The following is a 576,716-nucleotide window of genomic DNA, read 5'->3' on the forward strand; positions in this document are numbered from 1 at the left end:
TAGACTTAATGTCAAGGGGAAACCTTTACCTTTGCTTATATATACCTCATCCTATACTATACAATAAACTCTATCAAATTGATATTAATATTGAAATCCTATAATTAACAGCACATTAAGACAAATTTAACTTTAATGTTTTAAAAACCAGCTTTTTTATTTAAAGTATTATTTTTCATTTGTTTTGCTGGCTGCTTGGGAGTTTTGGTCACTTGAGTTTCAGTTAACTGAGAATCTACTGTTGTTCGCTTCTGCTTTTCTTCATATTTTATATCTTACTTTGTTCACATCCTTCCCCTTTTCATGTGATTTCCACTGCAGAAATTTCTCTGCAAAATGTTCAAGTCTTCTGTTAAAATTATTTTAATGTATTGTGCTCCTCTTTCCCGCACCCTTATTTCTGGGTTGTTATGTGTTCTCCGGGCTGTATGGCCATGTTCCAGAAGAATTCTCTCCTGACGTTTTGCCCACATCTATGGCAGGCATCCTCAGAGATAGTACCTCACTGACCCTGAGGATGCCTACCGTAGATATGGGCGAAACGTCAGGAGGGAATGCTTCTGGAACATGGCCATACAGCCCGGAGAACACACAACAACCCTGTGATTCCGGCCATGAAAGCCTTCGACAACACCCTTATTTCTGCTGGCTTTTTGCTGACTGTGATTGCTGATTTTCCCCGGAGTGGTTCTTAAAGAAAAACAAACTTCTGTTTAATTTAGGAAACAGCTTATTTCTTTAGCAGTGAGAACTGTGTGCAGTTAAAGAAACACGACTACCTCTCGCTGTGCATGTTCAATTCCCTCTCCACTGATCTTTTCTTTGGATCCGAGCCATAGTAACTGTATACGTTTATTTGAAAGATTCACTTTAGGAATTTGCAGCCAGAAAACTTAAAGCTAAGAGAGTCAAATGCTGGCTACTGAATTGATTGGCATCCTGGTCACAAAAGGGGTGCTAATGTGGAAAGACAGGGCTGCTTCATAGCAGTTAAGGAAAATATCACATTTCTCTCATTCTTCCATGTACTGGCACTGTGTTCTATTGATGTCCTGAGCCAGTTTGAAACTCCTTGGTAAATATAGATGAATACTCGGAACTGGAAGAGGTATGTTGTAGCTTAAGGACTATTTAGTTCTGCATTCCGATCACGCAGTGGCCAACCATGGAAACCCATATGCAGGAGATCTTTGCACCTACACTCCTATGTTTTTATTCCAAGGCAACTGATACACAGAAGCCTTCCACCACCTCTAATACAGGGAAGAATATTCAGTAGTGATGTGCATTCGGGACTTACCTTGTCCCGTTTCGTGTCCCAGCTTTCGATGGAGCCCTGTTCCATTTTTGTCTGACCTTCCGAAATCGGAATGTCAGACTTTTGTTCTGTTTTGTCTTCTGGGCCAAAAGATCTGGGTTTTTTTTCCAGCCCAAAGCACCTGGGTCTACAGGTGTAGGCTTTGGTCCACGCACCCGGGATTCGCAGGGCCTGGAGCTGAGTGCCAAGTAAGGAGATGGCTTTTGTTCCAGGAGGGGTCTTTCCATTTCGGATGGTACAAAATGGAAAGACAAATGAAACAAATGGAACAAATACCACGCACATCTCTAATATACAGTCATTTGGTCTAGAAGTCATTAAAAGGTAAAGGTATAGGTAAAGGTTTCCCTTTGACATTAAGTCTAGTTGTATTCCAGCATATATAGAGACACAAGGCAAACATTCAGCACCTCGAAACAATGAAACACAGACACACAGATAAAGGTAAAGGCTTCCCCTTCATCTCCAGCTTTGGGAGTGGTATTCATTTCCATTTCTAAGCCAAAGAGCCTGCGTTGTCCGTAGACACCTCCTGGTCATGTGGCTGGCATGACTGCATGGAGCGCCGTTACCTCCCCACTGGAGCGGTATCTATTGATCTACTCATATTTGCTTGTTTTCGAACTGCTAGATTGGCATAAGCTGAGGCTAACAGTGGGAGCTCACCCCGCTCCCTGGATTTGAATCGCCAACCTTTCAGTTCAGCAAGGTCAGCAGCTCAGTGGTTTAACCTGCTGTACCACCGCAGGTTCCCTATTCCACTAATTCCTCTAATTCTAATATATAGATAGAAGGCAGCACAAGATGAGCGATTGTGGTGTCGTGATTTGAGCATTGCACTAGAACTTTGGGAGAACAGGATTTCAATGGAAAACCAATTGGCTTTCTGTGGCACATAAGAGTTACACCTGGCCATTTTGTGTTTCAGCGAACAAGTGCCAGTAAATGGAGCAGAGAGACAGGCTGGATCTACACTGCCATATGATGTAGCTTGGAACTGCATTATATGGTCACTATAGACTCATATAATACAACTTAACTACATTGGACTGCATTATATAAATCTAAACGGTTCTGGCCCAGCTTATCTGTCCAAATGTATCTCACTCTATGAAGCACTGTAGAGGTTTTTTTTTAAAAAAAAATATTTATTAGGGTTTTATGAGAAACAGCTAAATCAATAAAATAAGAAAAGAGAAAAAAATAAGGTTTTAAAACAGCAAAAATGGGGAAACATTGACTTATATAGAAAAGTAGGAAGAGAAAAAAAGAAAAAAAACCAAACAAATAAAAATATAGAAAAAATATATTGACTTCCATCTTGCTTTCTTGGGTTTGCTGGTAGATAGATTTGGAAGAATGTGCAATGACCATTGGAACAGCCTGGATTATGCTCGTGGATTACGTGTTAATTTATATTGTTTTTATATGTTTAAATGTTTTAATTGTTTTTCATGTACTTTTAATTTTTATTTTAATATGTATTTAACTGTACATCATGTTTTAAGGCATCAAATCATTAATTGTATATAAGGCCGCCTTGAGTCCCCTCTGGGGTGAGAAATGCGGGGTAGAAATGTCGTAATAAATAAACAAACTGAACATTATATGGCAATGTTGAACCAGCCACTATGTCATGAGTAAACTCTCCTGCTTTTCCTCCAAAGCTTAGCTAAAGCTGCTGCCACTTTAAAGAGGAAGTTTGTTTCATTCCATGGAGGATTCACCATATGACTGTGTATAATTAGCTGATGTTGGTAGCAGAGCCATTTACAAGTGCAGAACTGCTCCCTTGCCATCTCTCATTGTTTCTGGAAATGTTGAGAAGAATAGCAGAACACTCATGAAAGGATAAAGGGGAAATAACAGTGTGATTGCCAACAAATCTCAAGTAGGGCTGCCATGAAAAACAAAACATAAAAATTGGTCCTAGATACACACCTTTGACAGCACTGATTGACAGCACAGCTCCAGGATCCCACAGCCTTCCATGGCCACCTAGGCTGGGAAATTCTGGGAATTAGAACCCAAAAGTAACGTATCCCAAGATCTGAACAGTATTAGAACCAGGAGTAGAAATATCATGAAAACATATTTTCAGAAAGCACATTTTGGTTGATCATTCAGAGATGAGTCAACAGGAAGAACAATTTGACAGGACAGTGGAACAAGTCTCACATGAATGTGTGTGTGGATTTGCATTGGTGGGAGGTATTTGTGCATAGTGGTTGTTTTTCAGGAATTCTGTGATTGCTTCCTGCTCACATGGGTTAAAGGATTGCACTAGATACTTGCGCTTTCAAACTCTACAGCTTTATGTCATGTTAAAACTAAGCACCAAACCAATCCATACTCCAGGAAAGAATGCCCGACTGCTCACTGGAGGGAAAGATACGAGAGGCAAAGATGAAGTACTTTGGCCACGTAATGAGAAGACAGGAAAGCTTGGAAAAGATCATGATGCTGGGGGGAAAGGAAGGAAAAAGGAAGAGGGGCCGACCAAGGGCAAGGTGAATGGATGGTATCCTTGAAGTGACAGGCTTGACCTTGAAGGAACTGGGGGTGGCCACAGCCAACAGGGAGCTCTGGCATGGACTGGTTTATGAGTCAGAGGTGACTGAACGAATAAACAACAACAAAACTAAGCACATGATACTTTCACCAATCACATTTTCTACTACATTTCTGCATTTCTAGTTACTGTTACTGTTATTTCTTGTTTCAGACTGGAATACCGCAGTCTAAGTCCCATGAAAGGAGACCCATTGAATCACTGGGATTTTGGTTACAAAGGTAAAATAATTCAATTGTAGTTCAGTATTGATTTGATTTAGGCCCAATACTTTGGCTGCTTTTTGTATGGGTAACTAGCTTGCGGACCCAGTGGTGCATGGGTTATTAGAAGAAAGCATTGTTTGTTTTGGGTTGTCAGGTAATATCAATGAAGTTTGGTCCAGATCTGTTATCAGCTGGGTTCAAGGCTCTCTGGATAAGGGTGAACTACAACTCCTAGATCCAAGGTCAATCACCCCCAAACCAGGCCTGTATGCACAGTTGGCCATGTATGGTCTGTGTGCCAAGTTTCAGCTGGGTTCAGTGCTTTCTGGATGCAGGCGAACTACAACTCCCAAAATAAGGTCAATTCCCCTAAACCACTACAGTATGTTCAGTTGGTCATGGGGCTTCTCTGTGCCAAGTTTGGTCCTGGTCCATTGTCGGTGGGGGTCAGAGTTTCTCTGGATGTAGGTGAACTGCAACTCCCAAAATCAAAGTCCATTCCCCCAAAACTCTATAGTATGTTCAGTTGGTCATGGGGCTTCTCTGTGCCAAGTTTGCTCCCAGTCAATAGTTGGTGGGGGTCACAGTTTCTCCGGATGCAGGTGGACTGCAACTCCCAAAATCAAGGTCCATTCCCCCAAAACCCTATAGTATGTTCAGTTGGTCATGGGGCTTCTCTGTGCCAAGTTTGCTCCCAGTCAATAGTCAGTGGGGGGTCACAGTGTCTCTGGATGCAGGTGGACTGCAACTCCCAAAATCAAGGTCCATTCCCAGTAACCCCTGCTGTATGTTCAGTTGGTCCTGGGCCTTCTCTTTGCCAAGTTTGGTCCCAGTCTATTGTTGGTGGGGGTCGCAGTATCAGTGAAGGTACTGCAAGTCCCATTATCTGTGGCAACTTTGGTCCAGCTCCATCATTGCTTGGGCTAACAATATGCTTTGGATGTAGTTCAAGCACAATTCTTGTAAATCATGGTGAATTCTCCCCTTGTTCAGTTGTGGATCAATTCCTCTGTGTGTCATAGGAAAGGGTAGGAAAGGGTTAAGGGAGAGACAGTAGGAGGGGTCATGCAAATTAAGGAACCCTGGGATGTCCATTCTGGAGGAAAAACAGAACATCTAGGATGAAATTGTCCCCACATGAAAGCCTTCCCTTGGGTGGGGGGCAGGATGGTGTTTGTGGAGGACACTGGCAGGGTTTGGGTGACATGTTCATGGCGCTCACTATAACCTGCATGTCAGTGGAGGGAGGGCCATGGGTGTCTCCTGCTTAGTGAGAACGATAGCTGTTTGTGGAGGTGGAAGGCTGTCTGTGTAAGTGGACACCTCCTCCATATATAGTGTTCCCTCGTTACTTCGCGGTTCGCTTTTTGTGGATTCGCTGTTTCGCGGTTTTTTTTAATAAACACTAAAATAATAGTATAAATCATAAAATAATATTATAAATCCCTCTTTCTACTTCCTTCCTAAGGAGAAGCCGAAGGAAGGAAGGAAGGAAGGAAGGAAGGAAGGAAGGAAGGAAGGAAGGAAGGAAGGAAGGAAGGAGAAGCCGAAGGGAGAGAAAAGGAGGCTGAAGCAGCTTTGTTTTGGCCTCACAAGGCATAATAATAATAATAATAATAATAATAATAATAATAATAATAATAATAATAATAATAATAATATTTTTATTCTTGTACCCCACCTCTATCTCCCCGCAGGGACTCAGGGCGGCTTACAAATGCAAAACAAATATACATACAAAAACATCAAATACCGAAAACGCACAAATGAAAAATTAAAACATACGATTAAAATCAAACCATGAATAAGACAAAGTTAAAACGCAGCAATAAAACATAAGGATGGGCTGATCAAAGGCATGCGAGTGCATGAGAGGTGAGGAGGGGACAGAGACGCTACTTGCCAGTGAGATTGTAAACAATACAAATATAGTGTCCCTACTTCGTGGATTTTCACTTTTCGTGGATGGTCCTGGAACGTAACCCCCGCGATAAGTGAGGGAAAACTGTACACATTTTTCACTTTTATTATGTGTATATTTTATGCCTATTTTTAAAACAAGTGCAGAGATCAAAAGCTAACTTAGCATGCTTTTCTTACCTATCTATCCCAGTAGAACAAGAAACATACTGGATTAGGGAAAGCCTTATTCTGTTCCTATGTCCTCAACAGGATGTGAACTAAGCTCTCTTTTCTTTTCTGCTTTCCTGCCTGTGAGGAAAGAATGCCACTGTAGAAAGGAAAGCACTGTCTCACTAACTGGATAGAAATTCAGCTCCCTTTCTCTCCATTCTCCGTCAGAAAAGCATATACATTTTGCAGACTTTGGACAGGAAGAGAAGAAACCGGATCCCTCCCAAACCCCCAAGCAATTTTCTGTGTTTAAACATTTGTTCCCTTTAATCCCCACTAATATACACAGATCATGATGGAACGACACCTCTTTTGCATGGCTTCTGCTTCAACACTGGAGTACAAATACTCCCGTGGTTTTCTCCCGCTTTGAAACACTGAAATAACAAAGCCCTTGAAGATGACCCTGTTAACACAGAGATAAATCAAAATACTTTTAGTGGCTTTGGCAGGGAAATCTTTATCTTGAACTTCTTTCATTCTTATCTGCCTGGAAGGATTTGTCTGATTTAAGTTGTAGTTTGGGTATTTTGTAGAAGGGACATTCTTAACATTGCGCACACTTCCAAAGTCTTCAGTCAATCCCTGATTAATGGACTCTGAATCGGTAATTAAGCCACTGTCAGGAGGGGGAGCATCCCATAGATAAATCTTCTCTCATCTCCCTTTTGTAGTATTGAAAGGAAAGGAATCAACTTGATTTATCCCTACATTTACTTATTCCGCCTTTGTAATCCATTGGAGGACACTTAGCAATATAATAGTTTGGAGAACTGAATTCCTTATTCGCTTCCTACAAGCATTCTTAAGGAAGTAATATCATTGCCCACAATAGACATTCTCAAGGGGGTTCTTCAGGGCTTTTTAGAAATTATGGTCATCCCAGTAGCTATCACAAACTCATTCTTCCTTTATTGTTCATTCCACGATAGCTGTCTCATTACTGAAGCTCACTACTTCTCTTATGTAACTGAGAACCATGAAGGACAGATAACACCACCTCAAAAATCACTGCTAAATTAGCAGCTGATTGGCAGCTGCCAATCACAGAGGGAGATAAAGGTAAAGGCTTTCCCTTGACATTAAGTCTAGTTGTGTCCGACTCTGGGGATTGGTGCTCATCTTCATTTCTAAGCTGAAAACCCGGCATTGTCCATAGACACCTCCAAGGTCATGTGCTGTTACCTTCCCGCCGCAGCGGTACCTATTGATCTACTCACATTTGCATGTTTTCAAACTGCTTAGGTTGGCAGAAGCTGGGGCTAATAGCGGGAGCTCACACTGCTATCCGAATTTAAACTGTGGACCTTTAGGTTAGCAAATTTCAGCAGCTCAGTGGTTTAACCCACTGCACCACTGGGGTGGCATAGTCATTGTATTTGCCATATTATATATGGAACACTCTCTTAGTATGCCATTGTGTATTATGGGGCTTGGTCACACAAGGATTTTGGTACCTATGGAAGGTCCTGGAACCAAACCCCAGTGGATACCAAGGCTTCACAGAACACTGAAAAAAAAATACAATCCCACGGGAATGTTGACAATCCCATAAAGAATACTTTTATGTCTGAAAATATGGAAATATACATGACAGGCTCAAAATGTAATAAAATTATTCTGCACATAATGTATGGAACCTACGAAATAAAGTATGATGATGGTCACTGCCTTTGATAACTTTCAGTGTTAGGCAAACTCAAGGAGAACAGATCTACAGTGCCCTGCAGAAGTATTCACTGACCTTTTTCACATTTTGTTTTATTAAAGCCTGGAACTGGAATGGATTTAATTGGTATGGTTACCATGTGTTGCACACACGATATTCAATTACTGTAAAGGTTTCTCAGTTACAATTGGTTCTAGGTTTTTCTATGGAATCATCTGCTCAGTGAAACTACTTTGTTCAATATTGGTTAGAAACTGAGTTAAATGGCCGCTGTAGATGGTTTCTGAGTCTCCTTGGAGAGATCTCAGGCCTCTTCCACACAGCTGAATAAAATCTAACACTATCTGCTTTGAAGTGGAATATATGGCAGTGTAGACTCAGAAAACCCAGTTCAAATATTGTGGGATTTTCTGCCTTGATATTCTGGGTTATATGGCCTAATCGTGGATTTTTGTCTTCCAAATTTAATGGTGTGCTCTGTGTCACTGCGGTTAATGCTTAATTTGTCCTGCTTGTTGACATCGCAATGCGATGTGGTCAGGTTGAAGTTTTGCTACTGAAATCTCAGGGACTGACTTGGCAACCCCATCTGCTAAAAGTGGTTAACAGCTTTTATATATTTCCATTAGATAGTATTTAACAATATTTAATAGTAGAGACATCACACTGGTAACGAAGGTCCGCATAAGCAATGGTATTCCCCGTAGTAACCTATGGATGTGAGAGCTGGACCATAAAGAAGGCTGAGCGAAGAAAGATAGACGCTTTTGAACTGTGATGTTGGAGGAAAATTCTGAGAATGTCTTGGACCACAAGAAGATCCAACCAGTCCATATTCCAGGAAATAATGCCCGACTAGAGGGAAGGATGTTAGAGACAAAGGTGAAGTACAGTAGAGTCTCACTTATCCAACACTCGCTTATCCAACATTCTGGATTATCCAACGCCTTTTTGTAGTCAATGTTTTCAATAAATCATGATATTTTGGTTCTAAATTCGTAAATACAGTAATTACTACATAGCTTTACCGTGTATTGAACTACTTTTTCTGTCAAATTTGTTGTAAAACGTGATGTTTGGGTGCTTAATTTGTAAAATCATAACCTATTTGATGTTTAATAGGCTTTTTCTTAATCTCTCCTCATTATCCAACATATTCGCTTATCCAACGTTCTGCCGGCCCGTTTATGTTGGATAAGTGAGACTCTACTGTACTTTGACCACATCATGAGAAGACAGGAATGCTTGGAGAAGAGAATGATGCTGGGGGAAATGGAAGGAAAAAGGAAGAGGGGCTGACCAAGGGCAAGATAGATGGATGGTATCCTTGAAGGGACTGGCTTGACCTTGAAGAAGCTGGAGGTGGCGACGGCCATGAAGAGTCAGAAGTGACTGAACGAATAAACAACAACAGTAGCAACAAGTGGTTTAATAATATTTAATACTCTACTTTGGACTTCTGGATTCTTGACGGGAAAATTGCTGCAGATTAATCAGATTGGATAGATGTTGCTGGTGAATAGCAACTCTCAGCTCTTGCCAAAGATTTTCACTTGGTGTCTGCACCATTCTAAGACATCCAAGTTGGTGTTCTTGAGGCAATGAGCACCGTCAGCTCTGTACAACAAATAGTATTTTATGCCAAAGCCAATTCATTCTTGTATCATAAATAACCAAAAGAGAATCAGAGACACCAGAGAAACTTTTTTTTTGGCTTTGTCTCCCATGTATTTTTTGTTTGCAAGCTCCAGATAAACTTTGACAACAGCTCGCTTTAGAAATGGGTTTCTTCTCATTACACTTCCATAAAGCCCAGCTTTGTGGAGCATCTGGATGATAATTGTCCCATGGATGGTTTCTCCCATCTCAGCAGCAGGTTTCTCTTGCATCTTCATAGTCACTATTTACCTCATGGTTGTTTTCCTGGCTAATGTCCTCAATTGGTGGGCAGCCTTATCTAGGCAGAGTTGCAGTTAAATCATATTCTGTTCATTTTGTAATAACAGATTGAATGGTACTCCAGGGGATCTTTATAGTTTGAGACGCGTCTTGTGTACTACTTTATCCCATTATGTATGTTATACCTCTTTGGCAATCATGATGCTATTTGTTTAGGTATGATTTTGACAAACTTTGAGGCATTCCAGAACAAGATTTTTTTTTTTCATTTTGAGATCATGTATTTCTGGAATTGTACATAAGTGGACTTCATCTGCTGACTTGTGCAGTTTCTGGAGGCAGTGAGGTTTGTCAGTAATTGTAAAAATACTTTTGCCCATTCAGTGTTGAGTATATTTGTAAATCAAGTGATAGGTAAAGGTAAAGGTTTTCCCCTGACGTTAAGTCCAGTCGTGCCCGATTTTGGAGATTGGTGCTCATTTCCATTTCTAAGCCAAAGAGCCGGCATTGTCCGTAGACACCTCCAAGGTCATGACTGCATGGAGCGCCGTTACATTCCCGCCGGAGCAGTACCTATTGATCTACTCACATTGGCATGTTTTCGAACTGCTAGGTTGGTAGGAGCTGGAGCTAACAACGGGCGCTCGTTCCGCTCCCGGGATTTGAACCTGGGACCTTTCGGTCTGCAAGTTCAGCAGCTCAGCGCTTTAACACACTGTGTCACCACCAGGAGCCCCAAATCAAGTGATAACAATGACATTAAATCAATTTGAGTGCCACATTGCATCAGGTTATTTGTTATGCTGGTTATATACAGCTTCCATGTCCATGTACACCATTTAGTAAGAGTTGCTGTTGAGCAATAGTGAGAGAATGTTATTTTCTTTATAGATTTCTAGATTTCCCTTTCTGTCACCATAGAGCAGGTGTTTTGGCCTACAACTCCCAGAAATCCCAGCCAGTTTACCAGCTGTTACGATTTCTGGGACTTGAAGGACAAAACATCTGACCCACAGGTTGAAAACCACTGCCATAGAGGGAAACATGGTGTGAACTTTCATGATAACTTGGAAAATTAACTTTCTTGGGATACAATTCAAAGAACCCTGTAGCCAGTACAGCTGGTGGAATTTGGAAGCTGTATTTTTAAGGAGTAACTATTTCAAGTTCTTACGTACTGGCAACAACATAGATTCAGTATTTGATAACTGCAATTTAATGGTTTGTCCCTGATTAGTTCACATATTCCCAAGTCATTTGGGACTGTCAATATTCACATTAACATTGATAAAATTAATGTTACATAAAATATAAATAAAATGTAGATGCCCTCACTATCATGCATAAGTACCTAGTACATTGTATACAGGCAGTCCCAGAGTTATAAAAATTCGGGGGTGAGACAACAGGAAGTGAGAAGAAAGGTAAAGGTTTTCCCCTGACATTAAGTCCAGTCGTGTCCGACTCTTGATTTTGGTGCTCTTCTCCATTTCTAAGACGAAGAGCCGGCGTTGTCCGTAGACATCTCCAAGGTCATGTGGCTGGCATGACTGCATGGAGCACCAAGACAATAGGAAGTCAGAGGAAAATCACTCCTGTAAGAGTTATTATGGGGAAATGGTGTCTCAATTGAAGCTTTATCACCAATCTATATTTCCATGACAACCCCAAATTGTCAAAGTCCAATTGTTAGAGGGACAGGGGTGTTAACCTTTCCTTGTGCTATCCATAACTAAAAACAGATGGCTGGAGTTACACTCAAAAAAATTATGTGTTCCGACTTACATACAAGTTCAACTTAAACCTACAGAATCCATCTTGTTCATAACCTGAGAACTGCCTGTATAAGTGATACAAACATTTCTGAAAAGAAAGGTAATTTCCTCATAATCATCTTGATACAGAAAAGAAAGCACGACATTTTATACTCCATTCATACACATAGTTTATGCTTTTGTTGTGATATGTGTGTGGATGTATTACTATCTTGATGGATATTATAAGTTTTGTCCCTCATATACAGTAGAGTCTCATTTATCCAACACTCGCTTATCCAACGTTCTGGATTATCCAACGCATTTTTGTAGTCAATGTTTTCAATATATCGTGATATTTTGGTGCTGAATTCGTAAATACAGTAATTGCTACATAGCATTACTGCGTATTGAACTACTTTTTCTGTCAAATTTGTTGTATAACATGGTGTTTTCGTGTTTAATTTGTAAAATCATAACCTAATTTGATGTTTAATAGGCTTTTCCTTAATCCCTCCTTATTATCCAAGATATTTACTTATCCAACGTTCTGCCGGCCCGTTTACGTTGGATAAGCGAGACTTTACTGTATTAGCACTATTGGCACTCAGATGATCTGTATGCAGAAATTCAATTCTGTAAATGGGTTAAGTCGTATGGTGCAATAGAGAGAAAATCATTTAGTGGTGGAGCAAAACTGGTAGTTCTCTGTGTTACAATTGCTAGGCTGGGATGAAGCCAGAGTTTGATATAGCTTTCTGAGACATAACAAAGAACCACATCTACCTCACTATCTATTTATCTATTGTCTAGCTAGCTAGCTATCATCTACTTATCTATATGTGTGTGTACTAGTGTTGTGCTTTTGTATGGAATTGCTCTTCGTTTTGTGTAGTTTCATTCGTGTCGTCTCATTTTCGTATTTGGTTCTCGCTAACAAAATGGGCTGCCTATATGACACGAATTTTCGTCTGGCTAACGAAAAACACGAACTTTTAAAATGTTTGCATCTTCCCTAGATTACTATTGTTATTATTAATATTATTATTATTGAAACCCATTGGCACACATCAGATGTAATGCGCAGGAGGCATTTTCCTCTCCCAGGCTCAGGTTAGATTCCCAGATCTTTCTTAAAATATATTATATATAAATATTATTACATTAACCTCCATTTCTACAGATCAGATGTAATGCGGAGGAGGCATTTTCCTCTCCCAGGCTCAGGTTAGATCCCCAGATTATATATATATAAACAGGAGCCCCAGTGGTGAAGTGTGTTAAAGCACTGAGCTGCTGAACTTGCAGACCGAAAGCTCCCAGGTTCAAATCCCAGGAGCGGCATGAGTGGCTGCTGTTAGCTCCAGCTTCTGCCAACATAGCAGTTCGAAAACATGTCAATGTGAGTAGATCAATAGGTACCGCTCCGGTGGGAAGGTAACGGCGCTCCATGCAGTCATGCCGGCCACATGACCTTGGAGGTGTCTACGGACAACGCCGGCTCTTCAGCTTAGAAATGGAGATGAGCACCAACCCCCAGAGTCAGACATGACTGGACTTAACGTCAGGGGAAACTTTTACTTTCTTTATGTATTTGTGTATATATATGTGTGTGTGTGTGTGTGTGTGTGTATATATTTACATTAATCTCCATTTCCACAGATCAGATCTAATGCAGAGGCACTTTCCTCTCCCAGACTCAGGTTCGATTCCCAGATCCTTCTTTATATAAGTACCTGCTTATTGTTACGGGGCAGAAACAAAAGGAAAACAAACTATGTGGCTTTCATTTTCGTGTTGCCTCTTGTTTCCTACGAAAATCATTATTCGTTTTGTGTAGATGAACGGACGAAATGAAACGATAGCAGGAAGGAGACGAAGGAAAAAAATTTGCGCACACCTCTAGTGTGTACTACATTTCTATCTAGAAAGACAAGGTGAGCCAAAGTGACTGTTGGACTAGGATTCTGAGGGCCCTTCCAGACAGGTCCCATATCCCAGAATATGATCCCAGCTTTTCTGCTTTAAACTGGATTATATGAGTCCCTACTACCAAATAATCTGGGATAAACAGAAAACCTGGGATCAGATCCTGGGATATAGGGCTGATCTGGAAGGGCTCTGAGAGACCAGTTTTCTAATTTCTGCATGTCACACTCTCTGGGCCCTTCCAGACAGGCCCTATATCCCAGTACAGTAGAGTCTCACTTATTCAACATAAACGGGCCGGCAGAACGTTGGATAAGTGAATATGTTGGATAATAAGGAGGGATTAAGGAAAAGCCTATTACACATCAAATTAGGTTATGATTTTACAAATTAAGCACCACAACATCATGTTTAACAACAAATTTGACAGAAAAAGTAGTTCAATACACAGTAATGCTATGTAGTAATTACTGTATTTACGAATTTAGCACCAAAATATCACGATATATTGAAAACATTGACTACAAAAATGCGTTGGATAATCCAGAATGTTGGATAAGCGAGTGTTGGATAAGTGAGACTCTACTGTATCTGATCCCAAGTTTTCTGCTTTAAACTGAATTATGTGAGTCTGCACTGCCAGATAATCTGGGATAAACAGAAAACCTAGGATTAGATCGTGGGATATAGAGCCTGTCTGGAAGGACCCTCTGTCTCAGGGGAAGAAGGCAAAGGTAAACTGCTCTGAAAAGCAGTTTACCAAGAAAGCCCTGTTGATAGGGTTGTACATTGGAAATGTCTTTGAGGCACACAACAATGCCAGTAACATAGTATGTTAGCACACATTGATCCACTTAAAAGCTAGGAAACCCTACAGCAGCAACAAGTTGTCGAGAGATTCCCCCCCCCCCCCCCCAGTTTTCCACATTATATTAATACAGTAATAACAAAAAGGCATCCTTCATTGACTTCAGCAAAACCATGATCTCCCTTTTTTTGATACTGTTTAAGGCATGTGCAGAACCCTTTAGCACAAAAGATCTACTGAGTTTGGCAGCTTGGGAAATTTCCACAAGACTGCAATGAAACCAAATAGATTTGCTCAGATAAGAATTGCTCTGATATGAGAACTTTCATAACTTGGAAAATATTGACATTTAACGATGGGTTCAAAGTGAATGCTAGAGACAGACTTCAGCTAACAAATGAGAAGTTATTAAAAATGAAAAGGATGTTATGTTAAATGAGAAAACCCTGCCCTTTTCCTACTGCTGCTCGCAATTGTACTTGTTCTCCAGCAGACAGAAATGTGAAATTACTAAGCAGATAGCTCCATCCATGCATCATTTATGTTGGCCAAAATGAGTTTCAGCCCATTAATCTATTTACTAAAGACAGGAACCTAATATGGGGAAAATGCTGTATATGTAAAAGAAACAAAACACCTTTGCCTTTGACTAAAGCAAAACATAGAATCTTAGAATAATAGAGTTGGAAGAGACCTCAGGGGCCATCCAGTCCAACCCCCTGCCAAGAAGCAGGAAATCACATTCAAAGCACCCCCGACAGATGGCCATCCAGCCTCTGCTCAAAAGCCTCCAAAGAAGGAGCCTCCACCATACTCTGCGGCAAAGAGTTTCACTGCCAAACAGCTCTCATAGTGAGGAAGTTCTTCCTAATGTTCAGGTGGAATCTCCTTTCCTGTAGTTTGAGGCCATTATTCCGCATCTCTCTTCAACTACGGTGCCCAGAATTGGACACAGTATTCCAGGTGTGGTCTGACCAAGGCAGAATACAGGGGTAGCATGACTTCTCTGGATCTAAACACTATACTCCTATTTATGAAGGCCAAAATACCATTGGCTTTTTAAGCTGCCGCATCACATTGTTGGCTCATGTTTAACTTCATGTCCACGAGGACTCCAAGGTCTTCTTCACATGCACTGCTGTCGAGCCAGGCATCCCCCATTTTGAATCTTTGAATTTTTTTTTGTCTGCCGAAGTGGAGTATCTTGCATTTATCCTCCTTAGGAAAAAATGTCCTGTTGTTTAGGATTTCTTATATACAACAAAATGCATGTGATTTTTTTGTTTTGAAAAGAAAACAGTGTCTTCTATGCAAAACATTTCTGTGCAGAACACATTTCCCATATAGAAAACATTTTGTGTGTTTTTATTAAACATTTTATTTTATTTTATTAACATTTATTAAAAATCACTGTTTTCTGTGCAGAACAAAATGTCTTTTGAACAGAAAATGCCTTTATCCATGCAAACAAATTTCAACCATCACATACATTTTCTGTGTAGAGTAAATCCTGAACGGCAAAGATTTTCCTCTTTTTTTATCAGGGTTTCTCAACACTAAAAATGCGTTTTATATTTTTCAAATATTCTTCCAAGCTTAGACTGGAGTCAAACCTGGCATTCTCTTTCACCACATATTATCAGAAGCTTGAGAAGGACACACAAAGGGCTCTTGTTTGAGGAAGAATAACTGGAATATATGCACTGCCAAATCTGCTGAGTGCAAACGAGGTCTCGGGAGTGGATATGGCTTATAGAAGATATGTGTAAGATCTTCTAACTGTAACATTTTTATTGCAATGTTCACATCATAAAGGCAAAAGGAGAGACTCTCTTCATTTGTGCTAAGTCTTTTTACCAAGAGATTCTCAAAGGCCTGAATCCAATTTTTTTTTGTATTTTGACACAGAAGACTGTTCATCTAAAGCAGTGGTTCTCAACCCATGGGCCTCGGCCCAGCAGTGGGCCACGAGAACAAAAATCTGGTTTGTGAACCTCCTTCCTCTTTATTTATTTTATTTTATTAATTTTATTTCTGCGTTCTGCAGAGCTGACCATTGCATTGGATAGACCACCTCAGCTCTAGATCATTAAACATGGTTTTCTGTTGGCAAGCAGATGGCAACTACTGGATGGCATATGTTCTGTATCAGAAACTAGAGCTGATGTGGTCTATCCAATGCAATTTTCTAAATCAGCACCACAGTTAACCAAACCGAATCTAAAGTTGACCAAAAACTGATTCGTAACCTTTTTGGTCCCTGGTCAATGTGGTCCCTGGTCAAAAAAAGTTTGAGAACCACTGATCTAAAGCTTGAAAGTATTCATGAATGTGAGGTTCCAAAGGAATGCTATTTGTGTGATTTTATTGAATTTTGACTTGAATTTAGTTATTTGCCTCAAACTTTTGAGATGGAGTATGTTAATAATCCAATTAAACTAAGAAATTGAAGCCTGATTCAAACCAGGCTCCCACCTACAGTGAAATGGGCAGGCACCAAAGATAGGTGTAATTTTATAACCCTCTGGAGTTTGCTTTCTGATATTCTCCAGAGAAATCAATGCACTTTTTGCCAGTTTTTCACAATATCGAGGGTATTATCTAATTCACAGAAAAAGCAATTGATTGGGGGAAAATATTCTTTAGCATGAAAACATCTGAATATGCTGAAATGCATATACATTGCAGTTAATACGACAATCTCATGACTATGAATGTTGATAAGTCCCAAGTGAATTTTGTGAATATACCTGAAAACATAATCTTCTCCATACAAATGAATTCTGTCAATCATATTTAAGTGTCTGTCAACATTTCCTGGTATGTTTTTGTTTGGAAACATTCACAATCATCACTTGGAACTGTCAGTGTTCACATGTAAATGTCAACATTTGATATAACATGAACATTATTGATCCAGGATGAAAATTGTATAGCCATGACATTTATTGCTCTCTAATATTTATATGGCAACACTCCTCTTCACTTAGGAATTTTTTTAGGCAGCGGTAATGTCTCACTTTTGACAGAAGCAATCACACCTACTTTAATCTTTAAGTGTTTGAGGTCGTTTGAAGCAATCTTTGCTACATAAAAGCCATTTTGGCATTAGTTTTGTGAACAATTTATTTCTTTATAAACAAGGAGGTATTTTATTATGGAAAATTTAAAATGTCATTTATACATTATCCCATTTTAATAAATGATTCAGTAATAGTCAGTTGCATGAAGGTTTGTGGTGAAAAAGTTGAAGAAAGTCCTTCCTAGACAAGAATTGTAAAATGGAAGGAGCCGCAACCAAAAAGACTCTTATCAGATATGTATTTACACACACACAGCTGCAAAATTTCCTAAGATTAAACCAACAAATGTATTGAATATTTTCGCTTAAATATTGAGAATGAAAGCCGACGTTCTAAGGGACTGGAAGAAGAATTACTTTAAGAATGTGTATTTGTACTGTACTTTTTATCTCCTAACTTTAGTTGAGGCTTCCTTTCCCTCCAGTATATAATCTTCAAGTGTGCAGATGTGATACCATGATACTGTATGACAAATTAAATCAGTATGTTACCCCATTAGAGTAAGACAAATTAAATAAAACCGGATAATTGGTGTGAGTAAACACATCCTAAATAAGTTGTTGAAGGCTTCATGGCCAGAATCACTGGATTGCTGTGATTTTTCTGGGCTGTATGGCCATGTTCCAGAAGCATTCTCTCCTAACGTTTCGCCCACATCTATGGCAGGCATCCTCAGAGGTTGTGAGGTTTGTTGGGCCACCTTGATTAGCAGCTAGGAAGCAGCCAGGCTTTGAAGCTGCAAGACTTTTCAATGCTAATCAAGGTGGCCAATTGCAACATTCACACTTACCTCAAACAGACAAGAGTTCTTAAGAGTTCTTTCTCCCACCCTGGACTTTCCACAGATATATAAACTCCACTTGTCTAGTTTCCAACAGAACTTACAACCTCTGAGGATGCCTGCCATATATGTGGGTGAAACGTCAGGAGAGAATGCTTCTGGAACATGGCCATACAGCCCGGAAGACACACAGCAACACATCCTAAATACTGAGGGAACCTGACCACTATTTCCTTTTTTGCTTTGTTCTGACTTTTTCATTATCTGCGGCTGCAGAATTGTGAGCCAGAGAGCAAAAGTGTGACTGCTTCTGTAACATAATTGTGACTTTTTAAAATGAGCAAGTGGCTTTGCCATGCCTTTGCAAAACAAAATCAATAAGCTTTTATCATTTTTCTATGAACAAAAAAATTCAAAAGGTTTCAGTATCATCTCAGCACTAAACATACAATGTATTCATTGTGTTCAAAGTTCTTTTATTTTTGCACCAGCAGACAATTCTGGATGAGCCTGATCTCATCTGGTTTCAGATGATAAGCAGGGTCAAGTCTGGTTAGTGCCTGAATAGGAAATCAATCCAGGTTTCCAGGCAGGGCCAGGCAACAAATGCTGCTTGAAACTGTGGAGAGCCACTAGTGCAGTTAGTGCAGACAACACTAAATGGACCAATAGTCAGATTCAGCATTAGGCAGTTCCTAAAACTCAAATAAAGGGAAATTATTGTATATATTATCTTGGACCATCAACTTTCTGAACTTAAATAAGACCCAGGAAATCAGCTGAGGAATAACTATGGTCACGGCTTAGAGCTCCTTGGAATAGTCTTGATTGGAAGGACTTTCCACCATGGACTTGAGCAAAAATATATGCTACAATAATTTTGTTTCCCTTTCATGATGCCATAAAAGTCTCTTGTTGCAACACTAGAACCACCACCCACCCCAAATAGACACTTAGTTAAGTCTGTAATTTAGATAAAAGAAAGCAAGAAGGACTTACCCAGCTTGGACACAGAAAGTGCTCTTCTTCTAATGATGGAGAACTCCGCAGTTTAGCAATTAAGAGCTTGGCCTGTGGACGAGGAAGTTCTCATTCAACTATCATGTCATAGAGTGATTCTTTTAAGCACGTCTTCTCTTAGCATCAGCCTTTCCTCTGAAATATGGGAGTGACCATAATACTGCTCCATCTCCAGATAACGTGTGTCAAGTACTTCAAAAATGAGGAAGAGTGCTATATGTAAATACCAAAATCTGTTTTATTATCCAAAATACAAGCACGTTGTGCAGGAAGGTGTATTTTCAGGAGTGGGTTATTCATGTCAGTTATTTTTTAGCCACCTGTCTGTTTCCTCCACAGAACAAGACTGCAGTTTAATCCGGATAATTGAAAAATCAGTAACCTTTTAACAAGCAGGACAAAATTTCACAACATTTTAGAATGGTGAGTGTAGCTGCATTATCATTTCGATCCCATATGTATTTGCTTAACACGACTATCTCCCTCAGTTCTATCGTTTTTAAAATACAGTAGAGTCTCATTTATCCAACACTCACTTATCCAACATTCTGGATTATCCAATGCATTTTTGTAGTATGTGTTTTCAATACATCGTGATATTTTGGTGGTAAATTCGTAAATACAGTAATTACTACATAGCATTAATGTGTAATGAACTACTTTTTCTGTCAAATTTGTTGTATAACATGATGTTTTGGTGCTTAATTTGTAAAATCATAACCTAATTTGATGTTTAATAGGCTTTTCCTTAATACCTCCCTATTATCCAACATATTCGCTTATCCAACATTCTGCCGGCCCGTTTATATTGGATAAGTGAGACTCTACTGTAGCAGTAGTGATAGATTTATTTAGTGTCTTGACAAGATGCTATTTACAGAAAGGAAACTATGCAAAAACACACAGAACTTATATAATCACTACTTTACTAACCTCTTTGGTCTAGTTTTCCAGACAATTAAAAACATCGCAAACTTGGGGGGTGATTTTAAGATTCCATCCTTTGATACAAATTGAAAATAGCAACTTGTTAGGATGGCCAGGAAGGGATATGACCATAGAGTGGATTAACTTTTCTCTACCATTGAAAAGATTTACAGTAAAATGTTTGTCCTTTCTCAGAAGAACAGGTACAGAATCTTAAGCCATATTGTCCTTCCAGCAACTGAGACTATATCCCAGTCCACTTTGCTATCATCAAGCTACAAAGAAAAGAATCATAGCACTGGAAGCTTTGGAATAGTTTTGTACTTTATCTATATATATAAAAATGTAATGTGCATTTTCCCCTTGGAGCAAACAACAAAACCACTCAACCAAATTGCACCAGATTTGGCCACAGAAAGACATAGTCATCCAATCTATGTCTTTCAATCAAAAACCTAGAGAAATAAAGTCCAAATAACAGAAAATCCCCAATTGCTTACCACGCATGCGCAGAGGCCCCCCGGGAACTGAAACAACTACATTACCTAGAGGACCTCGTAGCTGTGTGCAGAGCCTAACGCCCATTTTAAAATACATTGCCATGGTGGAACAGCCCTGCAGCTTCAAAGCCAGGCTGCTTTCTAACCAGGAGGATCCTCGGTTGGCCACCGTGAATACCACTGAACAGCCTTACAGCTTCAAAGCCAGGCTGCTTCCTAACCAGAGGGATCCTAACCACCAGACTATGCCACAGCAACATGTGGCCAGGCACAGCTAGTATAATATAAATTCTTATCTGGTGAATTAAAGGTGAGCTAACGTGGTTTGCTTGAACCAACTGATTCTCTTTGTGACTGAAATTGTTTACTTAATTGTAACTGATCTCATGAATTGTCCATTCGGGGAAAAATGAACATACTGTAGGGATTGATACACATTTTTTCATTCAGTGGAATTCCTAAGAATTATCAAAGTTAAATAACATAAACTAATTTTCTGGTGGGACCACTTGATTTTCAATGCAATCAGAAGCAAACCCTCGACTTCTGCATTATATGGTGCATAATCCAGATTTTACATTTAAAGCGGCTTCTACCACATATTAAAGCTTCTGCCATTGCTTTCCTTAACCCCGTCATGTGGTTCTCATATGCATCCAAGTATCTCTATATGGAATCAACATCCTACAGCTGTTTTAAACTAAACATGCTTAAAAAAAGCCAGGTAAAATATTTTGGCTTACTTTCCCCAAACTACATACATGCCCCTCAGAGAATTTGAGTATGAGTTTAGAGAATAATTGCTTCTCCCTTTTCATGTTATACGCTACTTTTCGAAAGAGCATTTCCCCACTCCAGAGGCTCTAAGCAATAAAAATGATTTTTCATGACTGTAATTGTTCCCACTGGAGAGGTCAACATCTTATGAATTTAACTTGTTGACCTAATAGTAATCCTGCAATAAGAACCAGACCATGCTGAAGAGAAGTAAATTGAAACATGCCATTTAATATCATTTGTGTAATTAAAGATCTAAGTGTATAGATTAGACTTTTAAAAACCTACCTGAACACAACAGAAAAAAATGCTGCAATGTGGCTGGACATCATAAAGTGATCCAGTTAACAGTTCCCAGGATGAAAAATATAGTATTTTTGTATTATAAATATAAATTATATTAAAATGGACACAGTTACACAGATTTGTAACTGTGTCCATTTTAATATAATTGTTTTGGTTTCCGTCTAATAATGTTGTTTTATTATGTTTACTGTGTTTAACTTGTATGATGTTTTTAACAATTAACTGTTTCTGTACACTTGTTGGAAACTGCCCTGAGGCCTCTTGAGGAAATGGAGCGGTATATAAATAAAGTATTATTATATTATATAAATTGAAACACAAGCACAAAATGGCCACACAACTGTCAGTATGAAAGGAATCTAGGTAGCTGCTTGTCCTGCATCTTATTGATTTTTAGTTGATGATTTTGACCATATTTCTTGTGCTGATCTTGCCTGGTCTGTACTCATGTGTAAGTCAACCTAATTTATATGTCAAGGGCAGATTTGGGGGTCAATTTTTTAGATTTTGATATGACTTAAGGATAAGACTAGAAGGAAAAGCACCAATTTCACGTTGGGCTGCCATTTTCCTGCCCAGGCATTCAAACAGTATCGTAGCAGAAAAAGTAGAGCTGATTGGTGCTTCTTTTAGGTTCTTCTGGTACAGACTAAGTTCTTACCTTTTACAACTCTACTCAGGGAAAAGGTTCCCTTTTTAATAGGTAAGGCACAGGGACTTATTCTTTGACTAAAATTTCTAGACATACATGAATACATGAGGGTTGAATGAAAAGTAATGCCTCCACATTCGTTACTTGGGTTTGAATGGGAATATTTAAATAAAACAAACTCAGAAATAATCCATAGAATGTGCTCTTTAACTACCACTATTCACCTTTTCACATAATCACCAGACAATTGGATACATTTCTGCCAACAATGAACAAGTTTTCTGAAGCCATCACGGAAGAAGTTGACACTCTGTTTCCACAACCAGCGTCTCACAGTTCTCTCAACGTCTTCATCAGAAGCATAATGATGTCCCTGCAGATCTTCTTTCATTATCAGGAACAGATAGAAGTCAGACGGTGCTAAATCTGGACTGTATGGAGGATGCCATACAGAGGTGAGATCCAGTCTCTGAAGTTCTGCTGTGGTGGCATGTGAAGTGTGTGATCTGGCATTGTCATGCTGCAGGAAAAAAATTCCCTTTTCCTTTCGGACCCTTGTTAGCCGTCGTTTCAAAGTTCGCATCGGTGTGATGGAACGCTCTGAATTTATTGTTGTTCCACGTTCAAGGAAATCAACATGGATAACACCATCTACACCCCAGAACATTGTTGTCATGATTTTTCCAGCTGCAGGGCCGTGTCTTGAATTACTTTTTCTGGGGTGAGTCTTTGGGTCGATATTCCATAGACTGATGCTTCGTCTCTGGGTCGTAATGGTGTACCCACGTTTCATCTCCTGTCACAATTGAATGGAGAAAGGCATCACCTTCATTCTCGTAACGTGAAAGGAGTTCCTGGCGAATTTCAAGTCTACACTTTCATTTCAGGCATCAGCATCCTGGGTACCCATTGTGCACAGATCTTCCAATAGCCAAGCAAAGCAATAATGTGACCCATACGTTCTTGTGAAATGCTGATGCTTGAAATTTCTCTCTGAGTGATACAATGATCGTCCTTTTGCTTGTGAAACTCTCTGGTTGCTGTCACAGGACGTCCAACTCTTTGTTTGTCAAGCAAGTCAGATGTTCCCACCTCAACATCTTTAAACTGACTTGCCCAATGACGCACAGTACTCACATCAACACAATCACCATAAACAGCTTGCATTCTCTGATGAATCTCCTTTGGGGTGACACCTTCTGCTGTCAAGAATTCAGTGACTGCACGTTGCTTAAGTCGCATTAACTGACCGTCTGCACAGAGTTCCATACTTCTCATTTTAACAACACAACCGTTCAATGTTAAGGCTTCCCGCCAAGTGGAACTGGAGAGGAGTCTCTACTGAACAAGCCAGTATCTGCCACATACCAGTACTGCCATCTGTTGAGGAGTTACGAAGGTGGAGGCGTTACTTTTCATTCAACCCTCGTAAATGGTATATTAAAATTTAGTCCGCATCTTACTGAATCCCGGCAATCAGAAACTTCTATTTTAAAATACATGATTGAAAGGCGTGTTTTAATTTTTTTAGTGTTTCTGTTTCTTTTATCAATGAACTTCCCATAGGTACACAGACATTACAAGCAGATAAATGCATGAAAAGATGTCCTTCTCTGTTCTATTTGCATGTTCCAGACATGCATAAGGCGCTTAAAGATTTTTTTTCTGGTTTCACCCTACCTGGGATTTCCACGGGGATTCTTAAGGTCTTGTATAGAAAACCCAAACCTTGAATGGCTTTGCTTCTCCTTGATGCAAGCTGACAAGTCAACAGTATGAACTTAAGGAAACAGGTTATTCTTGTTGAAGCTGAAAGTTCAAGCACCTTTCTGGTCTATGTTGAGAAATACATCATGGCACATTATGAATCAGAGGTGGGAATCATGTAACCCTCCAAACAGCAGCTCCCGGAACTCCCCACTATTGGCAATGACTGCCAAAAATTGTGGTTCAACATCTGTAGGGCCATAAAATTTTCACTCCTTTTGTAAAGATGCAAGTTGTAATTTAAGACCTTTTACAAGGGGCACCACTCCAATGACTGGTTATTCATGAAAGCAAAAACAGAAAGATTTTGCACCTATAGTACCATGTGGAAAAAATAACCAAGTATCAGAACAAATTATTTAACAGAAATGGGTTTTGTCAAAATTACTAGGGCTTGGTCTGAAGGCACAGGATAGAAACAATTTACATAAACCAAATATGAACTGGCCAGTGCCTTAGCTAGGGACAATGTGGCTGCCTAGAACTGTAGGAATGTTACTTTCTATTCAATTGATTAAGGATATGATACGGATTAATTCTGCAAACATTATTTCACGCAACAATAAGTATAGGTAAACAGGCAGGAATTATGAAGAGTTTCTGCTAATCCTTTAGAAACACAGATAATTTTATCCCTTTATGTCTTCCCAGTGTCTGTAGAGCCAATCATGGTTCTTCTTGTGAAACAACCTCCACTACAAATGCAGATCAACAACTAATAAATCCAAATTAATTTGTACCATGGCTTAAAGGTTTAGCTGTTACCAGTGTGCTAGGAGGAAAATGGATGTAATCAATTAACACTCATTTGTAAAAACATTATAAATGAAATAAGAGGAGTATGTGCCAGCTGGACAGATTACTAAAGGGAAAAATAAGCGACATGAACTTTATTCTGCTTCTTTACTTATTTTTAGAAGAAAACACAATGAACTGTAAAAAAATACTGGACTCATGGTTATGAACTCCACAAAACTGAGAAAGTGGTCAAATGCTTGGATATATATTTATCCTTATTTTACAACTCACAACAAGCATTTACATCTGTTGTATTTGTTTGTTAACAATAAACATGGAAAATAAAAAATGAGCAGGGAATTGCGTTCCATGGATGAGGCATCCACATTTATTTTTTCCCCATAGGCATTAAAAATGGCAGTGAATTATTCCTTGAAAGAGGCAGGGAATGAAAAAGATGCAGATATACTGGACTGAGGTTTGTGCTTCAAAATTACACCGTTCATTTTAAAAACAAAATGATATTTATTTATAATGATTCCTCATATGTTCTTTTGTCCCCTTTCAATCTCTCTCAGTCTCTCCCCTTTTTAGAAGATGTCCATTTTTAAAATGACACACGGCATTACAAATGATGGCACTTCCAATCAATGTGGCATTTCCATATTTACACCAAATAAAAAGAAATTTACAAGACATGATAGCATACAATCTTGACATTTAGTAGTAGCAGTAAAACAAGAAGGGCATTCATTTTTTTCCTGTACAATGAGAACAAGACTTTTATTCACATTTTTTAAAAAAATCATTTGTAATTTCACCTGACCTACACATTTCCCAAATTCATTTCCGCATCAATTCTCAAACCTTTTGTCACATTGCCCACACCTTCACCAGACTATAGGGACTACAGGTATTTAGGTCTAACATCTAAACAGAGCGAAGTTCTCCCTTTCCATATTCAATCCCATCTTCCAAATACTCTCCCATGGGGTAGGGTGGGGGGAGCTCTTTCTTGGTTTCCTTCTTTGTAATTCACTTTCACATTTCTCCCTCAAAACAGCAAGCCCATCACTCAATCTCTTCTCAAGCAATGTTAGAAACAGTTTTCCTCTTTGCGATTTTCTAATGCTACACCCAAGAGTCGGGTGACCCAGGGTATTGTTCTGCTCGATAAGAAGGTCGCCTGGTGGAATAGAAGTCTACATAGTTTGTGGTTGATTTCAGTCCATACTGTGTTGTGTAATCAGCCGTAGCTGGGAAGTGGACTCGGTCGTCAAAGTATGGGTCTTCATAGCTATGTGGGGACTGCAAATATAACCTGTATGCATCATAGTTCTTTCTGCTGGAATCATCTTGGCTGTAATACAACTGCTGATGCTATTGAGAAAACGAAACAAACAGAAGTACACCCCAATTTAGCTGTTTTTATAAGAGATATACAATAGACCTCCATGCACAGATGTAGCAGTGTCCATTCATGCAAGTATGGGCTACCCAGGAAAACAACATAGTTTACAAAAGCATTTCAAAACTGTCTTTAGGAATGTCTTTTAGAATCAGATACAATTCTAAGACTACAGAATTTTCAGATTAATATCATGTAACTGTACTTCCTGTATGGCTATAAAAATGTCTCAATGGAAATCACTTGTCTGTGAAGTCAAATAACAAGAGCCTTGCTATCAGAATTTGCTTTTGTAAGGAAAGCACAAAGGTTGCTATTGAACATGACATTTTCATAAGCGTGTAGAATATATTTTCAGAAACTAAACAGGAACAGCTCATCAAGATTTCAAATGTGGTCCAAATATGAACAAGCAATGCAAATGGCACATCATAGGAGAAAACTGGAAATATTTCCAAGAGGCTTTTGGTTCTAACAATGGGAGGTGAGAAATATTATATTTACTCAAATCGAATACAGTGTTTCATCACTTATTGCGGGGGTTCCGTTCCAGGACCTAAGTGGAAATCCACGAAGCATGGACACTATTTTAATTTTAATATTTATACATTACTAGCTATGCCTGGCCACGCGTTGCTGTGGCGAAGTATGGTGGTATGGGAAATAAAAGTATTGAGGAATTGGTGGTAGTTAAGGTAAAGGGTAAAGGTTTCCCCTTGACATTAAGTCCAGTCGTGTCTGACTCTGGGGGTTGGTGCTCATCTCCATTTCTAAGCCGAAGAGCCGGCATTGTCCGTAGACTCCTCCAAGGTCATGTGGCCGGCATGACTGCATGGAGCATCGTTACCTTCCCGCTGGAACAGTACCTATTCATCTACTCTCATTTGCATGTTTTTGAACTTTAGGGTTGGTAGAAGCTGGGGCTAACAGTGGGGGCTCTCTCCGCTCCCCCAATTCAAACCTGCTACCTTTTGGTCCAGAAGTTCAGCAGCTTAGCGCTTTAACACGCTGCACCATCAGGGGATATTATTTCCTAAAGGTTGTGAATATACAATATTTTTGATTTTTTTTTTGTCTGTGTTAGCTGGCCCTTATTGTTTCCTTTGTGGAATTTTCAATTTCCCTGCTTTAAGAGTGTTGCTCTTTATTTACTGTCCTGGTTTTAGAGATTATATTGTTTATTATATTACAATATTTATTACAATATTTATATCCCGCCCTTCTCACCCAACAGGGGACTCAGGGCGGCTTACAATAAAACACATATATAAAAAAATTGTACAATGCACTATAGTTCTGTATTATTCTATCACAGTAATTATTTCATATTACAATAGAATCTCACTTATCCAACCTTCGCTTATCCAATGTTCTGGATTATCCAATGCAGTCTGCCTTTTAGTAATCAATGTTTTCGTAGTCAGCGTTTTAAATTCATTGTGATATTTTGGTGGTAAATTTGTAAATACAGTAATTACTACATAGCATTACTGCGCATGGAACTACTTTTTCTGTTAAATTTGTTGTATAACATGATGTTTTGGTACTTAATTTGTATAATGATTACCTAATTTGATGTTTAATCAGCTATTCCTGAATCCCTTCTTATTATCCAACATATTCACTTATCCAACGTTCTGCCGGCCTGTTTATGTTGGATAAGTGAGACTCTACTGTATATTTATAACCTTATATTATCTGCTTAGAACTGGATTATATGGCAGTGTGGAGTCAAGATAATGCAGTGCAAAGCAGATAATATAAAATTATAAATGGGTTATATAGCTGTGTGGAAGGGCCTTGAGTCTACACTACCATATAATCCGGTGTAAATTAGATAATCTGTGGAAGAGGCCTAAGTGAGGCCTAACTCTGCCTGTCCCCTGGGCTGGGTGGGTTGCTAGGAGACCAAGTGGGTGGAGCTTAGCCTTCTCACTGGCAGCAATTGGATAAAAACAATTATTCCTCTCCCTCTAATTAGGACTTTATTTTTCTTTTCTTTTTGTTGTATCAACCTAGAGGCATGGATGATGGGTTGTGTTGTCAAATTTCGAGGTTTGGGGGCCTGTAGTTTTGTTGTTTTGTCGGTCGCTGGGATTCCATCACTCTTTTATATATATATAGATTTTAATTGTTATGTGGCCTTTCTCCCCCTTGCAAGCCCCGGGGAGCTAGTGAACCCTTCCCTACCAGCACCGGCTGGGCCCTTGCTCCGGGCTCATCATGTTGCTCTGGCTGCTTCCTTGCAGCCAGGGAAGAAGGAATGCTGCTCCAGCTGGATGAGTGAGGGAGGGAACGAGGGTGAGAGAGTGAAGGCTGGTGGCCGCAGCAAAAGCCTGGAAGAGGCAGCCATGCCGGGAAACATGGAGGACTTGGAAGAGGGGGCGGAGCAGAGGCAGAAGCCGGACCTGGCTGCCTCTTCCAGGCTTTTGCTGCCGCCGCCAGCCTTCACTCTCTCACCCACCCTCCCTCGCTCACTCATCCAGCTGGAGCAACGTTCTTTCTTCCCTGGCTGCAGGGAAGCAGCCAGAGCAACATGAAGGAAGCTACTGCCTGTCAGTCAAGCTGAGGCTGGTAAGGCGAGTTCACCAGCTTGAGCCTGATGGAGGGGCACAGCTTCCCCTTTCCTGTCTGCCGTTCTGAGGAAAGCAGACAAATGGCCGATAGTCAAGAGGAAACTGCACATTACAGTCAACAACTAATCTTTTTTTAAAATATGTGCACTTTCAAAATTGAGGTGTGCATTTCAATCAATGATGCATTATACTTGGTAAATATGGGTAGTAGTATGTGCAAGTGATTATCCATATTTTTCTCATGTGTTAGTTATTAATGAAAGCCAGGCACATCACAGGAATTCAAGTACATCCTTGTCTATCATTCCTGGTGGGAACTACTGAAGATCTTCAGTTCTTAAGAAAGCAACTGAAGCCCATCCAGGATTAACTAAAAGCATTTTTCTTCTATCGTTTTTGAAGCCATATTTTGACTATTTTTTGCTGTCTCCTCCTTTGGGAATGTGTTTCTCTGCCTACCTACTTAGGCAGCCAGAATATTGCAAATGCATTGATAACTTTCCCCTGCTGTTATATTTATTCCTACTGTTTAAATTAACCTCAGCAATTGCATTACACAGAAGTCAATCTTAACAAAACTTATTTATATGCTGAAAATATATCTAGAATCTTTCATTCACTGAGATCAGTTGATCAAACCTCTCTTTTTAGGTTTCTTCCTTTCCCTGATTCTTTTGTTCAGATCCTTTATATTTTTCTGCCAACTTTTAAGTGATGTGATATATTCTTTGTAAAACTTTGGTTGCTGTTATGTTCGTAACTTCACACAAAGCAACATATGAAATGTTCCTGAGAATTCTGTAAACACTAAATTATTACTGAGAATAGTTCTTCATCTCACGAGAGGAAGGTGTAAGGCAGTATTGTGGAATCCCAAGGTTTGCAGAAATATGAAAAATGTTTCGGGGAAATCCTGGTGGAGATAAGAAATATACCTTAAATAGAATTAAGTATGCTTTATGGAAACAAGATTTTGATAGAATGTGTGCGTGCGTGGATGGAAAATAAAACCTTCCTAGGATGAAATTGAGCACACTACAAAAATAACAGCTTACTGGAGAAGAGTTATATTTTCCATTGCTACATGTTTTGTATGTACCAATTGTATATACAGTAGAGTCTCACTTATCCAACATAAACGGGCCGGCAGAATGTTGGATAAGCAAATATGTTGGATAATAAGGAGAGATTAAGAAAAGCCTATTAAACATCAAAATAGGCTATGATTTTACAAATTAAACACCAAAACATCATGTTATACAACAAATTTGACAGAAAAAGTAGTTCATTACACATTAATGCTATGTAGTAATTACTGTATTTACTAATTTAGCACCAAAATATCACAATGCATTGAAAACATTGACTACAAAAATGCGTTGGATAATCCAGAACATTGGATAAACGAGTGTTGGATAAGTGAGACTCTACTGTGCTGTAATAATAATTAAATATTCTAAAATTAGTATTACCAAGTTTGCATGTATAATTCAGTGACCCTGTTGCTACAATTTTGATGATACCCCAAATATCTTAGAAATCTGATTCTTCCTTCTATCCAATTATACCTTCCTGATTTTTTTCAAGCATGATTGGCATTTGTGCAAGGGCAAGTTATTTCCCTTAGTTATGTCTTCTACACAGTCATAACTACAAATGATGCAAATGACGTTGGGTTTGTCTGGCTGGTTTTGTGGATAGGGGAGTCAGGAGACCCAAGTTATCTTGTTTTTGTGGTGACTTCCATGGTTTTTCACTAATTGTAGCTGCAATGTCAGTCAGCTTTTTAAAATGTGGTGGCAGGGGTTTTAAGGGGATCGAAAGGACTGCAAATAGGGCCTACACAATCCCCACACATTTTTCACTTCTGCTTTTAACTTTAGTGTCAAACATCTGAACAAGGTCAAAGATAAATACAAAATAAAGTTCCTCCAATACAAGTCATTTTTTTGTTTCCTGTTTTCACCATAAGTTGTTCATGCTGTGGCACTTCATCAATCTCCAGGTAACGATACTTGCAGTGTTGATGGGTTTGTTATTTGGGGCTTTTTGCTTCTCTTCTCTTGCTAATTGCAAATCTTGTTGTGCTATTGACTTTCTAATTTTGCTTCTATCCACTTGTACTTCTTTAAGGATTCATAATTAGCTGTTGCTCTGTGGAGAACAATTCTTTTGCATCTATCATATGGCATGACTTGCAAATAGTACTTCTAGCTCTCAGAGAGAAGCTATTTTGCATATCACATTGGTGTAACCCTGTGTCCTTGTTTAATTATTCTTCAGCATTTGTATATTCTTGATCCCAATGTCTTGGAATGTTAGTTTGCTGAAATCATGCATTTTAAAGAATGAGGTGCCAAAAATGCTTCTTCTGACCTTTGCATAAAATCCATACATAGAAATATACTTTCATGGCTTCTGAGCACTGAAGGCAGCTGGAGGAGAACAGGTCTACAAGCATGTAAACCACAAGCAATGATTTATATTACTTTTTTAAATCATCAAGAGAAAACTGCAATTCAAAACCCTTGATCTCAATAAAATATTCATCATTGTGTTTTCACATATTTCTTGAAATATGATCAGTAAAATATGTTAATATACTCCTCAGTAGTTTGTGGCATCATGTTTCCTTTACATTGCAAAATGTAAAGGCCCTTCCTGTTTTGTGTTACCTGCACTATCTGTTATCTCTGATTTAACAAACCTTTCTGCCTTGCTTGGTTTAGCCCCACTGGCATTAACAATGGCCTGTACCCTGTTTCCCCGAAAATAAGACATCCCCAAAAAATATGACCTAGTAGAGGTTTTACTGAATTGCTAAATATAAGGCCTCCCCCAAAAGTAAGACCTAGCAAAATTTTTGTTTGGAAGCATGCCCGGCGACCGTCAAACACCATAGCATGCAGGATTGGTAAATGTACATACCAGTTGTATATCGAAATAATGGTAGTAACAAGAAATTCTTGACAGGAGTCACAGTTTGTGTTGGTTTGTGATGACAACTACTGTACAGTATAGAATAAATGTTCATTTTTTTGGTCAACAATAAATGTGAATTCTTCTTCATGGAAAAATAAGACATCCCCTGAAAATAAGACCTAGCGCATCTTTGGGAGTAAAAAATAATATAAGACACTGTATTATTTTCGGGGAAACACGGTATTAGTGACTTGTGTAACTTTAGGCAACTCAGAAACTGAAAGTGAAACCTGTGAAACTGAAGCGGGAACTATGTTGTTGCTGTTGGCATTATATTTATTTATACTCCACTTTATCTCTCCAGAAGGAGACTCAAACAATTAAAAGTATGACCATATAATTTAAAATATATAAATATGCAAACATTAAAACAGAATTTTAAAATAATAGTATTAAAATTTACAGTTAAAATCAATTAAAACATAATTAATGCTTGATATACAACAATCATTTTTATGAGAGGAAGAATTCAAATGCATGTCCAAGTTGGACAGTGTGTGCATTCATTTTTATGAGCGAATGACAGATTAGCTAGCGTGGAGATAAAATAAGATTTAATTTAAAAACATATGAAGTCTGAAATATTTTTCCAACCAACCTAATCTCCTTTTAATCCATCTTACCCAGAAAGGTGAGCTAAGTTCACCAGGTACATATCATCCAGGCAAGTGTTTTAACATTTCTCCTGTTTTTGCTTTCTCAGACAAACAGCAAAAGGTGCTGTATGTTTCCAATCACACAATATTGCTTACTAGATTTCAAATTGTGCAGATGTTAAAGTAGAAGAGGTATATCCTTTTATGCAGATGTGAAAGCAGAAAAGGCAGAAACAGAATAATAGATAACAAGTACAGGCAGCCTCTTTGTCCCTGAGGCCAAATCCAGAGTTTGGGGGGGGGGGCATTTCTAAGATGGGTGGGGTCAAAGGCAATAAGTGTGGGCCTGAAATGCCAACATTTTCTATTTTAAAACTCTTACTGCCAGTACATAACCCTTTCAACCTTTTAGAATTTAGGAAACAAGTGCAAAGGCTGGGAAACCACCAAATGATGGTGAAGGGATGTAAGTGGTAGTACCAATAACCTCCACACAAATGAACTAGGGCCTCAAGAGGGTTTGCCCACCTTGATCTATCATATCTTGCAAAAGGAAAAATGATACCACAAATGAAGAAAAATAAATCAGTGTGTGTGTAGTATATTCAGGACTTTGAAAAAACTAGTGGCTGTGCCGGCTGAGACTGGGATTGAAAATTTTAAAAATCCCTTCCAAGGTCTGTTGTGTGTGTTTGGAACCATAAATGACTAGGTTTATGGGGGATAATTGCACTGTAATTATAGTGCTATTCGGCTGTTTTGCGGAAAGTGTAAGGATTGAACCTCAAAGGATCTGCAGCGCATACACAAGCCCCACTTCATCCACAACATGCCTCAAACCACACATCCACACATTTCCAACTTTCATATGTTCAGCACAAGGAGAAAACCATATGTTCACGAAAACATGCTTAAAATCCTCTCCACAACCAGAAGTCATGACAGGCAGGTTTCTTGATCGTGGTGTGGCTGCTAAGTTTATTCAGCTGAATTGTCTCAGCATTCCATTCCAGACCTAGATGTCTGAAAGCTGAGGCTTCCTCATGTGGAGGCATGTTGGGACACATTCCCACCTTCCCTCCCAGTTCAGTTTGGATGCTTGTAGGAGTGCATAATCCTGGCGCACCAGGAATTTAAAGGAACTGTATGATGTTAGAAAGCTACTTTAGGCAGAAGGCATTAATCAGTAAATGAAACGTTTAATGGTGATCATTTAAAAAATAAAATACAGTATCATTGTGATCAGTATTCGCATTCTTTAAATTAAGGTTTCCATTATTACCTGTAGGCGTCTATTTTGGTCTCTTGCTGGTGATGAATAAGAGCTGATATAAACTGGCGAAGGTTTACTGGACCCTACAGGAAAATGGTAGAGGAGTATTAAAACTAGTATTTGACTTACTGAACTTTATGCTAAGTGACTTTCATACTTCACTGAAAGAAAATAAATGGAGGCATATTTAGTAACGCAACAAATGAATCTAATATCCCATCTGTGGGGAAGAGGGCTAGAGGTAGAAGTCGGAAAGCTTTATACTGTAGTTACATGGGTCTCTGGAAAGTCAGCTGGACATGCAGATCCATCTGGGGGACAACGTTACACAGTGGTAATGGAACTATGCATGATGGCTTTTAGAAATTACCATACTTACAATATGACCCTCTCCCATATTCCATTAGCTTTGTATGTGCCTTCAGGTTGCCTGTTGGCTTATGACAACCCCTATGAATTTTATATGATAGAGACTGCCAATACTAAGTGCTGAAGTCACATTACAAAGAAAGGAACTGGTAAACTATCCTTTCTTGCCTAAGGAAACCATGTGAGGTCACCATAGGTCAACAACTGACTTGAAGGCACACACACACACACACACACAGGAGTGCTAGGAGAAATGGAACCTAAATGTTAGTGAAAGCTGAGAGAGGATCATATTGTAGGCAAAGCAATTTTCTAAAAGTCATCACCACTAGAGGCACCTTGTCCAACCAACTTTCCAGAGATGCTTGTAATGGGCATATAAGCCTCCCTGAGCCCCAGTTCTAGCTGCCTTTTCCTCAAATAAAATATGCATTTCATTTGTTGAACTGCAAAATTATCAGATGTTTAATCCTGCTATGTTGATAGATAAAAGGTAAAAAGACGAAGGCAGGAAGTCCTTCTAATATTGGCCACTGCTGAATTTGAGTTCTAAGGCACAAGTAAAGCTTGGATTCCCGAGATAAACATACAGTTCTTGAAAAATAATGCCCAATATTAATGTTATGAAAATTGGGATGAGGTCCATTGGCACTTAGTAGCTACTGAGATAAATCATAATATAAATATTCATCAAGTATTATCCAAATCAACATTTTGGCTGCATACTAGTTTTTTAAACACATATTTTATGAAGAAAGCTTTTAGATTTTTTCCCCAGTTTCATCTCATTGTTCTCTTACCAGTATAGATGTCTTTATGTACAATCCCATCACCTTGGTTATTGTAATACTGCATAGAAGTTTGGGTCCTATCATATTCGGAACGAGGGTCTCTAATTCCTAATAGCGCAGGTGATGAAGATGTGCTGCCAACTAGGAAAGGGAAAGTACAGAGATGAAGAGAGAAAGGAAAAAATTGTAGCCAGGTGAAGTTTACGAAAGGCAGAGGACTGTTCTCGAAAATTTCTCATAACTGACTTTTTTTGACACTTAAAAAAGGGCCAATAATCGCATCTCTGTACATATTCACAATATGTAACTCATTCATGAAGCTCACTGGGTAGGTAACTTGGAAGGAATTTTTCTGTCTCAGTTGAACTCATGGGGTTATTGTAAGGACAAAATGTAGAGATAAGATTTTCTTGAACTTCTCAGAATGAAGGTACAATTTAACAGTAAGAAATAAATGAATAAATAAATAATTTTAGAGCAGCATGTAGACATATAGGCTTTAGTAATAAATGTCTGAATGGAACAACCACCAAATGTAACCTGTAGGACTAAAAGTAGACCAAAGTAGTGAACAGAAATTACACAATGAAAAGTGACTTTAAAACCCAGGATGATATACAGTTGAATATCCTGTGATTTTACTATATTTCAAATTATAGAATTTCTTGTTAACTGAAAAGACTTTGTGAAGTAAATTTGCTTCAGGGCATCCCACGTTGCTTCTACCTTGAATTATTCAGCTAGCTCCTGGAGGCTTAGAACAGGCATCCCTAAACTTTGAAAGCTGAGGGCCAGTTCACGGTCCCTCCAACTCTGTGTGTGTGTGTGTTGGGGGGCAGGATTGAGGGAGGCAGGGGAGCAGACTATAGTTTGGAAAAAAAAAACATGAACAAATTAATATGCACACTGCACATATCTTATTTGTAGTGCAAAATCAAAGAAACAAACATGAAAGAACAATATAATATTTAAAATGAAGATCAATTTAAACCAACATAAACTTGCCAGTATTTCAGTGGGAAGTGTGGGTCTGCTGGCTGATTGTTGTTGCCGTGTGCCTTCAAGTCATTTTAGACTTTTGGCACACAATAAAGTTTAGGGTGGGGGCCGAGTAAATGACCTTGGAGGACTACATTCAACCTGTGGGCTTTAGTTTGGAAATCCCTGTCTTAGAAGAAGATGAGTAGAATATTGTATAGGGGCATCAGGGTTTCAACAATCACCTGGTGACTTAACAATCTAGAAGTTCTTGTTCTGCCCATCAGTCCAGTGCCTGTGAAGCAGTCTGGTTTGTCCATGGCATAAAACTCTATTAAAAACCTCCTAAGGGGCTAATTGTCTTTAACGTTTCAACAATAATCTATATGTGAGACCTAGCTAACGGATGTCCTGCCAGGAGGGTGGGGATGTAATGCTAGATTTTGCACTAACAACCAAGAACTTAGAAACTTTTAATCAGATATTTGCTATAGGACTCAACATTTGTGATAGTCTTGCCTACGTATGCATGTTATGAATTCTAAAAGCCTACGCTACCTCTTTAAATCAGATATTGATGCTGCTGATATTGTGCACTGGCCTCATTCTCCCATATATATATATATATATATATACACACTGCCTATAAAATACACACTGCCTATAAAATACAGATTATCTGATTTGAACTGGATTATATGGCAGTGTAGACTCAAGGCCCTACCACACACCTATATAACCCAGAATGCCAAGGCAGGATAATCCACAGTATCTGATTTGAACTGGATTATCTAGAGTCCACACTGTCATATAATCCAGTTCAGTGTGGATTTTATACAGCTGTGTAGAAGGGGCCTCATATAATCCAGTTCTAAGCAGATAATATAAGATTATAAATATAATATATAATAATTACTGTGGTATAATAATACAGAACAATATAATCTTTAAAATCAGGACAGTAAATAAAGAGCAACACTCTGAATTCCAGAAAGGAAACAACCAGGGCCAGCTAACACCTCCCAACAAATGATTCCCCCAGGCAGGAAGCAGACAGGCTTTGAAGCTGCAAGGCCATTAAATGTTAATCAAGATGGCTAATTGCAGCATTCATACTTGCCGCACCGAGACTATTCATTGCTATTCAACCTGGCCAACCAAGAATTCCACAAGGTAGAAAGCAGCCAGGCTTGCAAGCAGCAAGGCTATTCAGTGCTGTTCAACCTGGCCAATCAAGATTTCCTCTAGATAGAAAACCCCCAGGCTTTGAAGCCACGAGGCTACTCCGTCCCATTCAACCTGGCCAACGAAGGATGCCCCTATATAGAAAGCGGCCAGGCTTTGAAGCAGCGAGGCTATTCAATGCAATTCAAATTGGCCAAAAAACCATTCCCCTAGAACTCAAGTACTCAACCTTCCAAGCAGCAAGCCTATTCCTTTGTATTCCAGCTCACCAAACAAGGATTCGCATAAGAAGAAAACGGCCAGGTTTTGAGGCTGCAAGGCTATTCACTGCTATTCCACCTGGTCAACAAATGATTCCCATAAGTCACAGCAATGAGGCTAGTTGTTAATACAAATACAAAAAATATTTCATATACAGGCAGGCCCTGAGTTACAAACATCAGATTTACAAATGACGTATAGTTAAGGATGGTGATGAGACATCAGGAAGTGAGAGAAACCTACCCCTCAGAAGGGAAATTCACACCTGAAAGAGTTATCATGTGGAAAAAGTGTCTCCCCTGAAGCTCACTCACCAATCCTTGTTTCCACAACAAGCCAAACTTTTCAAAATCCAGTTATCACAGAAAGTGAGGTGAAATCTTCTGAACAACGGCACAGACAGCAAAACAAACACCACAGGGGTGTTCACCCTTCCCTATCCTAGCCAAAACATATATGGCTGGAATTATACTTTTAAAATGTAACTGACTTACAAACAAATTCAACTTAAGAACAAACTTACAGAACCTATCTTGTTCGTAACTTGGGGACTGTCTTTACTGAACCCGGCCATTTGCCTGTCTCCCTCTGAAGTATGTATACTAGCTAGCAGCAGCTCTTCGGAGTTACAGACAGAAGATGCCAGTGACTGAGCTTGGGGCTTTTTGCATGCAGACTGGGCTGCATTAATGAGCTGCAGCCTCACTGGTCTTCTTATACAATATTTCAGACTTCCTAAATTAATAGTTTTTTAGGCTATTGCAAGTGATAAAGCATAGTCTCCAATTACAGGTTCACCTGCTCCCTCTACTGAATTCAGCCTCACAAAAACCAGACAAGCAGGATGGCTTTAACCTTTTAAAAGTTGGGAGTAAAAACTGAGAAGGAATCTCAAAGTGTTTTAAAGGTTTGTATAAGTTCTGCTTAGGGAAATAACCTCCCAAATCTAATCACATACAAAGGAAATGTTTTATTAACTGACCAGACTGAATGATAGGTGAAATTTGCTGATTTGTTGTCGACAAGGAGGGATGTGACTTGAATCTGTCACGCTCAAGTGTTGACACTGGGGTAATAAAATGATTTTGATTCCAACCATCCTGTGGCAGAAACAGAAAGAGGTCACATGAAAAATGTGCATGTCTCATTAGAAGATTACTTAGATTTCACTGTGGAAATGCATTCTGATGAACATTAATTTTTATGTGCTACCTTTTTATAAATGCTACGGAGATCGCGATATTGCCATAATGTGTTGAGCACCTGGGCTGCTGCCTTGACAACCTTCAATGATGACCTGGAAGGAAAAATTGTTTATGATTAGACTGTAGTACTATCTGTCCTGTGCATGCTATACAAACACTGAAAACATCAGCATACTCCACACCAGGAAAATTCTATGGCTTCTGTGATCAAATTGAAACCAGAAAAGATGAAAAGGGAGACACATGTGCTTTAAGAAGAGTCAGAAACAGGATTCTGTGCATTGAGGGTCAGTCCCGTCTACCTAAGCAAGGATGAAGCCCAGATGTACCACTCAAAAGATAGACAATGCAACCAACAACAACACATTGCCTGGTGAAGAGATGAGTGCAGGGACACAAGTCTCTCAAAAAGCTATCAAAATTATTTGCCCCCTGAGAACTATCCTTTGGGGCTTTATGCATTATTATATCCAATATTAGGGAAATGCATTTTGGGAATTATGGCCGTGGTATTACTGATATGTGAATTACCACTATTTTTAAAAAAAGAATTGTATCAAAGTATGACTCTGTTCAGGAATGGAGTGGATTAGGATAAATAAACCGAAATGCTATGCAGACAAAAATATGTTATTGATGACAGCTGATTTAATTAGCTAAATAGGCAGGGATAACTGCCTGCCTGCCTACTTTTTATTTGCATTTTCTGTATTTTCCTTAGTATTCATTATAAATTCTACTCTCACTGTTGCATTAATTGACTTTGGGCTAAATCTGTACCCTGAAATAGCACATTTCTTCCATTTTTTTTCAAATGTGTGGGAAAAAAAGGTGCCAACATGTTTTAGATAATTAATACTGTATAGTTTTCAATGCTGATTCACTATGGGGCAGAGTTAACAGGCCAGAATCCATATATGTTGAGACCCAAGTCACTCTGTTTGGGAGATAATAGCTATGTTGGAGAAAATATGTTTTGATTTAGGAAACAAGTTACAGGCCTGCAAAATTGAGGATAATAAAATCTTTTTTAAAATGTCCTCTGGTTTTGTAGGAGCTTGGCATTCTAAATCCAAAAATAACCTCAGATTTGCTCCATTACATATTTTTAAAAATTAACATTTACATATTGTAATAAATTACTAAACAAATGTAACATTGACATGTTGTATTGTATGCGGTACAGCATTTTAGTGTGCTTTTCAATTCAGCAACTACAATATTGAAAAACAGATTTTTTATTATAGAGTTGTGATTAATTACAGTACTATCCACTTCCTCTTTTCCCTTCCAAATAATCTGCAAAAACCTCTAGCATATTTTGATTCAATGCAATATAACACTTGAATGTAGAAACTGACCCTTCTTGAGTCAAAAGCTGATTTTGTAAATTCCACTTATCATAAGCAGATACAAGATTTTGACTTGCGCAGTTTTAGCACCCAACACTTACCTGTCACCTCTTCCTTTTGTTATGTTCACCAGTTTTTCTATTCCACCTGTGTCAGCCAGTGCTTTGGCATTTTCCATGTTTTTGCTGGTGACCTCATGCAAAGCACAGCAGATTGCTGCCACAGTTTCATCAGAGAGAATATTTGGTCCACTGCCTCCAGGAAGGCGATTTACCAGGTCTCGCATAGCATATTTACCTGTGAAGAAGAGAAAAATCCATATAGACAAGACAAGCTACAAATGATAATGCGGTATATAATTTTAACTATATATTGAACCATGCCGTGAAGAGTCATACAGCTCCAGAAACAACCATAGCAGAAGGAAGTTTTATCTTAAAAATGGGGAAATTGCCACCATGAAGAAGAAATCACTGCAACTGGGCCTAGTGGGAGCAGATATCGTTATGTCATTTTTTAAAAAAATTACTAGATTCTTTGGCTAATGGGAAGTTTGAGGTGGGGTTGAGAAGAGTGCAATGATTAAAATGACCATGGCAAGCTGCCAAAGTACACAGGAATACAGAAATCTATGTACTTGTTTTAGATAAGCTTGTTTTAGCTAAGCCATTACACAGCAAGAAAGCCACAATCACATTAATTGCATAGCCTTCAAGCGATCTGTGGTTTGCAGAAACACAACAGATATTTCACCAGGGTATACTGTGCCCCTCTCCATCATCATGCAGGACTTGGAGTTGATGGGAAACAAAAGCAAAGACAAAATCCTGGAACTTCATTCTTAAGACAAGAAAATATGGAAACAGTAAATAGATACAGGAAGAAGAACAAGAGAAACACCTGTTCTTTTAATTTTGGAACTGATATGTAATAAAAAGGGTTCACAAATGGCAGAGTGAAGCAACTATTGTACCATACATTTATCACTTCAATTTCATCCATAAAGATTGATTTGGGGAGGAAATTTTGGATTTTAACTGCTTACAAAGACAGCAATATAAATTGCACTGTAAACAAAAGAAAATTCTTCAAGCTAAATGGGGTGCTTTAGTTTGGGCTGTTATTCAGTGGCTTTTAATTAACAACTGCATTATAAATATTTGGATACAAAAGGTAGCTAGCAGGAAGATTTTATGAGAAAATGCATTAATTTTCACCTAAAGTATGTTTGCAGGCAGATGCTGACATTCAACTTAAAAGAAAATACTTCTTAACGGGGAACTCCTATCAAAAGTATTTGCCTTTTGACTATTTTGATAGAAAACATTTAGATCCAGATTTAGTTATACTCAGAATAGACTCATTGAAAGAAAGTGGATTTATAGGGCACAAGTCAGTTTAATATACAAATAAAAGGGATTTATTTACACTAGGAAGTAATAATTCCAATTTGAATGAACATTTGCCACTGTAGATTTTTATTTATTTATACTGCAACTCTGAATTGGGATTGTAGGTTTTAAAATCTATTTGTCTAATTATACTGATTCTGCTATATCATAACAATCTCAAATATGTCAGCACTTCCATATACTCATAACACTAGAGCTCTGGCTGGTGCCAGATGATAAAGAGAAGAAACAGATATGATTCTCCAGGAACCCTTACCACATTAATTTATCTGAGTAGTAATTTCTACATGGTGCAATGTATCCTGAAGTCCATGGTAAGGTTCATGTATTTCAAGTGGGTAATGACAAAGCTTCGCTGTCACCCCAGGTGAATTCACATCCAAGACAAACATAATGCAAGAAATCTCCCGATAGAATAAACAGGAACACAGGTCTCTGAATCTAGATGGACCAGATGGGAGTATTATAGCTCCAAGTGTAGAGGCCTCTGCGCTTGTTTGAACTTTTTTTTTAAAAAAAAAGCTTGAGGTTTGATCATATGTGGCTTTGCTCTAAAACCGAAATCCAAAAGATGGTGAACAGCTCTACAGCTTTACATTACAGGATAAGTATAGCATCTAATGGCAAAACTGTATCTCAACAAACTATTTATCTATATTAATGGAGGAACACTTCATAAACTTCCTCTAAGCCACTTTCAAGACCAAGGCCTTTGGCCAGTGGTTCTCAACCTTTAGTCTTCCTGATGTTTTGAATTCGCAATTCCAAAAGTCCCAAACAGCATGGCCAAGGTAACGGATTACAGAAATTGCAGTCCCAAATAGCTGGCAGAACAAATTTGAGAACTACAGGCTTGGTTATTACGACCAACAGTCTTTTTTTTCTTTTGAACTAAAAACACCAAGGTACAGGTAAGAAGGAAGACAATTTATCACCTGCAGGGAACAGGCTATTTCAGCTGTACAAATACAGTCTTATCCATACATAGTCCTGTTTTGACAAAACTATTAAGGCAGAATAAGAGAGGTGTTAAAATTTAAAATGCTACTGATCCCAAAGGCAAGAAATATATATGGGTGATGCCAGAATCCATCATCAACATAATGGATCTAGGGAAGGTTATGACTTTTCAAGCAAAATCATTTTCAATCAAGCATTGCAAATAAAACTTCCTGCCTGAAACAGTTTGCTTCCCAATGTTTGCTTGCTGTTGTAGAGAGCCACAGAATAGCTAGAGGCATATAAATACATTTTTTCAAAACTTACAGTTTTTTTCATATATTGATAGCTAAGATAGTAAAGTACTCTTTATGCTTACCAATAAGCTCCTTGTTGCGAACGTCTAAAGCCATGTTTCTCAAAGCAGTTGCCACAGAGGAAACAACACGGTCATTGTCCATTCTCAGCAATTCCACAAGAATTGGAAGCCCCTTTTCTTTCCTGACTGCAGCTCGAATATAGGCTGCAAACTGTTACACAAAAATACAAAAGTACTCAAATGCCTCTGTGTTTTACTATTTTTAAAGAAACTTATGTTACTGTTTGAAGTGCAAGTGGGCAGTACTTGGCAATGCAATTTTTTTAATGTTAACTCCCAGAATACTTTAGCTAGCATGGCTACCAGCTATGTTCAGCGACTCTGGGAACTGTAGTCAAAAACATTCACATTTTCAAGTTTTGCAAAGGGCATTCCCACTCCCATTAACTTATTCAAAAGCTTTATCTTCATGCTAGAATTTGATGGCCTTACTATGATGTTTAGAATGAGGAAATGAATTAGGAGTTTAGATGAAATATGAAGTGGGATAAATGTTTTAGTAACTACTAAAGGATACAATAATAGTATGTGGACTGTAAGTGGAAAATTAGGTGGTAATACCGATTTGTGAGTAACAATTAATCTCTCCCCCCCATTTTTGCTATAAATTTAGCTTATCCTCAGCTAATTTAATTAAGCTGTGACCTTCTTTCCACTAAAGAAATGCTATACTGTAACTCTCTGTAGACCCGTTGAGCAAAACAAATGAATATAAAAAGTGATAGTAAGGATTTTTATTTTTTAATAGAGGACAAATTGGTTTTAAAAAAAAAACCTTCAGTGTTGTCTAACAGAAGCTCATTTGTAATCCTGTCCACCAATAAAGTACACAAACCTCAAGGGGAAGGACAGTGATCAGAGAAAAAACACTAAAAACATGTTATCAGTCTTACATTAATAAACATTATCACAAACGTCATGAATTTTAGCAGAACAGTTCATCTTAACTTCACTATTATTGTGAGAAGGCTACTAAAAATTACTGCCCTGTCTTTTATAAATAAATATGTCTGGCTATGCAGTGGAAAGCAGGGTTGTGCATTTGTTTCTGTATGTTCCATTCATATGGCCCCAATTTAGTTTTTGGGCACTGCTTATACAAATGGGCGTTAAGGAAAAGGTCCGAAAAAAACAAATATTTTTGTGCCTGTCAGGGCTGTAGGCCTTGGGAAGCATGGGTGCTTCTCTCTTCTACCCCTTAACAGTGTAAAGCAAAGGGGGAAAAAACCTTACTGTAATTCCATTGGTGTGTGTGGACACTGCACTTCTTCGACGTTCCATTTCAGGGTCTGGTGTACGTGTGCGTTTTGGGCCTGCTCGCTAGATGCACTCTCCTTGGAAAAAGACTGTGTCTGGTGAGCAGGTCTGCCAGCAGGCTTTAAAGCGGAGCGCAGAAAGCCAAGCACATCTTCAGGGTCTGAAGCGGAGCACTGATGCGCTTGGCGTTTGGCGCTCCATTTCAGGGTCTGGCCTGCGCCTGATGCACTCTCCTTGGAAAAAGACTGCATCTGGCGAGCAGGCCTTACAGTAGGCTTCAAAGTGGAGCGCTGTAAGCCAAGTGCATCTTACTTGTCCTGCTCACACAGTCTTTTTCCAAGGAGAGTACGTCTGGCGAGCAGGCTCAAAACGGGCGTGCACAACTGACCCTGAAGTGAGCGCCAAATGCCAAAAATGTGCTGTGTCCACACATGCTGATGCAATTATACAAAGGTTTTTCTTAATTTGCTTTACACAGTTAAAAGAGGAAGAAGAGAGAAACAGCCGTGCCTCCCAGGGTCTGCAGCCCTGGTAGACACGAAAATCAGACGACAAACAGTTACCGTTTCCACTTTTCATTTGTTTTACTGGTGTTTCCGTACCGGAGGGGGGGTGTATCGTTTTGTGCATTCCGAATAAACAAAACGGTACGAAAACATGAATGAAACGGATGAAACAGTAACAAATCCACATTAAGAATATTCAGTTTCCTAAAAGACACAGTAATCTATTTGTAAATATTTGTACAAAACAATACATTGCATTACATTATATCTTGGATTAGTATTTCCAACCCTGTTTTACACAAGTGACACTGAACACCTGGAACCAGATACATGCCTGCATGTCCCAGCCAGAAAATACTACAAGAATGTTTGGGGCAGATAATTAATCCAAGTAGTACCATCTAGTAATTCTATCATATTGGTAAGATGCCAATACATGCAAAAACTTAGGGTCAGTAACATTTTGTTCCTAGTGTCCGACTAGCAGATTAATAGTCATAGTTTCAAATATATTACATTTTTGTCTGTATTGATCAGACTGTCAAACTGCTAATAAGAGACTTTTGAGATGTGAAACAAGTTTCCCGGATAAAAAGAGAATAGTTTGTAAATAATGCATAGAAAATACTAGAGGCATTTTTTTACATTACAACTGACTGTCCACTGGAGCATCACTGATGAAAAAAGAGAAAGCTCAACACATTTTAATTTCATTTCCTACCTTCCAATTGCCTGCAGACAGATTTTGGAGAGACCCTGCAGAACCCTCCAAAGTAGCTGGATTGGAGCTTTCAGCTAGAAGAGTTAGATACGGTTTTACTACAGAAGGGTGCCACAGCATTTCCACACCTTTAGGACACTTTGACAATCCTGGTATTGGGCCAACTCCATCCCACTGTGAAAGATATATAATTATTATGTGTAAATGCAGTCTTCTAGGATGAATGGAAAATGATTTTTTTTACATCTTTGGTATATTATCTAAAGTAGCCATTCCAAGAACTGTAATATTGTAACATATGCAGCTAAAAGTTACTGATGTGTTTCCACAACAAATACGCAAAGGAGAAATAACAAACCTGATCTTCTTGCGATGTTTTCTTCTTTTTCTTCTTTTTTTTCCCCCAGCAGCTTGGTTCAGAATCTTTGCTTGGTGATTCCTTCCCCAAAAAGTCATCCAATTCATTTATACCCAGCAGGCGGGCCTGAGGCACTTCAAGCTCTAGACGGTAGGAAAGGTTCCTTAATGTACACACACAGTTTTCCACAGTCTGTAAGCCAAACAGAGGAGATTCTACAATGATATGCCTGCTGCAATGGTGGTTTGGGGAGACATATAGCTAGATGCCTCCTCTATTTGGGAATAGGAAACATGGAGAATTGTTCGGCGAATCTGTTACCTACATTCAAATTATGGTGACAGGGTTGTTGTGTGTCTTTCGGGCTGTGTGGCCATGTTCCAGAAGCATTCTCTCCTGACGTTTCGCCCACATCTATGGCAGGCATCCTCAGAGGTTGTGAGGTATGGAGAAAACTAAACAAAGAGGTAAATATATATCTGTGGAAAGTCTAGGGTGAGAGAGGTCAGTGTGAATGTGTAGTTAATCACTTTAATTGCATTGAAAAGCTTATCTGCTGTCTTCTTCCTGCCTCTGGGGCATCCTTTGTTTAGAGTCGTTAACTGCCCTGGGTTGATTCATGTCTGGAAATCCTCTGTTTTCAGAGTATTGTTTTTTATTTACTGTTCTGATTCTTGAGTTTTTTAATACTGGTAGCCAGATTTTGTTCATTTTCATGGTCTCTTCCTTTCTGTTGAAGTTGTCCACATGCTTGTGGATTTCAATGGCTTCTCTGTGTAGTCTGACATGATAGTTGTTAGAATGGTCCAGCATTTTTGTGTTCTCAAATAGTATTCTGTGTCCAGGCTGGTTCATCAAATGCTCTGCTATGGCTGATTTCTCTGGTTGAATTAGTCTGCAGTGCCTTTCATGTTCTTTGACTCTTGTTTGGGCGCTGCGTTTGGTGGTCCCTATGTAGACTTGTCCACAGCTGCATGGTATCCGGTAGACTCCTGCAGAAGAGAGAGGATCCCTCTTGTCCTTCGCTGACCGTAGCATTTGTTGGACACAGAATACTATTTGAGAACACAAAAATGCTGGACCATTCTAACAACTATCATGTCAGACTACACAGAGAAGCCATTGAAATCCACAAGCATGTGGACAACTTCAACAGAAAGGAAGAGACCATGAAAATGAACAAAATCTGGCTACCAGTATTAAAAAACTCAAGAATCAGAACAGTAAATAAAAAACAATACTCTGAAAACAGAGGATTTCCAGACATGAATCAACCCAGGGCAGTTAACGACTCTAAACAAAGGATGCCCCAGAGGCAGGAAGAAGACAGCAGATAAGCTTTTCAATGCTAATTAAAGTGATTAACTACACATTCACACTGACCTCTCTCACCCTAGACTTTCCACAGATATATATTTACCTCTTTGCTTAGTTTTCTCCATACCTCACAACCTCTGAGGATGCCTGCCATAGATGTGGGCGAAACGTCAGGAGAGAATGCTTCTGGAACATGGCCACACAGCCCGAAAGACACACAACAACCCTGTGATCCTGGCCATGAAAGCCTTCGACAACACAAATTATGGTGAGTTTGACAGTGATCCCTTGATCTTTGGTATGATATAGAGGATTTTAAATTTGGTCATAATGATCCTCCCCAACACAGTAACAACTAATTCTAACCAAGAATAACTAAAACCGTGCCAATTTAAAATTGATCATTTCAGTTCTCAATTTCACATGCACAGAATGACGAATTTACACATTTTAATATTCAGTGACACAAGAAAAGTGCAAAAACATTGTGACTGAAATAGTATTTATATATCACAGTCTTATACAAAATCTCTCTAGTATAAAAAGATAATCCATAGTTAAGATTTGCACACCTTGCTGTCATAATCAGAAGTGTTCACACATGTGTGGATCACATATAACAACGAATCAACCAGCCCCTCACACGCTCTCATTTGCTTCCGTGCTTCTTCTCCTGCAGAGCTTAGGTTCCTAAGGATGAAAAACAGTGTAACAAGAAACATTCTATATTGTCAGTATTTCTATCAGAGTCATTGTTGTTGTTGTGTTCCTTCAGGTTGGATCTGACCCTAAGGCAAATATACAGACATATGCAATTACTTTTCTGGAGCAGGAAATAGATTAGGATATTATTTTCTGATATGCATTTTCAGCTAATAGAGCAGCTATCAAAATACATTTTTATAGAATGTCTATTGTCACAACATATCAGTAGATTAAATATACTGTTGAGAGGGCACATCAAAAGACCTCAGGAGTAATACTATCAATGAGAGAGAGATTTGTCTTACTCCAGTGCTGGCTACAAATTCACAGTTAAGACAATTAAAACAATGAGGTGAATTTTCACTGGAGATTATGCAAACAAATAAATGTTCAGGTTATATACAGAAATCTGAATGTTGGGTCATCATTTGCCATAGTAACTCAAAAATAGCCCTAGCCAAGTGTGCAGAGGGGAGGAGGGGCAGATAAATAAAAAAGCACTGCCTTTTCCAATTTTTACTCATTTTTTGTTGTTCAACAAACTTTTACTCAGATGCACAGGTGGCAATAAATGGGCCACATAGTGCAGGCAGATTGCTTGGCTAGCTGTTATTGCTTACTGTCATTTCTCAAGTCATATCTAATGGCTACTGCCAAGTCTATTTTGAAAGTCTTAGGCTCCTTGCAGCCTTTCATAGATGACATCTAAAGCTAACAACAACATGACTTTTTCTGCTTTCATCATCCAGGAAAATAAATCTAAAAAACCTCGTTGTTGTTTGTGTTCTTTAAAGGCAACCATCAAAAATGAGATACCGCGTTACTTTCGGAATCACAGGTGCCCTCATTCTGGCTTGCAAGTCATGTGCATTTTCTACATAATTTGAAGAGATATGAGCGACAACTAGACATGTGAAACAAGAATTAAAAGTATTTGCTAAAAAAGGTGGGAGAGGGAGGTAGGAGAAAGGCCAAAAAAGGAAGGTGTGAGTTGGGCAGATGCAAAGAGTGAGCTGTGATAGCTGGTCATGGCATCAGAAAATAGCCAAAACAAGTTGTGGTGGGGGGACATTATGGGAGAAGTGAAGAATGGCAGGGAGCAGCATAGATTAAGGTAATATAGCTGTAGCCGCTGTAGCAAGCTGTAGTGAGAGGAGGGGTATCTGGAAAGATGATATATGCAAGAAGATGTATGTTTTGTATTATGAAAGCCAGAGGCTACATCCAGATTAAATGCTGCTGTTACACGCTTTCAGAGCTTCTCAATTTATCTCACCAAGTTATTACTTTTTATGAATTGGCTCCTATTATATAGTTTTATCTCTTATGTCTTATGCTGCTCATTTGGAAAGTGCATTTAACAGGACACTTTGAAATAAAAATCTGCATACATACATAAATAAATACTGTAAATAAATAAATAAATACTGGGTGCTTACGAACGCTGACCAATTTAAAAAACATCTTTATTCAGTGATCAAATTAATGGAAAAAAGAAGATGTGGCTATGTGAAATCTTTGATTTCACAATGCTGTTGAGATACTTAAGTCTGGGTTAAAGGTAACTTAAAGTGTAATGTTTTCAGGAGTCCAGGTTACCTTTTCTCATACAATCCGCCCCAGACAATTAGGTCACTGGGGATGATTATTCCAACCAGCTAGCACCTGACTAATGTTCACCCAAAGGACCTTTTCATTGGCCGCCCTGAGACTGTGGAATGCCCTGCCGAAAGAGCTCCGTCAGCTAAATCAATTGTCAGAATTTAAGAGGCAGCTCTCTTCTAACAGGCCTACCTAATCAATTTTTAACTATGTATTTTAAATTTATGCCTTGTGTTTACTGTATTTTAGTCTTCATACCTTGCATTTTAATATGTATTTTATAGTAATGTATTTAAATATATTATTTATGCTATGTGTTTTTACTGTGTTTTCTCCACCCTGTGAAACTGTGAGGAGAGGCAGTTAGCAAATAAAAATTATGATGATGATGATGATGATTATTATTATTATTATTATTACTACACTAAGACAATTTAAGTATGCTCTTATCTGGCATCACATCTCATGAAAGAAACATGTAGAAGTAGGTGAACTATTCACAAATTTCATGACAGCCTTCTAACGGCTTGAAAGGATTATATTAGTGGATATAAGAGCGTCAGAGGCTGCTGAATTTTTCATTCTGTAGCTAAGCATTCCAAAGATAAAATGAGTTCCCAGTAGGATTTTCTTTTTATTTCTCTGCTTCCGAACTGTAAGAGAATGAGATATTTTACTGAGACTCATTTGTTTCTGGAAAAACAAGTTAAAATCCTGGACAAAGTGCCTCTGGCTTTAAGTCAGAGCAGGGACTATATTTTTGTGTTCAGGAAGCCCCCATGGAAGGCTCAAAACAGTGATGACTTTTTCTTTTTTGTAACACATTGGCATCTATAGATCCCCACGATCTTTAATAAAATGTCATTTCTCATGAATAGCTTGAGTTAACTGACTAAATGAGAATTTAATTTAAGTGTCCGAACAAGGCAAGATTGAAACTTTAAATATTGCAAACAGTACATTTTCAAATGCATGCATCATAAACATGTTTTTTGTTGTTGCTGTTGTGCCTTCAAGTAATCTCTGATTTAGGCCCTGCCATGAGGTTTTCTTAGCAAGATTTATTCTGGGGGGTAGGTGGAGGTGTCAGTCTGAGAAAGCATGATTTTACCAAGGCCACTCAGTGGGTTTCCATGGCCAAATGGAGATTCAAATCCTAATCTCCACAGCAGTAGCCCAACTCTCACCCAAAGCATGCTGGCTCTCTTAGGGAATTACAGTCCCTGTTATCAAAAACTTGGTGATAAACCTTCTATCTCTGTATAGGGGTGAAAAGGTATTTAACAATAGTAATTAAATCCACAGAAAACTGTTTCGATACTATATCAATTTACTGTAATAATGGTTTTGCAAAAGTGTAGCCTGTGTCTCCAGATGTATGGTGCTAGTATAAGCATTACTGAACTCTGAATCAGTCCATCAAACCAAGACTGGACGCATCCTTTCAATACAAATGTAGTTATTTTTAAAACCAGTTTCAGGAACAATGTCTAATAAAACGATAGGGCAATTTACACCAACACATACACGCAATTTGAGTTTCCAAAATTATAGGTAAACCCTGGTTTCATGTTGTTGCTCTGTTATTATTTGTGTATTTTATAGTCCATTCCCTCCATAACTGTCCCGTGAAGAAGAATCTGAAAAGTTACTCATGTATAAGGGAAGGTGGGATTTGGGGCCAAAAATATGCATTTTTATATGATGAGTTGAGGGTCATTCTGTAGATGGGAAATGAGCAATTCCACTGCAGCTGGCTGACACCATTTTCCCACCCAGTCATTCATAAGCAGTATTGTCAGAAGCAGTACAAGGGTAGAGAGAGTAAATGGGGTTGGTGTTTCTTTGAAGTTCTCCAAGGGCAGACTAAGCTCTTCCCTTTTGATATTCCACTCAGAGAAGAGGAAGTTTCCTTTTTAAAATAAGAGTTAAGAAACCGTGTTCACATTGACCAGTGGATAAGTTGACCCTGTTTTTTTTGGTGGATTTTTTGACTAAAATTTCTAGATTTACAGATGATATATAGGGTAGTTCTTTATGACCAAAAGGTAAGGTTAAACAAATAAGAGACCTTTGCTACACATGATAAACTGGCTGGAAATTGGAGGAGATAGAAAAGCAGTTTGCAAGATAGAATGGGAGGAGCATTCTTCTGATTAAAGGAGAATAAATAAATAACTCTATTTAGAATCCCTTGGGGATATCTAAAGTAGTTCTCTGGATGCTGGCCATTACCATTACATGCTTTTGATGTGTATATGCTGCAATAATTCTTTCAAGCGTACATTAATAGAATGGCCTGAACCACAGCAGTGATTGGTTAATATGCTAAAGATTAAATTACCTAGTGTGATCTGGGACCAAAGCCAGCCAAAAGTTAACTCTAGATGGGCATTTAGCATAAACACAGGGCATGCAGTCAATAATGTAAGAGAATGCCTTAAACCATAAATTTGCATGTTTGGTCTTTTTCATTACACAAAGGGAAGGAAATTAGCTCGAATAGTAGAACTGAATGTTTACAAAAGATGAAGAAGAAACTGCTATTTCAGATGAATAGTATAAATACAGCAATTTACCTCAGGCATCCTGTTGTGTTGCGAAGGCCTAGAGAAGTTTGGAATTTAATTTTATGATCATCATCAAAGGAAGAATTATTCCACCCAGAATGAGGAACTATCACAGTGTTTGTCAGTGTTGACAGAGCATCTCGAATGATTGTCATTTTTACTGCATCACAAGAAGACAAGTTCCAGAGAACGCCTATACAAAAAAGAATTAACAACAACAATAAGGCATTCTATCAGTTAACATCAAAGAACCCCTTGGGGATGTCTAAAGATATTTATTTCAACCTCTCAAGACTATGGGGATGATAATAGCAAGTTAAAGCATAACAGAGTAATCCCCTCAAACTACTTTAAAGCATAAAATAATAACAGACATTTCACTACATAAAACCAGTAATGTTTCTTTATATGCCTTTGGTCTTTCTATTTAGCACATGAAAATCACCATCAAGAAGATTTATCTTAAGCGATCACAGCAGAACACATGGGACAAAGCATTCTCTGGTAACAATTTTCAAAGCCATTGATGAGTTTACAATAAAAGAGCAGTACATTAAAGAAAAAGTACCTGAAAACCAGTGCAGATGCTGCATCATTACTGCAATAGGATGTATACCACTATCCTAAGCCTGGTTATCTAGAAGTAAGACCCACTGGACTGAGTGGGTGTTCCTTCTGAATAGCCAAGTATAGGATTCTGCTGTTAGAAGATTTCATTACAGTCCATAAATAAAATCCCAAACAGATATGAGATAATTTGCCGCCTGAAACTTCAAGAAAAAGAAATCTAGATTATCTATAACTAGCTGAATGGAACTATTTATCCTGCAGTTTCATTTATATTCTGCACTGTATCAAACCAGCAATAGTCTGCCCCATTACTGTTGACATATAAGAAAAATAGTGTTGAAACTAGTTTGCCAACTAGGAGGCATTTCTGTTTCAGAGTATCTCATTAACAACAGATTTAGTGCTATATTGACCTGCTTTTACAATGACTGGAATGCATTTTTGAAAGAAACAATACAATTGCTGCTGTATAGAAAGAATATATAGGGGTTATATCTCTTATTTCATCATGCTGGAGAAAAACTATCCACTCTTACTTAGGCAATGAGATGGGGAGACAGTACCTGCATGAAATGTATATTCAATTGTACATCCACAAGAAAATATGAATTTTCTCTCAGTTCCTTTTCAGGCAACCTCCCAAACCTGGAGACTATTAAAGGGCCATTATCTTTGAATTTCTCTTGCACACATCTTTTCAGATAGCTATCTTGTTACTTTAACTTGTAGCGGAAGCCAGACTTCCCCTCTTCTCGGCTTCTCGTGTGTCTGTGCGGACGCAGTGGAAGTAGGAGACAGATAACTGGAGTTTTTTCCAAAGAAAGCAGTTTACTAAAGTTCATGCAGCTGCAGAGGTTCATCCCACGCACAACTAGATGCTGAAAAGGGAGAACCCCGCCGACAGGGTCAAGTGTCTATTTATACAATTCAATGGGTTCGGTTTACGACCGCCCACATATCAAACCATTGGTGCATATTTGTGGTGCAGTATTACATTTCATTACTTTCGTTTCTCTCAAAACACATGATTTCGGGGAAATCATGTGATAACCCATCGGCTGTGTTCCTGGCCTGCTCGTACCTCCTTATATGGCCATTTCCTCCTACCCCTTCATTCCTGCCTTAAACTAACTTAGTTTACCATATGTTTACCAGGTATATGCCTAGCAGTTGTCCTGATACAATCAGAAGCCCACTTTACCAACATATTTTAGAACTTTAAAAGGGATGAAAACTGATGTGATCTCCCTCAATTTCTTCATGTATCGTCCCTCAAGCTAGCACCATACTTCAACTCATTCACAATATTTATTCTGATGTGATTATTGAGCATTTAGAATAAATGCAGTGGATAACTGCACCCAAAAGAGGAGAATGGAGAAGAACAAGGAAAACTGCATATCCATTCAACTCTAGAATTCTTGGTCTGAATGGAGCCTATGTACAGAGTTGTATATAGAAAGTCTAAATCTGCATTATTTTATGCTCTCTAACTGTTTTTGTCTTTTAAAATTCTGGTCTTATAGTGGTGTTATTATACTTAGGGAGAGGAGACTTCATCGAACACAAATATATAGCCATCAGCCAACGTGTAATGTGTACTCTGCAGGCTGTAAAAGAATGTATGTTTTTAACTGAATGATCCTATAACTTTGTATCAGTCCACATGGATGTATTTTCTTGGCTCATTGTATGTATTAAAAATCATTATTTACTTGAAACAAACTTGTGTTTTGCTATCTATTGACTTTTGACTGTTCTGAAGAAATAATGGCTGTAATGTGATTCCTAGCAAAGCCCATTCCTGATGTCTGGACACTATTATAGCAATTTCTATTGCATTTTTCCTGCCTTCCTAAAGCCAAAATCACGATCAAGAATTAATCTGGGGTGCAGCTTCAGTTCCAGTTGCTTTGTATAGAAGAATGAGAACAGGTTTAACGGGATCCAAATTAGTCTGGATTAAAAGATTCATTTGAATGGGCTACATAGCCTGATGTTAAAGTGTATATAAATCAGACAAAATAAAAACACCCACCAACATAGAATATGAGAAATAACTGTCAATTAGTAATGTGAATCAGTTTCCTTTATTTTCTAACACAAGAATCAAGTACTTCAAAAACTTTCTACCTGCTGTGAGTATGAGAGTTTTTGCACATTACTCAATTATTTTTCACATTTCAGGACTTTTTGCAAAAAAATTCATTTAAATACAACAACAACAACAACAACAACTTTATTCTTATATCCTACCCCATCTCTCCAAAAGGACTCAAGGTAGCTTACATGTGGACCAAGCCCAGTAAAACAAATTAAAATATATCATCATAAAATAGAATTGCATTACAGTGAATGAAACATATAAAAACATATAAAACATCATAAAAACATAAATTCAACAACAACCAATAACCAATATCCGAGCACAGTGGCCGTGTTCAGAGCTGAAAGGGCAGGGCAGAGCCTATGCAATATACTACAAGGGCGGGGCTGGTAACACAGTGCAAAAGTAAGATACTAAATTAGGGCTAGAAGGGCCAAGTGAATTGTTGAATGGATTAGTCAAAGACACATTGGAATAACAAAGTTTTCAGATCTTTCTGGAAGGTACCAGGGTGGGCGCTAATCTAATTTCTCTGGGGAAGAAGTTCCAGAGCCAGGGGGCCACCAACGAGAAGGCCCTCTCCCTCATCCCCACCAACCATGCTTGTGACGGAGGTGGAAGCGAGAGAAAAGCCTTTCCAGCAATCTTAAGAGTTCGTGCAGGTTCATAATGGAAGATCACAAAGGTAGGCTAGATCCGAACCATTTAGGGCTTTATAGGTGATAACCACTCTTACTTGAATTGGGACCGGAAACTTATAGGGAGCCAGTGGAGCTGTTTTAATAGCGTCTAATCATGACTCATCAAAACACCTCTGCCTTGAAGCCAAAAAAACTGTGATCATAAAGAGAAATGATTTTTAATGCAGCTCTCCCAACATTTGTGTAAGGGCTAATGGAAGCTGCCTTGCCATGAAATGCCATAAGGTATCCGTAGTTAAGAAACACAGGAACACGGTGAATCAAAAAGAGGCAAATCTGTGAAAGAACACATGCAAAGTATTGTGCAATAATTTGTATGAAAGGAAGTATTTTTTGGTTCTGGGAGTCCTTTTCTTCAGAACTTGAAAGTAGCATGCTAGAAATAACAATGGTATACAGAAAATGGTACTTCGAGGCATAAAGGCAATGTGTTATACTTCAGAAGTGAAATTCCCATATTAATTTTTCTTATTACTGGGGGGGGGGCATTGTGAAAGGATTTCTCCTGATATTTTAGTTATTCTGAAAACATTTCAATATTTAATAATATATATTCTAATGAACTTTAATAAGGATAAATTCCACTGGCATTTGGCCAATGGAATCACACTTGGAATCCATGCCTGCCCTAAGGCTGTATAAGATATTAAGAATCTGACAAAGCAATCTGATGAGGTAGATATGAAATTTTGATGAAGCAAGTTACCCATAATTGTGGCTCTTCAGAACAGAATGCTTTGTTCACATAGCAACATGATAACACCATTTAGGGATAAAGCTCAGAACATGCAAAGTAAATGACATTTAATATCAAGTAATTTCTCCAAGTGATCTTCTTTTATTTGGCTTTTTGTAACATTTTTTGCCAGATAAAGTGCCCTGGAAATCCTAAAAATCTTTTCTCATTAAAAAAATCCCCACCCCAAGTTCAGGGGGTTATAAAACGCTAGATGTTTAATGGCCAGATGATTTTTTAAACTATAAATAATATCTAGAAATACTATAAAACTACTTTAAAAAAAACTGGGGTTACATTTTTGCATATTGGCAGCCTCAATAAAAAACAGGACTCAAAATAATGGAATCTGATCTCATTTCTTGCTGTTTCAGTCAATGAAATAGTAATTGATAGTAATAGTAATTACAACAATAATTGTAATCTAATGAAGAACAGCTATTATTTTCTGCAAAATAATTCCTGACCACACTACCAAGAGTGTTGGTCCCACTGATTTCATTTCCTCTTCCTCCCCTTTTGTCCATTTCATCCTGGGTGACACTGTTTGAGCTTAGTAGAAGTCTAAAATCACTCATGTTGTCATAATACTGATAGTAGCTTGTACTTGTTGCAAGTCCATGCTCACTTAACATACTACTACTATTATTACTATTACAAATAAGAATAATTTCCCTTTCTCCTCCTCTTTTATTTCTTTACCAGAAATGTTAAGCTTACAGTAAAACACCACAACACAAAAAACTATTTCCCCCAGCACCAAATGTTTACCCATTGGCCACATTTATTTATTTATTTTCTGTGAATTCTCTTGAGACTACTAGTCCAGAAACCATCACTTTGAGTAGCCCTGCTTTCTTCATATTTCAATAGATCTCTATCTCTATCTCCTGACCAGGGTCCAACTGTGTATTTTTAAATGAAGGGAGAAAAGTAAACCCACTCCCAGGAACAATTCATTTTTCTTCCTGTGGATAGAAATAATCAGCAACCTCAAGCTCAACACCAATGACAAACTGATCAGCTTCGACGTGGTATCACTAATCAACCAGAATTTCCCAGAAGACATCACAGCCCTGTTTCTCCATTGCCTTACCACATGCTATTTCCAATGGGACAATGAATTCTATGAACAGAAAGATGGAATAGTCATGGCGAGCCCTCTCAGCACAGTCATAGCAAATTTTTACATAGAACATGTTTAAAAACAAGCCCTGGAAACAGCAACACAAAGCCCACTATATGGTTTAGATATGTGGATGACACCTCCACCATTTGGAACCATGGAGAAGAAGAACTAAACAAGTTCCTGGACCACCTCAACAGCATCCACCCAAACATTCAATTCACCATGGAAACAGAAAATGAAGGAAACCTGCCATTTCTTGATGTCCTAGTCATCCGCAAACCCAATCAACTACTGGGCCACACAGTTTACAGAAAACACAGATAGATACCTACATAAAAACTCCAACCATCACCAAGTCAAAAACAAAGCATTATTAAAGCCCTGACAGACCATGCAAAAGGAATCTGCGAACCCCACCTCCTCCAAGGTGAACTGGACCACCTAAACTGGGCTCTACAGGCCAATGGATACTCTACCACAGACATCAGAAGAGCTGCAAGACCAAGAACAAGCCATGAGAATAAATTCAAAGATCCACCCTGAGGAAAAGTGTTTTTACCACACATCAAGGGAATCACTGACCACATAGGGTAGCTGATGAAGAAACACAACATACAAACTATCTACAGACACACTAAGAAAATCCAGTGTGAAAAGTCAGGAAAGAATGCTTCTGAAACATGGCCATACAGCCCAGAAAACTCACAGCAACCTAATGATTCCGGCCACGAAAGCCTTTGACAACACACTCTAATAGTCTTTATCTTAAAAACCCTTTAAAATGTATGGGGTCTCTATAAGTCAACAGGCGACTTGAATGCAGATAGACCTATAAGCTGAGTCTGAAACCTTAGGATTTGGCAGTGGCTGGGGGGCTTTCTCACAATTAAAACTTGTGTGCCAGTTGCGCCCGTACCTTGGGAAGTCAGACTTCGCCACGGTGGTCCATGCTCTCGGTACATCTAGGATAGACTACTGCAACTACTGATTGCCTTTGCAGACTGTTCAGAAGCTTCAAAAAGTCCAATGAAAAGCAGCCAGGTTAATAACTGGGGTAGCATACAGGGAACACACAACTCCCATGTTGCGTCAGCTCCAGTGGTTGCACAATTCAAAGTGCTGGCTTTGGTCTATAAAACTCTAAATGGCCCCGGCCCAATCTGCCTGTCCGAATGCATCTCCCTCTATGAACCACCACAGAGATTACGATATTCTAGGAAAGCCCTTATCTCAGTCCCGCCACCATCACAGACGTGATTGGCAGGCACGAGAGAGAGGGCCTTTTCAGTGATCGCCCCTCGCTATGGAATTTCCTACCTGGTGAGATTAGATCAGCTCCCTCCCTCCTGTCCTTCAGAAAGATGGTAAAAACTTGGCTGTGGGACCAAGCTTTGGGGACAGTGCAAAAAGGCAACAATAGGAAACTTCACCCTGTTGACCGGATTTGGTATGCCTGGTATTTGGGGGAGGGGGGGGGGTAATAGTGTTTATCTAGATGCTGTTTTTGTTTTAATATCTTAATGTTAATGATTTGAAATTGTATTTATATGTTGATTGTTTCTATTGATTTTATGTTATTTTATTTGCTTTGTACAATAATAATAATAATAATAATAATAATAATAATAATAATAATAATAATAAAACTTTATTTATATACCGCCCTATCTCCCGGATGGGACTCAGGGCGGTTTACAGTCATAAAAGCAAACACAAACATTACATAACAACATAATACACATTATTAAACAAAGTAAAACAATACAATTATAACAATAAATCACACTTACATGACCAGATCAAGGGGACGGGAACCATAAAACCAATATATTAGAATGTATCATTTTAGGCTAGGGAAATCTTGTGCAATATATTCAGGTCCAGAAATCGGCGGTAGTCCAACGTAATTACTCAAAAACCTGCCGACACCACCAGGTCTTCAGTTCCTTACGGAAATTGGATAATGTAGGGGATTGCCTGATCTCTTTTGGCAGTGCATTCCAGAGCCGGGGGACCACTGCCGAGAAGGCTCGTTCCCTCGTCCCCACCAACTGCACTTGAGACGGTGGTGGGAGCGCGAGAAGAGCCTCCCCGGAAGATCTCAAGGTCCGCACTGGCTCGTAGGAGGAGATGCGATCACGGAGATAGGTAGGGCCCGAGCCATGTAGGGCTTTATAGGTCAAAACTTGCACCTTGAATTGGGCCCGGCAGTTTATCGGCAGCCAGTGGAGCTGCTTTAATAGGGGCATTGTGTGCTCCCTATAGCCGGCTCCCGTTAGAAATCTGGCTGCCAATCTTTGAACCAGTTGGAGTTTCCGGGCATTGAATTTTTGCCTAGATGTATGATGTATGCTGCTCTGAGTCCCCTACGGGGTGAGAAGAGCGGGACAGAAATGAAGTTAATAATAATAATAATCTGAGATGTTTTGATACAATTGATTTTAAGTGGAGATAACCAATGTTAGTGTTTATGTGTTTATAGTTTATTTTATGTTCCAGCATGGAATGTCTGCCATATATATGTTGTGCTCCGTCCTAAGTCTCCTTCAGGGTGAGAAGGGCGGAATATAAATGCTTTAAATAAATAATAAATAACAGTACATAAGTTGCGATGTGATCCCATGTGTAGGGGTTACAGCCCCTTCTCCATTAGGGGAGATATACATACATCGTAAACTGTATTGTTTGGATTGGATTTAAATCATGGAGCTTTAAGGAAATATCTGAGATATCAACTAAGTCATCAAGATTAAAAGTGGTTCAATAATCCTGCTGGGCTAAGTGAAAAGAATACATGTGTACTTCCACAAGATATCATAGGAAGAAGCAAGCAGCATGATGTCCTACAGGGTTGCCCAGGCAACATATTCAGATAGTCAGCCTCGATATGGGCAATGCTATACTGATGGCTGCTCAGGCTGGCATGCTTGTGTCAGTTCTAAGTAGCAGAATTATCAAATAGGTGAAGATGGGAGGAAAGATGAAAAACAACCTTTGGTTGGCTTCACCACAGCCTTCCGATAAATCACTACTGTCAGGCATGACTTTAAGTGGGCCTTCAACTTCCAGCAGTTTCTGCACTTGCCCTCATTTCAGAGAGGGGAAGCACAGGGAACAACGGGCAGAACAACTGCCAAACTGCTTTGATTGGGAGTATCAAGATGCAAACTACCTATTTATGGTGGCAGAATCTGCTGGAAAACTCCACAAAATGTATCATTGATGAGAGTTGACAGGGCAGGACATGGCAGCACCCACTGAGCTAAGAGCCATCTCCAGCAGAGATTCCTTGCCAGGACATGCAGAGAGGCAAGAGGAAGAGTCTTCTTCCATTTACTTCATACACTCAATGATTGTAATGCTTTAACACTTCAGGAATTCAGTTGGCTAAATGTTTAACGTGTGTATCACACTTTGTGAAAAGTGTCAGATGTGCTGAATACTTTAAAAAACACTTGTATGTAACACTTGCAGTTTTCTGAAACTGCATCTGATCACAGCACAATCCAATAACAACAACAACAACAACAACCTTACTGCGATCTGCACTCATCTGCGATACATCACACAGCCCTAGACACTTGGGAAGTGTTTGGCATGTGATCCAGTACAACAGCCAGCAGAGTGTCTGCTGTGGACTCATCTTGTTGTGTTTCAAAACGCAAACTGAAATCCAGTCTCTGACTAACACTGTCCGAATTTTTAGCACTGATATCAACATGGAGTTTGGTTTGGACAAATGTTCAACAGTGGCATTGAAGAAGGGAAAAATCATTGAAAGTGAGGGCATAAATATGCCTAATGGCCAAACAATAAAGTTTCACCAGCCAGAGGCCTATAAATATCTGGGCATATTACAGCTGAACAACATCAAGCATTAACATGTGAAAACTGTGGTCAGCAAAGAATACACACAAAGGGTCAGAAAAATTCTCAAAAGCAAGCTCAATGGAGGCAACACCATCAAGGCCATAAACACCTGGGCCATACCTGTCATAAGATATACTGCTAGCATTATAAATTGGACACAGGCGGAACTGGACAATTTGGACAGAAAAACAAGAAAACCCATGACCATTCATCATTCACTGCACCCTCGCAGTGATGTTGACCGGCTATATCTGCCTAGAAGATCAGGTGGCAGAGGACTCTTACAAGTAAAACAAGCAGTCAAAGAAGAAGAACATGCCCTGGCAGAATATGTAAAGCAAAGTGATGAACCTGCTTTGATTGAAGTCAAAAATCAGAAACTCCTCAAAGCACAGCAGACAAAAAACCAGTACAAGAAAACCGCACTACAAACTAGAGCTGACAGCTGGCACAACAAAACATTGCATGGAAAGTTCCTTGACAAAATTGAAGGAAAAGCTGATAAGGAGAAGACCTGGCTATGGCTCACGAATGGGACCCTGAAGAAGGAGACAGAAGGCCTGATCCTTGCAGCCCAGGAGCAAGCCATCAGAACAAATGCAATTAAGGCCAAGATCAAAAAATCAGCTGATGACCCAAAATGCAGACTGTGCAAGGAAACCGACGAAACCATTGATCATCTCCTCAGCTGCTGTAAGAAAATCGCACAGACAGACTACAAACAGAGACACAACTATGTGGCCCAAATGATTCATTGTAACTTATGCCTCAAGTATCACCTCCCAGCAGCAAAGAACTGGTGGGATCACAAACCTGCAAAAGTATTGGAAAATGAGCACGCAAAGATACTGTGGGACTTCCGAATCCAGACTGACAAAGTTCTGGAACACAACACACCAGACATCACAGTTGTGGAAAAGAAAAAGGTTTGGATCATTGATGTTGCCATCCCAGGTGACAGTCGCATTGACGAAAAACAACAGGAAAAACTCAGCCGCTATCAGGACCTCAAGATTGAACTTCAAAGACTCTGGCAGAAACCAGTGCAGGTGGTCCCAGTGGTGATGGGCACACTGGGTGCCGTGACAAAAGATCTCAGCTGATATTTGGAAACAATAGACATTGACAAAATTACGATCTGCCAACTGCAAAAGGCCACCCTACTGGGATCTGCACGCATCATCCGAAAATACATCACACAGTCCTAGACACTTGGGAAGTGTTCAACTTGTGATTTTGTGATACGAAATCCAGCATATCTATCTTGTTTGCTGTGTCATACAATAATAGTAGTGGTTCTTGGATTCACTAGAAAAATTTTAAGATGCTCAATTCAAAAGAGATTATTTTAAAAGAAACAATTAAGATATTCTTTATGCATAATCTGCATACAAGATACTACCAAAATTTCCTCCCCATCAGTGTCCGTCAGGCATTTAAATCAAGGTTAGAAAGCAGTAAGTTACATCTGGAGACATAATTCTAACCAAAATATATCTAACTAGAATATATATCATTAGAAACCTGGGAAAATCAATACATATTCCACTGTATCTATTCTAGCTGGGACTAACAATTGGAGAGTTGGAATACATATTTATGTTATTTTAATGAGTCCATTTATTGATCAACAGAATATACTTGTCAAGTCAGGAATGAGTCTTTTCCCACTGATTTAGGCATATAACCTTGAAAGCGGCAATAGAACACTGACTAAAATATTCAGTGAATTATTTGTTATGAATAAAAGGAATTGGCTTAACAGAAATATAATATACCTAAAAATTGACTTATAAATGCAATGGACACAAAATGCTAATAGACAAAAGGACTCTAACACTATACAAGTATTGTAGGATTCAATAAAAAGAGGATTTCTTATGGATGTGAATTGTAAACTTGAAAAATGAGTGCCCTAAGGGGCCAAAATAATATTTAAACTCATGACATGTAGGGATTAATGACCTCACTGTTGCATACATCTCAGTATCCAGTTATCTAAGTTAATTATTTTAAACAGCACATGTAGAATAAGTAAAAAGGTTAAAGGCTGTGAAAGGTGCACATTCAGCTGAGAATACGGTAGCAATGAAATACATCTTGCTTCTGAGTAATCTCTTTTCAGCTATTTCAAAAAACTTCTCGCACAGAAACACATTTTACCTGGCTATATGCCATTTATTTCCTGTCTATTAAAAACTTTACCTGTGACAAGTTCTCTTACTTCTGCATCAATTGATTTTCTTAGCAATCGTAAAAGTGCAGGTATCCCACCAACGTTTTTCATTGCTATTTTATTCTCATCTGTAGATTTTCCATACACCAGGTTCCGTAATGCGCCACAAGCATTCTTCTGAACTTCAAGGACCCTGTGATCCAGCAGGTCGACCAGATGTTTGATTCCTCCTAACCTGCAAACCTAGAAAAAAAAAATAACGAATGAAGAGAAGCTTCCAAAGAACTGTAAAATGATTTGAAGTGTTTATTCTCACAGATGCCATTTACTGTATATCACATATCCTATCTGACTACTTAATATTAGGTGGGATGACTTCTCTTGCCCAATTCCTACCAACATCTGCAGCATGCCTTTACTTAGTGCTGATGCCCACAACGATACCATGAATGGATATCTACCCTGTTTCCCTGAAAATAAGACATCCCCAAAAAATAAGACCTAGCAGAGGTTTTGCTGAATTGCTAAATATAAGGCCTCCCCCAAAAGTAAGACCTAGCAAAGTTTTTGTTTGGAAGCATGCCCGGTGCCCGCCAAACAAAACACCAGAACTTGCAGGATCGGTAAATGTACATACCAGTTGTACATGGAAATAATGGTAATAATATATTAAAATGTTATATTATTTATATTTATACAGTAGTAACAAGAAATTCTTGACAGGAGTCATAGTTTGTCTAGTTTGGTTATGTTGGTTTGTGATGACAACTACTGTACAGTATATAATAAATGTTCATTTTTTTGTTCAACAATAAATGTGAATTCTTCTTCATGGAAAAATGAGACATCCCCTAAAAATAAGACCTAGCACATCTTTGGGAGCAAAAAATAATATAAGACACTGTCTTATTTTTCGGGGAAACACGGTAAGAAAGCTCTGTATAAGCTGATGTTTTAGTGCACTGTTTTTGGGCATTGAATTTTGCCAATTTATATAAGCTGCCTTGAGTACCCTTGGGTGAGAAAGGCGGGGTAAAAATGCTGTAAACGAATAAATAATAAATAAATAAATTGCTCCCCCCCAAAGAAAGATTTACCTGATATCCAGATTAGGAAGATTCAGATGCCAGGCAATGATCTTTCTCTTTTGACAGGCAGTCAGTTCTTGAATGTTTAAATTTATATCTTTGCTGTTTAGGTTTTACTGCTAATTCAGTAGTCTTATGTATGAATATTTTGCTACTGTTTCAACTTTTTTCTTTTTCTTTTATGAAATTATATTGTTATTTATTTTTATATATCTATAAATTGCCTAGAGTAAAGGTGAACAAAAGTGTAGCCTATGAATTGCATGTGAACAGGACTTCATGGGCTTTTGGAGTTTCAATGGAAAGCATTTTCTCCATGTTTGGAGGTCTCTTGCCCCTTCTGGGGGTGAAAAATTATTTGCAAAGTTTTTCAAAACATGTTTTGCTCCCAATTGCCTTTTAGGAAATGGAATGCATTTTCATCATGTTTCGGGGATATACTCTGGGCCTTTTTAATGAAACAAGAAGTAACAGGAAATGACTCTATTGTTGCTTAAAAAGTGCTCTCCTGGCCTAAAATAGACTAGTAAAAATATTTTCTTTCAGCAATGATTGCAGTGTGTGTGGACGATACATGAACATTTTAAAGCATATCTGGCAATAGTGACTGGAACATTAGGGGAAAACATGAAGAGCACAAAAATGGGGTTAAGCGGCTGCATCTATTCTATGTGTCATGTTTTGTTCATGATTGTCTTGTACAGTTCCTGAAGCAGCTCACATAAACAAGCATAGCAACTTATAAAAATCCATTAAGTTAAAAAAATATAAATCAACTGAGAGGAGACAGAAGAAACAGATAAAATAACTGAACAACAACAGATGTCAGCTACCCAAACTGAATATTACTCTCAACAAGAAATTAGAGAAGGTAGAAACATGCAATTAAGTCTTTACCATAATTAAAATGTTTTTCTTTTGGTGGACATTTAATCTTGATAAATAATTTTGGGTAACCAAGTACATCTCTGTGGAGAAAATTCCACAACCTGCATGCTACAACAGAGTGAAAGCCCATACCTCTCGATCTTCACATTAACATGTTAAATTGGCATTTTAGTGAAATGAATTATTTTAATGAGTTTTACTCTAGTGTCTGTCTTTTAATATAGCTATTTTAATTATTTTATATTTTTATCTATGTGATGTATCTATGTTGCACCCTGTCTTGAGCAGAGGTGGATAAGAAATAAAAGTATTTTTTGTTGTTTGTTTTTGTTGTTATTTAGCAGTCTCCCTTCTAAGTTCATTCTGCTAATCCTTTTCATATCCTTGGTATTATGATTAATTAACTTGAATTTTCACTGTGATGAGCTTAAAAAGAGTGCTTCTCAAGCAGTGTTTAATTCAGCAGGAAATATTGGTCAAAGTAACATTTTGGCTGAGAGTAACATATTTACTGTACGATATGGAATTATTTCAATTCCTATCGAGCTTTATGAATTTTCTTCATCAATCATTTTAAATGAAGAGATGTTTCTTTGTAATATAAAGAAGCTAACAAAACATTTCTGACTATTTCATTGTAGAAGGCTATAACTCCTGACATGTTTGAGAGATTTTCCCCCATACATGAAGTTCATATACTGTAGTAGAAGTGTCCTTATCTCAAGGGAGTAACACAGTGGCCAATGAAGTGTATCCGCAATATGATAGGAATATGCTAAGTGCTACCTGACTCAATGAGGGAGAAAAACAAATGAGAGAGAAAAGAACAGAAAAGAAGTCTTAACTGTGGTTTTCTGCCGGGGTTTGTAAATCTGCAGAAATTCATGCAGCCAGTGTATGAACACTTTTAGAAGCATGTATCTATAAATCTTTTTAAAATATGTAAAGAATATTGACAACAAGGTGTTCTCTAATACAGGAATTTTTTTAAAAAAATAATCAAGTGATAAATCACTATTTTGCATTTGCTGTCAAATGCATAGTTTTCTAAAAGGCTCATAAATATTCAGTGAGTTCTTTTTTGTGATTAATTGCTTTAAGACATAAAAATTGGTTTCGAAACATCAGTGAATAGCAGAAAAATCTGGATCGTTCTTTTTAAAAATCTTATTAGATGTATTGCATATCAAGACATTTTAGAAGACAGTTTTTAGCGCCCACCTGGTACACCTTTCGTAAAGACCTGAAAACTTGGTTGTTCCAATGTGCCTTTGATTAATCGGTTCAACAACTGACTTGGTCCTTCTAGCCCTAACCCGAGTCACTTCGGGGAGATGGGGTGGGATATAAGAATGTAGTAGTAGTAGTAGTAGTAGTAGTAGTAGTAATTATTAATAATATACAGTTATTTCAAAGTCACTGAGACTTGATTCTAGATAAATGTGTACAGATTGTAATTTTAAATATGTAAAAAGACAACAGGCCACGCAAAAAAGAAATGTATACATTGCACAAAGTTTTTTGCAGTACTAAATATCTAAGTATTTGTATTACAGGTTTGAAAAAAGCATATAGACAGTTTTATAATTATTGATTTGACATGCAACCTGTTACCACTTTTGACACTTTTTAGAGATCTCTAACACCATAATATATTTGAGAATATGTTATTATCTGAGAATATGGTTTGCTACTAAAAATCTGATGCAAGCTACCAGATGTATCACTGACAATGATAAAAAGGAACTAAATGCATATAGTCAATGTAGCAGTTAATATTGTAGTGCATACCACAGTTTCTTTTAGTTCAATATTATAGACACTATGGTCTAATTAAACACAAATGAATAACCATGTATATAGGATATTTTATTAATGAGAAATGAGGGGGGATTTAATAACTAATATTATTCAATGAAGAATTAATTAATAATAATAATTTTATCTAATCTTTCATCTATACCCCCAATATATAAAGTTTAGGCACTTTTAGCTTTGTTTAAAAACCCCTTATCTCTAATAAAATTGAACTACAGTCACTGATCACTTGGCCAAGTTGTTCTAAGAGATATGAAATATTTTGAGTGAACATTTTTCAACAAGAATAACCCTGTGACATACCTCAGTTTTTATTTTGTTATCTCCAAAACACAGGTGTTGTAGATATGCTGCAGCATTGGCTTGAACTGATGGGAACTGATGCTGAAGCATGTGAATGACCTCAGGCAATTCTGGATCCCGCCATGCAAACTCTCTTCAGTAGGCAAGTAAAATTCAAAGCAGAGCACAAATTTATCATTTATTTATTTCATGTATTAGTTACTCATTACCAGCCTCCCAAAACTACACTTAAATTTCTATATTTAACATTTTTACATTATAAAGAGTTAACCCGTTTTAGATACTGTCAACCTTTAAGAAACTTCTACAATGAAACTTAGGTGAATTGAAGAAACTGTTAACTTAAGAGAAAAAACAGACTGAAAGTATTAGAAGCCACTTTAGAGCATGGCAATTAAGTGTACTGCATTAACATAGCAAATATCCTTGCCTGGGGTCTTTCTGGATGCTATCTATCGAAGGAGATCTTGTTGTGCCATCATCAGCAGGGGTTGCATGTTGCATCCTGTTGTAACTGGACTCCGACAGTCGATAATGAAGTGACCTGTAGGGTTCTGCGTAGGTAGCTGTTGTGTTCAGAGCATAATTATTTCTTTGGTATGTAAGTGTGCTACGCTGACTGGATGATCTTTGCAGATTTCCAATACCTGGCACATGAAATCAATATTAAGTAATGCTCAGCATTTGTGTGTACATATTTTGACACACAGACACAAGCACAGAGACTCTTGCTAGTTGTTGTTATGCACCTTAAGGTCAACTCTGACCTATGGCAACCTCATCAATAGGGTTTTTATGGAAAGATTTATTCATAGGAAATTTGTCATTGCCTTCCTCTTAGGCCATGAAAAGGTTTCCATGGAGTGGGTTAACATGGCTGAACAGAGATTGGGATTTTATCCTTCTAGAGTCCAAGTCCAACAATCAGATTACTAGCCCTAAAATGTTCTGGCCCAACTTACCTGTCCAAACATCTCTCCCTCTATGAACCACCTCGGAGGTTAAGATCTTCTGGGGAGGCCCTGCTCTCGGTACCACCTCCTTTGCAGGTGCAGATGGTGGGGACAAGAAACAGGGCCTTCTCTTGGCTATGGAACCCCCCCCCCCCAGCGAAATTAGATCAGCTCCCTCCCTCCTGTCCTTTAGGAAGAAAGTAAAAATGTGGCTATGGGACCAAGCCTTCGGACAGTAAGCTCAGTGCAATAAGTGATATGGAATAAGTGTAATTATGACCGGACTGGCTCCTGAACTTGATTTTGGACTGTGTGATTTTAATAACTGATTTTAATGTTTAGATGTTTTAATTTTTATAATTATTAATGCACATGTTTATATTTGTATTCTATGTCTGTATATGTGGCATCAAATTGTATTATGCTCTGAGTCCCCTCAGGGTGAGAAGAGAAGGGCATAAATATAGTAAATAAATACATCATATTAGCTCTTCTTGCCACCTGGCTTTAATTTCTCCTTGTCAAAACTCAACAGGGAGAGATACTTAGTGGAAGACTACTCTTATGGCTGTATGGAACCACTCTTATGGCTGTATGGAATCATTGTTAAATGGTTTTCCAACCTCTTGTATCATTAGAAATATGTCTGGAAAGGGATTCTCCTAAATAATGTGGAATGTGGGCAGGGGGTAATTTTGGGGAGAAAAGAAATGCCTTATGTCAGAAGTTGTTCATTGAGGCCCCTCAGCTGTCCACAGAACAGATGGAAGTGGCTGGGTAGAATAGGTTAAGAAATTTTCTTATCATGAAATTCTTTATGTTAACTGATTTTAGGATTCAAATAATCAGGTTAGGGTTTTTTTCCAACCACAAAAAATCTTAATACAAATGCTCATAGGATTGTTAATTTCTATGTCTATACATTACTGCCCACTCTGTATTTTTTAGCATATAGTTATAATAATGATAAGAATAGGGTTAGATTCAAATTAGGAATGAAAGCATTCATAATATATGAAACTCAAATTGCTCCCATTGAATTCAACATGTCTTTTGGTGAATAGCACACTGGTGAATAGTACAACTAATAATATATAAATAAAGCAATTAGCTAATAACATTTAAATAATATTTAAAACCAGACTAACTTTCAACAGAGATTGATAAGTAAATAAACTGAGATGGTATTTTAGCTGTCAAAATCAAACATTTCAAAATGTACAAATCCTGCACTTTTTCAGGCAGAGTTAGATAAATACAAGTTTCTTGTAAGTTTCAACTTACAGCAGTTCATTTCTACATCTACAGTTTAATTTTACAATTAATATTAGTTTCATGCATACCTGAGCCAGTTCGATATAATGCTGTCTGGGATCCTTGGTGCACATCAGCTGTTCCATGAGTTGGACTATGGTACACTGGACTATAATAGGTTCTACCTTCATATATGGGAGTGATGTGTAGATCAGGAGAGACAGTTGAACGCAGCTCTTGTCCAAGCTGACTGTGCTGACTGGCATATGAACTCCTCAAGCCTAGAGAGGAAAGTGACAAGCGAGCAAGTTGCAATCAGGCTGAATGCAAGTAAATAATCAGTTTTACACTATAAACTTTCAAGCTCCAATTGGGCACACCTATCAGTGCTTCCCACTCAAACAGATAACACTGCGTGTGATCGTTGTCTAAATTTATAATGAGATAAAAATTAATTTGTATGCTAATCTGCATTTTAGAATATATGTCGGATGTACCTGATTTGATCAGAATCATGCTCAACATGTAAGGAATTGCTTAGTTACCTTTGTATAATAGATGGTACAAATCAAGCTTTCATGGCTATAAAAACTACAAATTCTATTTTTGTGTATGTACACATGCATTATTATAATTTACACTACCATGGTTTGAATCTGAACCTTCTCCTCCATGAATAGAATTAGATAATGGAATCAGCAGAACTCCTTCTAAATATGGATTTTTTTTTAATTCAGTGAGGCCTCCTATGCCACTCCCCAGCTGCTTGAGTGCTGAAGAATAGAATAACCGAATAATAACTATTGCCATTTTACAGTAGATGGTATCAATTGAAAATCATATTCCCATCTTCCTGCTGCTTGGAGTAGTTAAAGGGGATCTCCACTTAGGAAGTGTTCCCTCTGTTAGGAGCAAACTCTTGATGCAGTCCTATAGCTCTACAAAAGGGACATATCACATTTAAGTAATTCCTTCTATTATTATTTCAATGTTTATTAAAAACAACTGAGTTTTTACACCAGTTCTTTATATAGAGTGCTTAACCTGACTCTCCAAATTTGGTGAACATCATCTGACCCAAATTTAAAACAGCATACAAAGTCATAGAACATCTGTATGGGGCCAAAACAATTACTCATTTTACTTCAGGTAGAGCCTGCAACATTTTGGAATTCCGTTATTATTACTGCAGAGACTTCATCTGTGAAGATGGTAGGAAATAAACTCACTATGGGACATGTAATGTCCTTTACTTTCTAATTCAGTTGGGGAGAGGGACAGACAAGCACCATGGTCGCCAACAAAAAATTGCCCTCAATCATGTTCAGATAGATTATAATCTGCAGTTAAGGGAAGATCTGACAATGAATAAGTGCTCCTCAGTTCCCAATTTCCCCCCAGTGCTTTTGTGCTTGAAAAAGAAATAGAATTACAGCATGCTTGTGCCCAACCTCTTTGCCCCTGCTTCTTTTTATCAGCTCTTCCTAAGTGTTTGAAATGTCTCATCTGGATTCTTTTTTAGCATTCCCAAAAAAGGTCACCAAAAGGAGTAGAAATTTTGGCATGCCAACTGTAATTAATTTATAGCCATTCAACATTAAAGCTGGGATCTTAAGAATAATTAGAATAAAGTAGCATTCTGTTCTTTTCTGGCCTAATGTTTTGCATTAATTTTCAGAGACCACCGTGGGTAGTGAACTGAATAAATTCACTATGCACCCACTAACTGCTGTTTTTAAACCGAACACTGAGGTTTCCTGTTCATTTTTTTCCAGATGATATAGAAACTTCTTTTATCTTTCAGGTATCATATCTTTTGTTCTTCACCTAAAGTGAAACATCCCAGTCTAATTCTCTCCTTCTGAAGTAGCTTATCTTTAACCTTAATGATTTTGTACCCTCTCACTCTCTTTTATCAGTTGAACAGTTCCTTTGTTAAAAGGTGGCAGTTCAAACTGTGCACATTGCTCAAAGTAGCACAAAATTGGGTATTTCAAAGTATTTATGCCACAGTTAGTTACATGCCATTTTTTATGGATCACTGATGCCCACTTTTGGCAAATAATCTCTTTTTGAGGCACAATAAAAAGTGTTGGTTCTAATCCACAATTTGCCAAGTGTCCTGAAAATAAGGCACTCAAGACCACTTGTGGCCATGCAAACCTGACTGGTGGATGGAGTTTTCATTGGAAGTCCCTCTTTATATCCCATACCTGCAGAGTTATAGGGATGGCAAGTAGAAGAGGAATCTTTCTATACTTTTTCTGATGGCGGAAACTCCTCCTTGCATTCTAGTTGCACAGAAATTCCAGTATATAATCATTGTATTATTATTCATTGGCTTTGTTATTTATGTTCTGGGCCAAGCAATGCATTATTTAAAGCCGTTGCTGCTTTAAATTTGTGCTCTTTTAACCAGCATGTGTTACTTGGGCTAGTATTCAATTTATATTTTTATGATGCTCTGCTCTTCCTTAAATCGCCCCAAATGTAAATCCCCTTTCATATGGCATTCAAATCTTTTTAGCATTGCCAGCATCAGAAACAAATGTACTTGCACTAGCCTATAGTAGTAATTGCTGAGATTCTTGAAAAGGTTAATTAAAATTAACAAATGAAAACTAGCAATATCTCAGTAGGGATTACTGAACTTGTCTTTATCTTAAAAATGTATATATCAAAATATGCTTCTAACAGAAATAAATCATACAGTTTAAGGCTGTTATACTGAGGAAAACTGGTTAAGAAATCACTCTAATGTCAAAATTTATAGCCTTCTTAACTGTGGTGTACTAGGATTTGTTTTTGAAAAAAATTACTTTATGATGCTGGAGAATTTAGTCATACCATAACTACAGAATGTGAATCCCAATGCTCCCATATAAATATTATCAGTTTTCCCAAATAAAGCCATCTATCTAATAGATCATGAGAACTGCACTATAGTTCACCAGAAAGGTATACTGGGACATTTCCTCAATACATTAAGTTATAAGGCAAATATTTTTTACCCCAATGGCAAAAGCAATAGAGTTCTAGGGACAATTATGCCCTCTTGGATTTATGTTTACTTAAATATACCTGTATGTAGTTGAGTTTAATGTGCCATCGAATCTAATGTGCACCTCAATTTTTAAAACCCTTAAAACAAAAAAGGTGTTTGGTGTTGAATGCAATGTGCAGTGGCAAATGTGCATTTTTTGTCATTTGTCCAAAAAAGCTGTGCATTGCAGTTGTTGTCTGCTTAGAATTCCTTCTTTAAAAACAAATGTTTTCGCTTATATGTAAACACTTAAGCTTCCAATGAAAGAAAGAAAAACCTTGGGTTGTATGTATGCTGTAGAATGATAATGAATGCTGATGCCTCACCAAACTACAAATCCTAGGATTGCATAGCATTGAGTCATGGCAATAAAATTAGAGATGGCACCCCTCAAATAGGAGCTTCAGGTGCTCCTGAAGCAGCTTGACCTCTTGCTTTGGTGCAGTATTAAAATTACCATGTTATGCGAATCTAATGCACGCTATAATTTTAGTGAGGGAATTTAGCCAAAAAAGGTGAGCATTAGCTTTGAGTAAATAGAGTATATATGGCAACCATTGAGGTAGAAATGCCACAGAATGCCTAAATTGTAAGTCTAATTCTATGTGCATTTTGAAAAGATCCCATCCTGGTGAACAGAGAATTAAACATACTACTCTACACAATGCCTCTATTTTGTCGATTAGATTTGCATCTAAATCCCAGCTTATATGTAGAACACTAGAAAGGTGTACATTGTGACCGAGAATACGTTGGGAAAATGAGCAATATAGGATGCATTTTCTCCTTCAAAATTCTTCAACTAACACATGATGGCATTGTGAAATACACAGCCTATATTTGACAGAATTGAGAATTTCTATTTGCTCTCATGGAAAGTAATGAAAGCCATTCCTGGTTTGATTTTGTTCACTTCTCACTTTTTTCATATTATGTTTAACTAAGGGCAGTTTATCTGGAGCAAAAAAACTTGTAGCAATGCAGAGCTTTCTTCTTAACTGTTTAGTGATTCATAGTTTATTAATTTATTTACAGCATTTATATTCCGCCCTTCTCACCCCAAAGGGGACTCAGGGCGGATCACATTGCACACATAAAGGCAAACATTCAATGCCATGACATAGAACAGAGACAGAGACAAGACGCAGGCTGGCCTCGAACTCATGACCTCTTGGTCAGAGTGATTTGTTGATTTGTTGCAGCTGGCTTGCTTTCCAGCCTGCACCACAGCCCGGTCCTGAATGTATTCTAGTAATGTGAGTGGTCCAAGTATCGCACAGAGGAAACGGAAAGCTCCTAAATTATGATAATTATACAAAATGTACAAACAAGTAATTTAATGTGTTTCTAAGCCAATTATATTTCTTATTTCTGATGCAAGAGCACATTTGACAGGGAAATTCATGGTGCTGCCCTTCTCATAGTTTGATGTATAAACAAATAGACAATAAATGCTGGAAATGTTAGACAAAGGAGGAAACCTATCACTGCTGGTGGACTTGTGAAAAGACAAGGGATTTCTGGAAGATGATTCACAAGGAGTGTCAGAAAATACTAAAAGTGGAATACACAATGAGACCAGAAATCTACTTATTAGGAATGTTTGAGTCAGAAGTTTTTGCCAACCTTTAAGAAAGAAAAACTACTTCTCTTTATAATGACTGCAGTGAGAATTGTCTTTGCTAAGACGTAGAAGTTAGAAAGACACCAGACAAAGATTCTTGGCTAAATAAAATAATGGAGATAAAGGACATGGATCGATTTAACGTATTTGCTAAAAAAGAACTCAGGCAGAGGACTAAAAACGACTGACTGGTCAATATTTGAGGACTATATTAAACAGAATTACCAATTATAAGAAGAAGAGAGAGAATACGAAAGAAACTGAACAAACGGGAAAGGAAGTCCAAGAAATTAAAAAAAAAACTTAAGAGACATGAACAGAAGGAAGAATGGAAGTCCAACATACATATATAGACATTCTCCCCCCTTTTTGCTTTTTTTTTAAAAATAATTTTTTTGGGTAGTGTGTAGGGAGTGATCTTTATTTTTTCTATTTTCTCTCTTAACTTTTTTCTTACTTTCTATATGAATCTTGTTCTCACTCTTTCGTTGTATATATTATGAAAAACTTTAATAAACATATTAAAAAGTTGGGCAGTATTTTAGCATTTCATTTGCATATTGAAGTAGCTACAAAGAGTGCTGGTACTTCTTTAGTTTACAAATAATTCACTACCAAGAAGCATATCTATCATTCTTTTAAAAATGATTCCTAAGTGTTTAACAATCTTAACTACCATCCAACTTTGAGAAGAACAGTGCCATGGATTTCCCTACTGAAAGTCTTCTTGCATTAAAAAAAAAGCCAATTGGCTCAATATATATTGTTACTTACACTGATTAATATTCTCATTTAGTAGTTGGAGGGGGCACAAACAGCTATTATGAACCTCAGATTTTTAATTTTTACAAATTACACCTCTTGAACTAACATCTTGAAATCTTACTATTCATAATCCAAGGGATGAGATCTACAATAGTGGCAAATTTCAAAATAATCATATAAAAATTGTCACAGGTGCAACAAATTAAGGAGTTCTGAAAATTGGCACACCTGCCTTTTAAACTCCAATTTTACTCTGGCATATTTTGTATTCACTTCATGTTTTGGTGAAAACTACTGATGCATTTAAGTCATGCTTTTTTGTGTAGTAGTTCACAAAGTTATCAATGCTCTACTGTTCAATGTGCCTATAGCAAGAACTGCAGGCAAAATTATTTATTTCATGCCTGCTGAGGTTCATTCAGAAACTAGAATGTTGCCAGCACCACAACTTTTTCAGAGATTCTGTGCTGTATAGAAAATCCAATGGGTTGTATTTGAAACATCCTTAACATCTGAGCCAGTTAGGGAAGGCAGGACAAGCAGGAAGCAACATGTAGCTCAGCCAGACAGTAAACAGCTTTCAGGCGCAGGACAAAACGGTGGGGACTGGCAGAGCCGTTTGGGTTTCGGGCCTTTCCTCCACCACCACCTCTCTCTTGAAGGTGCCATTGAATCTATGGCACACCCAGTTCTTGAAGTCCTTTAAATGGGAAAAGGGCTGCCTTAGATTCAATAAAATATTTTAATAATAAAAATAAAAACACTAGTTACAGAAGGCAGCAGAGACAGAAACTGCATGCAAATATCTTCATACAGCATTCCCAATCAGTAACAGGTTTGAGTCCGAGAGGGATAGCAAGAGACATATAGCTGTATTCTAGGCCCAGGCTATGTAGCACCAATTAGGCCCCAAAGGAGTTAGATAATTTAATTATTAGTCATCATCTGCTCCTATCTCTTTTGTGACTTACCATAATTGCTTCTCCTGTACTCTCAAGTCCTCTTTCCATTTTGCTATTTATCTGGCTGCCTCTTCCTGCTTCTCCTTACCTATCCCCATTTAATTACAGTTGGTTCTTGGTATCCACTGAAGTTTGGTTCCATGACACTCTGTGGATACCAAAATCCATGGATACTCAAGTTCCGTTACATACAACATTGTAGTAAAATACACCCCTCATATAAAATGGCAGTATCAAGGTCTGCTTTTTGAAAGGGGAGAGGAGTATATTTTCAAGCCAAAGAAGGCTGAATCCTTGGATCGGGAGGGTTTTTTTTTGTGTCAGGAGCAACCGGAGTTGCTTCTGGAGTAAGAGAATTGGCCGTCTGCAAGGACGTTGCCCAGGGGACGCCTGGATGTTTTGATGTTTTTACCATCCTTGTGGGAGGCTTCTCTCATGTCCTCGCATGGAGCTGGAGCTGATAGAGGGAGCTCATCCGCACTCTCCCCAGGTGGGATTCGTACCTGGCAGCCTTCAAGTCAGCGACCCAACCTTCAAGTCACGAGGCTTTTATCCCCTATGCCACTGGAGGGTTGATTGTATACAGTTACTATAAGATGGGGCCAAAAAAGAGTGAAGTTGGCTTCTTAGATCATTACACTGTGTACCAGATTATACCTTGGATGTGTTCTACTTAAACCTGTGCTCTAGAATTTTCCACTTGCAATTCACTCATTAATCTTTGTAGCCCTCCACTTAGTGGTGTATTTATGGTAGATCAATACCCTCTGCCTAACATAATCTACTCCTTATTTACCTATAACAAAGCATTCAAAGAATAAGTGAAGTGTATATGTTTGTGGGGGTGGAAAGAAAAAAGTTATGCAGATGAGTAACTAACTGACCTGAATATATTGTAAAATGGGTTATCTTCCAGGATAACAACAACAACACTTTATTTATATCCCGCTCCATCTCCCCGTGGGGACTCAGGGCGGCTCAATGCCTTGTACTGTAATAAATAAGTAATACAATTTAAATAAAATACAATTTCAATAGTATATAACAAATAGTTATAAAAGCAATAATAACCATCCTATAAAACACATTTAAACTACATTAGTAAAGGGGAAATTTAAAAGCCATTTCCATAAACCATTCCACATTTCATTAAGCCATGTATTCAATCATTCATTTCACCATTTGCTTGGGAACATAGAAAGATTTTCAGTTTCATGAAAGAGGGCTGTTCTCATGTTTTTTGAGAGAGAGTTCCAGAGGTGAGGGGCAATTGCAGAGAAGGCCCTCTTGTCCCTACCAGCCAGGTTTGGGACAGGGGTGGGATTGAGAGGAGGGCCTCTCCTGATGATTGCAGTGAATCCTGGACTCCCCTCCCCAAGCTGTGTACCTGAGATTTCAGAAGGAGTGTTACCCCATCCAGCACAGGCTGTATCCCTATATCCTGATCTGCCTTGAGACTGACCAGGAGCACTACCAGGATAACCACTATGAACACATGTATACATTATTATAGAGGTGCAGTTCTATAATTTGTATGCAATCCACATGTGAGCACTCGTGTGCTGAACACAGTACATGCATACTGTTCAGAAATATTACATATTAATAAATGTTCCTATGCACAAATCAATAATCTGTGTATGGATGTAATCAAACAATCTCCTCCTCTTCTTTCTTTAATGTTCTGCAGTGTTCTGACAGAGTTGATGAAAAGACAAAGAGGAAAAAAGATATGATGGAATCTTGTATAAGGTATGATGGAATTCTGCATTTCTAAACAGACACACAACTCATTTATTTCACCTACGTGCATCACTTTTTTTGTTTGTGGGATTTCCCCCCCACAAAATCTACCATAATGATAAATTTTCTTTTCAACAACTAGGAAAATCCAGTTATTGGACAATCTGCTGAGTTATGAGTCATATAAGATCCACAAAGCCAAAACAAACTGGAAGCTCAGGCTGTGCCTAATGACCACAAACTATGCTTCATTACAATTAATTTACACTTGATGTGCCTCCACTTTTCCTTTGTCTTTCAGATGGGAAGGGCACTGTGATCTCAAAGAAAAAAGACATACCTTTCTGCTAATTGTCTGATAACTGGATATTATTATAGGACACAATCTAATGCTCAGTTGGTCATGCTGAAATCCCCAGGAACCTAAGAATGGTAAATGCACATAGGCTGGATCTACACTGGCATATAATCCAGTTTCAGAATGGAGATTAACTGCATTGGATTGAATTATATGAGTCCACACTGCTACATAGTGCAGCTCAATGTAGTAAATCTGTATTTTGAAACTGGACTAGATGGCAGTGTAGACCCAGCCTAAGTTTCTCCATCCAGCATCGTAAATGTGCTCATATACTAACGGGTAACTCTTAGACATCTTGGCTTCATCCATTATTTGAATACCTACACATATCCCCTTTAGATGATGAATTCAATCTCTCCATTTAAAAGAGTGAGTAGAAACTGTATCTATGGGGATGTCAACAAAACGGATTAATACGCTTTCACAGTGTAGCACAACATTTCTCTTGGTTAGAGATGGAACAATTCTATTCCTAAAATATCTACTCATCTGTACTATTATCTGTTAAATGGGTCTAGAAAAAAATGAAGCGACAAATGAAGCAATGAGATCATATCTATCTCACAGTAGATAGATATCATCCTTGGCTTTTGTATTTCAAAATCAGCCACAATACCCTGTAGCATTTGATGTTGTGTGAGTCAAAAAGGCCATGAAGAAGAATCATTACATATAGATTACATTTTCCTAAATGTACTATTCTGAGTTATGCTTAATTTTCATTTATCAATTCTGGAGGTCATGTTTTTCTTAACTCAATTTCAGTATTTCCTTTTACCTCAAAATATGAGATAAAATGTAATTCATTAGTTATATATTATTTATAATGACTCAAACAATTGTTTTAAAGATTTATTCAACTGAAAAACCTTTCTGAACTTTAAATACTCTTGTTACATAAAGGTACATTCCCTCCTAATTTAAGCACAACATGGGTGTATGAAAGGATAAGCCTGGGGTTAAAGAGAGCCTTTTGCCTCATGCCATCTTTCCCTACCTCCTGTGGGACTTGTACTCAGACCCTATGTGAAAAACCATCAGACATTTTGTTGTTGCTGGAGTGTAGGACAGGACATGTCTACTACTAGATCTCATGATCTAGTTCCCTAAGTTGTATTGCAAGTGCTACAAAAGTAACATGCTTCAACCTTACTTGTAAATACATCTTTCTTTCTAAAATACCTAAATAGTGGTACAGATTTTTGCTGTCTTTCATTACTCCAGTCCAACATGCAAGATACGGCAAATGACACTAGGACCCAATGTCAATCCCATTCCAGATAATATATATATGTTTTATGTGATAAAACTGAATTCTATTTATAAAAAACCCCACGAATATTAGAACAGCACAGAAAGTTTAATAAGATAAGTGCTTTTTGCCTTTTGCTGATCTACATAAGAGTATTTATTGATTCATAAAATATTCATTTAAATGAACTGAACTACACAGGTATTATTGATTGTACACACTAGATAAAAATAATAAAAGCTCATAGAGGTGATGAAACATTACATGTGCTACTACAGTAAACTACATTTGAAATTTTCTTTAGAATAAATTCAGGAAAAAGAATGATTGTGATTCCAGAGTCATCTGTTCAGATTAAAATGGGAAAATTAGGACAAACATGTATGAAATTAGATAGGGAGATAAACAGACAACCAAACAATAATCCCCGTTTCTTTCAGATGTCTCTATAACTCTAAAGATGTTAGCAAAATGTATGAAACATGACTTTGCCTTGGAACTGTATTTCACAATACCAATCCTCAGAGATGAGAAGCAATAACTAAGAATTGATTTATGCAGATGGATGTCATAAGATTTGACAGGTAGGTGGCTGAAAGAACCTCATTAGGAAAGACTTCATCAAACTATTGAACGGCCTATCTTTATTTATGGAAATGGCTATTAGATGAGGATGCTAAATGGACAACTCAATTTATAGCTATTTTCTTTTGGAGGGAGACGCAAAAAAATAGACATAATGCAGCCAAAGTTTGCATGTATTTAGCCTTTCTACTGAAACCAAAGAGGTTTGGGCTCAGCTCTGTTTGACATGGCAACTTTTGAAAAACAAAAACACACACTTTCTGTAATTTATTTTTAAGGAAAATTTACAGAAATCCAGGTAGAAACTAGAAATGAGTTTTTTGGGCAGAATCTGATTGATTTCCTCTGCCTGTAATGTTGCTATGCATTTTTTTTCTGAGGTCATGCAGGAAGAAGGAAGAAAGAGGAGGGGTAGGCTTTCAGTTTTATTCTCCCAATTCTCCAATGTTCAGTTTTCAAGGGTCCAGGGAACTAAAATGCCTTGGCAGAGCTGGCTGGAACATGTACAAGGACAGGTGACCATCCAAGTTTCCTTTCATATCACTTTGGTTCTGCAGAGATCCTGCCTACAGGAGGCTAAACAATGGAGAAGCAAGACACTCAGAGCTGGAAGCCTTCCTTTCATATTATCTATGTCTTATTTCCCTCACTGCTGTCGGACCTACAGCTTTTCCTTTCTATGCCATTTCCTTCACATCTGTTGTTATATTGGCATAGGGTTCTTACTAATTCTTGGCCAGAATCTTTTTAGGAACTTCTTTTCTATTTTACATGGGTTAATTATGAGTATGGTATAATTAAAAATTCCATGAAAGTATTTGCATATTGGAGTACAACTATGACCTTGTATGGAGGATGGGAGTATTTAGAAAATGTTTTATTAAAAATAGTTAAAAGGTTAGCACAAATTACACTATGTAACACAATATTTGTTCCTGGGTTATAATGTCATTTCCTAATTGGTTCTATCATAAAACATGGAAAAAGTTTATTAAACTACAAAAGCTTTGTTTTTGGAGGACATCCTGCAACACATTTTGCTACATTTTTAAATTAATATCTCAGAGAGTCTCAACCAATTCAACATAGTTTGTGACAGCCACAAAAATGATGTCTCTGCAATATAACAGCTACTTTCAAAGTAAGTACTGCACAATTAAACACTTTCAGGAACAGATTTTTTTTTCCAAATTTTGTTATTAGCAAATTGATTTGAAGTTACTGACAGTAGAATTCCATTTTAGTGTTAACTTTTTCTGTTTCAATTATATGGTATTTATCTTAATCTGACTCCAGCTTTGGGGGGGAAAGGCAGGATATGAGGAAAGTTAATCATGAATTGCCAGTGTTAGAGACAATCCACGGCCATTAAAATGGAGCCGGGTTGTAGCACAGCTAGTTCATCGCCAGCAGCAATACATCACTGCCGACTAGAAGGTGACAAGTTCGAAGCCCGAGCACTCAACTGTTTAATAGCCTAGCTTACTGTCCACCTAAGCAGTTCGAAAACAGCTGCAGCTGTGAGTAGATAAATTAGGGACTGCTTAAGCGGGGAGGTTAATATACGACACCATAAAACTGCCGCTGATCGAACATAAAAAAGAACTCGGCGCCATCGTGGAAAAAAAGACAGCTCCCCCTGTGGCCGGAATTTTCACATAACCTCCTGAAACCAAAGTGGCCGCTGGCCAAAGTGAGACTTCCAGAAGCCAAAGTGCAAAACACTAAGAGGACCACAGTTTGGTAATCACTGATCTAGAGGTATCCTAATTTATGGAAAATATTATCAAATCAACATGAATGCTCAGAAGAATTTTGCACACATGGAAGAAAAATGCAAGGTGTCAATTTTCAGTTATACCAACATCTCATGCTCTCTAAAAACCTGTTCTAAGGGACTGAGACATTCTGTGGAGCAGCACAGGAGGTGGTATTGGACATGCAGGAATACCAGTAAAATCCACCTTACATCCTTTCTCCAGCACTGAAATTCCACAATATATTAGTTCCCTCCATGAAGAGAAGTCTTTCTGCATATAAAGGGTCAATGTTATGTTAGATCTAGATTAATTTTAATATTAAAATCAATAGAGTTTGATTGACTTGTCAGAATTAACTTGTCCCACTAATTTCAGTGGGACCAAAGCATGATTAATGCAGTTTGAATGACATGAGGGTAAACTGAAAGTGTGAGACCTGGCATATATTAAGCTTATTCAATTAAATTGGCTTTACAAACTATGTTCGTGTCTGAATCTTAACCACTTCTGATTAGGACATTTATTTCCTCCCCAACAACAAATGCCACTCAAGCATGAAAAAGAAGAACACTGGAAGTTTAAAACTACAGCAGCCATTTGTTCACTCCTAACAAAAATAATTTCTTTCTGTTATGATCCGAAAAAAATTAGCAATAAATTATTTGAAGTATCAATAGTTATATCTTACAGTTTCTTTTACCATTAATTCAGTGATACAATTCACTGTATTTAGAAGTTTGCACAAAATGTGAAGTTGTGTCTTTACCTTTTTACTAACCTGTAAGGCTATCAGGGCGGGGTGGAACCATTCTTTCGTAGATATCATACTGTTGTGCATATTGCTCAATGTCATGAAGTGTCCGTTGTAAAGTTGTTCCCAAATGCTGCGGGACTGCAGTCATGCCAGAACGCTTTGGTGAAGAAGATCCAACTTGACTTTGAGGAGGTGATGCCACTCTTGTCTGTGTATCATTTAAGTTAAGAGGTGAACCAACTCTGACTGCAGGCTGGTACTGAGGAGTTCCTCCATTGGGATTAGATGATTGCCTAGATGTTACTGAACTAATCCGGCGCACTGCTATTGGTGAGGCAGGTCTTTGCGTACCAAATGGAGATGCTGCTCTTTGTGCAGGTAACGTTGTGGATGAGAACACATTAGAATTAAGAGATCGTGATTCAGTGACAGATGGTGAACCATAGCCACTTCCTAAAGAAGTTCTTAATGATCCTCTTGATGGGGAAACTCCTGTAGTGGTTACATAGGATGGAGACTGGGCCCTTGATGGAACAGAGCTTACACGTCTCATGGCTCTGTTTGCAGGTATGTTTGACGAAGTCTGTTAACAAGAACAGAAATAATAATTATATTAATACACTCATCAAAAGTAATCAATTATGAGTGTCACCTTCTTCGCTTTTATAGTTACTTTCAGGGTACATTTGCAAGTTAGTTCTGATTCAAAGGAAGAATTTAAAATATGCTTAAAAGTCACTATCTTATATACCAGGAGAGATGGAGACTTTCAGACATTTTATACACTAGGCAAAGAGCAAAATCTGAAGTGACAAAAAATTCTCAACGTTTGGCCAAGATGATCTTCTAATTGGCTGGAAAAACAAACATTCACCACTTATCACTGAATAGTCAGAAGTCTTTAGTGCATGAATATGTATTTTAGAAATGGATATTTGGAAATATGATCAGTTCACATCCATGTAAATGCCTTGTTCTTGTTTGTACCCTATGTACTTTCCTTCTATTCTGCCTTTCTTCCTTCTCTTGTATTTTTTTTATACTAATTTTCTTTATAACTGTACTTTAAAAATCTAGTTTAAATGAACCATTCCATACTCTAGGAACAACATTCCACTGAAGACAACGGAATTGATTTCTGAGTAGACTGATATAAAATTGAACTTTCAGTCCAACCAACTGAAATTAATGAGACTTAAATCTCTTTCCATTTCTTGGTTTGTACATGAAGTATTTTCAAATGACTTTTCTACTGCAGCTGACATCAACAATGCATTTCGAGAATATTGAGACACCCATAGGAAAACCAAACTATACATTGAAATAAACATGATGAATTATAGTTTTTGAAAAAAGAAAAAAATCACCCAGAGAAGAGAGGAGTGGCAGAGAAGAGGAGAGAGCACAATCCTGCAAGGCTAGGATTTTTCCCATCACAGTAAGCCATGGCTATGACTTTCAAATATATTAAGTGTTACTTTCAATCCTAGTTAGAAGAATAGTTTACTTACTGTATTTTGTCTTCTTCCATACTGCATCTAATTTATTATTTATGATTTTAAATAATGTCATCTGCATAGTTTGCATGGCAAGAAATACTTTGGGCATCTGAAAAACGTGTGTCAGTGTCATAATGCATACCTGTTCTTTTGAAGGCGTGTTCTATAATCACTTGTACTCAATTGGTTTTTCTGCCTTGTTTTGTGCTTTTCTATTTCCATAAAAAGCAGTGTAATTTAGTATTAAAATAGGCTCAGTTATGCTATGGTGATATCACCTAATACTCTTCCTGGAATGGGATTTTTTTCTCTGAACTTTTTGTACTGTTATGGTCAATATTCTTTTTTCTGTATATTGATTAATTCCAGCATTTCATATGACACAAAGACAATGTAAGAAACACTGTACTCAAAAGAAAAATATCCATCTGCAGGTTGAATCTCCTTTATCCAAAAGTACTCTAAAAACTGAAACTTTTCTTCATCTGCTGCTTATTTAAGCCTTTGGGAAAGGGGACTAATCACACTCTAATGCCTCGTTGAATGTTTCCTCAAGGAGAGGACAGGGAGAAGGAGGGGAAGCTGCTTCTTACACAAGGCTCCTGTACAACTAAGATGTCCCAGACATTTCTGTGCTCGTCTTCCACCTGGACATCGGTAGTATCTGGTAGCGTGGGTGCCCTGGAAATGGACCACAAGGGCAAGCATGGAGTGATCCCATTGATCGCTGTCTGTACTCACCCCAAGGAGAATGGAAAAGATTCACTGGAGGGTGATAGGCAAAGATTTTCCCTTCCCCCCACAGCTACTTTGCTAAAAGGGCGGAAAGTGTGTTGAAAGCTCGGAAAGCTTCTAAGACATCTGCTCTTTGCATGGGGCTTATGTAAGTCCCCCTTCTGACTCTTATCCTTCCCTCACTGGGTTTCTGACAGTGGTGTAACTTTACCTCATCCTTCATTCAGTTTGTATATAGAAACACAGGTATTCCATAACCAACCCCCCCCCCCCCCCCCAAAAGAGAGAGATCTGAAAAACTACTTATCCCAAGCATTTCAAATAAGGGAGACTTGACCTGTATTATATATATAGCACATAAGTGGTAAATTTATGCAGCACCGAGAGCATAATATTCTTTCTTAATTACAGGCATTCATTGAGTGTGCCTTTTCTTGATAAAAATAATTAATTCAAAAAATGGATTATGGCCAACTTTTATTTAGCTTGGATATTGTAGTTAACTGATCACCAATTAACTGACAAACACTGCAAGTCTAAAGGCATTCGTTTAAAACAATAAAACTTTAGCTTGTGGTAATAAAGACATTTTACTATCATTTATCCATTAATCGAAATTCACACTAAAAGGGTTCAGTGATGCATACCTGAACCAAAGCTTGCCCTTCAGCCCTTGAACTTCTCACCAGATGATTATTATTGGATCCAATAAAGGAATGTTGTAGTCTGTTCTCTCCCTTTCCCAGGTTCTGACTGTTATGGAAACTGCTAACTTCCTGATACCCACTGTCAGAATACGAATTCATCTGTGTTGAACTTCTGGAGTTACCCACTGATCCTGTAGATGTACAGCACGAGACGGAAGTTATGACACAGTTATGCAAAACATCACTGAACTGAAAAACTTCACTTTGTTTAAAATTTATATAACAGACCCTCACTTTCATGGAGCGATGTTTGCTCTGGTGAGTAGAGATTTCCTTGTTCTGGCTCTGCTCCAACATGATAAGAAGTAATGTGAACACTTTCTGATGTTCTAAGCTTATTTACACCTGTATTTGGCAAATCTGAAAGTAGAGTTTCATTAATCACATATTGTATTAATATTTTATATCCATATCTATACACAGAGAACACAAAGATTTTGGTATTTCTGCTTAATTAGATGGTACAGGATATGCAAGGCATAACCAAGATAATAGATATTGTACAATACTGTACAGCATACACACAAAAACACACAATTTTGCAGGCGGAGTTTTCTTCTCAGTTTCAAATGCTCTGTAATACTTATTTGGAACACCTTGAAGCCATTAAAACATATTGTCAACTATGATAATCAGTCTTGGTCTTTAAACATAAAGCAAATGTATTTACTTCAAAGTCTTATGTAGTTTGGATTCTAAAAGAATAATAGAAAAAAAATACCAGCAAGCTTCAAACTTACAGTTAGGAATTATTTCCTATAGAAATCATTTTTTGGGCAAAACCTTTCATCCAAACAAACTCCACAAAATGATGGTACCTTTATTGGGCTAACTAAAAAGCATAAAAGGACAGGTTGCTTACCTGTAACCGTGTTTCTTCGAGTGTACTCTGTGAATTCACACTAATGGAGAAGGCTGCGCCTGCGCAGGCTCCAACGGATACTCTTCCAAGCTAAAGTTTGAAATTTGGCGGTAACCTCGCCCCTCTTCCCGGAGGGTATAAAGGGCGCCCTCCGCGCCCGCTCTCCAGTTCCTACGCCGCAAAGGCAGCGAGAAAGGGAGAGGTTTGCATGTGGGGAAGGAAGGGCGGGATTGTGTGAATTCACAGAGTACACTCGAAGAAACACGGTTACAGGTAAGCAACCTGTCCTTTTTCTTCGTGTACTCTGTGAATGCACACTAATGGAGACTAGCAAGCTGAGGTGTAGGTAGGTGGGATAGCAAACCCGATAACCAGTCTAGTGTCCAAACAACACATTTATTGAGCACAAGGTGCAAAAACAAGCAAGTGCAACGGTCAAAGAAGCGATGCAATAGCATATAGTGCAAAAAAACCGATCCTTGTTGTTAGGATCCAGAACACAATCACAACATTGTAAGTGAGCAATAGTTTGTAAGAAAATACAGAGGTAGGCATAAACTCATTCTCTGAAAACAGAGGGAGAAGTATTCAAAAAAATACATTTCAGTGCAGTGGGTAAGTATAGTACACAAGCACTACGTTAAAGAATCCCTGAGCACATCGATTACAAACGGGGTGGATGACAACGGTCAGCCTGTAAGAAGGATAAACCCGAAAACTGGTTTTGAGTAAGGCAACAACATTAGGTAAGGCAGGAGGAAAGGCCGAGTCCTTGAGGTTCTTTAAGTCCATCCTGTAGTGTGAAACAAAGGTGGATGGAGTGGACCAGATAGCCGCTCGACAGATGGAGTCGAGAGGGACGCCCCTCAGGAAGGCCGTAGAGGTGGAAAGGCCCCTCGTAGATCTAGGGCGGATCGAAGAGGGGGGGTTGGCGTTTGGCCAGCTGATAAGCGAGCTCGATGGTCTGAGCAATCCAGTGTGAGAGTCTTTGGGAAGAAAGTGGTTCGCCCAGTTTATGGGTAGCGTAAGCCACAAACAGTCTAGGTGACTTACGTATGTCCTTAGTCCTGTCCTTGTAGAAAAGGAGGGCTCTCCTGACATCGAGGAGATGGAGTTTCCGTTCCAGAGAAGAAGAAGGATTAGGGAAGAAAGCAGGAAGTATTATGTCCTGGTTCAGGTGAAAAGCAGAGACCACCTTAGGTAGGAAGGTGATGTCCGGGCGAAGGACAGCCCTGTCATGGTGGAAACGGAGATAGGGTTCGTCCACCCGGAGAGCAGCCAGTTCCGAAGGCCTGCGCGCAGAGGTGATAGCGATAAGGAAGACAGTCTTCCAAGAGAGAAGGTGAAGGTCTGCAGAGGCCATAGGTTCGAAGGGAGCTGAAGCTAGTTGAGAAAGGACGAGTTCGAGGCTCCATCCGGGAGTCGGAGGTTGAACTGGAGGGTGCAAGTTGTTGTAACCTCGAAGGAAGGTCTTAATGAGGTTGTTAGAAAAGAGAGAGGGTTGTCCCTGACGTTGGAAATGCCAGGAGAGAGCAGTGAGATAGGATTTTATCGAGGCCAGAGAAAGTTGACGATCCGCAAGGGAAAGTAGGAAGTCCATGACCAGCGGGATCGAAGTAGAGGCGGGATCGACGCGTCGGTCCCGAAGGAAAGTTTGGAATTTTGCCAGCTTGTAAGCATAGGCCTTCGATGTGGCCGGTTTGTGAGCGGCGCGAAGGATCGCCTGCAGGTCTGGGTGGAGAGAATTTAAGGAAGTATCCTCCAGGCAGTCAGGTGTAGGGACGGGACGTCGGGGTGGAGGACCTGTCCCTTCTGCGAAGATAGTAGATGAGGGAGAGTTGGGAGAGTGCGGGGAGGATCCGCACACATCCGGAGTAGCGTGGGATACCACGGCTGGCGTGGCCATGCAGGGGCGATCAGGATGGCCGATGTCGGTGTTAGATAGAGTCTCTCTATTACTCTCGAGATGAGAGGGAAGGGAGGAAAAAGATAGACGGGTTCGAGAGTCCAGTCGAGGAGAAACGCGTCTCCGAGACAGCCCGGAGTCGAGTTTGGAGGTAGTCTCGCTCCGAAGCGAGGAAGTTGAGCGTTCGAGGGGGAGGCAAAAAGGTCCAGAGCTGGCCAGCCCCAATCGTCGAAGACGGATTTCAGGATCTCGGGATCGAGACGCCACTCGTGGGGGGAGGTCGTTATTCTGTTTAGAGAGTCTGCTAGAGTGTTTTGAGCCCCCGGAAGATGAACTGCCGACAGAGTTATGTGTCTCGCTATGCACCATAGCCAAAAGTCCATCGAGAGAGCCATGAGTTTTCTCGAGCCCGTACCCCCTTGTTTGTTGATGTAGTACATGGCTACTACGTTGTCCGTTTGGATTAGAACAGACTTGTGGGGAAGAAAGCGAGCAAACGCCCGGAGGGCTTTGAAGATTGATAACAGTTCTAGAAAGTTTATGTGGTGAGACCTTTCTTGGGTGGACCACAGGTCCCTGACGGTGAGGTACGACATGTGGGCTCCCCACGCAAAATTGGAGGCGTCGGTCGTGATGGTGACTGACGGTAGGGAGGGATGGAAGGGAAGTCCCACACAAACGTTCGCTGGGTCCTGCCACCAACGAAGGGAGAGGCGAACGTGGTTCGGTACCGTGAGAAACATTGAGCTCGGATGCCGATGGGGTTTGAAAGAGTCTATAAACCATCTTTGGAGAGGTCTGAGACGTAATCTGGCGAAAGGGGTAACCATGACCGTGGAGGCCATGTGACCCAGAAGAACTTGGACCGCGTGGGCTCGGATCCTGCGGTTGCGGAGGAGGAGAGAAAGGTGCTGTTGAAGGGCTAGGAACCTGTCCTTCGGTAGGGAGGCGGTTTCCGTGATGGAGTTGAAGAGAGCTCCAATGAAGCGGATCTCTGTGGTTGGGAGGAGTTGAGACTTTGAGACATTCAACTGAAGGCCCAGCCGTTGCAGGAGAGAAAGAGTCTGTGAGACGTGGTTTTGAAGGGATGAGTGGTCGGACGCGACAATCATCCAATCGTCCAGATAAGGAAAGACCATAATGCCCTGTTTCCTGAGGTGCGCTGCCACCACGGCGACCATCTTTGTAAAGACCCTTGGGGCCGTGAAGAGGCCGAAAGGGAGAACTGTGAACTGGTAAGAGTGTCCCAGGAGCTTGAAGGAAAGGAAGCGTCTGTGGGATCGACGCACCGAGACGTGGAAATACGCGTCGCGTAAGTCTATAGAGGCGAAGTAGTCTCCGTGTCGGAGCATCGGGAGGATGGAGGCCACTGAAACCATTCGAAATTTTGAAGGCAGAATGAAGAGGTTTAGAGCCCGTAGGTCGAGGATAGGCCGAAGACCTCCGCCCCGCTTGGGAACCGTAAAGTATCTCGAGAAGAAACCTCGAGTGTCCTGCTCGGAAGGAGAAGGCTGGATTGCGCCCTTCGCCAGAAGGGAGTCGACCTCGGCGCATATTTCCGGTGAAGGGTCGGTGTGGAGGATGTGACCCGTGGGTGGCAAAGTTTCGAATTCCAAGGCATAGCCGTCTCTGACAATGCGAAGAACCCAGGCATCTGAGGTGATAGACTCCCATTCGCGGTAGAAAGGAGCTAGGCGGTCGAGAAAAGAACAGAGAGGAAGGATCTGGTCGGGGCCTAGGAACGGCATGGTAGTGGCAGTAGTAGTGGAGATAGAAAGATCCCCGAGAGAGTGGGCGTCAGGCCCGTCGTTGGGGTTGTGGCATAGCTGCAGGACCTTTGCCCCGACCTTTCGGGACCTGGTGCTGGCGGCGAGGTTGTTGCTGATGACTGTGGTGACTCGAGCTCGACGAGCGTCGAAACGGCTGGTGACGAAAAGGCTGAGGGTAGCGACGGTACCGTTGCGGGAACCATCGGGTCCGCTGAGCCTGAGGTTGATCGGTCCCGCACTTTGTTGCGAGAATCTTGAAGTCGTGATTGGACTTAAGTTTGTCATCAGTGCCAGAATTGAAAAGGCCCTGGGTGTCGAAAGGAAGGTCTTCGATCACTTGTCGAGAGGAAGAAGAGAGTCCTGAGGACCGAAGCCATGCATGCCGTCTGATCGCGACCGCGTGGGCAATCATTTTTCCGGCGGTATCACCGGTATGCTTAGCCATTTGAATTTGGTGGTGTGCGAGAGAGTCCGCCTCCTGTTGGAGGGTCGAAAGGACTGACCGGTCTTCGTCAGAAAGCTTGGCGAAGAAGGGTTGGGCTTTCTCCCAGAGGATCTGTTGATAAGCGCCCATGCAGGCCCCGTAGTTTGCCATACGGCAAAGGAGGAGAGCACCGGAGTACAGCTTGCGGCCTACCGCATCGAAGCGTTTGCCCTCTCTGTCGGCAGGGGAGTTGGAGTGTCGACCCGACGATTGGGAGGCCTTTACCACCATGGAGTTTGGGTCAGGGTGATGCTTGAGCCATTCCAAGGCTTCGTCATCGGTTCGGTACCAGGCCTCTATTTTCTTAGAGGTTGGAGGTATCGAAGATGGAGTCTTCCAAGATGCCTGGATGACGTCCAGGAGGTATGGAAGAAAAGGCAGCAAGGTGGCTGGCGGGGCTTGGGCTTGAACCCTCTTGAAAACGGGGTCGGTAACGGCCTTTGAAGTTTGTTTAATTTCCATCCCCAGAGCGTCTGCCATTCTGACCATCTGGTCGGAGAAAGCCCGAATATTATCCGTCGGGGAAGGTGGGTCGACCTCGTAGGCGTCGTGAGGCGGGGAGAGGTCGAGACCGAGAGAGACAACGGAGGCGGAGAGTATCGACTCGGGGCGTTCGATATCGGGGTCATCCTCCTCGGGCCCTTGAGGAGACCGGGGAGGAGAAACAAGCACAGAGTCCTGATGAGGTATTACCTCAGGAGCAGGGAGAGCCGGCTGTGGAGGAACGCCCTTGGACGCGGAGGCCTGGGCGGCGCGGGCTAAGCGCGTCATCTGTCTACCCCTCTCAGGTGTTTGAGCCGGGGGAAAGAGTTCTTGTCGAGCCGGAAGACGAGATGGTGCCGGCTGGGGAGCCTTAATAACTGTCCTGACCGACCGGTCGGGGGAGGCTTGAGCGTCCGCATCCGAGGACTGACCATGAGGAGAGGAAGAGGAGCGGAGGCGTTGTGCTGGTTGGATAGGAGAGGATCTCCTAGAGGAAGGCCCAGAGGAGGGGATGTCCTTCTTCGAAGACGCTGAGGAGGACGACCTCTGGATCATTCGTTTCTTTGCTGGGGGTTGTTTCGACGCGACCCTCAGCGATTTTCCCGGCGTCGGGGGAATTGGGCACACAGCTGCCGAGTCAGATTGAGCCCGTCTGGATTCCTCCTGAGCCCTCTTGAAGGCAATCTTCATGGCGGAAGAAGACGGCGGCGAAGCCAGGCGGGATCGAGTGGAAATGGCCGAAGCCACCGAACTCGAAGTTGATGAAGGGCCCATCTTGCCCAACCGGGTGGATACCGTAGCGGTGGTCACCGTGCAGGGCGGTTTGGTCGGTCGCGGTCTCGAGGTTTTCGAGGTTTTAGATGATACCGACGGAGCAGGCCTGGACGCCATCGAGGCCGAGGTGGAAGTGGAAGCCTCAGGAGCAAGAGTTTTTTCGTAAAGAGCTGCACGGAGTCTCGCAGCTCTATTTCTTCTGGCCTGAGCTGTAAAGGCCAGGCAAAAACGGCAGGTACCGACGACGTGGCTTTCGCCAAGGCAGAAAAGGCACTTAGCGTGGCCGTCGGAATCTGGAATCTTAGCGGCACACTGAGTGCACCGTTTAAAACGCGTGGTTGACATAAGAACGAAGAGTCCGAAGTGAGCTTTGCGGCGGAAAAAAAGGAACTGGAGAGCGGGCGCGGAGGGCGCCCTTTATACCCTCCGGGAAGAGGGGCGGGGTTACCGCCAAATTTCAAACTTTAGCTTGGAAGAGTATCCGTTGGAGCCTGCGCAGGCGCAGCCTTCTCCATTAGTGTGCATTCACAGAGTACACGAAGAAAAAACATGATTCAAACTTTTGAAGCCTCTTCATCACACAAAGATGTTGAGAACTGGTGCACCCCAGCAGGAATTCACCTTGCCCTTGGCACTAACCAAGAATCCAAATGTCATAATAAAACAGTTTATTAATAAAAACACATATAAAAATGGAAAACCACCATAAGAAATTGGAAAGGCAAAATTCAAGAGATAATAAGGAAAAAGAGTCATACAAGCAAATAAGTCAGACCCAACTGGTAATAGGAAAACAATCCAAAGGTAATAATCACAACAGTTCAAAGCTGTCTCAGGGACTAAGTACAGGAACCCCAAATCCAACATGAGAGTAAACCCAGGAAACAAGGATCAAAGCATGAATATGAATTCCAAAGTAAATCCATAAAACAAGAATTAAAACATGAGCATGAATTCAAAAGTAAATACATAAAACAAGAACCAAAACATGCATATGAATTCAAAAGCTAGACGATCTAAACCTGTTATGCTTAAGCATCCATAATCTTGGGTCTTGAAATAGGACCTGAACTGGAAACAAGACTTGAGATCCTCACTTGTAAAGCAATGTTGCCTGACCTAAAATCCCAACAGGACGCTCTCTGACTTAAGGGCTGAAAAATATGAAAGCATTCCTTTAACCTTGAGGTAACTTACTTTGCACCTCTTTTTCACGTATTCTTTCAGATTTCCTGCACCTAAAGTTCTCCCTCCTCAGAAGCATCCTGATATGTCTATCTAAGCCAGCTGCTCCCTCAACTGAGATATCTCTCAAGTCGTTATAATCGGTTGCTAAGCTTCTTGTGAATGAAAGGTCCTCTCCCTGTCGGTTGGATTCCAGAACAGTTCCACTTTCAAATCCGTCTCAGAGATAGCATCTTGCTCCAAACCCTCCTCCTTTTCCTCACCTACAGAGTCATCTCTAACTCTCCTAGGCCCTGAAATCCCAATCCCCTCATCTTCATCAGGCTGAACCACAACAAGAATCATACAGGAGAAAAAAAGTGATGAATTTAAAATCACAGGTCTACATTTTGTGTACAATGCTTTCAGTTAAGATGGTTCTGAGGGATTTCAATGCAGACAAGAACCACATCCCCTATTGACCATGTCCTGATTAGGGACAAAGAGCAAAAATAAGACAATAACATTTCATCTCCATTAATAACAGAAAAGTAACTTTTATCGGGATCTAGTTGTCTTCATGTGCAAAGCTAACTGTTCATTTCTTTGGCATTCCAAGGTTTCACATAGAACAGCTGGATTTCAAACAAAGCGACTTTTCTGTTGCTAATGGAGTTGAAATTTTACTACCTGTCTTTTATTGCTCTTTGTCCCTAGTATTCATTAGGCCAATAAGAGTTGTTGTCTATATTTACATCCCTCAATATTATCTTAATTGATAACATCACAGAGAGAATGTAGGTTTTTCCTAAATGATTTTTGACATCTTTGCCTGATAAACAAGCCAGTGAAGATTCAAATCTTAAATAATGTATTTTATGCATAGGAGTAAGGCTAATAAATGTATTACTGCTTACTTTTCTTTAAATACCAGAGGCTAAAAACATATATTAGTCCCATTGAAAGCAGACTCATGAAATCAATAACATTTGCCCTGGTGTTGACTTATCAAGTTTTTATAGATTCAATGAATCTACTTGTGCTGAGAATGAACAAATAGGTCTGTGGTATCAACAAAAGGATTTTAGGATGAATTTTTATTTTAGGTAATTTTTATTTTCAGGGCAATTATATCAAAAGTAGAATGTGTGTGCCTGTGCTAATACCAAAGATGTCTATCTGTATGAATACCAAAGATGGTGGCCATGTGTGAAGAATATCACATTGCAACTACTATGAAAAAGCTCATTTTGTTATCTCTGCAGCCTTACTATATGAGGTAAAATGTTCAGTGAGAAACAAGGTGTTGTTGGTGGTGGGAGGACATTTCCTGAAGCATGTTTATGATAGTTAGCAGAGAAAACTGCTACTGAGCTGAGTATTATTTCATGCTGTTCTGAAGATTTTTCTTGTTTATAGTTTTATTTATATATGTAGTATATATATATATATATATATATATATATATACACACACACACACACACACTTTTAAACAAAATTCACAAGAAAGCTATGTTGTAATCCAACTTTAATTACGACTGTAAGTCAGTTTGAGAATTGGATGAGGCGTAATATAAATATTTTATATCAATGCATTTTAAATAAGTGGATTTCAGCTTTTTCGACCTGGTGAAAACATGATTTGCCTAATAAAATGAGGCGAATATAAAAATTCAGGGAAAGATAGGGGAGGGAATACTAAGCATCAAAGATAAAATCTAGTAGACTTTCCACTTGTTTTTTTGTTTTTGTTTTTTTGCCTAAGCCACCGTCTACCACACATCATTGCAAACCAATTGTGAAGTGAGTTTCAAAGGCTATTAATGCTATCATATATTTTTTTGGGGGGGGGGGGGGATCCAAAAACAAAACTTAAATTTGGTACATGATGAGCACTATGCTGATGTGCAGAAATACCCTGTTGTAGTCTCCCGTCATTTCATAGATCCTCAGGCTCTCCCTAGCACTCATTGGAATTGTTTGCTATTTTATATAAGTGCCATTGTATTAGGCCGTTGTATATCATAGGATTTCAGCAGGGATCCTGCAACCAAACCCCAGCAGATACTGAGGGCACACTGTAATACAAATTGAAGGCAATGTATATTCCTTTTGCTGTTAAAAAGGATGTGCAAGGAGGAAACAAAAACCAAAACAGCATCAAAACAACTACAGATTAATTGCATAAAGAGAAGCATCCTTGCATCTTAGAGGATTCAAAGTTGAATACAGAGTGAAAAGCTATAATTTACAATTAATTTTATTTGAAAGTAGCATTTCATTTGCTAAGAATCATCCCTTTAAGAAGCTAAATCATACTGAAGGTTTACTATGGAAGCAAAATGTAGCAATTGGCAGAGTAGCCATAACACATTAATGAGCCACAGAACCAAAAATAGGAATGTCATTATGTGTCTGCTCCATGTTGATGGTTTGTTGCTTTTAATATAGTTTCCATGACAGAAGTTCACTAAAGTCATTATACACTTGTGTTGAGGTTGGTATTGTATTCTATTCTGTTTAGCAATATTCAAAATGCAGTCTGGGCATATTGCTCTTCTGCACCTTGTGTTATAATAACCACAGTTTTTTTTTCAGGGACAGATGATTAATGGGAGATATGCATCAGATCTAGCATAACTAGGAGGGGAAATCCTCACCCAAATCTGGATACAAAAAGCTAGACAATTCTAGTGTTGAGAAAAGTTACCTTGTAACCAAAAGGATGGATTGTGTCAAAAAGGACATATATTAGCAAAGAACTGCCTGTAACTAATAACTGCATTGCACCATTTGTTTTATTTATGCAGGACACTTATGGCTTGCATTTTTGTTTATTTTGAAGTATAAAAATTGAAGAAAATAACCACAACAAAATATGAGAAAAAATAACAAAGTAAATTAAAAACCCATTTAAAAACTCTAATTAAAACAGTTACATAGAAGGGCCAGTGACACGGTAAGATACTAATGAAAGGTAGGTTATCAATCTATGATAGTACCACACTAATTTTCAAGTTCTCTAGTGTTGAGGAATATTTTTCACACTAATTTGTGTACTTGTACCAGCCGGATCTGTTAGGCCCAGGTGTCACCCTTTACAAACTCAAACTGCGAAAGGAACAATGCACATTATACACACATGGGGTACTGGCATAATGCTCTCTTTCATGAAGCTTTTCTTCTATTACAGATCTTCTAGATCATCTGACAGCCATCTGATGGCGCAGGCTGTGCTCTACAAAAACTCACACCACAACAGCCCTTTAGTCTTTATGGCGCCAGAAATCCCGTCACTGTTCTAAAAAAAATGCTTTATGAACACAATTTGAAAGCCATTGTTCAAATAATAGCTCCATAATAGATTATTTGTAACCAGATGTAGCATACAAGAATCCTGCTCATTTTGACTGCCGCAATAATAAAAATAGGAACAATAGCATCAAATACCTCTTACTATCAACACCAACACTAAGTTTATAACTCATCTTTTTTTTCATAAAGGGTGGCCAAGGAAGTTTGTACAACAACGGGGTGGGGGTGGGGTGTGTGTGTACAAAATTAAATAAAACAACAGCCAACCCCTCCTTCCAATTTACAGCATGTTTAAAGGCAAGAATCAGCTCTAAAAGCAGCAGATGATACAAGGAAATACTGAATTGCCACGGTTTGTCTGTTTTTTCTCCCCTTTGGTTCAATTTTCTCCTCCCTGTCATAAACTGATGAATGTGGAAAATAGTACCTAAGATTATTTTTTTTAAGGATGCACAGCTTGCTTTCTTATCAGGACATATAACTCGATTCCAGAGATTTGGAAATAAATTGCGGGTCCTTAAAGATTTACAAGTTTTATTTGGCATTTTTCCTGGACTCTAGCCCATTTCACCAGGTTAATGAGTATGTAACCTCACTTGATGGATACACTCCCTGCATCAGCTACTGGAGCCTGGAGTCTATGAAAGCTTATGCCAAATAAAATTCTAAGCCTTTAAAATGCCACAAGACTTTTTGTTGTTTATTGCTGCAACAGATTAATAATGCTACCCCATCCTTGAGAGATTTAGAAATGGAGTAGCACTGATGGTAGTTAGCACATGGAAAGGCAGAGAAAGACCTCTTTTTTAAGAAACAGTAATATTACGTATATGGTGAAATATATAGCTAACACTAATAATACATGATCATGTACACAAGATATACAGAGATACCTGTAAAGAAAAAGTAATGGGTAGTGCTGGTAAACATCAGCAAACTGTGAAGAGTACAACCATTACAATTACTTATATAGATTTCATTGATTATAAAACTGTAAAAGAGAGGTATGGAATGTATCCTTAAATTATAATATATCGATGGAAATGAGGGTTTTTAGGGGGGGAATTAAAAGATCAGAGTGATAAAAGAAAACCATGCAACCCTGTTGGTCAGGAATTCTGGATATGATGTTTGTTTAGTGGTTGATTCATAAATGTATGGCAGAGGAAACAATACTTGTTCAGGCCTAGGTGGTAGGGTTAAGAGTTTGTAAAATGTTCATCGTTTTGTCTTCTTTTAACATTGTATGTTGTTAATTATTTAATTAAAATGAATTAAAAAACCTTTAAAAGGCATTTTTGCACACATGCCCCCAAACAATCTGAGGGCTGAATTGAAAGACATCACTGTGTTTTTATGGGATATAACGGAAACATCTCTTGGAATCATAGGTGCTTTTTATATAAATATAAATAAGGTTTTTTTTCTGCTGGTGGTACTATAATGAGTGTGCAATGGATAGCATCTTATAATAGAAAAAAAATGTAAATATGCTAATGGACCTTGTAATAGCCTAAAGACTAACTTAGAGGATGAAGTTGGTAGCATAAGTTTTCACAGTCTATTTTCTCAGAAGCAGGTGCTATAAGATCCCTTTGCATCCTGATTATCTTAGTGAAATGGATTTCAGAAAAATTCTGAATATTTTATCCAAAAATAGGCTTTGATGTGATTAAAACCTATTTATATTTGCATTCAATGTAACATGAATTAGTTTAACTGAGAACAATTAACTAAGTGTGAATCCACAATGTAGAATTAATACAGTTTGACAACACTTTAATTACCATGGCTTCATGCTATGAAATCCTGGGATTTGTAGTTTGATGAGCACAAAAGGCTAAAGACCTTGTAAAACTACAACTCCCATGATTTCATAGTACTGGGCCATGGCAATTAAAGTGTTGTCAAACTGAAATAGTTACAATCTAAGTTACATTAGAATTTATGGAACCTGAGGCATTTTTAGAGGGTATACCTTATAGACAAAATAATTGCAAAACAACTGTACCTGCAGATCTCCAGGGAAATGACTTTTCAGTAGAGCTATAAAAAAAGAAAGAAGAAACATAATTAAACTTTTTTTCTTTCTGCTTCATGAACAGAGTTTGATCGGCACCCAAAGTGTAGAAGGAGTCCAGGAAGTCAAAAGGACTTCCAAGTCCTTTTGACTCAAGAGAGATGAGGAATGGGAATTCTGTGCCTCTATTGAGTCAAGATCATGATAACTCCTGAAAGAGGTAGACGTGGATGTGGATATGGAATAAGTTTTTGTTACTACATGTATGCTTATGTTTTACTAATTTTCCAGATAAATTTCTATCAGATGCATGTATATATTTGAACATTAATATACTGAAAGACATTGATAAAATATGCACATTTAGATTTTTGTGGACATAATATATACATCAGAGCAAATCCAGAAAAATATATTGGCTATACTTCACAAACTGCCAGTCTACCAAAAAAGAAAATAGTACCACATTTCACACTACCATGCAGAAATCCATTAAAATGCACTACTTGTCTAAGTAGGTTTTTAATACCAGCTTTTCATAATGTCTAGTAAGTACAGAGCTAAAGGCAATGAAGAGTATTTCTGCTCCCTTCTGCGACTGCATTAAGAATTTGTTAAAATGTAAAAAAAAAAAACCTCTTCAAAGAAGAAATGTGTTTTCCTCTTCTACTTTAACATTTACAACATAGGGCTGCAAGGTTGGATAAAGGGCTTCTGTAACTGTTAATTTCATGGCAGTAAGAGCTGTTTAACAGTGGAATATGCTGTCTCAAATTGTGGTGGAGTCTACTTCTTTGGAGGTTGGATGGTCATAGGTTGGGAGTGTTTTGATTGTGAATTACTGTATGCCAGAGGATCAGACTGGATGACCCTTGGAGGCTTGTCCAACTCTAGGATTCCATGCTTCTCTGAGTCTTTTTGCTCTCCACAAGCCAGTAAATAACTCTGTTGGAAATGTATAACACAGTGAAAAGGGTTGAGGGGGTGGGGGGTTAGAGGGAGAAAATGTGCCACTGTTCTGCCTTATGGATCTTGCCACAACTTGTTAATGATTAGGGTTGCATGGGCCCTGTCCCATATCTAACCTGGAAACCCCAATACAGTATGATGTAAAATGCATGTTTCCTTGGAATGTTTCAATTCCAAACACATTAAGTGGAAGCTGGCTATTAACGGTGGTTATAATATATATCCTAAAGATTTTGTAAAAGTGCCTGAGCTTGTGACACTTTGGTGGAAAGTTTGGGAATATAAACTGGTGGTTTATGGCAATCTGGAGAGAAGGGAAGATAAATGTAATCTGACTTGCTACTCTGGATCTACAGATGCTCTTATGAGTTTCAGGTACTCTTTCCCCTAAATCAGTCAAGAAATACATACAGTTGAACAGTTGGTGATAGAATTCACATCAACATATGCATTTTATTCACATTTTACCTCATTCATATGTAATAATGACTATCCAGTGTGAACAGAAATATTGAACATTAAATTACAGTCAGCCTTCTACATTTTCAGGTTTCCCTTCCTGTGGGATATGGGAGGACTATTTCTCTGGAACAACGCTACTCTCTCTACTGTGCCACTCAAAAGTGATGTCATTGAAATAGTATCTGAATACTGTAAAGCTCAGCAAAACTATATGAGGGGATCAGCAAAGTAATATGGATATTTCAGCAGAATAATAGCATTTTCAGCAAAATATCAATGCCAGCCAACAGTCCAATACGACAAACATCAGCAAGTTTTATCAAAAATATAATCATTTAGGGAAAATGTCATATGTGCAGAGTGGACCAGGGTCAAACCAATGTTTTCATTAATAATTATCAACAATGTATGTCCAATTATTACTTTTAAAAGTATAACTTCATTTTGCAGATCATATTTCCAAAGAATATGCATGTGCATAGAACAAGGGTCCTCAAACCTTTTCAGCCATGGAGTCCTTTTTGAAGTAAAAGTTTCTTACGGAGCCCCAAGAAATGTATTTTTATTATATTATATTAAATGTAAATATATCAGGCATGGGCCCGGCTAGCGGCAGATAGGTGGAGAGTGTTTGTGTGAACTAAGTCACACCGTGCAATATAACCAACATAAACTTAACAGTAGTCCAGTGGAAGACCCCCATGGCCAACTGCCTTCTGCCATGCATCTTGTAAGGAAAAAAAATCTATTCTTTCCTTTAATTTTTTTTAGCATTTAGAGAAGCAGTGATATTGCTAAAGAAAAAAAATTGGAATGACACAACAGTGAAATATTGAATCCATTTCTTTTTTCTCCATTTAGGCAGAAATGACAGTTAATAGCTGCTTTTCTGTGAAATACTCTGTCAAGTAAACCACTTCAATAGGGAAACTATGGACCAAAAGTGGTGTTTGCAGCAGAAGATTAAGGAGTCTTGTGTGTATGTATGTATGTATGTATGTATGTATGTATGTGCCTTCAAGTCACTTGTTAACTTCTGGTGACCTTCTGAAGTTCATCAGAGTTTCTTAAAAGGTAAAGGTAAAGGTTTCCCCTGACATTAAGTCCAATCATGTCCAACTCTGGGGGTTGGTGCTCATCTCCATTTCTAAGCCGAAGAGCAGGCGTTGTCTGTAGACACCTCCAAGGTCATGTGGCTGGCATGACTGCATGGAACACCATTGCCTTCCCGCTGGAGCGATACCTATTGATCTACTCACATTTGCATGTTTTCTAGATGCTAGGTTGGCAGAAGTTGGAGCTAACAGCGGGCGCTCACTCCGCTCCACAAATTTGAACCTGGGACCTTTCGGTCTACAAGTTCAGCAGCTCAGCGCTTTAACACACTGAGCCACTGGAGGCTCCCAGAGTTTCTTAGGTACAGAAAATTCAGAGGTGGCTTTGCCGGTTCCTTCCTCTGAAATATAGCCTACAGAACCTAGGACAGTGATGGCAAACCTTTTAGACATTAGTGCACCAATGGGGCTAGGGTGGTGGTGGTGGGCACTTGGGGGGTGACTAGTGGTGTGGTGGCGAGCTGGGATGGTGAGTGGGGGGGGGAGGTGATTGAGTGAGGGGGGCCCTCCCAGTCCCCTACTATCACCTCTTGAGGATAAGCTACATTTTAAGTTGTGTGTGTGTGTGTGTGTGTGTGGGGGGTCCTCAATGTAATACTCAGAAGTCCAATCTCAGCTTCTCAACTTTGGAGTACCCTTCCAAGATTGAACATTTATTTCTGATGTTTAGATAAGAGTGCTTGTATATATAGACCTAGAATAAACTATTTATGTTGGCTTTCTAGTTGCTGAATGCAGGCATTTCTGCAATTGGTCAGTGAGATCACTGACCAATTGCAGAAACGTGTCCAAGTGGAAGTATGTAGAGGGTGAATGAAGAACAACATCTGGAAGCATACAATGGGTAGCTAAGTTCCTTAACTGTAGGATCAGGAAATTATTTTAACTCTTGATTTTTGGCAGGTTCAGGGCAAACTCCTCCACACAATCACTAATTAGCTTGTGTAAATCACAAGTATAGCAAGACATGATAAAAGTCATTAACCTATACAGCCTTGTAGTGGGCTAAACAAATTCACTGAAGATAACTGTTGGGAGACCTACTGGCCACGATGACTAAATGGAACTTTTCAGAATATGGGAAGTGCAACCTCAGAGATAAGCAACAGGAGGACAGATACAAGCAATCTCTAATTCTTGATTCCAATATTTAGTTCCATAGTCAGAAGCAGATTACTAGAATTTTTATTTTGCAGATGCAGTGAGATAATTCTTAAGCATTTCGTTTCTGACTCTTTCTATATTCCCAAGAAGAGTGCTGATAAGCCCAATCCAAAATAAGTATGCTTACACGTTACTATTGGACATCAAGCTAAAAGATGTTGAAGAATAATTCTCAAGGAATGCATCTCCAATTTCTAATAATAAATAGTGTTTCAAGAGATATTAGAGACTGAATAGTAATTGAAATGCAAGGACAAATCCTGGTCTCATTGCAAATCCCTTCTTCCAGAACACAAGCAAAGGAGAAAATAGTACAAAAGAGAATAAAGGAAAGAGGCAGATGATATTTTCAAACAGGACGGTATGTTAGTAACACAGTAGTGTTACACAGTTAGTAACAGTAGAGAGAAGGTGACTGTAGCCGTACTAGCAGTAGGAGACACCCCTGCTCTCAGAAACCAAAGTCGTGTCATCTACATGTTGGTTGCAGCTCCACTGGAGAGGACATAGAGTGGGTGAGACATTTAGCATGCTAGTGGTACATAGGAGAATCCGCACATTGTGATCAAAGATGGGTATGTGTCCTTCAAAGAAAGGATGAGGATACCACTGTTATCTTCAACCACTGAGCAGTGACAACAGGAGGTGTTCTCATTTTAGTCTTTAGGGGGTTGGCCAAAGATTCTCCATTCCCCAATATTTTTAATGTGTGGTTATGATAAAGTAATTTTTCTATTTTTTGGAAAAAATATTATAAAGGCAATTAGAGTCTTTCCCAACAACTGCTTTCCCTCCTTCCCTCCTTTACTAACTGAACTAGAAATGTTATTCAGATGGTAGATAAATATGATACTGGCATTGTTAAAATATGTACTTTGGAAATATTCAGGACGCTGCCCTCCCATTATGAGCCTATTTTCCATGTGGCTCCTGTTAATTGAATCATGCTCATTGATTGCTGCATACTGTGATGCCTTTAACAGAAGTTTTATCACAAAAATTGTTCTTAAATACATCCTGAAATTTCAGAAGGATTGCCCCATAAATTAAGAGAGAGAGAACTGAAAGAATAGCTTGGAACATATTACTGGTTACTGCATTGCAGTAATCTCCAGCCATTACAGATCCAAAACATCTTTAAACTGAATTCACAATCTGATTTTTTTGAAAGGAGCATAACAAAATTTACTAGTGGACTCCGTCCAACCATAATTAAAGAGCAAGTGTTCCTAAGCAACAAATCACATGCCTTTTCTTGACCATATGCATGTCTATTGTCTGAGAGTTGGCCCCCTTTTCCTGAAACATTAAACAAATAGTGCAACTGATATAAAAATTTAAGCATGCACCATCCATTTAATGAAGATTGCATAAAAGCAAATGGGATGCATACGCTCGCATATATTTAAATGGATTATTGTAAAATTACAAGACTGGGGTTGGAATGATGATGGCAAAATGATATATAATAAAGAACACTTCATTAACTTAGAAAATGAACAAAATTTCTTAGCCAAACATATTTGATTTAATAGATTGAATAAACAATTAATTTTAAAAACTGCAGAAATATATTTTAACACTCCTTAAATTAAGAACTTTCAAAGGTTTACATACAATAAATTTCAAGATATATAGTGTATTCAGTGTATAGGGAATTAGAAGCACTGATATCATTCCCTCTATTTGCAGAGGTCAAAAGTGGGTTTTATGCAGACATGCACGCGTGTGCACACACACACACACACAAAAGAAAGGTTATATCAGCAGGTTTTGGGAAATCATCAAAGGCCACAGAAAAGTATGCACAATAGTGGAGGGGGAAAGAACTCAAACACAATTTAGCACCATTAACTGAAAAAGGAAACAGAACTGGCAAGTCTAGAAGTGTTAGGTGAAGATCAAGACATGCTGGAGGGTTGCTGAAGACATGCTGAAACGTCACAGGAGAAGCTGGTTATGACAAATGCAACAATGCCCAGAAGTATTATTACAAATTGAGCTGAAACTGAGACTGTGTCTCCAGTATTATCAACAGTTTAAATCTACACTTTAGATTTTAATTAACGTTGGGCCATACGGTTATATTACAGGCTGGTTACATCACAGGCTAGATGGTGAAAACCACCAAAGTTGCTTACATTGGTGCTGCAATGTAATCCACTGTTAATATGACAGGTCAGCAACAGGGCTGAGGTTGCTTTTATATTTTCAGTTGATTTTTAAAATAGTTTTTATTTATGTATTTACTATATTCATATCCCACCCTTCTCAACCCCCAAGGGGACTCATGGCAGCTTACAAATAGGCAACAATTAAATGCCTTCAAAACAATGTACAATTAAAATAAACATTTAAATTAAAATTAAGATTAAGATTAAAATACATAAAACATTTAAAAACATTACAATCACTATTAAAAATCACTCTATTGACAATTGTAATCCAGGCCATTCCAGTAGTCATTGCATGTAATTCAAATCCATCTATTGCACTATAATTATTCTCTGAAGGCTTGATCCCAATGCCACGTTGTCACTCTCTTTCTGAATGTCAGGAGGGAGGGGGCTGATCTAGTATCACTGGGGAGGGAGTTCCACAGCTGAGGGGCCATCACTGAGAAGACCGTGTCTCTTGTGCCCACCAGTTGCGCCTGAGAAGGAGAAGGGACCGAGAACAGGGCCTCCACAGAAAAAATGCCCTCCACAAAATACTCCGTGTGTCTCAAGTTATGCAAGATCAATTTGAAGTGGCTCCTCAAAATGACAAATCCATTTCTCATGTACATGCAGATGCTACCTGCATGCAGAATTATTGAAAAAAATAATGTCCAAAAGAGTTGCATGTTATATAGACACACAATACAAAATATTTTGTGCTAGTTTAAACAGTCCCTGTCAAAATCCCATTGATGATATTAGGGTATGCTACTATAAACTTGTTATGGGGTCTCACTTACTTTTCATCAATATAGATAGGCATGAATAACACAGAACATATCAGTAGTTGTGCAGGATTTTGAAAATTGGAATATCCTGTTCTTATGTCCTAGAGATCAAAATATGAATCAGTTCAAAAAGATAAACCATTGTAATATTTTACATATATCAAAAGATCTTTACTGTTGCTCCAGTTTTCCATCTGAACTCAGTTGGAATTTATGACAGATGTTTTCATAGACAGATGTTTTAATGGGAGAATACATAGCTTCAATTAATATAGTATGACAAAAGCAGTAAGAAATTTACAACTAAAATTTAAGTGTAGTATTTTTTTCAGAAAGTATTTCTCATACAAAGATAAAAATATAGATTTTTATGAATATAAAGTTCTTTATATTGCTTATGCTAGACCACAGTAGCATGACGATATGGAAAATAATTCCTCCCCCCAGCTTCTGCAGAGCCCCATTGGCCATTTGGGGCTATTTCCACTGAAGCCATTTTAGTGTTAGAGAAGCCTTTTTCAAAATATCTGGTTTACCAGCCATCTCAGTGGGTAGAAATTATCACAACGGGGGAACCAACACCCCCTTGAAAAGAGAATTGGGGCATATTGGTCATATTTATGGCAATAAAAAGATTTCTCTAGCACACACAAAAAAGTCACAGTCCTAGCCCTGAGTGGCTAGATGCAATCCATGATCCTAAAAGCAGTGATTCTGCTCATGATTCTAGTCTTCCCGTTAACTCTCAGCAGGCGTTTCAATATTCACCCATTCTGCTATTACCTTTTATTTTTCAATGATCATATTTATTTATTTACAACATTTCTGTCCCGCCTTTCTCAACCCCGAGGGGGACTCAAGGTGGCTTTACAACATAGGCAACTATTTGATGCTTTTAAAAACACTGTACAATAAAATAAACATTTAAAATAGTTATAAAATACAATTAAAACAATTAAAAACATTTGTGGAGAATACCAACACAATTAATCACGTGATCCACATACATAGTCCGGGCCATTCCAATAGTCATTGCACATCTTTACACTGTGGCTACTGAAAGTTCAATTCATATTGGATGGTCTCTGTGTGTGTCTGTGTGTACGTATGTATGCACCCTCATAGTATGCACTCCCTTGTTTCTCAGCAGCTTCACTGACTACAATGTCAGGGACACTCATCAGTTAGATTTTACAAGGAACAACTCCAATTAAATACAGTAGAGTCTCACTTATCCAACACTCGCTTATCCAACGTTCTGGATTATCCAATGCATTTTTGTAGTCAATGTTTTCAATACATCGTGATATTTTGGTGCTAAATTCGTAAATACAGTAATTACTAGGGGCCGGGCTGTGGCGCAGCTGTTGAGCAGCTGCCTTAAATCACTCTGACCATGAGGTCATGAGTTCGAGGCCAGCCCGTGGCGGGGTGAGCACCCGTCAATTAAAAATAAAAAATAGCCCCTGCTCGTTGCTGACCTAGCAACCCGAAAGATAGTTGCATCTATCAAGTAGGAGATAAGGTACCACTAAAGTGGGGAGGCAAGATTAACTAATTTACGACCTGGAATGAGGAAGTGCCGTCAGTGTGGATGATGAAGCAGCTGCTCCCCCCTGTGGCCAGAATCGAACATCCCCTCAGAAGAACGTTAATTTGCCTCTGCGTGTGTCTCTCAGTCTCTGTTTGATGTGTTTATGGGCATTGAATGTTTGCCCTATGTATGTTATAATGTGATCCGCCCTGAGTCCCCTTCGGGGTGAGAAGGGCGGAATATAAATACTGTAAATAAATAAATAAATAAATAATACTACATAGCATTACTGCCTATTGAACTACTTTTTCTGTCAAATTTGTTGTATAACATGATGTTTTGGTGCTTAATTTGTAAAATCATAACCTAATTTGATGTTTAATAGGCTTTTCCTTAATCTCTCCTTATTATCCAACATATTCGCTTATCCAACGTTCTGCCGGCCCGTTTACGTTGGATAAGTGAGACTCTACTGTACTGTTTTGCAATTTATAAAATGATGGAGTTTGAAAAGATCACAAAGATTCTCCAATCCAACTCCATTTTTGCCATGAAGATATACACAATCAAAGCACTTCCGACAGATAGCTATCCAGCTTCTGCATAAAAATCTTCAGAGAAGGAGACTCCGCTGGACTCCCAATTCCACTGTCAATCAGCTCTCACCATCAGAAAGTTCCTCCTAATGTTTAGGTGGAATATCTTTTCCTGTAATATGAACTACTGTAATACTTGCTGTAATATAGCATGGAGGCTGAAGCGAGCGAGCATCAGACCATTTTGAATAGAAAATACTATTTCACAAAACTAGCCTACTAATTTATTTATAGTTTCCACAAAAGGGCAGGAATTTATGATATTTCATAGATATGTTCCAGACAGTACTAACTAGTTCCCAATCTTATCATCTCAGTTTCTTTGCAGTTTTTAAAAAAACTTTCTACTATTGTTCTAATATACAGATTTTTAAAAAAACTGATATGCATTAACAAATGTAGTTGTTCTCTGTGAGGTTCGATTTTAATGCAAATATATATGTAAATAAACTTTTAAAATGGAACTGCAATTCTAACAGATTTATTATACACTGCGAGCAACTTCTTTCCAACTTTCATCCCTTTCCATCTCCCAAAGTGGAGATAGGTCCGTGGCTCTCCACATCCATATACTAAGATGTGAACTACCAAATTTAACAGAAGAAACTGCTATACATGGGTGGGGGTGGTTCCTTATGCAAAGCTGTAGAAACACAAAGCCTATATACTGTGTGGTGTATCAATCTGTCAAATAAACTCTCTTGATGGGTCTGTTTTTCCCTTTGTCACTAGCAAATAATGCAGTAATGTAATGCTTTTCAACCAGGTAATCCCAGAACATCAACAGATAGATGAACTTTGTGCCATTTGGCTGAGTGTTCATCAAGCATGCAGGATGGCAGCTGTCTTGTTTGATATTTTTTGCCAGGCTTCTACTCTGAAGATAAAATGCTATCACAAGCACATATACAGACAGTTAAAGAAGTCAATTATACAAACTTTTCTAATACTCAGTTTATTGAGTGTAACTTATAGAGCAGATGTTCTATACTCCAACAATAAAAGAGAACATCATTCTGATTTATAATGTGGAACAATAAATGATCTGTTACAAATCAACAAAGAAAATAATCTACCTTACTATCTAATACAATATAATTCAGTTAAAAACTGGAACAATCGTATGAATATATAAGGTTATTGTAGTCAGGTGAAGGCTTCATTTTCACAGGAATACAGGGTAAAATTACTTAAATCATAAATGATCTATAGAAGATTTAGATATAGATTTTTAATTCTGGCTGGTGGGGGCTATTACAGTTTGGATTTTTATCTCCCAGAGGAAATTGACTTGTGGTACAAAATGTTTGAACAGAATGGCAATGAGTAGATGTAATTAAAAATGGCTACTCAACAGCTTTGGTTCACTGAGCTGCTTCAAATAAACTACCCTTTTGGTAATGTACATCTCTACTATCACTGATCGTAAATGGTTGCATATAGAGCTGCAATTTTTAAAGCAACTGTAATTTTAAAAAATGAAGATTCTGTATCAGAATTTGCATTTTCTTGACTTGTTATAGTGAAACTGAGGAGAACTATTTTCTGATTTTAGTTAAGAACATTAATTATTGCATTATACAAATTGAAGGCAGGAAATCTGCAATCCAAGGACTACATGTGACTTCGAATTGTTTTTTGAAGGCTCCCTAGTAGCTGTTATAAACCACAATATCTTTTGAAATGTGGAGGGTAAGATAAAAAGGGTAATGACAATTTCCAGATGTTTCAAGGAGCATCTAAAATAGCTCATTCACTGCCCCTAGAGTTAATAAATAAGTAAATAAGACATTCTGTTGATGCCTACTCCACCTGTAGTGCTACCAATCTATGGATGATACATGCAGTGGATGTGGTGATGTTTCTTAGTTCAATAGACTGATTAGGGCAAATGAATTGAAAACTTAATCCAGACAAGACAAAAGTGCTCCTGGTCATTCTTAAGATAGATCTGGAAACAGGGATTCAACCTGGGTTAGATGGGGTCACACTCCCCCTGAAAACACAGGTTTGCAGTTTGGGGGTACTACTCAATTTGGTTCTGAACCTGGAGGCCCAGGTATTAGCAGTGACCAGTAGTGCTTTTGCATAGTTAAAGCTAATGTACCAACTGCACCTGTTCCTGGAGAAGTCAGATCTGGCCATGGTAGTATATGCCTTGGTTACATCCTGGTTGGACTACTGTAATGCGCTCTACATGGGGACTGCTTTTGAAAATTTCTTAGAAACTTCAGTTGGCCCAAAGAGCAGAATCCAGACAGTTAACTGAGGCTGGTGAAGGGGAGCATACAACTCCGGTGTTGTAAAAACTCCACTGGATGTCAAAATGCTGGTTTTGACATACAAAGCCCTATATGGCTCCAGTCCAGGTTATCTGAAGGACCATATGTCTTTCTATGAATCTGGTAGACTTCTACAGTCAACTGGGGAGGGCTTTCTCTCTAAGGGGTAGGCTGCTGGGTAAGTGTGGATGGGATTTTGGGGGGGGGGGGGAATTGTTCAAAAGTCTATTTTACATGTATTTATTATATTTTAATTTGTTCTTTACCTTAACCCACACTGTATTATTTGTTTTTTAAAACATTTTGTATTGCACTTTTTAAAAACTATGACGAAAGTGTGGGATTGTTAGCTGCCTTGAGTATTCACAGGGAGAAAGGTGGGGTATAAATAAAGTAAATAATAATAATGAATGGTTATCAGTCAGTGTTCCTATGACACATCCCACACATTTGACAGAGGCAGAACTATCTTTCTTTATGAACTACTGAAGCATTTTCTATCCCATAGCAGTATACTTAAGGAGGTACACTCTATTATTTACCATCACTTCAGAGAGAAAGACTGAAGGCACTATTATTTCAGTTGTACAGAATAAGCAAAACTATGGCATCAAGTTGGCTATCTTCACATTTCTTACTGTAGACTAACACTTATCATTCACATGAGTGATGGAAGTACTGGAGAAACAAACTATCTTAGCTTTCTGCTTCAAATGTTCCACCTTAAGCACAACTAGATACTAAGACTGTGCATGTGGAGTGCACATGGCAGTAAACAGCTACATCATGTTTCATTTTCAACCATCATTTGCTTCCCCATTCAGATTTTGGGCAATCCAATGTGTTTTAAATAGATAAAGGAAGAATGAAGAAGCTTGTGAGAAAGTAGAAGTGTGTAACTGGTTCAAGGTCACTCAAATCCTGAGTGGGGAGTTAATCCCAGCTTTAATTCTAGCTTGGCATCTTAGGCATCATACCAAATATTTCAATTCACATGTTTATAGACTACTAGCTTGGGGACCCAGCGATGCCCGGGTTATTCATAGACGGCATTGAGTTGTTTTGGATATTTTGAATGGGCCCATTTGTGCAGATCTGTGGGTGATGGGGTTTTCAGTGGGAGACAATTTGGGTGAAGGTACTGCAAATCCCATAATCCTTTGTCCATCCTCGGCCAAACTGCTGCAGGGTGTAAAGTGTGTCATCTGGGATATGTGTGCTGAGTTTGGTTCAGTTCTGTCGTTTGTGGTAGTTGCAGTGATCTTAGGAAGTGAGTGAAGGTATTGTAAATCCTATCATCCATGGTCCGTTGTCCCCCAAACCACATCAAATGTAAAGTGGGTGAAAGGGAGTATGTGTGGCAAGTTTTGTCTTTATCAGTCATTGTTGTGGGTTGCTGTGGTCTCAGGAAGTGAGTGAAGGTTCTGTAAATCCCATCATCCTTGGTCTGTTGACCCTCAAAGTGCAGGAGGGTCATGTGGGGCATATGTGCCAAGTATGGTTATGATGCCTCATTGGATAGAGTAACAATGGACAGCGGAAGGGAAAACATTTGAAAGTACTGCAGATCCCATCATCCATGGTCCATCCTCCCCCACACCACACCAGGGTGTAAAGTGGGGCACATAGCATCAGTGTGCCAAAATTGGTGTAGTTGTTTCATTCATGTGCGTCTCAATGGTCTGTGGGAGGTGAATCAAGGGAAGGTACTGTAAATCCCATAATCCTTGGTCCATCCTCCTCCAATTGGCACCAGGATGTAAAGGGGGTCATGGGGGCTCTGTGTGTCAAATGTGGTCCAGATCCATCACAGGTGGGCACCACAGTGGTCTGTGGGAGCTGAAGCATTTGAAACTACTGCAAATCCCATCATCCATTGTCCAGCCTGCACCAAATGGCATCAGGAGATAGAATGGGTCAAGGGGGTTATGTGTGCCAAGTTTGGTCCTAATCCGTCATTAGTTAGAGTAACAGTGGTCTGTCAGAGACAAAGTGTTTGAAAGTACTGCAAATCCCATAATCCTTGGTCCATCCTCCCCCAAACTGCTGCAGCGTGTGAAGTGTGTCATTTGGGATATGTGTGCCAAGTTTGGGTCTGTTCTGTGATTCGTGGCAGTTGCAGTGGACTCTAGAAGTGGGTGAAGGTACTTGAAGTCCCATAATTCTTGGTCTGTCCTTCCCCAAACTGCCCCAGGATATAAAGGGGGTCATGGAAGTTCTGTGTGCCAAGTTTTGTCCAGTTCCGTGACTGGTGGGCATCGCAGTGGTCTGTGGAAGGCCAAGCAATTGAAAGTACTGCAAATCCCATCCTCCATGGCCCATCATCCCCCAAACGGCACCAGGACATAAAATGGGTCATAGGGATTATGTGTGCCAAGTTTGGGCCACGTCAGTGATTCCTGGTGGTCACAGTGGCCTGTGAAAGTGGCGGCCAATCAGAAAGCTGCCACATACTCGCAAACAAACATTGACTTTTATTATATATATAGATTAGGGTACCGAGAAAAATTAGTAAACAGAAATGAAATAAATACGCTAAATCAATTCATGCTCTGTTTGGGGCATTTATATCTTGGCTCATTAATCTGAGAGATGACCATCCTAACATGATCATTATCTGTTATCCTTCCCAAGCAATGCATTAATTTAACAAAACATATTCCTTTGTCATACTTTATTGCTTTTATTATAGCCTTAATTCACAATTACTATTTTAATTAGAAAAAACTCACTGAGGAAATGGGAGCTATATAGGTGTTGACGTACTATTCAGCAACTGGATTTAGACTAGAGTTTATGGATCACCATAAATTGACAGGTGATTGAAGACACACGGTTCTATTTCTATTATCTTTAGGAGCAACTCAAAATCAAATATACTTGGTTTATTTACTGATTGAAAATACAAGAGCTCACAGAAGTAGTAAAATGAAAATGAAGATTCCAAGCCATTACAGAATTAAATTTTACATTATCCCTATTTAGAATAGACCCACTGAAAAGCAGGAATGCCTTCAGTCCTACTGTGAGAGTACTCTAGGTAGGACTAATACTGGACTTAGCACCAAATTAACATAATTATAAAATGAAAATCTGCAGGTTTTTAGATTATCTTTCTTTTAAAATTCCTAGCACCTCATACCTCTTTCAACAAGATTAAGAATCTTGCTACTCAGGTGTAGTAAGGCACTTGATTAGAAAACTAACTGCTTCTGTTGTTTTTTTGGGTTTTTTTTTTTGACAGGTTGCATAAAATACGTAAATGAAAAACTGACTTAATTTCTTGCTAATGGTTTTTTTGCAAGCCTCCATTATCTCAATTACATGGACAGTCACCTATTAAACAAGAATAATCACTATCCGTTGTTTATGGTAGATGTCGACAGGTTTAAACTATATTAATAGGAAACTGCATCATAAGTTACAATGTCAGCATTTAGGAAGCTAAAAAATGCAGAAACCACTACGAGCATGTTTATTTAATGTATCTTAAATTTTTCCTTATATGGAAATAAGGTTAAAATATGACAGCTGAAAACTTGATGTTGAGAAATTAATTTTTTTAAAACTTAACATTAAATCACTAATAATTTAAAAGAATATAAAATCTTTTAAAAAACAATTAGGGGGACTATCTGAATACTACTACAGGTGCTCACTCATTTAAAAAGTCTTGGCAGTGGGTCCGTAAGACACAGTAGAGACCTATTCTGGATCCACATGGTCTGTCATAATAAGGACATATATTTCCAGATGGAAGGTGGCCCCGGCAAGGATTTGCTTGATGTACCTTCTCCATTTCGCTCTCTATTTGTGCCTCCTCAAAATCCATGGTAACACTGGTAACAATTGCAATGCTCCAGTGCCAGGGATTCCTAGTTCTTAGTGTTTATGCCACAGTTTTTAAGGTTAGCTTTAAGCCCGTCTTTAAATCTCTTTTGTTGCTCACCAACATTCCATTTTCCATTCTTAAATTGAGTAATTGCTTTGGTAGATGGTGATCAGGTATTTGGACAATGTGGCCAGTCCAGCAAAGTTGATGGCAGAGGGTCATCGCTTTAATGCTGGTAGTCTTTGCTTCCTCCCGAATGCTGATGTTTGTCCGTCTGTCTTCCCAAGAGCTTTACAGGATTTTTAGAAGGCAATGGCGATGGAATCAATTCCGATGTTGCATGTGACATTTGTTGACAATCCATGTTTTGCAAGCGGACAATAGAGTTGGAAGGACAATAACTTTATAAACAAGCATCTTGGTATCTTTACAAATGTACCAATGCTCAAACACTCTTTGCTCCATTAAAAAATTGCTACACTCACAGAACTCAGACAGTGTTGTATTTTGGAGCCAATGTCAACTTTTGTGGAGAGGTGGCTGCCTAGGTAGCAGAAATGGTCAACACACCCACAAATCTTAAAATACTTTTTTGTACACCCCGTTAAACAGCATATGCCTCTTTAAGTTCCCTATCATACTCCACTGTTTTTAAACAGAGGGATTGGCCCTTGGGATCTCTTCCAACTTTATGATTCTATACACTGCTTTGGTGCTATATTTAAATTTAATCATGGCAAATGAAATCCTAGAATTTGGGCTTCTGAGAAAGACGGCAGGTTAATGCTTTCTTTCCAGTACGGCTCCGCAAGAGAAAGATAGGAAAGATGGGATGGTGGGTTTTTACTGGCTGCAGATTTCATAATGGATAAGAATTTTCATGTTGGGGTTATATTAGGGCTAATCAACTGGAGCAACTGGTTTTAGATATAGAAAATGCATTAATGTAATGGAATAATAAACAATAGATCTGTTAAAATGTTAAAGTGCTTAAACATAATGTTTTAGGATTATATGAGTTTGGAAGAATAAAAAGATTATTTTTATTTAAACAGAATTATCCCTACTGGATAAGTATTGGAGCTAACCTTTTATTAACTTTCTGCAGGATAAATATTTATTATGGAAAGTTATCTTTTATATGTGTACTAATGAAATTGCTAAGATTATAAAAAGACTTGTATCTTTGTTTAATATTAAAATAGATGGAGGAGGCTTAATTAAGATGTAGTTATACCAGCTGTGGAATTTTTAGTTTTAACTTTATTCCCTTTTTTATTTGCTCTCGTTTTTACTTTTTTATGTTTTTTCTTTTTTCTATTTTTAAGTAGTACTGTATGTAGATTTGTTTTATTTGTTTACTTTTATTCTGTATTAAATTACCAATAAAGTATTTTTAAAAGACCTTTCTGTACAATAAGTTAATCACTATATATCTTTTAAACATAATTATCACACTGCACTGTTGGGGCACAAATTTCCTTTTTAACAGCCATGGCAACAACCTGTGGAATCCTGGGGTTTCCCATTTAGGGAGGAGCATTTAGAAATTCATCCATAGAGCCCTTGGATTCCACTAAACTACAAGCCGATGAATTCCACAGAATGCAACTATGGCAGTTAAAGTGGAATATAGTGCTATAACAATATAGAATTATAAGTACTTAAATTAAAAAGTCAATATTGCTAGTAGAAGGAGAATAGAGAAAGACTTTTTATGTGGGAAGACTTCCACAGACTGGGAGAAGACATGGTCCCACCAAACAGTGGGGCCAAGAAAGAGTCCTCTTCTAAGCATCAAGAAAGACATTTGTTCTAATTCATTAAAAACTACTTGTTTCATTCTTTACTTGCACAATACTGTACTGAGATTAAATGTTGCTTATGAACTATTTAATAGATGTTCCTTTCTATAGCATAGAATTGCCCTGGAGGGCCCAGAGAGACACACAAATACCTCTGTGGAAGTGGGTAAGGTATTTTTAGGAGCGTGGGTAAATGAAACTACGTTTATTAAATCTGTAGTTAAGGAGGTTATCCTGTATCTAATATTTACAAAGTCCACACTGGATTAAATATACTCCGCTCCCTTTACAAACTGTTAGAAAAATAAAGCATTAGAACACATATCCCAAAAAGCCCCAGTTCAATCAATTTTTAGGTGCTATGCATATGATGAGCTTAAACTGTCAAGATCCAGGAGCAAGGTGAGTCTTTTCATTATATTTCTACAAATAGATGAATAATACATGGATCCTAAATTTTCTTAATTTTCAATGTGGACTGCTAACAAAATCCTCCCTACCAAATGACATCTTGAGAAGTGTCAAGAAAAATATTTCACTAAAATGCCTGCTTCCAATCAGCAGCAACAACTATTAATTGCCATCAAATTACCTTCAACTTATGGTGACCCTATGAATGAGAAACACTATTATCAACATCCCTGCCAAGTTTTGCGAATTCAGGACTGTTACTTCTTTCATTGAGAATTCATCTTCAACATAGTCTTCCTCTTTTCCTACAGCCTTCCACCTTTCCAAGCATTATTGCCTTTTACAGTGAATCATTTCTTCTCATGATATGCTCGAAGTATGAAGGCTTAGTCATCTTGACTTCTAGAAACAATCAGGTTTGATTTGCTCCCGGATCAATTTATCTTTATTTTGGTAATCCATGGAATCACCAGAACTTTTTTTCCAGCACCACATGAATACAATCTTATGCTGCCACCCAAACTTACACTTGTTGTCTGTACACAAAAAACCAAGCAATCATAAACAGAGCATTAAATTCATGTATTCCGAATTGCAAACATAAAAACAACAATCCCTCAATGCTGAATAGGCTGTTCTCACATTAAGAGAGCTATGGAGATCTCACATAGTAGTTTAATGGGATCAATATTTATTGCAAGTATTAAGTTGACAATTTGAAAACAAAGACATGAGGATATGTATGTACCTTGTGCTTGCAATGCTCGGTGATTCTGCTCCAAGCCTGCATCTTTCTAACTGACTGGCAACAATTTGCCTTTCCACCTCAAGCTCTCTGGTGAGTCTTTGAAACTGGAGTTCCTGTAATTCAAAAAGAATGTTTTAAATTTTATTTAAGAACTGCTGCAGGTAAGATAACAACGGAGCAAAGAATCTCAGAGCAAAGATTCTGGAACTATAAAAGGGAAGTAAAAACAAGAAACAACTCTCCTTTCCCACTTTTTTTCCATCTGAAGATATATTAGGCACCCATGAGCAAGGGCAGATTGCTTTGCTTACCACCTTTCAAAGCTGTTTAAAATTAGCCGATGTAGCTTGATGATGATTAGTTAGTCTGGAAGGATCGTGCCAGATTTGCATATAGTCAAAAGTGCCAGGGCATATATTCAAAGCTCTTTATGCCTTGGAAATAAATTATGGATCCCTAGCACTATCACTGGAATCAGGTGCCTTACAGGATAAGATAGATGGCAGTCTCTGCTCAGCAGGTTTATAGCAAGTTAGCAATTTATTCTCTAAACAAGGTACATATTTTGAAGTGATAAGCAGGGACTCAACAGACAGAGATTTAGTCTCTGCTCATTCACTGGCATAAAAGAAGAGAGAGAGGCAAAAATTGTTTTAAAAATTGTTTTACAATGCTAACAGTTGAGGCTTTGAAAGAACCATCTTATATGCTCAGCTGCTTGTTTCCTAAGATCAGGCTAAGGCATAGTCATCGCATGTCAAAGTTCATGGGAAACCTATGTTTACAAATGTACTCTGTGCCTTGTTGGAACACACATCTCCTTTTCTGACCTCTCTTTTAATTGGAACTCAGGTTAAAAAAAATGTAAAAACAAGTTGTAATATTCAAAAGGATTGCCTCTCTTTCAATAATAATAATAATAATAATAATAATAATAATAATAATAATAATAATAATTTTCATTGATTAGGCCATATCATAATACCTCTCTTTTAACAGATATCAAGATCATACCTCAAACTGGAAACAGTGCAACAATACCTCTGCTTTTTAAAAGTCATGCTATTATTTTCTATTACAAACCTACCTTGAAACAACAGAAAATCACTACATTTTAAACTGTATGGAAAATAAAGGTACTGAATTATATCTACGGAAAAGTTTATTTGTTGTCTCTCCATATATCCTTTAAGATTTTAGAAGTGATGCGGTAACTAAATGACTTCCATTAACAGTTGAGGATTCTCTCCCAAATCCCCGCGAAAAGCAGATTGATTTTTTGGATCTGATTATCAGAGCTCTTGCACATAAACAGGTAAATCTCACTGGAGTGGCATCATGGGGGAGCTCATGATTTTTTTCTATACATTTATGATAAACTGGAATATGAAACTAAACCCATGGAGCATCTTTGATTGGTTTCCACATGCACACACCTTTTTGTATTTTCTTTGTATTTGGCTAACTAATCACAACAAATTTGTGAATTACCACCCCTGTACCATATTCACATAGATTTGATTATCTGGGCATTGCTGAAATTTGTAGGTTTTGATCTGCAATTGCCCCTTCACTAGTTCAAGGAAATGAAGACACAAGGAATGTGCGTTTCTATTGGAGGCAATACAGATATACTTCAGTTAATGAATTTGATGTATTCCTGGACATAACCTCTTTGATGGAAGAGAGAGTAGTAAGATGGAAATAATAGGGATACGTCCATCTATATATATAAAAGAGTGATGGCATCACGGCAATTCACAAAACAACAAAAGTACAGGCCCCCCAACCTCAAAATTTGACAACACAACCCATCATCCACGCCTCAAGGTTGATACAACAAAAAGAAAAGAAAAATAAAGTCCTAATTAGTCCTAATAATTTTTTTTATCCAATTGCTGCCAGTTTAGAGGGCTAATCTCTGCCCACTTGGTTGCCTAGCAACCAAGGGACAGCCAGGTTTCAGTTAGGGGACAGGCAGATTTAGGCCTCACTTAGACTTCTTCCACAGATTATCTAATTTGCACTGGATTATATGGCAGTGTAGACTCAAGGCCCTTCCACACAGCTATATAACCCATTTATAATCTTATATTATCTGCTTTGCACTGGATTATCTTGACTCCACACTGCCAGATAATCCACTTCAGTGTGCATTTTATACAGCTGTGAAGAAGGGGCCTCATATAATCCAGTTCTGAGCAGATAATATAAGATTATCAATATACAGTAGAGTCTCACTTATCCAACGTAAACAGGCCGGCAGGATAAGTGAGTATGTTGGATAATAAGAAGGGATTCAGGAAAAGCCAATTAAACATCAAATTAGGTAATCGTTATACAAATTAAGCACCAAAACATCATATTATACAACAAATTTGACAGAAAAGGTAGTTCCATGCGCAGTAATGCTATGTTGTAATTACAGTAGAGTCTCACTTATCCAACACTCGCTTTTCCAACGTTCTGGATTATCCAACGCATTTTTGTAGTCAATGCTTTCAATATATCGTGATATTTTGGTGCTAAATTCATAAATACAGTAATTACTATATAGCATTACTGTGTACTGAACTACTTTTTCTGACAAATTTGTTGTCTAACATGATGTTTTGGTGCTTAATTTGTAAAATCATAACTTAATTTGATGTTTAATAGGCTTATCCTTAATTCCTCATTATCCAACATATTCGCTTATCCAACGTTCTGCCGGCCCGTTTATGTTGGATAAGTGAGACTCTACTGTACTGTATTTACAAATGTACCACTAAAATATCACAATGAATTTAAAACACTGACTACAAAACATTGATTATGAAAAGGCAGACTGCGTTGGATAATCCAGAACATTGTATAAGCGAATGTTGGATAAGTGAGATTCTTCTTTAATATGAAATAATTACTGGGATAGAATAATGCAGAACAATATAATTCTAAAACCAGGACAGTAAATAAACAGGGGAATTCCACACAGGAAACAATCAGGGCCAGCTAACACCTCCCAACAAAGTATTCCCATCATCAAAATCAGGCAAATCCTCTGTTTTCTCAGGGCCACAGACAGTAGAAGCACATAAAATATCGCAGACAACACCACTCTGAAAACAGGGGAATTCCAGACAGGAAACAATCAGGGCCAGCTAACACCTCCCAACAAAAAATTCACTCAGGGAGGAAACAGCCAGGCTTTAAAGCTGCAAGGCCATTACATCCTAATCATTTTTCCTAATTGCAGCATTCATACTTGCCTCCAACAAACAAAAAAAACCAATCAGAAATATTGTATATTCACAACCTTTAGGAAATAATATCCCCTGATGGCGCAGCGTGTTAAAGCGCTGAGCTGCTGAACTTCTGGACCGAAAGGCCGCAGGTTTGAAATGGGGGAGCGGAGAGAGCCCCCACTGTTAGCCCCAGCTTCTGCCAACCCAGAAGTTCGAAAACATGCAAATGTGAGTGCATCAATAGGTACTGCTCCGGCGGGAAGGTAACGCCGCTCCATGTAGTCATCCCACATGACCTTGGAGGAGTCTACGGACAACGCCGGCTCTTCGGCTTAGAAATGGAGATGAGCACCAACCCCCAGAGTCAGACACGACTGGACTTAATGTCTGGGGAAAACCTTTACCCTTGACCTTAACTACCACTGTCAAGGACAGAACGCCACAAGATTCAAAGTAACAGAGTTTATTAGATTACAGAACTCAAAAATGCCCGTAAAACACAAGGGCCAGGCAGTTTTTGCCTTTAGGAGCAAAAAGGGGCAAAAGTAAATGTTCAAAAGATAAACCGGATTAAACCGGAGTTTAATCCGGGTAAAAACAAACTGCTTGCGTCAGCCTGGGTATAAACGAAACGAAAGCCAAGGAACAAAAGATACAAAGAATGCAACTAATTGGCAGCAGATTCCTCTCTGCTGCCAACACTGTGCTTAGAGTAACTTGCGTCGCTCCCCCACACACACAGCAGACAGGATCTCCAACACGAGTAAATCAGCCAAGGATTGTAGCAGTTGAGTAGACCAGTTCCGTTCCGTAGATCAAAGCCAGAAGCAGACGTTTGTAGTTTTTCCAAGTCCAAGAAGGGGGGAAGGCAAGCCGTGGTCAGTTCAGTCCGAGTTCTCAAAGCAGGAGATGGCGTCCGTCAAGAAGACGACGGAAGGTCAAGGTCACAGCACAGGAAAGCACACAAGTCTTCAGGGAAGCGTCCCACACACACACGGATCCCAAGCGTTTGCCCAGATTACCTTGCCCAACGCAATTTGCAATTGCTCTCAAGCCCCATTTTATGCCAGTTACAAATCTTCATCACTGTCAGCTGTCCTCCTTAACCCGGGCGTTTCCTCATCACTTTCCTCGTCAGAGCTGGAACACCTCTGACTACGCCCAACAGCATCTCCAGCTGTGGATCCCGTCCCATCCCTCCAGCTAAACCATGGGTCTAATCCTGAAGGTCCCCATTCATCTTCTATCCCATCATGGCCAGTGGCACCCACTTCCTCCCTTACCCGAGTCCAATCCATCTCATCCTCCTCTGAGCTAACCAGCCCCTCCTCCATTCTCTCCGTAAACCCTTCGAAAGACTCCTCGTCAGATGGTGCTGCAAATATGTCTCGCAGTCTTTTTCTCTCTCGCTCCTCGAGAGTATCTGACTCTCGAGGAGTCTTACGCCCACGTCTGTCAGTAACAGAGCCATGAGGCTCAATCATAACACTATCCCCTCTCACAAAGGCCTCCTCCCCCGATGGCGGAGAAGTGGCAGTGATACCCTCCGCTATAGCACCACGACGACTAGAGGTATCAAGTTTCAACAGCGAACGATGAAAGACTGGATGGACCTTTAAACTAGACGGTAAACGCAAACGAAACGCAACAGAAGAAATCTTTTTAACGATAGGAAAGGGACCCAAATACCGAGGCGCAAACTTTCCCCCAGCCTGTTTAATATGTTTGGAAGATAACCACACCAAATCCCCTTCTTCCAACTCCTCCCCTGCCTGCCTGTGGCGGTCAGCCTGAGTCTTCTGCGTTGCCTTAGCTTCCAACAGTAAGCGACGGGCAACATCATGTAATGCAGCCATTTCCGAAGAGCGGTACACAGGGTCCGAAGAGACCACATTGGTCGACGGCGCCACACCTCCCCGTGGGTGAAAACCATAAGTTAGCTCAAATGGCGTATGCTGACTAGACGTGTGCACCGCATTGTTGTAAGCAAATTCCGCCACCGGTAACCACTTTACCCAAGCCGTGGGTTGATCTAAACAAAAACAACGCAGATACTGCTCTAAGAGCCCATTAACCCGTTCCGACTGTCCATCCGTTTGCGGATGGAAAGCTGAAGACACGTTTAACTTAGTCCCCAAACACTCATGGAAGTGTTTCCAAAAGCGTGACACAAATTGCGGAGCCCTATCTGAAATAATCACCTCGGGTGCTCCGTGCAAACGATAGATGTGCTTTGTAAATAGTAAGGCCAACGTAGGGGCCGCCGGAATGGTTGAACAAGGAATAAAATGAGCCAGTTTACTAAATAAATCCACCACCACCCAAATACAAGTATAACCCCCAGACTTAGGCAAATCTGAAATAAAATCCATGGAAATGATTTGCCATGGCCTCTCCGGAACAGGTAAAGACGATAACAACCCTCTAGGGCGCCCAACAGGCGTCTTACTCTGCTGACAAACGGCGCAGCTGTCACAAAAGCGCAGAATGTCTTGCCGCATCTTTGGCCACCAGTAGCTCCTGGTGATAAGCTGTACGGTCTTGAACCTGCCAAAGTGCCCAGCCATGGGTTCGTCATGGTGGGCTCTAATCACCTCCAACCTGAGGGCCCCCACTGGTACGTAGACCTGCCCCCTGCGTACCAATACTCCGTCTTGATCCTGTAGATGCGGCAGTATGGTACGGTTACCTGCAGAGAGCAGCATCAGTTGCTCCTGAGTCCACACATCATCCTTCTGAGCCTCAAGGATCTGGTCATGTAACCCAAGCTCATTATCTACAACACACAGAGAGGCAGTAGGCAAGATGGTCTGACATACTACCTGCTCATTGGTCTTAAATTCCGGCTTGCGGGATAAAGCATCGGCCCGCAAGTTTGCCTTCCCCTCCACGAACTGCACCTTGAAGTTAAACCTGGAGAAAAACAAAGCCCAGCGGATTTGACGCTGGTTTAACTTCTTTGCTGTTTGCAAGTGCTCTAAGTTCTTGTGATCAGATCTGACCACGATCTGGTGCCGTGCCCCTTCAAGCCAGTGCCGCCACACCTCAAACGCCACCTTAATCGCCAACAACTCCTTCTCCCATATGGTATAGTTCTGCTCGAAGGGTGTTAGTTGCCGCGAGTAAAATCCACAGGGACGCAAGGTCCCTGAGGAATCCTTCTGAGACAATACAGCCCCCAACGCGTAGCTAGAAGCGTCCGCTTCTACCACGAACGGTCTGTCAACATCAGGATGGGTTAGTATGTTGTCCGATTGAAAACTAGACTTTAGTTGTAGAAACGCCTCGTGAGCTTCCCGCCCCCACACAAATGGCTGTTTCTTGCGCAGAAGCTGCGTCAAAGGTACCGTGAGCTTTGCAAAATTCGGAATAAACTCCCGGTAGTAATTAGCGAAACCCAAGAACTTTTGTACATCCTTCTTAGTCTTCAGCTCCTGCCATGAGTTGACGGCGTCAACCTTATGTGGGTCCATTTTAAGTTCCCTACCTGACACTACATGACCTAGGAACTCCACTTCAGGCACATGAAAGACGCACTTGGAAGCCTTGGCGAAAAGCCCATTAGCCCGCAGTCGGTGCAGAACCTGCTTGACATGTTGACGATGTTCTTTCTCGTCCTTAGAAAAAATCAAGATATCATCCAAATAAATCACTAAAAATTGGTCAATTAGGTCCCTGAACACATCGTTCATGAACCTCTGGAATACCGCAGGAGCATTACAAAGCCCAAAAGGCATGACTCGGAACTCGTGGCATCCGAAACACGTGTTAAATGCCGTCTTCCATTCATCCCCTTCCCGTATACGGATTAAGTTATAGGCCCCCCGCAGGTCAAGCTTGGTAAAGACCTTAGCCCCTTGCACCCTTGATAACAGTTCCGAGATTAAAGGGAGCGGGTACCTATCCCGAATGGTGTATTTGTTTAGGATCCGATAGTCACAGACCAGCCTAAGTTCCCCAGTCTTTTTGGCTACAAAGAATACTGGTGCCGCAGTTGGAGAACTAGATGGGCGAATAAACCCCTTGGCTAAATTTTCATCTAGAAACTCCCGCAAAGCTTGCCTTTCCGGTACAGTCAAGGCATACAGCCTCCCTGCTGGCAGTTTCGCACCTTCTGCCAACTTGATGGCGCAATCATATGGCCTGTGCGGTGGTAATTTGTCCGCTTCTCTTTTACAAAATACATCAGAGAACTCCCCATACTCAGCAGGCACTCCCTCCATATCAGAATGAGTAACATTTAGAGTGCAACAATCCTGCCTCTTTAAGATCACTTTACGTGTTGCCCAATCTACTTGTGGGTTTACTACAGCTAGCCAATCCATCCCCAGGATCACATCATATCTAGGCAAGCTCGTAATATCCCACACAAACGTTCCCGTTACTCCCTGCACCTCCCACGTTACTGCTGAGGTTTCATGGTTAACCACCCCAGTCTCCAGCAGTCTCCCATCTGCTCCTTCCACCCACACGTCGCATGCCTTGCGCACTCTAGGAATGCCATGCTTCTTAGCAAACTCAATATCTACATAGGAGACCGTAGCCCCTGAGTCCAGCAGTGCCAAAGTAGAAACAAGTTCCCTTCCCCCAACAGATAATGTAATGGGTACGAAAACATGCTTCCTCCCCTCAGTTGACTGCTTGAGGAGCCCTAGTGCGTTGGACTCACGTCGCACTAGGGCTGGCCTTTTCCCGAAAGCTGGGAAGGTTTCACATTACAATTTTTGGCAAAATGCCCAGCATTCCCACAGTACAAACACAAGCCCAGCTGCCTCCTACGGCTCTTTTCCTCTGTAGACAGCTTTTTAAAGACCCCAAGCTCCATGGGCTCTTCCCCCATCACCACAGGTGCCCTGGTTACATGCATGGGTGGCGCACACATTGCTTTTGAGTGTTTACGAGCCTCGAACCTTGCGTCTAAACGCAGCACCTTAGCTACTAAGGCGTCCCAGCTTTCAGCCGGCTCCAAGCGTGCTAATTCATCCTGGAGCATATCACTTAACCCGGCAGTAAATAAAAGCATGAATGCATTTTCCCCCCAATCCAGCTGGTGGCGATACAGGTTAAACTTATTTAAGTAATCCAAAACAGTCCCCTTTCCCTGTTTCAACCGATACAGAGCCCACCCAGCGTTCTCCGTGCGGAGAGGATCCCCAAAAGTATCAGTTAACAACTTTTTGAAATTATTCAAATTGTCCTTGACTGGGTCATTTCCCAAAATTAAATTAGTGGCCCATTGTCCTGCGGGACCGGTCAACAAACTCAAAATAAAGGCCACCTTGCTAGTGTCTGTAGGAAAAGCATGAACACTGAGCTGAGAAAAATAAAGCTCCACTTGTGCCAAAAAGGTTGGCAACTTGCACCTGGTTCCGTCAAAGCGTTCAGGAGTCAAAACATGTCCTTTCACAGCCTGAGCTGTTTGGCTAACGGTAAAAGCCGTTTGCAATTGGTCTACTTTGGCCCTTAACTCATCCATCGTCTTCCTGACGGGTTTATTGCTGCAATAAACTTTTTATGGGCGTTGGGCAATCTGTCAAGGACAGAACGCCACAAGATTCAAAGTAACAGAGTTTATTAGATTACAGAACTCAAAAATGCCCGTAAAACACAAGGGCCAGGCAGTTTTTGCCTTTAGGAGCAAAAAGGGGCAAAAGTAAATGTTCAAAAGATAAACCGGATTAAACCGGAGTTTAATCCGGGTAAAAACAAACTGCTTGCGTCAGCCTGGGTATAAACGAAACGAAAGCCAAGGAACAAAAGATACAAAGAATGCAACTAATTGGCAGCAGATTCCTCTCTGCTGCCAACACTGTGCTTAGAGTAACTTGCGTCGCTCCCCCACACACACAGCAGACAGGATCTCCAACACGAGTAAATCAGCCAAGGATTGTAGCAGTTGAGTAGACCAGTTCCGTTCCGTAGATCAAAGCCAGAAGCAGACGTTTGTAGTTTTTCCAAGTCCAAGAAGGGGGGAAGGCAAGCCGTGGTCAGTTCAGTCCGAGTTCTCAAAGCAGGAGATGGCGTCCGTCAAGAAGACGACGGAAGGTCAAGGTCACAGCACAGGAAAGCACACAAGTCTTCAGGGAAGCGTCCCACACACACACGGATCCCAAGCGTTTGCCCAGATTACCTTGCCCAACGCAATTTGCAATTGCTCTCAAGCCCCATTTTATGCCAGTTACAAATCTTCATCACTGTCAGCTGTCCTCCTTAACCCGGGCGTTTCCTCATCACTTTCCTCGTCAGAGCTGGAACACCTCTGACTACGCCCAACAGCATCTCCAGCTGTGGATCCCGTCCCATCCCTCCAGCTAAACCATGGGTCTAATCCTGAAGGTCCCCATTCATCTTCTATCCCATCATGGCCAGTGGCACCCACTTCCTCCCTTACCCGAGTCCAATCCATCTCATCCTCCTCTGAGCTAACCAGCCCCTCCTCCATTCTCTCCGTAAACCCTTCGAAAGACTCCTCGTCAGATGGTGCTGCAAATATGTCTCGCAGTCTTTTTCTCTCTCGCTCCTCGAGAGTATCTGACTCTCGAGGAGTCTTACGCCCACGTCTGTCAGTAACAGAGCCATGAGGCTCAATCATAACAACCACCAATTCCTCAATACTTTATTTCCCAGACCACCAGACTTTGCCACAGCAACGCGTGGGCGGGCACAGCTAGTATGCTATAAAAAGGAACAGTTCAAAATGCTTCATTAAACTAGTTATTCAAAACGAACAATATGCATAAGTGAAATGAAACAACCAAGTCAAGTAAGCCTTAGTTAACAAACAAAAACATTTTGAACTTTCTAGAGCCCACTAAAAACATCCAACTAATCAGAGGACAATGAGGGCTGGATGGCTTCAAGAAGCATTCGTAAAAAGGAACATCTGTTTCAAAAACTTTGTTGACTAAGACATGCCTGTAAAGGAAAAGCTACTGGAACAGAACAGTCACCAACCAATTACATATTAATAATCTTATTGTGACTATGGGTTAAAACAAAAATATTTAGACTGGCAGAACTACAACACTGTAAATCAGGGTATCAAACTCATTTTCACTGAGAATCATATCAGCCTTATGGTTGCCTTCAAAGGGTTGGTTGTAATTGTAAGTCTGGGTAAATGAAGCTAATGTTTCCCTGAGATTGAAAGCCTTGTGGGCCATACAAAATGACATGGTTAGCCTTGCATTTGACACTTGTGCTGTAAATGATAGCACAATATCAACTGTGGGAAGGGAGGAAAAGCCATTGCTCTTAGAAGGAAAGATTATAATGGCCAAAAAGAAAAGAGCTGTTGTACAAACTCCTGAGCTGCTTAAGAGTTGCACAGGAGTTTTCTCCTTGCCCCATGCTGCCATTGCATATCCTTGCAAAAACTGTATTATGGAAAGTTGTATGGGCAAAATCCATCAATAGAAGTCTTGTTGAAATCTCCCTGATTCTGCTTCTGTTACCAAATACATTTTCCTACAGTTTTACAGTATCTTCTAATGTTAATCAATGTTTTCCCATTTGGTGTTCCACTGGCAATCCTACTAAGAAGATTTCTACAATTGAATTTCTCCCTCAGATCATCCTCAGCACTAAAGCCTATTAGCGGCCTGTTAATTAATTATAATTTCATCCCAATTCAAGAGTGCTCTCTCTGTCTATAACCACAGGGGGCTATACTATTGCTCCATTTTAAATAGCTCTTTTCCTTAGATTTCCTAAACAAAACATTAATTATTTGCCTTATTCTGACTAACCAAGTTTCCTTAGACACACACTGCTGACAGTCTATGCTTATGCTCGTTAGGAAACAGTGTGAACTTTGTTTCTCCTCAGTGGTGATCTGGCAAATTTTTGAAAAGAGACGGGATAGCAAACGCTAATTTAATTTCTTTGCCAGATCAATGCTGGGTAAAATTGGTTTCAACCCATTCTGGATAAATTTTAAGTGTTCATTGGTCTGTTTATTATCAGGTAGCTTAAGTTCGAGTAATATATTTATATTAAAAGTCAAAGGGAGGTACAGTCACCCAGGTTTAGAAATGCTATAAGTATTTATTAGTTTACCTCTTCACAGCTGGTAAATTCTTAGAATCCTCTTTTCACCAGGATAAGAAGAACAGTGACAACTACCATGACAATGAAGTCTGCTTGTTCTTATTCAGGAAATCATCCTAGAATTAAAAGTATGGAGCCAACAAATGTCATGTCAACTACCTATGTGCCTATCCAAATTCTTTAATACTCTACACAACAAGAAGGCATATATTATTCTTTATATTTAGAGGTAACTCATTTTTTCCTCCCCCCTCCCCAGTTTAAAATGTAAAACTAGGGGAATCCAAAATATTAAATACCACTTTCTAGAAAGTTTCTATGAATATTGTATTATTTAGTTAGCATCATACTGGGTTGCAACCATTTCCTTTCTAAGACAGGTATCTTAAAAGGAGCCAGAATCAAAGATATTTCTCAAATGTATTTAACAAGTAAGCACATTAATGCAAGCTCAAGGTTGTCAGTATTTTTGACAGTAAAGTCAGTATACTCCAGTTGCCCATCAGATGTAACAAAACCGTTCCTGTAAATGATTCCAATTAATCTTCTAATAAGCTTTACACACATATACATAGGCAGGCACTCACTACATAATAAAATACTGTTGGATACACTATTTGCATTGAGAGCTTTAAATCTTTAAACTGGCTTTTATAGACAAGGTCAGACTTTATAACAAACAAACATTCACTATACACCAAGTAACAGCCATCCATAAAATACATTTAATGGAAGCTAACATGTCAGCCATTATAATGATTACTTGCAGACATATTAGGCTTAAGGCTTTGATCTTTAAACATAGTAATGAAATATTCTTGATTACAAACACATATAAAAGGTATCTGCACAGATTTTAATGCAGTCTTCATTTAAGATAACAATCTTAGTCTTCCTCATGATCTAAAATCAAAACATTATTATGGCACTTGCAATGTACTTAATTTTAGAATGCCCTAAAGAACTTTGAAAAAGATAAGAAAATAAACTGACCAATATACAAATAAATAAGTCACTTTCCTGTTATTAACAGAAGCCTTAACCCTAAAAGACTAATGCTCACAGTCAGCAGCATTCACTATTTTCCAAGGTTAGTTTTAGTTTTATAGCAATAGTTTCTTTCTTCACTGCTATGCCTTTGATATCCCATTCCTGATATGGCACATCATGTATATTTTACATATTTATATGCAAAAACCACATCTATCAGTAAGGCAGGAGATTTGATTATAAGGATGTGCACAATGAAATAAGAATAAATTGACCTCTATTAGACTGCACAAATGTATAAATCAAATCACTGGCTTCTGCCATGATCCCAAGTCTTTAAAATAGGAATGATGAGAACAGGTCTCAGCAACTTCAGATCTTATAAGATCCAAGCATCACAAGGAAAGTTTGTGGGTGGGAAGTTCAGGAATAAAATGTACATGAATGGAAGAATGTGATTGTAGTAAAAAAGAAAAGAAAAGAAAAGAAAAGAAAAAAAGCCCAAAAGCCTATCTAATCTAGCATTCTATGTCCTCAATAGCTCACCAGTGATTTATGGGAAGGAAGTGAGTACAACTGCATTTATGCACTTCAACATGTATGCAGTGGAATGCTGCTTCCAATATTAAAAGTAACATATAGAAATCATAAGAAGTAGCTATTTATAGTTTCATTCTCCATTAATTTGTCCAAGCTGCTTTTTTTACACACACATGGTGATGCCTAGCCTACCACCATGGAGGCAGTGAAGTCTGCAATTAAATTATGCACTGTGTGGAAAAGCTCATTCTTCATACAACTTTGTTAGATGAACTCAGGTCCAAGTATTCCAAGTGTGTAGAGTAGATAAGACTCCCTTTATCTACTCTATACACATAAATCATTTATACACTTCTATAGAGTCTTTCCTGCCTAATTTTTCCTACAAAAAAATCCCAAACTTTGCAACTGCCCCATTTCTTTGATTATTTTGGTGGATCTGCCTTCTAACAAGTCTAGCTCTAGAATATTCTTTTTAGACATAGTACAATGATTACAACTGTATGCAGCGAAGTGTTGTTTCAAATAATTTAAAATAAGGGCAGTATGATGTTTGGATTCTATAACACTCAATGTATGCAATTCTCTTTCTCTCCCCATGGCCCATCCACATTTTTTAAACTATTAAGTTATCTAATGCAATTCCAAATTCTCCTGTTATCACCACGGAGGATCCAATCAGCCTTCATGTGATTTTGGGATTTTTGCACATGCTTCTTATATATTATTTGCCATGTTAATCCTTTAATATCCTTAATATGTCTTAAGATTTATTCACTGAAAACTATTTTCGTAGCCTTTTATTATTGAATTATTTTACCTTCTAACAGGGAAAGAGGCAAATGCAAGAATCTGGAGAATTCTGCAATTGTATTATTGATGCTGAGCATCCCCCCCGGGGGGGGGGCAAATTATTACTAAATTTAGATTAGAACTGGAACCGTGGCAGAAGGAGCCACAGAGAGCAGGAATCACACAGGAATCGATTATGGGGACGTTCAGAGGATTGGAGGAACACACAAGCAGCTACCAAGAGCCCTGGATACATTCTATCTTACACCTTTATTACAAAATAATCATTTAATAAATGTGCACTGCAGTGTGTTATCCTATATATTTGATTCTTTGTATCTTATCTGTTTTTTGCCTCCTGTGTCTTTGTCTCCCCCTTCCACCTCTTGCAGCCCGCCCCGGTAACCACATTGCCCCATAGTCCTCAGAATGGGGCTCCCTTCCTTCTTCCCCTCTTCTTCCTCCTTGCAGCCCAATTAACCCCTGTGCCAACCCTAGCCCCTGTGAGTACCCTGGTTCCTGTGATCAGGACCCCCCAGCATCCATTGACTCCTTTTGTATGTATAAAATAATATTTTGTGTTTCCTATAAAATTATTTGAGGAACAAGCCACCAATCCATCTCAGGTAACCTTTCACCTGCACCTCTTGACCTGGGAGTCCCCATCAATGCTTCCTGATCATTATCAAAACCATAGGACCCAAGCACCCATCATCATTGGGATCAATCTATCTTTATTGATCCCCATAACCCCAACAACTGTGCAAAGGATGACAGGATTCGTAAGCTGGGCCGTCCGCCCTTTGTGTAGTCACCTGGACATAACAATAATAATATTTTATTTATATTCTGCCGTATCTCCCCGGGGGGATTCATAAAGAAAACACCCATCACCTGGCACTCCCCTAGTATGCCAGAAGGTACTGTCGTGGTCATCAACAATGTCATTTCTCCTTTCTCAGGAACATACTTCATGATCCTATCTTCTTGGACAATATTCTGGTTTGGAACTCAATGTACACTAGCGCCGGAGGCATTAGAGCACATTTGCTGAGGACTTCTGACACAATTATCTTCACAATAAAACCCATGGGACCCAAATGGGACATGGTAATTCCTTCAAGAAACTATGTATTCCTTTTGTCTCCTGGTCATCCTGTCCCGTCAGCCACTGGAGAGCAGGAATCTGCATTGGAAGTGGGAAATGCTCTCTGATTGGCTGGCGGGTGCTGCGGTCCCGCCTTTCAAAGGGAATCCTCCCAGCTCGCCATGACGTCAAGGCCGGCTCCTCCAATCAGCGCAAAGCTGGCTCCAGCTGGGGTATGAGTGAGAAAAACAAAGGATTCCACTGTATAACATATTGGTTTCCTTTAATGGCTTACCGCAAGCTGTTATCCTTTCCAGTTGGAATGAATTGAATACCTTGGTGGCTTTCTTCTTTAACTGATTAGACTTCTTCATTGGAGAACATTGGGTTATATAACTTTTTCATCTTACCAGGCACAGATCCTTAGGTGGCCCATGGCTGGTATCGATTACTTGTTTAACGGGTCTCGGTATCCGTGATGGGGATTTCCCTATCCACTGTCCAGATCTCACTATCCGCAACTGCCTTAAATTGTTTGATTTCGTTATGAGAACACTATTTCTTTCTGAACTCCCTGCATTAGCTTTGTGTTATAGGTTCTATATCTAACACATCCAATATGTTACTATACACAATATACAGTTTCTCAAAAAGTGGTGTAACACAAATGACATACATATTTTTACATCTACTTTTGAATAAAATTGATTGTTATTCTTCAAAGCATGAGGAACGTCTTCATATGCAAATGTTTCTGATGTTTTTTCCATGTCAAATCCAGAAGATCTAGCACCTTAAAAGGCTTTCTGTGTAACTGCATTCGAATACAGCAGGTAATAAGCTGGGTCTCTCAGTTCTCCGATGCATTCAATGGTATATACTCTAGTTCAGTGGTTTCTAAACTTATTTGGCCTACCGCCCCCATCCCAAAAAAAATATTACTCAGCGCCCCCTGTAAAGGGGGTGCGGCTTAGGGGGTGGCCGTGGCTCCTGCTCAAGAGGGCGGGGCTGAGCCTCTCCCCTAGTCCAAGATGCATGGCTGGGAGGTGTATGTGTGTGTGTGTGATTGAGATATATATATATATATATATATATATATATATATATATATATATATATATATGGCACTTATGGTCCCTGAATATGTGTTTGTGTGTGTGTGTATATATATATCTTATATATACATAGTCATACACACTGTGTGGAGAATATTTGGCCACAGAGGAGGAACCTTCCCGGGAGCAAGGCCTAATAATAATAATAATAATAATAATAAATCATCCCAACAAAGGATTCCCCCAGGCAGGAAGCAGTCAAGCTTTGAAGTTGAAAGGCTATTCAATGCTAATCAACCTTGAATCTATATGACCAACAGAAAATACTGGAGAGGTTGGGGGGGGGGGGGTTGCTCTTGATTTTGGGGAGTGACAGTTCAACTACATCCAGAGAGCACTGTGAACCCAAATAATGATGGATCCGAACTAAACTTGGCATACAGACCCAACTTGGCCAACTTTGAACACTTGGGACGGGGGTTGGGGATGATTGAGCTATGATTCTGGGAGCTGTAGTTCACCCACATCATTATGCATTTTCTAATGGGAGCATTCATAAAAATGAGAAAACTGGTTTTTCTAATAAATAGTGTTTGTTGGAAATGACAACCTTGATGTTACTTGGGCCCCTTCCACACAGCTGAATAAAATCCCAGATTATCTGCTTTGAACCCAGACCAGGCCCGTCGCGGGCTCCAGTCCCCCCTCCTCCCTCCCTCCCTCCCTGGCCTCGCTGCTCCTCCTCTGTCCTGGCCTGGGGCCCTCCGCCACCCCCTTCTTCCTGAGGAGGAGGAGGAGGCCGAGACATCTTCTTCCTTCCCTCCGACAGTGACTCCGTCGGTAGCAGCATGCACCTCAGGAGCAGGGAGAAGCGGGTGGCAGAGGACCCCCGGCCTGGCCAGGCTGGAGGTAATGAAGAAAACGCCTTGGCCTCCTCCGAGGCACGGAGGGCTCTCGCTTGTGTGCTCTCTCCTTCGCCACGCCAGGCCCTGGGGCTGCCAAGGAGCCCAGGCACGGAGGCAGCGGCGGCGCGGGGCTTCTTCGCACCTTCCCCGCCTTCCCGACTTTGGAGGGGTGCTGGGAGCCTCCCAGCACACCCCCCAAAGCTAGGAAGGGGGGGAATTGCGAAGAAGCCCCGTGCTGCCGCTTCTTCGCCTCCTCCTCCGCCTGGCGGGCTGTGAGGGGCCGGGGGGCTGGTTGAACCGCCCCTGCATGTGGAGCCTGTCAGGACACAGGGGGCAGGGCTATAGGAGGGGGCGGGGCCTCTTCCCAAATGCCTGGCCGTCCCCCTGAATCGCTCCAGCGCCCACCGGGGGGCAGTAGCGCCCACTTTGGGAATCACTGCTCTAGTTCTTAAAACTTGATTCAGTCTCTTCTATGGGTAGCAATGTTTGCAGTGTGAACTCAGTTCACTCTTCTGCACAGAAGTGACCTCATTCTTATACTAAACACAGCATTAGTTGCCAGTTTATTGATCTTCCAAGTCTCTGGAACATAGTGGCTTGGTTTTCAGATATATAAACATACCTTAACTTGTGTAAGTGCGAAGTATCTCTGCTCACACACAGCTTCCAACAATGATTCCTAGTATCTTATGGCCTGCCACTTGGGAGGCTCCTTGATGTTACAGTGTATACAGATTAAAGATGCTTCATAGAAGACTGAAAACTTTGCAAGGAAGCAGAGCAATTGCCCGTCTCAGTCCACAACACTTGGCAATTTTAAGTTCTTATTGTTTAGCTTTCTGTTTTGAATCAGCTATACTGGGCTTTTACTTCACTATTTCTGTTAATTACATTGTCCATTACTAAAAGATACAACAGAACATCAAATACAACAAGCACTTTGAGAAAGTGTGTGTGAGGTTTTAATGCTTTCAAATATAAACATTGCACTGGGAAGGTAGGAGAAATATAATTATTCATAATGAAGAAATGAATACAGTAGAGTTCCGGTTATCAGACTTCTGGTTATCTGACCTACTGTATTATCCAACAAGCTTGCCGGAGGGACGAGACTCTTCCCTTTGGCAAGCACCTGGGGCCCGCATTTTGGGGAGGCTGGGGCGCGTTGCCTAGCAACGCGAACCAGGCTTCCCTAAACGGGGCGGGCGCTGGCTGAAGGGACGAGGCTTGTCCCTCAGGCCAGTTCCCGCACTTTGGGCCTCTCTGCAGGTCATGATCCAGCAAGGTTTCCTCCTTCTTCTCCTCTTCTTTAAAGTGGAGTGAGCTGCTCCTAGTGGCTTTGTTGCCTTTCTTTTCTCCTCCAGGGCACAACAGTTTGAGAAGTGTAGGAGAAGGATGCATCAGTGCCTCCAAGTTTCATCCTTCCCTTGAGCAACTATCATATCACCTGTTAGGGTCATGCTGCACAGTTTCTGAAATAACTAGATCATTGATTAAATAGCCAACTATGTAATAACTTATCTCATTCACACACAGTGCATCAATACTGTAGGACTTTTGTTCAAGGACATCAAGCCAGAAGACATTCCCTATTAGCACTCCTTACTTGGGAAATACAAGGAAATTCTGTTCCCAGCCTTTCCAACCCCAAGACAACCTCTTAAATGTGTGAAGTAAAATAAGTAGTGACAATGCATAGCTAGATCTCCCAGCACTATGACAAACACCCATCATGTAATCTATACATGATGGCAGCCCTCATTCAAATGTCTTGGTAGAGTCAACAAAGATTTTTACTTAAGACTGTCCTGTTTAAATGTTCCTATATTTGTGAATTTTAAATGGTTATATTGATGCTTTTATATTAAGCCGCTTTGAGTCCCCTTAGAGGGAGATAAAGTGGGATATAAATAAATATAATAATAATAAATAATAAGTTTATATTGTGAAACTGAGACAAAAGCCATTGCTGTCATAATACAAAAAAGAAGAATGCTAATGTAGACATTCAGAAGTTAGAATTGGTTTAGGTCTGCTTTATTTTACAATGAAAAAGCTGGATATTTGTTTTGCATTTCAGCATTTACCTGGTAGACAGGTAAGTGAAAAGGCTGATGAGAAAAGGGCCTTTTACTGTGTTTGGCACAGAAATCAAGCTGAGAAATGACAATAGTCTATTCAAGGAAAGATTGAGCAAAAGTTAGGGAAACTAGTTGTCAATATATCTGGTGCATGAGCTGATGCTGGAGTTAAAACTGCTGGAAGAAACATTAACAACTTTAGATATGCAGATGATACCACTCTGATTATTTATTTATTTATTTATTTATTTACATCATTTATATTCCACCCTTCTCACCCCGAAGGGGACTCAGGGCGGATCACATTACACATATTAGGCAAACATTCAATGCCTTTTTAACACAGGACAAAGACGAACAACATAGCTCCAAGCGGGCCTCGAACTTATGACCTCCTGGTCAGTAACTCATTGCTCTCCCGTCTGCGCCACAGCCCTGATGGCTGAAAGTGAGGAGGAGCTGAGGAGCCTTATCACCAAGGTGAAAGAAGAAAGTGCAAAAGGTGGGTTGCAGTTAGACATCACGAAAACCAAGATTATGGCAATGTGGAGAAAACATGGAGGTAGTGACAGACTTTATATTTCTAGGAGCGAAGATTACTGCAGACACAGACTGCAGCCAGGAAATCAGAAGACGTTTACTTCTTGGGAGGAGAGCAATGACCAACCTCGATAAAATAGTGAAGAGTAGAGACATCACACTGGCAACAAAGATCCACATAGTTAAAGCAATGGTATTCCCCATAGTAACCTATGGATGTGAGAACTGGACCATAAGGAAGGTTGAGCGAAAGAAGATAGATGCTTTTGAACAGAATCTTCTTTTGGAGGAAGATTCTGAGAGTGCCTTGGACTGCAAGAAGATCCAACCAGTCCATACTCCAAGAAAGAATGCCCGGCTGCTCACTGGAGGGAAGGATACGAGAGGCAAAGATGAAGTACTTTGGCCACATCATGAGAAGACAGGAAAGCTTGGAGAGGAGAATGATGCTGGGGAAAATGGAAGGAAAAAGGAAGAGGGGCCGACCAAGGGCAAGATGGATGGATGGTATCCTTGAAGTGACTGGCTTGACCTTGAAAGAGCTGGAGGTGGCCACCACCGACAGGAAGTTCTGGTGTGGGCTAGTCCATGAGGTTACGAAGAGTCGGAAGCGACTGAATGAATAAACAACAACGAGCTGATGCCTCCATCCACTGATGCCTCAATCCACAATACCAATGTTTTGCAACCGCAGTTTTCAGGTTTCCTATTGTAATCTTGAATACTAGCCTATCGTACAGAATGAACAGAAGTACTTAAAAAAGAGTTTTTGAAAAAAACCCCCAATAATCTAGTAAAGGTATATGAGAGAAAGCAGTGGAAAAAAATATATAGCCATTGATCATGAAGAGTCAGCCATCACCTCATCATACCATCACAATGTAATGCTTCATGAAACACAAATAATAACAACGACAACAACAATAATAATAATACCCACAACAACAATTTGAAGTGAGTAGAATTTCCTTTCAGTGGCATGGCTTGGGGGAATTCTTTTAAAGTTATAGTGTTCCTTGCATTAGGAATGTGCTGCCATGGTCATAACAAAGCTTTTCTCTTCAAGCAAAACACAAAACCTCAGTGGTCCTCATTCATTTCAGCTTGGCAATTTAGCAGGTCCTTTGCTGATACAGTTGCGTTTGCATATGCATAGAAGCAGCCACCCTACAGATCTGTAATTTCATTCTCAACAGTAGTTGCTAGTTGTTTATTTCAATAAACAAAATTATAGCCTTAAAAGTCATTACTGAAGTTTACTAACTTTCCTTCTCATGAGTGAAAAGTTTTCTATATTACATTATACTAAATTAGATACAAGCCTAATACGGTTAAAACATTATCTATGGCTTTCACAACTGATGAACAGAGGATGCATGGGAATAAACTCCGTATATATTTTCATTTTCCATTCATATAATTCCTCTTATGAACATAGACAAGTGTTTCATGAAAATTCAAGTCATGTTGGACTTGTCAAGTATCAACATACTAAATGATATGATCAACATTTATGAGAATAACTACAACATTTTAGAAGAAGAATAACCGCCCCCGGTGGCACAGCAGGATAAACCACTGAGCTGCCAAACTTGATGACTGAAAGGTCAGCTGTTCGAATCCGGGGAGTGGGGTGAGCTCCCAATGTTAGCCCCAGCTTCTGCCAACCTAGTAGTTCGAAAGCATGCAAATGTGAGTAGCTCAACAGGTATCGCTCCGGCGGGAAGCTAACGGCGCTCTATGAAGTCATGCCAGCCACATGACCTTGGAGGTGTCTACGGACAATGCTGGCTCTTCAGCTTAGAAATGGAGATGAGCACCAACCTGAAGAGTCAGACACTAATAGACTTAATGTCAGAAGAAAACCTTTACCTTTACTTAAGCACATTTTTCTGAAAATGTGCAGTTTAACAGTGTGTGCCATAAGAAAAAGCCTGAACCTTTGTTGGACTAATCGACAAATACACCACTACTCCCTTTTTTCTGAATGCTATTCTATCCTTTCTACCTATTGAAGAAGCCCATGAAGCTTCAGTAGTTAGTGTGATATATTTTTTGATTGGCCCACTAATGGCATCAGCACAAAATGGGTTTGGAGTCTGTTGTTTTCATATTTAACTAACAAAAACAGAATGGTCTTCCTATTTTCCATTTACCATACAGAACAAAAATAGCTTAATTTAAAAACATCTTTCATATGTTTAGGTTCACTTCAATCTAGATAATGGCTAAACATCTTGTTGGTTAATTATAAGGGGAAAGATTGCAAAGACTTGTTCTGGCCACCCTGCAATATTTTCAATTCTTATATTAGAAATATTTCTCAATAGTTTTATAGCTCCATTTCTCCTATCTCTTCATGCTGATGAAAACAAGCTGTATGTAACAGAAAAAATTACTTACATGAGCACCTCTAAAGTTGTTTAAATGATTAAGGTGTGGCTTCCTTAATTATTTTGCAAAACAGAAGCCCACTGTAAATAAGAGTTATTAACTAAAATAAAAGGAAGTTCAAGAGGCAGGAGCAAACAGTACTGAAGCCTCAGTTTGAGCTGAATAAAAGTACATAATTGTATTGGAAAACATTCAGCTCTGGGCTCTCTGCCATACAGGAAGAGTGTTTAATTATCAACACTGACCTAGCAATATCAACAGAAGACCAAATTTTCAAAAACTGCCTGTAATTTCTTAATGCACTTGATTCTTTCCCTTCCAAAAAGGAGACAAGGCTCATCATTTATCTTTGAACTTATTCATGAACTGCAAAGTATATACAGTTTTCTGCAAGTACTAGATAATAATTTGAAATGTGCATAGGAGAAATATATGCACTTTCCAAAGGTGCAATTCAAATGTATTCAAACTGATACCATTTATCAAGAGGTTTCCAAATTAATATTCAAAATAATGTTTATATGATGTATTAGAGAAGTAACTTTGAATTTTTAATTACCTAGGATACCATTCAACATCATGCAATCTACTTTTCACTTGCATCATGGAACTTTCCTCTTTCCCTCATCCATTATGGCAGCAGATGCTGTCCCAGTGGTAGATGGACAGAATTGGCTTCCATTCTTAATATTGCTGCAAAAATGGCAACCTTCAATCAATGGGCAACCTTCAATCAACCAAATCAATCATTTTATGATTTAAGCTGCAATATTTCAATTGCAATCTTGTAAACCTTCTTGAAAGCAAGTACTACTGAGCCAGACTAATATTCTGGCAAACTTGGATTTCAATCCCCATTTGGCTACAGAAATCAATTGGATAAGTCACATTTTCTCAATCTCAGAGGAGAATGTAGAGGATTTTCAAATAAAATATAGAGGATTCCTAAAATTGCCAAAATTGAAGAGGTTTTGGTTTCAACTGCCACCAAAATTATGGCGGATTCAAATTTGCTACCTCTACTAATGCTGCCACCAATGTTATATTCAGGAGCCTCTTCTATGTTAGGATATTGAAAGAGTCACACGTGACACTTTATGTGAGGAAAAACAAGACGTTTATTTATTCTTAAATAGTAAAGATGCGTAGAGGTTTTAATAACAAGTTAGGCTTTTCTCTTACAATGGATGGTTTTATATCTTGAATTCTGTGGAAATATGTTTCTTCACACAGGAAATACAAACCGGACAATTTGAACCTTTAAATCCACTTCTCCTGAGATTTAACATCAGCACTCTAAGCTATAGAGTCTCAATATACAGTAGTCCTCAGCCTTACTTTTCTGAAGGCTTTAACTATATTCCTCAAAGAGGTTTCTTTTTGAAAACACAGTTCCCAAAAACTATCTCAATCTCCACACTTCAAACTCCAACTCTCTAACTGACTGAATTCGAAACTGAACTAAATAAATTCTTCTGGCTGCATAGCTCACTTTGGCTATGCCTATCTCCAGCTGCTAAGCAACTCTTCCCATTTGCACCAGCCAATCAGACTGCAGCTACAGTAATGGCTGCCTGATCGCTCCTCCCCCTTGCTCTGCAAAATGGCCACTCACCAACCTGGTAAGGTAGGTAAGATCCATTACAAAGGGCAATGGCAAACATACATACATACCCCAAACAAATCTTGCCAAGAACTTCCATGACATGTTCACTTTAGCCTTACCACAGGCCACTAATGCTATAAGAATAATTAAAGAATTCATTTAGGCTTCTTCTTCTGAATAATTATGGCTATAATCTGAAATCCTGTGCACTCTTTGTTTGGAAGCCAGTCTCATAGAATACCATGAAACATCTGAACAAACATAAAGACAACAGAGCTAAAATGACTTATTTAACATGTCAGAAAAACTATTGCTAGGTAAGAAAGGAGTGCCAACAAGGACCTTCAGAAACGAAATACTATCCTAGGTTGTAGATTCAGGTTCCTCCTAGTGGTAAGCAGGGCTGATGTCACACAGGCTTTCGCAAGAGGCAATATCAGGACTTGCTTATACTGCAGCCTTCAAAAACAATTACTTCATTCTAGTGGCAGTTTCTTTCAAGTGAACATTGCTCAAGCCTTCACAATCATGTTCAACTTCATCAAAAGCCAAACAGTCTTCACATTAACTGCTATCCTGCTTACTAAACTCTTTCAGTAGAGAAAAATATACTAAGCTAGTCCATCATACTTTTTCCTTATGGATCACTATTAGAGATTGGAAATCTACTTTTGACTTACATGTAAGCACTTGGTGTTAGGTGTCACAATACTTTCCTAGGCAGAGAAGTCTAACAAACAGGTGTTTCTCAGAAATATAAGGAAATAAAGAATTTTTACATAACATTCATATGATAGATTTTAAGTTTTGGAGACGTATATAGTCACCAAGTCCTGTCAACATCAATTTTGACCAGCCAGATATGTGAGCTTTCCTCATCCATGTCAATGCGTTGATAGCATTTTGTTGCTGTGTATGTGTAAAAACCGGTCAAAGTAGATACTGAATTCTTCTTATTTCTCTGGATTTCCTCCTCCCGCCACCCTTTGTTGTAAAAGGAGGCCAAGGTAGATATTGAATCCTTCATATGTCTGTCTTCCAAACAATGCAAAATTTACTATATTTTCTTCACTACCTGTTTGCTCCTGAAAAAGATTTCTGAATTTCTCTTCACAAATTTTAACATCTCATGTCAGTTTCAACATGCCTTGTATCAACATATTCCTACTATATCAAGGCACCCATCTTTTTTGTGAAAGTGTTTTTTAAGTTACTAAAATGGTTATAGCTGAATGGAACATTACTAAAATAAAATTAAGTTCTCTACGGCAGTGGTTCTCAATCTGTGGGTCCCCAGGTGTTTTGGCCTGCAACTCCCAGAAATCTCAGCCAGTTTACAAGCTGTTAGAATTTCTGGGAGTTGAAAGCCAAAACATCTAGGGACCCACAGGTTGAGAACCATTGCTCTACAGCAAAGGAAAGGACAATGCTGGTTGCCACTCAGATGCAGCTCAAACATTTTGTGTCCCTCTCCCCAAAGTTACCCACATTTTAAAACAATTTTGACTGATTTTTCAGCCAAGATCAGCACAAAAATGCCCAAACTGCTACTACCACTTTGCAGTTGGGGCTCCTTATCCCTCACAATCCTCCTATTTTTACCAATGTTCATCAAAACCAAGTTGTAAAGCTGACCTGAAAGGTCTCTGAACTCTCTACAGCTGTACATTCAAGAGGAGGTATGGAAGTAAATTCCTTGGAACATTGGGGGGAGATTATCACATGATTGATGGGAATCTTCATGTGTATCCTTGGATGTGTATCCTTATTATTATTACAATGTCTGCTGGTAAGTTTCCACTGATCCTTGAGTCCTGACCAATTTCATGTCAGAAGAATGAAGCTAAGAAGATGGAGCTATAAGACCAAGTGAGTGACCTGGTATAGAAGACACCTGACCCTGAGCTGCTGCTTCTGAAACAGAACAGTTCATCTCTTTCTGATGAGAGGAGGTCTCCTGAAGGGATCTCTTAGGACAGTGGTTCTCAACGTGAGGTCCCAAGATGTTTTTGGCCTTCAACTCCCAGAAATCCTAACAGCTGTAAACTGGCTGGGATTTCTAGGAGATGTAGACCAAAAACATCTCGGGACCCCAGGTTGAGAACCACTGTCTTAAGAGCAAGCCTTACCAAGAAGCCAGAGACTATAGGGAGAGATAGAGGCTGTAGGGACTGCTATGGAGCACTGACCTCAAGTCACAGTAATGGAGAGGACTATTCTTCTCAGTTTGTTTATAAAGTAGTGCCTTAATGCATAAACCCTGATTTTGTACGGTTTAAGATCTGAAGGCCAGGGAGTGAGAAGACAACCTTATGATTATCACCTTAAAAAAGCATACTTGGAACTATTTGTCTTCTTTCATGATAGTTCCCACTCCAAGTTGGTGCAATTTTTAAACGATGCGAAGGATGCTACAAAAAAAATCCCTCAGGAAGGAAAAAGCCCAAGCAGCAGCCAAATCCAAGAGGTGCCAAATAAAGCCATAATCAGAAACAATCCGTAGTCAAAAAGGTAGTGTCAGGCTGAGAGGCAAAACAACAAGACAATGATGAAATACAAGGGACAAAAATCCAAAAACCAATAGAGTCAAACATAACAGTCAATCTGAAACATTTCTAGCAATGCTGCTGCTGCAGCAGCAAAAGAAAAAGAACTGAGGATTAAGTTGGGAAGGGCACTATATAATGATGGCTAGGGCGGGCATGGGAATAGCTAAATAGCTTATTTATGTAATAGTCTGGATTGTTCTGAACAATGAACTGTATGCAGATAACCTATCTGTGCGAATCAGAGACCACAAAGAAGATATGCTTAATCTCTAAGCAGGAGAAAATTCAAATGAAATTTTTAAATTCAATTATTGACCAAACCCAAAAATCAAAGCCCAAATATCTACAAATATTTTCTTAAAATATATATACCTGTTCTTTTACAGAAGCTAGAATAGTGGTGGCAGTAGCCTCTGTTTCCATGGCTGGGCTTGTGGAAGATTCCTGGGTGGTCTGTTGCAGCCCTTCTTCCAAAGGAGTCTGCTCAGGAGCTGGCATGTTGCCTGGAAAAAAAAGTTTGATATTGATGTTTATGTCTTTGACATCTTACCTCTTCTCCACTAAAGCATTCCTCGTGGATACTGAGGATCTTCTTACGTTTTGCTCCAAAAATGACACAGATATATTGTTTTGCCCAAGGAGGGCTTATATTGAAGAGGTGGTCTAGACAAGAGGTATATATATCTCTTATCTAAAAGCAAACAGAAATATATATATAAATATAACTGAATATAGATTCCATGTTTGCTGCAACTTTCCATATTAATCTAATTCTGAAAATGGTCAGTTTTCAACCCAGTTTCATATAATAATAATAATAATAATAATAATAATAATAATAATAATAATAATTCATTTATTTATATACTTCGTATCTACCTAAATGAATTCAGGGCAGTTTCCAATAAAAAATTGCAAACATTCAATGCCACAATGCACTAACAAAGAGAAATAAACAACCTCCCAGATCCCAAAAGAAATTCATAACTATAACAAAATTAAAATAACAGATAAACAAAAATTAAGTAATAATACAATTGATCAACCACTGCATATCTAACATTAGAACACGATAGAAATGTAAACAAAACTAAATCTGAAGTTTTAAGGGTGCTTCTCTGTGACTCTAAATAAACTATGCTACCCCCATTACTTCTATATCAACATTTTTTCATGGCTTTAAGAGGGTCAAATTCCCATGGATGTATGTTCAGGTAGTCTTTGTACACATTGTCTGTTTATCGCATTAAACCATATTATATTTGGTGGAAACAAGATTATCATGTTTAGACTTCACACAACTAAATAAAGACAAGGATTGAGGAGGAAAAGCAAGATGACTGCAATTAAAGATTTTATCAGGAGCATTTTCTTCTTCATATATTTAAAATTAGATGAGAACAATAAAAAAACTGAAGAAAAAATGAGTGTAGCTTTAGATTATTAAATATGGTTTTCTGTGGGCGAGCAGATGGTGACTACTGGATGGCATATGTTCTGTATCAGAAACTAGAGTTGATGTGGTCTATCCAATGCAATTTTCTGAATCAGCACCCCAAATAACCAAGCCGAATCTCGACCAAAAACTGATTTGTAACCCTTTTGGTACTAATGTTGGAGAGCGGTCCGTGGTCAAGTGGGCTATGGTCAAAGTGGTCCATGGTCAAAAAAAGGTTGGGAACCACTGGTTTAAACTATGGTTTGCTAGTAAAAATGAACTGCCATGCTGCATTTTTTTTCCGTGTCAGGAGCGACTTGAGAAACTGCAAGTCGCTTCTGGAGTGAGAGAATTGGCCGTCTGCAAGGACTTTGCCCAGGGGATGCCCGGATGTTTTGATGTTTTACCATCCTTGTGGGAGGCTTCTCTCATGTCCCCGCATGGAGCTGGAGCTGATAGAAGGAGCTCATCCGCGCTCTCCCCGGGTGGGATTTGAACCTGGCAGCTTGCAGATCAGCAGCCCAACCTTCAAGTCACAAGGCTTTAACCCACTACTCCACCATGCCGCAAAATGATTCATGTCTAAAAAGTGTGTCACAAACATGAAAAGTTTGGAAAGCTCAGTTTTAGAGGATTAGTCATGTAAATTTCCTGCTGCAAGCTACTAATACACATATCCAATTCATATAGAATGCCTTCAATATATATTTATATCACTCTTGGCTTTCCATATTCTGTTGTTTTACACACTGGAATTGAAATGGATTTGAGTTCACTATCATATGATCTTCACAACTTATTTAATAGTACTATGAAGGTGTATGCATGTGTGTGTACAGGCAGTCCCCAAGTTACAGGCAAGACAGGTTTGTTCCTAAGTTGAATTTGTATGTAAGTTGGAACAGGTACATTTTTAATAATAATAATAATTTTATGCCTTACTCGTCTCTCTTCATGACTCAAGGCGGGTTACAGAACAAGTAAAACATATAAACACTGCCAAAACACTACAAATGCACATATTAAAACGTGCCTCTATAAAAGCTACACACCAAAATGTATCTCTATAAAATACGTATTAAAATACACAAAACAGAGATTAAACAAAGGATATGTATTTAAAATTCATGGTTAAAAACTGTCTGGGTAGGCCTACCAGAAGAGATAGGTCTTTACATGGTTTTTAAATTCCGACAGCTCATTTAGCTGTAGGGAGTTCTTCCAGCAGGTTATTCCATAGTCTTGGGACAGCCGATTAAAAGGTCCTCTGGGTGGTGGATGGATATATACATCTTTGGATAGCATAGAGAAGGGTGAACATTTCTGTGGTGTTTGTTTTGTTGTCTGTGCCCCTGTTCAGAAAGGTTTGCCTAACTTTCTGTTCCTGTGATAAATGGATCTTAGAAAAAAAAAGATTTGTTGTGGAAACAACTATGGTGAGGAAGCTTCAGTAGAGACACCTTTCTCCCACAATAACCCTTTCAGGAGTGAATTTCACTTTCCAAGTGGTAGATTTTTTTACTTCCTGCTGTCTCACTTCCATTCTGAACTATGAATAAATTGTAAGTTTGATGTTTGTAACTCAGGGACTGCCTATATATGTGTGTGTATATATAGTATATATTGCTGCACAAAGCTAAGCAAACAAATTGGCACTTGATTGCTGCACAGAAATGTGTCAATAATGCCCATGGCAGAAATTATAGTTGGAAATCCTGAGAATGCAACTATTTGCCTTAACCATTAAATTTTTAGCTATATGTCTTTGTTTAAGGGAGCCCCGGTGGCGAGGTACCGCTCAGGCGGGAAGGTAACGGCGCTCCATGCAGTCATGCCGGCCACATGACCTTGGAGGTGTCTGTGGACAACGCCAGCTCTTCGGCTTAGAAATGGAGATGAGCACCCAGAGTCAGACATGACTGGACTTAACATCAGAGGAAACCTTTACCTTTGTTTTAAACTTGTAATGTATTGTTTTTACTACATGTGAGGCATTTAATTTTGCCATTTACTTAATGTGCACTGCTTTGAGTCCCCCCAGGGGTGAGAAAAGCAGTATAAAAGTGCAAAAAATAATTAATCAATTATCCCTAGTTTGTTAATTTTTTGTACATTCTTGGCACAATTGCTCCACCTTAGTGATATGGTGGTGGGGTGGGGGGACATAACTGATAAACAGAACAGTTCAAATCTTTCCAGAGATTCTTAGCTGGAATGTGGTCTGAACTTTCACTGCCCTATTCTAAGGTGAAGTGTGCATGAACATTTCTGTAAGGCTCTAGATGCTTCTGGTGTGCTGTGTATACTTCTATACTTTATAGTCTGAGTATACTTCTGTACTTTATAGTAGGAAAATAAGTCAGCATGAGTTCTTCCAATTTCAAAAGGTTTCATTGCCCAGAAGAATTTCTTACTAAGTATTACCAGACAAGGCATTACTTACAAGCCCAAAAACCTTTTCCTCTACTTTGGAAAATCATGTCTTTTTGATTAAATGCTCTGAGCCATATCTGTTCTTAAATTCCATCTGCCTAGTCCTTTCCTTTGGAATATATTCCAAAACTCAGTCATATTGTTCTTGCCTTTCTTCACACATTTCCTAGTAAAGTTACACAGACTGTATGAAGACGGGACAAGTCTGGCATAAGATACACAAGGTGTGTTTGCATTATTTCTACTATATAAACCTATTAGTTTAAATGTAGTTCTTAATGAGCCATACATGTTTGCCTTCCGACAGGTGCAATATACTGAACTAATATTTTCAAAGAGCAAAGGATTCCAAGGTTGTCTTGAGTGGCAACATTTAACTTTAAGAATCAATTTCATGAAGAACCAGTAGTCTGAACATACAGTTCAGGACCCCCATTGCCTTGCCTCTAGGAAGATTTGATGCTGTTGTCTAGCATCTGAAATACCATTCCAGCGTGGATATGGTTCATTTCTTCTAGAGCAATTCATCTTGTATTTTTCAACACTGCATTTTATCTGCCATTTCAGTGGACAAATGTTTTTTAATAAATTCATTCAACAACTCTTCTGTTCCTAGCTAAAGTCAACGGCAAATTTTGTTACTTCTCTACTCAGATTGTCATAAGATACCGATTAGTATGGAATTATTAATCCCACATTTCCAAAAAAGATATTTGACTGCAGGGGAAAGCTTCCATTTAGAACATAGATTGGCAGGGTGATTGGACTAGATGGCCCTTGGAGATCTCTTTCAACTACATAATGCTATGATTCTACAAAGAGGATATCTAGTAGGTCTTTCTTTCATAAAATTACTGTAAATCAAAGATGACTCAACAGCAACTGGTCTTCCACTCCCGGGCAAAAACCTTTTTATGGAAGTAGGCCTTCCCAGACAACACATAAGAGCAGTTATTTCTGCCGGATAAGATTCGGATGGCCAAAGATTTGGAGCTCTGAGTTGGTTAGTTTAATGTTTTAACTTGTTAGGACAACCTCAGTGGCCTGAGGGATTTTAGAGATAATTATATATGTGATTATTTTTATGTTTATTCATATGTATTTACATTCTGTTTTATGCTATGTCTGAATTTATTGTTTATTTGTTGGGTGGGTGGATCGCTGGTTTTGTATATTATGTAATTGCCTTTTTATTTTTGAATGCTGCTTTGAGTCCTATCCATGGGATAGAAGCAGAATAAAAGTAAACTAACAACAACAACAACAACAACCAGAGCAAAGGACAAGGCAAGTTAAAAACATACAGATCCAGAAAAAATATACTCTATAACAACATTTTTGAGACAGTCTCACATAATAATAATAGTAATAAAAAAACTTATATACTGTCCTATCTTCTCAAGAGGACTCAGGGCAGTTTCCAGCATAAAGCAAAACATTCAATTGCCAAAAGGAGACCATACAACAAAGTTAAACATAATAAAAATAATAAACACAATAAAACTAGAACATACCATTCTACTAAAATAACCACAAAAAATTAAAACCCAGTTTCAATATGATCCATTAACGGGTTCAAAATACCAATGACCAAAACTTCAGGATGGACATGGCCAACAATGAAGGGCTAGGCAAAGACTAGTGCATCAGAATATCATAGGGCCAGGAAGAGGATAAAGTGCAAAGCAGGGTCCTAGTTGACAACTGGGGAAGTGGGGCTAGGGACTAATCCTGCTCTAAAACCTGCAGGAACTACCAGGTCCTTGCGAAAAGAGGACAGTGTAGGGGCTTGCCTGATCTCTCTGGGGAGGGCGTTCAGAGTCAGGGGGCCACCACCGAAAAGGCCCTCTTACAGCCATTCTGAAACTCCAAAATTCCCAATAGGTGTGTGCACTAAGATTCTTAAAAAAACAACAACCAAGCAACAGTTCCATTTGTTTTTTTAACACATTTAACTCAGACGTAAGAACTGAGAGATGACAGCACATTTTATTTCAGTGGTTAACTACAAAAAACACAGTTAGTGATCTCTCCTTGGAATTATTTACATGCAGTTTCCTTCTTACTACACAAAGTATCTCTTCTGATATTTTCTTTTCATGAAGAATTGTGTGCACAGGTTTGTTTATGTGTATACACACATAATAAATACCTACAGAGTAGGAAAATTACCTTTAGCAATAGAGTCCTCCAGCCAGTATGCCCACTGGCTTTTCTGGGAATTGTAGTCAAAGTAACTTCTGAATATTGGCACTAAGATGCCACCACTTCCCTACTCTTTGGCATTTCCTGTTTCAGAGGCATTGTTTCATCCTGAACTGTATTTGTTGAGATGAGTATTAGTTTCTGTTTTCAGCACAGCAACATCATATATTTTTCCTTCCCAGCTATATCTTGAACAGCTTCTGCTCCTCAACATCACCATTCTTTTGTGAAAACACGACTATGATTTGGGTACTGGTCATGTCTCTTGAAATATATAAGATAGGCTCTAATGGAAACTATGGGGAAAGACCAACTTTCTCTGTTTTGAAAACACCTCACTATAAGACATTCACACCATTTGGCAGAGTATATAAACATAAAATTCCACAGATGCATTTTCCAAACATCTTGAACAAATACAACTGTATCTGATGCAATTCAACTTCATTAGGCAAGATTGTTTTTGCCATGAAAATTATTTTTACATCCCCACTCCTGAAAACTACCTCTTCTTAGACAGTTACAACTAGGTAGAATGACCCAACAAGATTACTGATCTCTTTAAAAGGCTTGGTCTTGGACTTTCATCCCCCCTCCCCAAACACGTCTTTATAACAAACTTTCTCAATTTGCTTGTTGCCTCTGCCATAGGTCAGAAAATTGGAGAGGGGTAAATTCAGTCAGCACATTCTCTCAGTATGCCTTTATTTGGGGTATATATCAGAGAGATTTTCTGTTGTGACTAGAAATGACTTTTCATAGTGGCTGCATTTGAATATAATCCAAGATCATGGTTTAGTGCAGCATGCATGATCTGCAATGATGAATGTGCAGCTGGTACATTCCCCTGGCCTTTCCCTTCTTCTGCACAGAAAAAGACATTTGGAAACGTTTCCTTTACTGTAGCTTGTCATTTCATCTGGCATGACAAAAGTGGTAAACACTGCATTTATGTGCCTTCAAACTGTCAACTTAAGGTGAGCCCATAAATTTCATAGGATTTTCTTAAGCAAAAAATACTCAGTGGTGGTTTTGCCAGTTCCCTTTCTTCTGAAATATAGATACAGCATTTGGTATTTGTTGGTTGTTTCCCACCCAAATGCTAACCAGATCTGATCCACTTCCAAGATCAGATGGGCTTGGGTGCCTTTAGGGTACTTAGCCACTAACTATAATTAATTTTAAGCAAGCTAGATTAAGAATTGCAGCTTTTGAAGGAGGCTTGTTGATATGAACTATACTTCCCATCTCTGCTAACATTGGTAACTGCAGTTAACTAAAAGTGAATGCTTTTGATACTTTTCTTGAACATATGGAAAGTTGTGTGTGAAAGATGGGCCTCCTAACACACAGAGAACACATGACACTATTACATTTTTGGGGTGACAAAGGTCACAACTTTTTTATTGGTTACAGCTGAAAATGGATTGGAAATCAACATACATGGGTCCTGGATCTTGGCATTGGTCAGCTGAGCCAATAAAACAAGACAATAGAGGTCAACCTAACCTATACTAATGTTTCTACCTAGCCATCAATGGCAAAAAACAAAACAAATAACAAACAAAAAAACAAGAGGGGGCACTGTGTGTGAAGGCTCCTGTCCAACTGCTGAACTGTCCTAGTGCCCAATGTAGAAAGCAAAACCAGATCGAGGGCACATAGCAAATGCCCCCAAGCTGTAACACCTGCAAATATAGCTTCACAAAAGAACAAAACACAGGTCAGGGTGGGCAGGATGAGAGCTCAAAAACAACTGAGCTTGAGGACCTGCTTACATTCAGGACAGGCAGACTGGAGCAAAGAAGTTTTTCCTCAAGTCTGTCTCCTCCAACCAATCAGCTTGAACTGCAAGGTTCAAATTGATTGGCTGCTCATTCTTGCTCTCCCGACTGGGAGTACAAAGTGCAGCAGAAGGCAGGGTCTGGAAAGCAACTGCTCTGCCCATATGTTGGTCAGAGAATAAAACAGTAGATGGTAGAAGGAGCCCAAGATTAACCCAAAGTTATGGATATTGCACTAAAAATGTTTTAGTCAGATTTTAAAAGAGACATTTTAAGATGTAATTATTTTTTTATTTTAGTTTTGAAATTTTGTATATTTTTTTCCAACACTTAAAAACTTCTTTGATTGGCATTTTACTACCAGAGAATCCAGTCAGAGTTAAAGTCTTCCTCTGATTTTAAAAAGTAATTTGCTTCAACTATGCAGATCAGGTACACTGATCAGGTTGCTAATGTTAAATAGATTCCAATGGAATTAGATACAAAATTGCTTAGGTTCACAGTTTATTTATTTTATTTACTTACTGCAGTTATATACCACTTTTCTTGCCCCAGGGGGGACTCAAAGCGGTTTACAACATAAGAATGGCAAAATTCAATGCCAACCATACATGTGAAAACATAGCAAACAGATCAAATCATAAACAATAAAATGAACAACATCAGGTGTACTTATCAAACAACACAAAAGTAACAAAAATAGAAATTAAATATACAAATCAAACTTTTAGGACATGTTAATTAATAGATCTAATATTAGTAAACAGTTAAAACATTACACGTAAAAAGAGAGTTGAGACATGTATCTTCAGTTCTTCGCCTGGCTTAGTGATTCTTCCATTTTAATAGTTAGAATAATTCTAGGAGAGGGGGGAATAAGGCTTCATCTCCAATATGTGTGCATATGTCTAAAATGTAAATCTAGTAGTAGGAAGATATATTAAAGTGGGGAGATCTGATCAGCTTCAGAGCCTGAACTATTTGCAGGAGACAACAGCTTTCCACTTAACAATTTTTGAAAGTATGCATTAAGGGTCTGAAGTGCTGCCTTCGTACAATATTTAATAAAATGCCTGAATTCAACATTCAAATTTCTTTCCGTTGTCAAGCTCACTAGAACAGATATTCTAGTAAAGCCATAGAGGCCAAAATGTTCTGTCTACATGAAATGTGGTCCTGTAGCATTAATATATTTTTAAAGTGTCCTAGCAGAGTAATATTAAAAAGGTGACTTTCAGCTTATTACTGCCACATACTGCAATGCATGAATAGTTAGAACAAAAAAAGCACACATTATCTGGCAAGAGTTCACATAAGGCATTATATGCCCTAAAGCTTATCGAGTTTCATTTTAGTTAGACAACTTCACCTTCATTGTTTTATATAACACTGGTAGTTGAGTTGACACATGATAATTATAGCCTACTTGTTCTGATTAATCATTTTCTCTCATTTGTTTCCTAAGTGATTTACAGTGGCAGTGAATAAATACAAAGAATTGAATGAATTACTGTTCTGCTAAATTAAGTTGAAAAGATAAATATAAATACTGTAATCATTACAAACAATGAGTTATACAAATGCAAAATATGGGATCAGGATGTTAATACTTTATGTTAGGAATTACACAAAAATTATTACAAAGAGCTTGTTCAAGGTAGATGACAAACTCCACCCAAATACTTCATCATAAAAACAGTTTGAAGTAGAAGCTGGGTTACACAGCAAAATCTAGTTTCAAAAAGTCTCACGCACAAAAGGATCATACCTTACCACTTCTATTACGGCATGATCTAATTATGGGTCAGCAGCTGATAGAACGATGCACTAAGAAATTATCATTTGTCTATAGTTGCACACTATTGGCGAAATCCACTAAATGCACTACACATCTTGGTAACTTAGTTTTCTGTGTATCTTAGTATGAAAGGCAAACAAGCAAGAAAAAATACTGTAGGGTAGGAGAATGGATATGTAAAGAATGCACCTTCTATTGTTAGTTCAATGAGTAACTGCATTAACAAAATCCATGCAATAACTTCTCTGCCTAACATATGTACTACTGTAATGGCTATGGGAAATGCTAGTAAAAGGCAGAAATACTGGGGCTTGCAATAAGTTATTACGACGACTACTATTGCCAACATAACCAAGCAGGAACAAGACAAAGCAAGCCTTGGGCTCACATGCTCCTCCTTCTCGCTCCTCCTTCAGTCACCCAGGAGGAACTAGGAAGCTTTTACTTCTTTTGTTTAACTGAAACTTGTTGTGTCATTGGAAGTATATTGGACTTGGAAGTATATTTAATACTGGCCATAATTAATAGTTATGGTTTGAAGCTGAGTTCTCTGAAATTAGCAACACCTAATGTTAATAACAGCTCTGGGGCCATATGACCAAGTAATCAATGTTTTAAATTTCTCTCAGCCACTTGGGAGCTGGGGAAGAACAATATCCGAGTCCATGACTTCATGGAGCTTGTTCTCACTTGTCTATCATACTAATCTACAGTTCAGCGTAACAAGAAAGCACTTCTTTCCCCCCCCCCCCCCTCTCTCTCACACACACACAGAGTGCCAACTTAGATTGAGAGATGGTGGCCAAATAAATAATTTGTTCAAATGTCAATGATATTTACATGGGGATATAGTCATCCCTCCACATTTGCAATTTTGACTTTTTTGGATTTGATTATTCACGGCTTTGATTACAAATATTCCCTCTAGGAATTTCTAGATCCTCTATTATGACTCTATGGTCAACCTCCTCTAGTCATGCTGGAGGACAAAGAGATCCCAGGTGTGATTTTATGGTCAGCTTGCAGCAAAAGTGGACAACAGAATCATGCTAGAAGGCCTCCTGAAGACGTGTCCTCTCAGTTACAAAGCAATTTCATTTGCAGTTTTTCACTTTCACAGGGGTCTCGTGTCCCCAACTCCAGTGAATTTGAAGAGTAGACTGAAATAAAATGGTGTAACAACGAAACATGTCAGAATACATTCTTTGTAAGATCAAATACTTTATACATATCACATTGCTGTGGAAATATACAATGTTATATTGTATCCCTGTTTCTTTTTTATAATAATATATTGGAATAGAAACCACACCTACCCTGATCATTCAATTCATATGCTGCTTTTCCAACCCACTTTGCTCCACTCATTTGCCCAGCTCTTTACTCCATGACTCCTATATTACATTATTTAAATGCTACCAATCTTCACCTGGAAACTAGACAAACTCTGTTCACTGCAACCCATTCTTTGAGAAACCCCCATAAGAACATGTAAAACTGACTTTAATCTTATGCACAAAGTTTCAAACTACAGGCATGTGAACTTAGTGCAGAATAACCCAAAGAACAGGTTTAAAACTGGAGCTACTCTTATTAAAAACTAGAAAGAAAAACTGATGATAGTATGATGAGACACTATTTCTGTACTTTAGTGTAATACAGAATGTAGGCAGGGCATTTCTACTGCTTTAGTCACAATAAGACTAGACTAGACAGCTGCTTTCATATGTTCAGCAATTTCCTGTCTTGTGTAGGTGGTAGCAATTTTATCAGGTTAGCAATGTAAGACTATTCATAAATTGTAGAAGTTACTATTTTCCTTTCTTCCATGTCTTTGAGCATGAGTAGGAAACATATAATTTTCCCAGTTTCCCCATGCCATACCCAATCTCAAATAATACTGAAGACTAGTGACATGCAGAAAAAGCTCTATTAAAAAATATCAAATCCCTGGGTTTCATAGGAAGCACTTAAAACACATGTCCCACATAATGCTTGGGCTCTATGCAGGCTTCCATACATTTGTGCTGCACTCCAGCACAAAATACTCTTGGTATCTCTCTTGTGAACTATATAGCTATGGGGAAGATATGCATGGTGAAACAAGAGGTACCTCTGCTATGAAAAGCAGAAAACTTTAGGATGAGGAAAATAGGGAAAGAACCAGAGAATGATAAGGTGGCAATTCATCCTTGTCTTTGAACTTTTGTAGAAGGCATCAGACAGTCACTGAAAAAAGATCAATGCCAAGGTGGGAAGTTTTTTTTTAAAAAAAAGTTGTCTTTACAGTACAACTAATTTCTACGGGGGATACTATTCTACTTGGACCAGATGTATGCCATACAAGTACACTGGAGAACCTGGAGTTTTGTTTTGTTTTTTGAACATTTTGGGAGCAGGGGACACGGTTTTTTGGATGATGTGTGAGTGAAACTGAGAATCTCAAATCTGTTGATAGGGGGGGGGGGGTGTACTGTAATATCCCAGGTATTTTTTAATTTAAAAAGAAATACAATCAATGCACACAAAAAGTGAACATAGAATTAAACTTTTTACAGTAGTATTAGGACACTATCAAAACAAAATTCTTCAGATACCTCAAAGAAGGATGGAAAGAGGAATGGTTTTCTCTCCCTTCTTTCTGTTCAACAATGCAGCAAAAGCACTACAGGACAAAAATGCCGCACCTCCCTTTGACAATCAGTTTTCCATATATCTCAGAGTATTTAGAATAGTGATACAGTAGAGTCTCACTTATCCAACACTCACTTATCCAATGTTCTGGATTATCCAACGCATTTTTGTAGTCAATGTTTTCAATATATCATGATATTTTGGTGCTAAATTTGTAAATACAGTAATTACAACATAGCATTACTGCGTATTGAACTACTTTTTCTGTAAAATTTGTTGTCTAACATGATGTTCTGGTGCTTAATTTGTAAAATCATAATCTAATTTGATGTTTAATAGGCTTTTCCTTAATCCCTCCTTATTATCCAACATATTCGCTTATCCAACGTTCTGCCGGCCCGTTTATGTTGGATAAGTGAGACTCTACTGTATATACATATAGTTGCTGGTACAACAAATGCTACTGTATGTAATGGAACTTGAGCATCTATGGATTTTGGTATCCATGGGGTGAGGTTCTGCAACCAAATCCCAAGCAGATACCAAGGGCTCACTGCATTTGTTAGTTTTCCACATTTGACAATCAAAACCTGTAATTATCTCAGATGGGTTTGTTAGGCTGTAATACTTTTGATCTATGATTTGCCTCTTGGTCCAGAATGTATTCTATTCTGTTGTGTCATACATAATGGTCACATTGAGGCAATCATATTTTGGCTTTACAAGCCAATATATGGACAAAAGGAGTCAGATAACTTGTACAATTATTCTTTTGTGGCAGTAGGAAGCAAATAAACCAAGAAGTCTTCCATTAATCATAGCTTCCATTCAAACTGAGTAACTATGGGCTGCGGATGTAGGACAAGCTTAGAAACGAGTCTATGCTTTGAAGTTGGCTTTATTTTCTAGCTTTTTCCAAAGCCATTATCCATATTTTCTAGTTTCATCCAAATAAGGAAACAGAAACAATATCTCTAGTCCATGTCCAAAGTCAGTAATACAGTAAGAGGAAATCAGATCGGTGATTATTTCAATGAAAAACAAAGCTTTTAAATTATAAACTGAAACATAATGTATGGTGCAGTATAACTTTATTGTTGCGAATAACTAAAAAGTAAATTATAAATGGATGACTAATTCAATTGTTAAAAGTAAAGTACTAGAACTCCCTTTTTAATGATATTATGTAACAAATATGCTATATCTTTGTTCTCTACTGATAACCATTCAATATGTTGAGTTCCCCTCCTTCACTGTCATTACTACAAACATCATTGCTGTTTATAATTATTTTGATTACAAAAGCTCTATTATATATTACTTAAAACATGCAAGTACACACACAGATAACAAGTGATTAAAATACTGTGTATGTAAATTAAACACAAGATCTTAAAATGGCAGGTGCAAGTTGAATATACAACAATGTTATTTATCATGAATATATTATCAGTACTCAGAAATAACTTTGTTTTAACTAACTGAAGCAAAACACCCACAAAATGCTTGAATTTAATTAAACAGATTGGTTTTCTACATCAAGAACAATTAACCTGTCTGACATATTTCATGATCACTAGAGCTATGCACAGTCATCATCTAATCTTTTAGTTTCTGAAAAAAAGCACAATACTTTACTTCATTTTACAAAAGGCTTAAACAAGATGATGAACCAAGGATCAACAAGAATTTTAGCTTATTGATTATAGGTAGTGTTACAGTTTATGCCATTTGATCACTCTCACTTGTGAAAGAAGCAACTAAACAAGCAACATAGCTGTGTTCCATGGTTTGTTCAGCATGCAATTCAACTATGAGTACACTTTCCCAATAAACCAGTTTAAAGAAGGATAATCCAAGTTCTGGATTTGTTCTCTGTTAGGAAAGAAACTAAACAGAGAAGAAACTATGCCAGTGTTTGAAAGACACACTAAATAAACCATGGAGCAAAATTCCAGGTTTGCTTAGCAGCTCCCACTGAAATTGATTTGCGTCTGACAATTTATGCCAGGGTTACAGCATTTCTTTGGTGTGTCATGAAAACCATACTCCTGTATGAGAAGTTAATCTTGCATACTTAGGCACTCTAAAATAATTAAACTCTCCAAACTCATTTAATATTTACTAACGTATTTTACTCTATTTATCATTATTATGTTTATTATTTTACTCTATTTATTACTATACTTATTATTTTACTCTATTGTTGTTGCTATTTCTCACATTCATTTTACTCTATTAGTATTGCATTTTATTTTACTATATTATTGTTGTTGTTATTACTACATTTATTATTTTACTCTATCATTATTGTTATTATATTTATTATTTTACTTTATTATTATTATATACTCTATATACTCTATTAGGGGCCCCTGGTGGCACAGTGCGTTAAAGCGCTGAGCTGCTGAACTAGCGGACCAAAAGGTGCCAGGTTCAAATCCCGGGAGCGGAATGAGCGGCCGCTGTTAGTCCCAGCTTCTGCCAACCTAGCAGTTCGAAAACATGCCAATGTGAGTAAATCAATAGGTACCGCTCCGGCAGGAAGGTAAGGGCGCTCCATGCAGTCATGCCGGCCACATGACCTTGGAGGTGTCTACGGACAACGCCGGCTCTTCGGCTTAGAAATTGAGATGAGGACCAACCCCCAGAGTCGGTACCTTTTACATATACTCTATTATTATTGGAATGATATGTAAGCACATTTACATTGAATGAAGAAGGTTAGAATGATGATTTAATCAGATTTGGACAGTCTTACCTTAAATTACAGTTTTATGTAAATATTCAAAAACATTTAACCTACTGATGCCTCAATTAATGTAAATTTATTGGTATCTATTTTTATTTTTGAAATTTACCAGTGGCTGCTACATTTCCCACCCTCAGCTGATACTCGAGTCAATAAGATTTCCCAGTTGTAAAATTAGGTACCTCAGCTTATATTCGGGTCAGCTTATACTCGAGTATATACGGTACATTTCTATCCTCTCTCCAGCTTGCTACAACTTGTCTTTTCTTGCAATCACAAGACAGTCATTTAGTACATGTCTAGATAATGCTTAGTTCTATCAAAATACATGTGGTATCTAGATATTTCTGCAATACATCTAAATATTGAGCACTTACAGTTGTAACTCAAATCTTTATTTTTGTTGGAGGTTTTCTACATAAAGGAGAAAAAGGGTAACTAAGCAACCAGGCTGTCTCTAATTACAGCCACAGCACAGCTGAATCTGTTACTAAGCGTCAAACCATTACAGGTTAAGTACACACAAAACATATGTATATAGAAAAATTCTACAATTAGGATACTCTAGAATTGAATTCATACTTAATTAGATAAACAGACGTAGTGAGGGCACCACTTAGAACAAAAATGTTTGACTTCTAATCAGTTACAGGAAACAGTTTATGATCCCAATTGCTAAAACAGGCTCTTGTAGAAAGGAGCTAAGCAGTCCATACCTTGAAATATTATAAAACAGAAGCCTCTCTGTCAAGGCTGCATTGGATGAATTGTATTCTACCAGATATTAGCGAGCAGATAGTTTTGAGGGTGGAGGAATAGGTCAATAGATTGTACTGAGAAAGCAGTTCAACAGATCACTCTGTTATTCAGCAGTGCTGGTGCAAAGGTTTGAGAATGCCAAGCTGACATAGGAAGTGCACGAAGTGGTTTGTTTATTTAATAGGCTTTGTCTTTTCTGCTCCCACAGATTTTGTTGTGGTAAGACACTTCACTATTTCTCAATTTGTACTGCATCTTTTGCGATGTTGGTTGTTATGTCAGGGAGTAAAAGCACCATATCTGAAGTGTTTTTTTGAAAACCTATTTTTTCAACCCAATATAATTAATTCCTAAGGCACCTTTACAAATACATTTTGAACAATCCTGTGTTTTGCTTTTGTTTGAATCTAATAATATGGGAATAGTCAAAATGGAAGTATAGCTGGCTAGTAGAGACTTTGAGGGTTAATGTAGCGAGATAGACGAAAGTGAAGTGATGAGACGTTCAGGGATGAAACTGGAGCACCTTTGTTGATTCTATTTTTAAAAAATATAAGTTGTTTATGCTGCTCCTATTACACCGATGAGATGGAGAGCTTAACTTGTTCAATGGCTTTTCACAGACATATTGAGTAGCAGCACCTGAAACTACTCCACTACTTTTACAGCCCTTAATGGAATTATCCAGACCCCATTTATTCCTCCCTCCCCACACATGCTACAAACCAACTTTAATGAAACAGGCTAACTGTAGAATAGTGTGTGAAGGAGAGTGACAAATAACCTTTGTAACATTCATGGGAGAGAAAAATTCTGTAGGTGTAATTTTCACATATCAGCTATACTTTGGATAGGAGGAGAACCTGTGGATATTCTGCCTCCCACGCAGTTTATACTTCCATCTTCAAAAACTTTCCTGCTGATCTTTTTTGCCTATCACTCAGCTGTTAAACACTAAGCTCCAGGCACAGTGAAAATCCCTTGCAAAAAGTGGGCCCAGTACTCTTACTACATGCACGAAAAGTTCAGCTTTGTTCATCAGCTTTATCGAGGATGGAACCAACAATGATTGTTCACATTTACTTCAGCTACATGGCCCTGGAAGGGAGAGGACAATAATTCTGCCACTTTATACCAGTGCCTATTATGCCCCATTCTACACTGCCATATAAAATCCAGGTTATCTGCTTTGAACTAGATGATATAGCAGTGTAAATCCAGCCTCAGATTGTAAGACCATCAGTGTATCTAACCAATTTTGAATGTGCCACATCAAATCAATATAGTTTACTTGAGTTGTGGACCCCCGGTGGAGTAGTGGGTTAAAGTCTTGTGACTTGAAGGTTGGGCTGCTGATCTGCAAACTGCCAGGTTCGAATCCCACCCAGGGAGAGGGCGGATGAGCTCCCTCTATCAGCTCCAGCTCCATGCGGGGACATGAGAGAAGCCTCCCACAAGGATGGTAAAACATCAAAACATCCGGACGTCCCCTGGGCAACGTCCTTGCAGACGGCCAATTCTCTCACTCCAGAAGCGACTTGCAGTCTCTCAAGTCGCTCCTGACACGAAAAAAACCCCCAAAACTTGAGTTGCAGTCAACCACTGTGTTTTCAGAAAGGGGGATCAGCTATTACTCCTTTCACCCAGAATGCACTTTAGGTATAATCCAGTACCCGTAATATGTACCAATAACTAATTCATTCAGTCTGCAAGTTGCCATTTTGAAATAACATCAAACCTCAAAGACAGAGAACATGGTCTAATTTTCTATTTCTTCCTCATCTGTTTTTACTGAACCACTTTGCTTGTTGTTTTCTGCCTTCAAGACATTTCTGGCTTATGGTGAGCTATCATGGGATTTCCTTAGCAAGATTAATTCAGAGGGGGTTTGCCTTTGTCGTCTTCTGACACTGAGAGAGTGTAAGTAACTTGCTTAAGTCCGTCCAGTAATTTCCACAGCTGAGAAGGGATTAAATTCCTGGTCTCCATAGACATAGGCCCCTTCCACCCAGCTGAATAAAATCCCTCATTATCTGCTTTGAACTGGAATATATGGCAGTGTGGACTCCGATAACGCAGTTCAAAGCCGATATTGTGGGATTTTCTGCCTTGATATTCTGGGTCATATGGCTGTGTGGAAGGGCCCATAGTTTAACAATGAAACCACTACAACCATGCTAGTTCTCACCTACTTTGACAAAAAAAAAAATTAAGAAAACTCAAAACTTTGTATTCTTTTGTGGCATTTTGGTAGGTTCAAATAAAGGCACTGCCCAATTGAGGATTCTGATTAATGGCTTTAATGGTTGTAGAAATGCAAGCCATTTCATTAATAATAATAATAATAATAAATTTATTTCTGTTCCACTCTATCTCCCTGAAGGAACTCAGGGCGGATTCCAACAAACAACGGCATACATTCAATGCCTTCATAAAACAGATAAATATTGGAATAAAATCCCAACAAGACCCCACATGTGAAAATAGCATTAAAAACCTAACACCAAATTAAACCTATCAGTGAATTGAACATAACATCGATAAATTAAACCAATATAGTCATTATATGAAGCAATGTCAGAAAAACAATTGAGCCAAGTATCAGCAGGAGAAATCCAGTATTGATGTCAAGTACCAAGTTTAAGGGTTAGTTATTGCATGGGCATAGAGGCGGAGGCAGAAGGTCAGCATTTCAGTTACAGCGTTTCTACACCTGACATCTTGACAAATATTACAGGCCTCCCAGAGCAATGCTGTCTTTCAGTCTGTATTGAAGAAAGTATTAACTGACTAGTTATGACACAGAACATCTAGGTATATAAAAAGAAAAGAATTTAATTCAGTCACAAAAAGGCATTGTGTCCTGGGATGCAGAAAACAGTGGATGATTTTTAAACCATGGTTAAAATACTGGGAGACATTTCTTTCCTTCAAATTTAAAGTGACATAAACATCAATATTTACAAATATTAGATAAAAAATGCGGGATATAAACAAAAACAACAATTAATAATGCAGGACTGCAACAGAGTAGTAGAGAACAAATTTAACAAAATTCAACCATTGATACTTATGTCATGTTTCATAAAGGTTAAAATTAACATGGGAAACTGACAGGTGAGCAAATATTAACATATTAACCAAGAGACTACCAATATGACCCTGCAAATGTTCATGGTGAATTTCTGGACAAGTCTAAAAAGAGAAGAATGAAAAATATCACTGAAAGAAAAAAAAAAAGGCTTTTATTATGACTATACTACCTAAAGGTAATCAGAGTGTCCTACCTAAAATAGATGGTACATGAAAAAATATTATCACTGATACAGAATGGTTTTTCAGTTGAGTGAATGTTGACTCTGTTGGGTTTTAAAACATTTATTTATTTAATTATTTTGACCTCAATCAGGTTTGGCTGCTTACAGAATTGATTTTGATATACAAACTGTACACATTTCCTTACTAAATCATCTAGGATAGTGTGTATATGTCTGTGCGTGTGTTTCAAATGATATCCATCTTTTTGAAGAACCTTGTATTTATTTTATTTTATAAAGAGTAAACAAAGCTACCTGCTCTCTGCAACTATCCGGTGAGGTGAAAACCTTTATCAAAATTAATGCATTTTTTATATCTGTATAAACAAAAACAGCATTTCTGTTTAAGTTCAGAAGAGTTATTCTACCGAACTGAGGAAAGGAATTTAGTATCATCAGTATTAAAAATGATTATTAATTTTTATTACGTTGACTTATACGCTGCTTTTTCTCTCCACAAAGAAGACTTTACATTCATTCCCATACCCAAGATCTCAGGGAAGGTTTGCAAATAGCATTAAAACAAGTTAAGCAATATATTAAATAAACTAAATAGTTATTAAATAACAATAGTTAAAATATTTAAAAATTGGCACCCAAATAAAACATTTGTGGTGCTAACTGGACCTAAGAAGGCGGGTATTCTACAATTAGGGTACCACAACTCCCCAAAGGCCCTACACAGTGCATTGGTCTCATTGGTTGTACATACAGTAGGCTCACCCCTGCAGACTTTAATCCTCTGGCAGAAAATTAACACACATACACCTACAGATGTGTAATTTTACCATATTTACACAAAAACCCAATGCATTACTCTACTACATGAGATGTGGGAGATCTGTGGTGGGCTCTTCCAAAAATATTTTTAAAACCACCGCAAATGGGTTTTGAAGAGAACAGCAATGCTAAGAAAGGGGGTGTTTAACTATCCTTTGCTGTTTTCTTACATCCCATTCATCCAACTGCTGTTAGACTTGAAAAGAACAGAGAAATTAAATCCTTCATCTGCCCGAGAACACTCCCCTTCAAAAGATCCCTTCCCTTAAATAAAAAAGTTCTCCTAACATGTACTTTGGCATTAGACATGTTCAAAACTGCCAAAGCTCTTTCTAAACAAGTCACTTAAATTTAAGAGGAAGGTTAATTTTGGAGTGCTTTAAGGAAGGACTATGCAGCTAATCTCCATGTTTCACCTTAATTATCTAATTTCACTAACATCCATAATCTCTATTTATTCAGACTTTAGTCTGATTAAATGTGGAAATGTGGAGGGAGAAGAGAGGAAAAGAGCAAAGGGTTCTACTAGTAGCAGCAGTGTGGAGCCCATGAGGCCTATGGGAAGACAGATCCTTTCACTGATTATAGGAACTGATCCTGATGAAGGGGGGCAGGCGAGAACAGAAGAGCTGTTACTTTCTCTGAGCCAATTAGCCTTTATTTTCATGGGGCTCCAACTTGTTCTTGTGATGCCACTTTCTATTTTTCTGCTGCAAAATAGTGTCTAAGGGCAAAAACCTGAGATGCTATGAAATCACAATCCTAGTTTGCATGTTTTACTGTGATTATTATTGTTGAATCTTTTACTGCTTTGATATTAAAACACGAAAGAGCCTTGTATATAACCTTGAAAACAGTTATATTTCAGTAGTAATACGCAACTTCAGACAGAAGGAGCCAACCGGAGGGCTGGAGGGGAGCAATTTAATCCCCCCTGTGAAGGACCAGTTGGTTCTGGCTGGCATTCCCGCCAGTTGGCAAAGAGAAGGGGCTAAAGAAACCTTGCTTCAGGTAGCCCCCTCCTCTCTGGAGTCACTTCCCTGCAGTACAACCCACCCTCCTGCCTTCAGTTCAATATGAGTTAAGCTGGTCGCATTAGGGCTGGGTAGGAATTTTTCCCCTCCTTATAGAGGAGGGTTTTTCGCCTACCCCATATTGAAGCTGCTGGGAGTAAGGAATTTAAACGGGTGGGGGCTGTATAAATAGGTGTCACTGGCAGGAAGTGGGGGAGAACTTGGACCGGCGTGCACCTTGGCACCCTTCCATACTGGGGTGAAGGGGGGGATTTTGGGTTATCTCTATAGGCTCTATGGCTTAGGGGGTTCCCCAAAATATCTCCCTTAGGGCTTACCTTGGAGGGTTTGCCTCTCTCCTAGGGGGCTTTATGGTCCAGGGGAGAAATGCCCAGGGACGGCCTTCCAGTAATGACCGGGACAGCAATCAATCAATGTGGAGTGCCCCCGGGGTCAGGTGTTTCGCCCAGTGGTTGGCTTGGCAGGTGGTCCCAAAAGATACCTGGCCTCACCATTACCCATGTCGCAGTGCTCTCCCCCACAACTAGTCAATTATCTCAATTACCAGTTTTATAATTAGGTCAATAAATGGCCCATTTATTTCTCCACATCTTGTGTCTGGTCTCTTTATTTCGCGGTGGGGATTCAATGCACATATTTGGTCCAGTAAGGAAGAACCTATGCTCAGACAACCACTTAAGATGATATGAGCCATATAAATATTTTGGTAAGTAAGCAAGGGAAGTCGTTCTTTATCTAGACTGCATCTATTCTTATTCTTTACAATGGTTTAACATCAATCAAATAATAGCAGAAGCAGGGCTATTTTGCACAATATTTCTTGGCTCCATGGTTGCTGCTTTGAGGCAGCTTTCCATGCTGTACCAATAGCTCTATCCTATCGAAGAAGAATACTGGTACATGAAAAAAATAATTTCATTGACATTCTCCTAATGTTTTTCCTTTTGCAGGCATTACTAGAGTTGTCATGGAAGTGGCAGACACTTTACTAATGTAACATAAAAAGCAACAGGGAGTCTAACCAGAATAGTCAGAATTTGTATCATGGAACCATTAAAACGCCTGCTAGTTATTTGCTGACTTGGAGAACCACTTCTGTTCTGAAAGATATTGCCCATCCAACAGAAAAGGAAGTAATCAAGTAACCAGCATGCATTATCCACTTCAGATAGATAAGATAGGAGAACCAGTTCATTTCAATTAGATGTTCTTTACTAACAGTAATAGTAAAGAAAATGTTCAAACATCTGAAGAATATATAATGACATTTCTTCATACTCTAGCCAATTGTAACAATTCAGGAAGACTAAACACTTGTAACTGTGTGATTTTGTTTCATGCCAAAGCATGGATTTACACAAATTCTTATCCAATCTGATTTTTTTCCTCTGGATTGTTTTGGTACAAAGATCAATAAAGAACTGAATTCCTTGCTGGTTCTAAAATCTCAAGCTAGTGCCCCTAAATCACCTAGGTCAGGTTACTCCCCTCCCTGCCAAGTATGCAATACCTCCCTCTTCCAGTCCTTCTTTCCCTCTAGCTGTTCTCCCCTTTTGTATTATGTCACCACCACCCATTTCTCCCTCAGATCAACTGCCCTTTTTCCCTGTGCTCTAACCACCTTTCTTTTCACTCTTTTGGCCCTCTTCCCATTCCTATTTTATTACATATATTCTCATATTTTTGCCAGGTCAGAATCCAGATTTCTATGGTTCCTAGTTTCTAGCCACTCCACTTGCACATGGGGACAATACTTGCCCTCACCTTCTCTTTCACCCATGACTGCCACAGTGCTTGCAACTGCCAGGGGCATCTTAACTACTTTTATCTCAATCATGATTACGTACTCGAGATATACCATAACGTTTGTTGGTGGTTGTGGCAAGACCAAAATAAGTGCAAGAGCATTTCTATTTAGGTGACAAGCACATAGGGAGATCAATACAGTGGCTATGATAGTAACTGCCATTTTTCAACTGAAAGGCAATCCTGTTTTGCCCATGATATCATGGACTCCTGTCTCATACAAAGCTTTCAATAAAGAGTAAGCCTCCTAGTGTTCTGCAGGGCTCAGCACGTATCTTACCAATCCAAGCTCTGATGCTCTTTGTATATATCTGAAGTGCCTCATCTTGCCATAATTTGTCTGTTATGACTACCTCTTTCCTGAAAACATTTTAAGTTCTATCTCCTGTAAGACTCTTAATTCTGGACTTCACATGGATATGTAAAACCACAGATAATAGTGAATCCTATTGAAATTAAGGACTTCTGGCCCAATAGTACCATTGACTCACTTTGGAGGACCTAGAAAATGCCTCGAGATGACATATTTTGTCAGATATACAGTGCTCCCTCGCTAATTCGTGGTTCGGGTTCTGCGGATTTGCTGTTTCGCGGATTTTCCCATCCAGCCTGCCCTCCCTCACAGGCACAAAAGGACTCAGTTTGAGGCACGTGACCCGGCCCACGCTTCCTCCTCAGCTGCTTGCAGGCAGCGCCAGTAGGCCCTGCCTGCACCTCATTGCCTCAGGAACAACAAGAAACACAGTACAGTACATTAAAAGAGGAAAAGAGGGAGGGAGGGGGGCTGTATTTATTGAAATAAATATAGTGCCGCTACTTCGTGGTTTTTCACTTTTCGCGGGCAGGCCTGGAACCTAACCCCTGCGAAAAGTGAGGGCACACTGTAGTTAATATTTCTCTTTCCGTCAAAAAAAAAAAAAAACTAGACCACAAATTATCTAGCTGAAGCTGAATATCCTGAACTATAATTCCTGCTCCATCAGCATCAGAAAGTGGCTCAACACAATACTGATTTATTTTTCTCTTACAAAATTTACAGGACTGCATACTTTTTGTAATTACATAATAGTGAAAAGAAAATCTCTTAGGGGTTTTAAACAGATTAATAAATGGAAGGCAAATGCAACCCACAAAGGATGCAACACTTCAAACCTAAAAAGGGGAAAGGAAATTTTGTATGTAGTTAAAAGGTTTAGCTATGTTGATAGCTGACATGTGCCCCAAACTAAGGGAGGAATATAAATATGATGCTACAATTGGCTCTCTATATCTATGAGTTCTGCATCCATGCATTCAAGCCATGGCTTGAAAATATTTGGGAGGGGAAATCTTGATTTTGTCACTGCTGAGTACTATACTGTCACGACCCAGGCTACAGAGCACCAATAACCATACGCAGAGGCCAGATTCTATCTAATATCTTTATTAAGGAAATATATAAAGTTAATAAAAGCAAATGTAAAAGTTAGTCCAGAAGCAGACCTTTCAGGAAAGGTCAAAATTAGTCCAAAGAAACAATGTCCAATATGAAATATTAAGGTCCAAAGTTGTAATCCAATAACCGAAACACTCACTTTGCCAGGCAAAGTGAGGGGAGATGACAAGGTCCTTTAGTCCATGAACTTGAGCAAGGCTAGGAATTAACTTGATACTTGAAAACAAGGCTTGAATCGTGGCACAAGGTAACAAGGAACAAGAACAAGATCCGTGGAATTACTTGGTAAAATCCGTGAAACAAGGCAAGGTTTAGTCCTGAAAGGCGAGGCAAGGTCCGTAGGTAAACAAGGCTGGGAAACAGGAGCGAAGGCTTGAAAACAAGAACAAGGCTTGAACAGGAACGAGGCTTGGATCGGAGCGCGCTGTCCAGACACAACTCGCTCCGGAGGCTGACGAATTGACTCCGCAAAGTTACTCCGCGGGTAAAACACCTATATAGAGTCTAACTTTCCCGCCGAGAGCAGTTCTCTGGGAACCAGAAACGAAAGCTAATCTCTGAGACCAGATGTTTGACTCCTTAAAGATTCTCATGGAAAGCAGGCTTAATTGGCTAAATTCTTAGCAATTATTCTAGCACTCCTGCGCGAGGCCGCTTCCAAACCTCTCTGTTGTTTACAAAACTCATGGCGAGAAAACACAGGAGATGTAGCCTCAGTGTTTGTTTGACATACTTCTGGAACATAACCCTCTTGCAGGTGCAAGGTTCCCAGATCTGGCTGGGAAGAATCTGTCTGGGAAGAATCCAGTTCTGACTGGGAAGGTAAAAAACCCAAGTTTTCTTCTTCATCAGGCATCACAATGTCATGAGCAGGACTACAAGGCCCATGGGTCATCACATATACTGATGTAAAGGCATATCCTCTTGTATCCTCTGATATTTCAGGTCCTCAGGCTTTCACCCGTGCTTATTTGAATTGCTCACCATTTTATATACAGGATGCCAACATCATGGTATATAATGTGAGCATCCATTAATTTTGATATACACTGGAGTATCCTGGAATCAACCCCCAGTCGATACTGAGGAGCCACTGTAATGTCTCATTCTTTATCTAGAGCAGGAGAGCAATTTATATTATCCTCAGTGAAAGGCTTACTTTATTTTTTCTAGGAGTGAATCACTGTATTATTACAGAAGAGTGTTTCCATTTTAACTTCCAGGTGCCTGTGTTTTTCTTTTACTTATTCTCCATTTCTGCCATTCCTCTAGTTAAGTGTGTCATATAGAAAGGATTCTCTTCTTTCCTTGCATCATTACGTATTAAATCTTCCTCATTTGCTCTGTGTTATATAGCATATGTGCATTCCACATTTTTTGCAATGGAAACTATCATCTCAGTAATAAGCAATTTTCAATTATTTAATTAACAGATCTTCCTATAGTCCAATTTTCAGTTATTCATCCTTTTCAATCAAGTTTTGCACCAATACAACTCTCCCCATTCTCATTTGCTGCCACTCTCTTCTTTTGTTGTTCCACCTCTTACCAAGATAAGTTACACTATTAATCAAACTGAAAACATGGCAAGCGGCTCAAAATATCAGTAGTTTATTTTGGCAGGTGGGATAACACCTAATCAGAAACTCAATTGATGTAATTCCTTTAACAGGAAACATTATTTTCTATTATCATTTAAAAAATCATTTTTAGTGGTTCAGAAACAGAAGTTCTTGATTGTTGGTGACTTTTTCATCACTGCTGAAATGTGTGTTATGGTTTGGGTACAGATTACCTACAGAATTGCCTTCTTCCATACAAGGCGCCCTGAACACTGAGGTCCTTTGGAGGGCGTCCGCTTCAGCCTGCTAGTACCCAACTGGCAAACACCACCCAGAGGACCTTTTCATCAGCGCCCCAAGACTGTGGAACAATCTGTCAGAAGAGCTCCAACAGCTAAATCAACTGTCGCAGTTTAAGACACAAGTGAAGACCTATATCTTCCAAACTTGCATCTTATGTTTGAATCTCTGTTTTGTGTATTTTAATATCGGTATGTATTTTGTGGAAATATGTTTTATATATGTATTTTAAGAAATGTTTTATGTGAATGTGTATTTTACAATATTGTAATCTGCCTTGAGCTGTGAGGAGAGGTGGGCAAGAAATAAATATTATTCTGTAAAAGACCAAAAATGTAAATATCAAAACTTTGGATTTAGACTATCCATCATTTTGGTCCACGTCTGCCTCTACAATGTGACATATCCTTAACATCTATTCACTTTAGCCATGCCTTATTTTTCAAGTTGCTACAACCAAACATGTCTCTGCAGTTCTATTTCTCAAATGCCTCCTTTTCCCTTTAATTACTTCTCATACTCAACAGACTTATTTGCCTATCTCTTATCTATTCCCTGACCAAACTTCTTCATTATAATATGTGCCATGTTATCATCTTTTTCTTTCCACAATCTGAACAGTTATATATTTTCCAGTTTCTAAAAAGCTGCCTCATGAAAGAGTGAAGAGAGGAAGAAAAGTATTCTCTCACCCCAAATTCTTGAATGTTGGGGCAGTTGTAGGTGGGAAATATGTAGCTTTCTAGAACTGAGTTGACTGCAACTTCCCACCAAGTCTAGCCAACACATATTCACAAAGATGAATTCACAGAGATGTCGGAATGAGGCAGAAATGATGTGTTACTGGATTTCTCCTAGAGGGCTGTAACTCTCTAGCACAGTAGTTCTCAACCTATGGGTCCCCAGGTGTTTTGGCCTACAACTCGCAGAAATCCCAGCCAGTTTAACAGCTGTTAGGATTTCTGGGAGTTGAAAACATCTGGGGACCCAAAGGGTGACAACCACTGCTCTATGGAGGCCACCTCAGTTTTACAAGCTCTTCTAATTTTACACAATTCCAGCTGGGAGATCAAAGTATCATGTAGTGAGTAAACCAGCTGCACTACTAATAACTATTTCAATGTGTTTATTATAGCACAAATGCTCTTGGGAAGTTATTTATTATGAGGTTGCATAGTGAGCTTGTAAAACAAAGTCTTTGAAGGAAATCTGTGATTGCATTCCCCAAAAGTGCTTTTCTTGAAACACAAACCTACAATGCTATTATAAAGAGTCAATGCCATTTTCTTACATGCTCAAAACAAGATTAAGATTTTGCAGATATGAGGAAGAATTCCTGTCCTCACTGTAACAGTGAATTTTTCTGCACATACAAAAAAAAAAAAAAAAACCTCGCAAAGCCCTAATGGTCACTTTTTTATTTCTTGGTCCCCTAGGAAAATTAAAATCCGCTTGAATAAAGAAAACAATTTATCCTACTCAAGATTGCAGCTATGTCCTAAGAATGTATTTCACCTTTTAGTGTAAATTTCACATCTTTCTGGATTGCTCTTACAAATCTTGTTTTGAGATCACTTTTCTCAAGCATTCTTGAGGAAATGCTACTATTTTATTTGTCATAACAATAGGAATTCACTTTATTACTTGAAACATAGTACCTAAACAGTAATAAAAAGAGCTAGCTGTTTAAAATGGTGCTTCACACATCAAAAGAAATACAGTAGAGTCTCACTTATCCAAGCTAAACAGGCCGGCAGAAGCTTGGATAAGCGAATATCTTGAATAATAAGGAGGGATTAAGGAAAAGCCTATTAAACATCAAATTAGGTTATGATTTTACAAATTAAGCACCAAAACATCATGTTATACAGCAAATTTGACAGAAAAAGTAGTTTGATATGCAGTAATGTTATGCTGTAATTACTGTATTTACGAATTTAGCACCAAATATCACGATATATTGAAAACATTGACGACAAAAATGGTTTGGATTATCCAGAGGCTTGGATAAGCGAGGCTTGGATAAGTGAGACTCTACTGTACAATTTACAGCAGTGGTTCTCAACCTGGGGTCCTCAGATGTTTTTGGCCTTCAACTCCCAGAAATCCTAACCGCTGGTAAACTGGCTGGGATTTCTGGGAGTTGTAGGCCAAAAACATCTGGGGACCCCAGGTTGAGAACCACTGTTCTACAGAATATATAAACATAGGCTATGAAGAGGGATGTGGTTGTAGCACTAGATAAACCATAGAGTTGAGGTCACCAGAATGAAAGGGGTGTGATGGGATGTAAATTTGATGCTAAATCCAAAAGCAAATGGCGGGAATGGCAGGGGTGGGTGGGTACAGAAATTAGGATTTGTAAATTTTTGAGGTAGTTACAAAATGTGCAGGTATGGAGGCCACCTCAGTTTTACAAGCTCTAAAGTAGGCATGGGCAAACTCTGGCTCCCCGGGTAACTGTTAGGAATTGTGGAAGTTGAAGTCCAAAACTAACGTTTGCCCATGCCTGCTCTAGAGCCACAGGAGCATCACCACTGACCTGGCTAAAAGGACTTCATATCACAAAAGTACCTAAGATCTTTTGTACAAAGAATGGAGTTGTGCATATAAATAAAAGAAATTTAAAACGGACTGTTGTCATCCTGTCCTTCAAGTAATTTCTGAACATAAGGTTTCTTTGGCAAGATTTATTGAGGGGGGTTTACCTTCCTCTTAGGCTGAGAGAGTGGGACTTACCCAAGGTCACCAAGTGGATTTCCATGCCCAAACCAAAATCTGAACCCTGGTCTCCAGAGTTCTAGTCCAAACTGAAACCGCTACATCACTCTGGCTCTCATAAAAAGGCTCATGGTGTTTAAATATATTAATAAACAATGTAGGTCAGAAGACTTTATGATTTCAGGTTTCCTGCATCATGTTTTAAAGTATAACTGAGCACTATTTGTGGAGAAAGGAAGAGCATGTTGGCTGCCAAATCATATACTTCACACTCATAATTCTATTTCAGTCTGACAAAACATTTACCTGAATAGGATAAGCCACACATTCCTTCCTCACAGGTACAACACTCATGTATGAGCTATAAAGCATTATGTCTTTTTAAGGGCACCCAGGAAGAATTAATTTTGAATAAAATATATTATTTCCCGAACATTGGTGCCCAAAACTGAACAAAGTATTGTTTTGTCCCTATTCTTACTCCAGACTAAACACAGGATATACACCAAATTAGTATAATTGCACAAACCCTATTTATAAAAAAATGTATTTTGCTCATAAAATAGCATTTAGCATACATAACTGTATGCTAAACTTGAAAACTTGAAAACCACTTTATCAAAGGAACAGAAAGATCTGTTTTGAGGCAAGGTATAATATAGTTTCCAAAATGCTTACAAGCAGGTACCTTGCAATTCAATGTAATAGCCAAATCACTATGTCCTGTTTACAAGAAGTGCCCCAAACAAGTCAGAATAGTAGTCTATGAGATATGCTCTGGGACTTGCTTTGGCAGCAGCCACTACAATTTCTTCTTTAGGTAAGGACTGTAATTATTTCCTTTCATCTGGCAGGAAGAAAAAAGTGAAACAAAAAACAACTACTTTTCAAATATGTTCAAACATGCATGATTCCCCTTTCTACAGCTGAACTACTGTGGCCCAAACTTTCCAAAATGTTTTGTCTTTCCCAGTCCAACCTCTTGGCCCAAGCCTCTTCTTTAAAAGTATCAAGTTAACCGGTTTTGGCAGGTTGAATAGATGAATAGTCCAAATACATGGCACTACTCGACATAAATCTAGGAAAAGACATGTTGTTATGTCCCACTGGCCTTCTGCATTGTTTCCAACAGTAATTGACACACCCAGGAATTTAACAGTACCAGACAGTTCTCTCTGCCCCATCTCGGGTAGAACACTGCTTCTCTGTTCTTTAATCTGATGTACAGATGTACATGCAGCTCCATAAAGCTAAGAAGCAGTCCTCGCTCTAACACTACATAGGAAGACATCACCAGAATATATAAGGAAGTTTCATGTAAAAATATACACTCCTTAATGCTATAGAGGTTCAAAGAGTTGTTTCCTCTGTTTCCATAGCCTGTCTTTCAAATGTACATCAAAATGCTTTGGCACTAAAGTGAGGGATGCCAGAATAAAAATGTGACACAACTCCTCCCTCAACCCATTTGAAAGGGAGGAAGCTATCAAATCCTGGCCTTGCTCAGTAGATAGTTCAGACCTATCATTTATGACTAGGAGGGCCTTCAGCATTGGTCTTGGAGGAGAGCAATGCGACTTGAGCCCCCTCCCATGTGATGCTGTGCTCAGAGCACACCGTTCTGATACTGCTCCAACACGTTCTTGTTCTCTCTCTCTCTCTCTCTCTGCAGCACGCATGCAGCGGCTTCCTACTGGATTGATGGTCCAGTGACCTTTGGCTGTTAGAGCTGGGCAAGGAACGGATCTGTTGCAGCAGTCTTCCTAGGCATTCCTTGCATTCCTGCACTATCAGAAAGCTCCAGGAACAAACAACGTGCCCCCTCCCGAACAGGCACACACACCTGCCCTCCCATTCGCCCAGAGAGCTGCTTCCGTCCATCTGTCGCACTCCACAAACATGCAGCCAAAAAGGCAAGCAGCCACTACCCCTCCCAGTCTTCCCCCTACAAAGTGATTACAGAGGCATAGGAGTTATGAGGTCTGGTCTGTTTCAGAGGAAAGCCAGGACAGGGAGGAAGAGAGAGCGGGGAGAAAGAGAAAACGCTACTGGCATTCTATGGATTCTCTCCTCAAGCTTGGATGCAATGAGCTCTAACAAGCAAATGGGGGAAACACAAGATGGGGCGAGGTCGAGCGAGGGTAGACTCTGCAGGTTAAGAAATAAGGGTTTAGAGGGCCAAGACTGAGCCGAGGGAACAGGAAAATGAGGGGGAGAGCTTTTAAGAAGCTGAAGAAGCAGGAAGAAATGTCTACAATGACAAGGGGGGAAAGGCAGAAGCAAAGGGATGGAAAGGGAATCGAAGGGATGGAAAGGGAATTGTCAGGGTTTGGATGGTTTATGAACACAAGTCAGAAGGAGAGCTCTCAAGGAATGGGAAAAAGGCACACAGGGTTAAAAAGATAACTAAAAAACAATATCAGATATAGGATAAGGAGTGAAAAGCTTTATAGAAATTAGAGGACATCTCTTTCGACAAGGAGCCAAAAATGAAAGAAAGGCCAGGAATTTTTCAAAAGACAATGTTCAGGGAGTGAAGGACATCAGGTACATTTATGATGGGGAAGAATAGGAATTTTAGGGGAGGTATCTTGAGATGGAGGATGGGAGAACACAGTTATTTCAGGACAAATGAAAAATTAAGAGAGCCTATTTTGTAAGACTTGTGGGGCACTGTATGGAATGGTACCCATTTCAATCGGTAAGCCCAAACTATGCTAGGAAGGGCAAAGAAGACAAGTAATAAAAAGGAGAAAGGAGGTGGTGGAATCTGCATAAAGGAAGTTGTTACACAAAATAAGAGGCGAGCTAAGGTGGAGCCTATTTATATTAAAAAATTAAACAGGAAACCGATGGAAAAGGACACCCTTAGGATAAGAAAGAAAGAATATGTTTATGGGGGGAAGATACAGAAGGCAGAGCTATTGAAAGAAGAACATGTTTAAGATGGAAAGCTCAGGAAGGCAGAGTTGATAGAAGAAGAATATTGTCAGGTCGATAAAATGGATCACTGCTTATTAACAAAAATAAAGAAGTAAAATAGGGAAATGGGTAGCGGGAAAGCACCCTGAGGATAAAAAGAAAGGGGGGAAAGAATTATGTTTAGGATGGGGAGATAAGGAAAGTAGAGGTATAGTGGGGAGGGGGATGATGCAAAGGTTACTTAGAGGGTAAAGGACAGGATCTTGGCAGGTGGGATGGGAAAAGAAGCAAAAGGAGACAAGAGAAACAGCACTGGGTTGCTCTGAGTTTTCTGGGCTGTATGGCCATGTTCCAAAAGCATTCTCTCCTGACGTTTCGCCTGCATCTATGGCAGGCATTCTCAGAGGTTGTGAAGTCTGTTGGAAACTAGTCAAGAAGGGTTTATATATCTGTGGAATTTCCAGCGTGGGAGAAAGAAATCTATCTGTTTGAGGCAAGGGTGAATGTTTCAATTGGCCACCTTGATTAGCATTGAATAGCCTTTCAGCTGCAAGGCCTGGCCGATTCCTGCCTGAGGGAATCCATTGTTGGGAGGTGTTAGCTGGCTGATTGATTCATGTCTGGAACTCCTGTTTTCTGAGTGGTGTTCTTTATTTACTGTCCTGATTTTATAGTGGTTTTTTTCAAATACTGTTAGCCAGGAATCAGCCAGGCTTTGGAGCTGCAAGGCTTTTCAATGCTACTCAAGGTGATTAGTTGCAACATTCACACTTGCCTCCAAAAGGCAAGAGTTCTTTCTCCCACCCTGGACCTTCAACAGATATATAAACCTCCTTTGCTTAGTTTCCAGTATACCTCACCATCTCTGAGGATGTCTGCCATAGATGTGGGAATGCCCCTCTGCCAGAGAGTGGGGTAAGGTGGTTAGGTATTAAGGGTATATACTTAGAAAGGAATCTGGATGCCCCCTAAATCTGTACAGATAAAACAATATCCTTCATATGGTTAAAAGGGAAGCATAGGCATACTTGGCGAGAATGCTTCTGGAACATGGTCATACAGCCCGGAAAACTCACAGCAACCTAGTGATTCCGCCCATGAAAGCCTTCGACAACACATTAAGCAGCATTGTTTAGAAGACATGAGGCAATCCTAAGCAAAGCCAAACCAAGAAGACACACTGACCATGGGGAATATATCATATTTAAATATAATACAAATAATGATATAGTGATGATGATGATGGTACCACGAGGCTCTCAATGGAGGCTGGCAAGTTTTGAAGGAATGAGATGGGGCACTTCAAAGTCTCCCTGTTTCATAGTTGGGAATTGAGAGGGCAAAATGGGGGTATAAATAAAAAAAATACTAGGAATGATAATAATACAATGAAATAATAATATGACCACAAGGAGGGGCAAGTTGGAGGAAAGGATGGGAAGGAGAGCCTCGTGCCTTCCCCTTGATTTCCCACAGAGAAGGAAGTTGCTGGAACAAGAGGGCAAGGCGGGGGTGAGGATGGCGAGGAGTTGCCTCAGGAAGCGAGGAGGCGACCCACCTGGCCCCGAAAACCTCCCTCCCCGCCCCTCACGTTCTCCCCCGCCTCTCTCACTCACCGCGGCGCCGGGTCTTCGCTGGCGCGGAGGGGCCGCCGCCGCCTCCCCGCCCGCCGGGAAGGGCCCTACCCCGGGGCGCCCATGGTCCCGGTGCCGCCACCGCTGAGGAGAAACACGAAACCCTCCTCTTTCCCTCCTTCCTTCCTTCGCTGCCTGCTTCTTCCCGCCCCCCTCCCAGACGTCAGCCCCTCGCCCTGCCCTGCGCCTCGCCGCGATTGGAGGAGCGCGCCGCGAGACGCCTCACCATTGGCCCGCCGCCGGGCTCAAACCGCCCAATGGCGGCGCCAGCTGAGGTTGCCAGGGTTACCGATGCTGTGAAGAGGCCGGCGGGCGAACAGTCGAGGAGGAGGGAGCTGCACTTCCTTCAGGTCAGGCCCGGCCCTGGGCGAGGGCTCGGTGGCACCTTCAGCCCCAGTTTGACACCATTTTAAACTGCCAAGCTTCGATGCTGGGGCATCCTGGGAGTTGTAAATGTGGTGAGGCACCAGCACTCTTCTCAAGAGGAGCCTCGAAGCCTTCTGAGGCCTCTTCCACATAGCGGAATAAATCCCACATTATTCATTCATTTATTTATTTACTACATTTCTATCCCGCCCTTCTCACCCCGAAGGGGACTCAGAGCAGCTTACAAATAATTTGTACATAGCATAAATTATATTATTAGTATAGCACAATATTAGCATTACATATTGTACTATACCACTATAAAGGTAAAGGTTTCCCCTGACGTTAAGTCCAGTCATGTCTGACTCTGGGGGTTGGTGCTCAGCTCCATTTCTAAGCCGAAGAGCCGGCGTTGTCCGTAGACAGCTCCAGGGTCATGTGGCCGGCATGACTGCATGGAGCGCCGTTACCTTCCCGCCGGAGCAGTACCTATTGATCTACTCACATTTGCATGTTTTCGAACTGCTAGGTTGGCAGGAGCTGGGGCTAATAGCGGACATTCATTCCGCTCCCAGGATTTGAACCTGGGACCTTTCGGTCTGCAAGTTCAGCAGCTCAGCACTTTAACACACTGCGCCACCACCAGGGGCCCCCATACCACTATACTGTAATATTATTAGTAATATTACATGTAATATATAATATATAACTAATATTATTATATTGTATTATTATTAGTATTATATATATATTTTTGTGTCAGGAGCAACATGAGTTGCTTCTGGTGTGAGAGAATTGGCCGTCTGCAAGGACGTTGCCAGGGGACGGCCGGATGTTTTGATGTTTTTACCATCCTTGTGGGAAAAAAGTATTATATTGTATTACATTACAACATTATTATCGTTATATGCATATACAATATATTATATATTATTGTATATTATATTGAATACTGTATACAATTTTATATATATATATATATATATATATATACAGTAGAGTCTCACTTATCGAAGCTAAACGGACCGGCAGAAGCTTGGTTAAGCGAATATCTTGGATAATAAGGAGGGATTAAGAAAAAGCCTATTAAACATTCAATTTGGTTATGATTTTACAAATTAAGAACCAAAACATCATGTTATACAACAAATTTGACAGAAAAAGTAGTTCAATATGCAGTAAAGTTATGTTGTAATTACTGTATTTACGAATATAGCACCAAAATATCACGATATATTGAAAACATTGCCTATAAAAATGGCTTGGATTATCCAGAGGCTTGGATAAGCGAGCCTTGGATAAGTGAGACTCTACTGTATATACATACATACATACAGTAGAGTTTCACTTATCCAAGCCTCGCTTATCCAAGTTTCTGGATTATCCAAGCCATTTTTGTAGTCAATGTTTTCAATAAATCATGATATTTTGATACTAAATTTGTAAATACAGTAAGGGCCAGGGCTTCCCAGTTCTCTGTGTCTATGCCACAGTTTTTAAGGTTGGCTTTAAGCCCATCTTTAAATTTCTTTTCCTGTCCACCTACATTCCATTTTCCGTTCTTGAGTTGCGAGTAGAGTGATCGGGCATTCGGACAACGTGGCCACTCCAGTGGAATTGATGGCGAAGAAGCATCACTTCAGTGCTGGTGGTCTTTGCTTCTTCCAGAACGCTGACATTTGTACAGTGTAGTTCAGGCATGGGCAAACTTCGGCCTTCCCTCCAGGTGTTTTGGACTCCAGCTCCCACAATTACTAACAGTTAGGAATTGTGGAGGGAAGGCCGAAGTTTGCCCATGCCTGGTGTAGATGCACCCCAGGGAGGAACTGGGAGATAATGGGAGGAGAATGGGAACCAATAACAGTAAGAGAACTTGTGTCCCAAGTAAATTCTACTGCTTCCCCACCATTCTCAGGGTGCATCTACACTGTGGAATGAATGCTGTTTGACTACACTTTTGAATGCCATGGCTAGGCGATGTGAAATCCTGGAATAATAATAATAATAATAATAATAACAACAACAACAATTTTATTTCTTACCCACCTCTCCTATGGAGCCCCTGGTGGCACAGCGAGTTAAACAGCTGAGCTGCTGAACTTGCTGACAAAAAGGTTGGTGGTTCGAATCCGGGGAGCAGGGTGAGCTCCCATTGTTAGCCCCAGCTTCTGCCAACCTAGCAGTTCGGAAACATGCAAATGTGAGTACATCAATAGGTACTGCTCCAGTGGGAAGGTAACGGCGCTCCATGCAGTCATGCCAGCCATATGACCTTGGAGGTGTCTACGAACAATGCCGGCTCTTTGGCTTAGAAATAAGCACCAACTCCCAGAGTTGGACATGCTTAAATTTAATGTTAGGGGAAAACCTTTACCTCGCATCTTGAAGCGGGTTACAAATCAATTAAAATACATAAACACAACAAATGGTGATGGGATGGTGAAGAAGCAGCATTCAAGCACAGAAGATTAAATGCCTCCTAAAATTTCAAATTCCATGATACCATAGCATTGTGCCATGGCAATTAAAGTTCAGGAAACTGTAATTCCACAGAATAAATGCACCCACAGACACATACTCATCAAATAGATTCAAGCCACACAGGCACCATGCCTTTTAAATACTACTGTTGTGTTTTCTTTGTGACTTTTTTCCTTCTTCCCATGTTTCCCTCAAACACCTTCCCTTTTTTTCCTTTCCTTTGTCTTCCTTCCCTTTTCTTCCTTTCTTTTTCTTTCCACCCTCTCTTCCTTAGTTCTTCCCTTCTTTTCTCTTTGTTTCACTTCCCTCATACCTTCTCCCCTTTTCTTTCTCTTCCTTCCCTCCTCTTTCTTTCTTTCCCCTCTCTCCCTTTTTCTTTTTTCTTTTTTTAAATATATTTTTATTTTAGGATATACACATACATAACATTTACAATTCCCACCACCACCACCAGGATTATTTTCTTTTACATATTAATCCTGTTTGAGAGAATCCTACTAGATTTACATACTGTGTAACATTTGTATCATATTTCTTATGGCCTGATCTCTAGACTTATAATTCATGACCTGCTTCCATCTTTCTTCAACTTCTTGCATTCTATTTTCATTACCTTTTGAGTAATTTAATTTTGCATCCATAATTTCGAATTCCATTTGGTCCACCATATACTGATATCGTTTATTTACTATCCACTTTGATTTGTCTTTCCATCCCAATACTATCTCTCCCTTCCTTTTTCCTTCCTTTGTTTCCCTTAGTTTTTTTTTCTGTATTTGTTTTCTCCCTACCTTCCCCTCAATCACATCATCTAGCAGCAGACAATCAACTCCCTCCCTTCATTCCCCAGGTATGTAACAGAGGGCCACTTCACCTAGGAACAACCAACCCATTTTTTTTCATTTTCTTTCCCTCAGCTCTGGACCAAAAAGGGTTGTTATTGTATTTCAATCCCCATAAATGATTTTTAGTTGGATAATGAAGGATGTGTGTGCCAGGTTTGGTCCAGATCCATCAAGCCATGTAGGAGCCTTTGTGATACAAACAGACCAACCGACAGACATATTTTTCTTCTTTTGTAGCCCATGATTTTCTTTGCAAACAACATGCTTATACTTTTCTTGGTAATAATATAACAAGATGTTAAATAATAATTGAGAGTGAACTTTAATTTTCTGGTCTTTTCTTTAGATATTAATATCCATTTATTTGACCAACGCCCCCCCCCCCCCCCACACCATTACAGGGATGCTGAATGCTTAATATTGCTGCCTTTGAGTTAGTTGTCCCTTGAACTATTACTTGGTATGATAATCTTGATTGGTCTACTTTTGCTGTAATAAAAGAGTAGGCTTCCCCTCACTTTTAGATTATAATTCTGTATTTCTGGTATTCATAAGAAGAACTGATTGTGGTGCCAAGAGGTGACAGTTATTCTAGACAAATTAATAGAGTACCTGCCCCCATTGGCATAGCGGGTTAAACCACTGAGCTGCTGAACTTGCCGACCAAAAGGTCGACAGTTCGAATCTGGGGAGCGGAGTGAGCTCCCGCTATTAGCAACAGCTTCTGCCAAGCTAGGAGTTCAAAAACATGCAAATGTGAGTAGACCAATAGGTACTGCTCCGGCGGGAAGGTAATGGCGCTCCATGCAGTCATGCCGGCCACATGACCTTGGAGGTGTTTACAGACGACACTGGCTTTTCAGCTTAGAAATGGAGATGAGCACCAACCCCCAGAGTCGTACACGACGACTTAATGTTAGGGGGAAACCTGCTTACCTGTTTTATATAGCTCCATATACATTCTGTATTCGTGGGTTCAGTCATTCATGATTTTAAAATATTTTTATGAAATTCCAAAACAAACCTTGAGTTTGCCTTTTTGTTGTAAGGAATGCTATTTTACTATTGCATAAAATGGGACTTCAGCATCCATAAATTTTGGTATACGTGGGAGTCCTGGAACAAAGTCCCAGTGGATGTCAAGGGCCCACTGTGTGGTTTTTACTGTCTTATCTTCTAGGGTGAAGACAGTTTTTTTATATTTCACTGGTCCTTGCTAAATCATAATACAGTATATACATATTGAATTAAAATGTTACAGGACACACACACACCACCCTGACAGTATTTTAATTTGGATACTGAAGGGTATGTCTACGAAGTTGGGTCAAGATTAATCAAACCATGTAGGAAGCTTTGAAATACATACATACATTTTTAACTGTGTTTGTTTGTGTATGAATACATATACATATGTTTTTTTCTGTGTGTATATATGGATATATATATCCTTCCCACACATTTTGTTGAAGATTTTGGAAATGTACTTTACTAAAGGCACCAGGTCCCATCTGATTTGGCATGCTAAGCAAGGGCAGGCCTGATTAATACTTGGATGGGAGACACATATGCTCCTATGGGCTATATATATTTCAGAGGAAGAAACTGGCAAAACCACCTCTGAGTATTCCTTTACTAAGAAAACCCTATGAAATTTATAGTTGCCAAAAGTAGACAGGCGACTTGTGCATACACACAACTAGTAGCCAATACCATTAATGGAAACCCTATTTTTGATGTATTCTAAACGATCAGCAGTGCAGAAAAGAAAGTTATTTTTCTGATGTTAATGAAGTTGCAGTTTTATTATCTGCATTTTATGGCCTTTGGCCACATCTACACTGTAATATACTGTAATGCCATTTGAAGCTGCATTATGACAGTGTGGATTGGGCATTAGTTTCAGTGTTCACATGACTAAAAAGGAGAGTGATCTCTGCTTCCACTTATATATCTCCAGAACATCTTAACTGATGACAACAAAAACAAAATCTTGACAGAATACAGACCAATGAGTTTTAACTTCCTTTTTTTTCTTGTACGATTGTTAGCACTTTTGCCTAATGAAGAAGCCAGTGGAGCTTTGGAAGCATATGTGTGATGTATTTCGTACATTTTTATTGTTTCATGGATTTTTTGTTCTCTTAAAGTGTGTATGTGCATGTTTTGTTTCTGATCAGTTGTATGTAACTGCACATGCATGGTCACTTCATATGGTGACAAGAGCAGTGCCTTTTAAGATACAGAATTATAGAGGGTCATCTAGTCCAACCCCCTGACATGAGGATATACACTATCTGATGTGGGGAAACCCAGTCTTCCCCCACCACAATGCGGCCATATTTGTGTCCACTATTATATTATATTTTTCAATATCCCAGAGACTACCACTATGTTTGTATCAATTGAGACCACATCATTTTGAGTTGATAGGTATAATATATACAAGGGCAATTAGTTTATTTTTATATAGTTGTTTCTCATTCTTCAAACCATATGACTGTGTGGTGAAGTTAATTCTTTCTTGTTTAAACCCAGGGTGCACCTACACTGTATAAATAAATGCAGTTTAATACTACCTTAACTACTCAGATTCATTGCTATAGAGTCACAAGAACTGTAGTTTTATGAAGTCTTCAGCCTTCTCTGCCAGAGAGTGCTGGTGCCTTACCAAACTACAACTCCCATGATTCTATAGTATTGAGCCATGGCAGTGCCAAACTGCATTAATTCCACCATGTAGATGCCAACCCCAGTGTGTTACTGTACTGCTTTCCTTCAAACCTCTTGAGAATTTGCCCTTCAAGATACTAAGATGTTGCTGAATATATTTGAGTGGTAGCTATTCTATGCTTAGTGCAACCATAGCCATTGTCAGATTAAATATTAAACATTCACAAGCTTTGTAGAAAAAAAAAACAGAGAGATGAGAGGAAATGCAGCAGTGAGAAAAGAACGTCTAGCAAAGCAAAGTAGGGAGAGGAACTTGTTTAAGAACAAGAGGTGTTACAGGCATACGAGAATGGAGTATATTTCATTTGTGGAATGTTTTAGACTATGCAGTATGTTTATGGCACAGTTTTTACTTGGCAGCCATGCCTTTCTCCTGCAGTAACGTCATTTCTATGCACTAACCACTCCAGGCTGGAAGAATCCCAGGCACCTGGTTACCTAAATATTTGATAAAAGTGCTTAAGAACTTTAAACATGTTTGGAAACTGCAGTCAGGATTGGTGTCTATACGATGAGACAGGAAAATATGCTATTGCAAGGAACTACAAACAAGGGAGCAATATTGCATTTTTGTTTCTTTGACTGTGGGGTATTCAATTTGGCAGAAGCCCAGGAATATCAAGTATGCCACTGCCAGAACAGTTATTCCAATAAATCATAAAATTTTAGCTTTATAGTGTGGAAGAGTTCAAAATGGCCATCCAATCCAGCTCCCTGTCATGCAGGAGCACATAATCAAAGCACTCCCGACAGATGACCATCCGTCCTCTGCTCAAAAACCTCCAGAGAGGGAGACCCCAAGGCAGCATATTCCATTGCGGAAAAGGTCTTGCCATCAGGAGGTTCTTTCTAATGTTTAGGTGTAATCTGTTTTCCTGCGGTTTGAATCCATTGCTCCGTGTCCGTATTCTTCAGAGCAGCAGAAAACAAGCTTGCCTCTCCTCAATGTGGCATCCTTTCAAATACTTAAACAGGGCTATCACATCCCCTCTCAGCCCTCTTTTTTTCCATGCTAAACACACCCAGGTCCCTTCGTTGTTCCTCATAGGACTTGCCTTCCAAACCTTTGAGCATTTTTGTTCCCCTTCTCTGGATACATTATCATTGTCAATATCCTTCTTGAATTGTGGTCCTCAGAACTGGACACAATATTTCAGATACATTATTTAGAACACACAGTGGTATGGGTGCTGCCTCTAGTCTGTATGAAGGAATCAGGTAGAGGAGAGGTGAGGAGATTTTTGGCATTCTACCTAGGATGGATCTACACTGACCACTTATTCCAGGGCTGATCAGGAGTGGTGAATGTCAGCTCCGAGATAATTTAGAACACCACCACCTTGGCCACTGTGGAAGTAGGAGGGATTCCTTAATGTCCAGTCGCACCGAAGTGGCTTTGGTACCGCCCAACATCTGCCCCTACTATCTCACCCCATCCTTATTCATTGCAGCAGCCAGTGGGCACAACATGGTTTGTGTCAGTTTGCCATCGCCTGGAGTGACGTTGACCAGGGTGTCTGATTGTCCTTCCGACAAGTGACTGTCATTAGCCATGTCACACCTGTTGACCACCACAACAAAAAGAACTGGGGGAGGAGGGGAATGAATGTCATCCTGTTTCCCATGATGGGCTACCCAATTCCAGGGAATACAGAATTGCCATCTAAACTGTTGCAGTCAGTTCCATATGATTATGTGGGCTTAAAGTTTCAGTTTATTCCAGATTCTCAGGGGAAATTTGGAGCAACCCGCTCCCTTGATGAACATGGTTTAAGGCTGCATTAAGGCAGCCTTGGCTAGCATTAACTCAAATTATCTAAATATGTTATTGAGCCAACACAGAGCTGATTTGCCTGCTCTTCACAATAAGTGGTCAGAGTAGATGTGCTCCTAGAAGGGCTAACCTGTTAGGACAAGCAGCAAGATTTCTGTCAGGGTTGGTCACATGGCTTAACAAGGTGAGAAAAGCCAACAGGTCCATGCAATTCTTCTATTGATTCGTTACTTCTGTCTTCTCTAGGATCAGGTGATTCCCTGCACTTGAATCTATGGTTCCTTGTATGAAAATCATATTTAGAAACGCTACTATACCCAATACTAGCATGGGAGGGAGCACATACACACTATTATTCATATTTGATTTATGATTCATGGCTATGTTTGAGTGGTTACAGGGCTGCTCTGTACAACTTGCAATGTAGGTTCACATCCTGGGAGCTCTGTGTTATTTGGCTTTGTTTGGATTTGTGGGAGAGATTGCAGTTGTAAGGTATGCAAAACACAACTCCCTGTCACCTTTGGTGGGAGTTAAATTCAACTTTGCCATTCCCTATTGCAGAAGACAGTTCTCCAGATGTTGGACTGTAACTATCAGGATCCTTCAGTATTGGCAATAATGGCTAGGATAATATTGATTGGACACAGTCATATAGTCAATTGCAACCAAATCTTGCTGCTATCAGTATGGTTACCCATAAATCCTTGTTGCTCCTTTGTTGCTTAGCAATGTAATATTTTCCTCTGTGTATGTTATCCCGAAAAGCTGTGTATACCTTTTGCAGGCATGCTGTCCCACAAAGCCATATGAATGCTGCTTCATGCCGACTAATTATTTCTCTTTACGTTTTAACATAAATGGTTGGTAGAAGTGATGGGGTACCAAACATTAACCTGTAGGGTTGCCTAGGCTTTAGCAGCGAGGGAAGTATATACATATGTCTGTGTTATTGGGATTGGTGGAGTGACATTGGTTTGTATATGTGTATGCGGTGAAGGACAGTAGTGTGTACTGGTTTTTAGTGGTGGACAAGAACTTGAGCCACCAGGATTCAACCCTCACTCAGCCATTGTTGCCTTTCTGCCGTAAAAGAAGGCAATGGCAAACCTTCTTTGAATAAATTTTGCCAAGAAAACCCTCTAGTGGGTAACCATAAGTCAGAGTCAACTTGAAGGTACATTAACAAGAAGAATGGCAACATATGTACAAGAATGTGTACAAGGATTTAATGGTCTTCTTGAGTTCTTTGGCCTCTTGGTAATGCAGCTTGTGTCAATCTTTGCCAATGCTTGTCTGTGATTGATTTCAGGGACCTCGAGAGAATACATATCTCTAGTTTTTGCACTATTCTTAGATTTTCTATATTGTGTGCTCTGCTTTCCCTATATAGCTGAACCAGAACTTAAGATTTTGCTAAAATTTATAGATTATGCTAGTTTGATAACATTTTCATCAATGAATTTGAAATGTTTTACTTTGATGAACAGCACCAGCATCATTAATAATGCTTAAATATTCATGTTATTACAACTCTTGGGAATAATGTGGCATTTTTAGTCATTCTAAATTCTTTTTATTTAACAGTTAACAGGTTTTTATCAATGTTAGCACAATGAATTAATTCCACAGATTTATCAAGATTTTAATATTAATTTCTCCTTAAAAATTCAATGCTAATGTGTTAGCATTAATGCCAACCCTTCCAAGCTCAGGGTTTGTGCTTAGTGGATAAATGCAGCAGCAGAAATTCCCCTTTCTCATTGAAGTATAGGTTTGTTCTTTAATTTTCCTACTGTTTTTTAATATATCGTTCCTTAGGAAACATTCCAAGCAAAATAAAGTTTGTGAAATCATTTCTCAGTTTCTGAGGGCAAATAAACAAGAAAAAAAGGAAAATAATTCATTCCTAACTGTTTTAAGATTACATATCTCATGACCCTCTAGGAGTAAATGGGTTTTGATAACTTACAAAGTAAAACTTCGCATATTTCCAGCGGCACATACATTCCCAAGAGCTTGTGAAATATTATACTTTAAGTGAATTAGAAAAAAAAATAGATTTGCTTAGAGATGCTTGTTTGCAGATATTTAAGGTGTGTTATGTGCCTGTATTGGTTCTATATTTTCAAGAGAAAGGAGTTTGGGTTTATAGATGTTAAAATTTTGAGTGTACTGCTAGTAGTTTTATAAATATTGTACTTCTTTAAATTTTAAATTAAATCTCTGATTTCTACATTTATGTCTACTATAGCTGTATATGACTTATGCCATGAAACCTTTATAGCTGTCACAGCTTCTAACATTCCAGTCATAAGGGCATTATATGGAATTAACCCCTATTGAAATAAATAGGACTAGCTTATAAATAATTATTTTAGGATCAAAGTGTTAATGTGATAGGGTTCCACACAACACCTCCCTCCCCTGCCATTGCCATTTTCAGTTTCATTGGTTAGTTTTAATTTAATTTAGTAGTGCTGTTGATGTTATATCATAAACTTCCAGCTAAAGACCTTCAAGGCCTGATTACGGCTTTAATGTGTAACCACTTCTGGACCAAGTCCAATTTTTCTATAATACGCTATTGTGCTTATGCCCTGGGCTGATACTATAGCCTACAATTAGGCGCTTGTTTCATGATTAGAAACATCTTCCTCTGGGTGTGAAACATAAGCTAACTATTATATAAAAAAACTAACAGAGCACTTCCATTGATCTTACATCAGTTTACCCCCGATAGTTCTCTCTCCACAAGTTGCAAAATCAGTGGTAGTTGTTTCAGTAAAGCTGTTTAAAAGTTGAAAAATGCCAGGGTGCTTCATGAAATTGTACCAGTTGCCCAAGTATTCAGAAGATGTATTATTTTGAGTGAATACCAAAGGAATCAGAAATAATGATTATGCTAACATCAAAGTAAATTTTAAAAAATAAAACTAAATGAGAAATCCAGATAAATGTGGTTCATATTCAAATGTCGATATTTTCCCCACTTTGCTTTAAAAAATACTGTAAGAGCAAGGAGGTGTTTTGAGTCAGCATGGATAAAATAGATATTCTTCACACTTTAGCAAAACAATGCAAGATTTGGACTGTGTCTGATCTTTGTCACTGTTTATTTTTGTTTTTGGTACTAAATGTTCAGCTGCTGGGTGTTTCTTAGCTGTTGTGGTGATTCATGTTGAAGGCTTTTAAAAACATAACTACTTAATTTTCCTGTCGCAGATTTTGAGACGAAGTCATAGGGTCTGTCTTTACTTCCTCTTTTATATTGTTGAAAAGTAAGTTATTTGTTACAGATCAATTGCCAGATTTATGTATTTATGTTCAAAATGTCATCTTTCAGCAGAGTTTTCCAGTGTATTTTTAAAACACAAGACAAAATATTGGCAAAGCACAGGAAACAAATTCCAAACCATTAATACATTTTAAAGCCCATGAAAACAAAAATATAGTAGTCTGGTACTAAGAAGTTAAGTATGCCGATGCAAAAAGTGTTGGTTTTGACCAGTTCCTTGTAGATGACAATTTCTGGAAATCCCCAATTTGATATGGCTGGGGAAATCTAGAAGTTGTTGTGGTTAGTGGCACTGAAGCTTTCTGCAGAGTGAGTACCACAAAGGGAATTCCACCACTAGGAAACCTTTCCAGAGTATTCAAAACAAATTGACAAGATGGAAGTGGGATTTCTTTGTGTACTTTCTTCCAGTGCATTCCAGATGAAGATTGCTTCCCCACAAGACTGGGAAGAGGGAGGTCACTATAGTCACTATAGTAAACAGTTTATATCTATGCAAGGCAGTTAACTGAGAAGGACAGCTCTTTAAAGTTTGTGTTTGCATATGGCATGCTGCTTGTTGAAAAATTGAAAGAAGAGCTGCTATGATTTCATTGGATTTGCTGACTGGGGTGACTTCACTTCCTCTGAGAATGATCTCTGAGATCTCTGTCCTGTTTGCTTTGGTTGCTGTCTGTGATAACAAATAACTACATGCTGCAGTGTTGTTATAAACCTCTTTGTCTTTGTTAGCCATCCCCATCTTGAGGTCAAAGGAGGATGAGTGTACATTTGTAACTAGTGCCGTTCTTTAATTTTTGGGAAAATATGAAACAGGACTGCTGAAATGAGCATAACAACTAAAAATGGCCTAGTATACAATATTGATGGTAAGGATCCAACACTGAGATAATATGTATGAAATAATTTGGAAATTTAAATGCAAAACTTAGATTTTTCCCATACACTTTGCATGACCTTAATAAAGTTAATATATTTTTCTGTAAAGAAGGAAGTCTAAAGATCAAAAATATTTGTGGTTTAATGGAAAAACTTGTTTAGTTAAAAGAATTGTAAACTATTTCTCCCTTTAAAATCACTAAATGATTTACAATTTGTAGCCCATGAATAATAATAATAATAATAATAATAATAATAATAATAATAATAATAATAATAATTTTATTTCTTTACTGCCGCTCCTTGTGGCTCGAGGTGGGTTACAGAATAATTAAAACATATAAACATTGTAATACAAATACACATATTAAATATATTTCTATAAAAGATACATATCAAAACATATTTCTGTAAAGTACATATTAAAATACGTATACAAAACAGAGATTAAGTAAAGGACACATGTTTAAAATTCATGCTTAAAAATGTCTAGGTAGGCCTGGTGTAAGAGACAAGTCTTTAGATTGCTCTTAAATTCCGACAGCTCATTTAGCTGTCGAAGCTCTTCCAGCAGGTCATTCTACAGTCTTGGGCCGGCCGATAAAAAGATCCTTTGGGTGATGGTCGATAGTCAGGTTCTGGGTAGTTGGAGTAACCACTCCACAGAGGACCTAAGGGCCAAATTTGGTGATGTGAAAATTGGTGGGGGCCGACCATTCAGCCTGATAAACCATTAACATTAAATGCAAATGAACTATTTTATGACATTTTTATTGCAAATTGCATATTTTTAAGTTCTTCACACAGAACACAAATAAATCTAAACATTGTAAGTCTCTTTTAAGAGGAAAAAGCAGGATATAAATAATATAATCTATAATGCATCTGTGTAAGTGCATGTGCATATATGTACACATAGAAAAACACACATGTGTGTGAATTTTTGAGTGGTATTTTAAAACAGGAGGAATAGGAATCAAGTACCATCTTTGAGATTCCTTCATTTCAGCATGTGCTTTTGTGGATTTCAATCTAGTCCATGGACATGTTGGTGGAGTTAATCCTAAAGCACCATGTGAGATAGGAGCATAATAGCATACAGAAGAGCAAAACTGTGATAATGCGAAAAACATCCAATATTTGTATGAAACAGATCTGTTGAGCTTTTAGTAATCTTGAAAATACCTAATGAATCTGCATATCTAGAGAGAGTTCCCAGGAAGACTGTAACTTCTTTGAGGAGAATTCGCTGTAGTTACAATAAAAGTGTGTCTTGAGACCTCCTGACTTACCATAGAGCTCCACACATTCCCATTGGCCCAGTGGTGTAACGTCATCACATGTCGAAGGTGACGGTGGGAGGGGGGAATTTCCCCCTGTGTAGTGTCAGTCTCTGTCCAGGACATGGGACCTACTTGTTCCTCGTTGCTTGCCCTGACATTAACCAAACCAATAGTCTAAGGCACCAAGGGAGGGTGAAGGGAAAAAGGAGAAAATCTCCCCCCTTCTCAGTGCTCCCCATCACCCTGGTTATGTCAGGGCAAGCGAATGGAAAAAGATATGTTCTGGATCTCAGCCAGAGACTGTTGCAACATGAGGGTGGAAAGAAGGGGATAGTTGAGCTTTTTGGAAAAGGCCTAACTGTCCCCACTAGTCTTAAATTGAAAGAAAGTCAGATTCTTGAGCAGAATTTGGACTTTCCCCCAACTTTTGGTAATTCATGGAGGTTGCATTAAGGTGCCCTTGTCCCATGTTACTGCAGATCAGCCTGGTGATAGGAGCCCCCGGTGGTGTAGTGGGTTAAAGCCTTGTGACTTAAAGGTTGGGTTGCTGACCTGAAGGCTGCCAGGTTCGAATCCAACCCGGGGAGACTGCGGATGAGCTCCCTCTATCAGCTCCAGCTCCATGCAGGTACATGAGAGAAGCCTCCCACAAGGATGGTAAAACCATCAAAAAACATCCGCATGTCCCCTGGGCAACATCCTTGCAGACGGCCAATTCTCTCACACCAGAAGCGACTTACAGTTTCTCAAGTTGCTCCTGACACACACAAAAAAAGCCTTGTGATGTGCTTGCTTGCTACAAGACTGATCTTAATCTACACCAGCCTATGTGGATTGCCTTTTCCCACTATCTGGTCAAACTCATTTGGTAGGAAGAAGGGAGAAGGCCGTCTTGGTGGCTGCTCCCAGCCTTTGGAACTCCCTTCCTCGAAATGCTAGGATGGCCCCATCCTTTAGCTCCTTCCAACAGCATATCAAAATATTTCTGTACCATGAGGCTTTTATAAACTAACTAGAGCTGGTATCTTAATGCTGTGTAGTTCTATTTTTAAGGTTGTTATATTATTTTTAAATGCATTTTAATATTTAACCATTAATGTTTTAAACCTTATAAATATAGATATTTTAAAATGATGAGCCACCCTGGTCTTTCTCTTGGTTCTACCCTTTTCTGCTACTGGTGGCGCAGTGGGTTAAACCCTTGTGCTGGCAGGACTGCTGACTCGAAGGTTGGGTTGCTGACCTGAAGGTTGCCTGTTCGAATCCAGATCCCTCTATCAGCTCCAGCTCCATGCAGGGACATGAGAGAAGCCTCCCACAAGGATGGTAAAAACATCAAAAACATCTGGGCGTCCCCTGGGCAATGTCCTTGCAGATGGCCAATTCTCTCATACCAAGTCACTCCTGACACACACAAAAAAAACCCTTTTCTAAAGGAAAGATGATATTTGTAACTTGTATCTTCTCACCTAGGGTCATAATGGGTAAATTTGAAACCTATGAGATTCTTCAACTATCCAGTTAACTTGATCCCAAGCAAAATTAGATGACACAAAGTTATCGTAATAGTAAACGTCATTTTTTCTTTTGAGAAAAAACGTGAGCGACAAGAGAGGCCTATAGTGTGCCCCTGGAGCTGCTCTCCCCTGAGTGACGCTCTTCCTCCCACCTCTAAGGATTTCCTTTCAGTGGTGGGCTACGTATGGGGATGCATGCATGCCCATACCTGCACGAATAGCCTGTACTGCCCACCTCAGTTGTCACAGAAGCTGATACATTTACATATGCAAGCATTGCTACTTTCTGCAACATCCCTGGGTAGCACATGGCTGCTTAAAACAAATTTGACCTGAGTGGGGGAGAAAGAAGACAGAGAAACCTCCTAGAATATAAATGCATTGAAGAAAGGAACATAGAGAGGTTGTTGTGTGTATACCTCACAACCTTTGAGGATGCCTGCCATAGATGTGGGCAAAACGTCAGGAGAGAATACTTCTGGAACATGGCCATACAGCCTGGAAAACGCACAACAGCCCTGTGATTCTGGCCATGAAAGCCTTCGACAACACATGGAGAGGTATAGTTTAATGCAATTTTCAGCCCATGTTTTCCATGACTAGCAGTGGCAAACAAATTGTTCAGACACCAGTGTTTTTATTGTATATTGGTTTGGACTGTTTTTTTAAATTGGATAAATCTTTTGTATATAAAATATCAGGGCGATAGTTGATCAGGTAGGCTATGGGTTTCTTCCAACATTTGCAATCATAGGCCCCATTTATACTGCCATCTTATAGTATTTGAAACTGCAGTGTACTCAGTGCAGACTCATAAAAGTGGAACCACAAGGACCATCTGATCCATTCCTCACCAGCCAGGAATACACAGTTTCAGCACTTCGGCTGAATCACCATTCAGCTTCTGTTTAAAGACCTCCTAAGGGCCCTTCCACACAGCCAAATAACCCAGAATACCAAGGCACAATATCTGCTTTGAACTGGGTTGTCTGAGTCCACACTGCCATATAATCCTGTTCAATGTGAATTCTATACAGCTGTGCAAAAGGGGCCTCAGAAGAATAATCCACCAAGGCTGTTTTATTGTTGAACAGCTCTCGCAGTCAAGCAACTGTTTTTAATGTTTATGTGGAATGTCTTTTCATATAATTTGAAATCTACTGGTTTATACCCTAGTTTCTGGAGGAGTAGAAAACAAACTCACTCCATCTCCTACATGGCATCCTTTTGTTGTTTGTCGTATGATTATTGTATCATCTCCACTGTCCTCTCTTCAGAAGTTGTGGAAGGGGTACATTTCCAGATGGCATGGAGAGATTGAAAAAACTCTTCTGTAGATGGCTGTTTGAGGAAAGGCTGATCAACATCGCTTCTTATCTCAGACACAGGTCTAGCAATATAAAATAAGAGAAGGACCTTTAAACCTCTATATGTCATACCATATTCTGTCCAACAGTGATAGGAGACTGAGTTTCACTGTTCAAACTGACCAGTGAATCCTGTTGTAGGAGCCCAATTTACATATTTTATTGTTACTTTTAATTTATGATCATGAAGCATATAGGTTGAGAAGGTCTACACTTTTCAGGATTATTTTAAAAATTGAAGTTATTTTAGCTGTCTTTTCAATGAAGAGGCTGGTTTTGTTGATGTACATAACTTAGGAAAAAATTAAACAACTTCCCTGTGTACATCCAAAGATTAATATATTTAAGAAGCACCAGGAGTCCAATCCCTACTTGTCTTTTTAAGATACAGAAAAAGTACTTCATATTTAACATTATTGCCATTTTCAATCAGAAGTATTCAGCAGCAGGAGATAACTCTTCTAACAATCATAGTCCATAGTAACATTTTAAAATAGTAATTAATGTGCCCACCAAGCTATCTACCTGCCTGTTAATGCTTATCTTGAACGTACATTGAGAATATTAATAGAATTCTAAGAAGGCCAAGCCTACAAGGCAAAAGCTAAAATTCAGAGAATTCTGTAATCCTTGGCAGTAGAAAAATAAAGAAAGAATGTTACAATGGTTGGTGTTCTCCTTTATATCTTTATCTATCTGGTCTGCTTTAACCACAAAATGCTGACATCAATAATTTAATTCATACAAACCACCCTTTAACCATGCTAAAGCAGTGGTCTTCTGTATTCTCTGCAGGTTGAGTTAAAATGGAGGTTCTACCCAGTACATAATACAGTGCTGTATAGTGGTCTGCCTGGCTGGAAGGAGAACCTCCGGCCTAAAGGCCTAACTCAGTCTGGACAGGCCCAGTTTGTTTTGCCAGGGATCTGAGAGATGCTGTGCTCCCTCCATAAACTCTTGACATCATTCCACCAATGGAAATGTGAGAGCGGTTTAGGAGGAATGCCTTTGTTATTCCTGATCGGGTTCAAAGACAGCAGAAGAATTCCCTGCACAGATAAAAATATGGATTCATTCACTCCCTATGGCAGTGGTTCCCAACCTTTTTTGACCAGGGATCACTTTGACCAGGGACCACTTTGATGAAGGATTACTCTTCAACATTAGCACAAAAAGGGTTACGGGTCAACTTTTGGCCAAGTTTAGATTTGGATTGGTTATTTAGGGGGCTGATTCAGAAAATTGCATTGGATAGACCACATCAGCTCTAGTTCCTATAAAGAACGTATGCCATCCAGTAATCACCATCTGCTCATCCACAAATTTAATCATTAGATGTGATCTATCCAATGCAATTCTCTGAATCAGCACCCCAAATAACCCCAGGAGCAAATAAAGATATCAAGGCGCCCCCGCTTCCAGGTGCCACATGGAACGGCTCCACTCGGGGAGGGAGGAAGAGGAGAAGCAGCAGTCAGGAGGCTTGTTGTCATGCCTTTTGTGGGTAGTCAGCTTCTCCCCTCCCAACATCCCCGTTGCCTCAGCACTATAAGAGGGTATGAGACCACTCGCTCTCATTGCAACGGTGTAGTTACGGTTAGTTCTTGGGGACCACTGGTGGTCCACGGACCACAGGTTGGGACCCACTGCCCTACAGAGAGAAATTGCATATCATGTGTTGGAGCAGGTAGGCTTTGATGTTATCAGGAAAGAGTAGAGCTTAGCTTCATGGGCTTCTATCTTTGTTTTGTGGCAGTCTGATCCAGAGAGTCAATCTGTTTCTCTGTTCTGTAAATTTTTCTTAGGAGTAAGTCCCATTTAGAAAAGGCTCCTTGTAAGACCTCCTTTGTCTCTCCCTGTAATTGTCCCCTGTAATGCTTGCCATGGTATTACTGATGAGATGACTTTAATTGTTCTTTAGCTGCTGTCCCTTACATTACAGGTTTCTTTCCTTCTTCTTTTTTTTGAAGTAGCACTATGTATAGCAATTTAAAAAAGATCTAAAAGAGAGTGAGTCAGCGATCCTCCTCATTGCTCAGAAGACTGAAAATTAGCTCTGCTGCCCGTTTCACTAAAAGGCGATATCTGTTTGTAGTTTAGTAGAATCTGCAGTTTGCCTTGATGCCTGAAACTATGGTAAGCACTTTCCAATTTGAAAGAGATATTCAATTTGGTTAGCACTAACTATTGCTGGGTACCTTGGACATCTTGCCCTATTCTGGAACATGGAAGTGTACAAGAGGGCAGGAGAGAGTGCAAGAGCCCACAAGTCATCATTGATCCATGGGCCAAAACAGGTGACATATGAATGTATTTCAGATATCTATGTTTAAAAATGTAAACACTTCCAGTGGGTCAAAAGAACCATAAGTTAATAGCAATGTGCCTGGGGAAGGGTATTTGATCATTTCACCAGTGCCATTATGAACTGAAAGGGAAGCTATTACTTCTATGATATGCAGTAAACCGAGGTGCAGGAAATGTTCAGTTGGTGTCATGATGTGGAGGCAAGGATCTCGTAATCTTCTAGATGCTGGATTCCCAATCCTGATTAGCCCTTCTCTCATGTTTCTATTTACATTTTTACAGAAATGCATGAGATGCACTCTTACATTTCAAATATACAAAGAGATCTTGTATTAAATTAGAAATTGAGAGTCAGTAGCATAAGCTTCTGTAGAACGAGGGTGCATACACACTGTAGAATTAGTGCAGTTTGATACCACTATAGCTGTCATGGCTCAATACCACGGAATCCTAGAAGTTGTAGTTTGGTAGGGTCTTTATCATTCTCAGCCAAAGAGTGCTGGTGCTGCACCAAATTACAAATCCCAGGATTCCATAGCATTGAGCCATGCCAGTTAAAGGGGCGTCAAACTGTTTTAATTCTACAGTGTAGAAGTACCCTTCATCTATGAAAACTCATGCTACCAACTTTGTTCTCTCACCTTCTAAAGTTCTACATATGGCAATCCTTTTACATATTAATATTCCAGACTAGCATGGCCATGTCTTGGAATTCTAAATTTCAAATACAGTAGAGTCTCACTTATTCAACATTCGCTTATCCAACGTTCTGGATTATCCAATGCATTTTTGTAGTCAATGTTTTCAATATATCGTGATGTTTTGGTGCTAAATTCGTAAATACAGTAATTACAACATAGCTTTACTGCTCATTGAACTACTTTTTCTGTCAAATTTGCTGTATAACATGATATTTTGGTGCTTAATTTGTAAAATCATAACCTAATTTGATGTTTAATAGGCTTCTCCTTAATCTCTCCTTATTATCCAACATATTCGCTTATCCAATGTTCTGCCAGCCCGTTTATGTTGGATAAGTGAGACTCTACTGTACAGTCTAGGCTTGCTCAATCAAGGAAATAGGTATGTTACTTAGCGCCAATTGATGGAGGAGAGACTCTATGTTCTTATAACAATAATCAAACACAGCATTTGCCTTTTATCTGAAAAGCAAACTAGTCGAGCATATGCAATATCCGCTCTTTGCAGAATTAGGAGTAAGAACCAGAATTGAGTTACACCGCTGAGCACTAATTCCCCTGTAGCTGCAAACTGTTGCTAATTAAGCACTGCTGCAGAATCAAGGCAGTTTTGTCTGTTAAGAGCTCTGCGTGTCAGTCTTCCTATTCCCAATTATATGCCTTTAATTTTGTTTTCTCCATCTGAGTATCTCACAAATATCTGCTCTGCTCATATCTTCCTTTCCCGTAAAGGCATATTTGTGCTGAAAATGCATGCATTTTGTAATGCTAGAAGTACATAAAAATAAATTACATGATATATCGTGTGTGGTTATGACACAAAATATATATAAGCAGTCCTATATCTAGATAAAGCTGTTTCCTAGCAATGTACTGTATCGATGCCTGAGCAGTATTTTGTGTTAATTTAGATTCATGTCTTCTGTGTGCTTGGTAATAGAACTATGTTTCCATACCCTCGCCCTCTCTTTTTAATATTGAAGGCACTGGATTTACTGCACTAAATGGGGAAGTGGTTGTAATTCTTTTTTCCCCATGAAGAATGATGTCTGTGAATAGCAAACCAAATGTCGGAATCAGTTTTTGCCAATATCATTCTCTCTGATTTAAATGCCATGTTATCTACAGCTCCTTAAACAATGGAGTAACTTTCAACCAGTTTGTTAGCTTTTCTATGTTTACAAAGAGTTACATTAAAAAAAAAATCAAACCACACTCTTTTCCTATTCATTGTAGTTAAAATTTGCTTATAAAAATCACAGTGTGAAGATACTCTGTAGGTATATGCTCCCTTATATTTTGGGCTGCATGTTTGTACAATGTGCATTGTCCACATGTTCCGTTAAACAATGCCAATCCTGCATAAAGTAAGCGTAGGCAGATGTATCTATTTCTGCTCCACCTAATTTTATGGGAAATTGGGATCAATTCATTCTGTTTGCCCAAACTCCAAAATGGATCACAGAATCTAAAACACTTTTGTGTTTGCTCTGTAATTCCTGCTAGGAACTGACTAAAGGGGGAAGCATGTCAAACATCCCCAAAGGATGTAGCTTTCTTACCATTGATCATTCCCAAGGATTAAGAAGTCTACGAGTGCATCCAGACATCCCTGCAATAAAAAAGGGGCTGTCTAGATGACGTCAATGAAAAACATGAATTCATTCGCCACAAACCAGGAAAATTTTATAGTGAGTTTATTCCACGCCTTCTTAGAAGGCGCGGGATAAACCCACTAGTTCCACGATTTTCAGGCTAAATTAGCCCGGAAAACCGTGAGGACAACAACCCCCTCCCCAAAAGCCCCCCAAACCCTATTAAAAAGTAAAATAACTTACCTGACCAGCATCTCCCTTCTGCCGGCCCTCTCCTGGTGCATAGGAATGACACACCAGGAGAGTGGGGGGGGGGGGGGCAGCAGAAGCGAAATGTCGGCCGGCTAAGTTATTTTATTTTTGTATGCTTTTTAAAGAGGTTTGGGGAGTTGGTTGGGGTGTCTGGGTGTTGTCCCGGAGCACATCTAGACCCAGCCACAAAGCACATCCTTTTGCGGCTGGTGTGCGGACTAGTGTTGAGAAATACCAATTATCATGACTATTATGAGGAATAGATACAGAAGAGCTCAACGCTATGCATGCTTATTTGGAAGCAAGTCCCTCAGTGTTCAGTGGTGCTGACTTCCAAGTAAATCTGTCTGCTGTTGCAGCCTGGAATGAGAACCCCTTCTCTCTCTCTCTCTCTTTTCAAATTAAGCTTTGAAAAGGACAGGCTTACTGTCTACTGTTGGCTAACTCTGAAATGGACGACTTTGGTCAGCAGAACTGTTTGTATAGAGGTTTTGTAGAAAAAAAGACAAACCCCCAGCTGAATTGCTTGATTCAAGATAGCTTGGCAGACATGGATAACTGCAGTTCCTGCTTTCGCATACTCTCTTTCAAGCCTTTGCTGTGATCAATAGATGTTTAGACATTCTTTTGTGTGTGTGTGTTTGTTTTCAAAGTTGGTGGCATCAATTGGGTTATTTATTTCAAATGTGCTTTTTCGCTAAAGAAGCCATCCAGAAATTTGCTGAAGAAACCCATGTGAGAACCCACAATTTCATCACAATGTGCTGATGTCCTGGAAAGGAAATGAGCTAATTCTTATTTATACTGTCACAGAATGTCCTGTAATGACAAAGATGATTGGATTTAAATTGCAACTGTATTTAGACAATCTGTTTTGTATTAATCTTTTTGTTTAAGTCAACAAATTATCCAAGAGTAAAGGGCAGCTTCATAGTCATTATGCTTTTTTCAAAATTATAGTTCTTATTTACAGGTTTGGCAGCAGTTAAGAAAAATTTTGGTTGTAGCTATTATTGTGCCCCGTTCATTCATTTTTACTTGTGAAGGTCATATAGTTGTCCACTCTGTATTTTCTACCACCACTTCCTTGCTTTTGTTATTGAAGGATATCAATTTAGGAGAAAAAGATGAAATGGCTGTACAATGGGATTGCTTTGCTATATAATGAAATAGTACAATATAGTAATTTAATGCTTATATTGTGCTATGCTAATAATATATTGTATGTTCATTTGATTTGTAAGCTGCTCTGAGTCCCCTTCAGGGTGAGAAGAGCGGGATATAAATGTAGTAAATAATAACAATAAATGATGAGCCTTCTCTACAGAATTTCTATGTCAGATGTTTAGATATGGAAGTGTCTTGTTCTTAACTTGAAGAATAGTGTTAGATCAATGTTTTAGTTTGCCATGGAGGGTTTACAATTGCTAACTGGAGCTTTTCCTAGGTAGCTGGTTTAACAGATAAATAAGTTTTCGTAGATTTAGTGAAATTGCCTTGGCTTTGCTCTCCTTTGCAGCCATCCATCTGCCTATACCATTAGTTGACAATTAACACAACAAAAGCCACCATATTCTTACATTCCCATTCTTTGAATAGGACCAAACCAATTAACAGGCCCTTAAACCTAACAAAAGAAAGAGAAAGCATAGTAAGTTTCTGGAAAATAATGGAAGTCTGAGCGACATGCAGAGATGTGAAACAAAAACATTTGTATACTTACAAGAATAGCATTGGTGGGCTTTGTTTCTTTTAAATTGCCTTGAAATGTGGTATTATGCTTTCTCAGACTCTGCTGAAGTAAAAAAAAAACCTGCATTATAATATTACCACTAAAATCTATGGCAATTTCTTTTACTCTGAGTGTATTTTAGGAGCTAGCATAATTCTATATTTAGTAAAAGCCTAAGTAAACGTTGCTTATTTTAAAATGACTGAAGAAAATCTAGGTTTTTGATAAAGAATTGTATTCAAGGCTCTTTCTGAAAACATTTTCCTGCTTAGATAACATGTTATGCAAGGGGGAAAACATGTCATAAGCCAGGGGACAGGGTTGAAAAAGATTTTAAAATGCATGTATCCCATTTCTATTAAGTATATTTATATTCCTGTTCCCAAGTATCATATAAGATCTATATGATAAGCGTTCTATCCCCAATGCTTTTAAATATTTACATGAAACCGCTGGGAGAGATGATCTGTAGGCATGGGGCGGGATGTTTTTAGTATCCCAATGACACCCAAATATATTTGTCCATGCCTTCAAAAACAGCCTCAGCTAAGGATATTGTGTCTCTTCCGAATAAATGCCAGAAAGACTGTGTTTGCAGTTTGTGCTCCTGCATCTGTCTCTCTAAATGTCGGCCCAAGTAGATGTGACAGTCAGGAGTCCTTACTACTAGCTATGTCCCTCCCTAGATTTGGAGGACCTAAAGATGGTAGTGCACATTCTGGTAACCTCAAGATTGGACTTCTGCAATGCGCTTTACAATGGGCTACCTTTGTACCAAGTTCAGAAACTCAAGCTGGTTCAAAATATGGTAGCCAGATTGGTTACGGGAACATCCAGGAGGGAGCATATTCCACCCATATTAAACTCACTCCACTGGCTGTCAATTAATTTCCTAGCAAAGCACAAAGTGTTGGTTTTAACTTTGAAAGCCCTACTTTGTTTGTGTCCAGGTTACCTACAGGATCGCCTTCTCCCATACAATCCGCCCCACGGGGGTGCGGGGAGTTACTCCAGCCCACCAGAACCTGACTGGTGACTATGAGCCAGAGGGCCTTTTCATTGGCTGCCCCAAGACTGGAATGACCTGCCGGAAGAGTTCCTACAGCTAAATAAACTGTTGGAATTTAAAAACCCTCTAAAGTCCTATCCCTTCCAGTCAGGCCTACTCAACAAGTTTTATGAATTAATTTTAAACTCATGTCCTGTGTTTTAATCTTAGTCTTGTGTATTTTATAGAAATACATTTTAGTATGTATCTTTTATAGAACTACATTTTAATATGTGTGTTTATAGATTTTTTGCAATGTTTATATGGTTTGACTGTGCTGTGACCCATCTGAAGCCATAAGGAGAGGCAGGTAATAATAATAATAATAATAATAATAATAATAATAATAATAATAATAATAATAATTGAAGGAAAATAATAATAATAATAATAATAATAATAATAATAATAATAATAATAATAATATGGAAGGAAAAGCTGATAAGACCTGGCTATGGCTCACAAATGGGACCCTGAAGAAGGAGACAGAAGGCCTGATCCTTGCAGCCCAGGAGCAAGCCATCAGGACAAATGCAATTAAGGCCAAGATCGAAAAATCAGCTGATGACCCAAAATGCAGACTCTGCAAGGAAACCGACGAAACCATTGATCATATCCTCAGCTGCTGTAAGAAAATCGCACAGACAGACTACAAACAGAGGCACAAATATGTGGCCCAAATGATTCATTGGAACTTATGCCTCAAGTACCACCTCCCAGCAGCAAAGAACTGGTGGGATCACAAACCTGCAAAAGTATTGGAAAATGAGCACGCAAAGATACTGTGGGACTTCTGAATCCAGACTGACAAAGTTCTGGAACACAACACACCAGACATCACAGTTGTGGAAAAGAAAAAGGTTTGGATCATTGATGTTGCCATCCCAGGTGACAGTCGCATTGATGAAAAACAACAGGAAAAACTCAGCCGCTATCAGGACCTCAAGATTGAACTTCAAAGACTCTGGCAGAAACCAGTGCAGATGGTCCTGGTGGTGATGGGCACATTGGGTGCTGTGCCAAAAGATCTCAGCTGGCATTTAGAAACAATAGACATTGACAAAATTACGATCTGTCAGCTGCAAAAGGCCACCCTACTGGGATCTGCACGCATCATCCGAAAATACATCACACAGTCCTAGACACTTGGGAAGTATTCAACTTGTGATTTTTTGAAACGAAATCCAGCATATATATCTTGTTAGCTGTGTCATACAATAAAATAATAATAATAATAATAATAATAATAATAATAATAATAATAATAATAATAATATCATCAAAGTTATTCTTCATTTAGTATGTGTCTCTAAAGCTGATCCCAGTTAACAAAAAAGCGAGTATGTGAAAAGATGTTTCCTAAGTTTGCTGAGTCTCAGTCCATTAACATTTTCTAACAGCTTCTGCCAGCCTCTGAACGACTGTGCGTGCTTTAGATTGTAAACGTGCATTATCCTTAGCCATTGGATGTGCCAGCTGGTGCTGATGAGGATTACAGTCAAATGTTCGAAGTTCCCTAGTGACGAATTCTTCTCTAAAGAATTGGTGGGAATTGTATGGTCTTCCAGATACTTCTGCACTGAGATTCACAGCAATCCTCGCCATTGGCTATGCTGACTAGAGCTGCTAAGAACTGTAATCCAACAACATATGGAGGGCCATTAAAAGATCACAATAATATCTTGAATTGTGCCTAGAAAAAAACCTGTTACCCATTGCATTTCATACACATCAAGCATTATATGGTCCTCATGGTCTGTCAGGAAACAAGTTGCTGAAGCTTCCCAGTAGTTTCCAGGCAGAAACCCGTTTGAAACATTTTGAGAGATGATAAAAGCCAGGATATAGAAAGCATTATCCATTCTCCCACTGTAAAGGAACAAGTTGTGAATTGTCGCTAAAATATATCTTTAATCAAGGCCCTCCAGATAACTTTGGACACAGTTCCCAACCACTTTAGCCAGCATACCCCATAGCTAAGGAGCTATAGTTTAACAACATATGGAGAACCACACAATTACCAACTGTTTTCTAATATCTGCAGCTACTTGTATATTCCAGGGGGTGTTGAAATCTAAGGTGATTCATATCATTTAAATTACTGATTTTCCATTTGCCATGCAATATTTAAAGCCTATGAGTGATCAACAATAGAACAAAGGTTGAAACCCAGTTGTCCCCAACTAGAATAGAACTACCGAATGAATGGAAACTTGGTAAATCAACACATGTGCACATTCTATTGACAGCTAGATCCAACAGCTAGATCCACTATTGGAATTTAAGACACAGTTGAACACTTATCTCTTCCAGCAGGCCTCCTCAGTCAGTTTTAATCATAAATTTTAAACTTGAGTCTTGCGTTTTAATCTTTGTTCTATAAATTTTAATATGTATTTTATAGAGATACATTTTAATATGTGTATTTTATATAGAATATAATGATTATGTGTTTTTAATTATGTTGTAACCTGCCTCGAGCCATATTGACCATAGAGTCACACTGGAGAACCTAGAGATTCTAAGAGAATTCTCTAGAATGTGTAAGTCTGTCATTATTGTTATATGGTCAATGTTGGGAAAATATTGACCATAGGTTTGGGCAGGAGGACCTAAAGATTTCTATAGGTGTTCTCTCAAGTAAATAAGGTGTTTCTTAAATTAATATTTTTTCCACTTTTGCCAGAACCCAGAGTCCTTAACCATAGTGAATGTGGAGAACTGACTGTAATTGGATTTAGGCCAAAGTTGCTGGGAGATTTGTTATTTACACAGAATGATTTCTCAGTATATTTTATGGTTTTACCATGTAGGTCAGGTCCACAGAAACAATGGCTTTTATTTGAATAGTTGCACAATATTAAACTAATAAGGCTTTTGATTCAGTAGTACTCCAGTTTAAAGTTTCATTTGTGATACTGTACATATTAGACTTCCTATTAAAATAGTTAGAAACAATTTGAAATTATTTAACTTCCTTTGCGAAACCCCATTTAATTCCTCAAGTAATATTTCCAAATGACACATTTTTTCAGTCACAGAGTCAATTCGAAGTGAGGTAATTCCTTACTTTAATGTATTGCCATGGAAATCTGGCATAAACTGATTAAAACGTGTAATCCAATCCAATCCCCACCCTCACAAGCTAATTTGAAAGATTCCTTTTGATTTCACAGAGAGCTAGATCATGCCTGCAAGCAAAGTGTGCTGCATTATTGAGAAATCTATCCAATTTAGCCTTCAACTTTCAATCTCTTTTTGATGAAGAGCTATATTAACAGAAACTTGCTTTGTTTTTGCACTTTTCTCTCACCTTTTAAACTGTCCCAATAAGATATTATTCAATCTTGGAAGGTTTATGACTTGGTACAGGCCAAAAACAGCAAATTCTGATAACATGGTTGTTGTATGTCTTTCGGGCTGTGTGGCCATGTTCCAGAACATGTTCTGATAACATGTTTTAACATTGGGTTGCTGGTTTGGATTCATTCATTTATGAGACTCAGGTATATTGTGCCTTCTACATAGGCCTTAAAATGTGGAAGAAACTGGGAAAAAGGGGGTGGGGTGGGTGGGATGGTTAAATGTCATTTGCTGAAAATACTCATTGGATTGCATTAACAGCCACAAAACGTGTTAAAAAGATGCTCTTAAAATCCAATTTTGGCCAGAATTTTTTTATATTTGTATGACTGTATATCCCTGCACTCATGGAAAACACGCAATTTTGTTCCTATTCACTGGTGTGGACTGTTCCAGCACATGTCCACATTTTAAAATCCCAAAACAGCTGATGAGGATTATAAACAAATGGAGCCACAGACACACAGGTGGCTAAATGGAAGCACAATTGAAAAGCAATTTCAATGAGAATTCTCTGCAACCATTCATTTGTTCTGATGTTTATGAAATTTAACAGAGCTTGAATTTATACAGTGGACACCAGCATGGGAGGCAAGTGAACCCAAAGGGAAATGTGTTTCACAAAGGAAAAAGTAAAGGCAACAGGAGGATGAGGAGAGATAATGATAAGAAATCTGCTTGTGTGCACATTCAGATACCCACATCAGCATTTACAAAGTCCTGCGCATCTCGGAGAGTCAATTAGAAAAAATTTAAAGTAAGCTTTCGCTGGATGTTCCCCTTCCATCTTGCGGCTTTCTTAAATCCACTACAAACAAATGTGTCAAGATGGTGGGGTAGCATTTACCAAGACTGACAACCCCATGTTTCGACTTGGTGTCAGGTACTGCAATTTTTTGCCCCACTTATTTTTCCGAGATTATGAGGATTGTGTTTGGAAGTGCCCTGTGACTGTATCCTGCAAAGACAAAGCCATGCAATATAAATCTTTCTCATTCTAAAATTTTAAATTGAACTTTGAAATTAAACAATTCATTCCCCAATAGGAATCTGTATTAAGTTTGTGTTTTTGTGTGCAGGATCTGCAGATAAGACTACTTCCATTGATTGCCTTAGTAGAGGAGCAGCCCTGGCTCTATCTATACTGTTAAAAAGTAGTTTGAAACTGCATTCTATGAGCAGTGTAGATGGGAACCTTATTATACTCCAGGTTGTGAGGAATTTCGGGAAGTCAGAGTTTAGGCATTATGGAGAGTTGTGGGATGGAGGAGGAAAAGTTTATTTGACACCTTGGTAGCTGCCCAATTTGGGATTTATATCTCTGTATCACAACCGAACGATGTCTGTTTGCCTTGGTGCCTAAAAATTTGATTCTCCTATCATTAAGGTATTTTGACCCATTAATGCATGTGTTACAATGAATAAAGGTGTCAGGGTTAATATGTAGAATTGTACCATCGCAGATGACTAAATCCAAATAAATACGGATTTTCTCCCTTTTTAGACTTGAGAACAAATTTTCACGGCTTCACAAAATTCATCTGGGATTTCAGATTCCCTGATTTGAACACTGATATATACCACATTGTGGATTTTCACCATAACATTAACTGAGCTTTATGTCTTTGCATCTTTATGTTTTGGAGGAGAAGGAAATGTTTCCTTTAGTGCCTTCTGTCGCAATTGTGTTTTGCTCACTTTGGAAGAATGCTTATTTTGGGTCTGATTTGCCTCTTCGCCTGCTCCTTAGCCGGTACAAAATCATCTCTACTCTTTACTGCTTGCATTAATGTGTTTGTAGACCAAAATAGAAGGAAGATTCAATGCTGCTCGGCTTCCTTAATATTTGTGCCCTTTAAAAAGAGACAACTTGCATGTGTCCAGAATAATTACTGACTGTTTATCTCCAGTTTTGTACTCTAGCAATATGGTTACCAGATGATCCTCCATTCTAAGGACATGTTCCTTATTAAGAAACTTGACAGCTCCATAGAACATAATAGTTATCTCTTGCTGCAGAATGCTGCAGCACCAAAATTGCCCACAAAGTAAGGCACCACAACTCCAACATGTCTCTTCTTTCTCTTTCAAAATACACAAACCTGTTTCCCAACAATGTGCTGGCTATTTTGCCTTTCCTACCGAGAAAATTCCTTCTATTTCCCATTTCACTGAGGATGAGATTGGAACTAGTCTGTCAAATTATGCAGTTTCAACTGCAATATATGATCAGTGTAGACTCATATAGTGCAATTTGAACTTCATTGCATTATATGGGTCTACACTGACCATATAATACAGTTCAAACTGTAGATCCAACCTGAAAGTCCATCAATGCCCAAAGTAAGTTCTGTTTGTTACAATAATGAAACATTCTGAGTGTTTGGATAGTCTAACTGCATGTAAATAAGGAATGATGTTTTAGAATAATCTCAGTCTTAGGGTCCTTCCAGACAGGCCCTATATCCCAGGATCTGATCCCAGGTTTTTTGTTTTAAACTGGATTATATGAGTCCACAATGGCAGATAATATGGGATAAACAGAAAACCTGAGATCAGATCCTGTAAGAGCCCTTAATTTACAATAGCATGTTTTTGTTCATGTAAACACTTTCATAGAGACAGCATTATTCTCTGGCCAATCTCCAGACAAAAAAGATGAAGCAATAGTGGCTGTTTTATATCATTATTTTGCGCATTGTCAATATATTTTATGAGTGGGATGCAGGTCTAAAATGTAACATGTCAAAAATGAACACAAACAGAAAGATGGGATATAAAACAAACAAACAAACAAATAAAACAAGAGCCAGCAACAAAAATAACAGGAAAAATAATTAAATGCATGGTTGACAGATGTTCCTGGCATTAATCCAGAGTAATTTCATAGAATATTTTTTTTCTTTCTTTCTTCACAACTGCCCCACACCTTTCATTCCTCTCTCTAATCCCCTTGAAATCTTCAAAGACGTATTTCCCACGTTGAAAGGATAAGATCTTTTAAGACCTGTTAGAATGGCAGCTTCTATACTAAATGGAGTTTGTAAAAATTGTCCACATTACTTTCACCTTTTTCAATTGATCCTGTAAGAAAGTTTTGAAGTTTAGACTCTGAATTCTACCTCAAGCAAACTGCTTTGCCATAGAAAATTTTCAAGCCCATACATTTAAAAATTACAATCCAATTGGTTCATCTTTTAAAATAATTTGTTGTGCTGTGCTTTCTAATTTTGAAGTTAAAATAGTAGCTCAGGCAGGGATATATTCTTTGTTAACCTTTCCTGCAGGACTCATTTAAGGATTTAGTGATATCCAATGACCCTTGAGATAAAAGAGTGTATGACAAAACACCTATTCACTGTAGTGAAAAAGAATAGGTAAGAAGTGGAAACAAGCACATTTTAATCTCCAACAATAATGACAAGTTCTCAGGAAACAATTAGTCTCTTAAGTTGCTTTTATAACCATTCTTTTCCCTCACATTTCACCCTGACAAACAGAAACAGTCTTCTGGGTTTTTTAATAGTTTTCCCCACTTGTTTGGCTTCTTTATGGTGAATGGGTCTATCCCTATACATTTACCTAAAGTATTCTCTAGTGAGGTTCAAGGATAAAGGTATTTCAGTATTTCCTGATTGCTCCTTTTTTGTTTATTTACTTGATGCAACAGGTTTTGAAAGGCATCTTCCCTCATCTCTCCCTCTTTTAACTTTGATTTTCAGTGAGATCTGGAAGGAAAACTATTGCAGCTGCTTTTAACTTTATTTCAACAAATTTGGGGCATTTCTCTTCCTGCCAAAGTCTATTGTTTTATGTTTACTTCATTCTCAATGAGGGGAAGACTATAGGAGGAGCTTTACTTTCTTTCTACACGTATTACTTAGATGGTGTATCTACAGAGGTCTGTGAAGGAATCTTATTCACTCTCTAAAAGTTGTATTTACTTGGAGACTGGAGTAACATGCTCTCTGGTATTCTGCTCATGCTCAGCTTATCTATTTCACTTGGGGCTCAATTTGGCAAAGGTGATTTTCTTGCAGCTTAGCCACACTGCAGAGTTACGCAATTTAATTCTGCAATGTACCAATATAGTTTAGCATGCTTAAGGAGTTGCTGTAATTTGCAGAAGAATGACATCACATAGTACAGTGTCTTGCCCTATGCTTCTATAGCTGTCACTTCTAAGAGGAAAATGTGTAATTACACCACTACTGTCATCATACATATATCATACACATGAGAATGTGTGGTTGTCAGATTTAGCCTTTTTTCCAGGCATATAATTACATATTCACAACTCATTGGCATGCAATAGGTCCTTCTTCAAACAATAGAATGGAAAGGCATACGGGAGGTGGGGGTGGGAGAGTCAGGAAACTTGTTCATATGAAAATATTCTTTCTAAAATCACTCTGTAGTTTTAAATTCCTTCGTCCCGTTCTTCCTAACCACTGCACCTATAGACAACATTGGGTTCAAGAATCTCAGTTCAAATGATAGTCCGGCTAGAGCATTCAATCAGTAGACCTGACATGTGTGTTACATCGCCTCATTGAATCGGTATGTCTAATCTAATTGAAGCTAGAAATTGGATTTAGGCCAGGAGTGAGAATCTTCTAGTGCTTACAAATGCCATATTCCTTAGCATTGAGCATAGGAAGTTAAAGAAAAAGGGGAACGGCTTGCAACATCATAGTAGCAGTCCATCTTTCCTACAGTAGCTAATCAGAAATCTTTGGAAGACTTTTATAAAGTCTCCTGTTACCAGATGATAGAGCAGAACTAAGACAGACGAGGGCTGGAGGCAATCTTCACCTCACTTGACATAAAATAAGCAAGGGGAAGAATGGGAGAGAGAAAAGCAACTTAATTAGCTGTTATTAAAGATGGTAGTGCACACACTGGTAACCTCAAGGTTGGACTTCTGCAATACACGTTACATTGGGCTACCTTTGTACCAAGTTTAGAAACTCCACTTGGTTCAAAATACAGCAGCCAGATTGGTTACAGGAACATCCAGGAGTGAGCATATTACACCAATCCTAAAGCCACTCCACTGTCTACCAATTAATTTCCTGGCAAAGTACAAGGTATTGGTTTTGATCTTTAAATGGGTCCAGGTTATCTACAAGATTGCCTTCTCCTATACAATCCACCCAGAACACTTAGGTTTTTTGAGGGGTGTCTACTCCAACCAGCCAGAAACCAGCTGGCCACCGTCACCCAGAGGACCTTTTCATTGGATGCCCCAAGGCTGTGGAACGACCTGCCAGAAGAGCTTCGACAGCTAAATGAGCCATCAGATTTAAAACCTATTTGATGACCTATCTCTTCTGGCAGGCTTACCCAGCCAGTTTTAGTTATGAATTTTAAACTTGTGTCCTGTGTTTTAATCTTTTATATAAACAGTTCTTTCTGATACTGTGATGTACTCCTGGAATGCTTGGTAATGTGCAGAATTGTTTGTTTATATCGGGTCCCACTCATCAAGCTGGACATACACTCGACCTGGTTTTTGTTGCGGGCGACGGTTTGGTTGGAGTGGAAGAGCAAACTATCCTTCCATTGTCATGGTCCGACCATTATCTGATCAGTTTAAGACTCACCACACCAGTAAACCTCCGCAGGGGTGGTGGACCCATTAAGATGGTCCGCCCCAGGAGACTTATGGATCCTGAGGGATTCCTGAGGTCTCTTGGGGATCTGTCTGCCATGGAGCCTGACAATCCTGTCGATGCCTTGGTCGCTCGCTATAACAGTGAGTTGTCCAGGGCTATAGACATGATCGCCCCCGAACGTCCACTCTCGATACGTGGAGTTGCCCCAGCCCCCTGGTTTACTGGGGAGCTGGCGGAGATGAAACGTGCGAGGAGGAGACTAGAGTGCCACTGGCGGACAACTCGTGATGCATCTGACCGAGCATGGTCTAGAGCCGCTATTAGGGCCTATTCCGCGGCGTTGCGAGCAGCCAGGAAGGCTTTCTCGACTGCCCGCATCGCGTCTGCAACAACTAGATCCTCAGAGCTGTTTCGGGTGTTGGGGAGCTCCTCCACCCTCCTCAGGCTGGGGGGGCACCTGACATCCCGGCAACTCGGTGTAGCGAGTTTGCTCACCATTTTGCAGACAAAGTCGCTCAGATTCGTTCCGACTTAGATGCTGGCCTTGTTGCAATGCCAGGTGAGGTAACCGAGGCTTCTGTCTGTTCGATCTTGTGGGATTCGTTTCAGCTTGTGCAGCCTGATGATGTGGACAAGATTCTTGGAGCGGTGAGGGCGACCACCTGTGCCCTTGACCCTTGCCCATCTTGGCTTTTAAAACAGGCCAGTGGTGGGTTGGTTGATTGGTTTGTGAGAATAATTAATGCCTCTTTGGAGCAGGGTAGATTTCCATCTAATCTAAAACAAGCAGTGGTGAGACCTATCTTAAAGAAGGCCTCCCTAGATTCGACCAACTTGCATAACTACAGACCAATCTCCAACCTTCCATTTTTGGGCAAGGTCTTGGAGCAGGTGGTTGCCTCTCAGCTCCAGGGATTCTTGGATGATACGGATTCTCTGGACCAATCGCAGTCTGGCTTCAGGCCTGGTTTCAGTACCGAGACGGCTTTGGTCGCCTTGGTGGATGACCTCCGCAGGGAGCTGGACAGGGGGAGTGTGACCCTGCTGGTTCTCTTGGATATCTCAGCGGCTTTCGATACCATCGACCATGGTATCCTTCTGGGACGTCTCTCCGGGATGGGCCTTGGGGGTACTGTTCTGCAGTGGCTTCAGTCCTTCCTAGAGGGGCGTTCCCAGATGGTGAAGCTGGGGGACACCTGCTCGGACCCCTGGCCATTGTCCTGTGGGGTCCCGCAAGGTTCTATTCTGTCCCCCATGCTTTTCAATATCTACATGAAACCGCTGGGCGAAGTCATCCGGGGTTTTGGAGTTCGGTGCCATCTCTACGCGGATGACACCCAACTCTACTACTCTTTTCCACCAAAATCCAAGGAAGCCCCTCGGATACTGGTTCAGTGTCTGGCCGCTGTGTTGGCCTGGATGAGGGCGAACAAGCTGAGACTTAATCCTAATAAGACAGAGGTCCTCCAGGTCAGTCGAAAGTCCGATCGGGGTATTGGGTGGCAACCTGTGCTTGACGGGGTTGCACTCCCCCTGAAGGCGCAGGTCCGCAGCTTGGGGGTCCTCCTGGATTCGGGGCTGACGCTTGAGGCTTAGGTGTCGGCCGTGGCCGGGAGGGCCTTTGCACAACTAAAACTTGTGCGCCAGCTGCGACCATACCTCGAGAAGTCTGATCTGACTACGGTGGTCCACGCCTTAGTTACCTCTAGACTGGACTATTGCAATGCGCTCTACGTGGGGCTGCCTTTGAAGACGGCCCGGAAATTGCAATTAGTTCAGCGCTCGGCAGCCAGGCTTCTAACAGGAGCAAACTACAGGGCGCGTTCTACGCCTCTGTTTAAGGAGCTCCATTGGCCGCCGTTTGTTTTCCGGGCCCAATTCAAGGTGCAGGTTATCACCTACAAAGCCCTAAACGGTTTGGGACCCACCTACCTTAGAGACCGCATCTCCCCCTATGAACCTGCATGATCCTGCGTGATCTCTTCGCTCTTCGGGGGAGGCCCTCCTCTCGCTCCCACCACCTTCGCAGTTGCGGCTGGTGGGGACGAGAGAGAGGGCCTTCTCCGCTGTGGCCCCCCGCCTCTGGAACTCACTCCCGAGGGAGATTAGACAGGCCCCCACCCACCTTGCCTTTCGAAAAAGCCTTAAAACCTGGCTTTTCCAGAGGGCCTTCGACGACTAATTTTTGGGGGTTGATTTGTCTGCCCATTTAATTTAATTAGAGAGTGTTCTGCCATGATTATTGATGCCTTGCTGAGTACTTCTGCCACGAAGCTACAGAAGCCCTTTATTTCGGCCTAGAACTGTTTTATCTCCTTGTTTTTAACATGTGATGTATGTATTGATTGTATGACTGCTTTTCATGTTTGATTTTACAATGTGTAATTTGTCACTGTTTTTATTATTGTTGTGAGCCTCCCCGAGTCCCCTCGGGGAGATGGGGCGGGATATAAGAATAAATTTATTATTATTATTATTATTATTATTTAAACCTTCCACCCAGCATTGAAAATGCACAGGAAGAGGCATCCATGATTTTACAGATTCCTGTGAGATACCATTATCCCCAGAATCTGGAAGTATTTTCTTGGGCGGTAACTCTCACAACTCTCACAACTATCATGAACACTGAAATTCTAGGATTGTTTAAGTTTTTGTCCCCCCGCCTCCACATGCCCTCAGAACATCCTTTCCAATTCTGTTTACCTTAGGAAAAAGAACTTGGCTTTCTATTTCCTCCCTATATGTACATGTTTTTAAACACCAGTGGAGATGCTGAACAGTTTACAGAATATATATGGCCTCCCTCTCTTCTCAGCAGTTAACCGAGGGTCAAAGGGAGCCAGAACTCTGATCTCTAGATAAGAGGGAATTGAGAACATGTTGGGAGAACAGCTTAACCTCTTCCTCATTTTTTTTGTGTGGGAAGAGTTTTGTTCAGAGAAATCCCTTGAGCACTAGATTTGGTTCTCAAAATCACCCTTATTGCAGGCTTTAAAGAGCTATCATTTTATCATACTTTACATTCGACAAGTACCCTGAGAAAAAGATAGCAAGCTTGACTTCTTCAGTCAAGTGTTGAGTAGTATTAAAACTTGCCCAATATGTGGAAGTGTTAGATCAAACTTTCTCCCTCCCTGATTTTTTTTGGTCAGGTCACATTTCCCTACAAATTCCTTCATTTTAATTCTCACTTAGATTTTTTTATCTGGAGACCATTGTTACATATTCTCTTCATGACATGTCAGTGTGTTTTCAGTTGTCTCCCACAAAACAAAAAATCCAAAACAGTAACTCTCATATTGGTCAATCTAAATCACTGGTTCTCAACCTGGGGTCCCCAAATGTTTCGGCTTACAACTCCCAGAAATCCCAGCCAGTTTACCAGTTTAGGATTTCTGGGAGTTGAAGGCCAAAAACATCTGAGGACCCCAGGTTGAGAACCACTGCTGTAAATTGTACAGTAGAGTCTCACTTATCCAAGCCTCGCTTATCCAAGCCTCTGGATAATCCAAACCATTTTTGTCGTCAATGTTTTCAATATATCGTGATATTTGGTGCTAAATTCGTAAATACAGTTGAAGGCCAAAAACATCTGGGGACCCCAGGTTGAGAATCACTGATCTAAGTGACGAGGGTTAGAATACATATTCTCCAAAATTTATCAGATGAAAATTGGGACATGAATGGACAAGCAACATCAGAGTATGGTCAATTTGGCAAAAGATATAAACAAGAAAGAACACGCAGTCTAGGAGAGGCAACAGGAATTTGCTTTCTTTTGAACCTACTGGGAAGGACAAGATTTTGGCCCCTCCTGCCCTCTCTCCTTACTATTTATTTTGTGTCAAAAGCATTGCATAATAAATAAATTTAAAAGGAAATCACAAGCAGCTAAATAGTTTTAGACCAAAAGCGAGCAACAGCAACCGCATTGTCCGTAGCTTTAAACAACTCCTCCTCCGTACATGAGGCAGGACATTGTGGGCAAGCATACATATGCAGAGTTGTTTGTTCTGCTCCACAATCACACACGGTGGAGGATTCCTCCAAGTAGTGCCACCTTGCCAAGTTGTCTTTTGATTTTCCCACTCGGCTTCTGAGTCTGTTTAGGGACTTCCAAGTTGCCCATTCTTGGTTTTCCTCTAGAGGAAGACCCTCATGGGGGGCCATCCAATTAGAATTGCCTGGTTTAGCTGCCCAGAGGGACACTCTTGCTGTTGCTGGAGGAACATCAAGAGGAGTGGTGGTTCTCATGAAGGCCTTCCTTGATTTGAGTCTGGTTAATTGAATTACTGAGTTAATTGAGCCCAAGCGATTCTTCCTGAATACAATCATAAGGATGTAGAAGATTGCCAGTTACAACATTTTAAGAACACCTTGCGATAAGGTTACGGCTGGTATGGACATCACAAAGATTTTCTTAAGGATTAAAGTGCAAAAGACATTTGAGTACCATAATGGAAAAATTATGAGGATAGTGAGCAAAATGGTCTGCTAATGTATATCCTGCAGAAAAAAATATAAGATCAATTTATGAACCGAATGAGTTGATAGTAGGCCAAAGGGTATTTCAAAGCTATTAACAAACATGTTGAGACTGAAATAGAGAATTCAGTCCTGTCAGTGAACAGGGTATCAATTAACTTTATGATGCACTTGAAATAGTTAAAGAACTCTAACATGTTGCAACTTCTCTTTCTAATAAGAAGCTAGATAGACTTTAAGTTATGTTCTAAATGTGTCAGTTAAGTTAAATGTGGAAAGATCTTTTGAAGGACAGAGCTGGCAATTAAAAAGTAAAAGGTGACTTTTCCCAAAGCACAGAAGTAATTCATGAGCATAGCTTTGTGCTCATAAAATTGTCTGCAAATATGACTGTAATTATAATTAAGTTTATGCGTGTGAATGTGAGCAGTACTTACTATAAATTTGTTTGCTTTATTTTATTGTGTAGACATTTATATTCTTGTAATGTTGTCATTATTGTTGTCTGCAGCTTTGTGGAACATGGGTCAGGGCTCCCAAGCATATATACAATGTGTGTACATGGGTGTTTCTACCCCAAAATGTATTTCATTTTTTAATAGATTTTAGCACACTTTTCAGAACGTTCATCTTAATAAGGTTAGCTCATGACAAGATCTGTGATCAGATATACTAAAAAAACTTATTATTCAGACAGCAATAATAGAACAAAATTAAAATTAAAAACTGTGGGGCAGAGTATCAAAGGTGATGTCTTCTAAATATCAACATACAAAACGTATTGGGACAATATCAATTAAAATACAGTAATTACTGTAGGCCATATATAGCTTAATGAAGAACTCAGGTTTTGAGAAAAGATGACTATGTAGCCCAAATGATCTATATATAAAAAAGAGTGATGGCATCACGGCGACCCACAAAACAACAAAACTACAGGCCCCCCAACCTCGAAATTTGACAACACAACCCATCATCCACGCCTCTAGGTTGATACAACAAAAGAAAAGAAAAATAAAGTCCTAATTAGAGAGAGAGGAATAATTGCTTTTATCCAATTGCTGCCAGTTAGAAGGCTAAGCTCCTCCAACTTGGTCTCCTAGCAACCCAATAAAAAATAATAAAAAACACTAAAATTAATACAATGAAATACTATAATAACAGAAAATAACTAAAAATAATACAAGAAAATAATAAAATATAATAAATAAAAATATAACTTACAATAAAATTAATTTAAAAATGCAAATAATGTCAAATAAAAATTACACAACAATTTTTAACCAATACCACCACCACTTTGCCATAGCAACGCGTGGCCGGGCACAGCTAGTATCACTATAAAACAAAAGACTAACATGTTTGAAGTGCTGACAGAAACAGGAAAAACATCTTTATGAAAACCTCTAAGTGGTAAAATAAGAAGACTAAACAATTTAATTAGACTGAGTAGGGTGAGTAGACCCAGAATGCTGGGTCTGCAGAAATGGAGAAAGGAAAACCATGAAAGAAGGCATGGCCTCAGTGGAAACCTTGAATAGGGCCCTCCAGTGTAACATTTGCTTCAGATCCCGCTTATAATATTTAACTTAGATATCTCATATCTAAACAGTCTGTATTATACAAATGTGGTATACCACAAGTGTACAGTTCCTGAAATCCAAAATCAGCTTGCTAGCGGCACTTCAGCTAATCAGTCCCATTCAACAGCTTTATGTTGTTTCACAATTGCAGACAAGGCTGTCTGCATGCATTTTTGCAGAGTGGGGGCAAAACTTGGTGATCCACTACTCTAGCAGTTGTACTTTTTCTGAGGAGGTATGATGGTGGTGAAGGAAATCAGACAAAATCTGCAAGCTGTGAGCAGCCTGTTTTTCCAGTGTTTATTTCCTCCACAGCTCTTCCCCTCCTGCTGCTGCTACTACCAACGCTGGCTACAAACACTGGGAGGGAACATCCTTAGAACTAAGTATTTGACAGCAACTAATGCAAAATACAGGAGGCAAGATGAACTTCAGAAAGTATTTAGGTAGAGTGAGGAACTCTATGAAAAAATTGGGGAGTTGCAGTTGAACAAACACTGGATTAGGTGTTTTCTGACATCAGCACCCTTATTAAATCAGCTTCACAAGACTTTTCAGAAAAAGATTTCCATGTTTCTGAGTGATTTCCTTCATCTTAGAAAATATACAGTAGAGTAGTAGAGGCAGAGGGAGTTCTTCAGGGATTTTGTTTGACATGAGAGGAGTAATTGTGTGTGATCATCTCAGAGTTTTGGAGAAGTATAGACTAACTTTTCACATTATTATCAGATAATGAACTCACATTGTGAAATATTCAGTTCTTTTCAAGCTGCATATTTTGCATGGTTTCAGATAATAGGTCTACTGTTCCTGGTACATATAGTAGCCTACACACTAGATCTATCAAGATATACCCATTATGCTTCTGAGAAATCTATACTGTTTGTTGTTGCATGCCTTGAAGTTGACTCTAATTTATGGCAAGCTAATAGCATTTTATTTGCAAGATTTATTCAAAGGAGGTTCACTTTTGCCATGCTATTATGTTGCAAAAGTCAAACATTCCCTAGTTCACCCTGTAGGTTCCTATTTTTGAGGGGGGTATTGAGTCATAGTCCAACACTCAAGTCACTATGTCACATTGGCTCTTGAGAAATCTATATAGCTTTGTTGCTTCCTAGTGAGTAGATTTGGTATCAATAATGGTCTTCTCAGTGGCCTAGATATCTTAAAAATAACAGATTCTGTCTGATCTTTGAAGTTCAGCAGAGTCAGGGTGAGAAACCATCAATGAATACTTTGTGCTGCAGCCTGTATTTCAGGGGAAGAAACTGGCAAAACCACATCTGAATATTCCTTGCTTAAGAAAGCCCCATGAGATTAATGGAGTCATTATATGTTGACAGGCAACTTGAATGTGCATATGGATACACACACTGTGCTTTTCTACCTGCAGTTCATATGCTAAATTCGGTTCACTTCACCTCCAATGTTGGTCCATCCATCCCAACATAAAGGGCATAGCTGCTAAAATCAACTTCACAATTCCATTCATTTTCTGGCAAAAACCCAACACACTGAGTGGCTGCACTAGACTCTATTATACTTTTATTATAAGTAGACTTCACTAAGAAAGATTTGCAATCCAGTGTGGTATAGTGGTTTGGGCATTAGACTGACTCTGGTGACTAGGCCCCTGTATGACCTTGAGCAAGTCATACACTCGCAGCCTCAGAAGAAAGCAACTCCCTCTGAACAAATCTTAGCAAGAAAACCTCCGGTTCACCATACAATGGAAATGACTTGAAGGCACACAACAATAACAACAACGAAAGCTAATAAACTTTTGTCTTTGCTGTCAGCATTCAAAGAAAAGGCTTTGCTGTGATGCAACCATACATAAAACTCCTTGAATTTAGTAGGTGTCTTTTTAAATGGAGCAGTAATAATTTTCTATCTGGGGAGATCAAAGCAATGGCTTTGAAATGGACCAATACATTCCTCCTCTAAGTGTGAATTATTGATGTGACTTAATTCAGTGACTAAAAATACTGAGGTTTCTTTCATACTAAGTAGCTACAGCATTTTGATGCAACTTTTAACTGCCATGGCTTCATCCTAGGAATTCTACGTCTGTAGTTTTTTGTATTTAGAATGTTCTGCTAAATCTGCACAAAATTACGAATGCCTGGATTCTATAGGACACAGATATGGCTATTGAAGTAGCACTGCTCTATTTGGGTTGTGTGAAAATGAGATGAAATAGTGCATAATCAGGCAGGCAAGTTGCTTACAAACCAAGCAGATTGACTAATGGCTGCATATTTTATGGCCAATAGAGTCATATTCTTTTGTCCTTAGTGTTCCCCAAGGCAGGTGAGGGTTTTTTTTTGTCCCCACCATTTATTTTAAGCCAAAGAGCTGGCTTCACAACAGGATGTAACCTGGGCATTTGTGGGAGAATTTGTTTCCATATTTGGGAGAGGCAGAAATGGCACTTTGACAATTGCCAACTTTATAGTAGAACATTTACAGATCAGTTGAATAGTGGAAAACCAGAGAATCAGAAAAGTCCCAGTTAAAGCAGTTGAACAGCATGGGTGGCAATAGCAGAATTGGACTTTGGCTCTACCATTAGGCAGACTGAGGCCATCATCATTGCACAGATGATTATGAGAATCATAAAAAGTAGCAAATGACTGGTTAATTTATGATAATTGTTTTTAGTAGAATAGGAAGGTTGCATATTGGGATTATCTGTCTCAAGCATGAAAGTATTTTGTTGAATCTATGGTATTATTATTAAGGAGGTAGGTTATCCTGCACCACTTTAAGCAACAAAAAGTGTAGGGACAGACCTGGTCAAGAGAAACTTGAAAATGAATGTAAGCGGTAGTTTTGCCGTATGACCTCTTATGTACTTGCAAGAATGATAACAGCTTTCTTGCTATTTGTGTTGCTGAATCACAGCTCTGATACTCAGTCTGTGCTGTTATAAAATGAAAGCAAAAAAACCCCCTAAATCTTTGTTCAAAATATTTGCATTAGAGTATGTTAAGCAATGCCTAGTGAAACAGAGTGTTTTTGTTTGTCTTTTTGACTCCGAACATAATGGAGGGAGCACTCCAAGGTTTACAATTATTTTCCTGCTGCCTACAGAGATTGGATCCTGGATCCTGTACACACAAATGTCAACAGAAACCCTTCCACAGTTCAAATTGTTAAATTGTCAGGGAGGTGCTTTCCAGCTACTAAAGTGTAAGAAAGGACCCAGAGATTACATAGAGTGTGACAATGTACCCCATCTAATCTTTTTAAGGAATTCCGGAGCTCATTGTCCCTGTGGCTTTGTGCTCTTCCCAGACAAATAGGATTTTAAAGATGCTTTTAGCAGAGTTAAGATTAATTGTAGCACACATTTTCTACTTGAGTCTGCTTACTAGCATGCAAAGACGACCTGCTGCATAGCAGCATGCAGCGTCTGTTGATTTGGCTCTACCCTTGAACTTCCAGAATCATAAAGGATCTGATTTGCCATCTGCCCATGTTTAAACTAGTCTGACCAAAGATTATTTCTTGTATCTGGCTCAATATTTTTAGCACCTAGCTAATTATTTTTAGCTCAGTCTCTGTGCTTGGCAGTGAGGATGTGGCTAATTTTTTTTAATATATTAACAAATGGAAATGTGTGGTGGTCATGTTCCTTCTGGTTACTTATATACCACAGGAAAGAGGACACAGATTTAACATTGCTCTATTCTGTAAAATGCATCTGCCCAGTGAAATGGAAAAGTCTTAAATGATCTAAGGAGAAACAGTAAGTAAGAGAGATAAATGGTTTTCCCATTTCATAATCTGGATGCAGCCACTGGGGAGGTCCTCTCTTTTGACCTGAACTCTTTTGCTACAGGTAGGACATGGAAAAGGCTATCTGCAATAGATCTTGAAAAATGGTCATTGTAGGAGGAAATGGTCCCTTGGGTGTAAACAGGCGACTTTAAAGCTGGGACCATAATTTCTGAGATAAGGGAAATAATACTCCCCCTATGTTCTGCATCAGTCACAACTAATTTGGACAACTGTGTCTGGCTTCTCTTTTCCTCCTCAGAGGACAGAGGTATGGACTCTGAAAAAGATAGTAGGGGAGGGAGGAGAAAAGAAAACCAAACACTTTTCTGTTCCTCAACCAAGATACATTTTTCATCCTCCATTCCAATATGTGTGGAATTTAAGTGATTCAGATATACTGTTCAAGTAATTCTGAATTATCTTGCACCCAAATCAGGTTACCACCAAACTCTGCAATTAGTGCAGTGCAAAATTACTAAGGCAGGCAAGAGGCAGGCTGTATTTTCCTATGATTGTTAACTAAAGTAGCAAGGAACCTGTGTGTTTGATCAATACATAAATCCACAAACAGAAAATAGTTCCTCAATGGTGAGACAGCCTTAGGACCAGGAGACATGACAAAAACCCTTAACTTACAAATTTCCCTGAATGAAAATAACATTACAGTTTGTATTAAATGTTGAAGTTGAACATCATCTCAAATCATTTTTGGGTTCACAACTTTTCATTTTTATGTGGTTGGCCATTGATTTTATCCATGTGCCCCATGGGAGTAAGTCTTATTAAACTTGGTGGAATTAATGTTTGTGTTGGCAGAAGATAAATGTAAAATTTGTAATGCAAATACCCTTAGTTCACAAGTGTAAGTTCATATTTGACAGTGTTTTTAATAAACTTTGTGCCACGAAAAAAAAATCTGAGCAAAGACCATTATTCCAGTGCAACTATAAAATTTATCCTTGAAACTGACTCATTACAATAATCAATAAGCATTTATATCAGCAGGAAGCTCCCTATTTAAATAACCGGCATTACAAAAATCATATTACTGTCATAACATTGATGTTCATGTATGTTGATTGTTCAACAGGTGAAAGATGAGTGGAAGAGAACTTCCAGGATTTATTACCTCAAGTAAGAGTAGTGATATAGGTAAAAAAAATTCTTTATTAACTTTCCATTGCCTTATTTGTTCCATAGCCTGCCTTACTACAGTATTAAACAATTATATAAATTGTTTGGGGACTATGTTATGTTTTTAGGGTTTATTCTACCATTCTCTTCCATGGTTTCCTCCCTCATAACATCTTGCTTACCTAATAAATTATACTTCCATGAAGTTTTCATTTTTGTGGGTAGAAAGTCACTTTTTTCACTGACCATACTCCTTTCTATCTCTGGTAGAGACAGACATTTGCCAAAAGCCCTGTTTGTGCAGTATTCTTATCAAACAAGCTTAGTGTTATGAACTGCAGTTTAAAATGTGGAGCAATTCTAAGCTTTATTCCACTTTTTTAGGCAATGAAAAGAACTGGAGATATACAACCAGTCTTGAACTTGTTTACTTAGAAAGAAAAACCACTGGATCTAATAAGGCTAACTCCTGGGTAATATAAGGAATCCTGTTGGCAACGTACAAGCATGCAACCAGACATTATACTCAAATATTACCTTTATGGAAGGAGGTATTTGGTTCCCTTTTCTCCGTTGCTTTTACCACCCTCCACGGGCAATTTCTTGTTGCTTGTCGGAATGGTGAGTACTGTTGCAAACAGTTTCCCAGCTCTAGACCTATAGCCCAGATAAAAGAGATGTCACCAAGATAACAGACATCACCTTTAGGACAAGATCTACTTTTCTCTTCCTATGGAAGAATGAATGGATGTCGCCTGAATTTCCCTTACTCTCCTCCAACTACTAAATGACCATAGAGGTACAAGGTGGCATAAGAAGAGAAGCCCTGTTCAAAGAAGCCCTTAGTTGTTTGGAGGATATTGTTTTCAGAATTTTTGCCTTGCAAATTGGCTCTGTCTGCACCAAAAGTGGGTGTTTGGGTGCATATTACTTTAGTTACCTGTGGCAAATTTGCTCAATTAAAATGAAGGCCACAGAGTTTAATAACTTTCATTTCTATGCACTCTCGCCATATACTTTTGTCAAAATATGAGCTGTTAGATTAAATGGAAGATCATGAAGCTTTACATTTCACCTCTATAATAACTAGGGTTTTCTTATGTAGATGTGCTGGTGTTAATTAATGTTCTTTGTCATAATCAAGTCCACTGTTGCACAATGAGTTTTCAGTAAGTTGCTCCTTTTTAAGATGTGCTTCAATGTATGGTCAACATATTGGATTTCAGGAGATCACATGCCCTGTATTTGTTTCCACTGTTGATAGATGATGTATATCCAAGAGTTTCTATCACTTTTAAAAATTCTTGTTTGTACCATGTCATGCCCACCGTATCTCATTCAGTTAGTGTTCCTTTATGTGGATCTGCAAACTACTAAGTAGTTTCAGGACAAGTGATAGTCCCTATGAAGTTAGGGCTAATAATAATAATAATAATAATAATAATAATAATAATAATAGAGACCAAGTACAACACAGTCAAAACATATAAACATAAAACACATACAACAAATACATACACCAAAACATATGGCACAAAGATCAAAATACAGTGGACCAACACAAATCCAAAACTCATGGTTCAAAGTGGATTGGGTAGGCCTGCTGGAAGAGATAGGTCTTAAGTTGTGTCTTAAATTCTGACAGCTTGTTTAGCTATCAGAGCTCTTTTGGCAGGTCATTCCACAGTCTTGGGGTGGCCAATGAAAAGTTCCTGTGGATGATGGTCACCAGTCAGGTTCTGGCTGATTGGAATAAGCATCCCCCAGAAGACCTAAGTATCCTAAGGGGTGTGTTATACAGTAGATGATCCTGTAGATATTGATATCCTAGACCGAAACCATGCAGGGCTTTAAAAGTTATAACCAACACTTTGTATTTGCCCAGAAACTAATTGGCAACCAGTGAAGTGACTATAGTATGGGTATGATCTGACAGCTTGCATCAGTGGTACACACCTACACCTCCCATAGTTATCTGAACTCCATCCCCATCCAACAAAATCTTCAAGGTGACAACTACATCACCTCATCTCAAAGGAACCAGTACAGTACGATCCCCATATTTGTGGGTGATGTGTTCCAACATCTCCTATGATTACCTGAAACTTTGGGTAACAGCAAAATCACATTATATACATTTTAAAATGATTTAAAAGCAAATGAAAGCATTAAAGATCTGACACTGGAGCTAAGATGTTGAGTTGTTAAGATAGATGCTTGCATGAAACATTTTGTCATGCGATTTTTAAAAATAAATATACTTACGGGCTTGATGTTAGGGTTGTATTCCCCCCCCCCCCCCCCCCCACTGCCAGTTATTTTGTAATTGTAATGGAATTAATGAAAAAGAGAATGTTTTTGTTTTTGTTCTAATAATAGTTTAAATGGGTATTAGCTGGTAACAATTGAATGGTAGGTTTTATTCATTGATTTAAAGTATTAATGTCTCAACTAGATAGCCTGGTTGTTCGTGTGAAAAATGGTCTGAAGAGTCCAAAATATAAACCTGTTGATTATGCAAAACTACTTGCAATTACTGAAGCCAAGAAGTTGGAATCTGCAAAAATCCTACTAAAGGTAAGCATTAGTGAACGCTAATGGATATAAAATGTGACTTTTACTGCTGAGGGAATAGGTATCATAAAATCTGATTAAGATTATAGAGAAGAACCTGCTAGTCATAAGTCAAGGTGCCAAAGAAAAAAGGAACTGAGTAATAATTGCTAGATAATAGCATTATTGTCTAATTAAATTAACTCTGTAAGCTTTTTAAAACTTTTAAAAGAATTAATTTGAGTTCTTTCAATTAGGCGATCCCTCGTAGCTCGAGGACGATTGTCTTCCATCTTGGGGGTGGGTTCTTATGTGGCTGAAGAGACCGATTCTTGACCCGCATATTCTCCCGGAGTGAGGACATCGGTTTCCAGGTGGAAGGCGGTCCCGATCGGGGTTAGCTTGACGCTTCTTCCTCTTGGCACGTTTCACCCTTAGGCCCTCCATTCATGCCTCTTCGAACTCCTCAGCACTGCTGGTCACAGCTGACCTCCAATTAGAGCGCTCAAGGGCCAGGGCTTCCCAGTTCTCAGGGTCTATGCCACAGTTTTTAAGGTTGGCTTTGAGCCCATCTTTAAATCTCTTTTCCTGCCCACCAACATTCCGTTTCCCATTCTTGAGTTCGGAGTAGAGTAGCTGCTTTGGGAGACGGTGATCGGGCATTCGGACAACGTGCCCAGTCCAGCGGAGTTGACGGCATAGGAGCATGGCTTCAATGCTGGTAGTCTGCTTCTTCCAGCAGGCTGACATTTGTCCGCCTGTCTTCCCAAGAGATATGCAGGATTTTCCTGAGGCAACGCTGATGGAAACGCTCCAGGAGTTTGGTGTGACGTCTGTACACAGTCCACGTTTCGCAGGCGTAGAGCAGGGTTGGGAGGACAATGGCTTTATAAACAAGTACCTTGGTATCTCTACGGATGTCCCGGTCATCAAACACTCTCTGCTTCATACGGAAAAATGCTGCACTCGCAGAGCTCAGGCAGTGTTGTATTTCAGTGTCGATGTTGACTTTTGTGGAGAGGTGGCTGCCAAGGTAGTGGAAATGGTCAACGTTTTCTAATGTTACACCATTAAGCTGTATTCCTGGCTTTGCAGAGGGATTAGCTGGTGCCTGTTGGAAGAGAACTTTGGTTTTCTCGATGTTCAGTGAGAGCCCGAGCTTCTCGTATGCTTCTGCGAAGGTGTTTAGAGTGGCTTGTAGGTCTTCTTCTGAATGCACACAGACTACGTTGTCATCAGCATATTGGAGTTCTATAACAGATGTTCTGGTGATCTTGGTTTTGGCTTTCAGTCTGCTGAGGTTAAATAGCTTACCATCTGTCCGATAGATGATTTCCACTCCGGTGGGAAGCTTCCCATCAACAAGGTGAAGTATCATAGCGATGAAGATGGAAAATAAAGTGGGGGCAATAACACATCCCTGCTTGACACCTGATTCCACCTTAAATGGGTCACTTTGGTTGCTGTCCAAGACTGTTGCCATCATGTCATTATGGAGGAGCCGCAGGATGTTCACAAATTTGTCAGGGCACCCGATTTTTTGGAGGATGGTCCAGAGAGCACTGCGATTCACTGTGTCGAATGCCTTTGCAAGGTCAATGAATGCCATGTACAGAGGTTGGTTTTGTTCCCTGCATTTTTCTTGGAGCTGTCGTGCAGTGAAGATCATGTCCTCTGGAGGGGCGGAAGCCATTCTGGGATTCTGGGAGGGTGTCTTCTGAAACAGGGAGAAGGCGGTTTGCAAGGATTCTTGCAAGGATTTTCCCGGCGGAGGTTAGAAGGGAGATACCACGATAGTTCCCGCAGTCTGTTCTGTCCCCTTTCTTGAAAAGGGTGATGATGGTGGCATCCTTGAAGTCACTGTAGCGTCTATATCTGTTTCATATGCTGTTTATGGATGCTTCTAGACATTTAAAAATATTACCTTTTATTTCTTTATACATTAATCTGTAGTTCATTTAGTCCTACTATTCGAAGCAATTTATAGTATTGCAAAACATAGTATACCATGTTTGGGACCCACCTACCTTCGTGACCGTATCTCCTATCATAAACCTGCCCGATCCCTTCGATCGTCAGGGGAGGCTCTCCTGTCACCACTGCCAATATCTCAGGCCTGCCTTGTGGGAACAAGGGAGAGGGCCTTCTCTGCTGTGGCCCCCCGATTGTGGAACTCACTGCCCGGTGAGATTAGGCAAGCCCCCACACTAGCAGCCTTTAAGAAAGACCTGAAAACATGTCTCTTCCGTTGCGCCTTTGGAGAGTAATCACTACATACATCCCTTTTGCTGCTCTCCTTCAATATTTGTCCTCCAGATCGCACCACCACTTTATGATCCTGTCCTCTGTGGTTTTTACTCCTACTTCCTTTCTCACCTCGAGTTTTAATCTAGTGTTCATGTGGCCCGCCCTTGGTTTTATTGTTCTTTGATCTTGTTTAATGTAGTGTATATTTTCTTTTATTGTGTTGTTTAATGTGTTATGATTTGTTGTTCTATTATATTTTGTTATATTGTATTGTTCTGGGCATGGCCCCATGTAAGCCGCCCTGAGTCCCCATTGGGGAGATGGTGGCGGGGTATAAATAAAGTTTATTATTATTATTATTATTATTATTATTATTATTATTATTATTATTACCATGAACTACATTTGTTTTATTCCACATCTAGGATTATGGTTGCACTCGTCTTTGTCTACCTGCCCATAGAACATATACAGGCAATCCTCGAGTACATTTAGTAAGTGTAACGCCATATATAGATATATTCATTCTATAGCATAGGGATTAACACCCTGTAGTGGTTGTTTTTTCTGTATGTGCCCCATGTACAGAAGATTTCACCTCACTTTCTGTCCCTCTGAGAATAGGATTTTGAAAAATTTGCTTTTTTGTGGAAATAAGGATCGGTGAGAAAGCTTCAGTGGAGACCCCTTTTCTCCATGATATGTGTTTCAGGAGTGAATTACTCTTCCGAGGTACAGATTTCTCTCACTTCCTGTTGACTCACCCGTTTTTAATTATGAGTCATATGTAAGTCGGATGTTTGTAACTCGGAGACTGCCTATGCTGTTGCATATCTCCACCACTTATAGTACCTTATGCCCTTCCCAGTTTGTTCATAAAGGATAGGAGACCCCGGAAACCAATTTGAAAGAGGGGCAACAAGGAGGAGAGGTGCTACTTTACCACAGTAGCAGCCCCTTGTATGATGAAAACTTTAAAAATATGACAAATAGCAGGGAAGATACACAGATAAGAGGTTGTTCCACAGTCTTGGGGCAGCTGATGAAAGGTCCTCTGAGTGGCGTGGCCATTTGAGTTCTGGCTGGTAGGCAGAGGCGGTCCAACCGCCAGGCAATCTAGGCATTTGCCTGTAGCGCCATTGTCCCGGGGGTGCCATCGAGGCCTCCCGGAGGGTGGCGCTGCCACCCCCCCACCTCCTTCACCTTCGGGACAGGCCTTCCTGCTGCGGCCTGGGCCTTCCCGCCGTGGCCTGGGCCTTGCTGCCATGCAGCCTACACGGCCTGGCCTCGCCCTGTGGCCCGTGCCGCACCGCCCATCCGCGCCGCGCAGCCCCGCCCACCAGCGTCAACGGGGGGGGGGGGGGCGCAAAAATTACCTTTGCCTACTACATTTAAACACCTAAGGATGACTCTGCTGGTTGGAATAACCGCCCCACCCCCAGAAGATCTAAGTGTGCCAGGGCAGATTGTACAGAAGAAGGTGATCTTGTAGATAACCTGGCCCCAAACCATGTAGGGCTTTAAAGGTCAAAACCAACACCTTGTACTTTGCCAGGAAATTAATTGGCAGCCAGTGGAGTGTCTTTAGGATAGGTGTAATATGCTCACTCCTGGATGTTCCTGCAACCAAGCTGGAGTTTCCGAACTTGGTACAAGGGTAGCCCAGCATGTTGCAGGAGTCCAATCTTGTAGTTACAAGTGCATGCACTATCATCTAGGAAGGGGTGCAGCAGGCATATCAGCCAAAGCTGGTAGTCAGTATTCTTGACCATCACATCTACCTGGGCTGACATTTTGAGAGAGACGGATCCAGGAGGCCTGCCAAGCTGCAAACAGTATTTCAGGGGGAGTGTAACCCCATCCTTTACTGGTTGACAGGGGGACACGGAAAGAGCCTCCTCGAAGATTGAGTAAATTTCAGTCGGGCGTCCCCTGGGCAACGTTTCTTGTAAGCGGCCAATCTTTCCACCCCAAAAGCATTGGATCATTGGATGAATGGATGAATACCAAAGGTCTTTATCAAGACCATTGCTAACGATTATGTCTATTAATATAGAAGGTTTGTCACTTGCTAAGGAAGAACTATTAGCCAAAATGTCTGAGGACATTTCGTGTGACATCCTATGTATACAGGAAACACACAGAGACATCACAATGAGAAGACCAGAAATTCTTGGAATGCAACTGGCAGTGGAACGACTTCACAGACAATATGGCAGTGCCATTTTTGTACGATCTGGTGTAGCAATCTCTGCAACTTCCCTCACAGAAGTGAACAATATTGAAATCTTATCTGTGGAACTTGATAGTTGCATCGTATCATCACTCTATAAACCACCTGGGGCTGATTTCTATTTTACGCCCCCAACCAATTGCCACAATCATGAAGCCCATTTTGTTGTGGGAGATTTCAGTAGCCATAGCTGTGTCTGGGGCTATGACGAAGATGATAGAAATGGCGAAGCAGTTCTAACGTGGGCCGACAACAGTAGAATGAGCCTCCTCTATGACAGTAAATTACCACCATCTTTTAATAGCGGCCGATGGAACCCTGATCTGATTTTTGTAAAGGAAAGCATAATCCACCAATGCATCAAAAGGGTATTAAACCCGATACCTAACACACAACACAGACCAATATGCTGCGTAGCACATGCAGCTGTAAGACCAAAAAGTGTCCCATTCCGCAGAAGATATAACTTCAATAAAGCTAACTGGACAAAGTTTACAGAGACCTTGGAAGCTGCTATTTCTGATACAGAACCTTTTACAGAAAATTATGACCTGTTTGTAGAAGCTGTGAAAAGATCCTCAAGGCTCTCAATTCCTAGAGGCTGTCGCAGAAGCTACTTACCAGGCCTAAATGAAGAATCGCTAAATCAGCTACAGGAATATCTCAGACTATTTCAATAGAATCCATACAGTGATGGGACTATAGCAGCAGGCCAAAAACTATCTACAGCCTTAGCTAATGCTAAGAAAGACCGTTGGATAGAGCTGCTTGAGAACCTTGACATGTCCAAGAGTAGCCGAAAAGCCTGGCAACTGCTGAGACGCCTGGATAGTGACCCTCTGGTCAACCATGGACACGCAAACGTGACACCAGACCAGATAGCTCACCAGCTAATTCAGAATGGGAAAACCAACTGCAGCAGAATAAAGATGAAAATCAACAGGGTGCCAGAACTTGAAACCCACCAGTTGTCTTCTCCTCTAAACCTGAAAGAACTCAGAGAAGCCATCAAGCGATGTAAGACTGGTAAAGCACCTGGCCTAGATGACCTGATGATGGAGCAAATCAAACACTTGGGCCCCAAAGATTCCCAGAGCATGGAGGAAAACTAAGATCATTGCCATTTTAAAACCTGGTAAAGATGCCTCCAATGCCAGGAACTACTGACCAATCTCCCTCTTATGTCATCTATATAAAGTCTATGAGAGGATGCTATTAAATCGACTAGGACCTGTTATCGAACCCAAGCTTATTGCACAACAAGCAGGTTTCAGACCAGGGAAAAACTGTACAGGTCAAATTCTTCATCTGACTGAGTATATCGAGGAAGGCTATGAGAAAGGCTGCATTACGGGAACAGTTTTTGTGGACCTTACGGCAGCCTATGACACGGTGCAACATAGAAAAATGCTGCATAAAGTCTACCATATCACCCGGGACTTTGACTTTACAAAAACTGTCCAGACCCTCCTAGAAAACCGCAGCTTCTATGTGGAGTTTCAGGGCTGGAAAAGCAGATGGAGGAGGCAAAAGAATGGTTTACCCCAAGGCAGCGTTCTTGCACCGACCTTATTTAACATCTTCATGAACTATCAGCCACTACCACCACTCACAAAGAGCTTTATATATGCTGATGACCTTGGCCTTACAACACAAGCGAAAGATTTTGAAACAGTTGAAAAGCAACTCACTAATGCCTTGAAAGACCTCTCCAGCTACTACAAAGAGAACCACCTGAAGCCTAACCCTGCCAAGACACAAGTGTGTGCTTTCCATCTACGTAACCGTGAAGCCAACAGGAAACTGAAGGTTACTTGGGAAGGCCAAGAGCTCGAACACTGTTTCCATCCTAAATATCTTGGTGTCACCTTAGATCGAACACTAACATATAGGAAACAGTGCATGAACACCAAGCACAAAGTAGCTGCATGCAACAACATCCTGCGGAAACTGACTGGCAGCGCATGGGGTGCAGACCCACAAGTAATAAGAACATCAGCCCTGGCCTTGTCTTTCTCAACTGCTGAGTACGCCTGTCCTGTCTGGCAAAAGTCTGCCCATGCGAAGCAAGTGGACATAGCACTAAATGAAACATGCAGAATAATCACAGGTTGCCTTAAACCTACACCTGTTGATAAACTCTACAAGTTAGCTGGCATTGCCCCTCCTGACATGCAACGGGAAGTTGCTGCTAACTGTGAGAGAAATAAGGTCGAACATTGTGAAAGCCACCCATCGCATGACTATCAGCCTCCTCCCACCAGACTCAAATCAAGGAAGGGCTTCATGAGAACCACCACTCCTCTTGATGTTCCTCCAGCAGCAGCAAGGGTGTCCCTCTGGGCAGCTAAACCTGGCAATTCCAACTGGATGGCCCCCTACGAGGGTCTTCCTCCTGGGGCAAACCAAGAATGGGCAACTTGGAAGTCCCTGAGCAGACTCAGAAGCGGAGTGGGCAGATCTAAAGACAACTTGGCGAGGTGGCATTACCTGGAGGAATCCTCCACCTTGTGTGACTGTGGAGCAGAACAAACAACTCCGCATATGTATGCTTGCCCACAATGTCCTACCTCATGTACAGAGGAGGAGTTGCTTAAAGCTACGGACAATGCAGTTGCTGTTGCCCGCTTTTGGTCTAAAACTAGTTGTTTTGTGATTTCCTGTATTTTTTTTTCATCATTTTTAAAATGTATCTGTTATGCAATGCTTTTGACACGAAATAAATAAAACTGATTGACACACCACCACCCTCAGATTAGGACCCTTGATGGAAGCATCTCTGTTTTGTCTAAATTCAGTTTCAATTTGTTATTCCTCATTGAGCCTATCACTTCCTCCAGGCATTCATTAAGAAGAGAAGGCTATCCTTAGCTGAGGCTGTTTTTGGAGGCATGGAGAAATACATTTGGATGTCATCAGCATACTGATAACAGCCCGCCCCATGCCTACAGATGATCTCTTCCAGCGATTTCATGTAAATATTAAAAAACATTGGGGATACAATGGCACCTTGTGGGATGCCACATAACAGCTCCTTTTTTGAGGAGCTGTTATCCCCAAGCACCACCATCTAGTACCTGCCTGAGAGGTACGATCAGAACCACTGCAACACAGTACCTCTGATTCCCAGCCCACTCGGGCTTTCCAGAAGACTACAAGGGTTAAAGGTATTGAAGACTGCTGAGAGGTCTAGAAGCATGAGGAGAGACACACTCCCCCTGTCAGTATTGAGACTGAGATAATCCACTAAGGCGAGAATAGCAGTCTCAATTCCATATTCTGCACTGAAGCCATTTGAAATGGGTCAAGGAAGTGTGTGTCATCCAAGATTGCCTGGAGTTGGAGGGCAACTGCCTTTTCAGTCACCTTGCCCAAAACAGGGAGATTAGACATTACACTGATAATTATTAAGGTCCAGGGGATCCAGGGAAAACTTCTTCAGCAGTTGTTGCCAATGTCTGCAATATAGACAAATATGAAGCGCTGCAAGGCCCAGCATCTGAGTCAGTGGAAAGCAGGGAACAACAACAGCTGCAGCCTGACTCTGAGGAAGTTACCCCTGCAGTGCAGGACCAAGTGCCTCAGGCAAGTGTGAGTCCTGAGTTAACTCAGGATCGGGAGAGTAATGAGGCAGAGTTAAATATCCCAGAAAGACTGCAACTGAGGACCCATGCTATTCACCTGCGTAGATCCACCCGGTTGGCACAGAGCTATGGAGCATAAAGAGAGGCAGTTTAGATTTGGTCTTTGTTGGGAGCAATGTTTGGAATCTGCTACAGTTTGGAGCTCTGTTGGAAAACTTTGTGTGCCTTATTGTGTGTTAGACCTTGACTTTGGACCTTGGATTGCATATAATTTGGATGTGTTGGTGAGAACATTTGGACTGGACTATTGACTATGCCTATTGGATTATCCCTCCATGTTTTGGTGTTTGAATCTACTTTGGCTTTGACTCCAGACTGACTGACAATGAGCATAGTGAGTGGGTGTTTATACTAAGAGACGCTGTGCAAGGTTGCGACAGTGGTCTAACTAATGCTTCTTTTAAACAGAATGGAGAATTCCGATCCCTGAGTGATGCATTAATAATTTGTTGTATTTGAGATCAAATTGCATCTCCTCCCTGGACAACCAGTCAAGAGGGTTAGGGATCAAAAAAGCAGGTTGTCCTCCTTACTTGCCCGAGCAGTTTGTCCACATCAACAATACTCACCAATTGAAATTGATCCAGTGTAATCCTACACACAGAGTTGCTGGACACCTCACTGCTGTTTTCTGCTCCAGTGACAGCAAGTTGGCTTTTATGCTAGAGTCTTTGTCTGCAGAATAGTTGTTAAAAGCATCATAGTGAGCTACTGAAGATTCTAACAATTGGTTCGGAGGGGAAGGCACCTGGGTTAAGTCTCTCACCACTCTGATCAGCTTAGCTGGATGTGAATCCGCAGACACAATATGTGTGGAGAGGAAAGCTTTTTTTGCTGCAAGCATTGCCACCTTATAGGGCAAAGGTGCCCTCTATACTGTGTCTTGTCACATATAAGTCGGGTTTTCTGCCACCTGCACTCTAGTTGTTGTCCTTCCTGTTTTATTTCCCTGAGGGTTTCAGGTATACAGGGCCCTTTTGTCACAGATCCAAAAGGATATTTGGGAGTGATTATGTCAATAGCCCTGGTTAATTTTGATTTCACAGGGATTCAATAGGGTGGCCAGTGATGCAAACTATAGAACTCTCTAAGACTTCCTGAAATCCTTTGAGAGCGGAAAATTTTTATAGGTCCTCCACCCCTGCAGGGATAGGTTGTAGCTGTGATACTAACCCTGACCAGGAAATGATCTGCCCATGATAACTAACCAGAGGTATTGATCACCCATAGACCTGTATGTTCCAAGCTAAAAATTGCATCAAGTGTATGACCTGCTGAATGTGGTCCAGAAACCAATCGGGATAGTTATATGTTTGTCATACCATGAACCTGTAGTATGTTGAAGTCACCCAGAAGCAAAAGTCTGGACGATTCAAACAACACCTCCGAGACCAATTCTGTGAGCTCGGCCAGGGAGTCTGTTAGGCAGTGGGGTGAACGGTGCATTAACAGAGTCCCCAGTCTATCCTAGTTTACAGACTCATATACACTTAATAAGATTCAGCTCCCTAACAGGTACTGGCTAGTCCAGCAGTGCCCTACTCCCACCTGGGGACTGCCTTACAGCTAACTAGTTGGTTCTGCATAGCCCTTTCACTACTATCAAGTCCTTCAGCTGGCTCTCTCGCCACCAGCTGATGTAACAGTCCCAGAGTTACCACTATCCACCCAGAAAGCTGATTTTCTATAAATACAACATGTAACGCATTAAAACAACTTGCTTGTGTGGTAGGTATTTTAAATTTATAGGGGTGTACATAAAGGACCACTGCCACTGTAATATACACAACTGCTGTAGGAGCAGTCCAGGTTGCAAACAAAGCTTGCAAGCTTAAATTTTTTGGACTACAAATTTCTGATAAATTCTGGGAATTATATAAGTTCTGGCCCCATCACAACCTATAGATGTTACTTGGGCTACCGGTGGCACCAAAAAGTAGATACGTGAAAACTTGTGTTAGTTGGAGATGTATTGGCAGACTGAGACCTTTTGCTGCCTGTGGGTAAGAAGCAAATCTAAACCTTCAAAAGCCAAAGTGTACAATAACTAACCTGACATTTACACAGTTAGGTTATTAGGGCACCTGAGACAGGAGACAGTATATGTGTCCTTCTTACTTCATGGCAGAGAAAAGATAAAGCAACCATAAATTAACTAATCATTTTAACCTTTGTAGGGTTCCTGGAACCAGTTGAAGCAGGTACTCATTCTTTCAAACAATAGAGTTGGTCCTGTATTCTAAGGGCTTTTTGATGTGTCTGGGACATCATATACTGTGTCCATTTGTACTAATAATTCTAAAAATTAAATACAGATCAGTATTATCACTTGTGATGCAGAGTGTGCCATATTATCTGGAGTAAATGTAATTGATATAAAAATAAGAGCAACCTTCCTTCATGATATTGACTACATCAGCAGTATTTGTTTGTTGTGAGGGTGCTAAAACTAGTACTCCCGGAAATTTAATTTGCTTGCTTTGTTTTGCTATTTCTCTGCTGATGCAGACAAAGAACAAATTACAAAGAACAAGCAAGAAAAGAGAAGGAGCTCATTTGCTGGATATTCTTTTTTTTCAGAGTAGAAACATACTTTGGTCCATGGGCAGGCATGTAGCTGGGGGGGGGGGGGGCTTCAGCCCCCCCCCCCCGAAATTCTCAGGGTGGTCCGCGAGAAGGCCTTACATTTATTATTTAAACTGTTACGTTTATTCATATCGTGATCTGATCACCATGCTCAATATATCTCATATGCATGGGGGTATTGGGATAACGATACAAAAGGTTTGCTAGGGTAGATCTCCTCTCGCTCAGACTCAGCCCTCCCCCCAAACCAAAATCCCATCCCCCTCCAAATCAAAATCATGGCTACGGGCCTGTCCGTGGGTATTTACACATTGTCCTTTGGAGGGAATCATCACACAACTCAACAGCATACTGTAAACAATTTGCCCAAAACTTTGCAAATAAAGTTATTTAGATACATTCTGCCTTGTGACTACAGTTGGTATTGGTCTGGTGGATGTAAATGGCTGCTCTTAGAATCATAGAATCATAGAATCATAGAATAGTAGAGTTGGAAGAGACCTCAAGGGCCATCTAGTCCAACCCCCTGCTAAGAAGCAGGAAGTCGCATTCAAAGCACCCCCGACAGATGGCCATCCAGCCTCTGCTTAAAAGCTTCCAAAGAAGGTGCCTCCACCACATTCCGGGGGAGAGAGTTCCACTGCCGAACAGCCCTCACAGTGAGGAAGTTCTTCCTGATGTTCAGGTGGAATCTCCTTTCCTGTAGTTTGTAGCCATTGTTCCGTGTCCTAGTCTGCAGGGCAGCAGAAAATAAGCTTGCTCCCTCCTCCCTATGACTTCCCCTCACATATTTGTACATGGCTATCATGTCTCCTCTCAGCCTTCTCTTCTGCAGGCTAAACATGCCCAGCTCTTTAAGCCTCTCCTCATAGGGCTTGTTCTCCAGACCCTTAATCATTTTAGTTGCCCTCCTCTGGACGCTTTCCAGCTTGTCAGCATCTCCCTTCATCTGCGGTGCCCAAAACTGGACACAGTATTCCAGGTGTGGTCTGACCAAGGCAGAATAGAGGGGGAGCATGACTTCCCTGGATCTAGACGTTATTCCCCTATTGATGCAGGCCAAAATCCCATTGGCTTTTTTAGCTGCCGCATCACATTGTAGGCTCATGTTTAACTTGTTGTCCACGAGGACTCCAAGATCTTTTTCGCACACACTGCTGTCAAGCCAGGCGTCCCCCATTCTGTATCTTTGATTTCCATTTTTTCTGCCGAAGTGAAGTATTCTGCATTTGTCCCTGTTGAACTTCATTTTGTTAGTTTCGGCCCATCTCTCTAGTCTGTCAAGATCGTTTTGAATTCTGCTCCTGTCTTCTGGAGTGTTAGCTATCCCTCCGAGTTTGGTGTCATCTGCAAACTTGATGATCGTGCCTTCTAACCCTTCGTCTAAGTCGTTAATAAAGATGTTGAACAGAACCGGGCCCAGGACGGAGCCCTGCGGCACTCCACTTGTCACTTCTTTCCATGATGAAGACGACGCATTGGTGAGCACCCTTTGGGTTCGTTCGCTTAGCCAATTACAGATCCACCTAACCGTAGTTTTGTCTAGCCCACATTTTACTAGTTTGTTTGCCAGAAGGTCGTGGGGGACTTTGTCGAAGGCCTTACTGAAATCTAGATATGCTACATCCACGGCATTCCCTGTATCGACCCAACTCGTAACTCTATCGAAAAAAGAGATCAGATTAGTCTGGCATGACTTGTTTTTGGTAAATCCGTGTTGACTATTAGCAATGACCGCATTTGTTTCTAAGTGTTTGCAGACCACTTCCTTAATGATCTTTTCCAGAATCTTGCCTGGTATTGATGTGAGGCTGACCGGACGGTAATTGTTTGGGTCGTTCTTTTTTCCCTTCTTGAAGATAGGGACCACATTCGCCCTCCTCCAATCTGCTGGGACTTCTCCTGTTCTCCAAGAACTCTCGAAGATGATTGCCAGTGGTTCTGAAATAACTTCCGCTAGTTCCTTCAATACTCTTGGATGTAGCTGATCTGGCCCTGGGGACTTGAATTCGTTTAGAGTGGCCAGGTGTTCCTGGACAACTTGTTTCCCTATTTGGGGTTGGATTTCCCCCAATCCTTCGTCCATTCCATGTTGCTGAGGTTGAAGATGGCTTTCTTTTTGTGAGAAGACCGAGGCAAAGAAGGCATTAAGCAGTTCTGCCTTTTCCCTATCCCCTGTCACCATCACCCCATCTACTCCTTGCAGTGGTCCTATCGCCTCCTTTTTCTTCCTTTTTCTACCAACATAAGCAAAAAAACCTTTTTTGTTGTTTTTTATGTCCCTGGCAAGCCTGAGCTCATTTTGCGCTTTAGCCTTGCGAACCTTTTCCCTACAGGAGTTGGCTATACGTTTGAATTCTTCTTTGGTGATTTCTCCCCTTTTCCACTTCTTGTGCATGTCACTTTTGAGCTTTAGCTCAGTTAGAAGTTCTTTGGACATCCATTCTGGCTTCTTTGCACTTGTCTTATTTTTCTTCTTTGTTGGCACTGTTTGCATTTGCGCCTTGAGTATTTCACTTTTGAAAAACTCCCATCCATGCTTAACTCCCTTGTTTTTTAATATTGGCGTCCATGGAATGCCGCTCAGTAATTCCTTCATTTTTTGGAAGTCAGCTCTCTTAAAGTCCAGAATGCGTGTTCGACTTGTCTTAGTTTCAGCATTCCTTTGTATTGCAAACTGCAGGAGCACATGGTCACTTGCCCCTAAGGATCCAACCACTTCAACTGTATTGATCAGGTCTTCCACATTTGTTAAGATTAGATCAAGAGTTGCTGATCCCCTTGTTGCCTCTTCTACCTTCTGGACCATAAAATTATCTGCAAGGCAAGTGAGGAATTTGTTGGACTTTGTACTCTTGGCTGAGTTTGTTTTCCAGCAGATATCGGGATAATTGAAATCGCCCATGACTACTATATCTCTTCTTTGTGCCTGTTTGGTCAGCTGTTGACAGAAGGCTTCATCAAGTCCTTCATCCTGACTCGGAGGTCTGTAGTAGACACCCACGACAAGATCTTTTTGAGTCCCGGTTCCCTTGATTCTTATCCAGATGCTTTCAAGCTGGTTTCCCGGATTACAGTCTTGCATTTCTTCTGCAACGTAACTGTTTTTGACATATAAAGCTACTCCCCCTCCTCTCCCCTTTGTTCTATTTATGTGAAAGAGGTTATAGCCCTCAATGGTTAAATTCCAGTGATGGGAGTCATCCCACCAGGTTTCAGTGATGCCTATGACATCGTATGTGTGGTGCTGTGCTAGGAGTTGGAGTTCGTCTTGCTTATTTCCCATGCTCTGAGCATTAGTGTAAAGACATGTAAGCCCCTGTGACCTCCCCTCGAACTGTTTATTTGGGATTATTGTGCTCTCTGTACTTGGTCCTTGCTGTGTTTGTGCAGCCCTCCTTTTAGCCTTTCGGCGGTTCCCTGTGGTCGTGGGTAATATAGTGTTCGCCAGGCTGTTGTTCCCCTCCCCCAGTGGATTTAGTTTAAAGTGCGCCTGATGAGGTTTGTGAGTCTGTGTGCAAAAAGATGTTTTCCTACTTGTGTGAGATGCACCCCATCGCTTGCCAGTAGTCCATCCTCTTGGAAGAGTAGACCATGGTCAAGGAAGCCAAAATGCTCCTCTTGACACCATTTTCTGAGCCAGTTATTGACCTGTACTATTTTTCCGGCCCTTGTAGAGCCATGTCCTACAACGGGGAGGAGGGATGAAAAGATCACATGTACATTATACAGTTTTAGCTTTGTTCCCAGAGCTCGAAAATCATTTGTGATCTTTTGAAAAGTATGCCTAGCGGTGTCATTGGTACCTACATGAATCAACATAAGGTGGGGAGGGTGATGGGGCTTTAGGAGCCTGCTGAGCCTCTGAGTGATATGGTGTATTTTTGCCCCCGGGAGGCAGCATGTTTCTCGAGCCATCCCATCCGGTCTGGAAATGATGGCTTCCGTTCCTCTAAGGAGGGAGTCACCTACTACCAAGACCTGTTTCCTTTGAGGATTGACAGGGTCCCTTTTGTGCAAGACAGTGTGTATGTCCCCTGAAGAGTGTTCCTGTTGAAGTGAATCATGTAGGTGTAAAGTGTTGTCCTCCTCCTCAACATCCCCAGTGCATTCATCAATGACAATCCATTGAGATACATCCGAGAGCCCATTACTCTCCCAAGGATGTTCCTGTTGCTCCTGGTCTATGATTGGGGATGGAGCATTTGCATGATTACATAAGTGTGACTGTGGTGATGCACTGTCCCTGTCAGGGCTATCCCCTGCGCATTGATCCAGGATGGTCCACTGAGTGGTATCTAAGAAACTGTGGTCCTCCACAAGATGTGTTTCCTGATTGTATGTTAATGATGTAAGAATTTCAAATCTGTTGTGTAAATGCAGCTGAGCAGAGGAGTTCTGTGGAGGCTGCCTGGTCCATTGAAAATGGAAACGATTGAACAGTTGAAGAATATGACAGGATCCTTAGAGAAGTCGTCACATGTACACCAGACCCTTGCCATTTCTGGCTCATTGTGGGTGTAGCTTAGTGGGTAAATAGATTAATGCCTCTTTATAGCAAAACAGGACCCCAGTGTGTTTTAAAGAAACACTTGTAACACTTGCTGGAAAAGCCCACAGTGAATCCCACCATACTGGATAATTGCCAGTTTCTCAGCAAGGCACTGGAATATGTGGTAGTCTCTCAGCTCTATATAGGATTATAGAGATTCGTTTTGTTTTGAGTTTCAGGATTTATTATAGGATAGAGACTTCTTTGGTAATACTGATTGATGACTTACATGGGGATAGGCAAAATGTGAACCCAAGACCTACAGAGACCAATTTTTCCTTTTGCTCTGGAATATTCACAGGCAGTAAGAAGGGCATTCTTACCATGTTTGAATGCCCCATTTCCCCCTCCTAATCAAAAACAAATTTTGCAAAAATTTTGAAAACCTGTTTTATCCTGAAATGACCCAAAATGTTCACTAAGGGATTATGGGTGCATCTCTGCTACATTTTTTAGTCTCCTTGGACCATTTAAGCCTTGGAAAGGCTTGGAAAGAGGAACTGAACAGGAAAGACTTCATGTCTTGTTGTTAAAATTGCCTCTCCTGTACTTTATTGGCCCAGGTACACCTCAAAACTTGATGAAAAATGCCTTTCAGTTTCCTTTTGCTTGCAAGAGAAGGTGCAGTGGAGAGGTTTGACCTTCCAAGCTCTTGGGGACCTGCCACAGTTGCCCATTCCTGGCTTACATGAAAAACAAGAGGGTGTGTGTCTCTTTTCGGTGCACTGAACCTCCCGATAGTTTTCCAGAGTTTTAGCATTGTGGATGATGTCAACTCTGTTTCTCCTTTCTAAATCCAAGGAAACTCGTTCAGTTGAATGAGGGCAAACAAATTGAAGCATAATCCATATAACACAGAAGCACTGGGAAAAGGCAGGAAATAGCCTGGTGGTGCAGTGCGTTAAACTGATGAGCTGCTAAACTTGCTGACCGAAAGATTGGTGGTTCGAATCCAGGGAGCTGGGTGAGCTCCCGCCGTTAGCCCCAGCTTCTGCTAACCTAGCAGTTCAAAAGCATGCAAATGTGAGTAGATCAATAGGTACCCGCTCAAGTGGGAAGGTAATGACGCTCCATGCAGTCCATGCAGAAATGAGCACCAACCCCCAGAGTCGGACACGACTAGAATTAATGTCAGGGGAAAACTTTTACCTTTACCTTAAAGAAAATATATCAAATCAGTCAGTTTTGTTTAGAAGCACCCATGCTGCTTTAAAAAGCTATTTAATAATTTCATGTTGGCATATGCAAGAGATCCATTATCTCTTTCTCTGTTCTGTTACCCACATGAATGACCAAACAAGTTATAGAGAAAGGGGAAGGTTTTTTTTTTCCGTTTCGGGAGAAACTTGAGAAACTGCAAGGAGGAAGTGGAGTGGGGATACAGTACGCTTTAAAAAATACAGGCTAAGCATCTCTTACCTTGAAATCCTAAATGATCCAAAATTGTTTTTATATGTAGTTGTGGTAGGTACATATTTTATTTCTGATGACTTAATGCACACAAACTTTGTTTCATGCACAAAAAATTACCTTCAGGCTATATACACACACACACACACACACACACACACATATATACACACATACACACACACATATACATACATACACACACATACACACACACACACACACATATATGCTATCTATGAAACACAAATTAATTTTATGTTTAGTTTCGAGTCTCATCTCCAAGATATCTCATTATGTATATGCAGATATTCCAAAATCCAAAGCTCTTCTTATCCTAAGCATTTTGGGTAAGTGATACAACCTATATTTGCCCTTTTCCATTCATAAAACAAAGCAACTGTTGATCATGTGGTTGTCTCTCAGGGTTAATACAAGACGGGCCCTTTGTTTACAGTTAGTCCTCATGATCCTTTGGCAGAGGAATGGCTCCGCATGGTGTCCTCCTGCTAGGCAATTACAAAATGTGGAGACTCAACGGTGGTATTGAAGCCTATTGATGTAACCTTAAATGTACAGGGAGAGAATGAGAAAGTAATGTCCAAAGATGATGGGGAGCTCCAAGAAAGCATCACTATAGAAAGCAGATTGATATAACTTGCTGTTTTATACTGGATATATTTGTCCAGATTAGATGTGTCTTCACAAACTCTTCTTGCTGGCTGCTAGAGTTCTTTAAGCCTTCCTGCCAGGTTGTGTTGTTTCCTTTCAATGTTGCCACCATTACCTTCCCTGATTGCCCTACAGTCAATGTATTTTACATGCCAGATTAGCAGTGTTAGCCCTTTTGCCAATGCAGTACCTGCTTCTAATAGGGACAAAAAGACCCTAGCACAGGCATTTCTTGTGTTTCTTTGCAGCTCAAGTGCCAGATCAGCACTGCTTGAAATTTCCAGAGAGAAGGGAACAGCTTAGGGCGGCTTTGAATGAGCATCCCACAAACAGCTGTTTCTCTCTTAAGTTGTTTCCCAGTTCTTACCCACAGAGAGGCCTGCATGCCAAATGCATTAGCACATCTTGCCGGTTGTCAGTTGCTTCCACATAATGTTTTCCAATTAAATGCCATTGGTATGGTGTGCGGGAGTGTGCTATTCTGGAAATATATAGTTATACAACTTGTGCTTCTGCCTCTCTGTGCACTGGGAAGACTAGGCTGATATTAAAATAGTGGTTAAGCACACACATGGGAAGCTGTGCCTATGAGAATACACACACACACACACACACACACACACACACACACAAAGCTTGTGGTTGCTTTCAGAAAAAATCTTTCTTATCCACAGAAAGGATGGTGGCTCTGGATTCCATTGTTCTCTATGTGGAACCCTCCTGGGTTTTCCCTGCTGATTCTTCTGTGCACACAAAATCATTAAGGAATAAAAAAACCATCAGAACGCCTTTTGGCCAAGAACCCATAAGCACTCCTACAGGATTTTAAAAATATTTTTTTACATTGAATTAAAATAACAATAGGAAATAAGAAAAGGAAAAAAAGGCGGAAAGTACACAGTATTTGAACATACAGGATTTTCACTATACTGCTTTTGATGTTGTTCCACATCATTAAAATGTGTCCAATTTTGGGCACCACAGTTGAAGGGAGATGTTGACAAGCTGGAAAGCGTCCAGAGGAGGGCGACTAAAATGATTAAGGGTCTGGAGAACAAGCCCTATGAGGAGCGGCTTAAAGAGCTGGGCATGTTTAGCCTGCAGAAGAGAAGGCTGAGAGGAGACATGATAGCCATGTACAAATACGTGAAGGGAAGTCATAGGGAAGAGGGAGCAAGCTTGTTTTCTGCTGCCCTGCAGACTAGGACACGGAACAATGGCTTCAAACTACAGGAAAGGAGATTCCACCTGAACATCAGGAAGAACTTCCTCACTGTGAGAGCTGTTTGACAGTGGAACTCTCTCCCCGGGGCCGTGGTGGAGGCTCCTTCCTTGGAGGCTTTTAAGCAGAGGCTGGATGGCCATCTGTCGGGGGTGCTTTGAATGCGATTTCCTGCTTCTTAGCAGGGGGTTGGACTAGATGGCCCATGTGGTCTCTTCCAACTCTACTATTCTATGATTCTATGATTCTAAAACCAAAAGTTAGGATCTTACAAAGGGAGAAGCTTCATTAACCAAAAATGCACGAGTGAAGGAGTAGAGAGAATATTTCCTGCATGTTTTGTTTTTTCTTTTAATAATATAAGTACAATTTATCAAAGGAATTGGCAGATAATATTTTTCAATGGATGACAGAGCTGAATTCAGCTCAGTTCATTTGAGCTTTCAAACTTTTAGTCTTATTCTTTTTAGTATTTCATTTTTCACAAGCCTTTTCCAGTCAAGGGAATGGTAAAACCTATTTATTGTAATGCTGTTCAGTGATAAAGATAGGTTTTCATATAACCCAATAATAGAAATACTGAAGTGGTGTTTTCTAAGCTGTAACAGAGATGCATGGTAGGTATATGAGCAGTGAAGAGTGGCAAAATGTTGATTGCTCTAAGGATGAAACCAAGAATTTTTCCAGTCATGCAAACAAGGCTGAAAAACCGGTATATGGATATTGATGGTCCTTGTTTACTGACAACAAGCTTCATGAAGTTGTTGAAATGTAAAAAAGGAAGGCTTCTTTAAAACTCTGTATTAAAACATGTGATGAATTACTTCTATCAGGCAATTCTGAATATTCTGTGTGTAGAGTAGAACTAGTACAGATAAATCTGTTATCTCATGTCCAGTTTCTGCGATATAGTTGTCAGTATTCGTTCTCTCACTCTCCATCCATAGCTGTTTCCACATATGCTACATATCAATACCAGAAAATTTCACCTTATGTCTGGAGGCTCTGTCGAACTGGCTACGTGCTAGTAGACTGAAGGTGAACCCGGCAAAGACTGAGATTCTCTGGCATGGCCGTTCAACTGGTCTGACCCACTTGCTACCCACCTTCGATGGTGCTGCCCTATCTCCTTCGCCCACCGTTAAGAGCCTGGGTGTCGTTTTAGATTCTCAGCTGACAATGGAAGCTCAGGTCGCTGCTGCCAGCAAACAGGCCTTTTTCCATCTACGACAAGCGAGGCAACTGGCACCCTATCTATCTGATGAGGCTCTGGCAACAGTCATCCATGCCACGGTCACATCTAGGCTGGACTATTGCAACGCCCTGTATGTTGGGCTTCCGATGTCCACGACCCGGAAGCTCCGTATTGTTCAGAATGCAGCAGCCAGGCTACTCACAAGAACACCCATGAAATGCCACATAACACCAGTGCTGCAGCATCTGCATTGGCTTCCAACTGATTACCGTGGTCTATATAAAATGCTAGTCCTGACTTTTAAAACTCTTTACGGCCAGGGCCCATCGTATCTTAGGGACCGTCTCTCCTTCTCCCATCATCGGAGGTCGCAACAACCATCCCAACGAGACTTACTCTATGTACCGGGTCCTAGAGAAGTGCACTTGGAAAGGACCAGGCGCAGAGCTTTTTCTGTTTCTGCCCCTGCCTTATGGAATGCCTTGCCGCCCTATATGAGAGCCATGCGTGAGTTGGGGCCTTTTACCCTAGCACTCAAGACATGGCTCTTTACTAGAGCTTTTAATCTATTTTAATATTTTTTAATCAATATTTGCATGTATGTATTTTTATCCTTTACAATTTTATCTTGTAAATCGCCTAGAGCATCGTGGATGGAGGGCGATTAATAAGTAATTAAATGATGATGATGATGATGATATCTTTTCGTCAATACATAAGAATGGAAATGTATAGGGTTGCACCTACTGAAGAATTAATGCAGTTTGATGCCACTTTAAATGCTATGTAGTTCTGGGATTTGTTGTTTGGTGAGGCACCAGTACCCTTTTACAGAGATAGCTAAACATCTTGTAAAACTACAATTCCCGTGATCTCCAGAACTCTGCACCCCAAGCCATTCATTGCTTTGCTCAAGTGGGAAGCTGAGCATCTGAAGAAGTTCCTGTTCTGTTGAAGGCCTTTGTGCAATTTTTCTAGAGTCTTGTCAACATGAATCTCTCTTCCATGTACATCCCCAACCTGCACCCCCCAAACCTATGGACACTTCCCTTATTATCAGTTTGAAGCACTACTTAATATGATTGGCCCAATAAAAATATTGCTGTTTTGTTATGTTGTGCTACAGGATTTAAAAAAATGGATTTAAAACAGTTTTTAAAAGGCAGATAATCTATAATATCATATGCATAGTAATACAAATACAGCACATACATATTCATAGACCTTAGGCAGTCAACATTTAAAGGCCCGGGGATTGCACACTCTGGAAGTAGCCACTGAGAAGACCCATGTCCTCACCAAATGTGTTTGTCACAGTTGTATGGCAATGTGTAGAATGACATCTTCACATATGACCACTCCATACAATGTGTCGGGAATTACTATCATATTTTTGTCTTTTGGCTACAATTGTTCCATCTTTCCTGGAAACTTGCTAGGTTTCAATAGGCAATGGAGTACTACTAATGTATGAGGGTTATCTAGAAAGTAGATTACATTTTGGAATTAAAAATGAACAAAGTATAGGAGAAAACATTTACCATATGCAGTTGAAAGCCACACCCAAATACGACTTCTCAACATAGTCGCCATTCAAATCTAGGCACTTATCATAGCGATGAATGAGCTTTGCAACTCCTTCCTCACAAAACTCTGCCACTTGCATCCTCAACCAGCTGGTCACCCTTTCCCACAGATGTGCGTCATCGCCAAAATGCTGCGTTGCCAGCCACACCCCCATTGTTGGAAAAAAGTGGTTGAGGACGTAAGCGGTGGAATTTTGTGGGGAAGGAGTTGCAAAGCTCATTCATCGCTATGATAAGTGTCTAGATTTAAATGGCGACTATGTTGAGAAGTGGTATTTGGGTGTGGCATTCAACTGCATATGGTAAATGTTTTCTTCTATACTTTGTTCATTTTTAATTCCAAAATGTAATCTATTTTTTGGATAACCCTCGTATGTACCATCAGTTTGAATAACACTGTTGTGAGAATTTTTTTGTTTAATTATTATATGCATATTTGCAATCTGAAAAAAACTTCAAAATTGGTAATACTTTCTTTTCTTGTTTTCTGCACATGTACTGTGGGCCAGATAAGTGATCCTTCTGACCTTTTTGTAGTGCTTCAGTGGCAGCTGGCGAATGAATGTGGAAAGCTGTTGGTAGCAACTGGTACAGCATGAGATGTATTTGGACAGTGTCTAAATGTCCTTTGTTCCTGGAACAAACTGCCTCTTAATTTGGGGATGATTCTGCTTAGTCACAAACCATTGACCTACAAGGGCAATAAAACTTAGTCTATTCAAAATTAAGTAGTTTAGAGATCTATAGAAGACTTTTTATTTTCATTTTTATCAAAATATCTTGTACCTAGGTTAAAAAGACGGAACATGCTTCAAAAATTAACAAAGAACAAATGCTGCTGAAACAACACAATCAAATTTGGTGGAAAGAGCACAAAAGACTGCATGAAAGCAGGTAAGAAGTTGATAAAATAATTGATAAAATAACTGCAAAATTAATTGCAAAATGAAGGTGTAGCAGGAGTAATTTAAGAAATATCTATGAAAATATGATATCAAAAAAGTGGGTATCAAGATAATTGAACATGTAATGAAATATACATTTCAGACTTACAAAATAATTCCTGTTAAATGGAAGAAACAGTATCGAGTCAGAATTATCATAAGGCCCTCTTGGCCTCAGAATGGGTAGCAATGTGTGTTCACAGAAAACTGAATTGGATACCAATGAAGGACAAAGAGTGAGTTAAAATGTCTCCTGTGGAGATCGAGAGACATAACAAATGTTCTGCCATAAGTGCTCTGGAATAGTACTAACAGAGAAAAAGTCTTGGACTATTTTAAGAATAAGATAAGACAAAATGGTGCCTTGAAGGAAGAAAAGATCTGTACATTCCTAAAGGCATCCATGTGTTTTTATGGGAACTCAAGTACAATTTTGTGCTAGTAATTGCAGAAGCAATCTGGACTGAGTAAGCTGGATCCAAGAACTTAGAAATGAAGGACTTCATCTTAGTGGCAGTTCACACTAGTAGTTGACTGAAGGTTCTTTTTCTGAAGGACTCACAGACTATGGATAGAAATTTCACAGCCATCTAGATGCTCAAACCAAAACCTCCAGCATTTATTAACATTCATGAACATCTGGAGGACCATCCAATTCCTGCCCCTGTTCTAGAGAATTTTGAACTGATTGGTGTAAATTCCATGATGGACAGAAAGGAAGACAGAAAAGTCTAGAGGGTGACCATGAGGCATGCATAATAATCTAAAATGTGAAAAATGTGAAAAAAATCAGGGATGGTTGATTACTTGACACTTCTACCCTAAATCTATGTATCTTCAAGAAGTTTTCTAAAGAACTTGAGAATTTATGAAATTACTCTGCCTCCAAGTTTAATCCAGGGATAATCTAATGAAATATCTGAACAAGAGAGAGGATGAATGAACAATGCAATGCCCCATTTCAGACTGAAAGCTGGTGTTGGGTAGATGATACAAAATAGATGTGCACACTGTTGTGAGAAGTCAAAAGAAAAAAAACTAGATTGGAAAACAGAAATATGAGTGACAATAGAGGTCTTGGCAGTGTAACAAAAATGTGTATTAGGTCAAAATAAGGAGTGACAACAGAAGAAAGTCTAAACATTGGCAGGGAACAGTTAAGATTTCTGATCACTGTGTGACTGTTGCATAAGAAACAAAACAGTATTAAAGAATAGACATAAAATATTATGTAGATCCCTGGAGTCAAGAATAGTAGTTACATTTTATCTCAATGACTTAGTCAAAACCTTTGATTCTCTCCACTTTCCATTCCTGTCTTTGGCTATTGAAGAGGATGGTTTATTTTGTCTGTTTTTTTATTTTAGGCAAAAATTAGAATCAGATATACAAGCCTTCTTTGATGAAGGAAACGAATGCTTTCTGGACTTGTGGGATTTGCGTAAGTAATTCCAATTTATTTTTGACTAGACTTCAGAAATACTAATCTGGTGACATATTCCATGTAAAACTGCACAACATTTTAGAAATGTAATATAATTAGACAAAAGAATTTTCCAGCCTCCTGCTCCCCATTTACCTGTTGTGATGCCAAGAATCCCATGGCTGCGAAAAGAAGTTCCATTTTGGAGAAAGAGGCTGCTGAGGATCTTGGGAAATATGCCTGTTTTGGGGTGGAGTTTGGGGAATTACAAACTCAACTTCAGAACCTTTCTTGGGAGCACTTAAATTCAATTTTTCACCTACTCGCAGGTCTCTTTGGAAACTTAAAGTAGCTGAGGAAGTCTCATTTGCAACATACTCTCCACATTCATGTGAACATGTACATTTTAAGAACTGTAAAATCTACATGGGATAAAAAACCTTGGATAATTTAAACCAGATAATGCCCACAAGGAGATATAGTTTATACTTCAGTTAACAAAGTAGATGTGTTCCTGTGCAATACTTCAGTAACAGACTATTTGGTACCAGAAATAAAAATAATATGGAAAGAATATGTATATGTTCCGATACCACAAAAAAGAGCGGTTCAGCATATTTCAGCAATCTTTTTATCCAAGTTTAACATGTACATGACTTAAATGAAACGGCCTGGTCAGGGAAACTTGTAAGTAAACAAAAACATTTTGAATGTTTGAAATCAGTGGTTCTTAAGTTGTAGTCTGCAGACCCCCAGAGATTCATAATGTCATGGTATCCACAAAGGCTTGAAGAAATGTTATGAGCTTTTACAGTTAAAATAGGAGCTCCCGGTAGTGCATTGGGTTAAGTGCTTGTGCCTGCATGACTTCTGGTTGACAAGTTGGCGATTTGAATACGGGGAGAGCAGGGTGAGCTCCTGTCTATCACTCCAGCTCCCCATGTGGGGAAATGAGAGAGGCCTCCCACAAGAATGGTAAAACATCAAACATCCGGGCGTCCCCTGGGCAACATCCTTACAGATGACTAATTCTCTCACCCCAGAAGTGACTTGCAGTTTCTTAAGTCGCTCCTGACACGAAAAAAAAGTTTAAATAAAACAAGTGACCGGAAGGAAGAAATAAAGACAGACAAACAGACAGACAAGTGAATCATATATTGATTTCAAAGAGCAGGAATAATCAGCCAGTTATACCATTTGTACAAAGATTCATTATAATCTCTCAAATGGTTCAAAAGTTACAAAAAATACTTTATAGCAAAATGAATTCTTAGCACTACTTTGCATAGAGAACATAGGAGTGCATGATGCTGAAGGGTATGTGACTTTTCTTGCTACTGTGCAAAAACAGAAGTCATGTTGTCCACGTTGTGCCATCATTGCCTCAGAATGTCTATTGTTTCCTGGAATTGTGCAGTTATTTCAAGTATATTTTCAAAGAAATTCATGTAGGAAAGGAAGATCGTTGTCATAGGAAGAGAGAATCAGAATCAGTAAATGTGAGCGAATGTTCAGATGAATTTCAGAATGAGAACTGAGAGTGTTTCTTCTTTGATTTCTGTGACTAAAAGTGTTCAGCACATTGTTCAGTTATTGTCAAGCAAACTGACTTTTTGATGTTGTTGCCGTGAATTTTGTAATAATACATTTTGGCTAAGCCTCAGGCTGGATTGCTATCTGAATTTGAAATGTAAAAGTATTGATGATATTGATGAGGAGCATCTCCTTGAAAGCAAAATGAAGCTTCTTACAGCCATCTTAAAAGTGCCCACCATTATTATTTATGGATTGCCTTTACTTGTACAAACTCAGAACACAAGCAGTTACCACATTATATTATGATGTATTATCCAACAAAGCCACGAAACTGTCAAAATTGTGAAGACATCTTCATACTTAATCTAAAAAACATACCCTAAATAGCATCTGTTTGTTTATTTTTTCAAAAAGAAAGAAGCAAGAGAGTCAGGAAAGTAAGAAAGTGATTTTCAAAAGACTGAAACTGGTTGTAGCAATGAAAATGCAATGATGGAAGTTTCTCAACTTACAGTTGGAATACCATACACCTTAATTGGAGAACTTACATTACCTGCTACAAAAACCCACTTTGAGAGAAAGGTGGGATATAAATTCAATAAATAAATTCAATTGATAAATATTGCATAACCTATTGGAAAATAACTGCACCCAGTCTCTGGGCACATATCCTTTTGGCAAATGCAAAACTCCATGAATATGTGGAGACCAATTTTGCAAAGTCAAGAAATGCATGACCTTGTTAGAAGTCAACTCTTTGAGCAAGTGATATTCACAAGCATTCATGTAATGGCACACAGGTAACTCAGCTGTTAACTGAAGAACCATGTCTTTAAATTGCCATGGATAAAGACACGCCACTACAAAAATATATTTGGTTAGCAGAGTTTTGAAGATGTTTATTTGCAGTTGTAGTTGCCCAAAAGATATACACTCCCCTGAAACCTATTAGTTTAAAATATGCACCCAAAGATAAAAACAAAGTCTTCTTTAAAATAACGTATTTTGTTTACTCATAAACATCTTGCATTAATTCACCATACAGGTGCATTTCTTATTGAAGTTCAGTTATAGATAGGATGTAGAGGGCCTGGCTGTGGCGCAGGCTGGTGAGCAGCCTGCTGCAATAAATCACTGTGACCATGAGGTCATGAGTTCGAGGCCAGCCCGTGGCAGGGTGAGCACTTGTCAATTAAAAAAAAAATAGCCCCTGCTCGTTGCTGACCTAGCAACCCGAAAGATAGTTGCATCTATCAAGTAGGAAATAAGGTACTACTTATAAAGTGGGGAGGCAAATTTAACTAATTTACAACGTCGAATGAGGAAGTGCCATCACAGTGGATGATAAAGCAGCTGCTCCCCCCTGTGGCCAGAATTGAACACCCCCTCAGGAGAAGGTTAAATTACCTCTGTGTCTGTGTTTGTCTCAGTTTTATGTGTATATGGGCATTGAATATTTGCCCTATATGTATATAATGTGATCCGCCCCGAGTCCCCTTCAGGGTGAGAAGGGCGGAATATAAATACTGTAAATAAATAAAATAGGTTTCTCTCTGTATTGGTTACACAGGGTATGATTCTTAACCAATAGTCCATAGTCTTTAAGTATAGTTGTACTCACTGAAGTCCATAATCATATTGTATCCATTAAAGTCCTAAAGTATACTTCTCTATTGAAATCCAAACAGCAACCTGCTTTCACTGAAGATCAGACATATGCATCCACCTCCACTGAGGTCTGATGCAAAACTGAATACAAAATGGAGTCCTAAGTTTGAACATGCTCAGTACAATCACATGTCTATAGCTCCTCCCACACCAAAGGGGTACAAACTGGCAAATCAACATACACATAGAATGCAGATTAGCAAATATATACATTAATAAATAAATAGTGAGAGGCTTGGGAGGTTGCTATTTCCAACAAAAAATATTGATTAGGTCTTAGCTATATTATTTGTCAAAAGTATTAAGGAGTAAAGATATTCCTTAATACAGAAGCGGAATGGCCATGTCAGGAGTTCCTGTGTTTCTTTATAGCAAGGGGTTTGGACCGGATAGCTCTTGTGGTCTCTTCCAATTTTGTGGTTCTGTGATTCTGTGAATTAGCACAGATGGGGCGCAAGCAATGTCTGAAAAGCTTACTGGCCTTGTAGCATAGATTAGGGAAGTCATATTGTTGATGATTTGATACCATTGCTGCAGATCTAGGGAAGCTCTAGTTGCTAAAAAGATACCAGGAAAAAAGAAAACAGACCTTAAACGAAACAGTGATTTTTTAAAATAAAAAGCAAATAACTGAATTTAAGATTTTCTGAGCCCCCTTGAAAAGATATGGACAGTGAACACCATCAAGTTTTGCTACACTGTGAAATTCATTGGCTATTATGATGTAAAAATTTGTCCCATTTTTGGGATTTGAGATATGAGATACATTTCTCATGGAGCAGCAATTTCAGCTCAGTGATCATTTGAAAGATTTTTGCTGGTTCCTAAAATTAGCATATTTGTCAGATAGCTTCATCCATTTAAATATGTTCAGCTTAAATCTTGTTTCTTCGGTTGCATGCTGCAAGATGCTTCTGTTGCTTCTGGTGTAAGAGAATCAGTTGTCTACACAGAGAACACTGGGCGACTTGGAAGGTGCCGAACAGACTGTGCTCTGGCACCACTAGATGCAGAGTCAACCTTAAGAAATGGGGCCACAAAGTGGAGTCCACGACATGCGAGTGTGGAGAAGAGCAAACCAAAGACCACCTATTATGAGCACAATGCAGCCTGAGCCCTGCCACATGAACAATGGAGGATCCCCTTATAGCAACACCAGAGGCACTCCAAGTGCCCAGCTACTGGTCAAAGGACATTTAGTATAATGCCAAGTCTTTAACTTTGTTTGTGTTTTTAAATACATTACAATTGTACCCTCAGTTTGCTTCTGATACAATGAATAAATAACTTTAATCTTATAGGACAAAAATTTATAGTTTTTCAAACTGAAGTCAAGATCAAAGCAATGATGAAAAGTTGGAATTGTGGCATCCATGTCTATTGAAATGAAATTATGAGACATTTTCAAAATTTACTTGGCTCCATCAACAAAGAGCTGCCTGAGAAGGACACATCACTTATTGCATGACATTTGAAAGATTTACAGAATAGTTTCTGTGAATATTTCCCTGTTCTTGAGTCAAGCAAAAACTGTGTTAGATATCAATTTTCTGTTAATGTGTATGAACTAGAGGGGCTCACTGTAACAGAGGAAGACCAATTCGTAGAAATATCCAAGGATGGGACTCCGAAATTGCAGTTCAAGGACGGTCCCTTCCAAATTTCTGGGCTCGCTTACAAGCAGATTTTCCAGAACTATCAAAGAGGGCTATGAAAGTATTGAAGCCTTTCATAATGGCACATTTGTAGGATAAATCATTCTCTGCTCTCATTTCTCTTAACAGTAAGTTTAGGAACTGTTTGAAAAATATAACCAGGACTCAGAATACAGATTTCAGCTTTTAAACCTGATGTAACAAAGCTTCTAGGTGAATCCAGCACCAGCCTTCTCATTAATTAATTAAAATTATAGTAGTAGACCATGGCTTGGTCAGATGTTACTATTGTTGCTGTCCTTTTAGAATTGCATGGAATTACTCTAATACAAATATTATAATAGGAATGTGTGCATTTACTTATTTCTATCTTCTTTCTAAAGTTGAAGACCTTTGATGACCAACTTAAAAAAAAACTATTTTATGCACTTTTCAGGTTTTAAATTGTAAGGTTACTTCTTGGTGGTCCACTGCAACAAAAGATATTTAAAGATATGTTATGATCATAGGCTGTATGATTGTCTTCCATGGGTAGAGTCTTGGCAGTGGGTCTGAAAGTGATTGTAGAGATCTATTCTGGATCCGCATAGTCTTTCACAGTGAGGACAGTGATTTCCAGATGGAAGGCGATCCCAACAAGGGTTGGCTTGATGTGCCTTCCTCTTGACACATTTCTCTCTTTCACCCTCTATTCGTGCCTCTTCAAAATCCACAGCACTGTTGGTAACAACTAACCTCCAGTTAGCGCACTCAAGGGCCAGGACTTCCCAGTTTTCTATCTTTATACCACATTTTTAAAAGGTTGGCTCTAAGATAATTACTGTAATAAAGAACCACTGTTGTGCAGATTACCTGAAATATTCTTCTGAAATGTATCTTGTATACTTTCTGCTTTTTATTATTGTCCTTTTGCTCTATCTGTGCTTTTTTAAAAACATGCTTGGGGTAGCTGATGAGGTAGGCTAATCTGCCTGCCCTCTTGCTCTCTATTCTGCCGTTCACACATGCTTAGTAAGGAATTCTGGAAGCAGCGGTTGTTTACTTTGACTCTTTCCAGCAGGCACACAGCTACAATAATGTTAGTTAGGGTACAATCCCATTCTTTTCCAACTAATATTTTCTTGGATTGTTTACATTGCTGCAGTTTGACACTGGGTCTCTGCAGCCCCCCTTCACCATCTTCCCAATGTTGACGTTAAAATTAAGTCCAGATAGACAAAGAATAGGAAGCAAAGTGTCTGTGTGTGCTTGCATGCATACGTGCGTGGGAGAGAGGGACTGAGCAAGTAAAAAACTTTGCTTAAAAGGGGCTTATTTGTCAGAGGTGTTGTTAACTGAGGTATGCTTGTAGTAGCCCCTGCTACGTGCATGAATGCCTTGGCAAAATTGCACGTCTGTTTCCTGAAACAACTTTGAATATTCATAATACAGGGTGGAGACCAGACGGGAAGAAGGAAAAGTGGTTCATCCATGACAAACAAGTGGAAGACAGCTAGCTTGATACAACTACCAAATCTTTTACCCAGAGTTTGTAGCTGTGGAATTTCATATTTCATGTGTTACTTCTTGAAGCTTCCTCAGGGAGCACTGACCACTCATAAACCAATTTGTAGAACTGTTAAAATTATGAGCAGAGTGAGGAGCCTTCCCTATGTTCTATTGACATTCTCTCCTTTCCTTTTCTCTTTCTTCAGTGCCTGTGTAGAAGCTCTATATTCACTACGTTTGATTTTCTGAGCAGACCGACCTTTTAATTTAATGTACAATTCCTTCTTCTGAAAAATATGTCTCATGTTGGAAATGCAGAATGTAATCTATTAATTGGCAGAGTCTGGTGATTAATTGACTATTGCTTCTGCTTACCAGCATTACTAATTTGTATTTAACTCCTTCTAGGATATAAATTATCAAAGGAATTGGATACATTTCAAGCAAATACAGTGCAGCCTGTATGGCAGTTGAGAGAAGATTTACGATACAGACTGTTGGAAATGCAGGCCAACCGAGAGTGTCAGGAATATGACCTTAATCCAGATGGAGTATTAGAAGAGGTTAGTCATTCTATAGACTTCAGCACAGTTCCCTTCCCAATGTGGGACAATCCTGTGGCTAGTCCTGTGTCCTAGGTCAATGGGGTAAGTCAAGCAACTCAGTCGAAGAAGGGCAAGCAAAGTAAAGATTTTTATGTTATTTGGGATAAGCCGCCTTATATTCTTCCTAGGTAGCCCAGGGAGTCCAGTAAGTCCCACAGAACTTACTGGACTCCAGCTCCCATCAGTCCCAACCAACATGGCTAATTATTAGGAATGATGCAAACATCTGGTGGGGCATTAGCTCTTCATGTGTGCTGTAGTTTATGTTTCTTGCTACTTGTTTTCAAAAATGTTGCATGTGCTGACAAATATGTAAACAAAATTCTCCAAGTTTCAGATCTAAATAAATCTATGCCCTGAATCTGTATTTTTTTTCTCATGAGCTTTGGAAGTTTTTAAAATGTAAAGCAAATACTTCTTTGGGGATTGAATGCATATGTGTATCCAGGTATGCTCTTGTTAATGCTAATTTTAGGTGGGACTAGGAGGTAGGATTACAACAATGTATGAACTGTTGTTTGTTTATCTGAAAGCCAATTTATTGCTTTTCAGCAGGGGAAATGCTTTTAGTTCTATACTCTCTAACTCTTAATCTGCCTTGCTGTTCATTATTTATTAATATGCCGACTTAGCCTTTTAGAAGACACATGCATATGAAAATATGTGCATTCTGTATAAGCCCTAATTAGTGGCTATGTCAACATGTTATTTAGCTTTTCTGTGGTAAATGTCAGTCGGGTTGCTAACTCCACACCATCTGTAGGGATACTTTTTTCCATTTGTCCTACTATGTAGATATCTACTATCCTGGAACCACTATGTTGTGAGCAGTCCAAGTCATTATGCTTCTTGAAGCAAACAAACAGTCTAATGCCCTTCATCTCCCTGGTTCTCTACATAGAAACCAATTAGAGTGGAAGGTAGAGGTAGAAGGGGGAAATTGTAATGGTAGGCCAACAAGCACATTATTTAATGTCCTTGTGTTGGCGCGTGGCTGTGCTTTTGCACAGCAGACTTGGCTGAAGAGGGTGTGCAGCAACAACAGGAGCAGAAGTAAAGCCTCGCCTGGGTACGTAAGGAGCACTGCAGCCATCAGGCATGTATCATCTGTAATAGACCATTTTCTGTTACTCTCTCAGATGGGGCCACCCAGTGCAGTACACACACCTCAGTGATGCCACTGAAATACTTTTAGATGTTTTAGATTGCAAGTTTACTCTTATCTAGTATTCCTCTAGTCATCCAAGCTTTTGAAACTGTAAACTAAGAATGGAGGTTTTAAAAGGATCAATTTTAATTGGGTTATATTGCTTTTACCAATAAGAGCAGATTCTATGTTGCTTTAATGGTACTACTGCATATGATTTAATTGTGGTAATGTTTTATTCTTGTATGGGTGATATTATGAGCTATAATTAATACATTTTATTGGGATTATTTTCTCTACGTATTGTGATTTGTCCTTCTGATCTGTTTGCTTTGATTTTACCTTTTGGAATGTAAGTGTGATTGATACTATGTACAGTAGAGTCTCACTTATCCAAGCTTCACTTATCCAATGTTCTGTATTATCCAAGGCAGTCTGCCTTTTAGTAGTCAATGTTTTTGTAGTAAATGTTGCCATGTTTTGGTGCTAAATTCGTAAAATCATAATGTAATTTTATGTTTAATAGGCTTTTTTCTTAATCCCTCCTTATTATCCAAGATTTTCGCTTATCCAATGTTCTGCCGGACCATTTATCTTGGATAAGTGAGACTCTACTGTATATTGTTTTTTCTTGTTGTTAGCTGCCCCAAGTCCCCGAGGGGAGAAGGTGTGAGATATAAATAAAGCTTATTATTGTTATTATTATTATTATTATTATTATTATTATTATTATTATTATTATTATCTTCATTCAAAATGAAGTAAAAAAACGCAAAGTAAGAGGAAGACTTCGAAGGACAGCTATGAAGGGTCTCAATAATATTATCAAGGGCAAAGATACTGATGATCAAAACCAGGCTCATCCAGGCCATAGTATTTCTGATATGTACATATGGATTTCAAAGCAAAACTGTGAAGAAAGCTGATAGGAAGAGAACTGATTTGAACAGTGGTGCTGGAGAAATGTTCTGAAGATACCATGCTCTGACAAAAAGACAAAAAGTTCATTGTAGAGCACAGGTCTTGGTTTTCACTAGAAATCGGAATTATCTAAGACTATCAACTCTTTGGAACTCTCTCCCCAATGAGGTTAAAATAGCCCCTTCCCTGACATCTTTTAAAAAGCAGCTAAAGACCTTCTTGTTCGTGCAAGCTTTTGATGAAGACACTTAGCTGTAATAACAGGAAGGCAACTTTTATTGAGTCGTGTGTATGTTTACCATCTGTCTTGCTGAGTTGCCTGCAATAACTGTATTAGACAAATGTTTTTTTTAAAAATGTTTATTTATTTTATATTGTAAATTTGTTTTTATATGTTATTGTTTTACATATGTATATTGCTTTGTATTGTTTTTTATATAATGTTGTAAGCTGCTTTGGGTCCTGTTTAGAGAGAAAAGTGGGATATAAATAAAGATTTATTATTATTATTATTATTTATTAATCACACTTTTGGCATCTTATGAGACAATATGACACACTGTAAAATATAATAATGATTGATAAGGTCAAAAGCAGTAGAAAGAGAGAAAGATAGGTGAATAGATTCAGTAAAGGAAGCCAGAACCTTGGGTTTATATGACCTGAGAAGGGTTGTAAAATAACCTTGTCTTTTGGAAATCTCACGTTCACAAGGTTATCATAGGTTGCAGCTAAATTGGCAGACTATCACAATAGCAGTTATTCATTATTTCTGTTTGTTTGTTGTTATTTAGCACTGTAACAGTGTGAATCAAAAACTGAAATATTAAAAAAATATCCAGAGAATCTGAGACTGGCTCTACACTCCCCTATATCCCAAGATCTGATCCAAGATTATCTGCTTTGAACTGGATTATATGAGTCTCCACTATCATATCATCTTGGATAAGTAGATAATCTGGGTTCAGATCTTGGCAGTATAGAAGGGGCCTGAGCCTTAGAACTGAGAGGCCTCATTTGTCCTGCCTCATTTGGCATTTTGTGTGCTATTTCTTTTCTTTCCTGGCTATTAGAGCAAAACAAATTGTCTTTATCCGCCCTTGCATAACTATTATGGATTTATGATTTTATTCATGTGGTAGAATTGAGGAGAGGCGAGTAACAAATAAAATGTATTTATTTATTATTATTTATAATATCCACAGAGTTCTACTGAACATACAGATATATCTCTTCTGTTTTTCTGCCCCACTAGTCCTACAGGTAGAATAAGAAATTCTGCTTGTTCCCAGGCAGAACAAATTTAGGGGATTTGTGATGTCTTTTCACCCTTCAGAAGGGACTGCTCAAGCATGTCAAAGCAACTTACTGAAAAGAACCATGATATTGAAAAGAACTAGTGCTGTATAATGCTTAGGCCCCTTCCAATTCTCTATATCCCAGGATCTGATCCCAGATTAACTGCATTAAACTGGATTATATGAGTCTCCACTGCCAGATAATCTAGATCAGATCCTGGGATATAGGGTAGTGTGGAAGGGGCCTTAGATCAGGGGTTCCCAAATTAAGGCCCGTGGACTGGCTTAGACTGTTGGGCTAGGGGCAGAGAGACCTGAGTCACACTACTTGATTGGTAACCATAGGAAGGTAATTTTCTTTAAGCCTGCTTTCTGCTCTGAGTTGTAGAATGGATGGGAGGATCTCAAAAGGAGGTTAGGAGAAAACTTGTTATGCTCCCTTGAGGTCCTTAAAGGGAAGGCAGGGTTATAATATAATAAATAAATAGTATAATGCCCTACAAGATTTGGACAGCACCAGCTCCAGCTATCTTTTAACCCTTGAAAATAATATTTTTTTAATTAGGTAGAGTTTGTGAAGAAGCAACAGCAATTGATCTTGAAAAAGCTTCATTGTGAGAGAGAGCCTTTGGAACAGGAGCTTGAAGAATTTGTAGATGAAGTAAGTTCAATTTTCTAAAAAAAAAAATCATGTTAAATATATTTTTTCCATATTTACCAACAATATTTCATTTTATCGTAGGCACTGGCTTATTCTTTAGAAGACAAAATTGCTCTCATCCATGAGCTACCACCACAGTTATTGGCCTTGGAGTGTCCGTATCCTGATTTGAAAGCTTCAGTGTTTACAGAATTTGATAAACTAGCAAATGAATATTGGCTAAAGCTCCAGGAGGTTGATCAAGAGTTAAAAGTCATATCAAGGTAATCAAACCTGATGTCATGTTTCTTTAAAGGCTAGGCACAATGTTTTTTATATTGGAGCCTTCTGAGATTGCAATTTCATTTACTAGGAACAAAATCTGTTGTCTTTTCATTGAGCACAATGCATAGTTGTCTCTGCCCAGCTCTGTGGGATTAAATAGTCAGAAACTGTTTACACAGCTGAGAGAGCTGTCTCTTTGTAAAATGCCTTGTCCAAAATAATATGCGAAATATTCAAGAAGTTAGATCACCAGAAATACGGTATGCAGTAATCATCTTCATATTTAATATGGATGCAATGTTTCTCATTTCTTACTTTTGTAATTATATTAATTTATGATGGATTGTTTTGTATTTTTACTAAAAGTCATAAACAGTTGTCCATACAACTGTTAAGCCACATCTTTCCACAGAGGAGGTTTATTTTGTGAGATATTCACATATATAGACCAATATATGAGCTGGGGAGTTATAATCCAGCCAAACCATCCAGTTTTCTCACAGTAGGCATTTCTGGTGTCCCAGTTTCCTGTTTTCCAATTACAAATGAGCAGCTTCATGCATGTGGAGTAGAAGCAGGGCTGCTCCAGAAACCATTTGGATCCTGGTATTTGTTAATCTTTAGAATGTGGATGGTTTAAATAATGGTTTAGATAAGTGTTATGCCTTTTTTTTAAAAAATCACACATTTACCAAATAGGCGCACAAAATCATTGCTGGTTACAACAGTGTAAATCTTGGTTTATAGTTGAACTAGTCCTTTATCATTCCTGAGGAGCATCAACCAAAACCTTTTGCCATGCATTTCATGCCTTTTGTATTCTAAGCAAATATAAATCAGGGACAATTGTGACACACAGCACTTCTGTTTGGTATCATTGCATGCATGCAAGGATTTTTTAAAATTGTTTCAGAAGTGAAGTTGCTTCTGGTGTAAGAAAGTTTGCCATCTTCAGAGACATTGCCCAGGGGGTGCCGGATGTGTTACTAGGAGGCTACTCTTGTGTTCTCGCAAGCTAGAGCTGATAGACAGGGACTCCCTCTGCCTCATGGGTTCAAACCGGCAACCTTCAGATCAGCAGTTCACAAGGGTTTAACCCATTGTGCCACTGCAGCTCTTTGTTATGACTAAACATGTAATTTTATGCAGATATACTTAGAAGTAGGCCACACAGTCAGTGAAACGTACCAGCAGGGTAAGGTATAGAGCAGGGCTGCACATCCTGTGGCCTTCCACATATTTTGGACCAGTTCCCAGAATTCCTAACCATTAGACAAGCTGGCTAAGGCTTCTGGGGGTTGGAATCCCAAACACTTGGATGGCCTGGGATGTGCATGCCTGATACAGAGGATTACAGCCCTAATACCTAGAACATTCGAGCTTTTCTTCAGCACCGGGACATAAATGATCTTTGGTTGAGAGTAATAATGAGTGTGTTCAAAGGTGACTTTTGCATACACGACTTTGTCAGTAATATTCCATGTGTTTGGCTTCAAAGGCTATGTTGTTTTCACTGGTTGAGTATTTTGCGTATCAGATTTTAACAAATCATAGTTTGATAGACTGAGATGGAGTTTAAATGATCTACTTTGTAATGCTGGTTTGTATTGTTGTTTTTGTTGATGTTATTTTATTCATATCCCATGCTTTCTTTCTTAAAATAATAATAATAATAATAATAAAACTTTATTTATACCCCGCCACCATCTCCCCAACGGGGACTCGGGGCGGCTTACATGGGGCCATGCCCAGAACAGTACAATATAGCAAAATATAAAAACAACATATCATAATACAATTAAACAATACAATAAATAATCATGTACAGTGCAACACAAAATAAAAAAAAACCCAATATAACAGGGCGGGCCGCATGAGACACTTAGTTAAAACTTGGGGTGAGAAAAGGATAAGAATACAACCACGGGGAACAGGGACATAAGATAGAAAAACAATCTAGAGGATAGATGTTGGGGGGAGTAACAAAAGAAGTGTGTAATAGTTACTCTCCGAAAGCACATCGGAAAAGCCAGGTTTTTAAATCTTTCCTGAAAGCTAAAAGAGTGGGGGCTTGCCTGATTTCGATGGGCAGTGAGTTCCACAAACGGGGGGCCACAGCAGAAAAGGCCCTCTCCCTTGTTCCCACAAGGCGGGTCTGGGATACAGGCAGTGGCGACAGGACTCAAAGAGACTCAAAGTGATTAATAGTGCTAAAAAACAATACAATGTACAATTTAAAATCTGCAACATAGAAACACTAAAACAGAATTAAACAGGGAACTATTAAAATAGAAAAGTTAAAACCATTAAAAACCTATTAATACTATTAAAAACCTATTAAAATACATAAAACACTACGCAGCACACTCTAGCATGATTTTAAAAACTTTCTTCTTTAAAAGTATGTCTAAAAATATAGGTTTTATCATACCACTTGAAAAACAGCTGTCAGTTTGTTGGCAGTTCTTAAGTCAGTTTCTGGGTTCAGATGTCATTGAAAGAGCTATGACTTAAGAACAAAAGAAGCCTCTTTAGCAACTAAGCTTACCAGTAGAGAAGAGGAGGGAAGACCACTGAAGCCTATCCCTTATTCACATTGCAACAAATTGCTTTGTTTGGGCCATCCCTTACAGAGAGAGTATGGTCACGTCTTGGAAACTTAACAAGGGGACATGTTAGAATAGGCATGGGCAAACCTTGGCCCTCCAGGTGTTTTGGACTTCAACTCCCAGAAATCCCAGCCATCTTACCAACTGTTAGGAATTGTGGCAGTTGAAGTCCAAAACACCTGGAGGGTCAAAGTTTGCCCATGCCTGCGTTAGAACCATAGTATCATCTTCTACCTCTGCACAGTGGAATGAAAGACTACAATGTGAATATTCCTCCAAAAACCCATGTGCTTTTTCAAAGGCAGAATTGACGTTATTCCAAAATATATGGTTGGATTTTGCCACTTTTAAAAGTTAAACCTGATTACCAGAAGGAACACTGCTGCGAGATAAAGAAATGTATTCTGAAAATGACGGATAGCTTTGTTTCAAGTGCTAGTAATCATTCAGCAGTGAACAGTCAGCGGTCTTCATGTTTTCACGAGCTAAGGAGGTAGAGAGAGAAATACAAGACACAAGAGAACACCTTGGTTTCATGTTTTCTATGTGCCTTAAGCATCCACTGTTGGGTATCCCACCCCCCACAAATCCTATGCCATATCTATGTTATATTTAACACTGCTTCTTACATTGTGGATTCCAACCCCAAATGCCCCTCTCCAGCTCAATGTTGGGGTCACAAAAATTGACAACAATAAAAGATTTCTGAGTGCCACCCATTTACACAAATATGTTAGCAACAACATGCAGAGTTTACAGTTGACTCTGCAGCTGTACTCCATAAAAAGGAAAATCAGCCTGTTTACAAGCCTTGAAAATGCTGATTTATTATCAGTAAATGTTTGATTTTTATATTTGTTTTATACACCTATATACCTGGGATCATGGAAAAAATGTCTCAGGTGGAAAGAGATCATGAGTGGGAAAAGGTTAAGGAACTCGGATCCATGAAATGTACATCAACTAAAAGCTAGAATGTGCTAGTAATTAAGTCTATTTTTTAAAAAAACAACTGAAACAAGCAACAAAAAAGCAAACCAAATAAAATGGAAAGATTTGTCAAATGTACAACTATGGGGTTTGAACAGATTATTTTAGGACACAGAAACTGCTCCTGATGACACCCAGTCCAATTCAGAAAATTTTTGAACTATATTGTGCTTTTATTCAAAAAGGTATGGGAGCAACGCAGTAGAATTAGTAAGAACAACAAAATAGCAGCACAGTCTCATTCATGTTTGTTCAGAATAAAATATCACTGTGTTCAGTGAATTGTGTGTTCAGGAAACAACAAGCCTCAGTTTATTTAAAGGAAGTTTTGCTGAAATCAACAGGATGTATTAAAGAGCAAATAGGATGACAGTGTCAGCCCCTGAGTAAATGGCTTGCGCTGATGCCAGTATGGGAAAAATGATAAACAAGCAATCTGTAGCTCTATACAGAATGACATTCTGTTTAGACATTTTTCACTTTTGAAAAGAAAAGTCATTTCAGACCTGAAAAGCCCAAGCGTCGATTGGAAAAGCCACTTCAGTTGTGACTTCATTGATAAAAGATCCAAATGGAAGAAAGCTCTTAAAATAGAAGATATTGGAGCTTACAAGAAGAGGCAGTGACTGGAAATTTGAGTGGTCACACATAATTTTCCCTGTCGTTTCTAATGTGGAAAATATTTTTCTCTGAGTTTGTGTGTGGATAGAATGAGAAATGGAAGGAGTGAATGTGATTTAAATTCTTTTATCCCACTGAAATAGATGTTGGTGTCTGAGAGCAGAGAATACAATTAATACTAAAAATGTAATAAATGATACAGCGACCCTTTGACCTATGGTGAACAGCCCTACCATGGGTTCAACCTCTCAGAGAACAAGCATATTAGGTTGGATCCAAACATGCCTTCTGTACAGTTGCCAGATTCCTCTTCTAATTATGCAAATCAATCTAATTTGCATTCTAATTATTCAAATTCAGCACATGGATTTTTTTCTTCTTTTCTCATTATCCTTCAACTGTCATACCATTTTTTTACAGTTAAGGATGATTTGAAGGAGAGTCAGTTTAGAGTAATATCTCAAGTCATAGAATCATAGAGATAACAGAGGCCACAAGGACCATCTAAGCCAGCTGCCTTCTGCCATACAGGAAACACACAATCAAAGTACCCCGACAGATGGCCATCCAGCCTCTACTTAAAAACCTCCAGAGAAGGAGACTCCACCACACTCCGAGGCAGCAGCACATTCCACTGTTGAACAGTTTTTGCCATCAGGACTTCCTAATATTCAAGTGCTGGGTTTGGAACAGGGGGTTCCAAATTCTAATTTGTGGTCTTGAAAAGTGCTTTGTGACCTTGAGCCACTTTAATCTCTCAGCAAACCAACATTCAAGGGTTGCGATGGGATTTATAGAGAGAAGGGAGCCATATAAAGTGTCTTCTCTATTTCCTAGTGCTGTACATTTTTGTTTCATGTCAGGAGCGACTTGAGAAACTGCAAGTCGCTTCTGGTGTGAGAGAATTGGCCATCTGCAAGGACATTGCCCAGGGGGCGCCTGGATGTTTTGATGTTTTTACCATTCTTGTGGGAGGCTTCTCTCATGTCCCCACATGGAGCTGAAGCTGATAGATGGAGCTCATCCACACTCTCCTTGGGTTGGATTCAAACGGGCAATCTTCAGGTCAGCAACCCAACTTTCAAGTCATCAGTCCTGCTGGCACAAAGGAGAACAACGTTGTTTTGCTATCACTTTTTCACTAGTGAGAAAAAGTTACAGTGACGTGAAAATACTGCAAGAGCCCCCTGAGAGTAGCTGCCATCTGATTCACACGGCAATATGTACAGGAGAAATAGCCATAACTGAAGAGAGAAAAACATGGTGTGATTTCCTTGATATAAATATTTCATTGTAATCAGAATTAAATGGAAAGCTAAACTTTCTTTGACTATTTGATTTTTTATTGGAATGTACATATTAAGCAGCTCGTCTGTGATAGGATATCTGTGCCCCCACATAATTATTTCTTGATATTGCCAATTAAGGTAATGGTAAATGTTTATACTTTTTTTTTAACTTTCTCTCTCACCTAACTAATCAAATCCTCCTACCTTAAGCCTCTTCTACACTGTCCTGTATCCCAGGATCTCATCCCAGATTATCTGCTTGTCCCAGATTATATGGCAGTAGAGACTCATATAATCCAGTCTATAGAAACTTGGACCTAATACAATGTGTTAATCTTTAAGGATAAATTTTGTTGGGTAGATAGTAGTTCCTGTTGTTTTTGCTACAACAGACCAGTGCAGCTACCTTCCTTGAAAACGGAAAGATATTCTTTACTGCAAGGGGAAGACTTTCAGAGCAAGTGTCAATTCAGTGTGGCAGATTTGTTTCACTCTTTTAATAGTCTGCTTGGAGCTAGCAAATCTTGCCTGCCTTCTATCGCCACTGTACAAACCTGGGAAAGGTGTGCTTTCTATCATAATGCACCAGCATGAATCCAGCTCATTACATTGACAGTAACACTGTGCAAACGTTCAGATGAAAAAGGTGAGGGAGGCCCGTTGTATAATGTATAGCTCAAATAGATTCCTTTTTGAACTGAGAATCAGACATAAGCAAAATGCTGCTAGGCGTTTGGCTATTGATCAGAGCTGCAATTGTCTTCATAACATTCCCAAACTAGAAAAGCTGTTTCTAGAGAACAGACTTTTTGTGTGTGTGCTACCATTGTGGTAGTGATAATAATGATTGCTTCATGAAGCATCGCTGAGGGTAGGGGCTCCTTTACACTTTATCTGCCATGGTAGAATTCTATGGCATTCTGGTAATTTGCAACTTTAATTGTTGTTGTGTACCTTCAAATCATTTCCAACTTATGATGACTCTATCAGGGAGTTGTTGTTAGAATTTTCAGTCATAGAGCTCTTTTATGAGCTCTAGGAGCAGATAGCATGAAGACAAGACAACGTAGATCTATATCACTAATACCGTGTTGTGTGAATAGACATAGGTAATAGCATCAGAGCAATCAGATGAAGTTTATCAGAGCATAGTTGAAAGTCTAGTAGTGCTATCAATGGGACCCCCTATGAATCTGTATTATGGCGACTACTGTCTATCTTGCTGTTGTGTGCCTTCAAGTCATTTCTGACTTATAGTGACTATGTAGTTTTCTTGGCAAAATTTGTTCAGAAGCGTTTGTCTTCTTCTGAGGTTGAAAGAGTACAACTTGCCTTAGATCCCCCAATGGGTTCCATGGCTGATCCCCCAGTGGGTTCTGTGGCTAGGTGCAAATCTGCTCTCCAGAATCATAGTTCAATGCTCATGCCACTACACCACACTGGATCTTCTGCATATACTACAGGCATCTTATTCTGAAAACCATCTGATTAAGTACATACCATGCGCACACACACATATATATGTATCAATTTAAAATAATCTGATTAAATAATGTTTGGTCACTACTTGCAGTGCTCCCATCTTGTTCCCCAATTGGATATTGGTGTCTGTGGTTCTCCAACCAAGCTTTTCCTGGCTCTTCATGGAGCTCATTGACCTCCAAGGGTGTATTGCGGAGGGAATCTACTGTACCAGCTCAGTAACTAGATATTTCCACAGCAACAATTGACAATGACATGGTTGACATATGGGGAAGTTGACATCTCAGTCGGAGTTATTGTTGTAGTTTGTCTGGCTGCAAATGCCGTGAAACGGTGCATCAAATTTACATTGTCCTATCTATTATAGAGGGTGGCAGCGGATTATGGTAACAGTATTTGGAGGGTTACTTCCCTTAGGAGGTTTTTATGTTCTTTAGAGGATCTAAAGCCAGGGATTAGTTTGGGGTAAATCTGATTCAGAGGAAATATAAAGCAGCTGCCTGAGGGTGTTTGTATATAGGCCCACTGCCAGGTTTCAGTTCTGAAACCAAATAATGGTAGTAGTTGTTTTTTCCTCATGGAAAAATGATCGCTATGTTGTTAAGTAATGCCAAGTTTAATATCTGAAACACATATTTGGCAAGGCTGAATTTTGGTTAACTCTCTATATATGCACGGGTCATATTCTGTTTCCCATTTGTATTCTTAATCCAAGAAAACACTATTCAGGACAGTCAGTCTACTGGTACAAAAGCTTAGTATTCATAAACGAAATCTGCCTTCTGTAAAGATGAATACAAACAAGTGTTGTCTAGATGGTAGAAGTAACTTTACTCAGAAAGTATCTGATTACCGCATTATTTAGAGGGGAACACCAAATTTAGCGTTAAAGGTAAAGCTTGGAACTAAGTACCTATACATACCTAGTTACCTGCAGTTTTCTTCTAGAAAGAAGCTTGAAGTACATTACATATCAATGCTAACTTACTTTTGTGTGAAACTATATAACCCAGTGGTTCTCAATCTGTGGGTCCAAAAGTGTTTTAATCTACAACTTCCAGAAATCCCAACGAGTTTAACAGCTGTTAGGATTTCTGGGAGTTAAAGGCCAAAAACATCTGGAGATTCGCAGGCTGAGAACCACTGATATAACCCTTAATTACTTTTGTAGATACTGCTTTCTGGCCTCCCTAATTTTTTTTCCTGATGTTAGTACAGTAGAGTCTCACTTATCCAATGTTCTGGATTATCCAACGCATTTTTGTAGTCAATGCTTTCAATATATCATGATATTTTGGTGCTAAATTCGTAAATACAGTAATTACTACATAGCATTAATGTGTAATGAACTACTTTTTCTGTCAAATTTGTTGTATAACATGATGTTTTGGTGCTTAATTTGTAAAATCATAACCTATTTTGATGTTTAATAGGCTTTTTCTTAATCTCTCCTTATTATCCAACATATTCACTTATCCAACATCCTGCCGGCCCGTTTATGTTGGATAAGTGAGACTCTACTGTACTCCCAATCAACCTATTTCTAGGCCAGATTTCTTCTTGATATTTTTTTCAGATACACACAGAATTTTGAAACAGAGATATACTTTATCTGCATGTAACTTCTTCTGTCACCTTTTTGAACATACTTCTCCTAACTGTCTTTTGGACATGTAAGTTGGTGCTAAATGTCTATATCTTATTTTTTTTTGTGGGTTTCTGATTCCCCATCCAGCAGTACACACATAAAATTGCCATGGAGTGAGCACTTCTCAACCTTAAAAAGTGTTTATACATAGTGATTTCCTTTTTCAGCTCAATCCCTCACATGTTATTTACCCCCCCCCCCCAAACCCATAAATTACTTCGTTGTTCCTGTATTACACTGTTCCTCTGAAGACGAGGATCCTATCCCTTTTAATATTTATATGTAAATATTAAGCAGTGGAGAAGCCCCTTCAAATCAGAAACCCACAAAAACTGTAGTATAGATTTAGCACCAACGAGACATATGATCAGAAAGGTGATAGAAGAAGTTACAACCTAAAGTATTCATCTATTTGAAAACTCAAATCTAACCTAGAAATAGGGTGATGGAAAATATTATTTTCCATTTATTGTACTGTTGAGACAACTCCAAAACACACAAGGAGAAAAATAATCCCCATTATGTTCTCCAGAAAATTATGAAAATAATAATTTTTTTGTAATTACAGTAGAGTCTCACTTATCCAACATAAACGGGCTGGCAGAATGTTGGATAAGCGAATATGTTGGATAATAAGGAGGCATTAAGGAAAAGCCTATTAAATTAAGGTTAAGCCTATTAAATTAGGTTATGATTTTACAAATTAAGCACCAAAACATCATGTTATACAACAAATTTGACAGAAAAAGTAGTTCAATACGCAGTAATGCTATGGAGTAATTATTGTATTTATGAATTTAGCACCAAAATATCACGATGTATTGAAAACATTGACTACAAAAGTGTGTTTGGATAATCCAGAACGTTGGATAAGTGAGAGTTGGATAAGTGAGACTCTACTGTAATTGTTTTCATCAAGACCTGTACTGTTTTATGTGTGACTTGATCCCAATGCATGCCTCCAAAATGCATACTTACAGCGGTTTGTCGTTAATGTTTAACTTTGGTATGCTCACTTCAGACTTTCACAGTAATTTGCAGAGAAGCAACTGCCAATATGTTACAGATTTCACAGTGCGTTTGCATAAACTGTGCTCTGTTTTAGTACACTATACTGTACACTAAAAATGTTGGAAGGCATTGTATTGAAATGCCAATACATCTGAATGAATGAAGGGGAAATCCTGAAAATCGACACCCTCAGAGATGGTGCAGGCTTCTAGTCAGAAATTGTATAGGCTGAGTTCAGTGATCATGAGGATGACCAAAGTAATTAAATGAAACATGGAATACATTATTAAGTAGGCTCCACATACCTCACCAGGAAATAAATATATGTACAGGAAAGGAAAGGCAAGCCTAGTGATATCCATGACCAGCCTGTCCCTTCTTTGGGAAGGGAGACCAGAGGGACATTTATGCCATCTGGTCCTCCATATCTCACTCTCTAGGGCAGTGGTTCTCAACCTGGGGTCCCCAGATGTTTTTGACATTCAGCTTCCCAAAATCCTAACAGCTGGTAAACTGGCTGGGATTTCTGGGAGTTGTAGGAAAAAACATCTGGGGACCTGAGGTTGAGAACCACTGCTCTTACAAACCATCCTTTGTAGGAGAAAAACCTAACTTGTTATTGCAATCGCTACGTATCTTTACTGTTTAAGAACAAATAAACAACAACTTCTTGATTTTCCTCACATAAAGTGTCTCGTGTGACTCTCTAAATATCCTAACACAGAGGAGGCTCCTGAATATAACATTAGTAGTGGTAACGAGTTTGAATCCTCCATATATTGGTGTGGGGGGGGGGGGAGTGATCTATCTATCACACAGCAAGTCCTCCATATTTTTGGTGGCAGCTGAAGGCAATCTTCTGTAGCTGCATGTCTAAAAAGCATGTCACCAACATGAAAAGTCTGGAAAGCTCTACCCTAAAGATTATTTTCTCAAGTGGCATATTGGTTTCCTTCAAACATAATTCAAAATTCCGTCTTAATTTTAATGGCAAATACTGGAAAAATATTAGCAATCTCTGCCACTCATTGGCTATTCAAATGGCTTGTTGACACAGAAGCCCTCTGAAGCCAATGAGAACAACAAAGATCTGGCAGTGTGGTTTGAAATACATGGTTTTAACAATTTTATGTTGAACTGAAATTTTATATGAGCCCAAGCTGCATTTCAGTCTGACACGAAATCTGCTCCCAATTAATACTGTCACTTGATATATTAAAATGAATTTTTTAAAATATACTGTCATGATGCTCTGCCTGCAGATTATGCACAGGAAAATATATTGCTTTATGGTATTTTGATTGAAAAAGAACTCCCTAAAAGCTTTTTTACTTTCTGTTAAAGAGCCATTAGGCTCTTTAGTGTAAAGGGTTTGATGCAAGGACGTGAAAGATGTCATCACAAAACACTTTTTTAGCCTCTATGTTTGAACATAAGTAGTAATATGCTGACCATTTTCAAAAGCTGTAGATCATGTATTTCCATTTCCCTGTTTCGTATATTTCTACTATTTTAAAGAAAAACATGACTTTAGAATCTCAGTGCTGTATTGTTAAAAAACATTTAAAATTAACTAATTAAGCATGATTTTTTCCTGTTAATTGTTCCTTATTTTGTTTTGTTTTAATTTGAACAATGCTTGCCACTAGGACACTAGTCTAATGCCCATGCAATGTCTAGGGGCTGTTGCTGAAAATGACATCTCTGTATAAAATCACTTTCTCCCCTGCACAAGGTATTAGATTAGTCCAGTGGTTCTCAACCAGGGGTCCCCAGATGTTTTTGGCCTACAACTCCCAGAAATCCCAGCCAGTTTACCAGCTGTTAGGATTTCTGGGAGTTGAAGGCCAAAAACATCTGGGGAGCCCAGGTTGAGAACCACTGGATTAGTCACTGATATTGGTTGGAGTGGAGCAGAAATATCTCAGCCTAAAGAATAATGGACAGGAGCCCCGGTGGCGAAGTGCGTTAAAGCACTGAGCTGGAGACCGAAAGGTCCCAGGTTCAATCCTTGGGAGCAGCGTGAGCAGCCACTGTTAGCTCCAGCTCCTGCCAACCTAGCAGTTCGAAAACATGCCAGTGTGAGTAGATCAATAGGTACCGCTCTGTCAGGAAGGTAATGGCGCTCCATGCAGTCATGCCGGCCACATGACCTTGGAGGTGTCTATGGACAACGCCGGCTCTTCGGCTTAGAAATGGAGATGAGCACCAACCCCCAGAGTCAAACATGACTGGACTTAACATCAGGGGAAACCTTTACCTTTTACCTTTAAAGAATAATGGACAGCAGGGAAGACCTGATTAATGGCTGTTTTTTCCTGGCACATTGTATACACTTATGAGAATACTTTTGCCCCAACTTTTCTGTCTCTATATAAAATATATATTAGTTACAATTGATTGGATCTACCAGTGGTGGACAGAAGAGTCCAATTTGCAAATGATGCCTCCAACTCCAAGGATTTCCTTTCTTACCACACCACAGGTCAGCTAGGTTGCATCTATACTGTAGAATTAATGCAGTTTGACAACACGTTAACTGCCTTGGCTGAATGATCTAGAACAGGTACAGGTAAAGTAAGATCTGTGGGCCGGATGCAGTTCCTTGAGCGTTCTACTCCAGCCCTCCTCTTTTTCCCTATCCTCTCAATATAAGGATGTGGCGGCTTGCCTGCCGCATCCTTTTTTTTTTTAATATACTTTTTATTAAGATTCCTTTTATAATACAATAATAATACAATAGTAATAAAGAGGAAAAAAGAAAAGAAGAAAGGAAAAACAAGAGAAAAAGAAGGGTTAATATATAGATATGTAAAAGGGGCATAAATAGAGTAGATTTAATACTGCAAGTAGAGTATCTATTTTACTATGTGTATTACCTACACTAAATTGTGTATATTCTGGAAAAAATTAATTACAATTTTTGTTAGTATTGTTATAGTTACTTAATTGCAGTAGATAGAAGAATATATATATATATATATATATATATATATATATATATATATATATAGTGTAGGCGAAGAGGAAATGGAGATATAAACATAGGTTAAAATTATCAGGATAGAGAAACAATGATCAGGATAGAGAAACGATGTTACATAGAAAGATGATTGGTTGTTTTGACTTCCTGTATCTTCCAGAGGTCTGTTCCTTTTCTATTTTTTTCCCATTCTTGTTCTTTTCTCCCTTTCTTCTTTCTTCCCCTTTGTTTTTGTACATAATTTTGTTTTTACGAATAGTTCTTATCATATCAATATTTTTTTATTCTTTGACATGAGATATTCATTTACTTGTTTCCAGTTGGTTTCCTTTATTTTCATTCCTTTATTCTTAGTCATGAGAAAGGTAAGCCTATCCATATTTCTAATTTCTAAAGTTTTTGTAATCCAGGTTTCTTCATCAGGTATATCTTGATTTTTCCATAACTTAGCATAACACAGTCTTGCGGCTGTGGTCAGTAAGAATAACAATTTGTCTGTAATTTTTTTCCATCTTTATTTCATGTATTCCTAGTAGAAATGTTTACGGTTCTGAATGATCTAGAACAGGTACAGGTAAAGTAAGGTCTGTGGGCCGGATGCCGTTCCTTGAGTGCTCTATTTCGGCCCTCCTCTTTTCCCCTATCCTCTCAATATAAGGATGTGGCGGCCTATCTGCCACATCCTTATGCTGAAAGAAAGGGGGGGGGATACCTGTGTCGGCCTGGCCCTGGCCATGTGTCTTTCTTTCTTTTCGGCATAAGGATGCGGCAAGTCAGTACATCCTTATGCCAAAAGGATGGGCCAGGGCCAAGGCCTTCCTCTCCTTTTGGCATAAGGACACAGAGTCACTGCGTCCTTGTGTCGAAAGGATGGGCTAGGAGAGCTCTTAGCAGCCACGTGTCTTCCCACGTATCCTCCTGCCAAAAGGAGTGCCCTGCAGGACATGCAGCTGTGCAGAGTTCTCCCGAGAGCCCGCCATAGCCACGTGTCAATCCCTCCCCCCGCACCAACTGCCCTCAGTCCCATCCCCGCATGCATCAACCCTCAACTTCCCCCCTTCACTTCTGGCCTCACCAAGCCTGGCATGATATAAATATAGAACCATAGAAGTTGTAGCATTAGCATTGGTGAGGCACAGCACTGCCAAAGAGTGCTTTTCTTCACCAAACTACAGCTGTTAAGTATTGAGCCATGGCAGGTTAAAGCAGTGTCAAACTGCATTAATTCTTCAGTGTTGATTAACTTTAGTCAACAGGATTCCTTGACCCAGAAACATTTTGAAAAGTCTGTAGATACTATAATAAAGAGAATGCCGCAGGAAGCCTGCACCTATATTTGGCTCAATTGCATTTTGTCAACATCCTTTTCCCAGGCTTATTGTAGTCAGGAATTTTTGTTTATTTTCTCACATTATGGCACTGAATGAACGAGTATCCATATTGTCTACTGTATGCAGCTTTTTCCAATTACCGTATATACTCGAGTATAAGCTGACCCGAATATAAGCCGAGGCACCTAATTTTACCACAAAAACTGGGAAAACTTATTGACTCGAGTATAAGACTATGGTGGGAAATGGAGCAGCTATGGGTTAAATTCAAAAATAAAAATAGATAATAAAATTGCATTATTTGAGGCATCAGTAGGTTAAATGTTTTGGAATATGTATATAAAAGTGTAATTTAAGATAATAAGACTTTAATAAGATAAGACTGTCCAACTCTGAATACCTATATACTCAAGTACAAGCCAACCTGAATAGAAGCCGGCCAGGACCCTCACTTGAGTATAAGCCGAGGGGAGCTTTTTCAGTCCTAAAAAGGGCTGAAAAACTAGGCTTATACTCGAGTATATACAGTATTAAAAGCGTTTGGAATAAAATACAGACTTGATTGATTTTCTTGTTGTGCAGGTAACATAACATGTTTCTTGAGTTTGTTCCTTGTATTCCTTTTGAATGGCTATGCTCTTGAATTACTTAAATATTAAATGGTACATTTTAAAAGACATTATTTAGCTTAGCTTGTGCCATTCCATTTAAGAAATCAACTTACAGAAATGTAAACAATTTGGTTTGGTATAATTTGCATTGGGGACTTTGTCCCTTCAGACATTTTAATTTAGGGTGCATCTACACTGTTGAATTAACGCAGTTTGATACAACATTAGCCACCATAGCTCAACGTTACAGAATCATGGGAGTTATATTTTAGCAGGATCCCTAGCCTTTGCTGCCAAAAAGCACTGGTGCCTCGCCAAATTACAAATCCCAGAAATCCATAGTATTGAGCTTTGGTAGGTAAAGTGATGTCAAACTACATTAGTTCTTTGAAGTAGAGGCACCATTAGGATTCTAGAAGTTGGTCCAAAACATTTGAAGGTTCTCCACAAATCATCATCATCATCATCATCATCATCATCTTTATTTGTACCCCACCCCATCTCCCTAAGGGACTCAGGGAGGCTCACAGCATAAATACAGTAACATACATAAAATAAAAGAAACATGTTAAGCAATATAAAAACAAACAAGAAAAGCTAAAACACAAGTAATCAGCATTAACAATAAAATTATAAACATTAGATTAAAACACTATCATTCCTGTGATTTAAAAGGGGCCTGCTACTCGAATCAGGTACACAAAGGTCTATGCCAACTTGTAGTGACTTTTTGGAGTTTCAGACGTGGGTTTTTCCCCCTCAACTTTAACTAGGGAACATACCTGGGAGCTTCTATAGACAAATGTACCCTGCTACTTTGCTACAATTCTTTTATCTGTGTGATCTGTGCTTCTCTGTCCTGTTGAAGGCACAAGTTTCTTGGTGCATGCAATTCTGGCAATGGTCTTGAAAAGATTCTTGGCCTCTGCAGGGTGTCTAGTCTTTAGTCTGCCTACTGGATGGATTTTATTCTGCTGTCTTGAAGTTGGCCCTGTCCCATGACCTTTTCCATTTGGTCTCTGTTTTCTGTGTCCATTTAATACATTGCAAAGAAAATGTACATGGGGTTAAGAGAGCTGGTCATGTACTTGATGGCTCTGAGAACAAAACAGTGACTCTGTATTTTATTTTTAAGGGTCTGTTCTGTTTTGTTCTGATGGTGTCACCTTTGTGTTCTAATTGACTACCTCCCTTTGGGGCCTCCCTCTGTTCTCATTCCCCAGTGGTTCATTTGATTTGTCTCAAAAATCCAGACAGCTCCTCTCCAAGCTTGCTTCAGCCTAGCAAAGCAGAAAACAATGAAGCCAAAACAGCATTCTTATTTTGGCCATCCGTAGCAAACACATCAGACAACTATGAAGACCGCTGAGCTCTACGGGTGAAAGTAGCAATGGGTTTATCAACCCTTTACAAAGGGAAAACTCTGTGCCTTCTTAACAATGATGCACTCATAAGTTTACAAACAGAGAAATACTGTGAAGGTTGGAAAGAGAAAGGAGGATGTGACTTTCTCTTGAATAGGATCTGTGGCAAAGGAATTGGTTCCAGTCCAGAAGCATTCTACTCATTAATTTCATGCAAAAAAAAAAATCAGGTATAAGGATGTACCTTTCAATGTACATTTTTAGAAGATGCCATTTTCTTGTGTTGTGAGTGCCATTGGGAAGATAGTTTGTTTATTAATCCTTTTGGTAGAATTCACAATAAAGAACCTTTACCTTTTTTTATGGAAACCAAATTTTATTTTAATATTGACTTGAAATAAAAGACATGATAGAAAGTACCCTGAGAAAGAGATGAGACTAGGAGTAATTTTATTTTAGTTTATATTATCCCATTATTTTGTGAAGCACACAAAATAGTAAGTTCACTGGTGAATGTTCAGGACAAAGTTAGGGGATTTGCACATATTCTTTTTTCCAAGTGAAATACCTGACAATGAGTAATGTACAGCATGAAGTTTCAAACAATAGTAATCCTATATTGCAGAAGTTACTCATGTTTAAATGTCTTGCTAATTGCCAAAATACTGACTTCATGGTATTTCCTTCTGTTGTCAATTCTCAGTATTCTGTTGTATGTATGGGAAAACACAACAATTGCTTAAACCCGAGCCCTAAAAAGCATAATAATGGATACTGAGCTGTATTATATAGGAGCAGTTCAGATGCAATAGCAAACTATGGTTTCCCTTTAAGCACATAAACTTGCCCTGGTGCAGACTCAAGGGATGGCTTGGAAACCTTTGTTTCCGCTTTTAAACTAACAAAACATTCCTCATTAAATTTGAACTTTAATTTAAACTGGGGACAAAGACCATACAACACTGTAGCTGTTGTTGGATTGCAACTCTCAGCATTTCTTATCACAGGTTTTGCTGTCTTCAGCTGTTGGGACTGCTGTCCAACAGTTTTGATGGGCTGCATTATTTGAGTTCACATGAAGCAGAAAACCCTAGTTTGAAAATGGATGTGAAAGCTTTTAGTCTCCTTCTATCTAGTGAGGAGGACATAAACTCAACGTTTGTGCACATAAAGCACATATTTTAATATTGTGTCGAGAAAGATCTATAGAGGATAAAAGCAGTTGGGGTCAAGCAGAGGCAAGTTAGCAGGTGGATAATTGTCCCCTATCAGCTGCAAAGTGTCCACATAATGCATGCATACTGCTATTTCTGTCACTGTAGTGTGACATTTATTGTGGGCCTATGTATAATGAGTAAAAAGTGGGAATAATATCACTTTGTGTCTTCTTTCTATGGAATGTAACAACAGGCTCCCGTTTTATTCAGAAAGACTTGTTTATATATACTGCTCACTCTTTTGGCAACCCTCCTATTTTCATAATTGCTCTCATAGGTCATGTTGCTTCTTTTTATTATGTATTGAATCTGAATTCTCACATTTGTATGTTTATGTATCACGCTAACTTGAAAATAAACCCTGTGCAATGCAACAAAACACACTTTGGGGTGAACATGTTTTGGACATTTTACAGGTTGGGCATCCCATAGAAATATTCCAAAATCCCAAAATGTTGACTTGGTTGAGATAGTAACACCTTTGCTTTCTGATGGTTCAGTGTACACAAACTTTGTTTCATGAACAAATGTAATAAAATATTGTATAATATGAAGTTCAGGTTTTAAGTATAAGATTTTATGTGTAGACTTTGGTTCCATCTCCAGGATATCTCATTATGTATGTATAGGCAAATATAGCTATTCCAAAATCTGGAGAAAAAAAATCCAGAGTCTTAAAGATGTGTGATCCCAAGCATTTCAGATAAGGGAGAATCAATCTATAATTGCTTCATATAAATGTTATCTGTAAAGCAGAGGTGGTGGAAATTTTATGACCCTCCAGTTATTGTTGAACTGCATTTTTCAGCAGCCCTAACCAGCATAACAAACTATAGAGAATGTTGGGAATTACATTAAGTGCTGCTATCATTGTAAAGATTATTTCAAGGAGCAGAACTGAAATATTCTTGGGAAGAGGGACTGAGGAGAGCAACTGGGATGCTACCTTTTTGAATTGGCGCAATCCTTGGATTTTCTCCAAGTGAAAGTGGGAAGGATGCTGAAACAGGAGGGTTTTGGAGATTTCCTGGAAAACCACAATGACTTTCCTTCAGCAAACTGATGATGTTGTGATAAAAGCTGTTTACATAATTGCAGCTGTGATTAATTGTATACAAATCTATGCATGGCTATGAGCAGAATGACAGTCTTCAAAGCATGGTGTCTCTCACCGTGCTTTGAAATCACATCTTAAATGTCATGTGCAAGTATGATGTATGCATAGAGCTCAATCCTTACTCATGCTTACACTGAATTTTTGTCTGCAATAAGGTGACATGCATTTTAGAAACCGCCTTGCCTTCCATTCTTGCAGAAAAGGTGACATATAAGTCAAATAAATATACAGCCATCCTGGCCATGCACCAAAATCCAAAATGCACTGAAGAGTGATGCCTTTTTTTGGCCAACAAAAATCCACAAAATGCATCATGCAAGCATTCAATGCCACACTGACTTCTTAATCGGGCAAAAAAATATTTTAAAATCACACAGCAGAAGAAAAGTGATGATGTTAGAGTCACAGGCCAACATTTTGTCTCTGATGTTTCTCTTATAGTTATCAGGATCCTATGTTTAGGACCTGTCATGTTTTGAGATTATGATGTAGTCATCTTGTTATTAGGAGCCTCCGTGGCCTAGTGGGTTAAAGCCTTGTGACTTGAAGGTTGGGTTGCTGACCTGAAGGCTGCCAGGTTCGAATCCCACCCGGGGAGAGTGCGGATGAGCTCACTCTATCAGCTCCAGCTCCATGCGGGGACATGAGAGAAGCCTCCCACAAGGATGGTAAAACATCAAAACATCCGGGCGTTCCCTGGGCAACGTCCTTGCAGACAGCCAATTCTCTCACACCAGAAGCAACTCAGGTTGCTCCTGACACGAAAAAAAAAATCTTCTTATTTTATTATTATAGCCATATTATAATGCCAGATTGAAACTATTCATTGTAAGGAATAGCTATGTGATTATAGCCCTAGAAGGAATTAAAGCAGAGTTAGATAATGACTAGCTGCAATTTACAGTTAGTAGGGGATGAGTGCAGCTTATTGCAGTTACAAGATACCTGGAGGAGTAGAGAGTTGAGCATTAGCCACGGAGATGGAATGCCCTTGGGCCAAAGCCGTTCTCATGTGAACCAAAAACATAGAGGGTTATGTAATGCTTTGATCAATTGACCAATGAAGGATAGCCTGCATGAAGTGTAAAGGTCTTGGAGGGTGTCCCTTAAATCAAATTGACACATGAGCACAAAATGTTTGAATGCCTAGCCTATAAATTGTGTTGAAGTTGGTTACAGTTCTGACAACAATAGCATGTCGTAACCTGTACTCTGTTTTCAATGAATTTCTTTCTATCTTCAGGAGACAGATTAGGTCTGCAGCTGACAGCAGTCTAGTTCTGGCCGGGGGAGGGGGTTCAATGCAGGCTTCTTGGCCGTATGGGGACTGAGACAAAAGATCTTAACATTTAAAGCCCATTCGCAACAATAAAGTGACTTCTCTTAAGTATGAGATAATGCCAAATGTAGGTTTATCAGTCCCTTCATGTTCTGTACACACTCTGTTATATAAGGTAGGTTGAATATCTCAAAATGTTAAGAGTATTGAATCAAAACAAGCCCAAACTTCTTAATGCTATGAATTTTATTTTACTTCTATGTGATGCAACAACCTTGATTCAAACTGTGAATCTTGGAAAGGGTGTTATGCTTAGAATAATTCCTGTAATGGGAGGGAAAAGCGGATACATTCTGCATCTAGAGTCCTTGGTGAATTCAGCATTCTTTGTTTTGTTTGGCTGCAGGCTGTTTCCTTTGTTAAATCAGTGCTTGGCTTTCTCTGACATCTATGTATTCAGAGTTTGGTTGTAAAGAGGTTTGTTTGGTTTGTGGTTTGTGGTTTTTGTTTTTCTTTTGGTTTTTACAGTTGTACAGTTTGCACTGTTAAGAGTCCGTGTTTCTGAAAAAAGTGAAAAAAAGCAGCAAGGAACCTGTTTTTGATACAGCCCAAACAGACCAAAGAACAGTCAAGCATCTTGCTGGCTGTGCCTGTGAATATAATGGAAATTTGTTTTCCTCTTCTCACTCTGTTAACTCTTCATGCTATCTGAATACCATCTCTGGAAGACTTTCCATCTCTCCAGAGCATACACTAACACCACATTGTATAGCTAGCCCAGGGAAAACTACAACTGCCTTTTGCAGAAGACAAAGGTATATTTGGACTGAATGCAGGGAGAACATTTTCAGATTGATTGCCATTATTCTTTAAAATGTTATTAAAAATTGCATTCAAAAAGTTGTATGCTAGTCCCAACAGCCATTTTGTTAGATCAAACTGTTTCTCTACTGTTCCAAACTGTTCTACCATTATGGTTCATGGCAGGATTAGTATGGTAATCATGTTAGCTGATTTTTAAAACACTTGGAGGCCAATTGTACTAGAATCTTTTCCATTTTCTCTTGACCAGCAATTTCGAATGGAGTAAAGAAGATCTTTGGGTTTATCAGGTTGTCATTAATCAGTACCCAAAAGCTATTCGGGGTAGAAGAACTCTGTACTTGGATATGCTGCAGAAACTTCTGCCTCACAAGTCTAGGCAAAATCTCGTGAGTAATGGAAACCCTTAACATTTCAGTTTAAAGTTATGATGAGCATTTTCAACAGTTGTATTTTGTGGCTTACTGAATATAGGGTTGCAGCCAACATTACACAAGAGGATTTCTGTTTGCACATCAGAACTTTACCTCAGTTTCCTGTCCCCATGGTCAGTCACCACCATATGGATCTGATTATGGTAATTTGTACTCCCTGTTTGTTAGATGGCTCTTCATGCAAATATTCTGCAAATAAACAAACAAACAAAATGAACACACACGTAGGTCACTTTAGCCAGCACCACAAGTGAAGATGTAGTTTAATATGAAGCTTAATTATTAAGGCAAAGGTGTCACTACCCAGCCAAGAAGGAGCAAGGGAAGCTTTTGGGGTGAAAGCAGGATCCCACATGGGGGTAGGTACACACAACAGCAAGCTCCGTGCTCAAAGAGCCAGCATACATGTTAAGTATGGTTGGAAGGCTTAGGATATTGGTGGTTTTTCCACTTTTAGAGGGATCCTGCTTCGGAACCACCAAGAAAGTTAAGAGCTGACTGTATTTACAAGAATGTGGCCACGACTTTAGTCTTTAGCTTTATCTCCCTTTCTTTCATTCTGCACCCTTCATGCATACACAGAACTGATTCAGAAAGACTCTTTTCTCATACCAGGGATGTAGCTTCTTGTATTGCAATCAATATCTATTGCAACAAGTTATCTGACTCCCAGGACCAGCATTAAACATTGCAACCTGAATTACGTTGCAATACGCTGAAGAACATTGCAATCTGCAATGAGTTATTTATAGCCATTTTCTTTGTGAGGCCCTTTGGATCTGAGCCATCGTTTAAGAATTTTTCTTAAACAATTTTCTAATATTACTTGTCCATCATGACCACTGGGCATTTTAAACATGTGTGCCTAAATTATATAAAAAGATATAAATATAAAAAATAAAGTCTCCATTAATCCAAAAGTAATGCTACATCACTGTGCTTATATTTATAGGTGACTCCTACACTACGTGTATGCATTTAGATTTATATCTTGACTCACAGAAAACCACCACAGTATCAAATCAATGAAGTATTCACACAATACCTTCGTGCTCAAGAATTGTAGTCTTACTCCCAACACCAGCTGAATACACTTTACGTCATTTCTGCATTTTTGCCTCATCTTTTGCTTTTTAAAAAAAATGACAATCTTGCTTCATTTGATGTCATTTAATGGTGGAATAAGTGAATATCGCTGTGATCTTAGTTAGAAAAGGAAAGATTTTATTATTTTGTTTAATAATAATAATACAGTAGAGTCTCACTTATCCAAGCCTCGCTTATCCAACGTTCTGGATTATCCAACGCATTTTGTAGTCAATGTTTTCAATATATCATGATGTTTTGGTGCTAAATTCGTAAACACAGTATTTACAATATAACATTACTGCGTATTGAACTACTTTTTCTGTCAAATTTGTTGTATAACATGATGTTTTGGTGCTTAATTTGTAAAATCATAACTTAATTTGATGTTTAATAGGCTTTTCCTTAATCCCTCCTTATTATCCAACATATTTGCTTATCCAACATTCTACCGGCCCATTTATGTTGGATAAGTGAAACTCTACTGTAATAATAATAAACAACTTTATTTGTATTTCACCCTGTCTCCCTAAGGGGACTCAGGGCAGATTCCACATACAATGTCAAATATTCAATGCCTCTGTAAAACAAACAAATACTGACATAAAATCCCTGAGAAACCCAGCATATGAAAATAATATTTAAGCCTAACATCAAATTAAAGCCTGATATCAGTAAATTAAACCTAACATCAATAAATTAAACTACATGTAGTCAAACAAAATTATATAATAACATGAACTCTAGTCAAACATCCACATTAATTTACAATAATCGTTTTTATTCTCTGCTTTCCAAGTGGAAAAAACTGTTGCTTCTTCCTTTAATGTCTTGCTATGGATGTAACCTTATTATTAAAAAATATTTTGGAGTTCCAGGTTCAAGCATTTCAGCCGAAACCAGTCAGTTCTACAAGCACTTGACATTCTTAGGAGAGTAGGATTAACTTTTGTCTTCACTTAGAGCCTCATAAATGGACCTGCATAAAATAGAGCATGTTCGCAATATATATATTCAGCAAAGGGGTGATGTGAGCCAGCAAAGTGAACATTGTTCATTGGGACCATTGTGCACTGAGATCAGTTCACAATAGGACAGATGCAGAGCAGGATCGATGTATATCGGAACCAATGCAGAGTAGGACTAATGCACAACAGAATGATACACATCAGGACCAATACACAAAAGCGTATTCCTCCTGGTGCCATGATGCACATCTGCACAATTAAGTAGGTGGGTTCCTTAGTACCCTCACTATGTAACTAAGTACAATAGAGTCTCACTTATCCAACATTCGCTTATCCAACGTTCTAGATTATCCAACGCAGTCTGCCTTTTCTTGTAGTCAATCTTTTCAATACATTGTGATGTTTTGGTGCTAAGTTCATATATACAGTAATTACTATATAACATTGCTGTGTATCGAACTGCTTTTTCTGTCAAATGATGTTTCAGTGCTTAATTTGTAAAATCATAATGTAATTTGATGTTTAATAGGCTTTTCGTTAATCCCTCCTTATTATCCAACATATTTGCTTATCCAATGTTCTGCCAGCCTGTTTATGTTGGATAGGTGAGACTCTACTGTATGCATAACGTTACATAACATAGACTGCAGAATTCTGTCAAATGTTAATTCTACTTCTGATGGATGATTTACAATAAGAATGAACTATGGTGTTTTTTTTAAAATTAGGTTGCTCATGAACGGGCTTGGGACCACTATCATTTTACTAGAAGCCAATGGAGGGTGTTGATGTTCAACTGGATCCAGGCAAAAAAAGCATTTCTACTGAAGGCGGTCATGACTTTGGCGGAAGCGTGTGCTGCTCATGAGACAGAAATTATGTTGGCTAATAATAGAAAAAAACAACAGGAAATATGTGCTGATATTAAGGAAAAGGTAAGGTTGATTTCACAACTACTGGTTAAAATTTATGTTGCCCCGCATCCAGGCTTGTTCGATATTTGCTGAAGGTGGGGGCATACATTGTGTTAACTGTAATATGAGCTTCTCTTCTTTCAAAACGGAGACGGATTGTTGCATGCTAATAGTTACTATGCTAGTCATTCTTCAGCACAGTCTTTTTTTGATTACTTTCCTCTAGGGAACAGGAAAGGATGACTTGATTTGTTTTGCTACAAAATTTGTATACAATTTGTTTTTAATTTCACTGCTCTTGAGGCTTTATATTAATGGAGTTGTTTTGCTTCAGTTACACTCATGCCTATGGAATCATGAGTTTCCTTTTGCTAATATGTCTTGTTTTGATTAATAGTATTTTGTGCTGGTGTAACAGTAATAGGCATGAGTCAATGAGAGAAAAATCTATTATATTTGATGAGTTTGAAAGTGTTTAATTCAGGTGTGTAAAAAGTGGTCTAATGCTCAAGTTATTTCCTGGGATAAGGAGAAAATCCTTAATGAAATTCACAAGTCTCACCTCTATCCCTGTCTCAGTTGTGGCCAAATCACAATATGTTTACTTTTAAAATAATATCCAGACTCCCCTGGAATTGGAGCAAAGAATAAATAGCAGAAAGTGATAATTTAGAGGAATAAGAGGAAATAAGCACATGAATGAAATATGAATTTGCAGGGCAAAAACATTCATTTGGGGAAACCTGATATAAATCTAGAAAACCAGTCTACCAATTGCCAAAAGTGTAATCAGCCAGAATCAATAGACGGCAATAAACACGTTCTGGCCTGCCAACATTCCTGAGTGCTTTGCTCTTGTCTCTGGCTACTCTCTGACTGTTCATAATATCATCAGAGTGCCTACCGTAGCGACTGTTGCTGTTAATATGATTTATATGTGTTGTAATCCCATTTATATCTGATGAGAACATCATGGTTATTCTGTGTTTCTTATCTTGTCTATACAATAAAAGTTTGCACCAGAGGGGAGTGGATGAGAGGGAAGAAGAAGCTCTCATTCCTTTACTTTGCTCCGTTGCTTCCTACTCTGCTGTTTTGCAGTGTGTTCGCTCAATTCCAGTCTGTTTCATGTAGGTTCTGTACAATAATCCCGGTCATAGCTCAGACCAATGCAATGATAATTTTTAAGGCCCCAAAGAACAGAGGTAAGCACATACTTTTGTAGCAAGTGAAGATGAAGGAGGAGAGGTGCTATCTTCCAGATACATTTCCCTTTTACATGCATCTGCATACCTCTTTCAATGGGAACTATTGTGCCTGATAGCCTTCCCAAACATGTGGATTCATGTTGTTGGAAGATATGAAGCTGCCTTCAGGACAATGCTCATTCAATCTAAAGTTAACAAATTCAGAGGAATTCTGTCTCTGGTTTATCTTTGTCCTGCTACATGTGTTTTCAGGCTTCAAGGGAAAAAAATAACAAGCTTTAAGGGAAAAAATGACAAGTTTGGGTAGCAGCAACAAGTATCAGGTAGAGTAGGAAGCGTGCTATCAACTAGTAGAGATAGATATGCCCCACATGTTCAAAGGTGCATCTGATTGTGTCATAACCCTTAGAGTTCCATTATCAGCTCATTTTTACTCATCTTGTATGTGAGAGACATTGCCCATACTTGTTGAGTAAGGTGGGAATTGCTTTCCACGCCACAGTGAATTTCCTCTAATTGTAAAGGCGAATGAGTGGAAGAATACTGTGCACACCCACCTTTACAAGGAGCATGTATAGGGTTCCTACTTTGAAACAGGGTCACAAACTCTGATGAGCCACATTTTTTGTTGATTCTGAAGGTCACCTGTGTGAAAACAGAAAAAAATGGCAACAGAAGGTCATATTTCCCCAAGCGGTTTCAGATAATTGGAATCAAACCAAATCAAAGAAATGCATATTTGCTTCATTTTCTGTAAAAATAATTTGCTAAATAGCATGATCCATCATGTGCTACAAGATCATATACTAAGTGGCATGATCCATCAGGACCACCCACCAACACACCATATGTCTCATAAGCCACAGTGATACTGGGTTTTCTCTAATTCTCTGGGTTCTGAGATTTCAAACAGAAAGCAAGTGTCTCCATACAAACTTTGAACAGATAAGATTCATGCCATAGGTTAAATGTACTTTCATTATATATAGCAGAAGGGAAAATTGATCCTTTGTCCTTCATAAGTAACAAACCTGGAGCATGAATTGAGGTTGAAATGGAATGTATATGAGTTCAAACTTTTCTTCAACTCATACAATTTTCTGTATGGAAAAGAATTAAAATGATGGGAATAAAAAAAAGAAATATTTCCCTGTTCTAGTTGTTGTGTGCCTTTAATTCCAACTTAAGGGGACCATAAGGTAAACTTATCTAGAGTTTTTTTGGTAAGATTTGTTCAGAGGGGGGTGGTCTTTGACCTCCTATGAGGCTAAGGGAATGCCACTTGCCTAACATGGCAGGTTTGGCAGTGATTGACCTTGGAATTTGGGAGTTATAGTTCACCTGTATTCAGAGAGCACGGAACACAGCCAATAATGGATCTGGACCAAACTTGGCACACAGGCCCAATGTGGCCAACTTTGAATACTGGTGGAGTTTGGGGGGTTATTAACCCACAATTTTTGGGAATTATTGTTCACCCACATCCTTATGCATTTTCTAATGGGAGCACTCATAAAAAACAAAAGGAAAGATTGACTTTTTTCTAAAAAAATGTTTAGTGAGTGAATTTTGTTGGCTTTGACTCGGTCCGGATTAAGGTTTACGTACAAGGTCTTGCGGACAAATGATTCAAGTATTCTATATTGTATTGTTTTAAATTTATTTATTGTACTCTGCTAAATTGTTTAACTGTTTTAATTGCTTATGTTTTATCTTTTTGTATTGTATATTTGCATTGAATCTTGTCAGATTGTGAGCCCCCATGTGTCTCTTTGGGTGAGAAGGGTGGGCTAGAAATGATGGAAATAAATAAAAAATAGTTAAAAATTACCAAACCAATATTACCTAACATCCAAAAACAAACAATGCCTATTTCAAATAACCCGGGCATCGCCGGGTACCCAAGCTAGTTACAAATAAAAGTGCTTACTAATCCCATTTGTGATATTGTTTGTGCATCAAATGCTACCATGCTCCATAACTTCTTTACTCAAAATGATTCCTGAATTATCAAGGACCTCCCACTCCGACTTGTTCTGTTCACCCTTCCTGGATCAGTATCAAGGGAGTTGGGTCTTGACTGGGGAGAGAGTCTTCTCTGTTGTGTCTCCAGAACTATGGAATGTATTTCATCAGAAGATCACTTAGTATAGATGACAGAATCTTTTCAGCACCAAAGTTTTTTTTTTTTAAAAAAAAATACTACTGGCACTTCATGTTTTTATTTGGTTTTATTCAAGACCTGTACTTTTTTAAAAACCAAGATCATTGTACTGCTGCCATTTTAAACATTAATCATTGATATCTACATCAGCTATTTAATTATGTGTCCCCTATGATGTGTCTCCTTTTACATCCTACCATCAGCTGTCCTTAATAACAGCCCCAAATAAAGCTTTTCAGCTGCTCATAATGGTGCAAATAGGAGAGTGCTTCCAGCACTTTTTCACCAGCAAGTGAAACATAATCAAAACTAAATAAATAAAAATGAACAAGAAACTGGAAAGGATCGTTTACCTAAACTCTGAAGACATGACACTTTGGGGTGTAGTATCCCTCCCTGCTCAGACCACGTCAATCCTATTTGGACAATCCAAGGGGAGCGGTGACTGGAGTCAAATAATATCTATGTCTGCTAAATGAATTATTGCATTGGTTCATTTGATGCTGTTTTGATCTTGAAATGTGTGATGCTGTGTCAGAAATAAACAGTACAGGACCAATCGTGAAAAATTATTAATTGCAAAACTAAAACCTTTGAGGTACAATTAATACATGTGAAGCAGCCATACTGAACTTGATAGGACCCGGCTGAAAGAGAAGTGTGTCATTTCTCACAGTTTGTGGTCCAATTTGTTTTACTCAGCAGTTGTCCAGTTACTTGCATGATAGTTTTCATCTCTTCTTTCTGTTGATATCTGTATTTGTAGACTGTTTGAAGCCCACTGATTCCACAGTCCTAATTTCCACCTTGCGTACTGGATCTTTTCCCTTTCGTTGACCCCATCATCCCCTCAAACTGACAACTTTCAATTATGGCTCAGCTGCTCATATCTCAGTGTAGATCCCAAAAGTAAGCCCCCACGTTTTAGGAGTTAGGGGCCCAAGATCCTTGCAAAAGTGGGAAAAACACAAATATCGTAAGCCTCCAAACATGCACGCTACATTGTTTTAAACTGCTAACCTGTTGGTTTTACTTTTACTTGCCACCTTGCAATCTTTTTCTTATAGGACAGAGTTTAGAAATATTTAAATCAAGGAATAGAAATTGTTATTAAATTGTTATGCTGATGCTTTTATGTTAACCCATTTTGAGTCCTCTTCATGGGAGATAAAGCGGGGTATAAATAATAATAATCAAGTAGAACTACTTTGGGACTTCTGAATCCAGACTGACAGAGTTTTTGAGCGCAGTACTCCTGACCTCACGATCATAGAAAAAAACAAAACAAAGTATGGATCATCGATGTTGTAATCCCAGGCGACAACAGAATTGATGAGAAGCAACTGGTAAGGCTTACATGATACGAAGATTTAAAGATCGAACTGCAAAGACTCTGGCACAAGCCAGTAAAAGTTGTCCCAGTCGTGATCGGCACACTGGATGTAGTGCCTAAAGACCTTGCCAGCACTTGAAAACAGCGCTGACAAAAATCACCATCTATCTGTCAGCTACTTGGATTATTTGCCGATACATCGCATAGTCCTAGATACTTGGAAAGTGTCCAATGTGTGATCCAATACAAAAGCCAGAAAAGAGATCTTGTCTGCTGTGTACTACTCTTGTTGTGTAGCTAACAACAACAACAACAACAACAACAACAACAACAACAACAAAACATTGCATGGAAAGTTCCTTGACAAAATTGAAGGAAAAGCTGACAAGGAGAAGACCTGGCAATGGCTCACGAATAGGACACTGAAGAAGGAGACAGAAGGCCTGATCCTTGCAGTCCAGGAGCAAGCCATCAGAACAAATGCAATTAAGGCCAAGATTGAAAAATCAGCTGATGACCCAAAATGCAAACTGTGCAAGGAAGCTGACGAAACCATTGATCATATCCTCATCTGCTGTAAGAAAATCGCACAGACAGACTACAAACAGAGGCACAACTATGTGGCCCAAATGATTCATTGGAACTTATGCCTCAAGTACCACCTCCCAGCAGTAAAGAACTGGTTGGATCACAAACCTGAAAAGTATTGGAAAATGAACACGCAAAGATACTGTGGGACTTCCGAATCCAGACTGACAAAGTTCTGGAACACAACACACCAGACATCACAGTTGTGGAAAAGAAAAAGGTTTGGATCATTGATGTCGCCATCCCAGGTGACAGTCGCATTGACGAAAAACAACAGGAAAAACTCAGCCGCTATCAGGACCTCAAGATTGAACTTCAAAGACTCTGGCAGAAACCAGTGCAGGTGGTCCTGGTGGTGATCGGCACATTGGGTGCCATGCCTAAAGATCTCACCCGGCATTTGGAAACAATAGATATTGACAAAATTACGATCTGCCAACTGCAAAAGGCCACCCTGCTGTGATCTGCACGCATCATCCGAAAATACATCACACAGTCCTAGACACTTTGGAAGTGTTCTACTTGTGATTTTGTGATACGAAATCCAGCATATCTATCTTGTTTGCTGTGTCATAATAAAATAATAATATGCAAGCTTTAAATTAATATTTAATTTAAATTATTTTAAATTTTAAACCAGGATTTTTCTTGAACCGAAGCAAATATTTCAACAGAAATGGCAAGAGGTTTAAAATAAAAGTGAACTCCTTTAAGGATAAATTGCTTAGCATCCTGAGATACTGAAGAAGAGTAAATCAACAGGGACCATATGGCAGTTCTCTGGAGAGCACCAATGGGAGACTGGAATATATCTATAAAACAGTTATTTCTTACAGTGTGGAGCATGGCCGTTTTCCAGACAAGAGTAGAAAGAAGAAAGCAAATGAAAACAGAATTGTTGTCACATGTTATCAGAAACTGCTCTCTGAGCATTTCACATTTTGTGATTTCTGCAAAAACTCTAATATCTTCTCTTCCCAGCATCTGAGATGTGTTGTCCTTGCCAAAGTCACCTCCTGATTCAGCCCATGTGATGCCAATTCTGCTTGTGAATCCCTTGATCTCTCTCTTTTTAAAAAATCTTTTCTATTAACATTTTAAACATGTCTTTTGTCACATCTGGATTTGTGCCATCTGCGGAGCTGGAAGAAGCTGTGGTTCACAGAAAGATCCAATTAGCAATTTCCTCCCCACGGCACACTTTTCCAGAGATTGTTGGTAGCTACTGTCTTTCTCCCTTCTAATTGTAATTGGGATTTACATTTGTAGGAAGAGGTACCACAAAAGCTTCTTCCCTATTCTAGAACTGGCAGAGAACAGCATTGTCTCCTATTCCCATCAGTGGAGCCGTGGATTTGTGAAAGGCAACTATTACCTCTGCTAAGGAGAGAGTGGGAATCTATATACAGTGTCCACTTTCTGAAGTCTGTATATCTCTGGGTATCATGAAATAAACATGCTGCTGAGCAAACAGCATGTTTTTAAACACATTGACCAAAAAAGAGAAAGCATCGCTAAAAGAGTGCACAAAAGAAAATACATATTTGTATAAAGTTGGCATATGTTGGGCTGTGTGTAATAATACCAACCTAGAAAAAAAGCTATATAGTTTAAATATAAACAAACAACAAACAAAACCCCGGTGACCTAGTGACCTCTCTTTTTTTACAGTCTGCCATACAGTAAAAACTGTTAATGGACAACTTCCAGCCCCTGTCCTGCCCTCTTGTGGTTCTTTAAGTTGGATTTGGACTGAGTAGTCTTCCAAATAGAGGTTGGCGTCATACAATGGACTATCCCCCAAATAGCCTTCTCTATGGAGCAGTGTTTCTCATACTCTGTTATTTATTATTTATTATTTACAGTATTTATATTCCGCCCTTCTCACCCCGAAGGGGACTCAGGGCGGATTACAATGAACACATATATGGCACACATTCAATGCCAACAGACAAACAACATACAGTATATACAGACACAGACACAGAGGCATTTAACATTTTTCCAGCTTCACGATTCCGGCCACAGGGGGAGCTGTTGCTTCACCGTCCACTAGTGGCTGTACTTCCTCATTCTTTTCCTCGTGTTTTGCTGGCAGTTTTATGGTGTTGTAAATTAGTCAAATTAGCCTCCCGCATAAAGCCTACCTAAATTTCCCTACTTGAGAGATGCAACTGTCTTTCGGGGCTGCATAGGTCAACAGCAAGCCGGGCTATTTAATGGTCGGGGGCTTAACCCGACCCGGGCTTTGAACTCATGACCTCTCGGTCACTAGTGATTTATTGCAGCTGGTTACTAACCAGCTGCGCCACAGCCCGGCCCTCTAGGTGTTTTGGATTTCAGCTGGCAGAAATCCCAGGCAGCTTTCCAGCTGTTAGGAATTGAGGGTGCTGAAGTGTAAAACATCTGGAGGAGCACAGTTTGAGAAATACTGCTATAGAGGATTGTTCTGAATAAAATAGGCCACATGGGTGGCTTATGAAAAAAGGCAGCACAAATTTCCTTCACTATGACTACTACTATCCAGTTTCATCAGACGGGCTAAATTGTGCATTCTACAACAGTCCTACTCAGTGGTTCTCAACCTGTGGATCCCCAGGTGTTTTGGCCTACAACTCCCAGAAATCACAGGCAGTTTACCAGCTGTTACGATTTCTGGGAGTTGAAGGCCAAAAACATTGGGCGACCCCCAGGTTGAGACCACTGGTCCTACTCTTCTCTGTGCCATGGAGCCCACTGGCTCCCATCTCACAACGTCAAGCTACTTCTGACAGGGCTCCATGGCAAAAGTAGAGTAAAAACTTCATATGCTGCCATGGTGGCAACACAGGAGGCTTCCTGTGTTGCATAGCCAACAATGAGAGGAAGTTGGGCAGCGGACGCTTCCCCCGTGAGGTGGGGTAAAGGAGAAGCCAGGCAATGCAGGACGTGGAGTGATAGATTTGCCATGCATTGTGGCAAATCCCATAGGTAATGTGATGTGGTCATGAGCCCTTGCCATAAGATGCAGTTAAAATGCACTATGTGAGACTACACTGACCATATAACACAGTTTCAAACAGCATTATATGATAGTGTAGATCGGGACTTACAATCCATATGAAGAGCTATAGTTAGGTTTTAGATGTGCATAGCAAATATACGCATGTGAAACATTTGCCAACAAAGACAAATGTTTTAGTGGTAGAGAATTATATTGTAATAAGAATCTGGATGACATTCAGTCATGTAATGTCATCAGAAAGAAATGGTTTTGTAGTGTTGAATGAGTTTTAACAAAACATTTAGATGTTTCCAATGCCAGAATATTTTTTCTTAGTCAGAATCATGAAGTGGCAATCGACTCTGCCTACTAAACCTTCTGTGCATCTCAGAAAACCAAAGGGCTACTGAACCTGTCAGAGCATCTTTTCAGATAGAATAGAGGGCTGTAGAGAGAGCTGGAAAAATTATGCTGTTTATGTACATAGTTAGACACCAGTATCATAGCATGGATATCATTTTCCAACTGTCGAATTCGGATCTTGAAGCCATTCTTTCTAACCCATTCTTTCTGAAAGTGATCTACTTTTCATTCTTCACTGAATGCCTGAACAAAGTATAGTCCAGGGTTGTGGTATGTTTTCCGGGCTGTATGGCCATGTTCTAGAAGTATTCTCTCCTGACATTTTGCCCACATCTATGCCAGGCATCCTCAGAGGTTGTGAGGTAAGGACCACGAAGTATAGTCCTCCAGATGTTGTCAAACTTCAGCTTCTCATCTCTGGTTGCACTGGATACTCTCATCATCCTTATCCCACTTTTTCTCAACTTAGGACTCTTAAGTGACTTCCAAAATTTAAAACATATGCATGTTGAAATTCACCTCATACGAAGGTTAGGAGGCTATGCACCTGGGCTTCAAGGTCTTTTCACGGAGTCCCCCAGATTGTCTAATAACATGTAACAAAAATGGGGGGATTTGGGGGCAGAATGTATTAATGGCATTTTAATGGGAAAGTTTGCTTTGAGATAAGACTGGGCTGTGGTGCCAGCTGCAATAAATCACTACTGACCGAGAGGTCATGAGTTCAAAGCCAGCCCAGGTCAGATTAAGCTCCTGATCATTAATAGTCTATCTTGCTGTTGACTTATGCAGCCCAAAAGACAGTTGCATCTGTCAAGTAGGAAATTGAGGTACTGCTTTATGAGGGGAGGTTAATTTAACATTTACGACACCATAAAACCTTCCAGCAGCGTGCGGAAGTATGAGGAAGTACTCCATCAAGGACTCGGTGTCACAAGTGGACGGTGAGGCGGCAGCTCATCCTGTGGCTAGAATCAAGCATACCCTCATGAAGCTGGAAGCTGGAATGTTAAATTGCCTCTGTGCCTGTCTATATGTTGTATGTCTAATGGCACTGAATGTTTGTCATGTATATGTGCATTGTGATCCGCCCTGAGTCCCCTTCAGGGTGAGAAGGGTGGGATATAAATACTGTAAATAAAAGTCTTCTGAACAGGGGCACAAACAGCAAAACAAACACCACATGGGTGTTAACCCTTCACTGTGCTATCCAAAGCTAAAACACACATACATGGCTGGAGTTACACTTTAAAATGTACCTGTTCTGACTTACATACAAATTCATCTTAAGAACAAAGCTAAATAACCTATCTTGTATGTAACTAGGGGACTGCCTGTAAAAGACTGGAGAATATCAAGCGTTAGGAAAGATATAAATGAGCATATCACTTGACATAGATTTCTTAGGATTAATATTTGATATTTGTAGAGTCCCACTAGTGTTCAGCCCTTTGGAATGGGAAGGCTGGGCCAAATCATCTCACCAGGAAGGTGTAAAACTAAAATGACTTTGTGGTGTTAACTTTTTGACTTTGTCTTAAAGCTGTTGCATAGATGTGACGAAGGAGACTTTTACCAGTCTCTCAAAATTAACACAAAGGCAGATACAGAGAAATTGCATTAGGAGTGGTCTGGGAAAGATGATACAATAATTGTTTATCCCTCTGTACTGCAACCTAGGTGGGGAAATGATAGAGACTGCAGTATGACAGAGAATGTGGGCAAGAAGTAGAAATCCCTTACTAGGTAAATTGCACATTGGGAAAACATAGCATTTTGCATCTATTTCTCTAGGAAATCATCATTTTTATATATTCTTAAAGTGGTTGTGTATAGTCCTACATATGTATACGACAGCTAGAAGCACCACTTCCATTACTTAAAAGAAAAAAAACTTTGCATAATCCAGGGGCTAGCTTTTCATAACAAGTATGAGCCTATTCTTCCCTTGTTTGCATTTTTTAAAAGAGGATAATAAAACCAAGTTAATGAACTCCCTTCATTTTAATAGCAGTCACTCACAACTAATTTCTCTTTCCTGTCTCTCCTGCTTCTATTTCTTTGCTCCTTACTTCTATCCTGCCCTTTTGTCATCTTGCTATTTCTTATTGTTCTCCGCTCCTAATTAAATTGGAAGACCTTCAAGAAATAAACCTAGATTTCTAATATGTGTATTGTGCTTCATAATGAGTCATACCAACAGAACAGATATTTACCTTTTGTTTATAGCTTTGGCAAATGCCAGTAGTGCTTAACATGGAATCAAATATTATTGGCATTTTTAAGAAACAAAAAAAATTACCTGAATGCTCATTTTTTCAAAAATGATTATTCACATCAAGGGATAAGGATTTCACAGGGAATACAGTAACATGTGTTGCTCGGAAAAATTGAGACAATTTCCCATTGCTTGCAGCAGACAGCATTCGTGGCCTGTGAATGAATTGCACTTTCCCCCCTAATTGGTTGTTACCCAGTTTGTGAATTTTAAAATGTGATTAATTACACGTAGGCCTTTTAACACCCAGTTAAGAGCAAATGATACTCTTGGAGATCTATCACCTTTATTTTATTTATGTATAGATTTCTATCCAGATTTTGGTTCTGGAGAATTATTACTGTTAACAATCAAATATAATTAATTCCCCAATAAAACAAAAGTTGCAATATTAAACAGACAAACAGAAATAGAAAATAAAATGACTGTAAGCCTTGTTAGCCAAAATCAGGGCAGGTTTTAGAGGCAGGTGGCAGAAATCTGTGGGTCATTTCAACAGGCTGAACTATATAGTTTCTTCTTCATTCACTCAGTCGTCTCCGACTCTTTGTGACCTCATGGACCAGTCAACGCTAGAGCTCCCTGTTGACCGTTGACAGTTCTTTCAAGTTCATGCCAGTCACTTCAAGGATACCATCCATCCATCTTGCCCTTCGTCGGCCTCTCTTCCTTTTTCCTTCCATTTTTCCCAGCATCATGATCTTTTCCAAGCTTTCCTGTCTTCTCATGATGTGGCCAAAATACTTCAGCTTTGCCAGTAGTATCCTTCCCTCCAGTGAGCAGTTGGACATTATTTCCTGTAGGATGGACTGGTTGGATCTTCTTCCGGTCCAAGGCACTCTCAGGATTTTCCTCCAGCACCAAAGTTCAAAAGCATCTATCTTCCTTTGCTCAGCCTTTCTTATGGTCCAGCTCTCGGAGCCATAGGTGACTATGGGGAATACCATTGCTTTGACTATGCGGACCTTCGTTGCCAGTGTGATGTCTCTGCTCTTCACTATTTTATCGAAGTTGGCCATTGCTCTCCTCCCAAGAAGTAAACGTCTTCTGATTTCCTGGCTGCAGTCTGCATCTGCAGTGATCTTCGCATCTAGAAATAAAAAGTCTGTCACTGCCTCCACGTTTTCTCCCTCTATTTGCCAGTTATCAATAGGTGTGGTTGCCATGATCTTGGTTTTCTTGATGTTTAATTGCAGCCCGGCTTTTGCACTTTCTTCTTTCACTTTGGTGATAAGGCTCCTCAGCTCCTCCTCACTTTCAGTCATCAGAGTGGTATCATCTGCATACCTAAGGTTGTTAATGTTTCTTCCATCAATTTTAACTCTGGCCTTGGATTAGTTAAGCCCTGCACGTCGCATGATGTGTTCTGCATACAAGTTGAATAGGTAGGGTGAAAGTATACAGCCCTGCCGCACTCCTTTCCCAATCTTGAACCAGTCTGTTGTTCCGTGGTCTGTTCTTACTGTGGCTACTTGGTCTTTATACAGATTTCTCAGGAGGCAGACAAGGTGACTTGGTATCCCCATACCACCAAGAACATGCCATAGTTTATTATGGTCCACACAGTCAAATGCTTTAGAATAATCAATAAAGCAGAAATAGATGTTTTTCTGAAACTCCCTGGCTTACTCCATTATCCAGCGGATATTGGAAATTTGGTCTCTCGTTCCTCTGCCTTTTCTAAACCAGCTTGTACATCTTGCAACTCTCGCTCCATGTATTGCTGGAGTCTGCCTTGCAGGATCTTGAGCATTACCTTACTTGCATGGGAAATAAGTGCCACTGTACGGAAGTTTGAGCATTCTTTAGCGTTTTCCTTTTTTGGTATGGGGATATAAATTGATTTTTTCCCAATCTGATGGCCATTCTTGAGTTTTCCATATTTGTTGGCATATGGCATGCATCACCTTGACAGCATCATCTTTCAAGATTTTAAACAGCTCAGTTGGGATCCCGTCGTCTCCTGTTGCCTTGTTATTAGCAATGCTTCTTAAGGCCCATTCAACCTTGCTCCTCAGGATGTCTGGTTCTAGTTCACTCACCACACTGTCAAAACTATCCTCTAAATTATTATCCTTCTTATACAGATCTTCTATATATTCTCACATTGCATTGACCGACCGTTTGCGCAGGGTTCCATACTTCGCACTTTAACAACACAACCGTTCCATGCTAAGGCTTCCCGCCAAATGGAACTGTAGAGGAGAGTCTACTGAACAAGCCAGTACCTGACGCATACCAGTACTGCCATCTGTTGAGGATTTATGAAAGTGGAGGCATTACTTTTCATTCAACCCTCGTACAGTCCGGAAGCACTTGGAGAGCCACATCTTCTCTTATTTACTTTCTTTATTTATGTCTTACAGGAGAATTGAAGTGTGAATGTTTTTATGGGTTTTAACTGTGAATTTATTAATACCATCTGTTTTAATGTTTTGCAAATTCTATTTAAATGCTTTTAATGTAAGCCACTTAGAGTCTCCGTGTGCAGTAAAAAACGGGGTATAAATAAACATCATAATAATAATAATAATAATAATAATAATAATAATAATAATAATAATAATAATAATGCTTTTTCCACCTTGGATAGAAAAAGTAGTAGGCACTGAAGAAAAAATGGCAATGAGGAGCCATCAGGCTAGATGATGTGATTAAGGGTATTTTTTTAAAGGTGCCCCATCATGTGGTAAAGCATAACTATTCATCTTAGCACATTTGTATTTATTATGTCTCATTGGCCACCAGAAGATAAATGTGGGAATCACAAGTTTGATTGCCATAGTACTAATCTCTGAGGAAATCCCTGTACTGGAGGGGAAACTACATTTTCCTCCCTCAGGGATTATGTATTCCTGTTACAGTCCACTTTGCATCTGAGAAAATGTGTGTGTGTGTGTGTGTGTATGTGCGCATACACACACACATATGTGGAGCTTGTTTCCAAAAGGTACCAAATCCATCTGAAGACCTATCTCTTCTGGCAGGCTTGCCCAGCGAGTTTTAATCTTGAATTTTAAACTCAATATATTTTAATCTTTGTTCTGTGTAGAAATATATTTTAATATGTGTATTTTGTATAATGATTATATGTTTTTAGCTATGTTGTGACCCGCCTCGAGTCATGAAGGGAGGCGGGCAAGAAATAAAACTATTATCATTATCTGAATAAATTTTACAGAAATAGGAAAAAACATGCTGAGGATCTACATTTTTCCCCATGTAAAATGCAATTTTTCAAGCCCTATACCAAAGTGTTTTAATACATTTTGATAATTTTGATCTGTGTATAATATTCTACTCCTAGCCAATAAAGTGCTGCCACCTATAACTCTTTTCAACTTTTGTGGATTTCGCACCTTTTGAAAGCAAACTCTACACGTATATATGATTTTTTTTTTAAAAAAAATTAAGCAACATGGTATGGTCCTCCTAAATTATTTATGGTATACCTGTAAATGATTCAGGTAATAACCACCAGTGGAAAATGAAAAAATTGTGCTTTTGAAAGAAGACATTGTTATTAGCTGTTACAATATTACAAAAAAAAATGCATACCTTGGTTAACAAAGCCTCTAACAAAGAAGGTCTTTTTTACAAGGTCTTTTAAAACTTGCCAATTCCTCTTTTTTCCTTGTTCTTTGTCTTACTGGATGTTTTTAGCAGCACATTTTTTTTTCTAATTGGTTGTTATCCAGTCAGTGAATTTCACAATGCAGTTAATTGGATGTTGACTTTTCAGCACCCATTGGGAGGATAGGGAGGGAAGGCTGGAAAAGCACAGGATTTTGGGGACAAGATGCAGAAGTGTATCTGTAGCAAACAATGCAATAAAGCTTTAACTAAAATCAGAAGAATGAGATTCTATTCCAACTGATTCATCCATAGTTGTACACATACATGCCGACAACAGACAATACAAACAGAAGCTGTTTTGAAAATCTCTTATGGAACATGTGTAAATAGCAAAACTGTGAGAGAAGCCGAAAAAAGAGTAGTCAGTTTTACCAGCTACCCTCAGTATGAAAAAACAACACGTAATAAATCTGTAAGGGGAAAAAGAAAATCATAATAAAAATAGAATACAATGAAAGGAAAAATATAATCCCTGGATACATTTTGGACGATAACTTAAAGTGGTGTTTAGAAGGTTCAATTTTGTAATTTTTTTAACCAGTCAAAGGTTTACCTGCCATGATTATTCCATGTCACATGTGCATATTGTTAGTTCTGAAATTAAAGTACAGTAGAGTCTCACTTATCCAAGCTAAACGGGCTGGCAGAAGCTTGGATAAGCGAATATCTTGGATAATAAGGAGGGATTAAGGAAAAGCCTATTAAACATCAAATTAGACTATGATTTTACAAATTAAGCACCAAAACATCATGTTATACTACAAATTTGACAGAAAAAGAAGTTCAATACGCAGTAATGTTATGTTGTAATTACTGTATTTACGAATTTAGCATTAAAATATCACAATATATTGCAAACATTGACTACAAAAATGGCTTGGATAATCCAGAGACTTGGATAAGCGAGGCTTGGATAAGTGAGACTCTACTGTACTTGTTGAACTGCTGTCCTCTTTCTGCTGTAAGAATGCATTCCTATTCTTTCCATGGTTTTTATTCCTGTGGCACCATATTTTCTGTTTAAGAAGTAATCCCTCAGAACACATCTGCTTTGTTAACTGAGGAATACTTGAATGCTGCTAGTTTGTCTCACCTGCGTTTATGTTCTTCCCACCTAGCCCAAGTGCACATGGTAACGGAAGGTATACCTTATGGTAAACATTCTATTTTTTTTTAATACAGACTTGTGTGCTATATAAAGGAGATCTTGTTGAAGCATGTCTCATCCAACTCTGTCCTCCTGGTTATGCTACAGTATAGCAGGCTAGATCTGGGGGCAGGGAAGGTGGAATCTCTCTCACTGACCAGCTGTTCCATCTGGCAGCCTGCACATTTTGAATGTATAATACTGTTTACAGAGTAGATGCCCACTTTACTGCCCAGCAGTCTCCCTACTTTTGCAATCTTGAATTTTGCTGTCGGCTTTTTCCAGGTCTAATCTTCTATGGGGCGTTCAGAATAAACTCTGAAAGCACTCTGTGGGTGCATCCAGACAGTGTCAAAATGCAGATTTTCAAAGAGGAATAAACAAACCTGGAACTTGCCTACAGGTCCTCACACAGCCCTGTGGGTCCTGGACTGTCTTTCCCCGCCATCCTCACAGCCCTTTTTTTGTCTCAAAATAAAATGGAGGATGGACAGGGGACATCTGCTAGAAGTTTTTTTTTAACTTTGTTATGTGCTGATCCTCATATGTGCACATGGAAATACCTTAATATAAAATATGAAGAGAGTCTCTTGTACTCATAAGAGGATCAGCGCATAACGGAGGGAATTCTTTTTTTTAATACTTCCTCTGGATTTCTCTCTTTCCCCAATTGTGTTTTCATTCTCTGTTTAAGTTTAGAAACTTTAAAGATTTTCAGAGAACTTCAGTGGCTCCCCTTCTCTGTTTAAGCCAGCTGGAAATCAGCTGTGTCTCCGTGATAGCCCAATCAGCTGATCAGCTGTTTCAAGCTTCTTTAAAACAAATCTGTAGTCTCTGGGGGAAGGAAATCTCACATTTTGCATGTCTGCAGGGGTAGACAGCCATGCAAAAATACACATTTCCCAGTCAGAACCAAGATAAAGGGGGAGGACTTTATCCCATGTTTTGGCTGCATTGCTCTGATTCTGTGCGGATTTACAGGTAATGTCACCTATTTTATTTTTTTATTTTATTTACAGTATTTATATTCCGCCCTTCTCACCCCGAAGGGGACTCAGGGCGGATCACATTGTACACATATAAGGCAAACATTCAATGCCATATAACATAGAACAGAGACAGACACAGAGGCAATTTAAACGTTCTCCAGCTTCCTGGTGGTATTCTTGATTCTGGCCACAGGGGAGCAGCTGCTTCATCATCCACTGCAACGGCAACTTCCTCATTCCAACAGCGGCTGGGTGATTTTTATGGTGTCGTAAATTAGCCTCCCCACATATAAGTGGTACCTAAATTTCCTACTTGATAGATGCAACTATCTTTCGGGTTGCTTAGGTCAACAACGAGCAGGGGCTATATTTTTATTTTAATTGTCGGGTGCTCACCCCGACACGGGCTGGCCTCGAACTCATGACCTCTTGGTCAGAGTGATTTATTGCAGCTGGCTGCTAACCAGCCTGCTCCACAGGCCCCCCCTTTTAACCCATTCTCTCCTGTTTCTTTTGTGTTGTGTGGAAGGGTCCTGTGAATAGTGGTTCAGGAGATCACATCTGTTGTGACAACTGTGAATATATTGGACATTACCCAGCCCTTTATATGTTACATGCATGTTGGCTTAGTGTTCTTTTGGTATTATTTTCTGGCAGGCTTGGAAGGAGGAGGCTTTCCTCAAGTTTATGGTTCCATAACAAGTGTAGAATTCATTCTGAAGGCACTCTGTGGAAAGTGGTTCAGGTTATCACATCTGCCATGACAACCATGAATATGTTGGTAGTTAATATCTTGCCATTTACATGTCTTAGAGCTCTTGGTTTGGTATTCCTTTCTTCAAGCTTGGGAATCTGAAGGAGGAGGGCTTACACACAACTCTGTTGTCATGAACAGATCAGTGTTCTGTTAATTTTACTTGGTTGTCAATGTTTCAGCTCAGTAAGCTAGTTATGATAATGCACTTCAGGTGAATGGATTCAAATGGTTTCCTGAATATTTCTTATATTCGTTAGTGGCTGTTGTTGAGGTTCTGGCCAATTTGTGGTGTGATGAATTGGCTGAGCGACTGTCTCTTGTAAATTCCTAGCCACTTCATGTCAAACCTGATCATCTCCTGGTCTAATGGGAACCTCGGGATGATAAAACAGGTGGGCTAGAGCTCCATTGAAAGAGAACTTGAGACAGTCCCATTGTAGATGTGCATATCTATAATTTAATAGTGAGAGCTGTGAATAAAATGTACTTCTTTGTCAGTAAGACAGGTGAGTTGCTTTTCTGAACACAAGAACTACTCATACAGAAGGTATGCCAGTTAGCTTCATTATTGTGAGTAAAATATTCACTTTGACTTGAACTCTGATATTAAGACAGAAAATATGTGGCAATCATTTGCCGTGTTCTGTGAGATTCTTTGATATCATCCTACATGGGTTTCAGTTGTATATTCCATCCATTCTAGATACTCCCACCAGGAGGTTCTTGACATCCTGATTCTAGCTCACCAGTTTAGAACACTAACACCCAGTCTATTTTCAGATACAGTGCATCACATAAATAATACTAACTTTTACCAGACTACATCACATGGACTAGCGTTCCTGGAGTGTAGTTGCTCTCACATTAACCTAGATGTTGAGATCCACACCTCGAGGCTTTCTTGAGTGAAGTGGATGGTGACTTGAGACAGAACGTTTTGGTGATGGCTTCCCTATCTTTGTACAACCTACCATATTGCCTGAGTTTGTGACATGGAGGTTTTGATGAGGGGGGCGATAATGGAAGTATTTTGCAGTATGACGAGAAATCCCATGTCCAAGTGTTAAAATAAATCTGCCATAGTACAGCAATTATGCATGCAATGTCAGCACTTTCTTTAGGCAGAATGAGGGAGGAGCCCTCAAACAGTAGATTTGGGTTGTCAGGGAATGGGTCAGCAAAGCCTTAAATAAATATTTGTACATCTTTGACCAGTTACAGGATGGCCTTGGATGGCCCAAAAGCCACACAAATAACCTTTGGAATATTGCACTTTAGGCATCTTCGTAGCAGATTTGTGAGAGCACTTTAAGAACCATCATTAACATTTATGAAATGGATAACATCTGGTACAAAAATATTGTTGTCATAAACAAAGTTATTGCAGGGGAAGTTGAATCATGGTAGATAAATACCTTTTTAAAAAAAAGCTTAAAAGAAGGGATTTTCAACCCCATTTGCACTTGGATTAGAAGATCGGAAAAGTCTAATCGCATCTAGTTGTACTCAGTTATGGACCATAAATTATTGTCCGAAAGTTAAAACATATTGACCAAAGTCCTTGCAACATATTTTCTGGAGGCAGATATAATCTCATTTGGCTGTTTGAAAAAAAATAAGTGGATGATGATTGATTTGTGACCCAATTCTTCCCTCATATGTTAAAAGAGAGTAAATTAAGGCTTATGACGAAGGCAAGATTATATGTTGAGGCTGCAGGGGGTTATAAGAGTTACCCTAGCAAAAAAAGTAGAACGTTTTTGGCTTTCACTTGATCATTGTAAGCTGGAGATGCCATTATCAGGTTTACATTTCCAGCAGATGCATCCATCTGTTGTGATAAAGAGATAGTGGTTGTGGGGCATTTCTTTCTTGTTTTCGATTGTTCACAGAAAACAAACAGGTATCAAAGGCATACATAATTATTTTTTTCCAATGAGCATTTATATGCCCTTTAGGGTGAAAATATGGAGAGACAAAAATAGAGTTTAGTGACAAAATTATTGTTGCCTAAATGTTTTAGGTTTTTTTTGTCTCTTGTAATGAATGCCTTTAAAACAGGGGTGAGGAATTCTGAATTTCAAGTGGGGTTTATTTCCAAATTCCAGACAATTGAAGTTTTAATTTAAAATCATCGAGAGTGTCCCCCACTCCATTAAAATGTCACAAAATAAGGTTGATGATGGAACAAATCTATTTTAGAATTGCATAGTGTGGCAGTGTATCTTCTGCTCCCTTCAGTAATGTTCTAGACCAGGGCTTCTTAAACTTTTCAACTCGTGACCCCCTTTGGCTCAAGAAATGTTTATGTTACCCTGAGTGTATAGCTATATAAAATAGGTATAAAATCAATCATTTACTGATTATAAATCAGCATTTGCAGGGCTTACTAAACAGGTTGATTTTTCTTTTTATGAAGTACAGCTGAAGCATTTTCTGCGGAGTCCACTGAAAACACTGCACAACAGATTTGTATAAATGTCTAAAGCAGGCACAAGGTGATGCTCAGAAAATCTTGACTATTTCAAATTTTTCAGGACCCCAATATTGAGCTAAGGGGATCCCATTTGGGGACAGGACCCACAGTTTAAGAAGCAATGTTCTAGAAAGTCTTGACCAAGAATTTTGTGAAGCTGTTTGTGAACTAGAGAAGAATCTCCAACTTCCCACTCTCCTGAATTTTTGGCATGGGTCCAGTTAGTTTTGCATTTCTCCTGTAAGCAGGAGAGAAAGAAATCATAGATGAGACAGATTGCCAACACCACTGTCCTCACCTGCTGCTGCTGGGACCAAGTCCCCCTATGCTTGCAGAGGCAATCACAGCCAGCTGTCCTAAATGCAGCCAAGGGGAAAAAATTATCATCACCACCACTTCTGTGAATAGCTTCTTTTAAAACTATTTTTAATTTCATATTCTAGCTCTTGCTGAACTAGAATATGAAATAGAATAGGAGCCCTGGTGGTGAAGTGTGTTAAAGCACTGAGCTGCTGAACTTGCAGACCGAAAGGTCCCAGGTTCAAATCCCGGGAGCGGAGTGAGCGGCCGCTGTTAACTCCAGCTTCTGCCAACCTAGCAGTTCGAAAAGCTGGTAGTTTGAATCCAAGGAGCAGAGTGAGCTCCCACTATTAGCGCCAGTTTCTGCCAAACTAGCAGTTTAAAACATGCAAATGTGAGTAGATCAATAGGTACCGCTCCAGCGGGAAGGTAACGGCACTCCATGCAGTCATGCCGGCCACATGACCTTGGAGGTGTCTACGGACAACGCCGACTCTTCGGCTTAGAAATGGAGATGAGCAACAACCCCCAGAGTCAGACATGACTGGACCTAATGTCAGGGGAAACCTTTACCTTTACTTTTTAGTTCTTGCTGATCTTACATAAGCTCCAGTGGGAGCCTTGCCCAACTAAAGAACATATTGAACAGACTTCACATACATGCATACATTAAAAACAAAACACAGGAATGCTGCTAATTCTTACGATTTATTGCTATACAGTTGTTGGTATAGGAAAGTTTAGGCCAGAAAGTAGACTGTTTGAATTTCATTCCAGAATCTCTTTGGCCCTCAAGTTCATTTCTAGGTTGGTGTAAGAAGGATTCATGTGGCATTCCATATGCTCTCAGTCTGCAACTCTCAGTCCTAGCAAACCTCAGTGAATAATGCTGGGAACTGCAGTTCTAGGGGATCTCACAAGTGAATTTTGAAACTCTTAACTTGGATTTTTTTTCCTTTGGGAATCCATAAGATGAAAAAAGGGAGAAAGAAAGGAGAAGAAATACTGGGGAAAGGAAAAAAAACAAGAGAAGGGTTTTTGGTGTGGTGGACGAGAAATTTCAGAATTCATGCAGCAATTTCCTTCTCTATCAAGCTCAAGACAGAGATGGGATATGATATGAAAGAAGGAGTAAAATCATGGAAGGAATTTTACATTTCCACTCTGCAAAACTCTTAGTGCAAGCTTTTAATGCAAATAAAAATAGCAATTTAACATAAATGTAATAATTAGATTTCTCTGCCAACATAAATGCAACTGGTTTTTAATGTTTTAGCATATGAACGATGAGCTAAATGCATTTACCACCCCCCCTTTTTTTTTTTTTTACTATTTATAGAGGGAGACAACTTTTAGCTAAGCAAGTTTCTCACTGAGGGCTGAGAAACTTATAAGGTAATTACACTACGTATTTTCTCCTATTACTTGTTGTGAATGGTTCATTTGAACTGTGAAGCATGAGTATAAATAACTATTTGGCATATTCTTGGAAGTCTACCAGACAAAGGTGAGTGTAACACTGAATGAATCCACTCAAACGACTCACCCCACTGAACCATCAGGAAACAAAAGTGTCAGTATCTCAGCACCTATGTGGACAATTTTGGAGTTTGGATTTCTAGATAAGGGTACTCAACCTGTAATAGATGATGAAAACCTCATGTGGATCACCAGAATAAAACTGGTCTATACAAGGACAAAACCTGGCACTTTTAGAAACTTTTTCTCATCTGGAGATGTCTCAGATGAACATTATGAGCATAGGAACCCCCAATGGCGCAGTGGGTTAAACCCCTGTGCTGGCAGAACTGATGACTTGAAGGCTGGGTTGCTGACCTGAAGGTTGCCTGTTCGAATCCAACCTGGGGAGAGCATGGATGAGCTCCTTCTATCAGCTCCAGCACCATGAGAGAAGACTGGACAACGTCCTTGCAGACTGCCAGTTCTCTCACACCAGAAGCGCCTTGCAGTTTCTCAAGTCGCTGCTGACATGAAAAATATATATCATGAGGATAGATCCTATAACCTTTCTCCCCAATTCCATTTATGATTGCCAGACATTTGTACTGAAGTTGGAAACCCTGGAGCTGAATGCAACCTCCCTTGAGGTGTCAAAGGTGGTTGTACTCTTTCCTACACTTGTCACTAGAATACAATCCAAGAATATTTTGAAATTGCATACTCCTTGGGCTGGAAGAAGTTTCCCAACCTTGCTGGGCGGGGGGGGGGGGGGGGTGTAAGCGGGGAGGCATCCTGTAACTGTTAACTACAATTCCTAGCACTGGCTGGACTCTGTTCTCCTGGGAGCCGCTGACACCAAGGCCACAGCTATTTTACTGGCTCAAAGCAGTTCCACAGCAGAACCTTGTTGGTGACGTTTTTTTCTGACAAGATCACAGTAGGACATCTAGCCATGTAATCACCAGATTATCACCAAGGCTCTGCAAGGGAGCAGATTTTGACTACTGAAACAAGAATGGGTTTTTTAATGTGTGGACATTGGAACACCCTGGATCTACCCCGATCAAGCAAGCTGTCCACACATCAAAAACACCAGGGGTCACTCCAGAATTTCCTGGAAGCTCCAGAGTAACTGGCCATTCCTCTTGTGACGGGTTAGACAGGAAGAAGTGATTCTTCTGTGGATATGGCCACATGTCACATGGACTGTGCAGAGCACACACTGGGTTCAGATCAGGCCCGTAGCCAGGATTTTGATTCGGGAGGGGCTGGGATTTTGTTTTGGTTTTTTTTGGGGGGGGGGGTTTGAGTCTGGGTGAGAAAGGATCTACCCTAGCATACCTTTTGTATCATTATCCCAATACCCCCATGCATATTGGATATATTGAGCATGGTGATCAGATCATGCCTGGTTCAGATGTTTTATTTGGTCACTGATGGTTCAGTCAGATGGCTGTTGCCTTTAAACACAGCTATTATTTCCATGCTAGAGATTCAATGTAGATCAAAAGAAAGGAAAAGGACATTCCAACAAAACAAAATGATCTTAACATTTAACAAGTGTAATATTGCTAAAACAGTTCAGCACTTAGATTATTTGCCTATAATCCCGAATAATAATAAAGAAAGCTCACTGGACATTGGTGAAACCCAATTTCTGAAACAATGAGAGAGTATTGATGCAACATAGAAATGAGAAGTGGGGGAACACACCAGAGCAAGGAGGGAGGGAAACCCAAGAAAGAGTTTGTTTGCAAATTTGGGAATAGGCAGGTGAAATCAGCACAAAAAGAAATGCCAAGTTTAAGTAAAAAAAAAAATAAAGGTTTCTGCTGATGTTAAGTCCACTTGTGACTGACTCTGGGGGTTGGTGCTCATCTCCATTTCTAAGCCGAAGAGCCAGTGTTGTCCATAGACATCTCCAAGGTCATGTGGCCGGCATGACTGCATGGAGTGCCGATACCTTCCCGCCGGAGCGGTACCTATTGATCTACTCACATTGGCATGTTTTCGAACTGCTAGGTTGGCAGGAACTGGGGCTAACAGCAGGCGCTCATTCTGCTCCCGGGATTTGAACCTGGGACCTTTTGGTCCACAAGTTCAGCAGCTCAGCGCTTTAACGCACTGTGCCACCAGGGGAAGTACAAGTTTCAGTACTTCCAGAGATATTTTCCCTTTCTGGATGAACCCTCATTGCAGTTTAAAGGATACAACAGCATTCTATCTTATTTTCCTCATTGGAAGCAACCTTCTAATTTCATTAGTGCATATGGACAGCAGAATGGATTTTGGTTCACTGTTGGAAAGGAATGAAGAATTCTGTGCCACAACCTAGAATTTGTTGCCTTAATTAGTCATGGGTAGTGCACATAACGTCCTTACAGCATACACTGGTCAAATGATTAACTGTCTATGAAGAAGTGTCCCCGCCGTGTAGCAAAGCAATCTGTGCTCATTTTGCAAATCCTCCTTTTGCTATGTATAAACTGTGAATTATATGTGAAACTAAAGTTTTTAATTACAACTGGCAGTCAAAGCTTATTGCTCCTGACAATTGGATGCCTTGCGAAAATGTCTCATTTGTGAAACAGGCTGTGGGGCAGTCAGTTTTTCCACTGCTTTAATATTATCCCTACAATTGGGATACAGAACAACTACCATATCCAGGGAACAGGTATACACTGTTTCACTCATCCATAGTTTGACTTATTGACTTATGGCCTCCTGCTTAAGCTACTTATTTACTTACTTACTTGGGCGTTCCCATGTTGTCCGAGTATAATGGCCTTCCAAGTTCATGGAAGATGCCTGAGCGTGGTTTTTTTAATATGTGGAGATGGGTGCACAGCCGATCAGCTCACAGTCTTCACAGAGTGAGGGTCCCAACCAGTGGCGTGGTTAACATGACAGCGGTGGCTTCTCAACCTATTGCAACCTTCTTCTGCCTTCACAGCCGTTGTAACATGTACCATGTTATTGTCCACCTGATCCACCGTTGAGATCTTTGGATTGTGCTTGGTCTGGAATAGTCCCAGCACCCCTACTGGGAGTGTATGACTCCAGTGCAGGGGTCCCCAAACTTTTTAAGCAGAGGGCCGGTCCACAATTCTTCAGACTGTTGAGGAGCCGAATTATCATTTGAAAAAAACAAAAACAAATTCCTATGCATACTGCACATGTCTTATTTGTAGTGCAACAACAACAACAACGGAAGAACAATACAATATTTAAAAATGAAAACAATTTTAACCAACATAAACCTATTAGGATTTCAATTGAAAGTGTGGGCCTGCTACTGGCCAATGAGATAGTCAAGTTAATTAGGATTGTTGTTGTTGTTGTTGTTGTGTGCCTTCAGGTCATGTCAGACTTCGGCCGAGCCTGAGTCTAAAATTAATTATTTATTTACTGCATTTATTTACTACATTTATATCCCACCCTTCTCACCCCGAAGGGGACTCAGAGCAGCTGTATGTACATGCTGCTGCTGCTCAGTCGTTTAGTCATCTCCGACTCTTCGTGACCGCATGGACCAGTCCACGTCAGAGCTCCCTGTCGGCCGTCACCGCTCCCAGTTCCTTCAAGGTCAACTTCAAGGATACCGTCCATCCATCTTGCCCTTGGTCAGCCTCTCTTCCTTTTTCCTTCTATTTTCCCCAGCATCGTGATCTTTTCCAAGCTTTCCTGTCTCCTCATGATGTGGCCAAAATACTTCAGCTTTGCCGCTAATATCCTTCCCTCCAGTGAGCAGCTGGGCATTATTTCCTGGAGGATGGACTGGTTGGATCTTCTTGTGGTCCAAGGCACTCGCAGGATTTTCCTCCAGCACCAGAGTTCAAAAGCGTCTAACTTCCTTCGCTCAGCCTTCCTTATGGTCCAGCTCTCGCATCCATAGGTTACTATTGGGAATACCATTGCTTTGACTATGTGGACCTTTGTTGCCAGTGTGATGTCTCTGCTCTTCACTATTTTGTCAAGGTTGGCCATTGCTCTCCTCCCAAGAAGTAAACGTCTTCTGATTTCCTGGCTGCAGTCTGCATCTGCAGTGATCTTCGCACCTAGAAATATAAAGTCTGTCACTGCCTCCACGTTTTCTCCCTCTATTTGCCAGTTATCAATAGGTGTAATTGCCATGATCTTGTACATACAATATATTATATTATTAGCATAACACAATATTAGCATTATATATTACTATATTGAACTATACCACTATACTATTATATAATATGTAATATGTAATATATAACATATAATTAATATTATTATATGGTATTACTATTAGTATTATATTGTATAACATAAGATTATTATCAATATTATATGTATATACAATATAATATATTATTAAAACTGATATAAAAATATTATATTATAAAACTGAGGGCGGGGGCCAGGTAAATGACCTTGGAGGACCACATCCGGCCCCCGAGCCTTAGTTTGGGGACCCCTGCTCCAGTGGTTACACCCTCAGGTTCATTGGAACATGCAAGCCCTCTCACCACAACAAGATGAGGGCGGTTTAAGATACACCCTTGTCTTGGCACCACCATCATTCATCCCATTGAAAATGATAGGGTTCATGACTTTCTGTGGTTTCATATATCCACACAAAGTCTAGGAAAATACTTCCTGCAGATTGTATTGCAGTTTAATATTGAAATAGCACACTTAACATTTACATAGTAATAGCCATTTCCTGATATTGAATGACAAAAGAGTGACGAACTTCAGTTGATACCAGTAGTACATAAAGTGTGTGTGTGTGTATGTGTGCGTGCAAGAGACAGAGAGAAAGAAGTGAGAGTGATGTTTTATTTTAAGCTTATGTTTAGCTCATAAGGTGTGGCTAACTTTCATAAAACATGGCATCAGAAGCTTTTTTATACATGCAATTCTAGTATCTATATATATAAATGAGTGATGGCATCACGGCGACGCACAAAACAACAAAACTACAGGCCCCACAACCTCGAAATTTGACAATACAACCCATCATCCATGCTTCTAGGTTGATACAACAAAAAGAAAAGAAAAATAAAGTCCTAATTAGAGGGAGAGCAATAATTGTTTTTATCCAATTGCTGCCAGTTAGAGCAGGGGTCCTCAAACTTTTTATGCAGAGGGCCGTTCCACAATCCTTCAGACTGTTGAGGGGCCGAATTATCATTTGAAAAAAAAATACAAATTCCTATGCATACTGCACATGTCTTATTTGTAATGTAACAACAACAACAACAACAACAACAACAAAAGAACAATACAATATTTAAAAATGAAAACAATTTTAACCAACATAAACCTATAAGGATTTCAATGGAAAGTGTGGGCCTGCTCCTGGCCAATGAGATAGTCAAGTTAATTAGGATTGTTGTTGTTGTTGTTGTGTGCCTTCAAGTCATTTTAGACTTTGGGCAAGCCTAAGTCTAAAATTATTTATTTACTGCATTTATTTACTACATTTATATCCCACTCTTCTCACCCTGAAGGGGACTCAGAGCAGCTGTATGTACATACAATATATTATATTAGCATAGCACAATATTAGCACTATATATTACTATATTGAACTATACTACTATAGTATTATATAATATTAATTAAATAATTAATTTTATTATATGGTATTATTATTATTAGTATTATATTGTATAACATAATATTATTATCAATAGTATATGTATATACAATATATTATTAAAAGTGATATAAAAATATATTATAAAACTGAGGGCGGGGGCTAGGTAAATGACCTTGGAGGGCCGCATCCGGCCCCTGGGCCTTAGTTTGGGGACCCTTGAGTTAGAGGGTTAAGCTCTGCACATAGACCCCCTCTATCCTCACCACTTTCACATTACACAAACAACCAAATGCATACTAAACATAAAAACAACCATACAACACACATTCAATACCACCACTACCTCAACAATTTCTCACCAACACCACCAGACAACGCCACAGCAACGCGTGGCTGGGCACAGCTAGTATATTTATATACAGTGTTGTGAAAGCCTGCATGATGTAGTGGTTTAAGCATTGGACTATGATTCTAGGGACCAGGGTTTGAATCCCTACTCAACCACTGTTACCCACGTGGTGACCTAGGGCAAATCACACTCTCTCAGGCCCCTTCTACACTGTCATATAACATCCAGATTATCTGCTTTAAACTGTGTTGTATGGCAGGGTAGATTCATATAATCCAATTCAATGTGGATTATCTGCTTTCATAATCTGGATTATATAGCAGTGTCGAAGGGGCCTCAGGCTCAGAGAAACAAATCTTGCCAAGAAACCACTGTGATAGTCAGAAATGGCCTGAAGGATTGCAGCAACAACAATTTTAATATAACTCTGGTTGCAATATAGTGTTGTGTAGATACAGTAGAGCTCTGCTTGTGCAGCAGGGTTTTCTTCCCCTGTCTTCTTGTGTCCTCGCAGTCACTCTCCCAGAGGGTCTCCAGTCCTCTGGGGCAGCTCGAGGCTGAATAGTGCCTCAAGTACATAGGAAAAAAGATATGTTTCCTCTCCATATACTACTGAGACAAGCCAGTGGAAGGCATTGATTCAACACCCTCATCTGCTATATAATTAATTGGTAACATTCTGTCCTGTATAACTTTGAGCCCTATATATATAGGGCTCAATATATATACATAGATGTTTCTTTTAGATCATTTGGTTATCTTGGTTGGTATTGTCGATTCAGACTGATAGATGAAAGTTGCTGCAATAAATGTTTGTGGTCCACCACTAAAACCAAGGGCTTTCTTACCCTTCTCTGTGCCTTCTCACCCTCATTTATCTGTGCCTTCTCGACGTATTAAAGTTGAGAGCAGTATTACCCTGGCCCAGTGGTTCCCAAACTTTGGTTTCTTTGGACTTTGAATCCCAGAACATCCAGCAGCTTTGTCAACAGGAATTTTGAGAGTGGCAGTCCAAAACATCATTTGAACCAAGAATCTTGGTTTGTTGTAGCCTTTAGAAGTCATTAGATCAAATCAAGGTTTGTCCTTAGCTTACAAATCTTGGCTTGTTTTCAAGCAAAAAGTCGGGAACCTCTCTCAGATGATATGTTGCTAAACAAATCCTTCTTGGTTTGTTTCATTAATTGTGATAGTAAAACGTCTACAATGGAAGGCAATAGGCTTTATTGACCGACAGACAGCTGGTTCACAATTAAGCAAGATTATTTAGCATTCCAACTTGTTTTTCTATGTGTACACACAATGTGCCATGTTTTTGTTTTGTTTTTTCGTGTCAGGAGTGACTTGAGAAACTGCAAGTTGCTTCTGGTGTGAGAGAATTGGCTGTCTGCAAGGATGTTGCCTAGGGGACACCTGGATGGTTTTTGATGTTTTTACCATCCTTGTGAGAGGCTTCTCTCATATCCCCGCATGGAGCTGGAGTTGATAGAGGGAGCTCATCTGCGTTCTCCCCGGGTTGGATTCGAACCTGGCAGCCTTCAGGTCATCAACCCAACCTTCAAGTCACAAGGCTTTAACCCACTACGCCATCGGGGACTCCAGAATGTGCCATGAGAAAACTAGCTTCCCATTTGAAAATATATCCACTCTGGGTATTTTTAAAAAGTGCTTCCTAACTATACATTTTATCCTTATCATGCAAAGATTTCATATTCAAATCATAAGGGTATACTTCTATTAAACTGTGACATTCTTCCTGTAGAATTATAATATTGTAATGTCATTTAATTGCTGCTCAGAATTAAAAGAAAATACTCTATGTAACCGCTGCTAGCCTGTGTTACTTTTCATTTCCAACAAACATAACTGTGTTGTTGTGTGTTTTCCGGGCTGTACGGGAAGTATTCTCTCCTAATGTTTCACCCACATCTATGGCAGGCATCCTCAGAGGTTGAGACATATGTACCTCTCAACTTCTGAGGACGCCTGCCATGGATGTGGATGAAACGACAGGAGAGAATACTTCTGGAACATGACCATACAGACCAGAAAACACACAATAACCCTGTGATTCTGGCCATGAAAGCCTTCGACAACATATTAAACATAACTGCACTCAGAGAGATCTAGCATTTTAATTATGCTGCTATAATTATCCTTTATTTTGAAATTATCACTCCCACTATTCTTAATACCACCACCACCATGCTTACTTTTTGGCTTTGACCAACTGCATGCCCTTCCGCAGTGGACAGTTACATTGGAAAACTATATCCAAAGCAAATCTTCTTCTGTTTTGGATGTGGAGACACTTTAAAATGTAAACTATGTTTTTGCTATCATCAGCGCTAACTCACCCGATTACATTCTATTACCAGAGAATGGTAACTCTAATCGTCACTAGCAAGTGAGTCTTCAGGGGAATTGCTCTGCTGTTTATGAGGGGAAAAATCTCTGTCACTAAGAGCTTTCTTTTTAAAATGCATTCAGCATTGGGACCTGGCCGAGGTTGAGTGGGTGGATAGGTTTTGGCAGGCAGCATGATTTTTATCATCAGCTAGGGAAAGAAAATGAATGAACGTGTGACTCATGGAATTCAGACTGGAGGGAAGATTTCTTAGGCATTCTGTTCAGTCTTACACTTCAGGTTTAATTTACTATTCTACTTAATTTTCTATCTATAAAAATTGAATATCAGTTTGTTATCCACACATTCTATGTCAGTAGGGACCTTGCACAAATTATATTCATAGATTCTTAGTAAAACAAGGAAAACATTTTTTTCAAAAGCAGATCATTCACTGTTCTACTCACTTCTCCACAAGATGCTTCCAAATTTGTTTTTATGAAGAACATTGTCATTCTTATCTGTTCTCACAGTAAATTATGTATTATTGAAACAAAGACATAGTATGACACAGCAAACGAGATATACAGTATATGCTGGATTTCGTATCACAAAATCACAAGTCAAACACTTCCCAAGCGTTTAAGACTGTGTGATGTTTTTTCGAATGATGCGTGCAGATCCCAGTAAGGTGGCCTTTTGCAGTTGACAGATCGTAATTTTGTCAATGTTTATTGTTTCCAAATGCCGGCTGAGATCTTTTGGCAAAGCACCCAGTGTACCAATTACCACCGGGACCACCTGTGCTGGTTTATGCCAGAGCCTTTGCAGTTCGATCTTGAGGTCCTGATAGCGGCTGAGTTTTTCCTGTTGTTTTTCATCAATCCGACTGATGGCGACATCAATAATACAAACCTTTTTCTTTTCCACGACTGTGAGGTCTGATGTGTTTTGTTCTAGAACTTTGTCGGTCTGGATTCGGAAGTCCCACAGTATCTTTGCGTGTTCATTTTCCAATACTTTTGCAGGTTTGTGATCCCACCAGTTCTTTACTGCTGGGAGGTGGTACTTGTGGCATAAAAAGTGAATCATTTGGGCCACATAGTTGTGCCTTTGTTTGTAGTCTGTCTGTAAGATTTTCTTACAGCAGCTGAGGATATGATCAATGGTTTCATCAGCTTCCTTGCACAGTCTGCATTCTGGGTCACTGATCAGGTGCCACCTTGTCAGGGTGGTGGGGGCTTAACTGTTCCAAGGATGCTGAGAGCTGTGCTGGTGGTAGTGTAATTATTGGCAGGTCCAACCAAGCCAGAGAGGTCTCAGTTGAGGAGTGGAACTAAGAGCACCTAACTCATTAGCATTATGGAGAAACAAACGAAATCTATACTGGCTCAGTTGTCGCCCAGGATAAAAAGGACCACGGTGGATGCTGCCGATTCTGGACATCCATCGACAAGTAGGCTACACAATCAAAATACAAATGAACAGCCACAGAAGCGGCAGAAATATACAATGCCACAAAACCGCATAATTATTACTATTATTATTTTAATATGACACAGCAAACAAGATAGATATGCTGGATTTCGTATCACAAAATCACAAGTCGAACACTTCCCAAATGTCTAGGACTGTGTGATGTATTTTCGGATGATGCGTGCAGATCCCAGTAGGGTGGCCTTTTGCAGTTGGCACATCATGATTTTGTCAATGTCTATTGTTTCCAAATGCCAGCTGAGATCTTTTGGCACGGCACAGCAGTGTGCCCATCACCACCGGGACCACTTGCACTGGTTTCTGCCAGAGTCTTTGAAGTTCAATCTTGAGGTCCTGATAGCGGCTGAGTTTTTCCTGTTGTTTTTCGTCAATGCGACTGTCACCTGGGATGGCAACATCAATGATCCAAACCTTTTTCTTTTCCACAACTGTGATGTCTGGTGTGTTGTGTTCCAGAACCTTGTCAGTCTGGATTCGGAAGTCCCACAGTATCTTTGCGTGCTCATTTTCCAATACTTTTGCAGGTTTGTGATCCCACCAGTTCTTTGCTGCTGGCAGGTGGTACTTGAGGCATAAGTTCCAATGAATCATTTGGGCCACATAGTTGTGCCTCTGTTTGTAGTCTGCGCGATTTTCTTACAGCAGCTGAGGATATGATCAATGGTTTCACCAGCTTCCTTGCACAGTCTGCATTTTGGGTTATCAGTTGATTTTTTGATCTTGGCCTTGATTGCATTTGTTCTGATGGCTTGCTCCTGGGCTGCAAGGATCAGGCCTTCTGTCTCCTTCTTCAGGGTCCCATTTGTGAGCCATAGCCAGGTCTTCTCCTTTTCAGCTTTTCCTTCAATTTTGTCAAGAAACTTTCCATGCAATGTTTTGTTATGCCAGCTGTCAGCTCTAGTTTGTAGTGCGGTTTTCTTGTACTGATTCTTTGTCTGCTGTGTTTTGAGAAGTTTCTGATTTTTGACTTCAATCAAAGCAGGTTCTTCACTTTGCTTTACATATTCTGCCAGGGCATGTTCTTCTTCTTTGACTGCTTGTTTTACTTGTAAGAGTCCTCTGCCCCCTGATCTTCTTGGCAGATAGAGCCGGTCAACATCGCTGCGGGGGTGCAGTGAATGATGAATGGTCATGAGTTTTCTTGTTTTTCTGTCCAAATTGTCCAGTTCCATCTGTGTCCAGTTTATGATGCCAGCAGTATATCTTATGACAGGTATGGCCCAGGTGTTTATGGCCTTGATGGTGTTGCCTCCATTGAGCTTGCTTTTGAGAATTTTTCTGACTCTTTGTGTGTATTCTTTACTGACTACAGTTTTCACATGTTCATGCTTGATGTTGTCCAGCTGTAATATGCCCAGATATTTATAGGCCTCTGGTTGATGACACTTTATTGTTTGGCCATTAGGCATATTTATGCCCTCACTTTCAATGATTTTTTCCTTCTTCAATGCCACTGTCGAACATTTGTCCAAACCAAACTCCATGCTGATATCAGTGCTAAAAATTCGGACAGTGTTAGTCAGAGACTGGATTTCAGTTTCCGTTTTCCCATACAGCTTCAGGTCATCCATGTACATCAGATGCGAAATTTTGTGAGATTTCTTAGATGTTTGATAGCTGAGATTTGTTTTTTGTAAGATTGTTGACAGAGGGATCATGGCAATAATGAAAAGCAGAGGGGACAATGAGTCTCCCTGGAAAATTCCTCTTCTGATGTTGACAAGTCCATAGCTTTCATTTCCAACAAACAGTTCAGTTTTCCAGTGCTCCATCATGTTTTCAATAAAGGTGCCAACGTTTTTACTAATCCCGATGGCGTCCAGGCACTTGATGATCCAGCTGTGTGGGAGTGAGTCAAAGGCCTTTTTGTAGTCAATCCACATCACACAGTCCTAGACACTTGGGAAGTGTTCGATTTGTGATTTTGTGATACGAAATCCAGCATATCTATCTTGTTTGCTTGTGTCATAATAAAACTATTATTATTATTATTATTATTATTATTATTATTATTTCCCATTTTGCGGAGTGAACACTGAAACCTAAAGATAAGTAATGTCTGGCTCAGCCCATGAATGTATAGATGAGTGCAGTTTCACTACGATTCTGCAAATTCACATGACTATTCTGTAATCTCAACCCAGATATGCAGTTTATTCTTTGCACATGAATATGACACACAATAATTTCTTGAAAACAGAACATTTGAGTTTGTCATTCCAGATTCAGGCTTTAGGGTTTGTTTTACAAGTGGAAAATGGGAAATAGTTGTGCTTTTATAATTTATGTTTTCATTTATATACTTTATGAATAAATTGCATCCCTTTCAGCAATCCATATTTGATAGTATGAAAAAGAATAAAATTGGTTTCATGAAGCCCTTAGAATTGAGATATGGATACCAACACAAAACTATAAGAGCATAATGGGACAAGAAATCCTTTGCTTTTTTCCAGAATTGTATAATTGGACTTAAATGTTGCCCCAAGAAGTCTGCATTTTTCTGAGATTGAAGGAGTATAATGGTTGTGGCTTAACCCTTTTTGCAAGAGATGTAGTTGCTTTGCAGGTCTTGAATATGGACTTGGAAGTCAACCTACTTGGGAAAAAGGAAGCATAAAATAACTATGTCCCTTTCCCACACATACTTTCCCCCCACTTATCCAAGTTCATGTTTCCTGGGCCATCATTGTGGGATTTATATCCCATCATACATCTCCTGGAAATGGTATGTTAAGTAGGACCAAAAAGGGCCTTCTTTCCCACTGATACTGTGTATGTATTATTGGGATTTGGAAAAGCTACTGCTTTTACTAGAGTCAAGTCTCACCAACATGCTGGATAGGAGATTAAAGGAGTTATAAAGGTAAAGGTAAAAATTTCCCCTGACGTTAAGTCTAGTCGTATCTGACTCTGGGGGTTGAATGAAAAGTAATGCCTCCACCTTCATAACTCCTCAACAGATGGCAGTACGGATGGTATGTGGCAGGTACTCACTTGTTCAGTAGACTCTCCTCTACAGTTCCATTTGGTGGGAAGCCTTAGCATCGAACCCTTGTGTTGTTAAAGTGCAAAGTGTGGAACCCTGTGCAGACAGTCGATCAATTCAACTTAAGCAATGTACAGTCATTGAATTCTTGATAGCAGAAGGTGTCACCCCAAAGGAGATTTATCAGAGAATGCAAGCTGTTTATAGGGATTGTGTTGATGTGAGTACTGTGCATCGTTGCGTGAGTACGTTTTAAAATGTTGAGGTGGGAATAACTGACTTGTGTGACAAACAAAGAGTTGGACGTCCTGTAACAGCAACCACTGAGTTTCACAGGCAAAGGTTGACAGATTGATTCAGGATAATCCTCGTATCACTCAGAGAGAAATTTCAAGCATAATCGGCATTTCACAAGAACGTGTGGATCACATTATTGCTTTGCTTGGCTATCGGAAGATCTGTGCACGATGGGTACTGTGAGACGCTAGTTGCGGAAACAGAATGTCGACTTCTTCCGTGATGGCTTTAGAAAACTTGTTCATCGTTGGCAGAAATGTATCCCATTGTCTGGTGATTATGTGGAAAAGTGAATAGTGGTAGTTAAAGAACACATTCCAAGGATTATTTCTGCATTTGATTTATTAAAATATTCCCATCCAAACCCAAGTAACGAAGGTAGAGGCATTACTTTTCATTCAACCCTCGTATATAGCTTGTTGTAATGACATGGTGCTGTATTGTAATTCTGCATTTCTCAATGATGATAACACTTGATCCTGATTGCTTCATTATTATCATCCCACACTTAAGTACCAATGATTTGTTTAAATAGGTGATTAGAGTTTTCACCTCAAGGAAAAAGAGTGAAACTACTCCTTGCCACTACTTCTCTTGTGTTGATGTTTTCTTTGGCAGCCTAAACACTGGGGGGCAAAGTACCTGTTTTTCCTATTGATTTCTTGAGTCCAACACACAAGGTATCTTATCCACATAAATCTTGGAAATAATAAATGTAAGGTGGCAGTCTTTATGAGGCACACTCAGACATCTAGGCTCCGTAGTGTGCTGGATGTATATTATTAACGTGTTCAAGCCTGTTTTGTGTGATGCACTTGGATATGATATCTTTCATGGTGCATTATCGAGACAACCTCATCATCATTGCAGTCTTGTTCATAATGCCCATAAGCTGATTTGTACTTTGTTTCTAAGCATGTTTTCTTGAAAATGATTCTGAATCAGCTCTTCTGATCAGTGTACATAGGCTTTCAAGCTGATTACCTCTGTGCACGCTCTGGGGAGTATGCAGCACTGAACACAGTGGGAAATATGTAGTTCTGAATAAAAAAATGAATGTCAGTGTACCACATGTCCCGTTGATTGAACTGGGTTGTGGATCCTGCTGTGTGATCTGATGTATACATATTTGATTGCAATTTTCTTCTTTGACATTTCAAAAAAGTTACCAGCGAATATTGCACTATTCTTTAGCATTGATCTTGGTTTTAAATGTATATTGCGGCTGTTACAGATGGGTCGAGGTGGGAGGGAGATGATATTTTTATAAACAGCTTCAAAGAATATTGATCCTTAGTAGCAATTTCACTGCCTATATTGTCAATTCCATTGCAGCGTCTGCATTGTAATGAAAATCAGACTTGTAGCATTCTCACTTCTTTTTCTCCTCTGGGATTTGTCTGTGATTGGCAGGCATGTCTGTCAGTAATCTATTTTGCTGGTGAATTATTAGCATGCAGTGTATAATCAAATGAGACAAATAATACTTTCCGGTTTTAGAAACAGAAATTATCTAGAATAGATTTGGGAGTTTGCGGGGAAATAGTTTACTAATTATATGGAATTCTTATTTATGTTAATATGCAAGCACTTACTGCTTCTAAAGTTGTTTAAGAAATTGGTAGATTTTAAAAATCACTGTGTAGCATTTGGTTATAGCTTTGCATACACCAGCTGAGTATTACAGATTTTTAAAATGTGTTTTCTATAGGCAGCTGCAAAGACGGTGTGTGTGTGTATAGGCAGATATGTTAAAAAAGTAGTCTCCACTAATTTATAGTGATCTTTGATTGAAATGTATGTTGTGAATCCGATTATTAATCCCAACTGGAGTAAACCCATTAAATCTATTAGGCATAAATACAGTGGGCCCTTGGTATCTGCTGGAGTTTGGTCCCAGAACCTCCGGTGTATACCAAAATCCTAGATGCCCAAGCCCCATTATATACAGTGGCATAGTAAAATGGCATCTCTTTTATAAAACAGCCAAATCAGGTTTTAGATTTTGGAATTTTATTTGTGGAATATTTTTACCTGGGGTTAGTTGAATCCATGGATGTAGAATCTGAGGATATTGAGTACTGGCTGTATGTGTGAACACACTATTCAATACTAGATCCATTGGGTTTGTTTTAATTGGGATACCAGTAAAATTGAGGTATATCTAATGCTTCAGTGGAAAGAAATGCAAGAAGACATTTGTCAAATGTGATTGAGAAAGATTACTATGTTAAATGTATTTCAAGATGAGAAAATTGGAAGTGATAACAACATTTGGAATTAATCTTTTCCAGCACTCTTGACTCAACTTCAAGAGTGTATTATATGCATAAACTCCCAGGTCACACAGGCATGGGAAAACTTCGACCCTCGAGGTGTTTTGGACTTCAACTCCCACAATTCCTAACAGCCAGTAAGCTGACTAGGATTTCTAGGAGTTAAAGTCCAAAACATCTGGAAGGCCAAAATTTGCCCATGTCTATTCTAGTCAGTGGAAATATTACCTTAAATTGGATGTTCTCAGAGAAGTTCAGGCAGGCAGGAAGCTTCTTATAATGCATGTTTGAATTGGTATGAACCTCAGTTCAGAATCCTAGTTTGTAAAATCCCGGTGGGTATTTTCTGGCAGCTTGCCTCTGAGTCTTGTAAGTTAGTAGAGAGGTGGTTCCACATGAAGGACCCTGCTGATGACCTTCAGCTCATTTTCCGTATTATTTACTCAGACTCATAAACAGTAAATAAGCACAAAGAAAGATTCATATTGTCTGTGTGCCTGTTTAGATTTCCAATTGACACTTTATTCTTAAATAGTGTGATATTGGCTAGAGTATAAACTCTTCTGAATAAATCAGAGGATTAAATGACTTCATGCTTGTAATTAAATATAGTTTTATTGATTAAACGGGCAAGTTATGTTTGCTGAGGAGGCTTGTGGTTTTCACTCCCAGGGCTTGTTTACATGTCAGAATTAAAGCACTGTGTGCAGGGGGCGGGTGGGAGAATTCTTCTGTGCATTTGAACAAAAGCTGCTGCTTTCCAGATATATTTTCCCTGACAAAGCATATCTTAATGCCCCATGTCAGCTTTTCCGTAAGTACGCTGGACTGCATTGCCCACCATTTCCAGTAAGCAGTGGACCAGTGACTAATAGCTAGGTTTGATAAGTGTGTTACTCAACACGTGTGGACAGGGCCAGGATGACGAAAGAGTGCTCAAAGCATAAGAGGACAAGAATTTAGTGACACCTTAAAACTACCTTTAGGCAGTAAAAAAGTTTGCATTTGGCATAAATGGGAAAGGTACAGACATGGATCTTTATCTTAGCCATGGCTCTGAGCAAACTATCTTTGGGAGGTAACATGGAGATCCTAGCAAGGATAAACAGGTTCACATGTATGTGGTTATGACTTGCCTTTCACTTCATCCCAAGTGGCAAGAGATAGAGTTTAGCATCAAATGAACTCCTGCAGGTCGGAGAGTGTAATCAGTTTAGACCAAAGGGAATAGAAATGCCAAAATAGCAGCAGTGAAAATACTGTATTTGACTGTATAATAGCTGCCACCGCACAATAGTCACATCCTCTTTTTTGTCCTCCAAATCGGTATTTTTATTTTCCTCACATGATCGTCACCACAAGAAGATCCAACTAGTCCATACTCCAGGAAATAATGCCTGGCTGCTCACTAGAGGGAAGGATAGTAGAGGCAAAGATGAAAGTACTCTGACCACATAATGAGAAGACAGGAAAACTTAGAGAAGAGAATGATACTGGGGAAAATGGAAGGAAAAAGGAAGAGAGGCCGACCAAGGGCAAGATGGATGGATGGTATCCTTGAAGTGACTGGCTTGACTTGAAGGAGCTGGGGGTAGTGATGGCCGACAGGGAGCTCTGATGTGGGCTGGTCCATGAAGTCACGAAGAGTCGGAGGTGACTGAATTAATAAACAACAAAAAATCCTCACAGCCTTGATTCATTGCCCCAATGTATTGCTGACAGATGATCTGCATGAAGTGTAGCCAGTGAAGGAAGACAGTTCCCCCAATGTAAACAGTCTAACTAGCATGAGAAGACTCCAGGATTCCCTTTCCATGTGTCTTTTGCACAGTACAAACAATAACTTCGCCCATATGTCCCCTTTTTGGTTCTGTTTCTTTACTCGCCCATGCCCCTTTCAGCTATGGTCCTCTTTGTGGCTGAGTTCAAAAGCACTGGGTTGAAGAGAGCTAGTATTGACACTTTATTCAACCCACTGTGATTGAGAAGGGGAGTGTGGGTACGAGCAAGAAAAGTGCTCTAGCTAAAAAGGGTCTGGATGCAATTTTTCATCATTTAATAGTCACACACCCTTTTTTTGGTTTAAAAAAACATTAAAATGCTACTGTTATGCAAGGAAGTATGCTACATTAATGGTACCTATTAACAAATACAGTAGAGTCTCACTTATCCAACATAAATGGGCCGGCTGAATGTTGGATAAGTGAATATGTTGGATAATAAGGAGAGATTAAGGAAAAGCCTATTAAACATCAAATTAGGTTATCATTTTACAAATTAAGCACCAAAACATTATGTTATACAACAAATTTGACAGAAAAAGTACAATACGCAGTAATGTTATGTAGTAACTACTGTATTTACTAATTTAGCACCAAAATATCACGATGTATTGAAAACATGGACTACAAAAATGCGTTGGATAATCCAGAATGTTGGATAAGTGAGTGTTGGATAAGTGAGACTCTACTATAGTAGGGTAGCAATACAGGCTGAATGAGAAGGACATGGATAACCACATTACCTCTGAATCCTTGTTTGTTAAGGATTCAATATTTCCATGTTTTGTCTTTCATAGAATCATAGAGTTGGAAGAGACCCCAAGAACCATCCAGGCCAACCTCATTCCACCATGCAGGAATATACAATCAGAGCACTCACAACAAATGATTATTCAGCCTCTGTTTAAAAACCAGCAGAGAAGGATACTCCATTCTGTTGCTCATTTTTCACTGTCAGGAAATTCTTTCTAATGTTCCCTACAGTTTGAATCCATTTCTCTGTATCCTAGTCTCTAGAACAGCAGAAAAGAAACTTCTTCCTCAGTATGATGTCTTCTCAAATATTCAACATGGCTGTCATGTCCCCTTTCCACCTTGTCTTCTGCAAGCTCCCTAAGTCACTCCTCATAGGACTTGTCTTCCAGAATTGTGGTGCACAGAACTTCATTTCTTCCATTTCTCTTCCCTATCCAAGTCGTCGTCGTCTCACACGTTCAGTCGTTTTCGACTCTTCGTGACCTCATGGACCAGTCCACGCCAGAGCTCCCTGTCGGCCGTCACCGTCCCCAGTTCCTTCAAGGTCAAACCAGTCACTTCATCTCCACCCATCTCGCCCTTGGTCGTCCTCTCTTCCTTTTTCCTTCCATTTTCCCCAGCATCATGATCTTCTCCAAGCTTTCCTGTCTTCTCATGATGTGACCAAAATACTTCAACTTTGCCTCTAATGTCCTTCCCTCCAGTGAGCAGTCGGGCATTATTTCCTGAAGGATGGACTGGTTGGATCTTCTTGCGGTCCAAGGCACTCTCAGGATTTTCCTCCAGCACCAAAGTTCAAAAGCGTCTATCTTCCTTCGCTCAGCCTTACTTATGGTCCAGCTCTCGCATCCATAGGTCACTATGGGGAATACCAATGCTTTCCCTATGAGGACCTTCCTTGCCAGTGTGATGTCTCTGCTTTTCAGTATTTTATCGAGGTTTGGCCATTGCTCTCCTCCCAAGAAGTAGACATCTTCTGATTTCCTGGCTGCAGTCTGCATCTGCAGTGATCTTTGCACCTAGAAATATAAAGTCTGTCACTGCCTCCACGTTTTCTCCCTCTATTTGCCAGTTGTCAATCAGTCTGGTTGCCATGATTTTGGTTTTCTATCCAAGTATGATAACTGAAATGACACTCCACACATCTAGCAACAGGGTGACAGTAAATGTTGCAACAAGGAGCTTGTAGGCATCAAATACAAGTTTACCCAAATAGGGTAAACCCAGTGTTAGCAAAGTGGGATCCAACTGAGAGGCAAGAGTGCAAGGGTGGGGAAGTGTATGTGGGCCGAGGACTGCTTTGCTTCTAGATCTCATTGTGGGCAACATCCCACTCATAGCAAGCCATTACCATAGACAGTAAAAAGACCAGCAGTCCTGGAGAAGAGGAGGTAGAGAGACTACATGTAGTTCTAGTGTTGGGAGGGAGAAGGAATCACCTAGCTGTTAAGCTGTTATTTTAAATCATCCAGCTTTCAGATTCTTTGGGATCAAAAGGTGGGTTACCAATCACTTAAACAAACGTTGACCGTACTCGTCTTCTTCTCCATTTTGTACTCTAGGCATAGCGCTTTTCCTTATGAAAAACTAAAGCCCAAGGTGTGTCTTTTTTCATACAGTACTGACAGAAATATCTCTATCTTTGTCTAGGTCTTGCAATGGCGTCTGCAGCAGGAAGAGGCTGCCCAACTGGAAGCTGCTATTGCCGCCAGGAGAAAGGAAGAGGAGGAGGAGAAAGAAAAGTTTCAGAGAGAAAAAGAAGCACTTCAGCGAGCAGAAGATAAAGAAAAAGTATGCCAAGCATGGGGTGCGTGGGTGCGTGTGTGAGAGCTGTTTTCTAGTGGCTTAATACATTTAAAGTGTTAATTGATCTTGATATTCCATATCCTCATAAATAATCTTGAGCATTATTATCCAGATTAATGAGCGCTTAGTGGAGATCTGACAGTGCTGGTTGCAGCCTATACATTCCATGCCATTTTCAGAGCGATCATATTAAGCCGTATGTGTGTGTGTTTTAAAAGATTGCCTTTATTATGAATAACACCTTCCGAGGCATATGTGTGTTGTCTACCATGCTGTCACAGAGGGCCAGCAGTACAGAGAAACTACTGCCTAGCAAATTTTTGCTGTTAAGAGCTAATGTGGAGGAAAAAAGCCACTGTGGTTTCCAGCGCCGCAGCAAGGTATGCTGCAATGCACCAAATATGCAATGTGATGATGGCACACTGCAAACAGAGCATCACAGGGACGGCTTCAGTGTACAGAGGGCCTGGTGCCTATAGTATGTGGGGAGATGAACTGTCTGTCACTCAGTGTGTCTGACTCAGCAGTCATTTTGTTCATCATTTGACAAGCTGAGTTCTAAAGAAAACCTTGACGGTCTTTCAGAAAAATAAAAAGGGAACACTATAGAACGTACAATATATATAGATTTGTAATGTTTCTGGGATGGTTGCTACTTATCATGTCATCCTGTACACTCTGATTAAAATAAGGCAAATTAAATTCACTGGGGTTTCTTATCTCTGAGTAGATACGTTCTGTAAGTAAAATTGTTTTCTTAAAGTGATGTACTGTTTATTATGCATGCCAATTTTTTAAAAACTGTCTTTCTCACTTATCATTTAGCCAAGATTCCCAGACTTTTAGCTAGTATTTCCAGTCTATAATAATAGGTAAAGGTAAAGGTTTTCCCCTGACGTTAAATTGGTACTCATCTCCATTTCTAAGCTGAAGAACCGGCATTGCCCATAGACACCACCAAGATCATGTGACTGGCATGGCTACATGGAGCGCCATTAGCTTCCCGCCGGAGCGGTACCTATTGATCTACTCACATTTGCATGTTTTTGAACTGCTAGGTTGGCAGAAGCTACAGCTAACAGCGGGAGCTCACCCTGCTCCCTGGATTCGAACCGTCAACCTTTTGGTCAGCAAGTTCAGCAGCTCAGCGGTTTAACCCACTGCGCCATCGGGGGCTCCCTCTATAATGATAATATTAAATATGTTTCTTCCCTAGTCAGTCATAAACCACTAGACCAGGCAAAATATAGAACTCAGTTTTATACTCTATGGGCTTTGCTTTCATTTTCACAAAATGCAGTAAGTCTTTTCAACCATCCTTTCCTTTTTCACTTCTGCAAGGCTTTAGCAAATGAATATTATCCCTCCTGCAATTCAGAGATAGTACAAGGATTTTTTTCTGTGCATTTTTATAGATTGAGGAAAAGACAGTAGATCCTAGATTGTTTTGAATTTTGGGATTGATTTATGTTCCATATACTCCTTAAACACATAGCCTGAAGACCATTTTGTACACGATAGTTTAAATAATTGTATGAATGAAACAGTTTTGTGTACATTAAAATGTTAGAAAGCAAAGATGGCACTATCTGCTTCATCACATTCCACTGAGTGCTACACTTAAAATTTAGGAAGCCTCTGTTCCCATCCTATTAGTTTGTCTTCAAGTGTAGGACAGAGCATTTGTTGTGTATTTTAAGCGTGGCGGCCAGCATTCTTTTAAAACGTTTCAAGAGGAGGTGTGGAAGTGGATTTTGGGGAAATGATCTGGATGAATGGCCAGTTCTCTAATGCGATGGCGTTTGTTGCTCCCAAGTTTGAAATGAAACTTTTCCCCAATTTGTAGGAGGAGAAATTGTGGGAGGAGCCAGAAGTACCCTTCTTAGGGAAAGTATTACCTTTTGCTCACCGAGTTTTTACTTTGTCAGAACAATTTCTTTTTTTTAAATAGCCTTTCTGAGTCTTTTCCTTCCCTTTCCTTCCTTTTCCTTCCTTCCGTGATATGTCTGTGCCTTGTGTTGCATGGGAAAGCCAGGAGAGAAGGATGATGATGATGATGATGATGACGGCTATTATTATGCCATGGCTCAATGCAATGGAGTCCTCCTGGGAGTTATAGTTTCCCAAGGTCCATACTCTTCTCTTGGTGCATTTACAGTACAGAATGAATGCAGCTGGACCTTACTTTAAATACCATAATTCCGTGCTGTGCAGTCCTCGGAGTTATAGATTTCCAAGGTCAACACTCTTCGTAGTGGACCTTTATTTTTGGAATTGAAAACATATAACAGCTGATATTTTAAAGAGAGGAGGTTTTTAACCCCACAAAGAACCGGGGGGGGGGGATGATGGACGATGCCTAGCAATTAAAGTGTGATGGTGAATGTCCTGCAAAAATGCTGAGTGCCACTGATACATCTAACAGTGTGATGGATGTAGGGAAATCATCTGCTTCATTCCAACACTTGAGTCAGACTGAGTTCTACACTTCCCAGCCTCAATGTGATAAAGTGGTATCTCGTCCATCAATGAGGACAATTTTGGGTTTTGGAGTACAGGCTGTCCCCAAGTTTCGAACAAGACAAGTTATGTGGGTTTGTTCTTAAGTTGAATTTGTTTGTAAGTTGTAACACGTACATTTTCAGTGTAACTTCAGCCATATATATAAGCTTTCAATAGCATAGGAAAGGGCTAACAACCCTGTGGAGTGTGTTTTACTGCCTGTGTCCCTGTTCAGAAGATTTCACCTCATTTTCTGTCCCTGTGATCATTGGATTTTGAAAATGTGGCTTGTTGTAGAAACAGATTGATGATAAAGCTTCAGTGGAGACACCTTTCCCCCATGATAATAACTCTTACAGGAGTGAATTTCTCTTCCAAGGGGCAGACTTCTCTCACTTCCTGTTGTCTCACCCCTGTTCTTAACTGTTCTAAGTCAGGTGTTTGTAATTCAGGGACTGCCTGTATTTTGGATTTCAAAATTCTACAATATGGAACAAAGCAAGACTTCTAAATTAGCAAGAAGATCTTACACTATTTTCTTCAAATGATTGAAACCAATTTTAGAAAATCAGAGCATATTTTTAACAGCAGGACTTAGAGAATAATTCACACAGATGCAGGACTAAGATCCAGAGACATGTGCACTGGCATCTCCTTGTTTGGGTCTGTTTTTTTCTCTTCACCCTACAGTCTACATATGGCATCATAGATTGCTGTGAACCTTCAGTTCACTGATCATATTTTTCAGGATGACAGAGAGAGCTGCTTTTCCAAAGAAACCTGTGGCCACAATCCAGCAATATGATAAACCAGGGAACCTGCATGAACATGGCTTACTGTAGCAGAGCATGCCACCCGACGATTTCCACTTGCAAGTCGGAGCAGCTGCACAGCCCATGAATCTTTGCTCTCTGATTCATTTATTGTATGAGGGTTATCCAGAAAGTAGATTACGTTTTGGAATTAAAAATGAACAAAGTATAGGAGAAAACATTTACCATATGCAGTTCAAAGCCACACCCAAATACCACTTCTCAACATAGTCGCTATTCAAATCTAGGCACTTATCATAGCAATGAATGAGCTTGGCAACTCCTTTCCCACAAAACTCTGCCGCTTGCATCCTCAGCCAGCTGGTCACCCCTTTCCGCAGCTGCGCATCATCACCAAAACACTGCGTTGAGGACGCAAGCGGCAGAGTTTTGTGGGGAAGGAGTTGCAAAGCTCATTCATCGCTATGATAAGTGCCTAGATTTGAATGCCGACTATGTTGAGAAGTGGTATTTGGGTGTGGCTTTCAACTGCATATGGTAAATGTTTTCTCCTATACTTTGTTAATTTTTAATTCCAAAATGTAATCTACTTTCTGGATAACGGTCATATTATCCAGACTTAATCAGACACAATAAACAAGAGATGGGAAACTTTGGGGGAACCAGGGAAGCTACCACACACTGCATTGTCTCTTACCGCACTTTGCCACCCAAGGAAGTGTTGAAAAATGTGTTTGTTTGTTTTTTTAAAAAAAATCCAATGAACTCCCCCCCCCAACCAAACATGGCAAACAAGCACCACATGTTATTTTCCACTTCTGAGACAGATTTTCTTTTACCACAGCAAGTAGTATTTTATGTCATTTTGCTATCAATTGTTTGGGGGACAATGGGGGGCCCATAATGGACAAAGTGCTGTATTAGGTCTTCAGGGTATGTGTTGCCTATCCTTGCAATAAACAATATATAGAGCAAAGCTCTGTGATTTCTTTTATGATTTCCCACCCGCTGCAAGCGTGAATAGTCGGGCAGGAAACACAGACATTCTGTTCAATAACCAGGTTTCCAGTTGATCCCTCGCTTATTGAGTCATGCTGCTGTGAGGGTGCAAGGCACTTAGCGATCAACACAGAACATCTGCCATGTCCCTTTTTAATTGCAGCCTCTACTTTCTGAGTTGATTACACTTTGTTTACATTTTTAGTTGATAATATTACTGTGCCAGTGGAGCTGATTTTGAAATATACTGTTTGGGAGCAGGGGGAGAGCAATGATTTCTGAATGCACTGATTGTCATCCAATTCCCATTCATAAAGATGTATGTCTTCAGTGGGGGGACACATATGTATACCAAGAGACCACTGCCTTTTTATAGCTGAGCTCAGGAGTCCATTTGTTTGAGATTTTCTAAACTTCTGATGTATTTTTGCTGTCTTTATTATTAAAAAGAAATTATGGTTTATTTAGTTGTAGAGCCGGCTCAGCAGCTGGTCAAGTGGACCACAACAATGCTGTTCCAGAGTAGCCCACTGTTTATGGTCCATGTAGATTGGCCCTAAAAATACAGAATTAGGTCCATGTAAGACCTATTCTGACTAAGGATCAACACTCTGTTGTAATTCTTTTTGTGAAATCTGATGGGGGCAATCCAGTGCTTATCATTCATATCCTCTCCCATGTCTTGATCTGCCACAATGACTCCCCCAATGGCCGGACAACCACCATTAGTTTAACTTTCAAGTGTTGGCATTAGCACTGTGACTTTTTAGCTAACTTTGTGCCAACAAGGATCAGGCATCCAACATCTTCCATTATGAGGGAACGGTAGGGGTTCCCCATTGATACATTAAGGCCCCAACTACACTGCAGTTAATTTTCATTCAGAAATTGGATTATATGGTAGTGCAGTGGGCCCAAACTTTGGTTCTTCAGGTTTTTTGGATTTCAGCTCCCACAATTCCTAACAGCTGGTAAGCTAGCTGGGATTTCTGGGAGTTGAAATCCAAAACACCTTGAGAAATAAAGGTTGGGAACCACTGATTTAGTGCAATCTGTATGTGATCCTCCTACTCACTGAGAAACCTAGAACTAATAAGGGACACTTGAATGCTTGCTTAATGGCAGTTCACTAGGCCAATTCTCCTCACATGATGTTGTTGTTCAATCACTCAGTCGTTTCCGACTATACGTGACCTCATGGGCCAGTCTACGCCAGAGTTCCTTGTCGGCCATCGCCATCCCCAGTTCCTTTAAGGTCAAGCCAGTCACTTCAAGGATACCATCCATCCATCTTGCCCTTGGTCGGCCTCTCTTCCTTTTTCCTTCCATTTTCCCCAGTATCATGATCTCTTCCTCAAACTTTCCTGTCTTCTCATGGTGTGGCCAAAATACTTCAGCTTTGCCTCTAATATCCTTCCCTCCAGTGAGCAGCCGGGCATTATTTCCTGGAGGATGGACTGGTTGGATCTTCTTGCGCTCCAAGGCACTCTCAGGATTTTCCTCCAGCACTAAAGTTCAACAGTGTCTATCTTCCTTCACTCAGCCTTCCTTATGGTCCAGCTCTCACATCCATAGATTACTATGGGGAATACCATTGCTTTAACTATGAGGACCTTCGTTGCCAGTGTGATGTCTCTGCTTTTCACTATTTTATTGAGGTTAGCCATTGCTCTCCTCCCAAGAAGTAAACGTCTTCTGATTTTCTGGCTGCAGTCTGCATCTGCAGTGATCTTCGCACATTGAAATTTAAAGTCTGTCATTCACATATATTATTATTAATCTGCTTTCAAGGCAAAGATGTCTAGGCCAGTTGGCATGAAGCCAGTATGAAAAGTACCAACAGCAGTAGTGGTTTCAGTTAGACGCCAACACAGAAGGCATGTGGAAGTGGATAATGCACCATAGGAGCTGTCTGGCTTTTCTTTATATTTGTGCTCAAGTTGGCTGGAGAACTGAAAAACCTCATATGTCTTGTTAAATTGTTCTTCTGTTTTTGATCAAATAAAATAATGAGATTGGAATACTGGAGAGATTTACTCTTGATTGCATGCTATTTTATTGAATAGTCAATCATTTGGTAAACCATTTGGAGTTACCACAAAATATGTTTCAAGTACATATGAAACGTAGCATTTGGGGAAGACTCAATTCAAATTATGCACTGAATCTATTCAGTGCATAGCTAACATGCAGAGCCATCGTGGCACTATAGTTTGGACTAGGGACATATGTAACTTTGATCAGGAGCTTTATATTCAGATAATTATCCTCCAGACCCTAGCAACCTTTTTTATGAAAGAGCATAATTTGTCACTAAGGCGACATGGAATAAAACAAGGCCATTAATGCAGTATAGAATTGATTTTATTCTAAGGCATAAACATGTCCAATAATATTTAGTAGAATGGTGGAAGTAATCAGAAATACCTAACTCACTCGGCTTAATGTGAGTATAAGAGCAGTTTTAATAAAGCTATACTTAAGAATATTCTGTTGTACGTTTTATTCCTTTGTTGGTGAAACCTAATCTGAAAAAACATAACTGCTTCTGGAAATACTTGCTTTTTTCTGGACATGACTGGTTTTCATGTATTGAAATAACTGTATTTAAAATAATAATAACTTTATTTATTATCCACCCTCCTCCCTGAAGGGACTCAGGGTGGCTTACAACCTTGCTGCCAATCTTTGGACTATTTGAAGTTTCCAAACTATCTTCAAAAGCAGCCCCACGTAGAGAGTGTTTCAGTAGTCCAGACAGCATGTAACTAGGGCATGGACTACCATGGCCAAGTGATCTTTTGTAAAAGTGATGTTTTGTAAAGTAACTGTAAACACGTTCCAAAATAAGCACATACGATAAGCATGTTTCCATTAACATTCATTAAATGTTGCATTTCGATATGCAAGTTGTTATGGTAGAAAAGCTTTGAGTTTGTATATCAAGTCACTGGGTCTGGGGTACCTTCTCTGCCTTCAATGAAGTTAATCTTTAAAAAATCTAGGATGGTTTTAAAGAAGAGTACAAATCCATGTTATGTTTTCTGTGCTATGAAGAGCATGGACAGATACAGATTCCTATATACAGTGTTCCCTCACTTATCGCTGGGGTTATGTTCCAGGACCACGAAGTAGGGACACTATATTTATTCTATGTGTGGAGGAGCAAACTACAGACCACTTACTACAATGCAGTCTGTACTTTATTTTAGCAGTTACAATATACAGTACAGTGGCAGAGAAGAAGAATGGAAGCTAAATAACCCTTGTTTATTTCCAACCCTTCCCTACCCTCCCCCTCCCTTCATTTCTCCCTTTCCAAAACCCTTTGCACACTGCAAAAACCCGCGAAACAGTGAAAATACTGCGATAAATTGTTACATTAATATTTATTGAAAACCCATGAAACAGCGAGGGAGCAAAAAGTGAACCACAAAGTAGCGAGGGAACACTGTACCCCAATTTTGTAAATGACTACAGAAAAAGTTGGTTTTTCTTTTGCTTCACCTCCAAAAGTAAAAAGTATAGTTGTCCTCCACATTTGCTGCGGTTGAGTTGCCTGCGTACAGGACCCCCATGAAAGTGGAAACCATGCAAATAAATAGCCACTCTTTTTTACCTGAATAAATATATATCTAGTATCTCTAGCTCCTCCAGTGTGACTCTATGGTTAACCTCTGCCAGGGATTAATCATACAATCATGCTGGAGGGCCTACAGATTTCTAGAGAAATGTTCTCTCTAGGCCTCTATAAGTCCTCCAGCATCACTGTATGGTTGACTTCTGGTGGACCTAGAGATTCCTAGAGAAAACATATTAAGCAAACCCATGAATAATATCTGCAAAAGCGCAATCTGCAAATGTGAAGGGCTGACTGTAAATTCCTAATGATGTCATATAATTTTGGGGTATATAGTATATGTAGGGGATGTTTAGTTCTGTAATAGTGTGCCATGGTTCCTATCAGCCCAGAAATGGTTGTAAGGTGACATACTAGTTTCCATATAAAAAGAATTATGGGACCAGCATTGTATCCTAGTCTTTATTTCATCAATGCAGTAGATACCCATTTAGAGTACAGACTGCCACCTAGTGTAAGTCCTACTGAGTTTGAAACCCCTATAGAATTTGCCCTGCCCTTGGGCTCAGAATAAAATGGTCAAGACAGGAATGCTCAGATTCTACAGACTCTCAAAAACACCATGGGGATGGGGACAAGAAGTTGTGCATGAAAAAGTCTCCATTGCCATTGAATACAATGATTTGCATGTATGTCTACATTCCTCAATTAAGGCTATCAATTTTCTTAGCTATACATTATTGATGCATATTTGCCATTTTAATTTTAACAGAGTGATGTATCATCCACTCCCTCATCCAGAGTAAATACTGTAAATCATATGTTTTGAGGTAATCACAGTTTTGTTTCTTCTTTGAATATTAATTGACTTATTTTTTTTCCTGAGAGAAGCGAGTTAATGAACCTTAAGCTTCAGCATGATTCTAACTTCTGTTTTTCTAGAAACAAATATTAGATTTTTTTCCAGCGCATTCCCTTCATTTTTGTAGTTATTGCAAAGAGCTGTATTAAGGTGCAGGCAATCTGCTGCCTTTGGCTACTTCTGTACAGTATTTTCTATAAGATGATAAAGGAAGTTTTGATCTTTGAGAAAAAACTGAATCTCTCTTACATTAATGTATTTCAAACTTTCCCTTCTGGGAAGAAAGCTCAGCTTGGTAAGAGTATGAGCTTTCTAGTGAGTGAGGTGGTAGAACTGTACCCAGATCTTTTTTTGTCAGTGAACAGCTAGTTTTTGCTGTTTCAAAAGGTCTTGCTTTCATTTTGTTCCAGAATTTCCCAGGAGGCATGTTGAGATGAAACTAGCAAAATCCATCTCTTGCCTAGGAAAAACCTGAGAAATTAATGGAGTCATCATAAGCTATCAGGTGACTGGAGCTCATCTAAAACTACCAGAAAATCCATGCCACAGAGGTGTTTAGACCAGGGGTCTCCAAACTAAGGCCTGGGGGCCACATGCAGCCCATCGAAGCCATTTATCCGTCTCCCTCCTCCTCCACCGAGGAAGGTGCGTGCAGCCTGGTGCGCGCCTTCCAAAGCTTTGCTTGTTTATAATGGTATTTTAATTATTATTTTATTAATTATTAAGTGGTGCTTTGCTAGTGCTTTTGGTGCACAAAGGCAGAAGGGGGTTGGACTAAAAGGCCCAAGGGGTCTCTTCCAACCCTCTTTACTATTATTATTATTATTATTGACAGAAGGACACAGTATGACAGAGCAAACGAGATATATATGCTGGATTTCATATCACAAAATCACAAGTCGAACACTTCCCAAGCATTTAGGACTGTGTGATATTATTTTATTTTATTATGACATAGCAAACAAGATAGATATGCTGGATTTCGTATCATAAAATCACAAGTCGAACACTTCCCAAGTGTCTAGGACTGTGTGATATTATTATTATTATTATTATTATTATTATTATTATTATTATTATTATTATTATTAACAACATTGAGGCTGGGTGGCCATCTGTCAGGGGTGCTTTGCTAGTGCTTTTGGTGCACAAAGGTAGAAGGGAGTTGGACTAAATGGCCCAAGGGATCTCTTCCAACCCTCTTTACTATTATTATTATTATTATTATTATTATTATTGACAGAAGGATACAGTATGACACAGCAAATGAGATATATATGCTGGATTTCACATCACAAAATCACAAGTCGAACACTTCCCAAGCATTTAGGACTGTGTGATTTATTATTATTATTATTATTATTATTATTATTATTATTATTATTATTATTATTAACAACATTGAGGCTGGGTGGCTATCTGTCAAGGGTGCTTTGCTTGTGCTTTTGGTGCACAAAGGTAGAAGGGAGTTGGACTAAATGGCCCAAGGGGTCTCTTCCAACTCTCTTTATTATTTTTAATTATTATTATTATTAGCATTAAGGCTGTATTTGTTCCCATTTTGTTTTTTACTTCAAAATAAGATATGTGCAGTGTGCATGGGAATTTGTTCATAGTTTTTGTTTTTGTTTTTTAAACTATAGTCTGGCCCTCCAACGGTCTGAGGGACCGTGAACTGGCCCCCTGTTTAAAAAGTTTGGGGACCCCTGGATTAGACGCTTGGCCTCCAACCTGCAGCAGTGGTAGGACAGAGTCCAGCCAGTCCAGCTGGGCCAAAACTGGTTTAGTCTGGCTGGACTGTATTACCCTTATATTTCCCATTGAATCAGTCACCACAGCAGGTAGACACAGAGCTCTTGCCTTTACTGACCATAGATAGAGGGGAGTCAGCAGGAAATGTGCCCGATGATAGCCAGTAGCTCTCCTGAGCCATCTGCTGCAGTGACGAGGGTGACATGGTTTTAATCCATCTCAATTTCCCTGTGCTGCTGATCGCAGGGAAAAGGGAATGGTGGTGTCAGCCCATTTGGAAAGCAGACCACTTCACATTTGAGCATATCTGATGGTCACGCCCTGCCCAAAGTGCCTGTGGGGTTACTCTGGTTTACCCTGTGTTGAGGACCAGAAGTCCCCGGAAGTCTGGTTCAATTCAAAGTTGTGATCAAGTGTAGACAAGCTCTTGAAAGCAGCCACGTGTGTGTGTGCACGCATTATTTATTATTTATTATTTATTATTTATTTACAGCATTTCTACTCCGCCTTTCTCACCCAAGGGGACTCAAGGCGGCTTACAAAATCTGGCAAAATTCAATGCAAAATTCAGTAAAATAAAACATAACACATTTAAAACAGTTAAGCATTACTTGGTAAAACAGTATACAAAGCTTAAAACATAAAATACTTACTGTATATACTTGGATATAAGCCAGCCCGAATATAAGCCGAGGCACCTAATTTTACCACAAAAAAATACTGGGAAAACATTGACTCCAGTATAAGCCGAGGGTGGTAAATTTCAAAAATAAAAAACGATACCAATAAAATTACATTAATTGAGGCATCAGTAGGTTAAATGTTTTTGAATATTTACATAAAGCTCAAATTTAAGATAAGACTGTCCAACTCTGATCAAATCATTATTCTCATCTTCTTCAATGTAAATGCCCTTATGTATCCTTTTAATAATAATAGAGTAAAATAATACATGTAATAATAATAATAATAATAAATACAGGAAAATAATACAAGTAATAATAAATAGAGTAAAATAGTAAATGTAATAATAATAATAAGATCAGAGTGAAATAATAAATGTATTAATAATAAAAAATAGAGTAAAATAAATGTAATAGTAGCAACAATAATAAAGAAAAATAATAAATGTACCATATATTCTTGAGTATAAGCTGACCCAAATATAAGCCAATCAGGACCCTCACCCGAGTATAAGCCAAGGGGGGCTTTTTCAGTCTTAAAAACAGGGCTGAAAAACTAGGCTTATACTCAAGTATATACAGTAAATTCATTCATCCAGAAACACACACACACACACACACACACACACACATAGGGTACAAATTAGGGAGGTATGAATCTTGTACAGAAATGGCACTACTGGCAAAACAGATTTTCTCCTTTCCTCTAGACTGCCCTGGAACCCCTGAAATCAGTTCTGAAATGCTTGGGAAATCTTGTGATGTTGTCTTACTGGTTGTAGGGATGAGGTGGAGGAGGAGAAAGGGAATTTAGACATTTTACAGTCTGGCAGTTTGATTTTGAATATAGCCTTGTAGCATTCACATAAAGAGAAATTCAGTATAGTCTGGAGCTGACTGATTTTGGCCCATCAATTAATGCATTTCCCAAATGAAGTACATACGCGTGTGAATAAATCTTCAGATGCACCCGTCTTCACACAATTGTCAGCTATTTAAAAACATATATCAAATCAAAATCTTTATTATGATCATAGATATAGGTGGGGTACAGTCTCATAGAAGCATTGTACATTAAAATCTAAAAGGTTTAAAAACAAAGGTATGTTGAAGGTTAAAACACAAAACTTTTTAGAGAAGGGAGGGGACTAAAAAAGGATGGAGATTGATGGAGGGGTAGGAGCATTCAGGACACAAGTCTAGGGGACTGGGATGGGAAGAACTGATTCACATTTCTGTTAGCTGATAGATTGTTAACTTTTGGATCCAGTCATCACTCAGCGGATTCTAAGTGCTGCTACACAAAACTTGGCAGCATTGTAGGTTATAACTGGGTTGGTATCTGAGAGCAGCAAGGTGGTGTAAAATTGTCCTGAATGGCCTGGGTAATTATATAGCAAAGGCAGGATAAGTCAGGATCAAATGTCCCTGTAGAGCAGGCACTGGAGGAGCACATGCTCAGTTGTTTCTATTTGAGCCAAGTCACAGGAGCAGAGTGTCTCTGCGTAAGGGGTCTTCCATTATCAGCCCTTGAGTATAGCTGATGGAAGGATGTGACATCGAGCCAGGATGAAGGCCCTCCAATGATTGGGAACCTTTAGATTTGTTAAGTATGCCATAGGGGAGGCAAGATATCCGCTGGCTTCATTGATAATAAAAGTTGGGGCGTGGGCTAGATCCAATTGGCGCTCTTTGTCTGAGATATGTTGTTTGATAAGTGTTTTGGCTTGATTGGGCTCCATACTGAGTAGCAACCCTGGAGAGAAGCCCAGTGATGAGTTTTTTGTTGCTACTGCCTGTTTCTATGTGGACTGGAAATCATCCTTCATGATTAGTGGGGCAAAAACGATCTTCAGTGAAATACACAACCTTTAGTGAAATACAAGGATAATGTATCCTTGTGATATGTGTTTATATATGTTTATATATATAAAAATATATGTTTTTGCCCCACCTACCTTTGTGATCGCCTTTCCCCCTACGAACCTGCACGATCTCTTTGTTCATCGGGGGAGGCCCTCCTCTCGCTCCCACATCCGTCACAAGTGCGGTTGGTGGGGACGAGAGAGAGGGCCTTCTCCATGGTGGCCTCCAGGCTCTGGAACTCACTCCCCAGGGAAATCAGGCAAGCCCCCACCCTGGTAGCATTCAGAAAGAGCTTGAAAACCTGGCTCTTCACTCAGGCCTTTGGATAAAGATTGCTCATCCCCATAACAATCCTTTATCTGTGACCATTCTTGTACCGGTTTGCACTTTTTACCTTTGTCAACTTGATATAGACACAGGGTCTATTCCCATGCCAATTTGCACTTTTAAGAATTTGCAGCACTTTATCAATCACCTCATGTTTACAATATTTAGATGGTGCACCTTACCCAGTCTACTTTTTACAACCTCTCCGTTTTAATCCATGTTTTTATTAGTTCTTGTCATTTGTTTTTATTGGCTAATGTTTACATTTTTATAATTGTGCATGTCTTTTGTCTATTGTTGTGTTTTATATTGCTATTGTTTTTATTCGGGCTTGGCCCCATGTAAGCTGCCCTGAGTCCCCTTTGGGGAGATAGAGGCGGGATATAAAAATAAAGTAGTTATTATTATTATTATTATTATTATTATTATTATTATTATTATTATTATTATGTGTATTATAGTGAGATTCAAATTCCCACTGAGCAATGATACTCATTGAGTGAATTTGCTCCAGATACTGTCTCCCAGCCTGACTTATCCCATGGAGGCATTGTGAACTGAAGCAGAAAAGAAGAGAGCCACGTATGCTGCATTTTGCTTATGGGAGAAAAGAGCATACATAAAATTTAATCATAATCCACCATAATCACCACAACAGCCTGTTTTTTTTTTAATTAATTGAGACTGTGACAATCTACAAAGGGGAGAATAAACTTTGAATGGTTGCTAGTTGTTTACTTCTTGGGGTGGAGGGGAAATTGGACAGATACCCCGTCCCTCAAGTTTAGTCAAGAGAAGAATCAGTTGTAATTAACCTTTGGTTTATCTCTGTTGTGGGCTAGTTCTTTTTCCCCCACAACAGAGGAAGTGCTTGTGCTGTTAATTAGTTTTTGCTCCGAACAAACACATCCATAGTTGCTGGATGTCATTTCACAAACCTCACAGCCAGACTATCAGCTATGAAATGCACAAGAGTATTTCTGTGTACCTTCTCATATTATGGCTCTGACACTTGAGTTCTGTTTGCTTTCCTGGCTGCTAGCTTTGATCAGAGTGTCCAGATATTGCCCGTTTTGCTTCATCCGCCTCCTGCTTTCAGTTATTCTACTGGATGTGTATTTTAAGGAGAAAATCTAAAACCCAGTTGAGCATTATTGTGTTTATTTCACTTCCTTGTCTTTCTCATTCACACACTTGCATTTTGTCTTGTGTCTCCTCTGTTGGTATTTACTGTTACATATTTAAAAAGCGGTCTTTTCTGACTGCATGTGTAAGAAAGCTCCTATATTGAAAATGTATTTCCTTTCTGATTTGTGCAGCAATGCTTTCTTTTATATAAGAAGTGCAGAAAGAGGGTGTTACAGCAAACACAGTCAGGTTTAACTATTCTTTAAGCCTGTTTCTGTCTCAGAATGGGAAATGGACAGTTAAATTGCTATGTGACAATATGCTATGGGCAAATACAATAGAAACTAAAATAGCCTTCATTCAGTGAAAAACTCTCTTTCCCCCTTACCCCTGTTTTTGTTAACTTTACTTTTTCCCCCAAATCCTTAGATGAAAAAGTACTGGGCTGAAAAGCAAAGCAAGTGGCAGGAGATGGAAGCAAAAGATCTACTACGTTTGGAAGAATTTAAGAAATTAATGGCTGAACAAGTGATTAAAGACAGAGAAAGGTAAAGTTACCTACATAAGATATCATTATAACTATGTTTTTTTATGTATGTTCAGTTTTAATTTAATCTTATTTCATGTTTTATGTTTTAGACCAGGCATGGGCAAACTAGGGCCCGGGGGCTGGATGTGGTCCTCTGGGTTCTTACCTCAGGCCCTCCTCATTTTCCTTGTCTTCTTGGCAGGACACAGCAGCCTGCTGCATCCTTATGCCAAAAAGATGAGGGAGGAAGGCACGTAGATGTGGAGAGCCCTCTGGAGCACTCTCAGCCACCATGTGTCTCGACCTCCTACCAACATAAGGACGGTGCAAGTGGCCCCATCCTTATGCTGGAAGGACGATTAGAAGAAGGCACGCAGTGGCTGAGAGACCTCCAGAGCACTCAACAGCCACCTGTCTCACCCTCCTCTCGGCATAATGCATAGAGGACAGCCCAAGGATTCGGGAAGGAGAATGGGGAGAGGGATCGGGGGAGGGGGGTTGGGGCATGTCCCACCTTCCTCCCAGGGCGAGCAGCCCCATTATAATGCTGGGAGGGCAACCTGAGGATGACCCAGGCCCTGCCCTGCCCGTTCCTGGCCCTGTCGACTCTTGAACCCTTTTCCCTACCGGGCCCGCCCCACCCAGTGTGTGTGCAGCCACCCCTCCCTCCCTCCCGACCCGATCCTCTTGACTGGACCCGCAATACAACCCCAAGAGAAAAAAAAGTTTGCCCATGCCTGTTTTAGGTACTATGTAGTGCTGTTTGTAAGCCGCCTTGAGCCCCCCCAGGGGTAGAGGAAGGCGGAATATAAATATGGAAAACAAACAAACAAACAAACATACAAATAAATAATACACATAAGAAGCAATCTTTATTGAGTCCCAATTGGAGAGATCTGTTTGAAGATCTTCTTTAGAGTTATTTCCTTTTAAAATTACTGCTCTATTAACCATTTAGTATGGAACAAAATAAATATGATTAGATTACAGTGGTGCACACAATTACTCAGAAACTCAGTGGCGTTTACTTCTGAACAGATTTGCACTCTTCTTTCTCATTCATACTACGTTGTTGATAAGACCTGTTTGAAGTCTGGTTTTGGGTCATGGTCACCCCAAAATGGCAGAATGAGCTGTCTCCTTTAACAACAACACCCATCTTCTCCCTCCAATTGTATGTTCTTGCCCTTTTATGAACATATGAACCTGTAGTGAATTAGCCCATCATTCCATTTTGCCTGGTACTATTGAATATGACTCCAGAAGCTGAAATCCGTTATAATACTGCAACTTACAACTTACTACTACCTTCTTAAATATTTTCAGGGCTACGATTTGGTCTCCGTTGCTTCACAGTGTGGGCCCAAACTAGTAGGTTCAGATGTCAAGGAAGAAGCTTTGACTAAACTTTAGAAACAATTTCTTGATGGCATGAGCAGTTCAACTATACACCCGACCTTGAAAGGCAGTGGACTCTCCTTCCGCAGAGGTTTTTAGGGAGAAGCTGGATGGCAAACTTGGCCAGCAGTGATTTTTTTCTGCATTGACTAGTGGTTAGACTAAATTATCCCATCTAGCTCTCTGATGGCTATAAGAGAAACAAACAGCTTTCAGATTCTGTCAGTTTCCAGTCAAAGGATATGATGCCTTTCAGCCTTCCGGTGGCTCTGATGAGGCCAACTAGCTTCACCTCCACAGCTCTTTTTGTGCTAGCATTCTACTAGCAAACAAAAGGAATGAAATATTTCTATTTAGACAGCAGTGTTCCTTTTTCCTGTGTTATGTTACACATTATAATGCTGCTTGTTACAGAGATAATTCTGTAGAACATGTCTTCTGTCTTTTCCTCCCTGAGGCTTTCAATCCATTCAGAGACTGGAAGACCTAGCTCAGGAAGTTGCCTGAGGCTATTGAAGGTCTGGTTCTTTGCCTACATGTTTTCAGTAGAGGTTATAGGTAACTATGGGAATGATAACAGTTCTAGCTAAAATATTCAGGTACTGGATCTATTCTATTATATTCTTTTGATTGATTGAGACGTCTATGTTTCTTTGCTAATACTGTCAGTTGAGTCAAGATGAAACAATTATCTGAAAACTAATGCTCTTTGTGAGTTTACTGAGTTGAGCTTTTCCCACTAAGCAGACTAGTTTTGGGGTCCCAGTTTGCCTCATGGCCAAATAATAACAGCTATCCATTATAGAGAAAGAGTCAACTTGTATTAGTGACCGTATTTGATACTTTTCACATTAATTTGGCAATTTGAGGCTGCAAAAAGATATGAAATCTGGAGACTGGAGGAGGGAATTTTCCTCTATTACTAACCTGCTTGCACAGTTCTCATAGCGAATGAGGAGAAGAGAGATAGGTCACTCCTGCATATTTTGATTTTCTTTGTTTCCATCTGCACTATATAACCCTAGAAATCCATCTTCCATTTGCCCTGACTTTGGGGGATGCCATATATATATATAACCAGGGATGAGGCATTTGATTGCTGGCCAGGGATAGTCGAGGTAGAATTAGCTTGGGTGTCCAATGCTACTGTTGTCTAAGACAGGATGCTAGACCATATCAGCTAAAGGAGTGGAATACTTTATCTGCTATTGACCACCTGCTACATCATTTATTTTGAAACATCATTTTTACTGTATTTATTTTGAAGACTTATAGCACAGTTTTCAATAAAACTGTTTTCAAAATGGTTTGCAGGGTGGAGGTAATAATGCAAACCCACAAATCTATGTTCACAAAAGTGATCAGCAGTGGTGCTGAATTTTCCTCCTGGAAAGAAGAGAGGTAAAGAAACCTTGCAGCCACTTATCTTTCAGCACATAGCTGGGTCTGGTCTTACCACAGTGCTTTTTCCTGGTTGTGGGAGAGTCCAAACAGTGTTTCTCTTTTGACCTCCTACATATAGCTGCTTTCCTCTCTGTTCATTTAATACCAAATAGCTTTCCTATATCCATGACCTTATCTTTCATTCACATTTCTATACTGGAGTAGAGAAACTCATACTTATTTTTGATTGCTAAAATTTTGTATTCTACCCTAGCTATTATTTTTCTCTCCTCCCTTGCCAACCCTACTTGGCAGAACAAGTTAGACCCTTTTGTACTTGACACAATAATTATTTCTACTCACAGCTACTTTGAATGAGGTTTGTTTGCCTCCAGTGGTTGGAATGCATATGAAAAATATAGGGCTTCTGAATGTCAAATCCATTTTCTTTATGTTCATTCTCAAGTCATTCTATACATTAATGTCAATTTACCTCATTTCATACATTTTCTCCTTACAGCTTGTAACTTCCTACCCTTTAAATAAAAATCCTTCATTCCATTCATATGTGCTTGGACTACTTTTCTCCCAGCAACTCACCTGCAATTCTTTTTGGCTCCAAACAAGAAGTATATTAGAGGTTTGAGGGCAAGTTATCTTCATTGATCTGCCTTTGAGCTCCATTTATTATATAACCTGTACTCCTGGGCATCAGTTCTGCTTAAAGCACTCACTTATCACAGCATATCCCTACTGACAATGGAAGGCACACATTTCCATGATCTGATGACCAAGTTGATCAATGGCCCTATGTTCATATTTTAAGTGTCAGATGAAATACAAAGCTGTGAATTCAGTATCGGTTTTGATGCCAATAGCACTTTTGAATTTCAGTTCTCTGAATTTAAACCAGTATTTTGTAAGCATGCAGTATCTTGCATAGTTTGAAATTTTGCCTTTTGAGTTTCTGTCTAGAAAAACTTTGAGATCCTTCAGGAGCGGGTACTTTGCTTCTGTCCTGGTATCATTTGCTCCTACTTGGCATTTAGGTTTCTCGTCATTAGGATGGGTACCCTAGGATATCTAATCATTTGGGATAATATATATCCTTCTAACTTTAGCTAGGTATTCTCTAAATGCTTTTTTATCTTGGAGTGTGGGAGATAGACCGTTGTAAGCATGTTCTCAGGTTTCTCGTGTATCCTGCTGCTTCGATATGAACTCTAGTTTTGATTTTTAAATTAGTCTTTCAAATAAAATTGTTTAGAGAGTTCTTTGAAAAGTGTAAAGGAAATACAGTTGTGTAAAGATAGTTTAGATCCCATAGCAGTAAACCACCCTTTATCAATTTCATTTGAAAAGTGTATTTGTTTGAAAATACAAGCAGAAAACTAACTCAACATGTTTGGAACTGCATTACATTTGCTAAGAAATATGATATGAGTTTCCATTGAAACCTTCTACTATCCTTTTGTTCATAAGCCTCACTTGCAAGCGAAAGACAAAACAAGGGCATATCCACTTTGCTTCTAAGCCAAAATGTAATGTCACAGGGTCAGATTTATGTTGCTAAATAGCTTTACAGACAGAGTAATGGCTGTGATTATTCAAATTAGTAACCACAGATGGGTGGGATAAAGACTTCAGAATATTATCAAGATGACTGGTACCTTCTTTATCATGGTTATTAATAATAGGAAACAATAGGGTCTAGAATAGCCTTAAATTATCAGTTCTTTAGCCAATGCTTTAAAAAAATCATCACACTACTTAATGAATTTGACTTCATAGCCCTATTCAAAGCTTTCCCTTTATAGGCTTTTGACTTTTAAATTTGATCTAGTACTAAAATTGATACTGTGCTCACAGACTTGTGCAATAATATTCACCATTCTTGAAAATAGTAGGAACAATTAAAAACTGTGAATCGCGTTGGTCTTTATGATATCTTTCGTGTGTTGAACATGAAGTTCTGACAATTCAGCTGCAAAGTATAGAAAAGACTGTACCACAACTGAATCCAACAGAATCAGCCAGAATGTCTTCCAGTATGGCATATCCCATTTTGGTTGATGTGTAGAGATTAAGATTAAACCGATGAGGGGTAACTTTTAACTCCAGTACTGACTTTCAGTCATGTATGAGGCACAGGCATGGTAGTTCTGGCAGTATTGACTTCCATGTAAGTAGGGCAGTGATTCCATTCTGGATTTTAAAGAAGTTGTCTAAATAACTTCCCCTGTTTTCTAGGCAAGGTTCAGCACTTTGGATCATTCCTTTGAGGTTTAGAGTGGATTTACCACTCCACTGACATAGAGTGATAACTTCATCTCTGGCTCTGATCCAACAAAAGGCATAATAATTTAATATGCTTGTACCATTGTTATGCTTTTGTAGTCCACTGACTGGCTGTGAATCAAAGAGGGTACAGTAGCTAGCTGCCCTGTCTCACTGAGTTTACTGTTGTATTATGAAAAAATTTAAACCCACAAACCAAACCAAAAATGGTTCGTTGTAATCTTTCCAAAGCATCTCATTTTTTTATTCAGGCAGTATGCGGTAAATCTGAAACATTTAATTTACCAACTCAGTTATGTTAGCAGTATAATATTTTAAAATATCCATTTTGCTATTTGGTGCAAGTGCGTTTCATGGAAGCAGGAGGTTGCCATACTGCCTAGGGCCAATTTGTCATTGTTGCATAGACAACCCGTAAAAGAATCTTCCCTTGCTTTTGATGTTATGTAAGCAGCTGAGGAATGGAGAGGACAGCCATGCAAGAGATTTTACCCAGAACAACCAGCAGTTCCGTGTATGTGTGTATGCATATGCATGCAGGTGGGCGATTTGGACTGAGCCATCAGCATGTGGGGTGGAATTAAAAATTTTCATCCCTAGCATTGCTTTTCTACCAGAGCCTGGAGTTCCTGCAGCCTTTACATAAAAGTAAAAACATTGGGACGTCTAATCAGAAACATAAAACATAACAAGTAATGTAAACTCTGAAAGTACTGTTCATCTGGACAAGTGTTGACAGGAACTACAGCATGTGTGCTTCTAAAGCAGGGATGAGAACTATACAGTCTTCAAGATGTTGTTGGGCAACAACTTCCAGCAGCATTGATCACCACCACCAATGGTGAGGAATGCCAAGGGCCATATCTGCAGGGCTGTATTATTATTGTTATTATTATTATTAAATGTATTTATATTCTGCATCTCTTCCAAAGAAGACTCAAAGTGGCTAATGCTAAAAAGCATACATATGTAATTTAAAACCCAAAGCATACAAACATTAAAATATAATTAAACACAGGACTTATTAAAATACATAATTGAAACCAATACAGCTATTTAAAAACCTGTTAAACTATATCAAACACAGCACTCCTTGGCTGTATTACCATACCTCTGCTCCAAAAGCTTATGAATCAATGTTGTTCAGACTAACTTGAATTTGGATAAGTTCTTACCTGTTCAAATGCATTCACAATGGCACATGATCATAGCAACGGGAGGTTTTTCCAAACTTTTCCACACATAAGACAAGCCTCCATACAACTCATTCTTCCATCATTCCATCCTTGAACTTCCAGTGCAATTCACATAACCAGCGTGCACTGGTTATGTGAATTGCCATGACCATATAGATTAGTGATTCCCAAACTTTGGTACTTCTATTGTCTTGTACTTCAACTCCAAGAAATCCCAGCCAGCTTACCAGCTGTTAGGAACTGTGGGGGCTGAAGTCCAAAACATCTGGAGGACCAAAGGTTGGGAACCACTGTTATTGATTCTGTGTGAAGGATGGCCATGATTCCTGAGGTGGTGGTATCACATAGAGACCACAGTGCTATAGTATGCAGCATATGCATGGTTGACTGTTAGATCATGGGTTTTTGTATATAGCAATCACAGCAAAGAATGAGAGAAGACATGATAGCCATGTACAAATATGTGAGGGGAAGTCATAGGGAGGAGGGAGCAAGCTTGTTTTCTGCTGCCCTGCAGACTAGGACACGGAACAATGGCTTCAAACTACAGGAAAGGAGATTCCACCTGAACATCAGGAAGAACTTCCTCACTGTGAGGGCTGTTCGACAGTGGAACTCTCTGCCCCAGACTGTGGTGGAGGCTCCTTCTTTGGAGGCTTTTAAGCAGAGACTGGATGGCCATCTGTCGGGGGTGCTTTGAATGCGATTTCCTGCTTCTTAGCGGGGGGTTGGACTAGATGGCCCATGAGGTCTCTTCCAACTCTACTATTCTATGATTCTATGATTCTATGTATGTGGAGTAAGGGCATAGTTGACTCGAAGCATTGGTCAATTGTTAGCTAAGCAACATTACAAATATGAACTTCATCATCTTGTTAGGAACCAGCGCAGGGCTAAGGGCTTCTTCTTCTGTATCTGGAAATAGTTCTCTCTGTACAACGAAAGCCAATATCTTCTTCACTGCTATAGCTTACATTATTATATTTACTCTAGAGCAGGGGTTCTCAAACTTTTTCAGCTGCGGAGCCCTTTTTGAAGCAAAACTTTCCTGTGGAACCCCAAGACATGTCTATATATTATATATTATATTATATATAATGTATATATATATCAGGCATGGGAAAACTTTTTGACCAACATAAACTTAACAGTTAACAGTATTTCAGTTGAAGATCCCAGGGGCCATCCTGTCTAACCCCCTTCTGCCATGCAGGGAAAGCACAATTATTATAGATTTATTTGTACTTAACAACACAGCATACATGCATATTAGGTCCAAGTGTCTGGAATTTGTTTCTGAATATTGGGCTCTTCCTAAGGGCCTAGGATATTAGAGGTATTTCCGCAGAATGTGCACAGTTCCAGGAAGTGCTGCCTTCTGCAGCACATGGATTGATATTCTGTCCAAATTAAGGCTTTTCCAGGGAAAGCATTATTATTATCATATTTATTTATACCCTGCTTTATCTCCCCCGAAAGGGACTCAAAGCACCCCCAAAAGACAGCCACTCAGACTTTGTAGTAGTAGTAGTAGTAGTAGTAGTAGTTGCAATATTAAAACAATATTATTATTATTATTATTATTATTATTATTATTATTATTATTATTATTATTATTATTATTATTATTGTTGTTGTTGTTGTTGTTGTTAGCAGAAACCCCAGGGGCCATCCAGTTCAGCTCACCTCTGTCATGCAGGTAAAGCACAGTCAAAGCACATCCAACAGATTGCACATCCAACAGCAACAACAACAACAACAACAGCAGCAGCAGCAGCAGCAGCAGAAACCTCAGTTTTAAACAAAGGCTGGATGGCCATGTGTCAGGGATACTTTAATTGTGCTTTTTCTTCATGGCAGGGGGTTGGATAGATGGCCTATGTGATCTCTTCCAACTCTATTATTCTGTGATTCTATGATTCAACTTCCTTCTGCCATATAGGAAAAGCACAATCAAAGCACCCCCAACAGATGGCCACCTGGTCTTTGTAATAATAATAATAATAATAATAATAATAATAATAATAATAATAATAATAATAGAAACCCCAGGTTCAGTTCAATTCCCTTCTGCCATACAGGAAAATCACAGAGCAGCCCCTGAGCCGTGGGAGAGAAATAGGGTTTTGGAAGCAAGGAAGGCAAGGGGGAAAAGATCGGAGTGTCATGGTGGAAGGTGAGGAAAAAAGGCTTTGGGGGCAAAGGAGGCCCCGGGGAAAAGGCTTTGGGGGTGAGGGAAGCAAAGGAAAAAAAGGCTTTTGTGACATGGGTGGTAAGGGAAGGAGCAGAAAAGAGGAAGGGAAGCTTGGAAGGAGAGGGGGAGGAGGGAGGGGGAGGGAAGCGCAGCGCCCCTCAGTATGTTTCACGAAGCCCCAAAGGCTCCACGGAGCACACTTTGAGAACCACTGCTTTAGAACAACCCGTTTGATGTTTAAATATACTTTAAAGGTTTAACAGTATATCTGACTGCCTATTAGCAATATTCTATGTGCTCAATAGGAGCTGCCAGTGGCACAGTGGGTTAAACCGCTGAGCTGCTGACCTTGCTGATTGAAAGGTCAGTGGTTCGAATCCTGAGAGTGGAGTGAGCTCCCACTGTTAGCTCCAGCTTCTGCCAACCTAGCAGTTCGAAAACATGCAAATGTGAGTATGCACCACTCCGGCAGGAAGGTAACGGCACTGCATGCAGTCATACTGGCCACATAACCTTGGAGGTGTTTACGGACAATGCCGGCTCTTCGGCTTAGAAATGGAGATGAACACCAACCCCCAGAGTTGGACATGACCAGACTTAATATCAGGGGGAAACCTTTACCTTTACCTTTATGTGTTCTATAATGTTTATTTATGGCTACTCTATGAATAGAGCATGATCTCAATATATTATTACTATTACAATTCATATTATGATTACAGCATGATTTCATATTTGTTGACTATGCTATGATACATGCATTGTTTTACCGCACTTGGTAGACTTATTATAACAGGTTATTCTTCAAAATCTATGTTGTTGTTGCTATTATTATTATTATTATTATTATTATTATTATTATTATTATTGTTGTTGTTGTTGTTGTTGTATGACACAGCAAACAAGATAGACATGCTGGATTTCGTATCACAAAATCACAAGTCGAACACTTCCCAAGTGTCTAGGACTGTGTAATGTATTTTCAGATGATGCGTGCAGATCCCAGTAGGGTGGCCTTTTGCAGTTGGCAGATCATGATTTTGTCAATCTCTATTGTTTCCAAATACCGGCTGAGATCTTTTGGCACAGCACCACCAGGACCACCTGCACTGTTTTCTGCCAGAGTCTTTGAAGTTCAGTCTTGAGGTCCTGATAGCGGCTGAGTTTTTCTTGTTGTTTTTCATCAATGAGACTGTCACCTGGGATGGCGACATCAATGATCCAAACCTTTTTCTTTTCCACAATTGTGATGTCTGGTGTGTTGTGTTCCAGAACTTTGTCAGTCTGGATTCGGAAGTCCCACAGTATCTTTGCGTGTTCATTTTTCACTACCTTTGCAGGTTTGTGATTCCGCCAGTTCTTTACTGCTGGGAGGTGGTACTTGAGGCATAAGTTCCAATGAATCATTTGGGCCACATAGTTGTGCCTCTGTTTGTAGTCTGTGTGATTTTCTTACAGCAGCTGAGGATATGATCCATGGTTTCGTCGGTTTCCTTGCACAGTCTGCATTATTATTATTATTATTATTATTATTATTATTATTATTATTATTATTATTATTATTAAAAAACCTTAATGGGTCAAAGTAAAATTGGTGAGGTAGTGCATGAGGATGTAAATTGAATTTATCTTTTGGGAATATGTTTTTCAGAATTCTCAAAGAAGCATTGTTCCTGTCTCATGGGTTTTGTAGTCCAAAAAAAAAAAAAGACAGGCAGGTGCTCTGGAAATAAGAGCATAGCAAAAGCCACCATTGGTACTGAGTAATGGCATGGGTGGAAAAGAGACTTTGTTCTTGTGAGAGATGTGAGAAAGCAGTGAATGCTGGTTTTGTTGCTTATGTTGGACTTTCTTACTCAACCAGGTGCTAAGTGTAGCAGCCCCCAGCTTTACCACCTCTGGTGTCTCTTACCAGAAATGCTATCAGATTTTCCTTTTTCATTGTCCCTTTTGAGTGGCAGCAGTTTCTTTCTGCCTCTTATTTCCTCGGTGCTCAGTGCCTGCTGAACTACTGTGAAAACTGGCATCACCCTTTGCATTGCAGGTCTTACAGCTTTGTGTGCTTTTGAAATGGTTTCTTAGTTACAGTTCCAGCTTTCTGGCTAAGAGAGATATGAAACTCTCGATAATAGTCATAAAGTCAAGGGTTCAGAAACATCTAAAGTTAAAGTAATAAACAGAGCTTGGAAACATTACTTTTAAAATTACAACTCCCAGAATCCCTGAGATTCTGATTAGGGTGCTTAACTTTCTCAGAGTTATAAAACAATTTTAGGGATATGCCATCCTTCTGTACTTCTCATATGAAGATGGTAACATGCTATGTGTACTGTAAAAAAGGCTGATGAGAGATGTAGTAGTTTTTTTTAATAATTAATCGAATAGCCAGTTTTTCGTAGAGTCATTTCCAGACCAGCAGGGCCTAACATCCTGACATAAAGATGATGCTGAAGATACAGAAACTGGTTGAATGAGGAGGGACTCCTTGGAAATTTTCTGTGTCAGGCAAAAGCATATATAGCTAATGTCCTAAATGGTTTGGATGGGGGAATTCAGTCTCAAAGCCAATATTGCTATAGTAAAGTCTCGCTTATCCAACCTTCGTTTATCCAAAGTTCTGGATTATCCAATACAATCTTCCTTCCGCCTGGATCCACAGCTGTTTCTCTAGGCAGCAAGGACTGAACTTTTTATGGATTTAATTTCTGACAATGTTGTTACTGTAAATTCATTTTATGCAAGTCTATCTTTATTTGTAGTTAGTAGCCAATGTTTTTGTAATCAATGTTTTCAATACATTGCAATGTTTTGGTGCTAAATTTGTAAATACAATAATTACTACATAATGTTACCATGTATTGAATTGCCTTGTCTGTTGATTTGTTGTAAAACATGATTCTTTGGTTCTTAATTTGTAAAATCATAATGTAATTTGACATTTAATAGGCTTTTCCCCAATCCCTCCTTATTATTCAGTATTTTTGCTTATCCAATGTTCTGCCTGCCCGTTTATGTTGGATAAGTGAGACTACTATATTACAAAACAACAGGCTAGGTTCTTTATTCAACCATATATCGATTAATATTCCTCCACACAGGCTTGTAAACCCTTGAAGACTTTGGTTTATCAAGTTGGAGTTTCAAAACTGGAGGTCAAGCCTTTTGATCCACATTTTCAAACAGTTTGCGAAAACAAAATTATCAGAGAAGGAAATGGAGATACGTTCTGAATCTGTGCTTTTTGACTGATACAGAGGGCTCTCTTTTGGTTGATCCTCTTTGAATCTGCTATGAATATGTATTCTTGTAGGGAAGAGGTTCCTGGATGAAATAGTGTACATATTATAAATATGTTCATAATGCTCCCTTAAAGCTCTTACAATAACTATGGCAGCTACATTTTCTATTTAATATGTATGAGATGCATCCTGAAAGCAATTTTAATGAAATTATGCTTATCGGAAATTACACTAACGTGTATTCACAGTACTTCAAAAGGTGGTTTTACTGAAACTAGCAAACTAAGCTCATTATTCAACTTGTTGTTTAAAAAAAGGAATGTTACTTAACCATGATATTTAGTTAAAATTGAACACAGGGAAGGAAGGGTCTAATTTAGTGCTTCATGACCATTCTAGAATTTGCTTTGAAGCAGTACTAACAGTTCTTTCAGATTATATAACACACAAAAATGGCCTAATGACTCTGTATGTAACACACACAAATGGCCTAATGATTTTGTAATATTTTTCAGAGGTGTGGAGAACAAATCTATGCAAGTGTGTTTTTAAACACTGGTGGCACAGTGTGTTCAAGCGCTGAGCTGCTGAACTTGCAGGCCAAAAGGTCCCAAGTTCAAATCCTGAGAGCGGAATGAGTGCCCGCTGTTAGCCCCAGCTCCTGCCAACCTAGCAGTTTGAAAACATGCAAATGTGAGTAGATCAATAGGTACCACTCCGGTGGGAAGGTAAAGGCACTCCATGCAGTCATGCTGGCCACATGACCTTGGAGGTGTCTATGGACAACGCCGGCTCTTCAGCTTAGAAATGGAGATGAGCACCAACCCCCAGAGTCGGTCACGACTGGACTTAACGTCAGGGGAAACCTTTACCTTTTTATGAGCATGTATGTACTTATGCAGTGATGCTTCTTTCTTCTCTCCTCTATACCTACCCCAAAATGTGCTCTGGAGGGCCCTGTAGTACTTTAGAATAAATTTTGAGATTGCAAAGGGGGTTGCAGTGAAAAGAGCAAATTGGAAACAGTTCTGTCAATGCAAGTTCCATCTATCAGTACCATCTTCATACATACTGTGTATCTTGACAAGAGATAAAATGTGAAGTATGGCATCTTCATGTCATTCAGATTCAGGTCAAATCATTGTTTCTCTTGTGAGGCTAGAGTCAAGGCCCACTTTAGTTGTATGCATGCTTCTAACACAGGCAGTTGTATTATATAAATCAAAGTCAAGGGAAAACCTAGAGAAAAGAAGCTGAACTCTTTCATGAAAATGGATGCCTTTCAAAAATTGCTATCTTCCTTTCGGTGTTTACTTCCATTGATACAAAGGAGAATTCCTTAAAAAACCCTGTTTCCCCAAAAATAAGACATCCCCTGAAAATAAGACCTAGTAGAGGTTTTGCTGAATTGCTAAATATAAGGTTTCCTCCGAAAGTAAGACCTAGCAAAGTTTTTGTTTGGAAGCATGCCTGCCAAACAGAACACCAGAGCATACAGGATTGGTTAATGTAGATTGTTGTACAAGGAAATAATGGTAGTAACAAGAAATTCTTGATAAATAGTTATGCTGGTTGTGATGACAGCTACTGTACAGTATATAATAAATGTTCATTTTTTTGTTCAACAATAAATGTAAATTCTTTTTCATGGAAAAATAAGACATCCCCTGAAAATAAGACCTAGTGCATCTTTGAAAGCGAAAATTAATATAAGACACTGTCTTTATTTTCGGGGAAACACAGTATTAGCTTCCAGGAGATGTGTTGTCCCTATGATAACATAGAAACTCCATTATTTTTATACTTGTAAACTTTGTACATGTAATGAGTATATCTTTTTTCAGTATGTGGGGTAAATACCATTATTATTCTCAACTAGACTAGACCCATCACATCAATATATTTTGGACTAACTATTGGATTTAGTCCTGTATTCCCATTTTCTCAGATTACAACTCAGTCCACTTGTTGCTATGACCCAGTCTTTGATCTAGGATAGTCGTATATGTATTATTTCCATGTTTATGAAAACCTGTCTTCTGTAGACAGTTTTATTTCTTTTGCAGCCATCTATAGATAAGAATCAATTTTTGCCATTCTTACCCTAAAGTCAGTTTCAGTAATTTGAGCATGGTTATTACCAAGTACAGTGTTCCCTCATTACTTCGCGGTTCACTTTTCATGGATTTGCTGTTTTGCGGTTTTTCAATAAACTCCAAAAGACTATAAATCATAAAAAATTACAATTTACAGCCTAAGGAAGGGAGGAAGGAGAAGCCAAAGGGAGATAAAAGGAGTCCAAGCGGCATTAGGAGGAGAAGGAGGCAATTTATCAACACACAATTGGTTGATAAAGACTCAAAATAATGTATAACTACTAAATTGATATATAAATAATAAAATAAATATAATGTCCCCACTTCGCGGATTTTCACTTATTGTGTGTGGTCCTGGAACCTGACCCCCGTGATATGTGGGGGAACACTGTACATGTTAAGACTGAAGGTGCAATAAAGATGGCACATAGAATAGATAATAAGATGCAATATAGATGGCACATAGAATAGATGATAAGAATTAGCTGAGGTGACACATGCAAAGGTGACAGTCTAGTGATTCTTTAAGCTCTTTGGAAATTGTTTAATTATTGGAGTCACTAGAGCAAAAAAAAATACCCATAGGATGCATCTACACCATAGAATTAATGCAATTTGATACCACTTTTATTGTCATGGCAGTGGAATCATAGAAGCTGAAAACTGGTGAGGCACCAGCACTCTTTAGCAGGGAAGGCTAAGGATCTTGTAAAACAACAATTCCCATCATTCCTTGGTGTACATGCATTCTTAGATAGATGGCCCTAGTTCTTGTTTTAGATTGTTAGGTTTCCTTCATTCAATTTTTTTTAAAATACAACCCCAAGATCTTCAGAATTAAAGAACCTCTTCTTATTCTAGAAATATGTTTCCTATACTTAATTCACAGTTTCATCACATAAAAGTCTATCCCTCCCCCAAGTATTCCTCGTGTTAACAGTTTAATTTAAATAAGAAAAGTTATTTTGATGTTGATATTGTTTAGAGTCAGAATCTCTTGGCAATCACCAGAGAGCCCAATTTACCTTCTGCCTGTCTCTTCTGAAGATCTTCCTCATGACTAGAGATGTCTTCATGTTATTGACCACTACACAAATATTTTTTTCCTGGTTTTCATATTAAAGCATTTGCAGGCACTGCTTTCATTGCATTTTTATCACTTCTCTAATTGTAGTAATATACATGGGCCCAGAAAAAGCGACAAAATAATACCCTTCTTACTTTCCTGGGATTTTTCTTCAATAAGAAGATGTTATTGTGGATGTCTGAAGCCTGATAAATGTATATATTCCCATATGAATGCTGACCATTTCAAATGAATTTTGTTTCATGATTCCGAAGTATTCCTGATAATGTTGACATTCACCTAAAAGTTGCCTAAATGTTATAATTAGCCATTGGTTCTAAGACATTCAGACAACTCATCTGGAAATATCAGCATTCATACCTACATATTGGTTATCCCCAAATTTAAGCACATTTTACACCACAGGCCTATGTTTGTATATTGGGTGTTATGTTCACTTAGTTCTGAGCAAGTGTTATAGGATTGTGCTATCAGTATCTGGTACACACACTGATGTAAACAAATTATTGATTAGATAGCTATTCCAGGTCTTAATTGTTTCTAATACACCCATCAAACAATCATGTACTATTAGAAAACAGATAAGCCTTAGGTCATTGACTTCATGTTTTCTTCCAAAGAGTTCAATTTCGACAAAAGCTGTTGGAAAAGCGCTTGATGGAGAAAAAAGAGGCAATTCTCAAAGAGGCTCATGAGGAAGAAGAAAGGAAGAGACGTCTTGATGCTCTTAGGCAACAGGTATCTTTTTCTCCTGTGTTTATTTTTTCCCTGTGAAATTAAAGGTACATGTTATGTAAGATTCATTCATCCCTGATCGGATTGTTAGGATATTGGCCAATGATCCCTGTCCTGTTGACCTTGATTGGTTGTAATTGTTATTTATTGTCTATTTTAATTGTATAGTTGTATTTTTAATATTCTCAATTTTTGACTATGTAATGGATGTTGTTTTTTGATTGGAAACCGCCCTGAGTCCTCTCGGGGAGATAGGGCTGTATATAAATAAAGTTTTGTTATTATTATTTATTTAATGGCAAGTGTAACATCACAATTGAGAAATAATCAGGATGTGAAAAAAGGAACAACTCCCCACAATTTCTTACTCTTCACTGTCATTCATGGTATGTGTTTTCTGTTTGTCTTGAATGGGACATCAAACGCATATACTGAATTTTTTGAATTCTAAGATGCCATCAATTGTAAGATGCACACTAATTTCAATACCACCAACAAAAAAGCTATATATAGTGTTCCCTCATTACTTCACAATTCACTTTTCATGAATTCGCTGTTTTGCGGTTTTTCAATAAACTCTAAAAATGTATTATAAATCATAAAAAATTACAATTTACAGCCTAAGGAAGGGAGGAAGGAGAAGCCAAAGGGAGAGAAAAGGAGCCCAAGCGGCATTAGGAAGAGAAGGAGGTAATTTATCAACACACAATTGGTTGATAAAGACTTAAAATAATGTATAACTACTAAAATAATATATAAATATTAAAATAAATATAGTGTTCCTACTTCGCGGATTTTCACTTATTGCGGGTGGTCCTGGAACCTAACCCCAGCAATAAGTGAGGGAACACTATAGATAGATAGATAAAGGTAAAGGTTTCCCCTGATGTTAAGTCCAGTCGTGTCCGACTTTGGGGGTTGGTGCTCATCTCCATTTCAAAGCCGAAGAGCCAGTGTTTTATTTATTTATTTATTTACAGTATTTATATTTCGCCCTTCTCACCCCGAAGGGGACTCAGGGCGTATCACATTACACATATAAGGCAAACATTCAATGCCTTTAACATAGAACAAAGACAAGACAGGCTCTGAGCTGGCCTCGAACTCATGACCTCTTGGTCATAGTAATTTGTTGCAGCTGGCTGCAGCCACCTGGCTGCTCACCAGCCTGCGCCACAGCCCGGGCGTTGTCTGTAAACACCTCCAAGGTCATGTGGCCGGCATGACTGCATGGAACCCTGTTAGATAGATAGATGGAAGACCACAATTATGTTCATCTTTGAATCAAAGGATTACAGTATTAATATATATGCATATGTTTGTATTTAATAGGAGCCCCGGTGGTGAAGTGCGTTAAAGCACTGAGCTGGAGACCAAAAGGTCCCTGGATCAAACCCCGGGAGCGGCGTGAGCAGCCGCTGTTAGCTCCAGCTCCTGCCAACCTAGCAGTTCGAAAACATGCCAATGTGAGTAGATCAATAGGTACCGCTCCGGCGGGAAGGTAACGGGGATCCATGCAGTCGTGCCGGCCACATGACCTTGGAGGTGTCTACGGACAACGCCTGCTCTTCAGCTTAGAAATGGAGATGAGCACCAACCCCCAGAGTCAGACATGACTGGACTTAACGTCAGGGGAAAGCTTTACCTTTACCTTGTATTTAATGTAGATTTTGCATGAAAAGGCTAGCCATCAAGCTAAACAACAACAGGTCTTCTTCTTCATCTCCACTCAATCCGGGGGGGGGGGGGGGGGGCTACCTAGTCAAGCACACAGAAAGATATCTTTCTCCACACCCGTTATTGAGCCAATTTGTGGATCACTTTTTCCATCTCCCAGTCCAACCAGAAGATTGTGGAGCCCCCAGATGGCGTAGTGGACTAAGTGACTTGAAGGTTGGGTTGCTGACCTGAAAGCTGCCAGGTTCGAATCCCACCTGGGGAGAGTGTGGATGAGCTCCCTCTATCAGCTCCAGCTCCATGCGGGGACATGAGAGAAGCCTCCCACAAGGATGGTAAAAACATCAAAACATCCGGGCGTCCCCTGGGCAATGTCCTTGCAGACGGCCAATTCTCTCACTCCAGAAGCAACTCCGGTTGCTCCTGACACACACACAAAAAAAACCCCAGAAGATTAAAGTTGGATATTTCATGGCCCTCTAGATTTTGTTAGAGTGCAACTCTAGCCAGTAGCCAACATAACTTAATGGTGAAGGACAATAAGGGTTGCAGTGGAGCAACATCTGTAGGAACACAAGCTACCCTCCACCTGATCAAGCACTTTGCCCTCCTTCATTTGCAGTTACCTTTTGACCTCATTCCCAGCAGCTGGTTCAAAAGGACATGTTCATCTTTATTGAGAAAATTAATTTGTTTACTCCATATTTCTCTTCTTTGAATCCATTGCAGCATATGCATACACACTGTAGCACAATGTATTTTCTCATTTCTTTTTGCTCCCCAGTGTGCAATACTGCACTATTCATTTTGGGTATACTATAGTGATGACACCAAGGTAAAGTGGTATTTCTCTTCCATGCCAGATTTTAAATCAGCAATTGGCAGAAGGCTACATTTCTATAAAAACACATTCCTTTGTTCAGAGTATGGTCAGAGTTCAATGTCTCATGATCCAATTCTAGGAATGTTTCTCAGAAGTAAGCTCTATTTTTTATGAGTGAAATCTTCTTCCAAAGGCATCTCTATGAAATGTAGTCATATTAATTTTGGTGGTCAGTTCTTATATTCAAAGCTATGTAAACCAGGGGAAACGAGGTGGGCAAAGATGCTACATTTGTTTTGTTGAAGTCATAGAATCATAGAATCATAGAATCATAGAATAGTAGAGTTGGAAGAGACCACATGGGCCATCTAGTCCAACCCCCTGCTAAGAAGCAGGAAATCGCATTCAAAGCACCCCCGACAGATGGCCATCCAGCCTCTGCTTAAAAGCCTCCAAGGAAGGAGCGTCCACCACGGCCCCGGGGAGAGAGTTCCACTGTCGAACAGCTCTCACAGTGAGGAAGCTCTTCCTGATGTTCAAGTGGAATCTCCTTTCCTGTAGTTTGAAGCCATTGTTCCGTGTCCTAGTCTGCAGGGCAGCAGAAAACAAGCTTGCTCCCTCTTCCCTATGACTTCCCTTCACATATTTGTACATGGCTATCATGTCTCCTCTCAGCCTTCTCTTCTGCAGGCTAAACATGCCCAGCTCTTTAAGCCGCTCCTCATAGGGCTTGTTCTCCAGACCCTTAATCATTTTAGTCGCCCTCCTCTGGACGCTTTCCAGCTTGTCAACATCTCCCTTCAACTGTGGTGCCCAAAATTGGACACAGTATTCCAGGTGTGGTCTGACCAAGGCAGAATAGAGGGGGAGCATAACTTCCCTGGATCTAGACGCTATTCCCCTATTGATGCAGGCCAGAATCCCATTGGCTTTTTTAGCAGCCGCATCACATTGTTGGCTCATGTTTAACTTGTTGTCCACGAGGACTCCAAGGTCTTTTTCGCACACACTGCTGTCAAGCCAGGCGTCCCCCATTCTGTATCTTTGATTTCCATTTTTTCTGCCGAAGTGAAGTATCTTGCATTTGTCCCTGTTGAACTTCATTTTGTTAGTTTTGGCCCATCTCTCTAGTCTGTCAAGATCGTTTTGAATTCTGCTCCTGTCTTCTGGAGTGTTAGCTATCCCTCCCAGTTTTGTGTTGTCTGCAAACTTGATGATCGTGCCTTCTAACCCGATCATCAAGTTTGCAGACGACAGTCAGTCTGTAGTTGGCGATGTTTTGTGGAAAAGAGTGTTATACTCAGCACACCTGTTGTCTTGAATATGCGCCAAATACTCAGTTTCATTATGTATAAACTTAATAAACAGAAATCAGCAAGAAAGCTGTTATAAATGTTATAAGAGGTGTAGACTGTAGTGGTACTTAGTAAGATTTCTGTAGCTTGGGGGTCTTAAAATAGCTTATATTAATGGGACCTGAACTGGCCAGGCTCATTTGCTGCTTGTCAGTTTGTTTTCTTTGTGAGATTTCTTTTGGGTTGTGTTGCTATAAATGAGTTAGACCTAAGTTCTACAGTTCAAAAACTGAGGTTTATTGCATTTACACAAGTCAATAAGTGTATACAGTGCCTCCTTTGTTCTTCCTGCCCTAAAATGACGATACTCTTTCTTCATTTGTCAAAGGTAGTTTCCAATGGATTTTTTAAGCTCAAAGTTCATTTGACAGTTGCCTCATTGCTTTGAAAATAAATCTGCTGGAACAATGTTCTATGTTGATCAGAACTTCTGGGTGTTATTTTTTCATCCAGATCTGAACTCAGTTCTTATATTCAAAGTATAGTGGCCACATTGTTCCAGAATACAATGTGTGTGTGTGTGTGTGTGTGTGTGTGTGTGTGTGTGTGTATGTATATATATATATATATAGTTATTTGGCTTTAACTTGTAATTGCCATTTACTTATAAATCATGATTTAGCTGTTTTTAGATTTCAGATTTTTTTTCATCAGGCCCAGCCAAGCCCATTGGGAGTCCTGGAATGCCACAATTGTTATTACTATCTTGGAAAGAACTTTTCCATAAGCTGTCTGCATCAGTTCTTACAAAGCCAGCTAACACTTTGTGGACTATATGATGCTTCATACATTCTGGTGAAAATAATGGAGAGGTTATTAATCTCCATTGGCTGCCAGGACATTTAGAGTGTAGATCTTTGTTAATTGTAAGCTGTTCGACAGTGCAACTCTCTCCCCCGGGCTGTGGTGGAGGCTCCTTCTTTGGATGTTTCTAAGCAGAGGCTGGATGGCCATCTGTCGGGGGTGCTTTGAATGCAATTTCCTGCTTCTTAGCGGGGGGTTGGACTGGATGGCCCATGAGGTCTCTTCCAACTCTACTATTCTATGATTCTATGATTCTATGATTTGTATTCGCATGGCAAGACAGAAATATTTTCCTCCTTCTAGCTTAGAATAACATTTTTTAATTTTATTATTATTGTTGTTGTTGTTGAATTTCTTTGCTGCAAAAATTTTGTTTGCAAAACAAAGTCATACATGGTATGAAACAACTCTTTTCTTGCCCAACCTGCTTTTTCAGAAAACTACCTCAATATAAATTTATATTTCAAATTTGCAGTAATTATTCATATCAGCAATCCATTGATGTGGTGTTGGTTGTAATTAAACTATGACTTTGCTGTTTGTATCTCCTTCCCTTGTAAAATGTCCGAATGATCATATCTACCATGTTGATGTAGTGATGTGCTTACCTATTGGAGCAAATAAAGACATTCTCTTATCTATGTCTTAAAACCAGTCAAAAAGTGGCTGAAGGGAAAAGCCACATACAAGCTGCTCTCTGGCTCAGTCATCAGTATTTTTTCTTGCATTAGTCACTTGATTAGATATGTCAGCAACTGTGCTGCACTTCAGATTGATTTATACTCAGGGCTGTTGCTAGTTTTCTTTCTCCCTAAGCGCCATTACCATATGTCTACATATATTGAATGACAAGACATTGCGCAGTGTGAAAAAACTGCGTGGATAACTTGGTATATAACACATCCCAAGGAAAAGAGAAACTGTGCTGGTGGTTGAGTAGATGCAGAGATATCTAGGATCAGTTTCCATCAGTGGTTCCTTATCTTTGGGCTCCAGTCACCCTATTTTGGGATTGTTTGCAATGTCACAGATACTCTCATAAAACAGCTTCCATGGATGAGCACTTCCCTAGTCACAAAATCCTAGCTATCATGCCTGTGACCCCATTTCCCAAAGCCAGACTTTCTGAGGCTGAAGAATCTTCAGTGGAAAGCAAATATGTAGCCTGAACTTCAAAACACAAATTGCTTTTTAAGAATATTATCTCCAATTCATAAAACATAGCAGAGATCTTTGCACATCCATAAATCTTCTTTCAAGCAGCTGTGAGTGTAGTTTTTCCAGATACATAATGATGGAAGGAATTTTTGGCACACAAGAGGAAGTAAAAACAAGGAATTCTTTACAAATAATTTATTGCAAACACATGTTGTAGAATATTTGAACAGTGATACCCCTGACATTCAGGTGAATCTATGCAGAAGGGATAAATAAAAGCATTCACTCATTGTTGAAACAAACTAGGATTATGAATAGGCAGATGGTTAAGTAGATGGGAAATTAGCTTACTTGTTCACTTTTTGACCAGCTTTTCCATGCCATGGCTGAATTATCTACAGCAGGGGTTCTTATTTTTTTCCCCACTTGAGACCCCCTTTGGCCTGAGAATTTTTTACATGACCATAGGTATGTAGTATATAAAATAGATTTATCAAACCAAACATTTACAGATGACAAATCAGCATTTACAAGGCTTGCTAAACAGGCTGATTTTTCTTTTTATGATGCGTACAGCTGTTGTAGGAGCAGAGCCGGCCCTAGGTATTTTTCAGGTGTAGGCGAACAGAATTTTGGCGCCCCCCCCCCCCCCAAACCAATCACTGAAAAATAAAAACGTTGGATAAGCTAAAATGTTGGATAATAAGGAGGGATTAAGGGAAAGCCTATTAAACATCAAATTACATTAAGATTTTACAAACTAAGCACCAAAACATCATGTTTTACAACAAATCAACAGAAAAAGCAGTCTCGACTGCGCCCCTGTATGTTTTGCGCCACAGGTGACTGCCTAATTCGCCTCATTGTTGGACCGCCTCTGTGTAGGAGCCCCGGTGGCAAAGTGCGTTAAAGCTCTGAGCTGCTGAACTTGCAGACCGAAAGGTCCCAGGTTCAAATCCCGGGAGCGGCTTGAGCACCCGCTGTTAGCTCCAGCTCCTGCCAACCTAGCAGTTCAAAAACATGCAAATGTGAGTAGATCAATAGGTACCGCTCCGGCGGGAAGGTAACGGTGCTCCATGCAGCCATGCCGACCACATGACCTTGGAAGTGTCTACGGACAACGCCGGCTATTTGGCTTAGAAAAGGAGATGAGCACCAACCCCCAGAGTCAGACATGATTGGACTTAACGTCAGGAGAAACCTTTACCTTTTTTTACAGCTGTTGTACTGTTGCCCAATTTTTTGTTACCACTAGGCTGTTGTACTGTTGCCCAATTTTTGTGACCCCAACATTGAGCTGCTAAGGGGACCCCATTTGGGGTTGGGACCCACATTTTAAGAAGCAGTAATCTATAGCACTATACCAAACTTGTACTTTCCAGATGCTGTGGACTACGACTCATATCGTCCTTTGTTAGTATGGTGGATGATGATTAATGTAATCAAATCGAATATATCTGTCATTCAGATTCAGTACACTTGAAACCCCCAGACTAAAGAAAGTTGAAATTTAATCATCGTATGGCATTCTTAGTTGCCATTTATCTAATTTTTGGTACATCTTTATTTGATATGAGGAATTTTCCAGAAAGTTGCTTCCTGCAAATGCCCAGTTTTGTGACCCAACTGGCATTCCAAGTGCTGTCTAAAGGAAATCATGAAAAATCGGGCTGTGGTGCAGGCTGTTTAGTAGCCAGCTGCAATAAATCACTCTGACCAAGAGGTCATGAGTTTGAGGTCAGCCCGTGGTGGAATGAGCACTCCACCATTAAAATAAAGTAAATAGCCCCTGCTCGTTGCCGACCTAAGCAACCCGAAAGATAGTTGCATCTATCAAGTAGGAAATTTAGGTACCACTTATATGTGGGGAGGCTAATTTAATTAATTAATGACACCCTAAAAAATCATCCAGCAAGTGTTTGGAATTAGGAAGTTGCCGTCGCAGTGGATGATGAAGCAGCTGCTCCCCTGTGGCCGGAATTGAGCATACCCTCAGGAAGCTGGAGAAGTTTAAATTGCCTCTATGTCTGTCTCTGTTCTATGTGTATATGGCATTGAATGTTTGCTAATTATGTGTATATTGTGATCTGCCCTGAGTCCCCTTCGGGGTGAGAAGGGCGGAATATAAATACTGTAAATAAATAAATAAATCCTGATATATCCATATCCTCTATGCCAGTGGTTCTCAACCTGGGGTCCCCAGATGTTTTTGGCCTACAACTCCCAGAAATCCCAGCCAGTTTACCAGCTGTTAGGATTTCTGGGAGTTGAAGGCCAAAAACATCTGGGGACCCCAGGTTGAGAACTACTGCTGTATGCTTTGTTTAGAATGCCAACCACATGAAAAGAACTGCCAGTACTGGCCTTTGCCGAAGCCAGCTGATGCCAGGGTTCTGTCTGGATGAGGGGTTGATCGTAAAGCTGGATCACGTAACAAATGCCTATTATTTCCATCTCTGTCTTAGGTTGCTATTGTTGCAGAGTTTGATCCTGCTCGGATGATGGCTGACACAGTGGCATCTAAAGCTCGGATGGGCATTGGAGTAGAAGAAGATTTTTTCCTACAGAAGCCTCTCTTTGAGCTGCATACATTCAGTGCTGAGCAGGTACTTCATCATTTGCTGCAGAGTGTTTGCACCCAAGGCCAAAGAAAGCAATTAAGCTTTGGGTGAAAAGCATGTGGGAGGTATATGGAGATCTGCAAAGAAAAAAACTCTCTCTTCCTCCCATTCTGGTGAGACTGTGCTGGGTTAGGCACAGTGCCAACTCCTCTGAGCAAAGAAGTTCAATTCAGCCAGTGGTGAGAGTTTTCCCATGAAATCACATAACCCTTTAAGCTCCACACCTCATTATAGATGAGCCTAAGCACAGGCGACTGTAGCAAATGCAGCCTTCTTGTGTCCACACTTATTTTACTTTCCTCTACTGTCTCCTTTTTGTTAAACACTTGGAGAGCTATTTGCTTTCGGATCTGAACGATTTGCCCAAATTTTCTTCCTACATTGAATCTCTCTTTCCAAAAGTTATATTTGTTGCTAAAGAGAAGACCTAACAAATTCTAGGCAAACAGGGTTTCCTTCAGATTTTTTTTAATATGGGAAAGATTTGTGTGAAAAATAGGCTGTGCTTCAGTTAAGGCAATGGATTTATTTATATTCTCTTTCCCTGAAAGTTGTTTCAACCAGTATAGCAACATATTGACATGCTAGACGTAGAATCATAGAATTGAAAGAGACCACAAGAACCATCCAGTGCAATGTCCTGCCATGCACGAAAGCACAACTAAAGCACTTCTCACAGATGGCCATTCAGCCTCTATTTAAATTTCTGGTGGCCACTAGCATTGGGTTAACCTGTGCAGTTGGATGTGGCAAATAGAGCCGTATTATGGCAAAGGGAAGCCAGCATCTTAAACTTGAACTGTCATCACATGTGAGCCAGCCAAATTCTCTCAATACTTTTGGTTTAATATCTAGACTCTAGGACAAGGAAGAGTGGAAGTTCCCAGTGTGGTATCTACCTAAGTTGCTAACCTTGCTGCTTGTTAGCCTAGTATAGAGATAGCAACATGCTAGCTCTCTAGGTTTTTTAGGCCATACAGTAGTTCTAATTAGCTGGCTGTGACATATGGAAGTCTTAGTCCAGGCTGACACAATTTTTCCTCAGATAGGCCTTTCTGGGGCTTGAGATCCTTTTTTCAGCTCCCTCAACGCCACAGGTATGTCTGGTATGGTTCACCCATGGCTGTTTGTAGGCTTTGGAAATCCCTTCCTCCAGAGACTAGAATATGCCCTCCCTTGCTGTTTTTTCATTGACTGGAAAATACTTTTTTTTATTTTATTCTGACAGGCATTTAGAACTGAAGGTTCTTTTTTAACAAAAAGGCTTTAGAGAGTGCTGTATTGTTTCTACAGAACTGTTTTTAACTGCCTTTTACCACCTTTATGTGTGCGTTTTAATGTTGTGAACAGTTCAATTTTACTTTAATGTTGACTTTTATACGTTTATAGCTATATTGTACTTGTTTTCAATTACGACTTACTTCTGTACATCGTTGCCATTGTTCCTGCTGTCATGTCTGAGTCTATCGCAGCCACTTTGGCAGCTGCACACTTGTCTGCACAGGGTCATTGCAGTAGTCCAAAACAGTGGCAAGGGCATAACAGGATGAAGGGTTGCAGGTAGAAACAATTTCCAAAGCACTTCAGTTTGAGATTTAATTATGGCATTTTAGCATTGTAAATTTATTTACCAATGCCCATTACAATTTGGGAAGGGGGGAGGAAAATTTTGGTTTTGATTTTGATTTGTTAGCATTTTTTTGCACATTTGAAGGGTCAGCACAGCCTGTGGAGTATCTTGGGCAGAAAACTACCTTCCTCAGATCTAGCTTATTCTGCTAATATAAGTGGGGATTCTACTGAATTGGTTTCCATGCTCCAGGGTCCCTTTCATGCTATCCAAGAAATCCAAGCCAACTTACTGACTGGTAGGAATTGTGGGAATTGAAGTCCAAAACACCTGGAAGGCCAAAGTTTGCCATTGCCTTGGCTTATGACAACCCTATGAACAAAAGACATCCAGGACACCCTGAGTCCATTCACCCTACACAGTATGTTTGCATTATAATTGCAATGGTTCTTTGGCTGAGGATTTTAAAGACTATTTCCTAAACTACTAATACCAGGATTTACTCACTTAATAGATTGGTATTTTAAATATTTTTAAATGTATGATGTTGCAGTCTGTGAAGTGTATTCCAAGATACTGGTCGAGCAAACTTTATCTGGAATTTTGAAGACCAAAATATTCCAAAATACAAAATTGTCTACATGGGTGGCTGGGATAGTAGTAGTTGTAAATTAGCCTGAGACTGATGGGTTCACTGATGTTTTAGAAAGTAGGATTGCCTGTAGGATTTCTGGGGGCACGAAGTGATAAAGATTTAAGTCAAGGGAATGATGTTTCTTTCTATGAGAAAGCTGACTGTGAAAGTGCAGGCCTTCAAGGTCAGGCCAAGCAGCCAGAGACATTAGATAAGGCAGAGTTGAGTGGGGAATTAAATGATACCGAAGCACCTGGAGATATGGAAGATCAGAGCAGACAATAGACATCACAGGGCAGAGAGTTTGTGTGGGAAAGCTGGGGAGAGATTTCAGGGAAGACGAAATGCTTTCATGGACGGCTTTTAATTGGCTGATTGTTTACTTTCAAGTTTGTTCAGGCAATGTAGCATTTGGAGTATGAAGCTAGGCCTGAGTTCCTGTTCCATGTTTTAAGTTAAGCCTTTGGTTTTGGGATTCAAGTGTATTGGAAGTTTCTATGTTTCTGTGGTTATATTCATGATCAAGTTTTTCTAAGGATACCTTTTGCTTGTGAACTTAAGCTGTTTGTGTAATCCTGGATTGTATTACCTTTTAATCTGTTTGAGACATTTGGACTCATGTTGGATTATTGCTTATTGCTAAACCTTTTTTGGATATACTTCGTCTTTCTCTATTTCTGATTTTTTCCTATAATTTTGATATTTTTTACAATAAACTGTTTGCTTATATTCTGGACTCTTCCATGGTACTATGATCATAGGAGTTTCCAGCCCTGGGGTGCAACAGAGGTATTTTTTACTTTCTGATGGTTTAGTGTACATTAACTCTGTCTCATGCCCCAAATTATTTAAAATATCATTTATAAAATTACCTTTTGACTATGTGTATAAGAAGGTTATGAAATATAAATAATTTTTGTGCTTAGACTTGGGTCCCATCTCCAAGTTATCTCACTAAGGGCTTCATCACACTAGAGTTTGGATCCAGTTTAAATCCAGTTTAAATCCACTTTAGGGAAAGGCCTTTTAACAGCTTGGCCAGACAGGCCCTCACCAAACTACAACCCCAGAATTCTGCAGGAGGCAGAAACCGGATTTAAAGTGGATAAATGCTCAAATGTGATGAGGCCTCAACATTTATAAAAAAAATATTACAATTCAAAAATCTGGGGGAGAGGAAATCCTGGTCCCAAGCATTTCAAATAAAGGATACTCAACCTGTATGTGGTTTGATTTGTGAATTGTGTCTTTGTTTTTATACATTAATATCTCTTTCTCCCCAACAGATTATTTCTGATCCCCGCATCCGGGTGGAAATTGCTCTGCGAGAAGCTGGACTTCATAGGACACTTTATGCTCAAGAGCTTTTACCTAAAATCCATCCACCCAGACTTCCAAGAAGAGATATGGCTTCCACGGTCTTTAAACTGTAGAGCTGCAAATTAAACATATGAGTTAAAATGAGATAGTTTCTTTACCAAGCCTTAAATAAACCATTTAAGTCAGGAAATAAGTTGAATACTGAGTTATGGAGGGTTTTAAAAAACAACAACTAAAATTGCATCAGAAAAAAGTATCAGCTGGGAAAGCTCAGTCGACCATTTATTTGACACTCCCACACAATCTTCAGCATTGCCTTGTTATTGCATATTCTTGGTAAAATGGTCTGCTGGAGCTGCAGTCTAATTATCTGAGGTGAAATCATCCTTTTAGATGAAAATCTGCACAAAAAAAGAAGGAAGGAAGGATGGAGAGAGGAAAGAAAAGAGTGAAATGGAGAAACTGAAACTGCTGGATGCAGTCATCCACTTGGGGAATGCACCTAATTATTTCCATTAAGGTTAGAGAGCCAGAGTAGTGTACTGAATGGAATGCCAGATTTGAACTGGAAAAGCCTGGTTCAATTCCGCAGTCACGCACAAAGCTCACCAGCTAACCTTGAACCAGTTTCTCAAGCTCAGAGAGGAGGAACGGAAATATCACTGGTTCTGATTTATATATATGTACCTTTGTATGCAACCTTTTGACATCTTTCCCCTCTTTTTCCTCCATTGCTTAGGCATCTTTCCTCTTGCCTGCCTGTCCTTCGCATTTGTACGTAAAGGTAAAGGTTTTCCCCTGACATTAAGTCTAGTCATGTCTGACTCTGGGGGATGGTGCCCATCTCCATTTCTAAGCCAAAGAGCTGGTGTTGTCCGTAGATGCCTTCAAGGTCATGTGGCTGGCATAACTGCGTGACTACTGATCTACTCACATTTGCATGTTTTTGAACTGCTAGGTTAGCAGAAGCTGGGACTAATAGCAGAAGCTCACCCTGCTCCCCAGATTTGAACTGCCAATCTTTCAGTCAGCAAGTTCAGGTTTAACCCGCTTCACCACCCGGGGTTCCTAGCATCTGTAGACATTCAAATAGAAATTCTCTTTATTTTCTAGGTGGAGGCAAGAGACAATTAGATCTTTAGTAGATCATATCTCTTACAGATAGACTGTGCGTATAATATAATTCTTGCCAATCAAAAATATTTCTAAAATGGCTTGTAGGACCTGCTTGGTTGAATCCCATGTTCTTTTCGTTGCAAGTTCTTTTGCTTGATTTTTTAAAAAAAAAACCAAGCCAGCCTTATTAATATGAGCTACTATTGCTTGATTATTATTATAAATGGAAATAGAAGCTTTCTCTACTTGTAAAAGCCAATTTGATTCATCATGTTTACTGCAAACCAATCACCCAAACAATTCCATTTTGCAAATTAGCCCTTGAGAATAAATTGCAAAATTAGAAAGAGCATTTCAGCTATGGCGGTCTTTATTATGGAGCAGCCAAAACCAAAAAAACAAAAACAAAAACCCCACCTCACAACAAAACCCACCATCCTGTTTGTTCTGCTAGATTAAAGTGAACTTGATAAGTCTTTCATTTTATAACACGGGTAGCATTCCTAGACTGTATGCAGCATGCATATGAAATATATGTAAACAAGATACATCAGATCTGTCCCTTGCCAATTAGCCACAGTTCAAACAATTTATCTCTGGAATTGAGAACTGGGTGGAGGTTCCAGCTTAGCAGCCATGCACGCAAAAGGAAGAAATCAGAGATATATGTTAGAATGGGACTCTATGTGACAGCTTTCTTTTTGATGCAGCGTTTCTAAATTTTGCAGTCTCATAAAGGGATCGAAAAAGAAAGAAAGAGGGAAGGAGGAATAAATTGTAGACTGCAACACTGGCACATTTCAAATGTCAGTCCCAGCCCTACCATTTTCTCCGAGGATTCAATTGTAGCTGAGAGGCACAACCCTGCAGGTCTCAGCAGGGTTTAATCATAGTTAAACAGATGTGATGACTGAACATGATTTGTCCTGGTTTGTGCTGACAGCCAAGTCCTGGTCAATAGCGTGTCATTTAACTCAGTCGTTCATAGTCATTCTCTGACTTGCGCGTTCCCCACAATATATGAAAACTCTGCGGGAAATTTTGGGATAGAAATGTGTTCTGACAAGAAAGTTCCTCTCTTACAGCTTGCAAAACTAGAGGGAAAAATACCCTTCTTAAGAAACACAAGCTATGTCCCAGACATAATTTCAGGTTTCAGAAGTAATTGCTCAAGCCTCTTTGGTGCTTTGTTTATTTTGCACTCATGTAAAGTGGCAGTATACATGGAATATAAAGAACTGGGGGAAAGAAGGCTTCAAGATAGGGAACACTGTGAATCGTGCAACAATAGACAAATACCAAAATGCCTGTGTTCTCTCTTTCTCAGTACATATTTATTGAAGTACGTGTGAAATGAACTCTGATGAAATAAACAGCCTTGTACCCGTTTGGGTGCCCCAAATATATGACCTATCCCCTATTATTCTAGTTAATCCTAGCTGCGGTGGCATGTGGATGTTAAAGCAACTGCTGAGTTAGGTTAGGCTTGGGCAGGATCGTGTGACTCATACCAATGATAATGCCCAGAAGCAGTGAATAAACACAGACAGAATGTTTCCAGTCAGTCGCCATCATTCAGGAATCTGTCGCTATAATTTTGACAGAAGAATAGCCCCTGGAGCTCAGGAGAGGGGGGTTGAAAGAGGTAACTTGCCGAGTCCAATTAAAAAAGCTTTGTAAGCTTTTTTTCCTTCTGGTTTGTTCTTATTTTGTTTTATTTCTTTCCCCCTTTCAGTGTGGCAACCAGTTGGTAGAATGAGCAGGCAGCCTATCTTTCCACAGGGATTTTCTAGGACAGTGGAGGGTAACCACTTTGGATCTGTCATGACCCGGAGGATTGGCGCTCATTTGCAAAGCTGAGTTGAATGCAATTAGCATGATTTACATATACTTCCCATGTTGATGTGAAACTACAGATGGTGGGTGTTTTGCAGTGGACCAATTCAGAAGGAGCTGAATCAGGCTTAGTTGCACTGACTAAGCACTGCTTTTCATGTGATATTTTTATGCATCTTTGAAATGGAAATCTATGCATCATTCAAGCTATGCATACCTAACAGCTGCTGGCTGTATGTCCCTGATCTATGTAACAAAAAGATAAAGGGTCAAAATGTTGGTTCAAAATGCCATTTTAACATTAATAATAATAATAATAATAATAATAATAATAATAATAATAATAATAGGATTGTTGTATGTTTTCTGGGCTGTATGGCCATGTTCCAGAAGTATTCTCTCCTGACGTTTCGCCCACATCTATGGCAGGCATCCTCAGAGGTTGTGAGGTAATGAGGTTGCGACATATCTCACAACCTCTGTGGATGCCTGCCATAAATGTGGGCGAAACATCAGGAGAGAATACTTCTGGAACATGGCCATACAGCCCGGAAAACATAAAACAACCCTGTGATCCTGGCCATGAAAGCCTTCAACAACACAATAATAATAATAGTATAAATAGTAGTAATAATTTTATTTCTTCTCTGCCTCTCCCCAGCAGGTTGTCCACATCAACAGTACTCACCAATTGAAACTGATCGAGTGTAATCCAGTGCAGGCTGAGCATCCTTTATCCAAAATACTTGGGACCAGAAATGTTGCACACTGTGGAATTTTGGGAATTTTGAAATACAGTGGAGTCTCGCTTATCCAACATAAATGGGCCAGCAGAACATTGGATAAGCAAAAATGTTGGATAATAAGAAGGGATTAAGGAAAAGCCTATTAAATGTCAAATTACGTTATGATTTTACAAATTAAACACCAAAGCATCACATTTTACAACAAATCAAAGAAAAAAGCAGTTCAATACACAGTAACGTCATGTGGTAATTACTGTATTTACTAATTTAGCACCAAAATATCACAATGTATTGAAAATATTGTCTTCAAAAACATTGATTACTAAAATTGAATAATACCGAATGTTGGATAAGTGAAGGTTGGATAAGCGAGACTCTACTGTACTTGTATATACATATCTTGGAGATGGGACCAAAGTCTAAAGATTAAATTCATTTATGTTTCATATACACTTTAAACACATCATCTGAAGTTATTTTTACATCCAGAGGGAATATTTTTAGTTATTTTGTACATGAAACAAAGTTTGTGTACAACGAACTACCAATTAATATTTCTGCCACCCATATAAACATTTCTAGATTTGGGAGGATTTCTGAATTCCAGAAAACACAAACTGTATTTTGTATCAGCTACATTCCACTTAATCACATTTACTAAATTTCACTGAGTGCTACACTTAAAATGTGAGAAGCCGCTGTGCTCATCACATTAGTTTGGCTTCAAGTGTAGGTGAGAGCATTCTTTGTGTATTTTATGTGTGGGGTCCAGCATTCTTTGAAAATATTTCAGGAGATGGTGGGGAACTGGGTTATTTCAAATGATCCAGATGTTTGGCCAATTCTGTACTGTGATGGCATTCGTTGCTCCCAGGTTTAAAATGAAACGTTTCTCCAATTTGTGGGAGGGGAAATTGTGAGAGGAACCAAAAGTACCCTTGTTAGGGAAAGTTGCTCACTGAGTTTTTACTTTAAATGCCAGTATTAATATTATGATGCCATGTCTCCATGCTGTGCAGTCCTGGGTGTCATAGTTTTCCAAGGTTCATACGCTTCTCTTCGTGCATTTACAATATGGAATGAATGCCCTTGCACCCCACTTTAAATACCATAGTTCCATACTATGCGGTCCATAGTTTTCCAAGGTCCATACCCTTCTCTAGGTGCATCTACACTGGAAAATAAATGCAGTTGGGACCCATTTTAAATGCTATTATTATTATTATTATTATTATTATTATTATTATTATTATTATTATTGCACCTCACTTTAAATGCCATGGCTCCTTGGAATGGAATCATCCTGGGAGTTATAGTTTCCAAAGGTCCATACTCTTCTCTGGGTGCATCTACACTGTGGCATGAATGCAGTTGGACCTTACTTTAAATGCCATGTTTCCATGACATAGTCTTGGGAATTGCAGTTTCCCAAAGTCCATGAACCTTCTCTGGGTGCATCTACACTGTGAAATGAAGGCAGCTGGACCTTACTTTAAATACCATAGCTCCATACTATGCAGTCCTGGGAGTCATAGTAAAATTAATGCAATTTCACAGTGCTTTAACTGCCATTGCTCGATGTTACGGAATTATGAGAACTGTAGTGTTAAATGGCCTTTACTCTTCTCTGCCAAATAGTGCTATCCTTTCACTGTAGAGCTAGTTTGCTCTGTTCCACAAATTGCTAAAAATGAAAATAAAATAGTACTTCCGCATAGTAGTTGGTTTCTTGCTCTTCGTATTCTTAGTGGCTTTTCCACTGAAACATACACATTTATTTATCCATCATACTTCATTCAATTCTGAAAGACGGTTGTATTGCCAAGCTCTGGTGGAATTGCCTATCAGTTTGTCATAATGAGTTTGAGTTAAAGAATTGTGGAAATGGAAACTGAACCTGCACGTTGACATGCAAAGGTGAGGATCGGAAAAGCAATGAATTTTTAGGTTCCAATCCTTTTTATTTGTATAATTACATTTTGAATCTTATCTCTACAACCCGCTGGCTTAATATAGCCTTGTCCAAGAAGAGTTGTGCAAGATATATCTAGCTGACATTTTTTGTGATGAATGTGTCTTTTTATTCTCCAAGAGCAGTTTTTGGAAGAATAGTCTATAGGATGGTAGAAAGAAAGAAAAATGTGGAGGTTGCTTCTGAAAAGGGGCAATAAATCCAAATCAGACAGAGATGGCATCATTTTCAAAAGGAGAAAGTTTTTGGTATAGGCCATCATCAGATAAGCCTCCTGCTGTCATTAAGTAAAAGGAAGTGAGAAATCTCTTTGTTTTCTGCAGATCTGAATGTCGCCAGGTGAGACAAATCTCAAGACGAACAGCATTGGGGAACGAGACAGACTTTTAAAAAATATGAGGCAGCTTTAAAGTCTGGAGCAAGAGAAAGTGAGTAGAGAGAGAAAGAGAGATGTTGTATGATCTATATTTTTTCTAGAGCAAGGCAGGGAAAAAGTGTGAATATCACAACTCACAAACTTTCTTGTACAACCCTTGATGATATGAGTCCTTCACAAGCAACAACAGCAAGGATGGACCTAAACAAACTACCCACATGTCATATGTTCTAAGACTAAGGCAATGCAAACCTTAACAGACATGCATGTATCGTCGAAGGCTTTAATGGTCAGAATCACTGGGTTGCTGCGAGTTTTCCGGGCTGTATGGCCATGTTCCAGAAGCATTGTCTCTTGATGTTTGGCCTGCATCTATGGCAGGCAACCTCAGAGGTTGTGAGTTCTCCTGGAAACTAGGCAAGTGGGGTTTATGTATCTGTGGAATGCCAGGGTGGGAGAAAGAACTCTTGTCTACTTAAGGCAAGTGAGAATGTTGCAATTGGCCACCTTGATTAGCATTAAATGGCCTTGCAGCTTCCTGGAGGCTGCCTGGAGGAATCCTTTGTTGGGAGGTGTTAGCTGGCCCTGATTATTTCATGCCTGGAATTCCCCTTTTTCTGAGTGTTGCTCTTTATTTACTGTCCTGATTTTAGAGTTTTTAAAATACTGGTAGCCAGATTTTGCTGATTTTCATGGTTTTCCTTTTGCTGTTGAAATTTACATGGATGTAATTGCTACACTTAGAGTGGGCCCTTGGTATCTACTGGGATTTGAGTCCAGGACGCCCTGTAGATATCAAAAGCCATAGATGTTCAAGTCCCATTATATTTAATGGCATGGCAAAATGGAATCCCCTTATGGCAAAACCAAGATTTGCATTTTGGATTTTTAATATTTTGGTTGCCTCTGTGGACACAAAATGTCTGGATATGGAGGATAGAATGTACTGGGCACATTTGGTCATCAGCTGAACCTCAGCAAAATGCTTTGCTGTCTCCTAACTCTAAGTTGCCCATATTCAACCATTTTTTATCCAAACTACTTTGCACAGGTGCCTGAAATCCATTGCTACAAGCAGCTTGTCCAGAAGTAGTTCCAGACCATGCCTTACTCCTTGTCTGTCTCAGCCATTTTTTTGTTGTGTCAGGAGCAACTTGAGAAACTGCACGTCACTTCTGGTGCGAATCGGCCGTCTGCAAAGACGTTGCCCAGGAGAGGCCAGGATGTTTTACCATCCTGTGGAAGGCTTCTCTCATGTCCCCACAGGAGGAGCTGGAGCTTACAGACGGGAACTCACCCCACTCCCTGGATTCGAACCACTGACCTTTCAGTCAGCAGTCCTGCCAGCACAAGGGTTTAACCCATTGCGCCACCAGGGGCTCCCATGAGACTTCACAAAGACTCACTTCCAGCCTCCTCTCCCCCCCCCCCCCCCTTATTTGTATCCGGCTTTATCTCTCTAAAAAAGAGACCCAAAGTGGCCAATGGTAAAACAAATACAATATATAATTCAAAACGTAAAAAGTATACAAATATTAAAACAGAATTAAATTTCTCAATATTAAAACACATAGTTTAAATCTTTGGGTTTTAGACCTGAAATATCAGGGAATGAGAAACTGCTGACCTAGCAACTCTAGAAAGGAGTTTGGAGTAAAATGGAATGCCATTTCATAGAGTGTTAATTTACCATAATCTTTATGTTAACACTGGACGAACTAATCAATCTCATATGTAACCTGCCAAGTTTTGTGACTGCCCAAACTTTGCCTTTTATTTCATTGGCCGAATTCAAAAGCCTAATATTTTTTTATTGCTATAAAGATGTTAGAAGAATTTTTCATAGCGATATTGTAGCTGGTGTGAATCCTCTGTTCTGCTGGAGAAGCTAGGTTCAGATTTACATAATAGTCAGGGACAGAATTTATCCAGGCTGAAGAGCTCCCCAGTGTGGTTGAGTGTCCTTCAGAGCATCTGGGACCAGTGTTTCTTCTTCCTGTTGTAATTCAGCCTTTGATTGTGCCTGCACCTGATAGCACCGAAGAAGATGATCATGGGGATTCTGGACCTGTGAGCCAACAGGGGATTTTAAGTCCTGAAAGTGACCGATTCAAGGAGCTAGTAAAAGCCACATTCCAGAAAGGGTTGCTGAGAGGCATTTCACTGGGGAAGCAAGGTCAGAAGCTGAGATGAGCTCAGAGGATGAAACTCCAGGTAGACAAGTTAATGAGCAGATAGATAGGAGAATTACGTTTCGTGAACACAGAGCTGTTCAGCAGAGTTTGCGAAGGTCAAAGCACTTATTAGCCAAAAAGTCCTTATCAGTTTCTCAGGGGAGATGGCATGATTTTCTGTCTATATTAGAAAGACAAGCAGGCTTTTTTTTTTAAAACCAGTCTGGGCAACATTGGTTTTTGAGAAGCATCAGCCATGGTCAAGTCTTAGCTAGTCTGCTAAGGGATTTCTACTTCATGTTCCATGTTTTCAAGTTTCATGTTTTCAAGTTTAAGTGATTATTCCTGGATTTCTGTATTGGATTTTTTTATGCTGCCTTTTTGTGTTCTGGGCTGGATGCCTTATTGTCTTGGATTTTGCAACAACTCTTGTACCTTGAATCTTACGGAATTTTTATACATTTGAACTTTGACATTTTTACTATTTTACTGCTAAATTGCTTTTTTATAATCTTCAATAAACTGCTATTTTAACTTGGAATGGAGCATGGTGGTTAAGTACAGAGATATCCCCTGCCTTGGAGTACGACATTTCCCACCTCCACTCTATGATAACAAATTGTTTATGACCATGTTGGGACTCTTTGTGTATAGGTATGAAGTTTTTCAATTTGAGAAATAATTGAACAAGATTGTATTTGGGGGAATTATAGTTCTCACCAATACTGACATGTTAATAACAAAGCCTAGTGGTTTAAAAAGTTTAAAAGTACATCCTATGTCTCTAGCATCTTTGAAAAACAATCTCTACATTCATGCACTGCATGAATTATGATGGATGCTTTGTTCTTTGAAATTCACTGTAAGGAAATTACGGTTTTTATTGCTGCACGGCACAGTTGATTACTGCAATAATCTCAGTCTTTCTGCAGTGTAGGCTCTGAGGTCTGGTTTAGGTTTCAAATTGGAACAAATAGTTTTATTTCTGTTCTGAGAGTTTACCATTCTCCCTTAGCCTCCTGCAACATTATTAAAGGTTTTAAGCTGTGGTGTGAATAAAACATGAACAAAAATCCATAGAAGTGGGTGGGAAACATGTGGCCTCCAGCTATTAAGGGTCTAAAATCCACCAGCGCATTCTTCACAGTGAAGGAGCATGAGAATTGAAGTTCAGCAACATCATGCTGCATATACCACACTCGGTATCTGTGCCATAGATATATGGTGCCTAACAGAGCTTGGAAAGTTACTTTTGAGAAGATGCATGATTATAATGGCATGTAGAAACCACCATATTACTACCACTACTCAGATAGGGATGGCTTTAGCATGCCTTTAACTACATTAATCTTGAGTGTTATATGCCAAGCAAGGAATACTCCTGAAGTCAAGTTTGCAATAGGAAAAGTGCTGAATCATAAAAAGCCATATTGTGAAAGTCAAGTATACTACAATGATCATGGCAATGCCATCACAGAACTATGGAAATGAAGACAGCTGGCAGAAGCAGCACAGATACCTAAAATCATGTTCAACACACAAGTCCAATTTCTCCAGTTTTCCTAGGATCCCTAAGGGATTTTCTGTTTGGCTCCAGAATATGCTCAAAGATATTGGAGGACAAAAACTATTTTACAAAAACTTTCACTGGGTGCTATTCCAGCTCGCCAAACAAGGATTCCTCTAGGTATAACACAGCCAGGCATTGAAGCTGCAAGGCTATTCAGTGCAATTCAACTAGACCAACAAAAGATTAACCTTGGGAGAAGGCGGCCAGGCAAGTACCCAGTCTTCCAAGTAGCAAACCTATTCCATTATATTCCAGCTCACCAAACAAGGATTCCCATAAGAAGAAAACGGCCAGGCTTTGAGGCTGCAAGGCTATTCACTGCTATTCCACCTGGCCAACAAAAGATTCCCATAAGCCACAGCAACGTGTGGCCGGGCACAGCTGGAATATCTATATATTTATATATATAGCCCCTGGTGGCACAACATATTAAAGCACTGAGCTGCTGAACTTGCGGACTGAAAAGTCGCAGGTTCAAATTCGGGCAGCGGAGCGAGCACCCGCTGTTAGCCCCAGCTTCTGCCAACCTAGCAGTTCAAAAACATGCAAATGTGAGCAAATCAATAAGTACTGCTCTGGCAGGAAGGTAATGGTGCTCCATGTAATCATGCTGGCCACATGATCTTGGAAATGTCTATGGACAACGCCAGCTCTTCGGCTTAGAAATGGAGATGAGCACCAACCCGCTGAAAGTATATATATATATATGTGTGTGTGTGTGTGTGTAGTCCCCGGTGGCACAGCGGGTTAAACTGCTGAGCTGCTGAACTTGCTGACTAAAAGGTCGGCCGTTCAAATCCGGGGAGCAGAGTGAGCTCCTGCTGTTAGCCCCAGCTCCTGCCAACCTAGCAGTTCGAAAATATGCAAATGTGAGTACATCCATAGGTACTGCTCCGGCAGGAAGGTAATGGCGCTCCATGCGGTCATGCTGACCACATTAACTTGGAGGTGTCTATGGACAATGCCGGCTCTTCAGCTTAGAAATGGAGATGAGCACCAATCCCCAGAGTCAGACACCACTAGACTTAATGTCAGGGGAAAACCTTTACCTTTACCTTTACTATACACACACACACACACACACACACACACAAAGTCATACATATGCACGGGGTATATTTCAGTATATTTTACAAGCCCAATTGCACCCAGAAGAGGCCCTTCTTCCATTTCCACCTCCATTGCCCTGGCCTCTGAGGAACAGAAGAACAACATCAAGCCCATGCCTAGTAGCAGATGAACGGTCCTCCTTCCATCCCAGCTGCTACTGCCCTGGCCTTGGAGGAAAAGAAAAGAGAGAGCATCTGCTGGAGTTAATCTTTGTGATTCCCTTTTCTTTTTGTGTCATGATATAATCAGTTTTTAAGCCTGAGGACAGGAAATTGTTTGTTGTTCTTCTGCTTGTAAAGCACCATGTTCAGTGATGGAGCTATATAAATAAGTGATAACAATAGTAAGAGGACTCATTAGTAAGAGCTTTACTAAGATCCATTAGTAAGAAAACTCTTCCTAATAGATATACCCTCTATGATTTTAATTCAGGCAACTGTCCATAGAAAGTAAGTGAAAGAAGTTCCCACACTTATCAGAAGGCCCCTTTTGATCCAGTCTCCAAACCAAGACTGGTACCAATTGATCTGGTTGTTGTATCCCTTCTTTTTTCCAAGAACTGAAGATGTTGTACAAGGCTGTCTCTCCCCTTTTAAATCCTCAAGACAATCCTATGAGGTAGGGAGGCTAGGGTGAAAGATAGTGACTAGTTGCAAATTTCTCACCTGCCTTCACAGCTAAATGGGAATATGAACCTAGGGCTCCATTCACAGTGTGAAAGTAATCATGAGATCAATTTTATGCACTTGTACATATGGTAGGTTTGTAACTGCTACATTATTTCCGTCCACTTCCAATCTTTCTTTACCCATTTCATAAATGCATATCAGATGAATGATCGCTCTAATACAATAAACCTTTGTCCCCTGCCCTTTTTTAAACAAATGCCTTTTCCCATTCTCGCTTTCGGAATGATTTTAAAATCAGTATTAACCCGTTCTGCTGAAGTGTAAAATAAACATAATGCGATAAATAAAGCTATGCAAGTTGAATTTATGACAAGACCACACAATTCTCAAATCCAATTGCATAGAGCATTTGAATGGATAATATCATGGACTCATATTTTCTCTCTATATCTATCTATTTAGATACAGGGAGGGCAAAAACTAAAGAGGGGTTCTAATATTTAATAACTCCTTTATTTTTTGTTTTTAATTTACAATATAGCATCATATATAGTATATATAGGTAATAAATTTACATTATGTGTAAAATATCAAGGCCTGAAAATGGTCTCCAATATCATAGCATCATATACGGCGGGCATGGGCGAACTTTGGCCCTCCAGGTTTTTTGTACTTCAACTCGCACAATTCCCAACAGCCTACTGGCTGTTAGGAATTGTGGAAGTTGAAGTCCAAACACCTGGAGGGCTGAAGTTTGCCCATGCCTGATATACAGTATATTTCACACCTCTTTGTGACTTTTGGTCTACCCTGAAAATTTATTTATATATACTGTTATTCCCATATCTGTGTTCTGACTGGTAAATAAATATGTACATTGCTTGTCAGTAGTCATTGTTTATTTCATTTCTAAATCAGCAAAGTCTCTCTTCTTTTTTTCGGGCCCTTCTGTCATGATGGGGCACATCTCCTGGCATTTACTGAATCACTTAGGTACGAAACCAGCATCATGGTATTTCATATTCAGCTAGGATCACAGCATAATCAACACGGAACATTTTCTGTGAGGCTACAGAATTGCCATACAATGACATCTTCTGTCTAAATATTTTGAAACTGCTTGATCAATCCCTGACAGATGCCTAAAAGGAAATGCTACCCTACTGTGTTCTAAAATAACATTTGAGTACTTCTTCACAGGTGTGCTGAACAAACAATAATATGCCAGAATAACAGATTTACTTCTGAATCAACTGTGAAGTAATCTTTGAGGTACAAACATTACTTTGGCTCACTATTGTAAACAACCTCCATGAAACTATTTGAAAATGCACAATAATAAGCCCTTAGTGGAATTAATACGAGGGCTATCCAGAAAGTACATTACATTTTGGAATTAAAAATGAACAAAGTATAGGAGAAAACATTTACCATATGCAGTTGAAAGCCACACCCAAATACCACATCTCACGTAGTCACCATTCAAATCTAGGCACTTACCATAGCGATGAAGGAGCTTTGCAACTCCTTCCCCACTAAATTCTGCCGCTTGCATCCTCAACCAGCCGGTCACCTCTTTCCGCAGCTGCGCAGCGTCGCCAAAATGCTGCATTGCCAGCCATGCCCCCATTTTTGGAAACAAGTGGTTGAGGAAGAATGAGCACCCCAGAGAATAATAGGGATATGCAGTAGAATTTTTTTCTCAGTCTGTACATCACGAGAACTAATAGTCATGTCTGGCATCTCACAAGCAAATAAGCATTAATTTATCTACATTTTGTTTGTGACACCGTATGATAAATGAATCCCTCCAGAATGTAGCAACATTCTTGATAAACCCAAGATTTCACATTGCAAACATCAAAGGATAAGATGTGGTGTGGAAAGATAAGTGTGCATTTTATGTTGAAAATGAAAGGGAAGAAATCTTCAGGTTCATGGGAGAAAATTATTTAACTCTCGGTGTGCTTTAAACAGTTGCTCTTTCTCAGGGGAAAACAACCATTTTCAGTATGGTATCTCAGTGCTGTTGCAGCTTGCTTTTGAGGTAAAGGGCACTGACAAGAGTCTACATAGGTAACTTGAAAATTGTTACTCAAGGAACAGTGCCAGTAAAGACAACTTGCTACCTGAGGCAAAGCATCAAACAGTGTCCCTGACCTACTTAAGCCAAGTTTTCATACTTGAAGCCAACCAGGTCATTTGGTGCATGAGAGAGAAAACCTCATAAGCATCTTCCCCCATGCAACTTAATAAATCCTTTCTTAGTATTGCCTGAGGTGGCTCCTTGAATCCACCTGATGTTAGTTGTGCTGTCCTACTTGGCTTTCCCTCCCTTGCTTATTTTCTGGTTGCTGTTCTTGGGAGGAATGTTCCATTGGCTCTCATTTTGGGGGTGGAGATTGGGACTCCCCTTTAGGTTTGGATGAGATGGTTCAGCCTGTGAGCTTGCCTCTAAGGCTTTTTCCCCTCCTTTGGCCATTCCAGAGAAAAACCTCTTAGAGATAGGTCATAGAATTTGGTCTGGGTTCTTTGACCTGGCAAATTCAAACAGGCAACATAAATCACGTACTTACCTTATAGTCACATCATAGCTTTAGGTATTTACCTCATAGCCTCATACTTACCATTACAGATAGAGCTCATCATAGCCACGTACTTATCTTACAGTTTACCTCATAGCCTTGTACTTACCGGTAGCTTAGATAGTATACCTCATAGTAAAGTACTTACCTTATGTACTTACCTTATAGCTTATCACCTTATAGTTTACCTCAGAGTTATTATAGATAGTTCACTATAGCTGGTATTTACCACATAGTTATAGCTGATAGTTTACCTCAGAGTCATTATAGTCATTATAGATAGTGCTTATCACAGCCTAGTACCTACCTTTCCTCATAGCTTGTGTGTTTATCCCTTATAGTCTCTATAGCTTTCATTCTCAATCAATATAGTTTTATTTCTGTATAATTTCAGTGATTTTACCTCATATTATTTCTAATACATTAAAAGGACTGTTTCCTGTTTTCAATAAATATATTTTTGGTTATCTTTAATCAGCTTCTAGAGTATTTACTTTGGGGTTTGAGGTATAATTATAAGGTAAACCGAAGCCGCTTGGGTAGCCAGACCTGGAGATAGCCATTTTCCCCCAGCGTGCTTTCACACTAGTGGTGGATCTGCCAAGAAAGAACAACTTGAAACAAACCCATGTTGGATTTTAAATAGATAACTTGCTTCTTGACCACTTGGGGTTTTCCCCTCTTCTTTTCCATCCTATTGATGCCGTTATACATTTTCTTCATCTATATACAGTGTTCCCTCACTACTTCGCGGTTCGCTTTTTTCAGATTTGCTGTTTCACGGTTTTTGAATAAACTCTAAAAGAATATTATAAATCATTAAAAAATACAATTTACAGCCTAAGGAAGGGAGGGAGGAGAAGCTGAAGAGAGAGAAAAGGAGCCCAGGCAGCAACAGGAGGAAAAGGAGGTGATTTATCAACACACGATTGGTTGATAAAGACTTAAAATAGTGTATAACTACTAAAATAATGTATAAATATTAAAATAAATATAGCGTCCCTACTTTGCAGATTTTCACTTATTGCAGGTGGTCCTGGAACCTAACCCCCACGACAAGTGAGGGAACACTGTATATCTATATATAAGGAGCACTGCCTTTGGAATATAGGCACTGCAACTCTTTATATCTATATTGAGCTGCAAGGAGAGCAGGGTAATACAATAATAATAATAATTATAATTATTATTATTATTATTTAGAGCTTTCTCCATATTTTATTTTCCATACCACCAGACTATGCCACAGCAACATGTGGCCGGGCACAGCTAGTTGGTTTTATATGGCCAATAACACAGAAGCATCTCCTTCTAATAGTGGTTCTATCTGCATACAGCAGTAGGAGACACAGTGGCACAATGTGCCGGCTGGACCCTTGTGCCGGCTGGACTGCTGACCCCGAGGTCTGGTTGCTGACCTGAGGGTTGCCAGTTCACATCCGCAAGACAGGGTGAGTTCCAGTCTGTCAGCTCTAGCTTGTGAGGACATGAGAGAAGCCTCCCAGCAGAATGGTAACACATTTGGGCGTCTCCTAGGCAATGTCTCTATACACTGCCAAATCTCTCACACCAGAAGCAACTTGCAGTATGTTCTCAAGTCGCTTCTGACATGATAAAAAAAATAATTGGGACTTTACTAGAAGTTGAACAGAGGGAAGAAGAACGGAAGTCACAAACTTTTCCCCTCCCCCTTCCCCTTTTTACTCTTTTTTTCTCTTCATTTTTTCATTTTTTAATTTTTTTATTCCTTTTTTTGTCTCTTCTCTTTTTGTTTTATAGTCCTACCTTATGTGTTATGTCTTTGTTACACATTCAATGTTAGATTTAAATGTTATTAATAAAAAATATTTTAAAAAAATCTTACAGTGACACACCAAACTCACCATGGTGTGGCAGTTAAAATGGTACATAATTAAGATGTTTATTAAGCTGTTATAAATGGCCACTGAATTTAAAAGTATAAAAGAAAGAAGAAAACAAATAGTTGCCACTTGCCTCACTAATGAATATTCAAAGGAGAATACCACGTGTTGTAGGCTACATTTCAGAAGAAAGCAATGGCAAAACATTTCTGAATATTTATTTCCTAAGAACATCCTATGAAATACATGGGGTCACCATAAGTCCACAGGTGTCCTGTAGAAACACACACAAATACACACATATAGATACTGTACAACCTACTCTGTGAGCAAATCTCAATGTCTAGACATTAATATGGTGTCATATTATAGCATCGTGCCAGAGATAGATAGATAGATAGATAGATAGATAGAGATATATATATATATATATATATATATATATATATATATATATATTCAGACTAATTCTTTATCTAATAGTTCTGTTTGATTCCATAGTCCAAGGTGCTTCTTGATGAACATTGAAATTAGTTGTTGAGGTCGTCGTTGATATTCAACTAGAACTTCGTGAGATGCTGTGATTTGGTCACCTTCAAGTCGATCCAGGAGAGTCACGCAGACCACTGCAGCTGGAAATGAGACAAGCATGCAGGTATGTGTTCAGACTTGTTTTTACATGGATTGTACAAAGATTTTAAGCATAGAGATATATCTATTTTATTCAGTTCAATTAATTCTTGCAAGAAGTTGCGAACAATATTTTTTTTATGACACGGAAGGAGGTTGAGAGGTCAGACATTTGTTTTGTTTTTGTTTTGATTTTTCTATTTTTCAGAGGGGGGGAAGGCGCCTGCCAAGGCCACAGCACCAGCCAGCACCGCTCAAACGCCCGGTAAGGAGCCAGGCAAAGGGAGAGGGGGGAAGGCGCAGGATGACCCAAACACTCCTAACCTCCCCCCCCCCCCCCGGGCCAGGCCTGTGCATGTAGGCCCAAAGCCTGCACCAATAGGCTTTGTGCCTACGCATCCTGTGAAGCCCAGGTGCAGACTATCCGGCCTATGCGCCCAGACCTTGCCGGGCCGAGTGCGTAGTGTTGTGACTCAGCTGGAGTCTCAGAGTGACTCTGATGGGGATTGTGGGATTCAGATTCCAGATGTTCAAGATGATGGGATTCAGGTTCAAGATGACTCTGATGGGAATTATGAGATTCAGGTTCAGAGTGTCCCTGCTGTGAGAGATGAGGAGCAGGGAGCCATTCCCATGGCAGGGAATGGTGTTGATGATACTGGAGTTGATACCGAAGCTAGCCAGGTGCAAAGGGAGGATAGCTCCCAGTTAGGTAGCATGCAGACAAAGGCTGCTGCTAACGAGCTGTCTGGCCTTAACAAAACAGCATCTCTGGATCGAGCTGGCCATTTGGAATTTCGGGTTCACAGGAGTGTCAGAATAGCAAGCAAGAAAGAGGTCAGAGGCCAAAGAAATGCGTTCATGCTATGCAGGGAATTTTAAAGGGTATGCTGAAAGAGAAATCTTTGTCAAAAGCAACGTCTGGTTTGAGTTAGAAGCAGCTCTTGCTTTCTTGGATTATCCTGTAGCTTTGTGTATTCAAGTTCATGGGACTATGTCATGTATTAATGGAACCTTGTTTTATGCCTAAGGATTTCTAGGATTAATCTTTATAACCTTGATTTTGCAACAATCTTTTGAATCTTTACTTTTCCTTTTTAAGGACTATTTATTTCCTATTTCCTAATAAACTACAAAAGACTTCAGTCTGTGTACAGCCGGGTGTGTTCATCAAGGCGAAACTACCCTGGGGTGTGACAGGGTAGCCGAGTAAGTAGCAGGCCTTATAGCAGGCAATAGGCTGCAGGCCCTGTAAGGTCCAGCTGGGCATGGCGCAAAGCCTGCCCCCATAGGCCCAAAGCTCCCGGGCCTACGGGTGCAGGCTTCGGGCCTACGCACCTGGGCCTTACAGGGCCTACAGCTGATCGATCTGCGCCGGGCTGTGGCGCAGGCTGGTAAACAGCTGCTGCAGTAAATCACTCTGACCATGAGGTCATGAGTTCGAGGCCAGCCTGTGGCGGGGTGAGCACCCATCAATTAAAAATAAAATATAGCCCCTGCTCATTGCTGACCTAGCAATCCGAAAGATAGTTGCATCTATCAAGTAGGAAATAAGGTACCACTTATAAAAAGTGGGGAGGCAAATTTAACTAATTTATGATGTTGGAATGAGGACGTGCCATCAGAGTGGATGATAAAGCAGCTGCTCCCCCCTGTGGCCAGAATCGAACATCCCCTCAGGAGAAGGTTAAATTGCCTCTGTGTCTGTCTGTCTGTTGTCTCTGTCTCGGTTCCATGTGTATATGGGCATTGAATGTTTGCCCTATATGTACATAATGTGATCCGCCCTGAGTCCTCTTCGGGGTGAGAAGGGCGGAATATAAATACTGTAAATAAATAAATAAATAAATAAATAAAAGCAGGCTTGGAGAAGATACCAGCTCCCACCTGCCTTTTTATTCGAGTTAGTTTTTATTTCATTGGGGGGCTTTCTGTTTCGTGCCATCCGAATGGACAGTACGAAACAGAAACACGAATGAAACAGATGGGACAAATACTACGCACATCTCTACAAAGCAGTCTTTTTTGTGGTCCCTGGGCTGCCAGAGTTTTGGAGCTGTGGAATTTTGTTTTGTTTTCTTGCTCCCCATGGACCATATTAGACACAGGAGGAGACTTTGTCAAAATAGGAAGTAAACCAGAAATGATTTTCAATTGCTTAAAAAAGAAAGGTTTCTCCTAGGCCTAAAATATCTCAGAGAGCCAAAAATGTGGCAAATGCCTCACTCCAGAGGTAATTTGGGAGCATAAACTGATGTTTTTGTGATGGGATGCCATGGGGTTTTCCAAGGTCTTCTAGGGGGAAAGTGTGGCTACATAACTTTCCAAAGTCGCCAAAGCCTGACAAACTTTCTTCTTCATGCTCTTGTTATAAGAATAGCTTAAAAAAACCCTTCAAACTAATCGACAGTTTTGCATCCATTTGTGATGATCAATTTATCTAGCAAATTCATATCATTTTGGTTATAGCAAAAACAACAGAATATAGAGAAAGGAGAGCAATTATGTCTTTAGATAAAGCTGAGCTCATAGCATAATTTTTGAAGCTGCATTTCCTTAGGAAGAGAAAGGTCAATTCCCCATCTCACATGTACTTCTCCTCTGCAATTTCTCAGTGCTTGTGTTAAGAAAAATCTCAAATATACATTGCGTCCCAATAAACTGGGCTCTCGTTTCAGGAATTCAAAAGCTTTTTAATCAATTTAATTTCAATCGATAAATAATGAAAGGCTGCAGTCCCGCTTAAACATTGACATAAATTAGGCTGAAGCCTGTTTACTTCGGGAGACAAAAGATAGTTAAGCTATCACTGAAAATGGTATGTTCAATTTGTTTTAATCAATGTGTAGACTGCTTTAAAAAATCTTGAAGCAGTTTATAAAATTAAGGGACTAAAATAAATGTCAATGTTATTCAGTATAGTTTTGAAAAATGTTTCTTAGATTAGTTTGCAGATTATATTACTTTCTCAGCTACTAGTTTTTAAAAAAATAAAATAAAAAAGTATCCTGCTTTTTGTGTGTCAGGAGCGACTTGAGTACCTGTAAGTTGCTTCTAGTGTGAGAGAATTGGCCATCTGCAAGAACGTTGCACAGGGGACGCCCAGATGTTTTACCATCCTGTGGGAGGCTTCTCTCATGTCCCCGTATGGGAAGCTGGAGCTGACAGATGGAGGCTCACCCTGCTCCCTGGATTTGAACTGCCAACCTTTTGGTCAGCAGTCCTGCTGGCACAAGGGTTTACGGGGGGCTACTTTTTAGTATTGTGCTGAGAAAGGTTTTTAAAAGTGGGGAAGCATTCCATTATGTGAGTTCCCATCTTCACTATGAGTTGGTACAACCCAGCCACTTAAAACTATTCATCCATATTTGCAGGTTAAAGATTTCATTTTTCACAGGTTGCTATATTTTACTGCCACGTCCACTAGAACCTATAACATGATTCTTTGTTAAACTTGATTTTGTGGAAAACCACGGCAAGGGTTTTACACCTCTTATCAGTATTTTTTCCATTTTTTAAAAAACAGAAATACAGTGTGCTGTTAACATCCACTGGGGTTTGATTCCAGGACACCTGTGGATACCAAAATGCATGGATGCTCAAATTCATTATCTACAATCACTTAACAAAATGGTGTCCCTTATATAAAATGGCAAAATCAATATTTGCTTTTTAGATTTGTTATAAAAAGTCATGGATGGAGAAATCTGTGGACACAGAGCACCAACTATATAGCAGTAGTTGAAAATGGTGGCTAAATAATTCATGCTACTACCCAGGTAGGAGACCCGGTGGCGAAGTGTGTTAAAGCACTGAGCTGCTGAACTTGCAGACCTAAAGGTCCTAGGTTCAAACCCCGGGAGCGGCGTGAGCGACTGCTGTTAGCTCCAGCTTCTGCCAACCTAGCAGTTCAAAAACATGCCAATGTGAGTAGATCAATAGGTACCGTTCTGGCGGGAAGGTAATGGCGCTCCATGTAGTCATGCCGGCCACATGACCTTGGGGGTGTCTACGGACAACGCCGACTCTTCGGCTTAGAAATGGAGATGAGCACCAACCCCCAGACTCCGACATGACTGGACTTAACATCAGGGGAAACCTTTACCTTTTACTACCCAGGTTAAAATTTCCCCCCAAAGAGGAAAAAACTAGTACATTTAGAGAAAGTATAGTGAAGAGAGAATGGTATTGCATACAAAAACTGCAGTCATCGGACCCTTCCACACAGCAAAAAAATGCAGAATATCAAGGCAGAAAATCTCACTATATCTGCTTTGAACTGGAATATCTGAGTCCACACTGCCATATATTCCATTTCCAAGCAGATAATGTGGGATTTTATTCAGCTGTGTGGAAGGAGCTATTGTTTCTACTTCTTCCTCTCCAGGACAAAAATTAGCAACACACCAAAACACTCAAACCAAATAAACGGGGAGAAGAACCATCTAAGACCACTATCCTTGATGGCCTAGAGAGAAATACCTGGACAAATCCCACTGTTAAATATCTCAAGGGTTTTGTTCCTTGCAAATGTTTTGAAGAAGGGCCAGGCATTCATAGCCAAAAGCACATGGAATTAACCTTGAAATTCTCCCAATAATTATTCATAGGTCAAATGTACAACTTGGAATTGTTCCCTTTTGGACCGCAACTACCAAAATCTCCCAGTAGACATTTCCATTGGCACAACAACAACAACAACAACAACAACGATTTCATTTTTTACCAAGCCACTCACTATTTATTTGTTAATGTCTATATTTGGTAGCCTGTATTCTATGTGTATGTTGATTTGACTCTTTGGTGCGGAAGGAGTTATAGACATGTGATTATACTGAGCATGTGCAGACTCAAGACTCCATTTTATATTCAGTATCTGTTTGGACTTCAATGGGAGTAGAGGTCTTGCATTAGACCTCAGAGGAGATGAATGCATACAAGTTGCTGTTTGGACTTCAGTGGAGAAGTCAATTTAGAGACTTCATTATTTGCTTATGGACTTCGGTGAGTACAACCATACTGAAGACTATGAACTATTGATAAAGACTGATACCCTGTATTCTCAACACAGAGAAGAAGAACTCTATCCTATCTGTAACTGAACTTTATTAAGAAATGTGCCTGTATGGTGAATTAATACAATATACAGTAGAGTATCACTTAACCAACATTCACTTATCCAATGTTCTGGATTATCCAACACATTTTTGTAGTCACTGTTTTCAATACATCGTGATGTTTTGGTGCTAAATTAGTAAATACAGTAATTACTACGTAGCATTACTGCATATTGAACTACTTTTTCTGTCAAATTTGTTGTATAACATGATGTTTTGGTGCTTAATTTGTAAAATCATAACCTAATTTGATGCTTAATAGGCTTCTCCTTAATCTCTCCTTATTATCCAACATATTCGCTTATCCAACGTTCTGCCAGCCCATTTATGTTGGATAAGTGAGACTCTACTGTATGTTATTTTTCAAGAAGACTTTGTTTTATCTCTGAGAGCATATTTTAACTAAGAGGTTTAAAGGAAGTGTATATCTTTTGGGCAACTTCAACTGCAAAGAAACAACCATTCTCTGCTAACCAAATATATTTTTGTAGTGGCATGTCTTTACCCTTGGCAATTTAAAGACATGGTTCTTCAATTTAACAGCTGAAGTTACCTGTGTGCCATTACATGATTGCTTGTGAATATCACTTGTCAAAAGAGTTGACTTCTAACAAGGTCATGCTTTTCTTGACTAGTAGTTTTCCAAAGGTGGTCTCCACATGTTCATGGAGATTCACATTTGCCAAAAGGATATGTGCCCATAGACTGGGTGCAGTGATGTTCCAATAGCTTATGCAATAAGTTATGTTTTGCAATAGGATATGGAATGTCCAATAACAACATAGTAAAAATACATAAGCATTATCTAAAATATGCATAGGGTAAAGGTAAAGGTTTTCCCCTGACATTAAGTCTAGTCATGTCCGACTCTCGGGGTTGGTGCTTATTTCCATCTCTAAGCTAGACTGTGGCGCAGGCTGGTTAGCAGCCAGCTGCAACGAATCACTCTGACCAAGAGGTCATGAGTTCGAGGCCAGCTCGTGCCTGCGTTTGTCTCTGTTCTATGTTATGGCATTGAATGTTTGCCCTATATGTGTGCAATGTGATCCTCCCTGAGTCCTCTTCGGGATGAGAAGGGCGCAATATAAATACTGTAAATAAATAAATAAATAAGCCGAAGACCCGGCGTTGTCTGTAGACACCCCCAAGGCCATGTGGCTGGCATGATTGCATGGAGTGCTGTTACCTTCCTGCTGGGGCGATATCTATTGATCTACTCACATTTGCATGTTTTTGAACTGCTAGGTTAGCAGACGCCGGGGCTAACAGCGGGAGCTCACTCTGCTCCCCAGATTCCAAACACTGACCTTTCATTCAGCAAGTTCAGTAGCTCAGCGGTTTAATCCGCTGCGCCACTGGGGGCCTAAAATATGCATATTAAAATGTATTTCTACAAAATACATATACAGTATTAAAATACACAGAACAATTACTAAAATATAGTGGACACAAGACACATGTTTATAATTCATGATTAAAACTGGGTAGGCTTTTCGGAAGAGATACGTCTTACTTAAGTTGTGTCTTAAATTCTGACCGCTCATTTAGCTGTTGGAGCTTTTCCAGCGGGTCATTTCACAGTCTTGGGGCAGCCAAAGAAAAGGTCCTCTGGGCGAGTTAATAGTAGACAAGTATTCTGGGTTTTATAATTTAAATATTTATTTTTCTAATATCTGGTCAAACATCATTTGAGCCTAGTATATATCATAATATGTTCAACTTTTTAACAATCACCTGAATAAAAGTGAATGTCTTCCCCTGCATGTCAGCAGGATTTCAGTGACCTTTGCAATCTCTGGAAAATGAAGTGAGCCACACACACACACACACACAGCCTTTAATGGTTTCGTTTCTGAAAAAGGAATAAGGATTTTGGAGCAGTTCGGGTTTTGTACCTTGTGTGCTTATTATTCAGAATCCAGCTGCAGACATAAGAGCAGATAGTGGCTTAGTTCTTTTGTGTGGCTAAAAAATACCTCAGCAGAGACTGGATTGTACCATCTCAAGATGGAGATGGGAGCTAGTGAGATTGCATGATTCACTGCACAAAATGTTCCTTTACATGAAAGACTATGCACATTTCAGTCTCAAGAAAAGCAGGGCTGGATCTGCATCTGAGAGATTCCTTAGGAAAGTGCTTCATCTGATGTTACTTCTATATAATGCGATATTCTAAACACATACTCTCCAACATTTCACCAGATAAAAAAACAAGCCATATCACACTGATCAAGAAGGCAAAAGTTATTAGGATGAAGAACACATAAGCAAGGAGAGGGCACAGGAGTCTGTTTTTGCCTGGCCCTGCTGTGAAGGGCAAGCTTTTACCCTAGCTCTCTTCTCCCCTCTCTTGAGTATAAAATCTAGATTATCTGTTTCGAACTAGATTATACGAGTCCATACTGCTATATAATCCAGTTCAAAGCAGATAATCTGGATGTTATATGGCAATGTAGAAGGGGCCTCAATTAAAATAAACTGATGGCAAAGGATGAAGAGGGAGAGAGAATTTGTTTTCCACATTATTTGGTAGAATTTAGTTAGAGCTTGAGTGGATTTTGTCTCTGTTGCTTGAAACAGCTTTTTGGGGTATGCCATCTTTTCCTAGGAGTGCCTTGTTCACTTCACTTTTTAAAATTATGGATTCATTTTCAAATAGTTCTTCCTTGAATGAATTTGTCATCCTTTGATATCTTTAATATATAGTTCTTCAGTATATTCTCATTATTTTCATTATTATTTCCATTTTCTTGTATATTTCTTTTTAATCATGCAGTGTATTTTCATTTAGTCATACAACATCCTCTCTCAATTTAAATTTCCCTTTGATTTATCAGAACTTGTGGAAGAGGTCTCTTGTTCAACCTTCTTTGTAGTGATTTTCTACTTCTGTGCATTCATTGCTATAATAGTCCTCTTTCTCTTTGTGACCAATTTGCTGAACAGTTGCATTCAGGATTCTCATTCTATTTCTGTCACAAGTTACTTTTGCTTTTTGTCTACCCATAACAGCTTGAAGAGTTTCATCTGTCACCCAATGATGCTTTTCTTTCTTTTTGGCTGCAAATGGTATCTTTTTGCATTAGTCCTTCACAGCATTCTGGACTGGAGACAAGATTTCTTCTGGTTCTCAGTCAATAGTTTACATCAGATTTTATAGTCTTTACATTTTATGCGCTGAGCTGCTGAATTTGCTGACCGAAAGGTCGGAGGTTCGAATCCGGGGAGCGGGGTGAGCTGCTGCTGTCAGTCCCAGCTTCTGCCAACTTAGCAGTTCAAAAACAAGCGAATGTGAGTAGATCAATAGGTACTGCTCTGGTGGGAAGGTAACAGCGCTCCATGCAATCATGCCAGCCACATGACCTTGGAGGTGTCTATGGACAACGCCGGCTCTTTGGCTCAGAAATAGAGATGAGCACCTCCCCCCCCCCCAAGAGTCGGACACAACTATGCTTTACATTTTATGGGGATGTTCTTCAGGCTGCATTTTAGAATGGTGCTTCTTTTTAGCTTTACTTTAAATTTTGGTATTAATAGTACATAGTCTTTGTCAAACTGGGCTCATGTTTACAGAATGAGGGGAATTTTCCATCTTTTGTTTACAACCATGTAGTCTAATTTCTATATTGACCATCAGGCAATGTCCACATTTGTTATATGTTTTTAGTTGGATTCACAAAATTAAATTAATTGATCTCCTGCTTTTTTATTGATCCTCACCAAATTTCCAGCAATTCTTGCTTCTGCTTCGTTTCCTACATTTACAGACGAATTAATTTAAATTGTAAATGTAGGAAATATACGGGCTGGACTTAGGACAGCGGGCTAAACCGCTAAGCTGCAGAAAATTCTGCCAGTCAAAAGGTTAGCAGTTCAAGCTCTGGTTGGGGTGAGCACCCGCCATCAGCCCCAGCCCCCTGCCCACCTAGCCAATCAAAAACAGAAATGTGACTAGATAAATAGGTACCACTTTAAGTGGGGAGGTAATTAAAAGGTCATCCCATAAGGACATGCTGGCAATTCAATAAGTAGACACAGCAAAGCTCCTTGGTATAGAAGATGGAGCGACAGCACCCCACCACCCCCCACCCCCCGTGGCCAGAGTCGAACACAGCCTCCAGATACTGGAAATGGAAAAGATGGGAAACGTTTTTACCTCTGTTTATGTATTGTCTATCCTTGTTAATTGTGTAACGGCATTGAATTTTTGCCGTATATGTGTTCTGTAATTCGCCCTGAGTCCCCTCAGGGAGATAGAACAGAACATATATAAAGCATATTATTATTATTAATCATCAACACATCCTATTTTGATGTTTTAGCAATTCCCCCCTGGACCCCGTCATGGAATCTTTCAATTTCTCTTTCCTTTGTTTTTGTAGGTGGGGCATAATCCGGAATTCTAATTACAGAGGTTTGTGCGAAATTTTTTCCTTCATGCTATTGTTTCATTTTGACCGTTCATCTATACAAAACGAATGATGACATTTTGTACGAAACGAGAGGCAACACAAAATGAAAGCCGCACAGTAATTGTGCTTTCTTTAGTTTTCATGTTGTTTCTGCCCCGTAACCATAAGGAGGTACTGACAGAGGGCTTACAGCTAATGTGTACCAATGGATGTTAATTTACAATATCTATCTATCTATCACGTATATGAAGAAGGATCTGGGCTCGGCCTCCACATTAGATCTGATCTATGGCAACCGGGGTTAAGACAATCATATTTATATACATATATAACACGTATATGAAGAAGGATCTGGGGATCTGAGTTCAGCCTGGGAAAAGGGCATTCCTCCCTCCGCGTTAGATCTGATCTGTGGCAACCGGGGTTAAGGGATTGAAATGCCCTCGGTGTGTGGCGATTTTCACCCCTCTAGCCCAAAAACCAGGGGGGGGGGGATGAGCCTCAGAAGCCCTCCCATTGCCACCAATGGCACGAAAAAAATTCGTGTTTTTCATTAGTCAGACGAAAATTCATGTTGTATAGGCAGCCCATTTTCGTTAGCGGGACACAAATATGAAAATGAGATGACACGAATGAAACTACACAAAGCGAACAGCAATTCCGCACAGATGCACAACTCTAGTTACATTATCTTTTCCTTTAACAAAATGAAGTCTTCGAATCCAGACTAGCTAATGGCCCTAATGGATAACTAGGTAGAATGCCTAGAATATGGATTTACTATGACAAATCCAGCCATATGGGAGCCTTACAATATGTGATTTGGATAATGCCCAAAACTCCTGAAATCACTATTGTGCATACCATGCTTCAGGGAAGAAAAAATGCTAAATGAGTAGATACAAGGCTTATAATGTAAATGTATATATGATAAAAAATAACAATCATGAATCTTTCTTTTCGGTACAAAAAGCTATAGTCCAGACATAGGTTTTCTATGTTACTGGACATCATCCATCGCACCTGAAAAATATGCACAGCTACTGAGCATAAGTAAAATTGGTGTCCCTATGAAAATCATATGGAGCCCCGGTGGCGAAGTGTGTTAAAGCACTGAGCTGCTGAACTTGCAGACCGAAAGGTCCCAGGTTCAAATCTGGGGAGCGGAGTGAGCGCCCGCTGTTAGCTCCAGCTTCTGCCAACCTAGCAGTTCAAAAACATGCCAATGTGAGTAGATAAATAGGTACCGCTCCGGCGGGAAGGTAACAGCGCTCCATGCAGTCATGCCGGCCACATGACCTTGGAGGTGTCTATGGACAATGCCAGCTCTTCGGCTTAGAAATGGAGATGAGCACCAACCCCCAGAGTCAGACATGACTGGACTTAACGTCAGGGGAAACCTTTACCTATACTTATGAAAATCATATTGCAATTAAGTATTTTGTGCTGAAGAGAGATTGGAGGTGGTTGGCATTGGGGAAGCATTAAGAAAATAAAATAAAATGTGTCCTCTGACTTACCTTTAAGGCCACAAAGTCTACACATGGCTGCAAATACAGTAGACTCCATTTCTATGTTCCTAACTCCAGCATCATATGCTCTTTTTAAGTACTCTAGCTTTTTCTCATTGGAGAATGAGCACAACGCTCCATCTAATCTTCCCTGACCTTAGAAGGAAAAAAAGGGGGAAAAGAAAAAGAAAGCATCAGTATTTTGTACTTTCATGTATTCTGTGCTCAAAACTAGTACTGGTAGGGCTGACTTCTACAATCAAAGTAAGTTTTCTTCAGAGAACTCACGGTTAATATCCCAACATCCTGCTGAAATTAAGAATTCACTGATTTTTTATTTCATTTTAATAGCATGCTCTTTGAAATATTAATATCTTATCTTCCATGTATTAACATTACAACAAAACGGCACCAAGTGAACTACAAAGAGACACATAAAAATATGCAATCCAACAAAAAGCTATATTATTATGGAGAAGATCCAATAAATTAAGGATAATGTGCTCTTTATTACTCTATGCATAAAAAAGTAGTACAAGCCAATAATGGAACACGAGCACTAAAATGATAGAAGACACAATGGTGCAGGCAGGGCCCTGCTGTGATTTTTACAGCTAATGGAGGGCGCTAGTGAGCTCAAAGAACACAAATCTCTCATTGCCTGCAGTCAAAATCTATACTATTCCTGTATAAAGATGGTGTGCTAATCATTGTCTTGCATTTAATGTGGTAGTAGCGGAGACTAGGGACTCAGAGACATGGTCAGTGCATTGTCAAACCATTTGTCTCATACTGTGTGCGAATTAGTACATTTTTTTTTTCATGTCAGGAGCGACTTAAGAAACTGCAAGTCGTTTCTGGTGTGAGAGAATTGGCTGTCTGCAAGGACATTGCCCAGGGACACCTGGATGTTTTGATGTTTTCACCATCCTTGTGGGAGGCTTCTCTCATGTCTCCACATGGAGCTGGAGCTGACAGAGGGAGCCCATGCACTCTCTCCCTGGGTTGGATTTGATCTGGCAACCTTCAGGTCAGCAACCCAACCTTCAAGTCATCAGTCCTACCGGCACAAGGAGCTGACAGCCACTGCGCCACCATTAGTAATGCCATCATAGCACAATGATTTGAGTGTTGTACTCTGGAAACCAGGGTTCAATTCTCTGCTTAGCTATGCAAACCCATTGGGTGACTTTGGGCAAGTCACACACTCTCAGACTCCTAAGACCCTGTGTTAGTTTCACCTTAGATTTGCCCAAAGTTGGAAATGACTTGAAAGCACACAACCACAAAGCTGGAAGATGGGTCATTGTGGCTTTGACTTTTTCTTAATAGAGACACACAATTTAGGGTCAAGCAACACTGTAGAATTAATGCTGTTTGACATTACTTTAATTGCCATGGCTTAATGTTATGGAATTATGGAAGTTCAAGTCTTTAACCTTCGCTACTGAAGAGTGCTAGTGCCTCGCCAAGGCGCTCTGACTTACAAGAAGCACTGCTCAACTATCAAGCAAAATTGAGCGCTAGAAATAACATCGTATAAAAGCTGAGTGGCACAACTTGGGGATCACAACCAGACTCAGTGAAGACATCTGCCCTTATGCTTTGCTACGCTGCTGCTGAATACACATGCCCAGTGTAGAATACATCTCACTACCTTAAAATAGTGGATGTGGCTCTTAATGAGACATGTTGCATTATCACAAGATGTCTATGCTCCACATCGCTGTTTAGCTGGCATTGCACCACCTGACATCTGCCAGGAAGTAGCAGCCAGCAATGAAAGGACCAAGGCATTGGCATCTCCGGCCCATCCCCTGTTCGGATATCAGTCAACACGCCAATACCTTAAATCAAGAAATAGTTGTCTAAGATCTATAGAGATACTCGCAGGAACACCTCAGCAAGCGAAAGTCCAAAAGCAACAGGCTAAAATCCGGAACCTCAATCAGTGGCTGATGCCGGATAAGAGGCTCCCTCCCGGGCACACAGAAGACTGGGTGACTTGGAAGGCATGAGATGCAGAGCCAACCTTAAGAAATGGGGCTACAAAAGTGGAGTCTACGACATGCAAGTGTGGAGAAGAGCAAACCACAGACCATCTATTACAATGCAGCCTGAGCCCTGCCACATGCACAATGGAGGACCTTCTCACAGCGACACCAACGGGACTCCAAGTGGCCAGCTTCTGGTCAAACAACATTTAGTATAATGCCAAGTTTTTAAACTTTATGTTTTTAAATACATTACAACTTGTACCCTCAGTTCGCTTCTGATATGATAAATAAATAGTGCCTCACCAAAATACAAATCCCAGGATTCCATAGAATTGAGCCATGCCATTTAAAGTGGTGTCAAACCCACATCGAAATTTGCCCTGTCATGTTATAGTTTGATTTCCATCCCATATTTATCTTCCCTACCTGCTTTGTTTATTTGATGTATGTTCTATTTTGATATAGACACTCTTTTTATCAGTTTGATTGTTTGCCCATTTATGTCTATATTGGACCTTTTAATGATGTGGATGATTGTTTATATTTCCTGCTCTCAGTTATGTTTTTTAAAAACTATGACTTGTTTAATTTGTTTTTAAATGTGATGCTTGTTGTTTTAACTGTTTGATTTTATGATGTCATGTGATTTGTATTGGGCTTGTCCCTGTGTGAGCCACTGCAAGTCCCCGTTGGGGAGATGGAGGCGTCATACACAAATAAAGTTGTTGTTGTTGTTGTTGTTATTATTATTATTATTTTATGACACAGCAAACAAGATAGATATGCTGGATTTCATATCACAAAATCACAAGTCGAACACTTCCCAAGTGTCTAGGACTGTGTAATGTATTTTCGGATGATGTGCGCAGATCCCAGTAGGGTGGCCTTTTGCAGCTGGCAGATCGTAATTTTGTCAATGTCTATTGTTTCCAAATGCCGGCTGAGATCTTTTGGCACGGCACCCAGTGTGCCCATCACCACCGGGACCACCTGCACTGATTTCTGCCAGAGTCTTTGAAGTTCAATCTTGAGGTCCTGATAGCGGCTGAGTTTTTCCTGTTGTTTTTCGTCAATGCGACTGTCACCTGGGATGGCGACATCAATGATCCCAACCTTTTTCTTTTCCACAACTGTGATGTCTGGTGTGTTGTGTTCCAGAACTTTGTCAGTCTGGATTCGGAAGTCCCACAGTATTTTTGCGTGCTCATTTTCCAATACTTTTGCAGGTTTGTGATCCCACCAGTTCTTTGCTGCTGGCAGGTGGTACTTGAGGCATAAGTTCCAATGAATCATTTGGGCCACATAGTTGTGCCTCTGTTTGTAGTCTGTCTGTGCAATTTTCTTACAGCAGCTGAGGATATGATCAATGGTTTCGTCAGTTTCCTTGCACAGTCTGCATTTTGGGTCATCAGCTGATTTTTCGATCTTGGCCTTGATTGCATTTGTTCTGATGGCTTGCTCCTGGGCTGCAAGGATCAGGCCTTCTGTCTCGTTCTTCAGGGTCCCATTCGTGAGCCACAGCCAGGTCTTCTCCTTATCATCTTTTCCTTCAATTTTGTCAAGGAACTTTCCATGCAATGTTTTGTTGTGCCATCTGTCAGCTCTAGTTTGTAGTGTGGCTTTCTTGTACTGGTTTTTTGTCTGCTGTGCTTTGAGGAGTTTCTGATTTTTGACTTGAATCAAAGCAGGTTCTTCACTTTGCTTTACATATTCTGCCAGGGCATGTTCTTCTTCTTTGACTGCTTGTTTTACTTGTAAGAGTCCTCTGCCCCCTGATCTTCTAGGCAGATACAGCCGGTCAACATCACTGCGAGGGTGCAGTGAATGATGAATGGTCATGAGTTTTCTTGTTTTTCTGTCCAAATTATCCAGTTCCATCTGTGTCCAGTTTATGATGCCAGCAGTATATCTTATGACAGGTATGGCCCAGGTGTTTATGGCCTTGATGGTGTTGCATCCATTGAGCTTGCTTTTGAGAATTTTTCTGACCTTTTGTGTGTATTCTTTGCTGACCACAGTTTTCACATGTTCATGCTTGATGTTGTCCAGCTGTAGTATGCCCAGATATTTATAGGCCTCTGGCTGGTGACACTTTATTGTTTGGCCATTAGGCATATTTATGCCCTCACTTTCAATGATTTTTCCCTTCTTCAATGCCACTGTTGAACATTTGTCCAAGCCAAACTCCATGCTGATATCAGTGCTAAAAATTCGGACAGTGTTAGTCAGAGACTGGATTTCAGTTTCCGTTTTTCCATACAGCTTCAGGTCATCCATGTACATCAAATGCGAAATTTTGTGAGAATTCTTAGATGTTTGATAGCCGAGATTTGTTTTTTTGTAAGATTGTTGACAGAGGGATCATGGCAATAATGAAAAGCAGAGGGGACAATGAGTCTCCCTGGAAAATTCCTCTCCTGATGTTGACAAGTCCATAGCTTTCATTTCCAACAAACAGTTCAGTTTTCCAGTGCTCCATCATGTTTTCAATGAAGGTGCCAACGTTTTTATTAATCCTGATGGCGTCCAGGCACTTGATGATCCAGCTGTGTGGGAGTGAGTCAAAGGCCTTTTTGTAGTCAATCCACGTCATGTGAAGATTAGCTTTTCGGCTCTTACAGTTCTCCAGAATCATTTTGTCAATCAATAACTGGTCTTTTGTGCCCCTGCTTTTCCGTTTGTTGCCTTTCTGTTCATCTGGCAAGATGTTTTTTTCTTCAAGATAGTCTTGAATTCTGTCAGCTATGGTGCCAGTCAGTAGTTTAAACATAGTGGGCAAACACGTTATTGGCCTGTAGTTTCCTGGTGCTGCTCCTTTTGCTGGATCCTTTTGTATCAGGTATGTTCTTCCAGTTGTTAGCCATTCACTGATACTTCCTTTCTGCAGCATCTCATTGAATTGTTGGGCCATTTTTCCATGTAAATTAATCAGATGTTTGAGCCAAAATCCATGAAGTTGATCACTACCAGGCGATGTCCAGTTCTTGACTTTTTGCACTCGTTCACTGATCATTTCAGTTGTTATTTCCATCTGTTCCATTTTGTTCTGTGAGAATTTTCCTTCAAACTCCTTTATCCACCCAGCATTTTTGTTGTAGTTCTTATTATTTTCCCATTATTATTATTATTATTATTATTATTATTATTATTATTATTATTATTATTACTATTATTATTATTTTATTATTATGACACAGCAAACAAGATAGCTATGCTGGATTTCGTATCACAAAATCACAAGTCGAACACTTCCCAAGTGTCTTGGACTGTGTGATGTATTTTTGGATGATGCGTGCAGATCCCAGTAAGGTGGCCTTTTGCAGTTGGCAGATCGTGATTTTGGCAATGTCTATTGTTTCCAAATGCTGGCTGAGATGATGATGATGATGATGATGATGATAATTATTATTATTCTACACTGTAGATGCACCCAAACTTTTCAAATATGGGATGTCAGAAAGTGTTCCGAGATATACCGTGGTCTAACTTGCCTCCATCATTCTGCACCAAGAAAAAGATAGCCCCAAGGCAAGAGAGCCAAGAAATTGAGGCATATCTGAATTTAAAGGACAATGATGACTTTCAAACTAGAAAAAAAATTGTGCACATGTATATGTGAATAAGTACTACTCTACATGAATTAAGCTCTCTGGGAAATAATCTCTAATTAAGGTCACAAATTCAAGCTTCCTTGTGGAATTAAAGGATCTTGGAAGTAATCATTTTAATTAGTGTTTTAGCCAATAGCTGGAATTTCACTGCATTCCTGTGCCCACTTACCTGGAAGTAAACCCAGTGGGGATAACTTCTGAGGAGAAACAGAGGGTTGAGCTGTTACTGGGGATATTAAGAAGCACTGCTTTTTGGCTTTCAACTTCTATTTTTGAATATGGCCAAATACCTGCAGAGCGACTAACCTGAGCAAACTGCTTCATTGTATTTTTAATTTAGGTACATTAATCCTCGAAATGGTTTTGATAAAACGTGGCCTCAAGCAAAAACCACAGATGGCCATGCTTGCAAACAGATCCAAAGGTTTATAAATAGTCTTCAGATTATTAATTCTCTATTTATTCAGTCCCATCCGCTTTGCAAACAGCATTTAATTGCCTCCAAAGAAAAGGTTCCAGGGTACTAGAGAGAGAGGTGCTAATGGTTATTTACATAAATGCCACACTTCTTGACATTTTTCTTCAGTGAGGTAATTTTCAAGGCTATAATCCTATCACTGGAAGTAACTGAAGTGTAATCCAGCTGTTAACATGATGGTATGATTATTGACAGGGGAGTATTTTACTTTAAGTGTTTAATATAATATGCTTGTTTCTGACAAAATGTCAATGAATAGCTACTGGCTTTTGAGGAAGAGGAAGATAAGGCACTGCTCTCAAGGGTATCTTATTTTTTTCTGTCTCAGAATGAAGGAAATGGGAAATCAGATTTTTATGCTTTTTTAAAACACAAACACAAGGCACCATTTCTCAATTCCAGGTTAGTTTACAATGATTTAGAAACAGAGACAGAAAATACTGTTGTTTCTCCACATTTGTGGTTTTGACTTTTGATTATTCAAGGATTCCATTGTGATTCTACCATCAGCTTCCAGCAAAGGTTACCCATAAGGTCCTGCTGGAAGAGCTGCTGGAAGGTGTTCTCTCAGGTTAAAAAAAGCATTTTCTTTATGGTTTATCACTCTCATAGGGGTCCTATGCCCCTGACTAGGAGACGTGGAGAGCTGACAGTTAACTGACAAAGTTAAAGATTTGTGGTGACATTGTAAAGAAGACAAATAGAAGAGGGTTTTTTTTGTGTCAGGAACAACTTGAGAAACTGCATGTTGCTGGTGTGAGAGAATTGGCTGTCTGCAAAGAGGTTGCCCAGGGGAAGCCCGGATGTTTTGATAGTTTTACCATCCTTGAGGGAGGCTTCTCTCATGTTCCCACATGGGGAGCAGGAGTTGATTGAGGGAGCTCATCTGCACTCTCCCCAGATTCGAACCGGCAACCTTCAGTTCAGCAACCCAGCGTTCAAATCAGCAGTCCTGCCGGCACAAGGGTTTAACCCATTGCACCACCAGGACTCCTGGTAGAAGAGTTTAAAATGCTGTATACACTTTTTGAGTTTTTATTATCAATTCTTAAAGGAAGACAGAGGCGGTGCCGGGTGATGTTTGGAGAAGGCATTCTGTAAAAGCTGTGCCACAAGTGAGAAGGTTTGTTCACTCCTCCCATGGAGAAGTAGTGTGCACCAAGAAGGGTCTTATTAGACAGGGCTGGCATTATGAGTAAATAGTAAATACTAATTAGACAGCAAATACAAACATAGACCAGTGGTTTTCAACCTGGAGTCCCCCGATGTTTTTGGCATACAACTCCCAGAAATCCCAGCCAGTTTACCAGCTGTTAGGATATCTGGGAGTTGAAGACCCCAGGCTGATAACCACTGGCATAGAAGTGATTTCCAGGTGTTCATGCCCACAAGACCTGGTTCTGAGCACAGATCTCTCCAAGTTTGGCATTTAGCTTCACTTGAATGTTAAGAGAATAGAGCCCATTTGCCCGCTATCTTGCTCAGAGTAAAAAGAGGGCAACTATGGAGAGTTGTACTGATGTTTCTCCTCCCACCTCAGGTGGTGGTGAGAGAACTTGGGCATTGCTGTCAACTGATGATCTTTAAGGATGTCGGTAGGTTAGCCTGGAATGGGCCTTCAAAGCTCCTTTGATTATTTACAAGTCTTAAAGTAAACAGCAGTATTAAGAAGTGGGCAAGCAGCTACTAAACTTCTGCAATGCTACCTTAACGTGACAAAAACAAATTGCTTTAAAATCTTGGTCCCTAACTGATGTTTCCAAAACATCTCCAGAAGCAACTCCATGTAGAATGCATTGCAGTGAACCAATCACAACACCTTCTTTGTAGGGGTGTGCGAATCCGTTCTGTTTTTGTTTTGAATTTCGGTGCCCCCTGTTCTGTTTTTGGGAATATTCTGGGATATTATATAGTAAATAAATAAATATTAGGAAGGGGCTGTTTGGATTCGTAATTTGGGACCCTGCGTTCCATTTCTATTTTGGGAAGACTTCCCAAAAACAGAACTGGGAGAGGAGGGGCACCCGAAAACAGAATGAAAATAGAACAGATTCCTACTTCTTGGCATATGATCCCATGAAGAGATGTGGATAAGGAAATGACATGCTTAGCATGTTTACTCAGAAATCCATCCATATTCAATAAAGCATATAGCCAGTTCATGACTAATTGAAAGTGTTGCCCATTGAATTTAGTAATACTTAGAGATATCAGCCCCGGTGGCAAAGTGTGTTAAAGCACTGAGCTGCTGAACTTGCAGACTGAAAGGTCCCTGGGAGCGGAGTGAGCGCCTGCTGTGAGCTCCAGCTTCTGCCAACCTAGCAGTTCGAAAACATGCCAATGTGAGTAGATCAATGGGTACGGCTCTGGCGGGAAGGTAACAGCGCTCCTTGCAGTCATGCCAGCCACATGACCTTGGAGGTGTCTACGAACAACGCCGGCTCTTCGGCTTAGAGTCAAACATGACTGGACTTAACGTCAGGGGAAACCTTTACTTTTACCTAGAGATATCAGTGGCTACTAATCATAGCAACTTTATACATAGGGATTTGTGCATGTGTGCATGTGTAAATGGCATGCCTGCACATGCATTCATGTGTTGTTTTGAATAGTTTTCAAATCTGCTGAAGGAACAAGAAGAAAATTGACAATAAATACCCTGAGCAGCGCCAACAAAAATCTGGCTGTGTCATGTCATGATGCCATAATGCCTTCAGTTGAAGTGAGGGCTGCCAACTTGGATGACTTTAAAGGGAATTGTACAAATTCATGGAAGATAGAGGTATCAGTGCTACTAGTCATAACAACTTTATATTCTTTCTGTACCAAACATCAATCGGCATCAATAACTGCAGAAACATGGGAGGGAGGATACTATTATACCGTTTTCCTGCTTGTGAGCTTCTAATAGGCAATTGGCGGCCACTGTATGAACTGAATGCTGAACCACTGTAGTCTCATCCTGCATAGATTTTGTTACATCATTATTTTTATAGGCATTCTTATCTTTAAGATCTTTTAAAAAGTTATGTACACGCTCCACTCACCTTCATAAAAATCATCGGTGCACATTGTATGGCCAATTAGAGTTGGGAAATCTTCAATCTCTCTGCTACATTTTAGTAATTCATTTGCAAGGTCTTGGTCAAGTTCGGTGCTTCGTACTACCACATTGTCCAGTATCACCTGTTCAAACTGAGGCTTAAAAAAGGAATCCACTGCTATATCTGTTATGACAACAGAGCCAGGTTCGATTCCTAAAAAACAAAAAGATGTTAACGGATGAAAACACTACTTGAACAAAAGGATGCCTGAGATAATAAATGATAGCAATATTGATTTGAGTAATCAGAATATAACAAGACATTTGGAAAGTTGAGTTTACACAAATGCGGAACTGATACAAGGTTATGTGTCACATGAAAGCCACTATTTATACGGAGTCTTCAGTATCTGTCATTGTGCATACAATGAGATTGAGAGAAAGAGGATAGTAATGTAAGCTTTCATGGACTCAGTTTGCAATCATCCAATGTCTTTATCCGTCATTGCTAATCTGAAGATCAATTGATAAGCAAACAAGACAAATATGTTGCCTCTAAGGGAAGATAGGCAACAGGTATTGCATGGCAACATCTTCCTCAATCTGTACTTGTACAATCTGCATAGAAAAACCGGTCCTATATGTAGTGAGTGAAATGAGATGCACATGTATGCGTAAGACTATCTTCACATTACAGTCCACATATATGGTGAGGGAGATTGTGTAAGAATGCAAGACTTGACCCTGCAGTCCACCACATCATTGTTAACCTACATGCATGGCCTACTTTGGCACTATTTGGACCAATCATGTACAATAAATAAGGGTTGCCAGATCTCTGGATGAGAGGCAAGGCTACATGCAACCTTCCAGTTAGACAGGGAGCCATCTAACTGGCTGAACAGGTTGCTGTAATTTGGAAAGGTAAGTGATTTAAATAAATATTGTAATGTACAAGACATGTAACTTCCATCCAGGAAAATGTTATCTCTCTCTATGAGAATTTGAATAAGAAACGATGGCATCACTACACCCTTCCTTGTTGATGGCATCACCACACCCTTCCTTGTGACATCACTCAATGTGATTATTTTGGCCTGGTAAGCTTTGATATAAAACTTAAGCAGATGTGGTAAAAGAATTATGAAGCCCCTGGTGGCGCAGCGAGTTAAACTGCTGAGCTGCTGAATTTGCTGACCTAAAGGTCAGCGGTTCGAATCCGGGGAGCGGGGTGAACTCCCGCTGTCAGCCCCAGCTTCTGCCAATCTAGCAGTTCAAAAACATGCAAATGTGAGTAGATCAATAAGTACCTCTCCGGCGGGAAGGTAACAACGCTCCATGAGGTCATGCCAGCCAAATGACTTTGGAGGTGTCTATGGACAACGCTGGCTCTTCACCTTAGAAATGGAGTGAGCAACAACCTCCAGAGTTGGACACAACTAGACTTAATGTCTGGGGAAAACCCTTACCTTTTTACTAGGTAAAGAATTACCTGGATACTTCGTACTTGTGGGGACTAAGTACCTTTAACAGGTATCTTGCATTGGTTTTTACTGAGCTTGTGTAGTAGAAGATAAGAATGGACTGGAATGCACTTAATGTATGGTAGGACACTGCCACTGCTATTATGATATTCCTTGGAAACTATGTATTAAAGAAATTATATGTACTATTACTATTCTGAATTCAGAAGAACTATATTTATTTATTTATTTATTTATTTATTTGCAGTATTTATATTCCGCCCTTCTCACCCCCAAGGGGACTCAGGGTAAATCACATTATATACATATAGGGCAAACATTCAATGCCCATATACACATAGAACCAAGACAGAGACAGACGCAGAGGCAATTTAACCTTCTCCTGAGGGGATGTTCGATTCTGGCCACGGGGGGGAGCAGCTGCTTCATCATCCACTGTGACGGCACTTCCTCATTCCAACATCATAAATTAGTTAAATTTGCCTCCCCACTTTATAAGCGGTACCTTATTTCCTACTTGATAGATGCAACTATCTTTCGGGTTGCTAGGTCAGCAACGAGCAGGGGCTATTTTTTATTTTTTAATTGACGGGTGCTCACCCCGCCATGGGCTGGCCTCGAACACATGACCTCATGGTCAGAGTGATTTATTGCAGCAGGCTGCTCACCAGCCTGCACCACAGCCCAGTCCTGGCTGTTTTCAAAGCATTATTTCACAACATGGTATAGTGAGACCTCCACGTTTATGAGGGTTAGGGGGTGTGGGGCCCCTGCAAATGTGGAAAAACTATGAAAAAACTATTTTTCCTCCATTAGAGAACATTTTTAAGCAATGTGATGGAGGTCCAATAGTTGGCAACTGGGGTGCAGGAGGAGGAAATTTCCACCCACCAGCCAGTGAGGCTGTGATTTGGATTTATGATGAAGTGTTTGATTGTTGCAGATTCACTGGATGATGGAAGGGGGTGAAAAGATCATTCTTTTGCACCTCAGTCACTAGCTGAACGGATTTCCTTTTTCTAATCTGACTGCTGCTTGGAAAAGTAGTATTTATGAATATTAATCATCTGTGAATCTTTAACTCTAACTGCCGTGCTAAATTCAGGTCTTTATTTTTGAGTGTTTGTATTCTTATTCATCAGCATTCTGAAGAGCATGGTGAAAATGTAATCCAACCCTCCCCCCTTGCGCATCTGCAAAGAACAAGTGTTGGTTTGCTACATTAGAAAAATACCTATTTGTAGTCTTTATATGGCTTGGCAGGCTGATATTTGTTGACTTGAAATTCTTTAAAAATGTTATGAAAATCTCATAAAGGCATGACCTTTTCCTGCGATGTATTTCATTTGCATCCCCGCTGCCCGACTGCCGCAAAACTCTTTGCTCACCTAATCCTCCTGAAGTACCGATGCGTATAATAGTAACATCACAGCATTTTGCATGGTGTAGCAATTTGATTAGTTCATGGAGCATGATGGAAATGGAGGGAACACCCATTCCGTGCTGTTAGGGAATAGAAGGGAGGAAAAACGTCATTTTTTTTCCTTAGCAAAAATGATATCATTTTATGCTAAATATAATGAGGCTACATTTAAATTACTGCTGCACAATACATTAATTGGATGTTTGGAGCACAGCCCACCCAGAACTAGATGGATTTTAACTTGGCTTTCTTGTTTTGAACACTCTTCCAAATGAAGTACATTGGTGGTGCAGCGGGTTAAACCGCTGAGCTACTGAACTTGCTGACTGAAAGGTCAGCAGTTCGAATCTGGAGAGCGGAGTAAGTTCCCACTGTTAGCTCCATCTTCTGCCAACCTAGCAGTTCAAAAACATGCAAATATGAGTAGATCAATAGGTACTGCACCAGTGAGAATCTAACAGCGCTCCATGCAGTCATGCTGGCCACATGACCTAGGAGGTCTCTACAGACAACGTCAGCTCTTTGGCTTAGAAATGGAGATAAGTATCAATCCCCAGAGTCGGACACGACTAGACTTAATGTCAGGGGAAAACCTTTACCTTTATTAATCGGTATATCTTTGCACTACCTTTAATTAACTAGGCATTTAAATAAAATAAAAATAGCATCTGTACACTGTTCTCTTAGATTAGTGGTTCTCAGCCTGTGAGTCCCCAGATGTTTTGGCCTTCAACTCCCAGAAATCTCCCCATTGTGCACATCCTTCTACAGGGTTCAGATAAAAACTCTATTTTAAAACTGACCCTTTTTTACACAAAAAGTGCTGGCCATCTGTGAGAAGATGGAAGCGGACAGCTGTGATATTAATGCCAATAACAAAATCCAAATTTAAAATTTACTATGGACAAGCCACTAGTTTTACTTACCCTTGCCCCCGCTTAAACCTTACCTTAAGGGAATAATTAATTTTAATTTTAATCTTTTTATTCTGTATTTGCACAACTACCTAGGAGTGGGTTGGTAGTCTAGTAGGCCGGGATGCTTTGTTTTTACATGGTTTTACATGGTTTTACTGTATGTATGGGTAAGTATGTACTTTTTGTATGTTTCACGTGTTTTGATATGGTAAAAATTGACTAATAAATAAAGAGTTGTTGTTGTATAATAATTAACTCCCAGAAATCCTAACAGCTGGAAAACTGGCTGGGATTTCTGGGAGTTGTAGCCAAAACATCTAGGGAACCACAGGTTGAGAACCACTGTCTCAGATGCAACTAAAATAAATTTAGAAATCCAGTGGGAAAATGTTACAAGATAACTTATTCAATGTCTCTTTAGAAGTAAAACTCAATGTGTTTAATGGAACCCATTGTCAAATAAACAGGTAATTCAAATTAGATCCTTTGAATCAAAACGTTTTTTCCAAATATTAGCATATTCAACAACAAAACAACCAACAGCACCATAGATTGCTAAGTTAGGATGGAGTGGAAGCGCAGAGAGATTTAAAGGGGATTCTGTGCAATGCTTTGAATATTACTTTGCATTGACTTTGAAATTTGCTGACTTTGACCATCTCTTAGTTTCGAAAACAAAATTGCACAGTGTTTATAAAACCATCGGATTTGGAGGATTCATTTGATTTTGACAATCACTCAACTTTGTGAGTTTTCATCACGTAGAGCAGCCAATCAGTCCAATTCAAATGGACACAATGCAAATCTGAAGCTAGTTTGGGAATCAATCAAAGGCTCTCCTGCTTTTATTCCAGCCTTATTAGGGATACAGGGTGTCACCTTCTCTACTGAGTTATACCGTAGGTTCATCTAGGTCAGGGATCCCCAAACCTTTTAAACGGGCCCGGGTCACTGTCCCTGAGACCATTGGAGGGATGGACTATAGTTCAAAAAAACAAAACAAAACTATGAACAAATTCCTATGCACACTGCACATATCTTATTTTGAAGTAAAAAAAAAACAAAACAGGAACAAACACAGCCTCAATGTTAATAATAATAATAATAATAATAATAACAACAACAACAAACACAGCCTCAATGTTAATAATAATAATAATAATAATAATAATAATAATAATAATAAAATCCAGCATATCTATCTTGTTTGCTGTGTCATAATAAAATAATAATAATAATAATACAGAAGGCCTGATCCTTGCAGCCCAGGAGCAAACCATCAGAACAAATGCAATTAAGGCCAAGATCTAAAAATCAGCTGATGACCCAAAATGCACACTGTGCAAGGAAACCGATGAAACCATTGATCATATCCCCAGCTGCTGTAAGAAAATCGCACAGGCAGACTATAAACAGAGGCACAACTATGTGGCCCAAATGATTCATTGGAACTTATGCCTCAAGTACCACCTGCCAGCAGCAAAGAATTGGTGGGATCACAAACCTGCAAAAGTATTGGAAAATGAACACGCAAAGATACTGTGGGACTTCCAAATCCAGACTGACAAAGTTCTGGAACACAACACACCAGACATCACAGTTGTGGAAAAGAAAAAGGTTTGGATCATTGATGTTGCCATCCCAGGTGACAGTCACATTGACAAAAAACAACAGGAAAAACTCAGCTGCTATCAGGACCTCAAGATTGTACTTCAAAGACTCTGGCAGAAACCAGTATAGGTGGTCCTGGTGGTGATGGGCACATTGGGTGCCGTGCCAAAAGATCTCAGCCAGCATTTGGAAACAATAGACACTGACAAAATTACGATCTGCTAGCTGCAAAAGGCCACCCTACTGGGATCTGCGTGCATCATCCGAAAATACATCACACAGTCCTAGACACTTGGGAAGTGTTCAACTTGTGATTTTGTGATACGAAATCCAGCATATCTATCTTGTTTGCTGTGTCATACAATGTTGTTGTGTCAATAATAATAATAATAATAATGAGGGTTGGAAGAGACCCCTTGGGCCATTTAGTCCAACCCCCTTCGGCCTTTGTGCACCAAAAGCACAAGCAAAAAACGCCTTAATAATTAATAATTAATTAAATAATAATTAAAATACATTGATAAAAAAGCATAAGCAAAGAATTGGAAGGCGCGCACCAGATGAGGGAGGAGGCGGGAAAGGCACACGTGGGGTGAGTGAGGAGGTGGGAAAGGTGTGCAAGGGGCGAGGAAGGAGGAGGAGGAAGCCGCTGCCGCAGGGGGTGGATAAATGATTTCTAGGGGCTGTGTGTGACCTGTGAGGCGTAGTTTGGGGGGCCCTGATCTAGATAGGTAAGGTAAAGGTTTCCCCTGACAGTCATGTCTGACTCTGGGGGTTGGTGCTCATCTCCATTTCTAAGCCGAAGAGCCGGCGTTATCCGTAGACACCTCCAAGGTCATGTGGCCAGCATGACTGCATGGAGCACCGTTACCTTCCCGCCGGAGCGGTACCTATTGATCTACTCAGATTTACATGTTTTCGAACTGCTAGGTTGGCAGAAGCTGGAGCTAACAGCAGGCGCTCATTCCGCTCCCGGGGTTTGAACCTGGGACCTTTCGGTCTGCAAGTTCAGCAGCTCAGTGCTTTTAACCCACTTCGCCACCGGGGCTCTAGATAGATAGGGCTAAAAATGACTGGGTTACTAAACCCTTACATATTGTAAAACTAGGTCTTTTTTGTTTCCAAAGATATTCAGATCCCAGAGCCTACTGCACAAAAGGAGGTAAGATTCAAAGCACTTTGCCAGTTATGCTCTTTTCCACCTTTACCCCCTACAATTTAGAGACTGAAGGAAGAGGAGGAGGAAGTGGAGAAAAATCACCATGTCAACTGACATTTTTCCTACTATACTATCCTGATCCATATTGCATATCTGCACACTCACTTGTAAGTAAAAAGAGCTGCAACTGCACACTTGAGTATTTATTGTAGGGATATGAATCTTTGCTTACATTGTTATTGTGTATATATGGCTAAGCGCACAGATGTCTATTATACACAGCAAAAAAGGAAAAGTATGGTATATAATATACAGTAGAGTCTCACTTATCCAACACTCGCTTATCCAACGTTCTGGATTATCCAACGCATTTTTGTAGTCGATGTTTTCAAAACATCATGATATTTTGGTGCTAAATTCGTAAATACAGTAATTACTACATAGCATTACTGCATATTGAACTACTTTTTCTGTCAAATTTGTTGTGTAACATGATGTTTTGGTGCTTAATTTGTAAAATCATAACCTAATTTGATGTTTAATAGGCCTTTCCTTAATCCCTCCTTATTATCCAACATACTTGCTTATCCAACGTTCTGCCGGCCCGTTTATGTTGGATAAGTGAGACCCTACTGTAATGCAAAGTAAGTTATGTTGTTGTTATACACTTCTATTATAATGTAATCACTTATATGTTGCGATTGTAACATCAGCTTATATATAAAATACTGTATAGATGAAGAACTACTGTTTTAAACCATCTCGGGTCTGAACTGGGTTTGAATTAACCCGGTAATTGACCGTAACTCTGTTCCTGTCGTTAATCCAAATAATAATATTAAGCTTAATTATGGTATTGATACAAGCAAAAGTATAATGCAGTATAGGTAACCTGTATATATAGTGTCCAGGTGGATTTATTCAACCCTCAGTCTGTATATATTATTTGTATATATATTATATTCAGCAAGGCATCCTGAGGACAAGAAAAAGGGGGAAATGCTTTTGTACATATTGTACTCATGTGTAGTTTAATGTAATGTGCCATTTAGACTGAGCAACACAATACTCTTGGGTTTCTGCCCAAAAACATTTTCCTGCCCTTCCCAGAAACACCATAGAGGCAACCCACATTTTTAATGTGAAAATTGTGTTCTTTAACATTAGCAGCCCATAACAGAATTTGGGCAAAAATGTATAGATGGTGCCCGTTGATAGTACTATTGAACATTAGAAATCTCCATAGATCTTTGCCTTGAATAAATTGTTAATTATCAGAGAAAGGATTTGCACTTGGACAAGAATCAAACACAAGACTGACAAAGGATTATGGTGGGCCCTTGATTTCTGCTGCAGTTTGGTCTCGGGACACCCCCTTAATCCATGTGGATCCCAAAATCCGTGGATGCTTAATTCTCCTTACTATATACAATGGTACTCCTTATATAAAATGGCAAAATCAAGGTTTGATATTTGGAACCTTTTTCAAAAAGATTCAAGCCGTGATGATGAAGTCCATGGATACAGAATCTGTGGATACAGAGAGCTGTATTAATGCAGAAGAGAAGCTGAGATAAAAGGTCACTTGTTGAAAGATACTCATTGAGCCTCTGACAAGATATGGACTAGAGTTCTGATTGAGAATTTAAAGCTCTCCAGATGTTGTTGGACTTCAACCTCTTTCAGTACATCTTGGGAAATATAATTCAGGAATTTCTAGAGGGTCGTAGTTCACCATCTAGAAGATGTTTCTGCCTAATACATCACACTATAACAGTGGGTTCCTAGTACTAATATGCAGTCATGAGGACCAGAGGCTGAAGCAACCCATTACAATTGGGTTGTTGTGCATTTTCTGGGTTGCATGACCATGTTCCAGAAGCATTCTCTCCTGATGTTTCTCCCACATCTATAGCAGGCATCCTCGGAGGTTGTGGGGTCTGTTGGAAAACTAAGCAAGGGAGGTTTATATATCTGTGGAAGGTCCAGGTGGGAGGCCTGACTTCTTCCTGCCTGCGGGAATCCTTTATTCTGAGGTGTTAGCTGCCCCTGATTGATCCATGTCTGGAATTCCTCTGTTTTCAGAGTGTTGTTCTTTATTTACTGTTCTGATTTTAGAGTTTTTAAAAAAAATACTGGTAGACAGATTTTGTTCATTTTCATGGTTCCCTCCTTTGTGTCGAAATTGTCCACATGCTTGTGGATTTCAATGGCTTCTCTGTGTTGTCTGACATGATTGTTGTTAGAGTGGTCCAGCATTTCTGTGTTCTCCATTACAATTATGCTGTTACTCTTATCCTTTCGTTCATAGTATGCTGCTGCTCTTCTAACGCACTGTGAAGTGGTTGGGGTTTTTCAGTAGCAAAGCCACTGAACCCCTTCTCTGGCCTATAATTAGCATCAAGTGGTTAATCCTTCCCCGGGGCTTGGATTTACAAGCTACTGTCAGCAGGATCAGGAGCAAAGTTGTCCAGGAAAAAGTAGGACATCAAATACACACCAAAGGTCCTAGTGGGAGCCACTCTATTCCTTGCTGTCTATAGCTCAAAACAGATAGCTACTTAGATCCCATCTCAGGAGACAGGCGGCTTATAAATTCAACATGTAAATGAGTAAGTCGAAGAATACATAAGATTTAGCACATTTTAAGAAGACATGCTCTCTCAAGTAGTTTAAAGGCAGTAGTGCTGTTTGACATAGCACGTGATTATCCCCACTTTTGTATCTTGCATTTGATATGCCTTATTTTGTGATTGGTCATTGTAAGGTCAGCATTGCTTAATTTGTACACCTGAATGCTTTGACATATATTTCTGAGGAAATCTGGGTGTGAGAGGCAAAATGGATTAACTATAAGGGATGTGTCGTCCTCTTGACACTATTTTGACATCCAGAGTGAATTTACAGGATGAATCAATCACTAAACAAGACCATATAAAACCTGAAATCTCTCCAAGTTGGTTGCTGTTGTTTGCCTTCAAGCCATTTCTAACATGGTGCTACTAAGAAGACTCTATGATGGGGTTTTCTGAAGCTGAAAGCATGCAACGTGCCCAAGGTCACTCAAAGGGTTTCCATTGCTTAAATTTGTACATCTGCCTGCTTTGACGCGTATTTCTGAGGAAATTGGGTGCGAGAGGCAAAATAGATTAACTGTAAGGAATGTGTCTTCCTTTTGACATCTAGTTTGACATTCAGAGAGAATGTACAGGATGAATCAATTACTAAACAAGACTATATACAAGGGTTATCCAGAAAGTAGATTACGTTTTGGAATTAAAAATGAACAAAGTATAAGGTAAAGGTTTCCCCTGACATTAAGTCCAGTCATGTCTGACTCTGGGGGTTGGTGCTCATCTCCATTTCTAAGCCAAAGAGCCGGCGTTGTCCGTAGACACCTCCAAGGTCTTGTGGCTGGCATGACTGCATGGAGCGCCATTGCCTTCCCGCCGGAGCGGTACCTATTGATCTATTCACATTGGCATGTTTTCGAACTGCTAGGTTGGCAGAAGCTGGAGCAACAGCGGGTGCTCACTCCGCTACCGGGATTTGAACCTGGGACCTTTCGGTCTGCAAGTTCAGCAGCTCAGTGCTTTAACACACTTCGCCACCGGGGTTACTAACAAAGTATAGGAGAAAACATTTACCATATGCAGTTGAAAGCCACACCCAAATACCACATCTCACATAGTCACCATTCAAATCTAGGCTCTTACCAGAGCTTTGCAACTCCTTCCCCACTAAATTCTGCTGCTTGCGTCCTCAACCACTTGTTTCCAACAATGGGGGCATGGCTGGCAATACAGCGTTTTGGCGATGCTGTGCAGCTGGGGGAAGGGGTGACCGGCTGGTTGAGGATGCAAGCGGCAGAATTTAGTGGGGAAGGAGTTGCAAAGCTCATTCATCGCTATGGTAAGTGCCTAGATTTGAATGGTGACTACGTGAGATGTGGTATTTGGGTGTGGCATATGGTAAATGTTTTCTCCTATACTTTGTTCACTTTTAATTCCAAAACGTAATCTACTTTCTGGATAGCCCTCGTAAAATGCTGAAATATCTCCAAGTTGTTGTTGGTGGTGGTGGTGCTTTGAAATCATTTCTAATTTATGGTGATGCTAAAGAGATCTATGATGGGGTTTTCTGGAGTTGAAAGCATCCAATTTGCCCAAAGTTGCCCAATGGATTTTCATGGTCAAGTGGGGAATTGAACCCTGGTTTTCAGAGTTGTAATTCAACACTCAAATCACTACACCATGCAGACTTGGAGCTGTACATAATTAAACTACATTGTTCAACCTGCTTACCTAACAGTTTGTGATGTTTAAAGCACCTTCACTTGTGGGTGATCACAAAAGGTACTTAAATGGTAGCTGTAACATTTTATTCTATATGATAGGAAATGATCCCAAGTCTTTAATTTATAAACTGCTGCTGACCTAACAAAAACATGTGATTCCTTTGCTAATAAGGTAATGAGAAGTCTTTCAAAATCAGCATGTGGCATCCCAGGACATATGACATGATGCCAACAGAAGAATGGTATAAATCATTGTCTTTGAGTCTGATCCCACTTGTGTTCACGTTACAACAAAACAACCCTTTGACTCACATGGAGATCTTCTGCTCCTGGCCTATTAATCCTATGTTTCACTTCTCCAGCAAAGATGCAGGCGGGGGATTTCCTAGGCAGGCCTGCACATCTGTTACATCCCATGGACCCAAAGAGCAGGGAAATAATTTATAGAAACAGTAAGAGCAAGCCATGGCAATTTTTCACTCACTGTATTAAAGTTTAAAACATATAGCATTTCTGAATGCTGAGAAGATTGGACTAGCAATAACTTCTCGGGGAGCACCTAAAGGGAAGGAAAGGAATATGGCTGCTAAATTAATTATAAAACGAATAAGATAGGAATTTGGAATTAGCTAGAATTTTAGAGCAATGGATAATACACATAGCAAGTATCATGCAACACTGTGAGTATTGGACTCATACTCTGGAAGCCAAAGTTTAAAACCCTTCCTAAACATTTAAAACCATTGGGTGCAGTTGTATTGAACTGCATTATATAGCAGTGTAGACTCAGTTCAGTGTAATTAAACTGCAGAGTTTTTTTTTCAGAGTTTTACATTTCTATCCTCTATTTATTCATATACATAGAAACTGGACACTTCTGAAGCCGTTTGTGTCAGTATACGGAAATATAATTCAAAAATGTTTCTTTCATCCCATCTCCTTTGCAGTGGTTTAACAGCCAAAGTTCACCCAGACTGAATCTTACTTTAACCTTACAAGACATGACAAAACGTGTAAGATGACTTTAACCTTACATGACACTTTATCACAGGGGCTAGGTAAAAAGAGTAACACTTTAGAACACATGTGTTGGCTTATATCTATAGCCTGCCCAATTCCAGGATTGGTTTTCCACAATGACCAACCAAATGCCTAATGCAAAGCCCATGAGAGCCAAAAACATCTCTGACTCTTGTTCCTGAGAAAAATACTGAGAAAGTATACTGTCAATCTGGGACAGGGATATAGCTTTTTGGAGGGGCAGGGAGATATGAGGGCATTCCCTTTACCTATAAGAATTTTGTACATCTCATGACATTTATATAGTATTATTTCTATAATGATGATAATGTACCTTCTTGGAATGTCCAACTAATGGTGACCCAATGGTGACTCCATCACAGGGTGTTCTTGCCCAGATTTGTTCAGGGGTGATTTCCCTTTGCCTTCTTTTGAAATTGTGAGGATGTGACTTGGCCAAGGCCACTTAGTTGAGCAGTGTCCTGGTCCAACAAACAAACCACTACCCTATACTTGCTTCCTTTCTAACATTACAGCAATGCCAGTTAAGCATTCAAAAATACTGTTTAGACCAGGGGTCCTCAAACTTTTTAAGCCGAGGGCCAGTCCACAATCCTTCAGACTGTTGAGGGGCCGGATTATCATTTGAAAAAAAAAATACAATCAAATTCCGATGCACACTGCACATGTCTTATTTGTAGTGCAAAATAAGAGGAACAAGAGGAAGAAGAACAATGAAAGAACAATACAATATTTAAAAATAAAAACAATTATAACCAACATACATTGATCAGGATTTCAATGGGAAATGTGGTCCTGCTTCTGGCCAATGAGATAGTCAAGTTAATTAGGATTGTTGTTGTTGTTGTTTTTGTGTGCCTTCAAGTCATTTCAGACTTTGGGTGAGCCTAAGTCTAAAATCTATTTATTTATTATTTATTTATTTACTGCATTTATTTACTACATTTCTATCACACCCTTCTGACCCCAAAGGGAACTCAGAGTGGCTTACAAATTATACGTACATACAATATATTATATTATTAGCATAGCACAATATTAGCATTAGATATTACTATATTGAACTATACCACTATACTGTAATATTATTAGTAATATTATATGTAATATAGAACATATAATTAATATTATTATATGGTATTATTATTAGTGTTATATTGTATTACATTATAATATTATTATCAATGTTATATGTATATACAATATATTATATTATAAAACTGAGGGCGGAGGCCAGATAAATGACCTCAGAGGGCCACATCCGGCCCCCGGGCCTTAGTTTGGGGACCCCTGGTTTAGACATTCAAAGAAAAAGGGCAGGCAAAGTTAGCAAACGAATGTGAACAGAAAATTAGGAGTTCTATTTTTGAACATTTTGCACTCTCTGTAATGCTGGAAATTTGAGGATTGAAAGAAAAATCCAGGAGTGGGAGAATTCTTATTTGTTGAGCAATACCCTTATTGCAAAGTAATACTCTTATTGCACTAGTGGGAATACAGAGCCATTCTAGCTAATAGCACCGTGGGGCATAGTGTACCAACTGATATGAAGCCAGCCCAATTTATATTTAGAATGATATAATTAAAGTGACTTTGAGTACAGGATATGTTCAGTAATTTTGGGATTATATCACAAGGCTCTTAAATGTCATTTATAACCAGGAGGTATTAGAGTTACAAGATTGTGATTATACAAACTCTGAATCCCCACTAGGCCATAGAAACTCACTGAGTGATCTTGGGAAAGTTGCACCCTCTTAGTCTTGAAGAGAGGCAAAAGCAACCCTTGTCTAACAAAATTAGACAATGAAATGGCTTGATGAGGTTGTCATGAGTCAGCAAAGACAAGAAGGCAGATAACAAGCAAAGTTGTCGAAAGCATTCATGATCAGAATCACTGGGCTGTTGTGAATTTTCCAGGCTGGAGGGCTGCTTTGACCAAGGCTTTCCTCTGTATCTTGGATGGAAGAGGTGATCGAGCAGGTATTGCCCCCTTGCATAATAGTTACACCGGTGAACTAAGGGTGTGACTATTATGTGAGGAATCCTAAAGTGGGATCCAAAGAGGAGGTGCGACTATTATGCGATGCAGACTATTTTGCGAAGAAATACATTATATACTGGGACGCACGCCTGCTCCTTATCTATGTATGCAGGAACCCTCTAGGCAAGAAGATATTTTGTTTAGCTGACCTTCTAAACTTTAAACATGACCTTGCCAACTTTTGTGAGGTATTTTCAGCTAGTTGCGTAGTGGAAGGGTCCTTTTATTTATGTATCTCATCTCATATGTAAAACAAACCGAGAAATATCAGGCCATCCGCGTATGCAAATATTCCACCACAGAAATGAATGATTATTTAATCCTTCTTCCACCTTCCGTAACTTCTTGAATTAAAGTAGAGTCTCACTTATCCAAGCCTCGCTTATCCAAGTTTCTGGATTATCCAAGGCATTTTTGTAGACAATGTTTTCAATATATCGTGATATTTTGGTACTAAATTCATAAATACAGTAATTACAACATAACATTACTGCGTATTGAACTGCTTTTTCTGTCAAATTTGTTGTAAAATATGATGTTTTGGTGCTTAATTTGTAAAATCATAACCTAATTTGATGTTTAATAGGCTTTCTTTAATCCCTCCTTATTATCCAAGATATTCGCTTATCCAAGGTTCTGCCGGCCCGTTTAGCTTGGATAAGTGAGACTCTATTGTATATTCAGTGTATTGAGAAACAGTCTTCATATGGGAAGAAACAGTAACTTGTTTTATTTATAGCATTCTTGTGACATAAACGTAATAGTTACAATTGTATAATTGCTTGGTGGTTGAGTAACAACGTCTCAGTACAGCTTTCCTTCAATCTTTTCCTTTTACACAGAAAGGATTACTTTATTACTACGTAGAGGCAGATTTTTGATTATTTTCAACTTATTTTTCTGACTACTTCTTCAAAACACCTTCCATTAATGTACTCCTTGACTCTTATTTACTAACTAGTAACTTATCATGACCTAGCTCCTTCCCTTCCTAACTGACTTTAACTCCCATAGAAGGGTGAGGGTCCTGGTTGGCTTATATTTGGCTCAGCTTATACTTGAGAATATATGGTACATTTATTATTTTCTCTATTATTATTGGTATTATTACATTTATTATTTTTCTCTATTATTGTTGCTAGGTAAAGGTAAAGGTTTCCCTTGACATTAGGTCCAGTCATGTCTGACTCTGGGGGTTAGTGCTCATCTCCATTTCTAAGCCAAAGAGCCGACATTGTCCATAGACACCTCCAAGGTCATGTGGCCGGCATGACTGCATGGAGCGCCGTTACCTTCCCGCCGGAGCGGTACCTATTGATCTACTCACACTGGCATGTTTCGAACTGCTAGGTTGGCAGAAGCTGGAGCAACAGCGGGGGCTCACTCCGCTCCCGGGATTTGAACCTGCGACCTTTCGGTCTGCAAGTTCAGCAGCTCAGTGCTTTAACGCACTTCACCACCAGGGCTCCATTGTTGCTACTATTACATTTATTTTACTCTATTTTTATTACTATTATTATTATTATTATTATTATTATTATTATTATTATTATTAATACACTCTGATCTTATTATTATTGCATTTATTATTTTACTCTATTTATTATTACTTGTATTATTTTCCTGTATTTATTATTATTATTACCTGTATTATTTTACTCTATTATTATTAAAAGGATACATAAGCACATTGACATTGAAGAAGATGAGAATAATGATTTGATCAGAGTTGGACAGTCTTATCTTAAATTTGAGCTTGATGTAAATATTCAAAAACATTTAACCTACTGATGCCTCAATGTAATTTTATTGGTATCTATTTTTATTTCTGAAATTTACCACCCTTGGCTTATACTGGAGTCAGTGTTTTCCCAGTTTTTTGGGGTAAATTTAGGTGCTTATATTCAGGTCAGCTTATACTCGAGTATATACGGTAACTTATACTCTGGGGTGGGCTGGGGTTTGTGTGTTGAAAGTCCCATGATTTGCCTACATTGCAAAAAGCAACCAGTCCAAGAGCCATGCAATGCCTTTATAGTTTTGAGGTGATCTTGCAAGTGTGTAGAACTCTACAGACCTCAAGAGGCTAAAAAAATCACCTGGCATTGCCTTCCAGCCTGGCTTAATATAACAAGCTCTTACTTCAGACAGCAGCTACTCAGGGACCAGCATGGGCCATGCAATCTACATATCCAAAGTTGCACTATAAACCTGCAAAGAAAGGAATCTGCATTTTTTTCCAAGGTAACCACTTTGTTCAATTTCCCATATTTCTGGTTTAGCACCCATGAGATATGCTAAGATTACAGGATGTGCCCTCAGGCATTCTTGCTGACAGCATCAGTAGAAACAGTAAAAGCATAAAGGACTGAAAGCTTCTTGCTCATAGAAGCAGTGCTTGTCAGTCAAAGCAAAAGTACCGACAGCGTTGTAGAATGGGGCTGATTCCTGGAAAGCTTTGTTAATGATCATACTGCTGCTTTTTTCTATAAAGTCCCTTGGTTGTAAAGGCTTTCATTCCACCTCATCTCACAAGTCTTAGATCTACATGAAGTACTAAATAAAAGATGTGAACAACATGGTGATGTCATTGGTTACTGTTGAGCCACTAATGGAAGTATTTCCAGTCCCCGCACAACGTACTTACGCTGATGGAGAGCACCGGGCCAACCTTATACATGGAATACCGGTCTGTCCCAGCACAAATATCCGACATATCTTTGGCATCTCCTTCCAGTCCAAGTTCCTTATGCATGAACTGAGCAAAAGCTTTCATTCGGTTGGGGCTCCCACCCACGCAGACAAACTGGAAAATTAATGATAAGATTATCAGCCATAGCAACAACTCAGACTTGCTCTGCACTGGTGATAAGATGCTGAGCTGCCTTCATACACTTTCTTTCCTTCTTCCTTTCTTCCCTCCCTCCCTCCCTCCTTCCCCCTCCTCCTCTTTCTTTCTTTCTTTCTTTCTTTCTTTCTTTCTTTCTTTCTTTCTTTCTTTCTTTCTTTCTTTCTTTCTTTTCCTCCCTCCCTCCCTCCCTCCCTCCCTCCCTCCCTCCCTCCCTCCCTCCCTCCTTCCTTCCTTCCTTCCTTCCTTCCTTCCTTCCTTCATCCAAAGGGAATGTACCAGGTTAAATCAACTGCCCAACCTATTTATTCAAGGTGGCAGTTAACGTGAACAGAAATGCATTTTGATCTCAAGTAGCACAAGCAATCTAATGGGTTTAAAATATGGCAGCATATTGTGTTTTAGCTGAGCAATTTGTTTAACTTCCTTGGTCTGTATTATTGTTCAGAAATCTGAAGCTTGACTATTCTCTGAGTTTGAGTTGAAAATAGTAGCAGAGCTATTCTGTGTTTAGTAAACATCTAGGTAAAGGTAAAGGTTTCCCCTGATGTTAAGTCCAGTCGTGTCTGACTCTGGGGTTGGTGCTTATCTTCATTTCTAAGCCGAAGAGCCGGCGTTGTCCGTAGGCCGGGCTGTGGCGCAGACTGGAAAGCAAGCCAGCTGCAACAAATCACTCTGACCAAGAGGTCATGAGTTTGAGGCCAGCCCGTGCCTGCGTCTTGTCTCTGTCTCTGTTCTATGTTATGGCATTGAATGTTTGCCTTTATGTGTGCAATGTGATCCGCCCTGAGTTCCCTTTGGGGTGAGAAGGGCGGAATATAAATGCTGTAAATAAATAAATAAATAAATAAATAACTTGTCCGTAGACACCTCCAAGGTCATGTGGCCGGCATGACTGCATGGAGCATCTAGTAAAGCAAAATATGTTATCTAACTCAAGTTTCTCTGACTCCTTAAAGTAGTAGCCCATGATGTAAAATGTGAGTAGCAGTGATGCCATGCCAGTTGTTTTGTTTCCTTAGGTGGTTACCAAGGGTGAAGGTGGTGGGCTGAGGGCCTCACCGCATTAGCTTTGGGCTTTATCTTAGGACACTTCCAGGATGGAGCTAGGACGGAGTTTGCCAGAGCCCATCACACGATGCAGGGCTACTTCCGGCAGGGCTCTGTCCTAGAAGCATCCTAGGATGGAGCCCAGAGAATATGAGAAGCTCCCTATATTCTCATTAGTCCGAATATATCTCCCTCTATGAACTATCTTGAAGTTTAAGATTGCATGGGGAGGCCCTGCTCTTGGTCCCGCCTCCTTCACAGGTGTGATTGGCGGGGAAGAGAGGCAGGGCCTTCTCAGTGGTGACCCCTTGGCTGTGGAATTCCCTCCTCAGGGATATTAGATCAGCCCCCTCCCGCCTGACCTTCCGTAAGAGAGTGAAAATGTGGCTTTGTGACCAAGCCTTTGGAGAAATTGTGCAATAGATAGATATGGAATGATGTGCAATGACTGTTGGAACGGCCCGGATTACACTTGTGGATTACGTGCTTAATTGTGAAGGTATTGTTTTAAATGTTTTTAATTGTTTTACTGTATTTTATAATTCTATTTTAAATGTTCATTTTAATTGTACATTATTTTTAAGGCATCAAATAGTTGCCTATGTGTAAAGCTGTATATCATGTCTACATTTTTGTCCAGTCCTGTCCAAATCCCTAATATGGAGTTATTGCAACGTTTAAATCAAATTAAATCCAACATAATATCTTTTTAATGTGGGGACTGAACTTTAACTATTGATAGTTATTTCCGCTGCAAACAAACTCGAAGCAGATGCTGAAATAGCATGTGGTCTGATTTATTATTTCAATGGCATCAGCTAGAATGACAGGAATTGCTCGGAATTATACAGATGAAACAGGGAGTAAAAAATGTGAACAAGAATGTCACAAAGGGCCGCATTAAAGAGGGGGAAACCTCCTATTTCTGAATCTACAAAGCAACTAATGATCATGTTCCAACTGTCCCATATGTCAGAAGCAATAGGAGGAATTAAATTACTGAAACTCTTTTCGATTATTAAAGTTTTGCATAGCTTTGCATCCTGCTGCACAGACTACAGAAATACTGCTCTGAGTGGGAATAGACTACCGAGAACTGGAAGGCTTTAATTACAGGTATTCTTGTTGTATGCCTTTGAGTTATTTCTGACTTATGGTGACCCTATCACAGGGTCTTCTTAGTAGTATTTGTTCAGAAGGCGTTTGTCCTTGCCTTCCTGTGAGGCTGAGAGAGGAGACTTACCTAAGGTCACTAAGACCCCTTCCACACAGCTATATATAATCCACATTGAACTGGATTATATGGCAATGTGAACTCAGATATCCCCGTTCAAAGCAGATATTGTGGATTATCTGTCTTGATATTCTGGCTTATATGGCTGCGTGGAAAGGCCCTCAGTGAATTTCCATGGCTGAGTGGGATTCAAACACCTTTTCTCTCGGTGATCCTGTCCAAAACTCAAACCATTTTACAAACTGGCTTTTACAAGTTTTATAGGTGGCTTAGTTTTATTTATAGTTTTATTGAAAACTGTGTAACAGTACTTTGGGTGCTTTATTTGCGATGGAAAATGTGCAGTGTACAAACCATGCTAAAGGTGTACTAAAAACAAGTAATGGACTTATGGAATAATTTTTAAATGCCTTAACAATATACACTTCTTGCAGTTTGGCCCAGTCTGTTTTTAGGCTAATCTTTGTCCTGCTTTTAAGTGGTGGCCTCTTATTTTATCTTATTACTATGTTATTGTGTTTAAATATGTTTACTATTTGTTGATGTATTTGTGTTTATGTATGTATTTTATTCTGTTCTATTGTGATTACTTGTGCTTGGCCCCATGTTAGCTGCCCTGAGTCCCTGCGGGGAGATGGAGGCAGGATATAAAAATATAATAATAATAATAATAATAATAATAATAATAATAATAATAATAATAATAATAATACTGTCCTAGAAACTTGGGAAGTGTTTTACTTGTGATTTTGTGATACGAAATCCAGCATATCTGTCTTGTTTGCTGTGTCATAATAACAATAATAATAAATTAACCCTCCCTTTGACAACAGTAGAATTTAAAGCACTTCAATATGACTCATTTCCTGGTGAAAAGTCAATTTAATTCATGGTTGTTTTTTCCCACCACAGTGTATGGATGGTCAATTCCAAAGGACCAATATTCATTTGGGAAACCTCCTACCCTGTTTCCCCTAAAATAAGACATCCCCAGAAAATAAGACCTAGTAGAGGTTTGGCTGAATTGCTAAATATAAGGCCTCCCCTGAAAGTGAGACCTAGCAAAGTTTTTGTTTGGAAGCATGCCCGCCAAACAGAACACCAGAACATGCAGGATTGGTAAATGTACGTACCATAGAGTATTGTACATGGAAATAATGGCAGTAACAAGAAATTCTTGATAGGATTCACAATTTGTCTGGTTTGTGATGACAACTACTGTACAGTACAGTAGAGTCTCACTTATCCAAGCTAAACGGGCCGGCAGAAGCTTGGATAAGCAAATAACTTGGATAATAAGGAGGGATTAAGGAAAAGCCTATTAAACATCAAATTAGGTTATGATGCACCAAAACTTCATGTTATACAACAAATTTGACAGAAAAAGTAGTTCAATACGCAGTAATGTTATGTTGTAATTACTGTATTTACGAATTTAGCACCAAAATATCACGATATATTGAAAACATTGACTACAGAAATGGCTTGGATTATCCAGAGGCTTGGATAAGCGAGGCTTGGATAAGTGAGACTCTACTGTACTGTATTTACAAATTTAGCACCAAAATATCATGATATATTGAAAACATTGACTACAAAAATGGCTTGGATAATCCAGAAGCTTGGATAAGTGAGACTCTACTGTATATAATAATTGTTCATTTTTTTGTTCAACAATAAATGTGAATTCTTCTTCATGGAAAAATAAGACATCCCCTGAAAATAAGACCTAGAGCATCTTTGGGAGCAAAAATTAATATAAGACACTGTCTTATTTTCAGGGAAACACGGTATTAAGAATCTTCACAATGGATTTCTTCATGATTCAAGGCAGCAGTATGCAATATGCCATGGTTTAGAAATAGAGAGCATGTTTTGACATCCTCAGTTGAGAGGACCTGACAGCAGCAGACAGGAAATTATCTCACCTTGAGACTCTGGGGAGTCACTGCCAGACAGTGTCGAATTTATTAAGCAAGATGGGGAATTGTGTGACCTAATACGATGTAACTTCCTAGATTTTGACTTGAGTTTTGCCTCAGAGAGATTTGAATATGAAAAATACATTTGAAGATTACAATGTGCTTTAAAGTAATTATAAACTGAGGGTGCATCTACACTGTAGTAAGTCTACAGTTTGCACTTTGACACCACTTTATCTCAGTGCTATGGAATCCATTGTCTGGTGAAGCATACTTTGACAGAGAAGGTCAACACTGCAAAGAGCATTATCAGACAAGTTCCTTAACTTCCGTAGTCTTGAGCTATGGCAGTTAAAGTGACATTAAATTGCATTAATTCTACAGTGAAGTAGATCAATGGTTCTCAACTTGTGGGTCCCCAAATTTTAGGCCTTCAGCTCCCAGAAATCCTAACAGCTGGTATACCGGCTGGAGAGTTGTAGGCCAAAACACATGGGGACCCACAAGTTGAGAACTACTGTAGTAGATGAACCTTTAGAGCAGTGGTTCTCAACCTGAGGTCCCAGATGTTTTTGGCCTCCAACTCCCAGAAATCCTAACAGCTGGTAAACTGGCTGAGATTTCTGGGAGATGTAGGTCAAAAAACATCTGGGGACTCCAGGTTGAGAACCACTGCTTTAGAGAGTAAAGTGCCTCCAAAGTACTGATAGTTTTGAAAAGTAATCTTTCCAATTTCTTAAAAATAAGTAGGATTGTACTATGTCTTAAAAAAAAGAGTACTACACTACTGGCCTTTGAGGCAATATCCGTGCTCCTTTCATTGGTCTTGACATTGCTTCAAACCCCAGAACAGACCACTATGTGATATTCCTCAATGAGTACACATCACCATTAGTGTATAAGTAACCACAAAAAAGGGTGGCATTATCAGTCTTTATGTTGTAATAAGGAAAATCAGGTCCACCTTCCTTAGAAAAAATAATTACAGTAGAGTCTCACTTATCCAACATAAACGGGCCGGCAGAATGTTAGATAAGCGAATATGTTGGATAATAAGGCGGGGTTAAGGAAAAGCCTATTAAACATCAAATTAGGTTATGATTTTACAAATTGAGCACCAAAACATCATGTTATACAACAAATTTGACAGAAAAAGTAGTTCAATACGCAGTAATGCAATGTAGTAATTATTGTATTTACGAATTTAGCACCAAAATATCACAATGTATTGAAAACATTGACTACAAAAATGTGTTGGATAATCCAGAACATTGGATAAGTGAGACTCTACTGTAATTTCAAGTAACATGTTATTTGTAAGCAGCTACTTCCAAGCTCTGTTCTTCATACAGTTGTGAGTGTGTATATTGTTGTCATAAACATTCAGGCCCTTCTGACTTACGGTGACCCTAGGTCATATTTATTATGGAGTTTTCTTGGCAAGATTTGTTTAGAGGGCAGTTCCTTTTCACTTCCTCTGAGGCTGGATCTACACCTCCCTGTATCCCAGGATCTGATCCCAGATTATCTGCTTTGAACTGGATTATATGACTCTACACTGTCAGTTAGAATCAAAGGATCATAGGATCATAGAGTTGAAATAGGATCATAGGGGATCATAGAGAGACCTCATGGGCCATCCAACCCAACCCCCTGCCAAGAAGCAGGAAAATTGCATTCAAAGCACCCCCGACAAATGACAATCCAGCCTATGCTTAAAAGCCTCAAAGGAAGGAGCCTCCACCACACTCCGGGGCAGAGAGTTCCACTGCTGAACAGCTCTCACAGTGAGGAAGTTCTTCCTAATGTTCAGGTGGAATCTCCTTTCTTGTAGTTTGAAGCCATTGTTTCACATCCTCATCTCCAGGGCACCAGGAAACAAGCTTGCTCCTCCCTATGACTTTTCCTCACATATTTATACATGGCCCTCATATCTCCTCTCAGCCTTCTCTTCTGTAGGCTAAACATGCCCAGCTCTTTAGGCTGCTCCTCATAGGGCTTATTCTCCAGACCCTTGATCATTTTAGTTGCCCTTCTCTGGACACATTCCAGCTTGTCAACATTTCCCTTCAATTGCTGTGCCCAGAATTGGACACAATATTGCAGTTGTGGTCTGACCAAGGCAGAATAGAGGGGTAGTGTAACTTCTCTGGATCTAGACACTAAACTCCTATTTATGCAGGCCAAAATCCCATTGGCTTTTTTAGCCGCCGCATCATATTATTGGCTCATGTTTAACTTGCTGTCCACGAGGACTCCAAGATCTTTTTCACACGTACTGCTGTCGAGCCATGTGTCCCCCATTCTGTATCTTTGCATTTCATTTTTTCTGCCTAAGTGGAGTATCTTGCATTTGTCCCTGTTGAACTTCATTTTTTTAGTTTCGGCCCATCTCTCTAATCTGTTAAGATCATTTTGAATTCTGCTCCTGTTTTCTGGAGTATTGGCTAGCAGTTCGAAAACATGCCAAGGTGAGTAGATCAATAGGTACCGCTCCGGCGGGAAGGTAACGACGCTCCATGCAGTCATGCCGACCACATGACCTTGGAGGTGTCTACGGACAACGCCGGCTCTTCGGCTTAGAAATGGAGATGAGCACCAACCCCCAGAGTCAGACATGACTGGACTTAACGTCAGAGGAAACCTATCCCTCCCAATTTGGTGTTGTCTGCAAACTTGATGATCATGCCGTCTAACCCTTCATCTAAGTCATTAATAAAGAGGTTGAACAGAACTGGGCCCAGGACAGAACTCAGGACAGAACCCTGATACTAGCAGATAATCTGGGATCAGATCCTGGGATATACCTCATAGGGCAGTGTAGTTCTAACCTGAGACTGAAAAAATATGACATGCACAGCGGGTTTCCATAGCTGGATAGGGATTTAAATTCTGGTCTTAGGATCCAAACCATTATACCATGTTGGCTCTTAAATTTTTACATTCTCACCCGCATTTTCACAGATAATAACTGGCACATATGTGGCCAAGCAACATCACAATGTGGGTGAAATGGCATAAGTGATGTAAATAAATAAATAGGTGATTAATGAACAAAAGAAGCTAGAAGAGACTGTATGCATGAACCTATGCATACATTGAGAGTCGAGTGCGCCCTTTAGTCCTGGTTGTAAAGAAGTGGGCAAGCTTTCATGGCATAAATGATGCCAGTTGAGGCACTTTAAGCAGCTATAGTCTTGTGTTGATGGTTTTGCACTATTTACAAAGTAAGTATACTTTTGGCTTGTAGAATGGCTTTTCTTTCCATATAACTTGTATGAATTCCTTCCTAATAGAACTGCTTAGGGCATCTCTGGATGCTTGCTTTTAAGGTCTTGATTTTGCTGCTTCTCCTGAGTTTCTCTTTCTCAGAATCTGTCCCTAAAATAGGTTTACTTTTTTATTAGACTTGATTTCACGTTTGAGTTTTTTTTTTTTGCAACTCCTTCAGGGGAACTATTATGTTGTTTTTATTGGGAAAAATACTGTAGCATAATTATATTACATGCAATATTACTAATAATATTGCAATATAGTCATTTAATATAATATATTGTATATATACTTGTAGACCGCCCTGAGTCCCCTTCGGGGTGAGAAGGGCGGGATATAAATGTCGCAAATAAATAAATAAATATGGTTTGCTTTTACCTGAGCCTACAGGGAAATATTCGAACCCTGGACTTCAGCGACATAGTGCAAAGCTCAAACCACTACACTATATTGGCTCCTTGAATGTGTAAATACACAATCTAAAGAGCTTTCCCTTACACAGGAACTGACACTGCCCTCTCCTTCATACATTTTTTTTACAAAGACTTGAAAGTGATACCATGTAAAGTCAAATTCCCCAATGTTTTCTTTCTGAACCAGAGTCACTGAAACTACCCCAGGGAAGAAGTGAGCTCATCATTCCAACAAAAGATTTAGTTTCTTCAGTCTACTTATTTCCCCGAGAAAGGCAGGGTAATTGCCCATAACTGTAGCTGCAGTGTATTCTCTCAGTTACTTTACAGAATGGGCACTGACTTGGCTCCTCTGGGACTTTTAAGTCATCTCTGTGAAGCTGGCACTAAGTTGCTGTGAGAAAATGTAAGCCGTAAAAGAAATGAAGAGAAGCTTGAACAGAAAGAAAATCTGTTGAGGGCTGCTTCAACTGTATGATGTTTCCTTTACCTTTATGTCACCAAACATGGCAGGCAGGTCGTGTGTTTTGGTCCCCAAATTGAAGTGATAGAGGATGTCTTCATCCATTAAATCCAAATGCGGGTTCTTAACAGAAACAAGTTGTCTCCTAGGGAAGAAAATAAATATATGGAATCCAATCAAAGAAGCTTTGCTGGGGGAAAATGGGAAATAAAGTATAACTATGTGAGAATTCATGCAAGCTTTTAGATTGCTTGCTTATATATTAATAATGCTGAGCGAGCTGGAGACAAGAGTCGAAGACAGGGAAAAAAAAGAGGAGTTGGGTTAAATCCAAGCTCTTTCCAAATGATCACATTTTAGTTTAGTAAATGTGAAGTTGTCGCCCATTTCGTATGCTGACTGCAGACAGCTTCCCTGGGGTTGTACTTCTGATATTTGCTGGTGATATATTTTGTGCTTTGGAAAATAACATTGTTTGCCTCAACTCTTCCCCTGCCACTAACCCTGCATAGCATAGTTGTTGCTATTGCAATTGCCACCTGAAAGACGGGGGTTGCTATGCGATCATAGAAACCTTTTGCCTTGGTTCGTGACACTATACATAAATGGTGTTACAGCTTCTTGGCTATGTTATTTTGTGGTCTTATAGTAGACAAAGGAGCCTCCGGTAGCTCAGTGTGTTAAAGTGCTGAGCTGCTGAACTTGCAGACCGAAAGGTCCCAGGTTCAAATCCGGGGTGTGGAGTGAGCGCCCACTGTTAGCTCCAGCTTCTGCCAACAGTTCGAAAACATGCAAATGTGAGTAGATCAATACCTATTCCCGCTCCGGCGGGAAGGCAACGGCGTTCCATGCAGTCATGCCGGCCACATGACTTTGGAGGACATGAAAATGCTAACTTTCCCCTGCTGCTTTCTGGCATCTGCTAGTCTTCAGTGGCATAGTCCTTCTGAAAATTGATACTGAATATTGTGACTACTGCCATTAATGGCTCTGTCTTGCTACCATTGATCTCCCATATGTAGCAGATTGTGTTGAAGTCATCTATGGCCAAAATGCACAGCCAAAACATGTTCATGGCCACATTGACATTGTCAGGAATGAACGTGGCTGGCACACTGGCTGAACTTGGCAAAGATATTGCTAGTTATGGCTGCCACCTGAATGCACAGGTATAAAGTTGAATCCAGAAGCTTCCTTTATTGCAGCTTGTTTCTTCAAGGGGAATATTACCCCATTCCAAGAATCTTTTTGTCTCCTGTCTGGGAGCACATCTGCCTTGTCTTCATTAAGTCTCAGTTTGTTAGCTCTCATTTTGACCAATATACTGTACTTTGATTTAGAACAGTTTCTCTGGAAAGAGATGAAAGGGGTAAAACAGAACGGTGTGTTATCCACATATTGTCAAGAATGCACTCCAAATTTCTGAAACTCTTTGCCAGTAGTGGGATGGAGTTATTCAACAATATGAGGAAACAATGTCAGACCCAAAGGTGTGTTACATATCAGTGGTCAGAGGGTTGAAGAAGTGTCCTTCATTATCATCTTTTGTTACTAACCCTTCATAATAATATAATAAAAAAACGTTATTTACACATATCACTCTATCTCCTCAAGAAGACTAAGGGCGGTTTCCAACATAGCAAATAAACCATACAACAAATTAAACATAAAAAGAACAATAAACATGAAACAAGAACATACAATTCAACACAACCACAAACATTAAAAAAATCAGCTACAAAATACTCCATCAGCAGGACCAGATATAATGACCAGGGCTTCAGAATAGGCAGGACCAACTATAAAGTGTTAGGCAAGACAAGTGCAACAGAATATCATAGGGCTGGGAAATGGGTAAAGTGCTGAGTGGGGTCCTAGTTAACAACAGGGGAGGGAGGGGGGGGGGGCTAGGACTAATCCTGCTCAAAAATCTGCAGGAACCACCAAATTTTCAGATCCTTGCGGAAAGAGGATAGTGTAGGGGCTTGTTTGATTTCTCTGAGAAGGATGTTCCAGAGTCGGGGAGCCAGCAGCGAGAAGGCACTCTCCCTCATCCCCACCAGCTATGCTTGTGACAGAGGAGGAGGGCCTCCCTGGCAGATCTCAGAGCCAGCGTTGGTTTGTAAAGGGAGATGCGATCATAAAGATAGGGAGGGCTCAAGCTGTATAGGGATTGGAGCCCTATAAAACAAGATTGGAGCCCCTATAAAACAGCATCACCCAAACTCATTCCAGATGAATACTATGTTGACATAGTCAAATTTGAGGAGAACCCCAACCGAGCCAGCCAAAGATCTTCATTGTGCCTACATTCTCGGATAAATCATCTACTAGAGCAATGATGGGCAACCTTTTGCGCTTGGTGTGTCAAAATTCACCAAAAAATCTAGCATGACTTGGGTAGTGTGTCACTTCGAGAAAAAAACCCATAATTTCACAATATATATAGTTTAAATAACAAAAATATATAATTGTAATATATAACTGTATTTAATAAATCAAAAACTATTCACTGCCATTATTTCCATGTACAACAATCTATGGTACCTCTTGCAGTTTCCACGCTGATTTCTCTCTATTGTAGTTTCAGTGTAGTCATGAATAATGAATAATTTAATAATAATATAATAGTAATAATATACTACAATAATATTAGAATGATTTTATATATATATATATATACATACACACACACACACACACACACACACACACACACACACACATATATATATATAAATGTAATGTGCATAATTCCCATGGAGTAAACAACAAAACCACTGGACCAAATCACACCAAATTTGGCCACAAAAGACATTAGTCACCCAATCAATCTGCATGTGGCAGCATGGCAGCAAAAATGGCTAGGCGTGTCAGTGCTGACACGCGTGTCATAGGTTGGCCATCACTGTACTAGAGTGACGAAAGCTGGTCTCAGTCCTGAATTCAATCACGAAGCTAGATTCTAGAGCATCCATTTTATCCAAGACCTTCTGGAGCTGAGTATAACCACACACTCAGTTATCTCATTCACAAACGGTTGGAAATTATCCAACACAAAAGGATCCGGTTAAGATTTTCTTAAAGAAGATTTCATAATGACCACCTTCAGACTCGTTTAATCAAAGATGCATTCACTGCTTTCTGCTCCCACCCACTCAACCAACCAGACCCGCAACAGATCAAGTGGACATGCAGTTGAGGCCCTGCTCTCGGTCCCATCTTCTTCGCAGGTGCGCTTGGTGGGGATGAGAGACAGGGCCTCCCCAGTGTTGGCCACTTGACTATGGAACTCCCTCCCCAGGGACATTAGATGAGCCCCCTCCCTCTTGATCGTTTGTAAAAGAGTAAAAACATGGCTGTGTGACCAAACCATCGGGGAATCTGTGCAATAAATAGATATGGATTGACGTGTATTGACCATAGAAAAGGCCCAGATTATGCTCATGGATTATGTGATTATTTGTGATTGTTTGGTTTTAAATGTGTCTAATTGTTTTAATTGTATTTTATTATCCTATTTTAATTTTGTATTGTTCTTGCTGGGAAAAATGGAAGGAAAAAAGAAGAGAGGCCAACCAAGGGCAAGATGGATGGATGGTATCCTTAAAGTGACTGGCTTGACCTTGAAGGAACTGGAGGCGATGACGGCTGACAGGAAATTCTGCCGTCGGCTGGTCCATGAGGTCACGAAGAGTCGGAAGTGACTAAACGAATAAATAACAACAATTGTTCTTATGGCATCGAATAGCTGCCAACATGTAAAGATGCCATGAGTCCCCTTGGGGGTGGAGAAAGGTGGGATAGAAATGTGTTGTTGAAGGCTTTCATGGCCGGAATCACAGGGTTGTTGTGTGTTTTTCGGGCTGTATGGCCGTGTTTCAGAAGTATTTGTCCTGACATTTCGCCCACATCTATGGCAGGCATCCTCAGAGGTTGTGAGGTATGACAACCTCACAACCTCTGAGGATGCCTGCCATAAATGTGGGCGAAACGTCAGGAGAGAATACTTCTGGAACATGGCCATACAGCCTGAAAAACACACAAAAAACCCAGTGGGATAGAAATATTATAAATAAATAAATTCTACCCTCAATGTGTTCTAAGTGTCCAGAAACCGGGGGGCAGTGTGGGATAAATTCCATACATTATTGGAAATGGGTTGCAGGGAGATGATTGCCAAAAAATTAGAAATCATATGACGGGGGGCATTATGGAACGGATAAGTTAAGAACGTGTTAAGGAAGAGAAAGCAGGAGGCTAGAGATTCTTAATTGGCATGGAAATGTGTTTCCATTAGTCAATTTTTTCAAATGCCTTTTCAGAAAACGTTTGGCCCTCAAAGGCAACCACGGAGATAATCTACATTTTGCATCCACCAGCTTGCTCTTGCCCTCCCTTCCCGGCTCCTCGCTGGCCTTTGTGACTCATTCTGCTTTGGCTGCCTTGCCAGCACCTGTCGCTCGCTTGCTGCCAGGACTTTCCTCCGCTGCCTCTCTTGAGCTTCTTTGCAGCGGCCTTCTCCTTTCAAAAGCATTCAGCAGGTGGATTTTGCATTTTTGCTTTTCTACCTCCCTTCCTGGTTGTAATCTCTTGGGGAAAGTTTGCTATTCAACATCTTGCCAATACCCATTCACATTTTTTCTGTGGCCGCTTCTAACATTTCTTCAGTGTGTTGTATTCATTTAGCGAGCATTCTAGTTTCCAGACCACCAAAAAGCTAGGAGCTGTAAAAGTGCTGCATATGAGCAGCCAGGAGAAAACTTTAGCCCACCGCCTTAGGGAGCATCTATACCAGGGGTCCCCAAACTAAGGCCCGGGGGCCGGATGCGGCCCTCCGAGGTCATTTACCTGGCCCCCGCCCTCAGTTTTATAATATAATATATTGTATATACATATGATTTTGATAATATTATTATAATGTAATACAATATAACACTAATAATAATACCATATAATAATATTAATTATATATTCTATATTACATATAATATTACTAATAATATTACAGTATAGTGGTATAGTTCAATATAGTAATATATAATGCTAATATTGTGCTATGCTAATAATATAATATATTGTATGTACATATAATTTGTAAGCCACTCTGAGTCCCCTTTGACTTGAAGGCACACAACAACAACAACAACAACAACAAAGACAACAACAATCCTAATTAACTTGACTATCTCATTGGCCAGAAGCAGGACCACACTTCCCATTGAAATCCTGATAAATGTATGTTGGTTAAATTTGTTTTTATTTTTAAATATTGTATTGTTCTTTCATTGTTCCTGTTCCTGTTGTTGTTGTTGTTTTTGCACTACAAATAAGACATATGCAGTGTGCATTGGAATTTGTTTGTATTTTTTTCAAATGATAATCTTCTTTTCTAAATCAGAGGATATAAGAACTGGAAGGAAAGTCATCTTGGGTTTCTGAGAAGGGCTGATAAAAGTGGAATAGTAAAGGGTAAAGGTTTCCCCATGACTTTAAGTCTAGTCGTGGGGGTTGGTGCTCATCTCCATTTCTAAGCTGAAGAACCAGCATTGTCCATAGACACCTCCAAGGTCATGTGGCCGGCATGCCTGCATGGAGCGCCGTTACCTTCTCGCAGGAACCTATTGATCTACTTACATTCGCATGTTTTCGAACTGCTAAGTTGGCAGAAGTTGGAGGTATAGTGGGAGCTCACTCCACTCCCCAAATTCGAACTGCCAACCTTTCGGTCAGCAAGTTCTGCAGCTCAGCGGTTTAACCTGCTGCGCCATCGGGGACTCAAAAAAGTGGAATAAACAAGGTAAAATAAATACTAAGAGCAATGAGCATCTAACGTTTGGTTTAAACCTTACAGTTTTAATCGAGGACAACAAATCGATGGTAGGAAATCAAACAGTGGTTTATTTTATCACATTCGCAGATTGCACTTCATCATTTTAATCCATTGTTGTTTCTGCCAAGCTTCATTAACAACTCCCCAAATGTAGGAAACATGTCTATGTATTTTTTTGCTAAAAAAGAAACTTTGCTTTGTCCCTTCTCCTTTACAGTTATTGTAATATTTTTGCCCCATCATCTTGATTAAAAGCTAGGTTTCAATTTACATTTAAATTAAAATGATATTCAAAAAAACCTTGAGAGTTTCTGATTACATTCAGTCCCCAGTCATAATTGCAAATGGAACAGGACTGGCTACTTAGGAATGCAGGTCCACATTCAGTGATTAAAATCTTTTACATCAGAACATTTCTTATCAGGCATGAAATAGAGCCCCTGGTAGCGCAATGGGTTAAACCCTTGTGCTGGCAGGACTGCTGACAGTGCTGTTGGCGGTGCGAATCCGGGGAGCGGGGTGAGCTCCCATATGTCAGCTCCAGCTTCCCATGCGGGGACGTGAGAGAAGCCTCCCACAGGATGGTAAAACATTTGGGCTTCCCCTAGGCAACATCCTTGCCGACGGTCAATTTTCTCACACCAGAAGTGACTTGCAGTTTCTCAAGTCTCTCCTGACACACACACAAAAATCCCATGACGTACAGGTATGTGTAGGAGCATGTAGGTGCTTCTGTTGAGTTACATATAAGTCAATAAGATACTATAATCACAATGCTTTGGTGATTCTCAGGCAGGTTTCACTGGTTTCCGAGGGAACATTTAGATTGTACAATCAATGTGGTTTTATACCACTTTAACTGCCATGGCTCAATGCTATGGGATTGTATGAGATGTATTTTTACAACATCTTTTACCTTCTCTGACAAAGTGTGCCGGTGTCTCACCAAACTACAACTCCCAGGATGCCATACCATTGAGCCATAGCAGTTAAAGGGGGGGTTAAACTGCATTAGTTTTACAGCACAGATACACCCTGAGACAGATCCGGATATATTATTTGAGAAAAAGGCAATGCATTACTTACCCATTGCAATTGTTCCTTTCAGTCTTAATGGGCTTGTCGGAATCAGCTAAAAAATATGTCATCCTGCGCAACTTTCACAGGACAACACTCCAGCAGAATGAAAGAAGACCCTGTCCAAATAATCTACATGTACTTATAGCAGCTCCCTCGTAAATTAAAAAAAATCAACTGCTTATTACTGTCAGTTATTTCCAAATAGCGGACAGCAACGATGCAAGTCAACACTTCCTTTTCCATTCCTTAAATGTGAAATAGTCTATTTCCAGTAGTTGCAATGCAAGAGATACCAGATATACCAGAATCCTCTTCTACTCAGATCACAGATTGGCTGTTCCTGAAGGTGTGTTGCATCTGCCCAAATGTTTCTCATTTCCGTGGCCCTGTGTTACAACGCGGAGAAAACAGAAAGGTCATTGCTGGTTAACCTTCTGTTACTGACAAATTTACTCTTTGAACAGGATCTCCCATCTATAATTTGGCAACTATCCCCGCTGCTGGAGGCATTCTGGGGACATCTGCCTGCTTTCGGAACTATTCTACTTTTGCTTAAAATGTGCTGCTACACATGGAAAGAAAATATAAGGCACACGTGATAAACAAGTGTACGGTGAACGTAGGATGGCATTTACTGGGCAAGCTTCATTGGCGAAATGCTCAACGTCATACATACATGAAGTTAGTTTTTAACTAACATTGGTTTCCATCCCACGTGCAAACAAAGTCAAGGTCTTGCCATCATAGCTGGTTTGCGGAATGCACGACAAAGCCAATGATGAAGATGGATTCATTGAATGTGTTTATTTAAAGCAGAGTTTTCCAAATTGTGTGTTGCGACACGTTATAAGAACATAACAAAAAAGTAAAGGTTATCATGCAAGAAATTGTGTCCCCCTACAACCTAGCAGTTCGAAAACATGCCAATGTGAGTAGATCAATAGGTACCGCTCCGGCAGGAAGATAACGGCGCTCCAAGCAGTCATGCCGGCCACATGACCTTGGAGGTGTCTACAGACAACGCTGGCTCTTCGACTTAGAAATGGAGATGAGCACCAACCCCCAGAGTCAGACATGACTGGACTTAACGTCAGGGGAAAACCTTTACCATTTACATTTTGTTATTATAATGTATGTATGCAAGCCCTCGGTTAAACCGCTGAGCTGCTGAACTTGTGGACCAAAAGTTGGCGGTTCAGATCCAGGGGGCAGGGTGAGCTCCTGCTGTTAGCCCCAGCTTCTGCCAACCTAGCAGTCTAAAGACATGCAAATGTGAGATCAATAGATACATCTCCGGCGGAAAGGTGATGGCATTCTATGCAGTCATGCCGGCCACATGACCTTGGAGGTGTCTACGGACAACACTGGCTCTTCGGCTTAGAAATGGAGATGAACACCAACCCCCAGAGTCAGACACGACTAGACTTAACGTCAGGGGAAACTTATACCTCAACCTTACTATGTTCCTGTATCTCTTTATAAAGGGTTGGTTCAACCTCCGGTTTACTAGTAAAGCTAAATTACTGCGTCACAAAATGATGCATGTCTAAAAAGTGTGTCGCCAACATGAAATGTTTGGAAAGCTTTGATTTAAAAGCATGCTTATTGTCTCTAAGCCCAGTAGGACCAACAAAGCAATGCACAACAGGTGACAATAGATAAAATCATTATTTGAGAATGAATCAATGTATTTTCAAAGCCACAGGGTTCAAAGACTACACAAAACAGTCTTGGCTCCACACAAGAAATTTGTTGTGGTGGTGACACAAGGGTGGTGCCAGCATATCCACCAACATTTCAAAGATGAAAACGACGATATGTGTGACCAAGCAACATTAGAGTGTGGTTCAGATGGCAGAAGTTATTCATGACGAATATAAGCTAGGAAAGGCTGTGGCCTTGTGACTACTGAGAAGTGCATGATTTCATTCCCTCCTCACCTTTCCCCTTTGATGAATTAATTGAATACAAGTTATGTTTGCACTATGAACTCGGAGTGCAGGAACTGGAGTGAGCCAGGGACAAAATGGGAAAGTGGAGGGAGAGAGAGAAACTGGAACAATTTGAATTTTAAAAAAATGGGACAACAGATCAATTGGGGATGTTTCTGTCAAATCAGGAAAACTGAGTGATATGTATCAATTACCCTGGGGCGGAGGGAGAAATTTTATAATCAGAATCCTGCAAATAACAAAGTCCTTTCTTGTATCTCTACAAACCTACCCTTGGAGGGTACTGGGTCTTGAAGCAATGTCTCCATTAAGGATCGCAAATTCCAGGCTGGTTTCTAAGAGAGGATCTTCACATTTCTAGGTAGGAGGAGGAAACCTGACAGTGAAGGAATTTAACTGGAAGAAAGTCAGCTCATTTAAGATATGGTGCTGGAGGAAATTTCTATAGATACCAATGGATTGCTAAAAATGACAAATGAAGATTACAGGAACAGAGATTTCACCTGAACATGAGGAAGAACTTCCTGACTGTAAGAGTTGGCCAACAGTGCAATGCTCTGTCTCTGAGTGTGGTGGAGGCTCCTTCCTTGGAGACTTTTAAACAGAGGCTGGACGGCCATCTGTCGGGAGTGCTTTGTGCTTTTCCTGCATGGCAGGGGCTTGGACTGGATGGCCCATGTGGTCTCTTCCAACTCTATGAGTCTATGATTCTATGATAAAGACTTAGATAAAATCAGATCTTAATACCTCTCCCCCTAGAAGACAAGGTGATTAATCTGAGACTTTTGTAACTTGGACAGACCATAGTAAGAAATGAAGGAGATTACACTATAGAGTGATTTATTGCAGCCCTGAGCTTGTAAGACCTAAGCAGCGCAACTGATGAGTGAGAATCTTGGAGATATCTCATGCATAGAGTCATGATAAGTTGAAGTTGCCCTGATGGCAAATAACAACACGGTGGCGCAGTGGGTTAAGCCGCTGAGCTGCTAAACTTGCTGACTGAAAGGTTGGTGGTTCGAATCCAGGGAGCGGGGTGAGCTCCCGCTGTTAGCCCCAGCTTCTGCAAACCAAGCAGTTCGAAACCATACAAATATGAGTAGATCAATAGGTCCCACTCCAGCGGGAAGGTAATGCCGCTCCAATATGCAGGCCACATGACCTTGGACAAAACCGGCTCTTTGGGTTAGAAATGGAGATGAACACCAACCCTCAGATTTGGACACAACTAGACTTAATGTCAGGGGAAAATCTTTACCTTTACCTGTTTTGGATATCCTGTCTAAGGTTCTAGTGTCAAAACCAGTACGATGAATTGAGCCTGGAAGCACATTGGAAGTCAATCCATTTAGTACAAAGAGCAGTTATTTCTGATCTCTTAAGCTGATACCTGACAACAGTTTGGGAACTGTATTTTGCACAATTTCAAAAACCTTTCAAGGGCAGACCCCCATAAAGTGCATTACAGTAAACCAATGGGGCATGAACTGCTTTAGCCAGATCAGTCCGCCCTTGGAAAGGGGTGTTGCTGAGATTGTTCATAGTGAGTCAAGATTTTACACCCAAAGTTTGTTCAGTATCATCCTCCCACAAGCTTTCAACTCACTTGGACATCTGATACAATTCTGAGTCATTTACTTTAGCTAAAAAAAAAGGTCAAAACCTTCTTTATGAAATATTTCATAAGACTGTTGCCTTCTTACTTAAACTGTTCTTGGTTGTCTCCAGATATTTTGGGTACATTTTTTTTCCATAATTAGAACAGATAGAAAATGGCTTGGAGAATATCTAGCCCTTGAGTGCTGTGTTCAGCATGGAAGATTGAGATAGATATCTTGAAGTTAATTGAGCACAATAAATAAGATGGGGAGAACATAGGATTTTCAAAGCAGGACAACCATCCCTAATGTGGCAGAGATATCTGTGAATTTCCACAAAAATGTACTTCTTCAGCTCTGTGCTCTCCTTTTAAAATGTTATGTCAGCTCACTGAGCGGCAAGGCTTCTTTACCAGGAGATCACTTGTTTCTTATGGTTGTTTTCTAATATTTGAAAATGTGCTAGGTGAGCATAGATTGAGATATAGTCTAGACCCGCGTTTTCTCAACCTGAGGTTAGGGACCCCTGGAGGGATCATGAGAGGGTTTCAGCGGGGTCACCAAAGACCATCAGAAACACACATATTTCTTGGTTTCAAAAAAAAAAAGAAGAAAACATATTTCAGAGTGTCTTAGGAACCCCTTTGGTACAGAAGGCTGAAGATCTCTTTGCCTTCCTTTTTGGAAACAGACAGTGAATCCTCCCACCAAAAGCCTTCCTCCTTCTGTGATTGGCCGGCCTCTCAGCTGGCCTCTCAGCATGCTCTTTGATTGTAGGTAAACTATAAATCCCAGCAACTACAACTTCCAAATGTCAAGGTCTATATTCCGCAAACTCCACCAGTGTTCACTTTTGGGCATATTGAGTATTTGTGCCACGTTTGGTCCAGATCCATCATTGTTTGAGTCCACAGTGCTCTCTGGATATAGGTGAACTACAAGTGTGTTAAAGTGCTGAGCTGCTGAACTTGCTAACCGAAAGGTCCCAGGTTCAAATCCCGGGAGTGGAATGAGCGCCAGCTATTAGCCCCAGCTCCTGCCAACCTAGCAGTTCGAAAACATGCAAATGTGAGTAGATAAATAGGTACCGCTCCAGCGGGAAGGTAACGGCGCTCCATGCAGTCATGCCAGCCACATGACCTTGGAGGTGTCTACGGACAACGTCGGCTCTTCGGCTTAGAAATGGAGATGAGCACCAACCCCCAGAGTTGGTTACGACTGGACTTAACGTCAGGGGAAAACCTTTACCTACCTTACAACTCCAAAACTCAAGGTCAATGCCTACCAAACCTTTCCTGTATTTTCTGTTGGTGATGGGAGTTCTGTGTGCCAAGTTTGGTTCAATTCCATTATTGGTGGAGTTCAGAATGCTATTTGATTGTAGGTGAACTATAAATCCCAACAACTACAACTTCCAAATGATAAAAATCACCCCCCCCCCCAACCAGTATTCAAATTTGGGTAGACAGTGTTCCCTCACTTATCGCTGGGGTTAGGTTCCAGGACCACCCCCAATAAGTGATATTCCGCAAAGTAGGGACGCTATATTTATTTTAATATTTATTCATTATTTTAGTAGTTACAGTGTTCCCTCACTACTTCGCAGTTCAGTTTTCGCCGATTCGCTGTTTTGCGGTTTTTCAAGAAACTCTAAAAGACTATTATAAATCATAAAAAATTACAATTTACAGCCAAAGGAAGGGAGGAAGGAGAAGCTGAAGGGAGAGAAAAGGAACCCAAGTGGCAACGGGAGGAGAAGGAGGCGATTTATCAACACATGATTGGTTGATAAAGACTTAAAATAGTGTATAACTACTAGAATCATCGAATCATAGAATAGTAGAGTTGGAAGAGACCTCACGGGCCATCCAGTCCAACCCCCTGCCAAGAAGCAGGAAATCGTATTCAAAGCACCCCCGACAGATGGCCATCCAGCCTCTGCTTAAAAGCCTCCAAAGAAGGAGCCTCCACCACAGTCTGGGGGAGAGAGTTCCACTGCCGAACAGCTCTCACAGTGAAGAAGTTCTTCCTGATATTCAGGTGAAAACTCCTTTACTGTAGTTTGAAGCTATTGTTCCGCGTCCTAGTCTGCAGGGCAGCAGAAAACAAGCTTGCTCCCTCCTCCCTATGACTTCTCTAAAATAATGTATAAATATTAAAATAAATATAGTGTACCTACTTCGCTGATTTTCACTTACTGCGGGTGGTCCTGGAACCTAACCCCAGCGATAAGTGAGGGAACACTGTATACACTATTTTAAGTCTTTATTAACCAATCGTGTGTTGATAAATCACCTCCTTCTCCTCCCGTTGCCCCTTGGGCTCCTTTTCTCTTCCTTTGGCTTCTCCTTCCTCCCTTCCTCCCTTAGGCTGTAAATTGTAATTTTTTATGATTTATAATAGTCTTTTAGAGTTTATTGAAAAACTGCAAAACAGCAAATGTGCGAAAAGTGAACCACGAAGTAGTGAGGGAACACTGTATCGGGTATTTGTTCTAAATTTGGCCCAATGAATGAAAATACATCCTGAATATCAGATATTTACATTACAATTCAAAGGTAAAGGTTTCCCCTGACGTGAAGTCCAGTCGTGACCGACTCTGGGGGTTGGTGCTCATCTCCATTTCTAGGCCGAGGAGCCGGCATTGTCCATAGACACCTCCAAGGTCATGTGACCGGCATGACTTCATGGAGCGCCGTTACCTTCCTGCCAGAGCGGTACCTATTGATCTACTCACATTGGCATGTTTTTGAACTGCTAGGTTGGCAGGAGCTGGGGCTAACAGCGGGCGCTCATTCCGCTCCCGGGATTTGAACCTGGGACCTTTTGGTCTGCAAGTTCAGCAGCTCAGCGCTTTAACACACTGTGCCATCAGGGGGCCCCTATTACAATTCATAACGGTAGCAAGATTACTGTTATGAAGTAGCAACGAAAATAATTTTATGGTTGTGGGTCACCACAGCATGAGGAACTGTATTAAGGGGTCGCGGCATTGGGAAGGTTGAGAACCACTGGTCTAGACGTTCCAGTAGAGAGAGCCATGTCTACTGTCCCACTTCCAGAGAGAGATAGTGAATACCTCCAAAAAATGCTGTGAGGAGCATATCCCCAAATATATCTCTGTATCTCTGCCTTATGTCTGCCTAAGCCCCACTTGAAAACTTCCAACTGTTTACTGCACAGACACCTAGATTATATTATTATTAGTCAGGTCCATGATTCTGACAAGGAACTGCCTCAGGGAAGCTCACAGTAATGATCTTATTCACTGAAATCTGACAGGAAACATATAAGAATAATATCATTCCTTGCCAACCCAAATAATGCCAGTTCTTTATGATGGCTGAGACCATAAAGATGTTACGCCCAGGTCAACAGCAAGGCAAATCCTTATATGAATCCACAGGAATTCAAGGGCAGGACAACTCGTTTACAAAGATGTCTAGAGATTTCCTGTTGGTTTATATTTGGGCACAGAGAGTTAATTAGGTGCTCTCTCCTTAAACTCCAGCATCAATCACATTGCCTTGGAGATGGAAAATGTGCAAAGGCCCGCATTAAGAACTCTGTTGAGTAATGGTACAGAGTCTGGATAATAAACCTTTCTGCTAAAATTGACATCGTCAGACAACAGACTGGTAATGTCATAACTGGAGTTGACAGAAGACATTTTGCCACCTGAGAGAGAGAATCACAAAAGGTACTCTCTCCAATTAAAGAGTTTCCAAAGCCAGCCAAGTTATTATGAGTAGCAATGTTTATTGTGATTACAGACCAAAAATCAAAAGTACTACAGAAGTTAAAAGGAACAGACAGCAAAAGATAATCCCTCGTACAATGCCAAGCTTAAACAAAATATCAGAGTCCCTTTGGAGAGATGGTGGTGGGATACAAAAATAAAGTTGTTGTTGTTGTTATTGACACAATGACATTGTGTGACACAGCAAATAAGATAGATATGCTGGATTTCGTATCACAAAATCACAAGTCGGATACATCTCAAGTGTCTAGGACTGTGTGATGTATTTTTGGATGATGCGTGCAGATCCCAGCAGGGTGGACTTTTGCAGTTGGCAGATTTTGTCAATTGTTTCCAAATGCCTGCTGAGATCTTTTAGCACGGCACCCAATGTGCCAATCACGACCGGGACCACCTGTACTGGTGGTCTTTGAAGTTCAATCTTGAGGTCCTGATAGCGGCTTGAGTTTTTCCTCTTGTTTTTTGCCAATGCGACTGTCACCTGGGATGGCAACATCAATGGTCCAAACCTTTTTCTTTTCCACAACTGTGATGTCTGCTGTGTTGTGTTCCAGAACTTTGTCAGTCTGGATTCGGAAGTCCCACAGTGTCTTTGCGTGCTCATTCTCCAATACTTTTGCAGGTTTGTGATCCCACCAGTTCTTTGCTGCTGGGAGGTGGTACTTGAGGCATAAGTTCCGAATGAATCATTTGGGCCACATAGTTGTGCCTCTGTTTGTAGTCTGTCTGTGCGATTTTCTTACAGCAACTGAGGATATGATCAATGGTTTCGCCAGCTTCCTTGCACAGTCTGCATTTTGGGTCATCAGCTGATTTTTCAATCTTGGCCTTAATTGCATTTGTTCTGATGGCTTGCTCCTGGGCTGCAAGGATCAGGCCTTCTGTTTCCTTCTTCAGTGTCCCATTCGTGAGCCATAGTTAGGTGGTGGTGGTGGTTGTTGTTGTTGTTATCTTTACTTTTCCTACTCCTAATCTGCATTGGAATGGATACTCATTCAGAAATGAAGGTCAGGCTATTCAAGCTAAGTTAGTATATAGACTGGACTATTGCAATGCACTCTACGTGGGGCTGCCCTTGAAGACGGCCCGGAAACTCCAACTAGTTCAACGTTCGGCAGCCTTGCTTCTAACTGGAGCAAATTATAGGGAGCGGTCAACCCTCCTGCTTAAGGAGCTCCACTGGCTGCCGTTCACCTTCCGGACCCAATTCAAGGTGCAAGTGATCACCTACAAAGCCCTGAACGGTTTGGGACCCTCCTACCTTAGTGATCGCCTCTCCCCCTACGAACCTGCACGATCTCTTCGTTCGTCGGGGGAGGCCCTCCTCTCGCTCCCACCTCCGGCACAAGCACGGTTGGTGGGGACGAGAGAGAGAGAGCCTTCTCCGTGGTGGCCCCCCGGCTCTGGAACTCACTCCCCAGGGAAATCAGGCAGGCCCCCACCCTGGTAGCATTCAGAAAGAGCTTGAAAACCTGGCTCTTTACTCAAGCCTTTAGATAAAGATTGCTAATTCAGAAGCAATCTGTATCTGTGACCATTCTTGTACCGGTTTGCACCTTTTACCTTTGTCAACTCGATATAGACACAGGGTCTATTCCCATCCCAATTTGCACTTCCAGAATTTGCAGCACTTTATCAGTCACCTTGTGCTTACAATATTTATATGGTGCACCTTACCCAGTCTACTTTTACAATCTCTCAGTTTTAATCCATGTTTTTATTAGTTCTTGTTTTTTATTGGCTAATGTTTTATTTTATTTTATTTTATTTTATTTTATTTTATTTTTGTGCAAGTTGTTGTCTATTGCTGTGTTTTATACTGCTACTGTTTTTATTCGGGCTTGGCCCCATGTAAGCCACCCTGAGTCCCCTCCGGGGAGATAGAGGCGGGGTATAAAATATAACCATATATGACCAATATAAAAATAAAGTTATTATTATTATTATTATTATTATTATTATTATTATTATTATTAGATGCAGAAAATGCCATAACCACCTCTTTCTGGTACAGTACGATCCCCATATCTGTGGGAAATATGTTCCTGAATTTATTATGGAAACAGGAAGCAAGACCTATTAAAATGAATGACTTATGCCAAAAATTACCATAGAATTGCCCAGGAGGATTTCTCCAGGAATTTGCTAGATCTTCCAGGGCTCTATGGTACCTTCCAGTGAAATCATACCATAAAATCTCTTAGAGAACCTAAAACGTTCTTAAGAAGGACATACAGTAGAGTCTCACTTATCCAAGCTAAACGGGACGGCAGAACCTTGGATAAGCAAATATCTTGGATAATAAGGAAGGATTAAGGAAAAGCCTATTAAACATCAAATTAGGTTATGATTTTACAAATTAAGCACCAAAACATCATGTTATACAACAAATTTGACAGAAAAAGTAGTTTAATACACAGTAATGTTATGCTATAATTACTGTATTTATGAATTTAGCATCAAAATATCATGATACAGTAGAGTCTCACTTATCCAACATAAACGGGCCGGCAGAATGTTGGATAAGCTAATATGTTGGATAATAAGGAGGGATTAAGGAAAAGCCTATTAAACATCAAATTAGGTTATGATTTTACAAATTAAGCACCAAAACATCATGTTATATAACAAATTTGACAGAAAAGGTAGTTCAGTGTGCAGTAATGCTATGTAGTAATTACTGTATTTACAAATTTAGCACCAAAATATCACAATATATTGAAAACATTGACTACAAAAATGCGTTGGATAATCCAGAACGTTGGATAAGTGAGACTCTACTGTACATTGAAAACATTGACTACAATGGGCCCCTGGTGGTGGCACAGTGTGTTAAAGCGCTGAGCTGCTGAATTTGCAGACTGAAAGGTCCCAGGTTCAAATCCCGGGAGCGGAATGAATGCCCACTGTTAGCCCCAGCTCCTGCCAACCTAACAGTCATGCCGGCCACATGACCTTGGAGGTGTCTACGGACAACACTGGCTCTTCGGCTTAGAAATGGAGATGAGCACCAACCCCCAGAGTCGGTCATGACTGGACTTAATGTGAGGGGAAAACCTTTACCTTTTTTTATTGACTACAAAAATGCCTTGGATAATCCAGAACCTTGGATAAGCGAGTCTTGGATAAGTGAGACTCTACTGTATTTGGTCGAATGTGAGTAGATGAAGCCATGGGTGCTGTCTTGTACTGTAAAGACACAATATCAAAGACAATAATGATCATAAGTATGGGTATAAACTAGATTTAGTCATTTCTGTCTGTCAAACAGTTCAATGGGCACAATCTGTGTTTCAGCTGGTGGAAAAAACTCAGCCAAGGTAGTGCTCTTATAGTGCTCTTCACATTTATTTTCACTTATAGACTTGTCCTAGTCTGTTGATAGTCTTATGAAAAATGACTGATTAGCTCAGAATTGATCCATCAAAATGCCGAGACTACAGTTTAGAAGAACTAGCTTTATCCTTCAAGTTCAGACAGTCTAGGTTTTTCTCTGTCATTTAGTCATTCATTCCTGCCTCACCCATTTGTATGGTGTGATTACAGTTATACTTAATTATATATAATCAACAAGTCTGATTATATATAGGGGTAGGGGCTGGAGGAGAGAAAAGGGGGGACTCTCCTCATTTGTACTGTGAATTTCCAGTCCCAACTCCCCAGCCCCTCTCTCATAGGACCTTTTAAACCTCCAAAGCATCTCTTGCAATGTATGTTACATAACTTATATATAATTAACAGAGGGGCTAAGAAGCCATGTTAGTGAATTGCAAAGATGTGTGATGGCACACTGGCGAGTGTGCTGAGGTCCCTAGTTAGTGTCTCAATGCACAATACGATTAATTTACAACAGGTCTGAGGAGCATCATTCCCAATGTGCATCAGTCCTATTGTGCATCTATCTCAGTGCACTCTGCTCACTCCCCTATATAGCCTTTTACTGGATATGAATGTTACAGAATGTTGTTTTTATGACTGAATGCTTTATACAATGTACCAGTATTGTCTACTTTATTTTTTATTTTTCCGACATTGAATGTTTGCCTTTTTTTTTTTGTTAGCTGCCCCAAGTCCTCAAGGCGAGATGGGGCAGGATATAAATAAAGTTTGATTGAGTTTGATTGATTGAGAACTGCCTGATTCTAAATCTTGCAGATTTAAATTCACTTAGGAAGATGTAAGTCTCCACAGGGTCCCAATGATTCATTTTATTTTTAAAGAAAGTAATTGTTTCACTTTCCTAGTAATTCATGGAATGGCATACCATGAGCCTACCTCAATCACTGACCTTTCTCTGTGTTCAGTTATTTAACATTGCACATTTTGAAGAAATGTGGCTGATGAAAGAACAAATTGACCACATTGTTAAAATGTACATTTTTGCATAAGTGTGACACTACTGCCCATTATAAAACCTCATCGTGAATGGCAAAGAAGTTAGAGATGATTGACAAATAGGCAGTCATTTTGAAATGCCTCACATTCAAAATAATTAGGACTTTTGGAGGAAGGACAAAGTGGCATCTGCTCCAATCCCTCATTCCCCCGAAATAATTTGCTTGACCCCTAAAACAGTCGATTTAAGCTAAATGGTCCTAGTCAGGTCAGCACGGCTCTAAAGACTTGAAGAGAGTTCTCACACTTTTCATGGCTATGCAGAGGAAAGTATTGTAGCAGGTGCATTTTGTACATCTACATCTGCTTAAATTCTTCTTCTATTCCATTGTTGAAGTTAACAATGGCCCATTCCTCTTGTGCGCCTGACAGCTGTAATAATAATTTTGTACACAACCTACAATAATTGTGTGGAAAACACAAAGAAGTCTTGAAAGCACTTAGGGAAAAGATAAATACTGAGTGAGAATTAGGGCTCATCTACACATGTTGCTTAATTCAGGGCTAGTCCAGGGTCCTTACTTACTTACTTAGGCGATCCCTCGTAGCTCGAGGACGATTGTCTTCCATCCTTGGTGTCTTGGGGGTGGGTTCTTAGGTGGCTGAAGAGACCGATTCTTGACCCGCATATTCTCCCGCAGTGAGGACATTCTTCCCGCATATTCTTCCCGCAGTGGAAGGCGGTCCCGGTCGGGGTTAGCTTGACGCTCCTTCCTCTTGGCACGTTTCTCCCTTAAGCCCTCCGTTTGTGCCTCTTCGAACTCCGCAGCACTGCTGGTCACAGCTGACCTCCAATTGGAGCGCTCAAGGGCCAGGGCTTCCCAGTTCTCAGTGTCTATGCCACAGTTTATAAGGTTGGTTTTGAGCCCATCTTTAAATCTCTTTTCCTGCCCACCAACATTACGTTTCCCGTTCTTGAGTTCGAAGTAGAGTAGCTGCTTTGGGAGATGGTGATCGGGCATTCGGACAACGTGGCCAGTCCAGCGGAGTTGATGGCGTAGGAGCATCGCTTCAATGCTGGTGGTCTTTGCTTCTTCCAGCACGCTGACATTTGTCCGCCTGTCTTCCCAAGAGATTTGCAGGATTTTCCTGAGGCAACGCTGATGGAAATGTTCCAGGAGTTTGGTGTGAGGTCTGTAGACAGTCCATGTTTTGCAGGTGTAGAGCAGGGTTGGGAGGACAATGGCTTTGTAAACAAGCACCTTGGTATCTCTACGGATGTCCCGATCATCAAACACTCTCTACTTCATACTGAAAAATGCTGCACTCGAAGAGTTTAGGCGATGTTGTATTTCAGTGTCGATGTTGACTTTTGTGGAGAGGTGGCTGCCAAGGTAGCAGAAATGGTCAACATTTTCTAATGTGACACCGTTAAGCTGTATTCCTGGCTTTGCAGAGTGATTAGCTGGTGCCTGTTGGAAGAGCACTTTGGTTTTCTCGATGTTCAGTGAGAGGCCGAGCTTCTCGTATGCTTCTGCGAAGGTGTTTAGAGTGGCTTGTAGGTCTTCTTCTGAATGAGCACAGACTACGTTGTCATCGGGATATTGGAGTTCTATAACAGATGTTGTGGTGACCTTGGTTTTGGCTTTCAGTCTGCTGAGGTTAAATAGCTTGCCATCTGTCCGATAGATGATTTCCACTCCGGTGGGAAGCTTCCCATCAACAAGGTGAAGTATCATAGCGATGAAGATGGAAAATAAGGTAGGGGCAATAACACATCCCTGCTTGACACCTGATTCCACCTTAAATGGGTCACTTTGGGAGCCGTTGCTGTCCAAGACTGTTGCCATCATGTCATCATGGAGGAGCCGCAGGATGTTCACAAATTTGTCAGGGCACCCAATTTTTTGGAGGATGGTCCAGAGAGCGCTGCGATTCACTGTGTCAAATGCCTTTGCAAGGTCAATGAATGCCATGTACAGAGGTTGGTTTTGCTCCCTGCATTTTTCTTGGAGCTGTCGTGCAGTGAAGATCATGTCCAGTGTTCCTCTGGAGGGGTGGAAGCCATTCTGGGATTCTGGGAGGGTGTCTTCTGAGACAGGGAGAAGGCGGTTTGCAAGGATTCTTGCGAGGATTTTCCCAGGGTAGAAATATTATGATGTAGTAGCCAGGGGTCAGGGTGCGTCTGTTGGTTGGTTTCTTCAAACACCATCGATCATCAGCTCCGGATCATCAGCACCCTGACGAATTGATGAACTTCTGCCATCACCAATTCCTCTCCAATGTCAGACTCAAAGACATTTGCAGTCTGAAGTTCAAACATTTATTCAGTATTTACAAATCATATTTATAAATGCAGCAAAAGTCATCGCTCAAAGCTGGCATTTTTCCTTTTTCTCTCCACTCGGCACACACAGCTCAATTGAGATAAGAAACACATTCCACAGTCCGAAGGAAGTTCCGACCTCCAAGGCTGGAAATCATGCCTCATAGGGTGTCAGTCAAACTGGCCTGTTGTTAACTGTTTCATTGCTGAAACACACACTTATAAAACAAGAAAAACACTTGATTTACATTTCATATACACACAACCAAAAATCCAACAAGAAATGCTCCAGACTGGCCCCGGAGGTGGCTACACAGAATATCCCCAACTTGCAGTGGTAGTGGGGTGGAGTCCAGCTGGTCCAGCCTTCTCTCTCTGGTCATGTGATTTATTTATTTATTTCATGCCAAAAGCATTGCATAATAAATAAGCTTAAAAGTGATAAAATAAAGGAATCACAAGCAGCTAAATAGTTTTAGACCAAAACCGGGCAACTGTGACTGCATTGTCTGTACCTTTAAACAACTCCTCCACCGTACACGAGGAAGGACATTGTGGGCAAGCATACATATGCGGAGTTGTTTGTTCAGCTCCACAGTCACACAAGGTGGAGGATTCCTCCAGGTAGGGCCATTTCACCAGGTTGTCTTTTGATCTGCCACTCTGCTTCTGAGTCTGTTTAGGGACTTCAAGTTGCCCATTCTTGGTTTGCCCCTGGAGGCAGACCCTCATGGGGGGGCATCCAGTTGGGATTGCCTGGTATAACTGCCCAGAGGGACACTCTTGCTGTTGCTGGAAGAACATCAAGAGGAGTGGTGGTTCTCATGAACCTTTTCCTTGATTTGAATCTATTGGGAGGAGGCTGATAGTCATGCAGTGGATGGCTTTCACAATGTTCGACCTTATTTCTCTCACAGTTAGCAGCAACTTCCCGTCGCACATTAGGGGGGCAATGCCAGCTAACTTGTAGAATTTATCAGCAGGTGTAGGTTTAAGGCATCCTGTGGTTACTCTGCATTTTTCGTTCAGTGCTCTGTTCACCTGCTTCGCATGGGCAGACTTGTGCCAGACAGGACAGGCATATTCAGTAGTTGAGAAAGACAAGGCCAGGGCTGATGTTCTTATTCATTGTGGTTCTGCACTCCGTGCACTGCCAGTAAGTTTCCGCAGGATGTTATTGCATGCAGCTACTTTGTGCTTGGTGTTCATGCAGTTTTTCCTATATGTTAGTGTTCGATCTAAAGTGACACCAAGATATTTAGGATAGAAACAGCGTTCGAGCTCTTGGCCTTCCCAAGTAACTTTGTTTCTTGTTGGCTTCACTTGTGTCTTGGCAGGGTTAGACTTCTGATGCTCCTTTGCCATCAACTCCACTGGACTGGCTAAGTTGTGCGAATGCCCAATCACTGTATCCCAAAGCAATTACTTTATTCCCAACTCAAGAACTGAAAAACGGAATGTCAGTGGACAGGAAAAGAGATTTAAAGTTGGGCTTAAAGTTAACCTTAAAAATTGTGGCATAGATACCAAGAACTGGGAAGCTCTGGCTCTTGAGCACTCTAACTGGAGGTCAGCTGTGACCAGCAGTGATGTGGAATTCGAAGAGGCACGAATGGAGGGCGAAAGGGAGAAACGTGCTAAGAGGAAGGCCTGTCAAGCCAACCCTGACCAGGACCACCTTCCACCTGGAATCTGATGTCCTCACTGTGGAAGAACATGCGGATCAAGAATAGGACTCCACAGTCACTTACGTACCCACCGTCAAGACACTACACTTAGAGGGCCATCATACTCGGATAACGGGTCAATTTGAGGGTGAGCTAAATGGTCCTAGTTAGGTCAGCACGGCTCTTAAATACTTGAAGAGAGCTCTCAAACTTTTCATGGCTATGTAGAGTAGTATGTATTGTAGTATTGAAGCATTCTGACAAATAATATGCCAGGTTCAGAGCATAGGCCAATAGTATGCACTATGCACAGCCTAAGTCGTAAGTAGTCTTCTGATATCAGCATGGGACACCTTCAGCACCAGTCAGGAGCTCTAGAAATGCCAACAGCAGCAACACAGGCCCAAACTGTCCTCTTCCCTGTATTAATAACCACAGGGAAAAAAGAATGGCAGATGTGGCCAATGTGAACACCACACTGGTCTAAATTGGACCCGGTTCTACTGTCCACACAACGACAAAGCTGTGGGTTGCTTCTGAGTTTCATCAAACTTTAGAGCATCCCCTGACTTTTCTTAATGTGGGGCTAAATTGGGTTAACCACATTTGTCCCATGGAAGTTTCAGAATATCATGAAAACAGCCAGAAGCAACTGCACAGTGAATGTGGGTTATTAAGTCCAGGTAGATAATTTCCGAGTGTCTGGTCGAGAGTACAAAGAGCACATTGGATGCCACATGAGTAATCAAGATGTTACAATACTGGGAGAAAACAATATCCTGGTATTGTAAGAACAGATTGCCCTTAAAAGCCACTTCCCCAAGGGTATTCCCTTAAATCTCATCAACTTCTGTTGGGAGATGATTTCTCAGGTGCACAGAATCAAACTCTAAGTAATTCAAGGAATGTGACTCATTTGCTCATTTGCTTATACTTGCTCATTTGCTCGAGTAGTCTCACAATTCTCATCTTCCCAGATGTTTTATTTTTAGCAGTTTATATTTAGAAGCATCGCTGGCCACAGTCACCATGCAATAATATGTATGCAGAAAACGAGCCTAATAAAGTATTAAACTTGTAGGTCAAGTTCAGTCTGATGTTTTTTTAATAATAATCACCCAGCAGAGGCCTGAGATGGTTGACCTCTAAAGAAAGCTGCCTTCTGGGTTCTTGTTTCAATAGAAAGGTCTGCCTTCAAGAGAAAAATAACTTGCGCTGAGAATGTTCTAGCCTAAGGACAGGAATTTCATCATGACCTAAACCAGGCAGTTTTGATGAAGTTAGGTCAGAGGAATGAGTCTTACAAGGAATCAGAGGACGAAGAGGTCCCCAGTAATCATAGAGGAGAGATTTGCTTTGTCTCTAGCAAACATTGGCTTGAAAATCCACAGTCTGAGCTGAGAAGCAATACCAATGGGGCATTCAGAAAAACAGTAAGCATCCAAAAAATATTTACAGTGTTCCCTCACTTATCGCGGGGGTTAGGTTCCAGGATCACCCGCAATAAGTGAAAATCCGTGAAGTAGGGACACTATATTTATTTTAATATTCATACATTATTTTAGTAATTATACACTATTTTAAGTCTTTATCAACCAATCGTGTGTTGATAAATTGCCTCTCTTCTCCTCCCGTTGCCGCTTGGGCTCATTTTCTCTCCCTTTGGCTTCTCCTTCCTCCCTTCCTTAGGCTCTAAATTGTAATTTTTTATGATTTATAATAGTCTTTTAGAGTTTATTGAAAAACCGTGAAACAGCAAATCCGCAAAAACTGTGAAGTAGTGAGGGAACACTGTACCCCTTTTATTTGAGGGGCAGTGTCATAATTACAGCTTAATATTCTTGTAATATATATGAACCGTTCTGACAAATAATATGCTAGGTTCAGGGCATAGGCTAATAGTATGCACTGAATAAGCCTGGATATACACTGCCATATGAAATCCAGATTATCTGCTTTGAACTGGATTATATGGCAGTCTAGACTCAGGCTGGATCTACACTGCCATGTAATCCAGATTATCAAAGAAGATAGTCCACATTATCTGCTTTGAACTAGATTATATGAGTCTACACTGCCATATAATCCAGTTCAAAACTGATTATCTCAATTTTCTATGGCAGCGTAAAAGGGGCTGGAGTTTGCTCGCACACAAACCATTAATCTGTTTGTATGATATAAAATGAATTTAGTTTGATATGGATACTATAGAATCCTGGATTTTATAGAATTTCCTAGCATTGAGCCTTGACAATTGGAGGAGTATTTTGTCTTTTAGATTGGAGGGGGAGGGAGAAAGGGTTAGGTAAAGATAAAGGTAAACATTAAGTCCAGTCGTGTCCGACACTGGGTGTTGGTGCTCATCTCCATTTCTAAGCTGAAAAGCCGGCATTGTCCGTAGACACCTCCAAGGTCATGTGGCCAGCATGACTGCATGGAGTGTCGTTACCTTCCCACCGGAGCGGTACCTTTTGATCTACTCACATTTGCATGTTTTTGAACTGCTAGGTTGGCAGAAGCTGGGGCTAGCATTGGGCATTCACTCAGCTCCCCGGATTCGAACCTGCAAACTTTTGGTCCAGAAGTACAAGCTCAGCGCTTTAACATGCTGCACCACTGGGGGCTCTGGAGAAAGGGTTAACTTGTCCTTTTGTGGCTGGTGGGGAAGGGAAGTAAAACTCACAATGGATGTCACAAATATCCCATTTCCAGTGTCAGAGGACTTTCTACTCATTGCCCAAGTATTAAAGCATTATACAAATGCGTTCAGAAGCCAAAAGACAGGTCCCAACCATTTCCTAAAAAGTACGCTCTACCTATGCTTTGCCAAAGAATTTAGCACTAATAACAATATTTATTTGTCAGAAGCGAACCAAGGGTACAAGTTGTTTTGTATTTAAAAACACAAACAAAGTTTTAAAAACTTGACATTATACTAAATGTCCTTTGGCCAATTGCTGTCCACTTGGAGTGCCTCTGGTGTTGCTGTAAGAAGGTCCTCCATTGTACATGTGGCAGGGCTCAGACTGCATTGTAATAGGCGGTCTGTGGTTTGCTCTTCTCCACACTCGCATGTCGTGGACTCCACTTTGTGCCCCATTTCTTAAGGTTGGCTCTGCATCTTGTGGTGCCAGAACAGTCTGTTCAGTGTCTCTGGGAGTTATAGTTCACCTATGTTCTGTAAGCCCTCTGAACCCCATTGATGTTACCAAACTTCCCAAAACAAACAATGCCTTTCTCAAATAACCTGGGCATCACCTGGTACCCAAACTAGTAGCCACTAAACCTGGTTTTCCCTGACCCTCTGCTCAGTTTGGAGCTCCACTCTACTCAGTAGTATAGCTGACCACAAGGCTAGCTGAGGAGCTTTCAATTATACATGATGAATTTGAGCTTGGAATCAATATGTGTGAGATTGGTTTCGCTGACAAACACATATTAAGCTGAGGCATCACAATGCAGAGAAATACTAGCTTTGCTCATTTTACCCCATTGACTAGCTAATTTCTACTACCTTAGCATATCTTGCCCCCATTGATTGTAAAGATGTGGAATTCAAATGCGTGGAGCTCATGCAATAATGTTTTGAGCTCTCTGAACTCCTTGGCACCTGAATTCTACTGGGACCAGTACTTCAATGCTTCTAGTTACATATCAAATTATAACTGAGAACAGAAAAGTAAGTGTCACTATGGACATACTATTGATTTCATTAACTGAAAATTGAGGTGCTCTGAGCCTATTTCGTGCCATTATGCGACATAACTTATTCTTAATAAACGGAATGTACAAATGGATGGACATTTATTAAGAAGCAAGTGTTATTAATTCTTCAAGACAACCTAGGAAGGTTTTATAATGTTGGAACAGGTTTTTGTCTGATGAGTCTGGAAGAAAAGCAGCTGGATTCCTCGGAATTCAATACTATGTGCTGTTCATCCATTCAGTTTGAATCTATGCCAACTATGAACTGTAGCAAATGATTTTCTCATTCCGTAATTGACGTACAATTCTTCACTCCTTGCGTTGAGAGTGGGCAGTTGCTTTAAATGATGGCATGCAAGCATGCAGTGTTACCTTGCAGTAAGGGTGAGAAAAATTATGTTCCCGATGTTGCTGGCTTGAACTTCCAGCAGCCCCTAGTTGGCAAAGAAGAGCTGAAAGCTGAAAACACATATGTCCTTCCTGCTTTGCAACACACCTCGAATAGGATCTGATTAACAAACTTGCAAATTAGATTAGATGGAACACTCAGAGTAAATGGCCACTTTTCTTTTCTTTTCTTTTTTTATAAAATGAAACAGTCAGCATGCCCATCCTAGTTTGTTCTTTATTTTTATACCCCGCCCCATCTCTCCGAAGGGACTCGGGGCGGCTTACATGGGGCCAAGCCCAGACATCAGACAATATAAAAACATAGCAATAAAACAAGTCAATCAACAATAAAACAAATCATAAAACAAATGAGGTCACATACAATAAATATACTGATAAAATCTTGGATTGGCTCCAAAAAGAGCTGGGCCAAAAAGTGCAAGTAGTATCAGTTACAATCAGGGAGAGGTAGATACCAGAGCTATTGTTTTTCAGTGCTGACTGAGTACTGCTATTTGGAGGCCTGTTTGCTGCTGAGAAAAGAGGGTGAAGAACCAGGACTGTATTCTTCTCTAAAGCAGATTTGTGGACTGAGAAAGGACTATTTATGACTGTGGACTTCTGTAAGTGATCAGAGGGACCATTGTAAATACTACTCTATATACCATAGAGCAGGGGTCCCCAAACTAAGGCCCGGGGGCCGGATGTGGCCCTCCAAGGTCATTTACCTGGCCCCCACCCTCAGTTTTAGACTTCGCCTCACCCAAAGTCTAAAATGACTTGAAGGCATACAATACCAACAATCCTACTTAACTTGACTATCTCATTGGCCAGAAGCAGGACCACACTTCCCATTGAAATCCTGATAGGTTTATGTTGGTTAAAATTGTTTTTATTTTTAAATACTGTATTGTTCTTTCATTTACTAATATTGTGCTATGGTAATAATTGAATATATTGTGTATACATTAGGCTTGAGCAAATTTTTCGTTAGTTCGTTAAATTCGTTAAAAATTCGTTTCGAAAGTACTTTTGAATTGATATTTGAAACATCTGCTCACTGCCTTACAAATATTACGAATTTGAATAAAAAAGTACCTTTTTTCGTTTGTTTCTGATGTCTTCGGATGTAGCTGTAGGCCCTCTGAGAGGAGAAGCCATGTTGGCATGCCTTTCAGCCAATCAGAGCGGAAGAGAGAGGGAGGGAGAGGCATGGCCATCGATCTGCTAGCATTTTTAAAAAATGTTGCTTCAAAAATCCCCAAAAATCAGTGGATGGGTCAAACATTATGAAACTTGATAGGCAAAGAGTGCTTAATTTTTGCTTCCATTCTGGCAAATTTCATCATAATAGCTTTCAAAATTCAGGAGAACGAAGCCTCTGAATTTTGACCATTCTTTTAAGTGGAAATGAAGCAAGTCGCCATTACCAGCAAAAATCTCCATTTCCCAGAAGCCTTAGCAAGCCAATCAAAGTGGAAGGAAGAAGGACAGGGAGGCGTGGCCATCGATCTGCTAACATTTTTAAAAAATGTTGCTTCAAAAATCCCCAAAAATCAGTGGATGGGTCAAACATTATGAAACTTGATAGGCAAAGAGTGCTTAATTTTTGCTTCCATTCTGGCAAATTTCATCATAATAGCTTTCAAAATTCAGGAGAACGAAGCCTCTGAATTTTGACCATTTATAAAAGCATTGGGCTGAAGCAAACGTTTCTCCAATAGTACTATGCCCACTTTAAAACTACAATTCCCAGGTGTTCCAGGCCCTCTCTCCTCTTAACATTCCCCACCCCCTTTTGTCCTCACTTAGAATCATAGAGTCATTGAACAGTAGAGTTGGAAGAGACCTCGTGGGCCATCCAGCCCAACCCCTTCTGCCAGGCAGGAAGACACCATCCAGTCCCTCCCAACAGATGGCCATCCAGCCTCTGCTTAAAAGCTTCCAAAGAAGGAGCCTCCACCACAGCCCGGGGGAGAGAGTTCCACAGCTGAACAGCTCACAGTGAGGAAGTTCTTCCTAATGTTCAGGTGAAATCTCCTTTCCTGTAGTTTGAAGCCATTGTTCCGTGTCCTAGTCTGCAGGGCAGCAGAAAATAAGCTTGCTCCCTCCTCTCTATGACTTCCCCTCACATATTTATACATCATGTCTCCTCTCAGCCTTCTTTTCTGCAGGCTAAACATGCCCAGTTCTTCAAGCCGCTCCTCATAGGGCTTGTTCTCCAGACCCTAAATCATTTTAGTTGCCCTCCTCTGACCATCTTGACCAAACTTTCATACAGTATGTGAATTCTTGGAAGGTATGAGAAGTTTAGAGAGAAGGAGGGAGGGAGAGGTTTGAATTTTGGACTCCAATTGTGGCTTGATTCCCCACTCAGCCACCCACTTGGGCAAGTCACACACTCTCAGCCCAGAAAAGCCAATGAAACAGGAAATAGCACTTTCAAACCAGAAACTGATTTCCTTATTCAGAGGCTGATGGCCATCTGTCAGGAATGATTTGATGGTGTACTATGATTTCTGTTCCTGGGTGATAAATGTCATTTCCTAATTGGTTCTGTCATAGAAACATGGCAAAATCTATGACACTGCCTGAACTTTGTGCAAGCGACATGGATGGAACATATTATGGTTTGGTCCACCAATTTAACAAGGTTTTAGCCACAAAAACAAAGTTTCTGAAGTAAAACAATGACTTTCACAGTAAAGACAACCCAATGAAACAGGAAATAAGACTTTCAAACCAGGAACAGATTTCTGCAATTATTAAAAAATGGTTTATTATAAAAGCTATGAAAATTCGCCAAAAATCAGAGGATAAGGGAAACATTGGTGAGCTATCAGTGTTAAATGTGTTCTACCACTGTACCAAGTTTGAAGAAGATAGCTCAAAAAATGAGGGCGGGAGAGTCCTGTAAAGTCTCCCCTCATGCGCATCAGCCATTAACGAATTACTTTTGAAACTAACGAATTTTCGTTAAATTTCGAAAATTTTTGAGGGCAAAATTCGGAAATGACATCAGAAACAAAACGCTAGCGCCCCCTACTTTTGAAACGAGTTTAGAATCAATTTTTTCATGGATCGCTCAAGCCTAGTATACATATAATATTGATACTAATATTATAATGTAATGCAATATAATACTGATAATTATACAATATAATAATATTAATTATACATTATATATTAAATGTAATATTACTAATATTATGGTAGTGGTATAGGACAATATAGTAATATATAATGCTAATATTGTGCTATGCCAATAATATAATATAAACAACTTGTAAGCCGCTCTGAGTCCCCTTCGGGGTGAGAGAAGGTGGGGTATAAATGTAGTAAATAAATAAATAAATAGTTGTTGTTGGGGTGTTTTTTTTGTTTTGTTTTGTTTTGTTTTTTGCGCTACAAATAAGACATGTGCAGTGTGCATAGGAATTTGTTCGTATTTTTTTCAAATGATAATTCGGCCCCTCAACAGCCTGAGGGACCATGAACCGGCCCTCCACTTTAAAAGTTTGAGGACCCCTGCCGTAGAGTCTCACTTATCCAACATAAACGGGCCGGCAGAATGTTGGATAAGCGAATATGTTGGATAATAAGGAGGCATTAAGGAAAAGCTTATTAAACATCAAATTAGGTTATGATTTTACAAATCAAGCACCAAAACACCATGTTAGACAACAAATTTGGCAGAAAAAGTAGTTCTATATGCAGTAATGCTATGTAGTAATTACTGTATTTATGAATTTAGCACCAAAATATCACGATATATTGAAAACATTGACTACAAAAATGCGTTGGATAATCCAGAACGTTGGATAAGCGAGTGTTGGATAAGTGAGACTCTACTGTGTGTGTGTGTGTGTGTGTGTGTGTGTGTGTGTGTATATATATATATATATATATATCTTGGAATCAGTAAAGTTCCTGGATGAGGAGAAACAAGCTGAGGATCAATCCTGACAAGACAGAGGCCCTCCTGGTCAGTCGCTCGTCGGATCGGGGTATTGGGTGGCAACCTGTGCTGGACGGGGTTGCACTCCCCCTGAAATCACAGGTCCGCAGTTTGGGGTCCTCCTGGATTCAGCGCTGACGCTTGAAGCGCAGGTGTCGGCGGTGGCCGGGAGGGCTTTTGCACAACTCAAACTTGTGCGCCAACTGCGACCATACCTCGTGAAGTCTGACTTGACCACGGTGGTGCATGCCTTAGTTACCTCTAGACTGGACTACTGTAATGCGCTCTACGTGGGGCTTCCCTTGAAGACGGCCCGGAAGTTACAGCTGGTCCAACGTTCGGCCGCCAGACTAATAACGGGGGCGAGTTACAGGGAGAGATCTACTCCCCTGTTTAAGGAGCTCCACTGGCTGCCGTTCATCTTCCGGTCCCAATTCAAGGTGCAGACCATCATTTATAAAGCCCTAAACGGTTTGGGACCCGCCTACCTTCGTGACCGTATCTCCTACCATAAACCTGCCCGACCTCTCCGATCATCAGGGGAGGCCCTCCTGTCGCCACTACCTATATCTCAGGCTCGCCTTGTAGGAACAAGGGAGAGGGCCTTTTCTGCGGTGGCCCCTCGCTTGTGGAACTCATTGCCCATTGAAATCAGGCAAGCCCCCACCCTTTTAGCCTTCAGGAAAGATTTAAAAACATGGCTCTTCCGGTGTGCTTTCGGAGAGTAAATGTTCTATGCTACTCCCCCCCGATATTTATCCTCTAGACTGGTTCACTATCTGATGTCCCGTCCCTCGAGGTTTTATTCTGATCCCTTTCTCACCCAGAGTTTTAATTTTTAATCTAGTTTTTAAATGTAGTATTCATGCGGCCCGCTCGTGTTATATTGCTGTTTTGATCTTATGTTGTACTGTTTATTTTATGTAATGTATTATTTAATTGTATTATGTTATGGTTTATTGTATTGTCTTGGGCATGGCCCCATGTAAGCCGCCCCGAGTCCCCATTGGGGAGATGGTGGCGGGGTATAAATAAAGTTTTATTATTATTATTATTATTATTATTATTATTATTATTTTTGTTCTGCAAACCTGAGCGGCATGTTATTGTTCTGCGGGTGACTTTGGATCACAGACACATGTAAGAACTTCCATTTATCATCATCAAACCACAATAGCTCCAATGTAATGATCAACTATAAAATTTTAGAAAAAAAGTGTGTGTGTGCGTGAGAGAGAGAGGGAGAGAGAGAGAGAGAGAGAGAGAGAGAGAGAAAGAGAGAGAGAGAGAGACTTTTTTATTTTATTGCATATTAAGACTGGCCTGCCAGGGCTTTTTCAAAAACAGACTTAAAAATCCCAGAAGAATGTATGCTCATCTTTCTCCCTGAGTAATAAATGAAGTCAATCATAATAATTAGTGGGAACAAAGCCATGAATGTTTTATTCACTCAGTACAGTAATAGTTATTAAAATCCTTATCATTTAGCCTAATTATGATCACTTGGCTATAAAAATATCAAGTAGAAAATGTATTAACAGAGATGTAGCTGTAGCATATTGTAAATGATGCCACTTCAGGGTGTCTTTTATTAAACTACTTTGCCTTAAATGGCCAGGCAGCTAGCTCAGAGCAGGTCACACACAACTAATTCAAAGAGGAGGTGTGTTTTCCAAGCACAAGACACCACTTTTCTGATTCACGGACAGGATGAAGAGGACTAATGCATCGAGACTCACTCCAGATACGATAAAGATAATGTGTGGTTTACTCATCCTTTCATTGGTGTTAGCTTGTTTTAGAAGAGATTGCATTCCCTAAACTAGAGATGGGAACCATGAAGCTATTCAGATGTTTTTAATAATAATAAAATAAAAACTTTATTTATAGACCGCCCTCTCTCCGCGAGAAGACTCGGGGCGATTTACACACAGAAAAAAAAGGCAAACATTCAATGCCCTACGCAAATATGAACATCTCAAAAATGATACAAAATAATACAAAATAATAATCATAAACTTATGACAAAAAAAGAGATTAACATTAAAATAATAAACAGAATACGAAGTCAAATAAGCATAATTATACCAAATAACATAATTAGCAATTAAGACATAAACCTCGAGAAGATGATTAAAATACATAAAAATGACTACCATGGTTGTTCTTCCTCATGTACCATACCAGCAATGGAATACAAATAAGTTAGCCAGCTTTCCGATGGAATTAAAGTGTCCTAATCCTTCTCCTCTCCATATGCTAAAGTGCATAAGTGCGTTTTCAAGATTTTTTTGAAGGAGAGGAGGATGGGGGCTGTTTTATTTCTTTAGAAGGGAGTGTCAGAGACGGGGAGCGATCGCGGAGAAGCCCCCCCCCCCTCGTTCCCACCAACTGTACTTGTGACTGGTGGGACCGAGAACAGGGCCTCCTCCATTGACTGCAGTGCACAGGATGGCCTGTGTAGGGAGATGTGATTAGACAAATAGCCTGGACCCGAACTGTTTACAGCTTTATAGGTAATGACCATGACTTTGTATTTAGTTCGGAAGCTAACTGGCAATTAGTGGAGCTGTCGCAGCATGGAAGTTGTCCTTGCATGATACAGTGTTCCGGTTAGCAATCTGGTTACCAATCTCTGCACCAATTGCAGCTTCCAAACTATCTTCAAAGGCAGCCCCACGTAGAGAACATTTCAGGAGTCCAAATGGGATGTGACCAAGGCGTGGACCACCATGGCCAGGTCCGACTGACCAGGAGTACCTCTGTCTTGTCTGGATTTAGTTTCAGCTTATTGACCCTTAAAAAGGTAAAGGTAAAAGTTTCCCCTGACGTTAAGTCCAGTCATGTCTGACTCTGGGGGTTGGTGCTCATCTCCATTTCTAAGCCGAAGAGCCGGCGTTATCCGTAGACACCTCCAAGATCATGTGGCCGGCATGACTGCATGGAGCACCGTTACCTTCCCGCCGGAGGGGTACCTATTGATCTACTCACATTGGCATGTTTTCGAACTGCTAGGTTGGCAGAAGCTGGAGCAACAGCGGGCACTCACTCCGCTACCGGGATTTGAACCTGGGACCTTTCGGTCTGCAAGTTCAGCAGCTCAGTCCATTACTGATGACAGGCGCTGGTTCAGAACCAGAACAGCATCCTGGAATTTTGGTGGAGAGGAGTAATAGAGTTGGGTGTTGTCTGCAAAAATTTGACGCTGGACTCTGGATGATTTCTCCCAGCGATTTCATGTAAATGTTAAATAGCATGGGGGTCAGAATTGAACCCAATATGATCCCACAGGCCATTGGCCGGGAATCGAACAGCAGCTGGACTACAGCTCCTAACTTTTCTTACCCTTGAGTATGCTGTTGTCCAACGACTTCTGGAGAGTTTTACATTTCCCACTTCTGTCCTAAAAGATTATGTTCATAGTCTGACTATGGTTTTAGATATATCATTGTTATGAGAGGCACAGTTGGGACCTCATCACATGAAGCTTTTGTCTTGTCCTACAATGGTGCCAGGACGGAGCCCATCACATGACCCAGGGCTACTTTTGGCGGGGTTCTGTACTGGTTCCATCCTGGAAACATCCTAGGACAGAGCCCTGAGGACACAGGTGGCTACCCGTGTTCTCATTAGGTAAGCTGGGGAAAGCACAGGGGGAGCTGGGCAGTGACATTTTCCCCATGTAATAGGGAAGGGGCAATGTGGGATGTAGGACATCAATTTCCTCCGTTGCCCGCCAGATTTCCTCTGCTGCCCCACAGATTCCCCTGCTGTCCGCCGGCTTGAGGGTCTCAGTGTAATTTGGGGTGCATGTGTATCAAAGGTTCATGAAGTCAATTAGCATAGTGTTTTAGCATATTGATATACAGTCTCGCTTATCCAACATTCTGGATTATCCAATGCATTTTTGTAGTCAATGTTTTCAATATATTGTGATATTTTGGTGCTAAATTCGTAAATACAGTAATTACTACATAGCATTACTGTGTATTGAACTATTTTTTCTGTCAAATTTGTTGTATAACATGATGTTTTGGTGCTTAATTTATAGAACCATAACCTAATTTGATGTTTAATAGGCGTTTCCTTAATCCCTCCTTATTATCCAACATATCCGCTTATCCAACCTTCTGCCGGCCTGTTTATGTTGGATAAGTGAGACTCTACTGTAGTACATTTAAGCTGGACACATGAAAAAAGCTTTTTGTGGTTACAGTGTTCCCTCGCTACTTTACTTTTTGCTCCCTCGCTGTTTCGCGGGTTTTCAATAAATATTAATGTAACCATTTATTGCGGTATTTTAGCTGTTTTATGGGTTTTTGCAGTGTGCAAAGTGTTTTGGAAGGGGGAGAAAGGGAGAAATAAAGGGAGAGGTGGGAGGGTAGGGAGGGTTGGAAATTAATAAGGGTTATTTAGCTTCCATTCTGCTTCTTTGCCGGTGTACTGTATATTGTAACTACTAAAGTAAAGTACAGACTGCATTGTAATAAGTGGTCTGTGGTTTGCTCTCCTCCACACATAGAATAAATATAGTGTCCCTACTTCACGGATTTTCACTTATTCCGGGTGTTGCACCCCAAGGCAGTGTGAGCACTCGAAAACCAAACAAGAGCCAATATAACATACTATATCTTTATTAAAATAATTATAAATCCAAAAGAATTTAGGTATAGAGTCTGAGTAAGGAATAGTTCTTTTCAGAAAGTCAGTGACGGTTTCAATTGTGTGAAGGAAAAGGTCCGATATTATAATCCACAATGAGAACTCGATAGCTCTCCCAAGAAATCAAAGTCCATGAAGATAAACAGGGAAACAAGGCTGGTAGAAAAAGTTGTTAAAGCTGAGGCAAACTTGAATCAGGAACAAGGAATAACATCCGAAGTAAAATCAGGGTCTACTCGAGAGTCGCGGCATGGCATGGCCCGACTGGAATTGGAAAACTTGGCTTGAAACAGGAACTAGGAATGGAGAAACCTTTCTCCAAAAAGCATCGTTGACACCGCAAGGAAATCTACCGAACAAAACACTTTTAACAGATTCTGGGCTGTTCAGAATTTGGGGAGTACAAACTCGCAAAACTTTCCCAAGGGAACGCTACCCATTTTCCCATCTGTTTGCCAGTCTCTGGCTGCGGCGGATTTCCTGTTTTGCACTTCTTTGTCTAGTTACAAAATCTCTACAATTAAAAACCCCGTTCCCAGGCGTTTCTTCCACATCTGGCTGTATCTGCGAGGGAGGACTAGAAGGATCCTCTCCAATTAACAAATCTCCAGCGTCAACATCTTCAGGCATCCGTGGAGGGTGCAATGTCAGTAAATTCCTCATCATTATGTCAAAGTGCAAGTCCCGAAACACTGCAGGCCTTGGTGCCCTGGCTGGCTAAGACCTAGCTGACTGGGACCTAACACCGGGTGGTCCTGGAACATAACCCCCACGGTAAGTGAGGGAACACCGTATATCTAACTACAGGAATATATTTTTATTTAAAAACAATACATTTCTGCTGAAACATTGCACAATTTTAATAGACCATCATTTGGTGTCACCCCCTCTGATGGTGTCTCCCGGTGTGGTCCACAAATACACGCACCACCCTATGACATTACTACTCCCACCCTGTGCTCCTCTTCCACAGGACCCCTCTATGCTCTCTTTTCAGCAATAAAGACCATTCTCGATCACACTTTTAATGAGCAACACCCCTAGCATACTTCACTCTTGCTGTTGATTTCCTCTTAGAGTCAATATTGTGGTGCTTGTATTCTTTGTAGGTGGTTTTACCATCTTAAAAATATGTGTTTTCTTCAATTACTGTTTTACATGTTGTATTTTACATTTTAATGGCTTGTACTCAAATAGCTCTGTTAAAGGTCTGAAAGATATAGTCAATAAATCCATAGTGAGCTGTTGACAAAATCAAGATGGTAATATACAACATGATATGTTTGGCATTGGGGGTGGGGTGTGGGGAAGAAAACAGATAAAGATAAATAAAGAGCCTGCAAGTGTGACTCTAATGCCTTAACACATTACTCTGACTCACAATCTCCCCACCCCTTTTAGAGAAGGTAGAGTGATATATTATTATCTTCAGGTGGTGACGCTTTCCTTTGAATGTGGCCTTATGTGGTTAGATCAATATTTCCAAACGTTTATATGGGGAATTATCAAAAAGCTTCTGCTTTCTAGGACATGATAAACATCAGCTCCTCAGCATGTGGCAGCACAGTCAGAAGAAAGCTTTACCCTGTGAAAAGAAAGAAAAGTCACCTTGTGACTTCAGAATGAACATGAGATTTTGGCCTAAAATGAACCATTTGTCATATTATGCTGAGTCCTACCGATGTTTGCACTTGATGTATATATTTATGAATGTATTTTCTTAAACTTCAAGACAGTTAAAATATGAAGCATTTACCTACCAGTATAGTACACAATGCTGTTGTCAATGGAAACATCATGCTTGGCACTTGCATTAGCAGATATGTTCATTCTGAAGTAAGGAAAGCATTGCATCCATTTATGTCCATACCTTGCACAAGCGTAATGCAAGAAATGTGTTTCAACTAATTGCTGTAGTATTGGCATAACACACAAAGTGTGCCTAGGACTCTTCCTGATGGCCAGAGTTCTCTTCGTGACCTCATGGACCAGTCCACGCCAGAGCTCCCTGTTGGCCGTGGCCACCCCCAGCTCCTTCAAGGTCAAGCCAGTCACTTCAAGGATACCGTCCATCCATCTTGCCCTTGGTCGGCCCCTCTTCCTTTTTCCTTCTATTTTCCCCAGCATCATTCTTTTCTCCAAGCTTTCCTGTCTTCTCATGATGTGGCCCAAGTACTTCATCTTTGCCTCTAATATCCTTCCCTCCAGTGAGCAGTCGGGCATTATTTCCTAGAGTGTGGACTGGTTGGATTTTCATGTGGTCCAAGGCACTCTCAGAATTTTCCTCCAACACCACAGTTCAAAATCGTCCATCTTCCTTCGCTCAGCCCTCCTTATGGTCCAGCTCTCGCACCATAGGTTACTACGGGGAATACCACTGCTTTAACTATGTGGACCTTCATTGCCAGTGTGATGTCTCTACTTTTCACTATTTTACCAAGATTGGTCATTCCTCTCCTCCCAAGAAGTAAACGGGGAGGTCATACAATATTTTCCTGAGAACTAGTGTGCTGTAGTACTCTGAATATTGGATTAGAACTTTATGAGACCATGTTCTGAGTGTTAAGAGTAGGACTCTGGGAGAACATCTTCAAATGTCCACTTAGAAAAAAGAAGAAACAAGGGAAGATATCCAAACAAATAAGACACCTTCCTCAAAGGACTATTCCTTACATGAAGCTTTTGTAGAGGTTTGAATGGACAAGAGGGCAATAGTATTAGTGTGGTTCTCTGGCCAAATATGGACTTTCCCAGGTGAATTAAGGACTTCAGTATTTACTGAACATGAAGTTTCACCTGTTACATTGCTTTTGTTGTGACTCAGCCTTTGCCTTTGTGTGACTCTGATGTGCCTTTGTGTGACTCTGATGAGGATTCTGGATTATATGTGCATAATGATGGGATTCAGGATGAATTTGAAGATGACTCTGATGTTGGGAATTATAGGAGCGTTTCGGCTGTGGGAGTTGTTCCCATGGGAATAAATCATGATGTTGTTTCTAATGAGGAATTTCAGGTGCTGGAAGCAGAAAGGGAGGATAGCACTTTGCCTCCGCCTGATAACAGTAATGAGTTCATTAGCCTTGACTCTGAGGATCTCGATCGGACTACAAGACTGGAATTCAGAGGGTTGCGGAGAAATCTTTGCATAGCTAATAAACGAGAGGTCAAAGGGCAAAGAAATGCCTTTATGTCATGCTTTTAAAACAGTCTGCTCATAGAGAGATCTCTGTCAATGCAACTCCATCGCTTGATCTAGAAGCAAGTCTGTTTCCGGTGCCAAGTTTGTTTTCCTGTAATATCTCTTGGATATATTCTGTTTGCTGGGTCTTTTGGCTTCTATGAAAAGGACCTTGTTTTATGCTCTATGTTTCTATGGACTTTTTGCTTACAGCCTTGGTTTTGTACCTATCTTTTGGAATGGAACTTTTACCCTTTTATGAACTATCTATTGCCGATTTTCTAAATAAACTGCAAAAGACTACTTCCTGTGTGTGGCTTGGTGTCTTTAGCAAGGTGAAGCTAACCTGAGGTGTGACAGCTTTTATCTACTACCATTGTAGTTAAACATGGCTCTACACTTCGTTATGTACTATATCATTGCATTACTCATAGTTTATTGTCATTTTGCATTTTCTTGTGTAGTTTTCTTTTTGCTTTCTTTAGGATTACGTTGTAATATATTATTTTATGTGTACTTTGCTGAAAAGCCACACATGGTTATACAGAGCATTATTGCTGCCTGTCATGCTGCTTACCATTAGGGTCCATGGAGGGAGAGAGAAATTTCCCAGTTTCTCCAGATATACTTCAGAAAACCCTGGAGCCAGCATTGCATTATAACATTCAGAGGTTTTGAAAAAGAGCTGTCTGTGTTCCTGTGAGCATGGCAGTTTCTCTAAAAATGCCTTTAAAAACAGTTGGTGTTATGAAGGTGACATTACAAAGTAGGTTGGATTCAAAGGTGTTCTCTTAAATGAACTCTTTCACAACAAATTTTCTCATCTTCTCTTTTGTAGAACCGATGCTTCTCATTCCAGTCGCCTACCTCTTGTAACTCCTGAAAAGTATCTTACTTTTTCTGAGAGGGAGGAAGGTTCATGGTGAACTTTATAGATGGTGATATAGAGATTTTCAGAGGAACGGATCATAACCAAAATTGAATGCAGGTGACTTATGTAAGAGAACCTTAACCTCTTTTTGTGTCAAATTTCATTTTCCACAGCACTACTTCATATCAATGCCTAAGCTGTTTAGAAGGTTGCCATAGATTTTTTTCAGGGGGCTGAAAAGATACATTGTGTGAGCAGTCTTTCATTGCAAAAATACAGAATCATAGAATCATATGACTTCATCACACAATTAAATATTCAATTAAATATTACACACTTAAGAAACTGGCATCAATGGTGCCCTTCACATGAAGCAAGTTTCAAATGTGGGGCAGAGGTATTTTGCCATTTTTAAAGTGTGGGTTTTTCCTATTATTCTTGAGTTGATTGGCAAGTAACTTATTCCTCAATTCCCTGTGTATAGACATGTAAAAATGCCCAATTTAACATGTAATTACCGTATATACTCAAGTATAAGCCGACCCAAATATAAGCTGAGGCACCTAATTTTACCACAAAAAACTGGGATAACTTATTGATTCAAGTATAAGCCGAGGGTGGGAAATGCAGCAGCTACGGTAAATTTCAAAATAAAAATAGATACCAATAAAATTTCATTAATCGAGGCATCAGTAGGTTAAATGTTTTTGAATATTTACCGTATTTCAAAGAAAAACAAACTAGCTCTATAAGTGGAAAAGTAGGGGCAACAAAAACAATATGGTATCAACAATAACCTAATAATAATAATAATAATAATAATAATAATAATAATAATAATAATAAAAAAACTTCATTTAGATCCCACCCTATCCCCCCATGGGGACTCAGGCCGGCTTCCAACATAGTAACAGGCAAACATTCAATGCTTATATAAACAATGCAAAGCTAGATATAGATCTATAATTATAGATACTAATTTCACATATGCATTTCCCCCTGAAACGTTTGCAAATCCCCTGTGTGTCTGTGTGTATGTGTGCATTTCCCCTACAATATTTGCAAGCCCTATACACACACACACACACACACACACACACACACATATTCATATCTATCTAGACATGTCTATATATGTGTGTGTGGTCATTTCCCCCCTGTAATATTTGCAAGCCCTATATATAGGTAGGTAGGAATATATTCATATCTATCCATACATCTCTCTTTATATAGATATTTGCAGAGACTTGCAAACATATGAGGGGAAATTCATATGTAAAATAAATGTATACAGATAGATACACATAGAGATGGCAAAAGCTTGCAAGGGGTTAATGCCTAAATATCTGTAGGAGAGTTTAACAAATATTTCAGAGGAAAATGCTTTCATAAGATTAATGAATATATATTTTTCTTCTTCCTGACTTGCAAGGGTGTCTTTCTCTTATCAAAACATTCCCTTGATTAAGAGCGAGGGAGGCTTTGCAAAAGAAAACACACTGATAAGGGCGGAGAAGAGAGAAATAGATCACATATTGCAAGCAATAGCCTGCAGGCTCTGTTGCTGCCCTTGACCTGATTATAAGCCAGGGGAGGCTTTTTCAGCTCATAAATAAGGGCAGGAAAACTCGGCTTATCTTCGAGTATATACGGTAATAATAATAATAATAATAATAATAATAATAATAATAATAATAATAATAATTCTTTATTTATAACCCGCCCTGTCTCCCTGAAGGAACTTCCCCCTTGCCCGTTTGTAAATAAAACTATGACATTGTCATGGAGGGAGGAGCCGAGATAGGCAGAATTGAACTCTTGCCTGAAACTCCTGTTGTGCTGCTTTTGCCTATCAAAGGGATAGCAGAGAGAGATTTAAGAGAGCTAAAGCTTTGTTTCTCCCCTCCCTCCTGTAAGTTTTTCAGGCTGGAAGTGGACCTTCTGAGATACAAAATAAGGGTTTTTTTTTAAAGAAAAGAAAATGGGGGAGGGACAGTGGAGGAAACAAGTCTTTACCACTCCTCCCTGATGATATCGACATAACTAGCACTTTAGCCCAGTTTCCTACAGATCTTATCCATGATTTTATCATGATGTATTCTATGTGTTTTTATAACTTGTTTTATTGTTGTTTGATTTGTTTTACTGCTTGTTTTTATATTGTCATGACCGGGCTTGGCCCCATGTAAGCCGCCCCAAGTTCCTTCGGGGAGATGGGGTGGGGTATAAGAATAAAATTATTATTATTATTATTATTATTATTATTATTATTATTATTATTATTATTAGCTGTGTGATAGTAAATCAAATGGATAAATCTTAAAGAAAGCCGAGAGAAGGATTAGGTTATCTTAGGAATATCTTCCATTCAATTTCTAAATGGGTTATGGCGAAGCTTTATGGAAAACCTACTCTTCCAAACACTTGACCTATTCTGTGGGATGAAGTCTATAGAGTGGGAAGAGACTATACAGGAAAAGAATAATCAAAGCACCTCTGACAGATCGCCATCCAGCCTCTGTTTAAAAGCCGCTAAAGAAGGTGCCTCCACCACACTCTGAGGCAGAGAGTTCCACTGTTGAACAGTCTTATAGTCAGGAGGTTCTTCCTAATGTTCAGTTGGAATCTCCTTTTCTGCCATTTGAACTCATTGCTCTGAGTCATAGTCTCCTGGGCAGCAGAAAACAAGCCTATCCCCTCTTCCTTATGACACGATGAAATCCTAGTTCAATCCTTGGCATCTTTAGTTCCAAGAAGGATCAGGTAACACAGTGGTTCTTAACCGGTGGGTCCCCAGATGTTTTGGCCTTCAACTCACAGAAATCCTAATAGCTGGTAAACTGGCTGGGATTTCTGGGAGTTGTAGATCAAAACACCTGGGGTTGAGAACCACTGAGGTAGTAGATAATGGGAAGAATTGTCTTGGCCAGATACTTTGGAGAGCTGTAGCTATGCCAGCCCTACTGTTAGGCAGAGCAATGAAAGAGATCAGTGCTGTATCAGATAATGATTTATATTGTTGGCGGATGGAACTGCTGTCCCATCTCCAATGTTGAAGAAACATTGCAAGGATGAATGATTTTGTCTCCAGGCAACAGGACTTCTTGGGCTGGCCCTGAGCTCCTGCCCGGCATAGTAGGTAATACCAGGCTGAATGGAGAAGTAATATGACCTGGCAGAAAGGCATCTTCTCCTGCTTAGGTGGCTCAGCTAGCCTGAACTCAGAAAACTGTATAATCAATCACTACGTCTTCTGGTACTTCAGGCCAAACACATGTAGAAGGGAAGCTCTGCTTGGAATTGCTGATGAGTAATGTTTGAAGAACAACTCCTATCTACGTGCATCTCAATTTAGATTAGACTGTTTAAAGAACAGCTCTTCTCCTGCTCCAGTGAGTAAGCACAAGACAGCCCTGTCACATCCTCGCAGCTGAAGGTCACTGCCTTCATAGAAGTAGACAAGAACAAATCCATAGGTGGAGCATGCTGCTCGGCTGCACATACCAGGCCCACGCTCCCAGGACTGAACGGCGGTTGGGTTTTAAATCAACAGTGTTTTGCTCTGTTAGCGCAAGCCTGACATTAATACACCTTGTAGGTGATGTTCAGTATCCTCTTGCAGCAATAATTTTGAGTGTTAGTAGGAAAACCCAGGACACTGTTAGCTGAGAGAAACTTAACTGGGGTAAAAAAAAAGACATATAAAGTACAAGATAGTAGTGATAACACTATTTCACTCTAAATCTGTATTATTAACTTCTATCTCGATAAATACTTTCAGGACTAAGGAAAATGTATATAAGTTCATTAGCTATTTATATGTATACTAGCTGTGCTCGGCCACGCATTGCTGTGGCTTATGGGAATCATTTGTTGACCAGGTGGAATAGCAGTGAATAGCCTTGCAGCCTCAAAGCCTGGCCGTTTCTTCTTATGCGAATCCTTGTTTGGTGAGCTGGAATACAAAGGAATAGGCTTGCTGGTTGGAAGGCTGCCCACTTTCTATATAGGGGCATCCTTCTTTGGGCAGGTTGAATGGGACGGAGTAGCCTCATGGCTTCAAAGCCTGGGGATTTTCTATCTAGGGGAAATCTTGGTTGGCCAGGTTGAACAGCACTGAATAGCCTTGCTGCTTGCAAGCCTGGTCGCTTTTTACTTTGTGGAATTCTTGATTGGCCAGGTTGAATAGCAATGAATAGCCTCGGTGCAGCAAGTATGAATGTTGCAATTAGCCACCTTGATTAACATTTAATGGCCTTGCATCTTCAAAGCCTGGCTGCTTCCTGCCTGGGGGAATCCTTTGTTGGGAGGTGTTAGCTGGCCCTGGTTGTTTCCTTTCTGGAATTCCCCTTTTTTCAGAGTGTTGCTCTTTATTTACTGTCCTGATTTTAGAGATTATATTGCTCTGTATTATTATACCACAGTAATTTTAGATATTATATTTATAATCTGATATCATCTGCTTAGAACTGGATTATATGAGGCCCATTCTACACAACCCTATAAAATGCACACTGAACTGGGATATATGACAGTGTGGATTCAAGATAATCCAGTTCAAAGCAGATACTATGGATTATCTGCCTTGGCATTCTAGGTTATATAGGTGTGTGGAAGGGCCTTGAGTCCACACTGCCATATAATCCAGTTCAAATCAGATAATCTGTATTTTATAGGCAGTGGCCTGAGTGAAGAGGCCCTGGCGCCATTGGGGCTTAGTGGGTTGTTAGGAGATGAAGTGGGCGGAGCCTACCCTTCTAACTGGCAGCAAGGGGAAAAACCAGTTCTTTCTCTTCCTCTAATTTGGGCTTTATATTTTTAGGTTTTTTTGTTTGAAAGACATAGCTTGGATGACTATGTCTATTGTGGCCAAATTTGGTGTGATTGGGATCAGTGGTTTTGCTGTTTACTCCATAATAAAGTGCCACATAACACACACAGAGAGACACACATACACCTTGTAAAACTCTCACTGTGTGTATATATCTTGGTATGCATTGGAGTTGGATTCAATGGGTGCATCTACACTATAGAATTAATGCAGTTACCCACCACTTTAACTGCTATGGCTCAATGCTATGGTGAGGCACTAACACTCTTTGGCAGACAAGGCTAAATACCTTGTAAAACTGTAACATCCATGATTCCACAGTACTGAGCCATGACAGTTACAGTGGTATCAAACTGCATTAATTCTACAGTGTAGATGTGCCCTTAAGGGGGCATATTTGTTGTCATTCCAGCAATAAGTGGAATTGTAACAGTAACTGAAATGTAGATAACAAAATCCAAATAACAAATGTAGATAACAAAATCCATGGAGGATCAAGTCTAAATATATTTGATGGTGCAGTAAAATGGTGTCCCATATACAGTATGTATAATAGCAAAATCAAGGTTTGCTTTTTGGATTGTTTGTGTGTGTGTGTGTGTGTGTGTGGAATATTTTCAAGCCATGGATGACATAATTCATACAGTATTTAGGGATATGGAGGGTCAACTGTAATAGGAAAACAATGTATGGTAAAAAGAGTGGTAAAAAGAAACATCATTGAATGTGATCAGTTGTTTAGTTTGGACTATTTTGTGTCATCGCTGCTATAATTATTGTCAGTGAGATAATGTAAAGAAGGACAGAAAAAAACAAGTTAATATTTCGTCGAAGAATTGTAACATAACTAGAAATTTATCTACACTTGTTATCACTTCATGTAGAATCCTTTCATCACAAGAATATCTGTCAGTCCGTCTCTCAATTATCTATGTGTTTTTCTATCCATCAATCATCTTTCTATTTATCATCTTTCTATCTGCCTATGTATTTTCTCATCCATTCTTTGTCTTTTGATTTCCAAGACTCCCAAAACATCCTATAAAGAATACAAATGTATTCTTAATTAACAACGAAGAATACAAATGTATGCGTAATGAACAATGAATGACTCTCTAACCCTCAACCAGAAATATTAAAAAGCAAGCTAGTAAGTAAACAAGTGAACAAATCATCAATCTCTAGCTTTTACTGATTTAATCTGGAGGCATATTTTGACCCAGTGAGACATCCAGTGTATTATGAGGTATATAACTATCAGGTGTTTATTATCTTTTAATGGTATTTTATATGTAGTTTATAAGTGTTGTCTGAAATATTTAAAAATATTGTCAATACAGTAGAGTCTCATTTATCCAACACTCACTTATCCAACATTCTGAATTATCCAACAAATTTTTGTAGTCAATGTTTTCAAAACATCATGATATTTTGGTGCTAAATTCGTAAATACAGTAATTACTACATACCATTGCTGCGTATTGAACTACTTTTTCTGTCAAATTTGTTGTATAACATGATGTTTTGTTGCTTAATTTGTAAAATCATACCTAATTTGATGTTTAATAGGTTTTTCCTTAATCCCTCTTTATTATCCAACATATTTGCTTATCCAACGTTCTGCCGGCCCGTTTATGTTGGATAAGTGTATTTAAAATGTTCAATTTTTAACCATTTTAATGTTTACTTTTTGTACATTTTTAGAATCCATGACCCCTGTATTTTGACTATATTTGAACTGGAAATATATGATAAATTACACTGGAGGACCTAGAGAGAACCACAAAAATGCCCATGGATAAATTTTTTTCCCCCATGTCTGGAGCAACTTGAGAAACTCAAGTCGCTTCCTTGGGTAAGTGAAACCATGGATATTGAATCTGTGGATAAGAAGAGTGTTTTGTAATATACAGTAGTATCAAGAATTCTTCACAGTTCCCAAATAGACCCAGAAAATCTGTGTTAATGTGAGATAATATGTTTATGTAATGTTCATGTTAAGCAGCTGTTAGCTTTCTTTTTTGTCAAAATATTTTAACTAACACAATTTTTGTTTGGTTTTTTTCTTGTTAAAAATGAGTATGGCAGGTGGCTGAAACTTGCTGATATTCTTTATAACTCTCCAAGCAACAATGTTGTAAAATACCTACCTTACAGATCTAGTTTTAAGTAAATTTTGCAATCAAGCATCATTTTGCGGGATTAAAATAGCTTGTCTGCTTGTCTGAAAGTGAAGAATGAGCAATGAAGAAGAGTAACAAATCATATTCAAATATAACTGATATCAAATTACTTTTTGAAATAGACGTTCTAAGCAGTAAATATCCCCCTCAGTCATCTATGGCACATGTGCCAAATGCAAGCTCAGCAGGCCAAATCTGGCTTGCCATGTTATTTTACATGGCTTGCGAAGCTTTCAATACTAGGGCAACTTAGTTATATAGTCTTATAATTACAAATGGCCCTTTGAAGGCAACTATAAAGTTGATGTGGTCCTTGGTAAAAATGAGTTTGACATCCCTGCTATGATAAGACTAGAAACAGGAGCTTCTTCCATCCCTAGATAAGTATCCAGCCTAAATAGAACAAAATTCAATACCCACAAGCAGTGATAACATTTATTGGGCCAACTCCGAAGCAAAAAATACATTATGCAAGCTTTAACATCTTCACTGGGATCTTTATTAAACAACAACAACAACAACAACAATAATGATAATAGTAAAAGTTTATGTTCTGCCCTGTCTCCCCAAGAGGACTCAGGGTGGATTTCAACAACAAAAAGGCAAATATTCAATGCCTGATAAAACAATATATACAAATACAATATGGGCTATCTGAGACCCAACATAGACTAACATACGCCAAAAAATACCCGCATATACCAAATTAAATCCACATATATACCAAATTGGGCCCCTGGCGGCACAGTGTGTTAAAGCGCTGAGCTGCTGAACTTGCAGACCAAAAGGTCCCAGGTTCAAATCCCGGGAGCGGAATGAGCACCTGCTGTTAGCCCCAGCTCCTGCCAACCTAGCAGTTCGAAAACATGCAAATGTGAGTAGATAAATAGGTACCGCTCCAGTGGGAAGGTAATGGCGCTCCATGCAGTCATACTGGCCACATGACCTTGGAGATGTCTATGGACAATGCCGGCTCTTCGGCTTAGAAATGGAGATGAGCACCAACCCCCAGAGTCGGTCACGACTGGACTTAACGTCAGGGGAAATCTTTATCTCTACTATATACCAAATTATAACATACAACCTAAAATTAATTAAATTATATGTAGTATAAAAACATGAACCTCAATTTACACACACAAACCCCAAGCAAACATATGAAGAAGCATACAGGAGAGGGAAAAGGTGAAGATTTAAGACCACAGACCTACCTTCTGTCTCAGGCCTCTTCTGCACAGCTGAATAAAATCCCAGATTATCTGCTTTGAATGGAAATAAATGGCAGTGTGGACTCAGATATCCCAGTTCAAAGCAGATATTGTGGAATTTTCTGCCTTAATATTCTGTGTTACATGGCTGTGTGGAAGGGTCCGATGACTGCAGTTTTTGTACGCAATACCATTCTGTCTTCACTGGATTGGATAGCATTAAGGTCCAAGGCCTTCTGAGAGTGCCTTGGACCACAAAAAAACAAAACAAAACTGCGAAACAGCGAGGGAGCAAAAAATGAACTGCGAAGTAGCGAGGGAACACTGTGTGCCCAAATTTGAACACTGGTGGAGTTTGGGGAAAATAGACTTTGAAGAGAAGAACATGTGGAGAGATCTTCAGCCTTCTCTACCAATGGAGTTCTTAAGACCATCAGAAATATGTGTTTTCTGATGGTCTTTGGTGAACCCTCCAACACCCCTTTCATGACCCCCAAGGTTGAGAAACGCCGTTTTAAGGCCAAGTTTAGGTGTTCTGCATTTGTTTTTACTATTATTTTAGTAACTTTCATTTTATGTAATATGTGTGAGTTTTAATTAGTTCGCCATTCTGGGATTTCTAATGAATTGAAAGTATGTATCAAATTATATAATTACTAAGTTTTCATAAATGATAAAATATATAATAGTTCCCAATGGACAATGAAAAACAGTAATCCTAAATGCACATATTTGTGATTAAGTTTTATTGAATTTAGGACAACCTATTTCTAGGTAGAATTTCAAAATTATGTTGTTGGAACCACTAATAGCAAATGCTTTATCTTTGCCTTGAGATCTGGTTGCACACAAAGCTCAAATATCAGAATATTTACTATACAGCAGCAGTAATCTAGTTATCATTCTGTATCAGTGTCTAGGCTTGACTCTAATTAACTTTTAATTTGGCAGTGTTACCAAACACACCAGAGAAGAAGCTTTGGGGACCAATATTTTCTTGAATATGAAAAAGACTGCAGAATAATGAAGAATTTAAGATTAGCAAAAACAGTGGAATGGTCTTATTCCTATTCCTCACTCTCAGTGTTTATGTACTTGCTTGAATAATGTAAATTCCACTCTTCATCAAAGTAGTTAACCTTTATTCATGGACCAGAAAATATGTATAATGTTGCGTGAATCATATGAAAGAAGGGAGAAACAATTATAGACTAACAATTATAATATGAAATGGAGCCATGGGTATTTTAATAGTCTATTTAACTTTTCCCCTCGGTTCATTCAAAAGAAGGGTGAACTTTTTTCAGCAGTAAAGAAATTTCTGATCTTAAGAAAAAAATTGTGGAAATACATGGAAGTATACATAAACGGAGCCCTCGATGGCGCAGCAGATTAAACCACTGAGCTGTTGAACTTGCTGACCGAAAAGTTGGCTGTTCAAATCCGGGCAGTGGGGAAAGCTCCCACTGTTAGCCCCAGCTTCTGCCAACCTAGTAGTTCAAAACATGCAAATATGAGCAGATCAATAGATCAAGCTCCGGTGGGAAGGTAACGGCGCTTCATGTAGTCATGCCAGCCACATGACCTTGGAGGTGTCTACGGACAACACTGGCTCTTCAGCTTAGAAATGGAGTAGAGCACCAACCCCCAGAGTTGGACACGACTAGATGTAATACCAGGGGAAAAACTTTGCCTATACATAAATGGTCACCAGACAGCTGAATCACTAGACCCTAAAATATTAGGTTTGAAATTAATTTCTTAAGGCTACTTGTTAGAATGAGAGGGATTTAATTCACTGCCTATATGGTAATATGAAATGACAAAAGTCACTGAATTACATTAATTGATGTTGCAGTAGAGGCGAGCTACTGGTCAAAGGACATTTAGTGTAATGCCAAGTTTTTAAAACTTTGTTGGTGTTCTCAAATACATTACAACTTCTACCCTTGGTTCGCTTCTGACATGACAAATAAATAAATATTAATTGATGTTTTTCTTCCCCTTTATGATTTTTTTAACATTTTCCGAATAAAGAAGCCAGTGGGGCTTCTAAAGTCTGCATGATGTATTTTGTGCATTTTTATTGGACCAATAAAAAGCATGGTTGTTTTGTGGATTCGCTGATTCATTTTTGAGCTGGTATTTTTCAAAACATACTATGAGACTCACAGAGAATGACACAAGGATTGTCATCCCTGATTTACAGGAGCACATTTTGTGCTTGGCTTCCTGAAATGTGCTTTTTAATTCCTTTAATTCCAGAGCTCCCTCCCCCTCCCGGGTGGCGCCATGGGTTAAACCCTTGTGTCAGCAGACTGCTGACCTGAAGGTTGGGTTGCTGACCTGAAGGTTGCTGGTTCGAATCTAACCTGGGGAGAGTGTGGACGTGCTCCCTCTGTCAGCTCTAGCTCCATGCGGGGACATGAGAGAAGCCTCCCACAAGGATGGTAAAAACATCAAAACATCCGTACATCTCTTGGGCAATGTCATTGCAGATGGCCTATTCTCTCACACCAGAAGCAACTTGCAGTTCCTGACATGAAAAACAATCCTTTCAAATTTGCCTTCGTTCAACCTGGCACATTTGCTTAGTATGGGGTGTCCATGCCAAGATGTGCATAGCTTTGCATTTTTTTAAAGAATCCTTTTTTTTACAGTAATTGATACTGGTTTTAATTTATTATTATCACAATATGTTTTTAGCTATTTAATTTTTTATTGCTTTTAACTGTTTAACATGTTTTAATGTGGTCTCGAATACTGTTGGGGATTTACATTGGCGGGAATTAGAACTGGTCAGTTCCATAATATCGCATCTAGTAAGTGGCTACTCTTATGTTACTACTGTGCAGTTGTGTATCAAAATTATACTAAAAAATATTCTTGATGTACTAAAAAGCAAAAATATACTATTCAGGGAGTAAGAACATGATTTATTACTAGTCTTAATGAAATATAGACTTATCATAAATGCATGTTATATTATTCTTCTATATCTGTTAACCAAATGATGACATACTGCTTGGAAATCCTGACTATTAGTATTACTATTATTATTATTATTATTATTTTATTTTCCAACTGTCATACTGGAACAACAATGATTGTTCAGTTTAACTATAACAGTTTTTGGCAGTTCTTTGTTAGAATATTACCAATGTCAGCTGCTTCTAACCTCGAAGTGTTTAATGCCAGTGCTAATGCTTTTTGCTTTTGCTTGGTGTGTTTCTTTGCCAAGTACTTTTGCATTTTTATATCGCCATTTGTTTAGATTTTTTTTCTTTTTTATATAAATATGGACATTTTAAAAAAATGATGCATACACCAGTCCTGTTGTTCATTAGGACATTGGCTAGGAAGTGCTGAAGCATATTACTGAAATCTGATTTACAATGAGACATGCGTATTAGTGTCCTCTTAGGTATCGTTGCGATTCAGTAGCAGAGTCTCTTAGGCTGGATATTTGTTGTTGTTGTTTATTTGTTCAATCACTTCCGACTCTTTGTGACCTCATGGACCAGCCCACGCCAGAGCTCCCTGTCGGCCGTGGCCACCCCCAGCTCCTTCAAGGTCAAGCCAGTTATGTCAAGGATATCATCCATCCATCTTGCCCTTGGTCGGCCCCTCTTCCTTTTTCCTTCCATTTTCCCCAGCATCATTCTCTTCTCCAAGCTTTCCTGTCTTCTCATGATGAGGCTGGATCTACACTGCCCTATATCCCAGGATCTGATCCCAGAGTATCTATTTATCCCAGATTATTCAGCAGTATAGACTCATCTAATCCAGTTCAAAGCAGATAATCCAGGATCAGATCCTGGGATATAGGGAAGTATAGATCCAGTCTTAGTCTCTCTGCGATGTAGCTAAGTAAGTATATGTAAAGTTATCTGATGCAAACTATGATAGATGATGCTATTTGTAAGCCACCACTTTCCGATATACAATAGGATAGAAATATTTTAATAAATAATAAATGAATAAGAAATAATGCTGTTTACTAGAAAGAATAAGAAAAAATGAACCAATCAGGCTAAGGTATTCTGTCTATTATAAGAAACCAAACCTCCCCACCCCCCTGAAAGCTGCCTTCCCCCTCTTAACAAAATCAAGTGAATTCTATTATGATGATGCATGATTTTATTTATTTCCAGCAGCACAAGCCAAGAGGAATATTTTGGAACGAGGCATAAACATTTTATTTATGTATATTTCTTTCTCATTCTGTCCCAAGGGCTCTGGAAGTTACAACCTATTCGTATCTTATTTAAATGCACAGAATTTTATGCTGAGAGATATTGTCTTCCTCAAGGCTACAGAGTTCAGCTTTCTGTAAGATTTGAATCTGGGTGTCTCTTTATCACCATCCTGAGCTGAATGTGTCAGAATGCTTTAGAGGTGGAACCATGCTTCTATTAGTGATGTGGGTGTTGCGCAATGTGTTTGAATGTATCTCCATCAAAACCTCACTTTAGAAATAGATCTAGCATGCTGGACTTCTTGCATAAACTCTTATATCACTCCATGTTCATGTATGAAGGTTTGTACATGTACAGGAAGCATTTCGTTGGTTTGGTCCAGAAAACATATTTTGCAGATTATATGAACTACAAATTGGTCTTGAATTTCTGTGACAGTCAGAGTAGACATTTCTCATTGTTACACCATAGCATCTTGGGAACAGCCCATGAACAGAAAATGATGTAAACCTTTCCCCCAAGTTGGGGGGAGGGCTACATTTGGAAAAGATGATCTCATGAGAAATTTTTAATTTTCCAGACTTCTGCCCAATAGCTTTTTCTGCTCTCCTTTCTTTGCTTTCCTAATCGATGGAAACAGCTGGGTAGAGATGTGATGCTCGAAACCTTCAGTTGCCAAAATAGGAGCTGGTGAATGAACAACAACTTGGTTTGCAGTGGGACAGAAAATCATTTATGGTGCAGAGGTGTCCTGTTCACACCACATTCATATTAGGGCTGGTTTATCACACTGTCAGTGTGAATGGCTTAAAACTAAGACCAGAAGAGAAAGCAATGTCATTAAGCACTGTTTTCCTTCTACCTATACTCACTTCCAGCTTTAGGCCAAGTGAAGCTGCATTGATATTTTGCATGTTAATCACTCCCAAAGAGATTCACAACATCACATGCCTGCGGATGTCTCATTCTCATGGAGTCTTCATGCCTAAACAGCTGGGCTGCTCACCCCGATGGCTTACTTTTCTGCCTGCGGAGCTCAATGTCCTGATGTTGGCAGGTGGGGCTAGTCGTGGCAAAAGCAACTGCTTCTGATTCCCTATGCTGTTGGCCCATGCATAAATCATGTATGGCATGGGGTGAATTTGTCATGAAATATGAATATATGGTTTGAATGGAACTGTATGGAAGGAAGGAATGAATGAATGTGAAATAATTTGGAAGACACCATTCTAAAATATTAAGGCCTGCAATGACTAACTGCCTGCTTGCTGAACTGTAATTAAAACCTGCTAATAAGACCTGAAATAGTTGACTAGGCACTTACCATAGCGATGAATGAGCTTTGCAACTCCTTCCCCGCTAAATTCTGCCGCTTGCTTCTTCAACCACTTGTTTCCAACAGTGGGAGTGTGGCTGGCAACGCAGCGTTTTGGTGACACTGCGCAGCTGCGGGAAGAGGTGACCGGCTGGTTGAGGAAGCAAGCGGCAGAATTTAGTGGGGAAGGAGTTGCAAAGCTCATTCATCGCTCTGGTAAGTGCCTAGATTTGAATGGCAACTACGTGAGATGTGGTATTTGGGTGTGGCTTTCAACTGCATATGGTAAATATTTTCTCCTATACTTTGTTCATTTTTAATTCCAAAACATAATCTACTTTCAGGATAACCCTCGTATTGTGAAGGATGTCTCTACACTACATGTGCCATGTCAGGTGCATCCCCAAACACATATTTTCTCCTATACTTTGTACATTTTTAATTCCAAAACGTAATCTACTTTCTGGATAACCCTCGTATTTTGAAGGATGTCTCTACACTACATGTGCCATGTCAGGTGCATCCCCAAACACACCCACCCACATATTCCAAATCTGAGACATGATTTAGAACTTGCCGCATTCTGATCTCAGCAAGTCATGAGTGCCTTACAGCATGTTTTGTTGGGATTCCAACTTGAGAACCAGAAATTTTGGTGGGAAGTTGCCTATCTTTGGTTTTCAGGGTATATGATGTTCCATATGACAAAATATTTGCAGCTGTAACCTGCAAAATGATTGTCATTTTAATGCTGGGTTGTTTTCTATTAGGCAAATGCATTGGGAGTGGAGGCCATTTTTCAGTTTCAGGGCCTGGAGGGCCACACTGGAACACATGATGTGACCACAAAAAAATGTCATGACACTTCTGGTTTCCTTTCCAAACTGTTCTCATCTGTTCTTGATTTTTGGTTTTTTTTAAAAGGTGTATGGAGGTGTTTTGTGGACCAGACTGCTGTGTTTTGTAGTGGTTTTAAGCCAGTTGGGAGTAGCTGCAAAAATATCTCACCTGAAAAAATAAATTGGGTGCCCTGAGAGTTTTGGGGCCATAAGATGGAGATCTGTGGGATTTGGGCCACACTTTCCTTATCTGTGATATATATAGCCCTTCAAGAAGATATTGGATTGCAATTTTCACCAGGCTTACTGTAGCCAGCATAGTCATTGGCGAGAGATGCTAGGCACTGTAGTTCAACATCTGGTCCATGACATTTTTCTTGGTACTGTCCAGCATTCTTGTTTTTTTGAGGGAATGTTGCACAGTAGAGTCTCACTTATCCAACACTCGCTTATCCAACATTCTGGATTATCCAATGCATTTCTGTAGTAAATGTTTTCAATACATCATGATATTTTGGTGCTAAATTCGTAAATACAGTAATTACTACATAGCATTACTGTGTACTGAACTATTTTTTCTGTCAAATTTGTTGTATAACATAATGTTTTGGTGCTTAATTTGTAAAATCATAACCTAATTTGATGTTTAATAGGCTTTTCCTTAATTCCTCCTTATTATCCAACATATTCGCTTATCCAACATTCTGCCGGCCCGTTTATGTTGGATAAGTGAGACTCTACTGTACTTAAATGTTGCAAGCTTCTCTGAACAGTATGAAACTTCTAGAAATCTCTCTCTGTGTGTGGGGGAGTATGTACAAATGTCTAAACAAATAGGCAAATTCACTAGCTTGTTTTACAGAAGCCATTCTCTCTGTTTTCTGTTTCTCACTTAAAATACAGCTTTCCTGTACGAATCATTGAAATAAGGCATGCAATTATCTTGAATGTGCCCCAAAGTAGCTGATAAATGTTAAATATTCTATCGCATTCAGAAGCCAGCGCATTTTAAAATTTACATTTGAATTTTCTGCAGAAGTCACTAGGGATCTGTGGGATGGTTGCATCCAAGCAATTCCTCATCCTGGACCAGACATAATAACATTTGTTTGCTTAGCCAGCAGTTCAGAGAGAAGGAGGTATGCTCTTCTTTGTTCTGTTACCAGTGATAAGTTATATGACTGCCAAAACTCTGCTGTTGCTCTACAGAAACATTTATCATCGGCTCTCTTAGCCCAACACACAGAAAGGAAAGAAAAAGAATTTGTTTTAGTCTACTGTTGACCAAAGAGAGAGAGAGAGAGAGAAAGTGGGCGACTTTATAAAGTCAATGATTTTTGTGTTGTCGAAGGCTTTCATGATTGGAATCACAGGGTTTGAATGCATTTTTCGGGCTGTATGGCCATGTTCCAGAACACTTGAGGACCCACAGGTTGAGAACCACTGCCCTAAGATGATGATGATGATGATGATGATGATGATGATGATGATGATGATGATAATGTTTATTTATATCCCACCCCCAATCCCCAATGGGAGTCAGAGTGGCTTACAACATAACAACAAATACAGTAAATGATATAACACAGACAATAATCACATCACATATCAATTAATAAAGACAAAATGGCACAGTAGCATAAACATAAATAAATAAACAGTTTTAAAGACTTTTTAGCCCTTTAAAAACAAGTACACACACACATATATACACACACAATTTAAAAGGGGCCTCAATGGCGCAGCGTGTTAAAGCACAGAGCTGCTTAACTTGTGCTTAACTGCCTTTTTTCATCTTTGGCAGGCTAGACGGCTAGCCCCCTATCTGTCTAGGGACAACCTGGCTACGGTGATCCAGGCTACAGTCATCTCGAGACTGGATTACTGTAACGCCCTTTACATTGGCCTTTCTGTGTCGGTGATCCGGAAGCTCAAATTGGTGCAAAATGCAGCTGCTCGGCTCCTTGCGGGAGTCCCAATAAGATGCCACATAACACCAATCTTACGGCAGCTGCACTGGTTACCAATTGAGCACCGGATCACTTTCAAAGTGATGGTGCTTACCTTCAAGGCCTTACATGGTCTAGGGCCAATGTACCTGAGGGACCACCTCACTCCCTACAAACCCCAGAGATCCCTCCGTTCTAAGGACCAAGACCTGTTGGAAGTCCCCAGTTTCAAGACCTTGCGTCTAACAACAACCAGACGCAGAGCCTTTTCAGTAGTGGTGCCATCTCTCTGGAACACCTTGCCACCTGAAGTTCGTGCCTTGTGGGACTTGTCGGCCTTCCGCAGGGCATGTAAGACACATCTGTTTCGGCAGGCTTTTGAGTTCTGTTGTTGATGTTTTAAAAGGTGCTTTTGGGATGTTTTTAAGATGTTTTTTAAAGATGTTTTAAAGATGTTTTTTACATTGTTGATTTTAGCTGGTTCTTGTAAGCCGCTCCAAGCCCTAGGGGAGTGGCGGCATATAAGTTTGAAAAATAAATAAATAAATAAATAAATAAAAGGTTGCAGCTCCGAATCTAGGGAGTGGAGTAAGCACCCACTGTTAGCCCCAGCTTCTGCCAACCTAGCAGTTCGAAAACATGCAAAGGTGAGTAGATCAATAGGTACCTCTCTGGTGGGAAGGTAACGGCACTCCATGCAGTCATGCTGGCCACATGACCTTGGAGGTGTCTCTTCTTAGAAATGGAGATGAGCACCAATCCTCAGAGTCGGACACGACTCGATTTAATGTCAGGGGAATGCCTTTACCTTTACTACACCATTGAAAGCCAGCCAATTCCTATTTTCAGGATATCCAGCATTATATATTATAGTTCTGATAACCATTTAAAGTCTTGTCCAATAGGGTGGTTGATACTCTTAGCCATTATCAAAAGCATGCTTAAATAGATCTTCAAGAAAGATTCTTATTACAGTCTGATACTTTCACGGCTGAAGTTGTTGGGAACATGGGAGAGGGCCTTCTCAGTGGCTGCTCCTAGACTCGGGGACTTCCTCCCTTGGAAGGCTAGGCTAGGCTAGTATCTTCTTTGAAATACTTTGATATAATCCCATCCCTGCATCATAGTCATTTCTTTTCCATTCAAGAAAGGGAGAGGACTACAGTGTTACCTCCCTACTTTACGGTTCGCTTTTCGCTCCCTCATTGCTTCGCGTTTTTTTTCCTGAGAGATGCGCATGCGCAAAAGGTGCCAATTTCCCTTTTACACATGTGCCCTCTCTCTCATTGGCGTCCAGCCGGGCCACTCTGGATGCCAATGAGAGGGAGGCACATGCCCAAAAGGAAAACTGGCAGGCACCTGAGAGGAAGAAGTGCAGGAAGAAGGCTTGCAAAGGGGAGAAAGGCCACCTAACTACTAATATAATGTGTAAATATTGAAATATTGAAAGCCAGCCTCAACCTCAGCAACATGGAGTGGATGAAGGATTGGGGGAAATCCAACCCCAAATCGGGAAAGAAGTTGTCTAGGAATACCTGGTGCTCTAAATGAATTCAAGTCTCCAGGGCTGGATCAACTACACCCAAGAGTATTGAAGGAACTAGCGGAAGTTATTTCGGAACAACTAGCAATCATTTTTTAGAATTGTTGGAGAACAGGAGAAGTCCCAGCAGATTGGAGGAGGGTGAATGTGGTCCCTATCTTCAAGAAGGGAAGAAGGGATGACCCAAACAATTACTGTCCAGTTAGCCTCACGTCGATACCAGGCAAAATTCTGGAAAAGATAATTAAGGAAGTGGTCTGCAAACACTTAGAAACAAATGCGGTCATTGCTAATAGTCAACACGGATTTACCAAAAACAAATCATGCCAGACTAATTTGATCTCTCTTTTTTTTTGGATAAAGTTACAAGCTGGGTAGATGCGGGGAACGCCGTGGATGTAGCCTACCTGGATTTCAGTAAGGCCTTCGACAAGGTCCCCCATGACCTTCTGGCAAACAAGTTAGTCAAATGTGGGCTAGGCAAAACTACGGTTAGGTGGATCTGCAATTGGTTAAGCGAACGAACCCAAAGGGTGCTCACCAATGCGTCGTCTTCATCTTGGAAAGAAGTCACGAGTGGAGTGCCGCAGGGCTCCGTCCTGGGCCCGGTTCTGTTCAACATCTTTATTAACGACTTAGACGAAGGGTTAGAAGGCACAATCATCAAGTTTGCAGACGACACTAAACTGGGAGGGATAGCCAACACTCCAGAAGACAGGAGCAGAATTCAAAACGATCTTAACAGATTAGAGAGATGGGCCAAAACTAACAAAATGAAGTTCAACAGGGACAAATGCAAGATACTTCACTTCGGCAGAAAAAATGGAATGCAAAGATACAGAACGGGGGACGCCTGGCTCGACAGCAGTACATGTGAAAAAGATCTTGGAGTCCTTGTGGACAACAAGTTAAACATGAGCCAACAATGTGATGCGGCGGCGAAAAAAGTCAACGGGATTCTGGCCTGCATAAATAGGGGTATAGCCTGTAGATCCAGGGAAGTCCTGCTCCCCCTCTATTCTGCCTTGGTGAGGCCACACCTGGAATCAAACTGTGTCCAATTCTGGGCACCGCAATTGAAGGGAGATGTTGACAAGCTGGAAAGCGTCCAGAGGAGGGCAACTAAAATGATCAAGGGTCTGGAGAACAAACCCTATGAGGAGCGGCTTAAAGAGCTGGGTATGTTTAGCCTGCAGAAGAGAAGGCTGAGAGGAGACATGATAGCCATATACAAATACGTGAGGGGAAGTCATAGGGAGGAGGGAGCAAGCTTGTTTTCTACTGCCCTGGAGACTAGGACGCAGAACAATGGCTTCAAACTACAGGAAAGGAGATTCCACCTGAACATCAGGAAGAACTTCCTCACTGTGAGGGCTGTTCAGCAGTGGAACTCTCTTCGCTGGACTGTGGTGGAGGCTCCTTCTTTGGAGGCTTTTAAGCAGAGGCTGGATGGCCATCTGTCAGTGGGGCTTTGAATGAGATTTTCCTCCTTCTTGCAGGGGGTTGGACTGGATGGCCCATGAGGTCTCTTCCAACTCTACTATTCTATGATTCTAAATAAATATAGTGCCCCTACTTCTCTGAATTTCACTTATTGCGGGTGGTCCTGGAACGTAACCCCTGCAATAAAGTGAGGGAACATTGTATGCCAAATAATCTTATTATTTGAGGATTCTTGTGATACTAACTTTGGCTGATTACTCTGCTGGCATGAAATTAAGTCCACTGCTGTGGAGAATGGCTTGGGAAACTACCCACAGGCCAAAAAGATCAGGTATCATTAGTGCATATTCAGTTTCCTTGGCTAATATTGTAGATGAGATTCTGGAAACAAGTATGCCTTGTAGCTTGACTACTGGATAGGTCAGTGATCCATAGAACAAGCATCCTTTCCATTGCCTCGATCAAACAAAAAGCTGTCTTTTAGTTGTATTTGAACAAAAATCCCACTGTGTTCTTTCATTTTGTGCTGCAGATAGAGTGAGCACCAAGTAAAAATGAAAAGAAAAAGGGTCAGCTCAGTGTCTAAATATATTCTCTACCATTGTTACTTACTTGATTTTATTTGGTGCTCTTTTTAAAAAAAGGATGTTGTTCTCTTCATAATATAAGAAATCTACTCGTAAAATAATGACAGCTAGTTCACCAAACAGGTCATGTATTAATAATGTCACTTCCTTTGTAGCTCCATCAAACTGTGAAAATAAGCGGCGGATGGCATGCTACCAACACAGAATAGATGACTTTTTTTTTGGTCCAGGAACACATTTGTTATCTTGTGTTATGTAAATTCCAGTTGGCTTAGAGGTTTGGCACCGTTTGATTCCTTTCAGAAGGCTCTTTTTGCACATTCGGTTTGGACACCAGTATTTGTTTACAACTGGTTTGGAATCAGAATATGTAGCCCATGGCTGTGGCAAAAAGTGGAAACATCGGTGGAAATATTTGCTCCAGGACAAGAATGGGATAGTTGGAATACTTTTTTTGGGGAAAAGGTAAAGGTAAAGGTTTCCCCTGACGTTAAGTCCAGTCATGTCTGACTCTGGGGGGTGGTGCTCATCTCCATTTCTAAGCCGAAGAGCCGGCGTTGTCCGTAGACACCTCCAAGGTCATGTGGCCGGCATGACTGCATGGAGCACCGTTACCTTCCCGCCAAAGCGGTACCTATTGCTCTACTCACATTGGCATGTTTTCAAACTGCTAGGTTGGCAGAAGCTGGGGAAAGGCTCCCATTTTTCTCTTACTTAGGGAAATCTATTAAAAATGATACAGCTTCACCGCTCCTTCTAACAGTGTTCTAGGGGCATTGTGTCTGGAAGCACCTTTGTGGTGAATAATAAGTGGGTGTATAACTTATAACTTACTGTCAGCCCTCAAAGAAAGAAAGAACATCAAAATTTATTTCTGTGTAAATCTGTTGTACTGCCAAACGGTTCTTCTGAAACATAGCAAGCTCTTTTCTGGTGAGTCAGACCATTGGTCTCCCCAGTCTTATGTTATTAATTCTGACTGGCAGTGGCTCTCTGGGTTTTCTGGCAGGATTATATCACAAACCTACATAGAGACTCAATATTTCATGTCAAACATAGGAACTTGGAATGTCAGAGGGAGAAAAATCTATGACAAACCTCTCCAATGTTCAGGTGTTTTGAAGTCCTTTAGAGATTGCCTGGGGTCACATTTCTTTCCTTGACCACCTCTGCTTCCATCAAGTTAATCTAAGATTAAATATAGTGTGATGTAGTGATTTAGGGTGCATCTACACCACAGGTGTCAAACTCAATTTCACTGAGGCTACATCACCCTTACCATTTCTTTCAAAGAGCCATTGCAAAAGGATTCACAATTACAAAAACTGTACAAATAACTGTGTTGCCCTGGCATTGAAAGCTTTGAAGGCCACATAAAATGATATGGTAGTCTAAATTCAGCCCGTGGGCCTTATGTTTGACATGTGTAATTTACACCGTAGAATTAATGCAGTCTTGCAGCACTGTAACTACTATGGCTCAATGCTATGGAATTATGAGAGTTTTGGAGCCCCCAATGGTGTAGTGAGTTAAACTGCTGAGCTGCTGAACTTGCTAACCGAAAGGTTGGCAGTTCGAATCCAGGGAGCGGGGTGAGCTCCCGCTGTTAGCCCCAGCCTCTGTCAACCTAGCAGTTCGAAAACATGCAAATGTGAGTAGGTACCACTCCAGTGGGAAGGTAAAGGCACTCCATGCAGTCATGCTGGCCACATGACCTTGAAAGTGTCTATGGACAACGCCAGCTCTTTGGCTTAGAAATGGAGATGAGCACCAGCTCCCAGAGTTGGACACGACTGGACTTAATGTTAGGGGAAAACTTTTACCTTTACTTTTAGTTTGGTGAAGCAGTAGTGAAGGGACCATAAGCCAGAAAATAGTAAATTTTTGCCTATGTAGCTTTGCCTCTGCATATGCCCCTCCCTTCCTGTGAGCTGGTGCCTTTCTCCAGGAAGTTCTAAAGAGAGAAGAAAGCTCAGAGTAAACAAGTGAGGTCACAGGTATCATTTATGCCAAGTAGGTGTGGAAGGTGAGGAAGACCTTCAGCCATTGGTCAATTTTAGATAAGCCAGGATATATATTCTTTGTTGCGATTGCCATTTGCATGGTACGGACCCACTAAAGTGGGTGCCTACGGCTGTTTGCCTTATCATTAGCTATGATAACAATAAAAGGCTTGTTTTATTGCTCTCTTGGTATTCTCTCCTTTACTTCTCCTCTGGGCTAGTCTCCAACAGTAGCACTATTTGGCAGGGAAAGTTAAAGTTGTAAATCTACAATTCTCGTGATTTCATTGAGCCATAGCAGTTACAATGGTGTCAAGTTGCATTAATTCTACAGTGTGCATGCACTCTCAAAGTACTGGATTTGGTCTTGGCTGCCACCACTTTACCATGAAACCCTATACATGACCTTATGCTAGTAATTCTGTCTCAGCCTCACAGATAGGAGCCCCTGGTGGCACAATGGGTTGAACTCTTGTGCCGGCAGGACTGCTGATCAAAAGGTTGGTGGTTCAAATTCGAGGAGGGGAGTGAGCTCCCATTTGTTTGCCCCAGCTCCCCATGTGAGGAAATGAGAGGAGCCTCCCACAGGATGATAAAACACCAAACATCCAAGTTTCCCCTAGGCAATGTCCTTGCAGACAGCCAGTTCTCTCACACCAGAAGAGACCTGCAGTTCCTCAAGTCGCTCCTGACACAAAAATAAAGCTTCACAGGTCTGTTGAGGGGAGAAAAATTGAGGAGAAAATTGATCTCCTGAGTTCATTAGCGGAAAGTCAGGATATAAAGCTAAATGAGTAAGTAATAATTAAATGCTTAAGTACTACCTGAAAGTAGCTTGTGTTGTAGTCGGCAGTTTTTAATGCATTTAAAGGGAGAAACATGGGGCCACTGGTGGCACAGTGTGTTAAAGCGCTGAGCTGCTGAACTTGCGGACCAAAAGGTCCCAGGTTCAAATCCTGGGAGCGGTATGAGTGCCCGCTGTTAGTCCCAGCTCCTGCCAACCAAGCAGTTCGAAAACATGCAAATGTGAGTACATCAATAGGTACTGCTCCGGCGAGAAGGTAACGGCGTTCCATGCAGTCATGCCGACCACATGACCTTGGAGGTGTCTATGGACAACGCCAGCTCTTTGGCTTAGAAATGGAGATGAGCACCAACCCCCAGAGTCGGTCACGACTGGACTTAACGTTAGGGGAAACCTTTACCTTAAAGGGAGAAACCCACAATTGTTATAGTGTACCCATTCCTCCACTCATGTTAACATACAACCATAGAGTTGGAATGGACTCTCAAGAGCCATCTAGTCCATCCCTCTGCTATGTAGGAATACACCGCTAAACCTCCCTTAAGGAATGGACATCCATTATCTGTTTAAATACCTCTAAAGAAGAAAACTCTGCCACTTTCAAAGTGGTTCTGTTCCACTGTCATAGAATCATAGAGCTGGAAGAGACCTCATGGGCCATCCAGTCCAACCCTCTACCAAGAAACAGGAAAATCACATTCAAAGCACCCCTGGCAAATGGTCATCCAGTCTCTGTTTAAAAGCCTCCAAAGAAGGAGCCTCCACCACACTCTGGGGCAGAGAGTTCCACTGCTGAACAGCTCTCGCAGTTAGAAAGTTCTTCCTGATGTTCAGGTGGAATCTACTTTCCTGTAGCTTGAAGCCATTGTTCCGTGTCCTAGTCTCCAGGTCAGCAGACAACAAGCTTGCCCCCTCCTGCCTATGACTTCCCCTCACATATTTATACATGGGCCCTATTATGTCTCCTCTCAGCCTTCTCTTCTGCAGGCTAAACATGCCCAGCTCTTTAAGCCGCTCCTCATAGGGCTTGTTCTCCAGACCCTTATCATTTTAGTTGCTCTCCTCTGGACACATTCCAGCTTGTCAACATTTCCTTTAAATTGCCGTGCTTTGCAATAAAGAAGTCCTTCCTAATGTATAGGTAGAATCTTGTAATTTGAACCCATTGACTTGTGTCCTAATTTCTGCAGCAGCATACAGCAAATTTGCTCTTGTCTTCTATGTGACATTTCCACAAGTATTTAAAAATGGCTATTATATCATCTCTCCCATTTTTCCTATTTTTTGTCAGACCTTTCCTCCCTCCTCTGGACATGTTCCAGATTGACAATATCCTTTTTGAACATCATAATCCAAGTGAGGTCTGGCCAAAAGCAGAATGAAATCCTTGGGGTTCCTTTTGTTCACTGTGTTTTTTCTTTCTATGGGCAGCATAGCCATAATGCATTCCCAGCCATTCAGATCCACTAAATTCCCAGCATAGCAAATGGTATTTCATTTTAGACTCCTCTTTCTCCACTAAAACTGATCCAGTTCACATTTCCTTAGGTTAGCCACAGAGGTAGAGTGTTGCTGGATTCCAGCAGGCAAACTTCTACTTTCAAGAAGGCAAATTCCATTTGGGTTTTTTTTTTTTAGTAGCCAACAGAGATGTGTGGTTCAACCGAGATGCAAAGCAAAACATGCAAAGCTTATAGTGGGGCAAAAGAGTAGGTCAGCTTCAAGCTGGTCCCAGCCTGCTCCTGCCATCCTTAATAGACAGCTCCAGAAGAACCCTTTCTCTAGGTTACAATTGATGGACACTTTCGCCAGCCCTGGATCCATGCCTGTACATCTCAAATATCTCGGGGTTTGCCTTTGAAAGGAACTTGCTATGCAGAGCTGGATGTGCACTTTCCAACTAGATTGCTTGAAATTCAAATGTGCCAAACGCTGCATTATTATTCAGTCTCACCCTGCTCTATCCATCACAGTCTGCCACTTCCATATTCTTGTGGGCCTTTATAGTGTTGTCCCTTGAAATTGAAGACCTTTGCATTAAAAATATTTGCATTTAATTGTCATCCCTTAAACCTTATCTAATCTTGTCCTTTTCTCTGATTTTCCTTCTCTTCACTCTATTGGCTTTCACAGGGCCACTTTGCAAGACTTTATACAGGATCTGATGACAGGGATAGGTTTAAATTGCTGATGAATTGTTACTTGGTAGGTAGTCTTTACCGCTATGCTATTTTTTAAAGCTGGTAACCTTTCTTTTTTTTTTTTGTCTCATACAGATTCTGTGGAACAGAGAAATGCAGGCTGAATCCTGTGAGTTAATCAGTAAGAGATTTGTAAACTGACCTATGAGCCAGACTTGTTTCTTTAGGGAAACTGGCTCTTTTAAATCTCTTAATTGTTCCCATTTACAAGTTCACCCACTTTTACACTGTGCACTACTACAGAGGCAGTTTTGAAGCATTGCAAGTAATGTCATATCAGTTCTGGTTGTCTTTGAGAACTTACCGTATATACTTGAGTATAAGCTGACCCGAATATAAGCCGGGGCACCTAATTTTACCACAAAAACTGGGAAAACGTATTGACTCGAGTATAAGACAAGGGTGGGAAATGCAGCAGCTATGGGTCAAATTCAGAAATAAAAATAGATATTAATAAAATTGCATTATTTGAGGCATCAGTAGGTTAAATGTTTTTGAATATTTATATAAAACTGTAATTTAAGATAATAATAAGACTTTAATAAGATAAGACTATCCAACTCTGAATACCTATATACTCAAGTATAAGGCGAACTGAATAGAAGCCGGCCAGGACCCTCACTCAAGTATAAGCCGAGGGGAGCTTTTTCAGCCCTAAAAAAGGGCTGAAAAACTAGGCTTATACTCGAGTATATACAGTAAATGCCATACAGACAAACATACGAATACAATAAACACATACCTTAAAATCCATAAAAGTTAAAAATAACATCAGCCCATCAAGTATTTTAGGACTGAAAGTATGTTTTAGGACTGAAAAAGCCCCCCCCCCCCCCTTGGCTTATACTCGGGTGAGTGTCCTGGTTGGCTTAAATTCATGTTGGCTTATACTCGAGTATATATGATACATTTATTATTACATTTATTATTTTACTCTATTTTTATTTCTATTAATACATTTATTATTTCACTCTGATATTATTATTATTGTTATTACATTTATTATTTTACTCTATTTTTATTTCTATTAATACATTTATTATTTCACTGATATTATTATTATTGTTATTACATTTATTATTTTACTCTATTTATTATTGCATTTATTATTTGACTGTATTTGTTAGTCTTATTACATTTATTATTTTACTTTATTATTATTATTAAAAGGATGCATAAGCACATTTACATTGAAGAAGATGAGAATGATGATTTAATCAAAGTTGGAAAGCCTTATCTTAAATTACAGTTTTATGTAAATATTCAAAAACATTTCACCTTCTGATGCCTCAATTAGTGTAATTTTATTGGTATCTATTTTTATTTCTGAAATTTACCACTCTCGACTTATACTGGAGTCAATGTTTTCCCAGTTTTTTTGTGGTAAAATTAGGTGCCTCGGCTTATATTCGGGTCGGCTTATACTCGAGTATATACGGTAATTGTTGCCAATTTGGAAGCCGCTCTGTGTCCCCTTCGGGATGCAAGAGTGCGGAGTATAAATGTAGTAAATAAATAAATAGATAGATAAATACATGCACACTTCCTTTTTCAGAACTGCTCCAGGTGAAGTGCACATTTCCATGCAAGAATTTTCAACTGGTAAGAAAATGCTACTTGCATTGAGACTTGAAGCTCAGTGAAATATCTTTCCATCTCTAGTTCTGGAACAGATAGACCGCTACCCAAAATGACAGGCTGATGTCAAATTCCCCTCCTTCATAGCATATGCCATATGTTTGCCCTTCTGCTTCAAGCTCTGCTAGAACAGTGAGCTACAAAATATATCTATATCTAGATATATCTACATCTAGATATATCTTTATCTACACATAATGTAGTAAACATTGAGCATATGCTGCTATCACTGAGGGTAGTGAACAACAGGGAGAAAAAGAAGTTGGAAATAAATGAAACAGGAGGACATTAGTAAATAAAGTTTACTATACGGTGCAGTGAAATTGAACCTGGCCCAAGGACCTCATTTGTTCAGGCAGAGCTTTATGGCAATGCTCACTAGAACCACCAGAACCACCAGTGGTGCAGTGGGTTAAACCCTTGTGCCGGCAGGACCGATGACTTGAAGGTTGGGTTGCTGACCTGAAGGTTGCCAGTTCGAATTCAACCTGGTGAGAGTGGTGAGCTCCCTCTGTCAGCTCTAGCTCCCCATGCGGGGACATGAGAGAAGCCTCCCACAAGGATGATAAAAACATCAAAACATCCGGGCATCCCCTGGGCAAAGTCCTTGCAGACGGCCAATTCTCTCACACCAGAAGCAACTTGCAGTTTCTCAAGTCGCTCCTGACACGAAAAAAAACCCCTAGAATCTGAAAAAATTGAGCATTTTGTTTTTTGATGTTGTTTTCCTTTTAGGCTGCAAATGACACATTTTGAAATAATTTGATCGAAGCTAGTTGTTCTGCTTCAGTCCGAAGACAAAGGGTTAAATGCCAATTTTCAAATCTACTTTCTTTTAACAGGAAATTTCAGTCCAATGCTGTTCCTTACGTGGAGGTAATGGGCGTGCTGTTCCAGAAGTGTTATTTATAGCTGCTTTCAAAAAGGGCAGCAATTGAATTGATTCAGCTCAGAACGGGGCTGAGGAGCTCAGGTTGTAGACAGAAAAGGTGACGTTGTGGATTTGCATGGCAGTTGTCAGCCCTGATGCAATAAGACTCCTTCTCTTCCACATGTCACTTGTCTAAATGTATTCCATTCCAGCATCACTGGAAGTTTTCCTTCCTTTGCTTGTGAAGTGACCCATAGGCCCACCAATTGTCAATCACCGTTTTCATGCTAAAGTCAATGGACCTTTGGATAAGGTTTGTGGGGAGCGCTTGCTGCTGCTTCTCCCTAGGAGCGGGTTTTGGTAAATTATTAACAGTATTTCCTTCTGAGGCTTCACAGATGATTGACAGAATGTGGATTTTGTTCCCCAGTCAGATGACAAACCCAATATACCCAGTTCTCTTGATGTACATCATTAATGGAAAGCCACAAGGTATCTTGGAACTAGTTTGTTTGTTACTTGCTTGGTATGCCCACATAATAACAAGTATCTGAAAGCTTCCCTTCTGAGGGTGACTTTCCAGAAGAGAACGGAGCTATTTTTATATTTAAAAGCAAATTAGATGACCCACTAAGATTTCCTGTGAAGCTGTGCCTGGTGCTTTTCAGTTTGGTTTCCTTGTTACAGAAGAATATACTGTTTGCATTATTCTGTTATTTAATATTATATTATTTTATACGTGACCTTCCTCCCACCGCAGGATTCAAGCTGGCTTTCAACAAATTAAAACAAAGTATAGCTAAACAAACTATTGAAAGTTACAAACAATTAAACAATAATTCTATTCCAAAACACAAATGAAAATCAGTATAACAATATATTTAAAATATAATAAAAAGATGCATATATAATGTGCACCTATTTCAACCCAATTAAAGACTAAAGACCTATCTGTTGGCACATATACACTTTATACACACACACACACACACACACACATACATATACACATATACACTTGGTCTCCAGTGGCCAAGGGGATAAAAGCCTCATGACTTGAAGGTTGGGTTGCTGACCTGAAAGCTGCCAGGTTCGAATCCCACCCGGGGAGAGCGTGGATGAGCTCCCTCTATCAGCTCCAGGTCCATGCGGGGACATGAGAAAAGCCTCCCACAAGGATGGTAAAACATCAAAAACATCTGGGCGTCCCCTGGGCAACGTCCTTGCAGATGGCCAATTCTCTCCAGTTGCTCCTGACACGAATATATATATATATATATATATATACACACACACACACACACACACACACACATATATATATATATATATATATACACACACACACACATATATATATATACATACATACATACATACATACACTGACCCTCTTTTCAGGGTTGATCTTTCATGCTTTTCTGCTACTGGGTAGCCACCTGAAAGGTCCGCCCGTTGCCCCCCATGTGGTGGCTATCTCTGGCCATCGCATGTGACCGTTCTGTTCCTTGTTGCTTGCTCTGACATCAACCAGGGCAGGCAACACCCTTGTTCTGCATTATTGCCCATCCTGGCTGGTGAGAGAAGCCAGAGAGGGTTTGGCTGAGTGGGTGAAGGTGGTGGTGAATGCCTCCCTTGGGGAAGGCATTTTCCAGCGAGCCTCAAATTGACTGTGTCCAAATCGCTGTTGAAAAAGCCATCACTGGACCCTATTCAATTGGACAGCTATCGACCTATTTCCAATCTCCCCTTTTTGGGCAAGGTCGTGATACGTGTGGTGGCTGCACAACTCCAGGCATTCTTGGTAGACACTGATTTTCTATATCTGGCACAGTCAAGCTTTAGGCTGGGCCATGGTACCGAGACAGCCTTGGTCACCTTAGTCAATGATCTACACCGGGAACTGGACAGGGGGAGTGTGTCCCTGCTGGTTCTGCTGGACCTCTCAGCAGCCTTCGATACCGTCGATCATGGTATCCTTCTGGGACGCCTTGCCGGAATGGGGCTCGGGGGTACTGTTCTGCAGTGGCTCTGGTCCTTTCTGGAGGGTCGTTCCCAGATGGTGTCACTGGGGGACACCTGCTCTCCCCCACAACCATTGACTTGTGGGGTCCCGCAGGGTTCAGTATTGTCCCCCATGTTGTTTAACATTTACGTGAAGCCGCTGGGAGAGATCATCCGGAGTTTCGGGGTGCGGCGTCATCTGTACGCAGATGATATCCAGCTCTGTCACTCCTTTCCACCTGTCACTAAGGAGGCTGTTCAGGTCCTGAACCGGTGTCTGGCTGCTGTGTCAGACTGGATGAGGGCGAACAAATTGAAATTGAATCCGGACAAGACAGAGGTCCTCCTGGTCAGTCGTAGGGCCAAACAGGGTATAGGGTTACAGCCTGTGTTGGACGGGGTCACCCCCCCCCCCGAAGATGCAGGTTCACAGTCTGGGGTTCTCCTGGACGAAGACAATGAAGGTGATACTCTAGATTTTTTACATGATTTGAGAATGCTTAGGAGCAGCCACTGAGGAGGTTTCACTGCACAATTATAGCTCTATGATTCCACATTAATTGTTTCAGTCCCATGCTATGGAATCCTGGGATTGCAGTTTAGTTTGAGCCTTGGACTTTAGAACTCATACCCATTGGAGAGATAGGGCAGGATATAAATAAAGTTTTCTTATTATTTACACAAAGACATAGTATGAATCAGCAAATGAGATATATATGCTGGATTTTGTATCACCCCTCAATGGGTGCCACCTTGTTGGTGGGAGGGAGAGGCTTAACTGCTCCAAGGACACTGAGAGCTGTGTTGGCATTAGTGTAACTACTGGCAGGTCCAACCAAGCCAGAGAGGTCTCAGTTGAGGAATGGAACTAAGAGCACCTAATCCATTAGCACTATGGAGAAACAAACCAAAACAAAGTCTATATTGGCTCGTTCGTCGCCCAGGATAAAAAGGATCACAGTGGACGCTGCTGATTCTGGACATCCATTGACAAATGGGCTATAGAATCAGAACTGGCCCTAGGTAATTTTTATTAGTAGGCGAACAGATTTTTTGTCCCCCCCCCCCCGAATTTTGGCACCTCCCCCCCCCCCCCACAAACCAATGGCAGAAAAATAAACCCCACTTGCCTTGTAAACTTCGGCGGTGGACTTCAGCTTCCACAGTTCCTAACTGCTGGTAAGCTGGCTGGGATTTCTGGGAGTTGAAGTCCAAAACATCTGGAGACCCAAAGGTTGGGAACCACTGCTGAAAGGGCTGAAGGACTCATTTATTTTCATTTGGGAACTAATTATGGCATCTCTGGGGGTAATGGAGATATGGGGTGAAGATGGAAGCCACTCAAGATTTCCAACAGCTCTTAATAAATATTTTTGCATACTTAAAAATCTTTTTGACCTCAGGCGCCAAAATAATCAACTTAGCCCAAGGCATGGCACCATGCTTTTTCTTGTTCTGCCTTTTTCTTGTCAGCCCCACACTGAAGAATGGATGCACCAAACAGCAGCAGTCTATGGTTGACATTTAAGTCTAATAGCATTTAAACCAAGTAGTATCAGAAAAACTTTAGAGCTGAAAAGCCAGTTGAGTTGCTTTGAGAACATATCCTATACAGCTTCAGCAGGAATCTCAATGGGGGAGCTAAGCCATTGATTTACGATGTCTAGAAAAAGAGAAATTGAATGGTATCTGTGCCTGACAGCATTTGAAAACACAACCTGAATTCCCTTGATGTTTCCCCCTTTTTTCTGTTTCTGGAAAAATACTGGAAACAATGAGGTTCACAGTGGGGTAAAAAACACATGGATGATCTCTTGAACTTTCTGGAATGACAAGATACCAGCAGGGGGAAAAATGAATTCATCTGAAACGAGGAGTGACAACAAACAGACTGTTTGACTTTGAATGTAGGAGGACAATAAGTAGTTGGAGACCTGCCTTCATGCCCCCATGGTGCCAATAGTTAACAGCTGTTCAGAGTCTGTCTCCCCTTAAGTTCACTGCAGAACCTGTTTGTTGACTTGGATGTTCTCAACGAAATGGAGTTTTTCCAGATTATCTGGCTCAACAGAATGTGCGCAAATGGCAGAACGCTCCAGTTCCAACAGCTGTTGGCACCTATACCAGCCACAGCCAGCTGTTGAGGCAGAATATTGTATGTGTGTAAAAAAGAAGGAAAGAAAGACTCCCAGTTCTCACGAGTCATTTAAAAAAGTGTTTAGCAACTTAATTATTGAAAAAACCATTTCAAAGCGGATGCAAAAAAAATTAACCGAATGTCAGCTCCACTAGGTACTATTGTGTTGGTTATGTGCACAAATGTCTGATGGATAGGGTCCATAGGAAAATGCTACATGCTTTTGGGTTTTAGAAATCCAGAACAACAATTTACATTTTTTTTGAAAGAACGGTCTTTGCATTTGATGTGCAGTGTTTTGATGGTCTCTAGCATTCACCTTGAGAAGCACAATTGCCTTGTAAGCATCCTTTTATTCCTCTGAGGGTGGCTCAGATAGGAAATGTAATTATGTAAATCAGGTTTCAATGCTATTTATTTATCGGCTATTTTTAAAAGGCCGAGCTTGTACTGTCTCTAGCTGCTCCGTTGCCTGTGAATGCCCATTGTAAAGGATAAATTATGATGTGGATAAATTGTATCTCGCCTGATTTGAAAAGCGGATGATGATGGATTCCTTTTACATGAGTCTTCTGGACACTTGTTTATCTGCCAGCTGTGCTGGGAAAATAGTAGGCTCCCTGGCAAAAGAAGTAGAGAACCAGAAATGACCCCATTAGGTAGAATTACGTGGTTTCCTCAGGCAGCAGACGTTCACAGAGCTATTCCTTTTTGTTAGATAATTAATCTATATGTTCCAGGTTGTAACTGATACATTTTTGGAGTATAGCTCCTAGAATTCTAGAATGGCTGATGGATCCTGAGTGCTATAATGGCAATAAAAATGACCTTTTCCAAGTTCTGAGGTATTAAGTCCAGTCTGCATTGCAGTTCCTCAGCTAGTTTGCTGCATTCAGATGTGGTGGAAGATGATATACCATTCCTGGAGTCCATGTGAGACTTGCTTACTAGTCTGGATGACTTTTGTAGGCAGATGGGAACATGATGCCATCTTGGGTTTTGTTTGGTTTTGTTTCAGGCAGCAAACAGTTTTGGCTTGGTCTTGCACATAATTTTGTCTACATTTAATAATAATAATAATAATAATAATAATAATAATAATAATAATAATAATAATAATAATAATCAGCTGATGACCCAAAATGCAGACTGTGCAAGGAAACCGACAAAACCATGGATCATATCCTCAGCTGCTGTAAGAAAATTGCACAGACAGACTACAAACAGAGGCACAACTGTGTGGCCCAAATGATCCATTGGAACTTATGCCTCAAGTACCACCTGCCAGCAGCAAAGAACTGGTGGGACCACAAACCAGCAAAGGTCGTGGAAAATGAACACGCAAAGATACTGTGGGACTTCCGAATCCAGATTGACAAAGTTCTGGAACACAACACACCAGACATCACAGTTGTGGAAAAGAAAAAGGTTTGGATCATTGATGTCGCCATCCCAGGTGACAGTTGCATTGACTGTCAGGAAAAACTCAGCCGCTATCAGGACCTCAAGATTGAACTTCAAAGACTCTGGCAGAAACCAGTACAGGTGGTCCCGGTGGTGATGGGCATACTGGGTGCCGTGCCAAAAGATCTCAGCCGGCATTTGGAAACAATAGACATTGACAAAATTACGATCTGCCAACTGCAAAAGGCCACCCTGCTGGGATCTGCACGCATCATCCGAAAATACATCACACAGTCCTAGACACTTGGGAAGTGTTCGACTTGTGGTTTTGTGAGACGAAATCCAGCGTGTCTATCTTGTTTGCTGTGTCATACAACGTCGTTGTGTCAATAATAATAATAATTTATTTGTTTGACCAGTCATATGGCCATTTCAAAGTGCAACATAAATAAAAACAAGGCAAAAAGGATGGGAGGACAGGCAGCTGGCCATCTGTTTGCCGACAAAATCTTATTTTCCTGATTCTTCTTTCAGGAAATGTGCTCTTTTCTTGATAGCTTTCAGGATAAAAAGGCTTACTCTAATTATGGTGGATCTTTCTTGTCCTTGCAAGAGGACTGTCAGAAGATCATTTCTGTTGAGGGACCTAAAATTAGATAGTAATGGATGTAAATTGTGTCGAGATTCGGCATATGCTGGGCAGTCAATCAAAAAATGTTCAATATCTTCCACTATTTGATCTCCCCAAACACAAAATCTCTCATTTCTTGGGATGTTACAGTAGCGACCAGTTTGCATCATAATACCGAGTTATTCAAACCTGGCCCTGGTATATATTCTTCTTAAGGGTAACGGAACTGGAATAGTCAAATAGTGTTCTAAATGAGTACTCATTTTGTTGGAGGCTAAAAACTTCGTTGTCTACATTTAGTTTTCTCTTGCTTCTGAAAATGGTTAAAGTTGAACTTTTCATGTGGCATGCTTATTATCAATATGAATGCATACAGTTCTGTGGGCCCCCGCTGCTTCCAGAATTGGACTGAGTTTGTGCCTGTGGCCAAATGCAGGCATAACTGATTGATTCCTTGGTTATAAATCCAGAACTTCATTTCCTCACTCCTAATCTAAATTTGAGAAATGAAAGCTGTGAAAGATGTTGTATCTGATATCTTAGGCTTTCTCATATGGAAGGCTCTCTCATGTTTTTTTTTTTTTTGCACAATGTGCCAGGCTACCGTATTTGTGTCCATTGGTGAGAAATGTTCTTTTTTCCCTTCTGATAATTCATCATAGCTGATGGCTTGGGGACCAGCACCAGTCTAGTAAACATCATCTTGAGTGGCACTGGCTAAAGTACTGAACAAAGGGTATATATTTGGCTTCTGAAACAGAAAGAACATAAGTGCTTGCCCTAGAAGATGTTTTTTGGCCGAAACATCAAGTTGAAGCAGAATCAGTAGCCAGAAACGTGGGCCAAGGTTAATTTCTGGTAGGTCAGTCTGTCTAGAGTCTAGACAGGCTCATGGTGATAGAAGATAGTGGCACCAATGAGTGATGTGCAAAGTCAAAGGAAATTGAAGGCGAGCAGAACAAGGAAGATGTTCTCATAGCTGACCCATAGAAATACTTTGCCACAGAGAAGAAAAAGTGCTAGCAGGAAAGGGGAGCTTTGCAGAGGGGAGAAAGATAGACATTTTAGAAGATGGAAAGGCTGAAATGAGAAGTCCATAAATAGTTCAGGCTCAGAAAGGCGGTTTTGTAGGTGTCCACAAAGTGCATGCATGATGAGCATCCCTTATCCGAGATTTTGAAATCTAAGCTATTTTAAATCCCAAACTGTCCACATGAATAGCTGAGATAGTGATATACTTTGTTTTATGGACAAAGTTATTTTAAAATACTGTATAAAGTTATCTACAGGCTATGTATATAAGGTATATGTGAAACATAAATGAATTTCATCTTTAGACTTGGGCTCCATTTTCAAAATGTACATACAGTGTTTCCTCACTACTTTGCGGTTCACTTTTCGCGGATTCGCTGTTTCATGGTTTTTAAATAAACTCTAAAATCATAAAAATTACAATTTACACCCTAAGTGTTGGAGACTAGCTCGGAGGGGAAGTAAAGAAGAGAATTCCAGGAGAGCAATAAAACAAGCCTTTTATTGTTATCACAGCTGATGATAAGGCAAACAGCCGTAGGCACCCACTTTAGTGGGTCCGTACTATGCAAATGGTTGTCGCAACATGTGTGTAGCAAACAAAGATTATATACCTCTGGCTTATCTAAAATTTGACCAATGCCTGAGGGTCTTCCTCACCTTCCACACCCACTTGGCACAAGTGTTACCAATGACTTAACTTGTTTACTCTGATCTTTCTTCTCACTTTGGAACTTCTTGGAGAAAGGCACCAGCTCACAGGAAGGGAGGGGCATATGCAGAGGCAAAGCTACGTAGGCAATAGTTTACTACTTTCTGGCTTATGGTCCCTTCATAAGGAAGGGAGGAAGGAGAAACTGAAGGGAGAGAAAAGGAGCCCAAGTGACAACGGGAGGAGAAGGAGGCGATTTATCAACACACGATTGGTTGATAAAGACTTAAAATAGTGTATAAATACTAAAATAATGTATAAATATTAAAATAAATATAGAGTCCCTACTTCATGGATTTTCACTTATTGCGAGTAGTCCTGGAACATAACCCCCGCAATAAGTGAGGGAACACTGTATATTCTAAACTCCATCCCCCCCCCCCAAAACCTGGCAATATGGCACTACCTAAGAGAATCCTCCACCTTGTGCAACTGTGGAGCAGAACTGACAACTCCGTATCTGCATGCTTGTCCACAATGTCCTTCCTCATATCCAGAGGAAAAATTGTTTGAGGCTACAGACAATGCGGTCGCTATTGCCCATTTTTGGTCAAAAGATATTTAGCCGCTTGTGCTCCTTCTATTTTTATCAGTTTTATACGAGGGCTCATCCTGGATCGCTCTTCTAAGGTTTTGCAAGAAGCACACCTTTCCTGTCCCAAAAAACGGTCGCCATAACCTTCCTTGCAAGCATTTGCAAAACAGTAGAGCGATCCAGGACGAGCGTGGGGGAAAGTTGAGTGCATGCACATGCGCAGCTGCGGGAAGGGACGCTCGCCTGGTTGAGGACGCAAGCCAACCGGCAAAGTTTGGTGGGGAAGGACTTTCCAAACTCTTTTATTGCTATGAGAAGTGTCTAGATTTCAATGGGGACTATGTTGAGAAGTGGTATTTGGGTCTGGCTTTCAACTGCATATGGCAAATGTTTTCTCCTATACTTTGTTCATTTTTAATTCCAAAACGTAATCTACTTTCTGGATAGTCCTCGTACTAATTTATGCAATGCTTTTGATGCTTGATAAATAAATAAATAAATAAATAAATCCAAAACACTTCTAGGTAAAGGTTTTCCCCTGACGTTAAGTCCAGTCGTGACCGACTCTGGGGGGTTGGTGCTTATCTCCATTTCTAAGCCGAAGAACCGGCGTTGTCCATAGACGCCTCCAAGGTCATGTGGCCAGCATGACTGCATGGAGTGCCGTTACCTTCCTGCCGGAGCAGTACCTATTGATCTACTCACATTTGCATGTTTTCAAACTGCTAGGTTGGCAGGAGAAAACACTTCTAGTCTCTACTATTTCGAACAAGGGATACTCAACTTTGTATCTTTGGATATAGAATATTCAACCTCAGGTCTTTAGAAGGTAGAATCTTCCAGATATTTGGATTTTCAGCATTCAGAAGCTCTAGCCATGGTGACTAGTCACAGATTCTGGGAGTTGAACCTCAAAACATCTATAAGTCAGGGAGAAGCACTCCCTGATCAAGATTGGGGTGGGTGCAACTGTTGGCCTCCAGGTGTTATTTGCTCTCCACAGTCCTTAACTATTCATTTTGCTGGAAAATTATCTTTACACACAGGACTAAAATCAGCTGCAAGCACTGGTTTAGCCCAGGTCACCCACAGAACCCGTCAGCTCCCATCAAATGGTGCTGGTGTGGCTCCATGGATGAAGGAGGGCAGAACTGGCACATGCTGCCACCAGAGCAACATGGCAGGGTTCCTGTGTTGCCATTGGAATCCATTGAGGAAGCCACGTGCTCCACACTTCCCCCATCTGAGCAACCTAAGCTGGAGCCGGGCAATGAGGGGCATGGTGTGCTGGGTTCCTCATGCCCCTTGACAAAGCGGAGCACCTCTGGCAACTGTAGGTCTGCTAAAGATGTTGAACCCCTAATGCATCTGAAGGTTGCTCTTGCCCATACAAGGGCCCATCTGTGCCGAAAAATGAACTGGAAGCTAGGAAAACACTAACAGACTTTGGACAGATCTGACAAAATGTATGAGAAAGAAATGTTTTGAAGCTGCCCAGAAGTCTGGGAAACAAAGCTGTTTCAGATATGTTTTTTTCATGTTGATTTCCCATTTTGAGAATGGTCAACGTGGGGAGAGATCAAACTGAGCAATGCTGACCTTTTGCTCTGCTGTCTGTGGCTAAGTTACGTAATGGAAGAAACAAACAGATCACACAGTCAGACTTTGGATCAAAATATAACCTGTCCACCCCTGAAAATGTACAAAAGCAAACCATACATTTTTACGAAACCTTAGTGGAAAAATGTTGCTGTTAATGGTTACCTTGTAAAAACATTTGATATGAAAACGGCTCTGAAAATAAGTGACTTTGGGCTTATTTTCATCATGTTTGTACGGAGAAGTGTATAGAACAATTTGCCCAGGAGGGCAATCAGGTTACATTGGGACAGTGAGTTTGGGGTGACTCCTAATTCTGTTTACACTCAAAACAAAAAGTTAAGCTTTTTGATTGCACAACCTTAACATGCCAGGTCAGGGAATATGATTGGCTGAGTCTATGCACTCCTTTTCTAAATGGTGACATCTCCCGTCAGTGGAAAAGATGTCAATTACATGCAAGTAAAGTTCTGTATGAGCAAAGATAGTTAGCATGTCGTGGTTTGAATGTTGGATTGTGACTGTGTAAACCAGAGTTTGATTTCCCACTCGGGCATGGAAACCCACAGGAAAATTTTGAGTAAGTCACATGGGAAGTTGGAAACAACTTGAAGGCACACAGCAATGAACAGATAAACTGCATAATTCTGGAGATAAGTACTTATATTTCAAAACAAAAGATAAATGCCCAGTTATGTGTTGCTTTTAAGTACACTTTTTCTTCAGTCCCCTAATTTCTAGCTTAGAAGAGAATGAGACACTAAACATGACATAAACCTAGCCAACTTTTATATTTGCTTTGGTCACATATTTTTGATAACTTTGCTCGCCACTTTCCTTTGAATGATTTAATTATATTTCTAAATGTGCAACTGAGATTTTCAATTACAGTAGAGTCTCACTTATCCAAGCCTCTCTTATCCAAGCCTCTGGATAATCCAAACCATTTTTGTCATCAATGTTTTCAATATATCGTGATATTTTGGTGCTAAATTCGTAAATACAGTAATTACAACATAACATTACTGCGTATCGAACTACTTTTTCTGTCAAATTTGTTGTATAACATGAAGTTTTGGTGCTTAATTTGTAAAATCATAACCTAATTTCATGTTTAATAGGCTTTTCCTTAATCCCTCCTTATTATCCAAGATATTCGCTTATCCAAGCTTCTGCCGGCCCATTTAGCTTGGATAAGTGAGACTCTACTGTACCTAACTACTGCAAATTCAGGGACTGAAGGAAAAACTCATTGAGGGGCAGAATTCTTAAGTGGGTAATGCACAGATATCTATAACAACATGAAACAACAATGTATGTGCGTATACACTCTTATATACTTGCAAGGAATGTAACAAGGATATACTTTCTACAACTCTGCCTGAGAGTAAGTTACTTCAAACGGTATTATTTATAATGAAATTACTTCCAAAGTATCAAAAGTAAAGGTGCAAATCTCATATCATAATCCAACAAAGGGTATAATGTTCAAGGAGTAAGTAACAGGCATAAAGCGAAGCATGTGGATACAACCAAGCCCATATTAGTTCTGGAGCTGCGTAAAGTCTTGAGTCCAATCCCAATTGTAGTAGCTTCCAAAATAACGATTTCTATATGAAAAGGGATTCTTCATTTGACTCGCAACAGGAACACGACAAGGTCTGTTCCCCTTGTTTTGTTATAACTTCTTCAGGTGTTATGCCTGTCTTTATCTTATTATGTTTGAGTACAGCTCCTGTTAGTAGTTTTGGCTCTGTTTTGAGTGGAGTTCTGTATCAAACCAAAACTACAACCCAGGAGAAGCTGAATTTCTCTACTATGATTGGGATTGGACTAAAGACTTTACGCAGCTCCAGAACTAATATGGACTTGGTTGTATCCACATGCTTCGCTTTATGTCTGTTATTTATTCCTTGAACATTATACCCTTTGTTGGATAATGATATGAGATTTGAACCTTTACTTTTGATACTTTGAAAGTAATTGCATTATAAATAATACAGTTTGAAGTAACTTACTCTCAGGCAAAGTTGTAAAAAGTATATATTTCTTGTAAATATATAAGAGTGTATACACACATACATAGTTGTTTCATGGGCAGAATTCTTAAACCTGCTTCCTCTCCTGAAAAAAACAAAAACCCTAAATCCACATTTGAATAACACAAGTTTTTGAATTCTCCAGGATGTAATAAAAATCAACAGGCTTTTGAGTTCTCCAGAATAATATTAGATATCATCTTGAGAACTTTCGATATTTCTCTCTCTTAGAGAAGGCGCTGAATATTGTACCACATATTCAGCAAGAGAAGGATCCAGACAGGAAAGTGGTATTTTCCCTGCACTCTAATTACTAGGTCTGTTTTCTGGCAACAGTGTGATTTAGAGTGTAGCAAAGCTGTTAATTGTAATAGATATCAGTGAAGCAAGAAAAGCAACAGGATGGAAGCAGAAATGAAACAACTGACTAAAATGTCTTGCAATTCACACTTACTGTTGTAACTCTGCAGAAGTGCCAAGAGGGAAATGATTCCATTCCTGTCAAGGGATTTTCCTCGAGGAGACAAATATCTTTCTTTTTTAGTCTTCATATTGCTATACTCATTATTTTGCCAAAAGCCACAAAAGTAAAACAATCTAAAGTAGAACAATAACATCATGACTAGGAGCCCCCGATAGTGCATCGGGTTAAACCACTTAACTACTGAATATGCTGACTGAAAGGTCGGTGGTTCAAATCCAGGGAGTGGGGTGAGCTCCTGCTGTTAGCCCCAGCTTCTGCCAACCTTGCAGTTCAAAAACATGCAAATGTGAGTAGATCAGTAGGTACCACTCTGACAAGGAGGTAACGGTATTCCATGCAGTCATGCCGGCCACATGATCTTGGAGGTGTCTATGGACAATGCTGGTTCTTCAGCTAAGAAATGGCGCTCTACGTGGGGCTGCCTTTGAAGACGGCCCGGAAATTACAACTAGTACAGCGTTCAGCAGCCAGGCTTCTAACTGGAGCAAATTACAGGGCGCGTTCAACGCCTCTGTTTAAGGAGCTTCACTGGCTGCCATATACTTTCCGGGCCCAATTCAAGGTGCAGGTTATCACCTACAAAGCCCTAAACGGTTTGGGACCCACCTACCTTAGAGACCGCATCTCCCCCTACGAACCCGCACGTTCTCTTCACTCATCGGGGGAGGCCCTCCTCTCGCTTCCACCACCCTCGCAGTCGCGGTTGGTGGGGACGAGAGAGAGGGCCTTCTCCATCGTGCCCCCCCCAGCTTTGGAACTCGCTCCCTAGAGAGATCAGGCAGGCCCCTACCCTCCTCTCCTTCCATAGGAGCTTAAAAAATATTTGATTGTTTTGTCAGGCAAGGCCCCATGTAAGCCGCCCCGAGTCCCTTCGGGGAGATGGGGCGGGTTATAAAGATAAAGTTATTATTATTATTAGATGAGCACCAACCCTCAGAGGATAATTCCTGTAGAAATGGGAGAAGGAAAAAGTGTGGTGGGGTACGAAAGTCATCTGGGCCCTTTGGAGATGAAGCAAAATGAATCACAATGCTAAGAAAACAATTTCCCCCAATCCCACCCCCCAATGGGATGAAGTCCTCAGTCTAGTTATAGGCAATCTTTTGTTATTTCAGCTCTAACCCTGGTTTTGCACCTTTCCCCATAATGGTCATCAGTAATCATAAACCCTTGTGCTGGCAGGTTTGCTGACCAACAGATTGGCGGTTTGAATCTGGGGAGAGCAGGTGAGCTCCCTTTGTCAGCTCCACATGTTTGATGTTTTACTATCCTACTCTCATGTTCCCATATGGGAACATGAGAGTAGGATAGTAAAACATCAAACATCCAGGCATCCCCTAGGCAACGTCTTTGCAGGCAGCCAATTTTCTCACATCAGAAGCAACTTGCAGTTTTTCAAGTCTCTGACATGAAAAAAAATCAGAAATCATTCAAAGTTTTTCCTATATTTGCAAGTAATATGACATCATATACATATGGTAAAGGTAAAGGTTTCCCCTGACGTTAAGTCCAATCATGTCTGACTCTGGCGGTTGGTGCTCATCTCAATTTCTAAGCCAAAGAGCCGGCGTTGTCTGTAGACACCTCCAAGGTCATGTGGCCGGCATGACTGCATGGAGCGCCGTTACCTTCCTGCTGGAGCGGTACCTATTGATCTACTCACATTGGCATGTTTTCAAACTGCTAGGTTGGCAGAAGCTGGAGCTAACAGCGGCCGCTCACGCTGCTCCCGGGGTTTGAACCTGGGACCTTTCAGCCTGCAAGTTCAGCAGCTCAGTGCTTTAACACACTTCGCCACCGGGGCTCCTTATACATATAGTAAATTGTTGATATGCTTTCCCCCAATTCTCATGCCTTTCTCTTCTGAGTCTAACCCTGCTTTCCATATTATATGTACTAGACATGGGCCTGGTATTTGTATCATCTCTCTGATTTGTGCTTCCATTTTGTACTGTCCATTCGGATGGCACAGAATGGGAAGGCCCTCCCTGGAAGAAAAATAAACTCAGATATGAATGGCAGACGGGAGCAAGTACCAGCTTCAAGCCTACTTTTTTGATTGATTGTCATTGTCAGGAATTCCTCTTCTTCAGAAGAGGAAGGGGAGCAGGAAAGTGTTCATGAATCTGAGGGTGAGTTGGAGTCTGAGGAGGAGACTTTGCTGTACCCTCATTCCAGGAGAGGCAAAAGGAAACTAAACAGAGATGTCGTTCAGCTAGATTAGCTGCCAGAAATGCAGCTGAGTAATTAGGAACTGCCCTAGCAGCTGTGTGGGGACCCAGGGCTATAAAAGCCGAAGCAGGTGCAGCCAGCTCTTGCTGGTAACAGACTGACTTTAATGCCTTCAGTCTCTGTGTGCCTGCTCCAAGTCTGCATCTGGATTTATGCCTGTTTCTTTGTCTGAAGCAAGACTTCCTGGCTTTCTTTTGCATTATTTCACCGAGTGTACTGTACTTTATGTTTTACTGAAGTAAAGCAATTTTCATTTACTTACCACAGTGTCTTAAGGCTGTTGTTGAAGGACAAAACAGGACAGTCGTGCGCATAGGCCCAAAGTGCCCAGGCCTGCAAAGCCCTGCACCTGACCACCAAGTAAGGAATGCTACTTACTCAGTTGTCAAATGCAGAGCCTTGCAGGCCCAGACGTTTTGGGCCTAGCTTTGGGTTACAGAACAAGGACAGTACGAAACTGAAGCCCTTTGACTCCCTAGATAGTGAGGCAAACCTTGTTCAAAAGTGTGTTCTGGAAAGGGAAGCCTTGGAGGAAAGCCCTCCCCCCCCCCATAATAGGCCAAAAGAAAATTGATCTTTTGGCACGAAAAAACCAACAATAGAAACAGATCGGGAGCCCCACCGAAAGATGAAAGACGAAATGGGTTAAGGTTTACACCAAATGCACAAGACTAATATGTAGGTAAAGGTAAGGTAAAGGTTTTCCCCTGACATTAAGTCCAGTCGTGACCGACTCTAGGGGTTGGTGCTCATCTCCATTTCTAAGCCGAAGAGCCGGCGTTGTCTGTAGACACCACCAAGGTCATGTGGCCGGCATGACTGCATGGAACACCGTTACCTTCCTGCCGGAGCGGTACCTATTGATCTACTCACATTGGCATGTTTTCGAACTGCTAGGTTGGCAGGAGCTGGGGCTAACAGCGGGCGCTCATTCTGCTCCCGGAATTTGAACCTGGGACCTTTCGGTCTGCAAGTTCAGCAGCTCAGTGCTTTAATGCACTGTGCCACCAGATGCCCCTATAATACAGTAGAGTCTCACTTATCCAACACTCTTATCCAACGTTCTGGATTATCCAACACATTTTTGTAGTCAATGTTTTCAATATATCATGATATTTTGATGCTAAATTTATAAATACAGTAATTACAACATAACATTACTGTGTATTGAACTACTTTTTCTGTCAAATTTGTTGTAAAACATGATGTTTTGGTGCTTAATTTGTAAAATCATAACCTATTTTGATGTTGAATAGGCTTTTTCTTAATCTCTTCTTATTATCCAACATATTCGCTTATCCAACGTTCTGCTGGCCCATTTATGTTGGATAAGTGAGACTCTACTGTATGTACTATGTATAAATTGAATAGGTAAAGTGATAAAATTTCAGCTTGTCTGACCCACTTGCCCATGTGATGGTTATTCTGTTTATCTTGTGTCTTGATATTGGCCTCTTGTCCAGGGATAGGTTAAGCATCAAGGCAATGAGATATTCTGGCACACCCATAACTTTTGGAATGAACACTACTTTTTCTTAATGTATAGTTACATAATTATAATAGAAGCATAATGCTATTGTTTTGACCAACTGGAAGTATTCTGGGCTAAGTTTCTAGTTTCACGTGACCTTTTCCAGAGAGAGAAGTGAAACAGAAAGGAGAGGCACACATTTTGTCGAACGATATCTCTGGGAAAATAGCATGATGGAAGCCCATCTGCAATATGTACTGTGTTTGGTTTCTGCTACAGTTCTGAGGCCCTTGAGGTTTGAGTTGCATTTTTCCAGATAAGTATATCTTCTGAAGCCAAGCCTCATAAACCAAGTATCTCAATTTCACAAGAAAATTGCTAACCACAGAGGCACTCTGTTACTTATGGAGAGGATTCCCTGTGTGTAGTATTTGGCTTGTTCTTAGAGCAGAACTGTGTTGTGCATTATAGCCACTGTAATATTGTGGGCTTGGAATCAGAAAAACAGCCCCAGATGTCTCTGGTTACATAAATTCAGAATTAGCTATGGAGGTGGAGGGCTTCCTGTATTTCCTTCTGTGGTCAATGTGAGGTGAGCAGAGAACTAACTGAAGAGGACAGGGAGTGCTTAACCCTGTTTGCCAATTGTTGCCTGCATGGGCTTGCCAGGCAATTTTATTATGTTGGCTTCCAAAACTGAGAAAGAAACAGCCAGTTGGCACAACTTCCAGTGCTGAATTGGCAGGTACAAGAAGAATTACACCAGCCTTTCTCAGTCTGGTCCTTTCCAGATGTGGAAATTGTTTCTCCTTTTCACCCATCTGTTTTATGATCCTCATCTGTGCCCTTAATTCCTTTATTGCTTGGCAGACTTGGGAGTTGAAAGAGAATATACAGTCAGTCACTCTGCATAGTTTTTTTGGTGCTCATAACTATGATCTGTCATCATTGCTGACATCACTAGACTTCAACCAACAAAATCAGAAAGGATAGCTCTGCTTCAGTTCATTTGTGGTGTTCTTCTACACATTCTTTACTCCCATAATAAACAATCAAGGTCAAACAATGACAACATAGGATTGTTGGCATCTTCAACTTGTTGGCATCACAGGTTCTTGCTCTAATGTTCTAATGTTTTGATGTTGATGTTTTATGCTGGTTTGTATGTTTATACTATTTTACTTGTTTTTCATCGGTTTAATTATGCTGTATTTTATTGTATGTTGAAACTGGGCTTGTCCCCATGTGAGCTGCCCCAAGTCCCCTCTGGGGAGATGGGAGCGGGATATAAAAATAATGTATTATTATTATTATTATTATTATTATTATTATTATTATTATTTTATTATGACACAGCAAACAAGATAGATATGCTGGATTGCATATCACAAAATCACAAGTCGAACACTTCCCAAGTGTCTAGGACTGTGTGATGTATTTTCGGATGATGCGCGCAGATCCCAGCAGGGTGGCCTTTTGCAGCTGGCAGATCGTAATTTTGTATTATTATTATTATTATTATTATTATTATTATTATTATTGTACTCACAGAGATAAAGATCAAGATCTTCTGAACTTTCTTATACAACTCTGATCCTTTCAGAACCAGTGACAATGCTATCTGAATAGTGGGAGCACCTACCTATGTGCATAATAATCTACCCACTAAAGTACATCTGATGATACAGGCTGAATCCATAGATTTTTTTTTCTTGTTAGTTGCTGTCAAATTGACTTTGGTTGTTGATGCTTTGTGTCTTTATGATGCTTTATATGTTTTTTTGTGGTAAGGTAAAAGTAAAGGTTTTCCCCTAACATTAGGTCTACTTGTGTCCTACTCTGGGGGTTGGTGCTCATCTCCATTTCTAAGCCAAGGAGCCGGCGTTGTCCGTAGGAACCTCAAAGGTCATGTGGCTGGCATGACTGCATGGAGTGTCATTACCTTCTCGCTGGAGCGGTACCAATTGATCTATTCACATTTGCATGTTTTCGAACTGCTGGGTTGGCAGAAGCTGGGACAAAAAGAGGGAGCTCATCACACTCCCTGGATTCGAACCACTGACCTTTCGGTCAGCAAGTTCAGAGGCTCGGCAGTTTAACCCTCTGTGCCACTGGGGGCACCTGTTTTTGTGCTAATTTATTGTAATGAAATGTATTTTATGGTGCTATATTTAAATTCTGTTTTACTGGGCCTGGACCCCATGTAAATTGCCCTGAGCCCCTTCAGGGAGATGGGGCGGGATATAAGAATAAAATAGTAATAATAATAATAATAATAATAATCATCATCATCATCATCATTATTGATTTATAGCAATGCCATGAATGAGAGAACTCCAAGTCAACTTGTCACCAACAGCCCTGCACATGTTTTGTAGAGTCAGGGCTGTGGTTATTTTGATTGAGTCTATCTTCTTTTGTCCCTACTACATCTGCACTTTGGACTGAATTTGCAGCCATGAAAATAAACTGTGGGCAAAGAGGGAGGAGAGAGAAACTATGGCATTTTAAAAGCATCTGAGAAAATGGGATGGCAGAGGATTAAGTGGGGTTGTCTCTGCTAAATCCTGACCGTTGGGAGAGAGGAGCATGGAAGTAGAAATGAGCACTTGTGGAAAATTTGATCTCCATGGCAATGTACATTTCTTTCTAGAAAACCCAAACAACAATCAGTAAAGCAATTAGAAACAAGCCTTTCCTGCTTCTAAGTGGGAACTTTTATTTCCTGAGTTGGGAGCCATAATTATGCCTAGCTTTGGAAAAAGAACAAAGAGAGCAAAGTTTTTCAGCTTGATTCAAAGTCGAAATTACCCATCATTAAGTGAAAGTATAAATTACATGCCGAGAGGCTGAAGGATGTACTATAAGAAGCAGCTGAAAGGCAGGCCTATCATGCAAAGATGAGGACTGTCCCTCCCTTAACTATTGCTGTTTTACCCACGCTTCTGCTACAACACATTTTACTGCCAGTTAGAACAAAGCCATGTTGGTTCTTCTTATTTCAAAGGCACCTTTCATGATTACTAACAGGCTCTTGCCATCCATCTAATATACAGGATGACTATTTTCCCCCAGATTTATAGCTAATAAACTCAGTCTACATAGAACATGGCAGCCAAGCAAAGTACTGTTAGCTCTAGATTAAGGATCACAGGGCTTTTGGCAGTCCTGTTTAATGAGATGTCATTTGTGTCTGACTCATAAACTATGGGTTTTTTCCTACTAGCATTCACACATTGAGGTTTGCCTACCAATGGAAGTTCTGGAATTTAGACTGGGAAAACAGCCAGGTCATTAATTAGGTTACAACAGGAGCTCCAGTTTGGTTGCAGCCGTATAATTTATATACATGATGATAGTTAATTTTGCATAACACTATGGTCTCAGAAAATTACATATTTGCTGACCGGGGGACTTGGCATCATGTATTGGCTTAGTGTGAGCAGGGAACCAATGATTTTCATATGTATTATTTGTGTGCCTTCAAGTAATTTCCAATTTATGGCATTGCTACTGTGACCTTATCATGTGGCTTTCCAAACCTGAGAGTCACCCGGTAAATTTCCATGGCTGTTCTCCAGAGACATAGGCTCTTCCACACAGCTGAATAAAATCCCACATTTTCTGCTTCGAACTGGAATATATGGCAGTGTGGATTCAGATAACCCAGTTCAAAGCAGATAGTGTGGGATTTTCTGCCTTGATATTCTAAGTTATATGGCTGTGTACAATTACTGCCTGTGTACAAACACTACCTGAGCTCTGCGAGCGCAGCATTCTTCCAAATGAAGCAGAGAGTGTTTGAGGATCGGGACAACCGTAGGGATACGAAGGTGCTTGTTTATAAAGCTATTGTCCTCCCAACCCTGTTATATGCCTGTGAAATGTGTACTGTCTACACATGTCACACTCAACTCCTGGAACAATTCCATCAGCATTGCCTCCGAAAAATCCTGCAAATCTCTTGGGAAGACAGGTGGATAAATGTCAGCGTGCTGGAAGAAGCAAAGACCACTAACATTAAGTGATGCTCCTATGCCATCAATTCTGCTGGCCTGGCCACACTGTCTGATCACCATCTTCCAAAGCAGTTACTATACTGCCAACTCAAGAACAGAAAACATAATGTTGGTGGGCAGAAAAAGAAATTTAAAGATGGTCCTAAAGCTAACCTTAACAGCTGTGGCATAGACATTGAGAACTGGGAAGACCTGGCCTTTGAGTGCTCTAACTGGAGGTCAGCTGTGACCAGCAGTGCGGTGGAATTTGAAAATGCATGAATGGAGGGCGAAAGAGAGAAACATGCCAAGAGGAAGGAGCGTCAAGCCAACTCTGCATGGGCCCGTATTTCACTTGGAAACCGATGTCCTCACTGTGGAAGAACATACGGGTCAAGAATAGGGCTCCACAGTCACCTACGTACCCATCACCAAGACATTACACTTGGAGGGATTCCCTAAGTAATATGGCTGTGTGGAAGGGGCCCATAAACTCAGGGCATTATACCACACTGGCTTTATTAAATCTTGTTAAATTTAATCTGTGTATGTTCATCATGATATTATCAGTTTAGTTTGTGATTTTTTATTTTGTTGTTATGTATTATTTGTTACATTTTTATTCCTGCTTGATTTTATATTTATTTGTTGCAAGCCGTCCAAGTCCTTTTGTAGAGGTGGCAGGATATAAATAATGTTTATTTCTATGATTATTATTATTAGGACAAGGCATGCATGGCTTGCTGCCTCCTCTATGCATCCCTAGTTAACTCTACTACCTGAGGTATGGTGGACAACAACATGACTCTGGTGTCAGTGTTGAAGAATCAAGTGTCAGACTGGTGTGTCCTGTTTAAGGACTACAAGTAGGGGTATCTATAGCCTAGGACAGGGGTCCTCAAACTTTTTAAGTGGAGGGCTGATTGACAGTCCCTCAGACTGTTAGGGGGCCGGACTATGATGAAATAGTCCAAAATTAGGATTGTTATTGTGTGCCTACAAGTCAACCCTAAGTCTAAAGTTTAGGACAGAGGCCAGGTCAATGACCTTGGAAGACTTTAGTTTGGGGACCCCTGATCTAGATAATCTCATAAGACCATAGGTAAGCGAAGAAACTTCCAAAGACCATCTAGATGGTCTCATAAGACCACTGGTAAGGAAAGGGACCCTCAAAGGCCGTCTAGATGATCTTATCAGGCCATCAGAAGCCATAGATAAGGAAAGGGACCTCAAAGACCATCTAGACTGTCTCATAGGACCATAGGTAAGGAAAGGGACTTCCAAAAGCCATCTAAATGGTCTCATAAGGCCATAGCTAAGCAAAGAGACCTTCAAAGACCATCTAGACAATCTCATAAGGCCATAGGTAAGCAAAGAGACCTCCAAAGACCAGTTAGACCTAGGTCAACTCTAAGTCTAAAGTTTAGGACAGGGACCAGGTCAATGACTTTGGAGGGCCACATCCAGCCCACGGGCCTTAGTTTGGGGACCCCTGGCCTTGGAGAACAGACATAGGAAAAACATAGGAAAATACATTGGAAAAAAACCAAAGTAGATGAGTACCCATTGACCAAGATACTGACAATCTGACTTGTGATCAGTGAGCGAGAAATGGCCTTCCAACAATGGCTTGCAAGACCATACACAGAGAGTCATCAAGAGCAGAAACATGGGCAAAACAGTCCAGGACCTAAGGATGAAAGGTAGCCTGAACAAGGACAAAAATCACCCAAAGAACAAGCCAAGGTCCAGAAATAAGCAGAGCAAAAAACAGCAGACAAAAGCACATGCATATCTGGGAGCTGTTGTTCATTAAGTACTAACACAGCTAGCTAAAAAGAAGCACAGGTGGCCTAATAACCTCAGAATGTTGCTTTTAAGGCAGGCCAAGGTTTTTCCTGATCTTTCACAGCTGTGGTTTCAGTGTACGGCATTCCAAAGGTTGAAGCAGTTCAGTATCTTACTTCTGTTCTTGATTAATTTCAGGGGCCACTAAAGCATGACTGCCAGCTTCCTCTCTTTCTAACAGGTACTTGTTATCTTATCCCTCCTTCTCCCTTCCCTGTCTCAGGAGAATTCCTCCAGGTAGGATATAACTTCTTGTAGATCTTTGAGCCTTCAGGTGTTTTGGACTTCAGCTCCCATACTTCCTAAGAGCTGGGATTCCTGGGAGTTGAAGTCCAAAACACCTGGAGGGCCAAAGGTTGGGAACTGTTGTAGATGGATTGGAGAAAGGCCTGTTATCTTCTTCCTTGTCTCATGCAACAAAATATTGGGTCACTGGATTTAGGTGTCCATGTAGATGTGCCCATAGAAAAATGGGACACTACCTTAAACTATTGGACTATGGACTATTGATCTATGCAGTCTAGTATTGTTGTAAGACAATTACCCTCAAAGGGTCCTGGTTCAGGAGGGAAATCAGGCCGAGAATCCAGTCTTGTGAGAGATGCAAAAAGCAAAGTTTATTTTCACCACAGCTGTGAGAAGGCAACAACCATACAGTTTCCCCTAAAATAAGACATCCCCAGAAAATAAGACCTAGTAGAGGTTTTGCTGAATTGCTAAATATAAGGCCTCCCCCAAAAGTAAGACCTAGCAAAGTTTTTGTTTGGAAGCATGCCTGCTGAACATAACACCAGAACATGCAGGATTGGTAAATGTATGTACCATAGAGTGTTGTACATGGAAATAATGGTAGTAACAAGAAATTCTTGATAGGATTCACAGTTTGTCTGGTTATGCTGGTTTGTGATAACTACTGTACAGTATATAATAAATGTTCAATTTTTTGTTCAACAATAAATGTGAATTCTTCATGGAAAACTAAGACATCCCCTGAAAATAAGACCTAGTGCATCTTTGGGAGCAAAAATTAATATAAGACACTGTCTTATTTTCGGGGAAATATGGTACATACCCCAGAGGGCTATACCATGCAAATGGCCATCACAAAAGCATGTCGCAGCAAACAAAGAATTTATACCTTTTGCTTATCTAAAATTGACCAATGGCTGAGGGTCTTCCTCACCTTCCACACCCACTTGGCATAAGTGATACCTGTGACCTCATTTGTTGATTTCAAGCTAACTTTTGGTCTTGGAAGTTTCTGGAGAAAGGCACCAGCTCACAGGAAGGGAGGGGCATATGCAGAAGCAAAGCAAAGCTACATTGGCAAAAGTTTACTATTTTCTGGCTTATGGTCCCTTCATTGTCAGTTCTGATTGGCAGCAATGGTCTCTGTGCATTTTCTCATGATTTGATCTGGAGATCCTTGACAGTCCCTGGTGATTTCCCACTGAAGTCTGATAAAAGTGGATGTGTTCAGAGTGTGTAGGCAGAGATGTATAGATTTCAAATCTATGGATGCCCTGAAATGATGTTGCTAATATAGGAGACCTCAACTGCTTTTGCTGTTTACTGTTGCAGGCCAATCTTCTTTGGGGTCATTTTTCTTGCCATCAAAGCCTGACCTTGGTCTTGATGAGTTAGAGCTGATATCACAAACATTAAGCTCCAATGGAAAAGAAAACCTTTCAAATATGCATGAGAAGAATTTAGCAAAATCACTTTTTGCTGCTAAAAGTACAAGCACGCGCTCTGCCTTTTGAACTCTAATTGGTCTACATCAGGCAGAAAACTTGGCAAAATACAGTAAATTAATCTCTCCCCAACAGGGGAGATTCTTTGGGAAGATATAAGCATCCTCTATAATCTTTTTGGGAGCCTAAAGGACTAATCCTTTTTATAAACTGCTTTGCTCAGTGAATTAATTATGCAACATGGAAAACTGTTAGGAAATTGTAGAACTAGACTGTGTAGCTTCTTGGATGAATCAGGGCCTTTGGGCAGGACAGGGATTCCTTTTTTACATGTTAAATTCCTGAAGAGTTTAGCTTCCAGCAGTTGTTAAAGGAAACTAAATGCCTTTGTTTCATAGGAACAAGCAGCTGATGATAATATGGCAATGACTCAGCAGTTGGTGTCAATTCACCCAGGGCTTGTCTACACTGATGGAAAAAATCTGTTTGGCACTGCATTTTCCGGGTTTGCATTGGCTCAGCAGTGACCCCATTAATGCCACACACATCACACACATTATGGTGAAATTGCCATAATTGGCCACACTTTTCCTCTGGCAAATTAACCTCACTATTAGGGGCAGTCTGCATTTCCAATCTTTTGTATTATTTTCAGCCACATGGTTGCAGACACTCCACTTTTTTGTTTCTTTTCCGTTATGCATGCAACTAAACATATTTTTGTTTAACAGAGGTGAGCAAATCGTGATGTGCAAATATGTGGTCCAGAAGAGGTCTCTACGGTCATTTACAAACCCACCGCCAAGACTCTACACGTGGAAGACAATCTTTATTGGCCATGAGTGTGATAGCCTATGATGATAAGAGATACGTGAGTACTTTCACACACAAACCTTTAATTTTTTAAAAATTCATCTCAGGAAAGAAACACTTCCTGATGGGAATGATCATCTCTCCCCAAGTAGTTCTGCCCGCCATTAACTCCTTACCCCAACTCACAGATCAGTGATGCTACCTAAAAGAGTGGCTACATACAAAAAAAAAAAAAAAAAAACAACCCTTTGGATTTTCAGTAAAGACTTGGGACAAAAGACAAGGCTTTTAAAAAAAATGATTATAGGCCAAAATGCACTGCAAACAAATTGTCACAGATGTCAGGTTTCAGGATCAGAGTGCCCACGAGATGTGTACAATCTTTAGTGCATGTAGAGAAGTCCTCAGTGCTTGAAATGTGTGAGCACTCTGAGAATTTCGAGTAGTAAATTGTGAATGGGTACACTAAGGCCCTGGAAACTCCTGAAAACAGAAAGCTATTTTTTAAAGAAGCAGTATATGATAAATTGCTGAAGCCACATATCATTGAATAGTAGTAGGATGGTATCTTGGATCCACGTCTCTTACCACGTTTTGTGTCTTGGGTAGGAAGGAGTTAAAGACCAAGGTAGTAAGGTTGATAATGATGTGTCATCACTGTTTTCAGACCATTCAGCATATTAGCAAGCAGTATACAATAGAGTCTCACTTATCCAACATTTGCTTATCCAACGTTCTGGATTATCCAATGCATTTTTGTAGTCAATGTTTTCAATATATCGTGATTTTTTGGTGCTAAATTCATAAATACAGTAATTACTACGTAGCATTACAGCATATTGAACTACTTTTTCTGTCAAATTTGTTGTATAACATGATGTTTTGGTGCTTAATTTGTAAAATCATAACCTAATTTGATGTTTAATAGGCTTCTCCTTAATCTCTTCTTATTATCCAACATATTCGCTTATCCAACGTTCTGCCGGCCCGTTTATGTTGGATAAGTGAGACTACTGTATTTCCTTTAAAACTGAGGCCATATTGTTTCTATATGAGGTTCCTGGCAGCAGATCTAATTTCCGCATATTGCAGTAGTTACAACCCCCATGTGGACTTCTGGGACAATTCCACGAAGAGTACATTTCAATAGTAAACCCTGGCAGTTATCACAAAATGTGTAGAAAACTGTGGCCAGGCCATCCCTGTCCATGACAAGTCACAGGAGATGGATTACAGCAAGTGTTTCATTTGGATCTTCTATGACCCTAATGGATGCAGGTTTACTTCCAATTTATGCTAATGCTTCTGCAGGGGGTATGATACTTGGATGTTTAGACAAGCCTTTGAGAATGTCTAGCCCAATGGTCTGCAATTATGATACAGCACAGCACTTTCATCCCATTCCCTTGTTCCTTAACTACAACTTGCATTAGCCCTTTCCTTTCTTCTTGTTTACAGTTGGCCATGTATTTACGGCAGATGACACTATAGATTATTGGGCGCTGTTCTGAGTTCAAATTGTTGTTTCATATACTTGTTTTTATTTTATATTGTACTGTCGGTTTATTTTATGAGTTTTTTTAGGCACCTTGTGCCATATGTAAGCCGCCCCGCATCCCTTTGGGGAGATGGAAGCGGGGTACAAAAATAAAGTTAATTATTATTATAACTCCATCCAGGAAAAGTAACGTATCTACTTCCAAGGTCTGTAAATCGTCAATTCAGCACCTTTTCCCTTGTCAGGATTCAGCTGCAATATATCTGGCCCTGTCAAAAGTCAGATGCCAATTAGAGAGCAAAATAGAGTTTATTAAAGCAACAGTCCAAAAAATAGTCCAACAAACTAAAAAGACTTAAAACACTTAACTTTCAGTGTTATTAAGTAGAACAAGCGGGTAAAACCCCAAAAGACAAGAACTGGCAAATAATCCGGATTAGCCAGAGATATAATCCGGGTTAAACTTAAAGTTCTAGAACTTGACCCAAAAGTTCACAATGGGCTGAAAAACGGAGGCATGAACTAAAGCAAGCAGTATTGAAGCCCACAAACCTTTCCCAAAACTCAAAAGTACAAAAAGGAGTTCAAAACAAACAAACGCCCAAACTGAGCTAGGGAACTCCCAGTTGAGAGCAGCAAAGCCAGTGAAACAGCGAGACGCTGGCGAGTTCGCAGCAACTGCTGCTGGAACATACACCAAACCAAGAGTTAAAGGAGCAAAGTGGGAAAGCGTCGTCAAGCCGGTCCAAAGTCGGGATAAACCAGCAGCGCCAAGCTGCTGCAGAAGCAAACGCCAAGCCAGACGTTTAAGGAGCAGAGCGGGAGAACGTTGTCAAGCCAGTCCGAAGTCGGGATAAGCAGACAGCGTCGGTATCAGGAGTGAAGGAAGTAGTCAACAACAACAGACAGCCACGGAATAGAGAGCAACGCCAAGCCACAAATTGAGAGCGAAGAGCAAAGCTGAGTCAAGTTCCGGTCCAAGGTCCAAGAGGTTGAAGTCATCCAAGAAGGTCACAATACAAAATGGCACAGAGAGCCAAAGCAACGAGGGTTAACAGCAGCTAATACAAAATAGTAATAACAGTGCAGTCCAGGAAAACCCACACAATTCCAGCCCTCTGTTGCAGAATAACCCAAATTAAACTTACATCTGTTGCAAAGTCCCAGTCCAGTCTTCAGTAACACACACAGGAAACCCAATGGTGCTCAGCAACACCTTGCCACACGCAAGGTATAATGGCCAAACAACCCCAATATATCCAGGTCTCCCTGGGCATCCAAACTAGCCACGCCCAAAGAGCAGGTGTCTCAACTTCTTAATCTGAATCAGAACTCCACACAGCCAATGCCCTTGGGTCAGGTGTTCCTAATTCCTCATCAGAGTCCCAATCATCCTGCCCATGCCCAACTCTATCCACACCTGTGGATCCCCTCTCACTCCTCCAAGCAGACCAAGTGGGATCTGCTTCTGAAGACACCCAAGCTTCCCCAGCATCAGCAGTATCCATGGGCCCCGATTTGTCCCCAAGCATCTCCGGTGCCCGTGCCCAGTCCGTGCCCAATTCCTCCGTTAATACCTGTTCCCCAGCATCCATTTCCACCTCAGGATCCCCACATGAATCCTCCTCAGAAGACTCCCCATCAGTCTCCCTGACCCTTTTCCTAAACAAATCCTCCAACGAGCCCTCCTCGCGAGGGTTTTTCCTTCCTCTCCTGATCCCACCACTATCATCCACAGTCTCTGAAGGCGCATTCACAACAGGCCCTCATCTAGTTTATTACAGCCTTATTCTAGACATTGGCTGAGCATTGTCACAATCTAACCTCACTCTGATGACAAGGAAAAATATAGCATCTAGCTCTTTTAGCTTCTAGGATCTGATGAACTTGCCTGCAGTTTCAAAGAGGTAAACAACATGGGGTGGAAAGGGAGATAGGATAGGACTCTGTGGCACCTCATAACTTCACAGCCATGGGGCTACACAGCAACAGTATTGAGGCAGAACTGCTGGATGTTGCTCAGTTCAAGAGCAGTCTATGCACTGCAGCCCACCAACAGAGAATCTCTGGACGAGAACTGATCTTCTTTTCATATTTTGGCTTATACCTCTGGGCAAGCAGCTCTCAATTAAATATCTGAGGAACTATGAGAGCATAAATTCAGTCAGTAGCAGGCTGCAGTCCCTCCACTCCATTTCATTCTCTGTTCAAAATCCCAAAGTAAAAGGCAGGTGGAAACGTATTTCACATTCCTACTTAAGTTACTTCCCTTTTTTACTTGGAGGATACACATCTTTTCCTATAAAATAATTCCTTTTATATTGAAATGAGCACTACCCAATAAAATATGAATTTGAACTCATCTTTCCTAAATATTTGTCATTTTTCTCTAATTTGTTTTTAAAGTGTTGCTTGGCTTTTGTTTCATTTCCTCCAAGACTCAGTGCAAAAAGGATAAAAAAATGTAACCCTGCTCACCCCAAGATAATATTGCCACAATGCTTTAATTAAGAAAAAAAAGGCAGAGCATCTGTCAGGATTAGCAAGTATGTACTAGCCAGTTTAACTTGACCGTAACATGACCTTCCCCTTAGGATAGATTGAGGGTAATTCCTTCAGCTGGATTTTTGGCTGATTAGATTACATTAACTAGAAGTATACTTTATGAAACCTAGGTTAGAACAATGAGATATATAGGTTGAATCCCTCTTAATCAAAATAGTTGGGATCAGATATTTGTCGGATTTCAAAAGGTTTTGGATTTTGGAATAAAGTACCTCCATTTCCATGCATATATTGAGGGTTTTTTTCTCAAGGAGCCCTGATAGAGCAAAGAGAAGGGGGGGGGGAGTCCATTTACACAAGGCCCTTGTACGAAGCAGACGTTCCAGATGCTTCCCCGACTGTTAGTACACTTTCTGCTCTTTTCACAAAGAGGCTGGCAAGGCAAGGGAGAAGAAAATCTTCCCTCCACATCTCCATGAGTCTATTTCATTCTCCCTGGGATGGATACAGCAAAAGCCAATGGAGCCACCCCATGCTCACCCCCAGGAGCCCACCCCATTGTGCACATCAATTGAATACAGAAATGTCTGGGGTGTCTGGTTTTTACGTGAGCCTTGCATATTGCAAGTTGCTTCTGGTTGTTAGAGAATCAGCCGTCTACAAAGACGTTGCCCAGAGGATGCCTGGATGTGTCACGATCCTGCAGGGAGGCTTCTCTCATGTCCTCCCCTTCTCTCATGTCCTTTAACATCAACACAAATGACCAACCATTGCCAGAATACACAGAGAGTTTAATCTATGCTGATGATTGTGCCATCACCGCCCAAGCAGGGAGCTTTGAAATGGTTGAACAGAAGCTCTCTGAAGCTTTAGGTGCTCTTACTGCCTATTACAGGGAAAACCAGCTGATCCTTAATCCATCTAAAATGCAAACGTGTGCTTTTCACCTTAAGAACAGACAAGCATCTCAAGCTCTGAGGATGATCTGGGAAAGAATCCTACCCTGTTTCCCCTAAAATAAGACATCCCCAGAAAATAAAACCTAGTAGAAGTTTTGTTGAATTGCTAAATATAAGGCCTCCCCGAAAAGTAAGAACTAGCAAAGGGTTTGTTTGGAAGCATGCCCGCCAAACAGAACACCAAAGCATGCAGGATCGGTAAATGTACGTACCATAGAGTGTTGTACATGGAAATAATGGTAGTAACAAGAAATTCTTGATAGGATTCACAGTTTGTCTGGTTATGCTGGTTTGTGATGACAACTACTGTACAGTATATAATAAATGTTCTTTTTTTTTTTGTTCAACAATAAATGTGAATTCTTCTTCATGGAAAAATAAGACATCCCCTGAAAATAAGACCTAGAGCATCTTTGGGAGCAAAAATTAATATAAGACACCGTCTTATTTTCAGGGAGACACGGTATTGGAGCATTGGAGCACACCAAAATACTTGGGAATTACCCTGGACCGTGCCCTGACTTACAAGAAGCACTGCTTGACTATCAAGCAAAAAGTGGGCTCTAGAAATAACATCGTACGAAAGCTGACAGGCACAACCTGGGGATCACAACCTGACACAGTGAAGACATCTGCCCTTGTGCTTTGCTACTCTGCTGCTGAATATGCATGCCTAGTGTGGAATACATCTCACCATGATAAGACAGCAGATGTGGCTCTTAATGAGACATGCAGCATCATCACAGGATGTCTACGCCCACACCACTGGAGAAATTATACTCTTTAGCCGGCATTGCGCTACCTGACATCCGCTGGGAAGTAGCAGCCAGCAATGAAAGGACCAAGGCATTGACATCTCCGGCCCACCCCGTGTTCGGATATCAGCCAGCACGCCGATGCCTTAAATCAAGAAGTAGTTTTCTAAGATCTACAGAGACACTCACAGGAACACATCAGCAAGCAAGAGTCCAAAAGTGACAGGCTAAAACCCGAATCTCAATCAAGCCTGACGTTGGATGAGAGACTCCCTTCTGGGCACACAGAAGATTAGGCGACTTGGAAGATGCTGAACAGACTGTGCTCTGGCACCACGAGATGCAGAGCCAGCTTTAGGAAATGGGGCTACAAAGTGGAGTCTATAACATGCGAATGTGGAGAAGAGCAAACCACAGACCACCTACTATAATGCAGCCACATGCACAATGGAGGACCTTCTCACAGCAACACCAGAGGCACTCCAAGTGGCCAGATACTAGTCAAAGGATTTTTAATATAATGCCAAGTTGTTGTTTTTTAAACTTTGTGTTTTAAAATACATGACAACTTGTACCTTCGGTTCGCTTCTGACACGATGAATGAAAATATGAGCCTTGTAAAAGTAGAGTATTCCCTCCTCCTTTTTCCCTCTCCCCTCACTGGGGATCCTTGAGAAAAAACAGGGCACTGAATGTGACTAGCCCGCTTTCCCCAAAGATGGAATGGACTTGCTGGCAGCATGACATTTCAGTTTTTGGATTTCTCGTTAAGGGATTCCCAGCCTGTTTCTTTGAATAATATTGGGCACTTAAATAGTGCCTGAAATTCCCCTGGGCAGCAGAATTGCCTAAAGACATTTAGCGCTTAAGGCAGAGCAGCCAATTCCCTCTGCTGTCACTTCAAGGAATACAGTGCCCAAGACTGGTCAGGTTGTTTTGGAACCAGAGGCAAAAAATGTTCCCATTCCCTGACAGCAAAAATACAATGACAACAATTAATATAAATAGTGACCAACTTCTCTTTTGTGACACTCATACGACAGTTGCCCCTGGTCTCTCATTTTATCTCTCTTTACTTGTTCTGTTCTGCAGTAGCTATTTCCTTGATCATAGTCCATATTCCATGTACCATTCAAGTTTGCCACAGGTACTTTACAGTTACATTTGACAACACAAGTAAGTAAGTAAGTAACTTTATTTTTCTACCCCGCCACCATCTCCCCGCAGGGACTCGGGGCGGCTAACACGGGACAACGGCCCGAAAACAGTAAACAAGTACAACAATTAAAACATATTACAATGAATAAAACACAGTAAAATCACATTATGCAAACAATACATTACATTAAGCATAAAAGCCGATTAAAATATAAAGTAGGTAAAAGTAAAATAAAATACAATGAACCACCAGGATGGTGGAGGGGGATAGTATGGAGTGGCCAATTTGAACTAAAGTGCCATAGTAAAGTTATAAAGTGCTTCAGGGCAGAGGACAAAGTGCAACTATTTCTTGACCATTGGGTGGGGATAGACGTCCAATTTATTATGAGAACTAAGAACGATGCAGAAAAATATGTAAGTTAATATATAAGTGTATAAAACAAGCATGCAAAATAAGAAAGGCAATATTAAACACTGTCTACATGTCCTGGGGAGGTCTAATGCAATCTAGGATTTGTTCATATGTTTGCTGCAGAAGACACAAATACATATAACACAAGAGTCTCTGTGGAAAACATAAATGCTTCATAAAGTGTGATTTCACCCATAGACAAAATGCATCCTTTGGGGGAGCGCTGAAAACAAGATATAGTGGTTTCCTTTTGGCATATCATAATCCCGGGATGTACAGCTGCTATATTTTTTTATATAACTTTCTCTCTGGAAGTTCCCTAATTGCATTTATAGCTGTACTCCTAGAAACTCATGCTCCAAAGAACATGCAATTTTAACTCTAAGCCTAGGGAAAGGGCTTGATATACAAGCAAAATGTCTGAAGCAATCAAATACATGTTTGATTTGGTTCTATGACATTTTAATATAAATTGCTGCTATTCCCACTCAGAGAGAAACAACCTATAAATGCTTCGCTATTTTCTGAGCGCTGTGGCCTCTTTAAGGTACTCTGTACCCTTTCCGAAGCTAAGCACCTGGGATCTGTGACAGCTTATTTTAGTCTGTCAGAAAAAAGGCTTTCACCATGGGAGAAACAAGGTTGTTGTTGGTTGTTATAATACTTGTGGCACCCAGGCTCACAAAACCATATTTAGAATGATGTGGAAACATGATTTAGACTATCAGTACAGTATGTTTTAACTGAAGCACCATTTTCAAGGATAAAATGATGTGAAGTGAAATCTTTTTTATTTTTCTGTCTGTTCCAAAGATGGGGAACTTACTGCCTTCCAGATGATATTGAACTACAACTCTTATTAATCCAAGGCACCATAGCCAATTGAGCAGGATGGTGAGACTTACTATATACAGTAGAATCTCACTTATCCAAGCCTCGCTTATCCAAGGTTCTGGATTATCCAATGCATTTTTGTAGTCAATGTTTTCAATATATCATGATATTTTGGTGCTAAATTCGTAAATACGCTAATTACAACATAACATTACTGCGTATTGAACTACTTTTTCTGTCAAATTTGTTGTATAACATGATGTTTTAGTGCTTAATTTGTAAAATCATAACCTAATTTCATGTTTATTAATAGGCCTTTCCTTAATCCCTCCTTATTATCCAAGATATTCGCTTATCTAAAGTTCTGCTGGCCTGTTTAGCTTGGATAAGTGAGACTCTACTGTAACATCATTCAGGGCCCTTCCACACAGCCCTATATCCCAGAATATCAAGGCAGAAAATCCCACAATATCTGCTTTGAGCTGGAATATATGGCAGTGTGGACTCAGACAACCCAGTTCAAAGCAGATATTATTAAATGTTGGGGGGGGGGGGGCTTTTCAAACACTTTTATCGCTATGATAACTGCCTAGATTTCAATGCGGACTATGGTGAGAACTAGTATTTGGGTCTGGCTTTCAACTGAATATGGTAAATGTTTTCTCCTATACTTTGTTTATTTTTAATTCCAAAACATAATGAACTTTCTGGATAGCCCTCGTATAATAATAATAGGATAATATAATAGAATAATAGAATAGAATATAATTATATAAAATATATTAATAGGATAATATAAAATGAAATATAATAATAATATAATAATATGCTAATAATATAATAATATGCTAATATAATATAATAATAATAGAATAATAGTATAGAATATAATGATATAATATATATTAATAGGATAATATAATAATGGGATATAATAATAACAGAATGTGAGGCTAATAATATGGTAATAATAATAGTATAAAATAATACATTTTATGGCATAGGATAGGAATAAGAATGGGAGGAGAATCCCAATGTGTCCTGTACCTTTAAGAAGCAGAAGGAGCAGGAAAGGGTGTTGAAGCCCTCTTCCTTCCCTCCCACCCTCCCTTGCCCTGGCACCAGGAGCCAATCAGAAGCCTCTGGGACGAAGGGAGCATGGCCAGGACGGAGCCTTGTCTCCGAAGGAAGGAAGAAACGGCAGGCAGCACAGACGGAAGGTTTTTTGAGCTGTGGCTGGGGGACAGGCAGGAGGCAAGGCAAGGCCAGCAGGGAGGCACAGAAAGCAAGCACTCTCTCCCTCCCTCCCTCCCTCCCTCCCTCCAGTGCGTATGAATGCTGCTTCTGCCCTGCAGCCATGCTGCCCAATGGAACTCTCCTGTCGCCTGGAAGATGTGATGACTCATGGGCCATGTAGTCCCGTTCCTAGCGCTGTTGAGACAGATGAAGAGGAAAACTTGGTTTTTCCACCGTTTCAGCCAGAATTGGAACTTTCCCAGCCAGAATTGGAGCCCTTGCACCTGCAGGAGGTTTGCCTTCCAGAAATCTGCCAAACAAGCCCTGAGTCAGAATCTCCCCCATTTTCTCGCCGTAGTTATTATCAACAACAAAAAGGAGTTCAACAGGCTAATCGCAGAAGCCTGAGAATCGCAGCCAGGCATTCAGCTGATTAAGACTGCATTCATGAGAACCTTTAGGGAGTCATGCATCTGGACACAGAGATTGACTTTCGGTTCTGGTTCCCCAGAGAAGTGTTCTTTGGTGGGAAAACGAGACTCTATTTAGGTTCCTTGCCCCGTAGGAATCTTGCGGAGTCAATTCGTCAGCTACCGGAGTAGGTTGTGTGTGGACAGCGCTACTCCCGTTTCCAAGCCTTCGTTCCTGTTTCCAGCCTTGTTTTGCTTCGCGGACCTTGCCTTGCTACCTAGGACTCAGCCTTGCTTTCCAGGACCTTGCCTTGCTTCCCGGACCTTGCCAAGTGTTTACCACGGATCTTGTCCCTGTTCCTCGTTCCTTGTTGCCTTGAATCAAGCTTTGTGTACCAAGAATCAAGCTATTTCCTTGCCTTGCCTAAGTTTCATGGACTAAAGGACCTTGTCATCTCCCCTCACCTTGCTTGGCAAGTGAGTGTTTCGGTTACTGGATTACAACTTTGGACCTTACTATTTCATATTGGACATTGTTTTCCTGGACTATATTTGACCTTTCCTGAAAGGTCATCTTCTGAACTATATTCTACACTTATTTTTATTGCCTTTACTTATTTCCTTAATAAAGATATTAGATAGATTCTGGCCTCTGTGTATGGTTATTGGTGCTCTGCAGCCTGGGTCGTGACAGTTTGACTCCGCCACCCTAAGCACCAATTAACCTAGGCCAGAATGTCTACCGGAGCCGGACCGGGTGACCAGCCACTCAGTTACACCATCGACAAGGATGAAGTGGACCGCATCCGAGATAAGCTCAATGCGCAGGACGGAGAAATAAGGGGATTGAAGGAACGTGGGGTCCGTCTCCCGGCCATGGCGTTGCCAACCAAGTTTTCTGGAGAAGCTTCTAAGGTTCATGTTTTCCGTCGCCAATGCCAGGCTTATCTAGAGGCCCGTAATGCCGAGTTTCCCCAAGAAGACATCAAGGTGGCGTGGATTTACAGTCTCCTAGACGGGCCAGCGGCCAACTGGGCGACGGCACTGTTCGACCAAGTCTCCCCACATCTGAGGTCAGCGCAACACTTCCTGGATCACCTTAAGGCGACTTGGGGAATCGAGGACAATTTGGAGGCGGCCGGCCACAAACTCCGGTGCCTCTCCCAAGGGGACAGACCTTTATCCCAGTACATAGCCGAGTTCCGAGTGCTGGCCCATAACACCGGCTGGAACGACATAGCCCTCAGAGGACAATTTCGGGAGGGTCTCAACATCGAGATGCTGGAGGAAATCTCCAAGGTGGATCCTCCACACTCTCTTGAAGGACTCATTGATCAATGTTTACGAGCTGAAGTCATGCTGGCCAACAGAAAGCAATGGATCTGAGGCCAGAGCGGTAGGGCTGGAGCGAAACCTCCCGCTCCCACCGGCATCCAGCCGCGTCCAGTGTGGAGACCCCCGCCACCAGCCCCATACCTCAGAGGAAGCGAGGAGGTGCCGATGCAGCTGGGCAATGTGCGTCCCAGGTTGGATACTGCCGAGAAGGCCCGCCGCCAACGCCTGAATCTCTGTTGGTACTGCGGAAACGGGGGCCACTTTGCCAGAGAGTGCCCAGCCAAAGGAAAGCCCGCCGCCCGTCTGGCGGCGGCGTCCTCCACGGAGGCGAAGACGTCTGAGGCGGCTGGCGCGAAGCCGGCGGGGGAAGCCAGCGACCGGGCGTAGAGAGCCTCGCCAACCCGGTCAAAAACCCCACTCAAGAGCCGCCAACCGGGGTCCTATTTCTCCTAGTGGTCACCTTGTGGTCAGCGAAAAAAGGACCCGTCATGATCCATGCCATGATAGACTCAGGAGCCACAAACAATTTCATTGATAGAGAGTATGCCGACTCTCTGGGATTACAATATCACGACTTCAAGAATGCCCGTGTGGTGCAGGCCATAGATGGCCGCCCCCTCAAGACAGGTCCAGTAAGCCAATGGTCAGAACCCACCAGAATGTGGATAAGGGAACACATGGAAGAGATTTCCTTCTTTGTTACCGAGGTTCCCCATTTCCCAGTGATTTTGGGAATTCCATGGCTGACCCTTCACGACCCAAACATCTCCTGGTCCAACAGAGAACTGCAGTTTGCTTCAAAATATTGCCAAAACCATTGTCTGGTAGCCAAGGTCTGCCATACCACAGACGCTGAACCCATCATCACTTTGCCCAAGAAATACTCAGACTTTTGGGATGTATTCAGTGAAAAAGAAGCCGAGAGACTACCCCCGCATAGACCTTATGACTGTGCCATTGACTTGGTGGAGGGGGCCCCGATCCCGCGAGGACACCTCTACTCCCTGACTGAACCAGAGCAAGAAGCTCTCAGGGAGTTCTTAGAGACAAACCTCCGCAAGGGGTTCATCAGACCCTCTCAATCCCCAGCCGCTTCCCCAGTGATGTTTGTAAAAAAGAAGTCAGGGGACCTACGCTTGGTGGTGGACTATAGGGCATTGAACAATATCACTAAGCGAAATCGATATCCCCTGCCTTTGATCTCGGATCTCTTAGACCGGCTTCAAGGGGCCAAGGTTTATACCAAACTGGATCTTCGAGGAGCTTACAATCTAGTTCGCATCAGGGAAGGGGACGAGTGGAAGACCGCCTTCCAGACTAAATTCGGTTTATTCGAGTCCCGGGTCATTAATTACGGTTTATGTGGAGCTCCCGCAACGTTCCAGCATTTTGTCAATGACATCTTTCAGGATTATCTAGACCGGTTCTTGATTATCTACTTGGACGATTTTTTGGTGTTTTCTAGATCACAATCAGAACATGAGAACCACGTCAGAATGGTGTTACAACGATTGCGGGATCACGGACTTTATGCCAAGCTGGAAAAATGCGCTTTTGATCTACAAGAGGTAGACTTCCTGGGATACCGTGTCTCGCCACTAGGGCTCACCATGGACCCGGCGAAGGTTTCAGCAGTATTGGAATGGCGGGCGCCAACCAACAAGAAAGAGGTGCAACGTTTCTTGGGGTTCGCGAACTACTACCGCAAGTTCATTCCAGACTTTGCCCGCTGGTCTGATCCAATCACCAGCTGCATCCGTGGGAAACAGCCTTTCCGCTGGACAGAACAAGCAGAGAAGGGATTCCAGCAACTAAAGAAATTATTCACGTCCCAGCCAATCCTTCAGCACCCAGATCCTGAAACCCCTTTTGTCGTGCAGGCGGACGCCTCAGATGTGGCGATTGGGGCTGTACTCCTACAACCAGTGGGAGATCACCTTCACCCTTGTGCCTTCTACTCCCGTCAACTGACCGCACCAGAGAGAAATTACACTATTTGGGAAAAGGAACTTTTGGCCATAAAGGCAGCCTTTGAAACTTGGAGACATTGGTTAGAAGGGGCCAAATTTCCCATTGAGGTCCATACTGATCATCGGAATCTAGAGCATCTAAGAACTGCCCGCAAGCTAAATCAGAGGCAACAACGCTGGGCTTTATTCTTTGAACGTTTTAACTTCCAAATCCATTATGTAACCCCAGCCCAGACCAAGCAAGCAGATGCTCTGTCACGGAAACCGGAATATGCTGCAGGGCGCAAAGAGACCTTTGAGTCCCAACTGCTGCAGCCCGAGAACTTTGCCACGCTCACAGTGGGAAACACCAAATCCACTCCAATTGAATCAACTCCCTCTACTCCAGGACCCCTTTGTGCTCAGGAAATCAGGGCTAGTCAGCAAGCAGATGCCTGGGCTCAGGACCAACTTCGCCAAGGACTACATTTCCCCTTTTCGCTTAAGGATGGGTTACTTTGCTATAGAAATCATGTCTACATCCCTCCAGGACCGGGCAGGGAAAAAGCACTTCGTCTGTGTCATGACTGCAAGCCAGCAGGGCATTTCGGACTATTTAAAACCATGCATTTGATCCTAAGAGATTTCTGGTGGCCCAAGATCCGCAAGGATGTGGAAAAATATGTCAATACCTGCCCAGTATGCCAGCGCTCCAAGACAAGAAGGGAAAAGCCCTCAGGGCTTCTGCATCCCCTTCCTACCCCATCTCGCCCGTGGGAAATAATCTCTGCAGATTTTATCACTGATCTACCACCTTCCTGTGGATTCACCACGATCCTAGTGGTGGTGGACCTTTTTACCAAGTTAGCCCATTTCATTCCCTGCGATGGCCTCCCCACGGCCAAAGAGACTGCAGATTTATTCCTTCAACATATTTTCAGATTGCATGGGTTGCCCAAGAGTTTGGTCACAGACCGAGGGTCCCAATTCACCTCTCGTTTCTGGAAAGCACTACAAAAACTATTGGGCATAGACTCTCGTTTATCTTCGGCGCACCATCCCCAAACGGATGGGCAAACTGAGCGCACCAATGCCACTTTGGAACAATACCTTCGCTGTTATGTGAACTACCAGCAGGACAATTGGGCTTCCCTGTTACCGCTGTTGGAGTTCGCCTATAACAATGGTGTCCAGGCTTCAACTAAAGAAACCCCGTTCTTTGCAAACTACGGCTTCCATCCACGTTTCTTTCCTTCTGTCATTGAAACCTCAGAAGTTCCCGCAGCAGAGGACTGGCTGCAGGAACTCACAGCGGTGCAACAACTTTTACTCCAGCAACTAGACCAAGCCAAGGAGGACTATAAACGCCACGCTGACAATCATCACCATCCGGGCCCCGAAATCAAGGTAGGAGACCGGGTTCTCCTGTCCACTCGTTTTTTGCCCTCCCATCGCCCTTGCCGGAAGTTAGATGCCCGTTTCATTGGCCCCTATCCAGTGGTGGCGCAACTTAACCCCGTGACTTTCAAACTTCAACTCCCGCGCTCTATGCGCATTCATCCAGTGTTTCATCGCTCTCTGCTCCTTCCGGCGGATGGTGTGCGCCCTGATGTAGACCGGCCGGCCCCCGCCCCTGTTTTGGTGGACGGAGAGGAGGAGTTCGAGGTTCAGGACATTTTGGACTCTCGCTTTCACCGCCGCCGCCTGCAATATCTCATTGACTGGGTGGGTTTTGGTCCCGAGGAACGCTCTTGGGAAGACGCTTCCACTGTCCATGCCCCCGATTTAACCCACCGCTTCCATCAGACCTATCCCGCCAAGCCGCGGCCTCGCGCCTCGGGGAGAGAGTCCCAATTTGAGAGGGGGCTTGAGGAGGGGGATAGTGTGATGACTCATGGGCCATGTAGTCCCGTTCCTAGCGCTGTTGAGACAGATGAAGAGGAAAACTTGGTTTTTCCACCGTTTCAGCCAGAATTGGAACTTTCCCAGCCAGAATTGGAGCCCTTGCACCTGCAGGAGATTTGCCTTCCAGAAATCTGCCAAACAAGCCCTGAGTCAGAATCTCCCCCATTTTCTCGCTGTAGTTATTATCAACAACAAAAAGGAGTTCAACAGGCTAATCGCAGAAGCCTGAGAATCGCAGCCAGGCATTCAGCTGATTAAGACTGCATTCATGAGAACCTTTAGGGAGTCATGCATCTGGACACAGAGATTGACTTTCGGTTCTGGTTCCCCAGAGAAGTGTTCTTTGGTGGGAAAACGAGACTCTATTTAGGTTCCTTGCCCCGTAGGAATCTTGCGGAGTCAATTCGTCAGCTACCGGAGTAGGTTGTGTGTGGACAGCGCTACTCCCGTTTCCAAGCCTTCGTTCCTGTTTCCAGCCTTGTTTTGCTTCGCGGACCTTGCCTTGCTACCTAGGACTCAGCCTTGCTTTCCAGGACCTTGCCTTGCTTCCCGGAACTTGCCAAGTGTTTACCACGGATCTTGTCCCTGTTCCTCGTTCCTTGTTGCCTTGAATCAAGCTTTGTGTACCAAGAATCAAGCTATTTCCTTGCCTTGCCTAAGTTTCATGGACTAAAGGACCTTGTCATCTCCCCTCACCTTGCTTGGCAAGTGAGTGTTTCGGTTACTGGATTACAACTTTGGACCTTACTATTTCATATTGGACATTGTTTTCCTGGACTATATTTGACCTTTCCTGAAAGGTCATCTTCTGAACTATATTCTACACTTATTTTTATTGCCTTTACTTATTTCCTTAATAAAGATATTAGATAGATTCTGGCCCCTGTGTATGGTTATTGGTGCTCTGCAGCCTGGGTCGTGACAGAAGATCACATTCTTAGTTGCTAGGTCTTACTTTCAGGGGAGGCCTTATATTTGGCAATCCCCCCAAACCCCTACTAGGTCTTATTCTTTGGGGAGGTCTTATTTTAGGGGAAAGACAGTAACATTTTTCCAGCTTCACAATTCCGGCCACAGGGGGAGCTGTTGCTTCACCGTCCACTAGTGGCTGTACTTCCTCATTCCTTTCCTCGTGTTTTGCTGGCAGTTTTATGGTGTTGTAAATTAGTTAAATTAGCCTCCCACATAAAGCATACCTAAATTTCCCTACTTGACAGATGCAACTGTCTTTCGGGGCTGCATAGGTCAACAGCAAGCTGAGCTATTTAATGGTCGGGGGCTTAACCCGACCCGGGCTTTGAACTCATGACCTCTCGGTCAGTAGTGATTTACTGCAGCTGGTTACTTCTGGCAGAAGTTGTTCATTTCAGTAGCATCCAGTATTATCTGCATTTCCTGTATCCACAATAAGTTCAGGAATGTATCTTTCATGAATGCAGGGGTCATACTGTATTACAGTAGAGTCTTGCTTTCCAGCCTTCGCTCATCCAATGTTCTGTATTATCCAACGCAATCTGCCTCCTGCCCAGATCCACAGCTGTTTCTCTAGGCAGGCAAAGATCACAGATTTTTTAAAAAAAATCTTCACAGGACTGAACTTTTTACGGATTTAACTTTTGACCATGTTGTTACTGTAAGTTCATTTTATGCAATTATATCTTTATTTGTAGTCATTATGTTAGTAGACAATGTTTTCAATACATTGTAATGTTTTGGTGCTAAATTCATAAATACGGTAATTACTACATAACGTTACCATGTATTGAACTGCTTTTTCTGTCGATTTATTGTAAAACATGTTTTGGTGCTTAATTTGTAAAATCATAATGTAATTTGATGTTTAATAGGCTTTTCCATAATCCCTCCTTATTGCTGCTGTCCTCCCATCCTTTTTGCCTTGTTTTTATTTGTGTTGCACTTTGAAATGATCATATGACTGGTCAAACAAATAAATTATTATCATAATCCCTCCTTATTATCCAACATTTTAGCTGCTTATCCAATGTTTTGCTGGCCTGTTTATGTTGGATAAGCGAGACTCTACTGTATTACAATTGTGGCTATCACTATCACATCCATGGCACTGCTGCAGTTTGCTGCTGCCACATACCACTCACCTGCTTAGTGATCTTGACAAATTTCCTTGGCAGCATCTTTGAACAGGAGTCAATCTAGGCCCCTGCCTTTCAATGTGTACGCTGGCTGTCATGTTAGAGAGTCCCAAAGGCCCTGGGCTCAACCCATGTTAGGTTAGCTATTCTGTCTAGTATGACTGCTGGCTTACCAGAGAGAACTGAGTGAGCATTAGATTGAACTTCAATTTAAAAATGCTACCAACAATGAATTCAAAAATACATTTAATGAGTTATTTGTTGGGAAGAGGGGTGAGGAAGTGATAAATGACAGCAAGGCACAATGACAGTACAGTCCATTTCGGGGGGAGGACTCTGTCTGATAGATGGGCAGGCTGATTCAGTAGCACCATGTCCTTGTTCCAAACATGGCTAATAAAGGGAGTCTTAACTGATAAGGTCTTTAGCCTCCGGTGGCCTAGGGGATAAAAGCCTCGTAACTTGAAGGTTGGGTTGCTGATCTGAAGGCTGCCAGGTTCGAATCCCACCAGGGGAGAGCGCAGATGAGCTCCCTCTATCAGCTCTAGCCCCATGCGGGGACAAGAGAGAAGCCTCCCACAAGGATGGTAAAAACATCAAAACATCCGGGCGTCCCCTGGGCAATGTCCTTGCAGACGGCCAATTCTCTCACTCCAGAAGCAACTCCGGTTGCTCCTGACACACACACACACAAAAAGGTCTTTAGCCTTCTCAGCCAAAGAGTGCTGATGACTCACCAAAGTGCAACTCCCAAGATTTCATAACATTGAGCCATGGCTGCAAAGTGGTGTCCAACTGCATCCATTCCACAGCATAGATGTTCCCCTAGTTAAATTTCTGTTGATATTCATATTAGAGAAAAGTGGAGTTTGATGTCATGGTTGAATGGCCTGTTGTCTATGCCTTTCAGAGACATACAGAAATAATTACTGGAGAAGTGGATATCCTTAATAAGTGAAGGAACTTGATGGCAGCATCTTTTTAAAATGTTTTTTATTAGGAGTTTCTTTACATATCATAAAATAGAAAAATTTAGAAAGAGTAAAAAGGCGGAAGGTAAGGAATGGGTCGGGGTATGACAGGAGGTGAAGGAAAAAGGAGAAAGGTGAATAGGGGTGTGTGGGGGGAAGAAACTCATCCTTCCAATCTTCTTAACCACTGGGTGTGTTGATTTCTTAATCTTTTTTTTTCTCAGTTGTCAGTTCATTAGCTTCACTGAATCAGTGACTCATAGCGACGTTTTATCTTTATTGTTTTGGTTGAGTTAAATGAGTATTTTTATATTCTCATGTGTCAGATAGTCTTTAAAGAATTGCCTGTCTTTCTTTCTTTCTTTCTTTCTTTCTTTCTTTCTTTCTTTCTTTCTTTCTTTCTTTTCTTTTTTTGGTTTTCCTTGGTGTTTTGTTAGTAGATGTTTCAGTTCATCCATAATCATGATATCCATTATTTTCTTAGCCATTGATCTGTAGTTGGTATTACCTTTTGTCTCCAGTACCTTGCATATGATATTTGGCTGCCATGGCTAAATAGTTAAAAAGTATTTCTGAGTTTGATTCCATTTTTTCATCTAAAATTCCTAGTAGAAAGTATTTGGGTTTCATTTGCAGTTTTACCTTTAGTATTTTCTGGGATATTTCATGAATGTTTTTCCAATATTTCTTTGCTTCATTACACGTCCACCACATGTGTTAGAAAGTGCCCTCCTGATTCTCACATTTCCAGCAACAGTTCTAGATATTTTTATAAAATTTCCTGGGTTTTGTGGGTTTATGTGAATTATCTGTGAATCATCTTATACCAGTTTTCCTTTAGGTCAAATGAATATGTCTGTTTTATTTTATTATTCCACATATACTCCCATTCTTTCATTTTAATTGGCCAACCTACCACATATACTCAAGTATAAGCCGACCCGAATATAAGCCGAGGCACCCAATTTTACCACAAAAACGGGGAAAACTTATTGACTCGAGTATAAGACGAGGGTGGGAAATGCAACAGCTATGGGTCAAATTCAAAAATAAAATAGATATTAATAAAATTGCATTATTTGAGGCATCAGTAGCTTAAATGTTTTTGAATATTCATATAAAACTATAATTTAAAATAATAATAAGACTTTAATAAGATAAGACTGTCCAACTCTGAATACCTTTATACTCAAGTATAAGCCGACCTGAATAGATGCTGGCCAGGACCCTCACTCGAGTATAAGCCTAGGGGAGCATTTTCAGCCCTAAAAAAGGGCTGAAAAACTAGGCTTATATTTGAGTATATACAGTATATTGACGGCATCTTGATGGCAGCATCTTGCATCTCATGGGCTTGCAGATGAATCAATGGTTGGGCACTCAGGCCCCAACTTATAAGACTGTCTTTTTTGAAAGTGACAACTATAATTTATATGTATACTATCCTACTATCTGAAAACGTGTTAGATAACATGGGATTAGAATATCAAGATCATATTTGGTGAGTGAGAAGCTCAAAATAGCTCCCCTTGGAACTAAATATTGAACCAACGACGAATTTAGGAAGAGATACTCAATTTGTCTCTGCAGAGCACTTAGCTTAATTATCTAAAGTGGTATTAAAAATGCTCATTGACTCTACTGCCCTCTGGACAGTCCAAGTGTTTTTTGAGAAGAATCCCTTAAAGAGCATGCTTGCATCCAAAGTGTCATAAATATTACAGTAGATACAGTTTTCTCAGAGCCATCTAGACACTATAAAATATCTGCTTCTTGGGTCAGGGCAGGTTTTAACAGCCCTTGGAAAGTGCCAAAGTCTGTGCACTAAACTGTACACACCCTGGAATGTTTCAGAGGAAAAAAGGAAAAAGGAGATAAATGTACCCTTTCAGCCTTTAGTTCCAGCAGAATATCTGTTGACATATTCAGTTCTAACGTAGTATACCCAGTGGGTGGTTTCATGGAGTGGAGGGACAGCTTGAGTTTCAAAGGTATGCCTCTTAAAAGAGCATTCCCCCTCATAGTTGAAAGTCTGAAATGTCCCAGATATGAGCACCGATAACCTTTCGGCTTCATAAATTAAATAAAGGGAAATAAATCCAGATATATCCACAAAAACCCTGCCAATAATCAGATTTTTGTTTACCGAAGGGTCTCTTTGCAAGGATTTCTGAGGTCACATTCTAATTATACTGGATGTCTAAAGACGGAGAGATGTGTTATGTCAGGAGGACACCCTGAGGGCGTTTGTATTTACTGCAGAGGATCACAAGCAAGGCAAGGAGCAAAACAAACATCAAGTCCATATGCTCCAAATATCAGAAAATGTTTGATGTTCTCCAGGGTTCCCAAAGAAGATGTTGTCATCCGCATGCCAGTGACCTGTGTCAGCCTGTTGTGGATTAAACATGTGGACATCGAGCTGAGGGGGAATAGACACAAATATGTTTGCCAAAAAATGAGCATGCATTCGATTGCTATCAGGCAATATTTTCCAGTCTGGAACTTACATAGTATTGAATAATTAAGTACAATTTGTTTTTTAATATTTTCACACGCATGGCTCAGCTGACATCCTGGGAGCCCCCGGTGAAGTAGTGGGTTAAAGCTTTGTGACTTGAAGGTTGGGTTGCTGACCTGAAGGCTGCCAGGTTCAAATTCCACCCGGGGAGAGTGCGGATGAGCTCCCTCTATCAGCTCCAGCTCCATACGGGGACATGAGAGAAGCCTCCCACAAGGATGGTAAAAACATCAAAACATCAGGGCGTCCCCCGGGCAACATCCTTGCAGACGGCCAATTCTCTCACACCAGAAGCGACTCAGGCTGCTCCTGACACGAAAAAAAAAAAAGCTGACATCCTCTTAGAAGAAGCTCTACATCACCCGACAGTCTTGTCTGTGAGATCTGTGATGGAGAGACATCTTAAATGCACTGGCCATTAGTATGTGTGTCATCAAGTTACCTGTTTACTTATGGCAGCCCCATGAATTTTATAGGGCTTACTAGAGCAAGGAATACTCAGAGGTGGTTTTGCCAAATCTTTCCTCTAAAATCTACCCTACAGCATTGGATTGGTGCTCTGTTATGCATGTATTTACCAGATCTGACCCTGTTTAGCTTTTAAGATCAGATGGAATCTGGTACCTTTCTGGTATTCATGTGTACTGCTCTCTGGTGTAGCAACTTTTACCTATATTGTGTATTTACTTACCGTATATACTCGAGTATAAGCTGACCTGAATATAAGCCGAGGCACCTAATTTTACCACAAAAACTGGGAAAACTTATTGACTCAAGTATAAGATGAGGGTGGGAAATGCAGCAGCTAGGGGTCAAATTCAAAAATAAAATAGATATTGCATTATTTGAGGCATCAGTAGGTTAAATGTTTTTGAATATTTATATACAACTGTAATTTAAGATAATAATAAGACTTTAATAAGATAAGACCGTCCAACTCTGAATACCTTTATACTCAAGTATAAGCCGACCTGAATAGAAGCCGGCCAGGACCCTCACTCGAGTATAAGCCGAGGGGAGCTTTTTCGGCCCTAAAAAAGGGCTGAAAAACTAGGCTTATACTCGAGTATATACAGTAATAAGATCAGAGTGAAATAATAAATGTATTAATAATAATAATAATAATAATAATAATAATAATAATAGAGTAAAATAAACGTAATAGTAGCAACAATAATAGAGTACAATAATAAATGTAATAATACCAATAATAATAGAGAAAAATAATAAATGTGCCATATATTCTCGAGTATAAGCTGACTCAAATATAAGCCAACCAGGATCCTCACCCGAGTATAAGCCAAGAGGGGCTTTTTTAGTCCTAAAAAGGGGGCTGAAAAACTAGGCTTATACTTGAGTATATACAGTATATTTGCTTAAATTAACATTTATATATTTAAGTTAATTGCATTCACTTAAAAAACCTGCTGTTTGATTAGTCTTAGAGCCTCATTACATTAAGGATGAGATTTGCCACTTGTTGTTGTTGTTTATTTCTTCAGTTGCATCTGACTCTTCGTGACCTCATGGACCAGCCCACGCCACAGCTACCTGTTGGCCAAAAGTCTAAAATATCCCAGATACGAGCACCGATAACCTTTCGACTTCATAAATTAAAGAAAGGGAAATAAATCCAGATATATCCACAAAAACCCTGCCAATAATGAGATTTTTGTTTACCATACAGTCTCTTTGCAAGGATTTCTGAGGTCACATTCTAATTATACTGGATGTCTAAAGACTGAAAAATGTGTTATGTCAGGAGGACATTGTGGTAAATTTGGCATAGCCCAGCGTGGGGTATGGGGCACCCATTGCCCCGCTTCATCCACCTTGCCACTCACCCTATTCCATGGGGGGAAGCGTCCACTGCCTGGCTTCACCCCCTTGTTGCCTATGCAATTTGGGAAGCCTTCCATGTTGCTGTCATGGTGGCTTACCATACGTTCACTAGACTTGCGCCACGGGACCCTGCAGGAAGTACATCAGTGTTGTGGGATAGGAGCCAGTGAGCTCTGTGCAATATTGCCTGTCTGATGAGGCCATTAGTTTCCTTTGTCATAATTACTAATAAACTATTATTCCTAGCAGGTTGAATATCCCTTATCTGGAATTCCGAAATCTGAAATACAGGCAGTCCTCAAGTTACGAGCAAGATAGGTTCTTCTGTAGGTTTGCTCTTAAGCTGGATTTGTTTCTAAGTCAAAACAAGTACATTTTAAAGTGTAACTCCTGCCAGATATACAGTAGAGTCTCACTTATCCAACATAAACGGGCCGGCAGAACGTTGGATAAGCGAATATGTTGGATAATAAGGAGGGATTAAGGAAAAGCTTATTAAACATCAAATTAGGTTATGATTTTACAAATTAAACACAAAACATCATGTTATACAACAAATTTGATAGAAAAAGTAGTTCAATACGCAATAATGCTATGTAGTAATTGCCGTATTTATGAATTTAGCACCAAAATATCACGATGTATTGAAAACATTGACTACAAAAATGCGTTGGATAATCCAGAACGTTGGATAAGTGAGTGTTGGATAAGTGAGACTCTACTGTATTAGCTTTGGATAGCATAGGGAAGGATTAGGGTTAGGTTGTGTTTGTTTTGCTGTCTGTACCCCTGTTCAAAAGATTTCACCTCACTTTCTGTCCCTGTGATAATTGGATTTTGAAAAAAATTGGCTTATTGTGGAAACAAGGACTGGTGATAAAGCTTCAGTGGAGACACCTTTTCCCTATGATAACAGGAGTGAATTTCCCTTCCTAGGGATAGATTTGTCTCAATTCCTGGTGTCTTACCCCCGTTCTTAACTATGAGTAATTTGTAATTGAGATGTTTGTAACTCGGGGACTTTCCGTACTCCAAAATTGTCCACATAGGTAGCTTTCTGATGGTTTAATGTAATTATTATTTTATTATGACACAGCAAACAAGATAGATATGCTGGATTTCGTATCACAAAATCACAAGTCAAACACTTCCCAAGTGTCTAGGACTGTGTGATGTATTTTTGGATGGTGCACGCAGATCCCAGTAGGGTGGCCTTTTGCAGTTGGAAGATCGTAATTTTGTCAATGTCTATTGTTTCCAAATGCCGGCTGAGATCTTTTGGCACGGCACCCAATGTGCCCATCACCACCGGGACCACCTGTACTGGTTTCTGCCAGAGTCTTTGAAGTTCAATCTTGAGGTCCTGATAGCGGCTGAGTTTTTTCTGTTTTTCGTCAATGCAACTGTCACCTGGGATGGCAACATCAATGATCCAAACCTTTTTCTTTTCCACAACTGTGATGTCTGGTGTGTTGTGTTCCAGAACTTTGTCAGTCTGGATTCGGAAGTCCCATAGTATCTTTGCATGCTCATTCCCCAATACTTTTGCAGGTTTGTGATCCCACCAGTTCTTTACTGCTGGGAGGTGGTACTTGAGGCATAAGTTCCTATTATTATTATTATTATTATTATTATTATTATTACAAACGTTATTTATATCCTGCCCCATCTCCCTGAGGGGACTCAGATTGGCTTACAACAAGGTGAACAATGCAAAGAATAAACAGTAATATAACAAATAACCAATTTAAAATTAAATCAACAAAATAACAACACAAAATCGATATGAAAGTGAAACAAAATGTATTAAATGTTTTTACATTTAATATGTACACAAACTCTGTTTCATACACAAACATACACATTGTGTATAATATTCCCTTCAGGGCACATATAAAAAACATTCATGAATTTCATATTTAGACTTGGGTCCCATCTCCAAGATATCTCATTATGCATATGCATATATTCCAATTTTTAAATAAAAAACCTAACACTTCTGGTCCCAAGCATTTTGGATAAGAGTTCCTCAATCTGTATATTCAAGTGTCTCCTTATTTCCGCTGGGAGTCATTTGTAAGTCATCTTGCCCAAGATTGGAAACTTCAGAGACTTATCTCAAAATGGGCAGCAGAGAATTTTACCATATCTTGATTGTAAAGTTTTTGTGGGTTTGATATGCTGAAAGTTAATGCAGATGCCTATCAAACAAGAGGAGATCCTGCAATTAAGTAGAGTGAAGCAGTCGTCTGAGACAGTACAATCTGGGTGTCATGAAAGGATAGAAAGTTGTTATTTACTTTGTTATTATTCTGTTTGCATTCTCAAGGAAAAGGAGAAGTGTGAGTTTATGCTCCAGGTGCTGAAATAATGTGAAAGCAGCAGCCAGGGAAGAGATGCATTTCTGAGTGCTCAAAGGTGGTCTTTATTTTTATTTGTTATTTTAGTCAGGGGTGGGAAGGGAAATGGGAGTGAGATAGCCTTAAAGGAGTATCATGCAAATTGGCTAGAAAAAGCTGTAAGCAGATAACATACAAAAGTGGGAGGAAGATTAGTCCTCCAGGAAATACAGATTATATTAAATCCACTTTAATTCAGTCTTAAAAAGAATCTTCCCATATTATTGTTATTTACTTTTTCAGTAATCCCAAATTTAAAGTCTGTTTTCAAATAATGGCATTCCAGGTAATGACTTACAAAGTGAGCACCTATTTTTTTCTTATAGAACAGCACCTTACAAATATAAGGTTTTTTAGCGGTCTTATTGCCCTTCTCATGTACATCATTATACACTTGCACTGTATAACACAATGGCAAAACAGCTATTACAAGGGGTAAAATGGACCAAAGTGAACCTTTGTTTATTAGCATAGTTTGTCAATATAGTCTTTTTGAAGGTATAAATGCAATAGACACAGGCTGGATCTACTCTGCCATAGGATGCAGTTCGGAACTGAATTACTGTATATACTCGAGTATAAGCCTAGTTTTTCAGCCCTTTTTTTTAAGACTGAAAAGGCCCCCCTCGGCTTATACTCGGGTGAGGGTCCTGGTTGGCTTATATTTGGGTGAGCTTATACTCAAGAATATATGGTATTTATTATTTTTCTCTATTATTATTGGTATTATTACATTTATTATTTTTCTCTATTATTGTTGCTACTATTACATTTATTTTACTCTATTTTTATTATAATTATTAATACATTTATTATTTCACTCTGATCTTGTTATTACAATATTTATTATTTTACTCTATTTATTACTACATGTATTATTTTCCTGTAATAATAATAATAATAATAATAATAATAATAATAATAATAATAATAATAATAATATGTATTATTTTACTCTATTATTATTAAAGGATACCTAAGCACATTTACATTGAAAAAGATGAGAATAATCAGAGTTGGACAATTAGAGCTTTATGTAAATATTCAAAAACATTTAACCCACTGATGCCTCAATTAATGTAATTGTATTGGTATCTGTTTTTATTTCTGAAATTTACCACTCTCGGCTTATACTTGAGTCAATGTTTTCCCAGTTTTTTGTGGTAAAATTAGGTGCCTTGGCTTATATTCGGGTCGGCTTATACTCAAGTATATACGGTATATGGTCAGTATGTAGACTGCATTATAACGCATTATATCGGCCTACACTGGCCATGTTCCAAACTGCATTATATGGCAATGTAGATCTAACCACATTGGTCACAAGAGATATTGGGTTGCTGTGAGTCTTTCGGGCTGTAAGGCCATATTCCAGAAACATGACTCTGCAGCCCGTATGCCTCACAGCAACCCAGTGATTCTGGCCATGAAAGCCTTCAACAATACACAAGAGATATTGTTCTGCGGGTCTACCTACGCATTAGGGCAATGGCTCTCAACCTGTGGGTCCCTAGATGTTTTGGCCTACAACTCCCAGAAATCCTAGCCAGTTTATCAGCTGAGTTGAAGGACAAAACATCTAGGGACCTATAGGTTAAGAACCACTGCATTGGATGGATGTTTGTTTTTCTGACCTAAAATTGCTTTTCACCAAAATACCTCTGCTGTTTTTGGTTCTTTTAAATGAACTCTGGGGCTTTTCTTGGCAAACTGGTATGTTTTGAATTGTGCCAGTGTTGTTTTTGATTGGAATTATTTTGGGTGTCATGAAAGAATAGAATGTTCTTTACTTCGTTATTCTTCTGTTTATACTTTCAAGAAGAAAGTGCTATGAAATTTTAGGTCCCAGATAGCAAAGTAATGTAACAGCAGGAACATCTCCATCTCCTCTTCCCCAGGAGTGGAGCTCAAGGTGGGTGACAAGTGACACTTCCATTGGCTGATCAAAGAAGAAGGCGTTCTCATCATATCGCTCCTTGGATTTTGTAGCTTGTCCTCTTTGTATCTGTTTGTAGCAGTTTCTTTGATATGAACTAGGATTCCCTAGGATAGGGTTTATTGTCATGATCTTATGGTTTGCAGGCCAAATTTTCTCCTCTCCAAATTTTGAAATGATTTTTAAGTTGAATTTTTAAGTTTACAGGTATAATGTTAAAGTGCAAAGGTGGCATTTCACAGATGCACTATAACTCTGAAAAAGAAGTTAAAAGATAAAGAAAGGAGGATAAAGGAAGGGAACGTATTGTCACAATATGTCATCATCCAAAATAGACAGTGATGATGGATGAAGGGATGCACAGTTCAGGAAATATCTGGAGGGCCCCAAGTTCTCTCCATCCTTGACTCTGTAATAAAGTAAAGGTGTGGATAGGAACCAGTGTCACGTTGGGCCATTATTATTATTATTATTATTATTATTATTATTATTATTATTATTATTATTATTATTATTAGGACACAGCAAACAAGATAGATATGCTGGATTTTGTATCACAAAATCACAAGTCGAACACTTTCCAAGTGTCTAGGACTGTTTGATGTATTTTCAGATGGTGTGCGCAGATCCAAGTAGGGTGGCATTTTGCAGTTGGCAGATAGTAATTTTGTCAATGTCTATTGTTTCCAAATGCTGGCTGAGATCTTTTGGCACAGCACCCAGGCAGCGTTTTGTTGTGCCAGCTGTCAGCTCTAGTTTGTAGTGTGGTTTTCTTGTACTGATTCTTTGTCTGCTGTGTTTTGAGGAGTTTCTGATTTTTGACTTCAATCAAAGCAGGTTCTTCACTTTGCTTGACATATTCTGCCAGGGCATGTTCTTCTTCTTTGACTGCTTGTTTTACTTGTAAGAGTCCTCTGCCCCCTGATCTTCTAGGCAGATAGAGCCGGTCAACATCACTGCGAGGGTGCAGTGAATGATGAATGGTCATGAGTTTTCTTGTTTTTCTGTCCAAATTGTTCAGTTCCACCTGTGTCCAATTTATGATGCCAGCAGTATACCTTATGACAGGTATGGCCCAGGTGTTTATGGCCTTGGTGGTGTTGCCTCCATTGAGCTTGCTTTTGAAAATTTTTCTGACCCTTTGTGTGTATTCTTTGCTGACCACAGTTTTCACATGTTGTTGTTGTTGTTATTATTATTATTAGAGGCTGGGTTGTTGGGGCTTTTATTGTGCTTTTCTGCCTGGGAGCAGGAGGGGGTTGGGCTACATGGCCTTTTTGGTCTCTTCCTACTCTATAACCTACGTGGAGCATGCCTTCTCTTGATCTCTCTTGAAATCCACAAGCATGTGGACAATTTTAACAGAAAGGGGGAAACCATGAAAATGAACATAATCTGGCTACCAGTATTTGAAAAACTCTAAAATCAGAACAAATAAATCACAAGAATAAAGAGCAAGACTCAAAAAGCAAGGGAATTCCTGACAAGAATCAATCAGTAAGTGAGGTTTATTTATCCAGGGTGCGGGAATGTTCAGGGTGCGGGACAGAACTCTTTTCTGCTTGAGGTACTGTGAATGTTGCAGTTTGCCACCTTGATTAGCATTTTATGGCCCGCAGTTTCAAGGCCTGGCTGGTAGCTGTCTGGGGGAATCCTTTGGTAGGAGGTGTTACCTTGAGATTGATATTGAAGACAGCAGCGGCCTTCTATCCACACAGGCAGTCAGCATCTCCAACAGAGCAGAAGACTCTGAATATACCCCCCATGACCCAATTTATGTCGTGGTACAGTTTGAGGGAGCACATACCAAGGATAATGGGACTTGCGGTACCTTCACTTACTTCCCAAGACCACTGCAACTGCCACAATTGACTGATCCAGACCAAACTTGGCACGCAGATCCCCGATGACCTACTCCACACCCTGGTGTGATTTGGAGGAGGATGGACCATGGACGATGGGACTTGCAATACCTTCATTCACTTCCTGAGAGCACTGCGACTCCCACCAACAACAAATCAGTACCAAACTTGACACATAGAGCCCTCATGACCCACTTTATGTCCTGGTGCAGTTTGGGGGAGGACATACCAAGGACAATGGGACTTGCAGTACCTTCACTCACTTCCTGAGAGCACTACAACTGCCACAAATGACCGATCAAGACCAAACTTGGCATACAGAGCATCCATCACCCACTCTACATCCTGGCTCTGTTTGGAGGGGGATGGACCATGGATGATGGGACTTGCATATGGAAGTTGTAGTTCACCCACACCAACTGAACCCAGCTGACATTAGATCTTGGAACACAGACAAGCAATGCCTTTCTCAAAAGACCCGGGCACCACCGGGTCCCCAAGCTAGTAGTTTATATAGAGGAATGGGAAGCTATCTGATGTCTCTGAGCCAATATGTTCTGAATGCAAATGTGTCCTGAAAACCCATATTGGCTCTGACCCTGTCCATTCTCCGCTCTACTTACCCTTTGTTTTTTTTCCTATGGATCAAGAAATATCTATAAGAAAACTATTCCAAGCCTTGGCAAAGATCAAGTGCATACAGCATTAACACAGAACTGTTTTTAAGGATCCTTAGGTAAAGGAAAAGGCAAAGGTTTTCCCCTGTCGTTAAGTCTAGTCATGTCCGACTCTGGGGGTTGGTGCTCATCTCCATTTCTAAGCCAATTTCTAAGTAGACACCTCCAAGGTCATGTGGCCGGCATGACTGCATGGAGCACCGTTACCTTCCTGCTGGAGCAGTACATATTGATCTACTCACATTTGCATGTTTTCGAACTGCTAGGTTGGTAGAAGCTGGAGCTGACAGCAGGAGTTCACTCTGCTCCCCGGATTTGAACAAACGACCTTTCAGTCAGCAAGTTCAGCAGCCCAACGGTTTAACCCACTGCGCCACCGGGGCTTAGTTGTGCAGTATTATGCACAAACTGGGCTGTTCTAAGTAGACTTGAACTAACACATAATAATAAAAGAAAATGGCTATAGGTCTATAGCAGTCATAATGGATTCGGACATCATGCTAGATACCACAAAATGAATTAATTAATATAGAACAAATACTGGTAATATGATAATATAAACCACATTAAAAGGTAGGTAAAGGTTTCTCCTGACGTTAAGTCAAGTCATGTCTGTCTCTGGGGGTTGGAGCTCATCTCCATTTCTAAGCCAAAGAGTCAGCATTGTCCATAGACACCTCCAAGGTCATGTGGCCAACATGACTGCATGGAGCGCCGTTACCTTCCCGCTGGAGCGGTACCTATTGATCTACTCACATAAACCACATACAATACAATAATAATGTAACACAATACAGTAGAGTCTCACTTATCCAAGCCTCGCTTATCCAAGTTTCTGGATTATCCAAGCCATTTTTGTAGTCAATGTTTTCAATATATTGTGATATTTTGGTGCTAAATTCATAAATACAATAATTACAACATAACATTCCTGCGTATTGAACTGCTTTTTCTGTCAAATTTGTTGTAAAACATGATGTTCTGGTGCTTAATTTGTAAAATCATAACCTAATTTGATGTTTAATGGGCTTTTCCTTCATCTCTCCATATTATCCAAGATATTCGCTTATCCAAGTTTCTGCTGGCCCGTTTAGCTTGGATAAGTGAGACTTTACTGTATAATATAAACCACACACCAGGAAATAATGAAAAGTTTTTCTACTGAGATACAAGTCAGTGAGCAGCTTCAGATAAAACATTAATTTTAGACACACGTAATAATGAACCTTTAATGTATAAAGGTAAAGGTAAAGGTTTTCCTCTGATGTTAAGTCCAGTCGTGACCGACTCTGGGGGTTGGTGCTCATCTCCATTTCTAAGCCGAAGAGCCGGCGTTGTCCGTAGACACCTCCAAGGTGATGTGGCTGGCATGACTGCATGGAGTGCCGTTACCTTCCCACCGGAGCCGTACCTATTGATCTACTCACATTTGCATGTTTTCGAACTGCTAGGTTGGCAGGAGCTTGGGCTAACAGCGGGCACTCATTCCGCTCCCGGGATTTGAACCTGGGACCTTTTGGTCCGCAAGTTCAGCAGCTCAGCGCTTTAACACACTGTGCCACCAGGGGCCCCTTTAATGTATAGCACCCTTCATTAACAGAGCCTTGTGCAGTGATTTATTAATAGACAAATTCTGGGTAAATAAAAAGGTATTTGCTTTTTAGTGGAAAGACAGCAAAAACTAGACAGTCTTTGGGCATTCATGTCCTAGGGAAAAATACTGCCTTGTTCCATGATTTCTAAAAATATATCTAAGGATAAGTAAGTTGTAGGAAGCATCTAGTTGACAACAATTTTCTCCAGGTCCTGTTCATTGAAATGTACTAATATTCCTTTTTTCCTTAGGGAGGAAAGGAGGGAGAAAACGCAAGCTCATGGACAAAGTAAGGAGTACCTCCCCACATCATTGGTGGAGACGTGTGCATTCCCTTCCATTTGGTCTCTCAGCCAGCACTGACTTACCCAGGTAGTCACCCGGTAAAAGAAAGCACATATATGGAAAGTTGAAAAGCTTTTGCACCTGCTGAGCCTGTCTGAGCCTATGATTTAAAAATTCTCTGCATGAATACGTCCCTGCAACCTAGGTTTCCTATAATAACTTTTATAATAATAATAACTTTATTTTTATATCCCGCCTCCATCTCCCCGAAGGGAGTCGGGGCAACTTACATGGGGAGAAGTCCGATCGAACAAAAATTAAAACCAAACATAGATTAAAACGTATCTCAATAAAAACAACAAGACAATAACATAAAAACAGCATCATCAACAGCCAATAGTCTGAGCAGTAATGGGTACTGAAATTTGGGGGGAAGGGAATTGTGCAATAGATTCTCAGAACAGGGTTGGTGGGCAAAAATGTTGGATTATGGTTGTATGTGTATGAAATGTAAATCAAGTGTTTTCTGCTGTTAGGCAAGAGTGTGTGTTTCAGTAATGAAACAGTTAACAGTAGGCTAGTTTTGACTGACAGCCTGTTGTGATTGCTATGACCTATCAGGAATGGTTTCCGGCTTGGAGGTCGGAACTTCCTTCGAACTGAGGAATGTGCTTTCTTATCTCTGTGTGTGTTGAGCTGGTGCTTGCTGGAGCGAAGAGGCAAAAGAAGAATGCCAGCTCAGAGCGATGGCTTTTGCTGTGCTTTGTAAATATGTATTATAGATATTGAAATAAATGTTTGGACTTTAGACTAGAGATGTCTTTGAGTCTGACATTTGAACAGAGGAATTGGTGTGGCAGACAATTGCAACCAATTCATCAGGGTGCTGGAGGAGATGATTGATGGAGTCTGAAGAAACCCACCCAGCACGCACCCTGACCACCACGCTGACAAAAAATACAAGGGCCAATAATAAATTAGAAGTAAAAGAGCAATGTCAGATTAAAACGCTAAACCTATAGGAGGAAGGACAGGGATAAAGTGCGGGAACTGATGGCAGATATAGTTGGGAGCCAAATATCTTGTGAATATCTTATGCACGATCCGCACTATCTCTTTGTGGAGGGTATGGATTCTTCATAAAAAGCCTGTGCAGACAGGAATGGGGACATATTAGGCTCAGGCTAGATGTGTTTTGATTTGTCTGGAGCTGCCTTTAAACACGATCCACAGAAACTGCAATTGGTGAAGAAGTAGAAGGGAAAAGGCTTGCAGCATGAGCTAGGCATTGGGACCTTTTTACAGCTATTGAGTGTCAGTTGTATTGGCTGATGATTCATTTCCAGGCCCAAATGGAATTGCTATTATTAGCCTTTCAGAGGTTTGGGACTTGATTTGAAAAAACCACCTTGTGCCCATACAAGCCTCCTTGGCCTTTAAGATTGGCATTTAAGGCCCTGCTCCCTGGTCCTCAAGGGAATGATGTGAAATTGGCAAGTAATTGGGAGCAAGTCCTTTTCTTTGGAAAAAGAAAAGTAATTTTTCTTTTCAAAAATTACTTGCCAATTTTACTGAATTGCACATGGTCCTTCCACTAGGAAGATTTTAAAATCTTTGGTCTAATCTTCGCACATTTCAAATTAAGGCTTTAAAAGATGCTTCCAAAAACAACAGGAAGTTTGGATTATAGTTGTGACAATCCCCGGGGAAAGGCGAATAGAAAGCAAAGAGGTGGGAAAGATTATCCAAAACTAAGCCTCTGCTTAGGGGCCATGATGGCGCAGCAGATTAAACTGCTGAGATGTGGAACTTGCTGGTTGATGGTTCAAATCAGGGGAGTGAGATGAGCTCCCGTTGTTAGCCTCAGCTTCTGCCAACTTAGCAGTTCGAAAACATGCAAATGTGAATAGATCAATATGTACCACTCCGACAGGAAGGTAACGTTGGTCCATGCAGTCATGCTGGCCACATGACCTAGGAGATGTTTACGGACAATGCCAGCTCTTCGGCTTAGAAATAGAGATGAGCACCACCCCCAGAGTTGCACACGACTAGACTTAATGTCAAGGGGAAAGCCTTACCTTTACCTAAGCCTCCCTACCCTTGGGAAACAGGTGGGTTCTAAGAAAAGAGAAATCCAGATTTGGCACCTCTGATTCCAAAAGTGATGGTGATTTTGGGAGCAATCCCAGACAGATTCACAAACCATCTCAATGAGATTGTATTTCCTGATGCTTGGCTGATCCATAGGTCCTTGAATAGAGTCACTCGGGACTTTATTGCACGAGATAGGCAAACTGGCATTGCAATTGGGCTGTCGGTTTTGCTGGTGGTCTCTGTCACACACACCATATTCATCTTGCTCCTAGCCTGTCTCCCACCCCATGATTGCTCCATCCCTAGCACAGTGTGTTAAAGCGCTGAGCTGCTGAACTTGCGGACCAAAAGGTCCCAGGTTCAAATCCCGGGAGCGGAATGACTGCCCGCTGTTAGCCCCTGCTCCTGCCAAACTAGCCGTTCGAAAACATGCAAGTGTGAGTAGATCAATAGGTACCGCTATGGTGGGAAGGCAACGTTGGTCCATGCAATCATGCCGGCCACATGACCTTGGAGGTGTCTATGGACAACGCTGGCTTTTCGGATTAGAAATGGAGATGAGCACCAACCTCCAAAGTCGGTCACGACTGGACTTAACGTCAGGGGAAACCTTTACCTTTACTAGCTATGAACAGGTAAAAACATTAAATAGCTCCTGATCCTGCAACATTCACATCACCTTCCTTGATGTGATAGGTCCCTTCTGCTTCAGAGGGCAGGACTCTCTTCTTCCCCCTTCCATTTCCAAAGTGGTTGTTTTCCTTTAAATTTATACTGGTGTATATAACCGGCATTACCTGGGTGTCAAAGGAGCCGTTACCCTCCCTGCTTTCATCCCTTACTTTTTTTCCTTCCCTCCAGTCTTTCCCCCTTTCCCTTCCCTCCCGTCCCGCACACATACAACCTTTACAGACCAGTAGTAATGTGGGAAGTGTGCAGGGTGTGCAGAAGTATGATCATGGAACTTTAGATTGGCAAATCAGAGCAATTGCACCAGTGAAGGGAGGTACGAAGACAGGAGCAGAATTCAAAACGATCTTGACAGACTAGAGAGATGGGCCGAAACTAAGAAAATGAAGTTCAACAGGGACAAATGCAAGATATTTCACTTCGACAGAAAAAATGGAATGCAAAGATACAGAATGGAGGATGTCTGGCTCAACAGCAAAAAACCTTGGAGTCCTCATGGACAAGAAGTTAAACATGAGCCAACAATGTAAAGCGGCAGCTAAAAAAGCCAATGGGATTTTGGCCTGCATAAATAGGGGTATAGAGTCTAGATCCAGGGAAGTCCTGCTCCCCCTCTATTCTGCCTTGGTCAGACCACATCTGGAATACTGCGTCCAATTCTGGGCACCACAGTTGAAGGGAGATGTTGACAAGCTGGAAAGCGTCCAGAGGAGGGCAACTAAAATGATCAAGGGTCTGGAGAACAAGCCCTATGAGGAGCGGCTTAAAGATCTGGGTATGTTTAGCCTGCAAAAGAGAAGGCTGAGAGGAGACATGATAGCCACGTATAAATATGTGAAGGAAAGTCATAGGGAGGAGGGAGCAAGCTTGTTTTCCGCTGCCCTGGAGACTAGGACGTGGAACAATGGCTTCAAACTACAGGAAAGGAGATTCCACCTGAACATCAGGAAGAACTTCCTCACTGTGAGGGCTGTTCGGCAGTGGAACTCTCTCCCCCAGACTGTGGTGGAGGCTCCTTCTTTGGAGGCTTTGAAGCAGAAATTGGGTGGCCATCTGTCGGGGGTGCTTTGAATGCGATTACCTGCTTCTTGGTAGGGGGTTGGACTGGATGGCCCATGAGGTCTCTTCCAACTCTACGATTCTATGATTTTTTTTTTATAATTGGGATTCTTTGATTCTATGAGTTTGTATCACTATCAATGACAATGGGAACTCGTGGGCTCGTGGGATAATCCACAGGAATGTCTTGCAGATGTAACAGTAGCAGCAGCAATGATGATAGTGTATTCGGTACTGCATTTTGAATTTACTTGTATGCTTTGTATTGAAAAGAAAATTGTAATTTGCTTTCTGAGAATGAAAAAATGCTAAAAGCCAAACTATAAATCTGTGAAATAATATAAATGATTGAATCAGAGCTGTAAGCAACATGATCCCAGTTCCTTTTCTCTATGTATGTATTTCTACACTAGCTGAATGTTTGCAGAGGGCTCTTGTCAGTAGAAATAAGATCACATAGGAATCTACACTGAGATGTTTGTCATAATAACCATCATGAAATGGGATCTTTAGGCAATATTTTCTAAACCTGAAATGACAGATAAAAATGGTGTCTACGGATACTATAGGCTCTCAGGTGAAGCCCAGTTTTCTAAACTAGCAGATGATGAAGGGAGTTTGAGGCATGATATCTACTGTTCAAAGTGGACTTCTTCCAAGCTTATGTCATACGGGAAATGAAGTAGCTGCCTTAGATAGAAGGCACCAGAAAGTAGGTAGATAAAAGCTGTGTTAGATATTAGAGGGCAGAGCTTTGTGCACCACTTCGTAAGGACCCTTCCTAAGGGGAAGCCTTTACCTTTATCTACGTTATGGTTGCTTCTAGGCATTGAATAGTTGCCTTTGTGTTTGTGTATGCTAGAATCCATCCTGAGATAGGGTTGAATCCAAATAAATTATTATTATTATTATTATTATTATTATTATTATTATTATTATTATTTTATGACACAGCAAACAAGATAGACACGCTGGATTTCGTATCACAAAAATACAAGTCAAACACTTCCCAAGTGTCTAGGACTGTGTGATGTATTTTCGGATGATGCACGCAGATCCCAGTAGGGTGGCCTTTTGCAGTTGGCAGATCGTAATTTTGTCAATGCCTATTGTTTCCAATTGCCGGCTGAGATCTTTTGGCACGGTACCCAGTGTGCCCATCACCACCGGGACCACCTGCACTGGTTTCTGCCAGAGTCTTTGAAGTTCAATCTTGAGGTCCTGATAGTGGCTGAGTTTTTCCTGTTGTTTTTCATCAATGCGACTGTCACCTGGGATGGCGACATCAATGATCCAAACCTTTTTCTTTTCCACAACTGTGATGTCTGGTGTGTTGAGTTCCAGAACTTTGCCAGTCTGGATTAGGAAGTCCCACAGTATCTTTGCGTGTTCATTTTCCAATACTTTTGCAGGTTTGTGATCCCACCAGTTCTTACTGCAGGGAGGTGGTACTTGAGGCATAAGTTCCAATGAATCATTTGGGCCACATAGTTGTGCCTCTGTTTGTAGTCTGTCTGTGCGATTTTCTTACAGCAGCTGAGGATATGATCAATGGTTTTGTCAGCTTCCTTGCACAGTCTGCATTTTGGGTCATCACCTGATTTTTCGATTTTGGCCTTAATTGCATTTGTTCTGATGGCTTCCTCCTGGGCTGCAAGGATCAGGCCTTCTGTCTCCTTCTTCAGTGTCCCATTCGTGAGCCATAGCCATGTCTTCTCCTTATTAGCTTTTCCTTCAGTTTTGTCAAGGAACTTTCCATGCAATGTTTTGTTGTGCCAGCTGTCAGCTCTAGTTTGTAGTGCGGTTTTCTTGTACTGATTCTTTGTCTGCTGTACTTTGAAGAGTTTCTGATTTTTGACTTCAATCAAAGCAGGTTCTTCACTTTGCTTTACATATTCTGCCAGGGCATGTTCTTCTTCTTTGACTGCTTGTTTTACTTTTAAGAGTCCTCTGCCACCTGATCTTCTAGGCAGATATAGCCGGTCAACATCACTGCGAGGGTGCAGGGAATGATGAATGGTCATGAGTTTTCTTGTTTTTCTGTCCAAATTGTCCAGTTCCACCCGTGTCCAGTTTATGATGCCAGCAGTATATCTTATGACAGGTATGGCCCAGGTGTTTATGGCCTTGATTGTGTTGCCTCTATTGAGCTTGCTTCTTCTTCTTCTTCTTCTTCTTCTTATTATTATTATTATTATTATTATTATTATTATTTAGTGTGAAAGTGACCAAAGCATGCTTCTCTGAGGGATGATGAGAGTATGCTATCACACTGCTGACACTGAAGTCACGTTTCATTCCAAATTTGTTTGGTTTTCATGTATAGAATCAAAAGATGGGACACTGGACCCATTTTGGGCTTACCTCATATAACCAAATGACTTGGTTCATCCCTGCTAATATTGGCTGGCCCACAGTGATCACAGCATCGGACAATTTCAAATTTCTCCAAAAACAGGGTAAAGAGAGATTTTTTTTCATGTCAGGAGCAACCTGAGTTGCTTCTGGTGTGAGAGAATTGGCCATCTGCAAGGACATTACCCAGGGGACGCCCGGATGTTTTGATTTTATTACCATCCTTGTGGGAGGCTTTTCTCATGTCCCCGCAAGGAGCTGGAGCTAATAGAGGGAGCTCATCCACGCTCTCCACGGGTGGGATTCGAACAAGGTCAGCAACCCAACTTTCAAGTCACAAGGCTTTTATCCCCTAGACCATCGGAGGTTCCAAGAGAGAAATTACCAATCTAAGACCGTAGAAGCAAAAGAATGGGGTACAATACCAAACTGCCAGCTCTGCAGAGTTTGAAAAGTTATTGGGACTACAATTCCCAGGTTTTTCCAGCTAGGCTTGGGGATTTGTGGAACTGTTGTCCCAACCTCCAACCCCCCTGCTAATTCTCCCAATTTTTACTGCACCAATGGCAGCATATGACAGCACGTCCCTTCATGTTATTTTTAGTATCAAAAATTTGAGTACAGTAGAGTCTCACTTATCCAACACTTGCTTATCCAAAGTTCTGGATTATCCAACACATTTTTGTAGCCAATGTTTTCAATATATCGTGATATTTTGGTGCTAAATTCGTAAATACAGTAATTATAACATAACATTACTGCGTATTGAACTACTTTTTCTGTCAAATTTGTTGTATAATATGATGTTTTGGTGCTTAATTTGTAAAATCATAACCTAATTTGATGTTTAATAGGCTTTTCCTTAATACCTCCTTATTATCCAACATATTCACTTATCCAACATTCTGCCGGCCCTTTTATGTTGGATAAGTGAGTCTCTACTGTAGTTCCTTCTTCATATCTGGTGGAGGAAAGATAACTTCCACCAGATATGAACAGCCTTAGACAGAATGGCCTTAGAGTACAATTTCTGGATGGCATGATTTTAATATTGAAAGTAATGCTTTTAAATGTTAATATGTATTAATTTTAATTCAATTTATTTTAAGCTTATGTTTTGTATGTGTTGAAGGCATTGAATAATTGCCATATGTAAACCGCCTTGAGTCCCCTTCGAGGTAGAGAAAGGCGGGGTATAAATAGGGTAATAAATAAATAAATGTCTTTTTGCTGAGTCCTGCTAACTTTAGTCATACAGTAGAGTCTCACTTATCCAAGCGAAACAGGCCGGCAGAAGCTTGGATAAGCGAATATCTTGGATAATAAAGAAGGATTAAGGAAAAGCCTATTAAACATCAAATTAGGTTATGATTTTACAAATTAAGCACCAAGACATCATGTTATACAACAAATTTAACAGAAAAAGTAGTTCAATACGCAGTAATGTTATGTTGTAATTACTATATATCAAAATATCATGATATATTGAAAATATTGACTACAAAAATGCCTTGGATAATCCAGAACCTTGGATAATCGAGTTTTGGATAAGTGAGACTCTACTGTATTTGGAAAGACACATGTATATTGATTATCAAGTTGCATCTACTTAGCATAAGTAGTTTTTATTTGTTTCAGGCAAAGTGACTACAACTGCAGCACTATGAATTCTAAAGCAAAATCTGAAGACCAAATACAGCACTTCTGGATTTTTGCCTCTAGAATCTTGCAACTTACAAGATTTTGGTTAGAATTCAATTGAAATATCTCTCTGCTCTCTCCCCAACTGTTCTTCGCTACATTTCTATTAGCACAATTTTTATTTATTTTTCTTATTTTTAGAAAAATAAATCAAACATCAGGTTATAAACTTGATTAATCTCTAGGATAAAACATGACTTCTTAAGAAGATATTGCTTTCTGAATAGCATTTTCCCATTGTAATATATCTTCTAAAACTGTAAGAAAGATCAAAATGAACAGCTTTATCCTTGAACTGTTGCTTACATCTATATATTTTGAATCAGGTTATTTAATTTTTTCAAAAGGAGTTATTTTATACAGAAATCTGTCTTGTTCTCATTCCTTCACCTTGAGTTTTTCTTCTGCTAGAGTGAAAGCATTTTGAAAATACAGTACAAATATTAATCTTGCACTATTCTTTTCTTTTTTTTGAGAGATAGAGCGAGCAATGCTAAAGTATGCCATCTTGTGGTTTACTGGAAAAAAACTTGAATATTTCCTGCTCTGTTTGAAATTTAAATGCGTGAAATGTGGTTCCGTGCAATTGAATTGTACAGAACATTAATGTTTGCATTTCGCACAATCTGACAAAGTTAAACAAGTGTCACTGATTGCAGTGGGAGAGATTTAAACATATGATCAATTCTCCCATTAATGAGTGGGTAGGAAAAAAACCTTAATTTTAAGGGAATTATCAGTGGATGTGTCAGGGTTTACTGAAGGCATAAATCTGCCTCATTCCTTGCAGTCTGAATGCATATGATGAATTCTCCCATTAATGAGTGGGTATTAAAAAGCTTAATTTTAGGGGAATTATCAGTGGATGTGTCAGGGTTTACTGGAGGCATAAGTCTGCCCCATTCCTTGCAGTTTGAATGCAGCTGCCATAGATTTATTTATTTATTTATTTATTTACAGTATTTATATTCCGCCCTTCTCACCCCGAAGGGGACTCAAGGCGGATCACATTATACACATACAGGGCAAACATTCAATGCCCATAAACATATTGAACTGAGACAGAGACAGGCAGACAGGCAGACGCAGAGGCAATTTAACTTTCTCCTGAGGGGATGTTCGAGTCTGGCCACAAGGGGGAGCAGCTGCTTCATCATGCACTCTGATGGCACTTCCGCATTTCCTCATTCCAACGTTGTAAATTAGTTAAACTTGCCTCCCCACTTTTATAAGTGGTACTTTATTTCCTACTTGATAGATGCAACTATCTTTCAGGTTGCTAGGTCAGCAACGAGCAGGGGCTATATATATATATATATTTTAATTAACGGGTGCTCACCCCGCCACAGGCTGACCTTGAACTCATGACCTCATGGTCAGAGTGATTTATTACAGCAGCAGCTCACCAGATATAGCTTTCAAAAAATCATTCCAACAAATATTCCCTACTCATCATTTTTTCCTTTTATCTTCACTTGCCCTGTAGTGCTTGCTGTCCCTTCCTTACCAACAGCATCCACTGTTCTTTATTTCTATTTTTCCTCCTTGCCTTTATGTTGAATTTCTGAAAGGCTTCAGATGCATAAGGCACCTTCATTTCCTCAATGGCATTAGGCCAGTGGTTCTCAACCTGTGGATCCCCAGATGTTTTGGCCTTTAACTCCCAGAAATCCTAACCGTTGGTAAACTGGCTGGGATTTCTGGGAGTTATGGGTCAAAACACATGGGAAACCACAGGTTGAGACCATAATCTAAGGTCTTCATATAGAAATCAAGATACAGGTAAGTGGGAAGGGAAGATAGAAGTGAGAAAGAGGGGTTGCATGGCGACAGGAGGCAAAGGAGAAAACCTAGGAGATAAAGACTGAAATTGAAGCCATAATTTCAGAAAAATGCTATAGTAGGGATGGGGAAGGCTATGACCAGTTAACCTGTGCACCTATTCCATCTGCTTGTCCAGGTGCTAGCTGCTGATATGCTATTTCAAGACTCCAATTATCTCCCATCTTATGTTTAAATTATTTAAACTTCTTATTTGAAAAGAAGATGCCTTCAGATAGATGGGTATTCTCTGTATAGTTAGAAAAACAACACACATAACAAGAACAATACCCACAGCCCTCTCTATGCAGTGTGATCGGAAACAGCAACAGATAGCATAACTCGTCAACTTAACATCAGTTAAAAGAGCATGTAACTTACATAAATGTTAAAACGGATTACTCAATAGATTACATGCTATTACTGACACATTCACAAAGCATGTTAAGATATGACTTTTACTATTTGTTTATTTCTCCTATAAAGTAATGTACATTTTACAGGAAAAATGGCTCAAGACAGAGTGTAGTTTCACTAAATAGATGTAGCGTATCTGAATTTCGAGGAGCCCCGGTGGCGAAGTGTGTTAAAGCACTGAGCTGCTGAACTACCAGACTGAAAGATCAGCAGTTCAAATCCGGGGAGCAGGATGAGATCCCACTGTTAGCGCCAGCGTCTGCCAACCTAGCAGTTCGAAAACATGCCAATGTGAGTAGATCAATAGGTACTGCTCCAGCGGGAAGGTAACGGCACTCCATGCAGTCATGCCAGCCACATGACCTTGGAGGTGTCTACAGACAACGCTGGCTCTTTGGCTTAGAAATGGAGATGAGCACCAACCCCCAGAGTCAGACATGACTGGACATAACGTCAGGGGAAACCTTTACCTTTTTATCTGGATTTCAGTAAAGTCTTCAACAAGGTTCCCCACAACCTTCTGGCAAACAAACTAGTCAAATGTGGGCTAGATAATACTACAGTTAGGTGGATCTGTAATTGGTTAAACGAACGAACGCAAAGGGTGCTCACCAATGCGTCGTCTTCAACCTGGAAAGAAATCATGAATGAAGTGCCACAGGGTTCTGTCCTGGGCCTGGTTCTGTTCAATATCTTTATTAATGACTCAGATGAAAGGTTAGAAGGCATGATCATCAAGTTTGCAGATGACACCAAATTGGGAGGGATAGCTAACACTCCAGAAGAGAGGAGCAGAATTCAAAATGATTTTAACAGATTAGAGAGATGGGCCGAAACTAACAAAATGAAGTTCAACAGGGATAAATACAAGATAATCCACTTAGGCAGAAAAAACGAAATGCAAAGATACAGAATGTGGGACGCCTGGCTCAATAGCAGTATGTGTGAAAAAGACCTTGGAGTCCTTGTGGACAACAAGTTAAATATGAGCCAACAATGCAATGCGGCGGCTAAAAAAGCCAATGGTATTTTGGCCTGCATAAATAGGAGTACAGTAGAGTCTCACTTATCCAAGCCTCGCTTATCCAAGCCTCTGGATAATCCAAGCCATTTTTGTAGTCAATGTTTTCAATATATCATGATATTTTGGTGCTAAATTCGTAAATACAGTAATTACAACATATCATTCCTGTGTATTGAACTACTTTTTCTGTCAAATTTGTTGTATAACATGAAGTTTTGATGCTTAATTTGTAAAATCATAACCTAATTTGATGTTTAATAGGCTTTTTCTTAATCCCTCCTTATTATCCAAGTTATTCGCTTATCCAAGCTTCTGCCGGCCCATTTAGCTTGGATAAGTGAGACTCTACTGTATAGTGTCTAGATCCAGGGAAGTCATGCTATCCCTCTATTCCACCTTGGTCAAACCATACCTGGAATACTGTATCCAATTTTGGGCACTGCAATTGAAGGGAGATGTTGACAAGCTGCAATGTGTCGAGAGGAGGGCGACTACAATGATCAAGGGTCTGGAGAACAAGCCCTATGAGGAGCGCCTGAAAGAGCTGGGCATGTTTAGCCTGCAGAGGAGAAGGCTGAGAGGAGACATGATGGGGGCCATGTATAAATATGTGAGGGGAAGTCATAGGGAGGAGGGAGCAAGTTTATTTTCTGCCTCCCTGGAGACTAGGACACGGAACAATGGCTTCAAATGACAGAAAATGAGATTCCACTTGAACTTCCTCACTGTGAGAGCTGTTCAGCAGTGGAACTCTCTGCCCAGGAATGTGCTAGAGGTGCCTTCTTTGGAGGCTTTTAAGCAGTGGCTGGATGTCCATCTGTCAGGGGTGCTTTGAATGCAATTTTCCTGCTTCTTGGCAGGAGGTTGGATTGGATGGCCCACGAGGTCTCTTCCAACTCTATGATTCTATGACACTACAAATGATGGGACCAATATTTTAAACTTCAAACATAGAATTAGCATTTCAGGGTACTAACCCAACCTACAACCCTTACACAAAAGTAAAAGCAGGATGACCTCTTAGCCTGAGTAATGTAAAATGCTACTGACGTGCCTTGCGTGTAGCAGATGTGAGAGCTTAGTTACTTTGGGAGAATGTTTGGCTGGCAAGTGTGGTAGGAAATGATTGGATGAATGAGGCCATTGTCTTTGACTCCGGGGGCTTCAGAGGGGGCAGCAAATGCTCTGGGTATATGAGAGCCCAGAAAGCTTCTTACTCACACCTTATCCTTGAGTGCAAAGGCCTGGGAGGGGGAACTAACAAGTCAACTGACCTTTGTGAATGTGCCAGTAGCCATACAAATAATTAAAAAAGGATTGATGAGTTGGATGGAGTTGGTTAGTTGAGCTAAGCCTTCTTGTCGAACAAGCTTTTGCTCTTATCAGATTTGGCTATGGATCTGTAAATATGGACCAGGACATTTTTGTTAATTGCTTCCTTTTTTTTACTTGATCCTTTTAACACTACATCTTAAAAGTGTTTCTGGGCTGCACACCTTGTGACTCTGCCGCCCACCCCTTTGCTCACCACCAAGCCAAATGTAGCCCATGAGTCATACCTTGCGGCTTGCCAGGTGCCTCCACCACACTTCTCTTTTGTGCATTGCCAGGCAGGCTGGAAACAAACAAAAGCTTAATTTATTGAGCTTCTGACTGGCAGCCATATGAAGCTGCCAAGCGGCTGACCAAAAGCTTATCAGCTTTCTGGATCTGGAGTTAAAGCAGCCTCCCCAAAAATGAGATTACAGATCTAACTCTTGTATGCCGTTGCTAAATAGGGCAAGCAGTTACTAATATTTTAATTTTAAAATCAGTGTCTACTAGTTGATGGTAGATCATGCTGTCTGTTCACACTGTACTTATAAATGTGAGTGGTGCAATTGGTTAAACCCTTGTGCCGGCAGACTGCTGACTTGAAGATTGGGTTGCTGACTTGAAGGTTGCCGGTTTGAATCCAATCTGGGGAGAGTGCGGATGAGCTCCCTCTATCATCTCCAGTTCCATGCAGGGACATGAGAAAAGCCTCCCACAAGGATGGCAAAAACATCAAATCATCCGGGCATCCCCTGGGCAACGTCCTTGCAGACGGCCAATTCTCTCACACCAGAAGCGACTTGCAGTTTCTCAAGTTGCTCCTGACACTGAAAAAAAAGTGAGCGTAGCAGTAATTCTCATTATATAAAATTTATTTATTTATTTACAGTATTTATATTCCGCCCTTCTCACCTCGAAGGGGACTCAGGGCAGATCACATTATATACATATAGGGCAAACATTCAATGCCCATTAACACATCGAACCGAGACAGAGACAGACAGATGCAGAGGCAATTTAACCTTCTCCTGAGGGGATGTTCGATTCTGGCCACAGGAGGGAGCAGCTGCTTCATCATCCACTCTGACGGCACTTCCTCATTCCAATGTCGTAAATTAGTTAAATTTGCCTCCCCACTTTTATAAGTGGTACCTTATTTCTTACTTGATAGATGCAACTGTCTTTCGGGTTGCTAGGTCAGCAACGAGCAGGGGCTATTTTTTATTTTTAATTGACGGGTGCTCACCATGCCACGGGCTGGCCTTGAACTCATGACCTCATGGTCAGAGTGATTTATTGCAGCAGGCTGCTCTCCAGCCTGCGCCACAGCCCGGCCCCAGAAATATAATGAAATATAAAAAATGAAATATAAAAGACTGTTTCCAGACACACTGTGTTCATTTTTTAAAAGCCTATTAAAATATTATATCCTAAATGCAGCCAGCATTATAGCAAGTTTTAAGAGGCCAGATATCAATGATCGCAAACAGAACAGTGCACAAATCAAATACAGCACAATCTTCATATGTACTGGACTGATATCTACAGTTTCATTGATCAATGTCCACATTTTCTAGGTTCTCCTGCATGACTTTATTAATTATTAGGCCAGGAATATTAGGCACATTTCCATAAGGTTTTCTATAACCTGTGGTTTCATGTATCTACAAAAATCTGGGAATGCATCTGTTGCAGGTATAGGGGAACATATTGAGCATAAGCGATAGGAACTCATCTATATGGTTTCCACATCTGGGTGATAACATTTAGGAGGGATCGGCTCTTGTTCTAAGACAGAATTGGGAATCGCACAGCTTCACAAGTGCAACTCCCAGTATACTTTACTGGCTGGTTCTGTAGGGCAGGGGTCCCCAAACTAAGGCCTGTGGGCCAGATGCAGCCCTCCAAGGCCATTTACCTGGCTCCTGTCCTTTTTTGTGTGTATCAGGAGCAACCTGAGTCGCTTCTGGTGTGAGAGAATTGGCAGTCTGCAAGGACGCTGCCCAGGGGACGTCCGGATGTTTTGTTGTTTTTACCATCCTTGTGGGAGGCTTCTCTCATGTCCCTGCATGGAGCTGGAGCTGATAGAGGGAACTCATCCGCGCTCTCCCCGGGTGGGATTCGAACCTGGCAGCCTTCAGGTCAGCAACCCAACCTTCAAGTTACAAGGCTTTAATCCTCTTCGACTTAGGGTTGACCTAAGTCTGAAACGACTTGAAGGCACATAACAACAACAATCCTAATTTTGGACTATTTCATCATATTCCGGCCCTCCAACAGTCCGAGGGACCGTGAACCAACCCTACATTTAAAAGGTTTGAGGACCCCTGCTGTAGGGTATTGCAACCTAACAACATTTGAAAGGCCACATACTTCCCATCACTATTTTAGGAAGCAATGTGTCCAGAAAAAGAGGGATGTCATGACTCTGTCTTCAAAGAGACAGCCAGGAGACGTTCCCAAGACTTCCTTGGACCTTGAGATTTGTTACAACTGTTGAACAATCACAAGACAGTCTTTTGCAATTGGTTGTGGATTGGATGGTTTCCATATAGTTCTAAGCACATTTCATTATTTGCTGTCAAGCCCATATTGACTTATGGAAATCCTTTGCATGAAAGACCTCCAACACCCCTCATAATCAACTGCTCTGCTCATCTCATGCAAACTCAGGGCTTCTTTGATTGAATCAATCCATCTCATTCTTTAGCACTATCTCGCTCCACCTACTGCCCTTAATTGAAACACTTTCAGTGAAATTTCAAGTCTGGTTTTAGCACTGAAATAATTCTGTTCACTTTGCTCTCAAAAGAACTACAGGGGAGGTGTGATCCTGCAGATTCTACTAGAAATATTTCTGTGGCTTTCAGTGCAGTCAACTATGGTGGCCAGTGGATCCTTTCTGGACAGCAGCTACCAAATTCTAAGCTTGAAAAAATATTCCTTTGCCCCATGGCAGTTACGCTGCGGTGTGCCAAGAGAACTATCTTATCACTAATGGTGGCCACTCTGCAACTAGACTCAGTCCTAGGAGGAATCCAGTCTGTGTTTAGAGCAGGATGGGAATTATGTACTATGTGATTGGATTGGAAGTCCTAGCATTCTGTACTATTGGCTGTGCTAGCCAGGGCGGCTAGGAATGATAGTTTAATAACATTTGTAGGGCCATTGGATTCCCAGCCTTGGTTTGGAGCCTTGGATCTAATGCTTATGTCAGTGGTACTCAACCTGGGGTCCCCAGATGTATTTGGCCTAAAACTCCCAGAAATCCCAGCTAGTTTACCAGCTATTAGGATTTCTGGGAGTTGAAGGCCAAAAACATCTGGGTACCCCAGGTTGAGAACCACTGTCTTATGTTATTCCTACCTAGAACAGCTCACCTGACACCAATGAGATTTAAGTTAGTTGTGATGAACAGCTTTCATTTCAATAGGCCCACTCTAAGTATGACAAACACTGAATTTAGCTCTTGCCATGTGAAATCTTGTTACATTATGTCCAAGTAATGTATGGTGCCTGTATGAACAATTAACTATTTATCTGGTTATTGATGTTTTGTTTTGATTCATGTTAATGGATGTTTTTATATTCTGTTGTTTTTAATTGTTTAATCAGATTGTTATATGTGTATAATTTTTTAAAAAATTTTTTAGTTTGGTGGTACCATGAGTTAAACCACTGAGCTGCTGAACCTGCTGACTGAAAGGTCGGTGGTTCAAATCCAGAGAGCGGAGTGAGCTCCCGCTGTTAGCCCCTGCTTCTGCCAACCTAGCAGTTCGAAAACATGCAAATGTGAGTAGATCAATAGGCGGGAAGCTAATGGCACTTCATGCAATCTTGTCAGCCACATGACCTTGGAGGTGTCTGTGGACAACGCTGGCTCTTCGGCTTAAAAGTGGAGATGAGCACCAACCCCCAGTCAGACACAACTAGACTTAATGTCAGGGGAAAACCTTTACCTTTACTTAGTTTGTAAACTTTGTTGTACTGCGTTTGGTCCACTTGTAAGCTGCCCAAGACCCTTTGGGGATATGGTGGCAGGATATAAAAATAAAGTTGCTATTATTATTATTATTATTATTATTATCATTATCATTATTATTGACACAAAGACAGAGTATGACACAGCAAATGAGATATATATGCCAGATTTCGTATCACAAAATCAGAAGTTGAACACTTCCCAAGTGTTTAGGACTGTGTGATGTGATGTGATTTTCAGATGATGCGTGCAGATCCCAGTAAGGTGGCCTTTTGTTGCAGTTGACAGATCGTAATTTTGTCAATGTTTATTGTTTCCCAATGCCGGCTACGATCTTTTGACATGGCACCCAGTGTGGCAATTACCACCGAGACCACCTGTACTGGTTTATGCCAGAGCCTTTACTTATTATTACAGTACAGTCTCACTTATCCAACACTCGCTTATCCAACGTTCTGGATTATCCAACACATTTTTATAGTCAATGTTTTCAATATATTGTGATATTTTGGTGCTAAATTCATAAATACAGTAATTACTACATAGCATCACTGCATATTGAACTACTTTTTCTGCCAAATTTGTTGTCTAACATGATGTTTTGGTGCTTCATTTGTAAAATCATAACCTAATTTGATGTTTAATAGGCTTTTACTTAATCCCTCCTTATTATCCAACATATTCGCTTATCCAACATTCTGCCGGCCCGTTTATGTTGGATAAGTGAGACTCTACCGTATTATTATTATTATTATTATTATTATTATTATTATTTTTAACTAATAGTACAAAACACCCCTTGCACCTGTTGTTCCACAATGCCACAAACCTCTTCTATTCTGTGTGACACTCATACTTACCTGTATTATACTATGTGGTCAGCCCTAGGGGAAATAAACAAATTCTAATAAAATCCCACATGAGAGAACATACTTTAAAAAGAAGGTACTGTTCCATTATCCAGGCAGAGGTCAATAGGGGGCGATAGAGAGTGTAGAATAGTCCATTTTATGGGGGTGGAGGGTGGGTTGAAAGAATGAACATTTATTATATACTGTACAGTAGTTGTCATCACAAACCAGCATAACCAGGCAAACTGTGAATCCTATCAAGAATTTCTTGTTACTACCATTATTTCCATGTACAACTGGTATGTACATTTACCAATCCTGCATGCTCTGGTGTTCTGTTTGGCAGGCGCTGGGCATGCTTCCAAACTAAATCTTTGCTAGGTCTTACTTTCGGGGGAGGCCTTATATTTAGCAATTCAGCAAAACTTTTACTAGGTCTTATTTTTCGGGGATGTCTTATTTTCGGGGAAACAGGGTAGCTAAAACTCATCTAACAAGTACTGGCGGAATACTGTGGGGCCCTGGGTCCATATTTCCACATTTTGGAAAAAGACATTTCTAAGAATAAGTCAACTTACAAAGCAAGCACATCCTGTTGTCCACCTAATTTAAAACAACTGCTAGATATTAAATCACAAAAATCTGATTTTCTTTTCTTTCTTTTTTCTGCAAGACTAATAAGACTCAAAACTGGGCGGTGAAACCTGGGGCACCTTTTTATTAAAGCCTGGTATAAAACAATTTGTAAAAGAGCACATATGGAAAATCTGGCATCTATTGTATAAAGTGATAGAAATGACCAGTCAGAACTGAGCTTCTTTTTCAGCATGGTTTCCTTTTATTAATTTCATCTATAATAGCCCCCGATGGCGTAGTGGACTAAACCCTTGGGACTTGAAGGTTGGGTTGCTGACCTGAAAGCTGCCAGGTTCGAATCCCACCAGGGGAGAGCGCGGATGAGCTCCCTCTATCAGCTCCAGCTCCATGCGGGGACATGAGAGAAGCCTCCCACAAGGATGGTAAAACATCAAAACATCCGGGCGTCCCCTGGGCAACGTCCTTGCAGACGGTCAATTCTCCCACTCCAGAAACAACTCAAGTTGCTCCTGACACGAAAAAAACCTATAACAATGGGTTTTCCACCTCCCCCCGTCATCATGTTTGAACATGTTGAAAAATCTTCATTGAGTAGTAAATTCATTGCTATTTTCTCATGTTATTAATCTATGAACCAAAGATCTTGTACAAACCCTCAAAATAATTATTTTGATGGGAACAATATACAGTATCTTGTAAATGTTTGTTTAGTTAAAAAAATAGTTGCATTATGCCACTAAAAACAAACAGAACGGTGCTGCAGATACATTAGAACACCCGAAAACATTTTTGCTGCCTTAGACAAATAACAAGGTAGCAAGTCTCCATTCAGTGTGACACATACTGGTCTATTTTCCAAGAGAGGAGAATGGTTGAGGGCTCAGAAAGAACCACTGTGGAAGTTGCCACTGTTCTCGCAAAAACAGTGGTTCTCAACCTTCCTAATGCTGCGACCCCTCAATATGGTTCCTGGAGCCTCTGATGGCCTAGGGGATAAAAGCCTTGTGACTTGAAGGTTGGGTTGCTGACCTGAAGGCTGCCAGGTTCGAATCCCACCCCGGGAGAGTGCGGATGAGCTCCCTCTATCAGCTCCAGCTCCATGCGGGGACATGAGAGAAGCTTCCCACAAGGATGGTAAAACATCAAAACATCCGGGCATCCCCTGGGCAACGTCCTTGCAGACGGCCAATTCTCTCACTCCAGAAGCAACTCCGGTTGCTCTTGACACGGAAAAAAAAATACAGTTCCTCATGTTCTGCTGACCCCAACCCTAAAATTATTTTTGTTGCTACCTCATAACTGTCATTTTGCTACTGTTATGAACCGTAATGTAAATATCTGATATGCAGGATGTATTTGCATTCACTGGACCAAATTTGGCACAAATATCTGATACACTCCAATTTGAATGCTGGTGGGGGGGATGATTTTGTAATTTGAGAGTTGTAGTTGCTAGGATTTTTAGTTAACCTACAATCAAAGAGCATTCTGAACTTCACCAAAGATAGAATTGAATCAAACCTGGGACACAGAACTCCCAGACCAACAGGAAATACTGGAAGGGTTTGGTGACCTTGAGTTTTGGAGTTGTAGTTCACCTACATCCAGAGAGCACTGTGGACTCAAACAATGATGGACCTGGACTGAACTTGGCACAAATATTCAATATGCCCAAATGTGAACACTAGTGGAGTTTGGGGAAAATAGACCTTGACATTTGGGAGTTGTAGTTGCTGGGATTTATAGTTCACCTACAATCAAAGCGCCCCTTGAACCCACCAATGATTGAATTGGGCCAAATGTCCCACACAGAACCCCCATGACCAACAGAAAATACCGGTTTTTGGTGACCCCTCTGAACCCTTAAGGGTCCTGATCCCCAGGTTGAGAAACCCTGCCTTATAGCTTCTGCTGTCTGAAGCAATTGCCTCTCTTTGCCTAAGAGTAAATTCACCCCTGGCAGTAAGAGTTGCTTTTGCTATAGAATAGGAAAAATATAGGAATATTTTTTTAAAGAAAACCTCAATATGATAAAAAAATATAAATGCCAGGGTCCACCCACAAATACTAATCCCACATGGTTTGTACTCCTACGCCAGTGTGCATTGCGCTGTTACAATAATCGAGCCACCCACCTACAAAGAATTGTGTATCCTTAGTTCTAACTCAATATAGTTGCTGGTGGAAACCATAGCAACTGTTAGTTAAGGTTTCAGTCCTTTATTCCTTTTACTGATTTAATTCTGATCAGCTGATTTCAGGCCAGCTAGCCTCTAAGTATCTAGTTAAGGATGTGTTCTTGGTCTGGATGAGCTAGAAGAGAGGCAAACGGCAAAACATGGCATCTTGCCAGGGAAGAGCGAGTGGGGCATACCCCCTACTTATTTTTTGCACACCTGATAAACACACAAGAGTTGGTTTGGGCGTGAGTCTTGTAATTGTGTAACATCTTGCAAGCTCACCAAGAATGGAGTCCTCCAAAAGGGACCCACGTAGGAGATGATGAGCTGTCACCCATTAAGTAGCTCTTTGTCTTCTGACTCAGCACTCAATTGGAATTTGGAAATACCATTTTTAGACAAAAAATAGCATTCGGTTCCTGACCATCTGGGGCTATTTAATATTGCATGTTGGTTTTCATAAGTGAAGTGGGAGGTATATCACCAAAATGCCAGTGCGGCTGATTATTTCTCTGCCTACTTAGAATTTTCCATCTTTTGGAAATAAACCGAGTGTGCATTTTAGTGGCCTGTGCAAAGGACTATACATGGTGTGAGGGCTGCTTGCATGTTTGTGTCCAAAAATGAAGTCCTGTGACAATAAATATGCAATTGTTAGTGATGTTATTATAAGTCAGAGTTAGATCCCTCTCTAAGCTCTAAGGGGGGTTGAAAATACTGGGCTGGATAGATCAATGTTAGAACTTTATACAAGGCAGCTTCTTACAAGTCACGTTGTCCTACTTAGTGGCTTGTCTGCTAACAAGGAATGCTAATAAATGGACTGAAGTAGAGCTCTGGCCAAAATGCAGGTCAGGGTGACCTGCTCAGGTGTGGGCTGAAAACAACAGCGTTCTGGTGGAAAAAGGATGTGTGTTTGAAACAAAAATAAGAAAGGCTGACTGCGAAAAGATAGAAGACAGATTACTTGATTGATTGTTTGCCTGAAACCCACTGATTGATTAATTGACAACATTTATAAAGGTTGGGTATCCCTTACCTGAAATGCTTGAGACTAGAAATGTTTTGGATTTTTTTCCTAATTTTATTTTAATAATTATTTTATTTTATTTTACCCGTATTTGCATGTGCATGTGAAACAGTTTATCTTGGAGATGTGGCCAAGTCTAATCACAAAATTCATGTGTTTCTTATGCCCTCAATACACATAGGTAAAGGTCAAGGTTCCCCCTGATATTAAGTCTATTCGTGTCCAACGCTGGGGGTTGGTGCTCATCTCCATTTCTGACTCAAAGATCCAGCATTGTCTATAGACACCTCCAAGGTCATGTGGCCAGCATGACTGCATGGAGTGCCGTTACTTTCCAATCGGAGCAGTACCTATTGATCTACTCACATTTGCATGTTTTCGAACCACTAGGTTGGCAGAAGCTGGGGCTAACAGCAGGAGCTCACTCTGCTCCCCGGATTCGAACCACTGACCTTTCAGTCAGCAAGTTCAGTAGCTCAGTGGTTTAACCCGCTGCACCAAATACACATACCCTGAAGATAATTTTAAACAATATTTTTCATAACTTTGCGCATGAAACAAATCTTGTGTACATTGAACCATCAGAAAGCAAACATGCCTCTATCTCAGGTATCTATGTGGACAATTTTGGGCGTATTTAGAATTTTGGATTTCTAAATAAAGGATGCTCAATCATATAGGATGATTATTTCACCTCATTATCTGGGTGGAATAAATGTGTATTCAAAAGACTCCTAATCAGCTACTTTTTAAAAAGTTGATACTTACAATGTAATAAGCATTAAAAGAAGGAAAGCCGATCTTTAATATTTATTCTCAATGTGTAATCTTGTATTTGCTTACCTGGAAGTAATCTCCTTTCAGTTTAGGAGGATTTATTTCAGCATAGAATATATTTTTGAGTGGTGAGGATAATAATGCGTTCATTCAAGAATTCAGAACCCACGGTGGCGCGATGGGTTAAACCCTTGTGCTGGCAAGACTGCTGATTTGAAGGTTGGCTTGCTGCCCTGAAGCTTGCCGATTCGAATCCAGGGGGAGTGCGGATGATCTCCTTCTGTCAGCTCCAGCTCCCCATGCAGGAACATGAGAGAAGCACCCACAAGGATAGTAGAACATCAAACATCCGGACATCCCCCAGGCAATGTCTTTGCATATGGCCAATTTTCTCACACCCGAAGCGACTTGCAGTTTCTCAAGTCGTTCCTGACACGAAAAAAACATTCAAGAATTTACATTTGTATTAAAAAAAAATAGGGAAACATAGAAAGTAGGAGAAAGAGAAGAAAAGCAGGGGAAAACTGAAGGAGATAAAAGAAATACAGGTCGTTATATTGGATTCAAATCTATCTCTCTTGGAAGACAGATAGACACATCTGCATTAGAATACAATGCAAAGTCTACAGCCAAAGGCATTCATCCACTCATACATGTCTGTAGCTGCACTCCAGATATCTTCATACAAATCTTGCCAGAGTTAAATAAACATATGTAAGATTGCATTACCATTCTTTATTCCAGAATCAAATGAGCCTCCAAAAAAATGATAAAAGCAACAACCAAATGTCTTTAACTCAGAAGTTTTCCAGTTCAGATTCGTGCCTAGCAACTAAAGTGCCATTTTGAATCTGACAAGGTGATTCTGAGAATAAAGCAGGGAAGGGAAGAGCTATTTATTTTGTTTTGAGCTCATGGACATAAAGGATATAAATGTAATAAATAAATGAATTAAATCTTGTATTTGAACAAGAAGAGCACAGACAGCAGGCGCAATTTATGTAAACCCAGTATTGTAAATTTCTATCCAGTGTTTTGAAAAGTGGACTAACTGTTTCATTCTTCTACATTGCCATTATAATGCAGATTGAATTTGATTATTTTGAATGAGATTTTCCTGCTTCTTGGCAGGGGGTTGGACTGGATGGTCCACGAGGTCTCTTCCAACTCTGGGATTCTATGATTCCATAATTCTATATAGCAGTGTAGACTCATATAATCCAGTTCAATGTAGTTCTATCTGCATTATATGAGTCTATACTAATATAAGGTAAAGGTTTTCCCCTGATGTTAAGTCCAGTCGTGTCCGACTCTGGGGATTGGTGCTCATCTCCATTTCTAAGCCAAAGAGCCAGCGTTGTCAGTAGACACCTCCAAGGTCATGTGGCCGGCATGACTGCATGGAATGCCGTTATATACTAATATATTATTATTATTATTATTATTTATTTACAGTATTTATATTCCACCCTTATCACCCTGAAGGGGACTCAGGGCGGATCACATTATATACATATAGGGCAAACATTCAATGCCCATATACACACAGAACCGAGACAGAGACAGATACAGAGTCAATTTAACTTTCTCCTGAGGGGATGTTCGATTCTGGCCACAGGGAGGAGCAGCTGCTTCATCATCCACTGTGACGGCGCTTCCTCATTCCAACATCATAAATTAGTTAAATTTGCCTCCCCACTTTATAAGTGGTACCTTATTTCCTACTTGATAGATGCAATTATCTTTTGGGTTGCTAGGTCAGCAACGAGCAGGGGCTATTTTTTTATTTTTTAATTGATGGGTGCTCACCCCGCCACGGGCTGGCCTCGAACTCATGACCTCATGGTCAGAGTGATTTATTGCAGCAGGCTGCTCACCAGCCTGCGCCACAGCCTGGCTGTGAAGCCTGGGATGTCTGGGAAGTCTGTGTCCAGAAAAATTGTACTGCCAAATATATTTAAAGCTGTGTGCCCGCCTCCTGTTTACTTGAGTTGTAGACCTATAAATTAGCAGCGTGTGTGTACACATAGTAAAAGGTAAAGGTAAAGGTTTCCCCTGACGTTAAGTCCAGTCATGTCTGACTCTGGGGGTTGGTGCTCATCTCCATTTCTAAGCCGAAGAGCCGGCGTTGTCCGTAGACACCTCCAAGGTCATGTGGCCGGCATGACTGCATGGAGCGCCATTACCTTCCCGCCGGAGCGGTACCTATTGATATACTCACATGGGCATGCTTTCGAACTGCTAGGTTGACAGAAGCTGAAGCAACAGTGTGTGCTCACTCCGCTCCCAGGATTTGAACCTGGGACCTTTTGGTCTGCAAGTTCAGCAGCTCAGTACTTTAACACACTTCGCCACTGGGGCTCCTTTGTGTGTACACATACACATTAAAAAAAAAACTGGAGGCTATACATTACAATAAAGATACACATATACATTTCCATTTTCTTTTTGGCAAATAACAACCATGGATGTGACCAGACCTTGATTATCAGCTAGGAAGGATGGAAGTTGTAAACAGGCTTTTAATGGGTAATTGCCTAAATAAAGGCTTCTTCTGGGAGGGTGCTTTGTTTTTTAACTTTTTCATGGTTTTAATTGGCTTTATCTTTTTTATTTTAATATGATGATGGTTTGAATTGTATTTTAGATCTGCATTGTTTTTAGCTTATTTTGTGAGCTGCCTTTGAGTCCTAACAAAGGAGAAAGGAAGCATATAAATGGAATATATACATATATGCTTTCTCCTTCATCTTCTTTTAATGGAGCCTCAGGTGGCACAAAAGGTTAAATCCTTGGGCTGGCAGGATTGTTGACAAAAAGGTCATTGGTTTGAATCTGGGGAGCGGGGTGAGCTCCCACCTGTCAGCTCCAGCTCCCCATGCGGGGACATGAAAGAAGTCTCCCATAGGATGGTAAAACATCAAACATCCGGGCATCCTTCTTGCAGATGGCCAATTCTCTCACACCAGAAGTGACTTGCAGTTTCTCAAGTTGCTCCTGTCACGAAAGAAAAATCTTCTTTTAACAATAAAAATGGCTCTTCTTACCCAAGCCATCATTTTGCGCTATCAATAAAAACAATAAGATACAGCTTCCCTTAGAAATGTTTTTATGTTGAATGTTTTTATACTGTGGAATGATATTTTAAATTGTAAGTCGCTCAGAGCACTCTGGTGGAGAGCGGCTAATTAAGAAATAAAGTGAAGTGAAGTGAAGTGAAGAAGAAATTGCAATTTGCATTTTACAGAAAACAAAGACAACTGCATCCTCAAAGCATAAAGTTATGCATCTCTATCACCAGCTATTTAATCATTTATTTTCCATGATTTGTGCTATGGTCCTTCTCATTCAGTTTCCATTTGAATATGAAACTTTGATCATTTGTCCCAGATTGCCAACTGTGTTTATTTTGTTCTACGAAAAATGTTAACTCTGCAATAGAAGAAGCCATCCAGTTTTGCAGCACTCCACGAATATCCCCCCCCCTTTTTTTTTTGTTCCAGGCAGATACTGGAAACTCCTTAGAAACAGCTGCTGCTTGTGTTAAGGAGAAGGAGGAAGAGGCAAAGGGGGAGAGAAAATGAACAGAAGAGACAGAATGGCATCTTATATGGCTATTAATAACCATTGTGTACTCAGTCTAGGCTTACCCAAATAAGATGAGCAGCAACAATGACAGACTAGGCATAAAGAACACAATATTCAGTCTTTCATTAACAGCAGAAATGGGAGAAATCCAGCCCTGGACCTCCAATTCCTGAGTGAGACTTTGCTCTCCTTTCCTACCTGAAGAATCCCCCATATACTCATGTCAATCCTCTTTATAGAGTCCTCCAATGCTCTGGATCAAATTTTGCGGGCATGTAAAAGGTGGACTGTGTGAAGTCTTGGCTCTGCTTTTTCCTCTCCTTTGCTTTAGTTCCCCCCTGCTTAGGTTTTCCCAATAAAGTGTAGATACTTCCATTTGTATTAGTTTTTGGGTGGAGCTTTAAAAACCCCCTTGAGGCCAACTAGAGGCTAGCCTTAGTTGATTTAGTCCATTTGCCAGTACAGAGTCTTCTTGCTAGACTTCTTTTCCTTCTGCAGCAAAGCTACAATGTTTAGAGGTCTGGACGTTGTCTGGAAATCCTAGGCCTAGCAATCCAAAACAGGCATCCTTAGCACTAAACTCTGCTTTTAGCAGTATTCATATGCAATAGGTAAAGGTAAAGGTATCCCCTGACGTTAACTCTGGGGGTTGGTGCTCATCTCCATTTCTAAGCCGAAGAGCCGGCGTTGTCCGTAGACACCTCCAAGGTCATGTGGCCGGCATGACTGTTTGGAACGCCGTTACCTTCCCGCCGGAGCGGTACCTATTGATATACTCACATTTGCATGTTTTCGAACTGCTGGGTTGGCAGAAGCTGGAGTTAACAGCGGGCGGTCACTCCGCTGTCCGGATTTGAACCTGGGACCTTTCGGTCTGCAAGTTCAGCAGCTCAGCGCTTTAACATAGTGAGCCACCGGAGGCTCCTACAGTAGTCTCACTTATCCAAGACTCGCTTATCCAAGGTTCTGGATTATCAGTCCCAGAGACAATAGAAGTTTGTGGTCAGCCTAAGTTTCACAAAGTAGAAGATCAAGACAGCTTATAAACACAATCTTATAATCCATAGCTTTACAACATAGGCAAAAGGCTTTTAAGGATTCCAGAGAGATGACTGCAACCAGCAAAATCTCATTTTGTAATGTATTGTTTTAAGCTATTTTATCATAGTTCCGGGTAGAGTTAGCCCTTTATTCATCTTGTTTTGAGTAAACTCATTTTGGTTATCTTTTTACCTTGCCTAAAGTACCTCTGTATGTTAAGGGTCTTGATCTTAACAGAAGGTATACAGATAGCCCCCAAGTAAAGCCAGACACTATAGTTTTTACCAAAGGCTCGGACCTACCATCACAGACTGTGATGGCTAAAAAAGGGGAATATATTGTTCCCATTCTTCTGGAGGAAGCCAGTCTTTTGGCAGGAAAAGCCAACTGGCTATGCGACCTGTTGATCTTGCCAAAGAAAGAATTGTGTCGTAAGACTCAACTCCAACACTACTTCTGACTGTGGAAACAGATACAAAGAGACCCAGATCTCAGGGTTATTGTATGTTTTCCGGGCTTTATGGCCATGTTCCAGAAGTATTCTCTCCTGACGTTTCACCCACATCTATGGCAGGCATCCTCAGAGCCAGATCTGCTGCATTAATCTGTGGGCTAGTCAAAGGAAATTTGCTAAAAGGAAGATAAAAATTCCCAATCCCTTTTTCCGCTTTGTGATAAATCAATAATGTCTCATAGAAGTCTTTTTTAATTAGGTCACGCTGTCTAATTTCTGATATATGACTGTGTTATTTTTGCTATGTCCAGTATTAACTTAGTGACAAGCATTTTCTATCTTTTCTTTTCCAGCTGTTTCAAAACATCATAGCAAGTGGACCTCAAATGTACAAAACTGTCATTCATATTCAGTGAATTAAATGTATCCATCAGCTGCTTAGTTGGCAAGGGAAGCAAAAAAAAATTATTTCAGGTTGCTCAATTCAGCCCTAAAGCCATGGGTGCACAACATTATGTAATCACTTCATTAATATTTATTATAACTTATGATGATAGGTCATTGGAAATCATGTATTAAGAAAGGAGAGGTCACTGACATATAAAATTATAAAACTGGTTCAGATGAGCTGATATGTTTCTTTAATGTCCAAAATTGCTTTTGGTTCTAGAAGGTTTTAACAGCTAATATTAGTAGAAGCTATTTGTTTGAAGTGCATTGTTTTTATACAAAGGTTTCATACCCTATGTCTGCACGTCAAGACCTAAATTGGATTGCCAGTCTTAACTGAAGTAGATCCATTGAATTAATGGGAGGCACATTTGATAGCAACGGCCTTGCTCTAGTCAGTATAAGCAATTTAATTAAGACCCATGTCTTATGATCTTTCAGTTGTTGATGATTTCCCCTTTTCTTAATCTGAGTTTGAACTGTCTTT

The 576,716-nt window shown here is 40.1% G+C and overlaps 3 protein-coding genes and 2 long non-coding RNA genes across 15 annotated transcripts; 2 read left to right on the top strand and 3 right to left on the bottom strand.

Moving 5' to 3' along the window:
* Nucleotides 1-24,976: 24,976 nt before the first annotated feature.
* On the bottom strand, nt 24,977-174,859 carry pkp4 (plakophilin 4). Of its 3 annotated transcripts, none has more exons than XM_008119250.3 (22): nt 174,717-174,859; nt 141,793-141,923; nt 115,609-115,721; nt 97,735-97,769; nt 85,199-85,324; nt 84,905-85,095; nt 82,048-82,606; nt 69,264-69,455; nt 67,398-67,614; nt 66,968-67,100; nt 62,900-63,113; nt 51,591-51,774; nt 47,277-47,394; nt 45,388-45,579; nt 45,030-45,203; nt 42,546-42,696; nt 39,917-40,112; nt 38,471-38,555; nt 38,241-38,358; nt 34,844-34,975; nt 33,684-33,757; nt 24,977-26,219 (listed from the first exon to the last, which is right to left on the bottom strand). In XM_008119250.3, the coding sequence occupies exons 2-22, from the start codon at nt 141,916-141,918 to the stop codon at nt 25,971-25,973; spliced, it is 3,579 nt and encodes a 1,192-aa protein (XP_008117457.2). In that variant the 5' UTR covers nt 141,919-141,923; nt 174,717-174,859; the 3' UTR covers nt 24,977-25,970. The 3 variants fall into 3 exon arrangements, with proteins under 3 accessions (XP_008117457.2, XP_008117458.2, XP_003226491.2); XM_008119251.3 differs by having other exon boundaries at nt 67,398-67,533; nt 85,193-85,324; XM_003226443.4 differs by having other exon boundaries at nt 85,193-85,324.
* A 47-nt stretch (nt 174,860-174,906) lies between these two features.
* ccdc148 (coiled-coil domain containing 148) lies at nt 174,907-369,542 on the top strand. Of its 7 annotated transcripts, none has more exons than XR_010001326.1 (16): nt 175,017-175,084; nt 218,844-218,905; nt 221,343-221,464; nt 243,578-243,681; nt 245,099-245,172; nt 251,910-252,064; nt 256,038-256,133; nt 256,215-256,396; nt 277,022-277,160; nt 279,988-280,194; nt 321,380-321,520; nt 336,437-336,555; nt 352,048-352,165; nt 360,445-360,585; nt 364,091-364,908; nt 366,976-369,542. XR_010001326.1 is itself a non-coding variant. In XM_062965413.1 (15 exons), exons 2-15 carry the CDS (start codon nt 218,851-218,853, stop codon nt 364,235-364,237), a joined length of 1,800 nt encoding a protein of 599 aa, XP_062821483.1. In that variant the 5' UTR covers nt 175,014-175,084; nt 218,844-218,850; the 3' UTR covers nt 364,238-369,542. The 7 variants fall into 7 exon arrangements, 3 of the variants coding, with proteins under 3 accessions (XP_062821501.1, XP_062821483.1, XP_062821493.1); XR_507326.3 differs by having other exon boundaries at nt 367,738-369,542; XR_010001327.1 differs by having other exon boundaries at nt 367,741-369,542.
* LOC134294413 (uncharacterized) lies at nt 187,376-196,187 on the bottom strand. Its single transcript, XR_010001324.1, has 3 exons — nt 196,124-196,187; nt 195,848-195,897; nt 187,376-187,781 (listed from the first exon to the last, which is right to left on the bottom strand). It is a non-coding gene; the product is annotated as an uncharacterized LOC134294413 (long non-coding RNA).
* A 10,987-nt stretch (nt 369,543-380,529) lies between the features above and the next one.
* Nucleotides 380,530-433,537, bottom strand: upp2 (uridine phosphorylase 2). 3 transcript variants are annotated; one of them, XM_062965442.1, is made up of 7 exons: nt 432,998-433,536; nt 426,106-426,223; nt 417,523-417,681; nt 403,772-403,886; nt 400,904-401,113; nt 391,780-391,926; nt 380,530-380,732 (listed from the first exon to the last, which is right to left on the bottom strand). In XM_062965442.1, exons 1-7 carry the CDS (start codon nt 433,057-433,059, stop codon nt 380,560-380,562), a joined length of 984 nt encoding a protein of 327 aa, XP_062821512.1. In that variant the 5' UTR covers nt 433,060-433,536; the 3' UTR covers nt 380,530-380,559. The 3 variants fall into 3 exon arrangements, with proteins under 3 accessions (XP_062821512.1, XP_062821521.1, XP_062821529.1); XM_062965451.1 differs by lacking the exon at nt 417,523-417,681 and having other exon boundaries at nt 432,998-433,537; XM_062965459.1 differs by lacking the exon at nt 426,106-426,223.
* LOC134294425 (uncharacterized) lies at nt 383,680-429,993 on the top strand. Its single transcript, XR_010001334.1, has 4 exons — nt 383,680-385,734; nt 390,230-390,261; nt 407,557-407,660; nt 429,637-429,993. It is a non-coding gene; the product is annotated as an uncharacterized LOC134294425 (long non-coding RNA).
* Nucleotides 433,538-576,716: the final 143,179 nt, after the last annotated feature.

Source organism: Anolis carolinensis, chromosome 1 (assembly GCF_035594765.1).
Source record: "Anolis carolinensis isolate JA03-04 chromosome 1, rAnoCar3.1.pri, whole genome shotgun sequence".
NCBI lineage: Eukaryota > Metazoa > Chordata > Lepidosauria > Squamata > Dactyloidae > Anolis > Anolis carolinensis.

Excerpts from the sequence above, each read along its gene's own strand:
- pkp4 (XM_003226443.4), bottom strand. The coding sequence starts at position 141,918 with ATGCCAGCTCCTGAGCAGACTCCTTTGGAAGAAGGGCTGCAACAGACC. Across the intron at positions 67,615-69,263 it reads ATTATATCGAACTGGCTCAG|GTATTGGAAATCTGCAAAGA; the intron begins GTATGCATGAAA and ends TTCATGTGCCAG. Across the intron at positions 34,976-38,240 it reads TTCACCTATCATTCAGTCTG|TTGGCAGCACATCTTCATCA; the intron begins GTCAGTTAATAA and ends TCCCTTTCCTAG.
- ccdc148 (XM_062965413.1), top strand. The coding sequence starts at position 218,851 with ATGAGTGGAAGAGAACTTCCAGGATTTATTACCTCAAGTAAGAGTAGT. Across the intron at positions 321,521-336,436 it reads GAGCAGAAGATAAAGAAAAA|ATGAAAAAGTACTGGGCTGA; the intron begins GTATGCCAAGCA and ends CCAAATCCTTAG. Across the intron at positions 360,586-364,090 it reads ATACATTCAGTGCTGAGCAG|ATTATTTCTGATCCCCGCAT; the intron begins GTACTTCATCAT and ends TCTCCCCAACAG.
- upp2 (XM_062965442.1), bottom strand. The coding sequence starts at position 433,059 with ATGACATATTTTTTAGCTGATTCCGACAAGCCCATTAAGACTGAAAGG. Across the intron at positions 426,224-432,997 it reads GAAAGGAACAATTGCAATGG|GAGACAACTTGTTTCTGTTA; the intron begins GTAAGTAATGCA and ends TTTCTTCCCTAG. Across the intron at positions 380,733-391,779 it reads TAGACTTTGTGGCCTTAAAG|CTGCAGTGGTCTGCGTGACT; the intron begins GTAAGTCAGAGG and ends TCTCATTTCCAG.